This window comes from Podarcis pityusensis, assembly GCF_964106645.2.
Source record: "Podarcis pityusensis genome assembly, chromosome: 15".
Lineage (NCBI taxonomy): Eukaryota > Metazoa > Chordata > Lepidosauria > Squamata > Lacertidae > Podarcis > Podarcis pityusensis.
The window spans coordinates 39,933,827-40,510,542 of NC_138040.1; the positions used below are offsets into that span (position 1 = coordinate 39,933,827).

Below are 576,716 nucleotides of genomic sequence, written 5' to 3' on the forward strand. Positions count from 1 at the left end.
CACCTAGTTTGAGGAGGCGGAAACAAGAAGAAGAAAATTCTGAACCCCAGAAGCCAGAACAGCAAGAGGGATCTGGCTTCTGGGATAGCCTCTTACTGTTCTGGCTTCGGGGACAGCCTGTGAAGCCTCCGCAGGGCAGCGGGGTGAAGGCACCCCGCTGCCCTGTGGAGGCTTTGCGCAGCCATCCCCAAGCTAGAACAGCAGGACGGAGCGCTGCGCAATGCTCCGTCTTCCTGTTCGGGCTTTGGACTTAGCCGCGCAGCCTGCATTCGCTCCATAAGACACACACACATTTTCCCTTACTTTTTAGAAGGGAAAAAGTGCGTCCTATAGAGCGAAAAATACGGTACTTTTTCCTTGATTGGGAAAACATGGGAAAGCATTTTTTTAAATAATTATTATTTTTAATAATAGAGATTAGGTACACTGATGGCTGTTGGCCATCATCTCTAATTGGATCATCTTTGTGCAGAGCTTATAAACTTCCTAGAGACACTTGGCTGGCAAATGTTGGAGATGTATCCCAAAACACATGGATAGGAAGAAAACCTCATAATGCTGGAACTTGGGGCCATCCTATGAAACTGAATGTTAAAAAATTCAGTGCAGACAAAAGAAAGTACTTATTCCCACAACATATAACGAAACTACGGAGTTAGTTCCCGCAAGATGTCATGACGGCTATTTTCTACCAATAGGCTTCAGAATAACAGTATCTTGAAATCACAGGTGATGAGAACAGTGTTGTTTGCAGGCTTCCCATAGGAATCTGGTTGGCTACTGTGAGAAAATGTTGGAGTAGATGGGCTTTTGGCTTGATCCAGCCAAGATTTCCTGATGCTCCTATGTCCTTCCATTCATGAAAGGCCTTTGATCCAGCAGAAGTGGGGGAAAGAATTTCCCCTGAGTTCCCTTCCCTGAGCCTCTCCCAGTCTGCTGCCGTCAGTTGGGGAACCTCTGGAAGAGGCTGGGGACCGCAAGTGAAAGTGATGACATGCAAAAATGGCATCTTCACCATTCATGAATGTTTCTGCTAGATTAAAGAGCTTTCCATGAAGAGATGGACAGGAACGGATCCAGCTCAGGATGCCTAATGAAAGGACCTTTGGTCTGATCCAGCAAACAATATGTCATTAGGGTTATTATGAATATGAACAAGATTGCAAAACAACCACATACTAAAACGTCATGGTGATGGCTGATGTTGCTAACTGTGATATATAGCTTATTTTAACCAGTTTAGGAGATGATATAGTTGGAGATGGCTAAGCAATAACTTATAGTGCTCTTTTGTAAATATACTTGGCATTCAGGGGTATCATCTTCATACAAGTGTAGCAGAAAAAGGCAGAGGCATTGGCTCTGTGTGCTGTTTAAACCCATAGAAACCCAGTAAGTACATTCACCTCAGCTTTCTGCTCTAACCCATATGTTTTCCTCTTATCTAGGCAATATCTTTTCACTACTATTGAGATAGGGAGGAATATATTGAAATACTAATAAAATGACTTTGGATAGATCCAGGGAGCTGAGGTGCTGTGTAGAACAATATCAGACTCACTGGAGGGGGGGCAAGGGGGAGTTGAAGTAAAATACTTTTGATAATAGTTTTTTTTTGTGGTGGAGGCTACCATTTAACTGAATTTTCCAAGGGGGGGGGGGAGAAATTCTGCAAAGTTTCTCAGGGCTGGAGCATACAATCGTCAGTGGCACTTGCACACAATACCATCGACTTTGCATCATTCCAGGGTGGGATGTCTGTGGATATGTATCTTTAAATGGTGGAGATTATTCAGAGAAAATTCAGGAAAGTGGTATTCTCCCCCCGCCTTTTTTTTTTTTTTTTTTTTTGCAGAGGGAGCGTATGAGAAACAGGTAAAAGGTAAAGGACCCCTAGACAGTTTAGTCCAGTCGAATTCAATTATGGGGTGCTTCGCTCATCTCTACTTTCAGGCCGAGGGATAAGTATCTCAAAAAGATAAAGTGTCTTATGAATAATTTTGGCTCGGCTCTGGTAGTTTTTCATAAATCCAAGCCACTCTCTGAGTTTCTCAGAAAGCCATTCAGAAAAATGCTGTGTTGCGACATAGCATCGTTATGGAGAACTGTGAGCAAAACAAAATGGCAGCTGCCCTATGAAGCAAGCATAGGCAAACTCGGCCCTCCAGATGTTTTGGGACTACAGTTCCCATCATCCCTGACCACTGGTCCTGTTAGCTAGGGATCATGGGAGTTGTAGTGCCAAAACATCTGGTGTTTGCCTATGCCTGGTCTAGAGGAACACTGTTAACTCCCCCGTCCCATAACATTCTCCACCACCGCCTGAAGATGTGAAAGGTGTATGGAAGTTTCACCCCCCCTTTTTCACCCCCAGACCCTCCTAAAATTAGGAGGTTGTCATCTGAAAACTTCTAGCTTACACTTACATTAAAATAGCTTAAATAAATAAATGTGTAAACATGTATGGATATGTTGTTCTTAGCCCTTGCTTGATGGCTATCAGTTCCATGGCGTAGCGTGGGGGGTGCAGGGGGGGCCGGCCGCACCGGGCGCAACATCTGGGGGGGGCGCGCTCGCACTCGCAGCTCTCTGCCCCTACCTGGCTCACTCACTCTCTCTCACTGCAGTGCTGGCTGTGCGAATCTGATCCGAGCCGCTGGGTCGCCGCCCATTGTGGAGGGGGTGGGTGCCAGGCGTGCGGTGCGGAGAGAGAGCGAGGGACTATCTGGGGGAGGGACAGTGCAGCGGCCGCCCAGTGCAGCACTGAGCGCGGGAGAGAACCACACCAGACCAGACCAGGCAGCAGCAAGAAGAAGCTGGCAGCGGCGGCAGGTTAGGGGTTAGGTGGTGCAAATTACTTGCCTTGCCCCGGGTTAGGGGGCGCAAATTACTTGCCTTGCCCCGGGTTAGGGGGCGCAAATTACTTGCCTTGCCCCGGGTGCTGACAACCCACGCTACGCCGCTGATCAGTTCTAACAAAGTCTACACATGGTGCTACTACCATAATGAAGGAGCCCCATCTCTTGCTGATAGCAGGTCTATCTCTTCTGCTTCACCACTTTGCTTCTGTGCTCCCACATAAGGAGATAATGCCTGGGGAGAACCTTCCGCCCCCTACCAAATACAAGCAACCTGCTGCTTTATTGCTGATTGTTTCTCATTCGTTAAGACCGTTTTATAAATCATGCTTAAGGCCACAGTTAAATGATGCTTAAATCACACTTAAATTATGCTCAAGGCCACAGTTTTCAGTACAACAGAAACATACACATGTTCTTGCACACACGCACACACAGAGTGGTTGCAGTTTTTATGAGAAGCTTAGCTAAGCAAATATAGAGCCATCAGCCTAGATGATAAAGTGCAAATCAGCAGTGTAAATAGGCTCACTGGATATTAGTATTGATATTTTCTGCAGGTTACCAATAACAGCAGGAAGCCATCTTAGGTAACACTGCTGCTCAAGCACTCATCTATGGACCTATTTTTTTCCTTGCTTCTATACAGTGTGAAGACTGCATTGACTTCCATTCAGGTTTTGTTTGTTTGTTTGTTTGTTTGTTGTTGTTTTACTCTGTAATGTTTCGTTAGGTAAAAGTATGGACACTTTGTGGTTGGCCTGTGAATGTAGTCTCCCAGGATTAAGCTGACCTGCAGTTCCACTGCCACCCTGCCTCTGAAAAGGAAAGAGGGCCAAATTTGGTGTAGTAGTTAAGCATATCAGGCTTACTGGGAGAGTATAATCAATCAATCAATCAATCAATCACTCAATCAATTATACCCCACCTTTTGCTCTGATGAGATTCAAGGCAGCTTACACAGAAAAATTGTTGGCATCCATCTGTCTCAAGAGACAAGAGTATGCCTTCAGAGGTAAAGTCAAGTCGCTGGAGAGTTACAGTGTCTGCTGTGGCAGTAGAAACTGATATGGGAGAGACATGTTTCATTGCAGCTGGGGCAAATGAAAGCATCCAGTTTTTTTGCTACAGGTGCACCATGGCATTTCTTCTCTCTCTGTTCCTCCCAGCAGTCATTCTTCCTCTGGTCACTACTGTGGATTCAAGACTTGACTATTTGTTTCTAGGCACTGCAATAGTTTGCAAGGGATTCCCATATGGCAGGGTAAATGTTGCCAGACTTCATATCACATAGAATCATAGAATCATAGAGTTGGAAGAGACCACAAGGGCCATCGAGTCCAACCCCCTGCCAAGCAGGAAACACCATCAGAGCACTCCTGACATATGGTTGTCAAGCCTCTGCTTAAAGACCTCCAAAGAAGGAGACTCCACCACACTCCTTGGCAGCAAATTCCACTGTCGAACAGCTCTTACTGTCAGGAAGTTCTTCCTAATGTTTAGGTGGAATCTTCTTTCTTGTAGTTTGGATCCACTGCTCCGTGTCTGCTTCTCTGGAGCAGCAGAAAACAACCTTTCTCCCTCCTCTATGTGACATCCTTTTATATATTTGAACATGGCTATCATATCACCCCTTAACCTCCTCTTCTCCAGGCTAAACATGCCCAGCTCCCTTAGCCATTCCTCATAAGGCATCGTTTCCAGGCCTTTGACCATTTTGGTTGCCCTCCTCTGGACACGTTCCAGTTTGTCAGTGTCCTTCTTGAATTGTGGTGCCCAGAACTGGACACAGTACTCCAGGTGAGGTCTGACCAGAGCAGAATACAGTGGCACTATTACTTCCCTTGATCTAGATGCTATACTCCTACTGATGCAGCCCAGAATTGCATTGGCTTTTTTAGCTGCCGCGTCACACTGTTGGCTCATGTCAAGTTTGTGGTCAACCACGACTCCTAGATCCTTTTCACATGTACTGCTCTCAAGGCAGGTGTCACCCATCTTGTACTTGTGCCTCTCATTTTTTTTGCCCAAGTGCAATACTTTACATTTCTCCCTGTTAAAATTCATCTTGTTTGGTTTTGCCCAGTTCTCTAATCTGTCAAGGTCGTTTTGAAGTGTGATCCTGTCCTCTGGGGTGTTAGCCACCCCTCCCAGTTTGGTGTCATCTGCAAATTTGATCAGGATGCCCTTGAGTCCATCATCCAAGTCGTTGATAAAGATCACGTTTGCAGACATCTTTGCCATGCAGAGTTGGTCTGCCAATGGGCCTGGTGACTGAATCCTTGGGGATCCTACCATCTTCCATTCTGGACATGACCAAGGCAACGTAAACATTGCTGAGACAGATGTGTGAACCTGCTGGGAATGTGGGCTTGGGAGAGCACATCTTTGTTTGAGACTATGTCCTGCCATGTGATGACCAAAATCCTGATGCAGCGCATGTGGAAGGCATTGCTCTTGGCAGGTGTAAATTGCCCATGACTTACTTTCATAAAACAGTAGGTGCTCAACACGCAAGCTGGTAGATCTTCACCTTGGTATTGGTCATTAGCATCACATTCTCCCATACCCTTTTGGAGAGGTGAACCATTGCTGTCACTGCCTTGCCAATATTTTTGTCCACCTCAGCACTGAAAGAAAGGTTGTTGGTTATGTTGGAGCCCAGGTAGAAAACATCATCTACCATCTCAAGCATGTAGCCACCAATGCTGATGTGTAGAGTGCAGGTGACATCCTGAACCAGGATGTTGGTCCTCATATGGCTGGTGATGAGGCTGAAATCCATGCCAGCATGGGCAAAAAGATTGATGAGTCTCTGTAGAGCTTCTTCAGAGCGTGTTATCAAGACTGTGCCATATGCAAACATCTCTCGGATATGAACCCACCACACTTGTGTCTTGGTATGGAGATGTGCCAGGTTAAACAGACCCCCATTGCTCCTTGAGTGGAAGGACACCCCCTCTCAGCCTCACTGATGTGGTCCAAAGGAAATCAAAACAATACATTTGTCACCAGCTTGGCTGCAGGAGTTGCCAGAAGAAGGTGTCCCACCAGGCACCTTCCAACCACTGAGGTTTTAAAAGCATACAGGAACTTACTGGATCCCTAGGACGGCAAAATCTTTGCTTGAAAGTACATTCAGTTGCAGCAGCAAAAATGTACAGTATATACAAAATGAAAGTAAAGAGAGAAAGAAAGGATAAGGAACTGCTCTCAGTGGCAAGTTTATATCACCCTGTCGCTCAGCACTGACCTTGAGTTCTCACATGACTCACAGAAGAAAAACACCAGCTGTGGCATGTTTGACTAGAAAGTACCAGAATGTTCTTGAAAGATCTAGTAAATTCAGGAAGATTCTGCAGCTCCATCCCCCACAAAAAACATCTGGAGGGCACTGCATTGGAAATAGTATCATTAGGCTGAACAGTTTGGAGGCAGCTGGAATTACTCAGAGGAATTGCGACCATGCTGCATGCTAGGGCCAAGACTGGAGGGGACCACGCTGCAGATGAGTACATGTATACAGCATAGCACTTTGTGCAGCCCACCAAGGCAACAACTCAGAGATTTAACTGTTTCCTCCTGGACCCATCCAGGAAGATTGCAATGCTAGCTGTGAATTCTTTCTGGGCTCTTCCAGTGCCAGAATTGGCAGCCAGTTTGGATGTCAAACAAAACAGCAAGACCAGAAACCTGGCCAGGTAGCCTGAAGGCCCTTCATTTTAACCTAGATTTCAATGCCTTCTACAAGCTTAAGAAGCTGAAGTGCTGTGGCTGAAATAGCAGGTAATGTGGATTATCAGGTAATCTATCAAGATTTCGGAGAGCATGAACTGCATCTCTTTCTTGGGCTGTGATGTGAGGCAGAGATTGGCAAACGTTTTGGGACTGATGGGCATATTTGTAAACTGGAGAAATTATTGTGAGCACCACATACATGCTTCAACATTCCCCATCCCGTCTTTAATACTACCATGCCATCATCCCCCATGCCACAATTAGACTGGGGCGGGAGCCCTGCTATTGGCTAAGGATGGCTTATTTAAAGCATAATTCAGTGGCGCCATGTTGGTGACCCATGGTGGGGTGTATTCCTATTCCACATGGGGGCAGTCATTACACAACTGTAGTTACACAGAGTTGCTTTGCAGCAGCTGAACCTTTGTATTCACTAAGGAGGAAGCATTTGCCTTTGAAGTACAACTGGAAAGTAGAAAAAGTGAAGAGCTCAGGATCTGACTATGAATAATATCTGAATATTAATCCCTTGAGTGTCAGGATGGGTAGATAGCAAATTAGAGAAGCTGCTCTGCTTGTGTCAAGATGAAAGGGAAAGGAGGTAGCTCAGCAGGAAAGGAAAACACAGCCTGAAGTATCGGAACTAGCATTAACTGAGTGAGGACTGGAGCAGATGAACCCAGTTCTGGAAAGCAGGTAGAAACTAAAAGAAAGCTTAGAAGTGACAAGGGCAAACTTGCTAGTGGAAAAGTCAGCATATAAGCAAATTTGTGGGCTTAGACCATGGTTAAAACTCAGTTTGGGTTTTTAAGTGCAGCTTTTAAATGAAAACAGCCCTTTCCAACCTCTGATCTCAAAATATTTTTGGATTGCAGTTCCCATCAGCCCCAGCCATCTTGGTCAGTGGTCAGCAATAAGAACATAAGAAGAGACCTGTTGGATCAGACCTCAGATTTATCTGGCCCAGTATCCTGTTTTCCACACTGGCTAGCCAGATGCCTCTGAGAAGCCCATAAGCAAGACTTGAGCACAATGGTCCTCTCCTAGTTGTGAACCCCGCAACTGGTATGCAGAGACCTACAGCCTCCAAACAGTCAAGCTGGAAAATAGGTCATCATACATCTTTGTCTTGTGGTAGGGAAGTCCATCATTTAGCTAAGTGCTGTGCCAAGTGCTTCCTTTTATCTGTCTCAAATTTCCTACCTTCTGCTTCCTGGGATGGTCACACAACTTCCAAAATATTGGGAGAGGAACAAACACTTCTCTCTATCCACTTTCTTTACTCTCCACTTCACTCTCTTCTTCTCAGCTGAAAAACTCCAAGCAGCATCATTTTTCTCATAGGGAAGTTGCTCCAGCACCTATTATTATTATTATTATTATTATTATTATTTGTATACCACCCTATACCCATAGGTCTCAGGGCAGTTCACAGCACAAAGCTGCAGTATACAAAGCACAAAATAATAATAATAATAATAATAATAATAATAATAATAATAATAGCAGAAAATGCATAATCAAAATAATCAAAACATAAAGACGGTAAAACATGGCTTTTCACTCTGAGCTAACGCCTTCTCCCAAGCACATTGTAAGTCATCCTCCAAAGAACTCCACATGTCTTTCCATTGTTGATTCTTGCACCACTGATATCTACTCCCACCATCAATTGTCCATTTAGTGGAAGAATCTCATCTCGCAAGTGAACCTTTCTACATTTCCCAGCTGGGCTGTTTCTCTTTAAGTTGGTGACCCAGATGCTTCCGACATCCAGCACAGGACGTCTATGCCCCTTCCTCGTCTTGTTGGCCTGATCATGCATGGATGATGTAGTCCAAAATATCTGGGATGCACCCGACCAAGGACAACTGAACTTCAGTGTAGACGTAGACCTCAGTTCAGTTTTTTTTAAAGTTCATTTCTCACACTCCAGGTTTTGTTTTGTTTTTTAAACTGGGCTAAGTTTTTAAAAGTACACATTGCAGCAGGCTTAGAGTGAATCAGACTCTTGTATCCCTAAAGGGGTTTCCAACAGCCCACATCCTCACTTTACTCATCGCCCATTCATTCTCCCGAGTCTAGTGCAACCAAGTAGCTGATTCATACTGTTATATTGCAGTGAGGCAGCAGAAGTTGCATTAAAGTAGTAAAGTAGGACATGTTTGTGAGTGAGCCCATCTCGACAAGCAGGAGGGAGTTTCAACTGATGAAGTGTTTCTGCCCTCAGCTCTTACAGTTTGAAAGCATTTTGGAAAACAGGTGTTGGGAAAGAACTCTGCCTACAACACTTGTTTGAGTTTAGTGAAAGTCAGATGAGACAATTTAAACTTTAATTATTTAAATTTGTATGCCACTTTTCCATATACAGTGGTGCCCTGCAAGACGAATGCCTCGCAAGACAAAAAACTCGCTAGACGAAAGGGTTTTGCGGTTTTTGAGCTGCTTCGCAAGATGAATTTCCCTATGGGCTTGCTTCGCAAGACGAAAACGTCTTGCAAGTTTGTTTCCTTTGCTTGAAGAGGTGCAGTTGCGACTTGACTTTGAGGAGCAACTCATAGCACACGGTGTGGTAGCCTTTTTTGAGGTTTTTGAAGACTTTGGCGATTTTTGAAGCTTTTCCAAAACTTCTTTTGCAGCCATTTGGTAAATTAAATTTTAAAACTTTTTGGGGGGTTTTTGGATTTTGGGTTGGGGTGTTTGGAATTCAAGGACTTGGTGTTGGGGAGGGGTTTGCAAGAATCTGGGAGTTTGTGTATTTTTTTCCTGCATTTTTATGATTTTCTGTGACCATTGGGCCATGTTGGTTTTTTTAAAAAAAAATATCTGAGTTTGAATTTCTGTGTGGTGGGTGGCTGGGGGAACAGTTGAGGAGGGGTTTGCAAGAATCTGGGAGCTTGTGTGGGTTTTTTTTGAATTTTTATGATTTTCTGTGACCATTGGGCCACTCTGCTGTTTTTTTAAAAATTTCTGGATTTGAATTTCTGTGTGGTGGGTGGCTGGGGGAACAGTTGAGGAGGGGTTTGCAAGAATCTGGAAGCTTGTGTGGTTTTTTTCTCAATTTTTATGATTTTTATTGTTCCTTCAATTTTTGAATTTATTGTTCCTTCAGTTTTTGAAATGCTCTTTACAGTATGTGTGACTTTAAAGAGCACTTAATAAACTCTTGTTGTACCAAATTTGGCTTTGTTTGGACTTTTTTTGACCATAGGAACGCATTAATTGAATTTCAATGCATTCCTGTGGGATTTCGTGCTTCGCAAGACGAAAAATTCACTAGACGAAAAAACTCGCGGAATGAATTAATTTCGTCTTGCGAGGCACCACTGTAAATAGGCTTAATCCTGGCCTTAGTGAACCAGTGTTCACCAAGTGTTCCAGCTCAGTATAAGACACTTTACTATAAGATGACTTTGGATCCCAGGTTGTTTCTGGGTCCAGTTTAACATGCTGGTTCTAAAGTTTCAAAACTCTAATTGGATTGAGACCAGGTTACTTATCTTTTCAGTTATTTATTTATTTATTTATTTATTTATTTATTTATTGCATTGGGTGTCTTTCTACCAAGACACCCAAGGTGGTTTACAATTTTTAAGGACTAAAACAAATATTTAAAGTTGGCATGGGGGGCAATCCTACTGGAACCGGCCCTACTGTTCTCTGTGCCTGCCTCCCTTGCCCTCTTCTTTCTCCTCACAAGTCAGACAGTATCAGAAAGATCACCCCCTCAGCCCTTACGCCTTCTGAAACCAAGGTCATCTTTGGAGGCCTTAATCCAGTGGCATTAGTAAAAGCGAGGCAGGTGGCTATCAAGGAGAGGGCCTTTTCAGTACTGGCACCCTGGAAGAAACATTTTTATTCACCCAGGATTTTAAATTGTGGGTTAAACTAAGCCTGGTCTGTTATAGTCTAATGTACTTTAACCCAGGCTGTTAACTGATTGTGTTGTCTCTAATGATGCATGTATTTTATTGCATGTTGTTAGTTTTGATTCTTATATCTCACATTTTAATGTTGTTTTGTTTTTAAGCTGCCCAGTACATATTAATATAAGGGTAGCGACATGAATGAATGAACTGACCACATCAATAAATGCTTCAGGGATTCAGCCTAAGACATCCAGTGGATCATGCCAGATTTATATCCTGTTCTTCCTCCTGAAGAACAGGGCAGCAGGTGGAGAAATGATTACAAAAATAATAATTTTAAAACAGTATAAACACATTGTAAACACAATTTAAAAACCTTCTTTCAACCAGTGATCTCAAGGTTGCCATGAACCCTGAGATCACTGGTTAAACATATAATAGATATTCCATTAGATGTTGGGTTCCATTTGCCTCCCAGTTTGGATTTTTACATGTTGTCATATAAACTAAAGCTGCTTTATATTGAGTCAGACCACTCAACTATCTAGTCCAGTATTGTCTACACTGAATAGTGTGGTGTTTCATAAACTAAGGCAGCCTTTGTCAACCGGGTGCCCTTCAGATGTTTTGGGCTACAATTCCCATCACCATTGTTGGGTGGAGATGGTAGGATTTGTCCAAAACCACGAGGAGGGCACCAGGTTGGAGAAGACTCCACTATGGTATCAAGTAGAGAGGAGTCTTTTACAGATCTCCTACCCATGGTCTTGTTACCTTGATGATGCCATGGATTTTTATTTTAATTTATTGCATTTATATTTCACCTTTTTTTAACCCAAGGACTTCAGAGTGCCATACATTGAATCTCCACAGCAACCCTATGAGGTAGGTTAGGCTGAGAGGCAGTGACTGGCCCAAGGTCACCCAGTGGGCTTCATGACTGAATGGGGGTTTGGACTCTGGTCCCATAAGTCCTGGTCCAACATCCTAACTACTGCACCACACAAGATTGCACCTGGGACTTTTTGCATGCAACACAAGCTGGTTCCATTGATTACTGGCATTCACCTCTTGGGGAGGGGGGCAGAAGGACCAAACATGACGCAACAGGGTCCATATTAACAAGTGTCCATCTTGAGTTCTGTGCTGTATATTGATTTGTTTCTTCCACCCTTTTCAGTGCCTCCACGGTTTAAAAAAGCTGCCTTTAATACAATTTCCTTTTAGTCCATGAGTGATGCCTTTCACACAAATTATGAATCTGCAAACAGAAAGCTTTCCCATGCACCCCGTTCCAGTCCAAGTGGTGAAAGAAAAATAGAGCAAGGGAAGGGGGGGTCAGAATTACAATGCTCGGGGGTTTAAAGTTGGAATTCCCGATTTTTCGATGGGAACCTTGCAACGACAATTAAAAAGAATGAAGAAGAAGTGAGGGTCTGAGTCATTTTGAACCTGTTTCCAGCCAATGCAAACAAATCGGCGGCATCACACATTTAGTAATAATCTGGAAAAGGTCCAGAGGTGCTGAAGTGTGTGGATGTGTGGGGAGGGATGTGTGCCGGTGCAGAAAGGAGCGCGGGGGGTGGGCGTTGAAATAGCACGCCTGTGTCTTTAATTCCCTTCCTGAAAGAAGGAAGTCTGCATAGCAATGACAGCCTCACTTGTTCGTGCCTTTAATATGTGATCTGTTTTCTCCAGTGGAGGGCACTCAGTGTATCGCAAACTAGAACATTAGCACCAACAAGCGCCTGAGCATCCTCGCTGTCTGAAAAGCCTTCTGAATGAGTACAGGAGAGCAGCCTCTCTCTTCCAGCACAGCTAACCAAAAACAGAAAAAGCCCAACAACAAGAACAAAAAGAGGGAACACTTTCAACCTGACCGGCTAAATGGAGAAAACTAACCAGCTCAGCTTTTAGGAAAAGCGGGTGGCGGGTCTGGTGGAGGAGGAGGAGGGGCGGGTTGACTTCTTCTACAGCTCTGGAGGCCTGGTGGCATCGTCGCCCATCGCCGGGGACCTGCCAGAGGATGGATTGCTGTGCCTGGGGATGGCAGGGGGCAGCCGCCTGAAGAGGGCTGCTCGGAGCCGGGCAAAGCTTCCTGCCCTTCTTTCTCCTCGAGAAGTTGCTTTCCCTCCGTGGTCCGCCGTCGCTCCAGCACTGAAGCTTCCCCATCGATGCTCCTGCTGATGTGCTCCATGGCTCTGAGAGGTTAACAAACCTGCAGCCCCCCACAACACCCGCTCCATTCCTCTTCCTGCCCCATCACTCATACCCCATCCTCCAGTCCTGTATCCCCCTCCCCAACCCCCCATCATCCCCATCCCCTAACCCTCCCCCATCTCCCCTAAATTCTTTTTCGTCCCCCTCCCCCCTCTCTCGGGAACTTTGTGTAGGTTCCTGGCATTCACGCCGGATGGCGGTGAAGTAGGTGGCAGCTGGGCTTGTGTGTGACATGAACATTGTGATGGTTTAAAGGAGAGAGACCGACTTGGAAAGGGGGGGAGAAAAGGAAGAAGGGGGAAAACCATCTTCACCAACAAGAAGCAAAACAGCTGGAAAGAAAGGGGGACACAGTTGCCGATGACAAAAGGATGGGTAAGCGAACTTTTCACTATCTGTAGGACAGCTGCATAAAGAGATATAGATATATATAACGTGTTTGTGTCACGGCACCGCTCGTGCTTTATTTCGCCAGGTGACTCACTTGCTATTATATTTTTAGCTTCTGTGTTTTGTCCCTTCCTGCCCTGCTCTGTTTCTGTCCCTGCAGTGTCCCTTTTTGTGATTAATCTCTCGAAGCATGTACTTACTTAATTGATACACATACATCCTTTAGTTATACATACCATCCTGGAGTGATTTTGCTCTCCCATCCACCCCCCACCTCCTCCCCCGCTCCTGCCCCAGCTCTGCTTCTCTTTTGCTTCCATGTCCACACATAAGTAGATAAATGCATGTTCCATCCCCATCCAGGATTTGCTGGGTTTCATATTGGGCAAGCTTTTCTGGGGGACATCTGAATTTTTAGCCCTTTTGCTGAATGCAGGAAAGCAAAGTGAGGAAGAGGTATTTTGCTGTAGACCTGCGTTCAGGAGGGCTGAGTTGGTATCTGAGGGGGGGACACTCCTCCCAAAATATATGCTTAGATCTTCAGCAGTCATTTGATAGCTGCTCCTTCCCCACCCCCTCCAATTGTGACAGGTTACATTTTCCCCTCCATCTGTAAGCCAAAAACCATTTCTATTTGGCTGCTGTTCCTGTCTTAGGGGCAAAAAGAAAATAACAGAATTTAAATGAAAAAGCCTTGCCACTGAAGTGAAAGATTAGAAACAAGAGTCAAAAGATCTTTAGATTAGGAATACTTCCTTGCTCTAAGTAACACACACACACACACACACCACTAACACACACAGAGTATCTCTTGATTTCAACCAGGGACATCAGAGAAACTAACTATATGTTCTCCCTCTCTGTCCTGTCCCTTTTCTCCCCTCTCTTTCCCACTAATAATAATAATAATAATAATAATAATAATAATAATAAACTATTTATTATTGAGAAGACAATAGCTCTTTCTCAAAAATTCTCCTGATGAAAAAATGCAGTTGAATCATCAGAAAGATTACAACTCTGGAAAGAACCATTGGCTCAAAGATTATTGTAAGGGCTGAAAAAGTCTCTCTCTGCTCCCGACTTCACCACACACACTTTGTGAATATACATGCATGCAAGACCCTCATAGTTATTCAGAAAACATGGGCTATGTGGGCTGCATGCACACTGAAGCGTTACAGTACAATAAGTTGCTGGCATGTGGAATGTAAAATACTAAAATTGGCTAGAATCTGATGCATATCTGACTCTGTTGCTGCTAGGAGTATGCCATTCACATCAAGCTAAATGAATATTATTCTGCAAACATCTGTCATATATACACATACACTAAAATAAACCCATGCCGCTGTGCATTAAAACATACCTGTAGGTGATAGTTATCACTATATAAGCAATGATATATGAAGATAGATATGCAAGTGTGTTACGATTATTAGGAAGCCTTTTATTTATTAGGATGCTATCTCTGAGACTTCCTAATACACAAGATATGACACACCAGGCATGCACGCCAATCTACCTTTCTGCAGGCTTGAATTATTTTTTAGCTCACATGAAAGAATCCTACCTTGCACTCTGTTGGAAGATCATTTCAACATATATATATATATATATGCATAGTTTTGATGACTACTAGTTTGCTATACTATAAAGATCAGTTATAAATTTGGGTTGCTAATTCGTAAGGGGTCGATGGGACCTGTACTAGCAAGTTGGTTTATTAAGAAACCTCCTGCTTCTTCGGGAACTATGAACAGCCCTAGAGTCAGTCATTTTTCCTTCCAAAAGCTATATCACAGTGACTTGACAAATATGTTTATTGTGAAAATCCCAGCATCCCAGGAATAAGGATGTTCTGGTGAGATGTAGCTTGCTGATGCACATGGGGATGAGTCAAAAACAAGTGGAAGTGGGGAGGGCTTAATTCCTCCTCAAAGGTCATAAATCAAACCAAGGTAACTGAATAGTGTGGTGGTATATATGAACTGGGAAGAGCAGAAGGAAGAAGCAACGGAAGAAGGGATAGAAGAGCAAGCATTTCCAGGCAAAACAAATAGGGAAAGAATCAGTAAGAAGGCTAGACTTGCTCTTGCTCTGTCTTATTAGAAGGTCCCACTGATGAATCCGGAGCCTCTGGTTTATTTGGTTTTACAATGTATGTTTCTCATCTTCTTAATATTGCAGGTTTCCATGTAATCAAGCAGCTGAGAGGCATGAGTGCAGTGTTGGTGCTCCTCCCTACAGTGCTGTTTGTGACGCTCACCGGGGCTCAGCGAGCTTGCCCCAAGAATTGCAGATGTGATGGCAAAATTGTCTACTGCGAATCTCATGCATTCAGAGACATCCCTCAGAACATTTCCGGAGGGTCTCAAGGCTTATCGTTGCGGTACAACAGCATCCAGAAGCTTAAGCCAAATCAGTTTGCAGGCCTTCACCAACTCATATGGCTATACCTTGACCATAATTACATCAGTTCTGTAGATGAGGATGCCTTCCAGGGCATCCGTAGGCTGAAGGAATTAATTCTGAGCTCCAACAAAATTACCCACCTGCAAAACAAAACATTTCACCCAGTCCCCAATCTCCGCAATCTGGACTTGTCATACAACAAGCTGCAGGCACTGCAGTCTGAGCAGTTTAAAGGTCTCCGCAAGCTCTTGATCTTGCACTTACGTTCAAACTCATTGAAAACCGTTCCAATTCGAGTTTTCCAAGATTGTCGCAATCTCGATTTTCTGGATTTGGGCTACAATCGCCTACGGAGTTTATCCCGCAATGCTTTTGCTGGCCTCTTGAAGCTAACGGAGCTCCACTTGGAGCACAACCAGTTTTCTAAGATCAACTTTGCTCACTTTCCACGTCTCTTCAACCTCCGCTCAATCTACTTGCAATGGAATAGGATCAGATCCATCAGCCAAGGTTTAACGTGGACTTGGAGTTCCTTACACAACTTGGATTTATCAGGGAATGACATTGCAGGGATTGAACCTGGGACGTTCCAGTGCCTGCCCAACTTGCAGAAACTCAACCTGGATTCCAACAAACTCACCAACATCTCTCAGGAGACTGTCAATGCCTGGATTTCTTTAATATCCATCACTCTCTCTGGAAATATGTGGGAATGTACTCGGAGCATTTGCCCTCTATTTAATTGGCTTAAAAGCTTCAAAGGAAACAAGGAAAGTACCATGATTTGTGCAGGCCCAAAGCATATCCAGGGTGAGAAAGTGAGTGATGCTGTAGAAACCTACAACATTTGTGCTGAAATTCCAGTCGTGGTGACTGAAAAGCCCTACCAGGCTCCTAAAACTCAGCAGAGGCCCATTTTTGTTCCAAAGCCTACTCTTCCCAAACTGGAAGACTATCAGCCAACCTCTTTTACAGCAAATCCTTCTCCAGATTTCCCAACATCTGGACCAGAGCCAGAGTATGAGCATGTTTCCTTTCACAAGATTATTGCTGGAAGTGTGGCCCTCTTTCTATCGGTGGCTATGATTTTGTTGGTCATCTACGTCTCATGGAAGCGCTACCCAGCCAGCATGAAACAGCTCCAACAACACTCTCTTATGAAGAGGCGCCGGAAAAAAGCTCGAGAGTCTGAAAGGCAAATGAACTCCCCTTTACAGGAGTATTATGTGGACTACAAGCCGACAAATTCCGAGACCATGGATGTATCGGTTAATGGATCTGGACCCTGCACGTATACCATTTCTGGCTCCAGGGAATGTGAGGTATGAACCATGATCCTCCTAAATCCATTTCTGCTGCTGGGAAGGAGAGGTAAATGTTCGAAGCTCTTGAGGTGTCTCTAATCACTAGAAAGATTAATGAGCCTTTTTGCTTTTGGGTTTGCCCAGTGTGAAAGGTTATTTAATTAAATTACAGCAATCAGGAAAGTGACTGTGGTTATTTTCAATAGTTCAGTCCCGAAAGGGGCTTGTTCAAGTCTGAGATGAGGTTGGAATAAACAGCAATGATGAAGGCATTTAGGCCTGTCTTTTAGCCTCTAGACATTTTATGCTGGTTCAAAGTTGTTGGCCTCACGGGCATTACTTCTGCCACACCCTTGATGTAAAGGGGGGAGGTGAATAAGGCTGTATTTTGTTAGACTCTAACAGGGGGTGAGAAACCGAGTACTTAAACATCCTGGTTTTGCCTAGGGCGGGGGGTGCATCAGTGCAAAATCCCATGGCTTTTCTGACCTATTTCAAATGAATTATCAAGCAGAGGACTTTATGAACTTTCCTCCCAGTATTTTTGTCCTAGTTCCTCAATGCATTTAGGAATGTGCTTTAAAATCTCAGAATGCAAGGAAGGAAAATGTTCTGTTAAGTCCTTTTTAAAGTGCCTTGATAAATAAAGGATTTAAATGTGGTCCTAATTTTTAAAAAATCAAAACTCAAATAAGCATTTTTATTTTTTATTTTTGCTGAAATTAAGAACTTGAGAAGAAAACAAATAAAGCTTCTATTGGCAGGCCCTGCTTAATGCCTCATGTGTCAATTTTAGATCTGCAGGAACCAGTCAACAACTCTGTTTCATTGGAGTCCATTTGTATCAGGTGGATATTCTGGTTCATGTTTATACAGTATATTTTGGCAAGAATATTTGTTGCTGCCTCAAAGGCAGGCATCTCCACAGGAACTGGGAGCCCACAGCTTCATAGGGGGCTTGTGGGGGGGGGGAATGAAGAGTATTACCGTAATTATTGTTCTCTTGGTGCACCTTGGCACCATGGCACTTGAATGCTGAGAACAGTTTCTTCCCTCTCTGTTGATTGACAGTAGACTGACTGTGTCGTGCAATAACCTTTACCCAAATCTGTCAGACCAATGTCCACTTTTGTGTGCAGAAAGTTGGGTGTAACCTAAGATGGGCACACTCTGTGATGGATTTCTGTGACTATGCTGCAACATTGACTCTTTGGGCTTCTTATGCCAGCACCCTTAGCTAATATGTGCACTCTGGTGGAATGACAACTGGGATCACAACTGTAGTAATTGACTTTCTTCATTGTAGTTGGCATTCTGTTTGGATGGAATTCATATATCCATATATATATATATATATATATATATATATATATATATTCACAATTTTAACAGGGTATAGTGACCCTACCATGGAATGGAGTGAAAGGACAGATGGATATCCAAATATTTATAATTTTAAATGTTTTTCTCTGCCTGTTTGACAAATGTTCTTCTCTATCAGGTTTTATGTCAATCTATCCCCCCCCCCAAAAAAAAAATCAGAAAGAAAAACAAGCCTATAAGTCCTGCTCAAAGCCCACTGAACTCAATGAACTACTCAATATGAGTTTATTGGGGCTTAGGTAATGCTCATAGTGTATATCAGATGCCATGCTTGACAGATCACTGTAGACTGAACTTGTTCAGTGTCAACAGAGGAAGAGAAGTAGGTCTTCCTCAGGGACATAGAATGAGTCTAGGATATTTTTCTTCCATGTAGAAATGAATCAAGATGATACAACATTAAAGCTTGTAGGAATCAAAGGCCAATCCCACGGTCTCATAAACAAATCAAAGGATATGTGTTGCCTTGTAAATGTTGTTTTAGGCTTCTGCTGCAAATGACTGCTTTGCTAAAAGTACCAAGTAACATTTAAGCTAAGACTAAAGACCATTTGCTCTTTCCCATAGCAGTAATAATAATTTTCCAAAGGCAAATACAGGATTGTCTTTGGTAGCAAGTGCTAAAACCTTATCATGGGTCCTGGAGGCAGTGATGAGAGTAGGCTGGCAGGCGAATTGCAGTTGGACAATTGTATCCCCAAAACCAGTGAGCAGATCAAGGGCATTTCTTTCAAATGTGTGTAATTAGGTGCCTGTGCTTTCCTTCAATGCGCTGATGTAATTTTGAAGAAAGGAGCAATGCAACTGTAAACTGACTTTTATTTTTTATTTTTTAATAATATTTATTACTTTTCCAACAATTTAAACACTACAAAAACAATACAATACAATACAAAAACACTACATAACATTGACACATTAAACACATTGAACTAACGAAACAAAACAAAAACAGTAAAATAAATCAAACAATTTCATTATCCCATCTTTCATTCACTTATTTCCATGACCTCCTCACACCTCCCTTTTTGTATTCCACTTCTGTTAGATGTTTCAGCAATTCCTTTCCATCTTCCTCTGTTTTCTATCCTATAATTATCTTAACACATTCTAACCTTATTTTTTCCTTTAATGCTCTATTAATCTATTTATACTTAATTCCTTATAACATTTCTACTAAAGCCATATAACTTCATTCCAGCATTTTTCTAACATTCATTAACTTTACAGTATCTCTGTAAATAGTCTTTAAACTTTTTCCAATCTTCTTCCACCAACTCTTCTCCCTGGTCTCGGATTCTGCCAGTCATTTCCGCCAATTCCATATAATCCATCAACTTCATCTGCCATTCTGTAAACTGACTTTTACAGCAACTACTTACGTATGGCATTTGAGGGCTAGAAAATTCTCTTCTGTCATATGTACAGTAAATGAGTGTAAAAAAGGGACACGGGTGGCGCTGTGGTCTAAACCACTGAGCCTCTTGGGCTTGCTGATCAGAAGGTTGGCGGTTCGAATCCCCATGATGGGGTGAGCTCCTGTTGCTCTGTCCCAGCTCCTGCCAACCTAGTAGTTCGAAAGCACACCAGTGTGAGTAGATAAATAGGTGCGGTTGCAACGGCAAGGTAAACGGCATTTCCGTGTGCTCTGGTTTCTGTCATGGTGTTCCATTGCACCAGAAGTGGTTTAATCATGCTGGCCACATGACCCAGAAAACTGTCTGTGGACAAACGCCGACTCCCTCAGCCTGAAAGCAAGATGAGCACCACAACCCCATAGTCGCTTTTGACTGGACTTAACTGTCCAGCGGAACTTTACCTTTACCTAAATGAGTGCAAGTTTGATAGGATTTGCAGTCAGTGGCATATCTGATTGCAGACCAGGCTCCATGCTTCAGTGGCTAGTACCCTCTGTTACACCCCTCCTACAAAGGTGGGTCTCTGATTATTAAGGCAGGCTGCCATTTACATTTTCCACAAATCCAATTTTTCACAATCCCTGAAACTACATCATGGATATTGCAAGAAAATAAACTGCCACTATGTAAGCTAGGGGCCTAGGCACTATACCTATAAGGTTATATTACCCCTTATACATCCAGCCAATCACTGTTCTCTTCAGGAAAAGGAGTCCTGCAGATACCATCTATCTGATCAGGAAGTCTCCATACAAAGTAGGAACTTGGCCTTTAGTGTGATGGCACCTAGCCTTTGGAACCCCCTCCCATTATATACCAGCCTGGTATTGTCTCCATTACTTTTTCAGCACATGTTGAAGACCTTTCTTTCCCCAAAAGCTTTTTAAGTGGGTATTTTAATCCCAGTATGTATCTGTGTGGGACATATAACTGTTGTATCGCTTTGGGGTATTTTGTGGGATGTGATTCAGAAATGAAACAAACAAACAAATAATAAATAGGGCATGACAAAGACTTAGGGAATGAGAGAAAAGCGAATGTGCTCTTACTTCCTCATGGCCCTTGAGTATTTGCATTTGACAGAGACAAGATATCCCAGATATAAATAGCTTCATTAAGCTGATTTGCAACTGAAAAGGCTCTATCACAAAAGATAATGAAATGCTCTTATTGTGCCAGAATAAGTAATCTGGCCAGGAATTTCACTTTGTCTGTCAATATTGTCTTTCTAAAGCCATAAATCCTGTCCACCTTTATGGGTCTTAAAGCCACAATGTATGCAGTGCATAGCTTGTGACCCACTAAGCCAAACCCAGCTTACTTGCCAGATATTATTATTTATAGAGAGATGTAGCTGTAAAGATTCAGTGCTATATCAGCAGTGCATGAGATATGACTTGGTGAGTCCTACCGGATACCCAAAAACCGTCACCTTTTAACTGCCCTGACCTGACAGGGGAAGGCAGTTAAATGTTAGTCCCCATTGGCTCATCCTAAGAACCCTTGAGGATTCCTATCAAACCATGAACAAGCTTTAAAAAGAATGCTTGAATATATGCCTTCCCTGTACATTTCCTACATCAAGTAGGGGAAAACCTCACCTGGAAATGGGAAGGTCAAGCTTTGACACAGATGATGCTCAAGGTATCAACCATCCTGCCATTGGGGAGCTTGTAGTTTTCAAATATGAAGTGCCATGATTTCCTAAGAGGAAATTATGTTCTGTGTATAACTTCCAGCTAAGGAGAGAGCAAAGGGACGCGGGTGGCGCTGTGGGTTAAACCACAGAGCCTAGGGCTTGCCGATCAGAAGGGCAGCGGTTCGAATCCCCGCGACGGGTTGAGTTCCCGTTGCTTGGTCCCTGCTCCTGCCAACCTAGCAGTTCGAAAGCACATCAAATTGCAAATAGGGAAGGTAAACGGCGTTTCCGTGCGCTGCTCTGGTTCACCAGAAGCGGCTTAGTCATGTTGGCCACATGACCTGGAAGCTGTACGCCGGCTTCCTCGGCCAGTAAAGCAAGATGAGAGCTGCAACCCCAGAGTCATCCATGACTGGACCTAATGGTCAGGGGTCCCTTTACCTTTAAGGAGAGAGCTAGGATGTAAGTCCTCCATACTTTTCTGCTATCCGCTCAAGAGAGGTAAGGCTCAAAGAAAAGTGAGGTTTATGTGAAGCAAAGGGTAGTTATAAGCCCCATTTCAAGTCAGGCTAAGGTAAAAAAAAAATGGACCCAAATTAAAATGGAGCCAGAATTTTTGAGTGGACAAAGTTCATACTTAGAGCTCCCCATGCCTCGAGTGTGTTGTTACCAGTAATAGGCCACAAGGCCACAGATGAATCATAATTATTGAAAGGTGAACATTTACCAACAATAATGGCCAATGCAAAGTTCTTTGATGTGCTAGAAAATGCAACTGAGATTTGGCAATTTTCAGTAGGAGTTCTAGAACTTATACCAGGGATCTAATTTGGTTAGCAACAGTAGACTCTATGTGCTCAAAATAAAGAGAATTTGTGGCTAAACTGTTGTATGCAGAAGAATTGTGGTTTAGAGTGATAAGTTTGCTGAGATATAAATCACTTGGTCCACCTGAGGTGTACTAAGCACAGAAGTGCCCTGATGAAGGAGGGGAGAAGTAATACTGCAATCTCCTGTACTAGTACTGAGCGCAGAATTATAGCTCCAATGCATAATTCCTTAATGTAAACTGTAGGTATCCCAGACTGTATCATGCAAACCTGCTTTGACCACGATTAGTGCTAAAACTATGGTTAACAAGGATACTGTTGCAGTTATAATGTTAACCATAGTTCAAATCAGAAAGGGAGAAGGGAATCTTGCACAAGAAAGGGGAACCCATGAACTTATGGTAAATTTCTAATTTACTAACTATAATTAAATGGTCTCTAACTGCCCCCCCCCCCAATGCAAGAAGATCAAACGTATCCATTCTGAAGGAAATCAGCCCTGAGTGCTCCCTGGAAGGACAGATCGTGAAGCTGAGGCTCCAATACTTTGGCCACCTCATGAGAAGACTCCCTGAAAAAGACCCTGATGCTGGGAAAGATGGAGGGCACAAGGAGAAGGGGACGACAGAGGACAAGATGGTTGGACAGTGTTCTCGAAGCTACAAACATGAGTCTGACCAAACTGCGGGAGGTAGTGGAAGATAGGAGTGCCTGGCGTGCTCTGGTCCATGGGGTCACGAAGAGTTGGACACGACTAAACGACTAAACAACAACTGCCCCCAAAATGCTGGGACCATCATGCAAACCCTTAAGCCATCATGGCTTCTCACTTTGTCATGCAGAGTCCTGAATTCCCACTGCCCTAAAAAAGAAAACCTCAAAGCTTTCTCCACTTTTTCATTCATTGCCCCTTCCATCTCCTGGCCAGGGAAAGAGAGAAGCAGCAACCTACTTTGGGTTCTCATTTGCATGCTCTTATGAGCTGTGCAGGTAAGAGTCTGCTCTGCATCCAAACCTCTTAGGATCAGCCCAGGTTCTTTGCATTGCTGCCTCCCCTTTCATTGCCAGTTTTGTTTGGGAACCAGAAGTGTCATTGAGCCACCACCACCTGTGTGGGTGGCGGGCATTTCCTCTTTGTCTCCTGTTTGAGAGAGATGTAGAGAAATATGTGGCTTAAAAGGAACTGGACTAGATTCCTAGAGAGGAAGGGGATTTGGGAAGATGGGGAAGGGTCCTCTGAAGCAAAAACACTTCCCTTCAAAATCCCCTTCCTGCTTGGCTTCTCACATGGACAGGAAAAAGGCATTGATCTCTCCCACGAGCTGAAATGGTGGCGCCTTCTGAAATCTGATATGAGTTTTCCTGTTTTGTGCATTTGGGTGAAGGGGAGTCCCAGGGCAGCTGGGAGAGAGGTTGCCTGGGCTGGGTGTATGTGCAGCTGATCCATCCAGGATTCACCACAGCACCAGGATGCTGCAGTTGTTTATACATGCATAATTTGCTCAGAAATTGGAACTACTGAAAAAAGGGAAGTTTATGTATCCCCAAACTCAAAAGTTTATATGTTCCTGGACCCCAAAATAAACATTGGGATTATTTATTAAATTTGTTCACAGGATAAAATCACAATGTAAAAACACAATTGCAATAAAAATGGATGTTCAAAGGTATTCTGCTTCCCAAATACTCATAAATGCATGATAGTCATGAATGCATAAATACTCATAAATGCATATTCGACACACACAAACACACATTTAGTTGTATTTATTGATTTGGGGTTTCTTTTTCCCTCAGGCTTTCCTAAATGCAATACATAAATTCAAAGATTTCTGTGCTCAAAATATTGCAGTTTTTGATGTCTCCTCTAATAACTTTAGTGGTTGACCAGGAGGAAATGCACAAGCAGTGATACTGATGTTGAATAAAAAGTCCCTACTTTCAGCTGAGGAAAGTTGGAGGGTGTGTAATAATTCAGAATCAGAAAGCATTGTATGTGCACCAAGCTTTTCTTATAAAGAGATGAAGTAAAGCATATGCTTCTATATTTGCAATTCCTTAGTCTTACTAATACATATCATCTCATGTATTCTGTGCAGGAAGAGTGGTATATTTTCAGCTCATGTCAGTAATAAATCACCACCCATTCCCTTCTCACTGCTAAATATGAGGCCTGGCTGTTATTTGTATCTCTTCTATTACAGCTAGACAATTAGGGTTGCATGAAAGCAACTTCTTATTCTTTGGTGATCACTCGTAGCCAAGTAAGATTGTCTTCCATGAACATGGTCTTAATAGTGAGTCCATAAGTGACTGTGGAGGCCAATTCTGGAATCACATTTCCCGGGACAGAGGTTTCCGGGCAGAAGTTGATCACAGTGAGGGTTTGCCAAACATGCCTTCCTCTTAGCACATTTCTCCCTTTCATCCTGGTTTCAAGTGTCTTCAAAGTCCATGACACCTTTGGTAAAGGCTTTTCTTCAAATGGAGGGCCTGCAGACCAGTATTACCCAATAGTTGGTGTTTAAACTACATTTTTTAATATTTGCCTTGGGGGAGTCTTTAAACCTTTTTGTTGACCTCCAGCATTACGCCTTCCATTTTTAAGTTCAGAATAGAGTAGTTGCTTTGGAAGACGATAATCAGGCATCCGAACAACATGACCAGTCCAACAAAGTTGATGTTGAAGAATCTTTGCTTCGACACTTATGATCTTTGCTTCCTCCAGTACACTGACATTAGTTTGCCTGTCTTCCCAAGTGATGTGTAAAAATTTTCAGATCATAGGAACATGCAAGCCCATTCACCATGACAAGGTGATGATCCAGCAAGTGAGATGAAAGCAACTACTATAATGATAGTAAGACATTGCTCAAATGCAATGCTTTGCTTGAATTTAATATTGTTTGTCTCCATAGCTACCAAGTTCCAGTAATAAAAAGGTAGACCTACACCTTGTGGTACTAAAGACATATGGAATATAGGTCCTGCCTAGTAACTTAAGAATGAATCAAAGGGTGGATAATTGTAAGAACTGGACATGGGATATAGGTACATGATATATAGCTGGATGGATAGCTATACAAGCACACACAGTTTTAAATAAGCAAACATGCAAGGCAAACGTACCTCTTAAGTATGTTTGGAAGGAATAGTATGTTGTAAGAAGGAATCATGAGTTGGTTTTTACAAAGTGGAATCATATAGACAGGGCTGTCTTTAGCATATGCGCTGCTGGGGTGCAAAAATCTGCCCAGCACCCCAAAATTTAGTTAAGCCCCCAAATTACCATATTTTTCTATCTGACGCTCCTGTGTATAAGGACCCCTCATGCGTTTTCATGGACAAGTTTTTCTGGTTGTTTCAACTGTGTGTGTGTGTGTGTGTACATGCATGCTATTGAGCTCATCTCCTGCTTACGGTCATCCCAGAGGTATCTGTCTGACCTCTGTAAAAACAGGATGCTGGACCAGATGGACCTGATTCAGCAGGGCTCTTATGTTCCTCCAAAGCCCCCCATATCTCTATTTTTTGGTTGTCTGAGGATTCCCCTTGTTTCTTGCAGAGCAAAGTAGTCAACATTCCTTGCAAAGTCAAGATATGTTAATTGCTGTTAACTGTGGTCTATGATTTTTAAGGGGCTCAAGGAATTATTTTGATATGAAAAGCAAAGGTGAAGGATATTTGACTCAGCCCTTGAAATATATAGGAAGGCTCTTGTAGGTGGACAAATCTCTAGGCATTGGTCATACTTTCTGTTCACATAGGTGAACTCTGGCGCTAGCCAGTTGTTCTTCCATCCAAGTCCTTATATCCAACACAGCAACTGTGATGTGTGTGTGTGTGTGTGTGTATTCAGTAGCATAATTGGAGCACCTGTTTTCATTGCTTTTGGTAAGGCTTGATGATATTTGAGCTTTCCTAAGAAATTTGAACTCTTAAAAACATGACCCAAGATCCCTTAAAAATAATTGTTCTCTATTGTTTCCAGTTGTGGAAGCACAAAATTGGAGGAGAGCGAAGAAAGTAGATGACACCAGTGTACAATCAGCACAAAAGAAAGAAGGGGGAAAAACCTGCTTTGCTTTTCTTGCAAAGTAATTGTGGGAAGATCAGTACTAGTTTCTGGGTTAACATGACACAGGCTGTCCTTCCCCGAAATAATGCAGTAGTCATAATCTCACTCACCCACACACTAAAATAACTGGGCACATATTGTTTTAAGATTTTTACATATTTAGTCTAACTTTTCTTTTATGCAGATTAGATGTCATAAGCATATATAACATTTATGGCTACCTACAATATAATTTTAAATCATAATTATTATTATTTTTAAAAAATAATTGATTTAGGCATTCTCATATGAAATTAGTACCTTGCAGCTTCATATAATCAAATCGTATGCATAGCACCCAGGTTCCCATTCTAATCAAAGTTTGAGATCCAGGTTTGAGATAAATTTGCAACCCCTGACGTGTGCAGAATCTCTGTACAACCTCAGACGCAAGGAAAATACTCTGTTTCAGCACAGGTGAAACAATATCTGTTCATATTGCTGTATTCTGCTCCTGTTTTCTGAGTGGTAAAACATTTCAGGGGCACAGTGCTTACCTGACTTTCATTTCTTTTGGATTCTTATTGGTGTTTTGGAATATTTGCATTTGTTTGTTTGTTTGTCTGCAATGTGCAGGTGGCGTGTAGGTGGGGGCACAGCTTAAACCGTCAACAGCCAACTAAAGCCCACCACTCCTACGTCAGATACTAGGGATGCTTACAAAGCCCAAAATACTGTGACTCTCTCTTTCTCAAAACTTCAGTTTTTGTATTTTACGACTTCCTTTCATGTGACAGGGAGGCAGGGTAAGCATGATTTTTTTTATTCTGACCTTCTTGGGTCATCTTGCCTCTTATTGAGATGTATCACCTGAATCTTCTTTGGTGATCACGTGTAGCCAAGTAAGATTGTCTCCCATGAAAATGGCCTTAAGAGTGAGTCTGTAAGTGACTATGTAGGCCAATTCTGATCCACAGCTGAATACCACAGGCTATCAACATTCTTTTTTCTAAGAGATGGGCCAGGTATTGCCTCAAGGCAGTGGTGAGTAACCTCAGGCCCAGAGGCCAAATGTGGCTCTTAGGATTCTCCTCAGATAACACCTCTTCCTTAACCACTCTTCGCAAGTCACACACTTCACCAGCCCTATTTTGCACCCTCTGTGAGTATTTTTGCCGAGCTGGAATGTTTCCTTACTTGCTTGGATAGATGGATGACAGATAAAAAGGGTTGTTGAGTATGTGTAGAAACTAGCCTACTGCACAAATGTAACACCACTTTTTTTTCCTCTGGCCCTCCCCACCACTGACATGGGGCTCTCAGAAGCTTGCCCAGAAGGAAATGCGGTCCTCAGTCTGAAAAAGGTTCCCCAACCCAGCATCATGGCAGCCATATTAATAGCCCTGTTCACAGAAACCTGAAATAAAACCCATAAGAGTACATTTCAAATATGAAGCTTGACACTGAATACAGACACCAGAGTTGAGCTTAGTTAACCCTGACTCAAATTAATAACACTTCAGGGCATCTGGTGGTGCCTTAAAGACTGTGACATGGCATGAAATATCTCTGGAAGAGAGAGGAGAGAGAGAGAGAATCCTTGGGGATGCACTTAGCTCTTCATGCCCTGAACTGTTTAGAAAATGAATGACTCTGCTGTGGAAATGAGTCCAGAACCTTCCGTAAGCTTGACCTTTCCTGCAAATGTCTCATTGCTTTTCCTGAGAGGTAAAGAATGTGAGGTGGAACAACCTGCTCATTTTAACGGCCGAGCCTGTTTTTACTTTACGCTGCCACCTGCTGAAAAGAGGTAATGACTAGTTTTAAGCTGAGTTAGAAGGTATAAGGTTGAAGGAACAAAAATAATGGTTATGTGTTACATTGCATACTTTAGTCCCCTTTAGCTTGAAAAGTCAGAAATAGCAGCAGGCTCCATCTTTGCCATTCGCTTTGCCTGCTGCTCACCACCCCTGGAAAACAAAAACAACACACACACCCCACAATCCCAAAATCCTTTGGGATATGAATCTAGATATCAAGCTTGGCATCACGGATTGGCACTGCCAGGCACCTGCTGAGGGCCTACGCCCCAGCAGGGGTCCACTGACCACAGCCTCCTTTTTCCACCTCTTCACCACTATGAGCTGCTTGTTCACCTGTCTCACACTCCAGGCAATAGTGGATATTAGAAGGTAGAGCAGGAGATACCACCTCCTCATGGTTCACTGGCTCTCTGCCAGAGAAGCAATTCAGGAGACAGCAGAGAAAAAGAAGAGGAGCATCAGCAACAGCTGGTCATAATTGTGGTGAGGAGGTAGACTCACAGAAGGAGGGGAGTCATGGAGCAGGCCTTACCTAAGGCCGCTCCAAAACATGGAGCTGGCCATTCCAGAGTTTGTAACTGGGATTTCCACTCACTTCCGAATGAAAAATGGAATGATCCTCCTGGGGTTCATTTGAGGGAGGAAGTAAAATATTCCTCTGCCTTTTCTTATTCTCTTCATGCCAGACCTGGCAGGGAGCAAGATGGCTTGAGAAGGAAGAGCAATGTTCTGCTCCAAGTGGGACTCACTCACTCACTCACATGGGGTTCTACTCAGACAGCAAACAAACACCCAGATGGTTTTGTTCTTCCTTCCCAGTGGGATACCTGGGGAGGCCCAATATATTGTTTTCACACCATTCACACTCCAGGACCCTCATTTTTATGCCAGCAGTACGAGAGAGGAGAACATGGAGTCTGCTCACCAGGGGGGTGCCAATGAGTGCTCATTGTTCCAGCTGTTGTGGCAGAAGGTCTTGGGGTGTGGAACTCTACCGCCATGTTGTGGGTTTCAGCAGTAGTGACAATTTGATCCCTTCCCCTCAAAGCTTCCTGAGCATTCCTAAAGAAAATTTTGGGAAACGCTTTCCTCTTCCTCCCCGAGAGCCACCTTTCAGCTCATAAAGCCGGGGGGGGGGGTCTCCACTAGCCCTTTCCGCCAATTACTCCTTTCCCAAAACTTAAACAATCAATGGAGGAGGCTGGAGACTTGAAGGGCTTGAGACAGTAGTGACAGAGGCCAGCAGGGACAGCTGGCGCTAGAGGAAAAAGCCTCCTCTATAGGACCTGGTTGTTTCCCACACTTTAATATCTCAAACAAATCTACCAGGATGTCATACAGAAACACTGAGAATGTTGTCATAAAGTGAAGAGTCATTTGTTTTCTTAACACACATACCAAAACATGCAGGGCCCATCCACATTTATCTTTTGCCCCACTGTTTTCTAGGCACAGGTCGGTGTTTTAAATCTCTGTGTCTGAGTGCTGTGTGTGTGTGTGTGTGTGTGTGTCCTGCCACTTTCCCCAAGAAACCTGCTCTTCAGCACTGAATTGGAACAAATGGCCATTCAGGTTTTCTGTGGATTCAGCAGTAAAGAGCACTGGGGCAAAAAGGAGGGGGGAGTTCAGATATGAAGCTTACTAAGCCAAACCTTGACTTGCAGTAAAGGACCAAAGAGGACCAAAGAGACTGTGAGGTGCTCTAAGGGTTGGCTTAATGTCATGTGGGGACCAGGTCATGATCGAATGATGGAAAAGAGTCCTCAACTACATTCTCTAGGTCAGTACACTAGCTTAGGGACTCCAGAGCAGACCACATGGCGAACATTTCTAGCCACTTTTTGCCCTTCAGAATTTGCTGCCTGAGGCAGCTGCCTCATTCTGCCTCATGGAAGGGCTGGCCTTGATTGAGGATCTATTCTGGATCTTCCACCCAAAAAATGATTCTCCTCCCTCCCCAGAAGAAGGAAAAACAAGTTCTTCACATACTTCTTCATGCATTGCTTAGTTAAACTATGGAACTCACTTGGGTGGCTTTAAAGGAGGATTAGATAAACTCATGGATGAGAGGGTTATTGATGGCTACTTGCCACCATGGCTATGCTCTGCCTTCACAGCTGAAGGCAACAATGCTTCTGAATACCAGTTGCTGGAAACCACAGAGGGGGAGAGGGATCCTGTTTTTAAATCCTGCTTGCTGTTCTCTCACAGGGATCTGGTCAGCCATGGTGAGAACAGGATGTTGGACCATTGGCCTGACCCAGCATGCTCTTTCTATGCTGCTATGAGTTTCTTTAGCAGGGGTTCCCAAACTAAGGCCCAAGGGACTCATTTCTCCAGCCCGCAGCGACCCCCACTGCCCGCTCTTACGAGCGCTGCGCTGCGCAGCTGCCCACTTCCAGGTCGGAAGAGCACTGGAAATAGCTTGTGCACATGCGCAAGCATTATTTGCGCATGCACAAACGTTACTTCCGGTGCACATCCAGGTTGGAGGAGGCCCCTGCACATGCGTACAAGCTATTTCTGTGCTCCTCCGACCCGGAAGTGCACCAGAAATAGCATGTGCGCACTTGTATGGGCATGCGTTCCCCCGCCCTCCGGCCCACCACACGGTAGGCACTGGAGACACTGGCCCGAGGTGCAGTAAGTTTGCTGACCCCTGTTCTTTAGTATATTGTTCCAGAATACTAGCTGAAGTGATTATGTTGTATGGTAGCACACTAAGAAATAAATAAATAAAAGTCCTTAATGTTGCCACTATAAATGGTAAATGTGGAAAGGCCTATGCATCTTATAACCTGTTTGTTTGTTTTAAAAACTGTGTTTCTATGACTGGCTTCTTCCGTGTCTATTGGCTCCATGGAATCCTCCAGGATTCGGTTCAGGAGTTCATGGTCACTGGAAGGTTATTTTCATTAGCATTTCTATGGCAAATAAAGCAAATGCCAGGGTAAGCACATTGGTTCATTTTGACAATCTCCTATTTTATACACACCATGGTCAATTGTTTCTCTCTCACACACACAAAACAGTATTTTTCCCCTATCCCAACCCATTCTTTTGGCTGAATATTCTTTTCAAGTATGAGTGCTTTAAAGCAGCATTTCAAAACAAATCTCGCCCACCTTCTTTCTCCCGGAGGAAAGAAACATCATTAGTTCATAGGCAGGTGTATCACAGAACCAGCAAATGGATTGCAAAAAAGAAAGAAAAGAAAAGAAATGAATGTGTTTGGTTCTAGAAAGCGAATGTTTAAATTAGTTTGAATTGAAAACATTTGTCAGATTTGCAGCTTCAGCCTGCTAAATTTGGTATGAAATTACTTTCATTTTGAATCTAAGGTTGACATTTCAGTAATTCTACTTTCGCCTTGAAGCTTGAAAATGTTTTCTTCAGACTTCTGATATCTGAGATTTTGAAAGCAATGAAATTTTATTTTGAATAGCGGAAACTTTGAATTCACTTTGTATGAAGAGAGAGAAACACAGAGACTCCATTCTTCAGAATTTGATAGACCTCAGCTCAGTGGTGGAACATCTGCCTTGCAGCCTGGCATGCAGAATCTCCCAGATTCAATCCCCAACAGCTCCAGGTTAGGACTGGGAATGACCCCCTCCTGCAAAGTTGCTTTCTGTGATGTTTTACACTTACTTTTGCTCTTTTGAACTCAGTTTTGTGTTTGAAAATTCAGAATATGGATTGCCTTTAAGAACACTGAGAAAGCTTTGCAGTTTGCAGGTTGACATTCTTTGAAGCTGATGCCATTTGCTGCTACAGTTGTACCAGGCAGGAAGATCTCAGAGAGACAAAAAAATATTAAACATAACAGAGGTTAGTTATAGGATTAGCTCATCCAAATCATAAATACTAAGGGTGTGCATCAAGTCTGCATTTTGTGTTGGGGGACGGGGTTTAAAGATGTTAATTGGGATGATTCAAGGGTCTCCTTCCCTTGCCCCCAAATCAAAGCTTAATGTAAACAACTCCTCCCCAATTTGGATTGCCCCCCCCATCTCTTGTCATTGTGCTGCTCCGTTCCTTTGCTTTATGTACCATATGTTTTAAAATACAGTATCTCTGAGTTTCTGTAGATCTGCAAATCATTGCAAGGTGAAGTTGTCCTAAACATTGCCTGCAAAGCACTGAAGAGCTCTGGATTGGAATTTGTGTGCTATTATTGTTGTTAGGGGTTTTTTATATAAAAAAAGAACAGTGATTGTGGCTTTTTAAACAAACAAACAAACAAAGGTAAAATCCTCATTTATTTATTTTTCAAATCTCAGCATTCTTCAGAACTCCACAGGAAGCATTCTAGACAACACCTGTTAGATACTTATAAAGGCCTATCAGGAGGAGAAAAACAAAGGCAGTTGTGAAACCTCAAGGTTCTTGTTTGTTTGTTTGCTTGTTTTTAAACACATAAGCATGTGCACTATTCAATCACCCCTAATTATTTTGAGGTAAGAAAGAGAGAGAAAATGCTTCCAACCCCAGTTGTGGATGACAGAGTAAAGTGAATTACTCCCCCCCCCCAAAAAAGCACTGGAACTATTTATCTGCAATTTGGCAGACTTCATCCACTCCACAGAGGCTCCTGTGCCTATACATTTCATCCATTTTGGCCCAAACGGGGGAAATGTTGCATTTTAAATTTTCCCTTTACATTGAACAGGGAAATACAGAAGTTCATTTATACTGAACAAACCAAGAGCCCTAATACAGTCTAAAGGGATAAGAGCACAGAGCCACTCAGAAACAGATCAGTTTAAAAATAATAATAATGCATAGATAGAAATACAAAGCAGATCTCGGGGCCTGTAAATAGTTAAAGTATGTGTACACCAACTTCTGCACAAGCATGTCAAAAAGTGTGCCATTGAGAGTTAGTCTGCATTATAATACTATGAGGGGTCAGTGAGGTTACAAAGAATCTTGGAAGCAGACATCTCTGATGTAAGGTATTTGTGGCAGTCTGCCTGACTTTAGCGTTATCAGTGCACAGATGTGCACTAGAGGGGAAAGAAGCAAATGAAAAGAAGGAATTGTGGCAAAGCACATATGCTATAATTTCAGAATTGTGCTTAGAAATTTTCATTGTTGTACAAGAACTCGGAAGGAGAGGAATGCAAAGCAGAGCAAAGCATGAAACAAACATAGAGACAGAAGGGCAGAAATCCCCCCTTTGGTCACCCTCAACAACACTCTTGTAGGTGGAGTCCCAAATTAGGGATGTTTGAAGAATTCAATTTTCGCAGGTGCTTGAGTCATTGATCTATGCAAACCTGATTCACACCTCTCAGATTAAAGTGTGAATGGCAAGTTTCACATCCCAAATGTTCCAGCACCATATCTACACCTATACTTTATAATGGGTATTTCTAGCAATAAAATGAAATAAAATAGAAACATGCATCATGGAAGAAAATACATTTAGGAATTTGTACTTTAAGAGATTAATTTAAAGCACAGATCAATATAAAAAACAGATTAATGCTAAAACAGGACATACAAGAGCTGTGGTGGGTAGTGCCTGTTGGGATTGATAGGGCAGAAAACAGGGAAATGGGTAAAGTCAGAGCCAATGATACAACCAACTAATGTTTTGTCCCTGTCCTTTTCCTGGATGAGTTCTGCAAAGGCATCACTGAGACTGAGGAGGAGAAGTCACCCTGGACTGACATTTAAGTAAGAAGGTAGCAAGTGGGAGCTGGTTGAAGGTAGAATGAGGTTGTGGGATGGATCCCATTTGCCCTAATGGACCAGCCTCTACTGACTATGACTGAACCAATATAAAAGTGATAGAAGCTGTAAATAGACTGTTTCACGGAATCATAAGTTGGAGGGGTCTAGTCCACCCCCCCACCCCCCTGCTTGATGCAGGAAATCCAGGACAGGAGCTTTCTCAATAAATAGCTGCCCAGCCTCTGGCTCCCGTCTAGTGTGCCACACACAACAAATAGCACCACCAATGCATATTTCCAACTCCATCATAAGATGCGCTCATCCAGTTCAGTGAGTTAGATGCACATCATGATTTGGATTCAGATGTACATCTCCATTGGCTATGCACAGGAAGCCTACTTCAGCTCATGGTTCAAGGCTACTGTCTACTCGGATTCGCCTAACCAGATATCGGAATGTATACGAGCACTGATCCCTTTAGTTCAATTACTGATGCCTTTCTCAGACTCTGCAGAGAGGAATGGTGTTTTCTGCTTCTTTGCACCCAAACAAAGATAGCTGGGGGCAGTGATTACCAGCCAAGAGGAATTTTGGGTATGGAGGAAGTCACCTATAAGTGGTGTTCACTGCCTTGACTCTTGCATTTGTGGTATGATGCTGGGCAGATGTGAAACTCCACAGAACAAATTGATAGCATGGATTCAGATGCCTCCCCAGATATAGGTAAACTTCCAGGTCAACTGTCTTAAATTTATTTGGTTTCTCCCTCTCCCTCCCACATTTTCTGGGCAAATCAGTGACCCTTATAATCTTTTGTATAACTCCCAGTGATTAAGCCTGAAACAGAATTCACTTGAGACTCAGTTTTGAAAGCCAATGTAATTTGAAAGATGTCTCTGTCTAAGGCAGGGCTAGGAAACCTGTGGCCCCCTAGGTAGTTGGATGACCTGTTTGGATGGGCTGTCTGCAGAGACTTGTGAAATCCAGTAAATTATTTCCAGTGAGGAGAACTGTTGATAGTGCTGAGGCCCTTGTCTCTCTATCGAGTGGTGAGGTTGAAGGGCAATGAGCACTATTGCTCCTGAAGACCCTCCTTGCTGAGACTGCAATGTGCCCTGGTACTCTACGGAGTTGCAAACAGTGGAACAAGATGGATGATAGTTGTCACGTCACTGGCACAAGACCCACTGCAAGTATTAACACAACTTAGAGTGCATAATTGTGCCTATGTGTGGTAGTGACAGAGGCAAAAAGGGGCTATTTTGTTTCTGCCATTGCATCCTCACTTAGTCATCCAGCAGAGCTATTTTGAGTAACATTACCTCCCCCCTCCACGCCAATAAATGGAGAATTGGGGCATTTGGTTGTCTTTTGTGGTGCTTTTACAAGGCACCTTGAAGATAAAATCACCTGACTCCATTATCTTGATTCTAACATGGATGTTTTTCTTGGTTTGATCTATTAAGATAGGAGGACATTAAATAATGTCATCACTCACCTGAAGTTTGAAGCGGCTTTGTTCATTTGACCAGCTCATTTTAATGCATGTGTGGATCATCACCCCTTTATCTTATTTTAAAAGGAAACAAAATAGCCAAGTAAAAACGTTGAGTTGCTGCAGATGCTACCTGCATTAAGCTGGAGCAAAGCCTAGTTATGGTTTGCTAGGGTTGCCACTGGATTTTGTCTAATCCAAGCTTCTTTGGGTGGAACATCTGATAAATTCCAAGGAGAGCACTCAGAGTTTGCACCCAGCAGGGCTTTGGATTTCTTAGATTTCTTAGAGCAGAATGGTGTGGCTCCTGATCAGATAAGGCACCTGAGGAATTAAAAAATGCTTCTCAATAAGACTAGGAAGGCTTCTCCAGGAGATTCCATAAATACCTGATGAACAGAAAAGTCTCCTGATTTGTGCCTTACATACATACATAGTAGTGCCATCTGAGATCTGTTTTGAGCTCTATGAACACACAGTTTTGTACCGTTTTGTCTTAGTTTGATATTGAGGTGTTTTTTTTTAAAAAAGTTCTTTTTAAAATATCTACACTATATCCATATGTAACAGAGAATTGCCTGCAGCTCCTTAGGTGCCAACTTGTCCCAGTGGTTTTCTGCAGTGCAGCAAACCTACATGATTTTAATGTAAATTTCTTATCTTTCTTTCTCCTACATTATGATTTTTCCCCCTTCCCAAAGCCTCTAAATCATATGTTAGGAGCCTTTGATTTCAAAAGCCTTGTCAATGTTACACATGAAATAAAATGGAGAAATGAAGGGAGTTCTTGTGTTCTCACAGTGGGAACACAAATTGCACAAATCAAACCAAGAAGCAAGTTGCTGGCAATTTAAAATTAGCAGCAATTTGCCTATGGAAACAAATTCTACACATGATTTCCTTTTCTTTCCTTTCTCCCTTTTACTTGTCAAATGTATCCACAGACCCCATGAGCAAAGGAGGAGGGGACCCCCCACCTGCTGCTGTCTAAAGAAAAGATTAACCCTTTGTTCTTAATTATTTGCCCCAAGAATGGAATTGTTGTTAAAGTCTGGGAGAGCTAGATCAGCATTTTAATTTTTATTGATATTTTCATTTTATTACTTGTTATCCTAGGCAGTAAAAACATTTTTTGGCTGGAGGGTTTTCGTTTTGTTTCAAAAAGGGGGGGGGCAAAAATTTCTGCTCTCATTCATGTCTTTAGAAAAAGTTCTTTTAAACAAGCCAGTGTAATCACTATATATGCATATGGGACGATTTCTAATTGTGAATAATAGGCAATGAGTTAAGGGATACTGGTTGCTTGCCAACATATAAGTATGTCTGTTTTCCTAATTAATAGTGCACTTGGTGGTAAAACAGTCAGGTTGGACAATACCTAGAACTGGATCTGGCCCATATGTGTAATGGAAAGAGGCAGTGCCATGTCCCTGAGCTGACCATCAGGTCTTCTCTCAGTCCAATACGCAAGGGCATCCATGAATGGCATCATTAGATTGTTGGTCCATGACCCCATGGACCAGAGCATGCCAGGCACTCCTGTCTTCTACTGCCTCCCGCAGTTTGGTCAAACTCATGTTGGTAGCTTTGACAACACTGTCCAACCATCTCGTCCTCTGTCGTCCCCTTACCCTTGTGTCCTCAATCTTTCCCAACATCAGGGTCTTTTCCAGGGAGTCTTCTCTTCTCATGAGGTGGCCAAAGTATAATTTTTTAAAATTTATTGTTATCCTACTCTTCTGCCCCAAGGGTTTGTTCAAAACAATTTACATAATTAAAAGAGCAGTAAAGCAAGTAAAATACAATTGATGTGCAGTCACGTGACACTCTCCACCACGGCCCAAAAAGTGCTGGAATTCCAGCATTTTGTCTCACCTGCACATTCTACTGCTATTTCTGCATTCCACTGACTCTTTTTACTACATGCAATAATCAGGAAGGAAGGCCAACTCTGGCTTTTGCCATTGGCTCATTAACTAACGGCTGCTGTGTGTGACATTATGAAACTCAAAACGTAATTGGTGCTTGAATTTGCTTCCTTCTTCCCTCTCCATTCTCTCCCCCCATGTCTATTGAATTGTGATCCTGTGGGCAAGGAATCTCTTATCTTCTAGACTCTGTATAGCACCACTTACAATATTTGAGGTGCTTTATAAGATTATGTCACCACCACCATCTTCATAATGCAAATTTCTCCTAATGTGCACTCTTGCATGCAATTTTATCTGTGACACACATTATTTGTAAAGCAGTTTATGCTAACAGATTGCATTTTTGTATACTGTTGTCACTGATACAATGTTTTACTTTATTAACCACTCTTCACCTGAAGGTCCCAGGGCAGCTTATAACAATTAAAGCACAATGTTAAAAACAGTTCAAAACAACTCTTATATGCTTTGTTTTGCATGATTTTCCCTAATGCATTTTTGTAAGCATTACTTATGGTTAAATTTGAAGAAGTATTAATTTTGAAGGATGGTTGTATTTTGGTTCTCATATTGTTTGGAATGTCCAAATCAGGTGGGTTCACCTTTAAATGCAAAGTGAACCAAATTTCTTCCCCATTCCTTAGAATAGGAATCTGCTAACCTGAATCCTTCACACAGGTTCTGGAGAAGCCACACCACAACAAAGAATGCCCAAATGTTTAAGTTATGTTCTTCAAAATATTACAGGGGTGCCATCATTTAAGCCAATTCCTCATGCAGTGTCTAAAGAGTCATACATATGTCAGCAGGGTAGATCAGATGTGCTATTCCCACTAAAACCCAACAATGACGCCGGTGTCCTGAGTTTCAGTCTTTTAACACTTTGCCAGTGCATTTGGATAAATCCCTGGGAAACTGTCCCCTCTGTGCTAGGAGGGGGATGGAGAACCTGTAGCCCACCTGTTGGATTCCAGCTACTATCATCCCCAGCCAGCATGGCCCCCCACTACTGGTTTAAAGGGCACCTGTGTAGTGGATCAGACATCATTTCTGGGACAAATGTATTGCTCCCTATGGGAAAGGTACATAATTTAGGCAACATAATAATGTGGTGGTCTGTGTGGCAGTTAAAGGGAGAAGGGAATTTCTGAAATTTGCCCATAACTGTTGGGCTGTGCAAGCATACAGTCGCTTTGTAACTGGTCACCTTTGTTGGTTTCAGCAGCCCCTGGCCTTTCCCAGGAGCAGCTAACCAGTCAGCAACAGCTTGCTTGTATCACAGCATACTTGTACTAGCAAATTGCTTCAGTAGGAATGTTGGCAGTTAAGATGTCTTTCCAAAGGGCGGAAGCTTCAATAGGCAAGATGTAAGATCCCTCCTACCTCTGTTTCTAGAAATCAAAAGGGGCTGCCAATTGAATTCAACTCAAAGGAAACAAGAAAGCTTCTTGCTTCTTCCTTTTGGGGTGTGTGATAACAATATCCTGACTTCTAAAACACCACTTTTCTCCTATCCATTTAATGGTGGTGCCTTGATGATTAGCAAGAAGCATATTATTTCTGCTACATTAGTTCTCTATTACTGGATTTCAACCAGGATTTGATGTGAGGTTTTTATTTTTATTTTTTGCCTTCACATCTCTCTGCTGCCAGAGAAGCAGAAGAAGCAAGCTTTACAGCTATGCAACAATATAAGTATCATGGAATAGGCTAGAACTGGAGAACGGAAACTTTGATCCTCCAGATCTTGCTGAACTATAACTCTCACCATCGTGTCTGGCCATTGGCCATCCATGCTAGGACTGATGGGAGTTACAGTTTGGCAACATCTGGAATGCCAAAGGTACTCCACACCTGGACTAGGATGTAGGGATGTCTCCCCAGGTTCCCTGAAGCATTCTGTCAAGGACAGCCTCTTATCATTAGGTACTTTTGCTACTATGAAAAACAGCAGAGAGTTTGCCCCAGTTTGCCCCTTGTGGAGTTCAGGCAAATGTGACTGATGTGTTGAAAGAGCTTCTATGATAGCCTTAGTTACAGGTAGGTAGCCGTGTTGGTCTGCCATTGTTGAAACAAAATAAAAAAAAAATCCTTCCAGTAGCAAAGGTTTCAGTGTATCTGAAGAGGTGTGCATGCACATGAAAGCTCATACCAATAACAAACTTAGTTGTTCTCTAAGGTGCTACTGGAAGGAATGATATCCTTAATGTGGGATGGTAGTCAAAGAAAGAAGTGATTGAACTCTAAGGAATCACCTGTTCAATGAACATTCATCATGATTTGCTTTCACAAAACTTATGCAGAGGTGAGGCTATGACTGGTCATTTTGGAGCATTTGTTCTGATTTGCTTACAGAGTGGTTATAGAACAAGGAGCATTCTTCTTGATTTGTCTGTGCACTGTTTATATGCCTACCTGCTAATCATTTGTTCATCACACAATTTGCAGTGCATTTCCCCATCACCTTCCTCACCACGCAGTCTTTGTGTGTCTTAAAGCGGACTTGTTGTGCTAGGGTGACAGAGCACCTCACTCCACTTTAATGGCACAAACATAAATTTCTGGTATGTGCTCGAATCCTTCTTGCAAAATGCTAAGAACGTGGAGTGACCTAAATAAAGGTATGGATCTACAAAGGCTCTGTTATCATTTGCAGGGTGAGGAAGAGGTTAAGGAGCTTTTTGTCTCTGCTTCTGAAGTGAGTGACTATAGTGGCCAACCAAGGCATCACCCAAAAGAGAAAATGAGTCACCCAAAATGTGCTATGTTTTTTGAACTAGAGAGCTTTTCAAATAGATAGAGGATGCCTTCAAACAGAGGGCTCTCTTCTGACAGACCTTCAAACAGAGTCCTGTCTTTTATAAAGTAGGACACATGGTCACCCCGTAGGTGGCAAAATGGCACAAAAATGTTGGACTCTGTTGAAATCTCTGTTGCAATCACAGTGTGGTGAGGGGGTTGCTAATGTTCTTTCTGTTCTCTGCGGAGTAAATCCATGAGCAGAGCAAATATCTGCATTATGCTTGTCTGTAAGTGATCTGTGGCTGAGTGTAAGCCTGTTTGTATGTGCAAGTGCATGTATCCTATGTTCATGTGCTTGGCTCTTGAAGGGGTGGCCAACTCTCAATGTGGCCCATTAAAAAGTTCTCAGTCAGGCCAAGGCTTGCCTGTGCCTTTCCAATCCTTCCCCTTTGAAGCTTTCACAAAGGGCTTCACTGGATGATCTGTTTATTCATTCTGATTTGCTTCCACAAAGCTTATATAACCAGGCCCATGCAGAAAGGAGAGGTGGGAGTTAGGATTTCTTGTCTGAGTTTATAACTCTATTCTAACAAGACTCCCACCCTGGACCTCAGACAAGTTCTGCATGGGCCTGTATATAAATTGAGCTTTCATCCTGATTTCCTTGTGGGATGATTATTCATATTCCTGTTAATCATTTATTCGTCCAGCTCTTTTCAGTGCATTTCCCCATCACTTTCCTAAACTCAAACAGTCTGCTGTAGTTTTTACACTTTGTTTCTTGAGGGCAACAGAGCACTTAAATCCACGTTAATTGCATAAACCTAAATTTTTGATATGCACTTGAATCCCTTCCAGAAAATAGTGACAGCCTGGAGGCACCCACAGTTTCAATACCAGCAACCATGCATTCTGGTATTGACTCTGAGCACATCAGGCCAAAGTTCAAATTTTCTGTGTATGAGATCAGCTGTTATAAAAATAGACTTGGTTCCATAAGGTTGTATCCAGTGCTAGTCCTACTCAGCACCAACCTATTAAAGCTAATAGGCATGACTATTTTGGTTCATTAATTTCAGTGGGTCTACTCTGAATCAAACTCAGTTGGATACAAGCCATAGCATTCAGTTTGTTAATACAAGACAATTCTTTTGAGCAAAAGGGGATGCTGACAGAGAGAACATACTTGCTATCAGATTGTTTCGGGGTTGAATTATTCCCTAACCCTTTTCACTGTTTACAAACAGGCGAAATAAGTGTTGCAAGAATGCATCATTTTTATTTATTTATTTCAGCAAACTTCTGTGCCACATTTCTGAAGCCAGCTCAGTTAGATCTTTATAAATAAGAAACAAAAAGTGCAATATCAAAATCAGATTGGATCACTTTGTTTGCTGCTGCTCCAGTGGGATTCAAACCAATGGGCTCAAATTACAAGAAGGAAATTTGGTTTAAATGTTAGAAAGAACTTCCTGATAGAGTGAGCTGCTTAATGGGGGGGAGGGTGTCTCAGAAGATGGTGGTCTTACCTTCATTCCAGGTTTTAAAGAAGAAGCTGGATTGCCACCTACTGTACCTGGCATGCCTCAGTAGTGTATTCTCTGCATCAACAGAGGACTGGACTTTGATACCTATGAGGTCCTCCCAAAACTCTATGCTTTTATGGAAATAAGTTTCTCCCCAAATACATATAGCCAAAGCTGTCAATTTTGGTTTCTCATTTTTCCAGTCTTAAGTTCAATTTCCCACAATATCACATTGCTTTGCAAGAAGAAAAATAAAATATTAAGATATCCTCAAGAAAATTCATCAGCATCTTACTTCAACCTTCCCTTGGTATACACTTTTGTATTCAATTTTGCCTAATATACACATTTTTTGCAAAGCAATTTCTCCCCAAATCATGCATTTTTGTACAGTTTCACGAATGTATGCACTAGAGAAACTTTAGCTCAGTTAATGCATTTTTGTGTACATTGTCTGGCTGCAAAACTGTATCGCAAAATTCAGAGAAGTGCAAGGTTCAAAGGATAGCTGTGTTCCATTTCTCATATTGATTCGGGAAGTGTGGATTATGTAAGTTCACCTTTAGACATGAAAGAAGTTGACTTTCTCCCCCACCCCCAGTCCCTAATATTGGAAATCTAAACCCTCTGTCAAGCAAACAGTTTGAAACCCACATGCATCATTAACGCCTAACAAAAAGAGGCGAGGAACTCGAAAGAAAACACACAGTGAGTTTATGAGTTAACCCCAGGATTTATGACCTGGAATTGATGGTTTCTCACCAGGATTGCAATTGTAGGCCCCCACATGGTACGTCATAAATGAGGCATCGGATGCTCAAATGACTCACTCCTCCATAATCCCTGCTTCTTTCTAATATATGATTCAGCCCTTAGCAACAGAACATTGGTGAATGTCTCTAGCCCCTCACAATTTACTGTGCATTTCTATAGAATGGTGAACTCTGCCAGCCAGGGTCATTCTGGGGTGAAGCGGAGGTGAAGGAAGAAACCCTGATCTTGACTAAGGTTGTTGACTCTCTTTCAGTTCGTGTCAATTTTGATTCACTCTTTGAATGTCTGGAGGGGAAAGAAACACTCCATGCTCAGGAGCTGATGTGCTTAATAGGAACGAAATAGGAATGAGCATTCTACTTTGAGGAAGCTGTCAAGTGTCTTAAACTAGCGACGTGTGATTCCTCTCCTCCTGCCCAGAGAGTGAGCAGTTCTTCTTGTAAAAACATTTGGGGGTGTCAAGTGTTCCTATTGTGTGCTCAAAAACCTTCAAGGGTTTGCTTTCAAGAATGCTTAAAGAACTGAAATGAGTGAAGCACGCAGGAAGCAGGGGATCAACCTTGCAGGCAGTAGGTCCCAGGTTCAAGCTGCAGCATCTCTAGGTAGAGCTGGAAAAGATTTCTGCCTTGAACCCCGATGCTAGTCAATGCAGAAGGTGCTGAGCTAGAAGGACTTGATATAAGGCAACTTCCTATATTCCTATGTAGGGAACTCCTTATCTTAAAGTGACGCTCCTGAATATTTCTCCCAGCAGGTATTTGAGCATCACTTATGTTTGGGTTCATGGCATTTGAAGTTTTCTTACAAACTTGAATTGGGATACTATGCTCCTCAGCAGGATATGACACTTCAGATCATTCTCTGGGATGCCGTTTCTTGCTATGGACACAACAAACGCCTCCATAAGAACGTAAGAAAAGCCCTGCTGGATCAGACCAGCCCACCGGCGTTCAGTTCTCATGGTGGCCAACTAGGTGTGTCTGGGAAGCCAACAAGTAGGACCTGGGGGCAACAGGTCTCTGTTCCTCTGTGTTCCAGAGGCATGCTACCAGTAGAGGTAAACCATCATGGCTAGAAGCCATTGGGAGCCTTATCTTCATCTCCCACGATAAATTGTCTATTGAGCCCTCCTTGCACATAGATTCAATGCCCGTGCATTTTATTTGTTTGTTTGTTGTGGTAAGAGAGTCCTGGCTGCTGGTACAGTGCGAGATGCAAACTTCATTTGAACTAGGGTGGCCAGATGCAAAAGAGAGCAGGGCTTCTGCACCTTCAACAGCTGCACAGAAAAGTTAATTTCAGTTGGTGTAGCGCAGGCATCCCCAAACTCGGCCCTCCAGCTGTTTTGGGACTACAGTTCCCATCACCCCGCCCACTGGTCCTGTTTGCTAGGGATGATGGGAGTTGTAGTCCCAAAACATCTGGAGGGCCATGTTTGGGGATGCCTGGTGTAGCATGTCATGCAAGTTCAAAAGGGTCTGGGCCCAACTCGTAATGAGGTGCTTTTTAGCATGAGGATTGATTCAACTGCCTCCCCTCAAAGTTTGCTCCATTGCTTTCTTAAATGGCCCATGTACTGTATTCAAGGGATTCTAGAACTAGAGGGGTTTGAAGATTATTTTGTTTGATGACATCCTTGACGTAAAGCAACCTAAGGAGAGAATAAATATGTGCAAATCTGTCTATTTTGGTTTCTCTCAGTTTCTCATTTTTCCCATTTTAAATTGGGTTCACTACATTTCCACCTCAATCTGATTTCTCTCTCTCCCATTCTGGAATCCTCATGAAAAATCACCAGCATTTTAGTGTGATTTACTACTAATATACCTTAGAGTCCTGTTTCTGAATTACTGAGCCATATGACCTTGAACCAGATCTAAACTGTATAAGGACTTTGGAACAAACCCTTTGGGAATAATCAAGTTGAGTGTCCAAGTATCATGTTGAAGGGTGGAAGCCAGAACAATACAATGGGAGCATTAGTGCTCATGAGTATACCTTTATGCACGTGCATATTTTTTACTTATGCAGAAACAACTACATACCTGTAGGAGAATAGCATAAGATCAACAACAAAATTGCATTCTTCTTCTTCCTTCTTCTTCTTCTTCTTCAATATAGTGGCTTCTACACAGTTTACAACAATAGTAATGAAATATTAACCTATAATTAAAATACACAATAAAGCAAACCCATTAAAAAGCATATCCATTAAAGCAGTTAAAAGAGCAATTAAAAATATTAGATCAGAAAACAAATACAAGTCAATGGATTAGCTGAATACATCAAGCATAGCTGGATCTCTTGTGGAGGAAAAACTATAGAAAACTTGCCCCCACTGACCCACTCAAGTGTTTGAACTCCTGGAGGTCCCTCTGAATGCAATGAGATGCAAGTTTGTGCTGGCGCCAAGCACAGTTCCGACCCTTGTGTTTTGCTTACAGGCTGGCACCACGTGTAGCAAGCAGAGCTTGGGGCCAAATATCTTCTGCGATACTTGGAAGCTTGATGATAACAGAAGAAAATGTGACCCCGACTCCCCTGAAGTAATTAATTTAAGGTGCTTTTTCTTCTCCTAATTAGAGTTCCACCGAAGCTGGGTTATTTTCACTTGCATCCAATTAAACACTCAATCCTTTTGCTTCCCCCATATGTTACTGTCTGATAAACTTTCTTTAGGACCGCAGCCCTGTTGAGAATAGTGCTGGATTTAATTCTTTTGTTTACACATAATGTATCCCTTAGTTGAAGTCTTGTTGTCTTGCCTAAACAAAGGTATTTCAATCATGAGAAGCGTTTCATAGCAGCTTAGGGCCAGAGTTCCTGTGGTTTTTTTTTATGTTTATCAATCATGCTTTGTTTGCAAAATGGAGAATTTTTTTCCTAGAGATAAATTTGTAACAAGAGAAAAGTACAAGAGAAGAGACACCTGATCATGCTCAACTTGATTTACAAAGGATGCTGTTGCTCCCATGTCAGAAGTATCACATACTCTCCAGTTTTTATAGGAGGGACAATGCTTACTTTCTAATCCCAAAGTGTGGAATGGAATCTTGTTTTCTCTGCATACAGATATGCACATATAGACTAAGGTGCCATGCAATTAACAGCATGCCATTTCACACACTGAGGGTGCTGAACTATACAGTGGTACCTCGGGTTAAGTACTTAATTCGTTCCGGAGGTCTGTTCTTAACCTGAAACTGTTCTTAACCTGAGGTACCACTTTTGCTAATAGGGCCTCCTGCTGCCGCTGCGCCGCCGCCACCGCCCAATTTCTGTTCTCATCCTGAAGCAAAATTCTTAACCCGTGGTACTATTTCTGGATTAGTGGAGTCTATAACCTGAAGCGTTTGTAACCTGAAGCATATGTAACCCGAGGTAACTGTATGTAACTGTATTTTGAACTTTTTATATCTCAACAGCAGATGGGAGTATTTTTTGGACCTTCTGGGCAACCCTTTGGTGGCCCATGGCAGTGGTGGGCAGGGCCAAAGGCAAAAGTAGGTGGAGCAATGTGTGTGTGTACAGTGGTACCTCGGGTTACAAACTTTATTCATTCCGGAGGTCTGTTCTTAACCCAATACCGTTCTTAACCTGAGGTACCACTTTTGCGAATAGGGCCTCCTGCTGCGCTACCGGCGCTCGATTTCTGTTCTCATCCTGGGGCAAAGTTCGCAACTCGGAGCACGGAGCAACTACTTCCAGGTTAGCGGAGTTTGTAACCCGAAGCGTTTGTAACCCGAAGCGTTTGTAACCCGAAGCATTTGTAACCCAAGGTACCACTGTATATATAAATCTATCATTCACACAATGGTGCTTACCTTCATACAGAGGGTTAGTTTCTACACACACAAACACCCTTGTATCCTCCATTCAGGGAATCAAGATCCATTGACATGACTAATTTAGGTCCATTAATCTCAGTGGATTTACTCTCAGTAGGACTAGCCTTGAGATACCACCCATAAGCAGCATCCAAGGATGCATTCTAGCTGGCAAACACACTTAAGGAGCATGTCAAATGAGTCTAGTATGGGGTGTCCCCTGGGGAGAATCTCAAGGGCCAGACAGAGAGGTCTGGGGGCCAAATGTAGCCCTCCCGGCCTGAGGTGCTCCAACTCTGTTGGCGAACAGTCAAGTTGCATTGCATTGTTCCCCCTACCCCCCAAAAAAATACCTTCAAGCAACAGTCTTGACTTTAAAATCAGTGGGTTGGGAGGCTTAACTAGAGTAAATGGAATACAGCAGGCCGTGTGGATATCTACTAGAGCGGGGGAGCATGAGGTACTGAACTTTGGTATGGAAACTGCGTTTTTGCAAGCATTCCTCTCTTTTTTTCTTTGTGTTGTTGGAGAGCATTCATCACTTGGTGTCCACAGCCTCAAAGGATGATCTGAATGAATTAGAACTGTCATCATAAGGCCAGGCACAGATTCCACATCCAAGTTTGCTGTTCCATGCACACAGTGGAGAGAGCAGCAAGTACTCAGGTGATGGTGAGAAAGGGCATCCAATTTTGCAACCCTCCTGAGAGAGGAGATGTTGAAAAGAAGCCTCAAACATTTTTCTTACTCCTTTTATTTTTTTATTTTAAAAGGAGCTAATGACTTAACAAAATGACTCACTTTGGCTGAGCTAGAGCTGCTTTTGAAGTTGCATTTTTACCCACATAGAGAAGCTGTCAGAATTTAGCTGAAGACAACGCTCAGGGTACCAATTGTGATGCTGTTTAAACTCTCCTGTTTGATTTTCTGGTCAAAACAGTAACACATTTTCCCCCAAACTACTTAGATTGTACAAACTTTCACCTCTGTTTGCCCAAGGTGTTGTTTCCTCTTCACTGAGGAGTGCTCCAAGCTGATGCTTTGTTCTTCTTTCAAAAATAGCTGCATGAATGAGCAGTCAATGGAAGGATCATGGAGAGGCTGCAGCTGAGTGACAGGGCACATGGTTTGCATGCAAAACATTCCAGTATCTCCAGGAAGAGCTGGGGACAACTTCTGTCTGCACCTGAGATCTTAAGTCACAGCTACACCATACATATAAAGAACATATGTAGTTTAGTCCCCATATAGTTATAATTCCCAGCACCCTTAACAAACACATTCCCAGGATTCTTTGGAGGAAGCCATGTGCTTTAACTGTATAGTACATTTGTGTGCCAAGGCCCCATGACCCACAGTTCCCTAGTGGATAATCAACAAACAGACACAAGTATTTAGGTTTATGGGTTCAAATAGGCCACAACTTTATTGGTTACAGATGTGAGAAGTTTGGCTTAGGCATTGGGTGAAGCCAGGATACATTTCAACTCCTGCCCATCTGCAGAGAGTCCTTCTAAAGGTAAAACCCTTGGGGTTGTGGCATGGCTCTAGCCCACGTCTGGGCATCAGACAGAATCCACACACCCTGGATCAACAGGATGCCCTTAATGAGGAGGGGCAGGAGAAGGCTACAACCTCCCCTCCATACAAACAAAGGCTTACCCAATGTCTTAACCTCACAAAGTTGTGATGATTGCTACAAGGCAGGCGAAAACCAAATGTCTGGGGCCAATTTGCCAAGTGGAAAAAATTCCTGCAATATGGCAGCCAACATTTGTCCATAGCAAGGTTGTGTCATAGCAAAGCATAAAAAAAGGGCAGGTGGGTTGGGAGATATGGCAAAGGGCAAGAGAGGGCGGCTCCCCGACTGTGCTGTGGTTTAAAGTTCCCATGGCTATGCCTCCCGCTGGTGCTGATGGGACAGCAGGGCCACCCCTGGGTGGAGCCCTGCCCAGTGCCAGCAACATGTCGCGGATGGCAACGAGGGAGGTGTCAATTTCCGCCCCCCATCGGATCACTGCAGGGGCCCAAATGCCTGGTCGCAACACCACCCACCAGAAAAGGTGAGCGGACATGTGACCATAGTTAGTGCAGGGATGGCAAAATCTGACTGTTTGGGTTTCTCTCAGTTTCTCAGGTTTACATTTCCACATCAATTTGCATTTCTTTTTTTAAAAAAAATAAGTGCTCATGAAAGCTCATCAGTATTTTAGTGCATCCTCTCCTTTTGCAAAACAATTATGTCTAATATAATGCATTTATCTATGCAATTTTCAAAAATGTGTGCATTTTGTTTCAAACTACTTTTAATATTGTGTTTTAATGTAACCTGCCCTGGGACACTAGGGTGAAGGGCAGGCAATAGATAGATAAATAGATGATAGTTGATAGATTAGATAGATAGATAGACAGATAGATAGATAGATGATAGATAGATATAGATAGATATAGATATAGATATAGATATAGATATAGATATAGATATAGATATAGATGATATAGATATAGATATAGATATAGATAGATAGGTAGATAATATTTTTAATGCACACCTGAACCTAGTATATGTACTTTTTGTATACACTACACTGGAGAAGTGCATTGCAAAACTTGACAAAGTGGAAATTTCAAAGAATGGCTGTGTTTCAGATTGTGTATTGTTCTGGAAAGTATGAACCAGGTAAGTAAGCCTTTAAATGTGAACTGAATCATATTTCTCTCTCATCCCAAGTGCAGAGTAGTGAGATAGAGGGACAAGGCAGCTTCTTGTGTTCTTATATAGTGAATAGGATGGTAACCTTTCCCCCCACTATGCAATTATTTCATAACTGGCTATTGTCATGGTAGAATCTCAAACAAGGCCTGAGGAGACCTAGGTTCAAATGCCTGCTCAACCATGAAACTTATTGTGCGAACCTTGGCAAATCATTTTCTCTCCGTCTAGCCAACCTCACAGGGTTGCTGTGAAGATAACATGGGGGAAGAACCCTGCATTCTGCTGCAAGCTCCTGGGAGGGAAGGAAGGATAAAAATGTATAGGAGTGGAATACATCATTGGAGAAAAGTGTTTTCTGGTGAAATTAGTGCAAACAAATCAGTGAACATTTTTGTAAGGAGGGTAGAAAATGTCAGAAAGAGAAGGATTTTTTTTAAACAAATAGTGAGTATGGGGGTTATTTTTTATTTTTTGCTTTCATCCTAATTCTAAGCGCACATTTCCTCCAAAATATGAGCAGAAAAAAGAACATTTAATTTCTTGGTTGCATTTGCTAAATCAGTGTTTATTATCTGGAAGCCAGTGTTAGGCATATTCTCTCTTTGCCTCCCCTAGGTACACCAAGCTTTGGTTTTCTTTCAGAACTGTGTTATTTTAGACAGAAAGGGATCATGAGATCCCACCCCTCCATTTTGCTCTGCCTTTGAATGTTAATTAAAGTGGGAGCAAATGCTGATTTATTCCCTTTCCAAAACATTTGCTTGAAACTATTTGATCATTGTTTGTAAATCAAGCAACATGATGACTATCAAAGAGAAAGCTGTTAGACACTTTCTTCATCAGCTGTCTTCCTTCCTTTGTGTCAGATTTGATTATCTTTTTTAAAGAGAGAGAGAGAGAGAGAGAGAGAGAGAATAATTCTACCTGTATTGCTCAATCTGTCTGCTTTTGTTTTGATTTCTCCTTCTATACAAGAGATTGGAAGGTGAAGAAAGCCTAAAGCTTAAAGAACCACTGGTGACCTCCCTGTTTACCCATGTAGTTCACAGTTTACCCAGAGTCCACAGTTCTCACTTGTTCAGCCCACCAGAAAAAAACTGGATAAAGCAGCCTTCTGCTTAGTAATGTCATTCCCTGACATTGCCTTTGTTTCAGTCACTGGCACTTTCAGGGAAGACTTTGATAAGCATCTGCCCTCCTCAACAAGCTGATTAGAATAAGTCTTGCAGAAACCAGCCTGCAAGAGTTCAGAGTTCTTTGCAAGCCCTCCTTCGCATGTTAAATCAGAGCTCCTTGTAAATTTTCCTTCGCACAGTATTGTTTATTGTTGACATTTCTATGCTGCTCTTCAAGCAAGCTCCCAGAACGGCTTACAAAAAAGAAAATAAAAACTGTAAAAACATGCAAACAACAAATGAGGTACAGTGGATTTATATTTTTTAAGTGGCATAGAATCAGGAGCAGAGCTAAAACAGCAACTCTGGGAAAATACTGGTCCAAAAATGGCACCCCTGAGGGATGCATTCCCTAAGTGGAGTGCCACAACTGAAAAATCTTTTCCCTTGTAGTCTTCCACTGCACTGCCACAGCATAGACAGATGAAGGAGGGCCTTTGCGAATGACCTGAAGTGTAGGACAGACATATTTTATTTAGGGATTGTGTGCATTTAAACCTACATAATTCAGACAATACAATACACAACCTGAAAGACAGACATCCTTTGAAATCCATACTTCTCTGAATTTTACAATGGAGTTCTCTAGCCAAGCAATGCATGTTAAATGAAAACAGCATACAGAGCAACTGAGAGAAACAAAAACTTTAAGATTTTTCCTAATGTTAATTACTACGAGACTTTGTAAACATTGAGTTGCTGGTAACTCGGATATGAGGCCTTGAAACCTTAGCTCATTTGCTAACAAGACTATATTGAAAACTATTTTAAAATATAAACTTGTTTTGCAGTAATATGTCAATCATATTAGCTTTATTTGCTGTTTATGGTTACATAGTTATTTGCCCTAGTACCATGATTCTCCCTGTATGCTTCCCTTCCCCTGGTAAATACCATTCTTTTCCTCCATTTCATAGTCTCCAACTGCCCTGAAAATGACGAGAATCCCTTAAGTCATCACGACTTCTCACTTTGTCATGCAGGCAAATCAAAGCTTTTCCTCCCCTTGCCCCACCCTCCAAAAAACACTTGAAAATAAGGGACCAGCAGCCAAAATAAGGGACCTGCAGCCTCCCCTGTTCCAGGCACTCCAGACTTCCTGTCCTCCTGCAGTCTGGTCAAACTCATGCTGGTAGCTTCGAGAACATTGTCCAACCAACTTTGCAACCAGAGGTTCAACCAAATAGAATCTGAATCACATGCACCACAAGGCCTATGCAGCCTCAACTTAAGATGGCTCCCCGGCCTGGCTTTGCACTGCAAAGTTTGCAGCAGCACGTGCAACAAAATGATGTCCAGCATTCAAAAACACCCTCAGCTTGCATTAACTAGCCACACACACACACAGCCTCCCCCCCTCACCACGAGATCACCAGTCACCCACCATTTTAGTCAACCAGCTCCTTTCTTTTTCCCCATAAGTCAATCGAAGGAGCCTCCAAAACAAATTCAAAAGCCCCCCTCCCACGAGATCTCCTTTCCTTTCCCCCCACCATGTGCCCCCGCTCCAGACAGACCTTTTCACCGGCAAGGGTGAGTGGGCCATCGATGACGTATCCATCCAATTCCGATCTGAGCACACAGCACAGGTATGTTCAACTTCTGAGCCCCTCTGAAATCTGATATGAGTTTTCCTGTTTTGTGCATTTGGGTGAAGGGGAGTCCCAGGGCAGCTGGGAGAGAGGGTGCCTGGGCCGGGTGTATGTGCAGCTGATCCATCCAGGATTCACCACAGCACCAGGATGCTGCAGTTGTTTATACAGGCATAATTTGCTCAGAAATTGGAAATACTGAAAAAAGGGAAGTTTATGTATCCCCAAACTCAAAAATGTATATGTTTCTGGACTCCAAAATAAACATCTCATACAATGGCAACAAAAATGGCTGTTCAAAGTTGGCATTCTTCAAAAATACTCATAACTGCATAATCTACACACACACACAGTTGTATCAGTGCTTTTTTCTGACGGTACTCAAAGGGAAGGCATTACTGGCCCCTTTTTATCTAGAAGAAAAGCACTGGTTAAAAGTTTGGCACTTACTGTAACAACTTCATGGTGAGTACTGGCTCCCTTTTTTAAAAGAAAAAAAGTGCTGGTTGTATTTATTGATTTGGGGTTTTCTTTCCCCACAAAGGCTTCCCTAAATGCAGTACATAGATTTCTGTGCTCAAAATATTGCAGCCTTGTATGTTTTCTCTAATAACTTTTGTACTTGACCAAGACGAAATACTCAAGCAGTGATACAGATGTAGAATAGAATGTCTCTATAGTCACCTGAGGAATGTTGGAGAGTATGCCATTTAGGAAACTCTTTCTTCCCAGGCCTGTATAGGAAACCTGATGTCCTTTACAACACAAGTTCAAAACAGTTGTCTGCTGTGAGACAGCATCGGTGCTTGAATGTTCAGGAATATCCCATTGATGACTGCAAGAGTGAAATGCTATGGGAAGAACTTGACTTTTGCAGAGCAAGTGCATAGCAGGAACTTAGGAAGCAGCCTTATACTGAGTCAACTTGCTCAGTATATTCTACAATGACTGGCATCAGCTCTTCAGGATTTCAGAGAGGGTTTTCTCCCAGTCCTATGTGCAGGTGCCAGTGACTTAAGATGGGATCTTCTGCATGCAAACTAGATGCTCAACCACTGAGCTATGACCCTTACCCCAAACGTAATCTGCAGGGATAAAAACTATTGACTTTTGTACGTGAAAGATTTGTGGGTAGCATGTTTCTCTCTTTGCCCACACAGCCCTACTGGGTGGGGGGGGGGGATCTCTCTTATGGCTGCCTTAACACCTCCTTGAATTAATGAGCTCCACTGTGTCACCTAACACTCGGTTGGCTACTGCCTCCTGTTGGAAGCGATCCATGTCTCTGTGCTCAGATATTCTTCGAAGTAGCTAGACAGCAGGGATTGGTATAGAATCATCTTAATTAGCGCACCCTGGTGGGAAGTGAAATGTGCCAATTAAGAGATTATCCCTTTCCTCTGATCATCAGAGGGATGTACTGTGACAGAGAGAAGCAGGACCTATCTGAAACTGGTGGAAAAACAAATGAACAAACAAGGCAAAGGGAAATTTGAGAAAGCGGAGACATGACAGAGGTGTATAAAACTGAGGCATGGTCTGGAGGAAGAGAAGTTTTTCACTCTTTCTCAAATTACTAGAACATGTGGTCATCCAGCAAAGCTGAAGTTTGAGAGATTCAGGACAGACAAAAATACTTATCCACACATCAAAGTTGAGCTAAGGCTGGGGAAATCCATGTTTAAATCAGTACTATAGGGTTGTCATATGTCCAGGAATTCCTGAACATGTCCTATTTTGGGAGTCCTACATGCCCATCTGGGGGGAATTTTACATTTTAAAGGAAATCTCCTGGACTTTTTTTTTTTTAAAAAAATGTGCATTGGCACCTCTGGTTCAGGCTTTGGCTCTGGGGTGGGTTCACTTGTGGGTTTGTTTGGGCTCAGCGATGGTGGGGCTATTGGGCAATTGCCTTAAAAAGCTCAAGAACTTTTTGTGTCCAGATTTTAACCTCTTGAAATATGGCAACTCTACACTACTTGGCCATGAAGCTCATTTAGGAGACCTTGTTTCAGTCCCTGTTTCTCAGCTTAACTTGTCTCACAGAGATGTTGTGAGGATGAAATCAGGTGGGAGTCATGCATGCTACCTTGAGATCCTTTAATGAAAGACAGGATAGCAATGAAGTGAATGAAACAAATATATTGTTGTAGATAAAGCTGTCAATCAGGAACTCCATAGCCCAAATCATGATTTAGTCACGATTTTCTCAGCTGTAAAGTCCCTCAGCCTCAGCAGCAACATGGGGATACTTGTTGGCATCTGTCTGTCTCAAGAGTCAATGGGGTGCACCTCCGCAGCTCTAAACTAAGAATGGCAATAATATGCCTAACAACAGGTGACTTTAAGAAGATAGGTGGAGAAGCTGCAGGCACCTAGAATGTGGCACATAAGAACGGCCACAAAAGCGCATGAAGCCAAGATTTCTGTGGTTTCCAGTTCAATAGTAGCATTGCACAGTGGGACAAATAGGGTGGAAGGCATGGAGACAAACAGCATGTGGAGCCAGAATGAATGATGGACAGAGCAAAGCAATTCTTGATTTGTTTACTTCTGAGACTAAGGAGGAGGAAACTGACAGGCAATGTCAACTCTTGGACTAATTCTAAGTAGGAAGGCAGGCAGATGGGGCTGGCTGATGGCAGACTGAGGTTGGTGAGGCCGTGCCCCATTTGCCCAAATGGACCAACCTCTACTAGTCCTGCACATCTTCAGCAAGGTACTAGGCCCTTATCTATCAGGTTTTTCCCCCCAAGACAGTCAATTTTGTGTAATAATAACCCCAGATGTACATTTGCTCTGCTAAAAAAGAAATCCTAGCCAGACTATGGTGTTTAAAGAACTTTCATTATTTTCATTAAACATTACAGCAACAAATATAACCACAAAACATTATTTCAGTTACAAGCTTGTACAAAACAAAGCATAGTTCATTGGATGACCACAAATTCTAATATTATGAGAGTAGAAAGGGGGGAAACCCTCCGATCTATTAACTTGCTCTGCACCATGCATAATTTTATAAACGTCATGCTCTCAATCAACTCCCCTCGTACTTAAAAATGCCCCCAATGCTCTAGCATTTCCTTATATATTTGAGCTTCAATTCCCTGATCATTTTGGTTGCTTTCCAGCAGATTCTAGATTGATCCTAAAATACTGCGAGGCTTCCAATGCAAAGAGATGTGTTTGTTTTGCCTTGGAGAGGTTGGAATGTGTGTGTGTGTGTGTGTGTGTGTGTGTGTGTGTTAACCTTCTCGTGGGATTGCTTCTCGGCAGAATGCACAGGCACTTGAAGGGAAGCTTTTGCAAATTGGAGGAAAATTGGTTCTTATATTCATTTAGATTGCCAGTGTGTTATAAATGACTAACACATGAGCAAAGAGGCATCTAATTTGGGGTTCAGGAGCAAGTCTGCATTAGTGTGGAAGTACAGTGAATTGCTGACATTTAGAAGAGAAGCAGTTAGTGGCATTGCATCTTCCTTCTCTCCCACTCACACACACCCTTAAAAAAGGCAGAGCTTGAATCTGCAGAGCCCTGGCAAACATCACAATGCCTACTGGGGGTTAAATTGTGGAATTCACTCCCACAAGACCTTTTGGTTCTATTCCAAAAAAAATTTGATGGACCAGGTCCCAATCTATTCCACTCTGCCCAAACTGCTGAGTAGATTGAATGTATTCTGGACATGTATTGCTAGACATCTCTGAGGACACACTGAAGGCACTGGCACGGTGAGTGGCAGTGGTATCAGTGCCTCCAACAGGTCAGAGGCCTCCAGGTGCAGCCTGGCAATGCCTTCCTGTGATATTGGCTTTGTCTCTGATGCCCTAAGCCCTCCAGCTTGCCAAAGGAGAGGTGATACTCTGCGGCCTCGCTAACCATCTAGATATATGAGGTGGGCCTTCACTATATGCATACTGCATGCAAAACCAAGAATGGGCATAGAATTCCCAAGAAAACAGGGGAGCTGTTCTAGATTTCAGCAGGGGCAGAATTTTTGATAAGGTATTCCTTCCAATCTTTTCCTGAGGGCTGGCCCTACTATTAGACAGAGTGAGGTAACCACCTCAAGCAGTATGTCCCTCTCTGCTGTTCCTCTTGAGCTTCTTGGCCATGTGCTTCTGCTGGAGGGCAGAGTTGTGTGTGCCTGCTGCCCTCAGGTGTGGGGAATGGCACTATCCTGTTCCCAGCACTGAATTAAGTTTCAATTGCCAGTCCCACTGGCTTCTGCACATGTGTGCTTTATCTTGTCCTTTGTCTCAGGCTGAAAAAATTCCTTGGGTGAGCCCTGCCTCTCCCTGCCACTGAGTTATTAAGGACCAAGAGCTTTCAGCAGGAGCTTGGCAGCATTAGTAGGCTAAACTAAGTTGCTAAACCGACCCCTGGAAATACCCCCAAACATGCTTTCAATCAAGCCAGTTTTCCAGGGCAGGGGAAGTTATCCCTGTACAATGAGTGTATTAATATTCTTGCCTTATTTTCCCTTTCCATGTTTTTTTAACTGCATTTATGAGCCTGAGCTTGCTCTTAAAAACAAAAACAATAAAACTTGTTTTTATGAAGGACTGAAGCCTACTTGTAAGTAATGGCCAATGTACTTTAATTGGCTAGATCTCATTTCCCTTAATGTTTAATAAAATAACTTAAAAGCTATCTAAAAATAAAGCTGATGTTTATGTTGAGCTTAAACAAACAATTAACTGTAGAATTGTGTCCTTGAATGGCTTAGAGTTTACAGTGCTCATTTTATGGACAACTTCTCAAGAGATGGGTTCATAATGCAGACTGTCTTTCAGAACCCACCCTCCATCCCTGGTGCAGTAACACTTTTTAGAAGAATCACTGAGACCACAAATGTGGCTTTCGCACCAGTGTAGTAAGTGAGAATGAAACAAAGAGAGCAGAAGTTTCTATATTCAATCCCTGGGATTTCTTTTAAAAGGATCAGCCAGAAGGTAACCTGCAAAAAAACTACTTCCAGAAACCACGGGAAGCCACTTATACTCAGAGTAGAACATATTGGCCAGATAGGGGAGAAAAAATCTGAGCCAGTTTAAGGCAGCTTCTTATGCACATTAAGGGTTTGACTATATTGAAAGCACTCACCCTCTGCAGGTGTGTCCCCCCATATGCAATTACCATTGTTTAGTTGAACCTTTTTAAAAAACAACAACAAGCAATGGTATTTGCCAGCCACAGCCACCTGAAACAGCAAAGTGGTGGGGCCTGACACAGGAGGGACATACAGAAGAAGCTGATCCTAAGCCATTAACACCAGCAACCTTGAATTGAGTTTCTTAACACCTTTTGAGAGCAACCCCTCACAGTGTGTGTTACAGTAGTCTGATCAATGGGTAAATGAGGCATGAATGACTGTGGCGGGCTTTGACTTTGTCAGAAAGGAGCTTGAAAACTGGCTAAAGCTGGAAAAAAACACTGTGCTATGACATCATCTCACAGATAAAGGATCATTCACTAAACTGTGAGCCTGATACTTCAGGAGGAATGATATCCCGACCTGGCCACAGTGATCCATGCAACGGTCACCTCCAGGCTTGACTACTGTAATTCGCTCTACGTGGGGCTGCCCTTGAAGCTGTCCCAGAAACTCCAGCAGGTGCAGAATGCTGCAGCGAGGCTCCTCACGGGGTCTCTGCCATGGGAGCATATTCACCCAGTGCTTTTACAGCTGCACTGGCTCCCGGTGGAGTACAGGGTCAGATTTAAGGTGCTGCTTTTGACCTTTAAAGCCCTTCACGGCCTAGGACCCTTGTACCTACGGGACTGCCTCTCCCAGTATGCCCCACGGAGAGCCTCAAGGTCCATAAATAGCAACACCCTAGTGGTCCCAGGCCCTAAGGAAGTTAGATTGGCTTCAACCAGAGCCAGGGCCTTTTCAACTCTGGCTCCGGTCTGGTGGAACGCTCTGCCTCATGAGACCAGGGCCCTGCAGGATCTGATTTCTTTCCACAGGGCCTGTAAGACAGAGTTGTTCCACCTTTAGGGTACCAAGCAGTAGGGGTATTAGGCACAATGGTTAGGGCCTATGAGATTCTCACATGGTATTTGACAAAGGAAAACACAGCCTATGTTCAGTCGACGCGGGAAGGGTTTTATGGCCCAGCATTAAAAGAAAACCAAATATAAACGATATGTTCAATGAAAGCGTAGCTCAAATATGAGCTGCTGATGTATTCTGCCAATATTATTGTGACGGTGGGCCAACCATCTTATTCCAAGGAAGAAACAATAAATATTGACTATGAAATGAACACCAATACAATCACACTATATCTTCTTTTGTCTTAAATACCCTGATTACCAACATCTTGTGTGGAAACAAGAGTGAGATGAATTTAGTACCTGGGGGCAAAGTTTCCTGTGTGTGGAAAGCACTCACAGTTATACCCTGTAATGACATGTGCATGCCTCAACCACTAGATGTCTCCAAATGCTGGAATGGATCCATGCACGGCCACAGAGCGATGAATCAGGGATGTAAACAGATTGCGCAGACAGAAACCTCTTGGGTTATGGCTCTCATTATAGGTGACTTGTGGAATAACTCTTTTGTTCTGGTCCCTGGGCAGTCTTTGGATGGATGTTTAAAGTGTCTTTAAATATTATTGAGAACATAACCATGCATCAAGGCCACTTGCAAGTAAAGGTGATTTTTTGGGTTTTTTGTCTCTTCCCATGTCAAGTACATTATTTCAGTCTGTGCTTGATATTTGTGAACTCACAGAGGGAGTGTGCTGATTTCTCTTGCTTCAAAGAAGTGTCAGAAGAATAGCAGCAGCAGCACTGGTGGGAGAGATCTTTCTTAATGCAGATGCTCAGCAGCAGACCATCTGCGCTACATCCAGAAGGTGTTTGGTTCAATCCTTGACATCCCCAGGCAGGAGTGGGGATCCCCCTTATCTCAAACCACACAGTCACAGTGTAGACAATACTGAGCTAGAAGTACCAATGGTCTGAGACAGTTTAAGGAAACATCCTATGTTTCCTTTAAACATCTAAATTAATGCTCCAGTCTCCTGTAACTCGCTCTACGTGGGTCTGCCCTTGAGACTGACCCAGAAACTCCAGCGGGTGCAGAATGCCGCGGCGAGACTCCTTACGGGGTCCTCGCTGCAAGATCACATTCACCCGGTGCTATACCAGCTGCACTAGCTCCGGGTGGAGTACAGGATCAGGTTTAAGGTGCTGGTTTTAACCTTTAAAGCCCTATATGGCCTAGGACCCTCGTACCTGCGGGACCACTTCTCTTGGTATGTCCCACAGAGGAACTTACGGTCTTCAAACGAAAACATCTTGGAGGTCGCAGGCCACAGAGAGGTTAGGCTGGCCTCAACCAGAGCCAGGGCTTTTTCGGCTATGGCTCTGATCTGGTGGAACGCTCTGTCACAAGAGACTAGGGCCCTGCGGGACTTGACATCTTTCCACAGGGCCTGCAAAACAGAGCTGTTCCACCAGGCCTTTGGCCAGGGCATAGCCTGACTCCCTCCTTTGGCAATCCTCAGAGAACTCTAGCCCAATGGTTGCCATTAATTTGATTTGAATTAATTTTATAATGAAATGATTTTAGAATGTTGTATTATTTTATTGTTGTTAGCCGCTCTGAGCCCGGCTTCGGCTGGGGAGGGCGGGATATAAATAAAAAAAAATATTATTATTATTATTATTACTACTACAGTCAGAACAACAGTAAACCCATTGATCCAATACGGGCAACTCCCCATTTGCATGGGCGTTGTGTTCCAAGGCACTGAGCACATCGGTGGGACACGTATAAGTGTGCCCCGCTCTGCCCCCTTCTGGTGCTGAAAATGGCACACATGTCAGTGGTTTTGTGGGCCCTGAATGCACACAAATTGGGAGTTCCCTGTACTCCATTTCATAGAATCCTAGAACTGTAAAGTTGGAAGGGACCATGAGAGACATCTAGTCCAACCCCTTGCAATGCAATAATCTTTTGCTCAATGTGGAACTTGAACCCATAAGAGTCTCATGCTCTACTGATTGAGCTATTCCAGGACCTATATATATGTTCAAGTGCATCTCTTAGGAATCTCTGGCAGGAACTTGTCCTAACTTGATTAAGACTTAGACCATGTTCTGCTGAAGTAGAGTTTCTACCATTTTGTGCAATCACTGATAAACTTACAGTACCCCTTTTGCTTATGTAAGTTCTGCCAGGCGAGCTGAAAGTGGCATAGAATAAATCTATGTTTCTCCTTGCCACACCCCACCCCTGGAATGCCCCATTTTGCGGACTTGTGCTAGTATAATTTTGACTTGCTTAAGTTACACTGGCTGAGGCAGTACAGCTATGGCTCAGCTGGGATAAGGGACTTACATTGGCTGATCCCTGGCTGAGCTGGGACAGTCCATTGCCTATTGCAAATTCACTCATTCCAGCTATTCTTGGGTTTGAATTGTGCTGTTAGTCATGCCTTGGAGATCTAAAGCTCATATCTGGAGATAATGCCTTTGCATCTCCAAACAAAGAAAATGCACAATGTTTATTTTCATGTTTCCAAACCTCACAGAACAGCATAGTGATTCTATGGTTTTTGTTCCACTTTATTTATTTTGCTTTTTATGAGTTCCTTATGGACGTTGCTGTTTGATTATAGGAATCAGAACATTAAGGGCGTAAATATATATGTGGAACTCAATTGGCTTATTCTCAATATTATTATATTTCTGTAAAATGCTAAAACTCAATTACAGAACAGAATAAGCCATCTGGACCTTGTCACAGCTACTGTATATAACATACATATGGAGGAAATTGCTTATTGATTTAGCTGAGTGTGAACAAACTGCGACTAGAGAACCACAAACATATTCTTAATACTAATAGATACCATCAAAAACAACATGCTGTTCTTGAATCTTGGCTACAGGGCATCAAGTTTAACCAAATAGCTTTTTTTAAAAATATATATAAATAAATAAAAGCCTGTACTTTATATAGAAGCATTTAATGAAAAATGTCTTGGCAATGGGAGCGTAATGCATTTAGAGACAATTGTGTATGTTTGTTTTAGAAGGCTAACAGTATATTGGATTGCAGACTGATAGGTTAATAAACCAAATATTTCAGTAAGTGGAGTGCTTTTATTTGAATGGAAACAGCAAGCTGAAAAATCAGATTTCAGAAGACAAATACAATATGCTAACCTTTAATGCATCGAACTTCTTTTTTGTGTGTTCTCAAAGTCTTGGTGACATGGTGTAAAATGAGTATTTTTGCTGTGCATGTGGTCTTGGGGTAAAACCCACATGGGGACACATTAATCTCAGCTGCACCCTCCCCCAAATTGCCCACACATCAGTCTTTAAGCTTCAGAACCAACCAAGGCTGTCCCCAAACCTGAGCGGGCTGCACACAAGATGCTGCCAATAGTATTCACCTAGTGCCAAGATGTGTCTGAGCCCAGAATGATGCCTTCAGTAACCACCACTGCTACTAGTCACTCACCTGGATTGGTCTGGATTAGGAACCATTTTATGCTGCTGTTCTTAGGGTTTATCTACACCTCCATTTGCCCCACCACTTTTCCCTGTGGAAACCTGATCTTTAGTGCTGAATCGGAACAAATGGCAACTGGGTTTCGTATGGATTGCCATTTGTTCCGATTTAGTGCTGGAGTGTGTGTTTTCTAGGGGAAAGCAGTGGGGCAAAGACAAAACCACTCAGACACATATCTAGAAAGTGTGGGACAAGCCAAAAACGGGTCAAACCTTATTGTAAATGATTTCTAGTCTGAATATATCTCCTAGGAAAGTACTTGCTCAGCTCACCTTCAAAATCAGTGCCACCAGACACTAATCGCACGGGCATCAAATGAATGATGTAAAAACCAATATCTAGCATGCTTATAAATCACCTTGTGACCTTTCTGAAATGTGATTCATAAATAGTAACCCTTTAAACAAAAAACCAGCAGAATAAAACAGCTCCTAATCCAGGTTGAGAAAACAATTCTTTTTCTTTAAAAAAAGGAAATGACAGTTAAAGAACTCTGCCCATCATATTAACAAAAATAATTGTTTTTATTTTTTAAAAGGTTTTTAATGGCCACTTAAAAGGATACTGAGAAGAACCCCGATGTACCAAATGTAATACAACTGAAATAAATGCAAATGTGACATGCCTAAATATAATTTCACTAGGAAAATACTCATCAGCAAGATTAGCAGAATGGGGGGGGGGGATCTTCCCATAAACAGAAGAGTGCATTGCCTCTCTGTGTGCTTGGTGCCCTCTCGTGGGAGTGCTGCTCTTGGGAGGCTGGCCTCAGAAAACTGTGATCAACATCTTGCCCCATCCCAACAGTGGTTAGGGTTATTTTTAAAATAACTTCATTTTGTTAGTTAAAGCTAAAGCTAAAATAAAGCTCAACAAATGTTGTGTCTGAACTTTCACTTTTTGAAATACAGTGGTACCTCAGGTTACATACGCTTCAGGTCACATACGCTTCAGGTTACACACTCCACTGACCTAGAAATAGTGCTTCAGGTTAAGAACTTTGCTTCAGGATAAGAACAGAAATCGGGCTCCAGCGGTGCAGCAGCAGTGGGAGGCCCCATTAGCTAAAGTGGTGCTTCAGGTTAAGAACAGTTTCAGGTTAAGTACGGACCTCCGGAACGAATTAAGTACTTAACCCGAGGTACCATGGTATGGCAACCTTATCCAACAGCAGCCTCAAATTCAGTATGTTACCTTTTCCCCAAGTAACGTTGTGTACTCAGAAACACCCCTTGAGTAGCAGTGTGGGTGAGATTCTCTAATCCAGGGGTCACCAACCTTTTTAAGCCGTGGGCAGTCCACCATCCCTCAGACCAGGTGGTGGGTCGGACTATATTTTGAAAAAAAAATAAAAATGAAGAAATTCCTATGCCCCACAAATAACCCACAGATGCATTTTAAATAAAATGACACATTCTACTCATGTAAAAACACACTGATTCCCGGACCATCCGCGGGCCAGATTTAGAAGGCAATTGGGCCACATCCGGCCCCCGGGCCTTCGGTTGCCTACCCCTGCTCTAATCCATCTCAGCTAAATGGCCAGTAGTGTGGTTAGTTAATTTTAGACTTTGAACTTAATTATTTTATTGAGAGGGACTCCTTAGATAGTAATGTTTGTTGCTACCACTCACTTGGAAAAGACCCTGATGTTGGGAAAGATGGAGGGCACAAGGAGAAGGGGACGACAGAGGACGAGATGGTTGGACAGTGTTCTCGAAGCTACTGCGGGAGGCAGTGGAAGACAGGAGTGCCTGGCATACTCTGGTCAAGGGGGTCACGAAGAGTCGGACACGACTAAATGACTAAACAACCACTCACTTAGAAATGTGGTTCCCCAACCCTTCTGTTTTTGGTGGCTCCTCTTGCTCATTCTACTGAGTGAGGCCATGGATTCCCCCCCCCCAAAAAAAAAGTTCTGCCCTGATGGTAAGGATGGGTGGATCTGTCAGCTTTGGTTTCTCATTTTAGTATGAATTTTTCCTGTAAACACAACTTTGTATTCATTTGTGACCAAAATGCAGATTTTTACGAGCAATTTCCACACATACAGTGCACTTTTGTGTTCTGTTTTCACATACACACAAACTCAACACTTTCCACTTTTTTGTACTTATAGTTTCGTTGGAGAATTGCATAGCAAACTTTGGAGCAGTGAACATTTCAAAAAACAGCTGTGTTTCAGTCCGCGCATTGCTTCAAGAAATGTGAATTAGTTAGTTGCTCATTAAAATGCGAACTAAATCCTCTTTCTTCTCCATCCGTACCTGAAAGCACCATTGCTTGTGACCAACAATGGTAGGCAGTGTGTATGTGCCCACCTTCTTTTACCAGTGAGTAATGATGGCCAAGTATCACATAACGCATCATTGTATGGGCTGCTCCTGAAAATATATAACAAGAGCATAAACCCCGAAAGCATCTCACTGCTTTAATCATCAAACACCTCTGTGTATTTATTCTTTCAAGGAGGGACTTGGTCAAATGAAAAGCTGTACTTGGCACTGTTATCTCTTCCTATTAAACCTCCCATCTTTGCCTGCTTCATTTTTTAAAGGAAGCACAGGCATTCCAGCCTGTGGCTAATGCTCCCCCCCTTTCTGCTGGTTGCTTTAGAATTCCCTATGAGCTTGTCTCTAATAGCATCTGGTCTGGATGCCATTTCTTCCTGAGTCGGATACTTGATGTTGGGTGTTTGTGACTAACGTGGCAAGAGATCATTGCATTCAAGCTTCATCTAATTGAAAAATAGATATTTTTTTTACAGAAAGAAGCTCTGGAATTCTCTTTTTGTTTTTGTTTCAAATTAGGTACCAAACACCAGCAGTGCTTAAGAGGATGCTGTGTTGTTTTTCCTTCACACCTAACATTCTTGCATAGGATTTGATAAAATGCAATGCACAGGATTTGGGGTTGTCTCATACAGAGACCATAGCTGTCAACTTTTCCCTTTTCTTGCAAGGAATCCTATTCGGAATAAGGGAATTTCCCTTTAAAAAAGGGAAACGTTGACAGCTATGACAGAGACACAGGCTGCAATTCTCTGCATGCTTACCTGGAGTAGGTTCCACTGATTTTAGTGTGGTTTATTTTCAAGTAGACATGTAGGCGCAGCCCAATTAACCACAATGGTGCTTACTTCCATGTAGACAGGCGTCAGATTGCACTACCAAGTCGCAAAGTACATAGGATGTTCTGGGACATCACACATAGAGCTTGTTGTTCTTTCATTCTTATTGCAGTGATAGTCACCAGCTTTTGTGACTTTAAAAGAGAATTAGACAAATTCATGGAGGGTAAGGCTACCAGTAGCTACTAGTCACAATTAGGGCTGGGCGATATATTGGCCAAAACCAGTTCAAAGTTTACATCATGATAATTGTTTCATAATATTTGAGCTGGAAATGTATCACAATTCACAATGTGTGTAAGGGCTAGCCGATATCTGGTTTTCAACATCTCGATAACTCACCAGCTATAAGTCACAGTATCACCTGCTAAACACTGCAATGTTTTCACCAGCTAAACCTCACAATATCACCAGTTAAACATTGCAGTGTTATCACCAGCTAAACACTGCAATCTACCTTAATGTCTGAAATAAGGATGGAACTATACAGAGGTGAACAGGCAACTGCTACTACTTAAGAGGTCTAAAATGGATAAATGATAATATTATCAATCACTACACACGTCTGTAACCTGAAGTGTCTGTAACCCAAGGTACCACTGTACTGTGTGCTTTACTAAAATACTGTGCGCGCCCACACATGTGCACACACACACAGAATATATTGATGAACCATACATACACTCAAATTGAAGTTGTTATTATTCATTCATTTATGGGGAAATTGCTTTCCAAAATGTCTATATTAGGCAACACTGCATACATACAAGCATATATTAGGATACATAAACACTAAAACACTGATGAATTTTCAACGAGATATTTTTTTTAAAAAAATGCAAATTGATTTAGAAATGTGGATGTAGAAACTGAATTTAGGGGAGGGGGAATGAGAAGAAACCAAAATTTGCAGATTTGTCCATCCCTATGAACAGTTGTTTCCAAAAGAAAACCTCATGGTGGGGCTGAGGCTAAAAATACAGCCCTCTTCTGCTATCACCACAGGATTTGGGCTTGTGGACATTTCAGTGCTGGAATAATTTTAGAAACCCTGCAACTCAGGAGGAATGGAATGCAGAGTAGAAAAAGCAAAAAAAAAACAATACAGTATCTGAAAGGGGGAAACCTTTCCATATGAACCTGCCTGAATCCTGAGATCATCAACACTTTAATTGATATTTGTAATTGTGACTTATCTGTATTAAATCAGGTTGCTATAAGGTGTGTGATCTTTGTAAATTTTCTTGTTTCTTCAGTTTGTAAACCACCTTGGATACAGTAATATAGAAAGGTGGTATACAAATTAAAAGTGAAATGAAATGACTACTAGTCTGACTGGTGCCCCGTTCACCTGGATGCACTAATGATAGCTCATTTGGTAGAGCTTGAAACTCTGAATTTCAGGGTCATGGGTATGAATGAGTCCCATGTTGAGGAAGATGTCCCTTGTGGTCTTTTCCAACTCTACAATTCTATTCTTCTCTGCATGAAACCTCTGAGGCAGATCTGGGAGATGGCAAGAAGAAAACAGGCCTTCTCTGTAGTGGCCCCCTTCCCCCTTTTTTTATAAGATATTTATTAAGCTTTTTAAAAGTATTACAATAAAAATGAAAAAAAAACAAAAATATAAAATAAAAATAATTAAAAACACATAGATTTTCCATTACTTGTTTTCCTTTAGCTTGTTTCCTCATACCTCCCTTTTTTGTATTCCAGTTCAATTTGTTGGTTCAGCAAATCCTTACCCTCTTTATTTATCCTAATCTTTAGTCTTAAAATAGTAACGTTAAATTTTTACCTATTAACAACCCATTTTTCATAATCCCTTAAAGCATTACAGCTGGAAACCACTTAATTTCTATCCAGCATCATTCTAACATTCATTAATTTTACAATAATTCTGTAGATAGTCTTTGAATTTCTTCCAATCTTCTTCCACCAACTCTTCTCCCTGGTCTCGGATTCTGCCAGTCATTTCTGCCAGTTCCATATTGTCCATCAGCTTCATCTGCCATTCTTCCAGAGTGGGTAGATCTTGTGTCTTCCAATACTTTGCAATGAGTATTCTTGCTGCTGTTGTGGCATACATAAAAAAGGTTCTATCCTTCTTTGGCACCAATTGGCCGACTATGCCCAGGAGAAAGGCCCCTGGTTTCTTCAAGAAGGTATATTTAAATACCTTTTTCAGTTCATTATATATCATTTCCCAGAAAGCCTTAATCCTTGGGCACGTCCACCAAAGGTGAAAGAATGTACCTTCAGTTTCTTTACATTTCCAACATTTATTATCGGGCAAGTGATAAATTTTTGCAAGCTTGACTGGGGTCATGTACCACCTGTATATCATTTTCATAATATTCTCTCTTAAAGCATTACATGCCGTAAACTTCATACCTGTGGTCCACAACTGTTCCCAGTCAGCAAACATAATGTTATGTCCAACATCTTGTGCCCATTTAATCATAGCAGATTTCACCGTTTCATCCTGAGTATTCCATTTCAACAGCAAGTTAGACATCTTTGACAAAATCTTAGTTTTGGGTTCTAACACTTCTGTTTCTAATTTTGATTTTTCCACCTGGAAGCCAATTTTCTTGTCCAAATTATATGCCTCCATTATCTGATAATAATGAAGCCAGTCTCGCACTTTATTTTTTAGTTTCTCAAAACTCTGCAGTTTCAGTCTATCTCCATCTTGTTCCAAAATTTCCCAATATTTCGGCCAATTGGCCTCCATATTGAGCCTTTTCAGAGCTTTCACTTCCATCGGTGACAGCCACCTTGGGGTTTTGTTTTCCAATAAATCTTTGTATCTTATCCAAACATTAAACAATGCTTTCCTGACAATATGGTTTTTAAATGCTTTGTGCGCTTTGACCTTGTCATACCACAGATATGCATGCCATCCAAATACATTGTTAAAACCTTCTAGGTCCTGTAGTGGCCCCCTTCCCACCCCACCCGACTTACCAATGGAGCCCTGCCTACCTTGCCATTGTTTTGTTGCAGGCAAAAAAAAGAAAGTTTTCCAGGCAAGCACCAATGGCATGATTAGATTTTAGATTGCTAAATCTGTTTTTTAATATGTTTATGAAATTTTACTATTGCATTTTTTATTTTTTGAAAATTGCTTCAGGACTTGTGGGAAGCAATACATAAATTCAATAAACCCAACCTAAATCTTCATTTCCCTATTTTCTTTCTTTTTGCTAAATGTTACCATGGAGACTGCAATTTAAAGCGGAAGAAGACCAGTCTATGGGGAAAAGTCTCCTTAGCCCTTTTCAACATTATGGCTTATTTTGCAGGGTGGGGGGAGGAAATCATCCCCTTTACGCTGATTTCCCAAGGTGTTTGGAAAGGAGAAAGGGATGGGTGACTCTGTCAGTTTGGGTTTCCCTCAGTCAACCCATTTCTCTAATCATAAACTTTCTTCTCCACATTTCCACATCAGATTGTAGGTTAAAAAAAAGTAACAATAAATGAATGAAAATTTATCAGCATTTTAGTGCAAATTTCTCCTAAGATACACATTTTGTACAATTTTATCTAATGCACATTTTTTGTAAAACAGTATGTTATTTTCACTAATGTGTGCGTTGTTATTCACACATTACCCTAGTACATGCAATTTTGAACATGTGAGAACTGCACTGCAAAATTTGGAAATTTTCAGATCTTGAAGGCTGACTGGGTTTCAATTTGCATATTGGATCAGAAAACACAGATTAGGTAGGTTTGCCTTTAACTGCAAAAATGAATTTCATTTCTCCCCCACCCCTAGGCAACCTGAGGCCAGAAAGCTACTTATAGCAGGTTGGGCCTATTGCTTTTAATCAAGGAGAGGCTGAAAACAATTTTCCAGTTCCTTCTGAGTTTTCCCAAAAAGTACTGAAATGAGGAGAGAGTAACACACAAACATGCCCTCTTCATTTGTATTCTGGATTGTCTGCCATCCCACTCCACCTGTGTGTGGCTGATTTTTTATTTTTTTTAAAAAAAGTCATGGGAGTCGTTTCATGCGCATATCAATTGTCAACTTTAACCCTAAGATGTGCAGTGGCAACCTTAAACAAAGGGAGAGATTGGCTGTGGGGTGAGTTTAGCACACACACATCCTTGTTGAAAGACTAATTGAGGGAAAGTACAACAGAGCTTCAACTCTTTTAAGCATTGCATTATGTTCACTGACAGATTTCACTTGACAAAGGTGCTATGTTACCATGTTAAGCATATAATGGCTATGATGCTATTAAATTAATAGGAGCTGCACCAATGGCTATAACATATTAATGAGAAAGAGAAGGGAAATGAATGCATTAGCAGCAAACAAATGCAAGTACAATTTTCTAAATTCTTAATTTGGCCTTGAAAGTGTTCCGCCTCATCTGTTTCCTCAAATGAGAGCTCTCTAGCCATTACTCATTGTCTGGAGAGTTTTAAATTAACAACTTCATGCCAGCAGGATTAAAGCATTCAATAATGGCCAGGGCAAGGAGTGGGGAATGCTGTTGTGGATGTTTGTTGGTGTCTGAACTTTGTTACGAAGATCTATGGGGAGAAGATGTGCTGAGAAGTGTCCTTCTGCCACCCCTTGCTCCAAACATGGACATTTAATTTAAAGCAATTCTTCAAAGGAGTCATCTGTCTTTTGACTGCCGTACGCCAGGCATTTACTTTGCAACAGCCTGGTGGGAGTCAGCAACCACCGTTATGGACCAAACACTTTGGACATTTCAGTGAGAAACCCCTACCCGTGGGACATCCCTGTCATTTCTGGGAAGGGGTGAGAAACACCCCTGTCTGAAATACAAGCAACACAGAGCCAATAAATGTAGACCAGGGTAGGGAACTTCAGACCTGGGGCCAGATGCAACCAACAAATCCTCTCTGTATGACCCACAGGACCCTCCACAAGCCACATACACCCCTCAATAGTCCTGCTTAATGTCCATTTATCAGTGCTTTTGCCTGGCGGGAGTGTGTTGCTGAACTTTGATAATGTCTGTGAGAGATGTGTGTGGTTGTCAGGGTATAGAAACCTGGTAAAGGTAAAGGGACCCCTGACCATTAGGTCCAGTCGTGACCGACTCTGGGGTTGCGGTGCTCATCTCGCTTTATTAGCCGAGGGAGCTGGCGTACAGCATGACTAAGCTGCTTCTGGCGAACCAAAGCAGCGCATGGAAATGCCGTTTACCTTCCCGCAGGAGCGTTACCTATTTATCCATTTGCACTTTGACGTGCTTTCGAACTGCTAGGTTGGCAGGAGCAGGGACCGAGTGACGGGAGCTCACCCCGTCACAGGGGATTCGAACCACCGACTTTCTGATCAGCAAGTCCTAGGCTCAGTCGTTTAACCCACAGCGCCACCCGCTACTGACTGTCAAAGGTAAGAATCACATCCATAGTGCCACTCACCCAGCCAGATCCACAAGAAAGGTTCCCCAGAAAAACAAAGAATTAAAAAAGTTCCCTGGGTAGGCAATATGGAGCTAGCTGTCCCAATGCTCTGACTCTGTATAAGCCAGCTTCCCATGTTACTCTGGCCTTCTAACAAGAAATCTTCCAGTGATCCTACAACTATGACACATGAATGAATTCCCTACACAGAGACTCCTGACCTTGGTTCTGAGCCCCACCTTCCATCTGACTAGTCTCATTTGTTTCCCAGTGCTCTGTATGCAATACATTTGGCCGATTACATCTCTCTGAGTGTAGCTGATATATCAGTAGTCCAAGTTATGGTGCATATTAATTGAAAGCTAATACTATGTTTAGATAATAGTAATACTTAAGCACATAACATCTTCAACGTGCTGTACAAACATTAACTAATTAGTACCCCCAACACTCCACTGAGGTGTGTAATTATGTGCATTATTAGAGCTGGTGGAATTATTCCTTATGAATAAATTAGCCAGCAGAATTGGCTTTTTTCCCTATTCAGAAATTTGTATGAATCCCAGCCTAATATTATTTTCTCTCTTTGGTTTAGGAATTGTATCGTGAGCAGACCAGCTAGATTAGCTTGCCCCGACCTGATGCCCTTCAGATGTTTTATACTAGAACTCCCATCAGCCCCTGCCATCATGGTCGGGAATGAAGAAAGTTGTGGTCCACAACATCTGAGGGCAAGTTGGGAAGACTGACCTAGATTTGGCCCAGATTTGATCCTTGTATGAAGATCAGAACATCTATGTGGGTGGACAGAGTGTGTCCTTGAAAAAATGGTTTTCCAACAAGGTGACAGAAATGGCCATTCATTCACCCGTCTCCTTAATGATAGGGTTGAGTGACACAACACCATGCATGAAGCGTCTGTCCAATAATTTGGTATACAGTGGTACCTCGGGTTACATATGCTTCAGATTACATACACTTCAGGTTACAGACTCCACTAACCCAGAAATAGTGCTTCAGGTTAAGAACTTTGCTTCAGGATGAGAACAGAAATCATGCAGCGGCGGCGCGGCGGCAGCAGGAGGTCCCATTAGCTAAAGTGATACCTCAGTTTTAGGTTAAGAACAGACCTCCAGAACGAATTAAGTACCATATTTTTTGCTCGATAAGACTCACTTTTTTACCTCCTAAAAAGTAAGGGGAAATTTGTGTGCGTCTTATGGAGCGAATGCAGGCCACACAGCTATCCCAGAAGCCAGAACAGCAAGAGGGATCACTGCACAGCGATTCCTCTTGCTGTTCTGGCTTCTGGGATTCAGAATATTTTTTTTCTTGCTTTCCTCCTCCAAAAACTAGGTGCGTCTTATGGTCTGGTGCGTCTTATAGAGCGAAAAATACGGTGCTTATCCCAAGGTGCCACTGTATATGGAATGTTCTTAATCTGATTTATGTCCCTGGAGAATGAGTAGACTGGTCCATTTTATACATACATAATTGTATTTTGTATGCCACCTTTCCATAGCTAAAACCATGCTTAAGGTGGGTTACACCGGGGGGGGGGGGGTTGACCATAATAATTACAAACATAACAAAGTAGTCATAAACAATAAATAAAACATCAAAAGTACTCAACCAAATGAAACAGTTTCCACATACATCATAAGAAGATCTAAAATAAAGATGCAAAATATTATTATCAAAAACAGCAACTACCTCCCCCCCTGCAACAAACCCCCTAAACAATACTTGAACCCAAGAGTCTGTTCAGCAGCCTCAGCTTTTGTAGCTGGAGTCAATCAGGGCACCACCATCACAGGCCAGGTGGCAAAAAGACCTGCAAGGCAGGGAACAGGTCTTCCAGGACTCACAGTCAAGACTTTATGCATTCCATCAAATTACTATGCATATTTTTTTTGGCAAAATCTCTAGTGCCTTGGAGCACCTAGGAAGTGTCCTGCTTGCCACACATGCTGAACAGTTTTAAGTAAAAGAAGCTTCTGGAAGCGACAGTGCATTATGATGTGCCACTGCTTCCCTAGCAGTTGTACACACAAAAGGACAGCTGCCCCCACATACCACCGCAACAGAGAATAATGCAACCCTGAGACCCTCAAAAGGATGTACAAGTGGAAAGGTTTGTAGACGTGCAAAATAATTCACGTCTTCATTTTGATCTGTGCACAGTCCATCAAGTGCAAACTGGGAAGGTTCACTCCAAAGTGCAGAGTGAACCATAGTCCTTCATCCCTAACTAAAACTAGCTGAAACTGCACCTGATTGAAAATAGTAGTGAGCATACCATAATACCCTCTTGCAATGAGTTACCTGGGGCTAGGGAGGATGAGAAGAGAAAGTAAGCCTTTGGAACAAGGGCTGTAATTTTCTTTTGTGGAACTGGGTTCCAAGGTGGTTTCCTACCCAGGCCCAGCCTTACTTAGCTAAGTTTAGCCCTGTGCCATAGTATGTATTTGTATTATTATTTTTCTTGCATCAGCAGTTAATAATAGCCCAGAAGTAGGTGGGAGTAGACCAGCACATCCCTGTGCAATAGAAGTTATTGATGACATGGTAACTTAGATCATGCAGACAGCACCCATTCTTTAGGCATGCATGCCAGGATTTATCTCAGGATTTATCACCTGTTTATCTGAGAATGACTGTGGTTTGCAGGGATTAAATGCCTTACATAAATGCAGTCAGTTCATGGAAGATGGCTTCGTGTGGAGGGACCCCAAAATTGAAAGGGACTGAACAATGGCTTTAAGGGGGAGATAGTAGATGTAGTCAAGATGGTATGATTAATGTTTATGCCTGCAATCTTTTTTGGATCTACCTGACAATGGATTTTGACGTATAAGCAAAAGCAAACATCTGAACTGCACGTGAACACAATGATAAAAAGAACATTTGAGTCAGAACAAATAATGAGGACTTGCCCTTCACATACAGAGATTTATTTGGCTCAAATTATAACATTCTCCATCTACTTGCTTGGATTTGTAGTTCTATTATACTTTTCTTGTCCTCTGATTTTTCCACATTGTGTGCTATATTCCCTCCCCTATTAAACTGAGGCTTCTGTTTAAACTCAAGAGTACATTTCCTAAGATAAATAAATAAATGTTGTTAGAATGCAGAACAAACAGATCTTCAAGGATTATATAGCTTTTCGGGGGGGTGTAGTTTATTTTACACGTAGTCCCCCCCACCCCCGCCACCCACACCAATCCGTATTGCAAAGAAAGTGAGAAAATGGGCTCCATAGAGCAGCATTGTGTATCTGGGAAGACCCGGAGAGATTATTATAGCAGGCAACACTGGGATCGTTAGGGTAACCATAGCAACCCAAATCCTTTTTTATATACTTTGTGGTGAATTCTTTCAATTTTGTTGCCTTTCTTGTCAAATGCAATGAATTTCTAAATTTGCACTTGCAACATGCATTTCAAATTTAGTTTTGGCGAGTCTGACGAAGATTGATTTTAATGATGTTCCTTTAAAAGGGAGAAAAAGAAAAAGAAAAAGAACATGGGGAATAAGACTAGAGGAGCAGCAAACTAAACTTTTACAGAACCCAGCTGCATCTCATGTGGACAATATACTAAGCAGTCTTGTAAAGAGCCCCAGAAAAGGTCCCAGCCTGCAATAAAATTAAGTTAAAAGAGCCTACTGCAAGGCCAATAGCCTGCATTTTCATGCAGGCAACTGGGGAGAAGAAGTCCTATCCACCATGCCCAGCATGGAAACACAAGCTTTCGGCCTCTTGGCCGGAATAAGTACAAGAATTACGGAAATTCTGGGTCCCTTTGGCTACTGGGCAAGTTGTTAAATGTTACAAAGCTGGAAGATATATTTTTGCAAGGTATACAAAAATCTTAGTTTCAACCGTACATCCTAGGACTTTTGAGGGGATATAAGACCTGGAAAATACTTAGGACAGATGGGTTGACTGGCTCCTTGAAGCTGCAAGTTCTCCTTGAGTTATGCTACATTTCTGACCATTCTCAAAAAGCATGTTGGTGTGCTTGTTTTGATTGGCTGTTTGTTGTTGTTGTTGTTTAGTCGTTTAGTCGTGTTCGACTCTTCGTGACCCCCTGGACCAGAGCATGCCAGGCACTCCTGTCTTCCACTGCCTCCTGCAGTTTGGTCAAACTCATGCTGGTAGCTTTGAGAACACTATCCAACCATCTCATCCTCTGCCGTCCCCTTCTCCTTGTGCCCTCCATCTTTCCCAACATCAGGGTCTTTTCCAGGGAGTCTTCTCTTCTCATGAGGTGGCCAAAGTATTGGAGCCTCAGCTTCACGATCTGTCCTTCCAGTGAGCACTCAGGGCTGATTTCCTTCAGAATGGAGAGGTTTGATCTTCTTGCAGTCCATGGGACTCTCAAGAGTCTCCTCCAGCACCAGAATTAAAAAGCATCAATTATTCGGCTATCAGGCTTCTTTATAGTCCAGCTCCCACTTCCATACATCACTACTGGGAAAACCATAGCTTTTACTATACGGACCTTTGTTGGCAAGGTGATGTCTCTACTTTTTTGGCTGTTAGGCTGTATTAAATCGTAAAGGTGGACCTCAAATATGAAATGGGTGTATTAGAATTTAGCAGTAAACTTGATAAAATTCATTTCAGACTCAAACAGCTGAAGGCCCTGTTGTCTCAAGGGTCCTACTGGTAAGATGATGTTTGCCCCTCAACAGCTATTTGCCAGCAAGCAGCCTGTTAATTTTTGCCTGGAAACATAAGAACGTAGGAAGCTGCCCGATAATGAGTCAGATCATTGGTCCATTTAGCTTAGTATTGCCTACACTGACTGGCAGAGGCTCGCCAGGATTTCAGGCAGAGTTCTCTCCCAGCCCTACCAGAAGATGCTGGGGATTGAAGAGGCCTGCCATGTACCACTGAGTTACAGCCTGCCTGACACACCATAACCCTGGACTTTGACAGATTAGGAGGCACCTTTATTCTTTTTAGGGACACGGGTGGCGCTGTGGGTTAAACCACAGAGCCTAGGGCTTGCCAATCAGAAGGTTGGCGCTTCGAATCCCCACGACAGGGTGAGCTCCCGTCGCTCGGTCCCAGGTCCTGCCAACCTAGCAGTTCGAAAGCACGTCAAAGTGCAAGTAGATAAATAGGAACCGCTCTGGCGGGAAGGTAAATGGCGTTTCCATGGGCTGCTCTGGTTCACCAGAAGTGGCTTAGTCATACTGGGCACATGACCTCGAAGCTGTACACTGGCTCCCTCGGCCAATAAAGCGAGATGAGCGCCACAACCCCAGAGTCATCCGCGACTGGACCTAATGGTCAGGGGTCCCTTTACTTTTACCTTTTATTCTTTTTTTAAAAAAATATTCTTGGTGTTGTATTAAATATTGATTTTATCCAATTTAAAATTATATCATTGTTTTGTTGTAACCTGCCTTGGGAACCTTAAGGTGAAAGACAGGTGAGAAATCCTATCAATAAATTAATACTTTGGGCTGTATCAAACATTCTTTGTCCACTAGGACAAGGGCACTAGCCGAAACTCATTATGCAACAGATTTCACAATCTGTAGCGTAATAAAGTTACCAGAAACCTTCTTATGCATTCTGTTGCACAACAATGTTCTACTAGAACAAAATGTTCTGCTGGTATAACCAAGTATACTGTAACTCTCAGGGAATTTAACTTAGAGTTGCATTAGACACAGCCACTTGCTTTTCATCTTTAAAAAAATACCTGTGTTGGCGTGGGATTCCTACTGAGAACGCAATGTGTGGGGAATGGGAACTTTTTCTTCTGGGGACGGGTGGAGGGAGGTGCAGATTGGGAATCTCCATTCTGGTCACAATGAGAAAGGGAAGAAATAAGCCTCTCCATTTCCTGTCTTCACAGCCTCCCACATTTATAATCATTTAATGAAAAACAATATATGTAGCTGTATGGTACACATTAAGGAAAGATCAAAAATTGTATCCACTATGAGTCCTATTCAGAGTAGACCCACTGAAGCTAATAAGCAAGACTAACTTAGATGTGTTAATTTCATTGAATCTAATCTAAGTATAATTTAACTGGGAGGAACCCCAAGTTGGGCCCTTGGGTAGAAATGTAAGTACTTCAATAATCAGACCACTAAACGAAGAAAATAGATAAACGGAAATCCTGTTTGCGCTTCACACATCTTTGCATTTCAACAATAGATTGGAAGCAAATGTATGCAAGGTGCAGGGATTCCTCTGATGCACACAGCATACATCTTCTAAGTATAATGTTGATTAAAAAAAAATACTCTGAATTGAGACTAGACAACTTCTATTTTACTAATGTAACATAGGAATCATACTTTAGCAGAGTCTGGGTGATTTTGCATTCCTGACATGAGGCAACTGAAATTGGATTTCTGTCACTTTTCATCTAAATAAAATCATCTTCTCATCTGCAATATTTGCTTTTTTGCTAACTGGTCAAATACGATGTGGTTAAATGAGAAACTCTCTTAGCTGGCCAGCACTTTCATGCCTAAATGAAGACCCTTCCAATAGTGACAGTATGGATCAAAGGATTTCAGTTGCAGAGCCAGCTTTCAGATGTCCCACAAGAAAGTTTGCTTTTTGATGTTTCTAAGAACCAGCAATCAGATGTGGAATGAGGGCTCCCTAAGGATTTTTTCCCCAGTCTGGATTTTACGCCTTGCCTTAAGACCTTGTTTCCCTGCAGCCTTACGTTATCAAATGCCTCAATCAACATCTGCTCACCCACAACTTGGTTCAGTGACATGTCATCTGAGGCTCCGGAGTCAGTGTTCTCATGACTGGGGGTGGGGAGCAGTCAAAATGCCATTTTCAACAAACTCCACTAGAGTCTCAAGAGTGGCCTTGAGGCCTGTTATCTCCCACACTTCCCAAAATTCCTTCAAGCGTGTGCCGAGATAGAAAGCGATGATCCCATAGAGCCTCCCACAGTTCAGCCTGTTAGGATTTCATGCTCCCTGATGCTGATTTTATGATAGGTATATTTCACACGCCTGTCTGAGTGGAGCCTGAGAAAGGAAGGCTGTCTTCTCTCTCTTCCGGTGTGAGTCTGTGAAACTGTACTTTCACTTTTATGCTGTGTTGTTTGTTCTCGGAGCTGGAGAGAACAGACGCCATAATGCTGTTGTCTGTAAATATTCTGTAAATAAATAGTAGTTTACAATGCCTCTTTCCTTTTGCTGTGTCAAGAGAGAAGGCTAGTGTGCATAAATCAAGTTGGTTTATGTCGCTGGAGCACCCTGGAGAAGAAGGGGATGCCTTTTCCAGAGCTATGCTCACCAGAGGACACTCGAAGATCTGGGGGGCTGCAGTTAGCCCAGAGCGCTCTCCCAACACAACCCCCCCTTCACCTGAGTTTCTGTGGCAGGAGCCTCTTTGCCTGCAGCCGGCATAGTTTTAGCCTTTGGGGGTTGGTATTGCACAGGGTCATTGAAAATGTCACCATGAAGGGCTGGGTCCATGGACCAGTTTAATCATCTCATCAGCAGTGGCAGCATCAGACCTGTCCCCTGCAGCAAAGTGATCCATACGGAAACCAGAGCTGTCAATACTGTCAAGAGAACCCACATGTTGATCTGGCAGTGGCTGGTTTACATCCAGCCTCCTTGTGTTTGCTGTTTCATTCCCGGTTGATATGTTGTTACCTGTACCATAAAAGTCCAATATAGATTTCTGCTGCTGACAGTCGTCCTGAGACTTTCTGAGGGGCAGGGTGGACCCCACATGCCTGGGAATGAGTGAGAACCATCCTGCCCTTTTGTGAGCCTTTTATGTACTGCCATATTTTAAGCAAACTGACCTGATTCACATTTTGTGCTCTACTACGTGGATTGGAACACAGTTATCATGTGTACTACCCTGAATGTTGTGATTCACTTCTCAGTTCAAAAAAACTTAACCAGAATGCATATAAAAATGTGCACGTTAGTTTAAAATGCAAATTTTTGAATAAAATGCATACAAAAATACATATTCTAGGGCAGAAAAATGTGTATTGGGGGGAAGGAGTGTGAAATATAATGCTGATTTTAATCAACTTTTAAAATAAAATAAAATAATGCAGAGTGATGCCGAAATGTGATGGAACAGACGTATGAATGAGCACGTGAAATTGGCACAGACTTGAAACAGACTTATCTGCCCACTCCTCTTACACATCTGACTAGTCCTGCTTCATTGTAATGTCTGGTGTTAGAGGACAGGAATGTCTGGATCCTATATAGCTCCTTAGGGTCACTGAAGTGTGATCCACTTCCTTAACCTAGTGTGCTGTAGCAGTTGGAATGTTAGGACTAGATTTAGCCAACAAATCCCATTCATGGAAGCTGCTCAAGGACTTCCACTAGTGCAGTGGGAATTTTACATCTTCTCCTCCCCTGTGCATCCCCCTTTGGCTCATGTGTGTGTGTGTGTGTGTGTGTGTGTGTGTTAGGAGAACCCACAAAACAACATACAGGGATCATTCCATCTGTAAAGCTGAAATTACATTGTTCATAGAATGAACAGTGCTGTGTTGAATTCCTCCCCTTAGACTGGAACCCAGAAGGCCAGGGTTAAAATTGCTGCTCAGCAATGAAGTGTGTTGGGTGTCTCTTAGCTCCCTCTTTCCAATAGGAATGTTGGGTTATTTGCAGTTCTGCTGCTTTTCAAATCTTGGGTCACAAAATCTTAACACCCCATCTTAAAGTGTGGTACAGTTGAGAGAACACAATTACAGTTATGTTTTCTTTCATTTCCTGCAACAAATTAATTTCATTTAAAGGGGGTGGGGTGGGGGAAACCAAAGAAACATTTATATAGAAAACTATTGCAGAAAGGCAGAATAAGAGCAAAAACCCACCAGAAAGCCCTGCCTGGTGCTTCGAAGAGCATAATTAATAAAGGCTAGTCTTTTAGTGTTTAAACTCCCATTTGATTTTGTAGGGGGAAAAATAAATAAATCCTTAACTATCCTAAAGATCTTCTGTGATAAAAAATTCATAAAAGTGATTGGTGTTGGCCAAGTGGAAATGGAACTGAACAGCACTATGCAAAGGTCACATTAATTAAAAGAAGCGACTCGGCAGACATATTTCATGCCTGTTTCATGCTAACAGAGCTGTCGAAACGCATCAAGTCAAAGCACTGCTCTAGAAGGCTCATGGTCTACATGGGAATTGTGGAATACATGAGCCCCGTTTCAGTGTTCTGCATGGTGCGAAAGAAAAGAGAGGTGTTTTGCATGTTTAGTATGTGCCTGCCCCCTCAGCCCAGTGCCAGCCCCTTTCCCACACCAAGGGTGTTCACACATTACATTCAGTGACTACGTGTACACAATAGCAGAGCTCTACAAATAAAGAAGAGTTTTTTTCACACAAACACTTGTACCTGAGTTCAGCACAAGTCTAAACAGTTGAGCTGCACACTCTCACGGTGATTCAAACATTTAAAAAGTATACGGTCTGTGTGGTGTTGCTGGGGGAAGTGGGGAACTTTGAAAGCAACTCAAAAGGGGATATTTTAAAGGTCTAACAGCCTCTATATTCACACTTTACTCTGCTGCATATTCTGTGATTTTAAATCTCTGCTAGGGTTCTCTTACCCAATAGTACTTGCCCCAAACCTGGATCTTGGCATCCAGGAAATTCTCCTTTTTATATCTATTTTTCATTGCCACTAACAATCCCCAGCCACTGGCATTCAGAGGTATACTGACTCTGATACTGGGGGAATTATTTGGGCATTATGTCTTGTAGCCACTGATATATTTCCATTCATATTCATGGAGGATAATGCTAACACATGCATAATATGTATTCACCTGGCTGGTGTATACATTATGTTGCTTGCATTTAATTTAATTTAATTTTTACTCTACACAACTGATTTACTCTTAGCTATTTATGCCTGGTCTCTAGATTATTCTAGGAGTTGGTTGGAGATTTTTGTGAGCAGATTATCTGCTTTTTAGATGTATCAAATTAAAGCTAGTTGCTGTGTTTGGCAGACTATAGAGATGAATGGGAGCCATGAAATAAAATATACTGGCCCCAATTCAGCTTCAGGCATATGCATGTAAAATTACTCTTCCATGCATGGTAAATGAGGAACTTCATGAGCACTATTCATTTTTTCAACTTCAATTGATTTTGATATTACTGATACAATATTTTATAATGAGTTTCAGAATCATTGCAATAGAATAGTGGAGCATTTTAAAATAACAACCAGCCACATGCAAAACCTAGTCTCGTATGGAATGGGCATTTCTAGAACTAATCCCCATTTCCTTGCTGTAATAATAATAAAAAACAATAGATTTTTTTTTTGTTACAAACCCTTAGTGCCTGATAGCTTATTCAATAATGCTTTAAAATGTGCTTGGTTCCTCTTACATTGTATTAATGCATGGATCATACAAAAAAATGAGAGTCAAAGCTGCACAGAATTTCATTCGCAAATGAATTATATCATTCTTATTTTTTATTTTTTTTAAGCAAGGACTGAGACGTTATTGGTTTCGTAATTTTCTTTTTATGATGAATAGTGGTTAAAAAGTGCTGGAACTGCTCCTGGCTTAAACTGTTTTAAATGAGCATTATAAAAGCAAAGCACTTCTGTGTGGTGAGGGCATAGGAACTAGTGGGGGTGCTAGTGGCAGTATTTATGACCCCACTTGAAAGGGAGCCTTGGAGAGAGAGAGAGAGAGAGAGAGAGAGAGAGAGAGAGAGAGAGAGGTCATGTGCTTTGGACAGGGCTGATTCTTAAATAGAAACTTTTCCAGCCCTTTCATTTGACAAGGGTAAAGGGAGGTACTCTGGTCTATATGGTGGTGGGATCCTAAAGTCAGGGCTTCAGGGAGACAATACCAATTCCAGTTTCCTACTGAGTATAAATGCATGTTTTTTGTCTTTGCAAATTACCTAAAATATGTTCAGATATGCCTTAAAAATGCATTGTGTAAAGCAACTCACTTTGCTAGTTCAGAAGTCAAGTGATTAAAGAGAGGTGCAATATGTGATTAACACTTCAACCAATTAATCATACCTATTAATCAATTGAAAGCTCGCAGGCTTAATAAGAATAACAATGAACTTTAAATGTAGCTTGCAAGGAAAAAAGTATACCTACCAGGCAATAAATTCTTTAAACATTCCTCCCTGCTGACCATGTCCACCAAGATTTAGCATCTTAGTTTTAAGCACTGGCGTACCTCCCTGCAAAGCTGGATAATGTTAAAGTGCCATTTTGAGCATAAGGCACACCCTGATTCCACTTTTCATGGAAATGTTTTGTTACTCACAGAGATTATGTAATGTGAATAGCTAATGCACATTTACAAACATCCATGTGCTCATGCTGTGGAGCCTTGATTGACCAGAAATCCTCAGCATGTGTGTTAAGATACGTGCAGCTGATGTTCAGATAGCATAATGTTTGGTTATAAAATGCATTGTTACAATATGTCGTACTGGCCACCGGTAGGGCTGGCCAGTGTGAGGCATCTGCCTAAGATAGCAAACATGAAGGAATGGCAGTGAGGTTCTGGAAAACAGGACATGTCTGTGTATCCTCTAAGAAAGCCTGCTGCCCTCAGGTGTGGTGTCCCCTCAGCAGTGCTGAACTATATGGAATGAGAGGAGGCTTCTGCATATGCAATAGGAAGGTTGCCATCTTGTCCTTCACTCAGGAAGCAAAATGTCTTGGACAGGCCCTGACTACTGGGTTAGATGACCTCAGAAGGGTGAACAGACAAATTCTCAGAGGATATTCCAACAAAAAGCAAATGACAACACGCAGTGAATTGCATGCAGTAGGTCGCAGTTACAATCTCTGGGATTTCACAGTAGGTTGGGAAAGACTTCTGTCTAAACTGGAGTCATGTGTTATGTACAAAAGGCCTCTTGAAATTATCCCCTGTATTAGTGGACAGAGGTACTCATTTCATTACATATCTGCAGAAAGAGGAGCAGTTCTCCAAGAGGATCTAAGGGTGGTGCTCACCATTACAGTGGTACCTCGGGTTACATGCGCTTCAGGTTACAGACTCCGCTAACCCAGAAATAGTGCTTCAAGTTAAGAACTTTGCTTCAGGATGAGAACAGAAATCGTGCTCTGGCAGCGCGGCAGCAGCAGGAGGCCCCATTAGCTAAAGTGGTGCTTCAGGTTAAGAACAGAGGTACCACTGTAGCTTCTTTTTTAAAATTTAAATTAAGAGCAGAAGCAGCACCAAAGACCATGTTGGCAGCATGGCCACAGTTTTGTGTGTGAAAATGAGAACTTCCACAAACAAACAAAAAATGGTGGAGGGTATTTTGGAAGGGTTCTGCAAATGGGTGAGAAAAAGAAAAATCTCAAATTTTCTCAGAAATTATCCCCCCTCCCATAACATTTTATTTCAGCTCTAATCTGAACACAAGAGCCTTGGCAGATCAGCATATAAATCTATCTAGTTCAGCATACTGTTTCTCACAGTGATCAACCATATGCTTATATGGAACTCCCACAAGAAGAAGAAGAAGAGAAGAGTTTGGATTTGATATCCCGCCTTTCACTCCCTTTTTTTTAAGGAGTCTCAAAGCGGCTCACATTCTCCTTTCCCTTCCTCCCCCACAACAAACACTCTGTGAGGTGAGTGGGGCTGAGAGACTTCAAAGAAGTGTGACTGGCCCAAGGTCACCCAGCAGCTGCATGTGGAGGAGCGGAGATGCAAACCCGGTTCCCCAGATTACGAGACTACCGCTCTTAACCACTACACCACACTGGCTCTCACAAGCAGCAGTCCTTTTCTTCAGTGACTAGTACTCAGAGGCATGCTGAGTATTAGGCAAATTGGACCCTTTGGAGGTATATAACCATGTAACTGGTGGTCAGTGATAGCCTTATCTTAATCCCTGTTAAAGCCATCCAACCTGGTGGCTATTACTACATCTTGAAGTAGAAAATTCCTATCTTCCTAATGGCAGCCAACCATGAAAGTTCAATAAAAACATTCGTATCCTGAGGCAGTATGCTGAATTGTTGATTGCTGAACAATGGATTGCTGCTGCATTGAAGTCATGCTTGTGGGCTTCCCATAAACACTTGGATGGCCACTGAGAATGGAGTGCTGGATCAGATGAGACACTGGCTTGTGATCCACGAGACAGTCACCTCCAGACAGGATTATTGTAACTCACTCTACATGGGGCTGCCCTTGAGACTGACCCAGAAACTCCAGCGGGTGCAGAATGCCGCGGTGAGACTCCTTACGGGATCACATTCACCCGGTGCTATACCAGCTGCACTGGCTCCCGGTGGAGTACAGGATCAGGTTTAAGGTGCTGGTTTTAACCTTTAAAGCCTTATACGGCCTAGGACCCTCAAACCTACAGGACCGCCTCTCCTGGTATCTCCCACGGAAGACCCTACGGTCTTCAAACAAAAACGTCTTGGAGGTCCCAGGCCACAGGGAGATTAGGCTGGCCTCATCCAGAGCCAGGGCTTTTTCGGCTGTGGCCCCAATCTGGTGGAACGCTCTGTCACAAGAGAGTAGGGCCCTGCGGGACTTGACATCTTTCCGCAGGGCCTGCAAGACAGAGCTGTAATCCTCACAGAACTCTAGCCCAATGGTTGCCATTAATTTGATTTTGAATTGATTTTAAAATGAATTGATTTTAGAATGCTGTGTTACTTTTATTGTTGTTAGCCGCTCTGAGCCCGGCTTCGGCTGGGCAGGGCGGGATATAAATAAAATTTTATTATTATTTTTTATTATTTAGCTGGCCCTTCATATATTCACATCGCAGGCGGACATTGTTTCAGTGGTACCCTATGCAAGACCCAAATTTGGTGCCCCCTCACATCTTGCCTTCTGTTCTCCATGTTCACTACATCATAGTTGTGACACCCTGTGGTACCCCCTCAGCTTGGCACCCAGTGCAGGGGAACCAGTCACACTCCCCTAAATCCGCCTCTGTTCATAGAATCAAAGAATCACAGAGTTGGAAGGGACCGCCAAGGGTCATCTAGTCCAACCCCCTGCAATGCCCATATATATTGGGCCACTGAGTGATAGAAGGTGTTGGGGCTAGTCTGATTCATTGGGGCACCTTTTATATCCATGTTATACACCTGTGCTGCAGGTAACACCATGTGTAGCATGGCCATAGTGTAAAATGTAAATGGCTGGGTTGTTGAAATATTTCCTAGCTGTTTCTTTGCCGCTAACTCTCCAATATTCTAAAAGCTATTCTTATCCAAACGGAATATAAATCATTTACATGAAGTTTTACAGACACACAAACGTGAAAAATCTTCTGCTGCTGTTAAATGGGATGAACCATTTGTGCTTCACATAGATAGGGGGACATGCTGTGCCCCCATCTTTCATTGCTCATTAGGAAGATCACTGCAAAAGTCATTTTGAAGTCTATTGCTTCTGCACTCTGTCATCTGCATTACACAGTTTTGTTTGCACTGTTTTCTTATTAGAACAATACCCACAAAGACAGAAACAAAACACAAGATGGAGCAAGATGGCAGGAAACGCATCACAGCTAGTCAGTTTCAATTTTCACGTCAAATGTTGCCCATTTAACAAAGTAGAACTTGCAAAAAGAAAAAGTGATGCATTTGGGGACTGTTAAAGGGAAGCATCTTCTCAGCCTTGGAGCTGGAGAGTTCCCAGGCAAGCTCTGAAAGAACCTGGGTGGAGAAGCTCCACAGCCTCAACTGAGCCTCAACAAGCCCTACAAGGACACGGAGCGGCTAATGTCTATTCCATCCCCCTGAAAATAAAACCAGATTGTTCAGTAGTTTAAGCTTGCACCATTCTACATTCCTTTTCTTTCCCATTTCTTAGCAGATTTCAATTAATTGTGAACTTGTCTGGATTTAAAAAGGATCCCACAGGGCATCACAAGAATGTAAGAAGCTGCTTTATACTGAGTCAGACCATTGGTCTAGCTGGCTGTGTATTGTCTTGGCAGCTGCTCTCCAAGGTTGGAGATGCCAGGGACTCAACCTGAGGCCTTCTGCATGCAAAGCAGATGCTGTGAGCCAGTGTGGTGTAGTGGTTAAGAACGGTGGACTCGTAATGTGGTGAACCGGGTTCGATTCCCCGCTCCTCCACATGCAGCTGCTGGGTGACCCTGGGCTAGTCACACTTCTCTGAAGCCTCTCAGCCCCACTCACCTCACAGAGTGTTTGTTGTGGGGGAGGAAGGGAAAGGAGAATGTTAGCCGCTTTGAGACTCCTTCGGGTGGTGATAAAGCGGGATATCAAATCCAAACTCTTCTTCTTCTTCTTCTCTGAGCCACAGACCTTCCCACCTGTGTTGCAGCGCCACAGAAAGTGAGCCCCTTGCTCCAACAAAGGCTAGTGGTAGACTGAGGACTTCTGAGCTCCGCCCACAGCCCACCTCTCCTAGGCGCCACTCCCTTTGTGGGAACTGCTATCCTTAAAGGGATAGCCTCTGACCTAAGTCCTTCTTTGACCTACATCCGGCTTCTCCTCCCTGGCATCCTCTTCAGTGTGTTCCTTCTGCCATGGCAAGACACTCACTTCCTTGGGCTCAGGGGAACAAACCTGTAAGAGCCTCAGCTGTGGTTCTACAGGCCTGGTGTTGTTGGATCTGGTCCAGATTGTTCCTAGCTGCTAGCACTATGCTTAGTGCCCCAACCCTGGTCACTAGAATCAGGCTCAGTGTCAGGAAACCAGTTTGTATCTTTAGTCAGTGAATCTGATGTCCTTGGCTTGGCATCTTGATCTCTGCTGGACTCTGAGGCCACGGCAGTTAGGGATACTTGGGGGATTTGATTCTTGTGAATTCTGAGGTGAAGTGATCTGACCTCATACAGAGCTCCCAGAGTACTGCGTGGAATAGTACCTTTTTTCCCTTTTAGGTTTTACAGTTTGCTTATTTTTCTTACTCAGTTCTCAGCTCAAGAATAGGTACCAAAAAGTGTTGAAATGCATATTTTAGGATAAAATACAATTAGAAATAAATAACATCTATAAATGGGCATTTTGAGATTTAGATATATATTCAGTGTTGGTCATTTGTTTTGTATCTTGTGATTTTTTAAATCTCATGATGTTTTAAATCATTTAATTATGCACCCACATTTATTTATTTATTGTTTTGCTTATGAGTTGTTTGCTTATAAATATTAATCATTCACATCTGTATCTATATCTAAACCTATGTAACCATAGGCAGGCTGGAAACAGACTGCTCTGCCCACTCCTAGCATGGACTGCCTTTCTTTAAGCGCCATAAATCCTCATGGCCAGTTCAGACATAAGCCCATACTGGTCCATTAGGGCAAGTGGGGGCATTTCCCTGCCACCCCAGTCAGTCTTCACTGGCCTGCTTCCTTGCAACCAGGCCAGTGGGTAACACTGCCTGCCAGCTGCCAGTCTTAGGGTTTCCCTTTAGAACTCAGTAGGGATATTTGGGGTGTGTGTGTTAAAACTAACATTCGTTGACTGCCTGTCATTGGCTCTGGATGCACCTGCTGCTAGCCTTTCTGCCTTCCTCCCTAGCAGTTTCAATAGGCACCAGCCACCACCGTATCAGTCTCAACTAGGCATATTTCCTTTTCAGCTACCCACACACCTCACCTTGGTTGTAGGAGGGTGTAACTGGTAATTTCTAGGAGTCTGTAGTGAATTTTGTTTAACAACAACAACAACAACAACAACACTCACGGGGTTTGTTGCTAGAAATCAAGCATTTTACAATTTGAACTACTCCCCCTCTCCCCCCTGCCAAGCCTAGTAGAAAAGCCATTAATGGTAAAACAACACACACAAAAACCACACAAATTGAAAATGGAGAGAACAACTCCATTTTTTAATTGAGTGATTATAAATTTTGCTCATGGCTAATACCCGCAGGCCCATATATTAAATGACATATCATGGAGCACATCTCCTAGAGCTCAGCTGCAAGGTTATCTATAGTACATGACTTAATAACTACAGTATAGAAATCACAGGGAAGGGAGAGATTTCAGGAACATGACAACGTCCTTAAATAGAATTTTGAAGCCATGTTCAAAATATCTCCTTCTAATTAGCAGAGAAAGAACTTCCATATGTTCGATCTCAAGCAAGCCTATTGAAATGGATGGCAATGGCAAAGGAGGATTTGTTTAGAAGGATTTTGGTCCGTTAAAACTACAAAGCAAAAAGATTTGGAAGGAAACAGCAGATTCAAACGTGGCAGGTTTACTTAACAGGGCTTTCCTAAAAACATTCCCTGCTTCTCACGCTTATGAGTGTGAGAGCTAATTCCAGGGTATTTCATATTCTACCAAAGAAGGAAAAGTATGGGGGAGATGAACTCTATAGTCAAATCTAAAATCTGCACTTGGAAATTGTGTGCTGTCCCTAAACCTGATGGTTGAGATTTAGCAACATTTAATATATTTATATTTGCAAAGAAGCAGAGGAAGGGATGAAGGTTGCCTGGTAGACAGAAACCCTGATACAGCAATGGCAAGCTATGCATGGAAGCAGGAATCTGCACATAATCTCAAAAAATCATAAACCAAAGAAGGAATGAAGGGGACACTGAATGAAAAAAACAACAATGGAATCCTGGACTTGTTAGGATCAGAGTGGATACAGTGGTACCTCTGGTTACGAACTTAATTCCTTCTGGAGGTCCGTTCTTAACCTGAGGTACCACTTTAGCTAAGGGGGCCTCCTGCTGCTGCCGCGCCGCCGCCACATTTCTGTTCTCATCCTGAAGCAAAGTTCTTAACCCGAGATACTATTTCTGGGTTAGCGGAATCTATAACCTGAATCGTCTGTAACCTGAAGTGTCTGTAACCCAAGGTACCAGTGTACTGCCTTCATCCCAAGAACTACATTCCAGGGGGCACTTTCCAGTGGATGTAATTTGTAAATTGTAACTCTGTATCATAAGTGGCGCTGTGGGTTAAACCACAAAGCCTAGGGCTTGCCGATCAGAAGGTCGGCGGTTCGAATCCCCGCGACGGGGTGAGCTCCCGTTGCTAGGTCCCTGCTCCTGCCAACCTAGCAGTTCGAAAGCACGTCAAAGTGCAAGTAGATAAATAGGTACTGCTCCGGCGGGAAGGTAAACGGCGTTTCCGTGTGCTGCTCTGGTTCGCCAGAAGCAGCTTAGTCATGCTGGCCACATGACCCGGAAGCTGTACGCTGGCTCCATTGGCCAATAAAGTGAGATGAGCGCCGCAACCCCAGAGTCAGTCACGACTGGACCTAATGGTCAGGGGTCTCTTTACCTTTTTATCATAAGTTAGTTTCTGCACACCATTATCAGAGTTCAAAGAAACATTCTAGCCAGGCAAAAATACTAAGAAGCATGCAAATTTGGAGCAGTGAGAGGTGAGGTGTGGGGAGACGGTATGGCCTAAGGAGAGCTTTAGGGCCATATACAGAGGGCTTGATGGCAATATTCTGATCCCAGATCTGAGCTTCCTCACTCTTTGGTGTGATCCATCAGCAGGGCCAGTTCAAGCCATTTTGCTGCCTAAGGCAAAGGACAAAATGGCACTGTCTCCCAAGGCACATACAGAAGGCAGTTGGACTGGGAGTTGACTTTTACTCAAATACTGTTGAAAATACAGTACCTTCCACTGTGCTTGAGCGCAGCAGCCTAGTGTAAGGGGTACAGGGCAGGCCACAGGACACTCACAGTTCTGGCCACTCTCCCCCTTCAGTATCTGCCATGTAAGACAACTGCCTCACTCTGCTTCATCATAGGGTCAGTCCTATCTATCAAGTTCTACTTAAGTTCTTATGAAGGCGACCTTACTTTTCTACATGATGACTTCATTACACAATTTTCAAATAGACTTTTTCACCCAAATGGGTTAAAAATTTCCGTAACAAGGCAAACTCCGGTTTGTTGTGATGGTCACACTCATGGTAAACACCAACAGTCAACACATGACACAGGATTCAGAAGAAATCATTCACCCCCCAAAATAGCTGGGAGTCCATAACATCAAAAAGCAAGAACTCAAACCCAAATTTCTTGTCATTCAACAGCTTCAGATTGTTGTCTACAAACCCTTTTAAAAGGCTAAGTGAATTTAGGGCACAGCTTGGTGGAATGCCTTCAGGTTTAATATAATATTTAGCATGCTTCCTCCCTCTGTGACAGTAAGCACTCTAAAATGGCATTGCCATTATGAGAGTAATTTCTATAATGTTTTTAATGCAGCTGGGAAATGGCAAAGAGGTTCCTGGATCTCTGACATTTTCTTAAATGTTATAATCTTTTGCTTTAGAGAAAAGGGAAATGTAAATAATTCGTGCCACATTTTTCTTCCACAGCTCCTAAGAGAAAATAATAAGAAGAATGAAAAAATAAATAAATAAATAAAAATAAATAAATAAATAAGGAGAAATAGTCCTAGTTGATCTAGGGGCCACGTATGTGTGAAACAGGTCTCCTTCACCTGTGCATCCTTAGCTTGATAAAGAATCATACCTGCAGACAAATATTGCTCCTCTTGGCCCAGCTGGCTGCAGTTAGAAATTCTGTGAAAGTACCTATCGGCTGTTTAGGATGGGGAGTGGAAACTAGATTTAGTTTTCCCTCCCTCCCTGTTGAACAATTGATCGATGCAGGTTTGTATTTGTGTGTGTGTGTTTAATACACTTTTTCTAACATAGCTCCAGCTGTTGCATGTGAAGACCCCCCAAGCATAGCTGTCAACTTTTCCCTTTGCTTGCAAGGAATCCTATTCAGAATAAGGGAATTTCCCTTTTAAAAAGGGAAACATTGACAGTTGTGCCCCCAAGAACTCCCAACGAAAGACACAGTTGACACCAAGATTAGTTTAAGGTTACTGGCATAATTTTGGCCACAACTTTATTGATTACAGAATGTGAGTGGTTTGCTTAGGCAGCACTGTTGTGTCTGTGGTAGGACCAATGCTCCCCCAGTATGTTTACCCTTACTGACTTCTGCAAGTTTTGTTGAAGGGGGTGTCTGATTTTTGAGGTGCCTGATGGGTGCCTATGAGTGTCCTATCTTTCATTCCACAAATGATTTATTCAGTGGTCTAGATCCTGTAGGCTTTCTGAGCGCCTGCCCATGCACCAGCAGGCATGCTGCCCTTGTGTTTTCACCACATCACCTTCCTGGCTACCTTCTGGTGAGAAACAGGCCCTCATCTGTTGCGAACCTAGTCTCCCCCACCCATCTAGCTCCTTCAAGTGCCCACAAGTCTTGAAAACCTGGTCTTTCTTTAGATGTAGGAAGACAGAGAGGCTGGTGGAGGTTCATTATATTTGTAAAGCATTTTTACTTTTAAAAAACGAGTGCAGAATTATTATTTTTTAAAGAAAAGAAGGACTTCCCATAGACCCCATCTGTGTTGTATATTTAAAACAATACCATACCATTTTAAAAATCCTGGCTCCATCCCCCCCCCCAAAAGGTGCTGAGAGTTGTTAGGAGACCCCCATTCGCTCCACAGAGCTGCAATTCCTAAAGTTCCCTGCGATTAATTGTTAAAAAACAACTGGAACTGTAGCTTTCTGAGGGTAATAGGGGTCGGCGGGGGGATAACAACGCTCAGCATCTTTAACAAACCACAGTTCCCAGGATCCTTTAGGGGAAGCCATGATTGTTCATATAGGAGTAGTATAGTACGTACGACTTTAAATGTATAGTGCATATAGGGCCTCAGAAAACAAACATATTGAGTGCTCTAGTTGTTCATGCGTTCCCTGTTTGCAGGAAAATATACTTCTTTATTTATATATTTATTTCATAAGATTTATAACCAAAAAGAAACCCTCAAAGCGGTTTACAAAAAGAGAAATGATAAAAACAAGAACAAAATCACCACCATACTTTAAAACATACAAAAGTTGAAATACTAAAGCAGATTAGAAGTACCTTAGCTTTCTAAGCATCTAGATAGGCGCTTGTCTAAACAAGAATGTTTTTAGCAGGTGGTGAAATGAATTCAGGGAAGGCGCCTGCTTGATCCTCATAGGCCAGGAGCTCCAAAGTGCAGATATCATGAGGCAACTCCTCTCATGGGACTTTTTGAGGAAACACAGACAGCCAGGAAGGAGATGCAGACATGACCAAATGTTTGGTGAAAGAAATACACACACACACACACACACACACACACACACACACACACTCCTGGTTACTTTGCAACAATAAGTTCAGCTCAAACCCTGCACTGAGCAACATTCTAAAGAAAATCTAAAGTCCCTTAACAACAGCCAATCCCTTATTTTACTGCCTATCATAGAGGCATATTTTATTGTTTATGCCACTGGTATTTCTTTGTATAAAACTAAGCAGTTGACCAGAAATACACATGGTCATGCATATGTTGATAATACTATATTGGCCGCATGAAATACCCATGCTATATGAAATATTCGATACCATCTAAAATATTATTTGCCACCCTGGGTTCTGTTGGTAGTAAGGGGGAGGACAGAAGTTTTAATAAATATAATAATAATAATAATGGTGATGATGATGATAATGATAGGTGTGCCCTGGATATAGTTTTCTCTTTGCCTGCCCCACAGCGGAGAGCATTATGAAAAAAGCAGAGCATATTTACGATCCAGCTCCATGCATTATACAGCAGCACTTCCTAAACGCAAGAAGATATATTTCTTAGCCTCAAAATTATCTGAGTATGACCACAGAATACAGCAGTTAATAAAGGCCTAAATGTTTAATGACATCAGACTTGCTAATTTGTGAGTCCCTCCGGGACAGGAATATTTACTAGGCACTGACTGTTTATCATTAATTTTGCTGTCATTATTTGAAAGCTGCATGATTTAGCGGACAAGGAAAAGAAAATATTATTCTTCCCAAATAAATGAGAGGGCTGGGAGCCTGAAGTGTCACTGTGTGAGAAACGGTAGAAGGTTTCTGTGCGGCTGTCGAGAAAATGATGTAGGTGCCTTTTCTGAGGATCAAACCAGCTAGAAGTAAGAAGGGACTGTTGTTCTCATCACAGGGGGTTGTTGTCACGATGGCCAAGGTTTCTTTTTCTCCTTGCACCATCTGTAATATGCATTCACATTAGTATCACACCACTTTAAACTGTCATGGCTTCCCCCAAAGAATAACAGAAACTGTAGTTTGTTAAGGGTGATGAGATACCCTTATTCCCCTCACAAAATTCACAGTTCGCAGAATGCTTTAACAGTCAGCCCCTCTTCCCAGGAAACTAGGAATTGTAGCTCTGTGAGAGGAACAGAAGCCTAACAACTCTCAACAGCCTTAACAAACTACAGTTCCCAGGATTCTTTGGGGGAAGTTGTATGATATTGCTTTAAATGTATAGTGCAGATGGGGCCCATGTTTCTGATAGCAGAGTTTGCGTGTGTAGGTCCCCAGGCCACCCCTCAAATAACTTCACACATAACACATATTTTAGTTTTGGTTTTTGGGCACTATTTTGGCCATAACTTTATTAAAATACAAAATCAGTGAGTGGTTGTTTAGACATTGGTTATGACTATCTGTCCCCCCGCCTGGGACAGAACTGACATCCTGAGGTCCGATCGGTAGCCAGTAGAAGGGAAAGTCAAACTTGGGGGTCATTTGAGCTAAGCGTCGGACCCACGCCGCTCACCCCAGCAGCTCCCCAAGGCTTGCCGGCCCTGGTCCCATGACAGGGATTGGATGAAATCGTGGCAAGCCCCAGGATTCCTTTAACAGAATTCCCTTCAGCGCAATGGGAGGGGCAGGCACAGCCTATCCTGACCCCTCCACCACCAGCATATTATAACCAATGCCTAACCGCAACCTTACAAGTTGTGACGAATTGCTAAGTAGTAGGCAAAAACCAAATGGCACAGCCAATCACCAAATGGCAAAATTCCTACTAGGCCCTTCGCCAAGGCAGACGACCCCATGACAGGCAAAGCAAGGTCAACCGGAAAAGAGGGCGGGCGGGCGGGTGATCCGATGCACTCTGCAAAGAGAAAGAGAAACCAGAGTGCACCAATATTTAAAGACTATGGTCCCACCCACCCAATTTGCAACATACAATTTGCCCCAGCAACCCGGTTATCCAATCACAATGCCAGGCAACAACTATTAACCTGCCTGGCAACCAGAGGCCTGGCCCAGTGGCCCACACCGCAACACGTGCTCTCATTTATTGGAGAACACGCTTTGGCTAAACCTCCTAATTGTATCTGCTGCAATACAGCGAGATGGCGATTTGGAGGCACTTCTACACTGTAAATATAGTGTTGTGTAACCTTGTGACCTATTCCAGTAGCTCACCAAGACAGGTCATTTCCTGTAAAATTGCACTGGCTAGGTTTGTGAAAACAGAAGGAGCTTTTATTGCCAAACAGAGATCAACAAAACAAGGTCATTCTTTACCTGCATTCTTAATCACAGGTCCTGTCTCAGGGTAACATCTCATGCACAAAAGCACAGACCTTCAAGCCATTTAGGTCTAGGCACTCCCTGAAACATTCTGCCTTTAGCCCATGCTCTGTGAGCCTTGTCAAGTAAAGCAGACTCAAAAGCAGAAAGGTGTTTAAATATGTTGCAGTAGTCTTCTCATGCAATCTCCACAAAAAGGTGGGGGGAGTAAAAAGAAACCCACCACATTTAAAAGTCCTCTTCATGTGTTTGGTATGAAGATGATGTACAAGACAAGTTGTCCGCTCACTTCATTGAGCTCATATGCATGTCCAGGCTGATGTGTAGAGATGCACATAGTTACCCTTTTATTTGACGCTTCCCTAAATTTTGTGTGGCAATTATTGGGCCAAAAAGTGTAAAAAAAAACAACAACCAAAAAACCCCAACCCCCCCACCAAGTATAAAAATGTGAATTTTAGAATATGCTTAAAACACAAATTTCTGAGAGAAAATAGTTTAGAAATTGATATTTTTGCCACAAAATAACTCAAAGCAAATTTTCAGGTTGCTTTAATTAACACAATTTGTATTTGTAAATGCTATATTGTTCTTCCTCTATTGTAAGCCACTTGGAAGATTTTATTTATCCATGGCCGTATGAAATTTATTACTATTATTTTCATATAAAATTCAGATTAATGGAACATAAGTGAAACAGAATGGGTTTATGAATGATTGCATGTGAAACTGAGCCAGTTGGAAAATCTACCAGTCCATCCATCCCTATGATGGAATTAGCCTAAATCAAACCCCCACCAACCCATCCATTCCCATCTCAAATATCTTATGCCTTTTCCTCATCCACCTGACTATGTAATGTAATCTAGGGATGTAGCAGTCAGGCTTGGTAGAGGATCTAAATTTGTATTTGTACTCTAAAGGTCCCAGCCTCCCCGTCTAATCTAGATGTCATTTCAAAGACATTGCCAAGATCAACTGAAAATGCCTGGGGTTCATCTTGGCATACAGCAAGCAAAGTGCCCCACCATTCAACCATATCCTCTTTAATTTAACTTGAGACCAGGAATTACAATTAAAGCTATACACTTTGGCAGCACTCTCTGAAGCCAGTCTGTTTTGACTTTCATCATGGATTTAACAGTCAGGACAGTTTTTGCTAAAATATTTGCAAAGCTTCTGGCAAGCTCAAACTGAGTTGCAAACATAGTTTGCAGTTTCCCAGATATCTGATTTCTCGTGTTCTGGTTGTTTGGACAGGGCTTCTGTTGCATTTTCACAGGTGAATGACAGTCCATAAACACTGAAGCCAAAGCGTCAAGGGGAAGGCAGTTGACACTGTTTTACTGTCAACTGAGAGATTTCATCTTTCACCCTTTAATGCACTCTACATGGGGCTGCCCTTGAAGATGGCTTAGAGATTGCCACTAGTGAAGAAGGCAGCTGTGAGAGTGTGGACTGGTGCTACAGCACACAATCATTTCGAAAGACTTGTTCTACCATGCCCAATTCAATTGTTATTTTTTATTTATTTATTCGTTCATTCATTAAGTTCATTGCTTGCTTTTTTGCCAAGGCAAATCAAAGCAACTTACAATATTTTAAGTAGGAAAACCCAGACAAGTGCATTTACACAGCACTTCTTTGGTGATCACTAGTAGCCAAGTAAGATTGTCTTCCCATGAACACGGTCTTAATGGTGTGCTTGTAAATGACTGTGGAGGCCAATTCTGAATCCACACGTCCTTCTACAGTGAGGACATAGGTTTCCAGGACAGGGTTTATCACACTGAGGATTTCCCAAGTGTGCCTTCCTCGTAGCACTTTTCTCCCTTTCATCCTGAATTCATGCTTCTGGATTTCCCAAGTGGGCCTTCCTCGTAGCACTTTTCTCCCTTTCATCCTGAATTCATGCTTCTGGATTTCCCAAGTGGGCCTTCCTCGTAGCCCTTTTCTCCCTTTCATCCTGAATTCATGCTTCTGGATTTCCCAAGTGGGCCTTCCTCTTAGTACTTTTCTCCCTTCCATCCTGAATTCATGCTTCTGGATTTCCCAAGTGGGCCTTCCTCGTAGCACTTTTCTCCCTTTCATCCTGAATTCATGCTTCTGGATTTCCCAAGTGTGCCTTCCTCTTAGCACTTTTCTCCCTTTCATCCTGAATTCATGCTTCTGGATTTCCCAAGTGTGCCTTCCTCGTAGCCCTTTTCTCCCTTTCATCCTGAATTCATGCTTCTGGATTTCCAAGTGTGCCTTCCTCTTAGCATTTTTCTCCCTTTCATCCTGAATTCATGCTTCTGGATTTCCCAAGTGGGCCTTCCTCGTAGCACTTTTCTCCCTTTCATCCTGAATTCATGCTTCTGGATTTCCCAAGTGGGCCTTCCTCGTAGCACTTTTCTCCCTTTCATCCTGAATTCATGCTTCTGGATTTCCCAAGTGTGCCTTCCTCGTAGCACTTTTCTCCCTTTCATCCTGAATTCATGCTTCTGGATTTCCCAAGTGTGCCTTCCTCGTAGCACTTTTCTCCCTTTCATCCTGAATTCATGCTTCTGGATTTCCCAAGTGGGCCTTCCTCTTAGCACTTTTCTCCCTTTCATCCTGAATTCATGCTTCTGGATTTCCCAAGTGGGCCTTCCTCTTAGCACTTTTCTCCCTTTCATCCTGAATTCATGCTTCTGGATTTCCCAAGTGTGCCTTCCTCTTAGCACTTTTCTCCCTTTCATCCTGAATTCATGCTTCTTCAAAGTCCATGTCACCTTTGGTAGAGGCTATTCTCCAATTCCCCTATATAGCACTATATAGTAGGGCTGTGCACAGACACACAGCCCCAACTGCCCTGTGACTCTGATTTGTGGGGCATCATCTGATCTGTTCTGGGTTGACCTGGGGACTACCACTACCACCTGCCCCAGATTCAGGCCAGAATAAGTTCAGCAGTAGGACTAATACTTAATTAGGGTTTTTAAATCCAGATTAAACGTAAAGCCAGGAGCAGTGTGGGAAAGGAGACCTTGTATCTCCCTCCTAGCCCTTCCTCCAACCAAACCAAACCACACACACACACACACACACACACACACACTACTATATAGCATTCATATGCAACACTATATAGCACTTTTTATGCACTTGCTCTTATTGGGAATTATACAACATGTTTAGGTATTATGACAGACCTAACAGACCCTGGCTTCATCAGAATCTGGCAATGCTTGGCAGCCACAGCTCCTATTTGGCAGGAGGAGGAGAAGACTGGCACCCAAGGATGGAGGAGATAGCTCCTACCCTTGTGACTTTAGATATCAGAGAAGGAGTGTAGATCATCCTTAGGGAGGTGGGAGGGCTTGACCAGCCAGAGAGAGGGACTGAATAGGAGGAGATGGTGTCAGAGCTGGAACCAGACCCTAGACATGTCACCAAGAACTGGGTATTGACTTTGTAGGTGGGATCAGACACACCCGCCCAGGTGGATCACATGTGTGTGCAGCAGAACCATAGGGTGGGAGAGCCCCATGAATGAGCTTGGGAGTTGAGGGATAGCTCAGTCAGTAGAGCAAGAGACTCTTAATCTCAGGGTTGTGTGTTTGAGCCCCACGTTGGGTGAAATATTCCTGCATTGCAGGGGGTTGGATTAGATGACACTTGTGGTACCTTTCAACTCTACTAGTCTGTGATTCTGCCCCACCTCATCCTTAAAAGCTTGGCAGGAGAGACCTGTCACCTGTTGAGACATCTTTGTAGCTCCAGTATGAGTTCTTGCCTTGCCCTTGCACCTTGTACCTTTGAATCTTGACTCCTCATGTTTGCTCCTGGGCCTGTACTACTATTAGCCTGAATTAAAGATATCTTCTTTATTTTCAAGTGATAGTCTCTGTCATGATTTTGAATAGGAGCCTGACATTAAGCATCTTTTAACTCGTAAAACAAGAGAGGCAGCTAAGAAATCTTGGCAAAAGCTGATTGTGGCTTCCTTTTCCTGAACTTCTAAATCCTTCTGGCAGTTTGTGTTGAGTGGGTTAACTCAAAATGCAGGGATATGTAGTTGCCATTTTACAGCTGAAGTCTGAGTATATCATGTTGGCTAATTTTTAACAACCAACATTCATCAGCTCCCAATTCTTCCATTTTGTTTCACCCTGGCACTCCTGATTGTACTCCAGTTAAAATCAGCGATCAGGAGGAAATATTGTATCAGCTAAAATAAAGCAGGGCTCCTGGACCTGGTAGTATCGTTTCTGAACTACTGAAGAGTAATCTTGGAGGGAGGTGGGGTCCAAATTCCCTTGAGCAAGTCTCTGGAATCACTATTCACCGGATATGTGGCTCAGGGTAGTCGCCAATTATTCCAGCAGCTTCCCTTTTCTGCCCGTCTGCCAACTGAAACCAACTGACATAATTATCAGATGCCCACTACCACTCACACCTGCTTGGCACCATGGGATGGCGTAGGCGGGGAAAAAACCCTTCTGCTAGCGAATTACAGGAGACAACTAAAGTCATATTGGGAGGTTGGATGGCTCATCTGAAAAGAAAGAAGGGGAAAGGAGGCCTGGCTGGGACTTCTTAAACCTCCTAACATCTTAGCAATTGATTACACTGAAGGAGTGAAGCTGGAAGTAGCTTCTGGCCCTGCTCACAAATACGCCCCCCCCCCGCCTGCCATTTGCAGCTGGACACTGGAGTGGTATTGCAATAAGGCCTGCAAAGAGAAGTACAAGGAAAGTTCAGTAAAAGGTTTGCAACAACAGCACTTTTGCCCGATGTTTTCTCATTGAGTTGCTGTCTCTGTGCTCTGCTGCTATGAGAAGCACACCCAAAATAGACACGGATAGTGGTGGCAGTGCATTTTTATTATATTAAAATGCTGTTGACATCGTCTTAAGAAGCCAATTTTCAGGAGTAAACACATTTCTGGAAACGCTCAGAGCAAGAGGGAACGTGAGAAGTAGCACATTGATGCCAATAATCCTCTCTTAGGGGAAAGCACACAGTATTGGTAGAGTGTCTGCTTTGCATGCAAAAGGTCCTGGGTTCAGTTCCCAGCATCCCCAGGCAGGGCTGAGAGAGAGATCCCTGTCTGAAACCCTGGAGAGAGAGAGCTGTTCCCAGTCAGCACAGTTGATATTGAGTTAGATGGGCCAATGGTCCAAGTCAGTATAAGGCAGCTTCCTGTGTACCGGAAGCCTGGAGAGTGCTGCTTTTGCCAGTCACCAGTCTGCAAAGGCAGAAACAGAAGGGACTGTATCATATATATTTTAAGAAGGGCACTGTGTCGGACAGCAGAGCTCGACCAAAGTAGCCAGAGAGGGGTGGAGCCAGAAATTTGGGAGGCAACATAAAAGGAGCAGTTTCTGAGGGAGTTTTTAGATAGGGATAGAGGAGGCAAGGAGCTGGAGGTAGATGGGGTTTAGTTTGATGGACAGGGCTTGATTTAAGGTGGGAGATAAGGATTAGGATAGGGTTTCTCTTAGGGAGAAGGGAGTGGGGCAAGTGGAAAACTTCTTGGACCCATGCTTTCTGGATCTGGTGATTTCACAATTTGGCAGTTTTCCCAGAATTTCCAAGAACATTCATAATACATCTCTAAAAGAAACAAAACAGGATCCAGCAGTTAATTTGCTCCTCCTGCAGATCAGTCTTTTGGAAATCAAAAGGCCTGGATTGTCAGAGTCACAACATACCCAGTAAAAGAGCTGCGCAAGCTGGGAGGCCTATTCAGACATTCATCCTAATTATGGTAGGGCTAAGTGTGTGCAGAAATTTGCACAGAGGGAAAGTTGGGCAGAGGGCTGACAAATACATACCTGACCCCTACACACATTTAAGCCCTTGTGAAATCAGGCTGGATGCCTGAATAGGGCAGGGATTCCTTGCCACAGCCATCATTCACCTTTCAAAGATTGTCAAAAAGAGTCAAATTTCCACAATCCTTTCTGTGAACTAACCACGAATTCAATATTTCAGCAGTGTAATATTTAAATGAAACAAAACCAGAATTAGTTCAATTTGAACATATTTTTTTGGAATGGCGTTTGAATTTCACCATGCAGTATGATTGCATAATCTGTGCTTTCCTCTTAGAGAAATTGGGGTTCTGCGTGGTTGAATTTAAAACGTTTCACTGTGGTTTCAAAGGGCATATGGTGGTATGACAGTTTTATGAATATGTAGTATTGATGCCAACTCTTGCTTTTTGGGTTCTCTGTTTAATTATAGATCACCTTTTAAAATAAAAATAAAATAAAAAGGTGGCCTTCAAAAGAGGACGTTAAGAACGACATTAATAAAACACCCCTTCAACCACATGGGCCAATGCAAGAAAATCTCTGCTGCCACCCATCAGAACTTCACTGAAATATTCTCCTCTTGTTGATTTCTGAATGAAATTTCTTTTGTTTTCATTGATTGGTGGAGTATGGTTAAACAAAATGGAGAAATTACCAAGTTCAATGATACTGAGTCAACCCATGGGCCCATCTATCCCAGGATTGTCTAAGCAGCAGTCCATCAATCTCTGAAAGTTCCTACTGGCAGTGGCAATTCAGGGTCTTACTTCTTGCCTTCCACCTGATCCAATTCCTGGTATCTCCAGTGGAAAGCATCTAGAACTTACTGCACTCAAAGCTTGCCCTCTCCCACCAAGCTGTGGCCCCTCCTGCTCTTCCTGGCAAATGATATGTGCATAGGGTAAATGGCGCATCGCTTTGCTTGACTCCAAAGATGAATCAGTCATGACTAAATTGGAAATCTGCATGCAGTAAACCCATGCAGAACTCAAGGATTGGAGGATGCTTGCTGAAATGAGCGGACAAAAATAGTAAATCAAAGCAGCACTTTAAACAAATCATTCTTCTTTGGAACGACATGCCAAAGGTTGCTCAGCATGCCAACAGTATAACAGGCTTCAAAAAATGATTTAGGCACATTCCTGTAGAATGCGGTCCTCCAAGGCTTTTTGCCAAGTTGGTCAAAACCTTGTCTTTGGTCATCATTAATCAAGGGCTCCCTAACCTTCAAATGGCAAAACAGCAGGAGAGAGCACAGTAATTGGACCACTCTAAAATAGTTCTTACTTGTGTTTCCTCTGCAGCATCAGATACTGTTTGGATACCAACTCCCAAGAGACTGCGAACTACTCACTGAGTTAAAAACTGGCAGTGATCTACCTCCTTTTGGAGGGTTCAGGTCAAAGTTGTTGAGTTTTTTCAGGGAGGAGGTAAAATGTTGAGCTTTTTTTAGGGGAGCCACAGTTGTTCAGCTTCTTGGGGGTGGGGAGCCAATGATCTACCAGTGATCTACTGCAGACGTCCAGTGATCTACCGGTAGATCACGATCTACCTGTTGGACATGCCTGCATTAGAGAAATAACATTGAGCATTTAGATAGACCATTATTCTAATGGAAGGGTGTCAGTTCCTGCTTATCCATTATCAACGGTGAGTGGAAGAAACTTTTTGCAACAACAACAATAATAATAATAATAATAATAATAATAATAATAATAATAATTCCCTGCCCATCTGGCTGGGTTGCCCCAGCCACTCTGGGCTGCTTCCAACCCATATAAAAACATAATGTAACGTCAAACATTTTAAACTTCCCAATACAGGGCTGCCTTCAGATGTCTTCTAAAAGTTGTGTACAGTGGTGCCTCGCAAGACGAAAAGAATCCGTTCCACGAGTCTCTTCGTCTTGCGGGTTTTTTCGTCTTGCGAAGCAAGCCCATTAGCGGTTTAGCGGGCTTAACGATCAGCTGATAAGCGGCTTAGCGACCAGCTGTTAAGCGGCTTAGCCCATTAGCTGATAAGCGGTTTAGCGGCTTGGGAAAAAGCTGATAAGCGGCTTAACGATCAGCTGATAAGCGGCTTAGCGACCAGCTGTTAAGCGGCTTAAGATCAGCTGATAAGCGGCTTAGCGACCAGCTGTTAAGTGGCTTAAGATCAGCTGATAAGCGGCTTAGCGACCAGCTGTTAAGCGGCTTAGCCCATCAGCTGATAAGCGGTTTAGCGGCTTGGGAAAAAGGGGGGGGGGAGAGAGAAAGGAAAAAAACCCCAGGAACTCGCAAGACATTTTCGTCTTGCGAAGCAAGCACACAGGAAATTCGTTTTGCGAAGCACCTCCAAAACGGAAAACCCTTTCGTCTAGCGGGTTTTCCGTCTTGCGAGGCATTCGTCTTGCGGGGCACCACTGTAGTTCTTTATCTCCTTGACACCTGATGGGAAAGCGTTCAACAGGGAGGGCACCATTGCCATGAACGTCCTTTGCCTGGTTCCCTGTAACCTCCTGTGCCAAAACACATGCTCCAATTTCTTTCAAGTTTTCATCCCTCATGAGAAATACTGTCTCTTTCAAATGGGCTTCAGAATTTGTTTGGTGGGTGTGAGGTTTAGTTTACCTTATTGTTGCAAGGTGGCCAAGGGTGATGTTTTGCCCAAGGATGGAAGCAGATCAAGATGGATCTCAGTCTGATAAGCTTTGTACACCTGGAGAAAAGCAAACAAAGAAGAAAGGGCTGCTACTTGAGAGTAGGATTCTTCTGAGAGTCTGGTAAGGAGAGCTACTGTTTAAGTTCAGGGAAAGGTTATGTCATCTATTTTGCTCCATTTGGGGAATTTTTGGGCTTTCTGTAACTTTTGTATAAAATATATTTTCTCTTTAACTCCATATTTTTGTCCTACTAATGTATGGCTTTCCCCTCCTTTCTTATACCTGATGTGATATCTTCTTATTTTAAAACCCTTGTGCTTGGGAACCATAACCTACACCAGGGAGACCCAAGGTGGTTTGCAGACTTCCTTGTAGAAATACCCCTCTTTATTTGGTAGCAGCAAGTTCCTAAATAAGGAAAGGGAGAGTTCAGGATAGTGTACCCTCCGTTGTGGCTGTTTTTCTTTTCCCTAGGTGGTGCTTGGCCCATGGTGGTTGCAAGGTGGCTGCCACAGAACTGAAAAGAGACTCATTTGAACATCAGCTAGCACCTCTCCCATTACGTCTAAAGTTGCAGACCCTATTGCTTTTTCCAGTCATTTCTCTCCCCACATTGAACTGTTTACCAACTAACCCATGAATTAGGAAGCTTTGGCCCTCCATGTGTTGCTGAATTACAGATCCCAGCAGCCCCAGCAAGATGGCTAAGGATGGTGAAAGTTGTAGTTCAGAAACATCTGGAGGGCCAAAGGTTCCCCACACCTGATCTAACCTGATGAAGAGTTATGGAGAACTCAGAGCCTGCACACTCCTTTCTGATGATGCACAGGCTTCCCTGCAGACGCACATAACAAGAACAAGAAAGTCAATTGCTTTTGTGAAAATAACATCACACCTAGTTTGGCCTTTAGTCTGCAAAACACCTTCTCCACTCTGTCTTACAGCATGAGGACTGGGGTCTTTTCAACATGTTCAATAAAGCCTTCCTGACCTCTACTCCCTTTTTTGTGTAAACATCCAGCCTGAAGAAAAGGACTGTGGGACTAGAAAACCTCCATAATAGGTTGTGATATTTCCACTGATTTGATTAAGGCATTTTCCTACTGTAACTTGGGATTGTATACTTCATGGTATCTCCCTTCGCAGTAGTAGGGAGAGATTTTTTTATGGGTCCCTGTGGTTTCCCTGTGCCCTGCTCTCCAGTCTTACTCAATTCTGTTTTAACTAGGAAAATATCTAAAATAAAATATGCAAAAGAAGCAAATATGTGCACATTTTCAACTGTGCATGGTTTATATGGGTCATACAATTCAGCTTTTCCAGGATCAGAGTTTAAGGGAGTTGTTTTGAGCACACTTATAAGCCTGTGTGTGTTCATTTAATGTAAAACAATAGTACCTATTCTCACTGACAGGTGCTGGAGGGGATGAACTAGAAGCTCTACCACCCTTTCTGAAAAAAAACACAATTTTATTTTATTTATTTGCTCCAGATGCTTCTCCACCCCACTAGACTAGGTCTATTACAGCCATTTGAAGCTACTCACGTTCATAAACATTTGCAGGCTCAACTCCTAAGCGCCATATGTTCTTTGAATCCAAAGCAGTATATGAGTTCATCACTTTTAATAATGATAACGATTGCAGGATGGTGTCCAATGCCAGAAACATAAGGCATCTGTTGTATTGCTGGCATTGGCCAGCTGGCTGAAATAACAGTTGAACATCACCGAGGCCACAATTTACACTCAATATGTGACTTTCCTCTGTGTTGGTGCTAGAATATACAACTAAGTTTGTACATAAACACAAATAAACACATTAATATAAACCAATAGCAGAGGCTTGCCATTTTATCCTTCCAAGATACCAAACTCCTATTTATTTCACCATCATGTATGGCACATGGGACTCTGTCAAAAGTGCAGGGAGCTCTTATCCATCTATAAAAACAGACAGATGGCTTTTTGGGGAGACTCAAGCCCACATTATTCCTGCAATCAGCACAGGCCCATGGTGTCTGCATATGGTAGTCACAACTCTGAGATACATTTCCATGCATATTACAAGCATCCTCCCCATACTTACTGTATTATTTAAATTTATGGGCAACTTTTTTTGAAGGTAAAGTGATTTACAATATCTAAACAAAAACATGCATTCAAATCAGAGTGCAAGAAAAACAAATAAAAATCTAAGAAAATAGTTTTAAAAAGCAAGGTTAAAACATCCCATCCACTAAAGGAGGCCACAGATAATTAACAGCCAAATACCTTAAATATCTGGTATGGTTAGCATCCTGAGTGTCTACGCTCCCACTCTGAGCTCTGACATACAGACCAAGGACCAGTTTTACTCGTATCACAGCCTCTTCAGCACAAACCCATTCTCTACCAAAGCAAAACACTGACTGTCCTGGAGACATCCAAGTTGAGGCCACTATCAGTACTGAACTGTGTTTGTGTAACACACAGAGCTACCACAGTCCCGGGTAGCAAGCAAGATCCATCTGTAGCCAAAGAGGGCCCATAGCAAAAACTAGAAAGTGTGGCCTCGAATCAACACTGCCAGAAAAGCCATACCTGAACTTTGTGAAAACTGCTCTGATTCCATCAAACAAGCTCTACTGGACTGCCCCAGAGATAGTGTCAAAGCAAGGTGGAACTACATCAAAGAGGCAACCTACAACAGAGCTATGTCTTCCTTTGGCAAAAGAGAGCAACAGATTCCCGACTGGTTTGAGGCCAGCATAAAGGACATGGAGGCTGTTATCACTCTTGTGAACGACAACTGTGTGTTATGGAAAAAGGCACTTGCTGCACTGAGAAAGGCAAGGAGTGACACGAAATGGATTGCCAGACAACGCACCAATATGCCAATGACTACTGGCTAAAGCTGTGTCTGAGCATTCAACTCACTGCTGACACCGGCAACACTTGCAAAATGTTGCGAAATGTATGAAAGCATGAAGAAAGCCTTTGGACCAACAGTCAGGAAAACTGCACTGGTGAAAAACTTTTCTTGGAAGAGCCAATTGCCTCTCCCTCCCTTGACGAGCTGAAGAATGCCATCAAGTCATAGGCATGTGGTAGAGCCCCAGAACAGGATGGAATTTCAACAGAAATTCTGAAAGCCGGCTTCAATTCCCTCATGACACACTTCCATCTCTTGCAGTGTTGGGAACAAGGATATGTGCCACAGGATATGTGGCCAGCATTGTGACCCTCTAACAAAGGTGACTGCCAAGACTGTGACAACTACCATGCTGCTCTCTCCCTGCTTGTTTGCAGATGACACAGGCTCAACAGTGTACGCCAAGGAAGCTCTACAGAAACTCATCAATCATTTTGCTCAAGCCTGCAGGAAATTCAGCCATACCAGCCTGACGAAGACCAACATTCTGGGTCAGGACGCCGCCAGAACTCCACACATCAGCATTGATGACCACACACGTGAGGTGGTAGATAATTTTGTCTATCTGGTTCCACCATAACCAGCAACCTCTACATTAACACTCTTACTGAGCTGGACAAGCATCTTGGCAAGGCAGCTACGGCAATGGCTCACCTCTCCAAAAGGGTATGGGAGAATGTGATGCTAACGATTAATACTAGGATGAAAGTCTACACTTTACAACTCCGCTGTGTTTTGAACACCACAAATTGTGTTGTGGCATGAATTTGCAAATGTGCAGGCTGCGCAAAATGACTGCAATTTGCTTTTAAGGTGATAATGCCAAAGCAGTTTCTGAATTAAACTGATTAAGCAATCCTAGAATGCAGCTCACAAAATCACAGATGTAGATATGAATTATTCTGGTAATGAATTTCAAAAAACTTCATTATGAAGGTGTTCTTTTTCTGGGAGTAAATAGAATAAGAAGAAGCTCCCCATGCACCCTAAGTGTCTTAGAATTAGAATTAAATCCACACAACTGACTTTGTTGTATGAGGCAACTGTGATAGGCAACACCTAAGAGCACCTGTTTTCTCACATGGCTTTGATTTCCTTCTGATTCCATGTTAAGAACGTAAGAGTTCCTTTCAGCTGCTGGTTTATTGCTACAACCAGGATGGTACTGTCAATTCTGCCTGACAGTAGCCTTTCCTAGCTCTCCTATCTACAGGATAGGAAGATGCTGGAGATTCAACGCTCTGTACACAAAGCATGTGCAAGGTAAAGCTCAGTGGTAGGCACTGAGCTAAGCCTTTTCTTTCCAATAGCTTCCAAATAAAATATAATCAATGTCCAAATACAGCATTTTGCCATTCTTTTTATCCAACTTCAGTATGGAATAAGTAAACTGACTCAAACTTTCAAACACAAACATCTTTAACATACTTAATGCAACTGAGCTTATAGGGTTAGTGAGCATATTTTGAGAAAGTGCCAGGGGTGTCGTGAGAGCATGGAATAACACAAAATGGATGCCACATACAAAAGAGCAGAAAGAGAGACAGCACAATTGAAAGGGGGAGGCAGGGGTGCCAAGTATAGGGACTGAAGGGGCTTTGGCCCCCTCAGTATTTGTGGGGAGGGGGACCACAATCCCCTGTCACTGATAGCAAGCACTGGCACACTGGGTGGGGGCAGGACGCGTGGAGGGTAAAGATTCCCTCCCTCCCGTACTTCCCATCCCCTGCCACCTCTGGGAGAGCGCTGGCACGGTGAGTGGGGATGGCACGTGTCACATGACAGCGGGCCCTCGATGTGGGGGGCAAGTTGGTGACCCTGGGGAAAGGCATCCCCCCCCAAAGCCCTATATAAATAGGGAAAAGGAACCAGCACCAGCCACTGCTGCACTCACAGAGAGAAGATATTTGCACTGCTGCTCTGTTCTGAATAGACGAGATTGTGGGTATCGAATCCTGGCATCAGATGAAAGGTGGGCATTTTAAGAGGGCATGTTCCATGTAGGAAAGCCAGTGCAAACAAGGCATGCTCAGGAAGAGCAAAGTCAGGATTCATCCACACTTTGTGTCTCCTCTATTCCTTTTGAACCCTCTCCAGCCTCCACAGAGGTTTTCCACTCTCCAGAAAGTCAGAGCGGAGAGCCAACATCCCTGCTCCCACTGAAGTCACTTGAGAAGGAGGGGAAATCCCATTGTGCAACTTGAAATCTTTGTACTGATGGAACTGACTGCATCCATGCACCCAGATGCATGGATCCTTGCACCCAAGATGCAAACCAACTCCCAAATAGTCACAGGATAAATGGAGTGGGAGAGAAAAAGATCAGTTCAAAGACCCATCGGGTCCACTTCTGTTCTCGCAGTGGTCAACGTGATGCCAATGGGAATCCCACAAGCATGAACCAAGGGCAACAGCATTCTCCCCCCCCTTGGGATTCTCAGCAACTAGTATTCAAAGGCAAAGTACAGAAATAGAACATAGCCATTGTGGCTCCAAAAACTAGCTCAAAGGCCATTTCTTCCCATGATGCCACGCATTATGTTGAGATGTAGCATCACTCCTGAGTATTTTGTTTGTTTGTTGTGCTGTGGGGAATGGCTATTAAGGATGGACCAGTCAGTCCATTTACAGTTCCTGTCAATTTCACATGATTTCATTCATCAGTCTGTTTGATCCCATTCTGTTGTAGATTAATTGATCTGTATCACATTATTTTTATTATTAAAAACACCCATATCCTTAAATTTAATATGGGAAAAATGAAACCAAAGTTGACAGATTCATGCAATGTTTTCATGTCTAGTGCCTTTGAAACAAGGTGAGTCCTCCACAACCATGAATGAAGGGTTCTAAGTTCTAACTTTGCAGAATAACAACTATAGCAACTCACGGTAATAACATTTTTGCAAGACATTCCCTGAAGGCAAACAAAACTAAATGACCATGGTTCAAGAGGAAGAAGTACCAGGAAACTGGAACAGTAAAGACAGACAGTTGAAGCAAATGAACTGTTGTCTTGTGGGGGTTACTCCACACATTGCAATCTGAGGATTGATGCACTTGCTGGAATATTTTATATTAGCTGCATCAGTTATTATTTGTTTCACTATTTTTGTAATGAACTTGGGAAAGAATGTTGGAACCATGAGTCTCAGGAATCCCAGATTATTGTCTCAAATTTGATTTGTGTGTTGAGGTCACTGCCTTCTGCTACAGCAAATGTTAGTGTCTTTCACTATTACTCTCTTTTTTTAAAAAAAAATAATATTTATTACTTTTATAGATTACAAAAAGAGAAAAAAAAGCAAAAAAGAGAAAAAACAGAAGAAAGAACAAAGGGGAAAAAACAAAAAGAAAAACACAATACAATATATAAACAATACAAAACACAACCTAAACTCAAAACTAAACACATTAAGCTGAACTAAACAAACCCCACTCCCAAAACAAAACAATTTAAAAACATATATCATCTCTTTTCCATACTCTGTCTTTCGTTCCCTTGTTTCCTTGACCTCCTCATACCTCCCTTTTTGTGTTCCACTTCTATTAATTGTTTCAGCAAATCCTTTCCATCTTTCTCCATTTTCTGTGATATTGTAAATAACGTATTATTTTAAGCTTATTTTCCATTAAAACTAAATTACTTATATGTGCTTAACTCCTTATAACATTTCTGTTAAGCCCATAAATAATAAAAAATAAAAAATAATTCCACCATTTTTCTATCACTCATTAGTTTTACCATAAGTCTATATATAAACTTTAAATTTTTCAATCTTCTTCCACCATCTCCTCTCCCAGGTTTTGGATTCTGCCAGTCCTTTCCGTCAATTCCATAAAGTCCATCAACCTGGTGATCTTATGTCCGAGGCTCTTAACTCTTTTCCAAGTCCCTTCTGCAGGTCTTCTTCATTTTCTTTAATGCTAAATAGCCAATCTCGGGGAAATTCCAACCTGTCAATCCTTTTCTTCCTTCTGAACAGATCAGCTGAATTTCCATAGTTAAAACTACAGTCCATAAAGTATTTCCGGGTATATTTCAAGATTCCTCCAATTCCAAAGGCCCCCAAAACTTCAATCTCCTCCAGACCCGAGTCCATGTCCCAAAAGTCAGTTAGTCCCTGCATAGAGGGCTCTTTCCAACTTTCCTTCTTTAATCCAAACCGGAATCCATTCCTCAGAGTCTGGCTTTTCCTAAATTCAATCATAGAGGGCCTCAACTTATAATCTCCAATTTGCTTCTGTAAATCCCCAGATCTCACTTGTATTATTTTATGTTCAACAACAGCTGCATTCTCCTTCTCCTCCTTCTCCTCCACCATTTGTCCTGCCAAAGTGGGTTCCTGTACCAAGTCCTGAATTATTTCTGTGTTAGTGTTCGCTTTTTGACTCAAGTTGGTCACTTTCTGTTCCAAATTATCAACTTCGAGAGTCATATCATCCATCTTCTTGTGAAGCTGTCCCAGCGAACAGCTTATCTTACATAAAACAGTCACAATGGCCTCTCCTGTCAACATTTTGAAATAGTCCAAGGTCACTCTCTGGTTCCCAAACTCATTTTCTGCAGCTGGAAATCCCCCAGTTACAGTCCTGTTACAGTTTCAAAAGCTCCCTCTAGAGGGAAACAGTCTCCACTTGTATCAGTTCTTTCAAGCACAATTTCAAACATTAAAGATAAAATTTCAGTTACTTTTCCTCTTTTTTAAAAAACGCAGAAAGGGACAATGGAAACAGTATCTTACTCTTGTTTAGCTAGCTGTCAAATCCTTTCTGTCAAAAGCACTCTCTCCAAATGTCATCTGGCAGCCCGTTCCCAGGTTCAGAGCAGTGGTAATTTGATTTTTTCACTCTCTCCTGCAGGCTCACTAGATCCAAAAATTTCCCCCTCTTCTCCTGCTTCCAAGGGGGGTTTTGTATTTTTAAACCGGTGGAAATTTAATCCTTTGGCAAAAGCTTTCAAAGGCTTTACTTGTAACATCTTTGCTTCAGTCTATTTACAAAAACGGGAGGCGGACTTCCTGTTTATAACCTTCCCGTTTCAGTGCCAAATTGAAGTATTTAAGAGTCCAATTTTCGGTTTTACTCACGAGTAGTTGTTTAAAATCCAATTGTCCACAGGAAAAAGTCAGCGCTCTCCGGCAACAGCAATGCGGCTTCACTCCATGAAAGAAGCAGTTGATTCAAAGCACCGCGCCACTCACCCCACGTCGCTCCGGATCCCCAAAACAGGGTTTCCCCGCGAGTAGGGGAGGCGCAAAGGTGCCAGCCGAATCCCACGTCCACAGGCTTCTCGTGCCTGTGGTTTTTAATGGGACTCCGCCTCGCCGTGGCGGTTCAGACCCTGTTTTTCATGGAGCGGGTTCCTCCCGATCAGAGGAAATCCGCCATTGCCAGAGGCGCCAACCCGGAAGTCCTCCTTTCACTATTACTCTCTTGCTGCTGTCTCTCTTGCCCATTCACAAGTTTTCTCTTCACCCACCAGAGTTAGTGACCTTCCTGCTGTTAATACTCTCACTCATCTTCAAAACGAGATGTGACAAGTCAAGAGCCCATGCTTCATTTTGGATTGGCTTTCAACTCCTTATAACCTCAGCCCTGTAACAAATTTGTAGCCAGAAGACATTTAGGAGAATTTATTTCAAAAATTTAAGGAAGGGTGTTTACGGCAATAGCTCTTTTTAGAAGAATATAGGGATTAATTGATGAGGGCATAGAGAGAGGCTACAGAAGCTGTTTTGATTGAACAAAGGACATCTCTCTGATTACTGAAGCATCACCCATATTTCTAAAATCTATTTCTGCTCCAGCGGAAATCTGTAAATTTATTGCATATCAAACAATGTTTTTCAACTCAGAAGGGAATTAATTCAGTAATTTATTCATATTATTTAAATATCACAACTAATGTTTGGAATGAAATTCATTGAATTGGTTCAAATAGTAGTTCCCATAATTAATTTTCTTTTGGGGGTAGAACTTTGAATGATTTCTAGTTTTTCTTCAAGTTCACTATATTACATGGGTTGGTGGTGGTTTTTTTACACTTATACCCTTTGGATCTCTAAGCTTAAATATAATATGGTTGAGGGACATAAATGGAACAATTCACATTCCACTCTCTCTGTGTGTGTTTTTATGTTTTCTAAAGTATATAGTGTATTACAGCACAGCAGCTTGTAACATTCTGAATACTGAAAAAATTGAAAGGCTTATTTGGGTGAACTTGAATTGAACTGTGATCTGATTGTGTACCAGACTAGTTCATTTTCTAAAGGGACAAATGTGAACTGGAAGTAGTTCCTTTTGGGAAATGTTGAAATTGAAAAAGAACTGACTGTGAGATTGGAAAAATGAGTAACTGGAATTCACAGATTTGTTCATCCCTACTCCCAGGAAACTATGCGTAGTGTTGCAGTACTGAGGCTGATCCCAATAAATTAGGTGTTACACCATGTACTGTTGCTCTTGGTGCCCACCCTCTCCCTGTGTGTGTGTGTGTGTGTGTGTGTGTGTCTGTGTGTCTGTGTGTAAGAGAGAGGGGGGGAGAGAGGGAGAGAGAGAGAGAGAGAGAGAGAGAATGGATCAAACCATCTGCTGGCATTTTTGGATTCCCCATGGGGGCAAGGGCAAAAGAGGCTATCACGATGAGCTCCCAATCTTCAAAATTTACCACTCCTCGCAACTGTTCTGCCATCAAGGTTTTCCTCAGCCAAAGTGAATGGCTTCCTGGCTTTGCAATCATGCAGTGCAAGAAAGAACTATAATGGGCTTTGAACTGCCAAACCTTCACTAACGTCCCTGAAACTAAATGAATGTGGCATGTATCGGGCACTAGCGCTGCAGCCAAGGTCCTTTAATTACTGAAAGCTGTGTGGGTGAAGGGAATGTTTTGTGGTCTTTTTTTCTGAAAGGCATTTGCTATTCTGTCCCCAAGAATTCTAAGATCCTGAGATACGATGGTGTAGAAAGCATGAAATAGAAGGCTATGTTTTGGCAGTACTGGGAAGTGATTTTGGCTAAAAGAGAGATAATCCTTTTTTAAAAAGCAGTTCTTAATAAACAAGCTCTTAATAATTACTTTGTTTAAAAGCAAAGTCTACAATTTGCTGCATTCCCAGAAATCTGTCAGGAAAAAAGGGGTGGTGTTGCTGTTTGATATTTCTACATCTAACCACAAAGTTGAAAGGCAGGGTTTTGTCAAATGACAATAATTGTGAGAAACTACAGCTTCTGCCTGTCATCAGATTATCAAACATTAATTAACTCTCATGTTACTTCAGTGTGATCAAATCCTAAAATCAGAGTATGAACAACTCACTTTCCTTCTCCTTTTACTCCAGTGAGGAACAACACTAAACCAAACCTGTGTAGCTTCTATTCTGACGTCCTATTGAGTTAATAATAATAATAATAATAATAATAATAATAATAATAATAATTTATTATTTATCCCCTGCCCATCTGGCTGAGTTTCCCCAGCCACTCTGGGCGGCTCCCAATCAAGTATTAAAAACAATACAGTGTTAAATATTAAAAACTTCCCTGAACAGAGCTGCCTTCAGATGTCTTTTAAAGATAGGATAGCTACTTATTTCCTTCACATCTGAAGGGAGGGTGTTCCACAGGGTGGGCGCCACTACCGAGAAGGCCCTCTGTCTGGTTCCCTGTAACCTTACTTCTCGCAATGAGGGAACCGCCAGAAGGCCCTCGGCGCTGGATCTCAGTGTCCAGGCTGAACGATGGGGGTGGAGACGCTCCTTCAAGTATACAGGACCGAGGCCGTTTAGTGGGATTTGTGTATAGGATCAATGTAGCATTGCAGAAAACTGAACTAGGAGCTCAGCTGAAAAATGTGGCATGATTTGTGTTTGTTTTATAAATGTATAAACTTCTTCATGACCTAAGGCCATCAACACAATGTAGAAGATAAAAATACAAACCATACAAATTCTAAAAACAATTGCAGCCATTTCTTTAAACTCTATAAAAAACAAACAAACATACAGAGTTAAGTTAAGTGTTGGGCTCAACCACATTATACAAAGCGCCCTCTGTCACACATATGCACCTGAGATGTCTCCACAGTCTTATCTAAATTATTTAGTTCTGTTGAAGTTATTCAGCTGAAGGAGCCTACAAATTAGGGTTTGGATTTTGCATCAGAGGGGGGTTGGCTATAATATGTGGCTGATTTGTACCAAAGTTTCAAAAACTCTGTTCTGGATGTTTATTAGTTAGTGTTGATGATAGTGGGCTGTTAGAAGAAGAAGAAGAAGAAGGCAGCTTCCTATGTTCATATTGAAGCAGGAGCAGAGTCAACACAACCCTTGACTTAACGCTGAATATGAATGCCTGAAGAAGGCTATGGACATATGTGTATTTTAAGTTTGCCACAATAATGGGAGTCTGTACTTCTGATCTCATCATACCAGCTTTCTAAGAAACAGATATCATTCCCCATCCAAATTCATGGTTCTCTGTACCTCCTCCTCCCATGTATTATAAAGCTAGTCCCGGTCTCATTTATTGTATCTGTCCATTGAATAACTCACCCTGCTCTAACCCTCAAACCTCACAAGCCTTTCCCTTGAAATAACGAGGTCGTTCTGAATAAAAATAAAACATTGTCCAGGTCTCCGTGGTAACATCTCATGCTGAATGGGTGCTTTCCACAGGCTGGTAGGCAGCTTATCTGTCAAAGATTTCAGCTAACCACATTGCTTCAGCTCCTCTCTCTCCTTGCTGCCAGCAAAGCAAGCATACATAGTTAAAGAGGAAAGGGGGACTAATACCTATAGCTTAATAAGGACCTGCCCTGAGAGGGCCCTAGGTGAATTGCAGCAGATTATCAAGGGATTCTGTCTCCCAGGTGTTAACAGCAGCAGGAAAAAAGAGCTCCCCTTTCTATTTCCTCCCTTCATTCTATCCTTCCTGTATGCTTTCTTTTTAAATCAGTCTTTTAAAAATCTCTGATCCATAGTAACTCTGGTGTCAATTTGCACCAATATATGCAAGATGACTAAGTACATATACCAGGTGTGTGCACAGGCCCCAAGATTTGGCTTATATCTGTCTCTCTGTATCTGCTTAAAAACATCTGATTTGTTTCTGTGTTCCTTGAATATGTTCTCTGTCTTCTGAGTCTGTATAAAATAATGTTCTGTGTGCCTAGTTCACTATCATCCGAAATCTAAAAATGGCTACAATATTCCTTCCCTTTTGGCCAAAGTGGATAAAATTTACAGGCACAGTATACTCTATATTAAATAAGCCTGTCAAATTAGAGAAAATTAAGTCAGGGACCATTTGTGGGTGAAATAAAAGAGATCCAGTTAGTTTATATGAGTTTTGTATTTTCAAATAAAGGACTGGGCATTTGTCTCTTGGTCTTTCTTAGATTAAAACAGTTCAGGAGTTGCTGAGTATGTGAGCTTGAGTCACTGAGTTTGTGTGTGTTTTTCTCACTATGTGCAGTGTAAGGGGAACTAAACAGTTATGTCAAATTGTTACTCTTTTTTTAAGATTTGGGATTTCAAAGGTACAGAATATTTCACAGGATTTCACATAAACTGCCCAATTAAGGATGTATTGGGGAAACTTTTTCAGGCCAAGGGCCATATTTCCTCATGACAGCCTTCTGGGGGCCACATGCCAGTGGTTGGTGGGGCAAAAAAATCTGACTCTTTTGTTTATAAAGTTAGCTACATTCCCGGAGGCTTCTGCACACACCTCTCCACCTGCCATTCAGTCAAGCAAGCAGCATGCACATACTTCAAAGAGACATTTGAGACTGGCAAAAGCACTTGATAAGTGAGTAGAATGGGGCCAGCAAGACTTGTGGCCTGGGGATAGTGGATGTAGCTTGAGGAGAGTCCCAAGTGCCGGATAGAGAGGGCTATATAGCATTTCAGTGTTTGTTATAGCATCTCAGTGTTTAGAGCCCAATCATATTTACATTCATGCAGAAATAAATCCAGTTGTGTTTGACGAGACTTGCTTCTAAAGTGTGCATAGGACTGAAGCCTTACTAGTCACACAAAAGTGAGATATTTAGATGCAGTTTGAACAGGAGCTTTCTTCAGGTATTATGCTTCCTAGCTAGAGAAGCACTGGAGCCTGCCAAGTAGCCCTGGAATCAACAACCCCTGGAATCTGCACAGACAACATTAACATTTTCAGGAGTGAGCAAGACTCTGGAAGCCCCCTTCCTGAAGGCTTTGCTTGTTATGTATGGGCATCAGGGAATGGGAATGTTTAGTGTGGTGCTCACAGTTTCAGGAGGGAAGCTACTTGGTGCATCCTTGCTCCCATAATGCTTCACATGAGAGCCATAATGTGTGACTAGGTCTATAGAGCATTGTTTTTCAGAAGTTCTATTAGTGTGAAAGTTTTATGTAGCCTGATATCACAAGAAAGCCCTGATAAGTTGAAAAGAATTTGGACATACATTGGATTCTAGCCACAATCAACGGGAAGTAGATACCTCCACTACAACTCACTGATTTTCAATTAGGCCAATTGTTCTTGAAGCATGTATATGAATGACTCACCTGGCAAGTATAGGAGAACAAGCTCCTACATTAGCATTTGTGTGGTCTAAACACAGTGCTTATATAAAGCACTGAGCTGTGTAGAAGGAAGGTCTCAACCTGAATTAGATGAGATCATTCTGAAGTGCTTGTTAACCACACAACTTTGTGCTGGAGAGGAAAACAACGGATGAGAAGGTAAAAGATCTCCTTGAAATAAATGAATGTGACTCAAAGGAAGCATAATCTTCTCCATCCTCCTTCCACCAGGCATGTCCACAGGGACGCCTACCACATGTATAAATATTGTTTATGCACGTACAGTTTTATCCACATGTAATGGAATATTCACTTTTTTACAGGGGTTTGTGGAGTTATTCCAGCATTATTTTGCATATAAAAGGACAACCCCAAATCACATGATGATATTACTTTCTCATTGACTTGCCTGAAAATGTGTTTCCTAAACTGCTGTGCAGAACTCTGAAAAAATAATAATCCACCATACAGTGGTACCTCGTGTTCCAAACGCTTTGGGTTACAAACACTTTGGGTTACAGACTCCTCTAAGCCGGAAGTAGTACCTTGGGTTAAGAACTTTACCTCAGGATAAGAACCGAAATCTTGAGGTGGTGGCGTGGCGGCAGCAAGAGGCCCCATTAGCTAAAGTGGTACCTCAGGTTAAGAATGGTTTCAGGTTAAGAATGGACCTTCAGAACAAATTAAATTAGTAACCAGAGGTACCACTGTACTGAAGGCAGGTCAGGTTCAGCAATAAAAAGTGGATGGGACTATCTACAGTATATAACCCTTATCTTAGCACCATAGGCAAAACTATACAAAAGTTAGATGTGCATTGTTTTCGGCTCTCCTGCCCCACCACATGCTCCTACCAGTAAAGCAAGATGCATTTGCATATATCCAGAACAGGAAAAGGAATGTGAGGAATGTGTGGAGCAACACTGGTGAGAGGTGACCTGTGGAGGAGGACCCATATCCTGGGGAGAGTCCCAAAGGCCATATAGCCTGACCAGGAGGGGGGCTTCACTGAGCACCCCAAACCTGAGGGGCCCCACCCCTGCCCTAGAACTTTTGGTCAGGCATCTCTTAAGATATGTGGGTCAGGTGGTAGATTCATTGAGCATTCAATAAGGCACAACAATAACTTGTATTTTCAAAAATTCCTGTTGCAACAAATGGGGGTGGGGGAATTAGTAACACTCAGCTATGATCAAGCAATAAATATTGTATTCTAGTTCACACACAAAGATGGTTACATAAGCTCACCAAACTAACAACCATATCAGCTGCTTGCTTAAATTTAGCCCTATTAGTCATCTTTACCACACCTCCAATTTTTTGTCTTTTGTGTGCCTTTAATTTCTTCTCCATGGATATATTTTTAGAAGAGTTAACTGCCTTCAAGATCCGATTCCTGCACATCAAGTCTACCTAAAACATTTCTCTTGGAATTAGTGCGTAGTTCCATTCCCCCCCTCTACATCAAAACCACTTCTTCTTTAAGTAATACTGCATGACATCTCTCATGTGTTCAAAATTTCCCTTCTATACAAAACATATGAAAACTAATAGCTGGTAGTGCTGCAATGAGAATCCTTCAAACTGATGATTTGGGTGATGTTGGGATGGGGGGAGCAAATTCACAATGCAACTCTATGCATGTCTACTCAGAAGTAAGCATTGTTCAATTCAACTAGCCTTCCTTCCAGGTAATTATGTAAACCAGGAGTAGCCAGCATGGCACCTCCAGATGTTGTGAGCAAAAACTCCCATCAGGCCAAGCCATTATTCGAATGATCGGGGGTTGGTGGGAGCTGTAGTGCATGACAACTGGAGGGGACTATTCAAGTTAGCTCTGGAATATAGGGTTACAGCCTTGGGCTCCCAGACTAGGGGGAGGGTCACTGTTCTTTTGGGGAAAGAACATTTCCCCAAAATACATGAATTTTATTTCCCTGATGTGGGGGTGGGCTAGGAAGTTAGCATTATTTGTGGTGTTGGTGACTTTTTAAATATAACTTCCAGATTCAATTATTGCAGTGCACTCTACAGGAGGCTGCCCTTGAAGACAACCCATAAACTTCAACTGGTCCAAAATGCAGTGTCTGGATAAGTGGCTGGGGTTGCCTTTAGATCTTACGTAAACCCTGTTCTAAAACCAGTTCGTCCCTGGCCTCAATCCAAGGTGCTCTTGCTAGTGTTAAAGCTCTGAATGACTTAGTCTCACATATGAAAAAGACTGCATTCATCCCTGCAAATCATCCCTGGGGTTAAGATTAGCAGAAGGGCCCCTTATGGTAGTTCCCTCTCCCTCAGAAGGTACGGGGAGGTGGTGATGGTGCAGGACAGGGCCTTCTCTATGGCAGCCCCTACGATGCAAATGCTGAAGACATACTGCTGTACCCAGGCCTTTGACACCTGAAATGTGTGTTTCCAGGACACACCTGTTCCTGTGAGTGCAATCTGTTGCACATGTTTTAATTCTGAATTTTAAATTGTTGCAACTCACCTTGGAACCTGCCGATGAAGGGTGGTTAATAATAAAGTTAATAATTTTTAATTATTTTTCTGCCTCCATGTTTATGTGGCAGCCACCGTGTCTCTCCACAATGTCTGGGAAGGACACGGGGGGCATGTTATGGTTAAAAATAGGGCAACTGGGCTGTGAGAGTATGCAGTGGCATCAGGAAAAGTATAAAGGGGGGGAGCCATCCCCCACCCACCACAGATAAAGTTCGTCTCCCCCAACTCAGCCCTTGGTGGTAGCAAATTTCATTGCACAAGTCCCTGATAACTAAAGGACCGTCCCCCCCCCCCCAGCCCTTCAGTTCTCATTAAAGGTGCTTAAATAGACTGTGTGGCTTCATTGATGCTGCACCTTCAACTTTAGTTTTTAAAATAATTCCATTAGATTAGGCCTCCATGGATGCGGGATATTATTTGGACTATGGTGCTTTGCTGCTGCTGCTGCTGCTGCTTTCTCATAAAGAAGCTTTTGGCCTTTAGCAGCTGCAAGGTTGGCAGAGCTCCAACAAGTGCAGCTGTTCGCATTGCCAGATGGGGATAGCGTTAGACATGTTGCTGCCTAGAGTGGAAGATCCACCTGAACCACCCACCCACCTGGTCTAATACAAGCAGCAATCTGGATGTTAGGCGCTGTTGGCCCGAGAAACAGAAATCATTGCCGCTATGCACACCCTCCCCATGTGATGACTAGGGATGTTGGAGGATTCTGATGGAAATGGGAGCTGAAATTGCAGGTGTTAGCTTGTTCACTCCATGTCTGGAATGGAAATCAGTCCAGTGAATATGATCAGTATTCACTCTTGTTGTTTTCAGTCAACAAACAAGATGTATTTGATGACTCCCCTCGTCCATTTGCGCTGAAATGAACGGTGTGGTCCAAAAACACATGCTGGTGTGTAAGGCATTTGGACTGAGCAAAGGCATCCCTTCACCCACTTCTAGCAACTCAAGTCACCAACAGATGGACACTTGCGTCACTCTGTGGGCACAAGCTCCCCTTTTGTTCGCTGGAGGGGCAGAAAAACCCCTGATAGTATTCCTGCCAGAGCAGCCAGGGATCAACTTTCACAGCCAGAGGACTCAGTCCAGGCCTGATCACTGCACTAGCCTGGAACTGAGACCAACAATTTTGGTGGTTTCCTTAAAAAAAAGGAAAGAAGAAAAAAAAAGCTCAACAATTTTGGAGTTTTTACTTTTTGAATATGGCAACCCTAACCCACCCCAGTACTGTCCATTGGTCTGGCAGTATCTGTCCAGGACCTCAAGGTGTCTTCTAGCTGCTCCTCCTGATATTTCAGAAAGCATGTGGGGACTACTAAAATGATGTGAAAGCAGACTCTTACTAAATTTTAAAAATGGCCAGGTGCACTTAACGTTCTGCTGGGTGAAGGCTGAGTACATCAGTAAGAAGCACTCCTATAGCTGATGTCTATCTTGTCTTCTCCTCAACATATGTCACATCGTGGGCAGCGCATTAATTTTTTACTTCCATTATAGATAGTGCAGGTAGCAATTTTCACGTGGATATTCCTCTGAATGAGCACTTAGCTAATAAGAGTATACCATCCTGCATTACAGCAAGGGAACTTTAAACTAGATGGAACGAACTAGATGGGATGAGAAGATGGGGTTCTCTAATTATCAGGGTCAGGGGTGGTAAAGTGCAGTTGTGGTTTGGGAAAGATAATTACAGGTCCTTCTGTGCAACAGCAGGGGGAAATGTGCCCGAGAATTGCATTAAGTGAGTGGGTGAGTGGCTAATAGCTTGACAGTGTGAGTGACAAGCAGAAGCTCACCTGACGGCGCACACATCTTCAGACTTCTAATACTGTTAAGCAGGAATTTCAGAAATGTTTGTTGAGCCTTCTGCTTCACCTTTCGACTTCCAGATTCACAATGTGCAGTAAAGATGGAAATCTTTAGACAGATGCCCATGGTTAATTTTCTACCACTACAAACCTATGTATGGTATTTGCCCCATAACATAAGAATGAAAGGACAGCCTGCAGGATCAGGCCAATGACCTATCTAGTCCATCATTTTCTTATCACATGGGTCAACCAAATATCTATGGAAAGCATGCAAGAGCACTTTTCCCTCCTATGGTTTCCAGCAGCTGACATTGATGATGATGATGATGATGATGATGATGATGATGAATAATAATAATTTGTACCCCGCCCATCTGGCTGGGTTTTCCCAGCCACTCTGGGTGGCTTCCAATAAAGATAAAAAATACATTAAAATGTCACAAATTAAAAACTTCCCTGAACAGAGCTGCCTTCAGATGTCTTCTAAATGTCAGGTAGTTGTTTATCCCACATCTGGTGGGAGGGCATTCCACAGGGCAGGTGCCACTACCGAGAAGGTCCTCTGCCTGGTTCCCTATAGCTTTGCTTCTTGCAATGAGGGAATCGCCAGAAGGCCCTCGGCGCTGGACCTCAGTGTCCGGGCAGAACAATGGGGGTGGAGACGCTCCTTCAGGTATACTGGGCCTGAACCACAGTGCCTCTGATAATGGAGGTAGAACATAGTCTTTATTAGTAGCCATTATCCTCCATGTGGACCACATGGTTCAATAAAATATTTTTTTGATGCATTTATCCCTTTTAGCACACATTCTTTGTAATGCCCAGTTGTGAAATAGCCTCCCCAAGCAGGTTCACAAAGACTTCTTTACATTTAGGCCTGAGCTAAGAAGTCTCTTGTTCTTCCAGAGTTCTGCTGTCATGTACTGACTGCCTTCTCCCACATAAACTTGGTTGTGCACTCAGATCACCATTACTGTTTCCTGTCCTCTGTTGATGCCAGTGGAGATACTTGAATAATTCGTTCTTTGCAAATTCCAGTGCCAACTGACCTGATCCACCCACCTGGGTGCAGACTGGACCACACTTAGCTTTTGGATTAAACACTTCTTCAAATCTTACTGTGCAGTTCTTGGCTAAAAAGTAAATAAATCCCCAAATGCAAATAAAAATGCACATTTTAAGATAAAATGTGTTTAGAAATGTGTACTTTGAAGGAAAAATGCATTTCAAAAGGCAAAATTTGTGAGAAAATGCATTCAAATACATGTTTTACACTAATTTTTATATTACTTTTTAAAAATGCAGATTAATTTAAAAATTGTATGGAGCAGACTTATGAATGAATACATTAAAGAATTACAGACTGGAAAAGGATTGATTCATCCATTCTTGTTGATGGGGGCCTTGTAGCAGACCAAAACAGTTGGGGCCTTCTTGACTGTGGCACCTAAAACTTGTTTGTGCATTTTCTCCGGAAATCCTCTTTATTCCTTCTTTTTTCACTTTCAGTGAATAGCAAAAATAGGTATGTTTTACTAAGCTGTTACAGCATTTGAAGCTTAACCCTAGATGATTTTGTGACTTTTTATTATTATTGGCTGCTGAAGCATTTGCTATTTTATGTATTCATCCGGGGCTTGATTTTTTTGTTAATGGACTAAGCAAACCCCCCCCCCCCCTTTGTAATAAAAATAAAAATAATTTATTATTTATACCCCGCACATCTGGCTGGGTTTCCCAATGAAGATGAGGCAGGAGATAATACTGGTGTCATACAGAGGGAATGGGGCGAAATTCACAGCCCTTTGGGGCAGGGGTCTGTGTGCTTATAGTTTGATGTGGTGGCTTAGGTTTGCCTTTCATTTCATTTTCATTTTGTATCTCACCTTTCTACACATCTTACAACAGGGGTGCCCAACTTCAATAAAATATGGGGGGGGAGTAAGCCCATAAACATGCTGCGATGCACGGACTCTATTTGAATGGCAAAACAGTCATACCTCGGGCTACAGACGCTTCAGGTTGCATTTTTTTGGGTTGCGGACGCCCCAAAACCCGGAAGTACCACAACGGGTTACTTCCAGGTTTCGGCACTTGCACATGTGCAGAAGTGCTAAATCACGCTTTGCGCATGCACAGAAGCGCCGAATCGCAACCTGTGCATGTGCAGATGCAACGCTGTGGGTTGTGAACGTGCCTCCTGCACGGATCACATCGCAACCCAAGCGTCCACTGTACTCACTTTAGGGGGGTGCTTCAAATATTTTCTGGGGGGGCTCCGAAGGGACTGGGGCCACTAGGACTAGTGTCTCCTATGTCTTACAACAATCTGATACAAATAAGATGTAATAAAAATATGACTTAAAATAGATAAAAAATATCAAATAAAGTAATATTCAATAAATCAGTGCCAGAACTCATCATGAACACCTCCCTTGTTCTTTTGTAATGGCAATGGTGCCCACCTGAGAGGTACCTGAACTGAGTTTCGGTGAGCTCCAGCTGAAAAAAAAGCCCTTTCAATAACCCATTAGAATTTAATAGTACAATATGAACTTTCAAAAATCACAAAATGAACCAGAAATTCACTGTCAACAATTATAATAAATCATTACTAAATTATAATCAATAAAAATAACAGCAAAGTTACAATATACCACAATACGTTAAAATATCCCCCTTTTAATTTTTTTCACTTTAAAAAAGAAAGTAAAAGCACTTGCTCCAAGGTCTAACTTGAAATTACAGTGATGAGCACTGCAGAAGCCAAAAAGCAAGACAGATATAATGTGCATAAACAGGAAGTTGCTTGTTAAAGATATGGGGGGGGGGGGGAGGGAATCAGGCCTCCAAAAGAAACTGTTACATTTAATGATGGTTTGGTATAGTGTTGGAATTTATAAAACATGGCTTCTGATGATCTGGAAAATTAGTACAGTAAACTATGGGTTTGCAAAGATAATTTGAATATATGTTTTAATTTATGCAATCTGCTTAGAGGGTTTTTTATGATTAAGCAGCATATAAATTATGTTAAATGAATAAATAAACCAACTGTGATTTGATATGATGTCCAAGTTGGTGAATCAATGATGCTGTACCTCCACAGTGTGTTGCACCATAGCAACAGACATAAGAAGCTTGACTGAAAGGAAAAGGAGAGCAGTTGTGGCTGGCCGGTTGCATATTTAGAAGCTCACACCATTAATTGGGTATGTTATCTGTGCGTGGCTGTGTTGGAGCAAAATCTTTCTTTCTTTCTTTTTTAATGATATTTATTAAAATTTTCAAAGGATACAAAAATTACACAAAAACAAAGAGTAAAAGTACAAAAAATAAAAATACAAAAAAATAGAAAATACAGAAAAAAGAATAAAGAAAAAACAAAACAAGTTCATTATTTTCAGACCCTTAACTGTCATTACCTTCTTTCTTAGACCTCCTCCTCCTCCTCCCTTCCTTTGTATTCTAGTTATTAATTATCCCAGCAAATCCTTTCCCCATGTTTCATAAAATTCTATCATTACCTTACCCTCGACTAATTTAATGCTATCTTTCTATAATAAAGTAAACCTTAAAGTTTAAAACTTAAGTCTTAACCTTACCAGCTTCTTGTGATCATAATAATAATATTCTTTCATAATTCTTTATGCATCTTTACTAAAGCCAGGTAATTTCTTCCAACATTTTTCTATCATTCATCAACTTTGTAAAACATTCTAATAATAAAAAAAGAGAAAGAAAGATATAAACAAGTCCAATCTTTATCCAACGTCCCTTTCTCCTGGTTCCGGGATTTGTCAGTCCTTATTAACCCGGTAACCTTATGTCCGAGGCCCTCAAGTCACTTCCATGGCCCTTCCGCAGCTCTTCTTCATACTTAAAACTGTAATTTCCCTTGTCTCTTCGTGATAACTCCAGCTTGACAATGTCTCTTGCTCGTGGTAACTCCAGCTTAGTAATGTTTTTAACTCTTCTCGTCAGATCAGACCCTTTTCCATATTCATCGCTGCATTCCATGTAATATTTAAAAGCATGTTTCTTGGACAAGAAAATTGGCTTCCAGGTGGAAAAATCAAAATTAGATACAGAATTGTTAGAACCCAAAACTAAGAATTTGTCAAGAATGTATAACTTGCTGCTGAAATGGAACACTCAGGATGAAATGGTGAAATCTGCTATGATTAAATGGGCAGAAGACATTGGACATAACATTATGTTTGCTGACTGGGAACAGTTGTGGACCACAGGTATGAAATTTACAGCATGTAATGCCTTAAGAGAAAATATTATGAAAATGATATACAGGTGGTACATAACCCCAGTCTTGCTTGCAAAAATCTACCATTTGCCTGATAATAAATGTTGGAAATGTAAAGAAACTGAAGGTACATTTTTTCACCTTTGGTGGACGTGCCCAAAGATTAAGGCTTTCTGGGAGATGATATATAATGAATTAAAAAAGGTATTTAAATATACCTTCTTATTAACAACAGCAGCAAGAATACTCATCACAAAGTATTGGAAGACACAAGAGCTACCCACACTGGAGGAATGGCAGATGAAATTGATGGACTATATGGAATTGGCGGAAATGACTGGCAGAATCCGTGACCAGGGAGAAGAGTCGGTGGAAGAAGATTGGAAGAAATTCAAAGATTACTTACAGAAATATTGCAAAATTAAAGAATGTTAGAGTGATGATGGATTGAAATTAAGTGGCTTCTAGCTGTACAGGTTTTAAAGTTATATATAGATCAAGATTAAGGATTAGGATTAAAAAGGTTAAAAGAATGGAAAATTGGTTTTTAATAGGTAAAAATTTAATATTATATTATATTAAGATTAAGGATTGGGATTAAAAAGGAGGGAAAGGAATTGCTGGACAAACAAACTGAATTGGAATACAAAAGAGGGAGGTATGAGGAGGTCCGGGAAATAAGTAAATGTAAAAGTAGTGATGAAAAGATTGGAATTGTTTTTAACTGTTTTTTCTTTTTTCTTTTTGTATTTTGTATTGTGTATTTTTCTTTTTATCTTTAAATTCTTTTTTTTTTAAAAAAAAGCATGTTTCAAGGGCCCTCCAAAGTTGAGAGCCCCCACAGTCCCAATCATATCGCAGCCCATTACCATATTTTAAAAGTCCAGACATCCCAGCATAGGGGGGTCAATCCAGCCCCCCATTTCCAAGCCACACTGAACTTTCCCTTTCCAGATCTGGCTTTTTCCAAGTTCATTTGTCCAGTCCGAAGGATCATACTCCTGTTGGGTCTGTTCTGTCAAAACACACTGCTGATTTAATGCCACAAACTCCTGTTCTGTCAAAACACACTCCTGGTTTGAATCCTGGGTAGGCTCCACATGTTTTCCCACAGTCTGATCAAGACATTCCACTGCCTGTTTAAGATTTCTAGTCGAAATGACCATCCAGTTCACCTTATCATGTAATTCTTCCAGTAGAGCATTTGTTTTGTAAAGAACGCGCACCAAGGTTTCTGAAAACATTGTTCTGCACAATCAAACACTTTCCCACGGTTATTTTGTAACAGATGTCAATTCCCTGGAGTTAGTTACAGTTTCAAAAGCTCCCCCTAGGGGGAAGACTTATATTTATTTTTGCTACAAAGTTTCCCTTTTTTTCCCAAAATACATAGGATACGTTGTCCATATATATTCCTTTAGAGTGCGAAAGGGAACAGTAGAGTCACCAAATTTCTCTTCTTTTAGCTGTCTGTCAAAAAACAATTATCTTGGTAAACTCATGTCAGTCCTGACACCCCCGCTCCAGGATCAGGACGGAGGAAAATAACTTCCTTTTGCAGTTACTTCAAATAGTCCAAAAAAAAATATTCCCAATTTAAAATGTTGAAATCATTCTTTTAAAAACGATTTTCTGAGCTCTAGTGTGAATTGCCTTTGCTTTGTTCTATTTACAAAAGAACGGAAGGGTGACTTCCTGTTTAGCCCTTCCCGCTCCATACCAAATTCAATAGATTTTTTTTTTTTATAGTCCGATTCTGTCCTTTTCACAAATCTTTATTTAATATCCCATTTGTTCAAATTCTAAGTACTCACGGGTGTTTGTTTTAAAGTCCAAATTGTCCCAGGAAAGAAGGCAGCGCTCTCTGGCAGCAGCTATGCGGCTTTGCTCCACGGAAATAGCGATTGACTCACAGCACCACACCGCTTCCCCCTCCTCACTTCAGAGCCCGTTAGTGGGTTCCTTAGCGGATTGGGGGGGCGCTAAAGGTGCCCGCAAGTCCCACGGTCACAGGCTTCATCCTCCTGTGATTTTGAAGGGGTCCCCGCTTCGCCGTAGCGGAGTAGACCCTGTTTACCGCCGAGCCAGTCCCTCCAGTTCAGAGGGAGTCCGCCATTGCCGGTGGCGCCATCCCGGAAGTTGGAGCAAAATCTTTCACACACTTAGGGATGGACTAATATGTCCATTTCTCTCATTTTCTCATCCCCCGCCCTCTTAAATTTATTTCATTCAATTTCTGTTTCTTTGTGCAATTTTTCAAAGTCTCCATGAATACTTGTACTCTTTGTGTATAATTCTTCTAATATGGACATGTTTTCCCTAGTAGATGCATGTTTTCCAAGCCATTTCCCTCATAGAACACATTTCTGTATATTAATTTTACCCATATATGCATTTTCCTGTGACATTTTCACTAATATGCAATTATTTTAATACATTATTTTGTATGCCTCCCCTGACTTGGAGAACTGTGCATTTTGAGCGAGAGCTGTGTTTCGATGGCTTGGAAAATGGAAATTTGATAGGTTTGCATTAACATGTGAAGCAAATGAATTCCTCCCCCATGCTTGCACACTTTGCTGGTATCTGTGGGCTTTCTGGTTCTGCTAGTTTCTGATTTGCTGATGACTGTGGAAGGGTGGAAAGTGCAGTGGGGGAGTCACATTTCAGGACTCCACAGTGTCAAAATCAAAGCAGGTGGAGTTGGGCAATTAGCAGCAGGTGCTTTGGATTAGCAAATCTGGGCACTCTGGGGGAAGGAAGGTTAAAAGAGAAATAAGGTGTCTTGGGGGGATGGGGGAGAGGGGGAAACAGGCAATTAAATGGATCGTATTGGATGCTTCTGTTTAAGCACAGTATGTGCTGCAAGATCCTGCTTAGAATCCAAATCTATAGCTTATGCCAGCATGTGTGTCTGTTTTTCTCCCAAGACTTGCTGCTTGGAAACGGCAGTATTTTTGGGACAAATTCTTGTGCTAATTGCCATCCAGAAATAGAGCTGAAGTTGTTTGTCAGAGCTTTGGGGAAGAAGAATAGAGGATTTGGAAGTAGCTGTAGATATTTTGTTTTGTTTTTTGTAAATAGAACATTTTATATCTATATAAAATTCTGCTTTGATGTTTTCCTTTGAGAATCTATTATCAAGGCATATATCAGAGCAGCTAGCTTGGATTAAGAAAATCTTCTTCTCTGTTCCAAAACCATTGTTTGCCCATAGTTACACAAAGTGCTTTAAACAGGCAGCAGGTTGTTGGTGTGACAATGCCATCATTCCAACAAGTTAGGTGTGTTTAATTTAAGCCCCATCACTTTCAATAGCATTTTCAGTCAAATATGCCTTATGCTACTGTGATTCCTCCAGATATCTTTGGACTATAACTTCCATCAACCCCAAACAGCATGGGCAATGGTCAGAGATTTAAGAGGTTGTATCCCAGTAGCATGTGGAAGTCACTACATTGGCCACCTCCGTATTGTTGTCTGTTTCGGTTCTCCAGGATCTCTTCCCCGTGAATGGTTTTCTGATTCTTTTTTAACTGGAGAAGCCAGGGATTGAAGACAGGACATTCTGCATGAAGAATACAGGGTCTACCACTGAACAATGATCCCTTCCTCTTACAAAAGGAAAGCATGTCCCTACTAAATGTAGATTGTAAAAGAAATGGATTGTGACACACTTTCCCAGTAGGTGGGGGCTTGTTGTTTGTTAATTTGTGCTTTATCGTTAAAAAGAAGTTCTAAAAGTATTGGCTCCCCCACCCCAGTGTTGATGATAGTAGCAAAAAGCAACAGCAATTATGTAGCAAACTGGAAATCAGGCAGTTTAGCCCTGTGCCAAAAGTGCCGGCTTGAGAGACAGAACTTGGGTATACGTTTATATTTATTCACATATACAGTGGTACCTCAGGTTACAGACGCTTCAGGTTACATGTTTTTGGGTAGCGCACCGTACCAAGCCCAGAAGTACTGGAATGGGTTACTTCCAGGCTTTGGCGCTCATACATGCACAGAATTGCTAAATCGCACTTTGTGCATGCACAGAAGCCCCGAATCACGACCCGCACATATGCAGACGTGGTGCTGCGGGTTGCAAACGTGCCTCCCGCATGGATCACGTTCGCAACCCGAGGTTCCACTGTAATTACTGGAATCTGGAGCAAATTGAACCAACGCTGTTCTAGAGTGGGCATGTGCAAGCTGTGTAGGCAGAAAGGCAAAGACCTCGTGCCTCCCACCATCTAAGTAGAGCTCCATCATCATAAAGTGTGTGGCGGGAGGTAAATCTATTGGTTGTGTAGGACCTGGTCTGCACACCCCACTCCTGACTGTCCAACAGGGGAGACACACCAGATCCCAAAAGTACTAGACCAAGGAGCCTTCCAAGTCAGTTGGCAGTGGAAGGTTGTTGAAGAGGTGCCCTTCACCCAAGAGTGTCAAAGGTATTATCTGCCTGCACTAAATGACACTCTGAATGAAAAGTGAAACAGCCAAATCAGCAAGGCCAAACACACCTTAATCTAATCATTTAAAGGACAATGTGAACAAGGCCGCTACAACATTGCAACAAGGTGCTCCAAGGGCCAATTGAGAAACACTCAAAAAAGTCTACTTGCCCCCACCCAAAGGCTGACTAGCAAAGTCCCCCCTACTGAAGGGTGCATGGCGCACATACTGAGCAGTGTACAGATGATGTTATTGTGGTGTCTCCAGCCTTAGGAAGTCAGCTCTAGTCCCATTCTAATTGGACTCACATTTAACCCCTCCTTTCAGAAGGAAAGTCTCTTGAGACTTCCTCTTCTAACAGGGTGGGGTAAATTCACCACAGTCATGGGCACAGAATCAGCAATCTGCTTAAAAATGTCGATTTCAGGTTAAGGCAGAGATAAGGTTTAAGCCCATCTATTACCTTAACAAATGAATCTGCACTGCGCCAGAAATATCTGGGCAAAATGGGTGATACTCTATATGACAAAGTAATATTCAGAGTAGACCCATTTAAATTAATGGATTTAATCATGACTTGTATAATAAGTTCATTGGGTTGCATCCAATGCTAGCCCTACTCAGAGTAGGCCCATTGATAACAATGGACAAGGGATTTATGTCCATTGATTTCTTTTTTTAAAAAAATAATTTTTATTAACAGGCCAATCAAATCACATTAATTCCAAATCACATTAGTTCCAAATTACACAGCCAAATTTTTAAATTTTTGTTGGGGGTACCCATACTTCGAGCGCCGGAAGGGATCCAAATATCTCTCTTGCTGCTGCTTTAATTACACAGTTCTGTCCAGAGAGTCTCTTTGTTATTTTCCTCATCTTCTTGTTGTTATCATATATTCCTTTCTTTGTGATCTCTGATAGTCTCCACAAGCAGGTTGAAAACAAACGTTGTTATATCCTGTGTGGATTTTACGCTTCTCCAAGAGCCATATCAAAAAAAAGACAGATGCCATTTCCACTCCTCCGTACGAAACATTCCTACAGTCTGTCCGTTGATTTCCACAGGCCTGCCAGTCTGTCATCAATTTTCTCAGGGGGTCCTGCCAGGTCAAACTCACATTCTCTCACATTCCGATATAATAACCAACCATGGTCCTCCACCCCCTCGTCCTCTTGTGGGCAGGTCTGCCGTAACAAATCTCTATTTATAACTGCATCACAAAGCTTTCATTCATTTCCCGATGTTCCCACAAGCCATATCTTTGATTAGTAATTTATTTCCACATAGTTTAAGAACTCCTGCTTGTGATCAGTAATTGCAACGATTCTTTCTCGGGGGGGGGGGGAGGGTTATTGGGTACTCACATAATCTCCCCCCCTTTTCAGTTTCGCTCCAATATACCAATCCTTTGATGAGTCTTCTTCTTGATTTATTATCCAGCCCGTCGCTCCACTTCACAGAGATCCCTTTAATTAGCAGTCTTTACTCCCGATCTTCACTTGAAGTATGTGCATTTGCTTCTCTCTCTAATTGTTTATTTTGAGCTGATGCAGCTAGTGCGCGATCAGAGACAGCGTCCGGGAGAGCCAGACCCACACAAGGGCTTCATGCCTAGTGCCCTCACCCCCTTCTTTCGAATCCGGGGATGATTTATGGCACAGCAGGCAAGGCAGTGTTTCCCATTCCCTTGGGAAACAAGGGAGGCTGCATACTCCCATATCAGCCTCTTAATTACCTCGTGTGAGCCGGAGAGATGTTATTGTCGGCCATCTTCCAATGCGCCCCTAGTGGCCCCCCCATGTCCATTGATTTCAATGAGTCTACTGTGAGTAGCATTAGCATTAGCAACACCATATTGATTCCAAAAGGTATACTACACAGGTGTCCTAGGGCTTGTCCTTCTTTGGCGATCACTCGTGGCTGAGTAAGATTATCTTCCATGAACACGGTTTTAACAGTGTGACTGTAAGTGACAGTGGAGGCCAATTCTGGATTCACATGTCCTTCCATAGTGGGGACATCCTTCCACTTGTCCTTTGATTTCTAGCCATGGTTCTGATAGGTTTTTCTTCTGTCCTGCTGGTTTCCCTGGGAAAACTTGCTGTTTCCTGCTGAATCAGAACAAACATCAATCTGCAGAAAACCCGACTGGCGTTTGTTCCAATTCAGCAGGAAACAGTGGGTTTTTCCAGGGAAAGCGGCAAAACCTCTCATATTCATGCCTAGAAATCACAGGGCAGGTGGAAGCATGGATGAACCCTTCGATACAACTCTGTACTGTTGGGAAAGGATGATGAGTCAATTCAGCAAAAGACTGAACTCCTGGCTGCCATCAGGAACATGGACGTCATACAGGGAATTCTTCCTTTGCTTACAGAGTAGCCAAACTGCATCAAAATACTGAAGAATGTGTTATTGTTTTGAGTGGTTTTTCAAATCATATATAATAGTGATTGATGGGCTTGTAATTTTTTATTGTCTTATCACTGTAGCTTATGGCCTTGAGAAATAAATAAATCTTGTCCAAAGTAGCATTATACCAAGAAAATTAGGGTGGTTGGGTTTTGGGAGTTTTTTTTTACAGAGTATATGTATTCGACATCACATTACTGAAATCATCCATTAAAAATACAATATAAAACTTCTGCTAAATCTAGTGTTGCAAATTACTTTTTGTGACTTGCTGTTGGGTCAAGTTCAGGTAGATGAAGCAGAGCTGTGCTTGCACAAGAATAATGGAGTACACATTTGTCAACTGCAAGTGAATGTAGATGAAATTGCCAGTGTTATAGCTCCCACTGGATCAAATTTGAATTTCTAAATCACCAATGTGTTTGTGCAAAAACCCAAACATAGTGTCAGATGCAGGTCACCTTACTGTGTGTGTCTTTATTGTGTTAAGTTCCCAGGTTAAATTGGAATAAATCTAGAAGCCAATTTCTATGATGAAATTCATATAACTGCCAGTATAGTTGTGGTTGGACTTCTAATAACTATTCCATATCCTGTCTCTGAACCTTCCAATTTCCCATCCTAACCTTTAGTTGGGATTTCCTTTTCACTTATGATTGGCTAGTGTTCCGCTTCTGCTTTCTGCATTTTCCCATATGAGATAATATGGGAATATCCATCTGTCTCAGTATTCTCTACACCAAGGAAGGGGAGCCAATGGCCCTCTAGATGCTATTTGACTCTACCTTGCATCAGTCCCAGCTGGCATGGCCAGTGACTGAAGATGACGAGGGTATTACTCAAAATATACTTAGAGGTCCGCAGGTTCCCCATCCATACATAAGAATAATGCTGCTTTAATGTCAACATTAGTAACCTCTTTTGTGAAAACAGGAAAAAAAACTGGACATTGGGAGTTGTGTATATATATATATTTACAGCCTTCGGCTTAATTTGGGAATGTCGTATGTTTAATTAAAATTCTAGACCATCCAGTCCTAATGCTTTGTTGAATAGCAGGGGGTAAATTCAGGCACGGCATGCCCAATTGCTACTGAGAACACTGCAGAAGGGATGCAATTGTTTATGGCAAATTTGCCCTCTTTAATGAGGACGTGTTGTTAATAAGACCATGTTTCGGAGGGAAACTTTATTAGTCATTTGCTATTCTTGTTGTAGCTTAGAATGAAGCTGGGATTATGGGAATGGCATTAAGCATCCTTTGGTATATCATAGTTAAACTGCATGTGGTCTTGCTTGTCCTTCAGTGCAGGATTTTTTTCTTGCAGAAATAGCATGGGAGACCCAGTATGGACCAACACCATCCTGCACTTAAAATTTGTGTGTTGGGGGGGGGTCTTATTAGAGTGGATGGGCCATGCAGGGGTGGGGAACCACCAGCTGGTGGACCCAATTAGGCCTGGCTTATGTCCCAATTTGGCCCATTAGGCCATGCCCCCGCCATTACACCCACCTGTCCCACACCTAGGGATGGGGGAGAAATCCGATTCTTTTCCCATTTGCATTTTCCAAAACAATACGTGAGCCAAAACACAGCCATTATTCAAAAATTTTACTTATTTGAATTTTGTAGTTGCATTCGCCAGTGAACTAATGTCTACAAAAGGGGCATATATTAGGGGAAAGCGTCCATAAAGATTAATGTGCATTAATGAAAATCACATACAAAGGTACATTATATTATGGGGATTTGCTTTGCAAAGATGTGCCTATTAAGAGAAATTGCAAGCTAAATTGTGTAGATTATGATACATTTGCACTAAAATGCTGATGAATTTTCATGAGGACTTTTAAATAAAGTTCACAAACTGATGTGGAAATGTGGGGAACTGAAATTAAGATTAGAGAAATAACAAAGTGAGAGAATCTAACATTGTCACACTTGTTCCTTCCTGCCTACACTTGGTGTCCTGTGTGTCATCAAGTGTGGGGCAAGGAAGTAGGTAGCTACAAAGGAAAAATTGGGTGTTTAAAGTGACCTTAAAGGGGCTTAAAGGTGTCCCCCAGTTTTCATAACTTATTCTTGCCAGATTCACAATCTAGGGAAGATCCAGGCTGGGTGAGAGTTTTTCCAATTACATCATTCAGTATTCATAAATACACACTTTAGGTGATTGTGTGGATTTCTCCATTCAGAAATATTATACAGTACTGGGATTAGTCATCTACACATGTTTCTATGCACTGTATCTGGCATGTATCTCGGGGTGGTGGTGCGCTGCCTGCAGAGGTGTTGCGCGTATCCTGGGGACGTGGCCTGATGCGCTGCCTGTGGGGGCATGACACACAGCGCGCACAGGGGGTTGTCAGCTGTGATGGCGCCCCACTGGGATCATGGAGCTGGGGGTGGTGCGCTCCTCCCATGCCCCTCTTCCTCTACCAGTGCATATATATAGGATCAACACAGCAGCCTGCGTTTTGGAGTCTCCTTTGGAGCAGGACCATGAAAACACCTTCAGATGTGATTGGCTATGGTCTCTCTCATAATAAGCTCCTGTACTTCATAACTTGCTACTGTGCAACTGTTGGCTGGTGAGATTCAGGCATCACTAATGTGCGGTGTGAACATGGCTCTAAACATAGTAATTTGATCCCTCAGTCATGATGCAGAGTCTTCCAAACTTCTTCCTCTAGAATAGTTATGTTGATTATTGAGTAAGAAACAGTTTGAGGATTGTGGATGGTAAAGGCTTGTGTGGGTTCTACAGTTCTGACTGTCACAGAATGACCTACTATTTCTATATAAAAGGTTTACTGGGCATCACAGATGGGTTTGTTTTTCCAGCTCTTTGCCATCAAATGTGGAAAAGATGCTAATTTCATTTGTGCATGCTAATTCCATTTATTTCTGAAAGATTGTAAAGGGACAGGAGATAATAAGCCATATATTTACTTAGCTTTGGAAAACAAACAAAAATTGTAATAATGATTCAACATTTTGTAAAAACTATGCTGGGATACAAGCAAGAACATCATCAAAGCCTAAAAAGAGGTGAACTTTCAAGGGGGGGGTTAGTGTACCTGCATTTTTATACTAAATTAATGTTGTTTAATTCCTTGCTAATGAGCACCTCATTATGCATATTCATAGCCCCTTGTTAATTGCTCCTTTTCAAGTACAGAGGCTAGTTTGAAACTGTTTTAAAACAATATTACCTAAATACATAATCAGACATTTTTGGAACATCCCACCCTTTTTAAATAATGAAATACTGTAATTCTTGGAGCAGAAATGGGGAAGCTGTGGTATTCAAGCTGTTGTTGTTGAACTCCAACTCCCACCAGCCACTGGCACATATATTTTAGATATAGCTATAGATATATAATCTTCTTTACAAATGTATCTGTGTCTTAATGTTGAGACAGACGACTAGTAATGATACCTAATCACCAGTAGTAAACAAGTTTGCCACAATCTTGGAATACTTGCAAGCCCATCTCCTACAAGCATTCCTTGATTTCTTCTGCAAGCTTACTGTCTGATGGAAGTGCAGCAGCAGAGATCATTCTGAGCAATTCTGTTAGTCTTAAATTTCAATTAGACAAGGTGGGCAGATGGAGGTACTGCTTAGCAACCAGGCAGAGTGCATAACCCTCCAATTCTCAGTATTTTGCCGGGACAATCACTACCATGCTTCAATAATAATAATAATAATAATAATAATAATAATAATAATAATAATTTTTTATTTGTACCCCACCCATCTGGCTGGGTTTCCCCAGCCACTCTGGGCGGCTTCCAACAAAGATTAAAAATACATTAAAATGTCTTCTAAATGTCAGGTAATTATTTATCTCTTTGACATCTGCTGGGAGGGCATTCCACAGGGCGGGTGCCACTACCGAGAAGGCCCTCTGCCTGGTTCTTTGTAGCTTTGCTTCTCGCAGTGAGGGAACCGCCAGAAGGCCCTCAGCACTGGACCTCAGCGTCTGGGCAGAGCGATGGGGGTGGAGATGCTCCTTCAGGTATACTGGGCCGAAACCATAATCACCGATTCTGTCTTTATCACAGAAAGGCCCAGAATAAGAGCTCTCTGTACTTTTTATCCCTATGGTGCCACTCTGTCACCATAAGGAACTAACTCTCAACTAAGATCTCTATCCATTCCTACCTGTATGGTTCCCCCTGGCCCCTCCCACTCACCCAATTGCCACTCTTTCCTTCCCACACTGCTTCATAGGAAACAGGAAAGTGGGCACTGGGTAAGGCAAGGCTGGGCCAGGTGGTGGGCAAGGCATATTGCCACCACTCCCTGGTCCTGGGTCCAGCCACCGCGAATGCAGCAGCCTCTGCCCTCCTCCCCTAGCCACCCTGTCCTGATTTTGTTCACCCAAATGTCGGAAGGTATGAGAGTGACTGAGGTAGCTCATCCCCTGACTGGCTGTGTAGTTCTGAGGGAGGTTTCCCCCTGTATGTGTGCTTGAATGTCTCCCTGTTATGTGCAAGGCTTGAAGTAAAGAAAGGCAAACCTCTTTGAGCCCTTTGCCTCAAACTGTACAGTCTTTTTGTTCAGTTTCCTCAGTGAAGTGTTGCCAGGATTTCTTTTTTATCTTTGGACTCCATTTGCATTGTTTAAGTGACTTTGCTAACACTGTCAAGCTTCTCCCTCCAACTGGAACTATGGTGCAAAGCGTCTCCTCTTTGAAAGGCTACCTGAGGAAAGTCCTCTATAGGAAGGGTTGTCTCATTTAAAGAAAGGAACCATAGGAAGGGAGAGCAGAAAGGGCCTTGAAGTTGCCCATTGACAGTTATTAGCACCTGGACTGCAGACTAGGCAGGCACAGGTGACCTGGCCATAGTCTTCCCCACTATGATGAGAATTACTGTGATTAGACACACACAGAGAGAGAGGGGGAAAGAGAGAGGGAGAGAGAGAGAGAGAGAGAGAGAGAGAGAGAGAGAGAGAGAGAGAGAGAGAGAGAGAGAGAGAGAGAGAGAGAGAGAGAATGTATGACCTTATGGTGCTAATGCTGTAATTTAAGAGTTGAGAATGTCATCCAGGCCTTTATGCGTTATCTTGCTGGGAGGTCACTAAAATGCTGTTGAAGAACTGTCAGCGTAGCAGCCCTAAAACAAAGTAGATGGAAGTATTCCCAGGAACGCTGTCTTCCTGATAAACGGATGGCTTTTAACTGTTTAATTAAAAGGTTATATGTTGTTTTTATTGCTTTGGGATATTTTGTTGTCATGGGTCAATTGTGTAGCGCAGAGTACATTCTGAGAGCTCAAATTATAGTGCCAGCTTGTTCCTCGGCAGCCATTAAATTATGTACACTCATTAAATAAAAAGGGTGGAAATGTTTAAGGTTTTCTTTCTAATCACTTGCAATCATAGTGTCATGGTCACTCTGGCTGGCACAGTGCAGTTGTGTTACAGCCGGACAACTGGTTGGCTCATGGAGGTTATGATATCAGAGCAGAACAGCCAATGACATCAAAAAAATTTGAGACATAGGCTGGATCTACACTGACTTGTTTAACGTTATTAGAATGATATGTCATTCTAAAATGTCACAGGGCATATTTGTAAATTATAGCATTTTTTACCTTGGTTTTTTCTGTCAAAACTCAGCTCCCTGCTGCTGGTTGCTCTGCAGCTCCCTCTGGTGTCACATTTTAATAACACATTATGAACGTCACGTGTCCATATACCGTATTTTTCGCTCTATAGGACGCACCATAGGACATACCTTGTTTTAGAGGGGGAGAACAAGAAAAAAAAAATCTCCCCCTCTCTGCCCAGCACCCCTTCAGCGAAGTGGCAGGAGGCACTGAGCAGAGAGGGGGAGAATTTTTTTCCCTTGTTCTCCCCCTCTAAAACAAGGTGCCGTTCAAGGTGCATTCAGTCGCCTTCAGGCGGCTACCTTGGAAGCCTGGAGAGCGAGAGGGGTCGGTGCGCACTGACCCCTCTTGCTCTCCAGGCTTCAGTGAAGGCAACCCGAAGCCTCCGGAGCGCGCTTTGGAGGCTTCGGGTTCCTTTTGACCTGCTCTTTGGGGCTGGTGGGGGGAAGCCCACCATCAGCCCCAAAGAGCAGGTCGGGGAGCAGTAGAAAGGTGTGCAGCCTTCCGCTGCTCCCCGAGCTTGTGGGGCTGCCAGGGAAGCCCGGGTCCCCCCCCCAGCCCCAAAGCGCAAAGAAGCCAAGACAGCGAGCGGGATGCTTCCCGCTCGCTGTCTTGGCTTCTGCCATAGCCATGCGCAACCTCTCCAGCTGGGAGAGGCTGAACGGGGCTATGGCTTCTTTAGCCCCGTGCAACCTCTCTGGCAGGGAGAGGCTGCATGTGGCTATCGCAATACCCCAACCTCCCGCAAAAGCCCACAGGAGCCGCGCACCCTTTAAGGAGCGTGCGGCTCCTGTGGGCTTTTCTACGAGAAGGGAGAAGGGACTGACTGGCTGCGTTCATTTTTGGAGGGCGAAAAGTGCGTCCTATAGAGCGAAAAATACGCTATGTTATAAAAAACCCTTCCTTAACCCTTCCTTAAAAACCATGAGTGTGGATCCACCCTTAATAAGAGTTCAAGGATACTGAAGGAGAGTGTGAAGCAAGACGAGTGAGGGGGGTGACAGAGTCTTGTGTGGCTTGGGTAGAGGGTGTGGGTAGAGTCCCAGGGGCCAGATAATGCGTATTGGGGGCCACATTGGGGTTGTTGTTTTTTTGTTAAGTTTTGGTTGACATCTGCTCAGTAGGCTTAAATTGTTATCAGCTCTTTATAAACCAGCTCAGGTGTAAATCCTACTGAATTCAATGGGGCTTAATGTTTCAGGAAGTTAGGAATGCAGCCATGGTTATTTCTTTTATCAGTTCCTGTTGCCTTTTTAATAGAATTGTTGTTTTAACTGGAATTTTGTTGCGATTGTGTCCTGAGATTGAGATGCTTAAAGCGTATTTGTTTAAATGGGTATTTCCCAACCATTAAAGTTGCCTGCATGCACAACCACCAGACTGGCCATTGTATGTTTGTTGTCTTGTAACGTGATTGCTTTCTGTTGTACTACATTGGGCAATAAAATCCTGCATTGCATGGGGTTGGACTAGATGACCCTCGTGGTCCCTTCCAAGTCTACATTCCATGATTCTGTATGATTCTACTCCTCCTTGGAGATTTTTCTTTGCTATAAACTGATATATATGGGGCTGCTGCCTCTGCTCACAACACTTGCCAGTCCTGTAGCTGCCACCTTGGAGCAGAAGCGGATTTAGGGGAGAACGATTTGCCCGCACTGGTTGCCAAACTGAGAGAGTGCTGCAGGGGGCGCCACCAAAATGACTTAGAATGGAAAGTGAGATTTTGGTGTTGCACAGGGTATTGCTGAAATTTGAAAGCCCATCGTCTGCCACTTCTTGGAGAGATCAGAGCAGACAGTAATGAAGCAGATGGAGACATAATTGGTATGAGACTGCCTCCTACGTTAGCCACATGGAACCCTTAAGCTGCAGGGGTCAACTGTGGTTATGGGGTTGTATCTGATGCTTGTTCTATTCAGAGTACACCTATTAAAGATAATGGGCCCCATGAACATAGGTTCATTAATTTCAATGGGTTTACTTTGAGTGGTACTTCGTCAGATACAATCCACAGGATTGAAGACCTTTTTGTGGGAAAGGGAAGGGCCCAGACCCTGGACAGGTGTCACGATCACATTTTTTTTTCCATTTTGGCTCAAGTTAAGCTACATATTCCCAAGCTACAGCCTCCCCCTCCACCTGCCCAATGACCCTGGTGCCAAACAATTTAAGAAAATAATGAAGACTGTAAATATGGTGCATGATGCAGAAAATTAATTGCAGTGCCAGAGGTTCACAATGTTTTCTAGGATAATGTCAGTCATGTAGAACTGAGCGGAATGATCTTCCTCCCCCCAAGTGAGGTCACTGAGGGTAATCTTAAATTTACTCTTCATTGCAGACAAAGATCAGAATCTCACTTGCATTGCAGTCAAACGGTGGAATCTCAGCAAAGTAACCCCTGGCCATCTGGTGAGCTATAAACCAAGCCAATAATACAATTCCTTTATTATTCAGACAGCCATGAAAAAAACAACCACAATGATACAAGTACAGTATCTCTTAAACAGTTACTTCTATCCCCCACCCCCAAAGAAAGGTCAATTTTAAAGTCAAGGAATTATTTTCTGAAACATAATCAGAAATCAAGAACTGCTGTTTATTTAAACTGCCTTGATTGCTGATTGGCATTTAAAGAATGGTGTTGAGTGTATGAGATGTTTGTGGTGCCACAACCCCACATCAGTGATCTTCAGTCACCTCACTGAATCCTTCTACTGCATTCAAAGGTGACTTGGAATTTTCCAAAGCAAAGCCAGAAGGGAAAGTACACTGGGAGGTGTGAGTGTGAGGGAATGAAAATGTGAATAATTTGCAAATATAATCTGTAGTTTCTTTCTCTTCATTACTGGATTGGCTTGAAGATGTGTGTGTGTGTGTGTGTGTGTGTGTGAGAGAGAGAGAGAGAGAGAGAGAGAATAAATATTAACAGCAAACTTTTGGAATGCCTTTCGTTATAAAGAGATGACAGGACTTAAATTTCTTTTGATCAAGTGTTTCAAAGTGTTATTGAAAAACACAGTTGTGCTACAAAACATAATTAAAAGGTATTTAGCTGGTGTCCTTTAGCTTCAGTGGGCATGGCGTACCTCCTTGCATAATGTTTAATAACAGGTTGTACGCTGTCCTTTGCAGTACTTAGGAATGTGTTTTTGTCATTGGGTCAGCTGTGTAGCACAGCGTAGATTTTGAGGCCTGGGATTAACAGCCCTAGACTGCAGCTCAGAAGCTGTTAAAAAATAACACTGGCACATTAAGTAAAAAAAATAAAATAAATAAAATAGAGGGGGGAACTTTGAGTTTTCTTATTAGTTTTTGGCAAAGAGCCTGCCATGGCATCTTAGGCTGACTGAAGGATTGTGCAGTCTAGATGCCAGGCAGAAAGCTGAGTGGCTCAGTGGGAGTGTGACATCAGAGCCAATCAGCCAATAGGATCAAGAGATTTTAGCTTTAAAATGTATAAGCAATGTTTGTTAAATTGAACCAAGTAAGTGAGTTTTTTCTGTCAAGTTTCCTGCATTGATTATGCAGCATTGATTATGCTATACTTGTACAAGGTGACCCCGATTCAAAGACTCCCCCCCCCCATTTCATCAGGGCTGGCTTTTTTTTCATCCCATCTCTTCCCATAAAGAGTCTTTCCTAGCCAGCAGCCCTCCAGATGTTGTTCGACTCCAACTTGCATCTGCCCAACCAGCACAGCCAATAGTCAAAACTGATGGGAGATATTGTCCAAGAAATATTTGGAAGGCACCATGTTGAGGAAGACTCAAACCCCAAATCTCTGGTTACAACTCAAAACCCCAAATCTCTGGTTTCAAAAGACTTACGTTAAATAAAGAATACCAAACCACTCTCCCATGGGTATAATAATAATAATAAATAATAATAATAATAATAATAATAATAATAATAATAATAATAATAATAATTTATTATTACGATCAAAGACCAGTTCAAGAAGTACAACTGAGACTACTTTCACAAAAGCGAAACAGACATTTAAAACAGTATACAATAACAACTTATAGATTAAAATTGAAATAGTCACATGTACACAAAAAGACCCAAGATTAGGCTAACATGCAGACTGACAAAAACCACTCTCCCATGGGTAGGAGTGAGAGCTGCCCTAAATCAACAGAGATAGCCAAGACCTAGTTGTATTTGCAGCAGAGGTCCATTATAAAGACTTATTTTTCAAACTCAGATGGTGCCTCTAACTCAGTCCTTCCTCTTTCTAGTTCAATCTTACTTTGTGTGCAATATTCAATAGTGTGTTTGTGTGTTGAGCTTATAAAAACACAGCCTGTCTACATACAAGTCTTAGTATAAGTCCTTCATGAAGAGCTGGATGCTAGATTTGGCCTGGGATAATGTTTGAGGGGAAAAGTTAACTCTATATATCTTGGATACAAAAGACTGCTTTACAAGTAGGATTTTGGCTGACAAATAAAACCAGACTCAGCCCTAATACTACATTAAAGTGCACTACACTGCAAGGCTGTCATGAGTTACTGTTTCTCCAGAGGAAGGTGACTAAGATGATAAAGGATCTGGAAATGAAGCTTCACGGGGAATGGTTGAGGGAGTTGGGTTTGTTTAGCCTGAAGAAGAGAAGAGATAGCCATCTTCAGATATCTGAAGGGAAGATGGAGCAAGCTTGTTTTCTGCTGCTCCAGAGAGTAGAACCCAAACCACTCAATTCAAATTACAAGAGTTTCTGATTAAACATTAGGAAGTACTGTCTGGTGTTAAGAGCTGTTTGACAGTGGAGCAGACAACTTCAGAAGATGGTGGATCATCCTCCACTGGAGGTTTTTAAGCCGAGGTTGGATGTCAAGGTTTCTTTAGCTGTGATTCCACCATTACTGATGTTCCTTTGGGGTCTCTTCCAACTCTACCATTCTATGTTTTTATATACAGTATGCTGGAAGTTGCCCAGAGTGGCTGGGGCAGCCCAGTCAGATGGGCGGAGTACAAATAACAAAGATGATGATGATGATTGGATCACAGCCACCCCACCCCCAGACTTGCAATGGGAGTATAGTACTGCCAAGTCAATATAAACTATTCTTTCAGCCTTACTGCTGACATGCAGAGTTCAGCATGGATGGCACAGAGCTATTATATGCCACTCTTTCCCAGCCATAGTCCCTTTGAACTGCAAATGATTACCTGCATTTGCATTGACATTTGCTGCAGTTGTAAAGTTGTTTAAATGGTGAATTTAATAAATAAAAATTTCTCACTAAATAAATGGAATTAGAAAGAGCAGGGACTCCTGCTTTTCTAGCTCATCTTAATGGTCCCCAATCACATATAATGCTTCACTGGATTTCCCTCTTTCTAAGGGCAACTTCCACTCTTGCTGGAGAGACATTTAAAAATGGTTTCTCGGTATGAAACAGGAAGTGACCCATCCAGAGAAGATGCAATAAAAGTACAGTGAATTCCAATAAATACAACAAGTATTCAAAACCTCAGAAAGAGCAAAATCACCAAATACACAGTGTGACTGGTGAGTATAAGTTTGTGATCTGCACTCAAGTTCTCAGCTAGTCACAGCTTCCCAGCATTCCACCTCCCTCCCCAACAATTGCTCCGATCCCTTACCAAGGAGGAAGCCCATACACAACCAATGATCCATGGGGAGTGCCCCTGCCTTCATGACACCCAAAGGAATGACCCAGAGGGGTGACTTTTCTTTGGTGTCAGTGGCAGCCTCCAACTACATAGGTTTCTCCTTGGTCTGAACCAGCACAGATATTCTTTTTAGCCAGATTCACAGTTGGTATTGCCTTGTCATAGCAATGGAGCTATTGATGAATAAAAATGTACGTGTGACGTAGAATATAAAAAGGTGCCTGAAATGTACAAACTTTTCCATCTGTTTTACGCTATTTCTTTACTATTTCAATATTTCACCCCAGCTTTATATTTTAATAAAGCATATCAATAAGGCATAGCAAGGGCATTTGTGGAAACAGGAGATGATTACAAACCCTTTCCTTATTCATGAGCGGCTGTAATTTCAGTGCAACGGGCCAGTTCTTGCTGCTGCAGTCACTTTGTTGATTGGCAGCCTGGCAGATTTTTGTGCATATGAATGATCCCTGAGGTTGATTAAAGTGATGCTAGTAGGATCAGATTAAAAGGAAATTCTGCCAAGGCCTCACACAGCAGAACCTGATGTGCAAATCTTTCCCGGGGGGGGGAAGCAAACAAACAAATCAGTTTTGTGATACTCATGTAGATTTTAACAACTTCTTATCTTTCTTAGCCTTGGCCACAAAACTTAGTCAATTTCTACTAATATAGTTTCATTGGCTTGATAGAATGAAGGTGTAAAACAGGGCTGTGGAACTCTTCAGGGCCCCATGACAGTGGTGGGTAGAGCCAAAGGCAAAAGTGGGTGGAACAATGGATGCAAAATGCCTACTTATGTATAGGAGGTTTCATGCAAACCATGGAAAAGTCAGGTGTTTATTATACCCACTTTATATCCCGATAGACTTCTCATTCCAGGCCAGCAAGGGGCAGTTCAAAGACACCATAGATAGCCCAGTCAGTAGAGCATGAGACTCTCTCAGTGTCATGGGTTTGAGCCCTTGTTGTTGTTTAGTTGTTTAGTCGTTTAGTCGAGTCCGACTCTTCGTGACCCCATGGACTAGAGCATGCCAGGCACTCCTGTCTTCCACTGTCTCCCGCAGTCAAACACATGGTCAAACACATGCTGGTAGCTTCGAGAACACTGTCCAGCCATCTCGTCCTCTGCCGTCCCCTTCTCCTTGTGCCCTCCATCTTTCCCAACATCAGGGTCTTTCTCTTCTCATGAGGTGGCCAAAGTATTGGAGCCTCAGCTTCAGGATCTGTCCTTCCAGTGAGCACTCAGGGCTGATTTCCTTCAGAATGGATAGGTTTGATCTTCTTGCAGTCCATGGGACTCTCAAGAGTCTCCTCCAGGACCATAATTCAAAAGCATCAATTGTTCAGTGATCAGCCTTCTTTATGGTCCAGCTCTCACTTCCATACATCACTAGATTTGAGCCCTATGATTGGCAAAAGTTTCCTGCATTGCAGGGGGCTGGACTAGAGCACCCTCACGGCCCCTTCCAACTCTACAATTCTATTATTCTGCATCCAGCCAAGCAAAAGCATTTGGAGAGGTTGGAGTCAGGGCAATGAGGGATTTAGCTTGGGAAGGAGGCTTGGCATAGGAAGAGTCCTGGGGGCCCATTTGACCCCTTACATTTGTCCAGACACACCATTTTCAACAGACTTTTGGATGTTCGATGCTTTTGCACTCTTAGTTGGCCAACCAGTTTATTATGATGCTGGTACGCCTGTATATTTGTGTGCCTGCTTTTTAATTGTGATTTTACTGGTGTTTGATGGTACATTTCCCACATGCTTGGAGCCCCTTTGATTATAGTGCTGTAGAACAGTGAGACAACCGTCTGCAAAATAAATAAAATACAGTGGTACCTTGGGTTAAGAACTTAATTCATTCTGGAGGTCTGTTCTTAACCTGAAATGGTTCTTAACCTGAAGTACCACTTTAGCTAATGGGGCCTCCTCCCACTGCCGCTGCACCACCGCCACACAATTTCTGTTCTCATCCTGAAGCAAAATTCTTAACCCAAGGTACTATTTCGGGGTTGGTGGAGTCTGTAATCTGAAGCGTCTGTAACCCGAAGCGTCTGTAACCCGAGGTACCACTGTAAAGGGCACAGTCCGTATCTTGAAAGAGTGCAGGGCACCAATTGCACAATTTGAAGCTTCCTGTGTTTTCCCAACCTTCCTATGACATGTATATCACAGAGCTGATCAAACTTCAGCACAAGGGCTTTTTTCTTAGGGTATTTTGAGAGAGGCTGAATGGGAACTTGCAGTTTACCTGCTTCTGCTGCTGTGTGATCTTTGATATATGTCTCTTGTGCAAAATAATAATTCCATTCTATGTTACTACTTAAAATATGTATGATTCTTCAAGGCGATTCAGTGGCCTGTAGAAATGTGCTTTTGATCTGCAGACACTCCACTGAAATAATAATGGAATGCTGATTACTGTAAGGATAGGGCAAAGCCAAGAAGCGAACATTTACTGCTGTAAAAGAAAGAACAATGAAACCAATGATTGGAGGTCAGGCTGAGGTATACTGAGATTGACAATAACAACTAATAATTAAGTGTGTCGTGGAGGAGGTTAGGCAGAATGGCTGAGGTTTTCCCTAACTGATGGCAACAGACCTAAATAAGTTGGATGGACAGAGAACACTGACAAACTCCATTTCCCTTTTTCAAAAAAGCAAAGCAAGATTCTAGCACTCATGGATATTACTGTAAATAGAAACTGAAATTTGACTCAGTACGTATTAGAAGGGAAAGATACATTTATTTGAGTCAGGTATTACAATGAGAACTGTCTAGCTGGATCAGGCCATAGGCCCACCTAATCCAGGACCTCTGTAGATCTGGTAGTTTTAAATAACTGACGTGAAGTAGCAACTACCCGCCTTAAGGCAAGGTGCTTGAGAAGGTGATGGTGGTCGAGCTTCAAGAATTATTGGAGAAAACTGAATATGGGCATCCATTTCAGTCCAGCTTCAGGCCCAGTTATGACAATCCTTGGTCATCCTGGTTGGTGACATCTGTCAGGATCTGTCCCCTCCCCCCCCCCAGCCCAAATGTGTCGGGATGTCCACTTTGGAATGCTGTTAACCCAGATACCCTCCTGCCTTTGACTGTAGAAGTTGGAGTATGTGTTGCAGCCATCGCACAAAAAGCTTTCAACACACACACACACACAGAGAGAGAGAGAGAGAGAGAGAGAGAGAGAGGAAGGAAGGAAGGAAGGAAGGAAGGAAGGAAGGGAGGGAGGGAGGAAGGAAGGAGAAGAAGAAGAAGAAGAAGAAGAAGAAGAAGAAGAAGAAGAAGAAGAAGAAGAAGAAGAAGAAGAAGACGACGAAGACGTAGTGACAGATTGTTATGCACCCTGCCAGCTGAGTTCCCTATGTGTCCCACTCTTTTCAAGTGTAGCAATTTTGCCTGCCTAAGAGACTTTAAGCTGATTATAGAATTAATTTCCTGGTTGGAAAATTCTAATGGACAACAAAGCAGCCATCAGCACGTTTCCAATATTGCTACAAATGCCACCTGCAGGCCTTACATTATCCCTCTTAGTTTCTTTATATTTTAAGTTACAGGCCTGCCAAGAGGACCAATCTAACACCAGTTTCCATGCTTTTTATGCAAGCTACAGAAAACAGGGTCTCTGCATGCTGCCTATGACATCTTTTCCCTTCGAGGTCTGAGTTCCTTTGGTAGGTCTGTTTAATGTAGTCCCCTCCTGCTCAAATCCAGTAGAAAGGCAGGTTTACAAATCAATTGCCTGACTTTTTAAAAAAGTCCTCTTCCTTTGATCTCCTGCTCTTGGCTGTATGCAGGCAGCTGATGTGTGTGTACATCAGCTTGCAGAAAAAATGTTCTTGTTGATGTATAGTCTACAAATAGTATAGACCATTCTCCTTTTATAGATAACGCCATTGCACACCAGCTCAATACAGCACAGCACACATCAAAGGAAACAGGAGAATGGCCACAGAAAGTAAGTCAGGTGTTTGATTCAACCCATCTGTGGGTTGCTAGAGAGATTGGTGGTGGAAGTTTCTGATTTTAATACTAGCCAGTGACTAGTAGATGTTTTGAACCCATTCCCAGAGCTTTATGAGCTCAACAGCTTGGAATTGCACATGTTCTCTTAGAGCAGGGGTGAGAATCTGTGGCTCTCCAGGTGTCTCCAGGTCTTCAACTGCTGCCATTCCCAGCCAATATCGCCAATGGTCATTCATTATGGGAGCTGCAGTCCTGCAACATTTGGAGGGCCACAGGTCCACCCCCCCAGCTGAAGTGGGGCATACTTTCGGATTGCATTCTGTGAGGCATATTACACATTCTGCGCAAACGTATAACATTTAACATGAAAAGCCCCAATATTCCCCCACACACAAACATGCAAAGCAGTGTACTCTGCCAAGCTGTTTCCCCTGCTCCCAGGATTCACATTATTGCTCCTTTGCTCTCAACAGCCCCCCCCCCCCATTGCTCCACCAGCACAAGCATTTCATCTAGCCTGATGGAACCATCACTCCCCACCCCACTCCCTTTGCGCTGTTCTGGCAGTTTTCCAGACCCCACCCCAAGCCAATTTGGCAAACAGAGAGGGAGGAGTCCCGTTGTCCTAGCAGAGCTTGTTGCACTGGCTCCAACTAGCACACCCCCTTGGTTGAATTCCAACCTCTGTTTTTGTGTGTGGAAAATCATATTTGTAAGATGAAGAGATGACCATCTCTAAGTTACTAATGAGCCAAACTGAGACTTTTAAAACCAGACATTACGCTTACTTGGTGGCTTTTGGCTATCAGGAGATGATTCATCAATGAGCAATCATGTTTGGTGGTGGCTATCTTGGGCAGGAACCTCATAAGCCTGCGGGCCACATTCCCTCACCAGCTGCATGCCTGTGGTGAGGGGACAAGAAATGTTGCTCTTATTTTTGTACAGTAGGATTCATTGTTACAGTGAAAACACGTCAGCCAGGCAAAATAACTGGACTAAAGAGGGGTGAGGCCAGGGGAGAGTCCCAAGGGCCAGATAGAGAGGCCTTGGGGTGAAATTGGACCTTGCGCCTGTGGTTCCCCAACCCTGTTTTAGAACAATAAGGTGTGCTTGGAACTAAGAAGATATTGGAGTTCCTTGCACTCAGAGATCTGACCACAGTCTTGCAATCCTCCTGCTTCTCCTGAACTCCAGAAGCATATCATCTGTAGGTCCTGCATAAATCAATGGACCATAGGAAGCTGCAGTGAACCAAGTTGGAACTTTGGTCCATGTAGCTCAGCACTGTCTCCATTGACAGGCAATGACTCTCCAGATTTCAGGCAGAAGTGTTTCACAGCTCAGAGATGCCATAGACTAAAGTCTCAAAATGTGATATTCTTTTTTCAAAGCAATATTTCCGGAACATTGTACATGGAAATTTTAACAAACAAAATGAAATCTTGCTATGAGCTTTCACATCTGAAAGGGACAGCCTTCTCCCACATCCCCCCCCCCTTCTTCTTCTTCTTCTTCTTCTTCTTCTTCTTCTTCTTCTTCAAAGGGTGTAAAAGTTTCATTAGTTCACAAAGTGAATGCCGTGTCATAATTATTGTAAGGAAAATGTAATATTGCACAAAATTGCCAGAGCCATACCTTATTATTAACTTTCCTTGATAAAAAGTGTGGAGGATCATGTTAAAACTATTATATTAATATTCCTCAGAGACCTGCGCTGTAATTTCGGCTTCTTTTACTCTCTCCCTCTTTGCCCCGTGAGTCAATATGGGAGGATGTCTGGCAATCAGCTATTGCAATTATCTTTCTTCCCCAGATTTGAATTGGTAACTGTGGCTTTCACTAATAGAGCCGCAAATGAATAGTATCCTCTCCCCTCCCCCTTTCGGCTGCTTGTAGTTAGTGAGTGGCTATTAAGGCAGATGGATCTGATGCTCAAGGCAGGAGAATATGAGAGGGTAAAGAGGACATATGTTTTATAAGCCTGCTTAATGCCAGATATATATATATTGTAAAGCAAAGACTAAAAATATCACACTAGCTTGTAAAAACCTGACTGGATGGCACAGGATGAAATGGCTACTGCCAGGGTATGGCACCAAAGACCTCTGGATCGAAAGCGAAGAGCTATTGGCTATATGTCATTTCTCTAAGTGACTTTATTGTACTTGACACCTAATGGATGTCATAATCCACCTCTGTTACGAGTTCCAAGTACATAATACTTGCAATAAAATCCAGTGCATGTCTACTGAGAACTTAATCCTATGGAATTCGATGGAGCTTACTCCCGGGTAAGTGTAGCAATTGGAGTATCACTCCTTAATCTAATCAGGAAGCGAGGCTCTTCCCACCAGGATCTTCTAAAAAAATTGAACAACTCTCACATATTGCATGCAGTATATTATTACTATTCACATATGATATCATCTATAGGGCTCATTTTATAAAAAGTAACCAGCATGTGAACATATGCATATCATGTATCCCTGCACTACTCAGGGGTTGGACTAGATGACCCTGGGATCCCTCCCAACTCCACAATTCCATGATTCTATGATTCTAACTGTATATAGATACTTACATATTGATATATATATTAACTTATGCTGCACAAATGCAGCACCGTATGGGACTTGATTTTTTATATTTATAATACAATATACATTTTGTGTATAATTTTGCGTATAATTTTACATATAATTAGTTGGTTTTTTTAATAAAAAAAAGCCAGGGGTGCACAAGCAACTTAGACATACCAGTCAGGATCTAGCATGGCAACATCACCAGAAATAGGTAAAAATTGCAACCGATCCATTTTGGCGCTGAAGGCAAGCAAAGGCAGTTTAAATTCATAAAACCCTTTTTGCAAGGAATCTCAAATAATCATCGTATAAGGAGGATATGGCTTTTAGACCCACTGCCAGAAATATTCACAAACAACAGCAAAATATTCATGAACAACAAATTCCCAGTTCTGCCGCCCTGTGAAATCATGAGTTGAGCCTTCTCTACCAGTTCCCTGTCTATCTGCCATCCACTTAACACAATGTTTGTTTAGGCAATTGTTGACTTTTTGGGAACCATGTTCACCTAAAACATTTTACTGTCCTTCCTTAGCTACTTTTCTTACGATGCTTTTCTTTGAATCACATCTCTTCTGCCAGTTATGTTATCCATTTGCCAGTGGTTTTCTCAACTCCTGGCTAATGTATTATGTACACAACAGAAACAAATCTTTCTTATTAGAGTTTTCTTCCTCCTTCCACAGCCTTGCCACATCTCTCTACCAGGGTGCTTAATGAGCCCAGTCCATATATAGCGATATCTATATTTGTGTGTGTGTGTCTGTGTGTGCCCATGTACAAACGCATTAGCTGTATGCAGTGCCACAGAATGCTAAAGCAATGTATTCAGGGAGAGCTTATGTATTCTGACAAAGGGAAGCACCTCCTGGGTGTTCATTCCTGCAAATGAGATATAAAATAGTTTCATATTTCCCTGGGGGATCATGCCGTTCATTCCATCAGACTGCAGTGGCCTGGGATCCATTAAAAGTTTTAAAACTAATCATCTGCTCAGCTATGATATCCTTTAACCCGCTTGGCAAGGTGTTGTCAGGATTCCATCACACTGTCAACATAGCTAGCTTGAGATGGTTTTAAGGTACTGCAATTTTTGTAGCTAATAACAATCTAATTCCACCAGACTCAGTTCCTACCTGCCAGCTGCCAGCATGTTTTAGATCAGCAGCACATACATTTCCTAGAAGAAGGGTGGAGGGATTTAAAATATATCTTCCTATTATCAGGTAAGCAAAAGTCTTTTAAAAAAGTGATTGCATGGTGCAGGTGTTTTTTGTTATTATAATGTATATATATATATATGGTTTTGGTTTTGAGACAACCTGGTGCATTCATACATATGCATGGTCTCTTTTGCTTTGCTTCTACTGGAGCACTGAGCTTATGAGACTGACATACTGATAACTAAACTAGATGGCAACCGCAACAAACTTTAATGTCCTTGTCATATCATATGACAAAGAGGTAGCAATGACTGCACTGACCGTTACTTCACATTCACTATAGTAATTCCAGAGTGGTGGCACCTTTGTAAGTGGCTCCATATGTGCCTTTTCACACCTCCATTTCCGTCCTCCTCAGAAAAGTGAGTGGGCCTCCATTATCAGCTGTGAATCCACACCAGTCTAGCTTCCCTCCTCTAGTGATCCCACCTCTCCTCCATAAGGACTCTTGCTTCGTTCCCTTTGTATGCCCCTCCCAGCCTGCACCTGCTCTCGTATTCTCTTTCTCCCGCCCCACTCTGGGTGCTGGCTCTCCACTTTGCTTAAGCCCTCCTGCTCAGATTGATAGCTTTTTGCTCTTTCCTTAGCTACAGAATCTTTGCAAAGGGCAAGATGACTCGGCTTGTCCACAACAACATCCATTGGTTATCCTGCACATATCTACCAGATCCTTAAGATCCCCATCAGCAGTCCTTCGAAATGAAGGGAGAAAAGTGGCTACTAAGGAGCGGGGGTCTTTGTCATGGTATATCCCCCGTGGAACAGCCTTTGCAGGGCAGCTTCTCCAGTGCATTCTTTTTGTTCTTTTCAATGCTAGGTGGTAGAGATGGGAAACTGCCCAAAGAGCATATGCTGTTGGATGGCCATACAAATATTGTTAGACAATACATAAAATAATTATTATTATGTTGTCCTCCCCACCTGCCCTGTAGCAGCATTATATGATTCTCCTACACGACCCTCATAGTATTAGATTCAGCCTTCATGATATGGGATATGGATGAGTGAAGTACCTTGCTGCTGAGGAGACAGTTTTGTTTCTGAGAGATAACAGTATTAATAGTAGTTTCATTAATATCATTTGTGCCATCACAAAAGCAGGGGAAATGGAATTGATAAAGCAAGAAAAAGTGATCACTTGGAGGGTGTCACACTTCTTATTTTCAACAAATTTCAAGTTCTCCACATTAGCACATTTATTGAACAAAAAAAGTTTGGGTAGGCCCACCGCCCCCGCACCACAAACAGGATGGAGAATTCATGACCATGCAACATTAACAAATGATGCTACGCTAGGGGACCACAATTTCTTGCAAAACAGATTAAATACAAAAAAGTTTTCCTTTCTGCATGCAGCCTCTCTGCACATCAGTAAGTGGTGTGATTGTGCTGAATAGCACAACATCTTTAGAAGATGAGCAGAGCTATTTTAAGATATGATATTTATAATCCTTATGAAAATGATTGGGGGTTTTTTTCAGTATGGGAGGGGCAGCGAAGAAGAAGCTTGAGAATAGCATTTTCCTGAATGTTCTAAGTGGTATGATCTCGGGTGGTGAAGTTTATTGATGTGCATCGTATTTAAGACATAGTAATTTGTAATTTCACTCATGGGATAAGATAAGTTCGAAATATATTAGATGTCTATTGTACTGTACTATTAGATGTAATTGTCTCTCGTTTAAGTCCATTGTTAAGAAGCTCACTGAGAAATGGGTGTTATAGTAGAGGGCAAAGAGGCAGGGGACACACAAATACACAGGGCAGGATTGGGGGGGGGGGGGAGAGGCCCAAACAAAGCTATGAGAAGCAGCCAAAACACAAGTGGCTAAGGGAGTCCATCACTTGCCCTTGTGAGCAGAGTTGAATCAAGGGAGCTCTTACTGTCTGAGGAACACTCTAAGTCAAGGATGGGGAACCTGTGGCCCTTCAGGCCAATATGGCCAGTGCTCAGGGATGAGGAGAGTTGTACAAAAACACCTGGAGTGCCCCATTTCTAGTGTAGGCCTTTAAGGGTTAAGCACATTGAACTGAGCTCTGAGATGCACTGGAAGCTAGTGCAGATCTGCACTTTGGAAACTATCTCTGTTTTGTTTGTTTTGCTTTGTTGTGAAAAATGATGTGATCTCACTAGTCTACACTTTTATGTGACAATGTCTCATTTGGCTGGATTTTAAGTGCTGAGCTGAAAAAGTTTACTGTCATTTTCCTTCCCCCCAAAATACTGCCAGGACATAGCATCATGCGAAGCTGCCTTATACTGAGTCAGATGGTTGGTCCATCTAGACTGCCAGTAGCTCTCCAGTGCTTCAGGCAAGAATCTTTCCCAGTTGTTACCTGGAGATGCCGGGGATTGCACTTGTGACTTCCTGCAGGCAAGGCAGATTTTCTACCACTGAGCTACACCCCAGCCTATAATTTCAGGGCAGTTTTTCCACAGGGTGTGAGTGTGCAGGGATGATGAATGTTCCAGGAAGTTCATTGCTGTTGCCTGGATTTTTTTTAGTGGACAAAAAAAGAACAAAAAGCCAAGTTACCACTCCTACAAAATGATAAGTATCCCAAAACATTTGGAAACCTTTGTCCCTTCCAAAATATACTCTTCACTTGTTGGTTAGGATACTATCCTAATCCTGCCCCCCACGGTTTGCTATTGATCCATCAGGATGTTTCTTAAGAATAATGGTGTCAGGGCTGCCTCAAGTCTCAGCTCACAAAAGACCAACGCCAATCTCTTCTTATATACAAAAGTGTTTATTGCAGTTCATTGTTTGCTTCACATCCGAGGCGCGCAGCCCTACGTCTGTTACGCTTAGACCGTTGAAGTCCCCTCTGAGTCAGTCCCTCCCCTGCACCAGTTTAAGAAGCTTGCGCTGCTCCACCTCTTCCTCTCTTTCCTTTTCCGCAGGGTCTTCCTGCCCCCTGGGGTTTCGCCCCTCCTGGATTCCCCTGACGCGGAATCCCCAGACTGCTCTTCCCCCCTCCTGCGGGCTTTGGGACCTGGCTCTTCCTCCGGGCTCCCTGTACTTCCGCGCGCCTCTACATTTGAACTTGGCGCGCGCGCCCAACCTCTAACCTTCCTTTTGACAGTTACACTACTCCCTTCACTACTCCCCTCCCCTTCCGGGAGGGTGGCTTGCTTCGACCTCCCTCCTTTCTCTGCTGCCGGAGCTGCTTCCCCTGATACACTGGAACCTCCACCCCCTTCGCTGCACTCTGGCGGGGAGGCTGGTCCTGACGCCCAGCTGCCACTTTGGGATCCCCTGCTGGCCCCCTGTTCCTGACACGTCCCCCCTGGGGCTCCCCTGGCCCTGACCACCGGCGCCCCCTTCTGGGAATCCTCTGATTCGCTGGAAAGACTCATGGAATCTCTTGAGTCATTGTCATCCTCTTCCTCGCTGTCCTGGGATTCATCCCCATCGCTCTCCATCTCCTGCCTACCCTGTGCCTCTGTCCCTGAACCCCTGACAAATGGTATTTGGGTTAGTGCTCAAACAAACACTCTTGTCTATGCGTCAGCAACAGTTTCGCAAACATATTTTGAACTAGTAAATACATACAAAGCATTTGAAGCAGATGTTGTCAGAAAAGAAAACCTCATTAAAAATGCTTATGTTCATCTCCACTGGTGTTAAAGTTGTGAATGAATAGAGGCAGAAGTTTGGGGTGTGAACCTTCAGAAATGCAAAAACAAGCTGCAAGAGACAAATACAATGCAGGACTGGTTTGATTTATAGCTTCTTCCAGTTCCTCAAGAAAAGAAAACTGTCTTTGGTCAAACTACTAGGCTATGAAGAGTTTAATCAAATCAGTACAGAATTACAATGCAATAAGAAATTATGATAAAAGAGACAGTGTTGAAAGTGGTCCAAATAAGGACCCCATGCCTGGTGCAAATTGATTTGTATGGGGAACATTTTATTATTGCGCAGAAACCACTTGTTCTGTTTTCTTTGTAATTTTAACTTTCTGTACCACTGGTAATGATGATCTTGGCAGCTGCAAACAAGAAAATCTGGATAAACACATGGCAAAATCATATTTAAATACTACAGATCAATTCTTGTTAAGAAGCATCCTCAATTCATTTTGTAACTTGTAAAATTAATGAAAGAAAAAGAAAACATGCTTGCAGTGTTCTACATTGTGTTTTTTTCCTGGTAATTTCCAACAGGAACACATTCACAGCTTTTTCTATTCAGTTCAGACTCACTAGGCATTTCAAATTCCTCTATATGTTGTTGGGGGGGGGGGAACCATAGACTTTCCCCACCCAAGGTGTTCACAAAAACAAACAATCATGAACACATGTTGTTGTTGTTTAGTCGTTTAGTCATGTCCGACTCTTCGTGACCCCCTGGACCAGAGCACGCCAGGCACTCCTGTCTTCCACTGCTTCCCGCAGTTTGGTGAAACTCATGCTGGTAGCTTTGAGAACACTCTCCAACCATCTCGTCCTCTGTCGTCCCCTTCTCCTTGTGCCCTACATCTTTCCCAACATCAGGGTCTTTTCCAGGGAGTCTTCTCTTCTCATGAGGTGGCCAAAGTATTGGAGCCTCAGCTTCAGGATCTGTCCTTCCAGTGAGCACTCAGGGCTGATTTCCTTAAGAATGGATAGGTTTGATCTTCTTGCAGTTCATGGGACTCTCAAGAGTCTCCTCCAACACCATAATTCAAAAGCATCAATTCTTCGGTGATCAGCCTTCTTTATGGTCCAGCTTTCACTTCCATACATCACTACTGGGAAAACCATAGCTTTAACTATACGGACCTTTGTTGGGAAGGTGATGTCTCTGCTTTTTAAGATGCTGTCTAGGTTTGTCATTGCTTTTCTCCCAAGAAGCAGGCGTCTTTTAATTTCGTGACTGCTCTCACCATCTGCAGGGATCATGGAGCCCAAGAAAGTAAAATCTCTCACTGCCTCCATTTCTTCCCCTTCTATTCGATAGGAGATGATGGGACCAGTGGCCATGATCTTCGTTTTTTTGATGTTGAGCTTCAGACCATATTTTGCTTTCTCCTCTTTTACCCTCATTAAAAAGTTCTTTAATTCCTCCTCACTTTCTGCCATCAAGGTTGTGTCATCTGCATATCTGAGGTTGTTGATATTTCTTCCGGCAATCTTAATTCCGGCTTTGGATTCATCCAGCCCAGCCTTTCGCATGATGAATTCTGCATATAAGTTAAATAAGCAGGGAGACAATATACATCCTTGCCGTACTCCTTTCCTTTCCTTTGCCTTTCCCATGAACACATACTGACAAAGATAATCTGTTTTTAAAATGCCTTTTATGTGTCACTGCTGATGCTAAAACAAATGAAATGGTCATCTGAACTAAACCGCAAAAGTCATGCAGGGTTGTGTCCAATGAAGCAACAGTTTAAAATTCCTCTTTTGTGAAACATTTAAACCCCCTCTTGCGCTAAAGAGCAGAGATCATTGGATACATCCTATAGGATCTCTCTCTCTCTCTCTCTCTCTCTCTCTCTCTCTCTCTCTCTCTCTCTCAGAATGGTGCATATATGAAATAGGGAGAATGTGTTTGTCTGTATGCTATGTCCCTACCCATTTTGGGTATATGTGGCTTTCAACTGCCCTTTGGAAGAAGGAAGGATCTCCATCCATGCCTCCCCCCCCCCCGTTATTTTCAGTCTTATAATTGTCTACACCAGGAATAGCCAACCCGGTGCCCTCCAGATGCTGTTGGACTCACCATGATGCTGTTGGACTCACCAATCCCTCACCATTGACCATGCTGCCTGGGTCTGATGGGGACAGTCCAACAACATCTGAAAGCACCGGGTTGGCTCTGATTACCTCTAGCACGGCAGTCAGCTCTGCAAAAGCTGTTGTGAATGATGATCATATGATTGACATTCTCAGTTTTAATAGCACTTGCCATCTGATGAATTTGAGGCTTTAGGGTAGTCCAGAAATCAGCCCCTTCCAGACAATAGTGTTTGAGAACAATCCTGATCCATCACATTGCACACTCTTGGATGCTAGAAGCAAATTCCTCGCTTGTAGCCCCCTTTGCATATGCAGGGCAGAGTTCTGAAGGCTAAATCCAGTAATCCACAAACACATTAATTCCTCTTGCAAATGGGGGTGCTTTCAGTTATGTTTCTAGATATTTTTGGACTCTCATATATGTGAATTATGTGCATTTATTCTTTATTTCTAGACTGCCTTTCCTTCTGACACACACACCTTCCTATATATGTAAAACATGTAAGGCTATCATCATTCAGCCCCACTGGAAAATTTGTAATTCCACATCACAGTCCTGGATGTGCATGAAGTTGGACTGAAGTAAGGGTGCTGAGAATTGTTAAGAGAACCCCTATTCCCTTCTCAGAGCTATTATTCCCAGAGTGGTTTCCTCAGGAAGCTCTGGGAATTACAGCACCGTGAGGGGAATGGGGGTCTCCAAACAACTCTCCCCATTAACAAACTATAGTCCCCAGTAGACTTTTGGTGAAGCCATGGCTGTTAAAGTGGCACAACAGTGCTATTATTATTATTATTATTATTATTATTATTATTATTTCAAATTCATCCAAAGATGAACAGGGCGGTTCACAACATAAAAATACAAAATGAGCAGGCAAAATACATATAATAAAACAAAACAAAACCAATAACTGCCCTCCTACAAACACATTTAAAAAGCCATAGAATGTTTGTGAGATTTATTTGTGTGTTTGTGTGTGTGTGTGTGTGTGAGAGAGAGAGAGAGAGAGAGAGAGAACCCATCTCTAGTATATAGCAGCATCAATGTACATGACATTTTGTGATGCTAAACAGTGTCCCTTCCACTTGAACTCCCAACACAGTTTTTTCAAAAGCTTTCAATGAATAGCTCTGTATGATAAACAAGACAGGTTTACAAAGCATTCAGGTTAACTGGTGTGGCAAAGTGCATGGCTAAATGTTGCCCCATCGCTTAGTATGCCCCCAAAGCTCTCCTTTTGTGGGCACAGTTATTTGTGCACTTGGTGTCCTCAGTCATGAGGCTGGGCAAGCAAATGGGCACTCCTTTGAGTAGGCTGGGTTTCCCGACTCTGGTCACCTCTGTGTCCTTGGAGATTGAAGTAAAGTTGATGAGGCCGCCTCACTGTATGATCACAATCCCAGGCAACTCCCAGGGGGCTCTTCACTGGTGGACGACAGTGCCGGAGTCATGCCAGTCTGTTCGGACATGGTGCTAAGGGTGCCCGGTGTCACCAAGGCAGGCTCTTTTGCTTCCCTGGATCTGGGTCAGCACCTTTCAACCCCTAGGATCCAGTTCCACATCTATCCTCCCCATCCTCTTGCCAATCCTGCCACAATATCTACACAGAATATATGACACACATGTGCCCTTAGGATTAGGTTTTTGCACCATTTTCAGATTGGGAGGGTATTGGATTTGAAAGAGTATCAGTCTCAGAATTCTCTACCATCTCTCCCCTCCTTCAAATATGAATTGCTCTTAAGGCAGTCCCTTACAAACCGTTCCCTAGAGTCCATTGAGTATTATCTTTCCTTGCATATGAAATCCATCTGAGATGCCCTCTATAATTGGCTTAATATTGTATTGAACCAACTCAGATGCTAGGGGGGGAAATGGAGGTGGGAGAGAGAATAATCACTTATATGCTACACTATAGCACAATACTAGGTTCCCTGTTGCCATAGCACCAGCTAGGAAAATGCATTTTTCTCAAAGATTTATAAACAGTGATTGCAATGTTTTCAGCTCTTTGTGGCTGGATGCAATATCCAGTGCCCTCAAGCAGAATATAAATTCAAACACTAGGGGACCATTCAGATCACATTTGAGCCTTGTTATATATGTAGGACAAGAATGGTATCTCACCAGTGTCCATTAATGTATCTTATCCTGCCCAATCACAAGATAAATTCCATGTAGATAGATACTGTGGACACAGAAAAGCATTTACTCAAGTTCTCATCTCCAGCAACTATGCACAGCAGTTGCTAGGATTCATAAAAGAATGTGCTCCTTTTCCCCTCTTTGCTCCCCCCACCCCCCGCCTCATGGTACTTGACTTACAATGGCTGCTACATCCAGGAGCAAATATCAATAGTGTATGGGACTTTTATTCATTAAAGTTTCCAGAGTGCTTTAGGTTCCACAGGGGGGAAGGCACCAGGGGGAAAAATGTAATTATTATTTTTTTGGTCTTTTTATTATTTAATTTTGCTTGATATGCGCTTGCACATTGTTGCTGTAGGGTGCTTATGAAGGCAAGCTTTCCTCCTGTTTTTTAAGTCACATTGTAATGCATAGTGGTGGCGGTGCAGGCTGTGAGGGCAGGATCTCTGCAGTGCCTATAATTTCACAAGCCCATTAACAACCCAGTCATAAACACATTTACTTGGAAGTAAGCCTCATTTGTTTTACGTGTAAGCATTCTAGGTTTGCGGTTAGGAACGGGGGAGGTTTTCTGGGCTGGTTTCGCTTAATTTGCACTTTCTGAAACAATGCATGAAGCAAAATACAGCTACCCATAAAAATCTGCACTTCTCTGAATTTTGCAATGCAGTTCTCCAGCCAAGAAAAAAGGTGTTTACAAAAATACACATATTACTGAAAATAACAGGCAGAAGTGCATTACTGTATATTATCTAAAATTGCTTACAAAAATATCAGGTTTAAGCAGAATTGCATAGAAAAAAATTGTATATTAGGAGAAATCAGCAATGTTGGCTAATCTTCATGAGGGCATTTAAAAGGGGGGTAGGCTAAGCAAAGGCAAAAAAAGGGACAATCTGAATTTAAGATTGGAAAATGAGGAGCTGGGATTGATGAAATCATTCATTCCTAATTGGAATCTGAAGGGATAACTCCATCCTGCCTTTCAAGTGGTGCTGCTGAACAACTGCCAAATCAGGATATTTGTATCTTCACACATATTTTTAGGAACATATAAAAGTCCCAAATAAAGCAACAGTCATCTAAGCAGCTATTAAAGGTCTAGTGGGCAGTTAAATGAATCCCACAGAATAAATGAGGATGTGCAAGAAGACTGGTCTTCATTTTGAATCTACAATTCAACATGGAACAACATGTAATTCCCAAAACTCTGCACAAACTGAAACACAGCTATCCTTTGAAATTTGCCTTTCTCTGAATCTTGCAATGCAATACTCCAACTCAACGTTGTCTGCAGAAAGTTGGGGGGAAGTGTATAAAAATGCATATCTTAGCAAAAACTTTGTAATATTGTGTTTGGAAAAACTGCTTGCAAAATGAGTATACTAGGCAAAACTGCATGCAAATGCAATAATTGTGCTCTAAAATGCTGAATTATTTTTTTTGTGAGGACGTAAGGAAATATCACAAACTTATGTGGCAAAGGAGAGAACTGAATGTAAGACTGGTAAGATAAGAAATATAAAAACTGAAATTGGCCTTCCGTCCATCCCAAGTTGGGAGCAATCAAAATACCTGGACCGCCTCTCCCCATAGAAACCACCCCAGACTCTGTGATCATAATCTGAAACCCTTCTTTGTGTGTCTCTTCCATGTGAGGTCTGGAGGGTTATTCTGTAGCTTAAGAATCTCTTCCTGGAGTGCCAATGAAGTCCTCTCTGGTTGCTTAGCATTCACTCAAATTACAATACTTTTGTAAATAGTTCTTAAATTTCTTCCAGCCCTCCTCAATCCTCTCTTCTCCCAGGTCACGGATTCTGCCGGTCATTTCAGCCAGTTCCATGTAGTCTATCAGTTGTATCTGCCATTCTTCCAGTGTGGGTAGATCTTGAGTTTTCCAATGTTTTGCGAGAAGTATCCTTGCTGCTGTTGTTGCATACATAAAAAATGTCTGGTTTCTTAGTGAAGGTATATTTAAATACCTTTTTCAGTTCATTATAAATCATTTCCCAGAACGCCTTCACTTTAGGGCAAGTCCACCAGAGGTGGAAGAACGTTCCCTCGCACTCTTTGCATTTCCAACACTTATTATCAGACAGGTGGTAAATTTTAGCAAGTTTGACTGGGGTCATATACCATCTATAAATCATTTTCATTACATTTTCTTTCAGAGCGTTACATGCAGTAAATTTCAATCCATTACTCCACAACCTCTCCCAGTCCTCAAACATGATATTGTGCCCAATGTCCTGTGCCCACCTTATCATAGCCGATTTAACCGTTTCGTCTTGTGTATTCCATTTCAACAGCAAGTTATACATCCTTGAAAGTACCTTAATCTTTGGTTCTAGCAATTCTGTTTCTAATTTCGATTTCTCCACCTGGAACCCTAGTTTCTTATCATTTTTAAAAACTTCTTTAATCTGAGCGTAGTGTAACCAATCTCGCACTTTGTCTTTCATTTTCTCCAAACTCTGCAATTTCCAATTGTCTCCATCCTTTTCTAGTATTTCCCAATATTTTGGCCATTTAGCCTCCATATTGGGTCTTTTTCGGGCCTTGGCTTCCAAAGGTGAAAGCCACCTTGGTGTTTTATTTTCCAGCAAGTCTTTATATTTTGTCCAGACATTAAACAATGATTTTCTGACAATATGGTTCTTAAAGGCCTTATTTGCTTTAACCTTGTCATACCATAAATATGCATGCCATCCAAAGGCATTGTTAAACCCTTCCAAATCTAACACATCAGTGTCTTCAAGAAGTAGCCAGTCTTTTAGCCAGCAAAACGCTGCGGCTTCATAATACAACTTTAAGTCTGGCAGGGCAAAGCCCCCTCTTTGTTTTGCATCGGTTAAAATCTTAAACTTAATTCTGGGCTTTTTGCCCTGCCAGACAAACTTAGAAATGTCTCTCTGCCACTTCTGGAAGCACTCCGTTTTGTCCAAAACCTGAAGTGTTTGAAATAAAAACAACATCCTTGGCAATACATTCATCTTGATGGCAGCAATTCGGCCTAACAAAGAAAGTTTCAATTTTGACCAACTATCTAAGTCTCTCTTAATTTCTGTCCAGCATTTTTCATAATTGTCCTTAAATAGACTTAGATTTTTTACTGTTATATTTACCCCTAGGTATTTTACTTTTTTAACCACATTAAGTTCCGTCTCATTCTGAAACCGTTCTGACTCTGTATCAGTCAAATTTTTCCCCAAAACCTTAGTTTTCTGTTTATTTAGTTTAAATCCAGCCACCCGACCAAAGTCATTAATCAGTTGTAATACTCTTTTCGTACTGGGCTCTGGCTTCTGCAAGGTCAAAACCAGGTCATCTGCGAAAGCTTTTAATTTATATTGTTTCTGACCGACCTGAATTCCTTCCACCAACCGATCCCCTCTAATCATGTTCAATAGCACTTCCAGAACCGAAATGAATAACAAAGGGGAAATAGGGCAACCTTGTCGTGTCCCTTTTTCAATTTTAAACTCTTCTGTAACCACATTATTAACTATCAGTTTAGCTTTCTGTTCTGAATATATCGCCTCAATCCCATTCTCAAAACCCCGTCCCACTCCCATCTCTTTTAAATTTCCCATCATAAATTTCCAGGAGATATTGTCAAAGGCCTTCTCCGCGTCTATAAAAATTAAAACTGCTTTTGTATTTATATCTGTTTGCAAAAGTTCCAAAATGTCAATAATGTTCCTTGTATTAGCAAACAGATGTCTACCTGGGAGAAAGCCGGCCTGGTCCTTATGAATTACTTCATTTAAAACTTTTTTAAATCTATTTGCCAAAATGTCTGCAAATATTTTGTAATCCACATTTAAAAGAGAGATGGGACGGTAGTTCTTAAGTTGTGTCTTTTCAGCTTCCGACTTTGGTATTAATGTGATAAACGCTTCCTTCCAAGACTCCGGTGCCCTCTTCCCCTCCATAATTTCATTGCTGACCTCCATCAAAGGTTGTATCAAATAGTCTTTTAATGTCTTATAGTACTTGGAGGTCAGCCCGTCTGGTCCTGGAGATTTGCCAAGTTGCATGTTCTGGATGGCTTGTTCGATCTCCTGTCGTGTTATTTTAGAGTTCAGGATTGTCCTATTTTCTTGTGACAATTTAGATAGTCCGTTTTTTGCCAAAAATTGTTTAATCTCAACATCGTCTTGCGGCCCTTGGGTGTATAATTTTTTGAAGTATCTCTGGAAGCACTTTCTGATATCCACTGGATTCTGAATGTTTTTTCCATCAACCTCTAAATTTGTAACAGTATTTAATCTTTGTCTTCTCTTCAACTGCCAAGCTAGCAGTTTTCCACATTTATTCGCCGACTCAAACGTTTTTTGTTTCATTAATTTAACCTTCCATTCAATTTCCTGATTTATCAATTTAGAATATTGTGTTTGATAAAGTTTAATTTCTCTCAGAGTTGGCTGTGACTTCGGATTCACTCTTAATTTCTTCTCTAATTCTTTTATTTTATCCAGGATCTTATCTTTTTTCTCATTTTGTGTTCTTTTCTTTACTGCATTCTGTTGTATCAAGAATCCCCTCATTACAGCTTTGCTTGCGTCCCAGATTATTCTTTTTTCCACCATATTATTCATGTTTATCTCAAAGTAGTCCTTCAAAACTTTTTGGGCCTTCTTGGTAATTTCCTGATCTCTAAACAAATTGTCATTCATCTTCCATCTAAAGGATCCAGTTGGTAATAGTGTCATATCCATCTTTACTGCATTATGGTCGGAGCAGGTCTTTGGGCAGATTTCCACTTTTCTGACCTTAGGTGCCAGGCCTCTAGAAATCCATATTTGGTCGATTCTTGTCCAGGTCAGTTGGGCTTCAGAAAAGAATGTTCCCTCTCTTCCTAGTGGGTTCTTTGTCCTCCAAATGTCAATCAAATCCATATTGTCAGTCATTTCAAAAAAGGTTTTAGGTAGTCTGCCGTCTTTTGTAACATTTTGACTTTGTGACTTGTCCATGTTAGTTGATACGACCCCATTCATATCTCCCATCATTATGATGTTGTTGTAGTCTAGATAGTCCAGCATTGTCTCCTGCAACTTCTTGTAAAATTCCGATTTCCCTTCATTCGGTGCATAGATTCCTAATATCAACAGTTTCTCTCCTTGATATTGTATCTCAATAGCCAAAATTCTTCCATGTTCATCTTTAAATAGGAATTTAGGTGACAGGCTCTCTTTTGCATATATCACCACGCCTCTCTTCTTAACTTTGTCCGACGATACAAATTCCTGGCCCAATCTTTTATTTATTAACACTTTTCTGTGGAGCCTCGTCACATGTGTTTCTTGTAAACAAATAATGTCCAATTGTTCTTTTTTTAATATATGAAATATTTTCTTCCTTTTTTCCGGAATGTTACAACCATTAATATTCCAGCTCAACAGTTGCAGAGACATCCTGAATTATCTGGTTATTTTTCAAGGGGTGGTATCTTGTTCTCAGGATCTTCAGGTTCCACAGGTGCTGATGTTGGTACTGGCGTTGCCTCAGGCCCAGAAGGTAGTTCAATTCCTTTTTGAAGGTCCTCTCCGTATGTAGACAGGAATTTGTCTCTCTCTTCCAGTGTTCTTACTTTAACCTTTCTCCCTCTAAAGGTAAAAGATATTCCTTGGGGAAATTCCCACCTGAATGGAATTGCGTTGCTCCTTAGTAGTTTAACAAGTTCAGAATAGGCGGCTCTAAGATCCAGCAGTAGTCTTGGGATATCTTTATAGATTTCAATTCTTCTATCCAAAACCTCCAGTGATTTTACGAAATGTAGTCCCAAGATCTTATCCCTTTCCTCCTTTGATCTCAATGTTATCAAACAGTCTCTGGGCCTCTCCTTCTTTATGAATCTTCCAAGTCTGAAAGCTGACACGATTTTAAAGTCCTTTTCTACCAAATTCCAGAACTTGGAGAATTCTTTGGTCAAAAACTCAGTTAGATGTCCTTCTTCTGCCTCTTGTAGTGATCTAATCCTTAAGTTGTTCTCACGATTTCGCAGTTCTATCATGGAGAGATAAATCTGATGTTCCCCAACTTGTTTAGTGAGTGGTCTTACCTCTTGCTCTAAATTTTCTAATTTTTGTCTGGTGTCCTCAGCCAATTTCCGATTTTCTGCTGAGGCCTCCGTTAACTGTCCAATTGCTTGTGCATTCTGTACCACTTGTGTGGTTAATTTATTTAGACATTCTGTGTTTTTGTCAATCTTTGCTGATTGCGCATCTACTTTCTTGTCCAAAGCTTCCAATTTTTCAAAAATTTTGTCTAGAACAGAAACAGATGCTCCTGAGGCCATATCTTCCAATTGTAACTGCTCTGCTTCGCCCTCTCCCTCCACTTCTGAGGGCAAAGTAGGTACAGATGATCTACGTGTCTGTGAGGCTGAGGTTAGAGTTGTTAAAGTTGTTTGTTTAGCTCTCCCTCTTTTTCTTGTGCCACTCATTCCAACGTTATCTGTCAGTCAAGGTCACACTGAGTTATTCCCATGGGAATGGAAAGGTCCAGAGCAAGCAAACAACAAGGGAATCGAAAGTAAAATGTGCATGTAAAGTCACTGTTTTAATCCAATCCTCTAGAGGGAGCTTAAAATGTCTTTCAGAGTCTAATTTAATGTCCAAGAACCTTCAAATACAAATGTTTAGCAGAGTTTATAAATGGTCACTTTGTTACAGACAGTGCTTATTTATCTCCAAAAAGAATGTTTCAAATTTAAAAGGTCTCAATACCCTCAGATTGTTTCAAGTTCCAATATACAGTATCCAAATCTGCAGTACTGACAGCTCCCTTAGTGCTCAGGCAGCTCCTGACTCTGGGTTTCACCTTCTAATTTGTAATCCAATAAAAGGAGGAAAGTCAAGTGCAAGTAAAAATCCCAAATCTTTAGCTTAAAGTCTTTACTTTAAGATGCAAGTTCAATAGATGCTTAGATCTGTAAAACTTAGGATCTCTTTCTTTCAGCCTCCACTCCTCCAGCTGATTGCTTTTTTCAAGTTCAATGGCTGCGGAAGACGGACTTCCTGCTTCCACGTCTCTCCGCTTTCAGCCAAGTTCAAGCCAATTTAAATTTTCCCTTTAAAGTCTCTAATTTCAAGTGACTCAGTCTTTTACTCACAAGTTAGTTGCTTTTCGTCCGAATCCGTAATTTAGCAGGAAAAGGGATCAGCGCTCACCGACAGTAGCAGCGCGGCTTCGCTCCTCAGGCTGTGAAGCAGCTCTCAGCGCCGCAACCCCCCTCCGCGCTCCAGAGCCCCTTACGGGGTTCCTTCTGCGCTTGGAGGGTCGCTCAAGGCGCCCACCGAGCCTCAAGACCCCAGGCTCTTGCCGCCTGGGGTTTTCCAGAATGGGTCTCCGCTTTTTGTACACAATATATAATCTGCATATCATTTCATGAACAAGTTGCATGCCAGACTGCCGCTAGTGGATACGTAGCTATGCTCCTTCAGTTGAAAAGTTTGTGCCAAGTCTTCAGGTACCATTTCACACAGGTCTGACATTGGAAGAGAAGTTACAGGAGAGAGACCACCAGCAGCAGTGCAATAAGAGATTATGCCTTTCCTTTTTAATAGTGTGAACATCATTGTTGTTGTTGTTGTTTAGTCGTTTAGTCACGTCCGACTCTTCGTGACCCCATGGACCAGAGCACGCCAAGCACTCCTGTCTTCCACTGCCTCCCGCAGTTTGGTCAAACTCATGTTTGTAGCTTCGAGAACACTGTCCCACCATCTCGTCCTCTGTCGTCCCCTTCTCCTTGTGCCCTCCATCTTTCCCAGCATCAGGGTCTTTTCCAGGGAGTCTTCTCTTCTCATGAGGTGGCCAAAGTATTGGAGCCTCAGCTTCAGGATCTGTCCTTCCAGTGAGCACTCAGGGCTGATTTCCTTAAGAATGGATACGTTTGATCTTCTTGCAGTCCATGGGACTCTCAAGAGTCTCCTCCAGCACCATAATTCAAAGGCATCAATTCTTCGGCGATCAGCCTTCTTTATGGTCCAGCTTTCACTTCCATATATCACTACTGGAAAAACCATAGCTTTTACTATACGGACCTTTGTTGGCAAGGTGATGTCTCTACTTTACTTTTTACTTGTACATGGGCATCATACATGGGCTGTATGTGGAGGCAGGGAGGAGTAGTCCCCAAGGGAGAGATGGGGGGCACGCTGTGCTCCTTCTGGGGTTGTTTGTCCACCTTTGGTCTCCATCCTGCACTTAACTCTTGCCTGTGTTTCCTAGAAGCTGTCAGCATGTGACAGCAGCTGCTTCCCAGGAACAGCTTTGACTGGATAGCTAAACCAGGTGAGGGTAGCCAATAGGTCTGAAACCCTTGTTGAGTTAGGGACTTCCCATGGATGTAAAGACAGGCTCCAGCAGATTGTTCAGACGAGACAATCAGTAAGTCCAATTTCTGCTTAGGTCCTGCTTGCAAGTTTCTCACAGGATATTGTAAGAACAGGATGCGGGGCTGGATGGACCACTGGCCTCACACAGCAGGCCCTCCTTAGGTTCTTGTGCTTTAAAAGAGAATTAGACAAATTATGGAGGCTAAGGCTACCAATGGCTTCTAGCCCTAATGGCAGTATTCTACCTCCACAGTCCATGGCAGCATCTAAAGTGGGGAGAGCTGTTGTGCTCAAGATCTGCTTGCAAGCTCTTGTGGGCATCTGGTTGGGCCACTGTGAGAACAGGATGCTGGACTCAATGGGCCTTTGGTCTGATCCAGCAGGTTCTCCTTACATTCTAATGTCAGGCTTTGATTTTAGCCATGCATTCCCTGACAGCATGAGAAAGAAGATATTAAACAGTAGAATCCATTGTTGCTCAGAGACTATTTATAGCCACATAATTTAGGTTTCTCAACCTTTCTCCTAGTTTCTATCCCCACCCCCTCCCACCTCACATTTAACGAACCATAAGGAATCCTGCATTAGAAAGAGGTTTTTTGTGTGTTTTTTTTACCATTCAGATTATTGGTTTGAGAGAGGCAGGCATGGTACGATGGCAGCCAACAAGAAAGGATCTCTTTTGTTCTGTACTATCGTAAAAATCTCTACTGAAAGACCATCTTTTGTATCCCCTAGGGTAGATTTATTAATGGGCAGTACCTTTCTCCCTTCTCTAAATTATATTAACAATGGTTTGATTTATGTCTGCTCAGACTGAGCAAATTTTCACAAATTTGTTTCTTGCTTTATTTCTGGGAAACTAACATTGTATTTGAGAAATAAAGGCAAGAAAAGAGGATCGCCCATCCGCTTCCTAATAAAGAGAAGTAGATTATTAAAGCTTAACTTGGACCTCTGTGGTTCAATTTGATAATGATGTTGATGATGATATACAACAATACTCAGAGGGCCATAACTGAGGCCATTTCTGCTTTGGAACATAGGGCCCAACAACATCTGGAAGGCAACAGGTTAGCTCCCCCTGTTCAAGAAATGGAGAACTTAAGAGTGGGAAAGAATTGAGAAAATGAAAGGAACAGAAATTGGCAGATTTGTCAACCCCCAGCAGTGGGAGTACCTGGGAACATAAGAGCCCAGGAACTTGCTTTATACTGAGACAGTCCACTGGGCCATAGAGCTTCATATTGTCTATACTGAGAGGTTGCAGATCTTAAGAGTTTCTACCTGAAGATGCCATGGATGGCACACGGAACATTCTGCATATACTCTATGCACTCTACTAAGCTGCTGGTGATTTCTAAAAGGGGGGGGGGGATACTGAGAATAAAATCTCATTCATGAAGTTCAAAGAGAGGGAATTGAAATGCAAAAAGGAACAGACAGGCTCCCTGAATGCCAATTCAGGATTATGCTTCATGCATCTGATGAACTGGACTGTGGTCTACAAAAGTTTATGCCATCATAAATTTAATAGTCTTCAAAATGCTACAAGAAACCTTGTTGTTTTTGCTGAAAAAGACACCTGTCGCTGCCAGCAACTGAAGCATGGAGTTGTGGCCACTGCTGCAAATTGTCTCCTTCAAGCCCCCTCCCCTAGAAAAGGAGAGGGAAACTTTTGGCCCCCAGATGCTGTTGGATTCTAGCACTAGCCTGGATGACCAATGGCCAGGAGTGGTGAAAACCATAGTCCGCAGTATCTGGAGGGCCAGAGGTTCACATCATCCTTCCCTAGAGATGCAATGCTCACACCATTCCAGAGTCATTTGGGAGAAAACTGGATGGAGGATGGAGGTCTGTGCTAAAAAATGCAGAAGGGGAAGTAACAGTCCAATGCTCACGCTAGTCTGCTCTTTATAACAGAACACTTTGCATGCTGCTGTCTACAGTCCCACCTGTGAGCACATGTGTAGTGTCATCAAATTGCTGCTACAAGGAAAACCATAGGGAGGAAAGCCAATCAATTATTCATCTTCCTGCCTCCCAATCAACTTCAAAAGTGCCAACAGAAAAACACTGGATCTTTATCTTTGAAATGTGGCAGGCATCTTACCTAGGAGGATCTCTCATAGCTTGTATTTTCCCACCAATTGCTCACACTATGGGGAATTAAGCAATGCCTTTTTTAACCACCCCCAAACTGTAAAGGCTGTCCTGGAGAGAAAATCATTGCAGCTATTCATTCTCTCAAAGGGCTCTACACCAGACATAGGGAAACTCTGGCCCTCCCGATGTTTGGGACTACAATTCCCATCGTCCCTGTTACCTAGGGATGATGGGAATTGTAGTCCCAAACATCGGGAGGGCCGGAGTTTGCTATGCCTTCTCTACCCTATGTCCAAATCTAATCATGTTTTTCCCCTATGATTTTATACATGCATATAGGAATGAAACCAACTAAGTCAGCAAGACAGTCCTGTCCTAAAGAGACCAGTGGTCTGACCCTATATAAGGTAGCTTCATATGTGTCAGAACAGGTGCATTGTGTAATGATCAGTGATTCTGCAGCAATCCTATTCTCAGGTTGTTGTTTGACTACACTTGTTCTTCCTGAAGACTTTCTCACAGAGCTGAACAAACACAAGCACTTTCCCCCAAGGGATAACAGTTGTCCAAATCCACTATTTGCCCTTTTGCAAATAGTTGAAGTTTAATCAAGCATCTCTAGCATGAGTGAATTGATTTCAGGGACTGAGTTGATTGTGGATTAGGGCTTTATCGTCTATCTCTTCGTTTGTTTGTTTGGCAGTGAAATAGTGTTGATGAATTTTTGTTTTTTAAAAAAGCTCCTCCATCACTGTAGAAAAAAATGATCAACAACAAACACAATAAAAATTTCATTATATGTAGAATAAGGTTGTACACATCTAGAATGACATATTTATGGTCTGATTTTTATATGTTATTATTGATTTGTTTTCCTCCTTGTTATGTATCTTCCAGCTGCTTTTTTGGGTGCTTTAATTCATGGTTCACAGCTTTAAGGTCAAAGGGTTGATGATACAGCACATGCGCTTTATGGCTCTGCACTTTGACCTCTTGAATTACCCCAAGATAAGTGGGCAATCCTCAAGCAGCTTCTGTGATAATGTGCATATGTAAAAAAAGCTTAGTTCTATTAATCTCAGACAATTTAGTACAGCACACATTAGAAAATGTAGATATCAGGAGGAAGGAATTTGCAGAGGATTCTGACTGGCATTCTACTTCATCATACAAGGTAAGGCTTGCATGAAACAAGCCTTCTGTTTCTGAAACAATACACAATCTGAGATACAAAATTGGCACTTATTTGAATTTTATAATGGAGTTCTTAATCTCCCTTCTCCCACCTCAAAATAAACTAAAACACAAATAGGTGTTGGTTTTATTTTCTTCTTGGAATGAAAATTGGTACATACATTTATTTTTTTGATTGACTTCTTACCCACCCTTCATCATAAAGTCACAGGGAAGGCTACAACAATAGAATATAATGTTATAAAAGCAAATAACATTGCTATAGTCATAAAACCATTTCTGATGGAAAGTAACTGCATAGTAGGGGAAAGAGTGCATAAATAATATTCAAATTGTATTATATCGTGGGAAGGTTGTTTTGCAAAAATGTGTGTAGAAATGTGCACTAAAAGGCTGAAACATTTGTGTAATGTCTTCCTGGTTGTTGTTGTTTTTTTTTTAAAAAAATTGCAAACTGATGCAGAAAGTTGGCAAACTAAATTTAAGATTGGGAAAAGATTATCAACTGGGAGAAGCTGAAATTGACAGATTTATGCATCCCCTGTTGAGCCTCACCATCACCCTGTGTGATCGGAGAGAACACTCCAAAGTCCCTGCAGCTGTAGGCAAAAATTAGGTGTTGGCGGCTGATGGGTAAGCGGTCTTTCAGAAGGGAGCTTCTCTGCCATTGCTATGGACAATGTGAAAGGGGCGTGCATGAGACTTAGAGAGGCATTGTGTTCTGTCCTGTGCCTAGAAGGCTTTAAAATAATCCCCAGAAGATAGTAGGACAGAACAATAGCGTGCCAGCCATGATATATGAATATACTGGCAGCCTTTATCATATCCCTTCCCTTTGCCCGCTGTGCAAGGGCCGCTTGCTCAAATTTGTGTGGCAGAAACTGTTGTAAGGATGACGGCACTGCTGTGATCGGTAATCTGCTTCCTAATGCTTTGATGCATCTTTAAAACTTTATGCTGTCGAGTCGGGGCTTTGGGAAGTGTTTGCAGTTTCATTAAGGCACACTTCATTACCGCATCATGCTTTTAAAAGTTGTAGTAGAGCTGACTCATCACACACTTGTAAATGTGATAACGAGGGCAATTATGAATGGCTTTGGTCGAGCCCATGATTTATGCCACTGTAGCAGGAATCAAGTAGGCAGTTTTTAGTACCCCGGGCAGGACCAGGGTCATGCTGCAATGCCTGCACAGGAAGAGGAAACAGTTTGCATTTCCAGATCCCCTTGCCCCCTGTTGCCTTGCTGCCACCCTACAAAAAAGTTACTTATTTGTGCAAAGCACTGACATTCCTTAATGACAGAAAGTCAGGCACACTGGATAATTTTGTTTCCTAGATGAAGTCCCAACCTCATGTCTCTATAGCTGTTTTTTCTTCGAATCAGGGAAGGCCCTTCGGTCAGCCCTGTAGTTTAGTAAAGTTATTCTGTAGCTTAAGAATCTCTTCCTGGAGTGCCAATGAAGTCCTCTCTGGTTGCTGGAGTGGCTCACACAGGCTAGCAGCACACACACTGATCTTATTGCTACCCAATCTCTAGAGTGGTCTTTTAAAATGTGCATGTGCTTTTCCTTGACTTTTGGTTTATCAGAAGGCATTGGAAACACCCAGTTTGGACTACAGTGGTACCTCTGGTTAAGAACTTAATTCGTCCTGGAGGTCCGTTCTTAACCTGAAACTGTTCTTAACCTGAGGTACCACTTTAGCTAATGGGGCCTCCTGCTGCCACTGCGCTGCCGCCACACGATTTTTGTTCTCATCCTGAAGCAAGGTTCTTAACCTGAGGTACTATTTCTGGGTTAGCGGAGTCTGTAACCTATTAAAATCCTAGGACTGGAGAGGAGAAGGCAAATATTTTCTGCTCTCTGCCACCACCAGCAGAACCAAGGCCTCTGGGAGGTTGCAAGAGGGAGATCATCACAGAAAGGGGAAGACCAGCCTGGCCTCATCCGGCAGCCAGAGAAAGAACAGCTGCAGGGATCTTGCTTCCCTCCCGCTTTAACCAGAAAGGGTGGTATACATACATATGGACTCAACTTACCAAGAAATGAAATGCTGACTGATTTACATATATGCAATTTACATATATGCAAATATGTAAATATATGTAGATTCTTAAATAATCTGTTGTAACCATGCTTTAACTCTTTGAAAGCAAAAAATGACCTAAATGTAAGCTCACTGAAAAAAAGGGCATGCTTCTGGGTGCTGTATATTCACCTGTATACAACTGAACAACAATAAGATTAAGTGGGAAATGCGTGGTTATGGCATAGCCTCTTCACAAGAAGCTTATAGCCTGACAGTGTAAGACTCCCTTCCTTTCAAATGCAGCTATCATTACAGCTGTAGTTTATGACTCTGACAAGTCATCTTCAAGGAGCTCTGATTAAAATTCATAGCGTAGTCATCCTTCATCTTTATGGCCTGTATTTAAACAGCAAGACACTGTAAAAGTGGTGGACATGGGCAACAGTGAGATTTGCTTTTCCCTGTTAATCCAAGCTTCAAATTGGAGTTTTGGGGGCTGGCGTCTGGTAAGGAGTATTCGGGTTCAAGTTGCTTTCACATGAGTTTACGCATAAGTCTATTCAGTCCCATTCCAGCCTTAATCTGTGAAGAAAGCAACACCAACATTCATACTGAAATACTTCTTTTTAATACAGTATATCCTCTTGGGGGGGGGACCTTGTATAAATTTCTCTCAAAAAACACATTTGAAATGTATATTGCGAGAAATGTATTTTGAGAGAAATTTATATTTTTAATTTTTAAAAAAATAATAATATATTTATATCCTGCCCTTCTCCCATGCAAGGCAGTTTACAAGCTTTGAATAAATCAATTATAAAATACAAAATAATAAAAACAAATTGGTCATTTTTTCTAGTTTCAACTACTTCTGAGTCATAAACCATGCCAAAACAATGTACCATCATAAATAATAAAATAAAAATAAAATCTGATGATAAAGTCTTTTAAAAGATCAGGAAACAGAAATGAATCAGGTAGAAAGACTAGCAGCTGTCAATCATTCAGCAATCAATCAGACAAGCAGAACAACAGGAACAAAAGTAAATCAAATGCTTTGACAATGGAGGAAGGCTTCATTCAATACTTGATGGCTGTAGGAAGGCAATGGTTCATTCTTCTATCACTCCAAAAAGGCCTATTGCACTGTCACAGTTCCATCATCTCTCTCACAATTCACCAGACAGCCCAAATTTAAGCTGGACCTTAGTCATGATCTTTAGATAATAGTAACTAGCCATTGCCAGGTTAGTCCATCAAATAATTTCATAGCAGATTTAATTGTCATATAAAAATAATATTTGTATAGGATTGCAAAGTTGAAGTGAAATTTTGAACTTACCAAACTTTCTTTTTTTTGGGGGGGGGGATTCAGAGGGGGTGAAACAACCCACTCAGGATATATGTGCATGCAGATCAGATCAGAATAATCTTTATTTGTATCAGCCACTAGCCATACAGTAGCAATAAAATAAAATAAAACTGAAGATAGAGGTAAAAACTTAACTATACAAAATACATTTTGGAGGTTTACGTCAATAATCAAATAATAGATCTTATTCTTATTGCCCCCGCTAAAAACCTTCCAGTTTTTGCTGTGACCTGATCATCTTGCTTTGCTAGAAGAAAGGACACAGTAGCAATGGTTGGGCGACCCAGCATGGACAGTAGTAGAGGGGTAATAACCTCACTCCTCAAAGCTTTATAAAGAGTGCAGGTCAGAAGTACATGAGCTATTGACTCAATAGTGCCATTTCCACATGGACATAACCATTTTTCCAGTGGATTTTTTAAAAAAATCAACCCGCATACAGCCGAAGGCAGAATATTCAATCTTCCATAAGTGAAAGCGCGTCTGTATTTTGGAATTGTTAAATTTTGCCAGTAGGGTGCCAAAGTGTCAAAATGACAAGGTGGGAAATAATCATACCACAGACAAAATTTCCTGATCATGGCCAAATTATTCTGTCGCCCAATATCATATAGGCTCTGTCTAATTAAATTATTTGCTTTACTGAAGCCCAGCGTTAATAACTGTTGTGGTGATAAACCAGAAAAGTAAAGCTTTTGGTTGACAATTTTAGTTCAAGCGCTCTCATGACAATTTTGCGATAGTAAGGGTAGTAGACCAGTGGGGTTTAAATTTAGGCAAAGCCAATAATTCAATGTCCTAAACCAAATCTGTAATTCAACAGAGGGGAGATTAGCTTCCAAGCACAATGAAACATTTGGAACACAGGATGGCACAGGAAAAAATTGCCTTATGAATTTAGACTGAACAGCTTCTGCAGATCCAAGGTGAGTGCCTGTCCAAATCTGAGCCCCATATACGGTAATAACGGTGCTAGGGGTTTACCTTTAAACACTTTATATCACCTTAAGAGCAATGGTTTCCCCTCAATAATCCTCGGAGCTGTGGCATCTAGTCCAGCTCCCTGCAAAGGAGGAATCCTTCACCCAATGGGCTCGAACTCACGATCCTCAGATGAAGAGTCTACTGCTCCACTGGCTGAACTAGAGGAATGGGTTTCCCAAACCCAAAATTGACTGTGCAGGCAGTTTGAAATAGGTACCAAAATCCCTATTTTTCCTTAGCTAAAATCCATTAACTTGAGCGCTCAGTCAGTGTATAAACAAAAACCCGGCTGTATAGACAAGTGCTCAGAGCCCTCTCCTTTATCAGTTTGTGACGGCAAGGATGGCCTTGACTGTACCAGCAGAACAGGGAAGACACATCTGTGCCTTATCTTACGTCCTGACCACAAAGACCACAAAGACGCACAGACCTAGTCTGGGAACAGCGCCAGAGTGTGTTCTTGGAGATGGTGACCTCTTGCTCCAAGATAAGAGTAGGAACAGGAAGATCCTTTTATGGTCAGAAGTACAGGAAGGAATATCCTTTTATGGTCAGAAGTATAGGAAGGAATACCCTTTTATGGTTAAGAATACCGGAGCAGGAACATATGTGATGTCAACCTGCATGTATAGGCTGATGTGATTGAATTCCTGGGGAAGGAGGAAGAGGGTGCTTGGAGGATATATATACTGCATGAAATTTCTCATTTCTTTGGACTTGCTGTGGACTGACCATGCAAGTGCCTTTCTGCTGTTCCGGAGAGCAGAAATAAAGAACTTTTTCTCTGAACCAACCCTCGGTGTCATTTGACTTCCTTCCTCTTGTCCGGGAGCAACGCAGACCCCACCAGTCAGTAAAGTCTAATAAGGCTACAGAACTATCCCAGCTCATGTTTTAAACGTTTTATTGGTTTTATTTTCTTTTAATTACAGTATGTTGGTTCTATGTATCTTTGCTTTTAATTGGACTATGATTCCTGGATGCATTTTTAATTCTACTTATACAACAGCTGGAAAACTTTTCGATCAAATAGTTTATGTGTGTGTGTGTGTTTAATGAGAGACATCTGATGGGACAGGTTACTCACCCATTATTAAATAAAAACAAAATGAATAAATAGTACCATTCTTTGTATTTATACGCAGAAGTGAGTCCTACTGAATTCAAAAAGATTTAATCCTAAATAATTTGTTCACGTTCAAAGGTGGCTTACCTGGTTTATGCATCTGAAGCAATACACAGACTGAAACACAGCAATCTTCAAAATTCACACTTTTCTGAATTTTGCAATGCAGTTCTCGAAGCAAGTAATCATAGAATCATAGAATTGTGAAAGAGAGAAAGAGAAAGAGAAACATACAGAAATATATGTTATTAGAGAAAATGACTTTGCAACTATGCATATAATTGGCAAAACTGCATACCAAAACGTGTAGGAGAAATTTGCACAAAAGCCGATTAATTTTCATGATGATTTTTTTCAAAGAGCAAACTGATGTGGAGAACTGAACTTGAGATCAGAAAAATGAGAAACTGAGAGAAATGGGAATGATCTGATTTGCCCATCGTACTGAGCACCTTCAGTCTGAAATTGTAGAGCTCTGGCACAGCCGTACCATTGCAGTGAGAGAACTAGACCTAAGCAGTACAGAGTCCACTGCAAGGCTAGTCAGTTTTGCATTTGGAACAAGACATCAGCATCTCTTTCAGTAAGCACTGTTCAGAGCCCAGGAATTTAGCAAAGATACTGGCTTGCCAATAATTTCACTCCATGGATTTTTATTGATGCGAAGAGGCTCTTCATTCTGGCCTTACTAGGTTAATTAAACAGGGAGGAAATGGCTGACTTGGCAAGATGGGGAGTAGCCAGTGTCTTATGGGGAAGAATTTATTGTAAAGAAGAAGCTTGAAAATGATGGCAGTGTGTGCCTTCAGAAAATGGCTTTAAAATCCGTAGTAATAGCACCAGAGTCCTCTATATCAAATTCCAAATGATATTGAGACTGGGAGGCGCCATCTTGAGAGGACATGGCTATGTAAGGAACATAGTAAGATACCTTATACTAAGTCAGACCATGAGTTCACCTAGCTGAGTATTATCTACATGGACCAGCACTGGTTCTCTGTGTTCCAGGCAGGTCTCTCCCACTGCACCATGTTTTTGTTAATGAGTAGTACAAAAATATTTTTAAATAAATAAACAAGTAGGATTTGGACAAGTGGCAAAGAAATTATTCAGCATGTAGTACAAATATATTTCTAAATTAATTCCCTTTTTTCTTCCTGTGTTATCCTAAGGACTAGAATCACATTGGGATTTTACATGACAGATGAGATTTTCCAAAGGAGAAATTGTGCATCCCTTCCCAGCTTTACTGAAAATTAGGACAGAAACACAACAGATCAAAGAAAGTAATAGTACCACTCAGTTCTGCCTTGGTCAGACCACACCTGGAGTACTGTGTCCACTCCTGAGTGTGACAATTTAAGAAGAACATTGTCAAGCTGGAACATGTGCAGAGGAGGGCAACCAAGATGATCAAGGGTCTGGAAACCAAGCCTTATGGGGAATAGTTGAGGTGGTTGGGTATGTTTAACCTGGATAAGAGGAGACTGAGAGGAGATATGACAGCCATCTTCAAATATCTAAAGTGCTCTCACATGGAAGATGGAGCAAGCTTGTTTTCTCCTGACCTGAAGCAATGGATTGAAGTTACAAGAAAGGAGATTCCAACTAATCATCCAGAAGAACTTTCTGATGGAAATAGCTGGAAGTTGGTGGAATCTCCTTCATTAAGCAGAGGTTGGGTGGCCAACTGTCAGGAATCCTTTAGTAGAGATTCCTGCATTGCAATAGTTTGGACTGTATGTCACTTGGGGTCCCTTCCAACTCTTCCAAATATATGATCCCCACCATTCAGCTTATCAGACCAATGCAACATTCCTTCATTTCCTAAAGATTTTTTTCCAACACACCAGGCTCCTCAAAGAAACCTTTTATGAGATGGTACTTGTATGCTCATAATTTTTAACTTCTTTAATTGCCTTTGAATAGTAATGTCATCATTAATGTGCATGTAGCACGTCAAGCTGCCACACATTTAATGACTCTGGGAATTGTGACCTTGCTGTTCTCTGACAATTTCACCACTTAAAGGGCAGGAAAAAAATTATGCTTCTGAAATAGGTAGCTGTGGAATAGTGTTATTTACAATTGTTATGGAAAAGATCACTGTTTCATAGGTGAACCATTTGTTCTTCCACTCAGTAACAGAGAAGCCCACTTCAGGTATAATCCTTCCCCTTGTGAATAGCATAATGCAGAAGTGAGTGGGGATGAACACATTAAACTCTGGCTCCCCTGGAACCATTAGGAATGGGTGACTTCGTTAATTTCAGGTTTTTCCAGTTTCTTATTTTTTTCTAATCTTAAGTGCCATCGTCCACATTTCCACATCAGTTTGTTTTTTTAAAAAAATTAAAAAGTCCTCGTACAAATTAATTTGCATTTTAGCATGAATTTCTCATAATAAATACATTTGCATGGAGTTTTTGCTTCATAAGCACATTTCCCCAAAGCAATTTTGCCTAATATAATTGTATTTTTCAATGTTATTTTTTTGCTAATATCAATATTACTGAAATATATGCATTTTTCTGCACATTACTTGGCTGGAGAGCTGCCTTGCGAAATTCAGGCAAGTGTAAATATCGGAGGCTGGCTATGTTTCAGTTTATGTATTGTTTAGGAAAGTGGGAATTAATTAGGTTTGCCATTAAGTGAGAATGGAATAAAATTTCTTCCCCCATCCCATGCCACTTAAAAGGAAATGCCCTCCTTAAATAAATAACAACAATAATAATCCTAAGCATATATGCAGACAGCAGCCTCACTGAGTTCAACTGGACTTACTTCCAGGTAAGAGTCCCAATTCCCATGATCTCTGGTCAGTGGCCATGCTGGCAAGGGCTTATGGGATTTGTAGTCCAACAACATCTAGAGGACACCACATTGGCTATGCCTGGTGTATAGGACAGCAGTATTAATATCTTCACTCAGCCAAGCTTAGAGTCTAAGGTTTTCTTATTTGATGTATTGAATTTTTTTCTTTTAATGTGCTTACAGAAAATAAATAGGAGAAAAAGAAAGAAACCTTTGAGCAGTGAGCAAGATAAGTGAGCAAGTGGGATGCGGGTGGTGCTGTAGGTTAAACCACAGAGTCTAGGGCTTGCCAATCAGAAGGTCGGCGGTTTGAATCCCCATGACGGGGTGAGCTCTCGTTGCTCGGTCCCTTCTCCTGCCAACCTAGCAGTTCGAAAGCACGTCAAAGTGCAAGTAGATAAATAGGGTACCGCTCTGGCGGGAAGGTAAACAGTGTTTCCGTGCGCTTCTCTGGTTTGCCAGAAGCGGCTTAGTCATGCTGCTCACATGACACCGGCTCCCTCAACCAATAAAGTGAGATGAGCGCCGCAACCCCAGAGTCGTCCATGACTGGACCTAATGGTCAGGGGTCCCTTTACCTTTAGCTTTAAGATAACTATCAGAGTTCCCTAGAGTACAGTTTGAAAACCACTCTATTAAAAGGGCAGGGAGTCATCCTTATCCCCTTTCATCATAGAAAGCCTTTGTCCTGGAGTGTAGCATTTCCATCTAAACAAACCTTGTTTTGCAGGCTTGTCTTCTTTGATGTCTGTTTCAATTACTTGCCTGGGTTTAGGCTCCAATGCAAATCTTTGTGATACTAATGGGGATTACTATATATTTTATTATTGTTGTTATGTTTTGTATTGTAAAGTGCCTTGTGTTTCTTTGTAAATTAGCAGTGTGTATGTGTGGTAATAAGAGTGGCTGGGGGAACCCAGCCAGATGGGCGGGGTATAAATAAATTATTATTATTATTATTATTATTATTATTATTATTATTATTACTATTTATGGACTTGACCTTAAAACTGATGACTATATTGCCTCTAGTGGCAGAGGCAGTGTCCCTTTGAATACCAGTTTCTAGGTAGCATGAGTAGGAAAAAGACTATTGCACCCATGCTCGGCAGGTGCACTTATCATAGGTATCTGGTTGGCCCCTGTGAGAAGAGAATGCAAGACTAGGTAAGATTTTGGTCTGGCCCAACAGGGGCTCTTCATATGTTCTGATAAGGTGCAGACAACAGCACCATATTGTGAAATATCATAAGAATGTAAAGAGACCCTGATGGATCAGGCCAGTAACCTATCTAGTGTAGCTTCCTGTTCTCACAGTGGCCAAACAAATGTTTATGGGAAGCCCACAAGCAAGACCTGAGAGCAACACCACTCTCCCCTCCTGTGGTTTCCACCAGCTGGCATTCAGAAACATATTGCTGTATCTCTCATTTCCTTTGCATAATTGGAGCCTACTGTATTGCAGGATAATTTTTAAACATCTAGATTGGCTATGGCCCTGGAAGTTCAGAGGGAATGTACATGCCCCCCCCAAAAAAAAAAAACCACATAGGACAACCATCTGAGGAACACACACTTTCAGAATGCAAAGCTCTCTGTCTGATTATTCCTTCCACATAAAAAAGTAAAATGAAAGTAAAAAGCTAGTATGCAAGCAGAAAGTACCAGTCTACCTTCTCCCTGGAATGCTGGCTTTTGATCAAAGAGGTCACAGGAGTTTGTCCAAACCTGGCTTGGATATGAAGGACTGGGATACTTAAAAGCCCACCACAAGAGAGGTAGGTTTCTTGACCCCATCAAACCTTCTCCAGCTTCAATTGATATCTGGGCCAGAGAACTTGCCCTTCCCTAAAGCACCAGCAGAGCAAAGATAGGAGTATTTGTTTTTCCCCTTCCTCTCTATCTCCCTTCAGGTATTTACTCTGACAAATTGAGGGCAAAACTATGTAGGAATTCCAGGCTCCAGATGCCCAAGTTGATCTCACCCCCAATGACCCCTCTATGCTGGCCTTTCCCCTTCCACTCTTGGCATTCATGGGTGTAGTTCTAATCCTGACCCTTGTGTGCTTCGTGTTAAGGTCCGAAGGGGGCTTCTGTACATATTAATCTAAACATAGAAGCCTCCCCACAATCAGGAATCCTGTGTAATCATTTGAGGCCCAGGTGGCCTCAGTGCATGCTTGCAGCTCTGGCTGGCTCACTGTAGCCTTTCCTGGACTGGCATAGCCTAGCAATGGTAGTAAATGTTCTGGTAACCTTACATGTAGACTCTACAGTTGTGCCTGCATCTGCCCCCTGAAAACAATCTGGAAATTGCAGCTAGTGCAGAATGCCGACAGAGCTCATAGAATCATAGAATCATAGAGTTGGAAGAGACCACAAGGGCCATCGAGTCCAACCCCCTGCCAAGCAGGAAACACCATCAGAGCACTCCTGACATATGGTTGTCAAGCCTCTGCTTAAAGACCTCCAAAGAAGGAGACTCCACCACACTCCTTGGCAGCAAATTCCACCGTCGAACAGCTCTTACTGTCAGGAAGTTCTTCCTAATGTTTAGGTGGAATCTTCTTTCTTGTAGTTTGGATCCATTGCTCTGTGTCCACTTCTCTGGAGCAGCAGAGAACAACCTTTCTCCCTCCTCTATGTGACATCCTTTTATATATTTGATCATGGCTATCATATCACCCCTTAACCTCCTCTTCTCCAGGCTAAACATGCCCAGCTCCCTTAGCTTGGGTATGTGAACGCAGCACTTGCACCCAGAACTGAGATGTGCATGTTAGGTCTAAAGGTCACCTCCAAGGGCACCCGCCCCACAAGCCAAAGGTGAGAGCCAGTGTGGTGTAGTGGTTAAGGGCGGTAGTCTCGTAATCTGGTGAACCGGGTTCGCATCTCTGCTTCTCCACATGCAGCTGCTGGGTGACCTTGGGCTAGTCACACTTCTCTGAAGTCTCTCAGCCTCACTCACCTCACAGAATGTTTGTTGTGGGGGAGGAAGGGAGGAAGGGAAAGGAGATTGTTAGCCGCTTTGAGACTCCTTAGGGTAGTGATAAAGTGGGATATCAAATCCAAACTCTTCTTTTCTTCTTCTTCTTCTACAGAAGGTGAGTCAAGAGTGTCCCTAAACCAATAATGCCTCAGGGTACCTATCATTTAAGGTCTTTATTTCCTTTACCCACCCACACTCAATGCCAAGCAGACCAAATTAATAAAACGGATACACCCACAGTTAAGTATATAAAGAAGAGTGCCATTCAGGAGCTTCCCTGCCCACAAAAAAACTCCCAGTTCAGTCCCTAGAAAAGGGGCCCACCTTGTAGTGGGAAGGGTGGTGGATGCTACAGTGAAAAGCAGGATGTTGAACATGCTGAACAGGTGTCAATAGTGGCCTGAAAACCCCCTACTACTGGGTGCTCCTGCCCATGTGATCTGTAGACCCACTTCCCTTTCAGTCTTTTCTGAAGGAGAGGGGTGAATTGGAGGCAAATTCACCTTGCTAAAGGTTGGGAGGAATTTTGGTTGTTGTTTTCCCCCTTGTAATACATGGATGTTTTGTAAAGCATGCGTTTTCCATCTGATATATACTTGTGCTACCTTGTTCTACATAACCGCCCTACATAAACTGAGAGAGAAATCTTTGTGTCACTCACTGACTTAACCAGCACCAGTGCTTAGCTCCCCCCACCCTGGCTGCATAATCTTCTGTAAGAACAACTAGTCATTTTGAAAGGATATTCACAGAAATAGGGAAGGTGACTGGGATCTAATTGCCATTGTACTATAATAATATGCTAAAGAATAGTCTTATCAAATTATGTATGTTTATATAATAGATATAATAGTTTCTTATCAAAATCCATTGACACATAGTAATTTTCACTTATTAGAGTAAAGTAGAAACTTCTGATAGACTATTCTGTATTCTGCTATTTGAATTCTAAACAAGAGAAGCAGGAAGGAAGCCCCTCACGACATGGATTGCTGTTGCGATGCCCTCCAGATGTTGCAGTACAACTGAAATCAAGCCCAGCCAGCATGGTCTGTTGTTGTTGTTAATGATGATGATGATGATGAATAATGTAATTTATATACCATGGCTTCTAAGAGGCTTGCAACCATAAGATCAATCTAGAATTAAAATACATAATAACATTTAAACATTCTGAATTAAGATATACACTAAATCAAACAATTAAAAAAGCATAACAAAACAGTTTTTAAAAAGCAGTTAAAGCAATAAAATAATAAGTTCTATTCAGGGGAACACCTGCCGAAGGAGGTGCGTTTTCAATAATGGCAGCACTGATGGGGCCTCTTGTGTCTCAGAAAGAAGAGCATTCCCATACACTGGGGCTACCAGTGAAAAAGCCATGCTACCACAAGCTGATAATCCTCAGACTGTGGCAAAACTAACTGTGTTCTGTGCAGTAAAGAGGAAGGATGATGGGATCCGAGTGTACCACATTGGCTACGTTTCCCTACAAAATGGAACGCACCATCTCAGAAAAATTGCTTTGCTGATCTGAAAGTTGTTTAGCAATCCAATGCAACAGAAGTAAGTTTTATGGTATTTTGCATTCAGTTGTACTGAATGCCATGCTAACTGCAGCCTTATATAAGTATTGATTTTCACATGGGAACTTGAAGGGAACTGGGCATAAGAGCATTCTCTTGTTGTTTATCTTAAATTTGTTAAAGAAGTATGAAAATGGTTTTCAGAAGCACAATTAACACAGTGGGGCATTATCATTTAGGCAGCCTAGGAAAGCAGTCATAAGGCACAAAATGTCAAGTTAAGGAAATTGGGTGGGGGGAGAATAACCTAAGAATCCAAGAGGTTGCAAGGAGCCAAAGATAGGAAGATACTGAGACGAAAGGGAAAGGGAATGGATTAAAGACCATCTCAGTACAAATTCTCACAATTTGATGAGCATGCTTTTAGTATTGTAGAGCTGGAAAGGATCTTGGAGGTCATCTAGGTGAACTTCACTGCTCATTGGAAGATAAGTATTGCAGGCTCCAACTCCATCATTCCTGAGAAATGATAGTCCTTTCTCTGCTTAGAATAAATCTGAGGAAGGAGAGCCAACCATCTCTCGAGGCAGCCCGTTATGTTATAAAACAGCTACCCTGGTGTCTCCAAATGTTGACCCCAAATCTTCTCCCCTGCAATTTCCATCCATTGATTTTAGTTATGCCTTCTGGAGTGACAGAGAAAAAGTCAGAGACAGCCTATACAAATAGGTTTATCACTTCAACTAGATTCAACAGTGGGGAAGCTAGCACACTTGTTTTCATTCTCCCTCTTTGCATGGCAACTGAGAATGTAGGGTTCATTTTTAAAATGCTTTTTTGTTGGAGCCCTAAGACCATAAAGAAATGTTGTTCTCCTTGCACAGAGAACAGGAAACATCATATTCTCCAGAAACAAAGATAGTAGTGCAGCAGAATTAGAGGCAATAAAAGTCTGACATCACCTGCCAATTGCTGTTGCCAAACATCCCCACTTCTCAGGTCTCTTTGCAGTTGCCAATGAAACACACACACTGATGGTACCCAGGTTTAGGAGCACAAACCACAGAGCCTAGGGCTTACCGATCAAAAGGTCAGCGGTTCAAATCCCTGCGACGGGTTGAGCTCCCGTTGCTTGGTCCCAGCTCCTGCCAACCTAGCAGTTTTACAGCATGTCAAGTGCAAGTGGATAAATAGGCAACGCTCCAGCGGGAAGGTAAACGGCGTTTCCGTGCACTGCTCTGGTTCGCCAGAAGCAACTTAGTCAGAAGCAGCTGTCTGCGGACAAACGCCGGCTCCCTTGGCCTACAGAGCGAGATGAGCCCACAACCCCAGAGTCATCTGCGGCTGGACTTAATGGTCAGGGGTATCTTTAGCTGTGCAAACAGAAAGGCAACAATAAATCAAGCCATAAGACATACATAAGAAAAGCCCTGCTGGATCAACCTAGAGGCCTACCCAGAATCCTGTTTCCCACAGTGGCCAACCAGAAGCCTATGGGAAACCAGAAGCAAGACATGCATCAACAGCAGTCTTCTGTTCATGATCCCCAACACTGGTATTCAGAACCATGCTCTTCTCATTCTGGAGACAGTGTATGGTCTATGATAGCCAAATCCTCCATCTACATCCTGATGTAGCAAATTCCATAGTTTAAATATAGTGCTGTGTGAAGAAGGTCTTGATTCTCCTCCCATTCAGCTTCATTGGATCACTCTGGGCTCCAGTATTACGCAACATTGGGAGGAATGGGGGAAGGTCTCTCTCTACCCATTTTGTGCACACAATGTATAACTTTATAAATCTATAACATCCCCTTCATTTTATCTAAATGAAAAAGCCTGAAATGTAAAATTTCCACACAGGCAGTTTTCTCCAGCCCTTTGATCATAGTATTCTGCATACTATTTTGTTACGTGACAACATGAAACACAATGGGCGGGTTTGGGGTTGGGTTGTGGTCTGCTCAGAGTAAATCCATTGAAATAAATGAACATATCTAACTTAAGCATTCATTTCAACGGATCTACTCAGGCTAGAACAAACATTGAATACAAGCAATCATCATTATCTCCCCATGCCCCCATTTTTATCTCAGTGAGGACCAGTTACTTGGTCTTTTGTCAAATAATAGTAATACCTATATGGGATTCTCAGAAGTATGTGGACTATAAGTATTCCCCTGCTGAATATGATTTAGCAGATAAGCCTCCTGTCCTGGCAGTGAGCTTGTTTTTAATTAATGGGGTGATGGACAAGTTTTCTATCAAACCTTTTGTGGCTGTGATTTTTCAGAGCCTGTGGAAACTAATAATCTTGCAGAATGGGACAGACACTGACAGTACTAAAGGACTTTTACAGGGGTTTGGTGAAGTCATGTCATTCTTTGTAGCCTTTCCCTGCTGTCTCTCTGACATGCCTGGAAGCATAATGAAATGATGCATACACTACAATAAAGAGAGTGGATGAGTTTGCTGCTGAGTTATTGATGGCCAGATCTCGTCATCTCTACTCCACTCCGCTATACAGCCCTATTAATTTCAATGGGGATTTGCAGTGTGTGGATGGCACTTGATCCTCTGTCTTCAATGTACTAAATTTTTAAATGTAGCTTGGACCCAGGAAGAAGGTCATTGGCATTACATCCTTTCATTAGCAGTAAATGTTCTTGCCAAAGACCCTCCCCCCCTTCCTGTGAGCAGAACATAAAGATTTTATTTTAAATGCTGAGTCTTAGCATTAACAAGCACATAAACAATTCAAATGTTCCAGTGCCTAGTTCCAAATTAATGCTTGGAAGTAGAATCCAACATTGGAATTGGTTCCCTCTTTGAGGTTCGGTCTTCATTCCACAAACAGGCACACACTTTAGCCCCCACCCCGCCACAGCACGGTATGCTCTTGGTCCCACTGTATGGTCTGAAGACACATGAAACCACCACCTTGTTGAATCTAAGCCGGTTTAGGTCTGGTCAATGCCTGGGTGGGTGATCACCTGGGAGTGACATGTATGGTGCCTTGAGTCCCATGATGGGAGAAGAGTGAAATACTCTTTTATTTAAATGTAGGGAGGCTTTGGGAGGGCCATAGCTCAGTGGCGGTGCATCTGTTTTTTATGTAATGGTTCCAGGTTCAAACACTGTCATCTCCAGTGTTTCCCAACCAGTCTGGTTGTGGAGCACCAGCTAGGCAGCTACTGTCAGAAGTAGGAGAAGTTTGGCACCGTCTGTTGGGGAGGGCTTGTTCTGGTGGCTTGGGCAGTGTGGAAGCAGGGCAGAGGGTGCCCCTTCCTATTCTGCACCCAAGGCAATTGGATTAATGATGCTCATGATCAAAACAGGCTGATGCATGCACAGAAGATCAACTACTTTGCATGCAGAAAACCCCAGCTTCATTGGCACCTCCAGTTGGGCTGGAGACGTCCCCTATATGAAACTCTGGAGAGCCACTGTCAATGAGCGTAGACAATGCTGAGTTGGATGGACCAGTGTAACCTGATACAGATTAAGCAGCTTCTTATGTTCCTATGGCATGTTCCCCAAAGAATCCCATGTCTAAGGTAGTTTAGCAAGTATGTGCATATCATGCAGCCCTTCGCTGAACTACAAGCCATATAAATGTGAGTTAGAGTACTAAAAGCAGATCTGGTCTCTGCTTCAGCACATGGCCATGACTTTGTCATCAATGCCTCACCACAACCTGTTCTGACTAATTATCAGCAGAGGCTGATGGAAAAGTGGCTTTGGAAAAATGGGATCTTAATATGCCACCCCCCCATACATATTTTAAATGGGCACTCCCAAAAAGTGGTACTGTGGAAGACACACACACAAAGAGAGAGAGAGATGTGCATGATGGTTAACAAAAGGCTAACAATGACTTTGAAAACTCTGTGTTTCTCCAAGATTTTCACAGCTGTATGCACACAATCCTAGCCCCTTCCAGTCTTTTGTGAGCAGTTTATTATATTACTCCAAGCCCTTGTTGTTTTGAACCTGTTTGTACAAATAAAATGACACTCCTAAACTCTGCACTAAAACAAATTAGATTTATTTGGAGGAGTTCAGTGAACAGCATTTTGAATGGGATCCATAATAGGCTTTTTAATTAAATGAATATAGTCATTTCATAGAGGCAGTTCTCATTAGTGCAGCAATATTGAGATGACCATTTCCTTCTAATTGTGTTGTATATTTATGTAAGTGGCTCTATTTTAGGGTTGGTTTGAACAGATTTATATGTAATCATGTCTTGACACCTCACTTGAATTTAAAAGCAAGGTAGTCCTGCTTGCCTAAAAAAGATGTTGAAGTGCAAGGGATAAAAACTGATTGTGGATATTTCTGGTCACCTGAACAACTGAACCTGTCTCATACTGCACTTCGTCAAGACATCCCAGTTCTTTCTGCCCTGGCTGGTGGTAGCTGGGTTGGGATCTCTGGGAGAAGCCTTTCCTGTCCTGAAATCCTTCTATCTGCGGATCCCAGGGATTAAACCTTTGACGTTCTACATGCAAAACATGTATACTCAGGCTATACACCCAGTCCAGACAAATCCTGGATCCCAAACTGGATTGGTCCAATGTAGGCTGTTTTGAGATTTGCCTGGAGTGCATCAAGGAAGCCCCAGATCATCCTGAGTTGGGTACACCCAGAGTGATGCAGAGCTGTCAGGTGGAGGAGGGAATAATAAACATGCAGCTATGTGGCATGAAGTGGGAGGGAGAGAAGGAGAAAATGCAGGTAGAAAGTTTCTTTTTCCCCTAGCTATCTATTTTTTGTCGTTGGCATCCATCCATTTTGGGAAACAATGGAGGGGTGTGCCTTTTGGGGGTAAAGTCAAACCATTGGAGAGTTACAGCACCTGCTGTGGCTGTAGAGACTGAAATGGGAGGTACAGTGGTGCCTCGCAAGACGAAAAGAATCCGTTCCGCGAGTCTCTTCGTCTTGCGGTTTTTTCGTCTTGCGAAGCAAGCCCATTAGCGGTTTAGCGGATTAGCGCTATTAGCGGCTTAGCGGGCTTAGCGGATCAGCTGATAAGCAGCTTAGCGGATCAGATGATAAACGGCTTAGTGGCTTAACGGATCAGCTGTTAAGCGGCTTAGCGGATCAGCTGATAAGCGGCTTAGCGGATCAGCTGATAAGCGGCTTAGCGATCAGCTGTTAAGCGGCTTAGCGGATCAGCTGATAAGCGGCTTAGCGGCTTGGAAAAAAGGGGGGGAGGAAAAAAACCCCGCAGGAACTCGCAAGACATTTTCGTCTTGCGAAGCAAGCCCATAGGAAATTCGTTTTGCGAAGCACCTCCAAAACGGAAAACCCTTTCGTCTAGCGGGTTTTCCATCTTGCGAGGCATTCGTCTTGCGGGGCACCACTGTACATGTTTTATGATGAGAAAGCAGCGTGGAATCCAGTGGTGTTCCAGGATGGATTTTATGTTTTGGAAGAAAGCTGAAGGAAATTCACCCCTCTTGGGCTTTCTGATGAGGACCATTTTACGATTCAGAGAATTTACATTTGCATTGGAAGTGTTCTTTCCTTGGAGAAAATATACATTTCTGATGAAGGATTAATTTAAATATGTGAAGTATGACTGTTGCCAGTTGTAACACCAGGGGCTACACAAATGATTTGTATTAGGGAGAGGTAAAAATATAAAAACACACACACACAAAAAAAAACCCAACCCAATTTTAAAATGTTAATTAGGTCTTCGTGGATAACACTTGTATTCCCTGCATCTGAGTCAATCAGCAATCCTGAGTGTACTTTATGTCATATCTCATTTGGAGAACAATTCATTTCCATTCTCTTCACTTCTCTGCATTCAGCCCTTTATTGTATGCTAGGGTAGAGGCATGGGAGCAACTTGCATTATGACGTTGATCCAGAAATATTCTGACATTGATCCCAAATGTCTGGTTTGGGAGCCGTCCAAATATCAGTTCTTTTGGGTGGAAGCTATGTCTTTGTGAACTCTGTAGCTTTAACACCATAGATTTTCCAGGGACATCAATAGATTCTGTAAATTTGAGTTTCTTTTAGTGCTGTACATCAAAAGGAGATTTACCTGTCATTTCATAGCTGCAACAACTCTCTCCTGACCATAAGGGAAAAGTCTTTGCTCATCCTTGAATTAAAAAAAGGAAGAAAAGAAAAGGATTATTTCTGCTAGTCACATAGTTCCAGGCTAGATGTCAAAAGAATTTTTGCAAGAATTTCTCAAGGTCTTTTATATCAATAATACCAGTTAGTAATAGCACAATATAGTCTTAACAGAATGTGAAGTTTGCAAAGATGCAGAACTTTGAACTTAATAAATGCCAGAGTAAAAGCTTTCCCAGATAACCAAGACTAGGCCCCTTTGAGTATATGCAATGTGACACCATCTTTAATCATGTAAAGCTCATAGTTCAGTATAAGGAACTAAAAGAGATGGTAAATACTGAGAATGAAATTGCAATCAGGATGCACATATGCGATCTGTATTCACTAAGGCCAGTAGGCCCTGGCCCCTCAGGGATATCCAAGAACCCTCTATGAATTTCCTTTTCTTAAAAAGCTCATTCTGGTCCGTTTGCTTCTGGGGCTATAAGGTAAAGCATGCAGTAGTATTCAATGGAGCATGCATCAGATTTTGTGGGCTGCTTTAGAAGGAGGGACACATTTAACATGCACTGTTCATCAAATGGGTTAGTTTGATCACACTCCTGGCATGAAGGCGCAAGAAACTGAACAGGTAGAGAGGTGCCTACTTAGGAACCTTTTAGGATGATGGCTGTTCCCCATAAATTGCTGCACAGGGTTGTGGGGCCATTGGGTAATATACAGGATGTTTCTTACTTTGTGTTTCTCCAGAGTTGGTGGCTTAGGGAGTCCTCCTTACACACTTAGCAGGTGTGGATTAGAGAGAGACGGTGTTTAGAACCATTGCTCCACTCTTGGACAAGACTAGCTCACTCTATGCATGCAATCTTGATAGAGCTAATTGTTCTCCCACACTTTGGCCTCCTCATGAGAAGAGAAGACTCCATGCAAAAGACCCCGATGTTGGGAAAGATTGAGAGCACAAGGAGAAGGGGACGACAGAGGACGAGATGGTTGGACAGTGTTCTTGAAGGTACTAACATGAGTTTGACCAAACTGCGGGAGGCAGTGGAAGACAGGAGTGCCTGGCGTGCTCTGGTCCAGGGGGTCACGAAGAGTCGTACATGACTAAACGACTAAACAACAACAACAAAATCATGCTATCGTTGCAACTATATATATGTGGCCCTAATTTAACCCATTTACCTCATTGCAAATGTTCTTTTCATACTAAAATTGTAACTCACATAACTACTGGTTGAGAAGTAAATCATTTTCACTCCTCAGTCGAATTTAAAAGTGCCTAGCAGACACACACACACACACACACACACACACACAAGCCTATACAAAAGCCTTCTGAAATTTGGCAGGTTTCTTACCTGGCGGGCATCTATGTGGCATATGCTATTTCCACACACATTTCCCACAAGTGTACAGGGGAGATTAAGTGAATCCTCTTTTAAATCACTGCAAAATGTAAAGGCATCCTTTGCAATAAAACCACTGCCTCTGTCCTTCTAAAATTTGGCAGTATTTGTCTCCTATGATGGGGCTTCCATGTCTTCAAATTTCACACAACTTTGTCAAAAAGTATTTTATAGATGGTACTTATTTATTTATTCATTGTATTTACATAACACCTTTCTTCCAAAGCAGCCAATGAGGTTAAAATTGTTCAAGTACTAAGGCAAATAATAAAATAGTAAAATGGGAGGTGGGTAGTACTGGACAGTCTGATAGGAACAGGCCCTTATATTGTCTGTGACTGCCCTCCTCACATTATTCCTCGTCTTCACAGGCAGACGGTGTCCACTGACCCTGTAGCAGTGCAGTCTGACTGCAGTCTGTCTAGGCCTGCCTCTTTTGCCAGTGCGCGCGCACACACACACACACACACACACACACACACCTATTGTCTGGAATTTTACAGGTATTATTCATTTAGTAGCAACTATTCCAGCAAACTATTCCACCAAATTATATTCAGTTCTGTCAAACAGAATGAAATAAAACAAATCCCCACATTGTGGGGACAGGAAGATCAGAATTTCCTGGATCAGTATAAGAATTCTGACCCAAACCAGACAGCATTTGCATCGCTCACTGTGAATTGTGGTCTGAACTGAAACTTTTGGTCAGTGCAAACTTCTAGAATTCAACTCGGTGGCTAACTGGGAAGTAAACTTGCAAATGTGTTCCAATTTTCTGGTCAATGAATGCAAAAGCATAGGGTGGAAACATAGAAAAGCATTTTGAGTTTTTGCAGAAACTCAAATGAATGTGTACAGTACTAATGTTGGTAACTCAGATTTAACCTAGAAGGGGGCTGAAAATGAAGAACTCAAGTGCACACATGCACGTACTAACATTATTTCCCCACTTCCCCCCCAAAAAAACTTCAAAAAATGTGGGGAGGGACAAAATAGAAGAGACATTTAAGCAGGGACCGGTGGCAAAATAAATAGGGACTCCCCCTAGTGAATAGGAATAGCTTGGACATATGGTGTTCCTCACTTCCTGAATTCTGTCTATGGGGTGAAGTTCTGACAAGCTGTCTGGGCAAAGAAAGAATGTAAAAAGATCCCTAGAAGTTTAGACCAAAGACACATCAGCATTTTATTCCAGCTGTGGCCAGCCAAATACCCATGCAATCCCTAAGCAGGCCATCGTGCAAGAGCGTTCTGCTCATGTTACCCAACTACAAACAGCCATGGATAACCATTACTGCATACCTGCTGAAGACTGGAAACGTCAGCTGGTGCAGAGTTCAATAGCCAGGTTGCTCACCAGGACAAGATAGCTTGAGTATATTACACCAATCCTGGCCCAGCTGCACTGGCTGCCAGTTGGTTTCTGGACCCAATTCAAAGTATCTATAAAGTCTTAAATGGCTCAGGACTGCAATACCTTAAGGACTACCTCTCCCCATATAAACCAACCTCAACTCTGCAGTCATCATCTGAGGCCATCTGAGGAGGTTGGCCTCCTCCATGAGAGGTCCAGAGGGTGGAAACATGAGAATGGCACTTTTTTTGTAGCAGCTCCCTGTCTGTGGAATGCTCTTCCCAGGGAGGTTAATCTGGCACCTAAAATATACTGTACATCTTTAGGCACGAGACAAAAATGTTCTTCTTCAACCAGGCCTTTGGCTGATTAACATTCTAGGACCTTTTAAATGTGTTTGTGTGAGAGTATTGTATTTGTTTTAACTTGTTTAGTGCTATTATCCTGCATTTTTATCTGAGCTTTGAGATCTTTGGATGAAGGGCAGTATTTAAATTTAATAAATAAAATAAAATAATAAAAATACTAGAGGGCCCATGGGAAACAGAGTGGCAGGGCTTAATCTCAGATCAAGATTCCAATAGCAATTGCAATTGCAGCCAGGACTTTCAGAGGCCAGTGACCAGACCACTCCTTCAGTTTATAACAATTCCGATGTTCCTGACTATTCTTCTTTGGCTGTGAAGTTCAGAGCCTTTTCTTTCCTTGCTGTTCTGGAGCACGTGTCAGTTTAGCATAAACAGAAAAACAATGAAGCACAGTGTTAATAAACTTGTAAGTTTGCAATAAAAAAACAACAACAGTGATAAATATCTATGTGACAACAACATCTAGATGGACAGAAAGAGTTCACTTCAGACAGTGAAAGAAAGAGCCCTTTGGCCAGGAGTCTAACACTCTGTCATCTCCCCACGATCTCACAGTGGATAATACATTCCTTAACAAGCAGATTCAATTGTGGACAAGACTAATGAGAGTGTAGATGCCAGGCTTTTGATGGAATTGAAGGCTATTTTTTCCCCCAGGGGCATAAACTATGGGGTTCTGGGCTCAGAAATCCTTTGTTTCTCCTGAAGGGGACAACTGGGATGCATGTGTTGTCTCCGTCCATCTCACCACTGGCAGAAAGTTAAAAAAAAAACCTTTTGAGCATGGGTAGGCAAACTAAGGCCCGGGGGCCAGATCTGGCCCAATCGCCTTCTAAATCCAGCCTGCGGACGGTCCAGGAATCAGCGTGTTTTTACATGAGTAGAATGTGTCCTTTCATTTAAAATGCATCTCTGGATTATTTGTGGGGCACAGGATTAAGTTCATTTTTTCTTCTTCAAAATATAGTCCGGCCCCCCACAAGGTCTGAGGGACAGTGGACCGGCCCCCTGCTGAAAAAGTTTGCTGACCCCTGCTTTTGAGGGATACTTCAGGTGAGAGCAAAGCCCCCCAGCTCCAGTTCCATTTCCTGCCTTTGCCACTGGTGGGAGGTTTCTTGCCTGCCCTAGGCATGGCAAAAGGAAAAGGCGGAAACACCATCTTGGAAGGGATTAACAACCACCACCACCCACCCTTTGTCTTTGTTTCCTGGATCCCCTTTTCCTCCCTTCCTCTATCCATTTTCGGTCTTTCCCTCCCTCCTATCAGATCTAATTTTTTCTAGGCCTTTTTTGGGGCCAACAGCACTTGAGAGGCCTCTGGACTTCTGGACTTGGGAGGGAAACCTAGGAAAGGACTGGAAAAAAACCCCAGCAGAAAGGGTTTTCCTTCTCAGGAAGAGAGTTTCCTTCCTGGGAGGTGGAGGAATCTGGGAGAACCCAGGCTGCCTGCGCAAGGGGGCCTGAAATTCCCTTGAATTTATCATTAGCCCAGGCTAGAGATGGGAAGGCGTGGGAAAAAACTGGGGTGGGGTGGGGGGTGTACAGGTTTTTTTCCTGTTTTCTTCCAAAGCCATTTTTTTCTGGAAAAACCTGGGGGGGGGGGATAGTTTGATACAGTTTGAATATTCCACACACTTTTTTTTTTCTTTTTTTCCAGGGGGCGGGGGGAACAGCTTTGGGAAAAAAACCCAGAAAAAACCTGTCCGCCCCCCCATTTTTCCTCCCCCCCCCCGGCCTTCCAGCACCCACACTTTGGAGCCTGACACTAGGCTGGTGTTCTTAAGGTACTCTTTCCAGCAACTCCTCAAAACATTTTCGTTAGGGCCAGCCCATCTGAACACATAGAAGCTGCATGTGATTTACTTCCTTTTAACCACTGCTGACTTCAATCATCTTTTGAATACTCTTAAATACCTGTTTTAAACTGTGTTTTATCAATCATTTTAATGTTCTGTTGTATACTTTTGTAAACTGTTTAAATTCTAAACTTTAGACGCTCTCTTACCATCATGTGGTTTATAATATATAATAACAAATTCAATTTGAAAAACACACACACACCTTTTCTTTTCAAGCAGAGTTTGAGCCTTAGCGCAGCAGACTATTCAGTAACTGGATGTTGGTTACTTCTGGGCCTGGCATGCAAAAAAATTTGCCTTACACTTTGCCCCAGCTGTCCTCAAGTAGAGATGGGAAGGCCTGGAAAAAAACAAAGCAGAAAACTTGGGGAAAAGACAGGGTTTTTTCTTGTTTTTCCCCAAAGTCGTTTTTTAGAAGTCCATGAGAAAAATGACAAAAAGGAAGAGGAAGAAGAAATGGAAAATGATAGCAGTGGTTCAGAAAATGAGATAGAACAAACTGCATGTATATGTTTTGTCTTCTGTTTCTTTCTTTTTTTAAAGCACTACTCAAAGGGTTGACCTTCTATGGAGCTTAAATATTGAGGTGGACCTTAACTTTATTTGCTGTTGGTGCTAAGGGGCAAATCTGATTATTATTTATGTTGATGGTTTCTTGCTTTTTTTGTTGCTTTTGAGAGAAAAGGGTGTGGTTACCTGTTTTATTGCAAGCGTAATACTTTTATATACACTGCGTTTCATGCAATTTGTAAAACCACACTGAACTTTTTTTCAATTTTTCTAAAATTTCTTTCCCCCCCCCGGGGGGGGGGGACAGGGGGGAACATTTTTTTCTTATTGCTTCAAATTTTACATCTCTAGCCCAGGCTGCGGAGGTTTTGGGCGACCCTGATCCTGCAGTTCCAGACCTTCCAGAGGTTCTGGTATGCCGGGAAATCTCTCCCCCTGGGATGCCTCCAATTCCCCCTTGGAGGAAATGCCTGGGTAGGACAGGCTATGGGGCCTCCCCAGCGCCCCCCCCCCAGGGCAGGGCTAGGAGGAGTCCGGGTGCTGAGCAGGGAAGGAAGGGGCCCTGGCAGAATGGCCTCCAGGAGAGACGAGCTTCCCCTTTCCCCTAGGGCAGCTGGTTCAGAGGGTGCCTCAAGCCTTCACCCCCTTTCTTCAAGAACCAGCATGTCCAACCTGGAGGGATGGGTAGGGCACCCTCTTGACCCCATCGGTTGTCTCTGCCGCACCTTTCTGGAGGCCTGCCGGATGGATGATGAGGTGCTGGCCCTCTACCCAGGTACTGTGGGCACATGGGGAAAATGAGGGTGGGGGGAGCTGCAAGGCCCTTCCTCATAGCTGAGCATCACTGGCGCCTGGTCTATAGATCCAGCAGAGATTAACTGACTGTAGCTGAGGTTCTGATAGCCAAAAGACCACTTTGGGCAAATAATTTCGGCCATGGTGGTGTGAAAGGGGAGGGAGGTAGTTAGAAGTCAGACTACCCTCCACCATTGCAGGGCCTTTTCAGCGATGGCTCCCACCTGGTGGAATGCTCTGTCCCATGAGACTAGGGCCCTTCAGGATTTAACCTCCTTCCGTTGGGCTTGTAAGACAGAGCTATTCCGCCTGGCCTTTAATTTGAATTCAGCCTGATCTTTTATTTCCCTTCTCTTCCCTCGCCGTCCCCTTTTATGAAGATCACCCGCTCTGAGACCCCACAGCTAATTCTCCCCTGGCCTCCTCGCTGGCCCAAGTAGGACCAATTCAGCCAGTTAGCCCTGGGGTTTATCTAATTGAATTTTGAATTTTATTGTTATTCATGTTTTTATATTGTATTTTATGCTGCTTTTATAATTAAGTGTTTTAAAGTGTTTTAAATTTGTTGTTAGCCGCCCTGAGCCCAGTTTTTGAACCGGGAAGGGCGGGGTATAAATAAAATATTATTATTATTATTATTATTATTATTATTATTATCCAGACAGGGAGGAGGGGAGCTTTCCCCAGATTTCCCCAAACTCTTCATGAGCCCAGGCATCAAGCTGCTCTTGGGGATAGCTGTGAAGAAGCTATTGGTGTTTCGCAACTTTAACCTGTTGCATGATCTTAGCCAGACCCAGTATAGCACAGCATATGCAGACTTCCAGAAGCAATCAGTTGCAAGCAGGAAAGATGAAGCAGGAACAAGACACTGCTACTAGTAACTTGGTTACTTAGAGGTGTTTATTATTTACAGCAGACTTTACAAGTTACTATATACAAGAACAGATGCGGATCTTAACTAGCTCTCTTAACAAACTCCAAATGACTCTCAGAACACCACACGGACCAACACTATCCAGTCAGGGAAGGTCATGAGTCATCATGCCTGTGTGGAGACCTTAACCAAGAGTAGAGCTGTATCCAAGATCCCATATCTCTAGGCAGAATAACCCCCTCTGCTCAGTCTTCTTGGTCTTCGGCCAACTCTTAATTGCTTTGTGGGAAGCTGCATGTAGGCAAAATCCCAACAGAAGCAGCCAGGCAGCCAGTCAGACCTCCCAGGCTTTTCCCCAAGTGTCCAAGAGGGTTTTCCCCTTTCCAGAAGAGTTTGAGGAGAGCATCTTGCAGGAATGGGAGACACCTGGAGCCTCCTCTCTCATAAAGCAGCTATATCCATTTGATAAGTCTGGAGTGGGATTTCTGAGTGTTCCTCTCGTAGACGCCACCCCCTCCCAAAGTTCCCCGCTCATGGATCCTTGGTTTCTGGAAGTGGCCAGGAAAATCCCAGGAACCCGGAGAGCAGAGGCTTTGTTGCGCAGATCATGTGAAGCTAGCGCAGATCACTAGCCGTTAAGGTCTTGCTACAAAACAATTACAGAACTTTGGCACCAGTTTTGAGAGGATCAGACAACGGTGGGTTTTTGGGTGACCCTGTGACCCCTGGGTTTGATGTTTTAATTACTCTCTCTGTGGGGTGCTACAAAATGTGGGGGTTTTGCTACTAATTGCTACAAACTGATTACAAAACTTTGGCACCGGTCTCGATTGGACAACATTGGTTTTGGGGTAACCTTGTGACCCCCGGATTTGATTTATTAATTACAGTATTTTTCGTCCCATAGGACGCTCCGTCCCATAGGACGCACCTAGTTTTTTTGGGGGGAAATAAAGGAAAAATTTCCCCCTTTATTTCCCCCCCAAAAGCAGGTCGGGGAAACCGAACAAGGTCGAGGAACAACGGGATGGCGGCGCTGCGCCTCCCTGCTGTCCCCCGAGCTTGTGGGGCTGGCCGATGTCTGCCCAGCGCGAGGGGCGCTCTGCTTCAGGGTGCCCCGCCCGCCGGGCAGCAGGCTGCTATCCGCAGCGTGGGGAGCCCTGCGGGGAACTCCTGCAGGGCTCCCCATGCTGCGGATGTCTGCCCCGGCGCGTGGGGCGCTCTGCTTCAGGGCTGAATCCTGCCTAGCTGGGGTGGGCAATTAAAGAAAACCAAAAACAAGAGCAGCAGGCTGTGGTAACGCCCCTACTTGTATAGCATAGCAAATAAAGCTCTATTAACAGACATATTTCAAACTGTTCAGCAAATAGTTCTAAAAAGTCTCTTAATGTCTTTATAAACTACTGTGAAGGTCAGAAACATGTTTTCTCCTACGGTGCAAACACATCCTAAGGATATGAAATGTCAACCTTGTTAGCTGAAGTGAATTTTAAAGTACTGAGTGAGGTTTTGTCAGATAATCGGCCCAATCCTCATCCTAGGATACTTTTATTCTTTTGGTTTTTTGATGGAGTGGGAAAGATATGTCTTTTCCATTTAGATTCTGCCCCCCCCCCAGTGAATACCAGGGATTCAACACGGGCCTGGGATATTGTTATGTTATTGTTGATTAGCAATAAATGCATTACTACACACACACACTCTCTCTCTCTATATATCACTCTCTCACATACATTCTTAAAAGCTCTTTCTCATGTCAAACAAGCTGAACTATTAAGCAGTTTATTTTTCCTACAGCAGAGGTGGGTTGCTTTACTACTCCTAATTAACCTGTGTCTGACTCCCAGATATTAGTGGACTACAACTCCCATCATCCCTGCCCATTGGCCATGTTGACTATAAGTGATGGGAGTTGAAGTCCAATAACAACATGCACAGATTACATAGGAACAAAGCACTTTGTGATCTCAGGTGGACTTATTCCCCCCCACACCATTTGTTTTTTAAAAAATCCTGAAAAATGCAGGAGAGCTGGGAGGGAACATATTTAAAAGATTGGAAGGACAATATCATAAAAGATTGAACAAGCATGGTATCAGAATCTAAATATTATATCTAAACTAAACATAGCAAAATGCCAAAGCATGTTTGAAATCATTGTTAAAGTATCCTGAACATTTAGATTATATATATGTGTTTCCCCTAATATTTAATAAACCTTCCTCAGCAAGTCTTTAAAATAATCATTTCTTTAATAAATCTCATTCTAGCATTTGGGATTGCTGAGAGTTTACCATGAACATAATATAGCAGATTTTCTTAAGTCATTCATCTACTTTCTTCCTAATATCTAGCAAGCAACATTCTAGCCCCAACCAGTAAATTACAAGAATGATAATCATCATACAACCGTACAAGTAACCACATGACAACTCATTTTTGTGGTGTTTTATCAATACACAGGGGTGCAGAAGTGAATGTAATCTCTGCACAAAATGAATCTTGATTTAATCATGTGTATGGATCCATCAGGTCTGAATAAACACTACAAAACAATGGCCTTATTCAAACATTATGATAAACAGTGGTTTATAATTAAATATGGTTTATGATAATGATACTGAGCAGACTTCCATCTTCCTTGTCTAGTATGGGAATGAAGAGGTAATTGGAAGCTTTTGCTGCCAATTCTCTTTTTAACTGATTGCAGTTTAACATTATATCCAAATCTGAAGAATTAGTTTGTCTTAATTATGGTTTAGTGAAATAAACCAACTTTCAATCTTGATATATAAGGCCAGTTGTTTAAGTAAACCATAGTTAAGCGTAACCATAGTTAAGGGTTCTGAAACAATGCTAAACTATGGTTAATTGAACATCAAAACTAGCCTTATAATGGGCTCACTTGAGTAGCAGAGGGCAAGGGCAGCAGCAAGACTTGCACCGGTTCATTTGTGCAATGCTAAACAATGGCTCATAATTTCATCTGAACCAGGTCAATGTGTTCTTGCTTTGTGAGCATACAGTGTTATCAATGTGGAAACAGGAAGATGGGAATTAATTTAAAGCTGCAAGAAGACACATACGCATGGTGCTTGGTAAAAGGAAGGAAGGAAGGAAACAGTAAATAATTTTAAACATTGTTGTTTGTTGTTTAGTTGTTTAGACATATTGATTCCAATTTGGAAACATATCCAACTAAGTTTGCCTCAGAGCAGACCAATTGAAATTAGTGAGTTAGGGACATGGGTGGCGCTGTGGTCTAAACCACTGAGCCTCTTGGGCTTGCCGATCGGTAGGTCGACAGTTCGAATCCCCGCGATGGGGTGAGCTCCTGTTGCTCGGTCCCTGCTCCTGCCAACCTAGCAGTTTGAAAGTACATCAAAGTACAAGTAGATAAATAGGTGGGAAGGCATTTCTGTGTGCTTCTCTGATTTCGCCAGAGAAGTCATGCTGGCCACATGACCCGGAAAAACTGTCTGCGGAGAAACGTCGGCTCCCTCGGCCAGTAAAGCGAGATGAGCACCACATCCCCAGAGTCATTCGCGACTGGACTTAACTGTCAGGGGTCCTTTACATTTAATACTAATTAATTTCAATGGGTCTATTCATAACTTCACCAATCTTGAATACAACTCAATGACTAGAGAGAAATTATGATGGAGAGAATTTGGAAGCACCCCACATGTAATATTGCTCTGCAACCAAGCCTTTGAAAGGATGCCGTACCACTCCTTTCCTGACCCTCACATAGCAAAATGCAGCTTAATAAGAACTTGCTTTTTGAGGGACGCGGGTGGCGCTGTGGGTAAAACCTCAGCGCCTAGGACCTGCCGATCGCATGGTCGGCAGTTCGAATCCCCGCGGCGGGGTGCGCTCCCATCGTTCGGTCCCAGCACCTGCCAACCTAGCAGTTCAAAAGCACCTCCGGGTGCAAGTAGATAAATAGGGACCGCTTACCAGCGGGAAGGTAAACGCCGTTCCGTGTGCTGTGCTGGCTCGCCAGATGCAGCTTGTCACGCTGGCCACGTGACCCGGAAGTGTCTGCGGACAGCGCTGGCTCCCGGCCTCTAGAGTGAGATGAGCGCACAACCCTAGAGTCTGTCAAGACTGGCCCGTACGGGCAGGGGTACCTTTACCTTTTTAAGAACTTGCTTTAATTCACACCAAATGAGGCTGAGATGCTAAAACCCCTCTGTGTGTATCTACACGCCATAGCTGTCAATGTTTCCCTTTTTGAAAAAAGGGAAATTCCCTTATTCCGAATAGTATTCCTCGCAAGAAAAGGGAGAAGTTGACAGCTGTGGTGCACGCGCACACACACTCATGCTTGTGGTTGTGTCCCCTTGCTACTCCTTAACTTGTGTGTATTTTTTAAAGCAGTTAAAAATACAGTCCAACACAATTTGGGGGAACATTGTGCAGAATCAAACACATGCTCTTTTAGCTTGTCCGATGCTTTATTTAATTGCCTCATCACAGAGTTTCTTGTAACAACACCAAATATAGAAAGAGCAAGAGAAGTAGGCCTTTAACCCCATTATTTCAATCATTTTGATAATAATCCTGAAGGGTTTTGATGGGACTTGTGCCATTTTTAATACGCGCCAAACTTTAATTCATCTATGTGACACTAAAAGGCAGCAAGCAGACATTTGGGTGTCATCTATTTAATTTTTTGCTCGGAATTCGGCAACTGCTACAACGATCTCTAGGTTAATTACTGTGATTTTAATTTTTTGTTAAAAGAATCTTGGCAATCTCCTTTCCATATACAAGTGTTGCTGTCTAGAGAGGGCTATGCCCTGTCCTCTAAAAATAGATTTGTGTAGGAAGCAAACAAAAGAGGAAGCTATGCGAAAAAAGGAGTCCTGCCATTTTAGTAACTTGAACAGAGACAACAGAGCTGCAAGAGGACACAGATCTCGCAGTCTTAAGACCGTAAGAGGGAAAGTGCACATTGCAGCAACAACAACAGCACTCCCAATGGCCTCTTCTTTATTGCAAAGTATTCCCGGAAAAGGAAGATTTGCACCAGAGAAGGGACAGAAAGCAGAGGAGTGCTTAAGCTTTACCCTGGCAGTCAGCTTCTGTCTGAACACAAATTTGACCTCTGTGTTTTTTGTTTTGTTTTTCATTTTATGGTGAGTGAGAGAGAAACTGCTGGGGGGAAATATACCATGTTGTTGTTGTTTAGTCGTTTAGTCGTGTCCGACTCTTCGTGACCCCATGGACCAGAGCACGCCAGGCACTTCTGTCTTCCACTGCCTCCCGCAGTTTGGTCAAACTCATGCTGGTAGCTTCGAGAACACTGTCCAACCATCTCGTCTTCTGTCGTTCCCCTTCTCCTTGTGCCCTCCATCTTTCCCAACATCAGGGTCTTTTCCAGGGAGTCTTCTCTTCTCTTCTCTTTCCAGGTGGCAAAGTATTGGAGCCTCAGCTTCAGGATCTGTCCTTCCAGTGAGCACTCAGGGCTGATCTCCTTCAGAATGGAGAGGTTTGATCTTCTTGCAGTCCATGGGACTCTCAAGAGTCTCCTCCAGCACCATAATTCAAAAGCATCCATTCTTCCGCGATCAGCCTTCTTTATGGTCCAGCTCTCACTTCCATACATCACTACTGGGAAAACCATAGCTTTAACTATACGGACTTTTAGTAGGCCCTGCTTTTCTGTCTACCAGGAGAAGGAAATGTTCTCTCCCTCCTGCCCTGCACCCCCTAAATCTGCCCTGGGAGTTCTCCCAACCATTTGAAGCAGTTTTGGGGGTGGTCCAAGGTGTGTGTGGGCAGAGGAGATGGGGGAAATCCCATTGTACTAGCAGCAATCCTTTTGATAGCACTTTCATTTAGTTCAGTTCTTTCAAACAAACCATGGTTTGAAATTCACTTCTTTCAAACAAAGCCTGGTTTACATTAAACACAGTTTGTCATGTCTGGGTGACACAGCAAGCCGTAGTATTAGTAGCAGCAGTAATAGTAATAGGAGTAACACAGAGAAAGAGCTTCCCAATTCCTTCCAACTGCTGCACTGGATGGGTAGAGAGGAAGCCAGAAGGAGGCTACAGTAGGCTCATAATTGGCTTGATAAATCATGGATTATCAGGGTGTCCCAATGCAGCCAGAGAGCCATGAGGTGTGTAATGGCTGGAGGCATCTGAATACCTTTCTTTGGGGATCTAATGTGGGGTAACAGATCTGCTGCCTTGTATGAGTGTATCTTCTTTGTCTTTCCTTACGCTTTCCTTGCACATTTTAAAATAAATCAAATAGCCACCATAACAGCTCAATGAATACACAGAAGTAAGTCCTATTGAATTCAGTGGGGCTAGGATTGCGGTCAAAGTCTCCATCACTCTCCCAACCAAAAAGAACTAAATCTGGATAGCACACCCAGGAATTTCTCACCATGTGGGAAGGTGCAGAGATGCATGAAAGATGCTTAAAGATTATATTGAAAGGATAATGCCTCCTACTAAAATCTGGAAGAAAGAGAGAGAGAAATGTTGCTTGCATCACATTCTCTCAGGGCATCTTAAACCATAAATGTTCCTCAAAGCATTTAATGCCTCTTTAAAAGTCTGGTTTAGTTTTATTTTATAGGGTACATATGACCACTGAGGTAGGCCAATTTCACACTGCAGTGGGTTGAAATGATTGACAATCATGAGGGAGTTTTGATGTGATTCTTTAAAACTCTTTCCACATGATTCATTGGACTGTCATTGCCTTTTCATGCAAATAGTTTTTAATTCATTTTATTTCCTCCCAAAGAGTTCCAGAGATCATAACTCAAGACCTGCAATGCAATCCTATGTAAGGAGACTTGGGAAGAAGTCCCACGGAAACCAGTGCGCCTTGTTCACTAGGGCTGTGCACTGGGTTCAGCTGAGGACCAAACTGAATTGGGCTGATCTGGGGAAATTGGGGCTTTGATCGAGTCAGTTTGATACAGCCGGTGGTTGCTGCAGGTTGGGTCAGGCAGTCCAGAGTGATCCGGAGCTGTCAGGATGTGACATCAGGCAGAAAGAGGAAGAAGCTGTGAAAAGGAGGGACCTCTCCAGGGGCTGTGTGGGACTGGGGGATCCCCTTCCTCCCCAACCTCTCTTTCATTCTGCTAGATTCTACTAGAGTAAATGGGAGGATCTTATCCTGTGTGGGGCCAGTTGCTGCTCCTTTGTGAGTGGCTTCTCTTGTGTGCAGGGGAGCTACTCATGGAAGAGCAGTGCCCTTCACGATCAAACTTGCCAGGGCTCAATTGGGAGTCAAGGAGAAGGAAATTCAGCACTTCTTTTCCCTGCTCGTTCTAACCATACGTTGGGCTTACAAAACCCTGAGCCTGTCTTACGAATTGTTTTAGGGACGGATCAGGGAGAGGACAGGTGGTCCCTGAGGTGGCACAGGATGGATGACCCCAATTCAGGGGCCACAGATTGGAGCCATGGGCCGAATGGAGGGGAGCTGAGCACATCCCTGTTGTTTACAAGTATCGTACTTGGATTAGAGTGAAGTTGCTTCAGTTGATATAAAATGACGACATTTTACTTTTACTAGGGCGTGCCTTCTGCTTGCTCCACTCGCCAAGCCCAACTTCAGTTTCCTTTCCTCTCCAAGATGACAGCATATGCTCTGCAGGTCAGCTTACTCGCAGTAACACAAGCTTTCTCTGCCACGGTTTATGCCCACCCACTCACCCCCATTTCTGTCTTTCTGACCACAGTATCTTCCTGCTGTCTCAGTTTCCCCTTGGGATCACAACATCTCCCCTCTCCATACCTCTGTTTTACACCCCAAGACCAAAAAAAAGCCACAATATTTTCCCCATCACTGAAACCACCCTCTCTCCCACAGAAATGACAATGATTAACCCCCCCCCCTCGCTGCTGCCCCAGTTTCTCTTTCTCTCTCATCTCCCAGAAAAAAAACCTCCATCAGTGCCACAGAAAGTTGGTGGGAGGGAGAGAAGCCATCTGGCAGGTCATGGCAGTAGCCCCTCTTCCCCTCCCCCCCCCAAGATAACCCACTTGGACTCTGAGGGGGATTCCTGCAAGGGCCAGCTTCCAAGACTTGTCTCAGTCTATGTGCCTTTTGTGCCCTCTAGTGGCCCAGACTACCATCACAGCATGATGACAGACAAGTACAAATAGGATAGAGAGAGAGATTGACCTGGGTTAATCAAGTGGAACTCCCCCCCCTTCTCCCTCCCTCCCCCCTTCTCTCAACACCTTTTAAAAGCCAGTTAAGAGTCCTTTCCACTCCTTACATCAGCAACCCATAATGATGTCATGATCATATGGTGGTTGTACTAGACATAGGTGGTTTAGGAATTTGACGGGGTCAAATGCCCATCATTGATATAACATAAGCATACAGTAAGGCAGGCCTTCACAACCTGCAACCTGCCAAGCTGCTGAGAAGAGCTCACTAGCTATGACTTGTGATATAACAGGTGCTTTACACCACCCCAAGCCTATTTATGTTGCATGATAGCATGCAGCAATATAATAACAACAATAATTTATTATTTGTACCCCACCCATCTGAGTGGGTTTCCCCAGCCACTCTGGGCAGCTTCCAACACACACACACACACACACACACACACACACACACAGCAAAACCAGACAGACAGCAAAAGCCACCGCCATATGCACTGCCACGCCTGTGTTTTATCACAAGATGTTCAGTATAGTTATCTTTGGAGATATTTACTCTCCGCACCCTTAAGACTGCTTGACCCATGTTGCAGGACATTGCATTGACCTATCTCTCTGTGGGAGGCACAGCATGTTTAAAAGACTGAAATTCTCCTAATGAATGTTCTCATGTATCACAAAGAGGGAGGAGGGATGAAGAAACATTCAGTTCCAGGCTTTTGGAGATGCTGTAAGTCACATAGCATGACGCAAAGTGAAGATATTTGAGACCTGTCTGATCAAGACGGGAACTCATTTTCAGAGCTCAAGAGGCTTCATAAATATTTTGCCACACTCTAATGCTCTTTACGCCCTAAGAACTCAGAGCATTTTAGATTAATAACTGAGTCTCTAACACCTTCATGGGGTAGGGAAGAAGGTGCAGGAGGAAAAACAACAATAACCTATGATTATAAACATTAGGGTTTTGAGAAGCATTCTGCACCAGCCAAGATTTATTCTCACTGGAGTAGGGACTCCCCTTGTTTTAAATCATATCAAGGACAAGTCGTCTTTTCAGACAATTTAAATGGTGCCATCAGTCTGAATCTTTGATATGCCTGTCGAAAGCACCATCTACAAATGTTATTTTCCCCTTGAACACAAAATAAACCAATGCACCAAAAGGTATAATGCATGGCCTCGAAGATCAAATTCTATTCCTTCCCACTAGTAATGTTTGAGATAGATTGAATGTTGCTGGTATGACTCAAGGATTCTTTAGCCAGAAGCTGGGGTTGTTGTTATGGGGGAGGGGGAGTGTTGTAGAGAATTCTCTGAGCTGCTGTTGCTCCTCCGCCTTGTGTGGTCACGCAAGATGACAACACATTTTAGGAACCAAGTTTTTTTGCAGTGGGTAAAGCAAAGCATGTAGAGCAGTTGAGATGAAGCTGCCACCAGGCTTCAGTTAAGAGGACTGGCAAGTTTGAAGAAAACTCCCTTTTTGTGATTATTTGTGAGGAGGCTCCCCCCACATACACAGACGTTTCAATTCGGAAGCCTTCTTCTGAGCTTTGATTTACCTCAGTCCCCCAGGTGTCTCCCTAATGCTTTGACACATTGAATTTAGTGGATACAAAATCCTCCTGTAGCACAAGAGTAGCTAATGGGGACCTCTGAAAGCCGATAAAGGCCTAGCCACAAATGCTTCCTTGTGTTGTGCAGTGCAATGATTGCATCCCACGCGACCTTCATTTCTCAGAAAGCACACCAAGCTGCAGAAATTCAATCTGTTCTTCAATCTTTGGATATAGTTTAATGCTTTCTGTCTACAGTGCATCTTTCTCACTCCCCTGCTGAAGGGTGGGTGGTTAAGCAAGGGCTCAATTACACATTCCAGTTCCCAAAGTTCTTATCCTAGGACTGTTATCCTTGTCTACATAAACAAAGAATTCTGTGGTGTTTCTGTTACGCCTCATGGCTGAAGGTCACTCCCAATTCTATACAGTGGTACCTCTGGTTACGTACTTAATTCGTTCTGGAGAGCCGTTCTTAACCTGAAACTGTTCTTAACCTGAAGCACCACTTTAGCTAATGGGGCCTCCTGCTGCTGCCGCACAATTTCTGTTCTCATCCTGAAGCAAAGTTCTTAACCCGAGGTACTATTTCTGGGTTAGCGGAGTCTGCAACCTAAAGCGTATGTAACCTGAAGCATATGTAACCCGAGGTACCACTGTACTGGAGATTCAGACAAATACCTGAAGTGAATAAGGGCATACCTTTACTAGGGATGGGCAAATCTCTTAATTTTGACTTCTCTTTGCTTCTCATTTTCCCAATCTTAACTTCACTTCTCCACATTTCCACTTGCTACCACACTAAAAGATCGAGCTCTAAGTTCAAAGCAGTCATGCAGAAAAGGACTCCATTAACCATTAAGCAAAATAAGGATGTACTATGGGCATCAAGGGAAAGGGGGGAACCAAAAATAATTCCCACATTCAGGTTTTGTCTCATTTTGAAAAAGAAAAAAAATGATGGTCTATTATTGTTTATATTTTGACTTAGATATATATGAGAGCCAGCGTGATGTAGTGGTTAAGAGCGGTAGACTCGTAATCTGGTGAACTGGGTTTGATTCTCCTCCACATGCAGCTGCTGGGTGACCTTGGACTAGTCACACTTCTCTGAAGTCTCTCAGCCCCACTCACCTCACAGAGTGTTTGTTGTGGGGGAAGAAGGGAAAGGAGAATGTTAGCTGCATTGAAACTCCTTAGGGTAGTGATAAAGCAGGATATCAAATCCAAACTCTTCTATGGGGGCACCAACATCTTTTAAGTGCATACAGGATTCTAACAGCAGCACCTTTAACCTAACCCTGTAGCAAGTTGGCAACCAGTGCAGATCTCTGAGAACACAGGTTATATGCAGGCAAGGTCTCACCCCTGCCAGCTGCAGTTTCTTGATCAAGAGCAAGTGAAGTCCCACGCAGAGCACATTGCAGTCTTCCAGTCTTGAAATAATCAATGTGACCAGGCTTTCCCAGTTCAGGAAGATCGTAGTCGTCAAACCAATTGCAGTTGGTTAAAGGCACTTCTAGCCACTGAGGCTACCTGGGTCTCCAGTGACAGAGCCAGATCTAGAAGCACCCCAAACTGCAAATCTGCTGCTTCAGGGGGCGAGCAACCCCATCCTGGGTAGGCAACTGTCCTATTTCTCAGATACATGAAATGCTCACCCACATATTGCTAGGATTCAAGCTCATCTTGTTTTTCCTCATCCACCTCCTAATGAATACATGCTAACTGCATGTTTTGTGAGCTCTTTCCCTTATTATAATGCTATATATGTTGTTTTTATAAATATATGCAGTTTTGCACACTTTATCCCAGTATATGCAGTTTTGTACCCATAACTTTACACAGAACCTGCCATTTCAGTACCTGTGAATCACAATGAAATGCCTATGCGGACATCACCATACTTTTAGGGCTGAAAGCAAAACTGATTAATCAGCTCCTCATCCAGTGCTTTAATGTTTGCCCTCAATTTAGCCAACAATTATTCTGTAAGGCTGAGATTAAATTAAAAGAGCACTGACTACCTCCTTCTTGTTCCAGATTTGATTATAAGAACCACTGGGTGGCTTGAGGGTGGGTTTTTCTTCCAGTTTGTGTCCTTTCTTAGATGTTTTAGCCCTTTAGAGTGGAACTATTGCAGCAAAGTATTGGAAGACACAAGAGCTACCCACACTGGAAGAATGGCAGATGAAATTGATGGACTATATGGAATTGGCGGAAATGACTGGCAGAATCCGTGACCAGGGAGAAGAGTCGGTGGAAGAAGATTGGAAGAAATTTAAAGATTATTTACAGAAATATTGCAAAATTAAAGAATGTTAGAGTGATGATGGATTGAAATTAAGTGGCTTCTAGCTGTACAGGCTTTAAAGTTATAGATAGACCAAGATTAAGGATTAGGATTAAAAAGGTTAAAAGAATGGAAAATTGGCTTTTAATAGGTAAAAATTTAATGTTATATTATATTAAGATTAAGGATTGGGATTAAAAAGGAGGGAAAGGAATTGCTGGACAAACTGAATTGGAATACAAAAGAGGGAGGTATGAGGAGGTCCAGGAAATAAGTAAATTTTAAAGTAGTGATGAAAAGATGGAATTGTTTTTAACTGTTTTTTCTTTTTTCTTTTTGTATTTTGTATTGTGTATTTTTTCTTTTCTTTTAATTTTTTTTATTTTTTTATTATTGATGTATTTCTTTTCATGTGAAACTTTAATAAATATCATTTTAAAAAAAATAGAGTGGAACTATTGCAGCTGCCATTCAAAAATAAAAGGATAACCTCCAACTAAGACCTACTCAGAGTAGACCCATTTAAAATTAATTTCAATGTGTCTCCTCTAAGTATGGCTAGCGCTAGCACTGGATACAATCCATAAGAATCAGAGGCAACAGAAACAGACAGTACTCACCTTATTAGCAATGTTGTTATAAACTTGGGTAGTCCATAATTCTGATTATTTTTTACCTTTCCAAAGTAAATTTGGCTTGAAGGTTTCTATAATCATATTCATGATTTCCAAAGGTACTTGCATGTTTGTTTGTTTTTCAGTTGTAACTGCCCCCCCATCTTTCGGGATCCCCCCCAAAGGCACCATCAGTGAGGTTTCGAGTTTTAATGTTAGTCAATTAATTAACTGGTTAACCTGTTCAGATTCACAGCATGCAGTAAATCATGTTCAAAACTGTTTAATAGCGTTGTTGTGTGTGTCACAGTGCACAGGACAAATGGGACCTTGCTCACTGACGGTGGGGAGGCAATAATGCAATAAGTGATGTTGCTGAAGTTCATAATTATACTTGGAACAGAGTATGAATTTGTCCAGTCCATAATGCTTGGGTGTGTACACAAGCCCCACTTACTAAGCACAATGAATTCCTTGGAAATTGTTCTTTAGGCAACTGTTTGCATAATGAGTTGACAATTTCTATTGATCCCTGTGGGAAAATTTCTAACATGTTCCTGACCACATAATTTTGAACGCCCCTCCCCATAAATGTTCTCTGATTTGTCTGATCACCCACCCTCCCTCCATTCTTTTGCCAACAAGCAAAAGGTAAACAAGGAAGTAAAAAAATGCTCTCTGTTCAGCTTTCTGATTCTGCAATGTGTATGGCAAGGTTTGAGTACTAATTCTTTGTGTTCAGATAAGTGAATTTTCACGCAATGAACGTTCGTAAAGCAGGACCTGCATGTATTATGAATTGTGCATCATTTCTTCCAGAAGTTCTTCTCTAGCTCAGAATGGAAAGAGAAACAAACCAAGATTCATTTCATGTGTGTCTAGCATTCAATGAGACCATGTTGCTTCCCTAGGACTTGAATAATGTGATTTTTATACAGATCTATCTAAGCTGTGATTAGTGTCCAGGACTTGGAGAGGAAATAGAAGATATTTTGAGGGGCAGCTGAAAGCCAGGAAGGAGCTCACTGAAAACAGAGGGGCTTTCCTAAACTCTTCACAGAGAAAGCTCGTGAATAGCAAGTCAATTCCAAACTGAGGAGAGGGGAGTTTTTGTGCAGCACAAACTACAAATGCAAATGATGCTGTAGCTGTTGTTGTGTGCTTTAGCTGTTAGAGACAGCTTTCTACTTAGGAAGCCAGCTTGAGGAAGAAAAGCCAGGCTGTCAGGTGAAATTCTTGCTACTTCCTTAATACCCCCTTCTCTATTAGATATACAGTACATATGTCTTTGTGTATGCACACACAAGCTTTTTAACCCACCTCTCAGCCAAGACATTTCATGATAATTCCAAGTTACACATAAGCTATAAAAGGTATATCTGAGAAGGAAGAAAACTGACCTGAACTCCCTCAGTGCAGTATAAGAGGCTGGTACCTAAGATGGATGCTGCTGAGGCTCAATGAAACAACTACTATTTAAGAAGACATTATTATGTGTTTCCTGAGCCAATGTTCCTGGGACAGCCATGCCAGGTCAAGTTATGGAATAACATAGGCAGCTGTCTTATACTGAGTCAGAACTTTGGTCCATCTAGCTCAATATTACCTACACTGACTTGCAGTGCTCCCTGTGGTTTCATATAGGGTTCACTCCCAGTCCCACCTGGAGATGACATGGATTTACACTGGGGCATTCTACATGCAGTGCAGATGCTCTGTCACTGAGCTGTGGTTTCGTATGTGTTTCCTTTGAATAGGAAAGCTATAGTTTTAAATGCACTAGGAGAGCATAAGTGGCTTGCCGATTGGAAGGTCAGCGGTTTGAATCCCCACGATGGGGTGAGCTCCCGCTGCTCAGTCCCTGCTCCTGCCAACCTAGCAGTTCGAAAGCACGTCAAAGTGCAAGTAGATAAATAGGTACCACTCCGGTGGGAAGGTAAACGGCCTTTCCGTGCGCTGCTCTGGTTCACCAGAAGCGGCTTAGTCATGCTGGCCACATGACCCAGAAGCTGTAAGCCGGCTCCCTTGGCCAATAATGCGAGATGAGCGCCTCAACCCCGCAACTGGACCTAATGGTCAGGGGTCCCTTTACCTTTACAAGACAGGAAGCAAGTCAAACAGCCCCCAAGGCTTTATCCCCAGTTCCAGCTAACTCCACTCAGTGGGCTCTCCCCAACTGCACCAGCTCTTTCTTGTATACATCTTTTTCCTTCTCTTCATCTGGAAAGGAGTATGCTGTTAAGAAACACAGAGGGATACAACCAGGTCTTAGGAGACCATCTCAAGATTTCCCCATCTTAACAAAGGAACCATTGACCAGGAGTCCCCCCCCTCAATCTGATTAAAAAGCCTTACCATATCCTATGGAAACCTCTGTTTTAGAATATAATGAGCTATGGGGTAGGCACATGATACCTGAAAACACATGTGGAAGAAAGATGCCATGGAAGATCAGCACCACCCAAAATGTAACGCAATGCTGCTTCTGTATTCTCAAGGTCAAGACTATCATGCAGAAACATTTTTTTTCTTTTGATTAAGAATTGGCAGGTGGCAAATTATGTGGGAATTACTGCTGCATAATTATGAACTTGATTTATATTTAACAGCATCGGGTGATTATGTGCTTCTCCCTCTCACTCCTTTGTGATCATTAAATCAGCTTTGTTTTACATTTCACTGATGGCAGAAAGTTTATCTAATACCAGAGCTTGACAGTGTTCATCTGGCTCCACTCACGTATATTCAGTAGCTGCTTCTCTTACTGAGAAAATAAGTGGAGGCTCCTAATCCATGGGGATAAGTAGTCGTTTACCTGTCTAATGTAATTACCAAGGAGCTATGGACCTGTGGTGGGGTCCTGAGGTGGGGGAGGTTGCCACAAGAGCAACCTTGATAGGAACAAGGAAACTGCCTTTAGTTAAGAACAAGGGCACCTGTGGCCCTCCAGATGTTCTTGGGCTCCAAAATGAGCCCCATTCACCATGTCCTATGGCCAAGGATGATAGGAGTTGTCAGCCAGCAGCATCTAGAAAACCATAGTATCCCCAACCCCAGTCTACTTTAAGTGGCAGGAGATCTCCAGGGTTTCAGACAAGAGCCTTCCTCAGCTATATCTAGAGATCCCAGGAGACTGACCTTGGGTACTCTCACATGCAAAGCATGTGATCTGCCACTGTAGTTGCACCTATGGTATTACCCACCTCATGTGAAGAACTCAGACTGGGTCAAAGTTTGCTAACTATTCTGCCAGAAGTATACAGAACTTGTAAACATTTTATGATCCAAACCTGCAGCCTGGGATGAGAGAGCCTTTCACAAGAATGCAGTGGAGCAGTGGTGGAGAACCGCTTTCAGCCTGAAGGCTGCATTTTCTTCTTAGTAAGAGCCAGTAGTATTCAGCAGCATAGGCAAAAGTGGGTGAGGCAATTAATGTGAATGTTGCCTTTGTACAGGTAGGCTAGTTTCTACACACACACCCCTTCTGTATCTGCTCACCAAGAATACAATAGTTAATGTTGGAATTCAATGATAAATTATAGCCAGGTACTTACATTTGGGGTACAAAGCAGGTACAGTGAGTTCTGAGGGCCAGGTAGAAAGGCCTGGAGGACCACACCAGGTCTCCGGGTCTGAGATTTCCCTACCACTGCTGTATCCTTTTATATTTCCATTCACCTTGTAAAACAACAGCAACCATTTCACCCCTTCATAACCCCCCACTTTAAGATTCATCACAGTAAGGTTTATTTCTTTTGTTCCCTTTAGCAGTCATTTGTATTTTTTCTTCGAGGTCATATTTATGTCAGTTTCTCATACTCTCCCAAAGGAAGACTATAGATGCTTCCTTTATTGGAAGGTTTTGCAACTGAACAAAGAACCTTCCCCCTTTATTCTCCATGTTTTTTCCCCATTCTCCCCATTTCCTCTGGTAGGTTGGAGGGAAACCCCAGAATGAATTTAGGGGGTATTCAGCGGGAAGAGAGGGGGAAGGTCCATTGAAAGCATAAATCCTTGCACTAATAGAACTAGTCCCAGTATGTCTGAAAGCACTGAGCAACACATCACAATGCATTTCTGATTTTTAGTCTGATTGCTTTGTTTTGTTTCTTTGTTGTTGTTTTTTGGGGTGTGTGTGGTTTTTTTACTCCTGGTTGTTGTTGTTTAGTCGTGTTCAACTCTTCGTGACCTTGTGGACCAGAGCATGCCAGGCACTCCTGTCTTCCACTGTCTCCCGCAGTTTGGTCAAACTCATGTTGGTAGCATCCAGAACACTGTCCAACCATCTCGTCCTCTGTTGTCCCTTTCTCCTTGTGCCCTCCATCTTTCTCAACATCAGGGTCTTTTCCAGGGAGACCTCTTCTCATGAGGTGGCCAAAGTATTGGAGCCTCAGCTTCAGGATCTGTCCTTCCAGTGAGCACTCAGGGCTGATCTCCTTCAGAATGGAGAGGTTTGATCTTCTTGCAGTCCATGGGACTCTCAAGAGTCTCCTCCAGCACCATAATTCAAAAGCATCCATTCTTCCGCGATCAGCCTTCTTTATGGTCCAGCTCTCACTTCCATACATCACTACTGGGAAAACCATAGCTTTAACTATACGGACTTTTAGTAGGCCCTGCTTTTCTGTCTACCAGGAGAAGGAAATGCAGCCTGCAAGGAAAAGCTGTTTGCATTTCTTGATACCTCTGATTTGTTTATTTTCCTTGAGCAACATCCAAAAATAATATTTGCCAAAATATCTTGTGGGATAATTCTTGTTTGGAGAAATCTGGCTGTACTGGTAAAGAGAATCTGCTAATTCAGTGAATACCAAATCTCACTAGTTACCTTTTATGTTCTTACTTTCTCCACCTGAATATGTGTGTGTGTGTGTGAACTTTCAAAGTGTTCATTAATGCTAAGCCTATTTGCTAAGTGCTAAGCCTCACCAGGGATAACTCTATGGAAACATTTGAAAAAGAGCAAACAATGGGAATTATGTTTGATTGCGAGCTCTACCATGCCCAAAGCCCATATCAGAATCTGACAGTATCACATATCTTTTTCCTTAGAGATAGAGGAATGGGGTGAATGGTAGAGGGATATGAAGGCTAATTGAATTATTCTAAAGTGTAATCTTCTTAATTGTCTCTAAGCTTTAACAACAAGTATAGCTGCAAAACTGCTTCTGGAGACTTATAACCCATTTTGCCCAGTGTTTTTCATTCTTTGGTTTAAAAAAGTGTTCTGCTCAACATGTGTATTCTAATGCAGAGGTTGTTTATTGGGGGGGGGGAGGTCACTACATCCAGAAATACACAATGTTCTGCCATTTCAAAATTCTATATCCAAAAATGCCCAGCCCGCACCACCTATCAGGAGCTGAATCCTGGCCTGCATCCTGGATTGGCAAATGGGATTGCAGGCTCGGACACAGGCTAGGCCAGGGGGCAGCCACGGACCTGACGGACCCGGGAGGCTTCCCTCGGGTCTGCTCCCTGGCCACTTAAACAGCCCTCACCCGGGGCCCTACCTGCTTTTCTTTTGTTGGGTTTCCCACCCGCCCACCCTGGTTCAAGCTGATAGTCAAGGACTTTGCTGTGGCTACGGTGGTCACCATTTTATGGGGCTATGTAGGAATTCGTCCACCGGGCAAATTGGCTCTAACCCAGTGATTTTGCCTACCTCATAGCAATTGGGGCAATTCTTCTCTTGAATGGAGGCAAGGTTGTAGTCTCCGCCTGCCCTTCCAAACAATGGGGTATCTCGTTAAAGGGATCTGGGGAGAGTGGTCATGTTTGCATGCCCAGGTGGGGCCAGGGGCGAAGGCACTCCCCCAGATGGCGGTCCCTGTGGGGGTCACCCTATTTGATGTAAGTCTTAGGAACACCTGCCTGGATTGACCTACAAATCACTTCCACTGGGCAGGCCAGAAGTATTTTGATTGCTCCATGCCCAAGCCAAACCTCTTTCATCTGTATTCAATAGAGTTGTGGCCTATTTTGATCGAAACCAGCCTTAGCGGTCTCTCATTTATCTGGGGGTTAGGGACTGAACCTGCAAGAGAAAAGACTTCAACACACACTCCCTTTTCCTTCAAACCTGCAGAGCTTTGAAGGAGAAGTGTGGAGGGGGATGTTTGAAGGTGTTATCCCACCTTGCCTCCAGCCCCTAAATCTACTTCAACCCCCCACTGGGGTTTGAAAGTCATCTATAAACATCCTCATGCAAGGATGTTTACAAAGGATAGCTTGAAAGCCTTGTTGTTCACTTTGAAGACCCGACATTTGGGTCTTCAAAGGAAAACCTTGCCTGTCACTATGATGTCAGAATATTGACATGTGGGCAGCCCAAGCCACCTGCCCCAGCCGCCTGGCAGGGATGGGGAAAGTAAATGTTTGGCCTACAGCCATAAAAGATTCTGCACCTCACTGTAAGGGACGGGGAGTGTGGGTTTGGGGTGAGCTGTAAGGGGAGGCAGGCAGGGTGTTGGCAATCTCTAAAAGGGGCAGGAGAAGTTGACAAGCAACACAGGCAGAGCTGGCAGCCCCCACTGTTTTCATATTTTGCTTGCAAGATCCGGCTTTCTAAGGCTCTAGGATGTTATGGCAAATACTAGGAATGTGGCCCTTCAGGTGAAAAACGTTTCCCATTTGGTTGCTATACTGTCTCTTCAAGGTAGACAGTTCTGCCAGAGCGTATCTTTGCTGCCACGTGGCATGTCACCAAACACTGTTAAACTTAGGAGCTAAAACACTGCCTTCTCCTGAAACCTCAAATCTTTGCAGCAGTGCTTCATCTCTCACAGAGGTTGTTATTATTGATTGATTGGAGAAAAGGAAGGAAAAGAATTGTGAGTCATTCAGCATGTCACAAGTTCTGCAGTTGTCTCGGAGGCTGCCAAACGGCTGAGATGGAGATAGGTTTGCATGTGCTACTTGTGTACGTGTGCCAACTCAGTGCTCAGTTTATTAACAAACATTTTCCCCCTTTAAAAATCTGCCAGTGTTTGACAATCAGCCAGTGAAATCTACAAAAATGAATTGGGAGTCACAGGAGATATAGAATAGGCAGATAAGTGGATAAATGTAGTTTGCCTCCAGGAGCATATTCCACTCCCATTAGCAAGCTTTGCTATTTCACTGTGGGGAACCTTGTGTGACATGTGGCCCTTCAAACCTTTATATATGGCTCTTTGAACTCTCCCTGGGCCATGTCCCTTACTGGCCTGGCTTCACTTTCCCAAGTTTTCCCCCTAGTACAGGAAAGGGTACACATGCAGAAACTAGTCTACTGTACAAAGGTAAAATTGGGATTCACTGCTCTGCCTATTTCTGTCTCTGGCTCCTGTCCATCAATAGCACGTGGCTTTTAGAAGGTTACCCAAAAGTGTGGTCCTTGACCTGAAACAGGTTCCCTGCTCCTGCTCAACTGCGGACTGTACATTTGAACAGGTGTGTTCGGAAGGTAGATTGGGATCTGCTCGTCTGGTGCTGAATTATTGGCAGAAGATGGAAAAGGCTTTCTGAATCCCAACTGCTTAGCAATAGGAAGAATAACAGGGCTCCCCCCCCCCCAAAAAAAAAGCCTCCATCCCCTGAATAAGGCTGTTTAGAATCCATTATGTGCAGAAACCTCAGATGTGGTGCTGAACTTCTAAATATAAGACATCCTGGTCAGTGCATGGCTCATGGGGTACAGTAATTGCCTCTCCCCCCCCCCCAAATGCTGCCAAAGCAACTGGTGGAGTTGGAAGCCTCAGCAATAGTCTCCCTGCTTCAGTCTTCCAAACTAGCCTGCTGCCCTGAGGTATGTTGTCCCATCACCAGTGTTGAAGTTGGAGCCAGTGCAGAGAGATTTTGTACATGGGACTGTTCTTCATCTCAGGCAGCAAAAATTCTTGGGGTGGCCACGAGTGAGCCCCATCCTGCCATGCCTTTCCACTGAAATGGCGCATTTCTACCCCACTTTCATCTCATTTTGGGATTCACTTTAAACACCCCTCAAAATGAAGTGATTTCTGAAATTGAGTGCAAAGCCTACTTATTTCTTCTGCTAAAAATTATTGAGTCTGCGAGAAAGGTGCCACCAGAAGCAAACCACTTTAAGCTCTTTGGAATAAAAATGGTGCTACAAACGTTTAATGAGCAATTAGAATAATCACATTTCATACTGGCTTGGGAAAGGATCCATACTGGGCATAAAGGAGCTCTACCTGCATACATCTGTTCAGAAGTGGAACTCTTTCCAATGTCCATTATCTATTGCTAAATCTGTTTTAATGTGTTTTTGTAATTTTATGATTGCGTTTTTTGCTTATAAATCACTTCAGGACGTTTTTGTGGAAGTGATATATAGGTAAAGGACCCCTAACAGTTAAGTCCAGTCGCAGATGACTCTGGGGTTGTGGCGCTCATCTCGCTTTACAGGCCGAGGGAGATGGCGTTTGTCCACGGACAGTTTTTTCCAGTTCATGTGGCCAGCATGACTAAGCTGCTTCTGGCGCAATGGAACACCGAAACCAGAGCAGCGCACAGAAACACCATTTACCTTCCCGCCAGAGCGGTACCTATTTATCTACTTGCACTTTGATGTGCTTTCTAATAAAGCTAAGTCTAGCCACTGAGTATGCAGGTGGCTAGGGGTATGTAGTGGGGCTGCACAGTGATGTTTGATGGTCTTTGACCCTGCAGCCTTGTCACTTCCTCTGTGTGTGTTTTTGACATATGGAGGACCCTTTTAGCAGATCTTAATACTGGAGGCAGGGAAGGAATTCGTAATGGAGAAGACATTACATGCAAGATGGGGGAGATAAGACACAGAGGTCCAGGCTTTGGCTTAAGCTGAATAACTGGTGTAAAACCTACTTCCAGTGAAATCCAAGTAGAAAAGCATTTGTCAGTTGAACTATGTACTTATAGACACACATGACTAAAATACTGCCTTCCTGTTTGTATCAATGTAGCTTTCATTGTCCTTTCATTGTTCACTGAAGTTGCAGAAAGCATTCCACTTATTTTGTTTTTGTTTCCTTTTGGTGGGGGAGTCTTCTCATATTTATGCTCCAAAGTACTTGCTGGATATCAGCTCCATCAAGTCAGAGATCTCACGATTGTAACTTTATTTAGAACGTGTTGGTCATGGTGAAGTTGGCATCCTTCAACTTGATAAGCAATTTAAAAGAATCCCTAGGTGTTTCAGAACGCTCCTGGGGGGAAAAATGCATTCTTCTTAAGGAAGAAATACAAGACATATCACTTGTGTAAACTGTTTACTTTTGCCGCTAACCCCTAAAGGCTGCACCATGGAGAATTAGTTGCTCGGGTTCTGCCAGCTCTTGTAATGGAAAGAAGTAAATTCACACAACTACATATGAAGAGCAACCTTGTGAATGTTTGAACACACATACTAAGGCAGGGGTTGCCAACTTTTTCAGGGCAGTAACTATATTTGGAATTTTGAGAAAATGCTGTCAGTGCCAGTCACAAAATGGCTGACATGGAGGCATGGCGTAACACAAAATGGCTGCTGTGTGAGTGTGGCATAACACAAACAACTCCCTGTTCGTGTGAGGGTTGCGTTCTGGTGCATTATGCACTTGTGTGAAGTTGTGTGTAACTGAACACCCATAGAATAAACCTGCAAACACCCCGTTCTGCCTCTGCCCTAGCCACTCTCCGCCCCCCACCCTGGCCTTTTAGTGATGTCTCAGTGATGTCTTTATGATGTTCCCGGATTACTTCTGGGGTCGGTGCTGTGCGTGTGTGCACAGATGCCCACATATCATACCCTCCAACATTTCTTCAGTGAAAATAGGGATATCCTATTCAATTATTATTATTATTATACCCCACCCATCTGACTGCTTTACCACAGCCACTCTGGGCTGCTTCCAACATATATAAAAACATAATAAAACATTAAAACATATAGAAACTTCCCTATACAGGGCTGCCCGGCACTGTTCAACTTACATATAAATGATATTATCCAGTTTCTAACATCTCCAGAGTATAATGCCCCTAAATTGGCCACAAAACCCATCGCAATACTCTTATATGCAGATGATGCGGTTCTTCTTTCCCAAACAAAAGTAGGCCTAACAAGACTGATGAGGGCATTTTCAGGATATTGCCAGAGAGAACAGCTGGCTTGAATTACAAGAAAACCAAAGTCATGATTTCCTTAAGAAACTATAGGGCCCATAGATGGCACATGGACAACCAGCTAATTGAACAGGTCAGCATTTTCAAATATCTTGGCCTTATTTTCCAGTCTACAGGGTTGTGGGGAGCACACCAGAAATGTGCAAAAGAAAAAGCGTCCCAGAGTGCTAAATTTCTGACAGGCTTTTTCTACACAAAAGGTGGTAAACATATACCATCAGTCCTGGAGGTGTTCTAAGCTAAACCCCTAGCACAGTTATTATATGGGACTCACATTTGGACAGACACTCACCTTGGATCTACAGAAGCTGTCCAATCAAAGTTCTTAAGGCAACTTTTCTCTGTATCACCCTGTGTCCCAAACACATCATTGTGCCCAGAGGCTAATCTTCCCTTGGTAGAATTATGGATTTGGCATAGGACACTTAACTATTGGCTTCGCCTAAGCTTAAATCCCCCTGATCTAATATCCGTAGTGCTGCAGAAGCAGTGTACACAGGTTCATACATTGGCAGGGTTTTAAGAAGACTTGTAATTTTATTATGAATGGACAATAAGTAATCTAAATGGTTAAAACTTTATAATGGACATGTAGTACATTGATATACAATGGAACCAAGGAAGGGACTAGGAAGAAGTCAATATGTTTTGTTTTTGTTTTTATTTATGTTTGTTTTGTTTTTGTTATTGTTGGAAAATTAATAAAATGTTATCCAAGGGGGGGAAATAATGTATTGCCCTTGACTGTACTTGAGGGACGATTCCAACAGATTCCACACAAAAAATGCTTATGTCCCTGTGGATATGGCAGTATTGAATCAGTGCCACATGCCCTTCTGGCTTGCACTCCTTGACTTGAGGAATGAGATTATCACCCTCTTTTATTGTCCATTCCGGGTTGCCCAGCCACTGCCACAGTGTCCTTTCTCTTGGGAGATCAAGATAAGCAGGTGACAGCAAAGGTTGCAAGGTTTTTAGCTGGGACAGTTAAAATAAGATCCACTATTTGACTATTGATTCAAAACCCTAAAATGTATTTTAAATAATTGACTTTTTATTTCTATTCTTTATATATCACATTGTTGTTTTATTGCTATGGCTTATGGCTGACGCAAATAAAAATTCATTCATTCATTCATTCATACATACATACATACAGGGCTGCCTTCAGATGTCTTCTAAAGGTTGTATGGTTACTTATCTCCTTGGCTCGGGGCTTGCATAACTCCATACCCACCAGCAGTTTGCCGATGAAAATAGGGACACCCTAAGGGAAAGCGGGACATTCTAGGGTCAAATCAGAAACCAGGACAGCTTTTGTAAATCTGGGACTGTCCCTGGAAAATAGAGGCACTTGATGGGTCTGGGTGCTTTACACCCCATATTAATTACATTTTGGTGGGAGTTGATTCAAGAGCTTTGAAGTCAATTGACTAAAACTGACTCAAATCCAAGTGCTTCAAGTAAACTGGGAAGTGGCTCAGGATTTTATATTTATTCATGCTGCCACTGAATAATTATTGCAACTTAGCCAGTACTCATTTGCCCATTCCACCTAGATGAGCATCAGCTTCTTTATTCAGAGCTACAATCTTGCCAAAACCACAACTAGACATCTTGAGAGATGCTTAATGCAGGTGGACAGCTGGTAATATTTTTGTACGTATCTGGAGGCTGAGATACAGACAGTCAAAAAGGTAGTGCAGCATCTAACCAGCATAATGAAATCAGACAACTGACCAATACTCTCTTCCTTGTTACGTCTCAACACATTGTACAAAAAAGAAAAGTGTTTTCCCCACAGTTCCATCTTGTTTCCTGTGGTGTTCAACATCTACATGAAGCCTCTGGGTAAAGTCATCTGGGGGTTTGGGCTGAAGTTTGATAATTACACTAATAATAAACCTCTCTGTCTCTCATTTTCAACCAGTCCTAGGGGGGATGTGGAAGTCTTGCACTGATGTCTGAGGGCAGTGATACACTGGATGTTGGCAAACAAAGCTTAAATTTCAAATAGGATGGAATTACAGTCAATTTGGGGTGGGGCTCTGTTTTGGGTTTGGGCATTCAACATGAATGACAGTGTGTTTTCCCAGCTCAGGCTGCTTTGCCAATTTTGGCCTTTCTTGGAGAGGACAGACTTGGTCATGGTACCTCATGCCTCAGTAATACCTGGTTTTGACTACTGTGTTGCTGGAATATTGATGCTTCAAAGGGTTCAGCTTCCAGAGATTTGACTTGGTCAACTAGTATTGAGCATATTACTCCAATATATTTCATTTTCGCTGGACACCAGTTTGGTTCCAAACACAATTCAATGTTCTAGTTTTAACAATGTTCTAAATGGTCAGGGACCATAGCATCCTACAGGACTTTCTCTCGCCATATGTACCTAACCACTGCAGAATATCAGAGGTCCTTCTCCGTGTTCTTTCACTATATCAGATACCGAGGGAGACTTTTGTCCACATTGCCACAGTTTGGAATGCTTGCTTCAAAGTGCTGAGAAGTCACAGAGGTGATGGCTTTCTGTTGTGTTTTAAAGACATAGAAATGTAGAAGGCTGCAGCCAGGGAGCTGGTCCATTTAGCTCAGTATTATCTGCACTGACTGGCAATGGCTCTTCTCCCAGCCCTATCTGGAGTTGCCAGGGATTGAACCTGCGGCCGTCTGGATGCAAAGTAGATGCTTCATTGCTGAGTTATGGTGTTTCGTCTGATAGCTCTCCCATAGAGGGACTGCATAATAGTGAACTGTGAGATCCTGACAGTTTGACAAGTTTTAGAGTTAATTCCTATGCATGGTTACTCTGAATAAGTCACAGAGAGCTTATTCCTAAGCAAATATTCATGGATTGCACGTTGTTGTTGTTGTTGTTGTCTGAGATGTGTTAATCGTACTTTTTGTGGCGGGCCTTTTTAAAATACAGAATATTGCTTTAGAATAGCATTAGTGACAACTCTAAACAACCCCAACCATTCAATGCGACAGATGTCTACTCAGAAGTAAGCCCCATTAAGCTCAATGGGACCTAGCCCTGATCCACACAATGCATTGAAAGCACACATAACACACATCTGAAACACAAGGTTTTCCCCAAAGAATAGTAAAAACTGTAGTTTGTTAAGGGTGCTGGGAACTGTAGGTCTCTGAGAGGGAAACTACAGTTCCTATTATTCTTTGGAGGAAGTAATGTAATTTAAATGTGTGTTGGATGTGCTTTAAATGTATGGTGTCCGCCCTTCTTCCCATGCAAATGGGTTTAAGATTGCTGCCTAAATTGACTAGAATTAGCTTGACTAGATTGTAGAATGGGTTTTCATCTAGGAATAGTAGAAGGGATGTACAGCTAAGTAAGTAATTGTAAAATGCTTACCTAGGGCTCAATACCTTCATTTCACAATACCTGGATCCCCCCCCCCAACTCTTTCTCTAACATTTTTTTAATTGCTAAGGCCCCTTTTACAGTTACTGTCAACATTCTCTGTTGAACTGAATAATTTACCCTTTTAAACTGACAGGAGCTGTCATTATAAAAATTGCAGGGGCACGTTTGACAGGATTCACACAATAGGGGTAACTTAAAACTTTTAACAGGCTTTGCGATGGCATAGACTTTTTTGCATGTCTTGTCAGTCTGTGCATGATCTCATCTCTGCCTTGTGAAAAGTTGGCAGATTAGAAGATTATATCTGACAGATTTGAAGTGGCGTTGATGACATACTCTGACAATAATATCACTAGGAGAGAGGGAAACCACAGGAGCGGGATGGGGGGAGGTTGGCATAATGAAAAAATCATCTTTAGAAATTTGGTAAGCAGTTTACAAATTGAGCAATGCTTGGTCCTTGCAGATAACTGTTTTTAATTCATTGCAGTCTTGTGGGGAGATGGAGATGGTTTGATGTGTCAAATGTATTCCTCCCTCCCTCTTTCTGAGTCTAAGGCTTGCTTTGAATCACAAACATTTGTGAACCTGATACTCTTTTAGAGGTGAGGTTTAACAGTTTTAGAGGTTTGAGGTCCATTCTGTAGTGTGCTGGCATGTGAACTCTGAGGCAACTGGCATTATAAACAGCAGAACAGAAAGTGAGTGATCATCACGTGGTGTTGTATATGCGTACACAGATGTACAACAGAGTGTACCTGTCAACACACATCAATTCCACCTTTTTGTCAATGTTAGGGTTACATTCACTGACTATCCTGTAATGATCTGCTTTACACAAGTATCGGAATTGTCTCTCTAGTTTTTTTTCTACAGCTTGACAAAAAGTTATAATTAGAGATGGAGGAATAGTTCAAAAGCTTTATCTATTATTATATTTATTACTGTTCCAAAATGTAAACATAACAGATAGAATGATATTTTCCCTGTCCAGGTAGAGACCTATTAGCTATTAAGAAATAAATATCACTAGTGTATACTGAGTTTGAAAATAAATCTTCCATATGTATATTCAAAGCATCATATTTGTATTTAGAAAATAATGAACTAATAAGTTATTTTTGGTAACAGATTTTTTACTGCATTCAATAAAATCATTCCACATTGCTGCAAAGCTATCATACCTCTGCTATTGTTCTTTGCATTTGATATAGTAAGTTAATTCAGCCATTGCGGCAAATTCTGTGTTTTCCTAGCCATTCTTTAATAGGTCCCCTTATCTTATTTGGTGGGCGATGTGACCTGGCTGAGGGCTGGAGACTGGCGTGCTCCCTGTCCTGTTGGCACTAGGCGGGGCCATAGTCAAGGAGTGGGCCTCTCCAACCATTTGGCACCAACGGGGGCATGTCCATGGGGAATTTAAACTCCAGCGTGGCAGCGAGGCCATCTTTCTTGCAAAAAAAGAGGAAAGAAATCTAGCTGGAACCACCTCATAAGAAACCACCTCTTTATGTTTGATTTTACCACCTCTTCCATTTAGTTTGAAGGAAACCAATTCTGGCTGGATACCCTGTAATTTTTTAATCTGTCCTTCTCCACCCAATACTTCTGTGTTTTACTACTATTTTACCACATGTGAAAGAGGTTTGTTTGCATTGTTTCTGGCACTTCCAGCGTGTGTTACAAATACTCAGTGACCCTATATTGATCACAAGAGTACAGGAGTTGTCTGTCTTTCTTTCTGCTACAGACAGAGATACCAACTTCTGAAAAAGATTGTGGGAGCCTGATGTGAAGTCCTGACGTCACATGCGTGATGTTGCGAGGAGCCAGGGGGTGAAGCTGAATGCAGTAGCAAGGGAAAGACTGGGGGAAGCTGTTCCTGGCCAGTGGTGGCAGCAGGAGGAGGAGCCGCTGACCATCAAAGCTGCACTGCACCCAGCTGCATGTTCACCCTCCTCTGCCCTCTGAACAATTGGGGGGGTCAGCCTCCTTAAAAAAACAACCCAAAAACACATTATGGGGGCCCAAAGTGTCTTGGCCCCTAGGAGTTGGTGCTTACGGCTACAGACTGACAAAAGTTTGCAATTAGAAGTGGCGTAATAGTTCAAACTTTTGGAAACAAACAATCAAAGTCAAAAATCAGCACAAAGTTCCAGAACACCTCCTGCTCCCTCTATTTGCTTCTAGTAATGGCTGTATTCAGAAAGCACTTCATTCCACTTTCACTATGTTTCCTTACCTGATAATTTCCACACTTCCAGAAAAGTAATGAAATAAAGTGCAGGTTTAATACACATTTCTGTGCAGATCTTTCACAAGGATCCTTGAAAAATCACAAGGGTCTCTCTTGATTCTGATGATTGTTCAAAAACCTGTCCTATAGTCTCAGCCTTATACATTGGCAAACACCCAGTATTAAAGGGGTTTATCCAAGACCCGCTTCTTCCCGGTATAAGCTGGTTTCAGGGATATGAAGCAGCTTAAAAGCCCCCAGCCTCCCTTCTGTTTACTCTTGTTATTTCAGAAAGCTTTGCAGTGATTAAAGGATAACTGAGAAGACTTCTATCTGACAGGTCCCAAATTGTACAGCCTTAGGTGTCACTTTTGAAAGTGGAGCTCTTCGATGGTGAGAAACCCATTAAAAGCAGTCAAATTTAAACACCAGGAGGCTTGCAAACTCAGCAGGCAGCACTGGACTGGTTGTGATAACACAGGAAGCATTATGCATCCACTACTCATCCATCACAAAAGTGTAGTTGCACCTGCTAAATGTAGTTGGCCAGATCTGGGTATATCCCAGACTTTGCCCAAACAGTGATGTCCACTGAAAGGTCACCTTAGACATAACAGGACCAGCATACAGCTTACAGAACTCAATCTTCTCCAGTGCACAAACTCATTGCACTTAGGGCTGGCTATTCCAAAGTGTGAATTGTATGAATTGAAGTGTTCCAAAGTGCAATGATTGGGACACCTCTGAAGATGTTGTGAAATTTGGCACAATGGTTTTCAAGACTGAGAAGTTGGGTTTGGTCTATCTTTGTAAACCATTAGATACCATTTAGAATCAAGATGGTGGACCAAAATGTTCCAAGCTGCATGGATTGGGATGTCTGTGGCATTATCATCACCCTTTTTGGTACAATGGTTCCTGGGATGGGGAAATCGATTTTGGTTTATATCCTATGCCGTTTTGAATCAAGATGATGGACTGAAGTGTATCTAACTGCCTGTTGTGGAATGGTGGGGGTGCTAGGACTGGCAGGATGAGGATGACCTGGAGGAGGGCACCAGCAGCCACTGGAGGTCCTCAAGGCTTGGGTCAGAAGGCCTCAGCACCCCAGTAGGAAATAAAGAGGTGCCAGAGGGGCTGAGAGATGAGGAGTAGAAGGAAGAAGATATCACACAGCCCTCCAGCACAGAGGGGGCTAGGAGCCTGGAAGAACCTGATTCGCTGTGCTGCCCCACTGCTGTCTCCAATAGCCAGGAGAACAATTAGGAGGGCCAAACAGCTGGGGTGGCCAGTGTGAGTAGACGTAGCACATTGGCCAAGCCCACAATGCAGAAGCAGTGCAGGAGCTGTCCACCTAAAGTGCAGTGCTGTTGGTTACAGGAAGGATGCTAGTGAAGCAGCAATCAGCAGGTCTTGAATCCTTCTGTCCTTTGTACGTAGAGTGGACAAGAGGACAAGAAGGACACAGCATCTCCTCCCCACTGTCTTCCAAGTGTACAGTGTTGTTTTTTAAAAAACAACAACAACAACAACTATGCATTAGTCCCAACCACTGAATTTATGTAGGACAGGATTAGAGTCAGGTGTTCCTTGAGTCAGGGAGAGTATGCACAACCCTAGGAACTAACAAGTTACAATATCCATTTATAAATTTCAGGGTTTTTTGTTTTTTGTTTCTGAGAATTCCTGGGCAATACCGAGTACTTTCCACTAGTGCATCATATCAGGGATAATTGCTTGTGAAAATACGTGCCTAAATCAAAACTGTATATGGAAATAGGTTTATTAGGCGAAATCCCCACTTAAATACTGATGATGATGATGGTGGTGGTGGTGGTGGTTGTTAGTAGTAGTTGTAATAAGCATGTTTGTGGAATTTTTTAGTACAGGTGTCACAGGTAAGTAACAGTGCTGAAATGAAACATTAGGTGCATACAAGAGTGATGTGGATAGTTGAATTTACATTTGGGGAAATAAGAAACTGAAATAACTGAAACTGACAAATCCATTAACTCCCACTTCATCCTTTAACCTCACTTGCAATGTGATCCCTGGATCCTGTACTGAGCCATACCAGAGGTATATTGCCTTGTATATTAATACAACCTGGCTCACTGGTTCTGAAGATCTATGAGCCTTGTTCTATATAGCAAATCACATTCTCAGTAATTGTGTCCAGAATATCATTCTAGCTACGTGGGTTAAACCTTTGCCTATTTTCATAAGATGTCATTAAATTACATGACCATTTCTTCATATTGATTGGTTTTATAACTGAGTTTTAAAAAGAGGGCAGTTTTAAACTGGTCAGGTTAGCAATCTCAGGTTAAATAAAGGAGAGGTAATTTTCATGTCTAAAGTAATGTACTGACAAGAAATCAATCTCCTTTCTGTAATAAAATTAGCCAGATCCCCACACTCATTATTTTTCACAGCTGAAGATTGTCTTATCTAAGTTAAAGCCATTTTATGGCCTATTTTTTAAAAAAAATACTGTAAACCAGCATGAAACATTTTTGGGAGGAGAGAATTATATATTTTTTATTTTAAAAAAACCTATTTAAAAGCTCTCCTAAACCTTGAATGACTTGCATACGCTTTAACCCAGATGAGCATTGTGAAGAGCTTTTGAAAGACAAGTAATTACTTATTAGCTGTAATACTTGTCAGTGAGAACAATGTCTACAGCTCACCTGGCATAGTTCAGCTAAATGAATTACAACTGAGAACAGAATTAAATACCTGGAAATCTATTCGCCAAGAGCATCACTATTTAGCCTTTTACTTCTATATTCATTAGTTTTCTTTAGACAAAGTGCCGGATTCTATCTCTGTTGGAGTTTCCTTATGGTTTTTGCTGTTTGCTATGAGATTTCTCCCCCTGCCCTTATGTGTGTGTGTGTGTGTGTGTGTGTGTGAGAGAGAGAGAGAGAGAGAGAGAAAGAGAGAACATATGAATATGATGGGGAACTTGTAATACTTCAACATTTGGAGGACCACATCTTTCATCACCCTTAACCATTGGCCATTCCTAACAGACACACAGCTTTATTGTGGTCCATGGACCCCAAATACACAGTAAAGGTAAAGGGACCCCTGACCATTAGGTCCAGTCGTGGCCGACTCTGGGGTTGCGGCACTCATCTCGCTTTATTGGCCGAGGGAGCCGGCGTACAGCTTCCAGGTCATGTGGCCAGCATGACTAAGCCACTTCTGACGAACTAGAGCAGCGCACGGAAACGCCGTTTACCTTCCTGCCGGAGCGGTACCTATTTATCTACTTGCACTTTGACTTGCTTTCGAACTGCTAGGTTGGCAAGAGCAGGGACCGATCAACGGGAGCTCACCGCATCGTGGGGATTCGAACCGCCGACCTTCTGATCAGCAAGTCCTAGGCTTTGTGGTTTAACCCACAGTGCCACCTGCATCCCTTGAATACACAGTACAAGAATACACAGTACAAGAATAGTAAATACCAACAGTTATTAAGGTGTAAAATCGGCCATGCTAGCCAACAGAGGAGCTTTAGCCCGTACATACTGATTTCTGATTTTTACTGCCACTGAGAGGAATTTTGCTACGGCCAATGTAACAGTATCAAACTTATCCTCAAGAAGAACTTGGCATAAAACGAGTCAGCAATTCTAGGTTGTTCTGTTAGTATTGGATTGATTAAATGCTGTCTAACCTGTTTATACAGACTACAATGCAATAATATGTGTTCCATACCTTCAACATGGGCACAGCCTATCTTGGTATGGGACACCAGCAAATTTTCCCCGCAGCACTTCATAAAGGAAAACATTTAACCTGGCTTTAGGAAACAGACGACGGTAGTTAGGTACGGTCAAATTCTTAAGGTAGGGAGATAACAAAAAAAACACACAACCCTCTAGGTATCGGATTCCAGACACAGATGGGCCACAGGTCACATGTGAGCAAGATCATAAATCACTAAAGGCAATATCCCGAAACCTCTTTCACAGTTTTGAGGGCAGTATCATACTGCAGGTGGGTAAGAAAAGATGGTGAAAGAGGCCTTATGCACCATGGTTTTTGACCAGGAGCTGATGTACTCCACATTTATCACATGAGTACACCATTCCCAAGGCCATACACCAGACCCAAGGCACTCCACCAGGCCTTAATTGAAAGTGGGCATTCACAGTTACTTCCAACAAAAGTATTGAGTTAGGTACCTGAAGTAAGGACCTCATAAGCTTTGATTGAAATGTATCAAGCTTTGGAAAAGAGCCCTTGTACCAAATGTTGACAGCATATAAGAGTTTTGATGCAGATTTCACCTGTGCATGAAATAAACGGAGAATTGCCAGTTTGCTTGCCTCCTCTATTTGGGAAGTAACCAAACAATGGGTGCTCCAAGATTTTGTTTGGTGAAATGTAAGTCCTAAATACTGTAAGCTGATCTGATTCCACCTAAACATTAGGAAGAACTTCCTGACAGTAAGAGCTGTTCGACAGTGGAATTTGCTGCCAAGGAGTGTGGTGGAGTCTCCTTCTTTGGAGGTCTTTAAGCAGAGGCTTGACAACCATATGTCAGGAGTGCTCTGATGGTGTTTCCTGCTTGGCAGGGGGTTGGACTCGATGGCCCTTGTGGTCTCTTCCAACTCTATGATTCTATGATCTGGTAGCATATGCTTTTAAGAACAGACCTTAAGTGCATTCAGACCAGCTAGAGCTTCCAGGTCAGGTCCCACATGCAGCACATTGTAATAACTACGCCTTGAGCATACAAATACAAGAAGCACCATGGCCAGGCTATCTCTGCCTAAGATCAACCACACTACAAGACCCATCTCACTTCTTCATTTTAGAGTGTTGAGTGCAATATGTCATCCCAGGGAAGGCAGAAGCTGTAGAAATTCTCTCAGTCCTCGTATAAATTTCCTCACCTCCCTGCTGCAACTCCAAAGAAATAATAATGGAGAAGGAGGGACTTGGCCCTGTGATAAATAAAGAACATTATCATGTTCTTCCCATGTGCAGACTCCATGTATTATCTCCATAGAATATTTCTGGTGTCTTCAATTCTGGAGAGTTAAATGAGGTCACATCAGTTAACCTAGGAGAAGACAGATCCAAGAAACAGGTATTTGTGGGAGCTGTGGAATCCATTTTCTATCCAGTGTGTTAATTCCAATGGCAGCATGAGTGCTTTTTTTTCTAAAAAAAATGTTTAGGGGTACTCTCATTTTCCCATTCATATTGAAATACTGCCCCTCAATGAGGCCAAACTTAGATTCACAAAATGTTTAGAGGTATGTGTACCCCTGCGTACCCCCAGGGGAAAAAAGCACTGGGCAGCATTATGTATTGAATGAGATGTCTTGTGTCGACCAGGACACACTCTCAATAGTTAAATGCTGCTTTTGTCACTGGGGACAAAAATGCACTCTTTAAATCACGAGGGTAATTAATTTTCCTGACAAGCTTTCAAAGTGCTCGATTGAGATTTTAGGCATCATATATATGACTTGACAGTTTGCATTTGCTCAGGTTATCCCCTCCCCACTTTCTTCCCTGGAGGTACAAGAAGAAGATGGAAGCCCTACTAAACTGCATTGTTAATAATCTGTGCAGATTCTTACAAACTCCAAGAAATGGTTTATGGCTTTAAACATTTGTGTGTGTTTCTTTTTTGGCATCTGTACTTCAAACAGAATTCTGCAACTTTAAGGTCTGAAAAGTTATTGTTTTTATTATTTCCAGAGTGGTAGCTATGTTTCTTCTCTTGCAGCAAAATCAATTAAAATGGCCTATGGCACTGTAAGGGCTAACAACTGTATGAACAAAGCAAGGATAAAAGGAGTTCTACCAACTTTCATACCTTGCTAGTGTATTTGGGGCCTCTGGTCTCTCATTTATTTATCTAATAGAGTCAAACCAACCTTGATTAAAGGTGTCTTGTCTTGATATCTTTCTGTGTAAATGAACTTTTGCATTAGCTTTCCTGATATTGCCAGATACCAGAAAAGTTAAAGTCAGGGTAGAATTTGTCTAGCCTCGCTTCCTCTGGGTTGTAGCCATGTGTGCAGGTACTGTATGTGAGCTGTGATTAAGATGGTAAAGATTCTGGAAATCAAGCCTTACAAGTAATGATGGAGGGAGATGGGTATGTTTAACCTGGAGTAGAGAAGACTGAGAGGTGATATGATAGCCATCTTCAAATGTCTAAAGAACTGTCACATGGAAGATAGAGCAATCTTCCTTTCTGCTTCACCTGAACCAATGGACTCAAGTTACAAGAATCCATTGGATCTGCTTGGTGGGAGTTGCAGTGCAACAACATCGGGGGGGGGGGGCACGTCTTCCCCATCCCCATTTTAAATAATGCATTTTGAGGTGGCATATATCAAAGTAGCACTGTGATTTGAGAGAGTTTTGGGATCAAGCAAAAGTGTACTGTTAATACTGTAAGATAACCTAATAAAAGTGACTTACTTAACAAGAACAGAGTAATTAGGCTGTGTCATTTAGGGTGTGTTTTTTTTAGCCATAAAAATTGGTTGCTATTTTTCAAATGTTCCATTATTAATTAAGCAGATGACAACAATTCTTCCTCTCTAAGGAGTAGAGAGGGAAATTGCATGATGAAAATGTGCTCATCAGAAGGACAAAGTCTCTTTAAATAGTACCATCCAGGCTATCTTTAAAGTAGGATCTTCTTGACCTAAATAAGGACATTGACAAGGTTGAGCAAGGTTTGTCAACTCTCGCTGTCAGTGAATCTCTTTTTGGCTGATGGAAGGCATGCTGTCCTGATGGTGATACATTACTTCAACACCCCTTCCTGTGATTGGAGATCCCTGGAAAAACAATTCATTCTAATTAGAAGTCAAACCTGTCAATCACAAAAGAGTTATCCCTCCCTCCTCTCCCCAAGCTTGGGGAGAAACACTGTCTGCAGTATTTTGTTTTTAAAACATACAGATCAGCCTAAAGTACTTCAGAAATCCCCATTTCAGTTTGGAGCAGTTCAGAGAGATGCAGCTTAAGCACATACTAGTCCAAACCTGTCTGAAGTGGCCTCAATTCAGACCTTCATTTGTGAACCATCCAAATTATATGCACACTCCTGTATGGCTTTTCTAGTTGGTATTAGAGCAGAATCAAGCTTTTTTGCTCTCCAGAATACTGCTCTTCCAAATGAGTGGAAGGAAATGTTTCCATTCCCTTCTCCTGCTCTCACGAGAATAATCTCATGCTGATGGCAATATTAGGCCCATTTATCCATCAGTACAAATGAACTGAGCCAGCAAATCCAGTTTGTGTCAGAGGACTTCAAATATAGGTTAGCTTTGTCAAAAAATCTGGGAGAAATCAGCTCGTGGTGTATATATTACCTCTAAAAGGACCGTGTGAACTGGTTCAAGGGCCAGTTTGTGCAATCGGAGAAGTCACTGGTTGAATGTTATGGTCTCTTTAAAAACTGGAATTGTTTTCCCAGGCCGCCTCTGGTGTTTAGGAGAGTTAGTTCAGTTGCTGGTTTCGGGGTTTATTTATTTATTTTATCGATGGGAAGGGTGAGAAAAGGAAGTGATTTCCATTCTGCCCTGTCTTCATCACAATCAGCTCTGTTTCCATTTCACTTCAGTTCTACTTCCAATAAAAACTATGTAACGCAAGTTTCAAATTTAATGTAATTAATTACGTAATTATTTCCACACCACTCATTTGGATGGTGTCAAATGTCAAAACAATGTTCTTTAAAAAGGCTTTGTGTATAGGGTTGAGTTTTTTAAAAAGGGAAAATTGTGAATGAATAGCAAATGCATATCCTTGCTTGATTTCCATTATCTAAACAAATAAATAAAATATGGTAAAGTATCAGCCAGAGTCTGTCCTGCTATGTGGTGCAGGTAGGGACAGGAACAGGTGCTCAGATGTATCACCAACACAAGATTAACACCCACACACTTACGCTTCTGTGCTGTACTGAAAAAAAGAGCGGGGGGAGCATATGTCTGAGTAGAAGGCTAAGCAGCCTCCTTCCTCTCCACATCAAGGTTTTTATGTGTCTTTAATGTTATTTGTTTAGCTGTTAAAATAAATGCATTACACAATATAAAAAGGCAAGTCTTTAAAGCCTAAAGGCTTACATTCTAAGTGAAGCTGAGACACAAGAGAGAAGGGGGAGTGAATACAGGAGGGGAGAATATATATGTTGTAGCAGGCCCCAGGAAAAGGCTGATGGCTGAATGCCAGGCCAGAATAAAAGTCCTTTCATTGATCTCCTGCTCCATAGCAGTTGATGGTGAAAGTCTAGGTTGTGAGAGGACAGAGGAGGGAGGGAAAGAGCTGTAGATGACTTTGGAAGCTGGCTGTTGTTAGAAGCAGGCAATGGGAAGCTGTTTTATACCAAGTTAGACCAAGTAATCTAGCTCAGTATTGTTTGCTGTCTTTCCCAGTCCTACCTGGAATGAACCTGCATGTAAAGCTGTTGCTCTATAGCTCAGTTGCAGCCCTTTCCTGATTAATGCCCCAAACCATTTTGAAGAAGGGGAATTTTATAGCCCTAGTCATAGAGACAGGGCAAGGTGTTCATCTTGTTAATGAGGTCACCTAAATAATGAAGATGCAGTCCAGAGAGAAGTCTTCATAACACTTTACTGAGGAAACTGACGAAAACAGTGTATAATTTGAGGAGAAAGGAAAAGAGGATGTGTATTTTTTAGGCCTCGTACACAGAAGGGATACATTCTACAAAATTCTACAAAATACTGAGGAAAACTGCCTTCAAAACTACACACCCAATCATGGCATGTGCTACCTTAGCAAACTCTGCCCGGTTACTAAGCAACACCTCCACCCGTTCTGCTCTTGGCTAGTTGACTTTAGCAGTAACAAAATTAACCCTTGAGTTGTACACTGAATGATCTCTGCTGTTCTAATTCCAACACATCAGAATAAACAATGCCAAGTAACTCAGGTTAGAATTCCCTTTCAGAGCTTCCTGGAGATAACATGGATTGGATCTGGAACCCTCTGCATACCTAGTAGATGCTGCACCACTGAACTATGGCTTTATATGCATCCCCCTCCCAACTTTTCAATTGCAAAGTTTTTAAAAGCAGGGACAAACATGCATAAAATTTTGTGGGAGGAAAAGCTACTCGGGAGGGGAAATGGCAGGTTTACAAAGGGTTAACTGTTTCCCTGCTACTTCTCCAGTTTTGCTTGCTGACTGGAAGTGGCTTTTCTATGTCTAAAGGGGCCATCAGGCAAGTGCGAAATGTGTTTAGGCCTTTCATGTAGTCTGAGCCTCAGGCCCATATTTCTCTGACTGTTTTCCATGGGTGAGGGGGAAAGCAGGAGAAGCATTGATTCATCTGACAATCGGGCTCCTTTTGTGCTGGCTACTACCTCCCTCTAATTCCCACTTAAAATCCAATTGCAATTTAAGAATGAAGCATTTTGACTACAATTGGATGAGTGTTTTAATTAGAGATAAGAGATGCAGCCTGCTGATATCAGCTGTAGATAGCCTGCTTGCTTTAGAATGCCTCCCACTGACACATAATACATCATCTGGGCTGCATCAGCAAGATTAGTTTATAACCTAAAAAAGGAAAGAAAGCAGATTGGTTGAAGGAGGCTATACTGCAATTAAATAGAACATGCAATGCCTATGAACTGTGGGATGATGATTGGAGAGAGAGTGTATTTCTGTGATGAATGAAACTGTGACTTTAAAGGCATGATACTGTAAAACGAGATGTTAACATTTTTTCATGGATTGGTGGGTGGGTCGGTGCTGTCTTGCTTCTCCAAGCAGGTGCATTTTGTTGCTCTTGAGTGTGGTGGAAATAACTCAGATGGACACTGGTGTTGGCCACAACTTTACTGAATAAATATCAGATTGGCAATGGCAGTAAGGTGAGGATCATTTCCTCATTCTACACAACCTTTGCTGATGGAATGACACTCCATTGGAGGTTCAGAAGCACCCAAACCCCCACCATAGAAGCATACCGTCCTACTGTCCCTATTTTCCAGGGACTGCCACAAAAACCACCAAGCAATCACGGTATCTTAATTTGTCCTGCAAATCTCTGAATTGTGACAAAATCCTCACGGAATCTAGCACAACAAAGTATTTTACTGTGGGAAAGGCAAAAAAAAACAACAAAAAAAACCCCAGGGCCAATTGAATTTGGGAGGGGAAAAATCATTTCTGACCGTGTCAGCTAGTGACCCAAAAAGCCCAATCAGCCTCTAGCATGGAGAGTGGGTCGGTGGGTGGGAATCTTGTGGGGCAAAATGAGCCTGAAACCTTATGGGCAAGGCATTTTAAAACCTCAAATTCTCCTCCCTCTCATGAGATCTAGTGAGTGCACATAGCAGACTGAAACTTTAACTAGACATGTACAGAACTTCCCATCAAAAAGTAACCTTGGCATGTTCAGGGCATTTCATTTGCAACAGCAAATATCCCCCTGCTCCTTTCTCTCTCCAAAGATAGGGTTTAATGAGCTGTGCCCGGTTAGTTCAGATCCTAGCACTCAGTGCTCTTTTTGTAGAAAAAGAGATGCCAGAACTCACCATGAACAGCTCCCTTGTTCTCTTATAATGACAATGGTGACCACCTGAGAGGTGTCAGAATCAAGTTCCACATGTTCCGGCTGAAAATAAAGCCCTGCTAGCACTTATGCTCATTCTTCCTTCCTTCATTAAAGAAAGAATCCTCCCCCCCCCTTTATTGCAATAGTTCATATGTGCGTATGTATACATTATTTCCCTTGCACATCAGGGGGAGACTCTAAGAGACAGTTTTGATGATGAAGTGAGAAGTTGTTTAATGGTGCATAGCTCTCTGATTAAAGCAGTGACTGGCCGGGTGATGGGCTAGGGCTGAAACTTGCGCATCATCTGAACTGGGGTTGTCACCTGATTATGGACATCTTCATTGATTCATCATTTGAATCCTCACAGGATTGATGGATCAATTATATTTGCATATATTTGCATATGAGTCAAAACACGACTTCTGAAACAAAATACATGCCCTACAAATAGGAGCGAAATAGGGATGGGTTGTTGTAGTTTAAAATGTGCTCTCTAAATAAGGAAACTCCTGCACATGAGTGGGTGGAGCTGGGGTAGTAGAATGTAGGTGGCTAGGTGGACAATGGCAGGACCAACACAATCTGGATATAATTGGATGGTTTTGAAAGTAGATTAGACAAATTCATGGAAGAAAAGGCTATCAATGGCCCCTAGCCATTATGGCTATCCTCTGCCTCCACTATCAGAGGCGGTAACACTTCTGAATACCATTTGCTGGAAGTCAAAGGTGGGCAGACTGCTGCTGTTCTCATGTCCTGCTTTGGGCTTCTCATGGGGGCGCCCGGTTGGTCACTGTGAGAACAGGATGCTGGACTTGATGGGTCGTTGGCCTTATCCAACAAGGCTCATCTTATGCTCTTAGTGTGTTACAGGTAGAAAGCAGGAGCTACAAGTGAATGCAAGCTCTGTATGAAGCAAGCCACAAACTACATGGCAAAATACAGTGGTACCTCAGGTTACAATCGCTTCAGGTTACAGACGCTTCAGGTTACAGATTCCGCTAACCCAGAAATAGTATCTCAAGTTAAGAACTTTGCTTCAGGATGAGAACAGAAATCGCACGACGGTGGCGTGGCAGCAGCGGGAGGCCCCATTAGCTAAAGTGGTGCTTCAGGTTAAGAACAGTTTCAGGTTAAGTACAGACCTCCAGAACAAATTAAGTTCTTAACCTGAGGTTAAGATGCACAGAATGCAGGTATAGATAGTACAATGGGACTTGAAACAAAATGTTGTAGGGTAGGAGCAGGAGCAGCTTACCTAGTGAGGCACAGCTGCCATACTAGATTTCAGGCAAGTATGTCACCTGCCACTTCCCAGGAGAGGGATGAGGAGTTAGTGTAGTGTGGACACACTATTTAAGCCAGTTCAGTTCTCCCACCATTTGCCCACACCGCTCCAAGCTCTCCAATTCCTCTTCTGTCCCCATAACCAACAGCAACACACTTGGAAGATATTGATATTGATTTATGTAACATTGATAATGTTATTGATAATATAACATTTTTTAATGTAACTGTATTTTGTTATATTTTATTTAAGTTGTCTGTTGTTGCTTCAGTTTTCTGTATACTACTTAGAGGTATTTTTAATAAGCGCTGCAGAAATTAAATAATCAATCAAACAATCAAACAAGCTAGTGATGAAGCTCTGTCCCACTAGTGTGGAGGGTCCATGTTCACACATATCTACCATTGTGGGGTCTGAACTGGAGGTGGCAGGCCATGAATGAGACTTTGTGGTTTACTGAAGATGTTGAATCAGTTATGGCAGCTGTGAAAAAGGCAAATGCCATACTAAGGATCGTTAGGAAAGGGGTAAAAATAAAATTCCATATATCATAATGTTGTGATGTGACCACACTTGGAATATTGTGTAGAGTTCTGGTTGCCTTACCTAAGGGAAAGGGCAACCAAACATTCAAGGAGATGGGGCAGCTCATCGCTTTTTGAGAAAAGGGTAAGAGGTCTATAGAACATGTACAGTGGTACCTTGGTTCTCAGACTTAATCTCTTCCGGAAGTCCATTCCAAAATCAAAGCGTTCCAAAACCAAGGCGCACTTTCCCATAGAAAGTAATGCCAAATGGATTCATCTGTTCCAGGCTTTTAAAAACAACCCCTAAAATAGCAATTTAACATGAATTTTACTATCTAACAAGACCATTGATCCATAAAATGAAAGCAATAAACAATGTACTGCAGTCACACAATCAATCAATCAATCAATCAATCAGTAACTGAACTGGGTTCTACATGGTCACACACAAAAAGACACAGACAGACCTCAGCGTAATACTCAAAACTGAAGTGTAGCACTCAAAATGGAGCATGTTCGGCTTCTGGGAAAAGTTTGCAAACCTGAACACTTACTTCTGGGTTTGCAGTGTTTGGGTTCCAAGTTGTTTGAGTACCAAGGTGTTTGAGAACCAAGGTACCACTGCATCATGTGGGGAACATCACATAATAGTGATGATTGAGTGCCACACTTCAGTTTTGAGTCAGGGCCATCCCATATGAGAAGATTCAAGACAAATGAAATAAAGTACTTCTTTACATGGTGCATAGCTAAACTATGGAATTCACTCGCGTAACAAGCAGTGATGACCATCAAGATAAATGACCGTTAGCTTTGTGCTAGCATCCACAGTGTTTCCATAGGCAAGGATGGGGAGTGTTCCTCCCTCCCAGGCTGAAGGCAGCATTTCGTTGTGGGAAACCATCCAGGGGCCACATTCCAGTGATGGGTAGGACCAGAGGCAAAAATGGATGGAGCAAGAAATGTGACCTTACTTCCATACCATGCACAATATTCCAGCCATACAAGTATCAGTGGGGGTCTGGGATAGCTCAGTTGGTAGAGCTTGAAACTTTTAATCTCAGAGTCATGGATTTGAGTTCTACATTGTGTAAAAAGATTCCTGCACTGCAGGTGGTTGGACTAGATGACCCTCATAGTCCCTTCCAAATCTACAATTCTATTATTCATGCATACAGACACACTTCTCCATCCACAGGCATTATTGCAGTGCAAGAAAATGCACGGTCCGTCCAGGTAAAAGTACTTGAGGAGGGCACTGAAGAGGGATGGTGAGGTGTGTCACCTGGGGAAAGGAAGCATGGCCTGAGGAGAGAGCCAAGAGATACGTACGTAGAGAGGCCAGAATAGTTGAATTTGCCCCCCAATTTCACATGCCATTTTTTCTGTAAAACTTATTTAAAAAAAATTAAAAAGGAATTTGATCTTTGCAAATTCCTATATGAAATGACTTGAATGGTATCTAATGCGTAGATCAGAACTTGGCTGCCTGCTAGATTTCACACTTCTCTTTGATTGTGGCAACATAGTTCTTTACAGTTTGAACATAGCAAAATACACATTTGAATACATGTTCTGAGAGAAAATACAATTTGGAAGAGTATTTTTTTTAAAAAAAACTCTGATTAATGAGGGGAATGGAACAGAAAAATATGTTTAAATAAATGTAAGTGAAAAGGATTAGAAATTGACATACTTACCCATCCCTGTGCCTAATAGTTCATATTTTTTCAGCTACAGTTACCATAAAAAAATTTGATCACATTGAATATTGCTTTTACATAGTGGAAGGAATAAAGAACCCCGGTAATTAGAGACACTATTTAAAATTATTTGCAAAAGTTCTCAGCACAATCCACCACCATCCTCCTTGGAACTCAAGTAGACTGTGGATGTTGCACCGAGAAAGACTTGAGGCCACTGGGTCTTCCTGTGATGCAGTAGTAAAAATGGCTCCCATCAGCCCCACCTACACTGGCCAGTGAACAGGAATGATGGGAGTTGTTAACCCAACAACATATGGTGGCAACTTGTTGGCTTCCTCTGCTCAATGGCTTGCGAGACAAACCTGGGTTTCCCGTTTAAGGTAATGGCTGGGTTTGCTGGAAGAGCAGGGGGAAAGAACTCAATGAGTGGTACTCAGAGTAGACCCACTGAACTTAACAAGCATGATTAAATTTCAATAATTTCAGATGGTCTACTCTGAGTAAAATACCACCCATTTTGTGCACTTGGTGGGGAGGTGAACTAATTGTTTTTATTTGCTAGAGACAAAAACTGCTGAGCTGCTAGTGAGGTGTTTGCTAATGATGATCTTGGCAAATCATTGTTTAATATATATTATATTTGCAAATGATGGTGAATGTCTTGTACCTAGATGGACTGCAGAGTTTGAACGAATAATAATAGAGCTGTATATTGTTTCCTTGCCATTATCTTCTCAGCTCTCCGGAGAAGTCCTCTTTCAAAAAGGAATTGTCATGGATGATTGTGCAGTGAATAAGGTAGGAATTAATTCTATAGCTGAGGCACTCTCTTATTATTATTATTCCTTATTGTTATTTCATAGGCCACCTGAGGGTCATGTTTGGGATGACCTTGTGTTGTTTACCTGGATGATTCCACCCACATCTTTTTGCTGTAATAAGCATAAGCAACATACTGTAGATCAAAGCCATGATTACCTTAAGAGAGCGTGCATACAACCCACAACTTCATTTAGTTCAACTAGCAAACATTCTTGAGGATTAGTTGTGCTTTTACTGTCAATTTTCAGAACCATTTCCTTTTGTTTGTTCCAATAACAGCAAAGACGAAAGACAGCAAAACTAAATGATTCAGGATAATTCCATATATGAATATTTCTCCTTGACTTCAGGGTCAGCCTTTAATATTTTAAAGATAATAAAATGGCTTGCTTCTATCTTGCTCCCTTGTGCATACATCCATCACCATGGTTTCTCCACTTGATTAGGCAAAATGAATTCCCTCGGCTCAAAAGAATATCGAGTCAGTATGCACAATATGATTTGCACAATACAACAGAAAGGGAAGATGTGCGATCAAAGGGGCTTTCTGCACTTACCAGGGATATAGTTGCTGTTTGAGCCAAGGTTTTTAAAGGTGAATTTGTAGCAGACTGTCTGCACCTTTGATCATATGTCACCGCTTTGAGAGAGTGATCGTGGGATTTTCATTTCCATACTAATGGCGGTTGTGCCAGAACTGGAAGAAAATTCATGTGGTCTGTGGTCTCGCTGTACACACCCTACAAACCCTCATGTTCCTCCAGCCAATAAATGTCAGTTATGAGCATGTGCACAGGGGTAGCCCTTTTGTGACTCTTAAAAATGTGCATTTTAATTCTGGAATTCTAATTTCGTGGGGATGTCGTATACCCTCTTGAGTGGAGCGTGAATTTGCCACACACTCCATGCCTACAAGGCGAAGTGGTTTGGTCTGGGGTGGAGCATGCTGTGGCACAAGGACGCCAATTAGCCAATGATGGAAAAGATGGAGACCAGGCTACTTAAGCTGTCTCTGTCCCATACTCTTCCTTTGTTTGGCACCTGTCCTTCCTCCCTACAGTGTGAGCTTCAATGGTCACTTTATTTACGGTTGAATAGGATTTTGGGTTTGGGACTTCTCTTTGTAGCCTACTTCACACTGTTGAGTGTTGTTTACGGCTGGAGTGGTATTTGTTTATTATTTGACTCATTTGGCATTTAGTCTGAAGTTTTAAGGAATTGTTAATTGAATTCTAGAAACATTATTTGTTTGGGGGCCCAGCAGGCACAACAGGGCAAGTTCATGGTGTGCCTGCTGGATTCACACATAAAGTGCATGCTGCAGGGAGAGAAATTTCTTCTAATCCTTGCCATGTGGCCACAGTACGTGGCTGTGAAAATGTCCAGGACATATAATTTCCCCCATTTGCTGCAAATCACCTGCCCAGATAAATTTAATTTGGTTAAATATGTTTAAATCGGTTTGTTGCAGATCCTCTGATTTGTTATATTTAATAAATACAGTCTGCTTCTAAAGTTATTGCCTCGATGTTTCTTTGGTGTGATGGCAAAGAGAAACTAAATGTCTGTCTGAGCTATTGCAAACCTGGTTAAGATGATGAAATTTAGTCTGCAGCCAGTGATTGCTGTCATGGGCAGTACTCCCTTGCAATGTTTCTTTTCTTTTCTTTTTTTTTTAAAAAAGATATTTATTACTTTTTCAAAATTTCCAACACAGCACTACAAACACAGAGAAAAAGAAAAGAAAAAGAAAAAACAATACGAATACAATACACAAACTCTACATGGACTAACAAATCAAGCAAAAACAAAACAAAAACAATTTAAAAACACCTCAAACATTTTCAATATCTTATATTTCCTTCACTTATTTCCAGCGACTTCCTCACACCTCCCTTTTTGTATTCCACTTCTATTATTTGTTTCATCAATTCCTTTCCATCTTACTCTGTTTTCTGTTCTATAATTATCTTAACACATTCTTGCCATACTTTTCCTTTAATTTTCTATTAATCTATTTATACTTAATTCCTTATGACGTTTCTACTAAAGCCATATAATTTCATTCCAACATTTTTCTAACATTCCTTAATTTTACAATATTTCTATAAATAGTCTTTAAACTTTTTCCAATCTTCTTCCACCGACTCTTCACCCTGGTCTCGGATCTTGCCAGTCATTTCCGCTAATTCCCTATAGTCCATCAACTTCGTCTGCCATTGTCCAACACTTCAGTGTTTTCAAGAAGCAACCATTCTCTCAACCAGCAAAAGGCAGATGGTTCACAACGAAGTTTAAAGGTCTGGCAGGGTAGGTCCACCTCCTTCTTTAGCATCCATCAATATCTTAAGCTTAACTCGAGGCTTCCTGCCCTGCCAAACAACTCTAGGAGCATCCCTCTGCCACCTCCTGAGACCCTCCATCCCATCCAGAGCTTGCAATGTTTGAAACAACAGCAACATCCCCAGCAACACAGCAGCCCCCATCCCCACCACAACGACTCGGCCCAACAGTAACAACTTCTGATTTGTCCATATTTCCAAATTCCCCTTCTCTTCAATCCAACATCCTTCACAGTTGTCCTTAAGCAGATTCACATTTTTGGCAGTCATACTAACCCCCAAATACCTCTCTTTCTCAACCAATGTTAGTCCTGTCGCCTCCTGAACTCTGTCAGGCTTTCCTTCTCCAACTCAGACAGGGCTCTGGTCCCCAAATTCATCCGCTCTTCTTTAAGTTCAATCATAACGAATGTCAATTTATGTTCATCAAGTTGTCTTTGTATGGATGGGACTCTCCTCTCCAGTTGTACCACCTTAAGTTCAGCAGCAAGGGTTTTTTCCCTGACTTCATCTGCAGTTTGCCGTATCAGAGTAGATTCCTGTATCAGTTTCTGGGTGGTTTCTGAATTGGTATTCACCTTTTGTCCCAACTTATTTAATCTTTCTACAATTAAATCAGTCTCAATATTTGCAACATCCAATTTCACCTTCCTCGCATCTGTTTTCTTATGGAGTTGTTCCAGCGAATTGTTTATTTTCAATAATGCAGCCACTAAGGCCTCCTCTGTCGACATCCCGTCTGTTTTTCCCCTTCCGTTTGCCATAACACTTTAGAGATTCAAGGTCAATTCCAAAGTCTCATACTTTTCTTATCTTGCAGCTGGAAATTCCCCTAGCCCAGCTCCTATAAAGTAACCAATTTCAAAAGCTTCCACTAGGGGAAAACAGGTTGTATTTGTATCGGTCAATATGTCCTCTTTTAAACACAGTTTCAATAATCTGAAGTTAGTTTCAATTTTCAGTTACTTTCCTCCTTTTTAAAAAACAGCTGGAAACAGTAGAAACAATGTATTTCTCTTATTTAGCTAGCTGTCAATGAACGTTCTAAGCGCTGTCAATGAACATTCCAAAAAAAGGGGAAAAAAATCAGTCTTGCTAGCAGCCCGTTTCCAGGGTCAGAGCGGCGGTGTTTTAAGCCTCTTCGCTCTCTCCCGCAGGCATACTCAATCTACAACTTCCCCCTCTCTTCTCCTGTCTCCAAGAGGGGGTTTAATGTTCTTTACCGTTGGAAATTTGATCTTTTACAAAAGACCTTCCAGGACTCCAGCTTGCAACTTCGTTGCCTCAGTCTATTTACAAAAAGGGAAGGCGGACTTCCTGTTTTGAACCTCCCTGTTACGATACCAATTTAAACTTTTAGAGATCCAATTCTTCCGTTTCAGCTCTACTCATGGGTAATTACTTTAAAGTCAAATTGTCCACAGGAAAAGGTCAGCGCTCTCCGGCAACAGCTATGCGGCTTCGCTCCGTGGAAGAAGCAGACGATTCGATGCACCGCGCTGCTCACCCCACGTCACTCCGGAGCCCCAAAAACCAGGGTTCCCCGCGAGTGGGGGAGGCGCAAAAGGTGCCCGCCGAATCCCACGTTCACAGGCTTCTCCCGCCTGTGATTTTAACGGGTCTCTGCCTTCGCCGTGGCGGCCAGACCCAGATTTCCACGGAGCAGATTCCTCCCGGTCAGAGGAATTCTGCCACTGCTGGAGGCGCCTCCCCCGGAAGTCTCCTCCCTTGCAATGTTTCAGAGGATACTGGGCCATCACTTGGACAGGGTTGGTTACAAACTTTTCCTCATCTGAATAGCTGCTTCCCCTATTTCTATTCTTGTTTTAGTTTTTAGTTTTTCCAGACTGCTGCATACATGAGATTTGATTCAGTTTTCAGCCCTGTCCCCTGCTTAAGTTATCTTTGTGCACCAGCACATATACACTTTGGTTAAAACAGCGCAAACGGAAATCTTGCTGATATTGTGCTGCTTGCAATCAAAACCTGGTTCTGTGTGTGAAGGGCTGTCTGAAACAAGTCCAGTTTTAAGATCAATTTAACATCAGAAGGGAGAGCAGAGCCTTGAAGGTGCTCCTCGGCAGTTAACAAGTGGCCAGCAGTCTGAGCAGGAACACAGATTACCTAGACCACAGTCTTGCTCCCTCAGAGGTGAGGTATATTCCATTTTTATTTAAATTCCAGGCATCATTTCTAAATTTGCACTTGCACATATACAGGAGCCCATAAACATTATATGCAGATACCAAGTTCCCTCTTTGCTTTGTTCCTTTTTGGCAATGCATAAGTGGCTGCCTTGGGAACCATTGGCACTGTGGCTCTTCAGACCAAGGGCTGCCCTCTCTCATGGTCAATTTTCCCAGCACCCATATACCAGCAGCGGGTGGGGCAGAAGGAACCCACCATGCTACTCAGGAACAGTAGTCTACGGTCCAACCACCCAGAGGTCAGAGGTTTTTACATACACAACTCTCAATCCAGGCAAGACAGAGTAATTATTACAGTCAATGAGAAATTCCAGTCAGGCAAAAGAACTGGAAGAAGGTACAAAGCAGACATATTTAAGAGATGTGGCTTTGGGAGGAGAAAAGTCCTGAGAGCCAGACGGAGAGGCCCATGGGGCTATATTTGGACACTAGATCTGAGCCCCCCCGCCCAAAAAAAACTAAAAAAAAAACTTTGAGACTTTTACTAGCCCCTCCGCTCTTGGAATGAGCCTCTGGTTTTGCTTCACCCTCAGATATTTTCAATACAAAATTCTCATCCGGAAACCCTGAGCCCAGCTGCATGTTGGATTTGCTCTCCCTGGATCAGGGAACTTGTAATTGCATTGTTCCTGTATTATGTGATTTTAGTCAATATCAGTGTGGTTCTCCCTCCCCTCCCCTCCTGCCTAGGAGGATATGCATTAAACATCACCTGCCTAGCAAAGTCCTGTACATCAAAACTGTTACTCTGAATCATTCTGAAATGTCACTAAATGTTAACCTGACTTTTGTGTAAGGTCCTATGGGGAAAAGATACAAGGTGTCTGGAGCCGATCTGCCTTTTGATGAATGGACTAAAGCATCTTTTGTTTCTTTGCTCTTGGGAGAATTGCCCTGTATTGTCTATATTGCACCATTTATTCTGAAATATGAATTTCAGAGGTACCTGGTTGTAACATATGTATCTCTTCATTGAAGGGTGTGGCCTAATGCAGCCCTCATTAGATTGGCTAATGTGATTTTAAGGTAAAGGGACCCCTGACCATTAGGTCCAGTCGCGGACGACTCTGGGGTTGCGTGCTCATCTCGCTCTATAAGCCAAGGGAGCCGGTGTTTGTCTGCAGACAGCTTCCGGGTCATGTGACCAGCATGACTTTGCCGCTTCTGGCGAACCAGAGCAGTGCACGGAAATGTTGTTTACCTTCCTGCCGGAGCGGTACCTATTTATCTACTTGCACTGTGACATGCTTTCAAACTGCTAGGTGGGCAGAAGCTGGGATCAAACAACGGGAGCTTACCCCGCTGTGGGGATTCAAACTGCCGACCTTCCGATCGGCAAGCCCAAGAGGCTCTGTGGTTTAACCCACAGCGCCACCCGCATCCCAATGTGCTTTTACACTCATGCAAAAAACGTGCAGTTTTTACACTGCATTCAGACTTATTGTACTGGGCGGTAACTGAAGTTTATCGATTAAGTAATTAAATTACTTGTTAGATCCCGCCCTTCCTCCAAAAAAGGAGGCTAGTATTGATCGAACATAGAAAACTGAAATAAAACAATAGTCAAAACCAATATATAATAACAATGTAGCTTTCAGTCATTGGTTAGGATATAAAATTCTCCTCTGCCTGTCCCCAGCTTTGTGCCAAAGGCCTGTATATAAATACAGATTTTAAGATGTAACCTGGATAAAACAAACCACATGGGTGATAATCAAATCTCTGACAGAATGAAATTTATTAAATGGGGTACCACCACCGAGGAAGCAATTTAGTTTGAGATGACTAATAGCAGAATGATTATTATAGATATTGGAGAATTCCAATGGAAACAGAAAAGGATGTAGAAATTGCTGAAGATCATTTGTTCATCTGTGGTCAGGAACAGAAAACAGTCAAATGAATATGCTTGATGTTGTTTTTTAAGCCCACAAATGATACATATTTCATCACATTTAAAAATAGTTTAGGGTGTTTCCTTTGAAATGAATGTAAGTTATGCAACTTACATTGAAAAGCATACATCAGGGTGAATAATGTAGTATTTGATGGAAACTGAACTGCAGCAGAATGGATACAGCACTTATTTTAATGAATATTGTTACATGCCTTGGCAGCTAGTGTATTGTGGTGCCTAAATTATAGAGGAGGGAACTTGTGACCCTTCAGATGTTGTAAATAATGTTTTTATTCAGTGCTTCAATTTAAAATTTATTTTCCACCAAAAAGAGCTATTGAATTTGTACACATTAGCATGCATAACCCCCAGCACCACATAGATCAAGGATGTGAAGTATTGAGGCCCTTCCGCTGCTGTTGGATTCCAACTCCTAATAATAATAATAATGTGACCATCATCTTGTGACCTGAGGGTGGGAAAAATAGAAGATGGGAGGATGCACTTGGGAACCCACTAATGACATTTAAGAAATGGATTTCAAAAGGGCAAAGCAGTAGTGATTGATGAACCTCTCCACAGCTAGATTCAAATTGGTGAAACAATTATTACTGGAGAACACTTGATTGCACAGCTCCCTTTTCCCCCAAAAGTGGCATAAATTTCTGGTGCTCATCCACAGTTCCCTTAAGCTTTAAAAACAATAAACAAAAAAGAATCCTTTAGAGGTGTTTGATTAGCTCTGTCTGACCTGTGACTAGTCTCATGGACTTGGAAACACTAAAAGCAGTAACCAATGCCAAAGCTGCATTAGCCACTAGTATTTACACTTGTGCAACAGAACTTTCCCCCATCCCCCCTCCCCAAATCTGCACCTGAGGGTTGGGGGAATTAGGGAGTGCACAGGGGATGGGAAAGGGGGTACAAGCCTGGGCAGGGGATATGGAGGTCCTGGGCTGCCCAGATGACAGGACCCCATTCTAGACCTCACTGATGTGGTCCAAAGAAAAGCAGAGAAGATTCATCCCAAAGAAGTCAGCATAAGATTGCACCCTTCCACTAAAAGTAAAACCTGCACATTTACCAGTGCAAATAACTGCAATAACAGGGGTAAATAGCTACAGGAACTGTCCTGGTGGAGAGAACCATGAAGCATGTGAAAGTGCATACCTCTTATTAAGTAAGTGCTAATCACATCCAAGGCAATGTCTTATGCGTGGCTCAGATTGTAAGAACAGGAAAACAGAGGTGTAGTGGTGCTTCAGCAAACTCTCTTTCTGACTGTGAGTCCTTAATCCCACCCCCTTTCATTCTGTAAATGAGATACTACAGAATCTGCGCTTCTTGAACCAATACACAAACTACCCTTTCAAAATTTGCACATTTCTGAATTTTGTGGAGCAGTTGTCCAACCAGACGATGTTTACAAAAAATGCATACATTAGGGGGAAAGTGTGCAACAAAGGCATTCTTTTAATCTTTATTCTTTTTATTATTATTAATTTCTATTCTGCCCTTCATCCAAGGATCCCAGGGCAGTTTACAGTATGAAAACACAAAGATACATACCATGGTAACAAGCAAAAACAATACCCCCAAAACACTCACACAGTTTAAAAGGCCATATATTGTTTAATTAGCCAAAGGTCTGGGAGAAGAGGAATCTTTTTACCTGTCACCTAAAGATATGTAACGAAGATGTCAGGTGAACCTCCCTCATGTTATGAATGAAAACAACGTGCAAGAAGCATTATTTGAGAGGAAATTGAGTTGAAAAAATGTTTGTAGTAATCCCAACTGCACACAAAATTGTGATTATGTGGAGAAATCTGCTCCAACCTGCTCACAATTTTAATGACTTTAAAAAATAAAAATCAGAAATTGCTGCAGAAATTTGAACTCAGTTTATGATCTTGAATGGCAGCCTAATTAGATAGTTTTTACTGGAGACATGGACAACTGAGAAAATCCCAAACTGACTAATTTGTCCTTCCTGAAATTGATGCCCAGGGCATTACGATGCCCTTGTTTCTCTAGACATCAACTTTAGTGCTGTGGCTGGGAGGGAGAGTTGACTGCCATTTGAACTCTTTCATGAAGGGAAAATAATGTTTTGACAGTCTCATCCAGACATGGAATCTGTTGAGTGTATTTCATAGAATCATAGAATCATAGAATCATTTCCCTCACCTTCTTTCCTTCCTTCCTCATCTCTGTTTCATTGCCTCTCTTGACTGCTGTGACTTCAACCCCTTTGCTCTCTTTGCTTACAAGGGGAGCATAAAGAATCTGAAGCAAATGAAATCACATAACCACTGATGCATTTATGTAGCTGAACCCTTTTTTATTCAAAGTTGTGTAAACCACTGTATGAGCAAGGAAGGCTAAGTGGTGAGTAAAGTGCAGGTACAAAACAGACTGATTTTAACCCATAATTTAAAGTACCAAAGTAAAATCTGACTGGCCTCCCCCTAGTTCTGTTTGGTCCACAAAGCAAAAAGCAACAATTTAGAAAGCTCACTCCACCTTCTGCCTGCAAAGACGCTGGTGGAAGTGCCACCTGCAAATGCCCCCTACCACAAAATAGCAGCTAGCCCCCCGCAAAAGTGTGTTTTGAGGGTTGGGAGCATAGCTGTCAACGTTTCCCTTTTTTAAAAGGGAAATTCCCTTATTCCGAATAGGATTCCTCGCAAGAAAAGGGAAAAGTTGACAGCTATGGTCGGGAGGGGTTGAATTTATTGGATTTCAAGACAATCCCACTGCCATCATGTGCTGAGATTAGGCTGAATCCATGCCCAATCACTGTGCCAGCTGCAGGTTGATTCAACAATCTTCCTGCTGCCCCATTCTTTCAGTTGGCATGCTTGGTTGTGGCAGTGATGCTATTGCTCCATGACATCCCACTGACTAAGCAGAGCACCCTTAGCCTGCCAAAATGTTATTCCAAAGGAACAAGAGTTAAAATGACATGGAATGGTTTGTACATATGCTCATTATTCCTTTTGCTATGAGCCGAAATGAGCATCATGTGTTTTAAAAAGTGTGCCATCAAAAATACAACAGGTTTCTGAGTGGCTTTCTAGACATGGTAACTTCTGGTGCCAGGGGGGAAAAGAAGTGTTGGGACTGCCCTGGGCACAGAATCTTTAGAGCCATTCCTTTTACACTCTGGCATGTTAAAATATTACAACATCACCAAGCCAGCTCCGTGGTCCTTGAACCATGGCGAACAGATGCCTTTGATATTTTCTTGGGAAATAACCTACATAAATCTAGACAGGACAAATGGTCTCTGATCCTGAAAATAACTCTTGACATTATTGGTGTTAGAAACCAGCCTTCCCTTCAGCCTCTGCTCGGGCATCCATCTGGAGCCAGTTAACAGGACCGAATACCCTGCTGTGGTGGGCAGGAGGGAGAAACTACAGGTCAGCTTATGGTCACTGCATGAAATAATCTTTAACTTGCTCCAAGACACAAACCATTTGTGTGCAGCAGCTCATTATGCAAATTGGATGATATTTCTTCATGCCACAACAAATGTTGAAAAGAAAACTTGGTGATATAATGGGCAAAATCCCATACACAACACAGAAACATTCTCCTCCACCACCCTCATGTTAAGAAGAGCATTGTGGCTTTTAAAATATCAAACAATGCTTAGCAATTTGGAATTAATAGTTTTGAAACATCGTCCCATAATGAACAGAGTCCAAACCCCACCAAATTAATCCCTACTGCTACCGATGGGGCAGAAATTCTGATCACTTTGCATTTCAGTGCAAACCTACCCAACTCGTACGGTGCACATATCACAGCTATCCTCTGAAATATCCAACCCAAAACATAAAAATGCATATTTTAGGAGAGAAAGTGAAAAACAATGCCTATATTAGATAAGTTAACATTAAAATGCATTATATGAGGGAAGATTATTTTCTGGTGAAGCTGGTGATTGGACATGGGGCGTTCTACATGCAAAGCATGTGCAATCACACACATATATATAATTTTTATTAGAGTTTTTTAAATATACATTTCCACCATTAAATATCCTCCATTGTAATAATACAGTCATCAACTTTGCTTCTTCCCCTTCCATGGTTCTTTCAATTTTCCCATAATTTCTGCACATTCTGATGGAACCATTTAGTTCAATTTCTCCCCATTCATATTTCTTTATTATACAGTGGTACCTCGGGTTACATACGCTTCAGGTTACAGACTCCGCTAACCCAGAAATAGTGCTTCAGATTAAGAACTTTGCTTCAGGATGAGAACAGAAATCGTGCTCCGGCGGCGCGGCGGCAGCGGGAGGCCCCATTAGCTAAAGTGGTGCTTCAGGTTAAGAACAGTTTCAGGTTAAGAATGGACCTTTGGAACGAATTAAGTACTTAACCTGGGGTACCACTATACATTATTATACTGTTGAATTTACCTTAATCCTGCTAGGGTTTTCACTTGTTTACAGCTATTTTCCAAATATTCTACCAAAAAATCCCACTCCTCTTTCTATACTAGACCTTGTTGCTCTCTTATGCTGCTAGTTAGGCCTGCTAACTCTGCATATTCTATCATTTTAAGTTATCATTCCCCCTTCTTAGGGATCCCTCCAATGTTTACAATCATGTTTTGATAGCATATAAAAACATAGGAAGCACACTTTGGTCCATCTAGCACAGTATTGCATCTACCAGGCATGGCCAAACTTGGCCCTCCAGATGTTTTGGGATTACAATTCTCATCATCCCTGACCACTGGTCCTGTTAGCTATGGATGATGGGAGTTGCAGTCCCAAAACAACTGGAGGGCCAAGTTTGGCCATGCCTAGTCTACACGGACAGGTGGAAGCTTTCCAGGATTTCAGACACGGGTCTCTTCCAGTCCTACCTGGAGACGTTGGGGACTGGACTTGGGTGGGGCGATGTCAGGTTTTTGACATTGCGGTTTGGCGGTATATCACAATGTTGAAAAGTAGGAACAAGCTGCGTTGGCGAAACCGCTGCCACTCTGACTGGGGGAGCTGAGGCGGTTTTACTGCGGCACCTCACAGGGCCAGGGATGAGGCGACTTGTTCCTGCCGCCAGACGCAGGGCAGAAGAGGCAGCTCTCCCGCTTCAGCGAAGGTAGAGGCAGTCCTGCAGACCAAGCCTGCCAGGCTCTGTCTGCAGGGCTCTCTCTCCACCTTCACACAGGCAGGCAGCTTCTGGAGAGCCAGTGTGGTGTAGTGGTTAAGAGTGGTGAACTCGTAATCTGGTGAACTGGGTTTGCTTCCCCGCTCCTCCACATTCACCTGCTGGGTGACCTTCGGCTAGTCACACTTCTCTGAAGTCTCTCAGCCCCACTCACCTCACAGAGTGTTTGTTGTGGGGGAGGAAGGGAAAGGAGATTTTTAGCCGCTTTGAGACTCCTAAGGGTAGTGATAAAGTGGGATATCAAATCCAAACTCCGCCTCCTCCTCCTCCGCCTCCTCCTCCTCCTCCTCCTCCTCCTTCTCTTCTTCTTCTTCTTCTTCTTCTTCTTCTTCTTCTTCTTCTTCTTCTTCTTTGCTCTGCTGAGGGGTTCATGGCTTCCTGAGCCTCAGCGGGGCAATTTAACAAAGTGCCCACCCTGCCATGCCCCTCAGTGGAGCAGTTTAAGGAAGCTACCTGCCCGTGCAGGCAGCCGAGGGAGGAGCAAGTTTTATTGGCACCTAGTGCCTCTCCGAAGCCGCTTGTTTCTCCCTCTGCAGTTTGAGGGCCAGAGCATGATGGCGGCTTCACCAGACAGCAGACTCGCCGCTCCTGAGTCTCTTTGCCACCAGGCTGGTTGCAAATGGATTCAGGAGTGGAGGCGGTTTCACTTTCAATATACTGCCAGGTGAAGCCGCCATCGTGTTCTGGCCCTCATACTAGTCCTGGGTGATGTTTTTGTACAGGTCCAGTCTAGGCCTGGGCGATGTGATCCTTTGCTTGCAAAAGCAGTTGCTCTATTACTGAATCCTTTTACTTTTCATTAAGCCAGCATCTGACTGAAAACCAATCAATCCCTGTGCCTTGAAAAGGGGCTGCAGAATCCAAACCCTCTTAGGTGCTCTAGAGATCATCTCAAACATTATTTTCCCCCAAAGGCAAAAGCCCTTATCGTGTAACAGCTGGTCTGTGCTATGTGTGAAATGAGTTTGTAGATAAACCCAAGAGACCAGCAACGCACCTGGCAGACACTCTCCTAACTGGAATGTACTTCAGGTAGATTCAATTTAAAAGAGTGTATTATTTATACAGATGAACAGCCTGCCCTGACTCCAGGCTTAAGAATAGAGATAATAAAATTCCTTCTCTCATTCACAGTGTCTTAGGACATTAATCAGGAACTGAGATAGTTAATTTCCAATAGTGCAAGAACTTGCACACCTGCAAAATGCCTCCCAGCACCTATATCAGAGTCAGGATTTGCCCCCAGTTTCCTTTAAAGATTGATTGGCTGGATATTTGCCTGGGGAAAAATTTGTTCGCTCTGCACTTCCTGTGATTTAAATGCTGCCTTTTTTTTTTACAGTAGAATTCATTTTGAATATATTGAAGGTAACCCTGAGGAAAGGGGGGGGGGGGAATATCCCAGCATGTTCTGCATTTTCCTAATCAGCTTCGCAGGAATCGTAATATAAGCAGTAGCAGGAAATCTTTAGCTGATTTAGGAACTTGGTGCCTTTCTGAAACTAATGTCTGTCCTGTACATTTCACATTAGCTAATCAGTTCGGTATGGGGAAGCAATATTTAAACGAGCAGAAAATCATTAGATGATTTACAAAATGCTGAAAACACACATTGAGAATATGAGGCTTCTTCTGAAAGAGAAGATGATTTAATTATTCTCTGCTGCTTAAAACATTCATCTTAGTAAAAATTAAAGCACTCGTGACAGACAGAAAATTGTCTTCCATGTTAATATTTGCTGAAAATGAACAAATGGCACATTGTCGATTGCGTTCTTTTCTGGTCTTTAAAAAATGTATTCTCTCCCCCTGCCCCTCCATCCCCTGGGGTGGGGGTGGGGGGACACAGTAGTTTTTCAAAGCTAATAAGGAAAAATTCTATAAATCTGCTCATGGTTTATGGTTTAATTTGGGGAAGCCTATATCTTTGTCTTGTAGAATTATTTTCAGACAAACGAGCCTCGAGAAATGATCACAGGCAGTTTCTCCTTCTTGCCACAACAAAGTCAGCTTGGTCATTCAGGAGAAGCCTTTAGAATCTTTGAAGATTCAGGCTGACTGTAATCTTGGCCCCACTTTCACAGAATAAAGACACTGAGACACAGTAACTGAAACAAGCTATGGGCCACAACTTAATAATCTTATATACCTGATCTGCATCTTAAATATTGAAAGCACACACATTGAATGCAGGCATATATTCTACTGAGTCGCTGGGTATTCATTTGGTTGTCAGGGGTCAGCAAGCTTTTTCAACAGGGGGCCGGTCCACTGTCCCTCAGACCTTGTGCGGGGCCGGACTTTTTTTTGGCGGGGGGTGAACGAATTCCTATGCCCCACAAATAACCCAGAGATGCATTTTAAATAAAAGCACACATTCTACTCATGTAAAAACACGCTGATTCACGGACCGTCCGTGAGCTGGATTTAGAAGACAATTGGGCCAGATCTGGCGTCCAGGCCTTAGTTTGCCTACCCATGGGTTGGATGATCCCATGATGACTCCAAAAATCAGATCAGCAAAACATTTCCACTTCACTGTCCACATGCCTTGAAGATAGAATGAGGAAGACCCATCAATGACATCAGCTACTTTGGCATCTTTCAGACTGTCATGGTCTGCAGGTTGACTCCTGCTCCAGGTCCCCTCAAGCTGATAAACCCTGTTGGGTTAGTTTGGAGAAGTCTCCACCTCTCTCTGCACCCACCCATTACTTTGATGCCTCAGGGTGCTCACCTTTGTCCTCTGTGCTTTTCCTTCCTACCCTCTAGCACCAAATTTGCCAATAGCAACCTATTTATGCACTGAATAAGGCCAAACAGATACTGGATCATTGAAACCACATGACCCGACCTGACAAAGCATGCTGATTCCTCTATCATGCTAGGACTCCTGCCAGCCTGGAGGTAGAAAAAAAATAAAAATCTGATCTGGGTCACAAGCAAGTGGAGCTGCTTCCTGCTGGGTCAGATCACTGGTTCATCTAACTCTTACTGGAAGCAACACTTCAAGGTCTTTTGTAGGAGTTTTCCCTAACCCTCCCCTCTGAGTTCCATTAACTGGAGAGGCCAGAGATCAACCTTCCACAGACATGATTCAAAGCATAGGAAGCTACCATAGACAGTATTGTAGACACTGACTGATAGAAGTTCTCCAGGGTTTAAGACAGGGTACATTCCCAGCCCTGCCTGGAGATGCCATGATTTACCATGGGGCCTTCTGCATATAAAACATATAAAACTTCACGTCTGAACTATGGCTCTTGCTGTCACTGAGCTTTCATTCCAAGATGACAGCTCACCATCACCTGGGAAACCGGAAAGTGCTTTTATCCCCACCCCAGATCTTGCATCTGATACAAGCTTCCAGAGCTTACTTCCCACTGAAGAGGGAAAAGAAAAAAAATATATACAGTGGTCCCTCAGGTTACATACGCTTCAGGTTACAGATTCCACTAACCCAGAAATAGTACCTCGAGTTAAGAACTTTGCTTCAGGATGAGAACAGAAATCGCGCAGCGGCGGCAGCGGGAGGCCCCATTAGCTAAAGTGGTGCTTCAGGTTAAGAAGAGTTTCAGGTTAAGAACAGACCTCCAGAACGAATTAAGTTCTTAAGCCGAGGTACCACTGTACATTCATTAGCATTTTGTACCCACTTGCATTGTATACAGTGGTTTATATGGAGGCAGTTAAACCTCCTGACACCCAGAAATCATTTTGGCATCATTTGTTACCAAAACAGTTATGGTCAGAACCCTCTTAATATGAATCTCCACTTATAGTTTGCCTCCCTTCTTTGGTTGTGCTTTATGCAGTTGACAAAGGATGTACAGTGGTGCCTCACAAGACGAAATTAATCCGTTCCGCGAGTGTCTTCGTCTAGCGGTTTTTTCGTCTTGCGAAGCAACCCTATTAGCGGCTTAACGGATTAGCGCTATTAGCGGTTTAGCGGCTATTAAAGGCTTATCGGTTTAGCGGATTAGCTGCTAAAAGGCTATTAAAGGCTTAGCGGCTTAGATAAAGGGGGGGGGGAGCGGAAAAAAAATCTCAAGACTCGCAAGACATTTTCGTCTTGCGAAGCAAGCCCATAGGGAAATTCGTCCTGCGAAGCAACTCAAAAACGGAAAACCCTTTCGTCTAGCGGGTTTTCCGTCTTGCGAGGCACCACTGTATAGTATTGTTTACTTATTGAAAAGGTTTATGATTTCTATACATTAGATTTGTAGTCCAATGATGATGTGTTCATTCTTTTTATTTTCCCTACTTACTCATTTCCCTTGTTGTTTGGATCCTGTTGTTTAGTTCTGGATATGCTTTTCGCAGTTTAGTTCTGGATATGCTTTTTGCAGTCAGTGAGTGTTTATACATGTTGAAATATGAAAAACCTTTAATAAAAAGTTTTTGTTGTTTCTTTTTTTTAAAAAGGGGGGGGGTGAAAATGAAAAATTGGGACATTGCTCTCACAACTCCAGACTGTAAGGACAGTCTGCCTCACACCTTCTCTTGGTACCTGCAAGTTGTGCATCTCAGTGACGATGATCCAGTGGGGGAGGGGGTTGCTTTGTTTTTACCATTTTCTTTTGAATACTGGTAGTAAGATTCAGTAACTTCAAAGCTGTCATTGTCACATAAGAATCAAATATTGCATTCCAAAGAGATAAATATTTTGTCATGGGTTTGTGTCTTTGTCATTCTTTATACATGATGGAGTGACATGTTTATCATTGTCATGACTTCTGGAGAATTTCAAATCGAGTGGAGCAGTGACCAGGTTAGTTACTAGCTGCATGCTTCATGACTGCCGGGTGATCCTTGTACACTGCTTGTTTGCTACTTTATTGTTATTGTTGTTGTTGTTTAGTCGTTTAGTCGTGTCTGACTCTTCATGACCCCATGGACCAGAGCATGCCAGGCATTTCTGCCTTCCACTGCCTCCTGCAGTTTGGTCAAACTCATGCTGGTAGCTTCGAGAACACTGTCCAACCATCTCGCCCTCTGTCATCCCCTTCTCCTTGTGCCCTCCATCTTTCCCAACATTAGGGTCTTTTCCAGGGAGTCTTCTCTTCTCATGAGGTAGCCGAAGTATTGGTGTCTCAGCTTCAGGATCTGTCCTTCCAGTGAGCACTCAGGGCTGATTTCCTTCAGAATGGAGAGGTTTGATCTTCTTGCAGTCCATGGGACTCTCAAGAGTCTCCTCCAGCACCATAATTCAAAAGCATAGATTCTTTGGCGACCAGCCTTCTTTATGGTCCAGCTCTCACTTCCATACATCACTACTGGGAAAACCATAGCTTTTACTATACGGACCTTTGTTGGCAAGGTGATGTCTCTACTTTTTAAGATGCTGTCTTATTGTTATTATTATTCCTCAAAACCTGAATGATTTTTAATCACCATTTCTTATATACTGGAGAATGGCGGGGCCAAAGGAAAACTGCTCAGACCTGTGCCTTAAAAGCATGAGGCAAGCGGAAAACCACTTGAACTTGTGCTTTCTAGACATGGGACAAGTGGAAGTTATACAGTTATACCCCTTCATTATACAGCTTTAGGCATCAGGCAAAAACGTTCCTTTTTAACCAGGCCTTTGGTTGACCTGATCAACATTCTATACCATTCTTAAATGTGGCTCTTTTTTTGGGGGGGGGTATTATTGGGTTATTGTTTTTATTTTGATTTTATATACAGTCATACCTTGGGTTACAGATGCTTCGGGTTGCGTTTTTTTGGGTTACGGACCTGCCAAAACCCAGAAGTACCAGAACAGGTTACTTCCGGGTTTCAGCAGTTGCGCATGTGCAGAAGTGCTAAATCGTGCTTTGCGCATGCGCAGAAGTGCCGAATCGCAACCTGCACATGTGCAGACACGCCACTGCGGGTTGCGAACGCTGCGGGTTGCGAACGTGCATCCCGCATGGATCACGTTTGCAACCTGAGCGTCCATTGTATTGTGATCTTTTTTGTAAACTGCCCTGAGACCTCTGGGTATAGGGCGGTATATAAATTCTAACAACAACAACAACAACAACAACAATAGTGTGGACAAACCCTTAGTCTCATTTTTGTCATTGTAGAACTCAGCAAGGAGGAGAATGGTTCTATCTGTGTTAGTAGCTCAGAACCAGACTGGAGATTAGGGTCTGGAGCAGGCAGACAAAGGGCTGAGTCATGTGAAGTCAAGAGAAGGGTGTTTAGGATCCTCCCTCACAGAAAACTAGTAAATAACAAAGACAGGGACAGCTGTTATATATAGGGCTAAGCAAACTCCTATTGTTCCTCATGTCACCAGGTTGGGCTGGGCTGACAAATCTGCAGTACCATCTCTGACCATTTCAGGGATGCTGCTGCAGCATAGAGGAAAGCAGCTCAGAAGCTCCTGTAGGAGGTATCTCCAGGGCCATATAATCACTAAGGTCTTTAGGGGAGTCACTCTTAGTGATTAGGGCTGCCATACATCTGGATTTTCCTGGACATGACCAGGATTTCAAAGGCGGAATTGACGTCTGGAGGGAATATCTGAAAGGGGGCACTTTGTCCTAGATCTTTTTCAATTGAAAAAATCGCTTTTTGGGGGGCATTTTTTGTATAAAAGAGCTCAACAGTTTTGGGGTTTGTCTAAAAAAAGCTCAATAACTTTTGGGATTTCCTGGTTTTTACGTTTTAAAATCTGGCAACCCTATTAGTGATTCTCTGTGGTCATCATCCAGCAGGAGCCGTGAATTTCGTCTCGTGGGCCCAATTTTATGAAACTTCCTTCTAGTTGAGGCCAGACAAGCCCACTCTGTACTGACCCTCCAGTGCCTACAGAAGTCTTTTAAAATCTATCAGGCATTTCAATCTACATTTGCTTTTATAGTTTTAACTGATTTTTTGGTGTTGTATCTTTGTAAACCGCTTAGAAATTATTGTACTTAACCAATACATAAATTGTTTAAATAAAATAAATAAATGTGGACTGTTTAGGGAGGAAATCAAAAATCTCCACCATTCTGTTTGTAAGGGAAGGGCTGTAAGTCAGCAGCTGCAGAGAAAGTGGTGTTATATGATCAAACAGTCTGGCATTGAGCCTAGCCATATTTTGAAATCAGTGGAATTTACTTCTAAATAAATGGTTTTAATGATCGATCTTTAAGGCGATCACACCAGTAAAACAATGGATGGATAGATAGACATGTATGCACACATCATATGTCCACAAGAGTGAGGAGCAAAAATACCTTTGGCTGCATTGCATTATACTAGCCACATTGTTCAAGTTTTCAATTTGCAAGAGTTCAGCCAAGCTTGCAAGTTTATGAGCTTAGCTGGAGATGGTCGGTCCCATAAAAGCGATCATCCTATCTATTTTGACATCATCAGATATCATTGCTGTAACAACATTTCAAACAACTTCATCATAAACTTATATGCCCTAATACAGTTATCTCTCTGTCAGGTGTGAAGACTGCAAAGCAGACAGGAATCTCTGTGCTTCCTGTGGAAACATTTCCATTGATTATACTACCGGGTACATTTCTCTTGAGTTGATTTGAAATTTTCTTTGTATATATGAGCTTGTGGGGAGGAGAACATGTCCATTTTCTGAAAGTTCTCATTCAACTGATCATATTGGTGTGGGCATTTTGGTAGTGCATGCCAAGTGGATGTTCATTTAAACATCCTCCCCCCACCCCACCCCCATGTGCTTCCTTCTTGTAAAGTTGGTGTGGGCATTTTGATGATGTTCTCTTGAAAGTGTACTTTTTAGCACCAGACATGACAGAGATCCACTTGAAAATTCAAACATCCTTACAAAACAAAATGCAGGACATGACGGAAACGGCAATCAATAAAGAATCGCAAGAACTGACCCAAATTGGGAAGTTAAGTAATTGATAATTTCAGTGAGAATAAGGGATTACCATTAAGGAATCTTTATGTATTCCCTTTGTGTGTTTTCTAGGGGAGAATTTCTCCCCCTCCAGTCTGAGGGCTGCATTCTCTTCTGGGGATAACATACCTGTAGTGGGTGGGGCCAGAAGCCAGAATGGGCAGAGCAATTGATGTAAATGTTACCTCCTTTGTACCGTATGCTCATTTCTACGCAGATTCTGTATAATCTGTCTAGAGAAGCAAGAGGCATTATCAGTGTTTACAGGACACAACCCAGCCAGGGGTGTGTGTGTTAAGTTGTGGGTGAACATATCAGACGACACAGCGATTCTTCAAACAGCTCTTGTTTATTCACAGGCCAGAACAAAACTGAACTGAAGGGTTCAGCCAGCCTGCTTATATAGAGCTCCACTAGAATGCAACAGTAACCATTTTCTGTAACTATCCAATCACTGAACATCACTTTCAATCCCTTATTTGCATATATGGACCTGAACTATCTGCAGTATCCCCCTGCTGGCCCAGGGTGAGAACTTCAGTACATAACAGGGGGGGAATTGAGGGTGCAAAGAAGGGCTGGTAAAGCAGAGGCAGATTTAGAGGACCATGACTGGTTTGCTCATACTGGGTGCCAAGCCAAGAGGGTGCTGTAGGGGGTGCCACAACAGTGATATAAAACAAAAGTCGAGAGGTGGAGGGGCGCTGAATTTTGGCATTGCACAGTGTGCTGCTGACTTTTGCAAGGACAAAGTCTGCCACTAGGTGAAGGGTGTTTCTAGAAGGGAAGAGCCAGACAGAGAGGTCTGGAGGGCTACATCTGGCCTCTGGGCCTCAGGTTTATCATCCCCGATACATTCCTACAAAGCAGCTGGCATTTTTGCGGAAGCAGTTTCATAGTGATCAACTCAAGTTCCTTCCAATACCAGTGTCATCAAGAGTAAAGGTATGTAAAAAAACTAGTAAGCCTAACGGATGAATATCATAGATGCAAGGATTTATCATTTCACATTCAGTGCCAGGGGAGAACTTCTTTGGAAAATGATGTTTGGTTTCTTATACTCTCCATAGAACTTGGGAGCTTTAGGAGCTGAGCAAATTAATATTACAAACTATGTAGAAGGAATGGAAGGATCTTTCAGTTTCAGTTCTCTGTTTCTCATTCCCCCTCCAAGCTTAAATTCATATTGTAGAAATTTGCCTTAAAAAAATCCTCATGAAAATGTATAAGCATTTTAGTTCAAATTTGTCCTAATCAACATATTTTTATGTGTGGTTTTGACTAATGTGTACAGTTTTTGCAAGCAATTTCCCCTTGTATGATATAGTGTGTTATTTTCAGGAATATAGTCATTTTTATGCACATGTCCCACTAATATATGCATTTTTATAAACATTGTTTGCTAGGCGATCTGCACAGTAAAATTTGTATAAGTGCATATTTTGAAAGATAGCTGTGTTTTGGTTCGGATATTGTTTAGGAAAGTGCATACTTGATTGATTTACCTTTAAATGAGACCTGAATTGAATTTCTCCTCCACTCCTATGAACAAGCAGCATCTTGAATAATGCAAGACTATGTATGTCTATCTAGAATTAAGTCCCATTAGGTTCAGTGGGAATAACTCCCAAGAAAGTGGGTATAGGGTTGCAGCCTACATCATTCAGTGGAGGATGGCAGCATCAGAGTGTTGGACCCTCTTGGGGGCACTGGGGTCCTGACAGGTTCCTGAGAGTGTTGCATGTTAACGTGAGACCTACCTGACAGCCAAGATAGGCTGCACTGGGCTGTTTGGAGCAGAGGTCCGGCTCAGTGGAAGCAAGCACCTCATACAGCTGAGAGCTAGTGCAAAACTGTGACTAAGACGCTCAACTGGGAACCAGGAAGTCCTTGCTTCAAATCTCACTTCTGCCATGACCCTCTGTGAAACATGCCAAGGATGGGGAACTCCATCCTGTCAGCCCACTCAGCATAGTCAGTGGCCAAAGATGATGGGACCTGTAGTCCTATAATATTTGAAGGGTCGCATGTTCCCCGTTCCTGAGATACGCCACTTCTATCTCAGATTCCCCCTCACCCTAATAATACTGACAATACCTTGCATAGCTGTTGTAGGGATCAGTGATCCTTGCTTCAAATGGTCTTATGCTGCCTTAAGTAAAGTAATCCACATGGCATCTTGAGATGGCTTTACTTCACTTAATTCAGAATGCATACCCTCCAACATTTCTCCGATGAAAATAGGGGTGTCCAATTCAGTAATAATAATTTTACTGTTTATACCCCACCCATCTGACTGGGTTGCCCCAGCTACTCTGGGTGGCCTTCAACATATCTAAAAACATAATAAAGCTCAGGTACTCAGAGGGCTCAGGGCTCGGGTAACTCCATGCCTTCCAATGAAAACAGGGACATCCTACCATACCCTTCAACATTTCTCCAATGAAAATAGGGACGTCCTAAGGAAAAGCTGGATATTCTGAGATCAAATCTGGGACTGTCCCTGGAAAATAGGGGCACTTGGAGGGTCTTCAGAATGTGGCACACTAGCCCTGCTGCATTTTGGGAGAGGGGTGTCCTCCTGTTAAATCTGCTAGTTGGGGCCTTGATGTCTAGCCCCAAATTCCTCCCTGAGTTTACTACTGTATGTAAAACACATGTTCCTGGCTTAATGTCAATTGCACTCCCACATATATATCAGTGAGCATATCATCTCTTTATATCGTTATTCAGTTACCCAATTTACAAAGCACTTCACAAGGTTCTTTAAAAGCAAGAAACTATATAAAAAGCAATAAAATCCAATGAAAGCTGAAACAATTCAACAGATGAATAGCAACAGGTTGTCCTCTATTCCTTTCAGTATTAGGAGTTTGTATTTTCAAAAGCAATGATTATAACAAGAACAATACTGCCTGTCCTCCCGTCCTACCTGGGTCATCTAGTAGACCTCTGTGGAAAGCAGATGCCATGTGACAGAAGTAGCTTGTTGGGTGGGGCATTTTCCTGGCAGGTGGGTTGCTGTTGCTTTCTCCAGACAATTGAGGGGGCCTGAGGCAACGTCCTGATGTCATGCGTGGGGCCCTCTGACTATTGAGCCCCCTCAAAAAAAAAAAAAAAAAAAAAAAAAGATTGGGGAGGCTATTGTGCCTTGGCCCCAGGAGCTGGCACTCTTGGAGGTCAGTATCCTGGAAATGCACTGGCAGGAACATTGGATTGACTCCCCAGGTGCCCTTGCACCACATTGCCTCCTTGCCACCTCCCTCTTCCCTTTCTCCTTCCTGATAAACAACAGCGACCCACCAGCCAGGAATCAGCTCCACCTCACCTGATGAGCTGCTTCTGCTGGACAAGATGATGTTCTGATTCAACAGAGCTTTCCTTATGCTTACCTGTCTTTGAAAGCCTGAAGCCAATGGCCCTTCATGTGATGGCCATTTCACAGTAAGAGGGTGGCAATCAGAAAGGCCCTGTTTCTGGTGGAGGCTAATCTTAGTGTGCTTATATTGATGTATTGCTTCAGCACAAAAGGCACCCTGAGCAGAGCTTTGCTGGAATAGTTGCAGAAGGGAGGTCACACAAGAGAAGATGCTTTCTGTGAGATATGCTAATCCCTGACTACTTTCGTCAGAGATGGGGAACCTATTTCCCTACTCCCTCCATCCCTGGTCATTGAACCTGCTTGTTAGGGCTGATGGGAGTCTAATGACTTTTGAAGGGAAGCAAGCTTACTAACCCTGGTTGGTCAAAACATGCCTCACCCGCTGCAAAAACTTTGCAACATTCTTCAGACCATTGCAATAAACAATATTGTTTGTATAATCAATGGAATCTACATGCCCACACATGTCCCATGTGAACTCATGGATACTGGATGAAACCCAGCATTTTAATTTACCACTTTCTGGATCAACAGAAATATGTTACTTAATTACAGTATCATAGTTATAAGCTTCATAAATCAACAATGGGTTTCATTCATTGTGATCAGGCACTAAGAGCCTCTAACTTGTATTCAACCCAAAAACTTGACAATAGAGTAATCTGGAAACCTTTAAATAGAGGCAATACCCCCCCTCCCATGAGCATTTTTCTTAAAGACTGATAATACATTGGGAGCTTTTGCATAATGAGAGGGGGTTTATCACCAAGCTTTTATGTGTATTTGCTACAAAACGTTTTATTTGTCATACAAGTTCAGTAAATGGGTACTGTCTTTGCAATGGATGGCTGGGTTTCTGCTGAAACCTCCTCCGATAAGCATTGCCATAAAATAAGGCTATTGTTCTTCCATGAATCATTGCAGCTCATCCATATAGAGAACTTTGTGACTTGCCAAGTTAATAAAATATTGATTGGAGTATTGTCGCTGATACTATACCAGGAAGAAATACTGCGTACACAAACATTTTTACATTTCTCTCCCACTCAGTACCCTCCAGAGTTGCTACAACTGCTGTCACTTCCAAAATCACATAGGTTTACACATAATGCTCCTGCTGTAAAAACATATCTAATTCAATTACTCTGGAGGACAGAATAAAAGAAAGGTGTGTGGAGGCGGGGAGACACAAAGGACATCTATTAAGCACAGTGATTGGTTATATTGCAGAGATTTAAAAGGATGTGTTTTCCAATGGGAGAAGAATGGGTAAAAGCTTTTCAAACTGAATATACATGCAATACTCTCACCTTGTTGAGAGATTCATTATGAAGTTCTTCCCTCCCCTGCCATATTGTCTAACAAGAAGAAGATTGCATACATGTAGTAGGGTTGTAAGGCCTGGAACATCCCAGACCTGTAAGTCCCAAGCCTCATACCTAGGGGTGGCCCCCAGTGATGCCACAAGAGCTTGTCCCATAACATCTCCGGGGCCCTCCCTTGGCACGACACAGTAATGAGATAAGACATACCAGTTTTAGTTTGTTTACATTTGTGTTATAAATCTTGGTTAGAATCAGTGTTATATCACTTTTTTCTGATCCCAATTTGTTTCTGGGTTTGCTTTTTACTATTGTGTGTGTTGTGTTGGGACATACTTCAAATGCCAAAGTATTCTGTTTGATTGTGTCTTGAACCCTGCAGTATAGCTATAATCCCTACCAAATGTGTCAGAGGAATGAGTGGTTTTAAAGTCTGGCCACCAATAATTTTCCACCAGATTCTTGCCTGAAAATGAAAAGAGATGTTTCAGTTGCTTGAATGAAAATGTTCCAGTTACAATGCAAAGAATAGCGATGCCCATTCCAGATGTCTGCTATAACTATGGTAACCTTACAATGCTGTATTACTTTGCTAAAGGTTAGGACAGAAAACAACTCACTCAGAGAACAGAAAGAAGTCAGTAATTGTGTCCTAGTAACATGTTGGTGACTAATGTCATTAATTTTCCATTGACTGTTTCCTTGGGTTGGCTTCATTGGCTCTCCACATTTGAAGTCTTAATGATGCTCACTATTAAAACCAAGGGGAGTGTGCAGAGGTGGGTTTGCTCTTATCACTCATTTCTGTGTTAATCATGTAGGTTTTCCTCCACTTCTCTGACCTTGTATGTTTTTAAACTAAACCACAGCATGTTTTTACCAAAACAATGCTTTGGAGTTAAACTAGTGGAGCAATGTGAACAATCCCCCAAATTGATGTGGCAATATGCTATTGTTATTGTTGTTGTTCTTTCTGCCACTTCCAAAGACTCACAGCTTGTGGCTCTGTAACTGGAATCCCATCTTAACAGTAATTTTTTTTTGTAAATGTGTTGTTCTAATGAATAGCTCTGCAACATGTTTTGCCAGCCTTGATGAAATCTCATTCCGCAGATGTGTTCAGAGAATCTTCTATATCTGGTTTGATTGACAAAAGAGCATATGGATTTTGCTATTGCAAATCTAATTCCAGCTCTTCACATTGTCCTATGCTCTAAATGAGGAGTTTACAGTGGGAAGCTAATAAAACTGATTTGTTTTGGTTAAATTCTAATAAGAACTCTGGTATTTCTGTTGTGTTGCATTTCTGTTATGCTTATTTTTAGGTTCTAAAATCTAAGCAATTCCAGGCTGGAACTGCCTCAATGGTGGAGTGATCCAGCAATGTTTTCGCTACAACTCAAATAGTTGCTTTGAGTGTATATAAGACACATGTATAACCAACAGGACATTTGTACTTAAAAACAACAAATTTTTTAATCAGTGGCTTATAACACTGATGGCTATGTTCCAGCTACACTGTCAGAGGCACTATGCTTCTGAGTGGCAGTTGCTAGAAACCACAGGAGGGGAGAGTGCTGCTGTGCTTACAGTAGGTCTTGCTTGTGGGCTTCCCATAGGCATCTGGCTGCCTTTGTGAAAACAGGATTTTGGGCTAGATGGGCTGCTAGGCTGATCCAGCAGGCTCTTCTAACCTTCTTCTCATCAGCAACCTGCTCCTAAATTAGTACAACTTGTTGATTTCAGCTCTTAATAATTCACACCCTGGCCGGCACTTTCTTGATCTCATGCCCTCAGGCAGAAGATATAGAAGCATGATTAGTCGCACCAACAGGGTAAAGAACAGCTTCTATCCATGGGCTGTTAGGCTGCTGAATGAAAAGAGAACAACAGGGCAACTGACTTTCAGGTTTGGTGGGTGTGCGTCAGTAAATGAGGGGAATTAAGACCAAGAGACCTGAGTGCCAGTGTAATCTCACTGTATACAAGTGGTACAAGTGACAATATAGTATTTCAATTTCAATTTAATGTTTATTTTCTATATTTTCTGGTGGTAATGCAATTTTTCTGCAGCAGTGTGGAACTGGGCCATAATTCCTGATAACCTGAAACTGCTTTGTGTCTTCTCCCTACCCACTCAGACACACTGAATGATCCATTGTACAGAACATTGATATGACAGCTGCTTTGGCTCAACTTTGCTTTTTGAACAAAAGTGGCGGTAAGAAGGCCAGCTTCCCCATACACAGCATCTGGCTGTCATTGCAAAGTTTATGAATCTCCCTTCTTACACTCTATCGGAATGACCTCAAGTGAAACATCTGCTTGAGTTACAATAACCCAGGGGGTTGACATTGATAACGCTTTGTTTTGGGCTGCTCTTGGCAACACCTCAAATGGCTAGAAGGTGGCTTGAAAGTTAGCAATGGGAGCATTTGCATAAGCATGGTAAATTATGGGCTGATCCTACCAAGACACCAGGGCTGGCCCAATACATTTGGCACATGAGGCAAACCGCAAAATGCCCACCTTCCTACCCCCTGCCAGGGAAGAAGTGGTGAGTGAACACCAAGGGTGGGAAGAGACCACCAGCCCCTTCTATTCTTCAAAAGGCTGCTGTAGATACAGCATGGGGGAGGGCGGCTAAGAAGGAGGAACATCTGGCCTCCAAGGAGCATGTGGATTGGCAGCAGTTGTGGGCAATGCATTCCTTGGAATGCCAGACCTGCTGCCCCTGTGGATCCTGCTCTCTGAGGAGGTGGGCCAGCCCTGCAAATGCCAGTAACAGATAGAAATGGGGGAGGAATGGGTCTCAATTTTGTTAAACATTGATTCCAAACATGTCCAACAAATGACTGGGCGACATGCAAAATATTGCTCCTATTTTTCTTTTTCTTTATGTGCAATGATATGGAAAGTAGCTGCAGATAGAATAGTCAGCCATTTTTTTAGCGCATTTCCAGCTCTTCTAGCTTTAGGAAGGGAATGCATTTGTGCAGATGGTCTTTCAAGTAGTGCTGACAAGGCAATAGTTGGTGCCATCCAGGGCCTCACTCAGCAGAATGGCAAGAGGTCAACCAAGTGCAGCAGGTCTGTCTTGCCCTGTTTGAAGTATGTGAAGTAATGCAATTTACCATCAAAAGAGCCCTACTCTTCCTTCAGATCAGAGTGTGATGTTACAATATTTATTTGCATGTATGGTTACATGACCTCATTTCAAGGCAGGACGCTACAAAAGATATAATCTTCTTTAGATTGATGAAACAAACACTCAACAACATCATTTAAGAGCAAATGATTACTTAGCATGCAAGTGCCTTTTAGAATACTGTTTATATGTATTAATCTTCCATAGGTAATTGAGTTTATATGTTGGAATGTTTGGGGGAATGCATTGCTCATTCCTATTGATTAGGGAGAGTTATGTGTAGAAGTCAGAAAATTATGTATTTATTTTGGGCATGTTTATGCTCTGGTTTTCTATTTATTTAGATTTAAAATGGCTAACCATCTGGCTAAAACCCTACAATAAAACAAAACCAACAATAAAACCAAGCAACCAGAACCAATTCTGCTACCAATGTGGTGTCCGAGTTGGAACAGGTGTGTGGATTAAGCTTCATGGAGGATAAGGCTACATTACTTCTTGTTTCAGAGGCAGTAGGGTTCTGAAAAACGGTTGCCTAGGGAGTTTCCTAGATTTCCACTAGGACCAGGATCAGATTGCAAGAGAGTTTAACTGGACAACATTCTGCAGATACAATGCTAGAAGAGAAGCAATACGTTTTTGCTGCTCTCACCAACACTGAGTAGGTTCTAAGATGAGTCTCAGTTGTATTCTGTTAGATTTAGCTGTTGGCTCTTCACCACTTGCAGACTAGCCATCATATGATCCATGGCTTTACTACTGATTAGGGATAGAGGTAAGAAGGGATGGTTCCACCCTGTAGCCATCTCATCCTGCTCTGTTTCTATTCTATTGCAGTTCATCTTCTGCCAAACACTACATCATTCTTCTCAGTTTCAGCTGTGGCAAAATTACATAATTTATGTAATCTCTGTAACTATTCACATATATTCAACTATGATTATGCTATTTCACCCCATTCCCTTCAGTGCAAAGGAAACAATGCAAATGGGAGTGTGTGTGTGTGTGTGTGTGTGTGTGTGTGAATGCAATCAATTATGTATCCTTTGTAGAATGCAAGCAACAATGCCAGTGAACACTGATCATATTTGCAGGATTGATTTCTGTTCTGGACATAGAACAAAAAATCAAATATTGACAATTCTCACTCCCATTTCTGTTTTCATAAGAATTATCTGACATCCCTAGGATGAATCAGTCAATTCCTGGTCCATATCACATTTGCATGTTTTTACTCATGAATTAATGGTGCCCTGTTTCTGAATTAATCTGTGATTTTTTTATGATGCTATGAATTATCTCAAAATATTAATTTAAAAACCATTTTGATATTTTTTAAAGCTGAAAACTGTCAAAACATTCATGAAATTTAACAACTGGTTGATAACAAATCTGAACATGAATGCAGGAGATGCAGATCAAGTCAGTTCATTCGAGAAATCACAAAGATCAGATTAGTGAAGTATGTCTACTCCCAGCTTCTCAGAACATAATATTATGTGTATTATTCAATTGCAGAATTCAGTAGTCTGGAATTCCTTTCCTTTCCTTTCTAAAAACAAATCTCTAGCTCTTATCAGAGTGAACAAAAGCTTAAAAATTTGTAGCAATAGTTGGTCAACTTCAGGCATTAGAGCAAGCTTTTAGCATAGTACTTTAACAGGTACAACTTTTAATGGCCAACAAACTCAACGGTTCTGATTACCTTGGCACAAAGTTTTAATGAGTCTTTGCATGTATTGTAGTGTTGGGGATACACATCCCTGATCACCCGCTTAACAATGTGCATCAGTCACATCAGTTTCAAGCCCACCCTCCTCTCCTCTCCCCACCCCTCCCCACCCCCACCTCTGTATTGCATCCATTATCTATTGCGTGTTCAGACCTTTAAACCTCCCCCTTAAATAAATTCAGACAAGACTCAAATTTTGGCTTGGTTTTTGGCAGAATTTAGGCCACAACTTTATTGATTACAGCAAGTGAGTGGTTGCATAGGCTCTTGTTCAACTAGCTCCCTGCACCTTGCAGGTAGTGCTGACCCAGGGCACCAGAATAGGTCAGCCTAGGGTGAACACCTGGATAAACAGAAAGCCGGGAACAGGCTATCTCTGCCACCAAATGCCCCCCTGGACTCAGGCACGGGCACAACCTCCTCACAGGGTTGACCAAACCATTGAGTCCCTGGATTCCTTTAACAGAATATCCTTCACGTAGGGATGGTGAGAGCATTCTCCCATCCCTATCACCTGAACCAGAGCCTATCCGCAACCTGTGTGACAATTTGCCATGCAGCAGGTGAAACCCAAATGGCACCAGCCAATCAGCCAAGTGGGGAAAATTCCTGCCGTGCCCCTGTCCCAATGACAGACGACACACGATGGCATAACAAGGTCAAGCGCAAAGCCCTAAATATAGGGAGAGGTGGGCAGGTGTTCTGATGCACGCACCGAAAGAGGAAGCTCTGGGTCACATGCATAGGTATATATAGGTCCCTTGATCCATTTAGCCTGTGTCCCATTGGCCTGATTAAACCCTGCATCAAGGGACCTACCAATTGTGGCTATCTAAACATACCCACCCACAGCACAGGGTTTGGTTGCCAGGTCTCACTGCAACACGTGCCCTCTTTAAGGGAGGACCCGATTTCTGGGCCTGCTGCTACAGACAAGCCAAATCAAAGATAACATCCCAAGGGTCTTCATCAGTCATGTCCCACCTCCTATTAAATGATCAATTTTGTAGGGGAAAATCATTAGCATGACAGCAGTTACGTAGCACCTGCACAAAAAGACAGCAGCCATGTTGCTTTCCCTTGCATAGATATTTGCATTTTTAACTGTCACACCAAGCCATTCCTAACATCATTTGGCATAAATGCTCCAGTGATGAGGCATGGAGAGAAGAAGAGATTAATTACAATGCAGTTGGCATAGGATTACCTGCAGCACATCCAGGTAACAATGGGAACTAGCAGCTGAGTGACAGATCTCTTAGAATTCAAAGGTAAGGCCAGCACTCCATCTTATTTGTGTCTCATTGTTCATTCTTATTGCAGTGCTTATGGATTGAGAAGCAGTATAATTCACTCATCTGAAGCAGCTGCATTGTTTAAGATGAGTGGAACGAATTAAAGATGGAGTACCTGACTTTTACTGTGGCTTCTCTTGTTCAGGAGAAGGTTTCGTTGCAACCTTATCATGTTCCATTGAAGTCTAATTTTGAGCTTCATATCAAGGATATGTGCTACCATTTCTTATTCCTCTTTGAAACAAAATATTGGCCTTCATTATTTCTTTTTGTCCCTCAGTCTAAAACATGAAACAGGATTTCATGCTGCTGTTTTATTTCACATATTTTTGTTCTTAAATTATGAGCGTGCATCTCTTTTAGACAGATAGCCTCTCTAGCAAAGGACTGTAACATAGTGAATGATGTAGATGGGGTTCTCATGCAGAGTTGCCACTGAAACTAGGTTCCTTTAATGTGCAGCATGGCAGGAGTGAAGCACGACATGGGAGTGGACTGGTCTCAAACACATGCAAGATCCACCCATTGTCCAATGGGGGGGGGTGCTGAGCAGAACTTTTGGGGTTGCCTCTTGCAATTAGTCTTTAGGGTCAACCTTTTCCCACCTACTCCACACTGAATTATTGAGCCTGGGTGTATAGTGGCCTGCTTATTGCATTTTATTTGGCTTTCATCACAATGAAGCAGGTGGTTTAGGGATGGAGATTGGGTATAGGCAGCAGAGAGTTCTTCTTTCCAAACAGTGCCCAGAAGGAGTGGGACAGATCAGATGAGGGAAGTGCTTAGCTCACATTTAAAGTAAGTTTGCAATGAAAGGCACAGATCTATTATCTTCCTGATATGTCCCTGGTGCTTTGCATGGTGGTTTTCTCCTGTTAGTTATGTATGTGGGTTGTTAGGCAGCCCATTGCAGGTCCTTGTTGATTTAAAGATGAATAAAGCTGTGACCTTTTATTCCCAACTGTGGGCAATGGCAGAACATGTGCCTACTTATTATACTGATTCCCCACTTTTTCATCAAGATTAGATGCTACAGTAGTTAACAGTTAGAATCCATGCAAAGGTACGATAGGATATAGCAGTTTTGGATGGACACTTACTTATGTCTGTTGAAAGGTGATGGATGGTGGAGAATGATGGAATGCTGTTTACATTGCCACCTCCTTAGTCCTACCATTGATGTTGGCTGATACAAAGCAGGCAAAACCCCACTGTGTGCTACACCGGCCTGGGGGTAGTGGATCAAGTCCAATAACATCAAGTGAAAGCAGTGCGGCGTGTGCAAATCCAGGCTGCCTCTTACTACCACTGGAATGACCTGGACCATTCTGCAGACTCCTAATAGTGGAACTTAACTCACCTGCTCATTTATCAGGAAGACTTTGGAGCTCTGTACCAGAGGGTGGAGGAGATGTTTTAGGTTGGGCAGAGGAAGACCACCACCCCATCCACCACTCCACCATGCTGAACTGAAGAATTGGATTGCAGTCTTACACTTTAGCTTTGTTTCATTACAGTGGTACCTCGGGTTACATACGCTTCAGGTTACATACGCTTCATGTTACAGACTCCGCTAACCCAGAAATAGCACCTCTGATTAAGAACTTTGCTTCAGGATGAGAACAGAAATTGTGGCGGCAGCAGGAGGCCCCATTAGCTAAAGTGGTGCTTCAGGTTAAGAACAGTTTCAGGTTAAGAATGGACCTCCGGAACGAATTAAGTACTTAACCCGAGGTACCACTGTATATTGATTTTAGTCATTTGTACTTTTAAAATACTGTTGTATTTATTTCATTAATTTATCTCATTTTGTGTAAGCCACTTTGAGACTATTTTATAAAGAAATGTGAAATATTTCTTTTTAAAACAGATAAAACTAATAAGGTTATCAACTCTATTTATGGGGAGGAGTAGGAATCAGTTAAATGCTGAGGCCTAATGCTGATCTGTAATAGTTCTAGGGGTTGCTCGTGCGTAAGCCGGTGCAAACACCTGGCTGGATTGCCTGAGTGAACCTTTTCTGTCCGGACAGTCACTCACCCGTGGCTGACTCAATCGCTGGCAGAATCCATCAGTGGGTGTTTCTTAAACGTCTTCCAGCAAAGAAGCTCTTTGACGCCTAGTGTCCTCCTACTCTCTCTGCGCGGAAGCCTTCTGCGCAAGGAGGGCGTAGGCAGCGGAGGACCCCTACTCTCCCCACTGGTCCCCGGCAAGGAGTCATGGGACCGCCTCGCCGCTTCCCCCATCTGCCCCCCTTCTCCACTGGTGCCAAGCTGATTCTCTTCCCCAGAAGATGGGCTGCCTCTCCCAATCCCGGGACGCTCTCTGGAATCCCTCTGGATCTTGCTCTCTCCCTCCGGCACTGATGGCAGTTCCCTGACATGATCCTTCCCCAGTCTACTAAAACCAGGTGCTAAAATCTAATATCCTTAATGTTTGGGTAGACCCTTTCAAATTTAACTGCCTCCGCCAACCTTACCTGTTCAGCGAATTAAATAAATGTATTCTGCGCTCACATCCTTTATAGTAAAGTAATTGTCCCTGGCAATACAATGCTGGTTTTCAGTTGTTATTATGCGGAAATGGTTCCATAAATCAGAGACTGGTGATGTGTTGTATTATGTGCAAAGCCCTCAAATTAACTCCAATGCATATTTGTCATTAGAAGCTCCATGGCTATCATTAAAAAGTTGTTGGTTTTTTTTTTACTAAGTTCTAAAGGAACTGAATTTACGGCTAGCTATCATTCAAAATAAGCAAACTATTAGGCTTAACTTGAGGTGTCCCAAGATGTGCATCGACATTTGATAATGAAATAAAGATAAAATTGGGGATTTTCTTTTCCCTGGGCTTGCATTTGCAATGGGAGAGCTGAAGACAGAATTAATTAGCTAAGCCTGCTATTCATGGCTTGTCCATAGGTATGTTGCAATTGTTTGCATATACCATCTTGCAGTCTGTGCATGGCTTCCTCATAAGCACCCCCAGAATCAATATTGATGGATGGTGAGCCCTGGGCCATGATTCAATACATTCATCTTCTTGTGGCCATGGATTTGAAATTTTATTATAATGGACATTCACTGCTTCTAAACTTTATGCTCATTCAAATGGAACAAGAGACCGTTCCAAGTCTTTATGTTTGAAGATTGCTCTCATATCTCCTCTCAGTCTCCTCTTTTCAAGGCTAAACATACACATCTCCTTCAACCGTTCCTTATAAAACTTGGTTTCCAGACCCTTGATCATCTTGGTTGCCCTCCATTGCACACATTCCAGCTTGTCAATATCCTTCTTAAATTGTGATGCCCAGAATTGGACACAGTATTCCAGGCGCGGTCTGACAAAGGCAGAACAGAGTGGTACTATTACTTCCCTTTATCTGGACACTATACTTCTGTTTGGTGCCAGCCCTCACAACTGTTAAACAGGAGGCCCCAATCCTACACAGGTGCTGCTTTGCAAGTGGCTGTGCTGCAGGAAAACAGCTTGTGAAGCAGCACCCATACCCCCAGAGGTCCAGTGCCTCTGCCTAACAGCTTTTGAGTGGAAGCACTAATCCTGTGGGATGCTGGTGAGGTAGGTTGTGTTTACTTCCTTCCTGCCTTTTTTCCCTGCCTGCAGCCCCACCCCCTGACTGCCACAGATTGCTCTGGGCCAATCCAATCCAACTCATAGTGATTTGTGGCTGAGTCGACTTGACTGCCACATCTCTCCAGGCAAGGAAGAGAAGAGGTAGTATCACAGTTCTAGGACACACTCCATACAGGCAGAAGCATGCAAGGAGAACTGGGATTGTCCCCATTAGAGGTGTGGTCTGGGGAGTGTACCAAGGGCCATATGCACCATATAAAGACATTTGGTCCTTAGGGCTGAGGTTCCCTATCCCTGCTATAAACACCCAGTGCAGATGTGTAAAATGATTGATTACTATTAGCCATAGTCATGATATGGCACCTCCAAGTTCACAGCCAATATGGAAATGCAGGTTCCAGGGGAACAACAATGGGACAGGGCATTCTTGCCTTCGAACTCTGTTTGTGAGCTTCCTGGATGTATTTGGTTGGCCACTGTAGGACTAGGTGGACATTTGATCTTATCTAATAGGCCTTTTCTTTTAGTCTTCTGTACTACACAATGTAGCTGAGTCCTGATGCTCCCAGCTAACATCTTCACTTGAAATGCCCAAAATAGAAGAAGAAGAAGAAGAAGAAGAAGAAGAAGAAGAAGAAGAAGAAGAAGAATAGTTTGGATTTGATATCCCGCCTTTCACTCCCCTTCAGGAGTCTCAAAGCGGCTAACAATCTCCTTTCCCTTCCTCCCCCACAACAAACACTCTGTGAGGTGAGTGGGGCTGAGAGACTTCAAAGAAGTGTGACTGGCCCAAGGTCACCCAGCAGCTGCATGTGGAGGAGCAGAGATGCGAACCCGGTTCCCCAGATTACGTGACTCTTAACCACTACACCACACTGGCTCTACTAAATGAGTAGTAGTATACCTGTGCAGTTCTGAACCACTATACATATGATTCAGATTCAGTTATTGTGGGGAAGTCCACATTGCTTTCTTGCTATGGGATATAATTCCCACAAAAGGTTTTCTCTCTCTTTCTCTCTCTCTTTCTCTCTCTCTTTTTCCCAGTTGTTCCCAATTACATTTATTGATCTTGGAGAATTTAGAGATCCATTTAAATAAGGAAGAGATCCATTTGCTGTAGGGAAGAGTGGCTGCTGGAGCTGCGGATTACAGCAGGTTTTGAAGCAGGCTGGTGCTTTACAAGCCTCACGTGGCTCTTTTTTCATTAACTATATTCATTTACAGTCAAGCTTTTTATGGGTTTCTTCTCAGTTTTAATCCTGGAAATGATGGAGTAAAACTGAGTCCTGTGTTTAATCTAGAGAGCAGCTCATTTCAACTCACACTTAAAAGATTTAAGGTGAGGGAAGATGGCTAGCAAAAAGATTTAGCTTTCCTGTCAAAAAACAAAAACAAAACAAAAAACCAGTGGGAACGGCAGTCTCTGAATACTGAATGGATATGTCAGTAAATGCAGAGGAGAGAGCCGGCCTTAACTAGTGTTTAGCTGTAACAAAGGTGGTCTGTGGGGGATGCTAAGCTTTATGTCAACCCATTACAAAAAAGCATTAGTCTGGCTTTATGCTTTCTATGTGTATTTTCTTCTAATTAGCACACTCTCACTGTCTTCTGCTTTCATCACACTGACGCCTTTCTTGTTCATGCTGGCACTGATTTGAAAGTATCAAAAGTGTTGATTTTTCATGGATTGGGATTGCACAAGGTTGATTCTTGCATTAGGTCCAGGCCCAGAATCATTGATGATTCCAGCACTTGGAACCCCAGTGAAGTTGCTTGGCTTTCCTAATTGCATGTCAGTTTCATCTGCCTAGATCTGATAGGTTGGTAGGGAATTCATTCATTCATATTTTCCAGTGTATAATACATTTTCATCTATTTTGTTCTGATTTTATATCTTTAAGAACATAAGAACAGCCTGCTGTATCAGGCCAAAGGTCCATGTTGTACAGCATCCTGTTCTTACAGTGGAAAACCAGATGCCTTTGGGAAACCAGGGAGCAAAATATGAGCACAAGAGCACTCACCCCTCCCATGGTTTCCAGCAATTGGTATTCAGAAACAATACAGACTCCAACTGTGGAAGTGGATCATAGCCATCATGGCTAGGCAAAGGTAAAGGTAAAGGTACCCCTGCCCGTACGGGCCAGTCTTGCCAGACTCTAGGGTTGTGCGCTCATCTCACTCTATAGGCCGGGAGCCAGCGCTGTCCGCAGACACTTCCGGGTCACGTGGCCAGCGTGACAAAGCTGCTCTGGCGAACCGGCACCAGAGCAGCACACGGAAACGCCGTTTACCTTCCCGCTATAAAGCGGTACCTATTTATCTACTTGCACTTAAGGGTGCTTTCGAACTGCTAGGTGGGCAGGAGCTGGGACCGAACGACGGGAGGTCACCCCGCTGCGGGGATTCGAACCGCCGACCATGCGATCGGCAAGTCCTAGGCGCTGAGGTTTTACCCACAGCGCCACCCGCGTCCCTCTAGCCATCATGGCTAGTTGCCATCAATAGCCCTCTCCTCTTCCTCCTCCTCCTCCTCCTCCTCCTTTATTATTGAGTGCATAATGAAATATGTTTGGAGTCTTTAAAGAAAGGGTGGGATATAAATTTAAAAATGAATTTTATGAAGTTAATAAAATATTAGTACAATATAATTCAGTGAGAATTTGGACTGTGAGAATTCCATGACTGTGTAACAATTGGCTAATTATGTATCACAGGAATGGGGAATGCCAAAAGTTGTTGGACTTCAATTCCCATCAGCCCCATCCAGCATGGCTAGTGGTCAGGGATGATGGGAATTATAGACCATGCCCTGCAGCCACAGACAGAAGTCCTTACATGTTCACACAGAAAGAGAGATTTATTCAAGCATGTAAGAGCACAGACTTAGTAGCAGGTATAGAGTTCTGGAGTCACAATTCAAGAGTTCAGGAGTCAAGCAAGAAGTTCAGAACTAGATGGAAGCCCAAAGATGTCCCAACATTCTCCAGGCCCTGCCTGCCAATTCTTTAAAGATGAGGCATGGCATACCTACTTGCAAGCCTCAATTGATTGGTGGGAATGTTGGGATTGCAAACATATGCTCTGTTAGGGCAGGTGGATTTGCTCCTTTCTGTGGAGATGAACTCCTGTTCAGGCTCACTGACATCTCCTGGGCTGCATCCCCGCTGTCAGCTGCCCACAACCTTTCCCAGCCTCCACTGAGGCTCTTCACTGCACATGAAGGTTAGCAGGAGCCATCATGCATGCTTCCCCTTTCCAAAGTGACTGAAGTCAAAGCACAATGGGGATAGCGCCCTCCTTCAAGCCCAGTTCCCACCATTCAGGCCACCCCTCTGTTTAATCCTACAGCTTCTGCATCAAGGACTGCCAGTCCCAACTCAATCCCAACCATGTTGTGAGGTTCATCACAGGCCAGCAATGTATGAAGGGCTGTGGATTCGTCATCCTCCATAATGCATTACATCAGTGGGCAGCAATCAGTACACGGAGTTTGAATTCCAACTTTGCAAATCTTAAAGCTGGAAAAGCTGTTGTATTTTATATGTGATCATACTTGTAGTAGTAATACAAAATGCAAGAACTAAAGGACTAGCTTCTCCCACACATACCTTCCTGCCAGTTAAGATCTTTGTAAGAGGAAAACTTTGTCAAAGAAAACATTTGAGAAGCTGGAGAACAGATTTCAGCACAGCACCAAAATTATTCACTCATAAATCTGTTCTGTTTCATTTTCACAATAATCTGCAGATTTTTCAAAAATCTGCATGTCAATTCACAGTAAATGTTCATTCAAATACACACTGTTGAATGTACTTTATCTCAAATTGTGCATTTAAAACACTTATTGCAATGTTTCTTAAAGCCAAGAAGTGTTAGGATATTTGAAAACAGGAAAGCAGTTGGATAACTGAGTTCCTATCTGCAAATTAGTTGGGAATTTGCAGGTTCAGATCAGTTTGTGTGTCAAGTGTAATGTGTGAATAGTCCTTTATGGCTTCACTTAAGCCTTCAGCTGATTTCCTCACGAGCTGTCCAATTTAAGTCATAAAAAGTGGAATTCTGGTCCAAATTAAATGTGTAACTCAGTTCCAGACACCATGATGAAAGGCTACCTTTCAGTCAAATGCACATTCACCTGACCAGGATCCAAAAGGTTTCAACAAAAAGCTGGTCAAAGTTACAGTATGTTTCTGGTTGCTGAAGTTAATTCTGTGCAATGGCAGTGCTATCCTGAATGAAGACATGTTTATATATGTATCATTTGCCTTCTATCCTCCCTTGACATTGCCATGGAACATAGGCTGTCATTAAAATAAATGATCTAAGATTAGCTGTATTAATTTTAATGAAGTGTCTGAAAGACACCTTAATAACATAGCAATTTGGTGTTTTATGTTTTCCACAAAACTATACATTTTCTGTATAAAGTTTGTTTTGGACATAGCCATGACTTCCTTAATATTAAGCATCACCTGTTTAATTCACACAATGGCTGTTAATAGAACAATGGCTGATTAATGAGGAAATGGGACATATTCAAACTCTGTTTAGGAAGTTCAGCTTACATGGCCTGTAACACAGCTGTATCCATTAGGTTATAGATTGCATACATTCACCTTGTGCAGAGTTGCATTCAAGAGGTGGCCAGAAACCACAGCTCATCCAGAGCATAGCAATGGTTTTTACTGGTGCTGACCATAAGGAGCTTATTACTCTATCATTGTGTTGCTTTCTGAGCCAATGTCAATGTGCTGGTGTTCACCTTTAAGGTCCTGCACCTTCTAGGGACAGAATATTTTTTGCTTATCTCCTTCCATGTGACTCTGCCAGGTCATGTACTCTCTGAGATGTATGTTTGCAGGAGGAGTTATTTGGCCATAGGAAACAGGGACTCCTTCACAGTCTGGAACTCTCTCCAAAAGGAGATCTGCTTCCTTGCTAGCACACGAGGCAGAAAATCCCACAAGCATCTCTTCTTGAGATTAAAAATACTCTTAATTTACTAGGGTTTTTCATGGTCCTCTTTCATGAAGCAAATGCCCTGCTTTACCTAAGGGTAGGGCCGGTCTTGTTTAAGTGATATTGCCATTAATTCTGTGAGTAGTATAGGAATAGCTCCAAGATTGAGAAGTCCCTAGTTTTGTAATCCTTGGTGACTTCACCTGGAGGGTTACCAAGTGGTGGTAGACAGCAGCAGTGGCTAACACTGCATCTTCCAAGAGGTAATTTTGACCTATTGCAAGTATGACCTGATTTAGCACTCTTATGGGACACTGCGGAAAATTTAAATGGAAAGAAACTCATAGGCCTATCTACCCAGCACAGGAGTACAGGACCAGCATTAGTGGTGGGGCATAACAGGGTCTGGGGAGCTGTCAGCTCTGCAAAGTTGCTGACGTCAGCTCTGATGTAGTGATGTTTTAAAATATACATCTGTATACTTGGCTTATAAGAGAAGCCTATTATGACCACTATTATTATTGCTCTTTGCTACAATAAGTGTATGTCTAGAAGGGAGGCCAACATAAGCTAGAGACAGTTGCAGGGACGAGTTTTCTTTTATGTGTGGTGTAGTGTGGTGTAGTGGTTAAGAGCGGTAGTCTTGTAATCTGGAGAACCGGGTTCGCTTCCCCGCTCCTCCACATGCAGCTGCTGGGTGACCTTGGGCCAGTCACACTTCTTTGAAGTCTCTCAGCCCCACTCACCTCACAGAGTGTTTGTTGTGGGGGAGGAAGGGAAAAGGAGGTTGTTAGCCGCTTTGAGACTCCTTAGGGCAGTGAAAGGCGGGATATCAAATCCAAACTCTTCTTCTTCTTCTTCTTCTTCTTCTTCTTCTTCTTATGTTGGCTAAACATTTGTTTGAGTGAGCCCTGAGTGCTCACTGGAAGGAAAGATCGCGAAGCTGAGGCTCCAATACTTTGGCCACCTCATGAGAAGAGAAGACTCCATGGAAAAGACTCTGATGCTAGGAAAGATGGAGGGCACAAGGAGAAGGGGACGACAGAGGACGAGATGGTTGGATAGTGTTCTCGAAGCTACCAGCATGAGTTTGACCAAAGTGCGGGAGGCAGTGGAAGACAGGAGTGCTGGCGTGCTCTGGTCCATGGGGTCACAAAGAGTTGGACACGACTAAATGACTAAACAACAACAACAAACATTTGTTTTTCAGCAGACAAAGATAAGTTCTGTCAGACTCCTTCCCTTCTTCAGGGCTACAACTGTTTTGTACAAAGATGTGGCAACTTGGGCTTTCAGAGGATCTCCTGGATGCTGTGGCTTTTCCAGTCGCCAAGGCCGTGCTAAAAACTAGGCTGTGGGACATAGACCGCCAAGAACTACAGTAATCTCAGCTGTGGAAAAAACATGTTCCCCTATTTACTTTCGCAGGATTTAAACCTTAATTATTTACAATTTTTGTTTAACCCGCAAGAAAGAAGGGCTTTTTCGCTAGCTAGGTTCAATTCTAATCCTTCTAACCTCCTTTGGGGTAGGTTTGCGGGAATGGCAGAAGAAGATAGGATCTGCCCATGCGATGCCCACCTGGTGGAAACTCTAGCTCACATGGCCCTTAAATGTAAAATGTATGATAGAATCATAGAATCATAGAATCATAGAGCTGGAAGAGACCACAAGGGCCATCGAGTCCAACCCCCTGCCAAGCAGGAAACACCATCAGAGCACTCCTGACATATGGTTGTCAAGCCTCTGCTTAAAGACCTCCGAAGAAGGAGACTCCACCACACTCCTTGGCAGCAAATTCCACTGTCGAACAGCTCTTACTGTCAGGAAGTTCTTCCTAATCAGGAAGTTCTTCCTAATGATCTCCGCCAACAATTTTTAGACCATCTATGTATCCCAACGGGATGCGGGTGGCGCTGTGGATTAAACCACAGAGCCTAGGACTTGCTGATCAGAAGGTCAGTGGTTCGAATCCTTGTGACGGGGTGAGCTCCCATTGCTCGGTCCCTGCTCCTGCCAACCTAGCAGTTCGAAAGCACGTCAAAGTGCAAGTAGACAAATAGGTACCACTCTGGCGGGAAGGTAAATGGCGTTTCCGTGCGCTTCTCTGGTTCGCCAGAAGCGGCTTAGTCATGCTGGCCACATGACCCAGAAGCTGTACGCTGGCTCCCTCAGCCAATAAAGTGAGATGAGCGCCGCAACCCCAGAGTCAGCCACGACTGGACCTAATGGTCAGGGGTCCCTTTACCTTTATGTATCCCAACATGGAAATCAGAGACAGAGGTCATGCGCTTCTTATTACAGGGGAGAGACCAGGAGCTCACCAAGACAGTAGCTAAGTTCCTCTATTTGATTTTTTGCCGCCGAAGTACGCTACAGGACCCTGCCCTTTCTGGAGACCCACAGAGGTGAAATAGAGTGCTCGCCTGCTCTTCTTCCCTTTGGCAAATGACTGTATTGTTGAAATGGCGACGAGATTGCACTGGCCTATTTATTCTGAATGTTTGTAAGTGATGCCAGTAAAGGTTTGATGATGAATATGTGTATGTTTGTGTAAGCATGGAGGGACTCTGTAGCATGTAGAGGAGCCACCCTTGGTTAAAATCTAGAGTGTACTAATGGGCCTGCCTGATGTTGATTCCAACATTGGGAGAGACTCGTGATGGTTCTGAGTGCCCTGTAAAACTGCAGTTGCTCAGAATTACAGTTATGTGCACACAAGTGCCAGGAATTGTTCACCCAGAGCACACAGCCGTGTTCCATGAGGTTTTGCTGACTTAACGCTAAGAAGCAAATTGTGCTGCTTGAGGTTGCAGACATGGCATCTGGCCATGAAAACTAGTAATGTTGTATTTGCTGGCTGTGATGTATGACATAGTAGATAACTGTATTTTTTAGCCTTGGGGTCTGATTTTACTTTTGGCTGCTGATTTTATTCATTTCGGTTTTATTTTATGAACCTGTTTTTAACATTGATTTGGATTGACAAATGCATATTTTATATTTCCTGCAAACCACTTAGAGGTTTTGCCCACAGTTAAGTATTACAAAAAAAGTTAAATAAATAGCAATGGGCGAAGGAGTCTGCTATATAGAGTAAAACTGTTGGCCAACATCTGTAAGCCTCAGTACATCATTAAGATCTTGAAAGGATAGTAGGTCACACCCCTGCCACCTCTCTGTCACCCCCAGCTCTAACTTCATGTCCACCAAGAAGAAGTTAGAAAACTTCAACCATCTTCCGAAGAATGAATAGAGGAAAACAGTATCAATTTTGTTCTTCATTGTACTGGTTATGAAGATGACCTCGCAACCCCATTTCTGTCTATCTGCTGAAATACCACATCACTCCCGGAGAGGAGGTGTCCTGAGGTGCTGGTGACCAGGATTTGCCATCAGGGACAACCATTAGATATTCTGCTCAGCACCCACTGTTTCTGGCTATGGTATCTGATTATATTTTCAATAGTTGTCCCCAACGTAAAAACAGTTTGTGACAGCAGTACACGTCCCAAACCATGAAGGCTTTTAGCCATTGTTCGCTTAGGCTAGTGTAGTAGTTGCAGCCTCTCATGGACAACAAATTGCTTGGCCACCATTTTCCATGGCCTGGTAACATTCCATCTGGAATACTGTAATGTCTTGTACATGAGTCTGACCAAACTGCGGGAGGCAGTGGAAGACAAGAGTGCCTAGTGTGTTCTGGTCCATGGTGTCACGAAGAGTCGGCCATGACTAAACAACTAAACAACAACAACAACAACAAATGTATTGTACATGGGGCTGCCCTTGAAAGTGTTTCAGAAATTGTTGTGAGTCTAAAATATGGCTTTGAAGTAGTCTTGTTGCCATATACTGTAAATCAAACTAGCTTCCTGTGTCATTGGCCTTTAAGGAAAACAAAGGAAAGGAGCTCTGTGTGAGACTGCAGATGGGCACGGCCCATCCTCCAGCTCGCAGTTAGCTAGAAGGATGAAGCCAGAGTTTAGAGTTGAGTTTGCAGTGATGCGGCCAGATGTGAAACAGCAAGCTGGGAGAAGCCATAGAGACAGAGCCATGTCTGGTTTCTGTTTGAATCCAGGTCTGCCACTATAGGAGAGGCAAGACCTTTTTGGGGTGTTAATGCTGTGAACCATACATATATACCATTGTGGTATTTATGTAAATAAATTATACACCATAAAAAAATCACAGTCACCACTGTGCCTCATTCCTGAAGGAAACACTACACCCTCGGATAAACGCATGGAACCCCTGGGATCTCGCAACGCCCAGAGATTGGGGTGCTATGTAACAATAACCCAAGCAGTCCAACTATTTCTGAAACAATTCCATGAGAGAAACTCTCTATGAGTATACTTGTGCAGGTGCAGTCCCAACGGAACTCCGACAATGAGACATTAATATTTTTATCTGTGTTTCATGAATCTTCTTTTGGTTGACCCGAAAAGGAACTATACAATGGTAATTCAATGCTCCACCAAACAGATCAGCTCCAGCCTTAGAATAGTATTTTGAGTTGTGAATGTTACTATTATTTTGGCGTTGTTTATATTATTTAACAGAAGATGTTGAAATGTTGTACATTATTGTTAATCAGTTTTTGTAAACTATATTCAGAGTTGTTTAGTTTGTGATTTATCTCTCTGTCTTCCTTGGGTGTGGTATTGAACAATATAATAAGCATCAAGACATCCATTTTAATTACTCATACAGATGCTATCAAAATGTCTGAACAGGTATCCGAATGAAGTTGGTGTTTATAGAAGGGACATTCAGATGTAGCATAGGTGTTCTTCAGACTGTGGTATAGTAGACTATTTATCCTTCCAGGCTTGAAGTATAAGATTTTTAGTCACCATAAGGTTTATAAAATCCATTTTTGTTGTCCTGCTGTTAATCACTATACTACAGGGATATGATTTAAAAGTACACAAACATCCACAGATGTCAAGGATTTCACCAATACAAGATTTATCTGGACAAGAAGTTCGCACCAAAAAAAGAAATATCACAGGACAAGCCCACATCATATGAACATATAGCCAAGCTTAAAAAAACCCAATTACATTGACTCCAAATCCATTGCCAGGCTCAACTGAAAGCTGGTTTTAGTCTTTAAGTAAAGCCTTAGCTATCTTGCAACCAGATATCTTATGGTCCCCTTCTTCTGTACAAACCTGACCAGCTGCCAAGATCTTGCTTGGAGCCCCCCTTTTTGTGTCCTCCTTCAATAGGACATCCTTCATTGTGACACCCTAGATGGAATTATTTACTCTAGCTGTCCCACTTGGCACAAAGCTCAAAAGTTATATTTGGTGAATTCAGAGTTATATTTAGAGAATTCAATCCCTTATAATTTGCCATGCTAGCTACGTCAGGTGGGAGCTGGATTCCAACAACATCCAGAGCACCACAGATTTCATCTCTCTCTCTCTCTCTCTCTCTCTCTCTCTCTCTCTCTCTCCCGACAAAACTAGAATTAGTTGGCCTCACCTGTTGTTGGGCCCCCTGCCTTCCATCCTACCAGTCCCAGTGGACTCTAGCCAGCCACTACCACTAATAACAATAATAATTGAAAAAGAATTCCCCAAATAGCCCACATTCTAGTCAACATACAGGAAAACGTATTGATAATCAGTGAAAAATCAACACTGCATAATTCAGTCAAATTTTCTTCCTTTGACTCTGGATTGTGGTTTAATTATGCCTTCTTATTCCTGCTTGATTTGAGAAAGAAAAGCCATTAATTCTGTTCTTTGTATTGGGGCAAAAGGGAAAAATCTCTGACTCACTAGTAGACGCTAATCAATATGCCCATTGAATAGTGATAATTATTTAAATTGGCAGCTTGGTAGCTAGCTCCCAACTGTAAACATCTTCAATATGAGATTTCAAAGTAAGGAAGAGGTTCTGAAAAGAAGTAAATGGGGAGAGGGAGGGAGGGAGGGAGAATCTCAAAATGGTGTCAGCTCCAAGTTTTGCAGGCCCCTCAATCAGGAAGTCTATCTCCTCACTGACATTTGGACCAGCTCTCACCAGTGCTCCTCTTCCTCATAATTTTTGCCCCCTACTTGTCACACAGGGAGCCAATTAGCAAGAAGGAAATAGCATCTAGGAACATAGAAGGGTAGGGACAGAGGTGAAAGCTCTGGTTCCGCTGGATCTCTCAGTGGCTTTTGATACTGTTGACCACTGTATCCTCGTAGACCATCTAGGAGGGCTGCAAGTTGGGGGCACTGTTATGCAGCGGTTTCACTCCTTACTCCTGAGTTGTGTCCAAAAAGTAGTGGGGGGGTGAGTGTTTGGATCCCTGGGCTCTCACTTGTGGGATGCCTCAGGACTCCGTCCTCTCCCCCAAGCTTTTCAACATCTATATGAAACTGCTGGGACAGATCATCAGAGGGCTTGGACTGGGTGTTCATCAGTATTCAGATGATATCCAGCTCTACCTCTCTTTTAAATCGGAACCAGTGAAGGCAGTGAGTGTCCTGTGTGAGTGTCTGGAGGTGGTTGGAGGACAGATGGCAGCTAATGGATTGAGGTTGAATCCCAACAAGAAAGAAGTACTGTTTCTAGGGGACAGAAGGTGAGCAGGTGTGGGGGACTCCCTGGTCCTGAATGAAGTAACTGTGCCCCTGAAATACCAGGTGCATATCCCAGGAGTCATTTTTAACTCACAGCTGTCCACATTAATTCTTTGTCCAGGGCAGCTGTCTACCAGCTCCATCTGGTACAACAGCTGAGACCCTGCCTGCCGGTGCACTGTCACCAGAGTGGTACATGCCCCAGTTATCTCCTGCTTGGACTACTGCAATACCCTCTGTGTGGGGCCTTTGCAGATGACTCAGAAACTACTGTCCTGCCAGGCTTAGCCATATAGCTCCCACAAGCCATTCGTGTGTTCCTGTACCAATAATTTAGGAACATCCACCACTTTGACTAAGCCATGTTTTTTCTGCCTGTGCAACTTTCCTAACTGATGTATGGAAAAGCACATGAACCTGGCCTTTGAAGAGTTTGTAAGTAAACCAATTTTTAACTAACCAAACTGTGTGGTCTTCTCCTATGTTTGGGGAAGGGGAAAGTTTTAGAACTCACAAGAGCATATTTTAAAGATTTAATAGCTTATATTTCCATGCTTTACTTTGCTGCATATTTTGCTATTTCAAATCTCTGCTGGGATTATCTCACCAAAGAATACTTGCCCCAAACCTGGATCTTGACATCCAGGGAATTCTCCTTTCTTTATATATATTTTTCCCCACCAAAACTAATAGGTGTGTATGTTTGCATGTAAGTTCCTGTGCCTCCCCATTTTTAGCCCACATGAATTCAGGCTGACACCTGAAAAGAGAAATAGATTAAACCCCACAGAGCAAAGCCCTTTTTTCTTAATAAGAAATCATGCCTCATGGCAAATATGGTAGCTTACAAGAAGCTTCACCTTTGAGGAAATCTTAGTTTTCAGTTTTGGGTGAAGAGAAACCCCAAAGTAAGAGATGTTATTTCCTTTTCTCCTTTTCCATCAAGTGGGGGCTGTGGGCAGGCTGAGAGCAGTCCCAAGGCACAGCATCACATCCATTAATTCTGGGAGCAATGCTGTACCACATGGTTAATGATCCACTGTGTGGATTCATTTCCTTCAGTCTTTGGCAGCTTAGGTTTGGATATTAGAATGATGGATTTCTCCTCAGCCTAAGAACTTTGAAAGTCAAAATGAGTGTGTGTGTGTGTGTGTGTGTGTGTGTGCGCGCGCACGCACACACACACATGCATGTTCTTGTTTTCTTGAGTGGGTGGCATTTAACGCTTTCCTAGGGCAAGAAATCTTATTTCCTTTTTGTAAAAGTTGCCATACATCTCTTACATTGTATTATTATATCCCACCTTTCCTCCCGAAGGAGCCCAGGGCAGCACATGTCTGTGTATTTATTGTTGTTTTTGTTTCTGTCTGTTAATTTTGTTTTCTCCCCATTTCACATTTTCCAGTCTTAAATTCATTTTCAAATGAACTTGCGATTTGTTTGTTTTTAAGTCACCAGCATTTTAGTGCAGGTTTCTCCTTTTTGCCTGATATACAGTCTTGTGGACCCTTTCCCCCCTAATAAAATACATTTTAATATGTTATTTTTGTGAATATATGCAGTTTATGCCCACTTTTCACAAGGTACACATTATTTGGTAGGAGAATTACACCAACAAAATATGGATAAGTGCCGATTTTGAAGGATACCTCTACTTCGGTTAGGTAATTAGGTAGGTTTACATTCAAATTTGAACTTCTCTTCTCGTATGCATGGGTTGTTAATGGGCCTAAGTTGTGGGAGCATACATATGGGTCTGTGAGAAGCAGCATATGGTAGGGTTGAAGACACTGAGTGGGAGAGCCTTGACTTTTCCCCCTTCTGGATAAAATTAGCTGAAATTTGGCGTTGCTCTCTTGTGATCCGTTATGTTATGAAAACACTAAGAAAAGAGATAGTCCCCTCTAAATGCTTGTGGAGAAAGCATGCAACAATTGAGCTGACTATGAATTAAGTGGAGTTACTGTATTTTGCGCCCCATAGGACGCACCGGCCCATAAGGCGCACCTAGTTTTTTGGGGGGGAAATAAAGAAAAAAAATTATTTCCCCCCCCCCAGGCGCAGGGCTGGGTCGGGGGAAGCCCGAGCTTCCCCCGACCCCAGCCCCCAGAACAGGCTGCTCTGCGCAAGCCGTGGGAGCCCTCCCGCGGCTTGCGCAGAGCTACCCGAAGCCCCAGCGTGACTGCTGAGCGCGCCGGGGCTTCGGGATAAGAGGCAGCTCTGCGCAAGCCGGGGGAGGGCTCCCGTGGCTTGCGCAGAGTTTCCTGAAGCCTGGAGAGCGAGAGGGGTCGGTGCTCACCAACCCCTCTCGCTCTCCAGGCTTCAGCGAAAGCCTGCATTCGCCCCATAGGACGCACACACATTTCCCCTTCATTTTTGGAGGGGGAAAAGTGCGTCCTATAGGGCGAAAAATATGGTAATTGCACCCATCACTATATACCACTAGCACCAGCATCCACCAGGGCTTTTCTGCCATCCCACCCACCCAAAAAACCAAAACAGTGACCCAATAAGCACTGCCTTAAACCTCCTTCATTCAGAGAAAAATAAAAGCAGTGAACCACTAGATATTCAAAGTGCATCCTCTCTCATTGGCAAACGAAAGTTGTGCCATCAAGAGCTAATCTAGCTTGCAGTGTTATGCCCATTCCCGGGCTGGAGGACAATTTCTTTATATATTTATTCTCTTTATTATTTTTCTTTGAGTGAAGGAAGTGGCTGCCGCCTAACTGGGAAGAAAATTGATAACACGGCAGCGCAGCCAGTGGGGTGCTTCTCTCGGAGTCATTGATTTCCTTCCCTGCCAGGCAATGGCTGCACCAAGCTCCTTGCCAGAATGCAGAATTCCTCCTTCCTACTTATTGTTATCATGGCAGTTGTGCAGCGGACCCTGCCACTAGATTCATTAGGGAGAGGGTTGTATTTTTCAGAAACACTAATTCATAAACTGCAAAGGCTACTTCCACATATGAAAGAAGCCATTTCATTCATGCAATACCTTCCCTTTACATAGCAAGCTGCCTTATACCAAGTCAGGGCAGTGGTTTGTCTAGCTCAGTATTGTTGACAGTGGCGCTCCAGGCTTTCAGACAGGGCTCTTTCCCTTTCTGGAAATGTGGGTGATTCTACTTGAGATCTTTTGCATGCAAAGCACATGCTCTTCCACTGAGCTGTGACCACGGATGACCCACCCATGAGCCAAGATGAAGCAACTGCCTCAGGTGGCAAGATCCACAGGTACAGCTGATCCTGATGTAGATCTTTATTCCCCTCCTTGTTCCTAACCCATATCTTTTTCCTGGGAGTAGGGCACCATTTTGTGGTTCCCTCAGGAGCCAAAATGTCTTGACCAGCCCTGGCTGTGACCCTTGCTTAAAAATCAAAGATTGCTGCACTAATCTCAGAAACACAATTGTCATTTTGAAACACAACCAGGATTCTCAAAGTGTCACACTTTGGATCAAGGACCTATTTTTCAAGTTACAGGTAGGTAGCTGTGTTAGTCTGCTGTGGTCGAAACAAATAAATTTTTTTCCTTCCAGTAGCACCTTAAAGTAAAGGGTAAAGGGACCCCTGACCATTAGGTCCAGTTGTGACCGACTCTGGGGTTGCAGCGCTCATCTCGCTTTATTAGCCGAGGGAGCCGGCGTACAGCTTCCGGGTCATGTGGCCAGCATGACTAAGCCGCTTCTGGCAAAACAGAGCAACACATGGAAACGCCATTTACCTTCTCGCTGGAGTGGTACCTATTTATCTACTTGCACTTTGACGTGCTTTTGAACTGCTAGGTTGGCAGGAGCAGGGACCGAGCAATGGGAGCTCACCCCGTTGCAGGGATTCGAACCGCCCACCTTCTGATTGGCAAGTCCTAGGCTCTGTGGTTTAACCCACAGCGCCACCAGCGTAGCACCTTAGAGGCCAACTAAGTTTGTTATTGGTATGAGCTTTCTTGTGCATGCACACTTCAGATACTATTTTTCAAAGATGAACTGGTCACTGTTGTTTTGAAATATGATCTGATTTTGCATTACTTTTAGCTCTACTGATACCTAACAAAACCCAAGGCAAACTTGAGATTTCCAGTGCTATTGCACTCATGTCCTTTGTGTGGACTTCCCACACCACGTCAAGCAGAATTCTGCTTTGGTCTGCTTCAGGGAGGGCTCCTGTGTTTGAGTAGATTTGCTGCTTGTGTAAAACAGTGGAGAATTTGCAAGCATCTCTTCAATAAGGCTGACTTTTCACCAGCATTGTTGGGCATATTGGGGTGGTGAACATGTAAAAATCCTAAGTTCTAGAGTATAAAGGAGAATAAAAACTGAATGATTAAAATAGCTGATAGCATTTGACCCTCAATATATTCATTAACAGTGTTTATTATTTGGCATTATATGCAGTAGATCATCATTTATCTTAAATCATCAAGAGTAAAGGCAACATTATCTCCATCCCATCAAGGAAACTGTGTCAGTTAACTTTCCTTTAAACACCTTGCTAAAGACTTTCAGAGCGCTGTGTATCCGGACATTATCATTGTCACATGATGATAAGGAAACCTTATTTTAATTCTTGAATTTTGCTGGACAAGAAAGTCACAAAATATGCTTTCAAAAATACTGTAAAAATAAAAATTGATAGACAAGAGTAAAAAGAAGGTTTATCTGAAAAGAACAAAGTTTTATTGTCAGGCATCACTATACCCTCCCCTGCCAGTGGCACAATGTATTTTGCAGTTATCAAAGTCTGGTGAATGGTGATGTGTGAGAGATATGGGAATGCTTTTGAAGAATTTTGTGTTTACACACTAAGAGATTAGTCATACACAAGGGAAAGGGTGGGGAGGTGGAACAGGGAGATCAGTTTGAGAATCCAGGAGTGAAGAGATGAGTTTTTAAGAGGCATTTAAATGCATGGACAGAAGGAGCCAGATGGATGCCAGGAGGTAAAGAGACCCAATGGGAAGTCACAGCAAGGGAGAAAGGGTGCAATAAGGCAATGGAAGATGCATTGTGGGTTTACAAGTACAAGAGTACCAAAGGAGACGGAAAGAAAGAAAGAAAGAACATACACAAATGAGTAGAAGCAAGAGAATTAAAGCAGGGGTGGGATTGACAAATATGTCACTTCCATTGTTTTTTTCAAATCCAGTTCACCCCTTTTGCATATCAGTATGTGATTAAAAAAAATATTCCCATAAAAATACATGTGTATGTTTTCCTAATATATAATTTTTTGCATGCAGCGTTGCCTAAAATAGATTTCCCCTTTAATATAATGCATTTATATACACCATTTAAACTATGCATCTGTGTGCATTCCTTTGGTTGGAGAACTCCACCACAAAAGTTGAAGAAATGTGAATTTTGAAGGATAGCTGCATTTTCGTTTTGACATTGTTATGGTAAGTGCAGATTTCCATAGGCTTGCATTAAAATAATAAATATTTCTCCTTGATTTCAAAATCAACATTAAATAAAATGCAGGGAAAAAATCTAACTGCACACAGCCGTTTTTATTTTCCCCATCCCAGCATTGTTAGGACAGAATCTCTTCCTTGAGTTTCAAAGACCTTGAGATCATGTTCTCTTAAATATTACAGGTCAAAGAACAGATGTCTGGCTATTACACTGGCCATCATAGGACAGGGTGGGTTATGACAATAAAACATCTAGTAATAAAACACATAAAGCCATTCCAAATGGAATACAGTAGTGTACATTCAGCAAAGGAGGAGGTCCCTGCAGAAGGAGAGCCAGTGCCAGTCAGCATAGGAGGTACTGAGGCATATGTGTCCATGTCTAGTTTAGTATAAGGCAGCTTCTGATCTTCCTATGTGTAACAACCTAGAACCAAACAGTAGGCAGAGAACCAAATTTTATACAAGTAGACAGTTCTGAGCACTGTTCAAAGGCAGCCTCAATGCACATCACGTTACAGTAATCCATTCCGGGTGTGAGAAGTGCATGGATAACAGAGGCACAGTCCAACCCTTCTAGGCAGATTGTTACACCAACTTACCAACTCACCATATATATTATTTACATGTCGCCCATGTAACTGGGTTGCCTCATATACTCTAGGCAGCTTCCAACGCATTAAAACATCAAACACAGTAAAACATCAAACATTAAAAGCTTCACTAAACAGGGTTGCCTTCAGGTGTCCTCTAAAAGTCAGGTAGTTGTTTTTTTCCTTGACATCGGATTGGAGGACGTTCCAAAGGGAGGGCACCACCACCGAGAAGGCCCTGTGCCTGGTTCCCTGTACAGTGGTACCACGGGTTAAGAACTTAATTTGTTCTGGAGGTCCGTTCTTAACCTGAAACTGTTCTTAACCTGAAGCACCACTTTAGCTAATGGGGCCTCCCGCTGCCGCTGCGCGATTTCTGTTCTCATCCTGAAGCAAAGTTCTTAACCCAAGGTACTATTTCTGGGTTAGCGGAGTCTGTAACCTGAAGCGTTCGTAACCTGAGGTACCACTGTAACCTCATTTCTTACAAAGAGGGAACTGCCAGAAGACCCTTGGAACTGGACCTCAGTGGATGAAGGATGGGGGTGGAGATGCTCTCCTGGTCACCACTACCAGCTGACCTTCATCAGACATTATGAGTCCAAACTTGAGTGGAGCCCTATCTAGGGCAGGTTGCAGACCTCTAGCCAGTATCAGCAGTCTTCTGTGAGTTCTGCTCTTGGCTCATTTAGAAGCCAGGCTGGGCTTTCTGCTTAGTGCTTGTTAAATACTTACATGGTCTATACAATATTAATCTATTAAGAATAAGTGTCTAATTACACCTTTATGACTCACATAATTTTGAACTAATTGTTCTATGAGGAGCTCAATACCGGATGTAGCTGCTATACTGACAATAAATACAAGAGGGTGCTCTTTTGGTGTGATTTTAAAATATTGTAGTGTCCTGCAGGAGCCATTAAAACTGTGCATCTAAATTAAAGGTTTGCCTTCAGTGGCTCATTTAAAATGTTAAATTACATGTGATCAGTTGTTGCCCAGAGCAGCATTTTTAAGGTGACCATGGTCAAAAGAACTTGAAGGCTATCGCAGAATATTAAATGTTTATATAAAGTGCAGTTAAAGCACAGCCTGATTTCCTGGAGCATTAAACCTCGAGCGATGGCTTCCAGTAATTCTGGACTATAAGAATGTGTCAGCAACAGAAAATGTTTCAGAAGGACATATGCAGTTATTAGCAAAGTATAAGACTATTGTTGAACAATCAGGCATCACACCAGGGAAAGAAATTAAAATACAACCACATGGCCAGGGTTAAGTCATTTTTAAAATAATTTCACAATTCTATACTTTCCAGCTTCCTACCTTACTTCCCGGTGGTTCCCTGTGCCTTCAGAACTCCTGCATATCTCATGTTCAGAGCCACCGGGGAGCCCATCACCCTTTCAAATCAAGGCTCTTTTCATCAGCAGGATAACTCTTTTTTTAAAAAAAATGTAAATTCTTGCCACTTAGTGCACCAGCGAGCTATGTTGCCTCAGTTTACAAACCTCATTCTGCTTTGCCTTCCTTGGTCGCTGTTGTCCTGCCCTTTTATTCAGCTGTAAGTGCTCCTGCCTTAATTCACCACAAGTAATGTTTTCTCTTTTTCTTGCGTTAGTCAGTTTCATACTCCCATTTCTGCCTGCCTTTCCTGTTTACTAGCTGGCTTTCTGCATGTTCCTCCTTCTCCTCCTGTTTCACACTCACAAATTCACACTCCCTTCCTGTCCTCCCTTCCAGTCCACTTAGTCTTACTCTTTTCTTCACAATCTCCTTCCCACTAGGCTTCTGTCTTACACACACACACACACACACACACACACACACACACACTTTCTCCTTCCATTAATTCATGCTCCTGCTGCTGCTCCCTTTGTTTCTGCTTCCTTTCCTGTATGTTAACAACAACAACAACAACTTGTATTTATACCCCGCCCTCCCCGGCCAAGACCGGGTTCAGGGCGGCTAACACCAAATATACAATACATTAAAAACACAAAATCAAATGATTGGTTTAAAATACAATTTGATATCACATTTCAAATCAAAATAAAATTAAGTGGGAACCCACGAATCATAACCATAGGGATAAGGAATTAAATGTTCACCAGACCCCGCCACCAGTGCTGGTCCCATATGGGCCGATAGAGCCAAGGAGGCCACTTACATACAGGGTCCAAAAGAGAGAGAGAAAGAAAGAAAGAAAGAAAGAAAGAAAGAAAGAAAGAAAGAAAGGGGTCAGACTGGGTCCCGACCAAAGGCCTGTCGGAACAGCTCTGTCTTGCAGGCTCTGCAGAAAGATGTCAGATCCCACGGGACCCTGGCCCCTTGCGACAGAGCATTCCACCAGACTGGGGCTAGGGCTAAAAAGGCCCCGGTTCTGTAGTCCTGTGGCGGGGACCTCGTAAGGAGCCTCGCCGCAGCATTCTGCACCCGCTGGAGTTTCTGGGTCAGTTTCAAGGGCAGCCCTGCAAAGAGCGAATTACAATAATCAAGCCTGAATGTGATGTTGCTTTGTCAGCTGTTTCCATTTTTCGGTGACTGGGACCCACACCCAAGTTATCTCTTCCACTGCCTTTATCCTCTGCCAGGTTGTGTGGCACTGCACCTTCATTATGCTCTCTCCCCCCCCCCCCAATGTCACTTCTGGACTGACTAGCTCACCTTCTGAACGGACCACTACCACCTCAGGGTACTGGAAAGGAAGTTTCCCTGTCCCTTGCTCCCATACACAATATAATATCAAGATATATGGGGGATTTGGAGGCAAAATTCAGCACCAACAGATACAGTCATACCTCTGGTTACAGACGCTTTGGGTTGCGCAATTTCAGGTTGCGCACCGTGCCGAACCCGGAAGTACCGGAATGGGTTACTTCTGGGTTTCGGGGCTTGCGCATGCGCAGAAGCGCCGAATTGAGACCTGCGTGTGCTCAGACGCAGCACTGCGGGTTGCGAATGCTTTGGGTTGCGAACGTGCTTCCCGTACGGATCACGTTCGCAACCCGAGCGTCCACTGTACACCTATTTATCTGCTTCCTGGTTGTCTCTGTGTCCTCAGCTTACATCTGCAAGCAGTTTAGAATAAACAACAAGCTGAATTAATAGATGAATGAACTGAAAAGCTTTAAAAATCACTTTCTTTCTAGTTTGTACTCACACTAAGCAGGATTGCACTGCAGAGTGAAACTACTATGGCTTTCCTTTGAACAGTAAGTACCAGAGACAGCTGAAGCTAGCAATGTTTGGCCGAAACCATATTTCAAATCTAGATTTTGCACAATGCTGATAGAATTTGAACTTGTTTCTTTTTGAAGCATAGACACTACTTATTCTGTATAGCATCGGACCATGGGTGCAATTTTGGAACAGAAAATTTAATCTTATGTTCCAGATTCCCCAGTGGATGAAATTGCCTTTTATTGTCTTTTAAAATTATTTTTAGATGTTTATTTCTAACATTCCGTTAACACAAAACTCACAATATAGATGTAATATTCAATGCAAGATTAATCAACAATGGTATATCCTCATCAGATAAAATAACACCATCTTAATATCAAACACATATACTAACAATGAGAACGAAAAAGGTCTAAACGAAAAAGGCAAGCATACAATTTAATCCTATATTAATAACCTGCTCCCTTTAAATATACATAGCTATGATATCCAATTACAGTGGATGCTCGGGTTGCGAACCTGATCCATGCAGGATGCATGCTCACAACCCGCAGCGTTCGCTTCTGCACATGCGTACCGTAAATAGCGATTTAGCGCTCCTGTGCAAGCGTGACCGCCGAAACCCGGAAGTAACCCATTCTGGTACTTCTGGGTTTTGGCGGGTCTACAACCCAAAAAAATGCAACCTGAAGCATCTGTAACCCGAGGTATGACTGTAGTAATTTATTTACTTTATGAGGTTGCATCCTTGCCATTAGATTTACAATCTCTATTTGCCCCTATATTTTCCTTACTAGCTATGACTTACTTCGTCCTCTATATGTCTTTGCAAATAGTATGCTGGCAACTGGCATTATATATAAGACCAGTGATGGATATTTAATTATATCTTCCTGGCCATGTTGTTTCTAAGCTAAATATTCGTGCTGGGATGAAGTATTTCATCTTTACTTTTTCAGTTATTTTAGAGCGGGGAGCAAAGGCTTTCAGCAAAACGAAAACAACCAAAAGCCCTTCTGTATTTGGGGGACACAGGTGGAAATATTTTTTTTTAAAAAATCAGAAGAAGGAACAGTGTGTCATTGTGGGCCAGCATCCCCCCACTAATGCATTTGGGAGATGTATTATTGGAGAACATGATGTCCCAGCTGCCTGCTGCCACCACCACTTCAAATGGCCAAGGAAATTACTGTTTACAAAACACACACACACAAAAAACAATTTTAGAATAGAAGCAGCTGCCCCCACATTTAATGTAAAGGCCCCTTCCAATTAAGTTTCAGAAACTTTTCCTGCTTTTCAAGTTAGGGATGGGGATAAATTCAATAATGTTCACATTTAAATGCATGTATTAATTAAAAAGAACGTACAAAATGCATTCTATTGCTCTGCAAAAAATGTGTATATTAGGGGAAAGTGCTTACAAACATGCATATTAGGAGAAATTCACACTAAAATATTGATTAATATTCATGAGGACTTCTTGAAATAAATAAATTGTAAACTGATTTTGGAAATATAGAGAACTGAACCTGAGTTTGGAAAAATGAAAAACAGAGAGATGCTGCAACGGACAGATTCACTCATCTCTGTTCCAGGTGTCGTCAGTAAATGCTCTCTCAGTTTAACAGCATGTGGATGAGATTACTAAAGTTCATTCTTTCGAGATGTTTGTGCCCGTTTTCTTCAGCCTCACTTTTTTCTTTTAGACGCTTCAGACTTTCAGGTGTCCCTCTTATGAATTCTCATTCCTCTTCCTCATCGTGAATGTCCCAGCCCAACAACTATTTAGAAAGTAAAATGTATATCAGTCATTAAATGCATGCGGTCACAATGATTTTGTCAAGGAGCTAATGCTCTTTGTTGGAAACCACCACCACTAACTGGAGCACTGGAAACAAATTAACAATGAAAGTTGTCTGTGGAAACACACACTTTTTGGATTTTTTTACTGATCATCACCACATTTCAAAATTGGCTGTGCATTCAGATTTAGTTATCAGAAAGCCAGAGACTGTGAATTTTGTCCCTGATTTTTCATTTGTAGTTGAAATAAAGAAATAATTGTTCAGTAACACCTTAGAGACCAACTAAATTTGTTCTGGGTATAAACTTTCGTGTGCATGCACACTTCTTCAGATACTTTAGAACAAACTTAGTTGGTCTCTAAGGTGTTACGCGGGACGCAGGTGGCGCTGTGGGTAAAACCTCAGTGCCTAGGACTTGCCAATCGCATGGTCGGCGGTTCGAATCCCCGCGGCGGGATGCGCTCCCGTCGCTCGGTCCCAGCGCCTGCCAACCTAGCAGTTCGAAAGCACCCCCAGGTGCAAGTAGATAAATAGGGACCGCTTACCAGCAGGAAGGTAAACGGTGTTTCCCTGTGCTGCGCTGGCTCGCCAGATGCAGCTTGTCACGCTGGCCACGTGACCCGGAAGTGTCTGCGGACAGCGCTGGCTCCCGGCCTATAGAGTGAGATGAGCGCACAACCCTAGAGTCTGGCAAGACTGGCCCGTACGGGCAGGGGTACCTTTACCTTTACCTTAAGGTGTTACTGGACAATTTTTTATTTATTTCGATTGCATCAGACCGACACCGCTACCTACCTGACTCTATCTTCATTTGTAGTGCACTCTCAGATCATCTCCTGGGGCGCTAAGAATTTAAGTTCCTTCTTAGCCCCTCTGATGCATAGAATCAACAAATATGCAGAGAATCAACACATGGGAGAAATGATTGGAATAATGTCCTGCCGTCTTCATGCAGTGATCCTAAAGCTGGAACATCACAAACCCATATACCTCATTCATTCACAAGCAAATCAGGACCTTTCATTTTACAAAGATGCAGATCATACAAATAGAATCTACATACATGCAACATATATGCAAGGTCAACTCTGAATTTACGGTGGGTGTAATCCTGCTCTCTTACCTGTACATTGGTTCTATGTATTATAACTGAGTGAAAATCTATGCTATTTTCACCAAATGAATGTAATATAATGAAACATTAAATTTTAAGCTAAATGATGAGACCCATTTATTTCTGAAGAGAAAGAAAAGTTAAGGACGTGCAGAAATTCCCTATGAAATCAACAAAGCTTAAATGTGCTTATATTTGGCTATAATGCACCCATTTTTGTTTGAAACAATTGGGTTTAAGATGCCCCAGGGTTGATGATTCCAAACTTGCCTTTCATCTTTACTTTACAGCTCATTTAATGGATAATTATCCACTATGAACTGTCTGATAGTGGAACTACTTATCTGGTCCAGTTCATAAATATGTGATGCTTAGTTTGAAGCCTGTACCTAATGGTTAACCTTAGCGTCTTTAATTTGAAGATCTTAAAGTGTATTGTGAATGAAATATGAGCCAGGAGATTATTATTGACATTAAGCATTTAAACAGAGAGAGAAGTTATAAAGTAACCATCTACCATAAAACACTTACCCTTCTGTGTTTTCATGGACATTTCAGCCTGATAGTTCTGTGCCCAATCTGTGACAGCTTTGCCTGACAGTGTGGGGCCAGTCGAGAAGCAAATAGCATGGAATTTTGCCTTACATCTTGGATCCTGCAGGGACCCACAGAAGAAAATTGTCCTGCCTTGCAGGAGGGGGAGGGGAAGAGTTCGGGGCCATTTTGCCCCATGTGGCATTGGTGAACAGGGCTCCTCTTCCACATTTAGTGCTGAATCAGAACAAACAGCAATCTGGCTTTCCATAGCTTGCTGTTTGTTCCAGTTTAGCACTAGAGAGCAGATCTCTCCTGGAGCAAGGGCACAGCCTCTTGGACCCATTCCTAGAAAGCACAGACAAGTGGAAAATTGCTGTATCCATGCTTTCTAGGCACAGGACAAGTGGAAGTGTGGGCAAGCCCTGAACCTGCTCTTTTGCACATTGGGGTGTGATACCTTCAGCTCTTCTGAATGGGAGATTTGGGGGAACACCCTGTGTGACAAGTTATGTCCCTGTGGTTCAGAAGAAATAGAAACAGTAAGCCACATCTTAATATTTTGTACCTTTTATCAAAATTTCTACAAAGTGTTGATTATTCTAGGAACCACTTTACATTCTGGGAGATCATTTCCTTACTTCTTTCACAAGTAAAATCATTACAGAAACTGAACCTAAATTCTTCTTGAGGTGAAGGAAAGCAAGGGTAAAAATATTATCCAAATAAATTTTATCCAAAATGTTTTTTCCTGTCTGTTAAGAGATATTTCCTGATAGTGTATCTTATTTTGCATACTAATAAATGCATACATTTTATTGTGAGGTCTGTTAATGGGAGCAAGTTAAATGATTGATAGAAACATGAGTGAACTTAGCAGTAGATGCTGCAGTTAACTCTTCGAAGTAGGGAGCTAGTACCCTTGCTAGGGCTTCGTGAACCCCCTCTCCATTTTATCCGACATCTCTCATGAAATGGAGCAGGAAATAATTTTGGCATTTTGGTGATATGGGTGACATATTCATGGGAAGATTTACTGGAACACTTCAATTCTCCATCAGGCTGGTGTTGCAGAGAGGTGTTTGGAAGAGAGATTCCCACTCTCCAGTAACAGAGTTAGAACAATGGTGATTTATCCAAACACATTTAATTTTGGTTAGATTTACATCTACCCTCAACCACCTTTAAACAAATGTTCCCTGTAAAAATTCTTGGGCTAGAATAAATCACAGGCAGTTAGCTTTGCAAATAACTGAATGTTTTACTAACAGAGTTTCCAGACGTTACAGCAAACAAGTCTCCATCTCTGGCAGTAAAACAAAGATGAAAAAGGTTCCAATAAATTAAAAAGAAAAGTACTTGATTTCCTTATGAAAGGATCATGCAGTCTTCAGGTTAGCAAAGATGCATGCAATAAGATCACCTTTTAGAGAGATTCAGTTCTCTTCCAGGGAGTCATTGGCCACATGGCTCCTTTTTTGCTTGTTCCAGGAAGCACGAAGGTGGGGGGGAAGAGTGAAAAAGAGAGCACAGAGTTTGCTGAGACCCTGCTAAGCCACATCCACTTGCAACCTGAGCTTTGGGCTCAGGTTAAATCTTTAATGCATGCAAGTGTAAGTCAGTAACTATACTGTATATTACAACAGCTGGCACCCATCTTCTCCAATTTGCTTAGGTAAAGGTAAAGGGACCCCTGACAGTTAAGTCCAGTCGCGAATGACTCTGGGGTTGTGGCGCTCATCTCGCTTTACTGGCCAAGGGAGCCAGTGTTTGTCTGCAGACAGTTTTTCTGGGTCATGTGGCCAGCATGACTAAGCCACTTCTGGTGAAGCCAGAGCAGCGCACAGAAACGCCGTTTATCTTCCTGTTGGAGCGGTACCTATTTATCTACTTGCACTTTGACATGCTTTCAAACTGCTAGGTTGGCAGGAGCTGGACCAAACAACGGGACCGAACAATGGGTGCTTACTCCGTCACGGGGCCTCGAACCACGACCTTCCGATTGGCAAGTCCAAGCAAACAGTGGTTTAAACCACAGCGCCACCATCTAGTATAGATGGAGTCCAGCACAGGCAGGGACATCATTTGTGATCTTTGATTCCGGTATCCTTGCATGGACAACAATTTACCACCTTTCTCAAAGAAAGAAGTGACATTCTTGCATAATAGGCCATTCCCTGTACATAAATCTGTTTTCCATCAAACTATGGCATGTCTCTGCTTATTCAGATTTTGCAGTTTTGACAGTCTCTTGGTCAGAAGATTCACCAGTCCTGCTTTAAGTGGTTTTAAACAGTCAGATAATATGAAACCATTGTGCTTCACACTTGGTTCCATTACCTGCCCATTAACCCATCATTTGAGTTCTTCTTCATCTTAAATTAAATTCTGAGTCAGTTAAAAAAAACAAAACCTCCCTTTTGAGGTGAACATGTTGAGCCACCATGGTTTGCATTCTGAGCAAAGGAAGCATGGGGTCTGGTGACATATCTGGACTCTAGAAACATGTATAAGCAAATAGATTACTTGGATTATAACTCAAAACAGACTGTAGTGGCGGCAGCTACAGCATCAAAGCAGAAATGTGAACTGATGCCATAGCTTGATGTTAACAAATCCACAAGAGCTTAACTCTTTTCTTGGTTATCATTTGCTCTTCTCTTTTGGATCCTGCAGCCCCAGAAAAAATCTCCTATAAAACTTATTTTTAAAGTACCAATGAAATTAACCCTTGTCCTGCATCTGACAAGAGAATCTGTGCTTCATGATGATGACACTTCAAGATAGGATTGGTTCTGGCCATGAAATTGATCAAGTAGTCTTGATATCCTCTTATCCATCTGTCTTCTTCCACTTTAGAGTAAAGAATGAAAAGAAACTACCAGAAGTAATTGAAAAGAGTAAAATCATTTTCACTGGGAGAGCAAACATTTTGAATCCAAACAGAGTAACAATGGCTATTTCACACAGATACATTGACAGTGGCATGTGTGTTTACATAACAGAGAGCCCTGCTATATCAGACTTAATGACCCAGCTAGTCCAACTTTCTAACCACAAGCAGTTGGTGGTGCTGATAACACCAAGGTTGCATGTTCGATCCCCATATGGGACAGCTGCATATTCTTGCATTGCAGGCGGTTGGACTAGATGATCCTAAGGGTCCCTTCTAACTCTATGATACTATGATCCCCAACTGGTGCTCAGAGTCATACCACTCAGACACTGATAGATAGGGGCAGCATGAATGCAGCAAAGAAAGAAATCCCCACTTAAAACTATCTCTAAGAATATAGGAAGCCACACTGAAAACACTGTTAAGACGACATTGTACTCCACTCCGTCTATCTAGAATTGGCAAAGACTATTCCAATTTATGTTGGCAGAGTTGTAGACACACTGGAACATATCTTCATATGTGGTGGGACTGTTGCATAGTTCAGAGATTCTGGATCCAAACTTTTGATACTATTTCCATCTTCACCTCACAGGTCCTTTTCCTGGCACTCTGATCCTTGGAGTGTGGGACCAACTCATCTAGCATGCACAAATCTCTTGTGCTCATGCTTCTTGCAGCAGCCAGATTGACAGTGGCTGTCCACTGGAAGTCCAAATCACCTCCTTCCCAGGAGGACTGGCTATCGAAAGTATGGGTGTAACTAGGAGTCCCTATACTTATGCACAGTTGTGCAGACGCACACATTTACAAATCAATCCTATGTATGTTTACAGTGGTACCTCTGGTTACGTACTTAATTCATTCTGGAGGTCCGTTCTTAACCTGAAACTGTTCTTAACCTGAAGCACCACTTTAGCTAATGGGGCCTCCCGCTATTGCTGTGCTGCCGCCGTGCGATTTCTGTTCTCACCCTGAAGCAAAGTTCTTAACCCGAGGTTATATTTCTGTATGTAACCTGAAGCGTATGTAACCTGAGGTACCACTGTACAGTCTTTAGTGGGTCTTACTAATGTGTTAGAATTGTGACCTGCATTACTTAGATACAACCAGACGTTTGGACTGGATCATATGTCCAACCATGTGAAAAAGCTAGGAGTGTGCCAGGACACACAGGGCTGGCTGGGAAACTGCAGAGAGCCATGTGGGGATTTTTGGTTGCTTAAGGGGACACCAATTGGCTGGGAATCAAGAAAGAGAGTCATGATTATGGTTGGGGAAGAAATCCAATTATTTTTGCATTTATAAGTGCGCCTTCCTATTTTGTACTATCCAAAACAATATGCAAACTGAAGATCAGCCATTGTTTGACAGTGCAGTTCTCCAACCAAGTAATGTGTACAAAAATTCACACACTAAGTGTTCATAACATGTATATTCATGAAAATAACATAGTAAAAATGCAATCTATTCGGAAAATTGCTTTGCAAAAAATAAACCAAAATTGATAAATCCACTCACTCTTAATCACAAGGTTGTTTTGCTGCTCAAAGAAAAAGGGGGACAATGGTGGAGCCAGGAAGCTACTGGGAGCCAATGAGGGGGAAGGGAATCCTTGCCCACCTTGTAAATGTAAAGAGATGGACAGAACTCCCAAAGGTTTGGAGAAATTTCTCTCATTCACCACTCTTCAGGTTGGTTTCAACCCCTCCCCATACACTCAAGCACCCCCTCCTCCCAAAGGAAAAACTGAGCTGAAAATTATTTAAATATACTTAACTTTGAGAAATCAGACCCAACATCGTACATAGAATTGAAATATCAGGTTTAGTCTTGATGCCCTCTTTAAATGCAAATAATAATAATAATAATAATAATAATAATAATAATAATATGAAATGTTGGGGTGGAATGCTGATGGGTGTCAAAGACTGTAAAGAGAGTCTAATCTAACTCTCCCAATTTGTCCATTGCAAAACATCTTTTCTATCCCATAGTAGAAGCAACCAAAGGGGTTTTCTTGATAGCAAGGCAGCTGGCTCACCCCCTCCTGTGACTCAAGACAGAAAGGAATTGATGGCTTTAATGTGAAAAAGATGTAGGCGTTTTCCTCCTTCTTCTCTATAGGGTAATTTCCCCAAGTTTTTCTTTCCTTTCCTTTTCATCAGAAAATAGCTGTGCATATGGGTGACAAGAAATAGGTTTCCCACTGGGAATGATTGTCACTTGTCTGATTTCACACACAGGGATTTTCAACCAGAGAAGAGATCACTCATGCAGCTTGGTGAACAATACTGCTCAGAGAAAATGTGTTTTCTATCAGCTCGCCCATTTACCATAGAATATCCCTGCCTGCTCTGGTCTAAAGTAAACACTATCATCATCATCATCATCATAATTGCCACCATCACACTAGAAATGAGTTAGGGGGGAGTGGAAGGGGAGGCACTGGTGGCAAATGGAAGTAGTGAAATGAAGAGAAATTTATAGTGTGTCAGATAAGCTTGTGTATCCATGACCTAAAGCAAGGTTAGACAGCTAGTATGGTATCACAAGCACTTATCAATTCCTGTTGAACATTCAAAGGAACTTTGTGTTTTGAAGCACCATAATCCCTGGCAGGAAATTATGCTTAGAGCATCATTTTCAGTTAAATCAAGAGCATGCAGGGTCTCTCCTGTGTGGAGACATTGGGACATCAGAAACTGTCTCGTACAGAATCAGAGCATTGGCCCATATCTCTGAATAGTCTCTATCCTTCAGTTTCAGGCACTTGATGTTTCCCAGCCTTACCTGGAGATGCCCAGAATTGAATCTGGGATATTATGCTCACAAAGCAGATACTCTATCGCTGAGTATATCGTCCTTCCTCAGAAATTCACTATTTGCAAATTAGTGAATTTAGTGAATATGAAAGTGAATTTGCAAATTAGTGAATATGAAGCAACCAGATCTGAACCTCTCAGTCTAATGAGCAGAACAGGATGTGTCCAGCAACCAGCTGACACTTCTCTGTCAATTGTGATACAGTTGTCAGGATTTTAAATGTATCAGATTATTTCTTTAAATATGTATTTTGAGAAATTGCACATTTTGATACTATTTTGAGGGGGGTAAATATTTGAGAAGATTTTTTTTATACAGCACGTATAGTTGCAAATTTAGAAATAATTACTATAATTTAAATAGAAATACAGTGCATCTTATCATATTTGAAAAAAATGCTGGCCAAATTATTGCATCCAACTAACTTCTACTCAGAATAGCCACATTGAAATGAATAGACCTAGGTTAGCCAAGTCGATTAATTTCAGTGTGTCTGTTCTGAGTATGACTAGCACTGGATACATTGCCAGGTGACCCATGAGCCTGTTCTGTCTGCTGTCCTGCTGCTCACTATTGATGTGCAGCTCTCCCTGCATATGGTTTTTTTCTGTGGATTTGAGAGCCCTTCAAATAGAGAACACCTTTAATTAGAGGGGTGACATCTTGACTGCTCTTGAAATATACAACTGTACTCTGTAAAGCAGAACACATGGCCATCTCAGGAGCCCATTAGGCTTGGTGTGCAGCTTCCCTTTCTGCCTGAATCTGTACACACTCAGTGCCAGGGGCCAGAGGATAACAACAAGGACTTGTTCCCTTCTCCGTGAATCTGCTGTATGTGTGCAAGAGAAAGACGGGATACACCTTTAGTGTGTTCTGCGCTGCACAGAAAAGCAAGAGAAGTGACTGGACTACGCAGCACGAGGGCACTGGAAAGCAGACTTGCTTAATTGCTACTAAGACTTAACCACCCTTCTTAAAGCTCACTTCCTTCTGAACTCCTCCTACATAAAGATACCTGAGGCAAGGTAACCATACCACATTTTCACCGAAATGAAAGTCAAGATATTGACATTGTGCTGGGTGGGTGAGAGCGTCTCTGATATTTTCACTCATTACAGCTACTTGCTTCTTCTCCTTGATCATGTGAACACAATGGCACTTTAATGAGTTCTGCTCTCTCAGGAACTCTAATAAGTGCAAACAAGCTCTGGCCAGTGTGTATCTGCTTCTGATCTCTCTGGACAGAGAGAAATTAATGTGATTTCCCATCTCACAACATTATGTCCCTGACCTCCTTCATAATACCGCCCAAACCTTTCACATTTCTAGCTGTAGGGTGGAAAAATGAAGTTGGTTCACACAGACAATTGGCCCCTGCTGGGAGCCTGATTACATCCACGAGACTCCAAGCTTCTGCTAACAGCATGATGAGGGAGGAAAAGTATTTAAGCGGAGAGGAAGTGAAAGGAAGAAATAAAACTGCATATACCCAGCACAGGCAATGTGGTGCCCTCCAGATTTCTGACTGTAGATATCTGCATACAATCTTTACATTTAAACTACATTTAAAGCACACACACCCAAAAAAAGTATCATGGGAGCTATCAGTTACCCCTCACAATTCCCCTGACCCTTAACAAATTACAGTTCCCAAGATTCTTTGGGAGGAAATAGGTGCTTTACATGCAGGGTGTGTATACAGATCCATCAAACCAAGATATCAGGGTGATGGGACTTGCAGTCCAACATGCAGGCAGCATCACATTGGCTCCTATGTGTTAAGGGTTGGGTTCATTCAGGTTGCAAGGCAAATGAAAACATTGTGGATTGCACAGCATTCATTATATGCATATGGAATATATATTCAATTACAATAATTATAAAGCAAAGAAACCCTCACAACCCATCTTTCCCCAGTTCCCACTCACATCCAACCTACAACATAGTGTTGTTGTTTAGTCGTCTTAGTCGTGTTCGACTCTCCGTGACCCCATGAACCAGAGCATGCCTTGGAAACTCTCACTTTCTTCTCAAAGCTTCTCCTTGTTTATGTCCATGGAGTTTTCTTGGCAAAATATTGGAGTGGTTTGCCAGTTCCTTCTCCAGGTGGATCACATTTAGTCTAAACTCTCGGCTATGACCTGTCCGTCTTGGGTGGCCCTGCACGGCATAGCTCATAGGTTATGAGTTATTCAAGCCCCTTCACCACAACAAGGCAGTGATCCATGAAAGGGAAAACATAGTGTACAGAAGTTCAAAAGAGGCATGCAACATCTAGAGAATATTCTAAAATAGGAGTGAGGAATCTCTTCTCTCTCTCTCTCTCTCTCTCTCTCTCTCTCTCAGCTCATCCACACTTCCACTTATCCCAGGCCAAGAAAGTCTGAGAGGTTTTATGCTTGTCGCATGATTTCTAGGCATGGGTCTGAATGGTTTTGTGAACAAACATACTGTAAATCCACAGAAAACCCGATTGACATTTGTTCCAATTCAGTGGTAAGCAGTGGAGTTTCCCAGGGGAAAGTGGTGGAATAATTGGAAGTGTGAAGTGGAAGTGAAAGTGGTGGGATAAGTGGAAGGGACGCAGGTGGCGCTGTGGGTTAAACCACAGAGCCTAGGACTTGCTGATCAGAAAGTCGGCGGTTCGAATCCATGCGACGGGGTTAGTTCCCGTTGCTCGGTCCCTGCTCCTTCCAACCTAGCAGTTCGAAAGAATGTCAAAGTGCAAGTAGATAAATAGGTACCACTCTGGCGGGAAGGTAAACGGCGTTTCCGTGTGCTGCTCTGGTTCGCCAGAAGCAGCTTAGTCATACTGGCCACATGAGCTGTACGCTGGCTCCCTCGGCTAATAAAGCGAGATGAGCGCCGCAACCCCAGAGTCGGTCACGACTGGACCTAATGGTCAGAGGTCCCTTTACCTTTACCTTTAAGTGGAAGTGTGGATGAGCCCTCTCTGTTTTCCTGATGAGGGCCACATTCCCTTGGGGATAATGTATCAGAGGATACATCCTGACACCTCTTTCTCCATCTTTCCTTCTCTCCATCATTCTTTCTTCTGTCCCTCACCATCCACCTATCCCCCACATTCCCTCCCTCCTTGTCACTGACATAAAATGGGGGCAAGGGTGACATGAAATTAGGGTTAGCACAGCAAATTCACCACACTCGGTTTTAAGGCACATGGCACTATTTTTCTCTGTAGCTAAACAGATCTGTACTGGATGAAAGACAGCCTGGAACCAGGGCTTCTTTTCAGCCAGAACTTGCCAGAACCCAGTTCCAGCACCACTCAGGTGGCTGCCATTGCCATTCCAAGAGAACAAGGGAGGTGTTCATGGTGAGTTCTGGCACCTCTTTTTCTGGAAAAATAGCTCTGCTGGGAACCATGTGTCTGTTCTGAGCTCCTTGGAGAAAGAGCAAAATACTGAGCACTTACTACAATCTGTCTGTGGTAGGGTAGGTTGACCACTTATATGTGATCAGCTTGCTGAATCCTGACCTAGGATCCATCTGCACTATACATTTAAAGCAGTACCATACCACTTTAAACTGTGGTGGCTTCTTGGGAGCTGTAATTTGCTAAGAGTGAGAGTTGATAGGAGATTCCTATTCCCCACACATATCTACCATTCCTAGAGTGGTTTAACAGTAAAACCCTCTTCCCAGGGAACAACACTAGATCAAGGGTGGAGAACCATTTGCAGCCTAGGGATTACCTTCCTGGAGCCTTATGTCAACGTTGGGCAGGGCCAGAGGCAAACGTGAGCAGAGAAATGTGTGTGAATTTTACCTTTTGTGCGGTAGGCTAGCTCCTACACAGACATAGACACTTCTCTCTGTCCTCCACCAGGCAAGCAATAGGCATTCTCATAGCTCAAGGACACATTCCAGCCAGGCAAAAACCCTTCGGGTGTGAATCAAGGTTGATAGGGGTGTGGCTTAGGAAGGGGTGTGGCTAGGGGAGAATCCTGAGGGTCAGATAGAAAGACATATGGCCCCCCAGGCTGAGGTTTTCCATTCTTGATCTACATGTCGCCTTGCTGTCCTTGTCAATATAAGCTTGGGGAAAGTGTTATTCTGATTCCATCTTAATATGAGGCTTGAAAACACAAGAGCTCTTCAAGCATTGTGAACATCTGGAGAAGGCTCTAGATTTAGGGAGCAGAGAAATATCACAAAGACATATTCACTTGCAACTGGAAGAAGATTCTACAGCAATTCATTGTTTGAAAATTAATGGTTACAAAGTAGGAAGCCCCAAGCTAGTGTTCAGTAGACTTCATCAGCACAGCGACAGATCTTCAGCAGGTCATTTATTTGAACAATGGATAGGAGTGCTTGTGGTTTCCATTGTCAGCAGAACCTGTGGCCTGAATAATAGCTGTGCATTCAAACAAGTAGGAAGAGATAATCCGTACATGAGTAATGGGTTACTGGGCAAAGCTGAAATATTTGAAAATCCCGATGTGCTCTGGCAACCATAAGACACTGGTAAGACACAAATGCTATGACTATTACTGATACAATATAGATCATTCAATATTTCACAGATGACAATTAGGAATGCTGGCCAACCTTACTGGGCTAGTGCCTGGAAATGATTTTACTGCTACAGACCTAGATGTGCTTAGCTGAAAATAAGCCATTTGAGCTCAATGGGACTTTACTTCCGAATAGACATGCATAGGATTGTCCAGCAAATTAGTGAAATTCAAGTGAGAAAAGAATTCCTTCAAAACCCTGCTACTGCAGACTCTAGACTTTCCAAATACACTTTCCTCCTTCTTAAAATTCACACTTACTAGTTAAGCAACAATATAGAAGGGAGGATTTCAAGTTTAAGAAATGTAGTATTTGGGCAAGTTCAGATTCTATTTTTTATAATATGTTTATTGGCTTTCATTATAACAAACATCTTATAACAATAAACATTAAGAAATAAAAAAATAAAAATTTGAACAACTGTATCATTTTGCATAATGTTATAACATTCAATACAGTACCAAAATATGGGATTTCTCCAATTCCCCAACCTCCCTCTTTCCCCTCCATGGTTCCATTATTTCATTGTTAAATCGTGCATGTCCAAATCATATTTCCATCCATTCATATCTATTTTTATCTATTATGATAGTATTGCAAGTGTTTTTAGAATCCTGCTGATGTATTTACTTGTATACAATGCTTTGTCATATATATGGAGGCACAGGTTAAATCCGTGTCCAGGGCAGCTGTGTACCAGCTCCATATGGTACGCAGGCTGAGACCCTATCTGCCCGCGGACTGCCTCGCCAGAGTGGTGCATGCTCTGGTTATTTCCCACTTGGACTACTGCAATGCGCTCTATGTGGGGCTACCTTTGAAGGTGACCCAGAAACTACAACTAATCCAGAACGCAGCAGCCAGACTGGTGACTGGGAGCGGCCGCCGAGACCATATAACACCGGTCTTGAAAGACCTACATTGGCTCCGAGACATTCGTTTCCGAGCACAATTCAAAGTGTTGGTGTTGACCTTTAAAGCCCTAAACGGCCTCGGTCCAGTATACTTGAAGGAGCGTCTCCACCCCCATCATTCTACCTGGACACTGAGGTCCAGCACCGAGGGCCTTCTGGCGGTTCCCTCACTGCGAGAAGCCAAGTTACAGGGAACCAGGCAGAGGGCCTTCTCGGTAGTGGCACCCTCCCTGTGGAACGCCCTCCCACCAGATGTCAAAGAGAACAACAACTACCAGACTTTTAGAAGACATCTGAAGGCAGCCCTGTTTAGGGAAGCTTTTAATGTTTGATGTATCACAGTATTTTAATATTCTTTTGGAAGCCGCCCAGAGTGGCTGGGGAAATCCAGCCAGATGGGCGGGGTATAAATAATAAATTATTATTATTATTATTATTATTATTATTATCATCATCATCATCATATGCAATAAAAGTTTCCCATTCATTTTTAAATTTGTTATCTTCCTGATTTCTAGGTCTGCCAGCTAGTTTGGCCATCTCCATTAACTTAATTTGCCAATATTTTTAATGGGATTTCACCCCCTCTATCCAGCATTGGGCTATCAATATTTGTGTGGCCGTAGTCGCATACATGAAAAGATTTTTATATTTATTTGGTATTTCTCTTCCTATAATTCCTAATAGGAAGGCTTCTGGTTTTTTAACAAAGGTTATTTTAAACATTTTCAAGTTCAGATTCTAGACTTCCTTTCTTTAAAAAATGAACACTGCAATGGATCGATCTGAGTAAGTTTTAGGCAACATGGGAACACACACACATGTTTACTCCTGAAAATCCTATTTTACCTCCTGTTCTTTGTGCTGCCCTCTAAGATAAGCAGCTCTCGCACTTAGGGTTGCTCCATATATGGCTAGCGTCACCCTTTTGTAAAAAAAAATACTCTATTACAGTAGCCTTCTTTCTCATCTCCAACTTTTTATTTATGATAGTTGTTGGGAGCCTTTGACCCATGGGCCTAATTAGATCTCTCAGACTTCTCACATTTGACTCATGAGACCATTTGGGGCATGCCACAACCACCTGCTCCATACCTGAGTTTATGTATATGAGATCAAGCATATGGCAGGTAAAAACACTGATGAGTTGGAAGGTGGTTTGCAGGCACTGTACTTTGCCGGTGTTTGCATGGCTTAGCTTGCATAGGACAGTGTGCTCCTCAAACGCCAGCAATCAGCTGATAGTCTGTGGGGTCAAAAATGGCTCATCTGTCATCATTGTGATGCCAGGCAACTGACCCACATGTGAAAATTCACTAGCAGAAGGTGTGGAAGATAATTTTCGTGCTCTATGAGATTCGTGAGGAGTTATTCTGGAGGCTGAAAAAGGTCATGAAAGTGGAAGTGGAGAGCTACTGTAATACACTTGTGAAACACATACTAGACAGACTTAGGCTACATCCAGGCTAATGCAATAGTTTTACTGGTTATAATGCTAATGCTTCGGTCCCAATTTTAAATTCCTTTTGCACGACAGTACCTGTTGCCTTATGGAACCATGGCTTTCTGATTGACATACCACCATACCCCACTAAATTTTAAATGGTGGGAAATAACTGTAGGTAGGGATACCACCCCAAATTTCATCTTGTGGAATTAACAGTGCAAATCTCCTGTGATTTTCTGAGTTAAGAGGGCTACAGATTGATTTCTTTTTCTGGAAACAATTAACATGGAACTTAGTGCTAAGCTTCCACTAGATTCTATTGGGTTATAGAGATGGATTGTATGTCATGTGAAAGGTCACACTTAATGTGGAAAGCATCAGGCAAGGAAACACCAGGAAGATGGAATAAAATGGCATCTGATTGCAGCCTCATATTTCCTGTGACGTAGGAAGCTGCTTCATATCATGCAACCTTTCTCAGTTATTGTCTGCAAATATTGACTGTGGGCATCCGGGCGTTTCAGGCAGGGGACTTTCTTAGCCAATAACATTTGACATGGAAAGGATGTGCGAGCAATGGTGTATTTATGCATTTATCCTATTTAGCTATACTATGTATGCCTGCATCCTGATATGCCTCATGATTTTGCAATGTAAATCTTTCAGGACAGTGCTTTAAGGGACAGAGGAACAGAAAAGCTGCAATAGGGAGGAGGGAAGGGAAATCTTCCTGAAATGTGAATTTTGAGAATGCAAATGCACATTGTATATCTAATCTTCCACTGCAGCTAATCTGAAGATGTGGCAAACAAATACCCAAGGAATCCCTAGTGCAATCCTCATGTGTAGCTGTTGGAAGGGAAATGTTCCAAGGCTCTGCGTTCATCATTTAGCACTCTTTTCCCTTGTGCCAAAGGCTGTCCCTGCCTTGGCATGTGTAGGCAACACTCTGCTGCCTCCAGCGAAAGCAACTGTTTACACAAGCAGCGAATGAGTTGAATAGGAGATTGGCATCCCATATGGAGTGGTTATGAATGGAGCTGGATGTCATTCCCATCATGTTGGGAGGGCGATAATATTTTGCATGATCCAGCCTGACATTTGAAGAAAAAGAAACAATCTGGGGTGGTTGGCTTGTCAACATTTCCAATCCCCCCCCCCAAATGAGGCTTTCAGAGAGCTTTGCCAGTTTTGCTTACATTGTCCTGCTCTGAAACATCAAAGTCGTGACTGCTTTCTGTTTGGATGCGATGACTGGATTTCTATGGTTTATTTTTTATTTGGTGGCTCTGCTTTCCTGCTCATTTCCTGTTTCTTCTATACACAATGCGTGAGGTCTTTGTGTTAGTGCTAGAGTTAGAATCAAATCAACTCTGGCTTTTGTATTTTGAAAGTGAGAGAAGACACTATACCACTTTCAGTGAATGCTGAGGCCATGCTTCTTTACCCTGACCTTGGACACGTGAGGTGTGCTTCTAGGACTTACCCTATTAATGTGACTGTGATTTGTTTTAGCCATTTATAATACTGAATTTTTTAATGAGCAACCCAGGAAACTGTTGCTTCAGAGGGAGTGGTGCAAAGATAACATTTGAACTCATTGCTCCATCTCATTTTGCCTCTTGACCCACCAACCACCATCATGTGGCCCTCAGATGGTTGTTCATTAGGAATGCAGCCCTTTGTCTGAAAAAAGTTCCCCACCCCTGCATTTAAAACCACCAAGCCTAATGGCTGTCACTGTGGCTTTTAGCAGCACATCCCACAAATTAAATATGCACTATATGAAGTACTTTCATGCAGTTAGCCACTGTGGTGTATGTTGGTTGCAAAAGGGGTGGGGAATAGGTGTAAAAGGAGAATTCCTGAATGCTAAGATCCAAGTACAGTGGTACCTCAGGTTACATACGCTTCAGGTTACATACGCTTCAGGTTACAGACTCCGCTAACCCAGAAATAGTAACCTCGGGTTAAGAACTTTGCTTCAGGGTGAGAACAGAAATCGTGCTCCGGCAGCGCAGCAGCAGAGGGAGGCCCCATTAGCTAAAGTGGTGCTTCAGGTTAAGAACAGTTTCAGGTTAAGAACGGACCTCCGGAACAAATTAAGTACTTAACCTGAGGTACCACTGTACTCTTTGGTGAGATTTAAAATCACAAAACACGCAGCAAAGTAAAGCATAGAAACGTAAGGTGTTAAAAATTCTTTAAATGTCATCCTGTGAGTTCCAAAGTTTTCCTCTTCCCCAGCATTAAAAAGGCCACAGGTTTCGTAAGTTAAAAATGGTTTACTTACAAACTCCTCAAACCTCAGATTCATGTGCTTTTTCATACAGCATTCTGAAAAAGTTGCAGAGTCAGTAAAAATTGGTTTAGTTTCAAAGTGGTGAAAGTTCCTAAATTATTGGTATAGGAATTCAAGAGTACCTTGTAAGAGCCATGCAGTCTGAACTGCAGCAACCAGCTCAGACCTCCTCACCTGTTGAGCTTCTCAGGTGGACTGAGAGGGAACAAAGGTCCCTCCCAAGTTGTCCCTCCCAAGGTGAGCTAGCCTGACAGGACAGCTTACTCTATGGTTTTAACCCCTTCATGCTTTAATTAGACTTAAGCATGCTGGTTATACTGTATAAGGCTAGTTATCCCACAGTGTAGAAGTTGAGTGTTAGGCTAAGAGTAACTGAGACACCAGACTTCAAATCTCACTCAACCATGAAACTCACTAGGTGGCCTTCAGCCAGCTGCTATCGCTCAGCCTAACCTGCCACACAGGGTGGTTGTAATGATAAACTTGAGAGGGGGTAGACCATGTATACCATCACCTTGAGCTCCTTGGAGGAAAAGTGGGCTATAACTGTAATAGTAGTAGTAGTAGTAGTAATTATTTTGTCTGTCCTTAATCTATTCACCCGCCTCATATAGTTAATGAAGGTTCAAGCCCATTGACCTTCCCAGATAGTGTGTGTATGTGTGTGCTTGGGTGTGGGAGGTGAACTGTACATTTGATCTTGTGGCTTTGAGGAGAAGAAACTAGATTAGCAAATTGGCTTTCTGACTCAATTTATTAGTGAGTTACCAAAGTAGCATTTTTTTCCTCACTGAGGGTTTTTTTTTTACCACAGAATTGGGTGCCCTGTCAATGAGCATAAATTTTAAGGCATGTAGGGAGAATGGTCAGTGTAAAAATCTTATTCATGGAGGAACTCTGTGTTTTTCAACAGAATTTACTGCCTATCTCAACAAATCTATTACACAGCCCATGGAGTTTTTCAGTCTAGGGACAGCCTCTCTCTCTCTCTCTCTCTGTGTGTGTGTCTTTTCATTCGGAATCATTGATTTAAGAATTGATAACCTGTTTTGCCTGGAGGATTGTGCTAAGAAAGTCGATTCCTCCAGGATGCCCAGAAAATCTTTAAGATTTTAAGAAATTATTTAGCCGCTTATACCCAACAATGTAGCTTTTACTTTCTCAGATAGGTCTTATGCTGGCCTTCAACGTGTTAAGGGCATTCATTTTCTGTGACACAATGTGTTGCTTCTCAGTTACTGGTTACCATTAACAGACGGTAACAAAGAAATTGTTTTCTTCAGCAAGGGAAAGTCATGGGGCACAATCCATTGACAAGCACTCATGCGCAAGCCTGACTGAAATGAATGGGACAATGAAGAGCAATATAAGGAGAGCCTGGCTGCTGGATCCGGCCCATGGGCTGCCTAGTCCAGCATCCCATCCTCATAGCCATTAAACAGATGCCTTTGAGAAGCTCCAAACAGGACCGGGGTGGCAGCCCTCTCCTCTCTCCTCACATACTGCCTCAGACCATGGAAGTAGAACATTGGCAGGGCAGCAAGTAGCCATTGGTAGCTTCATTCAATCCTATTTTAAAGTCATTTGAGTTGGTGGTCCCTAATTGCACCCTGTGGGTGCTCCACAGTTGATAGGCATAAGAGCCCTGCTGGATCATACCATAGGTGCATCTACTTCAGCATTCTGTTTCTCTGGGAAGCCACCATTAGCGAGTCCTGCTCATGATCTCCACTAAGTGGTACCCAGAGGTGTACTGCCTCTGTTAGGTACAGGGAAAGGGACCCCTGACCATTAGGTCCACTCGCGGACAACTCTGGGGTTGCGGTGCTTATCTCGCTTTACTGGCCGAGGGAGCTGGCGTACAGCTTCCGGGTCATGTGGCCAGCATGACTAAGCTGCTTCTGGCGAACCAGAGCAGTGCACGGAAACTCCGTTTACCTTCCGCCGGAGCGGTACCTATTTATCTACTTGCACTTTGGTGTGCTTTCAAACTGCTAGGTTGGCAGAAGCAGGGACCGAGCAACGGGAGCTCACCCCGTCACAGAATCACAGAATCATAGAGTTGGAAGAGACCACAAGGGCCATCGAGTCCAACCCCCTGCCAAGCAGGAAACACCATCAGAGGATTCGAACCGCCAACCTTCTGATCGGCAAGTCCTAGGCTCTGTGGTTTAACCCACAGCACCAACCGTGTCACTGCCTCTGATACTGCAGGGCAATACAGCCATGATGGATTTATGCTTTCGTCTCTGATTTGCTTTGAAGCCGCTCTTTGTTTTTTTTTTCCAGTTTGAAAACACTGGGTCCAATAGGAATCGTTGGGGGGGGGCAGGGTGCTGGGGAAAACAGCATACAGCCCCCATAGGACTGGGGTGGAGGAGAAGGGATCCTCTTACTCCAACCATCATTCATTGGGGTGGGGCTTCTGCATATGGACCTTTGTGGATACAGCTTCTTAACCCCTGGAAGAAAGCTCTCTCTCTCTCTCTCCATGAACTTGCATAGAAGAAGGCAGTGGTGGAAAAGATAGCACCTGTTGCGTGTCAAGGTCCCCAGGTCCACCCCAATAACTCACACATCACGCAGAAGTTTTTGTTTAAGATTTTTGGCATAATTTTGGCCACAACTTTATTAAAATACAAATTTGTGAGTGGTTGCGTAGGCATTGGTTGCGACTATCTGCCCCCACCATGGGGGACAGACTGACATTCCGCACGATGCGAAAGTCAGAATGGGGGAATACACTTGGGGGTTACGCGGAGCAGGGAACCTGCCCTCACCCCAAATGCAACCAGGAGCTCATTGCTATGGCCCGAGCCCCCTTGACAGAGGGGACAAGCAATAGTTAGCTCCCAATTCCTTTAATGGAATCCCTTGCAGCAGCAGCATTAGAGGGGCAGGCACAGCCAATCCATGCCCCTCAACCAACCAAACCATAAACCAATGCCTAACCGCGAACCTTACAAGTTGTGACGATTTGCTACGCAGTAGGCAAAAACCAAATGGCCCCAGCCAATCAGCCAGATGGACAAAATTCCTACCAGGCCCCCGCTCCAAAGCAGATGACCCCATGACAGGCATAGCAAGGTCAAAGCGAACAACCCTATTCTAGGGAGGGAGGGACAGGCAATCCGATGCACGGGCGAAAAGAGGAAGCCCTAGCCTCGTGCAAGGAGTTTTAATATTTCTGGCTGTCAATCAATAAATGGCAATATTAACTTCTTCCCAACAACAAGGGAAGCCCCAATCGCATCAGTGGGCAACGATCAATTAGCCCGCCCCCCAACTTTGGAGTGTCCTGCCGGCCCCCACCACAACACGTGCTCTCCATGAAGGAGAACACGCTTTCCCAGGAAAGGCTGAGATGGGGAAATGTCACTCCACAACAAGGGCTTTATTAACCCAAGGTTCATTGGTGGGAGGTGAGCCACAGACTTTGGGGACTTGCAATGGGGAAAGAAATGGATCCCTGAGAAAAAGGGGGTGAAATCAGCCAGATTGAAGCAACATTGCATGCTAGCAGAAGTCAGTGCAAGGGCTCCCGCTAGTGCAATTTGGCTTCCCCCACTCATCCCCCTGTGTACCCCAACACCTCCCCCAAATCCACTCTGGAAAGTTGGGAGAAGCCCCAGTGTGCGCGGGGGGGGGGGGGAGTGAGCTGGAATTATTCTGTCTACCAAGCAGAAATGCTTATGCTGACACAACAATCAGAAGATCACAGCACTGAATTCCCCCCACCTTTTCTAATCCCTCCTCCAAATCACTGTGATTAGAGTGCTTTTTTTAGGGGGGTGGGGTTTAAAGCTAGATCTGTTGGTTAAAATGAAGGACCCCCACACCTCTCCACCCTGTCCCTGCTTGGGCTGGGTATTTTTCCACTTGGCTTGTTTTAATTTCTCAGGATAAAAAGAAACATTGTGCTAGGTTGTTGTTGTTTTTTTGCGACAGCGGCCACAGAAGGTCTGGGATGCTTAGGGAGTCCATGATTCAGCCTGTATACAGATTTATATATAGTTGATGGTGTCCCCCCCCCCCCCAGATTGTTAGATCACTTCAGTCTCATGTTTTATGGGAAGCAGCTAATCAATGAAATAAATTAATAAATAAGTTGTCAAACCTAAAGTAGCAAAAATAACAAATAACATGTATGTACATAAGAAAAATAACAAAAAATAAAATAAAAACCAAAATCAATCATACACTACTGAGTACTTTATAAAATATTTAAAAATACTGGTAAAAATCAACAGACTTTAAAAACTATAAAATTATATATTTATGCAAAATTACATGCTTTCCTAAACGAAGAAGTGTCTGGCAGGCATCAAAACCATTTCAGCAAAGGCTTCCTGCCTCACATTAATTTCCTTTGGCTTTTCTCTCATTTTGGATTTCATCTCTACTGTTATCTCAGTGCACATTTGGCTTTTCTCATTGCTGCTGATGACATCCCCCCCCCCCCAAAATGTAGTGGATAAACATTATTCAGGTAACAGGCCTATCTTGCTGTGCAGATAATCTGAAGCAAACAAGGCAGAAATAATGTCCAACATGACAGTTGCTAGCATTTATTTTATTTTATTTTTTAAAGAGAGGGATATCTAATTATTTTGTCAAAGAAAACAATATAAAAACGTTTATTTGAGCAGTTATTTCATGGGTCCTTTTTATTGCAAAGTTACAGATGAAAAATCTTGTGCAGATAAATGCTTTAATAATTGTTCCTGGTTAGTGCCTGATCAGTCAAGCAGTTCACGAAAGCAGCAATCAAAGCAAGCCAATCTTCTTTATTTACTCCCCCCCTTCTTTTAGTCTGTAAATAATATTTAAGTTTGCTGTGGGGAGAACAGCATGAAAGGTTATCATTAGCAATCATAATGATATTTGCGAGATCAGAGAATTAGAAAGATTATACACGAATCCTCAGCAAATTAAAAAGAGTATTTTAATCTGAGCTTGGCCCTATCTAATTTGTCACATCTTTGAAGACTGATGTTGCCATTGAATTTCATCCTTTTATTGGCATTCAGTTGTTTGTTCTTCCTGCTGCTGATTTACTGTATTTTTTGCACCATAACACTCACTTTTTTCCTCCTAGTTACAGATGGGTAGCCGTGTTGGTCTGCCATAGTCGAAATAAAAAAATTCCTTCCTGTAGCACCTTAAAGACCAACTAAGTTAGTTCTTGGTATAAGCTTTCGTGTGCATGCACACTTCTTCAGATACACTGAAACAGAAGTTACCCGATCCTTCTATATATTGAGAAGGTGGGGAGGGGTATTACTTAGAAGGGTGGTGGGAATCGGAGATTGGCAGATAGCTGAGATGAGCCTGTTGACGACTCTTAACGACTGTAATAGGTCTTACAGGAAAAGGCAAGGGGTGAGAAGGTGAGAAATGGCTTAGTCATGTATAATGAGATAAGAATCCGATGTCTCTGTTCAGACCAGGTTTCTCCATTGTTTTAAGTTTGGTAATGAGTTGTAATTCAGCAGCTTCTCTTTCCAGTCTATTTCTGAAATTCCTTTGTAGTAAAACAGCTACTTTGAGATCTTGTATAGAATGTCCTGGGAGATTGAAGTGTTCTCCTACTGGTTTCTCTGTTTTGTGATTCTTGATGTCAGATTTATGTCCGTTTATTCTTTGGCGTAAGGTTTGGCCTGTTTGTCCAATATAGAGAGCTGAAGGACACTGTTGGCATTTGATGGCATACACAATGTTAGACGATGAGCAATTAAATAGTCCCGAGATGGTATGTGTGATGTTGTTGGGGCCAGTAATGGTGTTGTCCGGGTGTATGTGGCAGCAAAGTTGGCATCTGGGTTTATTGCTGCCACATACGGGTGTATGTGGCAGCAATAAACCCAGATGCCAACTTTGCTGCCACATACACCCGGACAATACCATTACTGGCCCCAACAACATCACACATACCATCTCGGGACTATTTAATTGCTCATCGTCTAACATTGTGTATGCCATCAAATGCCAACAGTGTCCTTCAGCTCTCTATATTGGACAAACAGGCCAAACCTTACGCCAAAGAATAAACGGACATAAATCTGACATCAAGAATCACAAAACAGAGAAACCAGTAGGAGAACACTTCAATCTCCCAGGACATTCTATACAAGATCTCAAAGTAGCTGTTTTACTACAAAGGAATTTCAGAAATAGACTGGAAAGAGAAGCTGCTGAATTACAACTCATTACCAAACTTAAAACAATGGAGAAACCTGGTCTGAACAGAGACATCGGATTCTTATCTCATTATACATGACTAAGCCATTTCTCACCTTCTCACCCCTTGCCTTTTCCTGTAAGACCTATTACAGTCGTTAAGAGTCGTCAACAGGCTCATCTCAGCTATCTGCCAATCTCCGATTCCCACCACCCTTCTAAGTAATACCCCTCCCCACCTTCTCAATATATAGAAGGATCGGGTAACTTCTGTTTCAGTGTATCTGAAGAAGTGTGCATGCACACGAAAGCTTATACCAAGAACTAACTTAGTTGGTCTTTAAGGTGCTACAGGAAGGAATTTTTTTTTTTCCCTCCTAGAAAGTAAGGGGAAATGTCTGTGCGTGTTATGGAGGGAATGCCTACGGGTGGCATGCCTACGGATTTTCCTCCTCTAAAAACTACGTGCGTGTTATGGTCGGGTGCGTGTTATAGAGCGAAAAATACGGTATTTGTCAGCTCTTCCTCCAAGGCAGTGGTGGGGAACCCTTTTCAGCTCAATGACCACGTTCCCTTCTCGGCAGACTTCCTAGGGAAACATGGCTGAGCCAAAGTGGGCAGAATAGCAGATGCAAAGTTTACCTTTGTATAGAAGGCTGGTTTCCGCACAACTCATATACTCAGGCAAGCAAGAGGCATTATCAGAGGTATAAGGACACATTCTAGCCAGGCAAAAACACTTGCATGGGTTGTGAAGAGTGCAGCTTTGCCATGGGGCAAGGTCTGGAGGGCTGCATTTGGCCCCATGTCTGTGTCCCCCCCCCCAGGCTTTCTAATGAGCTGAAGACCATTGCTGCGCTTTCCCAGTTTTTCTTCACAACAGCTCTGTGAGGAAGATTCAGCTGATGGGTGGTGACCTTCCCAAGGTCATGCAATAAAATTAATGGATTCTAAACTAGGTCCTCCCAGCTATAGTCTGACACACAAAATACTACGCCAGACTTGGTCTCAGTTCAAAGCCATGTGAGGCCAGAGGTGAAGGTGGGGGAAAGTCAAAGGAGAGGACAATGGCTTGGGTGCTTTTCTCTTTCAATTCTTGTTTATTCTCTGAAGCTCCTCTTTTGTCTATTGCAGTTGAATACTGCATTTTAGAAACCCCTCAAAGTGGCATGATCAGAACGTAATGGAATAAAGACAAATCTGCATGCCGGAATGGGAATGTTGTAACATTTTGTGGCCCACTTCAATATTGTGGAGGCAGCACGAAACAATTTTCCATTGAAACATTGCTGTTGATTTTCATTTCCCATCATTTATCTTCAAATGCTCATCGGAATGAGATACTTCATTTTCTGTGGCTCAGCTTGATCAATATGCTAAGGGATGGCGTGGAATCCAGAAAACATTTATCTTGCCCAAATCCCCCATTCCTCTCCCTCTGCAACCAGTGGAGGCTGGTCTATTAGGACAAAAGGGGCACTTTCCCACCAACCTCAATCTGCCCTCAGCCAAACACAACCTACTGCCGCTAACAATCTCCTTTCCTTTCCTCCCCCACAACAAACACTCTGTGAGATGAGTGAGACTGAGAGACTTCAGAGAAGTGTGACTAGCCCAAGGTCATCCAGCAGCTGCACGTGGAGGAGCGGGGAAGCAAACCCGGTTCACCAGATTATGAGGCCACTGCTCTTAACCACGACACCATGCTGGCTCCCATTCAGATGAGTCCGTTCAGGGGATGGGTGGTCATATCAGCTTTCTCCTCCTTATTCTTGGTGTTGCCATTGCAGAACCAAAAAGGAGGAGGATTGCAATGCAATTGGAATAAGTTGTCTGTGCCTGTCACTGGCTCTGGCCCCACCCACTGTTGGGCTCCCTGTTTTTCACTCCATCATTCCCAGATAGCGCTACCAACTGCTGATTGAAGCTCCAGAAAAAAAGAATATGCTAAATGTGCAGAGTGCAGCTATGCCTGTGGATTTTCTTTAATTAATTAGAAGCTTGAGGGGATTATCATCTGGACTGCAGAGCACACAGAGAGGAGATTTATCATTTCCCTCCCCAGCCATGATCTGCAAGAAAATCATACTCATGTGCCTATGAGGAATAAATCTTGCCATTGGAAGGGGAGAATCATTGCTTGTATATAAATCCCTAATAGCCCTCGACTTGCTTAGCTTAGAGTCCACCTTTCCACTTTTCAAACCCCCAGGGTCAACAACATGCCCACAATGTGGTCACACCAGGGATGAGGGAGAAATGTGATTCCACTTAAAGATGACTCTGTTCCACACTTTCTAAAACAATGTGTGAACCAAAACACAGCTGGCCTTCAAAATTTCTGCTTCTCTGAATTTTGCAGTGCATAGTACTCTAGCCAAATAATGTGTAGGTAAAAGTGTGCCTACGTATGTACATAGTGAAAATAACATACAATATTGCATTCTTTTAGAGGGGGTGGCTTTGCATAATTGTGTATATTAGAGGAAATTGTAGGAAAATACTGATTAATTTTCAGGAGGGAAAGTGAATTTCAGATTTCAACAATGAGAAATTGAAATGTACACAGATCCACCCAACCTTAGGTGGTGCTCATACTTTGAAGGGCACTCCCCCTAGAAGTTAAGGTGGCACCAGCAATTTGGTTTTTTTATGGCAACCATCATTCAACCAGGCTTCTTCAGAATAGCTTTGCTAGCTATTGCTTATGTTGGTTATACAAGTACATTTAATGCATTTTTATTGTAATAACATACTTTTTATTGTTTGTAATATTGTGGTTTGTATTTCTTGTATCCCTTGCTTGAATGGACAGAGGTGTGTGGGTGTGTGTGTGTGAGAGAGAGAGAGAGAACTGGCTTACTATAAAAAGGCTAAAGAGACGTTAATTGCTTGGGCTACATTTTATTCTCAATCTACCCAACACTGGCAGCCCCCACTGAAAGTTGCCCAGAAGGGAATGTGCCCTGTGCACTGAAATGGGCTCCACAACTCTGCTGTTTTATATATGTTCTTCTACATGCTTACCTAGTAATAAACGTGATTAATAGAAATGGATAAACAATGCAGAGGACTGGGATGTAAGAGTTGTTAAATGAACCCTTTCCGTGCAGTTCACATATTGTTTCTCTGGATTGATCCATCATCTGGCACCCCACTCCCCTCCTCATACCAGACACCCACTCATCTCAACACCATTTGAGAATTGCACAATTCCTCAGCGTTATCTTACTTCAATGTTATTGATGGATGCCAGGGCAGCTTTAGCTGAGAAACAAATTTGACTTTAGATCACAATGGGCTTCAGTGGGAAAGTGAAGTGTTAAAAGCATGAAAGGTGAGAGCTGTGTTGTGTTCTGGAAGAATATAATTTGTACAAGGAGAGCTGAGTAACCCCCTTCACCTTCTCCCTGCTGTGCTCTAATCCGGGGTCCTGGCCATATGGAGTCAGCTGCTCACACAGAGAGAATGTAAATAAAGCTTTTCATTGTCTTCTGCATCAAAGTCAGTTTTATGCTTCTGTCTCAGCAAGCCTTTCCATTCCCTCCAAGATACAGTTAACATAAAAGCCATCCTACTGTTTAGAATGCATTTAGACTAAATGTTTTCCCACCTCAATATAAAAAAATATGTTTATTTGTTGAAAAGAATATTGCCTAGAGTTTAAAAAAATAATAATAAATCTTTGCTCTGGAGTAGATTTCCTGAGATATCCTTGCCCACTGTTTTCAGGGACTGATTGATGGAAGGTTGGGCCTGCTCCAAAGCAGAGTACGAGGGCCAAGCTAGATGAGATCGTGGGAAGTCCATGATTTGATCTCCTGACATTGTGTTGTATCCAGTTGCACTAAATTATAGTCACTTAGAGGTATACTTGTTCTGCTGTGGAAATGTTCTGTGATAGTGAAAGATTAGAACCATAGAATTGTAGATTGGAAGGGACCTTGTGTCATCCAGTCTAACCCTATGCAATGGAGGAATCTCAGCTAAAGCATCCATGACAGATGACCATCCAGTCTCTGCTTAAATACCTCCAAGGAAGGAGAGTCCACAACCTCCCAAGGGAGACGGTTCCACAGTCAAACAGCTCTTACTGTCAGAAAGTTGTTCCTAATGTTTAGTTGGAATCTCCTTTCTTGTAACTTGAAGCCATTGGTTCGAGTCCTACTGTCCAGAGCAGGAGAAAACAAGCTTGCTCCATTATTATTCCACCCAAGTTTATAACTCCATCAAAAAAAGAAATAAGATTCGTTTGACGTTACTTATTTTTGAGAAACCCATGCTGGGTCTTAGTAATCACAGCATCCTTTTCTAAGTGCTCACAGACAGACAGTTGAATTACCTGTTCTAGGACGTATCCTGGAATCAATGTCAAGCTCACCAGCCAGTATTTACCGGGGTCTTCCTCCCCCCTTTTTGAAGATGGGGACACCATTTGCCTGCCTCCAGTCTGCAGGGACCTCACCTGTTCTCCAAGAATTCCTCAATGATCATAGACAAGGCTGTGAAATTACATCCGCAAGTTCCTTTAGTACCCTTGGGTACAGCTTGTCAGGCCCTGGAGATTTGAATTCATTTAAAGTAGCTAGATGTTCCCTTACTATCTCTTTTCATATAGGGCTGCAGCTTCCTTCTTACATCATTTATTCTGTTATCACCAGGTTGGGTATCATTTTCCTTTTGGGTCAAAGCAGAGGCAAAGTAGGTGTTGAGTAGTTCTGCCTTCTTTGTGTCACCCAATACCATTTTTCTGACTTCTCCAAGCAGAGGACCTACCCCTAGCTTCTTCTTCCTCTTCCTTCAGACATAGTCAAAGAAACCTTTTAAAATTATTTTTAACCTCTCTTGCAAGCCTGAGCTCATTCTGAACTTAGCCAGCCTGACCTTCACCCACAACTGTTGGCTACTCTTGTACTCTCCTCCTTTGTGATTTCCCCTTTCTTCCATTTCTTTTACATGCCCTTCTTAACTCTCAGCTCATCTGTAAGCTCCTTATGCAGCCACACTGGTTTCCTTAGATGCCTCCCACTTTTCTTTCTTGTTGGTATTGTCTGCATTTCGGCCTTTAAGATTTCTCCTTTTGGAAACTCCCATCCATCTTGGACTCCCTTCTCTTTGAGTATTTCTGACCCCAGGATCTCACCCAGTAGCTCATTAAGCTTTTTGAAATTTGGCTTCTTAAAGTCCAGAGTGCATGTCCGACTACACTCAGCTTTCCTTCTCCAGACTGCAATTCCCTTTCTGCAATATTGTCTCCATGGAAGGTAGTAAGTGGGCTATCAGAATCATCCATGATCAGTAGTCTTGGATCTGAAGTGCTTGGGTCAAGAATTTCATCTCTTCCTGTCTCTTTCTCCTCGGGGTGGTGGTGGCAGGAATTGTGTGCACTGTACCTTTCGCAGCCACCTTGGTGTATTATGAGGTCAGCAACTGCTGCCCTAGCTCCTCTAGCCCACCCAGAATCAGTGTCCGAGGTAAGAGCATGGAAGCAATTTTGTTAAGCTTGTAGTCTACCAAGACTCCTAGATTGTTTTCACATGCACTGCTAGTAAGCCAGGTTTCCTCGATCTTATATTTGTGTAGCTGGTTATTCCTGCCTAAGTGTAGACAGCCTACATTTGTCTCTGTTGAATTCCATTTTGTTTGGACCCAGTTCTCTAATCTGTTAAGGTCATCTTGAACCCCAATTCTGTCTTCTGCAGCATTAGCTACACCTTCCAGTTTGGTATCATCTGCAAATTTGATGAGTGTCTCCTCAATTCCTTTGTCCAAGTCGTTTTTAAAGATGTTGAGCTACGTGTGCCAGATCCAACTGCTAGTTGAAGCCCATGCATTGACTCCCACTAGTGCAATGGGGCTTTCCCCTCTCCTCCCCTTGTGTGCCCCACCCCCCAGACTGACTCGGTGGGGGGTATTGGGAGAACCCCAGAACAGTGAGTGGTGGGAAGAGAGGACAGACCATTCAATTGGGCAAGCAGTAGTGCTTGTACTGAAGGAACTTTATAACAGTGAAATTCCTCCCTACATGTTCATTCTGAAACCTGGATGTCCAAACATGCTCAGAGCATCAAAGTCTGTGGCAATGCAACCCAACATCACCAGCCAGCGTTGCAGGTATATTTCAAATAAATTACATTTTTGCAATATTTCATCTGCCTCAAAAAATGCCCTTCCTTGCTTCATAGATACGATAGTGAAGTGAAGAAGCATTAAAATGTACTTTGTTGCTAGATATGTAAAGAATGCAGGCCAGATACCAAGCTGCAATAAATCAGCTTTGCTCCACTGGTGCCGATGGAGCAGCAGTGATTTACAGAGCATAAAAGTGTGGATATTTTCTTTCATAACCAGAAGGAAGCGGATCTGGGAATGAACACAAACCCCAGCTTGTGTGTGTGTGTAAGAAAAATAATCAAGCTTTGAAAAGAGAAGAATTTCCCTTTGTGTGAAAGTTGTGAAATTCCACAATTGTTTACTGCCCTCACCCAGGCATCATTAGGCTCCCTTAGATACTTTCAGTGCCAATGTAGGAAGCAGAAGTAACTGGTGTCTACTGAGACTGATAGGGTGAAAGCCATGGAAACCAGAGGCACCAATTTGGGTTTGTGGGTGCCCAGAAGCATGCACATGCCATATGACATGTTGACATCACTCGGACAATCCAGTGCGCACTGCTTGGCCTCCACCTGCTGCCTTGCCTCTGCTGACTAATTCAACTACTTGAAAATGGGTTTCTTGGCTGAGCATGTGCTCAGAGGCTCCCTGTTCCTTATGGTCACCATACAGCCCAGTCATTTTTTCCCACCTGGATCTAGCTAGTGAATCTTGAGGTTCATTGAAGAAGAAGAAGAAGAAGAAGAAGAAGAAGAAGAAGAAGAAGAAGAAGAAGAAGCAGCAGCAGCAGCAAAGTAGTCTGATTTTTGTCCCTGCTTTAAGGAATATTATTTTGTAGATTGGTCGTTCAGTGTGTGTAACCTCAGGCCTGAGGCGCAAATGCAGACTTCCTCTCTCTATGGTCCTTAGGATGCCACCAGACCAAACCCCTCCTTTGTACTGTCTTTGAATGTTTTTGGCTGCCTGGTGTCCTCTTGAGTCCTAATGATGCTTGCCTGGATGAAGGCTAGAGATGGGTGTGTCAGTGTGTGTGTGTAAAAACTACCCTTCTGTACCAAGGTGAATTTTGCTTTAATAGTTCAAGCTTCTGGCCCCTCCACACCACTAGCATGTGGCCCTTGGAAATTAGCTCAGAAGGGAGCACGGCCTTTGGGATGAAAAACTGTTTCCCATGCCTTGTTTAGTGTGTTTCATTGCTGCTATGTATCATATACCTGGAGCAGGTCTGTTGCAGGTTCGGTGTATTCATTTGCCAGCTTTCTTCTAGAAAACACAAAGCTGGATTTTTGGTTTTTGGTTTACTGGGATTAATGGAATTCAATGATGCTGAGCAAAAAGATTAACATACCCTCCAACACTAATAACAATCCCTATTCTCATACAAAAGATTGCTGCCTTCACCCCTCACCCCACTATTACTCATTGCTGAAGGCTCTGTTCCAGTTGCTGTATACTGTATTCATTTACTCTGTAATAGCCTGTCCTCCATTGATTTAACAGCAAAGACAGTGATATTTCTTCTTGAAGATATACTAGATTTAAAAAGAACAGAAAAGTGTTAGAAATTACGGGTGGATGAATCTGCCAATTTCAAGTTCTATTGGTTTCTCATTTTTCCATTCTTACGTTCTGTTTGCCACATCCACATTTGTTTGTGATTTTTCTTTTAGAAAATCTTCAGGAAAATTCATATGCATTTGCAGGCACATTTATCCTAATCCATGCATTTATGTATGCAATGTTGCCTAGTATACACCTTTTTTTGCAAAGAATTTCCCCTAATATAATGCAGTTTCATACATTATTTTCATGAAAATATACATTTCTTCCTGTATATATTAAATTGTAATGCTGTCGTCACACTGCAGTTCAGATGGCTGTCAATAGGCAGATATGCCAACTCCAATATAAGGATAGAATAGCAGGTAGGTAGGTAAATGAGGAAGAAGCATGCAGGTCATTGAGGGTGCTGGGAATTGTAGCTCCATGAGACGTAAACTATAGCTCCCAGGATTCCATACAAAGGAGTGTGAGGACTTACGATTTAAGTGTATGTTGTTTATTCTGCCAAAGACATTGAAGTCAGATAAAAACAGCAATAAACAAAACCGAGAAACTCATTGGAGTACATTGCTAGTTCTCACCTTGCAGGCTCTCATCCACTGACATCCCACTTCTCCACTCCCATCCATTCCTTTCTTAGCACCTGAATTTCTTAAGAGTCTTACAAAGGCCCTGTTTCTAGCCAACATATTTTGTTCCCCAGATACAACAACTCTTTTTCATATGAGTTAAATTGAAATAAATGCACAAATGGCTTCCATGTTTTGAACTACTCAGTTTCCTGACATGTCCTCTCCCATCAAAGACAGCCCCACTTCTGTAGAACAATGACAGTAACTGAACCTGTAAGTTATAAGGGTCCTGTGCATCTCTATAGCACAGGATTGTGGGACCTGTGACTCTCTGGGGATAGTTGGACTACAGTTTCCATTATCCTTGACCATTGGCCATATTGGCTAGGGCTGATGGGAGCTGGAGTGCAACAGCATCCAGACAGCCACCGGTTCCCCATTCCTGCTTTTGTGTATCAACCACTGGCTTCAATCAACAAAAATCCAAATGACTGTCTGGTATTGGATTAGGAGTCAGTGTTTCTAGAACAGAAGGTATTGCTTTCAGCAACTTTGAAACACCTGCTCCTCCCACTTTTAAGTGTTGGGGATCAATATCTACATTGACATGTTAGGAAAAGTGTCTGATCTGATTTCAGTGTTGTGGTTTATACTCAATAAGCAATCAGCAACTCACTTGTGTGAGGCGAGGCAGCCTTCAGAATGCCTCTAAAACCAGCTTTTAATGAGCATTAGCCACTTCTGGGGTTGGCTACAAAGAGAACCTTTAATTTCAAGGGACCAAGAAAGTTTTGTTGTCCCTATTGATGACCTTTCAGCAGCCCTGTGTTTTGCTATTATTTCTTGAGCTTTCAGAGTGGGAGGTTGCAAGACAGCAAAAGAGGGAGGGCAGGAATAGCTTTTATCTTTGCTAATAGGAATCTAATGGACACCACCGTCTGCCTGTAATTGGATTTTGCTTCAGATCATGATTAGGAAGATTGCTAAACAAAGTGTATAGAAACTGCCTGCAGAAGTTATATGCATTCTTTGGCTGTAATTGAATGAAGAGATGGGATAAAGGAGATCTTGGAGTTATCGGGTAAACTGAAATGGAAGCAATAAATGCAAGAGGGGGTGGAAATCACTGTCTTATGGAAGAAGAAAAAAGATGAATGTGGATAGCACTTCACAATCAGAAACATCTACCGAGGCAAATAAATAGGCACAGTTTGCTTGCCTATGCCTTATAACATTCATAGCTTTTTATTATCATGTGGATACCTGATTCACTCACAATATGAACCATTAAGAAGATGCAGAATTCACTTCTTGTTTCATCACACCCCTTAAAGTCATGATAACAGAAGAATTATAGAACATATATTCAATTCAATTCAGCCTGCTTGCAAGACACATTTGATAGGATTCACATAATTCTGCTTGAGCCAAATTTGTCAGGGGTGGTTTGTGTTTGCAGGTTAGCAGTGCCTGTAATGATATGAATGGCAAAATTCAAAGCTGCCTCATGATCCGCACAGGAAGCTCAGAATCTCCAAGTGTCCTTATTTTCCAGAGTCATCCCTGATTTAGAGAAGCAGTCCCGGTTTTTTATTTGATCCTTGAATGTCCCACTTTTCCTTAGGATGTCACTATTTTCACTGGAGAAATGCTGGAGAGTATGGAGTTATCCTACCCCCGAGCCGTCTAAAAGAAATCCTTTATAGAGAAGTGGGGTGTTTTAGGTTTAATGTTTTATTATGTTTATATATATATATATATATATATATATATATATATATGTTGGAAACTGTCCATAGTGGCTGGGGCAACCCAGTAAAATGTTTAAACAGTAAAATTATCATTATGTTATGGGATGTCCCTATTTTCGCTGGAGAAATGTTGGAGGGTATGGAAGCTGTCATACTAGGCCAGACTATTTCCCACCTAGCCCAATACTGTTCCAATCCAGCTGTGTGCAATTTGTGGCTATAGGGCTGCATGAATCTCAGCTTAATTTTGTGCAGAACTTTGGAAAGGACCTTTGCTCAGTGGTAGAGCAATTGCTTCACATGCGTAAGGTCCCAGGTTCAATCCCTGGCATCTACAGGTAGGGTTGGGAGAGAACCCTGTTTAAAACGCCCGAGAGTTGCTGCCACCCAGTGTAGACAATACTGAGCTACATAGACCAATGTTCTGAATCAGTATAAGGCAACTTCCTATGTTCCTAATTCCAGAGCAGCCATTGTTCCATGGCTTGGATGCGCATCTCCTATTCACCTGGAGCCATGTGTTCAGTATTGTGGGCCCAATTTTATGGTTCTCACAACTGAGGTAAGACACGCTACCATCTTGTTGAGCTTCCAGCACCAACCAAAGACTTCTTTTTTTCTTCTGGCAGGGATTTTAACTGAATTATGATTTTAGATTTTTAATTTAGTATTAATATTTTTGTGTACTGATTTGCTTGTACACTACTTCTAGATTATTGAAATCAGGTGACACATAAATGGTTGGGATTATAAATAAACAAATGCCAATCTGCAAACTATCACTTGTGTACTGTGGCAGGAGTAATATGGCCCTTCTCTGGAGATCCACTGGTGAGAAGGGGAGAAGGCAGAGGAGAAAAGGAGAAGGCCCACTCAGTTTTGGCTCTGGCCATGCCCACCATCTGCAGGCACTCCCTCACAGACTAGCCCTGGGCAACCCATTCTCAGTCTACTCATTCCTTTCCCACCACCTGTCACCTAAAACTAGAGAGCCAGGATTGAACACAGGACAATTGCACGCAAAGCATGTGTTCTATCACTGAACTATGGTGCATCCTCAGACATCTACCTAACTGCAGATACCTCAGTGAGGGATGCGGGTGGCGCTGTAGTCCAAATCACTGAGCGTCTTGGGCTTGCTGATCAGAAGGTCTGTGGTGCAAACCCCCGTGACGGAGTGAGCTCCTGTTGCTCAGTCCCAGCTCCTGCCAACATAGCAGTAAGGTAAAGCATGCCAGTGCAAGTAGATAAATAGGTACCACCTTGCAGGATGGTAAAAGGCATTTCTATATGCTCTGATTTCTGTCATGGTGTTCCGTTCACATGACTTGGAAAGCTGTCTGTGGACAAACGCTGGTTCCCTCAGCCTGAAAGTGAGATGAGCACTCCAACCCCATAGTCACTTTTGACTGGACTTACCTTTTACCGTACCTCCTTTACCTTTTACCGTACCTCAATGAAAATTAGATTGGGCCTTCTGACAGAACTGGTATATTTGCTAAGGGTGTGCACAAGCCCCAAGGTTTCCAATGTATCTGTGCTAACAAACAAACAAACAAACAAACAAACAAACAAACAAACAGGATATGTTTTGGAATCCCTCTCTGCTTTGGCCACTTCAGTTTTTCATTTGGGTTCTAAGCTGCTCTGTATTTCCCATTATTAATTTGCTGGCACAGGAGCCTCTCTAGAGTGGATTAAGCCTGTGAAATTGCAATTCCAACGGCTTTTGTAGGGAAAGTAAAAGGGATCCCCTTTCGTTCATAATCAGTATTAGAGTAGTATCTTTATAAGAACAACTACCCCTCTGTCTGTCTGTCTGTCACACACACACACACACACACACACACACACATTGCTGGTGTTCTATCTTTCCTAACTTTAAAATAATTAAGAGGTGGCTGAGTGGTGGGGATTCTTGTTTTGTATGTTAAATACAAGCCATTAGCAGCTTCATAGTATCTACCTTAGGTTACCAGTGCTTGTTTGTGTTGGAAGAAGATGTCTTCCAATAGGTATTCCAAGGTGAAGCTGTCCAAATGCTGCCTGCACTGCTGAAAAAACACTGGAGGTTTTTCTTCAAGCGAAAGAATGAACTTTTTTTAAAAAAGTTGAATCAAGTTTTTACTTAATTCACTCAGGTATGCTGAGGATGAATGTTAAAAGCATAGGAGAGCTACTATGAGCAAGTACTGAGCTGGGCAGATTTGATATAGTAAAGATACGGCTAGTTATGGTTGCATTCTGACTGCTCCTTATGTAGGTGTGCTTGGCTAGCAGTCTAGGTCAGCGTTTGGTATTTCATCAATGGAAGCTAAGGTCAAGTGAGTGTCTCCTGATTTCTAGGACTCACTGATAACAGTTAGGAGAGAACCCCACCAGCATATGGAGAAAATGACACGCTCCAGCTGAAAAAAGACAGCAGGTTTTGTGAATGTAGAGATCATAGCTGGAGGAAGTTGAAGCAGTTTAAGGATGGTGGTTGCTGTAGATCTGGTGTCTGCTTACTGAGCGCATGTTTGCCTCCACTGGGCTCTGCTTGTATATATGTGTATTACAAATACAGTGGTACCTCGGGTTACAAACTTAATTCGTTCCGGAGGTCCGTTCTTAACCCCAAACCGTTCTTAACCTGAGCCGCGCTTTCGCTAATGGGGCCTCCCGCTGCTGCCACGGCCAATTATTGTTCTCATCCTGGGGCAAAAAGTTCGCAACCCAGAGCAACTACTTCCAGGTTAGCGGAGTTCGTAACCCAAAGCGTTTGTAACCCGAAGCGTTTGTAACCTGAGGTACCACTGTACTGCTTATGTCTCTTGGATGCTTAATGTCATGCTGTGCAACAAGGCAAGATTCAGGAAGTCCTGTAGAAGCACAAGGAAAATGCTGAAACAGCCCTCATATAGCAGCAGAAGAAGAAGAGTTTGGATTTGATATCCCGCTTTATCACTACCCAAAGGAGTCTCAAAGCAGCTAACATTCTCCTTTCCCTTCCTCCCCCACAACAAACTGTGAGGTGAGTGAGGCTGAGAGACTTCAGAGAAGTATGACTAGCCCAAGGTCACCCAACAGCTGCATGTGGAGGAGCGGGGAATCGAACCTGGTTCACCAGATTACGAGTCCACCGCTCTTAACCACTACACCACACTGGCTCTCAGGTGCAGCCTAATTGCCAGCAGGTGCAGCCTAATTGGCAGCAGCCCCTGTGCTACAAGATGCTGTTTTATTGAACAAGACCTAGCCTTCTCCAACAATCTGCTACTGTGAAGGAGCCTCAGGTCTTCCTGGGTCTTCTGCAGTGGGGTACTCTGAGGAAGGAGAAGGCGGGGGCAGTGGTTCTGGAACTGGCCCTGGGTACTCCTGTTCAGGTTCAGAGTCTTCACCTCCATCACCTGCTAATGAGACATCTTACACCTGGAACCTGACACTTTCAACCAAAGTAAACTAAAGCTGGGAGTGCTGCCCCTATAATTACTCCAATGCTCAGAGGCATACAGTGCATAATAATTAACAAACACATGTTAAACCATGAACTATGCCAGAGCCTGTGCATTTAGTTCTAGACACAGCAAGTCTAAGGATCTATGGACTAGAGCATGAAGAGAAGACCTAAGGAAATTGTTGTTATTGTTATTATTATTAATTCCACTTATATATCACTTATTCATGCAAGTGAAAGAAGACATAACAAAGAGGGTGGAAGTGACATCACAACTTTGTTTGGATGAGCTCAATATTGCAGGATAACACAACTTTCTTATGGATGTGTTTTAACAATGTACTTACTATATGAAGGTCATATCAAATAAATGAGTCTGAATGAATAGTGGCTTTGATCAATTGTGATTAGAAGTCATAAAGACAAATGCAAGTGTGTCTCTGATTATTGAACCAGATAATGTATCACAACTATCTAATGTACTTTAAAGAGTTGGTTCCATGGATGTCTGTGGATATCTGTATAGTTTGTATTTAAAAAATAATAATAATCAGCAGAGGTAACATCATAATACAGCAGAATTTGGAAGTTCTCAAAGCATGCCCTTTATGACATTTCCAGGGCACTACCAACCTCATAATGTCTTCATTTCCTGCCATAGTGGATTACATTTTTTTTGGTAGGGCTAAATATATTTTCAGTGTTTGGAATGGTGTGCATTTCTGACTATATGTGTATTAAGAGCAAGATTGCACTCATTCTCATTACTTTTCACATGGTGAACACATCTGCACACAAAATACCAATCAATATGCAGAGGTTTGGGGAAATCTTGATATGATCTTAAGGAAATTTGTGTTTTATTTAATGGTTTTAAATATTTATTAGCCAGCATTCTTCAAAAGATTCCAGGGTGTGCAAAAAGAAAAGAAAAGAAATATAAATATACTTTAAAGCCATCAAGTAAACATAACAGAAGATAAGACAAATAAAAATTAAATGCCCTAAAAAGCAATATGTAACAAAATTCAAGTAATCCAAAATCAAAAACATCTGGACAAATAGGCAGGTCTTTAACTGGTACTGAAAAGCTTGTAATGTTAGCACCAAGTGTGTCATCTTGGGAAGGGCATTCCAAATTCAAGATACCATCACAAAAGAGGCTCTCATAAAAGTATGATGTGCCTCTGCTGAAGAGGAACCTGAGCAGGCCCTCTATGGAAGAACTTCAGCCATGGGCAGGTCAGTAGTTGAAGAACTGCTCCTTCAGCTATCTGAGAAAGCATTAAGATTCTGATGTGCAGGTCCATTTGTGTGCAATGATGTCAGGGCAGAACTGTGGGCAGCAGAACAAGGTGAGTTTGGAGCCGTGAGCCAAGCCAGGAAGCAGGACCAATAGAACAAGCCAGAACAAGCAAACCTTGAGCTCAGAAAGATATTTACTGCACTAGAGATCTGAAGCCTTTTTATATTCATTCTGGCCAAGGAGGATCCAATAGCCAGCCTGGATGGGGTCAGTTCAGTAGGTTCATCTTTGGAAAGTTGCAGTGACACCACTTTCCACATGGGGTATGCTTGACGATTTAGGAACCTGATAGTTTGGGCTACACATATTGTTTTTGCCTGTGTTGTATTCAGTAAAGTGGCCCTAGTTTAACTTCCCTGTATTGCATACCCTCCAAGTGTCCCTATTTTCCAGGGGAAGTCCCAGAATTATGAAAGCCATTCCGGCTTCTGACTTGATCCTGGAATGTCCCTATTTCCTGTGGGAATGTTTAGGGATGCAGGGGAGGATATATTGTCTAAGATATCCTATCAAAACTTGTCTTTACAAGTTCAACAAAATCAGCAGAGTTAACAGTCCCCTTTTTAAACACACGCACAGCAGATAGCTTGCTCAGCCTCGTTAGAGTCTCTGTAAATATTTCCTGGTATTTCCCCTGTTTAATCCCTCCTAAAATAAGACGCTACACAGTCTTCTGTAAAGTATAAAACATTTACTCACAAGTAATCATCTGTTCACACAAAGGTTCCCAGAAGGCAGACTTAAAAGGTTAGAACGTAGTTTAAATGTGGTGACTATCTCCTTATGGGAGAAAGCCCCCTTTTCTTCTCTTGGCCTGAAGCCAAGGGTGCATCTTAGTAGTGCTGTTGTTAAGATGGCATCGATAGAGACAAGAGAGACAAGATGATCGCCAGCCTGTGGTTCTGGTTCTTTCTACTTCAGGAGAGGCCACGCCCATTTCAAGTTACACATAGGAAGTTTCATCTCAGTCCTGGAAAGCAGTAAGTTCTGGCTGCAGGACTGAGACAACCTTCATGTCTACTCTAGCAATGTTGTGTTTGACTGCACCTGATTCTTACATCCCACATTTCCCCTACCCAGTGCCACTGTTGCCAAGCTTGGGGAGGAGGGAAAGCTGGTGTTTGTCTTTCCATGGCTGCCACTGCCAGCCCCTTTCTATGAGCAGCTGGGCAGGAAGAAAGAGGGAGTAGAGCGCAAGAAGTTCTGATTTTTAAAAAAACAAAAACAAAAACATGGACCCATGTTTAATCTTGCTCCTTTCCAAAATTTATTTATTGGTGTGTGCTTTTCTTTTTGTAAATCTACCAAAGAATAAAATAAAATGAGGATTAAAGGTTTTTCTCAGGACCGTGAAGTGTGTGTGCTGTGTCCCTTTGCTGTAGTGGTGGTAGCAATGCCAGGGGTGGGTGGGTGTGAGAAAATGGGGGGTCAAGGAGGCTCAGTTGGTTTCTTTTTTGAGGAATTTCCCTATTTTCATCTGAGGAATATTGGAGGATATGGTATTGTGCCTTGCCTCTTTATTCCATTCTCCTTACACAAGTTTCTCAAACCCATTTAGAGTGGCAATGGGATCTCGAAAATATTTTCCCTTTGGTTCCTTAAAACACACAACAGAAGTTTCAGTTATTGTTATCTCCTCCTCCGGCACCCCCCCCCCCCCCAGTCCTTACTGCAATGGCTTTGGAGCAGAATCAGGGCAAGGATAGAACTAGGGTAGCATTTGCAATTGGGAAAGCTATTAGAAGTGTACCTTAGTAGCGCCAGAAGCAGTGATAAATGCTGCCTGAATTCAAGCTATTGCTTTTAAGTGGTAAGGGAAATAAATCCAAGATTTCCATAGGGGCAATGCTTAGATTAGACTTAATCTTTCAAAGAAAGAAAGAGCAACAAGAATTTTCTGTACCTTAAAATAAATGCATCCAAGGGAGCAAACCATGACCTGAGCATTCCCTACAGCCTGACTGCAGAAGGCTGTTCTTTCAGATAATGGATCAATGCTGCAAAGTTTAAAACCCTCCTGGACTACGAGGCAGAAATACCATCTCAAAGGCCTACTCACTCTGAGGGTTGCTGATTTGTGTGTTTGTGTCCTGTGAAACACTATCCTTATGTGATGTGAAAAGCTCACTAGATAAGACTCTCCCCCTCACACACACTTTTAGAATGCCTCGCTATACAAAAGAGAGAAATTTCAAATAGCATGTGTGCTGATTAACCCTGCAGTATAATTTATACTTCTACTTATTTAATCACTCCGGAGTTTCAGGATTTCCTGGCAGTTGCTAGATTGCTTTTTAAAATTTAGGTTGGGTAGAGAAGAGTTTATGCGTTCTCACTCCTCCATCACAATTTGGGAGGGGGTGTGTTAAATATTGTTCTGTGTAAATTATTGCATTCTTTGCTCATCTGCATACAAAGCCTTCCCATCTTGGTGTCTTTAAATCACAGCTAACATCCTTATTACATCTCATCTCAGCCAGGCACCCAAATGACTGATCTCCACGTTTATACATGCTTCTTTTAAATCAAGTGAAGAAATACACTGGATTGTTGTGAAAGCAGTTTTGAAAAAGACAAATGCTTGTTTTGCAAAGCTTATGGGGTCCAGAAGTATAAAATGTGATATATTCTCCCCCAACCCAAAAAAGTTAAAATAACATTAAAAATAACGTTATGAATTAGTGGGATTGTGTTTGTAAGTCACGACCTCCATCAGGTTTTTGCTTTGTTTGTTTGTTAATGTGAGTTTCATATTATGTATTTTGTGATTTTTAAAATGTATTTGTAAGCATTTATTGGACAGTTTGGGGAAAACATTTCTTTGACAGTTATACTATTCATCTTCAGAATACACCGTTTTGTAAATACTGTAGATGGGTTGCATCTAACTAAGTTGTAATCAGAGTAGTCCAAATAATAAGAAGAAGAGTTTGGATTTGATATTCCGCTTTATCACTCCCCTTCAGGAGTCTCAAAGCGGCTAACATTCTCCTTTCCCTTCCTCCCCCACAACAAACACTCTGTGAGGTGAGTGGGGCTGAGAGACTTCAGAGAAGTGTGACTAGCCCAAGGTCACCCAGCAGCTGCATGTGGAGAAGCAGAGATGCGAACCCGGTTCACCAGATTACGAGACTACCGCTCTTAACCACTACACCACACTGGCTCTCTATAAAATCAATAATAAATCAATAACAAATATATAAATATATAAATATATAAATATATAAATATATCAATCAATGGGCATTGCTACCTTGAGTCCATTCATTTCAGTTGGCCTACTTTGAGTAGAATCTGGTATATTAGGTTGACCTTGCATGGAATTATAGAAGACAAGGAAGCTGAAATGAGAAAATCGCTGCTGACAATCTACACTGCAATGCAACAGTAATAAAAGGTTGCAATACTATTCCCAGCATTTGAGGACAAAAATTGTGATGCATCAAAACATGCCATTGTTACCTGCAGATTCTAAGAGGGCTCCTGTGCCTTTAATTTGAAAGGGTAAAATGATCCCAACATTTGTGTTTTGTCATGGCAAGTGACTGTAGTAAGAGAGCCAGTGTGGTGTAGTGGTTAAGAGCGGTAGACTCGTAATCTGGGGAACCGGGTTCGCGTCTCCGCTCCTCCACATGCAGCTGCTGGGTGACCTTGGGCCAGTCACACTTCTCTGAAGTCTCTCAGCCCCACTCACCTCACAGAGTGTTTGTTGTGGGGGAGGAAGGGAAAGGAGAATGTTAGCCGCTTTGAGACTCCTGAAGGGGAGTGAAAGGCGGGATATCAAATCCAAACTCTTCTTCTTCTTCTTCTTCTTTTCAGACAATGTGGAAGACAACCATGGTGCTGGCACGTTTTCCATTGGCATTCATCATTATGAATGATGTTCTAGTCACTACCAGATGAATTAATAATTTTCCACTTCTCATAAAGTGCATTGCCAACTTTTATTTCACCCGCTCTTATCCATAATAATATTAAAACTATTCTGCAACACTCCATAATGTGCAGCAAGTCCTTATTATTTCCTTTGGTCTCCAATTGTAAAAACATTAATCATAGTTAATACAAAGCTATCCAAACCAGATAGAAATATATCATCCCTTACAAATTTCAGTGATTTAGCTCTACGGTCTTAATTGTCTAAGATATATGATGGAATTATTGCTTAGCACCTATAGAAACGTGTGGCTGCAATGTCTGCCAAATGAAATGGTTACAACCAACTAAATTACAAGTGTAAACCAGATAACTTCAAAACAATTAGAAACTTAAAATATGATTTAATATTATGAACATTGTTAGCTTGCACCATTCTATATACACAGCCATCAGCAGCATAAGTGCCACACAGCGCCACCCACCCCTCTTTTATCTCTTGGCATAATAGATTCAAGCTCTGGAATAACACTCATTGGATTTATTTGATTTATTTGGAGAACTCCACTATCTTTGTGTCTGGTGCTGCATTTGTGAAACTGTGATATTACTTGCTATTTCCTCCCCCTAAAATTTGTCATCTTTATAAAGATTGGAAAATTAAACCACTTTCAGGCAACTATATGGGAGTATGTATGGCCACATTGCATTTTTTTGGGGGGGGGGGTCAAAATGGAATAAATCAACTGACTCAGTTCCAGCCCCTCTCAGGTGGGTTTTGGCACCTCTCAGTTGGGCACCATTGCCATTCTAAGAGAAAAAAAGATGTGTTCATGGTGAGATCCAGCATCTCTTTTTCTAGAAAATTAGCACCGGGTGTAAGAGTAACACACTACGATCATTATGGCTGTTGGGCACAATCACAAGTACATAGGAAGCTGTCTCATTCCAAGTAATTTATTTAAACAAGTTCAGTATTGTCTTCCTTGAAAAGCAGTGGCTCTCCAGAATTTCAGATGAGACATTCCTAGCTCTGTCTAGAGATGTCAGTGATTCAACCTGGAACTTTCTGCCTGCAAAGCACATTCTGTACAACCGAACTCTACAACCTTTCCATATCAAGTGGGCACTGAAATGAATTGGTATTGTGCAGGATTATAACATGAGTTATTTGGTGGATTGTGCCCAATATCATCACAGTCTTTAGGTTTGAATCTTTGGGAGTGTTGATAAGTAACCCAGAATGTCTTCTCAGATTTCTTGAACTGAAATACTTAGTGCATGTGACTAATTAAAGCAGACTCCTTAGTTTAAGCAAACTTGAAGATGGCTTTTATTTCACCTTGGTAGTAACTGCTGTTGTGGAAATACCTTATTGGCTGTTGTGGAAATACCTTATTGACTCCTTTCATCCCATACCAAACTGCATTCTTCTTCATTCTGGTGCCCTCCACATGTCTGGATTACAACTGGGGTCATCAGCTCCAGCTACCGCAGTTGTCCTGGGAATTAATGGGAATTGTAGTCCAAAACTACAACATCTGAAGTGCATTAGGTTGAAGAAAGCTGATACAGCATTTTCAGTTATTTTCATTGTTACACGATGGAGATGTTTTCATACCACCAAAAATAACATTTGCAAAACTCCCAATACAAATTGTAAAAGTTTAACACATGCAAAGGCAGAATCATAATAACATGTATATCTCATCACAAGCCTTTACGCAGTTTTCTGTGTGTAAGAAAACTGTTTTGGGCAATGCCAGTCAATACTGTACTTATCTGTGATGATTTTGGTGTAAACCCCAAACCCAAAATGAAAAAAACCAATGGCAAAATTTAGGACTTCTCCAGCTGCAGTCAGCTCCTAGCTGGAAAGTCCTGTGTTGTTGCAAATCCATCTCTCCTCTGACTAAAAGCCAAGCTCATTTGGTTATACAAGCCTCTGAGGCTTTTACTAGGCTACACAGCCCTTTGAATACCATGCTGTCAGGCCTTCAGAAACCGCTTCTTCATCTTCATACAGGCTCTTATTTCTCACAACTGTGTGTGGCTTGCATGTAAGACACTGAAGCAGAATGTCAGGAGCTCAGAGCCAAAAGTGTGCATGTAACGGTTATTCAGATTGCACTCAGATAGGAAGAGCTTTATCCAGTGTCCTCTGTAAGCAGCAAGTTGCCTAGATAAATGGAGTGCATCAGATCTAGAAGCTTTATGGAGGAAGAAGAGGAGGACTGACTCTTTCATATCATTTGTTTTTTGTTTTTTCAGGAAGCTAGGCAAGACCTTTATTGCTTTTCTCAAACAAGAGCAGAACAGCGATAAGAAACTCCTGACTCCATCCAGAAACATTTAAATCCAGTGGCATCTAAGCTATATAATGACATTATGCACACACAGAATATGAAAAGTTGCCATGAAACTTGCAATCAAATATTGCACTTATTTTTTGCTAAAGTTCAGTAAAAGGTGGAACAGAAAGCCTATCAGTTGGGGGACCCTCCAGAATGGTGTGGGAGGGGGAAATAACAAATCCACTGGGATAGTGTTCCATATTGCAGGAGATACTTCCTTTCTGGGCCATGAAGCACCTCCAAAATCTCAGCCCCTGACAGTCTCAGTGGTCTAGCCAGCCTATAACGAGGATGCACTCTTTAAGATACCCTGATCTCAACTTGCTTTGAGTTTTGTGCATTTGTACCAAAACCTGAAGCTGGCCCATGACTCTTTCATATCATTTGATTTCTCAGGCCAGAATGATTTAAAGCTGTTGTGTGAGTATCCAAGCTTGAGCTGATTATAGACTCATACTGCAATCAGGAAGTGATCCAGGAATTCAGTAACCACTGTCTGTTGTGCAGGGCTTCACACCTGAATCAAGTTTCATCTGACAGCAATGCAGGGGTGCCAACAGGATTTTCTGGGCCCGGTACACTGTATGTGGATTGGCTTTCTGACCCACTTATGAAAAGGGCACATATTGCATTAAGTTTTCATGTGTGTTGTGTCATGTGTAAATATGTGTCCTCTTTTTCATGTGGAGTGGAGGGCCCCCCCAAAAATAGTGAATGGCCACATACACATACTGTAGTAAGATGACTGACCGACAGAATGTGGGCAGATGGAGTTTTTCCAATAATTGTATTTCTGTACTAAAAGTAAAGGGACCCCTGACCTTTAAGTCTGGTCACGGATGACTCTGGGGTTGTGGCGCTCATCTCACTTTACTGGCCGAGGGAGCCTGCGTTTGTCTGCAGACAGCTTCCTGGTCATGTGGCCAGCATGACTAAGCCGCTTCTGGCAAACCAGAGCAATGCACGGAAACACCGTTTACCTTCCCGCTGGAGCAGTACCTATTTATCTAATTGCACTTTGACATGCTTTCGAACTGCTAGGTTGGCAGGAGCAGGGACTGAACAATGGGAGCTCACCCCGTTGCGGGGATTCGAACCACCAACCTTCTGATCGGCAAGCCCTAGGCTCTGTGGTTTAGACCACAGCGCCACCCGCATTCCCTATTTCTGTACTAGACAATGCTTAACCAGTTCAATTTATGCCTATCTCACAGCTGTTAAAGACACAGCAACCTTACTTTTCACCAAAGTCAATCCTAAACAAAACCCTAGGTTGCAATCTTGAACTTACTTAGCCATGATTAACTCATTAAACAAAAAAATGACTTCTCGGGAGTACCAAATCTCAGAGGAACTCACTATGGGAAAGATGCATCCTAGTTGCTAGGGAAAACAGAAGAGGAAACTACAAAGATTACAAGGACTAGAAAATGATACAGAATTTAAAAAAGTGCTAAAAGGGTGGGACCATAGCAGCATTTCCTATTGTCTGGTGTCCAAACAAGTCATTTATCCATCATAGCTATGACCAGGGATGGAAGAATCTGTCTATTTAAGATCTTTCAGTTTCTCATTGTTCCAGTCATGAATTCGGAACCACTTTGGGGGAAACTCGGCAACAGCGGAAGCCAGAGATGGGGGCCCTCAAGCCCTGGGCTCAAACGCAGTCCTCCAGGCTCTTGGGACTCTTCCAAGGCCACACCCCTCCTGGGACCACACCTCTCACTTAAGTGTTTTGGCCCTTGATCTGCAATAAAGCCTCTTGCTTACTTGCCTCGATGAAGCGAGGGGCGTGTGTAGAAATCTCTGACTTTCATCACTAGAATATAGCTTTACTGTACTAAGAGTCATATCCATTGCTTTGTTCACTTGCACATCTGACCACATATATACCTTTGCCTCTTGCTACATCCACTGCTAGAATGTTGTTTACATTTTCATGGCCTCTTTAACTTATAGGGAGACATTCATTGTGAATTTCATAGAAAGGTGCCTCATACAGCCTGATGTCGCCTGCTCAGACTGGCAGCTGATCTTCCAAGTTTCAGGCACAGGATGGACCCTTTCCCATCACCTGCTTCCTGATCCCTTTTTAACTGGAGATACTCAGAGCTTCTTGCATAACACTGAACTTGGCTCCCTCCCCCAAAAGAAGATGAATTGAGGAAAAAGAAAGAGGAGTGTGGCTGGTTTAAGCTTGCTTTTAATAGAAACTATACCAGTGGAAGGAGTCGGTCCTGGACAGAGGTGAAGAGAGAAGCAGTTGCAATGGCAGGGACCAGCCAGGGGGAAAGGATCCTACTGGATTGATTGCATGGTTTGGCTCCTTAATTTGGAAAACAGCTGAGCTTTTAGCTGATTTCCCTCTCGCCCTGTGCCGGCTTCTGACCATTGTCTGCATATACAACTGACAAATTTCCTTTTGAATTACAGCCCCGGTGTCATGGGAAATTTCATTTTTGAATTGCACTAATATGGAGAGGAACAAAAAGTGTCAGCTCGCATTATACATCCACAATATGCCTTCCTGCAGTCAAGGCTTTGACTGCAGCTAACTTGCTCTCGCTCAGGAAATGTTGAGAGTGACAGTTACACTATGACACTTTAATACCGCGTTATAAATCACTGTCACCACACTCCCAATCACATCACGCATCCGCCACAGCGGGTTCGTTCTCATTTTTCCATCCTCCTCCTCCTCCACTTCCTCCTGATATTACCCGTGTCGTACAGGCCATTTCTAATCTGCTCAGGCTAAGCATGATAAATATTCACTGCTGTCGTATTATCACAACAAATATCCATTCTACGATTAATAAGCGGGGGTACTCCCATACCGATAAATAAACATTGGATTGAATTTGCCATTTTATTTAAGAGAGGGTGGCAAATTGGAAAGTGTTGTGCAAGTCACAATCATTGGTTTTTCTTAAGCTGGGGGGGGGGATGCTTCTGGAGCCCTTTGAGCTACTGGAGGCAGGCAGACACTTTTGTTGATTGTGTCCTATTTGAGCTTAAGGTCAACTCAGGCAGGTCTATCAAGACCAGGGGTCAGCAGACTTTTTCAGCAGGGGGTCGGTCCACTGTCCCTCAGACCATGCAGTAGGCCGGACTATATTTTGGGGAAAAGAAATGAACGAATTCTTATGCCCCATAAATAACCCAGAGATGCATTTTAAATAAAAGCACACATTCTACTCATGTAAAAACACCAGACAGGCCCCACAAATAACCCAGAGATGCATTTTAAATAAAAGGACACATTCTACTTGTGTAAAAACATGCTGATTCCTGGACTGTCTGCAGGCCGGATTTAGAAAGCGATTGGACCGGATCCGGCCCCCGGGCCTTAGTTTGTCAACCCATGATCAAAACCAAACCCTTATTGCAAAAATGGCAAAGACTGTCTAAGCAGATCATTAGGTGGGTGGTAGATGAACCAGTGGTCTGATTAATCCTACTCAGGGAGGGAACATATTAATTGGGCTCCCTTTAATTTCCTTAAAAGGACAACATATTTCAGTGGTAGAGCACATACTATGTGCACACAAGATACCTGATTCTGTTTCTGCTAGTAAAAAGTATCTTATCATGCAGGGTGCGCAATAAGGCCCCACCTGCAATATACATTCAAAGCTGCATCATAGCACTTTAAGCAGTCATGGCTTCCCCCAAAGAAACCTGGGAAATGTAATTTGCTAAGGGTCCTGAGAGCTTTTAGGTAGGAGAATGCTGTTTTGCTCATAGAGCTGTTATTTCCAGAGTGGTTGAACAGTCCATCCCTCTTTCCAGGGAACATTGGGAATTGTAGTACTTAATTTGGGGAAGATCTGTAGTCAGTGATAGGACATCTGCTTTGCATGCAGGAGGTCTGAAATTCATTCCCTGGCACCTGCGTGTAGAGTGGGAGAAATTCCGTCTGAAACCCTGAAATTACTGCATTGTGCGTTGTGAGTGGAGCCTACACATTTTACCTTATTTTTCGCTCTATAAGACGCACCAGACCACAAGACGCACCTAGTTTTTGGAGGAGGAAAACAAGAAAAAAGAATTCTGAATCTCAGAAGCCAGAACAGCAAGAGGAATCACTGCGCAGTGAAAGCAGCAATCCCTCTTGCTGTTCTGGCTTCTGTGATAGCTGCGCAGCCTGCATTCGCTCCATAAGACACACACACATTTCCCCTTACTTTTTAGGAGGGAAAAAGTGAGTCTTATAGAGCAAAAAATACGGTACTTACATTCATGAGAGGAAAGAGCCAATAAGGAACACTGTCTCAGGAACCAGGCTTTCCCTTTGACCTCATTTGTTACATCCATTTCAGAAGACAGGTGCAACTCTTAGTGTGACGCCCACCATGCTGATCATAGTCCACTCCATTAACACCAATACTGTATCTTAAAATTATTTGTCCGTCTCTTTTTTATTGTTGATTCTATTATTCTATACTGAGATTTCTGCATTGCAGGGGGTTGGACTAGATGACCCTTGCGATCCCTTCCAACTCTACAATTCTATGACTCTAAGGATCTGTTTACAGACTTTGGTAATTAACTGTCCTACCAGGGGTGAGTGAACTCTGGTTTGTAAGAGTTCTGCACTTCTTCTTCTGATCTTTGATATCACAACATAGGATCAGGAAGTCTTAATCCTAGGATTACTCTCTGGATGGATGATTTCTTTAAATGAGGCCTTTAGCTTGCCTTTAATGTAATGTTAAAGTAAACCTGGTCTGTTCACAAAGCAGAAATGTCTTAAGTCGCTACATAGATCTATAGATTGTGGCTGTAGTGCAATTTCTATAAGGGAAAAAAATCAATATTTTGACTTTTTCTCTCTTCTGGAGTGAACCAAAGTTCACATCAAAATTATGAATGAAACTCCTGAAAAATTGAAAGCTTTCGAAAATGGTTTTTTCGAAGTGGAAGAAAAGTTAGCATCACTTTAGCCTGGTCAAGGAGGGGCCATATGCCCTGGGCACCAGGCTGGAGTGTGTGTGGCGAAATTGCAGGCTTTCTAACAAGGCTGGCCATGGATGCATGGATGTGTGTGGGCCCTGCCCCACCCGCTTGGGAAAATGGAAGCCAGGGCTCTAATAATGATAATGATGATGATGATGATAATAATAATAATAATAATAATGATAATGATAATGATAATGATAATTCCACACACCCTTCCCATCATCTCAGAGTGCAGGTGCTGCGCTTTGCCATCTCTCTAATTACCCTCTCTGTTGTGCATGTATGTGCATGGCAAGTGTGCCCCTGCCCAAGACCCCAAAGAACTGCTGGATTAGGTCTGTGGTCCATCTTGCCCAGCATGCAGTTCTCACAGTGGTGACCCAGCCATTCTCCTCGCATATGATTCCCAGCTACTGGCATTCCGAGTGGCTGAAGAACATAGCTTTTTGTGGCAGCCATTGATACCCTTTCCCTTCATTATTTCTCCCGTCCTCTTTTAAGGCCTTCCAAGTCGTTGGCCATCACAGCCCTTGGGGTGGCTTTAAAAGGGATTAAGCAAATTCTAAATAAACCATCTGACCTGGTGTAAGGCAGCCTCCTCGTTTGTAAACTCTCCTGCATTTTGTTCTGCTATGTAATTTTGATGATATACAACAGAGGATTGTTGAAACTTGCTGCCAAGTAGCATTTTAATGATATGTTAAAGTGGGGGGGGGGGAACAATTCCAAGTTGCTTGCTCCAAAATATATGTTTTCTTAATGACCACTGGTGGCTCTTTAGGCTGAAATAAATCCAGTCTATCTGTCAACTTGAAGACCATTCATAGATCGGTTCCCATTAATGAACAGATTGGCAATCAAATATTAGCCCACCCTGTGACTTCATTATATTTGGTTAGAATCCCTACAGTAAAAAGTGAACAATTAATTTGTCTGTGTCTGAATTTCAAGTTCATGAGGATCTGTTCTCCACTTTAATTAAGGGATTCATGCATGTGATGGATGAGTAACTACCCTTCAATGGGTCCATGCTACATTTTTTGCCCACCAAAGCTGAGTGTCGGCTGAGGTGGATGAAGACATTTGTACTGAGCTAGCTTCCACTGATAAGCAGCAGCCAAAGATTCCACAAGGGCTGGATCTCCAGTAGAACCTTCTATTTAATGTCCCGCTCTACTTAGGCCCATTCCAAGTCGCAACCGCGGCAAACCCAGAAGTAAACACTGGCTTTGGCACGATTCGTGCATGTGCAGAAGCAGCTGTTGCTGTCTGCACATGCGCAGAAGCGGCTGCCGCTGAATGCGCCTGCGCATGACGCTTCTACCAGCGACCCATTTCGCAATAAGGATGGGCCTCTGGAACAGATTGTGGTTGTGAGTAGAGGTTCCACTGTATACCGATATTTAAAAAGCGCTGTGGGGGAAAAAGCTCCCAAGGCAATCTGCCATTGAGTTTTGATTCTTCTCTACAATGCCATCTGGTGTCACATTTTTATAAGGTGTTCTAAATGTTATAACTTGACCTGTGTAGCTGAGTCCAAGGTCTCCGTTCATGAGGATTCTTTGTTTCAGTTCTGCACTCCAGCAGGCCCATGACGCCTTCCACTGAAGTTACTAATTAGGCCTAGCAGATCTCGCAAATGGGCTCATCAGAGCACTCTGGCCAAGCCATGGCAACCTGACCTACACCTGTGATGTCAGCTGATTGTCAGGACTTTCAGAGCGCCACACCTAGAAGACAAGCATTTCCACCCATCCCTTCCTCTTTTATCCTCATGGAAACCCTGCATGCTAAGTGAAGTTGAGATCGCTCAAGGTTCGCCGGTGAACTTTGTAGGAGAGAAGGGAATTGTACTCCAGTTTTCCTGGTCTCAACTTGATGCTCAAACTTTTATGCCACACTATCTCCACTCTGAGTCAGTAGAAGGCGACTTCGTCTAGTTCCATCAGAGTTAAAGGTTAAAAACACTGTTTGTTGTTAAAGCTTGTTGTGTGTTGTATGGTTACTTCTTTCAATCTCAGCAGTTGGTTCACTTAACGTGACTACAGTGGTACCTCGGGTTACAGACGCTTCAGGTTACAGATGCTTCAGGTTACAGACTCCGCTAACCCAGAAATAGTACCTAAAGTTAATAACTTTGCTTCAGGATGAGAACAGAAATTGCGCAGCGGCGGCATGGCGGCAGTGGGAGGCCCCATTAGCTAAAATGGTACCTCAGGTTTAGAACAGTTTCAGGTTAAGAACGGACCTCCAGAACGAATTAAGTACTTAACCCGAGGTACCACTGTAGTGGTATTTTATTTGTTAGGACATTTACAGCCCATCTTTCCTCCAAATGTAAGGTTACCAGATTCTTTTCAATGAATCCGGGGACACTTTTCAACTTCAATGGATATTGTATGGGGACTGATTTGTAACCTTATCCAAATGTGGCATACATAGTTCTCCCTCTCCTCATTTTATCTGCTCCACAACCCTGTGAGGTATGTTAGGCTTAGAGATAGTGATAGGCCAAGTTCACCCAGCGAGCTTCATGACTGAATGGGGAGATGAACCCCGGCCTTCCACCGCTTAGTCCAGTACTCTGATCACTACGTGCTCCAACCATCAAAGGGTCTTGTGCCTTTATGGTTAGTGTTGTGGTACCTAACAACAAAACCCCTTGTAAACACCCTAGGAAAAAGCTCAATTTTTATAATAATATATGTACACAGCACAACAATATTTTCGGGTGCTTTTAGAAATTATAAACAATGAGGTTCACTATGTTGGTGGTGATAATAATGGGAAGATGTAGAAGGAGATGGGAGGGAGGAAAAGAATGCAAGTTGCTAGATATTTCAAAACACCTGGGGCTGGAAGGTGCGGCAAGGGGTTTACAAGAAGAAGTTAATGAGGTGTAACTAATTAATTATAAGGGCAAGGAGCATGAATGAAATGTAATACAATGCCAAAGGATGCCACTAATGATTTGGCCTCAGCTTGATTTAAAAATGCTATTCCTCACTTGGTAATGCAATGACATTTTTCAGCTGTGGAGGGCAGAGACAACTTACATCTCCAAGGTTCCATTCATATGTAAGAATAGTAATTTATAATAATTTATTATTTATCCTCCACCCATCTGGCTGGGTTTCCCCAGCCACTATGGGTGGCTCCCAACAGAATATTAAAAACATGATAAAACACTAGACATTACAAACTTCCCAAAACAGGGCTGCCTTCAGATGTCTTCTTAAAAGTCAGATAGTTGTTTATTTCATTGACACCTGGTGGGAGGGCATTCTACAGGGCAGGCGCCACTACTGAGAAGGCCCCGTCTGTATTTTTCTCTCACTGTAAACTACACTGTTGGGTGCTGGAATGTGGAGGATGAGACCTAAGCAGCTCTGATGGCATCAACCTTACTTGCTAAATAGTGAGCCAATAACATCCTAGTGTAGGTATCTTGTTTAACGCATGCCTCCTCCACACCAAATCCCCTCCCCCATATGGAATAGGCACAGGGATAAGCACTGAATATGTCAATTTTGGGTTCTGTGTTTCTCACTTTTCCAATCTTAAATTCAGTTTTCCACATCAGTTTGTGATTTATTTTTTTAAATGTCCCCCTGGACATAGTGTGGATTTCTCCTAATGTACACATTTTTTCTATGCAATGTTGCCTAATATACATAATTTTGCAAACCACTTTTCCCTAATATAATCCATTGTTGTGTGTTATTTCCCCCAATATATGCATTTTCATGTACAATGGTACCTCAGGTTAAGAACTTAATTCATTCTGGAGGTCCGTTCTTAAGCTGAAACTGTTCTTAACCTGAAGCACCACTTTGGCTAATGGGGCCTCCAGCTGCCACCGCGCTGCCGGAGCATGATTTCTGTTCTCATCCTGAAGCAAAGTTCTTGACCCGAGGTAATATTTCTGGGTTAGCGGAGTCTGTAACCTGAAGCGTCTGTAACCCGAGGTACCACTGTATAGGCTCAGCATCTTACCAAAAAAATGAAATAATTCCAACAAACCTAGAAGTGGAGGTTTGTCTCTCTCCACAGCCTCCATTCCAGCATTAATGGGCTTTAAGCTGTTTTCATGGAGAGCTTCATTTACATCCTTACACTCACAGAGTTTTAGAACAAAGAACCAGCCACCACCCTTTCAAGATGGTGAGTTTGCAATTCAGTACTTCTCACATGATGGAAGGTTAATCATTCACATGTTAGCTGCTAGAGAACAACAATCAGGTAATTATCAAGTCAGTTAAAGCTCAGAGAGAGCTCTTGCTGTTCTTTAGCTTCAATGGAAACTTCCAGTTAAACCCTTTCACCAATACACATTTCACCATTTCCCATTTCAGTGTCAATTAAACCAACTATACTTAACACAGGGTCCCTTCTCCATAGCAATATGTTCATGGATTTGACATGGCTGGGGCACACCACCCTTTTTTGGGAAGTGCAGTGATTAGAGGTGGAAAGTTTAAAATTATGGTATATTGCTGGGTGTGGAAATTCAGACATCTAGTTGTCATTTCAAGACAAAAGAGATCACTGGCTTACCAATAAACTGTCCTTTGAGAATTACAGTATTAACTTCACAGTCAGTGCCCTTTGCTCTCTGCAATCAGAACTATTTAACTGTCTTTTACTCCCTTTCTCTCCCTCTCACCCCTTCTTGCCACATAATGTACCTCCCCTAGCAAAGATTCTTAGAGTACAACCTCTGCTGGTGATTTTAAGGCATAGGCAGGTTGGGACAGAGAGGGATTTAGAGGTAGGTATTAGCTTCATGGATTGGGTTTGAAAGTGAATAGGTAATGTTATAAGAATTTTAAGGTCTCTCATAATATTATATATATATATATATATATATATATATATATATATATGATGTTCATTAATGCACCATGCAAAGACATACAAATATGTAAACCACATGTCTGAAACCCACAGAAAAGTCCTGAAACCACTTTCCCTCTCCCAAAATGACCTCAAATATTTCTCTGCAAGGTCGAAGGAAATGAAAAAACCTCCCCATTGTCTCTGGGCTCACCAGTCCTGCCTTAAGGGCACATTTAAGATGTGAATAGGGTGAACCTGTGACCTGTGACCTGGATTCAGGAATTAAGTAGTTATAATAACAAATGAGTGGCCAAAACCCAGATAATGCAACCAGGTAACCTGCCAGACAGGAGATAAACAACACACTCAGGATTCTGTTTTAGACCACCCCTTCTGTGATGTATGTATGATGTTTCTGGGGGTGGTCTGGAATTTGAGGGTGGGCAATTTAAAAAGTCTATATAAGGGCGGGCACACCTTTGTTCTGGGTTCCTCCTCTTTCCTGCTTATGGTGAGTGAGGACCCTTTTCCAACAGTTTAATAAAGATCAGGCTTACTAACTGCTTTGCTTCTCAATATTCTCTGGTTGGTCTCTGTTATTTTCTCCTACCAATAGAGAACCTACAAAAGGACTCTATGTGGGCTCTTGGGTACCCAATAAGGGGAAAGGAGCAGGTTTTTCCCTCATAACAGTAACCAGTGCATTTCTTGCAGAATCACTTATAATATTAATATCCTTGCTTTGAATATGTGCATCCTAAAATTCTGGCCGCTGAGCCCTGCAGTAGCTGTGGCTTCAGGTAGACTGCAAGTTCCTAGTACAGTGCATTACAGTAATCCAATCCCTATTGGCGGCCTCTTTTTTGGTAGAAATGTGGTGTCGGGTGTTGGACTAGGACCTGGAAAACTAGGGTTCAAATCCCCACTCAACTATGAAGCTCACTGGGGCCAGTCACTGTCTCTCAGCCTAACCTACCTCACAGGGTTGTTGTGAGAATAAAATGAGGAGGGGAGAACCATGTACATCACTTTCAGCTGCTTAGAGGAAAGGCAGGATATAAACGTAATAATAATAATAAAAATGAATGAATGAATGAATGTTTCAAATAAATTAAGAAATCCTTTCCCTAAAACGACATGCTAACAAAGTATACCATTTCTCTAGCACTAAATGCCTTGTCCTTTCACCTGGGGACAGTGCAATTTCCTTTTGCAGATAGTTCCCCAGCAGGCCATGAGATAAAGTCTTGAGTAAAATAGGCTTCTTGAGTGAGATGTTCTTTGTCTCCCTGTTATATGACATTTACAGATGTTTTATGAAAATTACTACCCTTTTGTTCCCTGTTAGAATTATTTATTATCAAGGCAGATGCTGCTGGTGATTTATCATTAAACCCACCAGAAAGTGAAGCTTCCATAAACCAAGAAGATTGTATGTATGCCAGGATGGTAGAGATTGCGGAATGAACTGAATTGTCAGCCAACCATAACAGCTTGGACTATAACATTTCAAATTCTTTGCTTCGGTACATTTTCTTAAGCAAAGATCATAGGGCTGAGGAGGCTTTTAAATCCACAGGAGGGATAGAGGCAACATTTTTAAAGGGTTTGAAGCTTCATGTAGAGATTAAGGAGAACCCTTGTGGGAGAGGTTAATAGAGTAATGTCTTTGTTAGTGTCTACTGCTGGCATGGAAAAACAATCTTTTGCATTTTCCAGCTCTAACCTTTCTTTCCCGTGCACTCTTGTATACCATTTTGTCTTTGCAGCAGTTACTAGAAAACCTTAAAGACACTGGAGCTCAGTTGAAACAAACATCTAGGTCTAGACACCTTATGGAAACTGAATGTCAGTTTAAAGAATGATTACAATCTTTATGCTAGACGTGTATTGACTGTTACAGCAGTGTCAGCTTCCATGTACAGAAAGTACAGTGGTACCTCAGGTTAAGTACTTAATTCGTTCCGGAGGTCCGTTCTTAACCTGAAACTGTTCTTAACCTGAAGCACCACTTTAGCTAATGGGGCCTCCTGCTGCCGCCGTGCCGCTGGAGCCCGATTTCTGTTCTTATCCTGAAGCAAAGTTCTTAACCTGAAGCACTATTTCTGGATTAGCGGAGTGTGTAACCTGAAGCGTATGTAACCTGAAGCTTTTGTAACCTGAGGTACCACTGTATTAAGTCTCTAGCCCTCATGGTTGCAGTGAAAAGTTGGAAGTCTGTTAGCTGGTCATGCTTAAGTCTCAGAAGCCCTCTGATACTGCAATCCTTTACTTTCCTGGGAGTAAGCCCATTGAACTCAAGGGGACATTCTGAACAGATATGTACAGGATTGCATTCTACAATTTAATCTTTGCAACCACGCAGAGATTTCTTTTATAGCTGCTATTTCCTGATCTTGTTAAAGGCAGAGGAGCTTTCTTAGGAAACAGGAAAGCAGGGATTCTCCCTTGATGGCCAACTGAAGATGAGACGATTTTCTTCTTCCAGTCCATTATTGGGACAGCTTTGACTCGTCTTTGATGCATGAAGAATTCAGTTTCTGTGAATTCCTATGTCCTGATCTAATCCACACATTCTGGACTAATGTGTAGAATGGAAGGCAATTATTCTTCAAATTTCACACTTCTGAATTTTATGACTAAAAAAATACCAAAATCTGTATTTTAGGATAAAATGCATCTGGATGAGTAGGATTGGTTTGTTGATGTTTTCCTTCATAATGTTTATGAATAACAGTGGTCTGAACAGAAAGCCTTGTGGAAAGACCCCCTTAGTTATTTCATTGGTTTAGTGGAGCCCCATCTTGTCTTCTGATACTGGTCACTTTAGTGTTTTCCCGCCAGCAGCATAACATTTGCAGGCATACTACTGCCCCATGGAGTCATGGGTGACCATGACGTTGATGGGCTTTCGGCACATGGTGATAGCAAATTTGAGTGGACTACTAGAGGTTCTTGAGGAGTTTGATATCTGTGAATTGATATCGTCACAAACTGACTTGAGTGGGTTTGGAAAAGAATTATCTTTGGATTTTGCACTTCTCCAAATTTAGCAATAGAGGTCTGCTAAAAAATGTGCACAAATGCATATGAATGTAAATGCAAATTATCATGCATTTGAATTAATAATAATACCATAGGAACAAATTAATGAGGAAATGGGGCAGTATGATGGAATGCATTCAAAACTGGCATGGACTGCAACAGACTGAAAAACCATCCTTACCATCAACTTTACACAAGCATGGAAAAGAATTTGGTCAGATCAAATAATTTCCAATCTTCTTTCTGGTAGATGTCAACAAGCACTTGTGATTATATATCCATGTCAGCATGAATTGGGGGTTTATGGTAGATATTGTGGTGGGGGTGGAGTCCCTCCCCCCAAAAGCATATAAGCTCTGCAATCTTTGTCCTTTATTTTCTGACCAGCAGGGTGACATCCACATACTTTTAGCCAAAACTGCTGCAGGGGCAAAAACCAGCATGGTAGTGCTTTAAGTACATGGGAGAAATCAAAAGTATATGATTATACAGGAGCATTCTGTATAGTCTGTAGGCTTAAAAGGATAATCACTTCATCATGACACTGAAAATTACAATAATCATACCACAGTTTTTCATTCTTATTTCTTTTCAGTCCATTATGGGGCCTTTTCCCGACAAGCAAAATTGGTGCTTGCTTCTTTGACAGCAAAGGACAAATGCCTCGACATGACACAGCGCTTCTTGCCGAATAATTAAATCAAAGGATGGTGTACATCCCAATGGTCCCTCTTCATTGGTAGTATTTCTTTCACGAGTCTGGGAGACCATAAATCCAATATTTAATATTTATGGCTTTCACCTATGGTTCAAGGTTGGAAGCAGCTGGCTAGATTGAGCTCCTGCCTGACTCAACAGACAACCTTTTAACTCCTTGTGTGCAGCTGCGCGAGAATGGCACATAAAAGTGTTCCCTCAAATTCCATTGGCCTACTATATTTAAGGAAAGCTCAATGGAAGAGCAACTGCTTTGCATGTAGAAAGTTCAGTCCCTGGTGTCTGGGAATGACCCTGCATGAAGCCCTGAAGTGTCATGGCTGCTCAGTGTAGACAGTACTGAACTTGATTAACCAATGGCCTAACTTGGTGTAAAGCAGCCTCCTGTGTTCTTCTGTGTTCGCTTAGGTCCAAATAATTCTGGAACCAAATTAATGCCATGTTATAGGTTTTCAACACTGGAATACTAAGGCTGCAGTCATATACTGTACCCACTTACGTACAGTAAGATCCAACTAGCTCTGTAGAACTTTTTTTAGTAAATTGATGTCACAGGAGCATGCCAGCCTGTAATCACACAGTTCAAACATTTTATTAGTAAAACCTGATTTTTACTTGGTTGAGTGGCAGGCCTAATGAGCAAAGCAGCTCATTCCCAGTGCTTTCCCACCAGCTGGTGAAACTGAAAGTCTCCACCGCCTCACAGCTGTCTAAGTCTTCTCCTCTCCAGGGATTTCCCCAAGCAATCAGAGACTGTGTCTGCATGCAGCCAACCTCTCCTCCCTTTTCATGTCTCTTCTGGTTCTTGGAGCCAACCGGGATGGGGAGCTTTTCGCAGCAGGAGGGGAGACACTGGTGACTCTTCCCTGGCCTGACTCATCTCTGCCTCTTCTCCTCCCTCCTCCCACACTCCCTCCTCAGCTTCTGCCTCTGAATCTGGACTTCAGTCTGCCACAGACTCTCTCAGCTCACTAAGCCCTGTTACCTATTCAGTTTCTGACACCTCCTCTTCCCAGTCCTCTCCTTCTCCCTCTGACCACTCATCATTGTCCCACCACCACTCTCTGAGCCTTCTTCCCTTGGTGGTTCCTCAGCTGGTTCCTCTGACCATTCCTCTGTGTCCAACCTATGCATGACAGCTGATGTGCACAGGATTGCACTGTCAACCATGGATTATCATACAATGGCCTGAAGTTGACATACTGTCAAATTATGTAGTAAATGAGCTCAACTGTAGTGACGAGCAAAGTGGATCCCCTAGTTCAACTTGAAAACTGTGAAGGAATATGACTTTCAGCCATTTTGTACCTCTCAACAACAAGCCATGCCAATGGATTTCCACCAGTGGAATAATTATGTTTTATAATCAAGTTTTAGAGGGGACTCAAAACTTCACAGCTAGGTTAAAATTGCAAGGGAATATTTTGCTCAAGAAGTTTTCCACAGGAAGGTCAAATGTTAAAAAGAAAGGAGGTTCTGCTTGCTTTTATGCCTCCCTTCCTTCTCATGGTAAAGTCTACAGCCCCTGCCATCACAAAATATACCAGGGATTCACATGTATTCCTGCTTGTGGGGGAAGGAACTGGAAAGAAGCGCTGCCTGGTGGAATTATGGGTTAAAAGCATTTTAAGTTCACCCCAGAGTTTGCATTTTGAACTTCTCTGCTCATAAGTCATCAGTATCACTGACAAAATGTGCAACCACTCTTTCTAAAATCAATGGTAGCGCCCTTGATCACACACTTATGGTCCCCTTTTTCAGTTTCAAACATTCTACTATATTCCACTTCAGTTACCTGCATACATAATCTGCCTGGATTATATTGCACACAAAAAAATCTTGATGCATCTGAGAAGGGGATAAGCAGACTCTGATGTGCAATGGTAGTTTGGTGCAATGTGCCTTCTTAATTATTAGATGTCATGCTTAATTGTACACCTGAAAAACTATCAGGTGAATCTGTTTTCAGTGGCATGTTGTGACTGAAACAACCCACATCTAGTCATGTTGCCCAGAAATTGATTTTTTCCCTTATTTGACACAAATTGCAATTATTTCTTTGCAGAATGTCTTCCTCTTCCCACTGCAAACACACACACCACCCATATTTCCCTTCATATTATTGTCATGCCTTCATGCAAAAGGAGCTGGCATAGATGTATATTATTCAAATTCTGTTGTGACATCTCCAGGGATTGAACACATGCATGAAGTTGAAAAGTCTGTTCTGCAGATTGGAAGCAGAAGTCTGCTTGACATTGAATTAAATACTTTGATTAAAGATAATAAAAGTTCTAATACTTCTGGGTTTCCATGTTTAAAGTTGGGAGACATTGATTCAAACTTTGGTGAGGTCTGTGTTCTCCACACTTGTAATGCTTTTGGGCCACACCCAGAATGAAGATTTGGCACAGAGATTGGTTAAAGGTTATCTTTATTGAAATAAAACAAAGAAGAATTTCTACCAATCCAAAAGGAAATGAGAGCTGGTATAACCTGTGCTAGGGGATGCGGGTAGTGCTGTGGTGTAAACCACTGAGCCTTGGGCTTGCCGATCAGAAGGCCGGCGGTTCAAATCCCCATGATGGGATGAGCTCCCATAGTTCGGTCCCAGCTCCTGTCAACCTAGCAGTTTGAAAGCATGTCAAAGTTCAAGTACCAGTAGATAAATAGGTACTGCTCCGGCAGGAAGGTAAACAGCGTTTCTGTGTGCTGCTCTGGTTTGCCAGAAGCGGCTTAGTCATGCTGGCCACATGACCCAGAAAAACTGTCTGTGGACAAACACTGGCTCCCTCTTCCAGTAACGTGAGATGAGCGCCGCAACCCCAGAGTCCTTCGTGACTGGACTTAACTGTCAGGGGTCCTTTACCTTTACCTTTATAACCTGTGCTACCAGGCAGAAAGTCTCCTGCCTGAGTCCAATGGCCAAACCACCCCGGAACAACTCCCAACTGCCTTGAAGGGAGGTAAAACCATATTCCAATAAAGGGAAACCACAGGTGTGTAGCCTGACAGGTGTGAGCTATCCCCACTGTTCAGTGGTAGCCAAGCCCCAATAACACCAAACCACACAGCCCGCCCAAGCTAAATGCCAGGAAAACTGATCCAGCTTCATCCCATCACAAGTCAACCAAATTCAGAGGAGTGTAAAGTAGGCAAAAGGGGGGGGGGGGAGGCAAAACCTAATCAGGGTACTCCCAAAAAATTATTACTCAGCCCTGTGGCACCTGACTATGTCCACACTGCTCAAGGCTGGGAGAGCAGGATGCTGCTACAGAGAAGGAGGAGGAGTCAGGGGGAAGGACAGCCTTTTAAAGGCCACTCCCTAACCTGAACCTATTGCCCAAAACAGGTTGCACAGTATAGAGCAAATGCTCCTTCAACTCAGAAGGAATCAAGGTGAGACTTCTTCATGGGAGTGCTAAGAGGAAAGCCCTTACTCCTATCACAGAGCTACAGTTCTCAGAATGGTTTAAAAATCAATCCTTCTTCCCAGGGATCTCTGGGAATTGTAGTTTTGAGAAGGGACTGGGGGTGTTCTAACAACCCTCAGCACCCTTAACAAACTACCATTCCCAGTTTTTTCGGGAGAGGGAGCCATGACTGTTTAAAGTGGTATGATACTGCTTTAAATGTGTAATGTAGATGGAATAGTGCTTGAAATATATAATGCAGTCTGTTGTGTTTACCTGGAGTCAATTCTGTTTACCTGAAGTTTGTTATTTATAGTTTGATTGCTATTTTTTTGCTCCTCCCTGTGCCTGATTGTTTGGCTTGAACTTAACTGCTATGTTTATTTATTTATTTATTTATTTGAATCTGTTGTACAGAATATTGTTTCAACTTTTAATCTTTTTTTTATTTTATTATGATATCTTATTTTATGGAATTGTTTAATAACATCCCTTACTTAATTGGACAAGTTCTCTGGGTAGTGTACAAAAGAAATACATTATTTATTTATTTATTTATTTATTTACTGGATGTTTAGAGCATTAATTAGTTGCTGTTAAAAATCACATTGAATGCCATTTATGGCTGAAGAAGGGAGCATATAAAACCTTTAAAAACAAATGATAGCATACTCCATACAAATGAATTGCATACCCAACCAGACCCACCTGCTCTGTATTTTTCACAACACAATAATCCTGACATATGCATTCTGAGCAAGGTTCTGCCACAACTGAATATAAACCATATGTGAGCAAAAAAAAAAAGTGAGGGGAGGAGAGATTAATTAGATTGTCATCATTCAAAATTGGATTTGTAGACAGCAGGTACATTCTGGAACCTGCATGTAGATTGGCTATGATTAATCTGGAAGGGTAGGGGGAGAGAATAGTTGCATTTAGCACACAACTGCCAGTGTACCGAAAACAGCCAAGTTTATTATCCATGGCAAAGTCAAAGAAAATAAGAGGATAGTGGCTTTTTGTAAGCACGTCTTGGTGAGTTGGTGATGATAACCATTAAGCAAGCACAGTCTGCATAAATGTGTTTTGAAACAATTAATTATAAAACATTATTTTCCGTGTTAGTCTTGGGCAAAATAAGAATACTTGTGACACTAGCTAAGCCAGTTTTCCCTAATCTTGGAACCTCCAGATATTGTTGTACTCCAGTTTCCTTCTATTGGCCATGATGTCTGGGCCTCAAGGGAGCTGGAGTCCCAAATCTTTGAAGGGTGGAAATGAGTGTGCAAAGAAACAAAGAGTGCTGCTACCAATAATAAAGATATATTTAGGCCTTATCCACACCTCCGTTTGTGGCCTCTGCTGCCGCCTGGCCTTCGTCCCCCCCCCGTCCCCCCCAACCCATGCCATCCTGTGCCACTGCCACCTGTCAGAGACTGGACAGAAGAGGAAGGCTGGGAAGCGCCCCCTCCTTCTCCTTTGCTTCCCTCAGAGGAGGAGGGGGATTGCCCCCCTTCCCCAAAAGTTTCAAGAGAAGAAAGAGACAGGATCGAATTGCAGGAGAACGCAGAGCTGCCAAGTTATGAGGTGTTAGGAGAAGGAGGGGGAGAATTGCCAGCAGAGACGTCCTTGGAAAGCATAGGAGAGCCACCATCCCCGCGTATGCGCCTCTCACTGAGAATTCAAGAGCGAAGGGCTCAAAGACGTTTGACTCCTGAGGCCATAGAGGCCATAGAGCCACAGGCTGTTGCTGGGGAAAGAAAAAATGAGAAGCTCAGAGTGAGCAACATCACTATGGAGTTAAGGACTGAGTCCTTTGTCTAGCACAGGCTTCCTCAACCTCAGCCCTCCAGATGTTTTGAGACTACAATTCCCATCATCCCTGACCACTGGTCCTGCTAGTTAGGGATCATGGGAGTTGTAGGCCAAAACATCTGGAGGGCCGAGGTTGAGGAAGCCTGGTCTAGCACCACGATAACAATAAAATCATGAACACGAACATACTTACTTCTTCCTTGATTCCTGATGCTTCCAGAGGAGGAGAGAATCCCCCACGCCTGACACCACCCAACGTTTTCCTGCCCGCCGCTGCCTTTTCTCTAGTGCCCTGGCAGCAATAGGATCTGGGTGACTCTGCTGGGGCCTGCAGCAGCGGCAGAGATGCACAGCAGACAGAGGCCCTGTGGTGGAAGCGCAGGCCCCAGTTCAGGTGCCACCATGGCACGGGAGTGCATATGCACACGACACACTGCGACGTCATTATGGCGCAGTACAGCACATGCATGAGGAGCACCCATAGTGTGGGGCTCAAGTTGGCACTGCTGATGGAATATCATTGTCCACCATATTGGCAGGCTGTGTGGCATGCGTAGTTCAACAAAGTGAAAGGGCCCAGGGCCCTAGGAGGAACAGCCAGGGGTCTGGTGTGGCTGTCTCCCAGCTAGAGATAGGAAGTAAATTTGATTAAAGTTTCATTTGAAGCCAGTTCTACCAAATTCACATTTCCTAAAACAATATGTGAACCAAAATGCAGTCATCCTTTGAAAGTCACACATCTCCAAATTTTGCTATGCCAACCAGACCAAATTTACAGAAGGGAATGTATTAGGGGGAAATGTGAATAATAATGAATATATTGGTAAAAAGAATGCAAAAAGTGCATTATATTAGGGAAAACTGTTGCAAATTTGTGTACATTAGTTAAAATGCCATATAATGGACTGGGTGAGAGCCAACAAACTGAAATTCAATCCAGATAAAACTGAGGCACTGTTACTCAGTGGTTCCCTAGACCGGATGGTTGGGAGATTGCCTGAACTTGATGGGGTTACACTTCCTCTGAAGGAGCAGGTACACAGCTTAGGGGTCCTCCTGGATCCTGTGCTGTCACTCGAGGCTCAGGTGGCCTCAGTGGCCCAGAGTGCCTTCCATCAGCTTTGGCTGGTGGCCCAGCTACGTCCCTATCTGGACAGGGATAGCCTAACTACTGTTGTCTATGCTCTGGTAACCTCAAGGTTAGATTACTGCTACGAGTTATATGTAGGACTGCCTCTGAAGGCGGTTTGGAAATTTCAGCTAGTGGAGAATTCAGCGGCCAGGTTGTTCAACGGAGCAAGGCGGTTTGAGCATATCACACCAATCCTGGTCCAACTTCACTGACTACTAATTAGTTTCCAGGCCCAATTCAAAGTGCTGGTTTTAACCTATAAAGCCTTAAACGGCTCACCACTGCAATACCTCAAGGACTGCCTCTTTCCATATAAACCTACCCAAACCCAGATATCATCTTTTGAGGCCCTTCTTTGTGTGCCTCCTCCATAAGAGGTGTGGAGGGTGGCAACACAAGAAAAGGTGCTCTCTGCAGCGGCTCCCTGTCCGTGGAATGCTCTCCCCAGGGAAGTTCACCTGGCGCCTTCCTTATACACCTTTAGGCAACAGGCAAAAACGTTCCTTTTTAACCAGGCCTTCATTGATTTGATTGACATCCTATGCCCTTTTAAAATGTTGTTGGGTTTTTTTTTGGGCGGGTGGAGCTTATTGGGTTGTTGGTTTTATTGTGTGTGTGTGTGTGTGTGTGTATTAGTTTTATATTTTGATTTTGTTCTGTGAACCACCTGAGACCTCTGGGTATAGGGTGGTATCTAAATTCAGTTGATGATGATGATATAAAATGTGTTTAAAGATAAATTAGTACTAAAATGCTTGTGAATTTTTGTGAGGATTTTTTTTTAAATACAAATTGCTGCAAAATGTGGAGAACTGAATTTAACATTGTAAAAGTCAGGGACTGAGAGAAGAGGAATGTTCAGATCCTTCCCTTCCAACACCCAGCATACGCAAACAGTGGCAAGAGGCTCACGTTTGCCTAATGGCAGGCTTTGCCCCTAAGAGGAGTTTGAAAAATATCCCCTGCCACCAATAATTATTTTCTAAAATGATCAGAAAATTCTTTTCTGATAAATGCCAGCCTAGCCCTACTTCATCCTGCTACAAGCACTTCCTATTGACTGCTCGGGACTAGGCTTGGTTGTTATCTTAGTGACAAATTCAGTCTGCTGAACAGCGAATATTCAGGCAGCAAATCATTAAAATTAGACAGCTTCAGCATGCCTGATCAGAATGTTACTGATCTGTTTTAAAAAAGAAGAAAAGAAACTGCAATGGGAGAGAGAAGAAGCTGCCTGTTCCTGCATTGTGCCAGCCAAGTTCTTTGTATAATGTCAAAGAAACAAGAATTGAACACCATGTTATCTATATTCTATTTCCCCCCTTTCATGCTGTACAATGTGCAGTGTAGAAAACGAACCACCTGCCTTTTTTCATTGTGTGTGTGTGTGTGTGTGTGTGTGTTCTGTTCTGTTCTTCCTGCAAGGAGAGAGCCTTGACTTGGCCATGCTCCAGCTCAGGTAATTACATTATTTTTTGCCTGCCTCAGTTCTGTCTGCAGTTTCATCTGAGCATGATGGTATCGTGCTTTGCCGTCTGTAGTTGTTGCCTATGATTGATGGTGTGGTACCCATTGAGGTATTTGCATTAGTATTTGGGGTTTCTGGTGGCCTGAGGGGAAGCATAATCAGATCAGCAGGTTTGGCAATAACAGTTTGAACAGTGCTGAACACATTTCCATATATTGAGTATCTAGCGGGTTCAAGCCAAAATGTTCCTCCTTTACTGCCCTGTTTCCATCCTGTGAACAGGTATAGCACTGTGTTCTTTATGGCAATAGTAATGCTTTCCTGCTCCTGCCAGACACCTTTTCCTTTCCTTTTTCTTTTTTATGCACCAGATGCACAAGTGAGGGCAGAAAAGAATTACTATAACACTTTTCTGGTTTCAAATGCCACCTGTAATCCAAATCTCATTGCTATGCGGCATTTTCATAAAGCTGGTCCAAAGTGAAGGAAGAAAGAATTGTTCTCTTTCTTATTAGGGTTTGTGGCAATTTCACATTGCCAATGAGATCTGACTACACCATGAAGCCAAATTTGAGTTATAGGAATCCTTTCTGTCCTTACTCTGCATCTTCAGGTTAAAAGAGAGAGAGAGAGAGAGAGAGAGAGAGAGAGAGAGAGAGAGAGAGAGAGAAAAGGGCACTCAGCAGGAACAGCAAACACATTCACGACCACAATCAGGGTGGGGGAAGCAGCAAAACTGGATTAATATATATATATATGTTGAAGTGTACTTGGATAAAATATTCAGTTTCCCTTAGCAAAAACTCCCCATGGAAGCAAAACAAAAAGCACACTCTCAATTGACAAGAGTTTTTTGTTCAACCTAGTAATATTTACTAGGGTGTGCATTAGATTCAGACAAAGACAAAGCAAATTCAGGGTGCCTTGGAGGGATCTAAGGCTTGTCAGAGGTGAAGTGGGATCTGTATGAGGCAGCCTGAGTTGAAGTGGAGACTCAGTCAGCACTGTATGTTGCCTTGACAATCTAAGTGTAAAAAATAAAAATCTGCAGACAAGCATCTGCTAAAAGCGTATCTTCTCTGTACATGTAATAACATCAGGGCAGTATGAAGAGTGTGGAGAGGGAGGAGGAAACATTTTGTTGTGACTGACAGACCAAGCTTGTAATCAGAGGAAATGACTTAAACCTGGAAGTGAATTACTTTTAATTCTCCTGCCCTTAATATAAAACAAACAAACTTTAAAGATGCACATACACACAACCCCCTGAACTTATTCTCCTGAAATTGGCAGGTTTCTATCACATTTGCAATTTTCAGACCAATAACCCACTAGGGGACATTAAGTTATTTGCTTTTTATCCACTGTAAAATGTTAATGAAAACCACTGAATCTTTCCTTCTGAAATTTGACAGGATATGTGCCCCTAGAAGGAGTCACCTTACCTACACATTGCATCCTTTAATGATCAAAAATATAAAGTTGACTTTTAAAAAGAAGCAGAACTTAAAGATGCACAGTAAAAGAGCCCCTGAGCCTATATGTAATTTGTCCAGTCTGGTTGGGAGACTATGCCTGCAAATTTCATCCACTTCTGTCAAAAAAGTTAGAAAAAATTACAGTGGTACCTCGGGTTACAGACACTTTGGGTTACAGACACTTTGGGTTACAAACTCCGCTAATCAGGAAGTGGTAGCTCCAGGTTAAGAACTTTGCTCCAGGATAAGAACGGAAATCACGTGCCAGCGGCGAGGCAGCAGCAGGAGGTCCCATTAGCGAAAGCGCCTCAGGTTAAGAATGGTTTCAGGTTAAGAAGGGACCTCTGGAACGAATTAAGTTCTTAACCCGAGGTACCACTGTATAACCATAAATAAATAAAAACAATAGTGAAGCAAAATGGAACAAAGCAGGCACAGATGGACCCCACGTTGAATCAGGCAGAGACTTGAACTTAGGTGAACTTTTCCAAAGCACCAAATGGGGATTGAAACCAAACCTTGTGGTTAGTACAGGGTTTCCTCAAACTTAGATCTCCAGATGTTTTTGAACTACAGTTCTCATCATCCCTGACCACTGGTCCTGGTAGCTAGGGATGGCGGGATCTGTCATCCAACAAGAGTGGGAGACCCATTTAGTGCAAGGGATGTGGTCATCCCCATAGGCACCATGTAGAAAAATGACCCGCATGCCTCAATCTCTGTCAGAGTGCTCAGGGCTGTGTGAACTGTCATGCTGATTAAGATACAGACTTCAAACTTCAGCCAAATCAAGGTCCCTACTAACACCTGGCTATAGAAAGGGTGGCTTACTCATACATACAGTATTGCAAACTTGAATTCCTCTGAGGATCTGGTGCCGTCCCCATTCTTGAATCATCACAATTATGTTCCTTATTGGGAAGAGAAGTATAAAATGATATAAAGTGTATTTCCTGGAAATATTTGAGGCTGAAAAGTAGAACTATTGGGTCTTGGAGTGTCAGAAAAGTTGGATTGGGGTAGATGTCAAATCTTTTCAAAAGTGGAGCATTTTTTCATCTCTCCTCCCCTCTTCTGTACACATGCCAAAAGCTGAATTTTGTCCCTTTACTTAAACAAACAAACAAGCAAACAAACAAAAACATGCTCTTAACTGCAACTGTTTGGTGTGTTTTCTAAGGAAGAAAGGATTTCTAAGGCTCACCATCTCTGCTTCCATGGCAACATATAACATGGCCTAAACCAGACATTATCAGACATTTACTATCCTAAGAAGTGGGATTTCCTGCTCAATCTCTGAACTTTGCAATCAACTGGCATTCACTAGGATTCACATACCAGAGAATCATCTCCATCTTCTTCAGTAATACATTTGTTGCTGCCCCTGTGAAAAACCCTCTCATGAATACTTCAGAAAGTCATTCATGAATAGAGCCTTAATTATTTAAAACCATTTTTCCATTAATTGACTTAAGGATGTTGCCTTTCATGTGCCCAGGATGAATTTATTGCAATGAATTATGAATTTCATTTCAATTAAGTTGGGTATGTACACATATCTGGATCTTGTGGCCATCTGTTTGCCATCTGTTGATTGGTTGCTATTCCTGTAGAGTATTTTCCTTTGAAATTTAGATGGCCAGACGTGCTTTACCGATTTATCATTCAGCTCCTTGTGGAGATGAAAACCCAGCCACCGCAGCTTCCATAAGCTCCTCAGAATTCAGAGATGAATTAAAACCATAATTAGAATCCTTTTTAATCTTAATTGAGATTTGTTTCCCAAGTGAGCTCGTTTTGTGTGAATATGATTGTCTTAGAAGCATAGAATCATGGAGGGGAAACTGAGGATCATCTAGGCCTACCCCCTGCAGGAATCTCAACACATGGCCTCCCATCCAATCTGAAACCATACTGGAGCAAATATACAAATATACGAGCAAAGTTATTGCTGCACTTTACATGTAGGCACAATCCTGTGTTATTGACAAATGGTGGTTTGCAAACTGTTTACTTAAGGGTGAAAGGTAAAGAGAAATAAAATTCTGTGCCCAGGAATTTATCTCATTCTTAATTTCTGTGGGGATTTTCCTAATGAAAGATGTGGGTTTTACACTTCTGGGTACATAAAAAGCTGCCTTATAGTTGTAGGTCAGAACCTTTGGGATGTATCCAACTAAGTCCTGCATTAGCCATGCCCATTAACTTGAATGGGTTCATACCCTCCAACATTCCTCAGATGAAAATAGGGACAAAAATCAAGACCCCTTGCATTCCTCTCTGCTCCCCCTTTCTTCCCACCCAGGGCAGCCCTGCCCTCTGGCTGCCCCTCAGAACCAGCACATCATGTGGGGCTGGGCCTCAGCAGCAGCGGCCTCTCCTCCTACTTGCCTGCTCTCCATCAGTCACTATGAGCTGCCCAAGAGAGGAGGCCGGCAGCAGCGGCCATGGAGAGGCAAGGAGATGCTCCTTTGCAGCCACAGCTGGATCATCCTCCTCCCCAAGCTTGGTGCTGCTGGGAGAAATGGGGACATTATGGGATTGAATTGGAAGCCAGAATGGCTTTAGTAATTCTGAGACTGTCCCTAGAAAATCAGGACACTTGGCGGGTATCTGGGTCTGCTTGCATTGGAGACAACTCTTTGGCTAAACAGCCTGATATTATCTGCTCTGGTTGACTCAGATCATAATGCAATTATCATTCAGCCCAAAGCTTCTCTGAAACCTCAGTGTTTTCACTGTTTAATGAAAAGCGAGCAGGGAAGGAGAAAGTGGCCACAAAAGTTACTTTAGCCCTGGCAGTCCTCGATCTTAAGGACAGTTTGAAGCAAAGTCCTTTGGAGGCTGGTTCCAAAGTCCAATTGAATGCTACGTCCATCTCCCCACTGCTGCCTCTGAACACCCACAGCCTGCTCACTTCACTCACTTTTGCACTGCTGCACTGCCCCCAATCACCCCAATCTGAGTACCTAACGGGTGTTTCTCCAAAGCTACATAGTGAAAGGAGGAGAAGGCAGAGCCCACAGTAGCTACACAACAGGAAGGGGAGAAAGAGGAGGTGGAGGTGGCAGCGGTAGAGTTCAGAGAAAGAGGAACTGGCTAAGTAATGAATTTGGGGGGGAACTGACTCAGGGGTGGTGAGGGTAAGATTTTAGTTGGGGGAAATGCGTTAATTTAAGAGGGATGCATTTAGAGCATTTGGGGATAATGATGAATGGGATAATTTATTGAAGGGGTACTGATTTGGAGCAGGAGCTGGGTGGAGAATTAATTGAGGTTGATTAATGGAGGAGGAACTGATTTGGAGAAGTCTAGTGGGATGTTAATTTTGGTTGGGAAGCAAATTAATTGAAGAATGTATTTCAAGTGATCTGGGTGGGCAGTTAATGGGAAGGAAATGTACTGAAGGAGGATTAAATTGGATGGGAAATTAATTGGATTGCCTTCTGTGAAATGGGTGTTCTCTTGCAGCAAAAATAAAAAGGGGGCATCAAAGGCGTGATTTAGTGTTTGTGGACTCAGAGTCTACCCTTTGTCTTGTATTCAGTTATTTGTCTCTCAGTCTCAACAGTTTGCCTTCTGTGAAATGTCTTCTACCCACCCATAGTAGCAAATGTGGAGTCAATATATGGTATGGATTTAGGGGTTCTGACACAGTCTCTGCCTTGTACTTGGCTCACTTCACATTTAAAATTGAAACTAGCTAATTTGCACTTCCCAAATCAAAACAGAGCCATTCTTCAAAATATGCATTTCTTCAAATCTGGCAATGCAGTTCTCCAGACAAAGTAAGGTGTACAAAAAATAGTATACTGGGGAAACTGTATGCAAAAAGTGTATATTAAGAGAAATTCACACTAAAATGCTGATTGAATTCTCACTTTAAAAACAAACAAACACCAACTGATGTGGAAATGTAGACAACTAAACTGAAAATGAGAAACTGAGAAAAAGTGAAACTGACAGGCTTGCCCATCCCTCATTTTGCTCTCATTTTATCCGTGAAGGAGGTTGAGGTTTAGAGACAATGACTTGTGAACCAAAGTCACCCAAGGAACTAAGAGACAGTGGGGCTTTGAATCAAAATTTTCCCCTACCCCCCTACCCCATCTGCAAGAACATACTATTTGGGATTTTATTGTCCTATGAGAAACAGTATTTGACTGCCTGTGTTTGCGAGAGATCGAACTTGCTATGCTAAGAATACAAAGAGAGCTTCTTGTTGTCATTGGAAATATAGAACGCTCTCCACAACTCCCATCTTGCAAGAGAGATTATCCCATTTGGACATTTTCTAATTCTGCCAGTCTCCAGCCTTCCTAATAAAATTGCTTTCCCCCTTAGGAACTTCAAGTCTCTCGTATGGGCACAATCTTTTCTCTTTAAGTGGCAGTTATATTTGTGCCTATTAGAGAGATATCGAGATTGGCCCCATGCCACTTTAATGCTAAAGAAAAGAATATGGAACATATAATTCTTTCAAATTGCTTCTTCAGAGATGAACACTGGAGTTCTTAACACTCACAGCCGAAGCCTTCTATAAGAGAAGTCATAATCAAATGTACAGCGAGATAAAATATGTTCAACTTCACCACAAAATTCATTTCTTTGTCAATAGCCCAGCACTGTCCTTTTTCCTCCTATCGAGAACCATTTGTTTGCAAATAGATATATAGATTTATTGTCTCTCCCCACAGCTAAAACAATGCTCTAGATGGCACTTAGCCACTTTTGTTACTGAGTAAATTTCCTATTATGTTGAGGTAAGTGAATACCAAGGGAAAATACATTTAGTTCTGCCTGTGACCTCATATCTCTCCCTGATGCCTCTGTGTGGAAGACTGTGTGTGTGTGTGTGTGTGTGTGTGTGTGTGCCTGATACATACATTTGCATGCACATTTTACCCCAGTATATTCATTTTTGTGCATATTACATTGCAAAATGCAGAGGGGTGGGAATTTCAAAGGCTGGCTAAGTCACAGTTTGTTTCAAAAAGTGTGGATTCAACAAGCATCCCTTTGATCATTCCTGAAATGTTCCAACTAAATGGAAGAAGGCAGCAGTGGTCTCTACATATAAAAAGGATGGAAGAGAAAATTCAGCCCATTATAGACTGGTTCGTTTACTTGTATTAAAATCTAGTGATAATCAGAAGTTTCATAACTGGTTGCATTTCTATCTGCTATGAATTGATTTTTGTTGAGATGTATAAGCCACTTAGAGATTTCTTCAAATATAAAGTGGCAAACAAGTTAAATAAATAAATAAAGTGGTTATCTAACTGTAAATGTGAAGTAGCTCACATCGAAATGTCTGGCTGCATCATGAATGGAGCATAATTTTCTTGAGGTCTTCTTGAGCTCAAAATCTAAAGGAAGGTCCTGTGGTCAGTGCAATCAGCACAGCTATTGGGTGCAGTGGTGATGTGCGTCCATGGCCGGATCTGTGCAGTAGGGAATTGCGTACAAAGTGAATATCCCCCCCCCCCATAGAACCCTGGAGTCTAGTGGATTAAGGGGGAAAGCATATGCTGCTCATAAACCCTGACACTTAGTTCTGTTATTTAACTAACAGTATGACATTTGCCTCTGGCTAAATAATATCTCAGGCATAAGAAGCAGAAGGGTATGTTACAACGAAAATAGCCCCAAGCCACCATAGACTATTTTGCATTTCTCCTTGCCCCACCCTCCCTCCCTTCCTTCAATCTCTGATTCTTTCCTCCCTCTTATTCACATCTGTTTGGGAAATGGTTTTGGCTGAAATCAGATGGGCACAGGTGGTGGTACCTGCTACAAGTTAATTAGCTCGCCTTGGCTCCATCCCAGCTGTTGATCTTGCATTTTGTTTATCTTTTAGCTGTTTGCTCAGTGGAGAAAAGGTCCTTAAACATAGAAAGGGTCCTAAACATCTGAAGCCATTTGAAGCCGTCTCTGCTTTCAAGATGGCTTCCATCAAGAGCACCACATACTGGATTTCAGAAGCAACTTGTTTGATAGATACAAGCCTTCCCTCCAACACCCCACTGATCAGCTCCCATTTCCACAAAGGACCCAAAAGGGAAAGGGGAGGACATTTTTGCATCGAGGCTCCTTCTGAGGCAATATCTTCCCCCAACAGCCACTGGTGTCTGTCTTTATTGACTGGGAAAACCTGTGACATTTCAAGATGCCCCTGAAACCCCCATCTCACCCTCATACCTCGTCAAGCGGCCTCCCTCCTCCCCTCAGCGCTAGCTCTGAACCAACCTGGCAGCAGCAGCAATGGCATTGGCAATGGCAATGGCATGGAAAGCATTTCCTGCTCCCTCCACTGCTGGGTCTTGAAGCCCCAGCCTCATGTGAGCCACTCACCCAGCCTAGGGCAGGGCAAGCAACAGCAGCACCTCAGGACAGTCAAGTGAAAAGCCTTTTCAGTGCTCCTGGCCTCTACCCATCGCTCCAGATCAAGTGACACATGGCCGCCTTGGTCATAGAGGAACACGCTCTGACCGGCCTCCCTGAGCGAAGCTGAGAAGGCCATGTCTCTGAAGGGCATGGAAGAAGGGCAGGCTGCGATCACAGGTGGTGTCAAACAAGGACACAGGAGTGTAAGGAGATCCTGCAGCGTCTTTTGGTCTGAGTTGCACCAGAGCATTGAATGAAAAATGGGACATTCTGGGATCCAATAAGAAGCTGGGATGGCTTCTGTAATTCTGGGGTGTCCTGCTCAAATCAGGACTTCTGAGGCACATGTACAAGCAGTACACACAAACTGATGAGCTAAAAGAATGACCATGTATGTCAGGAGTGGGAAACATTTATCAGCTTGAGAGACACATTCCATTCCGTAAGCAGGAGCAGAAGGAAAAGCATGCAGAGTGATTAATGTGATTTTTACCTTTTGTGTGGTATAATACTTTCTTCATACTCATACATGCATGGGTGGAAAAAGTAGCTAAGTTTTTATCCTTTTCTCATAGTCATAATCTAGGGTCATGCAATGAAGCTTCTTCACACAGCACATGGTTAAAATATGGAGTTTAGATTCACAAGAGGAGCATAAGAAGCTGACTTATATTGTGTTACATCACTGATCCATACAGTGCAGAATTGCCTGTGCTGGTAGCAACTCTTCAGGACTCCAGACAAGAAAATCTCCAAGTCCTACCTAGAGATGCAGAGGATCAAACCTGGGATCCTCAGTACGCAAGCAGATGCTCTACAGCTACAATCCTTCCTAGAGCACATGATGCAGGCATTGGAATATAGGAAGCTGCTTTACACTGAGTTAGATCCACTGGTCTATCCAGCTCAGTATTCTGAATTCTGACTGGCAGTGCTCCCCAGAGTTTCAGGCAGGAGACTTTCTGCATGCAAAACAGATGCTTTTCGACTGAACTATGGTCTTTCCCCATCACCCTAAGTTGGTGATGACCACCATGGAAGATAGCTTTAAAAGGATATTAGACAAAATCATGAATAATAGGGCTATCAGGGGCTGATAGACATAATGGTTTTATGCTCCGTTCACTACCGAGAAGGCCCTCTGCCTGGTTCCCTGTAACTTGGCTTCTCGCAGTGAGGGAACTGCCAGAAGGCCCTCGGTGCTGGACCTTAGTGTCCGGGCTGAACAATGGGGGTGGAGACGCTCCTTCAGGTATACTGGACCGAGGCCGTTTAAGGCTTTAAAGGTCAGCACCAACACTGAGGATCTGGCCTTAAAAAACTTTTGTTATGATCCATCATGACTCTTAGCATTCTTGCATGGGATAGTCATCTGTGACAACCTATATGCGGAGTATACATTCTTTCCACAATGAACCTGCTTTTCCACGCGGAAACCAAGTGACAAAGCCAAATGGTTTGCAAAGATCTAGGGCCCGCCATCCATAACAAAACAGCAGCAGCAGCAACTTGCCACAGTGTTCCTGATGGTGCTTGGAAATAATTACCACTGACCTCTTCCCTGTTGGCCACACACTGAGAATTATTGTTTGCAAAGCTGCAAAACCCACAGAGAGAACAGATGCAAAATGCTGTTTCAGTATACATTTAGGGTTGTGTTCCTTCCTTGTTGCTTCACAAAAACACACACACATTGAATGTGACAGAGCGTACAGGAGCCAGAAGGATGAAGCACCAGCCAGTTCTGCAGCAATTAAGGACTAAGAAGCAGCTTATTGTAATTCATGCATATATGCTCAGAGACTTTGAAAAGGCAGGGCAGAGTAAGAGCATTTACAACATCTAGTTATCCTGGATCCCCACCAAGATGCTACTTTTCTCCTGCTGGCGAAACCTTTAGTTATACCATTTCCTTGCAACCATATTCATACCCCAATCATATCAATATCAAAAGCTAACAGGACACCTGTTGCCTACCCTGTCCTCAGCAAACCTTGTGCCCAGTTATGGGTTCAGCTGCTGTGGTGGAACAGAATGTTCAGAATTTCTTGGATAAAAGCTGGTGGCAATGGAATTATTGATAGCAATTTAAATACTTATCTATAAGCAGGGGTGCCAACTACTGGGGGCATGACCCTCTTGCCCCCCCCCATAGTTTTGGGCCCCCAAATGTTCCAAGACAGCAGGGCCAAGCACAGAGCTGAGGATAGCACGGCTTCAGTGTCCAGCTCCTTCTCCTCCAGCTGCTGTTGTGGAGGAGAAGCAGCCCCTGGCCAGCAGCAGAAGGAGCCACCAGCCACTGAAGTCACACTGCTGCTGTGTTTGTGACTCCTCTGATGTCCTGACACAATTTCACACATGCGACTCTCCGCCACAAGTTGGTACCTCTGTCTCTGAGGGAAAGGACAGATTAGTTTGGTTGAGGAAAAGAAACATGTGCAGGGACTAGGGTCCTTGCCTCCTTAGCAGAGCCTCAAAATATTCAATATAGTGGAATTAAACTATGAGTATGAAATTAGTTCTTTTTGCCCTCTCATATTTTTGTAAGTAATCTAGTCCCCAGAGAAGTGGATCCTCCAGGGTTGTAAAGACTGCGGAGAGAATAATTGGGTGCAGTCTTCCCACCTTGGATCAAATCTATGCTTCCAGGTGCCATAAGAAAGCTGCAGAGATAGCGCAGGATAGTGCGCACCCCGGAAATGATCTCTTTCAGCTTCTGCCTTCTGGAAGAAGGTACAGGGCTATAAAGACTAGGACTAGCCACCTGAGAAACAGTTTCTATCCAAATGCGATTTTGGTTTTAAACGCAGTGTAAGGTAGTCTCTGTGGGAGTATATTGTATTTAATTATGGGGTATCAGAGTTTTTAGGGGGCTTACCAGGCTGGGATAGCTGGGATAGCAGGCTTGTTAGTTTTTGAATGTCTTATGTAGATTTCGTTGTTCTGTATGGGACAATGACAAGATTATCGTATCGTATCATCGTATAGTATCTGGTTGCTTTCTTTAGCCAGTCTTCCTGTTACTTCCTTTGTAAAATAAATTTCACATGAACATAGGAAGCTATCTCACCCTGAGTAAGACACTTGGTCCATCTAGCTCAGTATGGTCTTCACTGGCATCAACTTCATGGTTTCAAGCTGGCATCTCTCCCTGGAGATGCCAAGGATTGAATCTGGGACCTTCAGCAAGAAAACTGGATGCTCTACCAGTGAGCTATGATCCTTCCCCAAGTACTGTATATACAAATATACAGTCCAGAGAGCAATTTCCAGGAAATCCTCTCTGCAACTTTTTACATTTAAACAATAAAGAAGGGTCAAGCACATTATCTGGACAAGTTTACTCTCTGCCTGGCAGACCTTGGTCTGCTCACACTTAATTATGAGAGAATCAAAGCTATACTTTAATAATTGAGTGTGTAAATCTCTCCTTTAAACTGTTGGCTTTGCGTTAATCAGAAACTCGTTTGTTGAGGCTATGAACTTATAGCCCAGAAAGGATAAAACTAAAGACACAATAAAAATGCATTTTCCAAATTTGTACACCATTTCTATGCATTAGCTACAAATTCAATAAGTGCTAAGTGGCTTTTTCAGCTAAGCGTTGTCATACCTTTTCCACTTGAAAGAGAACATGTTGGTGGCATGTGTCCAAAATTATATTGCAGAGGTTTGAACAAAGGAGAGGATTTAGTGCTGGAGCAGATTGTAATTCCAAAAGGAGAAACATTCACAGTTCACAACAGGTGTGCTGCTGAGTTGCCTAGATAGGGTGGTTTTAGTGCTTGTTTATGACCCAGTTCAGTCTGTTAAAGTTTCTCTTGGAGGAGGTTTGCCATCTATCCACCATGCTTCTAAAGCGGGAAATCACCAACCTTTTTAGGCCCATGAGCCAATTTGCATTGTAGGCCCCACTGCCTCTGGCCACATCTTTCTCCCTTTCTCTGGATCTGCCCACCACTACCCTTGAGAGAAATAAAGTGTGCATGTCACACAAGCCTCACTCTCCCAAGGGATCTGGGTAAGCGTTGGGTGCAGTGAAATTATTCTGAGGCTTGAAAGGAACAGAGCTGAAAGCAAACATCCTCCTTTAGCTCTATGTGTTTTTGCAAGGAAGAAAGTGGTAACTACATCACAAGCTTATCGCCTTGGGGGCAAAGAATGTGGGAGAGGGGGCTTTGTGGGGGGCCAAGGGAAGACCTCAAGGGTGCCAATACATGCATGACTGGTAGAGCATCTGCTTTGCATGGAGAAGGTTCAGTCCTCAGCATCTCCTGGGAGATACTCTAGTCTGAAACCCTGGAGAGCCACTGCCAGTCAAAGTAGACATAATATTGAGCTGGATAGACCAATTGGTCTGACTCAGTATAAGGACTCCTTCACACTTACCCACATCCCTGCCCGGCACACTTTCTAGGCACATGTTTATGCTTTAAAGCTCCATGCCCGAGCTTGTTTGCTGCTTGTTTGCTGCATTTGTTTGCTGCTTTCCCAAGGAAAACCCACTCTTTAATGCTGAACTGGAACAAACAGCAATTTGGGTTTTCTGCGAATTGCCATAGGTTCCAGTCAGCAGTAAAGAATGTGTTTTCAGGGGGGGGGGGGAGTGCTGGGGGGGGAATCAAGTGCTCAGACACAGCACTTTAAAGCACAGACCTGTGCCTATAAATATGGCACAAAAGGAAGTCTGGATGACCCCTAAGCTAGCTTCCTGTGCTCTTGTGACCCCCGAGGCCATCACAAGTGATTCACATTTTTTCTAGTCAGCTGAAAGTTGTGGTTTGAAACTGTAACATAAAAATGTGTCCTCAACATGCAAAAAGTTTGCATTCCAATACAGTGGTACCTTGGTTCTCGAACTTAATCTGTTCCGGGAGTCCGTTCAACTCCTGAAACCATTCAAAAACCAAGGTACGGCTTCCGATTGGCTGCATCAGCTTCCTGCACAAAAGTGGAAGCTGCGTTGGATGTTCAGCTTCCGAAAAATGTTTGCAAACTAGAAGACTTACTTCCAGGTTTGCAGCATTTGGGAGCTGATTTGTTTGACAACTAAGCCATTCGGGAACCAAGGTAACACTGTATCTCAGTTTGTATATATCTCTTAGACAGCAAATTTCCCCAATAAAACACATCTTATACAATTCTTTTGTGGCTATGCAGATTTTAATGCACACTTTCCCCTAATGTATGCATTTTTGCATGCATTTTTTGGTTTAGAAAACTGTTTTGCTAAATTTGGAGAAGTGTGGATTTCAGTTTGCATGTTGGTTAAGGAAGTGAAATGTTCACATTACTAAATGACCGTATTTTTCGCTCCATAAGATGCACGTCACCATAAGATGCACCTAGTTTTTAGAGGAGGAAAGGGGGAAAGCTTCGTTTTTTGGAGGATCAGCTCACAGTTGTGCAGCTTCTTTTGTGAAGGAAAGGGAGTCGTTTCTACAGTTTCCAGACAGATAATCTAATCAGCCAGTCACATGTCATTGGGGAAACAAACAGCCTCCGTCTGCAGAACATTCAACAATGGAGGCCTGGGCAAGGGGGCGGGGCTGGAAAGGGACCTAGCGATCAACCACACATTCGCTCCATAAGACGCAAAGACATTTCCCTTTACTTTTTAGGAGGAAAAAAGTGTGTCTTTTGGAGCGAAAAATACAGTACATACATTTCTCCCCCTATCCCTATGTATAACCAAACATATACATAAAACAGAGAAATCTGAACGGGCAAATTAAACCCAAGCCCTCTATTTGGTTGCCAAGAGAGAGAAAACACCTTGCAGAAACATACTGCAAGGTGTCAAGTTTGCCATGGCTGCAAGCAAATTTGGCACCAGTTTATTAAAAGGAAAATGATCTCTTGTGAAAGATATTACAGGCTTGACTGGTTTGAGCAGGATTATGACTAATTTCTTTAGTTACATTTTATTGTTTGAATAATTTTTATGATGTTTTAGCTATATTCATGGGTTTATTCAGTTTTTTTATTCAGTTTTCTCTGTATATTTTATTGTTTTCTGTCATTCCACTTGGACTTTTAATTATTGTGTTATATGGTTTTGATCTTGTAGCTTAAAGAATTGCTTTAAATTATATTTTTTTAATATATTTTTACCTTTACATTGAACTAGGAAAAAAGGTGTCTGTGGTCCTTATGGGACTCCTGCTCCACAAAAGTTGTCTAAATCACACAATAGAATGTACAATGCTTGAAACCACCTTGAACCAAACTAGTAATATTTTAATCATGGTTATAACTTATAACTTAAATCCAAGGTTCTCACAGACTGAGACAGGTATGATGAAACTTGTATCTACAACATTACTCTTCTCAAAAATTATCAAGCTGCATGAAGGGCCAGATAATCAAATGCCTTCAACCTGCAAAAGCATAAATAGAATGGGCATGTCCTATATTTTTAGGGGGTTCACATGATACATTTAATGAGTGTACAATATGAGTACTTTTGTTCACACAACATACTCAGTGAGTGTACAATCTGTACACAAACAGATTCTTCACACTCTGTACAGGTACAAGCTGTTTTGTACACATAAACAAGCGTTTGAGTGCAATCAGATGTGTGGTTCATTGCATTAGTTTTCCTGGTTATAATGGTAATGCTTCTGGGGGGAAAACACAAAAATGATCAGGATAGAAAGTGTCAGGAAAATAGAAAAAGTGCTGTCTGAATGCATCCTTTGTGCAAAAGAGTGTACACTTGTTGATTCTACAGCTCAACTATTGTGCACAGAAGTACATATATTCTCCACAAACTGTAAATTCTAATGTAAGAACCAGTTTTACAACCCACATTTAAAAATCCTTAACATGCCAATTGTATTTTTTGACTTGTCCTGTAACATTTACATGTTCTAGTGGACGAATGAAATATGATTTAACTACTGAGTTTCCTTATACCAAACCTTAACATGACAATTACTGGTGCCATCACCTTAGAATGGTTTAACTTTAACTATAAAACATGTTTTACTTTTTAATTTGATACAAGTATTCACGTTGACTTTTCAATTTGAAGTTTGTTGCAAAAAATCAAAGAATGTGAATTCACTGCATTGTCCCATTGAATAAAAGTATCTGTACAGTTTTTTTGTTGCCGTCTGAACAAGTTTACCCATTAAAAACACATATATTAACGAATTATTTTCAATGCATTGAAATGAATATTCTCCTATTTTAAATGAAAACTCTCAAATATTCTCATTAATCGAGATTATTCCCAAGAATATTCCCTAGAATATTCTCCAGAAGATTATCCTCAAGAATTTAACATCACTAATAATATGTGATAGCCAGAGGCAGAGCATTTCTGAGAAATTAAACCGGTTTGTAACCCAGATCTGTTCCACAGCCTAAGCAAAGCACATGGGTTCCTGTGGAGGCAAGTGAATAGTAGGTAGCTTGCCACCATTTTGTGACATTTATGTTGGACCCAATTGTCCAGCATAATATTTGAGTTTTTATTTGGCATAATTTGCAATCAGTTGTATTATTGTCAATTTATGCTGGCTTCATTTTGAGGGAATTTGGCCCTGTAACATTGAAACAAGGCCCACTTTTTGGCTCTTTATGTTACGATATGGATGCAATGCAGCTGCGAACTGCTAGCTTGAAAACATCACATGATGGAATGTTGGGACTGTTCCGTGCGAAACAGAGGGACAGTCAATTCACAGTGCGAAGCGCCGGAATTAGCTCAGAGTGTAATATGAGCTCTTCCTCTTGTTCCTGTACTTTTAACATCTTATTTTTTTTACAAAGGGATAACTTTATGGAGAGAGAGGAAGGAAGGAGCCGAAGCAGAAAACTAATCTCACTACATCACAAGTGTAATTCTATCAGGATGTAGTGGATAGTCATTGTTAGCCAGAGAATTGCTGACTGTCAATCAAGAGAATGACAGGTGTAGCCAGAGGAAATGGCGGAGCAACCTTTTGCATCGAGCTCGCGAGCCGCTGACTCTGGAAACCTATTAAGGATGATGCGACACTTTATTCTTTAGAGGTTAGATAAACCAGGCTCAGTTCCTTGCAATTTACTGATTAGGGTCTTTTGGAGGGAACCGTAAAAACCTGAGATTCTGTCAGCTCGGGCTAGATTTTAAATATCCCATAGCAACTGCCAGAAGAGTTGTCTTTCCAAGGTACTCTTCTGCTCACTGTTACCATAGCGCTGGAGCATGTCACAATATTCTCCATTTCTGAAAACTCAAAAGTACGATAAGGATTGTTCTTCATTACAAATAGGGATTGAGATGGGGGGGGGGCAGAATCCATCCCTTTGTATTACTTGATCACTCAAGTAGACATTGAAATAGTACAGAAAACATGTTCCCCTGTATTTTATTTGAACACACTAATCATATGTATGAAATGATAAATGAAATGCATGAAGAAATCACTGTGTCATGTTAAATGAGTTTGTTGTTATCTTAGATTCTGTATCCCATTGTCTTTCTGTGGGTATTTTTTAAAAAAGTAGCATTAGAGTGAATGATTTTGCATCAAGAAGAACACTTGCTCTCAAATACAGTCATCTCATACATTTGCTATCAATAAGATGGATGATCTTTTCTTTTCTCATTGTGGCATCCCCTACACACACAATACAACTAAAATCTCGATGAAAGGCAAATATGAAGCCAATGCAATTCCAGCTCATTAAGTTCTTCCTTAATTATTCCCAAAATTTCACTGCAGTTAGAAGAATAATGTTAACAAATGTGTTCACATCCTATATTTGGAAATTAATTTGAATAATATTCAGAGTGATGATTTGCAAGGTACTTTGGATGAAAATAAATCAAAAAAATTGGGTAAGGAAAGTGGTGGCAGTAATCATGCTGATTGCATGTGGAAAAGTGGGAGATTATAAGGGTTAACACCAAGACCATCTCATACCCTGTAGCAACAGGCTGCTAATATTATGTTAAGAGCCTGTAACTCATTGGATTGAATATGCACTAAAGTGAGATGGTGAGTTACACAGGCTTGTTCACAAGTTACACTGACTGCAGGTACCATGTGTCTTTACACATGTACAAGTGCTTGTGTGAAAGAGTGCACATTTGTTGATTTGCACAACTTAGCTAATGTGTACACAGGCTGTGCACATGTTGCATGTGGTTAGCTGTACAAGTGGACAGCTCAACTATTTGTGTAACTAGTGTATCATCTCTGTAAAAGGTGAAGACTCCTTATAGACTCAGATTTCTGTTATCTGTTGATTCTTTGTGTGTGGGCACAGCAGGGACAAAATGTCATGAGGTCTTGGATTTAAGCAAGGGCATCAACTTTATTTATATGTAAATACTAGGAGTTCAAACTTAAGCTTAATTTATAATTCCCAACCCTTGCCAGAACTGAATTATCATGGTATAAGAAGTAAGATACTTTCTCTCTGCCACCCCATTCTTGCACCCGAGCAATCCTGTCTTTTGAGGGATACTCGTGAAATTCTGTATTTCCAAATTCCAATATTAACTGACCTGACCAGTACCTCCTAGATCAGAGATAGCCAACATGGTACCCTCCAAATACTGCTGGACTCCATCTTTCATCATCCTCAGCTAGCATACCCAATTGGTAGGGATAGGCATTAGAATGCAATAACATTTGGAGGGCATCAACTACCCTTGTTCTAATCTAATGTGAGAATCAGGATTCTATTATCGGTGGACGTTCTGACTATTCTGTCAGTGCTGCCCCCAAGGTCAATAGGGAAGGAACTGTGAGGAGGCTCCACCTTCTTCTTCGTTGAAGCATCTTCCCTTTGAAGTGGGCTTTGTTAGTCACCTGCTTGGGGGCTGAGTAGGAATTTATTAGGGAGCACCTGATTAACATCTGGAGTCCTATTTTTTTGCTTACTTAACACACTGTTGAGATTTCTTAGGAGTGGAGCTTTTCCTGCTTAGTTTAATTGGCTTTTATTCTGGACAGGAAAGAGAATCAAAGACATCATGGGATAATTACCTGAGGCACTATTGAGTTAAGGGCATTATTTGGTCACCCTCAACAGGCTTTTTGGGGAGGGGTGGCATTTGGATGTTGTCGTTCAGGCTTGGCATGCATGCTGGAATGAACACTGGCTGGCAGGGCCATGGTGGGGTTGTCAGGTTCTCATACCCAAAGCTTTTGTAACAAGGAGGAGGAATTCCCTTCCAATTACTTCCCACGAGATCATGTGGCACCTGTAATCAAGTCCAAGAGAAAGGAGGAAGTAGATCCCACCTTTATTTAAGAAATTTCTGACTGGACTAACTTTTACACACCTGGTTCTCATTAATTTGGTGCTGTAATCCAAAAACATCTGGGGACCCAAAGCTGGGGAAAGCTGTTCCAGGGTCTTTCCCATCATCTACTGCTGGTTCCTTTTAACTGGAGAAGCCTGAGACTGAAACTGCATCATGCAACGTTTGCCCTGCCCCACTGAGCTATATTGTATTTTCACCATTGCCCAATGTTCCTGCTGCACTTTTCTTCACTTTTCTCGCTGCCTTTTTCTCTGCTATCATATTTCTTTAGTCACCCGAAAACTCTTTGCAGAACATTATCTTTTACCAATTTACAATGCCAGTGTTGCCTAAATGAACCTACTGTTTCAATGGGGGAAATGCATGATCATTAAACTTCCTTATTGGTTTTTTCCCTTCTCTCTCTCTTTCTCTTTCTTAAAGTACAAAATTAATTGGAACTGACAAGAGGAAAATGTTGCGTTTGAATGCTCTGATAAGCAATCAAGGCTTAATAGATTAGAAAATATAATTAATTACTTAATTATTCTTGAAGTGGTAGCTGTTGGTAAATTGTTCATTGAGAACCTATTGTCTATAATATATGAAATAACCATGGTATGATTATCAGTCACAGTCCGCTGCTGCTGCTGCTGCTGGGCAGAGGGTTCTAGTGAGAAACAGGGCCTGTTCGGGTCAGTGGCTTCATACCTTTTATCTTTTCCGCTGGGGATAGCAACAAAAGACAGATGGGACTAAAGTGGAAATGAGCTACTTTTCCAAAATTACCAGCTGCAAATCTAGATTTAAAATACACACTGAGGTTCCCTAAATATCTTAAATTGTCCCTGAATATCCACCAAATATTTCACATCAATATTTATTATACCTTTATAAATTTGTAGGGTGGGGAGACCCTGCCTAAACCCAATAAATTATTGAATGTCATAATCTAGATAATATTTAGGAATTGAAGAGAAAAATACAGGCTGGAGCAGTTCTCCTGAACTGTGACAAAGAATCCCTGGGCTGGCTTATGCAAACCAGCCTGGTCTGCTAGCTAGAGGCAGAGCCATTAAGAAAGAATACTAGAGCATTGGCAATGCAAAATAAAGAAGAATGGACAGAGGCAGGAGAATTAGCAGGGGACCAAGGTGATGGGGAGGGGTGAGAGGTGACAGGAAGGAGCGTCCTTTGGTAGGAGGATAGAGTTATGGCAAGGGATGGGCTGGGAAAGAAGGAGAACAACAGCCACACCTCCCTCAACTGCTGGGCAGGCCAGAACTCCATGCAGGGGCTGGAGGTCAGAACCATATTGGCTGCTGGCTGCAACTGAGAGACCGGCAGCCATGCCTGGCTGCTGTGTTGGACCCAAGCTTGTGGAAGTTATGAAAGGGGCAATGAGAGACACTCTTGGGGTTTGATGTTCTACACCTCTTCCACTGAAGACTTCAAGCTTATCTTGGTGTCATATAAAACTAATTTCTTAGATACACTGCTGTGCTTCAATCTTCCCAATGGAAACAGAACCCTGAGTGAGAACCTGGGACCCTTGGTGGAAATCAGTGTGATGTGTGACAATACAATTATACCTGGTGTGTGTGTGTGTGTGTGTGTGTGTGTGTGAGAGAGAGAGAGAGAGAGAGAGAGAGAGACTTTGGCACAGTCCCCTATTGCAACCCACACCCTACTGTAGCGGGCAGAGCAATCCTAAATACATGGAAGGGGGAGATCTGCAGCAGAGGATAAGGACATTGGAAGCTGTCTTACTCTGGATCACATCATTTGTCCCTCCAGGTCAGCATGGTCAACAATGACTGGCACTGACTCACCAGGATTTCAGACAACTCTCTCAATTTTACTCGGAGATGCCAGGGATTGAAAAGGGGGCATGCAAAGCAGATGCTCTACCACTGAGCTATACAACTTTTGCTTCATCTGCAGCTGGGGTAGACAAAGCAGTCAATTTCAGTTTCCCCCAGTTTTTTATTTTTCCAGTCTTGAGTTGAATTCTCCACATTTCTGCATCAGGTTGTGATTTGCTTTTTGCAGAAAGGCCTTATGAAAATGTGTCAGTGTTTAAGTGCATCTTTTCCCCTTCCATAGACATGTCTGCCAAAGCGGGTTCTCCTTCATGGAGAGCACGTGTTGCGGTGGGGGCAACCATGACATCCCCTGTTGCTGGGCGGGTTAGTTTGGATGGCCATGAATTTGATTGGGCACCTCCAATGTTGCTGGGGAAAATTGATTGTTCCAATTTTATTTGATAGACGGGGATGTTATATATAGGTCCTTGTGTGCAGCGTTGAGCTTCTTCTTTTCGCTGCGCACATAGATTACCCGCCCACCCTCCCTTTATTTAGGGTTTGTTTGCGCTGACCTTGCTATGCCTGTCATGGGGTCGTCTGCTTTGGGGCAGGGGCCTGGTAGGAATTTTACCATTTGGCCGATTGGCTGGTGCCATTTGGGTTTTGCCTACTGCGTAGCAAATCGTCACAACTTGTAAGTTGCGGTTAGGCATTGGTTAAATTTTGGTTGGTGGAGGGGATGTGGTCAGCTGTGCCTGCCCTCCAATGCTGCTGCTGCAAGGGTATTCCGTTAAAGGAATCCAAGGGCTCGCCATGCCTTTGTCCGTATCCTTGACAAAGGGCTAGGGCCATGCAAGAGCCCCAGGGAGCATTTGGGGAGAGGTGTGAGCCTGGCACCCAGCTTTATCCTCTCCCCAAAATTGCTTACCCTTACTGACTTCTGCACGGGTGTGGTTGTCAGTTCTGTTCCTACTTCCAAGTGGGAACACATAGTTGCTAACCAATGCCTAAGCAACCACTCACATACTGTAATTCAATAAAGCTGTGGCCAAAAATTATGCCAAAAAACAAAACGAAAATGATGTGTGAACGTGTTTTTATTCAGGGGTGTCTTGGGGGTCCTCGACACGCAATAATTTTCTGTAATATAATGCATCTCTCTTTGTTTTTTGCAACTATATGTATTTGTGAGCACACTTTCTCACAATACACACATTTGGTTAGAGAACAAGATCAGAAGATTCTGAGAAGTGCAAATGTTGAGGGATAGCCATACTTCAGTGCAGATATTGTTTTGAGAAGTGTGAATTAGGTAGGTTCATACTGAAATCTGAACATTAAAACCCATCCCTATCCACATCCCTTCAGCCAGGTCGGAAGGTGATAGGAACTTCTTTTTGCCATTCCTTAGGAGATCTGTGGGGCTTTGTATCCAGCTTTATGCTGCCAGAGGGAGCTGCCAGAGGAAGCAACTTTCCACCCACCTGAAAAATTTGGGGCCTCCACAGCGACAATGCCCCCCATGCTGTTCCTCTCTACCAATGTGGATTGGTGAAGAGGCGACTACAACTCCTCCCCTTCTCTCCACTATTTCAAGTCTAGTTTTTAAAGGTGACAATTTTCCTGTGTGACACCACACCCATCTTGCCCAGGACAGTTAACAGTAAAATTTGAAATCAAGAGTAGCAATAAATATATGCAATGAGACATTCAAAATTAATAAAGCTGTAGAGTGCAGAAATGGCTAAAATTGCCAGAGCTTTAAAAATATGGAAGCATTAAAATACCTAAGAGAAGTAAACACAAACAAAGTAATACACAAAATCTCTTAAAATAGCCCTGACAGCCAATTCTTTTTAGGCTGAGGTTACCAGAAATGTACACACCATAGATTTATATAATGGCATTATGATATTGGAAGTTTTATTGTCAGTCCTTTTTTCTAACTATCTTACCTGATTTCTGACTGTGGGGCACTTTGTGCAGGACCTCAGCAGATGATTTTAACATTTGGGCAAGTTGATATTGGAAGCAGTTGTTCCTTTAAGTCAGGTGGGTCCCAAGCTGTGATATTTTGGCAAGAAGGAGGGGGCGGGGATTTTGCTAACCACAGACTCAGCATGTGAAATAATCCAAGACAGAATGCAAGTTCTAAATATATATATATAGTAGCTTCATTCTCAATTTCTATAGTAATTCAGAGCAGGCTGGGATATCAGAGGTGCAAATGAAAAGTGATGTTAAGATTACCTTGCTTTTTTAAATAAATAAATAATGCTCAAGACCTAGTTGCCTCTATGTCTAGTTTCTCTGGCCTGAAGTATTTATTTTGGTTCTCTATTGAGCTCAATTAACAGCCTCAGAGGTGTTGGGAAGAGTCAAGAAAGTTGTGTGGAATTTTTTTAAAAAGTGTGGCAATGTTATCTTGAAGGGGTTTGCTATAATCACATTTTCAAAAGAAGAAACACAAACCAAACAATGGTTTTTAAATGTAGTTAAGACCAAAAAGAGGCACTTAATTAGCAGCCACACATCTGAGAGTGCTTTTGTGCTTAAGCTTCCTCATTAACAGCGGAATTGCTGAAGAGACTTTAATTTGCTTGAGTTTCTGTTGTGCTTTATATGTCAAGAATCTGTGAAGATTCCCTGAAATTGTTGTGGTCTTTCTGCATAGATTTTTCTAAGATTTTTCCTGTTTTCCTAAGAACATAGGAAGAGCTCAGTTTGATCAGACCCAAGTCACTTTTAATCCAGCATTGTGGTCTCACAGTGGCCAAACAGATGCCAGTGGACAAGCCACAGTCAGGATGAGTGCAACAGCCCTCTCCAAATGGTGTTCCCAAGCAACTATTTACTGTCTCTGAAATTGGGGTGCTGCTGACTGAAATTGCTTTCAGATATGACCCAAAGGTTGATAAAATGTCAATGACATTTTCTTTGCAGTCATGCAAGATGTTTGTCATGGGTTGCACCCCAAGCTGTCACTATTCTGAGGTGGGATTCAACTACATACTGTACATCTAAAGTTGATCCAGTGTTCCTGCACAACAAACCAGCTTCCCTCCTCACATGTCATATAGCATCCCTGCAATCAAATAATAAAGAATGCTCATTAAATAGCTGCCATTGTCTCACCTGCCTGCAAACTTTGTGCGAAAAAATAAGCAGGGTGACTACTCAATAATCAGGTGATCTGAAAGCCATCATGCTCGCTGTCCTTTTGAGGCGCCCAAGGTTGTTTGTGTGAATGTCATTTTCTTCAATCTACAAATCATTCCACCAGTGATCTGCACTCTACAGCCTTCCTAGGTGACCATACAGTGGTACCTCAGGTTACAGATACTTCAGGTTACAGACTCCGCTAACCCGGACATAGTACCTCAGGTTAAGTACTGTGTTTCAGGATGAGAACAGAAATCGTGCGGCGGCAGCGGGAGGCCCCATTAGCTAAAGTGGTGCTTCAGGTTAAGAACAGTTTCAGGTTACGAACGGCCCTCTGGAATGAATTAAATTCTTAACCCAAGGTACCACTGTATAGCAATTAAAGTCCAGGGAAAGATTTAATGAGATAAATACCCCTATGGGACTCTTGCAGATCATAAAGTGTGGACAGTGCTTAAACTAGTACTCTGTGCTGCCTGCCTGATTATCTGAACCTGCTATCAGCTGTGTGGAGGTGTGGTCTTCAAAGAAACAGTTCTCAGCATGTTCAGAACAGATGTATGTTTCTAATAGGTCTAGCAAGCTAATAGCACTACCATGGCAACAGACCAACAAATGTTATTTTCATCATGACAGAGGAAGCAGGAACTTGCAGTAAAATACAGATTTATCACATGCCTTTTCTCCTGGAGACTCCTGGCCATGACAATATTTTTGGATTGGGTGGTACAGTGAGCTGACTGGCCAGAGTGTTAGGATATTTCCGTTCCACCTTAAGAAGGGAGCAGGTTGTTGTGTCACAGCCTGCATATTTCCTGTTCACAGGATGTTTCTGTTTCTGTATATAGCTTTTGTTTCCTCTCTCTGTGCCTGGACATCGAAGCAGGCAGTCATGTTTTTCTTTGTTCTGACCAACGCTGAATAAAGTTGTAAATAATGCTCTCCTGAGTGCATCTTTCGTTGTGCGAACTCTGCAAAGGGCGTGCACAGTCCTTGGAATGTGGGCAGATGTTTCTGAGGCTTGTGTCGCTAATTGACTGATACTGCGTTTCTACGGGAGGTTGATGGATCGTCCGGAGACGGTGTGGGGGCATGATGGCGTTTGTCTCCCTGGCAGTATCCCAACACAGAGAACACATTATTATGATGATGTTCAATGGCTGCAGTGGCAGCTTCTGGATTCTGGTGAGATCTCGTGAGAGCCCCACAAGATCTTGCAGAGGCCCCATGTGATCTTCCTGAGGCCCCCGTAAGTAAGTCAGAGCTAGATTTTACAGGACTTTCATGAGACCTTGCTGGAACCCAGAAGCCACTGTCACTTCTCCTTGCTTCTCCAGCATGGGAAAGTGTGTGTGTGTATGTGTGTGCGTGTGTGGTGGTGCTTGCAGTGGCACTCCTTGGATTCTGCCACCTGAGATGGCTGCCTCAGTCTGCATTGCCACTCTTTGTGGGGCTGCCCTTGGGTCTGGTTCTGAAGCTCTAGCTGGTGCTGAAGTGGCCAGACTGCTGGTGGGGGTATCTGGTCAAGAACTTATGACTCCAGTTTTAAGACAGCTGCAGTGGCTGCCTATCTACTGCTGAGCCAGATTCTGGTCCTTGTATCAATTTACAAAGCTCTGAACGACATAGGTCCAGAATATAGTCTGCAAGAATATCATTGGTCACTCCCTGAGTTGGCAGAGCTCACCTGACCACAACAAACTAAGCAGTTAGTATCATTGGCCCAGTTTGAAGGCATACTCTGCCATTAGAGACTCGTGCCATTAGAGGGCCACAACTTGACCGGGGGAGCCACAATTGATAAAGTAGTACAGTGTGCTCAGTTTATGCCATGCGTTTGTTTCTGCAAATTAAGCATGTATTGGCTAGCACCTGTAGAATTACTGGAAGCAAGTAATATTTTTACTCAAAGCATCACCAAGGAACGTTTTACAATGGGTTATGACATTTTTCTGTGAATACCTGTATAAATAATTGTCTGTCAAAACGTGTAGATGTTTGTGATTGATTGTGTCCTACTTGCAACTGGAACCTATCTGAATGCAGCAAGTTAGTTGTGTTTGGGGGGAGAGATGGGTGCTCCCCCAGGGGACTGCTCTGCCTTTTCCATGATCATTTTATTTTCCCTTAAAGTTGGTTTTAAAAGTACACATTTTCATGTACTATAGTGGGCATGGCATGATTCAGCCAAAATGTGGAACTTTATCATCCTGTCGGTTTCAATGGGAGAGATGAAAGCAGGTTGCTCTACTATCCTATGTGGTGTGCAGTACAATTCTATGAGTGTTTGCTCAGAACTGTCTTATCTTTCTGCCTGTTTATCTCATCTGTTGTAAGAAGGAATGTCTGTCTTAGTTGCTACCCCTAGCAAGTCACTTTTCCACTTATGCTTGTATGGTTATCCAGGTAGGATTGAAGAAAGATAGTGCAGCTATCATCAGGAAATCACTTTCATTGCTCCATAAAGATAATCTTCTGTAAAAAGCCTTAGAATCACATCCCATATTGACTATTTTCATGCTCTGTTTAGTTTCCATTATCTTCCCAGATTCTGCTTTACTTAAAGAGAAAATTCTGATGAGGAGTGTACAGTTGTGCATTTCAGGTAGCAATCTTACCTTTAAAATTTAATGCCTTGCCATGATGACTGTTGAGATTTAATTTCATGCAGTGGCATCAAACCCACTCATTTTTTTAAGTGGGGAAATAAGCTGTACATTTCGAACCAAGGAGAAAATCCAGTGTGATAATATCTGCTCACCTGGGACTCTAGGGGAGCGGTATTTGCCTCATGGCATAGCTGCAGCTGCTCCAAGGAGGCCACCATATTCCGGTATGGCTGGGGGAGGGGATGGTCACCTGGTGCCACTCACCTTGCTGTGGGCAAGAGTCAAGTCACCCATGAGGCCAAGCAAGGGCAAGGGCATGGGGACTACCCCCAGCTTACCCCCCCCAAGGTATTTAAGTGAGTGGCCAGATTCAGGCCACCCTCTTTGCTGGCCACTGTGGGGGGTCCCCCCCCCATCCAGTTCATTAGGGGCCAACCCAGTAGGGGAGCAGGCACGTTGCTTGTGGAGCTTGCTATGGTTTACTCAGTTGCCATACCGGGAGGCCAGGGAGGAATTTTCTCCTGCAAGCCAATTGGCTGGCTTGCAGGCTTTCGCCTGCCTCATAGCAACTATCACAACTTTGGCAGATAAGGCAGTGGGCTGGGGTACCCATTAGAGGGGTCCAGGAGGGGTGACTCTGTCCAGGAGTCCACAGGGGGACTGATGGGTCAATACACCTCTCCCAATGGCGACCTGTGTAAGGTTGTGGCATCCATTCCATGTTGGAAGCGACTCCATCAGGCTGCCTGATCCTGGATACAAGCCCAATGCCTTAGTCAAATCTGGACATTCCTGTAATCAATAAAGTTGTGGCCTGATTTAACTCAATCCCAGTCTCTCCTCTTGCACCAGCCATGGATATCATGCACCTGCCAGGCAAACCCCATATTGCGTATAATTGATTTTAGTTCACATTTTGGCCATGATCCACAGATATCAAATGCAGTACAATACTTTAATACAGTGTTGCATATGTGAAAGAGCTTATCAGGGTTGACGATCAGCTGTAATTTGAAGAGGAACAATTTCAATTTGCTGTGTTTTCAGGAGCATGGTGAGGTCCTCTCAATAGCATATTTTTCCATGTATAAGACTAGGTTTCCCCCTAAAAAATTATGTCAAAAATTAGGAGGCGTCTTATACACGGGGCCATCTCCCCTCATTTTCTTAAATCTGAGTCCCCCCAAATAAGGGGAGTCTTATACATGGGGGCGTCTTATAGATGGAAAAATATGGTACCTCTAAATTTTCCTGCCTGAGGAGGAGGAGGAGGAGGGAGATGAGTCTGTTTTAGATTGGTTGGCCTAATGGAGTGTTGGAGGTAGTGATGGAGATATTAAGAAATGCTTTTGGGATGAGGTTATACTTTTTTTTTTTTTTAAGTGGTCTCCAGAATGAAATATTGAAGATAGCACTGAAACTTTGAAACATCCCAGCTAGAAAAAACTAAAAATAAATTTTAAGCTAAAACAGGAGAAATTAAGAAATGGAAATCTTACAAATGAAATCCATTAAAGCAGTGCACAGAGAAGAGGGTAAGCCCCCAACTGATGTTTAAATTGCAAATGCCACCCCAACTCCTGTAAAAAAACCTGAAGATAAGACTCGAGGCTTTGATAGCCTTGGTACATGCAGCTGTAGCTACAGAAATTCCATCCCAAGTCCGTGTCATGCAAATGTCCTTGACATATGAATTGGGAAAACAAAAATAGCACATTTAGTGTCTTATAACAAAGGTAACTTAAATTAAAAAATGAACAGTACTGTACAATTCAGTTTGTTTATGTGCTGCTGGTAATTGTAAAGTCACGTTCTTAAGTAACTATGTTATGGTACTTGCTTTGGCTTGATCAGTCTGCACTCTGCCACGGTCATGTTTCAAATGGGGAGAGAAGATGTCATCAGGACTCCCCATGGCCACGTCACCCAACCACAGGGAAGGAAAACTATGCTCCATGATGTCTGTCATTGCCACATGATCTCTGCAGTTGAATATTATCAGAGCATAGATAAGAAGCGATTGTTCACTGCACAGATTGTATATAAGAAGGGATTGTATAGTGCATGGATAATGTAAGGAAATAGGGACTCGGGTGGCGCTGTGGTGTAAACCACTGAGCCTAGAGCTTGCTGATCGGAAGGTCGGCGGTTCGAATCCCCACGATGGGGTGAGCTCTCGTTGCTCGGTCCCAGCTCCTGCCAACCTAGCAGTTCGAAAGCACGGCAAAGTGCAAGTAGATCAATAGGTACCGCTCTGGCGGGAAGGTAAACAGCATTTCTGTGCGCTGCTCTGGTTTCGCCAGAAGTGGCTTCGTCATGCTCGCCACATGACCTAGAAAAACTGTCTGGGGACAAACACTGGCTCCCTTGGCCTGTAAAGAGAGATGAGTGCCACAACCCCGGAGTCGTTCGTGACTGGACTTACCGTATTTTTCGCACCATAGGATGCACTGGACAATAGGATGCACTTTGTTTTAGAGGGGGGAGAACAAGAAAAAAAATTCTCCCCCTCTCTGCCCAGCACCCCTTCAGCGAAGTGGCAGGAGGCGCTGGGCAGAGAGGGGGAGAACTTTCCCCCTCTTGTTTTCCCGCTCTAAAACAAGGTGCCATTTAAGGTGCGTTCAGGCGGCTACCTTGGAAGCCTGGAGAGCGAGAAGGGTCGGTGTGCACTGACCCCTCTCGCTCTCCAGGCTTCAGGTTCCTTTCGACCTGCTCTTTGGGGCTGGCGGGGGGAAGCCCACCACCAGCCCCAAAGAGCAGGTCAGGGAGCAGCGGAAAGGTGCAGCGGAGAGGCTCCTGCCATAGCCGTGCGTCACCTCTCCAGCCGGGAGAGGGTCGCGGGGCTATGGCTTCTTTAGCCTCGCGCGCGCGCGCTCTCCTGTCTGAAGAGGTGACGCGCGGCTATGGCAGGAGCCTCTATAGCCGCACGTCACCTCTCCAGCCGGGAGAGGGTCGCGGGGCTATGGCGTCTTCGCTCCATAGGACGCACACACATTTTCCCTTCATTTTTGAAGGGAAAAAAGTGCGTCCTATAGAGCGAAAAATACGGTAACTGTCAACGGTCCTTTACCTTTACCTTTAATGTAAGGAAGGGTTTGTGTATGGAAACAGGGAGTGGTGGTCTTTTTTTTGTATTAACTATGGCAGTGTAACCTTGCATATGTAGTTTTTAAACAGGGCCCACAGTAGGTGCAGTTTTAGCACATGTGCCCACAGAGGCCTCCCCCCCCTCAATTAGACTTTCAAAAAAGCATCCTACTATAGCCACTATGAGGGGCTGTGGTGACTGCTTCGTTGCTGTGTTTGTGCCCATGATATTTTATCCTGTTTTTAAATCAATAGAATTACTGAGGAAGAAGACACAGCTTCCCCTCCGCTCTCTACTGCCTACCAAAAAATAAAATACAGTACCTACTGGAGTTCTTGGGGGTAGAGGGTCCATTTCTACAAGAAAGCTTTCTGAGACTGTCTACTTTTAGAAATACAGTGGTACCTCGGGTTACATACGCTTCAGGTTACAGACACTTCAGGTTACAGACTCCGCTAACACAGAAATAGTACCTCGGGTTAAGAACTTTGCTTCAGGATGAGAACAGAAATCGTGCTCTGGTGGCGTGGCAGCAGCAGGAGGCCTCATTAGCTAAAGTGGTGCTTCAGGTTAAGAACAGACCTCCGGAACGAATTAAGTACTCAATCTGAGGTACCACTATAGAAGGATTTATCAGCATTTAAGTATCATGACTATAGTGTGGCTAACAACAACAACAACAAAATTGTATCAGGTATTGCTTTATTAAAATATCAGGTATGTGAAATTTTAGTCCCATTGTCAATTTTAATCACAACACGAAGACTCCTTGATTTTAAATCACATTCTTTAATCATGTTTTTGGTTTGTATTTTTTAAATTTTATTTCCCTAAAGGGGAGATGCATTCTCAGTTGATACGCTCTCATGAAAGCGTGTTGATTTGACTATTTACAAGTAAATTAACCTCCTGCCTTAGATTTCATGTTCGTTAACTATTGGCGAGGAGAGTCAAAAATTAAATACCCATATTTATGGTATTACGTAGCTTAACATAAATTTATTCAGAATTTCTACCTTGCATTATTGCAGAATAGTTATTTCATTTCCCCCCTTCTAGATAATTAGTGCTTTATTCACTCCTCTCCCTCTCACCACCTCCCTCTCCCTCTTGACAAGTGGCAATTGAATGGAAATTGGCATTCCCTTCCAAGGCACAAAAGCAGCATTTTAAAGTTCTGTTTAAAAAAAAAAATATTCGTTACATTAAATTACTTTAAATGTGGGTGATTATGCATAAGACAAAGAATGAAAACTAAATATTTCAGCTCAACTGAGATGAAAAATAATGATTAGGCTAAAAGTTTTGTACTTACATGTAATAGTTTTCCATTAATCTGAGAACAATCAGTGGGAAACTGAATGGTATTCGCTAGCACATTTGAAAATTGTAGCTTATTGTGTACCCAGCTCACTCTAGGAGCACATATTTGGAAGCAGGGAAATAACTCCTCCGTGTGTGTGTGTGATGCATATAATATATCATATCCCAGGATACCCTCCCAAATCCCAAGCATTATTATTATTAATTTTATTAAGTATAGATTGCGGCACATAATAGTTTCAAGGCTATGTACAATGAAAATAGCAAAAACAGTTAAAATTACAAAAGTAGTAGATATATTTAAAATGAAACAAAAAACATACACACAATATATATATATATATATATATATATATATATATATATATATACACACACACAGAGAGAGAGAGAGAGAGAGAGAGAGTCCCATTCACACAGCTGGGAAAGCCCACTAGAACAAAAATGTGTTTCCTGAAAGTGCAGACTACGTGTTGCTGCTGAATCTTGACAGGAATGCTATTTCGCAGAACAGGGGCAGTTACACAGAAAGCCCCTTTACAAGTTACTGTTGAAGCCAGCCAGCCAAGGTGCAAAACCAAAAGAGAATGGATCCAAAAGACACACAACTTTTGGTTGTGCACTCTTTTGGTCCTGCTTAGGTGGAATCCTGGGATGGAATCAGAAGCTGGGGCAGCTTCTGTAATTCCAGGATGTCCCAGTAAAAACAGAACAGTTGCCCAGTATGAAATCCTAAGTGGATGAAAATTTTCCTACAGTTAGGGGCTTCCCATGATGCCCCCTGGATTCTAACTAAGTCTGCTGGCAGATGTACAAACTTTTATAGGTGTGTGGACCATTGAATATGTGAACTAGGCCATCGCTTAGCCCCGCCTCCTTCCATCCTGCAGAATGCCTCATTTTGGGGCATTCTACTGACTGCCATTGGTGGGCAGCCCACCAGTCACACTGACATTTGGCAGGAAGAAGGGGGCATGACATAATGACGGAATGGTGCTTTCATCACACTGTCATCAACTGTCTTAGCTAGAAAGGCTGGGTGAAGAGACCCCTCTGCCAAATCCAAAACCCCGCGGTAAATGTCCAGTAAATGTGGTTTGGGGGGGGGTGTGTAAAAGAATTCTGGTGTTAGAGCACCAAAACGATATTCTTCCCATCCAAATGCTCTTCACATGTTGGTTGAACTGGAGCCATTTCTCAGCATTTTACACAAGTGGCTAGATCCTGCTGTGAGGCTGATTGTCTTCCTAGGAGTCAGGGCACATGTTCCAAACAGGATAAAACAATGATGTGCAAATTGGAAAAATAAAAACTCTTGCTGAGCAGCACCAAGGAATCTGGCAATGTCATCATCAGAAGCAACACTAATTTGAAGTTCTATTTTGACAGATGGTTGAAATTACAGTTAAAAAATGTTTGTGTGTGATCAGTGCATGTGTTGGGCTCCCAGAGACTTGTGGAGAGCCAAACCTACCTCGTACTGCAAATTTCAGGCAGAATATGCTTTGGCTGGCATCAAGGGCAAACAGAGGGGAGAGATGTTTGTAGAAACAATTCCAAAATACAACAGGAACTGAGTATCTTAGCTGATGAACCTTCCTTTTATTGTGCAACCAGGCAATCCATGGGACGCTGTGTTAATTAGGGAAGAAGAAGGAAAACATGCATTCCCTTCTTTGTAGTGCCTTCCTCACCTATGAAGAATTTGCTCCTAATCCCATCTGAAGGCAAGCCATCAGCTCGACTGGATGGCTCTTCAGATGAAGCAGCTGTTTATCACTGGCACGCATTACCAACGGCATGTTTGATAGCTTTGAACTACCAGCCAGGATGTTACTACCAGCCATTTGCTAAGGGAGTAGGAAGGCAATGAATAACACTCCCTCTGTTAGTAAAGCGGATATGCCTTGTACAGATTTGCTTGATGCTAAAATGGGCAGAAAACCCCCCCAGAAGTGAGCTTCTACTTAGGGAAAAATAAAAATGAGGTGCCTAAATAAAGCATTAGCTTTACTGAAGCTCCCCAGAACTGGAGCTGGGGAATCACTAGGCTGCATTTGTACATCCTGAGAACCAATGGGGTTCAGGTGATAGGGGTTGCAGTTAGAAACCTTATGTGCCAATATCTAGCACCATGTCCTTAGTATTAGCCAGAGGGGTGGAAGTGCTGTATGGGAAGACGCATAGCTCAGAGGCAGAGCATCAGTTTTGCATGCGGAAGGACCCAGGTTCAATCTCTGGCATCACCAGGTAGAGCTGGGAAAGCACTCCGTCAGAAATCCTGAAGAGGTGTTGACAGTCAGTACCGAACTGGATGGATCAGTGGCTCAGTTCCCTATATGGCAGCTTCCTATATTCCTAAATGTTGGCCCAGTGTCCTGGAGGTATGTAAGTAATATTCTGAATTCCCAACATACATCACATAGGTGGTTTTAAACTGCTTTCAGGGTTGCATTTTAGTTGTTGTAACCTGCCCTGGAAGCTTAGAGTGAAGGGTACATAATCTCTGCAGAATGGAAAGGATTCAGAGAAAACTGGAGGCACACAAAAACGTGTACCGATGTTCACAGATATTTTTTTTAAATTATTAATAATTATTATCTCAAACTAACTTGGCAATGGGGCAAACTCCACTTAAGATTGGAAAGGTTGAGAAACTGAAGTTGCTGAGCAACAGTGTGCAGAGCTTGGTGGTGCGTGAGGCCAAACAAACAGAAGTGAAGAGTCTGAGATACACCTGGTAGAGTCAGCATACAAAGTCAAGTCCACTCCAAGGATCAGGCAAACAGCAATCCACAGTGGTCAGGAATCTGATGATCATGAAGGCAAGGGTCCAGTCCATAGCCGACAACGTTTTCCCTTTTTTAAGGGAAATTCCCTTATTCCGAATAGGATTCCTCGCAAGAAAAGGGAAAAGTTGACAGCTGTGGTCCAATCAGAGAGCGGGCAGCGGCAAGGTAAGGGCTGGAAACCATAGACATTATTTCCAGCATTTGACTGCTGCTGCTGAGAGCTCTGTTTAAAAAGGCTGAAGCCCGCTAGTTCTCATTAGTGCCTTCTCCTCTGTGTCCTTGAAGGCTGATCAGCTGCAGGTGGATTCGCTCCACCTCCTCTCATTTCAGGCTGCTGTTCAGCAGGTGAAGCTGACCCCTGGCCCATGACAGAAACCCAATTCAGGCATTCAGGATGTGACTTGAGTGCACACAGTGGGAGTATGCCTAAACAGACCTACTCACCATCCATTAGGTCCAGGGCAACTGTCCGCAGCAAGGAAGCTACTCATGGAAACTTTTGCACTGCTCAGATCCTTGGAAACGTAGGTTCCAAAATGCCCACACACATATAGGAGGCTTCACAACTGCAGACATTCACCCTGGAACAGGTGGAGAGAAATGGCGAGAGAAATGGGAGGCAGAACTAGTGTTCACATGCACACCACCCCTTCTCCTTTGCTAACTTAAGTCACATTCCTAATGCCCAAAAAGCTGAAATTGACAGATTCATCCATTCCTACCTGTGGGATAGGAGAACATTGGCCTGATTTAAAGCTGTTGTTGTTGTTTAGTCATTTAGTCGTGTCCGACTCTTCGTGACCCCATGGACCAGAGCACGCCAGGCCCTCCTGTCTTCCACTACATCCCGCAGTTTGGTCAAACTCATGTTTGTAGCTTCAAGAACACTGTCCAACCATCTCGTCCTCTGTCGTCCCCGTCTCCTTGTGCCCTCCATCTTTCCCAACATCAGGGTCTTTTCCAGGGAGTCTTCTCTTCTCATGAGGTGGCCAAAGTATTGGAGTCTCAGCTTCAGGATCTGTCCTTCCAGTGAGCACTCAGGGCTGATTTCCTTCAGAATGGGTAGGTTTGATCTTCTTGCAGTCCATGGGACTCTCAATAGTCTCCTCCAGCACCATAATTCAAAAGCATCAATTCTTTGGTGATCAGCCTTCTTTATTGTCCAGCTCTCACTTCCATACATCACTACTGGGAAAACCATAGCTTTAACTATACAGACCTTTGTCTCTGCTTTTTAAGATGCTGTCTAGGTTTGCCATTGCTTTTCTCCCAAGAAGCAGGCATCTTTTAATTTTGTGGCTGCTGTCACCATCTGCAGTGATCATGGAACCCAAGACAGTAAAACCTCTGACTGCCTCCATTTCTTCCCCTTCTATTTGCCAGGAGGTGATGGGACCAGTGGCCATGATCATAGTTTTTTTTATGTTGAGCTTCAGACCATATTTTGCGCTCTCCTCTTTCACCTTCATTAAAAGGTTCTTTAATTCCTCCTCACTTTCTGCCATCAAGGTTGTGTCATCTGCATATCTGAGGTTGTTGATATTTTGTCCTTACATTTGTAGCATCACCAAAAACACCTAACTTAAATCTGCCATTCCTTCCACGTGCCCTGCATCTACCTCTTTCACTTTCAGAGTTCCTGAAGTAATATATATTTTGCTAGGATGCCTTTTAGTTAAGACTAGACTAGAACACATTTCAGGTAACAGCAATAGATGTGTTATCCTCTGTAAATACCTGCTTTGATACATTTCTTCTTTGTCTTAACTCTCTAGGCCTCTAATTTTGACAATTGGTTTCAGCTCTGGTTTTTGTTGATATAAGGTAACTTTCAGTTTTCTGTTTTGACACTGTTTTGACACCGAACACCACTTTCATTCTTCTCTGATAAAAGAACCATTTGCCTGACTTAAACTTGCAGTGACTCTCAGCAGAGGAAATCAATATTCATTTATATAACAGTTACCCTAGCTGACAATGCAAACTAGTAATCTTTTGTTTTTTTATCATGCATGTCTACATGTGTGAGAGAGACAGGGGCAGCAACGTTGGTCCAAGTGCCTAATCTTGCACCTTGCAGTTGAATCCCAGCCAAATACAGGATCTCAGTTGATGATTAATTTTAAGGTAGGGGTGGCTGGAGAAATTTGTTTGGTCCACTTTTCACAGCGCTCTCAAACTTCTTTGCAGATTAGAAGGCAGTTCCTACTTGGATTATATACTTCTCTCTCTTTCTGTAATGAATCTTTGGTGCACAAAAAGTGCACCTAAAACTATGTATTTTACAGTACTTTAAAGATGCATGCAAAATCTGTATATTACTGGAAAATGCATTGAAAAAGCCTGAACGTATGCATTTTACGTAAAAAGTACTTTAAAAAAAAAAAAAGTACACAAAATGCATACAATGAGACAGAAAGGCATTCAACAGGATGGAATAGGATGCAAAGACATTCAGTTGGATGGAACAGACCCATGCTTGACTGCCAGTAAGATCAAAACAGGACAGAATTAGCTGTCACATAAATTCTCATATGCAGGATTTTCTGAAATTGTTATTTGACTGCAGTTGTGTTGATGCTGGAGTCTGAAGATAGTTGTGCATCTGTTTGTGTTTGTTTTATTTTATTATTACCCACTTTGCAAGCAGGATTAACTACCAAAGCACCCAATAACCCAAATGTACAAATAACAATGCAATTTATTCATGACTTGTGGAGGTGGTCACAGTAGCTTTCTGGTCTCTGGTTATAATCCCAGTTCTAGATTATTCCCTCCATTACAATAGACTTCCATGGGAATCTACTAATCTAAAACTCAATTACAGCCATAAAATAAATAAGCTGCAACAGCATAAGATTATATTGAGGATGTATGTGATTTTGTTGTGCACATTAGCTGGCTGGAGAACTGCACTGCAAAATTCACAGAAATGCAAATTTGGAAGGACGGATGTGTTTGGGTTTGTGTATTGCTTCAGAAAGTGTGAATTAGGTAGGTGGCTTTTAAATGCAAACTGAATCACATTTCACACCCATTCCATGTGGTACTGCATCCTCTCCCTGCCCCCATATATGTTCTGGCTGCTGCTTTATCCCGTTTGTATACCCAGAGTACCCATAGGAAGAATACAAGTGCCACAGTTCTTTTGAATTAGTCAGGTTCAAGTCCCCACTGAAGTTTCCTTTGAGTTTGGTTATTTTTATTTTTTAGTGTATTCTGTATACTGAAAGGAGCAATTGAGCTTTGTTTGCATTGGAGGAAGGGAATTTCATCACAGTGGGACGTTAATATTGATGTACCAATGAAAGGGGATTGTATTATGTTGTAGGACTTTATAACAGGTGCTACGCTGGACATTGTTGCAGGTTGGATGTTTTGTATGAATTGCATTATATTTGGGTTAATGTAATGCATTATTTCATTAGTGTGAGGTGGCAGGCTTTCATACACATTGTGTTATAAAGTAATTGAAACCTAATGGATTGCAGCTTATGCTTTGAGCTGGGAAGCCTATCTTTAAAATACTACTGTGACTATTACTACTAATAAAAATCAGGGCTCTGCCATCTGTTTTAATTTGATTTGTTTTCTGCATGGTTCCTTTCCCTCTATTTTTTTTTAATAGTGATTTGTGATTCTATCGTGGTTTTGTACTCGTTTTATTTTGTTGTTTTATTTTGTTTTGCTTGTTTTGTATCTGTGTATATTAGGACCGATCTAAAAGGGCCTGATCTGGCAGTTTGGATGAGCATCAACACAAGCTTGGGTTGACCTGATTTGTGTCCAAGCCCTGAATTGATTTGGGAGCCAGCCCTAACGTTTAACAGGGGTTTAAAACCCTATTAAAACATGCACTTGGGAGGAGTGAGACGAAAGAAGTAAACACAACATTTCTTTCTCTCTGTGCCCCTAAACCAACTGTGTGCTTAATCAGAGGTATAAAAAACTAATTAAAAGTACAGCCAGGAGGGGATGAGGTGAAAGAAGGCAGCAAAGGGTCTTCTTTTCCCCTCCCAACTGCACAATAAAGAGCACGATTCAATTTCCTGCTCAGCAGCTGGTGAGTGAAAGGTTCAATCCTACTGGGCATACTCCCCCTGTGTGTTTCTTTTGGGGAACAAGCTCATGAAGCAGACCCTGCAGCCAGCAGGATTGCATTCTCCACTCACCAGCCCAGTAACATCTGGAGGCACCATGTTGGCTACAACTTCTCTGGCTACTGAGTAGCAATGCATTGGTTTGATTCCATACCTCCAGAACCAATGGAAACATTGTTGTACAAATTACTTGGCTGGAGAACTGCATTGCAAAATTCAAAGAAGTGCAAATTTCAAAGGATGGCTGCGTTTGGGTTCTCATTTTTGTTCTTTAGAGTTTCATTTAGGGCTCTACCTTTAAATATGAATTGAACCAAATTTCCCTTCCACTCCTAATTGCAATGATCAATTTGTATGTCTGCTTCCTTCATTATCCCAATGGTGTTTGTTTTTGTGTGTCTAAGGTAAAGGTAAAGGGACCCCTGACCATTAGGTCCAGTCGTGGCCGACTTTGGGGTTGCGGCACTCATCTTGCTTTACTGGCCGAGGGAGCCGGCGTACAGCTTCCGGGTCATGTGGCCAGCATGACTAAGCCGCTTCTGGCGAACCAGAGCAGCGCACGGAAACACCGTTTACCTTCCCGTACCTATTTATCTACTTGCACTTTGACATGCTTTCGAACAGCTAGGTTGGCAGGAGCTGGGACCGAGCAATGGGAGCTCACCCCATTGCGGGGATTCAAACTGCCAACCTTCTGATCGGCAAGTCCTAGGCTCTGTGGTTTAACCCACAGCGCCACCCACGTGTCTACTTCGTACCAAATCCACGTCCTATGTGTCAGCTTCACCAGCAGGGGTAGCCACAAACTCAGTGGCAGAAGAGGAAATAGCTCATAAGAGAAAAAGGTCCTTCCTTCCCTCTACTCCTGCCATTGGAACAGTTCCCATATCAGTAGAGGAAAAGAGAAAGAAAATAAGAAGACCGTGTGAGTGGGAGAGAATACTCTTGGCAGCTACTACATGAGCCAATTGTCCACAGTTGCCAGCTATGGTGGGTTTGGAACTCACATGGGGGTTTAGGTGACCCAAAGGGCTTCGTAGGTCATGGTGTAGCAACTACCAACAAATTTAGAACTTTTGCAAAATGTAGTGGGTTTTGAAATTTATTGTTCTTGGGTGTTTGCTACCTTGTAACCTCTGGTCACAGTGAAGCCTGGAAGAGTTTGCCCACCTCTACTAATGATGATCTTACACTATTTTTTTTATATACTGTATATATATAAAACCATCAACAACCCTACTGAGAATACAAATGTACCCAATACAAAATGAAAAGTCTACAATGTATAGAATTGTTTTAAAGGACAAGCCAGCTATTGATTCATCAATCCTTTCTTCTTAGAATTATAAAGATAAATCAGGCAGCTGGGCAGATGTGCCCCAACCAGCAGTCCAATGTCTCCCAAGCTTTTCCTGGTTGTTGCTCTAGCATTTTTTTTAAAGTTGTGTGTCTTTGTTTCTCAGTTTGATCCTTTTACATGGTTTTGTGTGTATTGTGGTATTCTATGCATTGTGACTTGCTGTTTTTTATGGATTATAGCTTAGTAATACTTTTTTTTTGTAATAGTTAAAAGTAAATTTCTGTTTAATTATTTAATGATTATCCATTATATTCTAATAGATTATTGAATATTACTTTATTTGATATAAGTTGTTTATTTTAAAGTTGCGTTCTTATCATTACTTTTTTGAATCGGATCAGATTGTAATAAGGTGTGTGATCTTTATTTTATATTTTCTTGTTTCTTCAGCTGGTAAACCTTGTTGTGTATTGTAATATAAAAGGCAGCATACAACTTAAAAGGGAAATGAAATGAAATGAAATAATGCATTTGTGGCCACGTGAACATACCAACTTAATGTTCACATAATTGGGTCAGCCTTAGGTGAAATCACTTCAAATATCTTTAAGAATGGGCTGGTTTCTGCCTTTTCTCACTTAGTTGTGAATACTAGTCAACGCCACAATATAAATCTAATCCACTGATAAGAGAGAAAAGAGATGAAGCCCATTTACTATTCAATTGACACTCTTTTAAAAATTCTATTTTAAAGCTGGTTGTCTAGTCATAGGAATATTTCATTTTTCAAGCTCCTCAAATCCCCACATCCATTTCATTCCTGGTTTTATTAATGATCAGAAGCAGCTGTATAGCATCTTCCTTAATTTCAGTAGGATTTCCCCTCTGCACAAACACTTGTGTTCTATTTTTTAGAAATTGGAAAGGCAAATTATTATTGCAAGATGCAATTAAATATCAAAACAAGGAGGGAAAGCAGACAACCATCTAATCTCAGACAGTTTCATGTCTATTATGCTGGGCATGCAGCTAGTCCACAATGTACAGTGGCAAACCTAAAAGGTGCGGAAATGTGAAGAAGATTTTTCTGAAAGAGAGAATCTGGAAGAGACGGAACTTGACGTTCACCCATCCTTTGATAAGCTCCACTGAGCACTGTAGGGTATGTGCTTAGAATTGCATTGTTACTCCCAAGTAAATACAAATAGAATTGCAAGCTTGAATTTCTAGCACCCTCAAAATTTATACAGATTCCAGAATTAGGGCAATAAATCTGTGCAACGTACAAAGACCAAAGTGTTGCTGGGGATGGAAATTTTAACTACTCCATTGTTTTCTTTTGCACTTGTTTACTTTCTTTGTGGTAGGAAGCTGTTGCTACCAGGATACTTGACAAGATGGTCCACTGATAAAGTAGCAGCAAGGCAAGTGAGTGGATTACTTAAAGCTTCAGTTCAGAACTAGATGAGATCAGCATCTTTCTTTGGCAAACCTGAATTGCATCAAGCACAATCCTTTCTTTAAACAGTGTGTAAGCTCTGCAGATTTTAGCTGCTAGCTCTTCTTATTAAGATTCCGTTTATGGTATGCAGTATGTTTTCACAGGTGTCCCAGGCCTGGAATGATAAAAAAATGAATAAGTTTCAAATCCTAGCTTTATGGTCTGTTTCGTGTTGGCCCAGGCTATACTCGAATAATCTTAATAAGATTTACATGTGACATGCACTAACAGAACTGTACATAAAGGATATTCAGAAGGCAATTGGCAGCTGATAGTGATGATGTTCTTCCTCTACAGCTGGAGACAGTATGCCTCTGAATACCAGATTCCTGGGTATCGCAGGTGGGGATAGGGTGATTGCACTCAGGTCCTGCTCGCAGGCTTCCCATAAACATCTTATGGAACTTATTAGAACTCATGGAAATCTCTCTCTACTTCTCTTCTTCCCCAACCTTATACTGTCTATAACATTAGCGTCTCACATCGAATGAAACCGATCTGTAGAAAAGATTCTGTTAACGAAAAGCTGAGGCTCTAAATGTACTTTTGTAATTCAAGAAAATCTTTAATAAAAACAAAAACAAAAACAAACCTCAAGGGCATCCAGAAAAGTTGAATGTTGGAGGATTCAGGAAAGACATGGATAGCCCTAGTTGAACTATGGAAATTGCTCCCACAGGAGGCAGTGATGCACACCAACTTGGATAGCTTTAAAAGAGGATTAGACAAATTCGTGGAGGTAAAAGCTATCAGTATAGCAATGATGGTTATGGTCTGCCTCCACAATTGGAGACAGTATGCTTCAGTCGCTGGAAGCCTCAGGAGGCGAGAGTGCTCTTGTGCTTGGGTCTTGTTTGTGGTCTTCCCATAGTCTTGGCCACTGTGAGGACAGGAAGTTGGACTAGGTGGGTCACTGGCCTGATTCAGCAGGCTTCTCTTATGTTCTTTTGTTCTGAATACAGCAAGGAAGCATATGTGATGTGATCTGAACATTTCAAAATAGCGGTATAAATTATGTCACTGGGTTTTTAAAAAAAATTAAAATCCCCAACCATTAAGTATGAAATATTTTTGTCATGATTTGGTTCCTGTGACATCTGTCAAAGGATAGCTTAGGAAGAGTTACAACCCACCTGTCATGAGAGAAAATTTATCACAGGAGCTTTTGTTAGCCAGTTCCTTTTATTTTGTAAATTAATAATTTTACTCAAGTCCATTGTAAATCTGTCTAGGGGAAGATTGCTCATTGCTAAGACAAAATGCTTTTTTATAAAATAGGGATGAGGAGCTTCAGCCCCAGGTGCCAAGTACGGCCCTCCAGGCATCACTATCCAGCCCTTCGGACTCTCTCCATGTCGCACCCCCAAGACACGCCTTTATCCAGCCCTACTCTGTGTCCAGACTAGAATATACACTTCAGTTGTGATAAGAAGAAATTTGTTCTTATTACAGTGATAGACAGTGGGTCTCCAGGGTTTCAAGATGGAGTTCATCCCTAGGCCTACCTGGAGATGCCAGGGACTGAAGCTGCAAAATTCTCCATGCAAGGCAATTTTGCATGCAACACAGAGCATTTGTTGTTGTTGTTTAGTCGTGTCCGACTCTTCGTGACCCCATGGACCAGAGCACGCCAGGCACTTCTGTCTTCCACTGCCTCCCGCAGTTTAGTCAAACTCATGCTGGTAGCTTCGAGAACACTGTCCAACCATCTCGTCCTCTGTCGTCCCCTTCTCCTTGTGCCCTCCATCTTTCCCAACATCAGGGTCTTTTCCAGGGAGTCTTCTCTTCTCATGAGGTGACCAAAGTATTGGAGCCTCAGCTTCATGATCTGTTCTTCCAGTGAGCACTCAGGGCTGATTTCCTTCAGAATGGATACGTTTGATCTTCTTGCAGTCCATGGGACTCTCAAGAGTCTCCTCCAGCACCATAATTCAAAAGCATCAATTCTTTGGCGATCAGCATTCTTTATGTCCAGCTCTCACTTCCATACATCACTACTGGGAAAACCATAGCTTGAACTATACGGACCTTTGTTGGCAAGGTGATGTCTCTGCTTTTTAAGATGCTGTCTAGGTTTATCATTGCATCCCTACATACTTATACCAAGTCACATCATTGTCCCATCTAGTTCAGTTGTGCGCATCAGCAAGCAGTAACTCTCCAAGGTCTCAGACCAGGACAGTCCTAGTCCTACCTAGAGACACCAGGGATCGAACCTGGGACCTTCTGCAATGCAAAATAGATGTTCTACCACTGAGCTGTCATTGGGTGTTAGGTGTGATTTCAGAGAAGCCCAGTCAAGTGGTTAAGCTCACCACAGGTGACAGCTCTTTAGCAGAGTTGTCTTTACTAGGCCAACACCAACACACACTCTTTACACATACACTATTTATAGATGCTACAAGTTGTTTTCACTCTCAGAGAGGGTTCTTTGCTTCAGTGTCTTTACAAGTCAAGTCCTGAGTTCAGTTGTTTGCAAGGTCCTGCAACTCTTTGCAAGGTCTTCAGTCTTCCACAGTTCCAATTCTTCTCCACAAACTGCTCCAAGCTCTCTGCACTATCCCACAATGAATTCTGGGTTACATGATAATTCTGCCCAGCAGCACCTATAAGACAGTCACAAGATGCCTGCAGCTGCATTGTGGAAAATGAATCCTCACTATTGACTCATGGAGGATTAACCCATTTTTCACTTTTCTTAACAGCTATGTTCATTATTGGCTTTGTATTGTTTCAATCACAATGAGACGGAAGCTACAAAATCTCAAAATCATTCACTGCCGACTTTCCAAGTTCTTTGGACATCCAGTTCAAAATTACAGTGAGAGGTGCATTTGACCTCTCTATATGGGTGAGCTAATCAGGTGGAAGTTCATTATGTACATACAGACAACAGATTCCTTTATGGTTCGCCTTCACAGCCTGACCATGGCGTCAGGCCAGTGAAGCACTCAGTGAAATTTTCCATCCGTCTGTCCTTCCATAGCTTGCATGATATACATTATGTAATTGAATGTCAAAGAAGTTTATGTGGCATTTAGACTACTCTAACAAACGCTAGAATGGAAAATTGGTTTGAATAGATGGTCTGTGCAGGACGTGAGCTGGTTCCTCAATTCCCTTGCGTAGTATGCCTTGAGTCCACCTCCAGTGTTTATTATTCCATTGTATTGTAAATTTTCTGTCTGGCACTTTATGAAGCTCAGGCAACTACATTTATCACAAAGGGAACATAAATTATTGCTATTTTATTGTGACTGAGAAAACAGGCTGTAGCTCTGGGTATTTTTGCATTGTTGTTACTTCTTCTTTTTTGAACAAAAGGCAGTTAGGAAGCTCTGTGCCTGGAGAAAATGGGAAATCATTACCAGATACAAAAAGTCAGTGGATTCAAGGTTGATATCAGAGGGCTGGCCAAGAAGCCAAAGTGTTTGGAACTTTTTGTTACATCTTCAAAAAGCAGACTTGAAAATGAAAGGGCAAACACTTTTAGAGGGGCAATTGTTTGTTCATTTCATTTCTGAAAAACCTTTCCCACAAATCAGGGACTCAAGATGATTTGTAGGCTATTATCCATCCATCTGCTTGCATTTCTATCCTGCCTCCCCAATGCTTAATAGAGCTTTCAACAAAATAATACTAATAAAGCACAAGTTAAAATAACCATCTAATCTGGAAGAGAGACAATGCAACTCTGTATGAGCATCACACCTGGATCCCAGAATCAATTCAACAGACCAGCATAAAATAAAACATACAGATAAACTGAACACATAAACCTTAAAACAGGAAAGGGATAAAAACTAACAGTTAAAAGGTGATTATACCATACATAACTTTAAAAGGTAAAAACAAGGACAAATGGTTAAAAGTGACTATAAGAGGGAGCATGAAAGGAGCACAGGCCTTGCATTTGGTACCTTCAATTTAGGCCTAGTTTGTGGCACAAACCATCTTTTGATGAATATCCATAATGGCAATGCAAATCTAACAACCGAGAATGTAACATCTGGGTTTTCATCTGGAAGCAGTAGGGAAGTATTAAGCTGTTCTGTGTGACCTGGAAATTTATTTAGTATAGGCAAGATGAACCTAGCTCATATATCTGTATAGTACGGGCAATAAAAAAAAGACATGTTCTGTTGTTTCCAGTTTTACAATCTGATAAGAGTATTATTTCAGGGTGTGGGGGCAATTTGTACACACAAAATGGTTGGAGAACTACGTCACAACACCTAGGGGGGGGGAAATACAAAATTTGAAGGATAGTTGTGCTTCAGATTGTGTATTGGTTCAAAAGTGAAAATTAGAAAGTATCACATTAAAATGCAAACAAAACTATATTTCTTCCCCCACCTCTACCAGTGGTCGATGTTCCTTTAGCAACAACTCCCCAAAAGCATCCTTGTGCAATTTTGCAACATCACTGGATGCTTGCATTTTCTGAAATGTATTTCCCAACCATGCATGGCTGGCTGAGGCTGTATTTGGACTGCCTTAATTGGCACAAAGACATTACTTTAAGTTAAATTGGGGGGGGGGTGTACTTAGCGCCACTATCAGGTTTTCCAGAGGCACCCTCTCCCTGTTGCGCAATGTATGTGCCACACTATAGTAACTTATAAAGTTAGGCTTATGTTGTTTGAATACAATGCTTTTGCCCATTTTATATATGTTCATTTTTGATATTTTCTCTTTTTATAGATCCCCAAGGTGGCAAACAAATCAGATTTAACCAGATAACATAAAAATAAATGAAGCATAATACTTGGAAAAGAAGCAGAGGAGTTGAAACAAAACAATCTAGGAGCTAACACCAGGGGCCCCCAGTGGGAGAGTGGGAATCAGGTATTCTGAAAGCCATGAACCACTCTGAATTAAAGAGTTCTGACAAGTCAGTGTGATATACTAGTTAGAACAGGGGTTGCCAACTTTTTGGCCTATGGAAATTGAAAATCAAATAAACTGTATTGGGCCACACTCACTCAAACATAAACACACACACACACACACACACACACACACACACACTGCCTCAACTGGTTCCATTAGCTACAATAAAAAGCTTCTTTCAAGCCTAATTTCAATGGGTGGGTAGTGGGGTGGAACTGTGAGTGTCAGGAAAAGCTTCTGTGGACGGGATTGCCTTCTACCTGAAGGAGCATGTTTGTAGTCTAGCAGTCCTTCTAGATCCAACTTTGTCACTGGAGGTCCAGGTAGCTTTTACCAGCCACAACTAGTAGAACAGCTATGACTTTTCCTCGATCAGGAAAGCTTGGTCACTGTAGTTCATGTATTGGATGGATTATTGCCATGTGTTCTACATGGAGCTTCACTTGCTCTTGATCTGAAAGCTGCTGTTAGTACAAACTGCTGCAGCACAATTGCCGGCAGGAGTCAGACCTTGTCAACATATAACACCTGTGCTTAGAGATCTGCACTGGTTGCCAATTCGCTACTGGGACAAGTTCAAGGTGCTTCATATATTTATGAAGCCCTCAACAACTTGAGACCAGATTACCTGTGATAGCACCTTACCCCGTTTATGTCCACTTGACCACAGAACTGGTCCGTCATAGGTGCCACATTATACTTCTTCCGCATTTGTAATGAAATCAATCTTTTAGTGTGGCAGCAGAGCAGACACACTTTTTTTTTTTTTAAAAGCAATTTATTAAATTTTACAATAAAAATAGACATGATAAACAATATAACATCGATCTTGACATATTTTCACATTTTCTTTGGACTTCCTCACATCTCCCGCTCCCATTTTCATCGTTGAAACATTTTGTCAGCAATTTTATCATCTTATTTAAAATCTTATATCCCTTCTATATTTCATAATCATATAATTCTCAAAAGGAGCTAAGTTTTCACAGTCTTACTTATTTTCTTAAAAAACTTCTAAATTTAGTGGTGCTCAGTTGTTTTAGTCTAGCATCTTATTTAGCATTCACTCAAATTACAATGCTTTTGTAAATAGTTCTTAAATTTCTTCCAGTCCTCCTCAATCCTCTCTTCTCCCAGGTCACGGATTCTGCCAGTCATTTCAGCCAGTTCCATGTAGTCTATCAGTTGTATCTGCCATTCTTCCAGTGTGGGTAGATCTTGAGTTTTCCAGTGTTTTGCGAGAAGTATCCTTGCTGCTGTTGTTGCATACATAAAAAATGTCTGGTCTTTCTTTGCCACCCCTTGGCCGACAATACCCAAAAGGAAAGCCTCTGGTTTCTTAGTGAAGGTATATTTAAATACCTTTTTCAGTTCATTATAAATCATTTCCCAGAACGCCTTCACTTTAGGGCAAGTCCACCAGAGGTGGAAGAACGTTCCCTCGCACTCTTTGCATTTCCAACACTTATTATCAGACAGGTGGTAAATTTTAGCAAGTTTGACTGGGGTCATATACCATCTATAAATCATTTTCATTACATTTTCTTTCAGGGCGTTACATGCAGTAAATTTCAATCCATTACTCCACAACCTCTCCCAGTCCTCAAACATGATATTATGCCCAATGTCCTGTGCCCACCTTATCATAGCCGATTTAACCGTTTCGTCTTGTGTATTCCATTTCAACAGCAAGTTATACATCCTTGAAAGTACCTTAATCTTTGGTTCTAACAATTCTGTTTCTAGTTTCGATTTCTCCACCTGGAACCCTAATTTCTTATCATTTTTAAAAACTTCTTTGATCTGAGCGTAATGTAACCAATCTCGCACTTTGTCTTTCATTTTCTCTAGACTCTGCAATTTCCATTTGTCTCCATCCTTTTCTAGTATTTCCCAATATTTTGGCCATTTAGCCTCCATATTGGGTCTTTTTCGGGCCTTGGCTTCCAAAGGTGAAAGCCACCTTGGTGTTTTATTTTCCAGCAAGTCTTTATATTTTGACCAGACATTAAACAATGATTTTCTGACAATATGGTTCTTAAAGGCCTTGTTTGCTTTAACCTTGTCATACCATAAATATGCATGCCATCCAAAGGTATTGTTAAATCCTTCCAAATCCAACACATCAGTGTCTTCAAGAAGTAGCCAGTCTTTTAGCCAGCAAAACGCTGCGGCTTCGTAGTACAACTTTAAGTCTGGCAGGGCAAAGCCCCCTCTTTGTTTTGCATCGGTTAATATCTTAAACTTAATTCTGGGCTTTTTGCCCTGCCAGACAAACTTGGAAATGTCTCTCTGCCACTTCTGAAAGCACTCCGTTTTGTCCAAAACCTGAAGTGTTTGAAATAAGAACAACATCCTTGGCAATACATTCATCTTGATAGCAGCAATTCGGCCTAACAAAGAAAGTTTCAATTTTGACCAACTATCTAAGTCTCTCTTAATTTCTGTCCAACATTTTTCATAATTATCCTTAAATAGACTTAGATTTTTTGCTGTTATGTTTACCCCTAGGTATTTTACTTTTTTCACCACATTAAGTTCCATCTCATTCTGAAACCGTTCTGACTCTGTATTAGTCAAGTTTTTCCCCAAAACCTTAGTTTTCTGTTTATTTAATTTAAATCCAGCCACCCGACCAAAGTCATTAATCAGTTGTAATACTCTTTTCGTACTGGGCTCTGGCTTCTGCAAGGTCAAAACCAGGTCATCTGCAAAAGCTTTTAATTTATATTGTTTCTGACCGACCCAGAGCAGACACACTTTGGTACTTCCTGCCTGTTGACATATATAGTGAAGATGTCTTCACTATAGTGTCATTCCTCGGGTTGAATGTGCTTCAGGTTGAGCACTTTCGGGTTGCGCTCCGCGGCAACCTGGAAGTAACGGAGCGTGTTACTTCCGGGTTGTGCTGCTCGCGCATGCGCAGATGCTAAAAATGATGTCACACGCATGCGCAGAAGCGACAAAACACAACGTGCAGACGCGGCATCGCATCTTATGTTCTATTCAGGATGCGAATAAGGCTCCGGAACGTTTGTATTCTTTTTGGTGACTACTAAAAACATTTTTGTTTAGCATGTCTACCTCGGTAATCTGTACCTCGTTTATCACTAATTTAAATTATTATTTGAAGGTTTTTAGTCACTGTTTTATACTGTTTTTACTGATAATTTTATTGTTTTATTCTGTTTGTAAACCCTTTTGAGAGCTTTTCTTTACAATTGAGTGGTTTGTAATTTTGATGAAAAATAATTAAAAATAACAAAACAGTAAAAACAATGTGTATGTGAACAAGCCAATATAAGTAGTGCACACATTTTCAGAAATGCAAATAATCAAAACTTTAAATGGTGTAGCTTATCATTAAGTGCTGTTTTGTTTTTTGTTTTGTTTTTGTCCCCTTTGTAGTCAACACTGTTTTCCACCAGAAAAGTATCCCATAAATAGCATATCTAAAGCTACCCCTTGGGGAGCAAACTTTTCTACATCAGCCACCTGATTTTAAAAGCATTTGACTGACCTTCTAGAAAATTCTGGAAGAAGAAAGAAATATATCCCTAGATGTGTTAAATAAAGGGCAATAAAGAACACAGTGTGCAGTTCTTTCAATCTGGGGTGCTCTTCATATACTGAGATGGCCATTTATTGGCCTGTTAAAAGTTTAACTGGTCAGATATTCTGTGGGCATAGTTTGAAATGCTGAGTAAGCAGATGTCTAGCAGAAAAGAAATAAGCTACCCTGTTTATGACTGGATTTACTTTTAATAATACCAAACAGAAGATTCAGAATTCTTCATACACGTGAAGGCCATTCCTATGTACCTGTGGTTGTAAAAGGATATGTTTGTTCTCAAGAGGTTTTGTGGGGATAAATAGAAGATGGAATGAATAGTGTTTGATTCCTGCATCAAATTCAGAGGCTCGCTTCCTCTGATGAACACACACATTCAATCCCTTTGAAAACTTCAGCTCTGAACTTCACATCAGTAATTTTGGTTTTGTTTAATTCACTTTCATCGCTGAAATTGAAGCAGATGCAGGTGGCACATGGTCAACCAAGCAGCCGTTACACAAACAAGTTACATAAACTTGGCGATGCGCAGGAGGGTGAGCACACTGAAAGGCCGTTGAGGGTACAACTAGACAAGAAGTGCATGCAAAGTAGGAAAAACCACAGATTAGGTCCTTCCAGTCTGCCCCTCTCTTTGAGTGGGATTCAATCATATACTGGCAAATTCAGGCTGCGCCATTATATTTGATTGGGCAGGGGGAGCTGTGCAACGAAACACAGATTTCCCCACCACACATGCTAATGGAAAGGATGGGGAGATGCACTGGAAAGTATATGATAACAACTTGCTTTGATACAACATCAACTAACCCTGCAAACAGATTAGAATACATGTATTAAATACCGTATTTTTTGCTCTATAAGACTCACTTTTTCCCTCCTAAAAAGTAAGGGGAAATGTGTGTGCGTCTTATGGAGCGAATGCAGGCTGCACAGCTATCCCAGAAGCCAGAACAGCAAGAGGGATTGCTGCTTTCACTGCGCAGCGATCCCTCTTGCTGTTCTGGCTTCTGAGATTCAGAATATATATTTTTTTTGTTTTCCTCCTCCAAAAACTAGGTGCGTCTTGTGGTCTGGTGCGTCTTATAGAGCGAAAAGTACAGTAGCCAAAATGGGTTCAATCTGCACTGTATAATTAAAGCAATATCATACCACTGAAAACAGTCGTGGTTTCTCGCAAAGAATTCTGGGAACTGTAGTTCATTAAGGGTGCTGAGTGTTTCCAGGAGACTCCTCTTCGCCTGATGGAGCTACAATTCTGAGAAGTTTAATACTGTCAATGTGTCTTTCCAGGAAACTCTGGAAAGGGCTGCAGTAGGTAACACTGTGGTAAGAATTCACTTCTACACCACCTTAGCCATTATCCAGGTAAGGGACCACCTTTTAAATAAAGCACAGAAGCAAGGAAAGTAATTCAACTCCAGTATCCTGGAGGGAGCCAGTGTTTATTTCTGTTGCAATAGGACAGAGGACTCTGTTGCAACAGGACTCACGTGCCAGTTAAGAAGGTCTGCCCCAAGGTACTTCAGAGCGAAATCTCGGATGGTAATTCAAACCCAGCAAACCAAAAGTCACAAATCATCTAAATAAACATTCTTAAACATACATCATAAAAAGTTATAGGTTATGAGAAGTAAACCCCCCCTCCCCGCATGGCTCCATATCAGTATCATCACCCCCACAATCACCTTGTGGTGACCAGAGGTCCCTATGTCATTTGACCATTTTGGCCCATCTCCTCTTCCTGGGCCTGTGTTCCTTCATATACAGTGGTACCTCGGGTTAAGAACTTAATTCATTCTGGAGGTCTGTTCTTAACCTGAAACTGTTCTTAACCTGAGGTAGCACTTTAACTAATGGGGCCTCCCACTGCCATCGCGCCGCTGCCACACAATTTCTGTTCTCATCCTGAAGCAAAGTTCTATTTCTGGGTTAGTGGAGTCTGTAACCTGTAGCTTCTGTAACCTGAAGTACCACGGTATAGGACATTTTGCCACTTCAGGCAAAACAGAAAATGGTGCCTGTGTTGCCACCACTGCCACCTGAAGCGACTGGAGGTAGCCTGGGGAAGTCCTGGCGTGGGTGCAAGGGATCAAAAAGGAGGCCAGCAGAGAAGGAGGAGGTGAGCAACAAGCACAGAAGGTGGCGAGCGGTGCTCCTCAGGCCCTGATCTGCCAGACCTGCCAGCCACCCCGAGCCTGCTGCCTGAGGCAACTGCCTCACAGTGCTCCATGGGCGAATCAGCTCTGTTCATATATCTGCTCTGCACTGTTTCTATATCAATATGACTTTGCCTTATATCACACGAAGCCACTGGTCCATATAGTTCAGTATTGTCAACACTGGCTTACAAAAACTCTCAGGGTCATTCTAGGGACTGAACCTGGGATGTTTTTGCAGGCTTGAATATAGGTTCTTCTTCTTCTTCTGGATTTTTAAACATTCAATAGTGTTCTAATACATTTTATCCTTTGGGGAAAATGGCAATATAGAAAACATGTCAGAACAAGTGAAAGAACTAGCTTCCATAAAGCAACTTATGGGTTGGATTGATTTCTTTTTTAATGTTTGTGTGTGGGGTGGGTGAGTGTGTGTTATGGGGGTGGGGTGGCCTCCTTAGAGTTGGAGGAAGAAACAGAATAGGTAAACAAGAACACAATATATTTTGGAAAAGCTGAATACTCGATCCAGAACTCAAAACTTCCTTTATAAAGTATGTTCAACAGTGCCACCTAGTGGTACCTGCAATGATGATGTTGTTTTTAACCCACCCACACATCCATTCACCACAGGGTATGTGGTGCTAAAATCCTATAATATTGGCAGAAACAAGAAGGCAGAACCCCTATCTTACTTTCTTGAAGTGATCATATTATGGACAGTAGAAAGATTCAAGTGGATTTGCGTAATACTGTGTAATTCTAGTGGTTTTGTTTTTACCATTTGATTTGACCATCAAGAAAGCAAACATCAGATGTCAGAAAACATATTTGCTTCTAGTATTCTTACCATATTGTTAGTGAATTACACTGTATGAAAGAGAATGGCACCAGGATTTGAAGCAAAGAAGACTCTTCTGAATTAGGAGTATCCCCTGCAAATATCAGTTGAACAAAATGGACTATATTTAATTTACAGTCGTACCTTGGAAGTCAAACGGAATCTGTTCCGGAAGTCGGTTCGACTTCCAAAACGTTCAGAAACCAAAGCGTGACTTCTGATTGGCTGCAGGAAACTCCTGCAGCCACTCGGAAGCCACAGAAGACGCATCAGATGTTCGGCTTCCAAAAATAGTTCGCAAACCGGAACAGTCACTTCCAGGTTTGTGGCATTCAGGAGCCAAAACTTTCAGAAACTAAGCTGTTCCAAAACCAAGATATGACTGTACTTATAACATGAGGAAACCCAGAGCTGTAGGGTTTCCAAGTCACCTCCCATTTGGGGGTGGACTACAATGAATGTTATATTTTGGCCTCCAGACCCATACCTAATACCCATTTGGAATATGTTGGATGTCTTTAATGACCAAGTAAATGACCTAGGATGCAACCAATTGATTCAAAATGGGGGGGGGGCTGAGGGCAGGGAGAGTTGCTTCATTTTACTTCAGTTACTGAGGTGAGTGGCATTTTTTATTAGAGGCTTGGATCTTAACCAGCCCTCCAGAAATTCAAGGGCTCTTTGGTTCATGGAGGGAGTTGGGATCCAATGGAAGCCCCAAGTGGAGTATGGCGGTTTCCCTGTTTATCTCTCCAGCCCCTGATCCCCCCTCATGTTGTTCACCCAACCTTCTGAAACAGAATTTAGAGGAGCAAAGGGGCTGCAGCAGGAAGGGGGAATAATAAAAAATGCAAGGACCCCTTCCCCTGTCAGGAGAGTTCCACTAACAAAATTCCACTTATGGGATGCTCCCACCATCAAAATCTTAGTTAGGAATTTAGGAGGTAGCCAATGTGGTGCCCCCCCCCCCCCCGCTGTGGTTTTCAACACCTATAAATCCCAGCCAGCATGACCAATAGCCAGAGATGATGGGAGGTGTAGTCCAAAGCTTCTGGAGGGGGCCACATTGGTGACTGCCCATCGTACATCACTATGAAAATATATTAACTGTTAGAAGTAGAAAGCATTTATCCAGTATTTTAGAATGACAGCTATTAACTGGCATTGTAATATTTCAATTAATTCAGTAAGGTAACAAAACCAAAGAATTTGTTGTAGGAATTAGGACCCTGCGCCAAGCCATGCAAGTTAAAAGGACAGAGGCTTGCTTACTTTCTTTTAATGAGAGATTAATGATCATTCAAGCATGGGGAGTCAGGCTCCGAGAGGTGCCCCTGTATCAGTGCCTTCAAAATGTCCCACGGTGGCCCACGGTACCCGACTGAACCACAGTATTTACAATGTCAGAGCTGGGAAATCAATGCTCATCACACTGGGCAAAACAGCTAATGTATCCATTACAGTGAAAACTGTCTTCTGGAAATGGAAGCAATTACTCCTTGGGGTCTCAATGATGCAGTATGGTTAATTCATGAACACAGAGTATGTTCTTATTATATGCATTCTATGAGGGCTCATCCAGACTTCCTTTTGTTCCATGCTTTTCCCGACACAGGTCCATGCTTTAAAGCTCCGTGTCTGAGGGTTTTTGTTTTTGTTTGGTCCCTGTGCTTTCCTGGGGAAAACCCACATTTTACTGCTGAATCAAAGCAAACAGCAACCCGCAGAAAACCTGATTGCCATTTGCTCTGATTCAGCAGTAAAAAGAGGGCTTTCCTGAGGAAAGCGCTATGGTGGAAAAACAACAACTGCTCCGACATGAAGCTTTAAAGCCCAGACCTGTGCTTAGAAAGGGGCACAAAAGCAAGTCTGGATGAGCCCTGACTTTTGTAGCAGATTCTTTGCCAAAACTGCAGTAAGGACTTCTGCTCCCCCCCCCCCCCCCCGGTGTTATTGTTCCATTGAGAATTTGTGATTTCAACTATGGAATTTGCTCCTGCAAGATGTAGTAATGTCCTGCAGTACAGATGGCTTTAAAAGGGGGTTAGATGCAGTGGTTACGAGCTATGATGCCTACGTCCTCCCTCCACTGTTGGAGGCAGTGTGCCTCTGAATACCAGTTTCTAGGAATCACAAGTGGGGGGAACGCTGCCGGACTCAGGTCCTGCTTGCAGACTTGCCATGAGTATCTGTCTCGCCAGAGTGGTGCATGCTCTAGTTATCTCTCACTTGAACTACTGCAATGCGCTCTATGTGGGGATACCTTTGAAGGTGACCCAGAAACTACAACTAATCCAGAATGCAGCACCTAGACTGGTGACTGGGAGCAGCCGCTGAGACCACATAACACTGGTCTTGAAAGACCTACACTGGCTCCCAGTATGTTTCCGAGCAAAATTCAAAGTGTTGGTGCTGACCTTTAAAGCCCTAAACGGCCTCGGCCCAGTATACCTGAAGGAACGTCTCCACCCCCATCATTCAGCCCGGATACTGAGGTCCAATGCCGAGGGCCTTCTGGTGGTTCCCTCGCTGCGAGAAGCCAAGTTACAGGGAACCAGGCAGAGGGCCTTCTCAGTAGTGGCACCCGCCCTGTGGAACGCCCTCCCACCAGATGTCAAAGAGAAAAACAACTACCAGACTTTTAGAAGACATCTTAAGGCATCCCTGTTTAGGGAAGCTTTTAATGTTTAATAGATTATTGTGTTTTAATATGCTGTTGGAAGCCGCCCAGAGTGGCTGGAGAAACCCAGCCAGATGGGTGGGGTATAAATAATAAATTGTTGTTGTTAATCTGGTTGGGCACTGTGAGAACAGAATGCTGAGCAAGATGGGTCTTTGTCTTGATCCAGTTGGACTCTTCTGATGCTGCTAGGGCTGAGCTGTATGAAGCAGTCAGAGTGGAGCCAGGAATCAGAAGTTAGGAGGTTTTGCAAGGAGACAAAGCCAAGGGAAAACCAAGCAAATTCACAGCCCACACAAGAATCCCTTTATTCCTCTCTGGGATTAGTGGGGCCAGTCCACAGCCTAAAAATGCTTCACTGACCAGAGAGACTATAACTTTCTGGCTCACCACATGCACAGAGAGCCAAGAGCTCCCAGCTAGTCCCAGTGGCTTGTGACACATTCAGGTGGACACGCCCCCCAAAAAAATAAATTATGAGGGTGACCCCCCCCCTCCATCCCCTGTCCATGCCAGACAAAATTTAGATGCTGAAGAGGAGAACACTCCTCTTCCTTGCCACTTTGTAAGTTTCAGGTTATTTTTCTGAGCATCTCTGTATCCAGTTTGCTATTAGGACCCTAACAGGGGTCCCGTGGCACATTATGCAGTATCTTGAAACTATTGAGGTCCGACTTTGATGGCTGTCTAGATGGGAGGCTGCCTAGGAACCCTGTTCATGCTACCCTTCTCCATGGTAAATATTCAAGATATCAGTGTACTGGGGGATGGGGTAATTAATTATCAGGAGCTAGAGTCAGGAGCAGGTTAGCAATAAAACACCTGTGTTGGTGAAATTAATTATTTATTTCAAGAAACCAAAACAGTGCAGGCCTAGTGATCACAGAAACTCTTCCCAGTAGCTCTTGCCCCAATGAGGCAGTTGCAAGGACTCTCTAAGGCAGTCTTCCTCAACCTTGGCCCTCTAGATGTTTTTGGCCTACAACTCCCATGATCCCTAGCTAGCAGGACCAGTGGTCAGGGATGATGGGAATTGTAGTCTCAAAACATCTGAAGGGCCGAGGTTGAGGAAGCCTGTTCTAAGGCTCCTCCCCTGGTTGCTTCTCCAGCAGCCTAAGGCTCCATCATCTTGCTTCTCATTGCTCTGCCCTCTTCATTTCTATGCATGTTCTGGGAGACCAGGGGGAGGGTAGCTGGTTGCAGCCAGAGGGGGAAACCCCCTGTCCTGCCTAATCTCTGTCTTCTGGCCCCTCTCCTCTCCTGCCTCTGGGTCTGGATGGCTCTCTATCACAGCCTCTTCCTGCTCACCAAACCCTGTTACCTCTTCAGCTTCCGACCTTCCGACACCTCCTCCCAATTTGCTCCCTCTTCTCCTCACAACAACTCATTGTTGTCCCACCATCAATCCCCTGGCTCTGAGCCTTCTTCCCTTGGGGGTTCCCTAGCTGGTGCCTCCCACCACTACTCTGCATGACAGCAATATACTTTATTGGGTGATGTAGGACTAGTTCATAGCAAGGGATGGAGATGTAGTGAGGAAAATTTATGGTATCTAACTGGAGCCTGGGGGTGGATGTGTGGCAACCGCTCTTGTGAACATTTACAAAAAAAATGGATGAGCTATTGCAAAACACAGTGAGTCATAGCTTCCCATGACTCATACACAAGTGCATTCCCTCATACATCTTGTAATATAAACTCTTATATTTATCATTTAGCTGTTCTCCAAATTATTTCCAATGCATCCACTTGGATCTTAAAGATGGCAGCTATTCCTTTTCCAGATGTGAGGTAATCAGAGATAGGAACTATTATTTCCTGTATCTGTTAACTTTACTTTATTGGTCCGCCATAAAAAAGTTCCTGTGTGAAGCGCACAAGTATTCTGCTATCACAATAAACTAGATTGACTTACCTCAATTATGCCCAGGAGAAGTCCAGTGCTAGTCCTACCTGGTTGTAGACTCAGTGAACCTAATTGTCATGACTAACTAGCATTGGTTATAACCCAGTAGGCCCATCTATGCCATCAATATCCCCACACTGGAATGGAGAGGTGGATAGGCTCTATTCTATCCTTATCATCATGAGTTATGCTACCAAGGCCTTTCATTCATAAGCTTCTCTTTTCTAAGCTACTGTAGGAATCTGTTCTCATTTTCTATGGTATGTGTATAGGAGATGGAGTTGGCTACAATTTGCCTCATCTCCATATAAATGAGAACTTGAGATGAATGCATTGTCCGTCTGTATTTTGATGGGTGAGAACAATTAACCTGCTTTAGAGCAGAACGTGCTCGATGTTCATCGCACCCGACATGTGCCCCTCCTGGAGTGTAAGTGCCAGGGAGATATATTCAGTAGTGTGCACAGTGAGGTGAAGTGGCTAACAAAGTCAGTCTGAATTATTCCCCCTTGTCAAAATATGCAAAATGTTCATCAATCCAACCCCATGCAGAGCTTGCTTGATTATTTGGGTATTGAAATGCATGGTAATCCTGTGAAACAATTTGGCCGCTAATTGGAGCAGCCTATTATATGTAATGTAGAAGGATATGCAGAAATAGCCTGTGCCCCCACACACCGCTTTGTACAGAGCTCCAATCATTAAGATAAATTGGCTCCCTTAGATTTGCTATTAGTCTTCATGAACTCATCGCTACACCTATTTACTTGCCTTGTGCATTTAAATGCCTCCTTCTCTGGTATAGGAGAGAAAATTCAGTACTTTCTGCTTGTCCCTGCTGCTTTCCAGTGCCTTGGGCATAGGGAAGATGTTGGGCAGGCCCAAGAGTATTTTATTCCTTCAGTGGAGGACAAAATAGTATTACTCCACATACAGAAACCAGCCATTGTTGTTTAGTCGTGTTCGACTCTCCATGACCCCATGAACCAGAGCATGCCTTGGAAACTCTCACTTACTTCTCAAAGCTTCTCCTTTTTTATGTCCATTGAGTTTTCTTGGCAAAATACTAGAGTGGTTTGCCAGTTCCTTCTCCAGCCAAACCTTTGACACTGGCTGCTTCCACCCAACCTGAGTGCCACAGACTAGCATAACTTTCTCCTACAAGGCTTCATAAGGATTTCTACCCCACATCACTTGCTGCCTTGAAGCGGTTGTCTCGCTGTGCCTAGTGCTAAGGCTGGCCTTGGAGAAATGCGAGAAAGGCATCATTTCAAAGTCGTATTTCACTTTCAGAAGCAGTGAATACTCCTGTATTGCTGGATATCATGAGTGGGGAAGAGTTGCTGCTGATTTCGGCCTTTCCATAACAGGCATAAATAATAGTACTGACTCCTAGGGGCAAGGCAGTTTTGCCCCCCTGAAAATATTTTATGAGGGGGCCATGCCCTCTCAATATTCAGAGGACATCGTGCAATGTCACGTTAGCCCCTCCCCCCAATCCTCTGGAGAAGCTGGTGCCTCTACCAATTCACCAGTATGAGAACAGAATGGTGGACTAGGGGAGCCATGGCCTGAGAGATCAGGCTCTTATTATGTTCTTTTTATTCTTACTTGTCTTCTCCACAGTTTAGGCCTATGGAGACTCACCTACAGTAGAAACAAAAGCAGAAACATCCAAAAATATATTCAGAGTGCAAAGAGAAATTTAGGACTTCCTTGGGTTTGATCTCTGACTGTCCCTCCCACAACTGTCATAAGGCCTCTGAAGAATATATCAATTGCCAGACAGCTTCCTGTAGAACAAGAAGATAGCATCATCATGTGTCTTCAGACCATTCTTGATTTCATCCTTGATATAGCAGGAAGGACCTATTTTGTATTGCACCAAGCAAAGAATATGAGTGTTTTCATGACATTGAGAGAGAAACCACCGTTTGAGTCAGAGAGAAGCAGAGCTGAAAGATCTTTATTTCTAGGTTTGCATGTTTTTATCTCTGGGGACCTGGTGAGGAGCAGTTGTTCTGTAAGTGCTGTTTTAGAAGCTGTTCTAGAAGTTTTTTTCTGGTCAACTTATATATTGATAAATAAACCCAAATATCACAAAAGGTTGCAAGTCTTCAGTAATCTCCCTTCCAAAACATGCCAAACTTAGTGTTGCTACTGGAACAACTCAATGCTCCAGGAAGTAGAGAGTACATGGCACCATAGACATAGACACTGCCTCCACTGGTGAGGACCAGATACTCCCAAACCAAACACATAAACTATGCTCCACCAACACAGAGGCTAATAACTTTACCTTCATAGGCAATTGTTATCAATTTCCCCCAAGTCCCAGAAAGAAAGAAAGAAAGAAAGAAAGAAAGAAAGAAAGAAAGAAAGAAAGAAAGAAAGAAGAGACAGGATAGTAGGTCAAAGACACACAACTTTATTACGATTTCAATCTGCCTTTCTTGAGTTCTTGTTTTCTGCTATTGCTCTTACACTATGGAACGCCCTTACCTGTGCTGTGCAAGAAGGTACAACAATTAGTTGATTCATGCATTTGTGAAAAATTATCTTTTTGCTCAGGCTTTCACTGGCCATAAGATCAGACCTTGTTTTATGTGTTTGAATCTTCTGATTTTCTCTTCTGATTTGCTTTTATATGTTCTTCTGCCCCTCCCTTTATATTGCTGTGTTATTGGTTTTAGGATGTGCTTTTGTTCTTGTTTTAAACGGTTTAATGACATATTATTTGTTACCTAGTATATGGCTTAGAGATGTTTGAAATATTAAGCATTTCACAAATGGTTTGAAATAAAATAGCTAGATTTGTGAAGGCCCATTTCTCTAGGCATCACGCTTTACACGTGAACATTGATGGAGGAGTATGTTGCATGGGTGGCGCTGTAGGTTAAACCACAGAGCCTAGGACTTGCTGATCAGAAGGTTGGTGGTTCGAATCCCCGTGATGGGGTGAGCTCCGTTGCTCGGTTCCTGATCCTGCCAACCTAGCAGTTTGAAAGCACGTCAAAGTGCAAGTAGATAAATAGGTACTGCTCCGGCGGGAAGGTAAACGGCATTTCCGTGCACTGCTCTGGTTTGCCAGAAGCGGCTTAGTCATGCTGGCCACATGACCCGGAAGCTGTATGCCGGCTCCCTTGGCCAATAAAGCGAGATGAGTGCCGCAACCCCAGAGTCGTCCGCGACTGGACCTAATGGTCAGGGGTCCCTTTACCTTTATGTTGCACAGGAACATAAAATATTGCCTTATACTGAACAGAGCATTGGTCTATCTAGCACCCTACTGACTACACAGACTGTCAGGGCTCTTCAGGATTTCAGGCAGGAGTCTGTTCCAGCCCTACCTGGAGGTGCCAGAGACTGAACCTGTTGCTTTTTGTGTGTAAAGTTGATCCTTTGCCACTAAAATACAGTCCTGTTTTCAGGCTACTCTGTGTGTTGTTGAAGATGGGAAGTAGGGAAGAACACTCAAATAAGCTCATATTATTAACTTAATTGGAAATATGACACACAGCTCAGTGTTGATAATGCCCAAACAGATGTCAAAGAAAGTATGAAAGAGAAAGAAAGAAAGAAAGAAAGAAAGAAAGAAACCTGTTTGTTGTACAAGAGTTCTCTCCTCATCTCCCTCTCCCTCTAAGAAAGCAAGTTTGAAGAATATTAGAGTAGCTGGAGACTGTTAGATCATGGCTGACTGGTTTGGAGATCGGTCAAGCATGCTGTCTCTTGTTGACGTGAGCTGCAGACATTTTCCCCTTAAGAGTTTTTTGTGCTTTCCACATGCAATTCATAGGGTAGTTTTGCTTTCCCCTGTAGGGTACTTCCTGCCTAGTCCTGTTCACACTTAAAATTCATTGCAGCAAGCAAATGACAACAGCAGTATCCAGAAACTACTTTGCACATAGAATCATTAATGTATATCAGATCAAATATAAGACTGATGAGTATTTGTTTATTGTTTAATTCTTGGTCACTTTGTGTTTAGTCAGATGCCACTGCCCTCTACTAACTGCCCTCATTAACTATATCCTATACCACAGTGGGAAAATGGGTGATCCCGCTTCTCTGTGGCCTTCAAGCTGAAAAAAATATCACTCTGTATGTTTTATACCTCCCCTCCCCCCCTCCACCCAAAGCCTAGCTTATTAGTTGCAATAAAATGCCCTAAAACCTTATTTCAGGCAATATTTAACAAAATTGCATTGTTTCAAGCTGATGTCAAAAATTAAGAGGCAGCAGAGGGTCTTGAAAATGGTTACGTATTATCCATTTTAGTGATAGTTTACAAGACCCGTGAAAGAAGACACCCTTGACCATCATTCAAGGCACCCCAGAGTGCCACAGCACACTGGTTGAAAACCACTATTTTACGACATTGCTTAAAGCACACAAGTGCATTTTCCTTCCATAACAGATGGGCTTGATGCTTTCAAAAGAAAATCAGACCATAGTTGCAGTCATATGCACACCTTTTTAAACATGAAGCAAAAACGAGGAATGGAAAACAAAGCATAAAATGTTATGGATGATGCCAAACTCATGAGCAGAGGCAGCTGAATTTAGGTCAAATGTTGTCATTTCAAGTATCACTCTGAAAATACTGGTTGCAATATATTAAACCACATGCATAAACTGTAGCAATCGCTGCCACATTGTTTTCTCCTCCCTCCCAGAAAGAACTCTGATGTGTTTTATAGTGATAGCAGGGACAAAAGTGGTTTGTGAGTAGGTCCATGGAGGGAAGCTCTTATGGGGAACCCTAGTGGAGCACCGAAAACCTAAGGCAGCAGGTATTTTGTGACTAGTTGTTAAGAGAAAATTGCACAGTGTTCAATTGGATTCATTTTATTGCTCACTCCAGCCCCCGTGGCATCATCATTCCTCCTAATAGCAAATGCTGACTGCCTAAAGGACTGAAGCTGGAACAGGGCCACTGAGAAACACAATGGTGGTAACCAGCATGCTCAGGGGGGATCCCAAGGTATACAAAAGGACAGCATACTGAACAAAAGCAAAATGGGACGCTCCACCTAGCATGCTTGGTAGCCTGGAGGAACTGTGGAATGTTGATGTGATGGGACGATGAGCTGCTTGTGTGTAAAATCCAAGTCCCTCAGAGTTTGGTCAAGTTTGCAAACCTCTGTCTGTAACGGAGCCCCTTAAACATGGCTCCGTCAGTCGCTGGCAGATTCCGACAGTGGTTGCTTTCGGAATCGCTTCCAACATAAAAGCTCCTTAACGGAAACACGTCTTCTGGACTCTCTGCATGACAGTTTCTGGCGAGGAGTGGGTGTCCCTACAGGAGGTCCTGAAACCTCCCCACTGTTTTCGCTGGAAGTGTCTCTGAGCCATCCCTCCAGCTCACTTTCCCTCAGCTCACCTCCTCTCCCCCTACTGGTTCCCTCTTCAGCTGCTGAGTCTCTCCCAACCTGTGTGAGCCCTTTCACCTCCCTTCCTTCCGATGGCAGTTCCCTGACATCCACCTCCCCTCCAGGGCCCCCTTCACCCCCTCCCGCCCCCTCCTCTATGGGCGGTGAGGAGGCAAAACCCCGGAATGAACTTCCTTCATCTTCCGATGTCTCGAACACTTCTCTCCACCTGTTGCGGTTCCTGGTCTCGAAGTACTCCTCCTCCTCAGAGTCCATCTCCCCTTCCCCTTCCGAGTCCGGGAATCCTTCCAACTCCTCCTCCTCATCGGTGGTCCCAAAGTATTCCCTCCGGAACCTCTCCACAGGCTGAGGTTTCCTTGGGAACCTTTGATGGAACGTTTCTATCAATACCTCGTCATTGATATCTTCTGCCATTACCCAAGTGTTTTCTGACTCCGGTTCTCCTTCCCACGCTACCAAATACTCCACCTGATCCCCCTTCCACCTGGCGTCGAGGATTTCTGCCACATGGCTGCTGCATTCCCTTTCTTCTATCACCGGTCCCCGAGTGGCCATCCCTTCTCGTCCCCCCTCATACGGTGACAGTAACGACCTGTGAAATACTGGGTGCAGTTTCATGTGGTTGGGTAACCGGAGCCTGAAAGCCACTGGGTTGACCTGTTGAATGACCTCAAAGGGACCCAATCTCCTGGGTCTTAATTTCTTACAACCTCCTTTGAACGGCAACCCTTGGGTTGACAGCCACACCCTATCTCCCACCCTTATGGTTTCACCTTCCCTTCGGTTCTTGTCTGCCTGCCTCTTGTATTCTTCCTTCGCCCTTTCTAAGTTGAGTTGGAGCTGACGATGGATTGCTTCCATTTCTTCTACAAAATGCTCGGCTGCCGGGACGCTCCATCTCTCCCCTTCTCCCCCTGGGAAAGCCCTGGGATGACACCCATAATTAGCCAAGAAGGGGCTCATCCCTGTGGACACATTCTCGGCATTGTTGTAGGCAAATTCCGCCAGTGCCAACTTTTCTACCCAGTCATTCTCTCTGTCATTGACATAACACCTCAGGTATTGCTGGAGGACACCGTTTGCTCTTTCCGCCTGCCCGTTGGTTTCAGGGTGCCGGGCAGTCGAAAAGTTGACCTCCACCTGCAGTAAGCTCATGAGCTTCCTCCAGAACCTGGAAGTAAATTGTTTTCCTCGGTCTGAGACCACCCTCAATGGCACCCTGTGCAACCTAAAAATGTGTTCTACAAATAACTTCGCTGTCTCTTCCGCCGTGACTGCATGCGAGCAGGCTACAAAGTGGCACATCTTTGTTAGCAGGTCTACCACCACCATGATGGCTGTTTTCCCCTTGGACTTCGGCAGATCAGTCATAAAATCTATTGACACTGCCTCCCAAGGTCGTTCTGGGGTTGGTAAGGGTTCTAATAGCCCCGCCGGCGCCCGCCTCTCCCCTTTGGCTCGCTGGCATTGCTCGCACCCTCTTACATACTCCCGTACATCTTCCCTCACCTTAGGCCACCAAAATTCCCTGGTGACCAACCACATGGTTTTGTGTTGTCCAAAATGCCCCGCCGTGGGGCTGTCGTGCAACTGCTTGAGTACCCTCCCCCTTAAGTCTCCTTCAGGGATATACAGTGCCCCTTTGTAATACAAAGCTCCATTTCTTTCCTCGAAACCCCCTGGTTCCTCTCCCTCACCCCTAAGACCTCTGAGCTTATTCTGGGCGTATTCATCATTCTCTGTTTCCTCTACCAGTTCTCTTTGTCCCACCAATGCCGCCCCACACACCCAGCGGTCCTCTGGGATGACATGTCTCTCTTCGGGTGCCCCCTCCCCTTCCAAATATTCAGGTTTGCGTGAGAGAGCGTCCGCCCTAACATTTTCTGGACCTGGCACATAACAAATTTCAAAGTGGAATTTGGAGAACTCCTGGGCCCATCTCACTTGCCGTTGGTTGAGCACTCGTGCCGTTCTCCAATACTCTAAGTTCTTGTGGTCCGTGCACACTTGCACCTTATGTTGTGCCCCAATTAATAAATGCCTCCATCTCCTGAACGCTTCATGAATGGCTAGTAGTTCTCGGTCATACACCGTGTAGTTCCTCTCAGATTTGTTCAGCTTTCGCGAAAAAAAGGCACACGGTCTCCACTCCGACTCCTCCTTGCCAGGCTGCAGAAGCACCGCCCCCACAGCCCGGTCTGATGCGTCCGTTTCCACTCGCATCGGTTTTTGTAAATCCACATGCAGGAGCTGTTCTTCCGAAGCGAACGCCCTTTTCAGCTCCTCAAAAGCTCGCTCCGCCTCCGCCGTCCAAACGAATTTCCTCTTACTGCTGAGACAGTCCGTAATGGGCGCCGTCAAGTGGGCAAAATTTCTGATGAACTTCCGATAGAAGTTTCCAAATCCAAGGAATCTTTGCACATCCTTCCTTGTTTTCGGTGTTTTCCATTCCAGTACCGCTTGGACCTTGCCAGGATCCATGGCCAATCCCTTGTCCGACAAGCGGTACCCCAGGAATTCCACCTCCTTGGCATGAAACTGACACTTCTCTAGCTTCACCCACAGCTGATTGGCTTGCAGTCTGCCCAACACTTCCCTGACGTCTTTTACATGCTGCTCCTCATTCTCTGAATATACTAACACGTCATCTAAGAAGGCCACACAATTCTTGTAAAGCAAAGGCCCCAGGACGTGGTTCATAAACGATTGAAAGCACGCGGAGCCTGCTTGTAAGCCGAAGGGCATAACTAAATATTCAAATGCCCCCAAAGGGGTGAACATGGTGGTTTTCCATTCATCCCCCTTCCTTATTCGTATCAGGTTGTACGCCCCCCTCAGGTCCAGTTTAGTAAAAATCTTTCCCTTCCTGACCCTTGTCAAAATGTCATCAATTCTGGGCATCGGGAAAGTCACTGGTTCTGACACTGCATTTAAGGCCCTGAAGTCCACTACAAGTCTAGGTTTGTCCGTGTTTTTTTTATCCACAAAAAACACTGGGCTGCCCCCCACCGCCCTGGACTCTCTGATGAACCCTCTCTTCAGGTTCTTGTCAATGAACTCCCTTAGCTCCTGCATCTCTCTGTCTGACATGGCGTACAGCTTGCCTACAGGGAGCTGTGCCCCAGGGAGTAAATTGATTTGACAGTCAAAGGGTCTATGTGGGGGTAGTTTGTTTGCCTCCCTCTCGCTGAAGACGTTGCTCAGGTCGGCGTATTGTTGGGGAACCTTCCCCTTCTCCGTTACTTCCGTCCCTGCTAGAGTGGCTCTGGCCCCTCCTTGAGCCTCCCGCTCTTTGCAGTGTTCTAGACAATGTGCTGACCCAAAGGAGACCACTCTCTGATGCCAGCCCACTAGCGGATCATGTAACGCTAGCCAGCTCATCCCCAAAATAATGGGAGCTCCTCCCAAGGTAGCCACATTAAACGCTATTAGCTCAGTGTGTCTTGCTACCCTCATTATCATTGGGACGGTCTGCTGGCTGACTTCTCCTCCCAGCAGCTCCCTTCCATCGATCGTGGTCACCTGCAAAGGGTTACTTAAAGGGATAGTCTGTATCTGGTGCTCAGCAGCAAACTCCTTACTCATGAAATTGCAGGAGCTGCCTGAGTCCAATAGCGCCTTTATCTTTAGTGGGTGTCCGTTAGGCAGCTCTAGTAACACCTCTATCACTAGGGCGGGTTTAGGAGGTTCCGGCGTGGGCACTTTCACTGCTCTTTGGCCTGGCTGCTGTGCCCAGACGGTGGCTGCCAGGCGTTGGCTTTTACTTGCTCCGGTACCTTTTCCTCCCTCTCCCCAACAGCTCCCGCCATTCCTTGCCATTCCTTTCTTTGGGGGCAGACTCTGGCAAAATGACCTGGCTGTTGGCAGAGATAACATTTCTTGGCGCCCTTCCCCTCCTTCTTCCGCTCTTCACTGGGCTTTGAAACTGCGCGCGCGCTGTTCCAATTTCCATCGGCTCTCCCGGCGGGAACGGTGGCTCTGGAATCTCTGGAATGCGAAGCTCCCTCCAACGTTCCCCCTTCCCTTCCCGCCTCTCCAAGGCTCTCGCCTCTTGGCGCGCTCCTATGGTCAGCGCTGATTTGGTCAGCTGGTCCATAGACTCCGCCCTGGGCGCCCGGGAAAGTTCGTCTTTCACAGCCGAAGAAAGCCCTTCTTCAAAGAGCATTTGAATGGGTTCCGCCGATAGATCCCACCCCAATTTATGGATCAACATGGTAAACTCAGTCCAGTACTCACGAACAGATCGGCTCCCCTGTTTGCACGCCATTAACTGTCTGCGTACCACTCCCTGCTCAATATCGCTGGAAAACATCAGATCCATGGCACGAAAAAACTTCCTCGTGTCCTTCAGGATGTCATTATTCGTTGCCATCAGGGGCCTCACCCAGTCTTTCGCCCCCTTTTTGAGATGCCCAATCACAAAAGCCACCCGCGATTCCTCGTCGGGAAAGTCATCAAACTGCAGATTAAGGGCATATTGCATCTCTGTCCTAAAGGCATGATAGTCCTTGGGCTCCCCCCCAAACTTCTGTACCAATCCTGGCAACTTTCTGGCGAGCGGGGTGGTTTTCCCCTTCTCTGCATCTTGAGCCCTCCTCTCCTCGAGCCTCGCCGTCTGCAGCGCTAGCTGGACCTCCAACGCCCGGTACCTTTCTTCCAGGCTTGGACCCGCTCCAGCTCCTGCTTCTCCGGTTCAGGCTGGGTTGCTCATGATGCCTTCTCCTGCACAAGCTGCTCACGGAGACTGTCGGAATGCTGTGATGGGACGATGAGCTGCTTGTGTGTAAAATCCAAGTCCCTCAGAGTTTGGTCAAGTTTGCAAACCTCTGTCTGTAACGGAGCCCCTTAAACATGGCTCCGTCAGTCGCTGGCAGATTCCGACAGTGGTTGCTTTCGGAATCGCTTCCAACATAAAAGCTCCTTAACGGAAACACGTCTTCTGGACTCTCTGCGTGACAGTTTCCGGCGAGGAGTGGGTGTCCCTACAGGAGGTCCTGAAACCTCCCCACTGTTTTCGCTGGAAGTGTCTCTGAGCCATCCCTCCAGCTCACTTTCCCTCAGCTCACCTCCTCTCCCCCTACTGGTTCCCTCTTCAGCTGCTGAGTCTCTCCCAACCTGTGTGAGCCCTTTCACCTCCCTTCCTTCCGATGGCAGTTCCCTGACAGTTGAGAATTAATGGAAAATAACACTGAAGTACCCAGGGGGTGGGGTCAGCTGGGAAGTTGTACTTCCTCCTTCCTACAATTTTGTTGAATTCCGACATAAAATGTATGTCTAGACCCCTCAGACTGTTGTGCAAATTGCTGCTTGGCTCTTATTCAGATGTTGCACTTCTCTGAATGTTGTGACACAGTCCCCAGCTATTGAAACATATCCAAATATGCATTCATTTATTTGATAGATTTGTAGCTCACCCTTCCTCCAAAATGGAGCACAAGGTGGCTTAGAGCAATGATGATAAAATGCCGCCATCATAATACAGTTGAACCTTTACTTACCACCGCCTCTTCTTATGGTCCTTCCAAGTTGTGACTGCGAGAAACCGGTGGGTTTGCTGTCATTCGCACATGTGTAGGAGCAGTAATCACCATTTGCACATGCGCAGAAGCTGACAATCGCCGCACACGCCTGTGCACAACGGCGCCTCTCCCAGCGACCTGTTTCAACCTCCGGACAGACCTCCAGAACAGATTATGGTCGCAAATAGAGGTTCCACTGTAAAACAATTCTTAAAACCAACAAATCACATTTCTTCTTGTGCCATGCCTAGAAAGCATGGGCCTGAGTGGTTTTTCCCTTGCTGTTTAGCAATAGAGCAGAACAAATGGCAATCTGGGGGGAAACCTGAATTGCCATTTGTTCTGATAGAGCACTAGAGAGCAGTTTTCCCCAGGCAAGGTAAAAGGTAAAGGACCCCTGGGCGGTTGGGTCCAGTCAAAGGTGACTATGGGGTGTGGCATTCATCTCACTTCAGGCCGAGTGAATGAGCGTTTGTCCACAGACAGCTTTTCTGGGTCATGTGGCCAGCATGACTAAACTGCTTCTGGCACAGTGGGACACTGCAAAGAGTGCTAGAGCGCACGGAAACGCCGTTTACCTTTCTGCTGCAGCAGTACCTATTTATCTCCCCACACTGATGTGCTTTCAAACTGCTAGGCTGGCAGAAGCTGGGACAGAGCAACGGGAGCTCACCCTGTTATTTAAACATGCATTTTGAAAAGATTAAACAAGGCTGGTGGAGGACATGAAAGAGAATGGAGTCTGGGATAAAATGTTTGAAAGTGGCCATCTCTTCTTCCTGCCTAGACATTCCTTATCTTTGTTGTCAGTTCCTCTGCCCTGGTTGTTAGTAATTTGAAGTTTTCACATTTAAACAATGGGATACAATATAAATGAAATAGTGCAGGCATTTTATCTCCTTGCGGAGGACACTCCTCCATTTGAAGAGCAGGCCCAGTTTAAAGACAATGTGTTGCATCCAATGTAGTGCTAGTCACTTAATAATATGCTTGTTCTGCTAGTGAAATGTTTTGCGCTGGTGGAATGCTGTTGTACAAGAGAATGCTTAAGCAGGTTGCTGGTAACTTTCAACTAGTGCAATTGTTGTGTTGGCAAAATTATGCAACATTAGAGCTCCAATGCAACATGAGAGCTCACCTGTCTGCTAGCACAAGAGCACCAATGGACAGAGTGTTAGTGTATAAGAGTTTATGCATGCAGAGAAAAGGACAAGAAAGGGTTAATTTAGGTGTGCTTGCCCTGCACCCGCAGCTGCTTAAGTGTGAGTCAGCAAATCCATGAGAGTAAGTCAGAGAGTGACTCAGCACAACATAAAGTATAAATACCCTTGTGTTTGTAGCAAGCCTTGGCCTCCACATCCTGGCTAAAACCTAATCTGTATTGGACCTTTTATTACTTTTGCTGTAAGCTGTCTGTTGGGCATTAACAACAGACTGAGGTGAGATTGCTTTATGCTACAACTGTATGTAACTGCTAAACTGAGAAAATGCATTATACTTTGGACTACCTTTCAGTAAAGGAAGTGACTTTTCCCAAACTTTTCCAATGTTTCTCTTTACAACCACATTCTGGGTTTTCCATTTGCACAATCTGCTGGTGTGTTAATTGGGCACTCTGCACATGCCCCAACACAGAGAACATGGAATGCAGACCAAAGTCCAGCAAAAGAGAGCGTCAAAACCTTGAAATTGCCCATCAGCAGTGAACACCTGGACAGCAATCGGGAAAGGTGCACAGGTCACTAGGTGGCTTTCCCTCAAGAACAGTCTTCGCCACTAGGGCGAGTTGTTTGGTTGGCATCCATCTTCCTCAGGAGACGATGGAGGAGTGCACCTTTGGGAGTGAAGTCAAACTGTTGGAAGGTTACAGCATCCACTGGGGCTGTAGAGACCAATATGGGAGAGACTTGTTTTGTTGCAGCTGAGGCTGATGAAGGCATCTGGTCGTGTGATGTATTGCATTTTTATTTGAGCCAGTGTGGTATAGTAGTTAGTGGGTTATACTAGGACCTGGGAGACCAAGGTCCAAATGTCTACTCAGCCATTAAACTTAACAGTTGGTCTTTTAGTTGAGAGGTGGTGACTGGCCCAACCTCAAAGGGTTGTTGTGGGGATGAAATGAGGAGTGGGAGAACCAGGGAGAACCACCTGAAGATCCTTGGAGGAAAGGTAGAATGTGAATGTAATAGATAAATAAACAATTACATATTATTTCTATATTTTAATCTATACATACGCTAATTTTATGCAAAACTCTATGCTCTTTTATCCTACTTATTTGAGGTATGTAAGTGGCCATTTAAAGGGGGGAAATCTGTGCCATAATGATTCAGTGAAAATTGCACACTACAATAATCCTGATATTAAGATTACCCTTTTCAACATTATAAATCTCATGCTGTTCTGATGTAAAGCAAATAAGTCTGAAACAAAGTACACAGGCTCAAATATTCAGGAGGAATTCCCTTCTTTAGTTCCAGAATCAGAGCAGAGCTGGTGAAGAAAGGGGAAGAGTGAGATTAAGAGACCGCTAAATGCATTTTAATAAATTCATCTTATAAATACAGGGGTTGGGGAGGTGAAAGAGGTCACTGTTAATTTAGAATGCTGAATATGCAAACTTGTGAGCAATCAAGAGAGAGTGCCCCCCCCGACACACACACACACACACACATTTGGAGGAGGAACAGCAGAAAGGTCAGTAGAAAGTCCTTGGAACCTATTTGTCAAAGCAGCCTTTGCTAGTGCTAAGGGGCATAGGAGATACACAGGTATTATATCAAGCACTAATTGGGGAGGGGGCTGGGGCATAACTGTGGGAGGGTATGAGGGCACCATTTACCTGCACCCTTCATGTTAACTACTTGAAGCATGTCTAGACGTTTGGAAAAGTATCTGCTTTTACATCAGTAGTGAGGAACCTATGACCTTCCAGATACTGTTGGACTCTCATGCAGCAATGGCCAATGGTCATGGTTGACGGGATCCATCAACATCTGAAGGGCCAGGGGTTCTCTATCCCTCAAGGGGCAATTAGTATAAAGAATCAAATGGCCTCTGTAGTCAAGTGAAAACCACTTATTCATATGCTGTTAGCATGAGTCACTAGAGTTGTCATGCTCCAGTCCATGACCCTGTCATAGAAATGTCTTTTCTAAGGGGGAAATGGACGTGGTAACAGTTTATGGAGCACCTATGTGCATAGAGTAGCTCACGCATAAATGTGCCCTTGCAGGTGCTGTGCTCAATGATCCATGTGGGAAGGGGGCAGTGCCAGCAGCACATAACATCAGGTGCAAGGGCACTGGCAAAGTCCTGCCACTTTCCTTCTCTATCTCCCCGACCACCTGAGAGTTGTTAGGAGACCCTACAATTATCAGAGTGGTTTACGAGTCAATTCCTCTTCCCGGGCAGTTCTGGGAACTGTAGCCCTGAAACGGGACTAGTGGGCCTCCTAACATCCTTAACAAACTCTAGTTCCCAGGGGGTCTTTGGGGAAAGCCATGGCTCTTTAAAGTGGTATGGTGCTGTTTTACATGGTGTAGTGCAAATGGAGTCACAGTAGGACAAATTTTGAGTACCACATCTGTGGAATGTTCTTCCTTTGGAGAGGGCTAACACTGCTGCTGTTATCATTCTGGTGCCTAGTTAAGACTCACTCTTTTGCCCACGTATTTTAAGCTTGATTATGGTTTGATCTGTTCTGCAGTCTTTAATTGCCTTTTTTTGTTTGTTTCCTTGTGTTTGTTTCATGTTTTGGTGGGTTATTTTTCTTTCATGTTCTGTACCTGCTGTGGTATCTGCATAGATGCAGAGCAGGATTTTTTAATGATGATACATTGGGATAAAGTCATGGGAAGACTGGAATGTAGACACCTTCTTTGTCACACACAAAATGAGCTACCCATGGAGAAGAAACTTTTTGTCTTTCTTTTTAATGCCAAGTTGCTTGGCAATTTTTGCCTGTCCTTCATTTGCTTGTGAGGGATAATGAAACATAAATACCTGGTATACTGTCGCTTCAAAGATAACAAAGCTGTAAATATTTCCCTGACCCCCTCCCAATTTTTCCTCCATGATCTTGCTTATAACTTTCTTGTTTTCTCTGCATTCTGTAAGTACATGCCCACAAGAATAAGTAATTTGTTCTATAGGAGAGAGATGGGGGGAGGGCGGAGAGAGAGACAATTGTTGTGAAATTTCCTTTGCCTGAAATTCTGGGCAGGCTTGCATTAATTTTCTGCTTGCTTGATCTCTGATATACAAAGTGTCCAGAGGACATGACTATAAGCGGGAAAGTTTGTCCTTGATTTTCTAATATTGGTTCTGTTGCCATTAAAAATAAATAAATCCTAGGGAATTAGAAAGTAGAAACTGTTGAAAAGATTGACAATAGTCATTTAAAGGGATCTGTTTCTAGAAAACAGCAGTGTGGAATCTCGGGCTTGAGAGCATAATTAGGCCCACTAGAATTTCCCATTTGAACATGTATGATGTCAGGTGTGGGGCAGGTGTGGACACAACTTGCAGCCAAAAGTGGGCTTTGGAGGCACCACCGATCAGCTGATTTTCAGTTCCTGTTTAGCCCTGTGAATTTGAAAGTGACACTGATCAAGGCACAGGACTTTGGAGGCATGAGTGATTTGCAGATCAGTGGCACAGTGCCTTTGCAAGGGCCAGTCATCACAACGACACTTGCAAAGGCATGGGGATTTGCAAGTGCCATCAGGCGGTTGTCAGCATTTGCACAGCGCTGTGCCTTTGCCCAAGCCACATGAGCAAAGGAAAGATAGTCACCTGACATCCTTGTGGCATCAGAATATTGACAATGGTTGGCCAAAGGGGCTGCATCAAGGCTGTGGTTTGATACAGTTTCCCACCCTTGTTATAAAATAATACTGTGTATTTTGTGTTAAGATCTTAGAGCCCTTTCTGAAAGTTGCTTACTGTTCACAACATTACACAGTACTCATCAAATACTCATTCCATTTGAAATGCATAGCTGAAATGATTTCTGCATTTGAGAGCCACCTGGACTCTTTTGAGACGATGTTTCCATGCTGGCAAGATATTAGCACATGAGAGGAGAGCAGTAGGCATCATCCTCCACATGTTTCGTCTGTGTGGAGGGTACATGTGTACAATTCTCTTATTGCCAATCACATCTGTGATCCATTGCACCTGATAATGCCATGGCCATGCACCCACCATCTTCCATGTTCAACATCTGTGAAAGGTGTACACACATGCACACATAGTGTACACACATGCACACATAGAAATTCTCTACACCACCCTTGATTAATCAAGATCCTCTTCTGTGGGGAGGAATTCTGTCCCAGTACATGCATAGGGATCCTTCTCATGTGTGCCAAAGCATGTCCCCAACACATGTGGCATTGCTAGCCCGCAGAGTCCTCCAACCACCTCTTGCAATTTTCTGAATGTGGAGGTCACTGGAACCCTTTTTGTGACCGGGAATCCTGGAAGATTCCTGTGTGTGTATACTCCATGTGCATAGATATAATGCAGGCATGCAAATGAGCACACACATGTCCCCTTGTGCATATACAGTTGTGCCACCTGTAAAGGGCTTAGATTCTTTATTGGTGTGGTAAATCTGGGCCTCAGTTATTAAACTTAGGCAATTTGTACAATCAAATGGCTCTTCCACTGAGCGATGGACCTCTCTTTATTTTACTGTACTGAAAAGAGTCATGTGCTGCTGTAAATAGTATGTTTAGTGCTTGAGCTACACCCACACCAGGTGTTGCTCCTGGAATCTCAGATTGCAGCCTTTTATTAATGTTGGTCAATGTACCAGATTTAGTCAGGACCACTGTCATTCATGCTTTGGTGATTTGCAGATTAAATTACTGTAATGGGGTACAATTGCTACATGGGACTGCTCTTGAAGTTCAAAAACTTCATTCAGTGCTGGATGTTGCCATTCACCAGTCGACAAGATCATGACAGCACTCTCATACATAACATATCTTAGAATTACTGCGTTGGCTGTCAGTTTCCAGGAGAAATCCAAATAATCGGTTCTGGTCCTTAAAGTCCTATCCGAACATGGACTCTGATGACCTAAGGAAACATCTTTTCCCCGTGTGAATCCTCCCCTTTCCCAAATAAGACCTTTGAGTTTATTCTGAAAGCTTCATCATATATGGAAACTAAACTGACCTCTGTAAGAGGCAGAGACTTTTTTGCTGCAGCCCCAAAGCTATTGGAAATCCCACCCCCCCACCCCAAGAATCTTCCTCCTTGGTTCCCCAACACAAGGTGTAGTATTCCTTCTCTCTCTCTCTCTCTCTCTCTCTCTCTCTCTCTCATATGCCTTTGATAGCTGAGTTATTAAGATATTTCTAATGATTACCCCCCCCATATCTGCTTTATTTGAAATAAGCAATATGAAATTTAGAGGGGGCAGGGCAGGCTCTGATGTTCTCTGTCACTTGGCTGTAATCACTCTGCCTTGGCTGTAATCACTAGGCCAGACACCCCACTTTACTATTTTAGGCATGTGACTTCTCTGCCTTTTGAATCATGCTAGTAGTTTTGTATAAATCCCCCAGCAAGAGTCATTTCCCCTACCATTTAAAACTGTGGGGTTGCCATCTCAGTGTGGGCACACAATGTTTACAAGTGCCAATGAGAGTGCTATCTGCACATCAGGAAAAGGTTCTCCCCTTGTGGAATGGATTAATGTGATTCTCATTTGCACCACCAGACACATTGGTTTTTCCACAGATAGGTGCTAGCTGGGCAATTATACTCCTGTAATTCTGTCTGAACAGTGTCCCACAGAGGCATTCAGGACAAGAAGAACACCCTTCTGTGTTCGCCATCATTATGTGCTTTACTGGGCTGACTGTTCTCTATTCAACAGAGAAGACATGCCATGGAGAAAATTGTCACATGAAAGAAAGGGGTGGATAGGATACATTTCCCCCGTTTTTGACTCAGTATAAAGGATATTGTGAATGATGCTTCAGTGTGCATTTTTCACAGGGGCTCTAGCTCCCTCAGAACTGCCCTATCTCCAAAGAGTGAGCAGGAGTGTATTTTTTCCAAGTTTGGGGGACAGGGCATTTCAGTCTACATCTATGTCAATATATTATTTTATTATATATTATATTAGTAATAAAAACATTATTTTTGTTAACTTAGTTTGTTATTTTAAGACATTTATATGCCACCTTTCTGAACAACAAAAATCCACTGCCACTATAGCATAATAAAATAACTCCATCCTTGAAACTCCCAAAGAACAGTGAAATAACAAATTATACTTACTTCATTATACTTACTTAGCATACTTCGTTAAATCATCAGTAAAAATCCCTACAGCTGTATTGCCTATCTAAAAGCCACCTGAAATGGACAGGTTTTCACAGCTTTCTGAAAATATTGGAGTATGGTGAACTGCCAGCTGCCAGCAGGATAGAAGTTCCAGATGTGTGGAGCCACCACAGAAAAACAATCCTCTTTTATCCAGCCTAGTGCTATTTTTCTAGAAAAAGAGGGGCCAGAACTCACCATGAGCACCTCTCTTGTTCTGTTAGAACGGCAATGGCACACACCTGAGAGATGCCGGAACTGAATTCTGGTGAGTTCCGGCTGGGGGGAAAAAGCCCTGATCCAGCTCATTTCCCAAAGTCTGCAACACGATGTGCATGGTCCCACTTCTCTTGGCATCACAACAATCCAACAAAAATTAGGTTTGGCTGAGAGATAGTGACTAGTAAGTTTGCTTGTTTTTATCATCATCATCATCACCATCACATCATCATCATCTGTGGTCAGTTGGGAAGTTGAAGCGGGGTTTTTCTATTTCTGGGTCTAACTTAGGGATAGCTGAGGAGCTTGACCATTGCAAAAAGACCTGATTTTCACCTCCTGGGCTAATGTGAAGAAGAAAACTAAGGCTGCAATCCAATCCCACTATGTGCCAGACTGAGTCAACATCACTCCCTCAGTGTGGAATTCCCTCCTTTCCCCACTGAATGTGTAGACAGGCAGAAGTTCTGGAAAAGAACAACACATTTGAATAAGTTGCAGAAATCCTAGGTTTGCCATGAGTTATGACCAACACAATCAGCGGAGGGGCATTATATCTTGGCAGCACAGGCTTGTGACTTTAAGAAATCATTTCAATCTTTTGCTCTCCATGTACAGGGCTCCTGCAGAACTTTTTTTCAAAAAGCATTTAAAACCCTATAAGGGAGTCATTCATTTCTGAGTAGCCCTCTTGCGTGCCATAAATTTTGAGCAGATCTAATGAAAAGCCAATATTTAATACAAGACAAAGACTTATTTCACTCATTCCCCAATGCCTCCATTTGTCACTGTGGCAGCAACATTATCAAATGTTCATATTAAATACTATGTGTATTTATTGTGAGTAATGGATGGATCAGGTTGCCATCTTTATGATCACTGCACAGAAAACAACAACAGCTCTACCTTCTCCTTCATTGTCATAATTCTTTCTTGACAGAAGTGGTGTGCTTTGGTTTCCAAATGCTATGTGGACATATATTTGAAAGGCCATCTCCAGCAAACAGCTGGCATTTGATGTAATGATCAGATAAAACAAACATGGCAGAATCTTTTCCTGTGATGATTTATTAAGGGAGGGGGTAACCCCATATTGCATCCCCTCAAATTGCAATAGACATTTCCTATAAATACAGCGCAAATACAGTGTATATCTGGTTCATGCTAGTTTCTTACATAATCATGTGGCACAAATAATTGAAGGAACACCTGACCATTCAGTGAAATTCCACGTGGTGAAGGTATCCCATAATTGGTTCAAAACATGAAGAACTGTGTAGGAGCTGAGGTGTTGGACATGACATAGGTGGGAAACGGTTTCTGAATCCCCCCAGCCACCTCACCTAGAGGGAAAGTATTGGCTCCTCACCATCTCTCAAGCCCAACTGACCTCACAGGTTTATGAGGCTAAAGATGGTTGGTAAACAATGTATGCCTCAATGTCAGAACAGCAGTCTAAAAAGTACCATGCTCAGGTTCCTCATTGGGTTTGAGCAAAAACTGCTTGGTCTGCTTGTTTTGAGTTTGCTCAGCACACACACACACACACCCTTAAATTTTAAGTGATTTTCTTAACTCTTTTGCCCACTTTAGCTGTAATATTTATGTTAAATAGCCAGTTTTGAGTTTTCAGCTTTGTTGTCATCAGTCTATATACTATAATGTGTTGTTCATATAAACTGCTTAGAGGTTTATCTTGATTAAGTATTATAAAATTGTTAATATGAATTCTGTTTCCAGTTCTAAATAGAAGTCATTTCTAAATACGTCATATTCACATTAGCTACATTCATTGCAACTGGACTCTCCTTTTTATAATAAAATTGACCCTCAAATCTAAAACAAATTGCTTCAAATAGAATATCCAAGCTGCCAATCAAAAATTCACAGAAGGGTCAATATTTGTTCTCTGCTCTAAAATGTGTCCTATAATATACCAAGCTCCTTCATGGAGAATATACACACATAAGGCATTATAATCTGTTGTAACAAGCTTTGAGTGTCCCTCAACAGTATTCTACTGCAGTATTCTACCACTTTTACAAGGTGCTCTATTAAATATAAGAGACTGGATTTAACATAAAATCCTAAAAAAGAATTCATGAAATAGAACTAAAGGTTCCAAGATGGGTATTCCTGGGAGAGGAAATTCTTTGTGATAATTAATTAATTGAATTGAATTTATATACTGCCCTTCACCCAAGGATCACAGGGTGGTTTACAGTATAATAACACAAAGTGTATAAAACACTGTTGCATATTCTCTAACCCTAACCATTGGGCATGCTGACTGTGGTTCTTCCCTTATAATTCAGCAGCATCTGAAGGGCTACCAGTCACCAGTTCCTGCTGTAGCCTCAGTTTTACTCTGAAATAAAAGATTTATTAGCCCAGGGAGTTGCCTTGTGCTGTGTCAGACCATGGCTCCATCTGGGTTTCAGACAGCTCTTCCTGGAAATGATGGGGATTGAATTTTGGACTTTCCATATACAAAACAGATACCCTGCCAATGAGATATGTCCCTTCCCCTATAGGAATTTTGGTTCCTAAATTCCTCCTACCAAATACCTAAATTTTTAATCCCTCCAGCTGAGGTTTATGCAAATATCCTCAAGACATTTCTTTCAAGTATCCAATCATTAAAGGCTGTAACATTAACATCATTCAGCAGGAAGAACTACAGAGGTGAAGACTTCACAAGTTAATGCCAGCTAATTAATCCAGCCCATTAGACCCAAACTCTCCATGAACATTTGAAGTGCTTTTCTAATGGAACAAGCTCCTCAGTTAATAAAGTAAAGCTTGCTTCAGAGGAACGGATAGAAGCACATCTGCTGATTTATTTCCCTATCTGAACCAGGTTCCCTGCATTTGACAATACATAAGGATGTAGGGAGAAATCAGACTGTTCTGCTTGATTATTTAAATGTATTTTTTTTAAGGGGGGCAAGCTGACACTGTTGTCTGTCTCTATCAGTGACATGAAAAAATATTTTCAAATTAAGTTACATTCGCTCCACCACATTAAATAAATGAGCCATATATTTAACTGGATATTATTAGATGTGATGAAAACTGTGGGCATATAATTTGTTTAGAAGAGACTAAATGCAGATAATATGAATAACAATGCTGTCTGGTGATAAATAGCACGCCACCTCATTTTTTAAAAAACAACAACACAGATTTATTTTTGTAATATGTATACAGATACCAGATCAAGAAAAACAAGTTAAGAAAACATCAAGAACAACGGAAGGCTCCCCTTTGTGTTGCCACCCCATTCCTTGAAGCGTGCAACTCAGCTTACTCTTATGAGAAGCCTTTCAAAATGTACACGGCAAACAGAATTGTTTCAGCAATGTCAACATTTCCACAAAGCAACGTGTGGAGGGTGAACGACTGGCACCTCCCTACAGTGGTGTTGCATTGTTTGCTGGTGCCTGGGGCACGCTTGCACCAGGCAGGGGCATGTCGCAGAGGATATACAGAACTCACCGTGCCAGCCCAGCCCTCACTGCTGCTGCTGCTAGTGGAGGGTTCATGGAGCCCATGCACCAGCCCAGCTCTCACCACCAGAGCCAGGTGGGGTGGCACTGTACCATCTGCCCACCTGTGCAGTGAGGAGCCCAGCCAGCCCCTTGATGGCCAAATCCCCTTGACACTGGGCGGACAGCCATTCAGCAAGGGAGCCGGGGGCGAGGTAGTGAGGCCAGGCTGGGCCAGTTTCTGGAGCCCAGAGACCCCATGGGGCAGGCAGGCAGGGATGGGGATCACTGTATGGGGGGTGCCTGGTTTGTGCTCTCTGAAAATCATGGCCCCAGCCATGGCTGTCAACCCTTAATTTATATTATTTTATTTTATTACATTTGTATCCCATTGTGGCGATCACACAGGGTCCCCGGACGTTTCAGTGTGCCACCACTTTATTTCTCGCTGCCACCACCCAGGCCCTACCTGGTACAATACTGAGTCCAGACAGGGTTAAATTGGAACATAAACTTCTGTTTATTTATTGCCGTTTAACAAGCGTGAGGTTTCATAAACAGTATCGGTCAATTACAGTCATGGGGTGCCTATCCAGACCTATAACTTCCGCTACCTGCTCTCACTCACTAAACCACCTCTCAGATATTTACTTGTCTTCCTAGTTCCTAACTGTTCCTGACTCAGCTTATTTCGCTACACTAACTCAACCTCCCCACAGACTCTATCCCAATTCATTCCCACTACACCCAACTCCCCACGAACTCTACCCTTCGCCCCTCCCAGAGCTGGTTTTATAGTCCCCCTGACTCCACCCCCCTAGGTTCTGATTGGCTAACTTGTTTAACTATTTCACCTCCAGCACTCTCATATGTTAACGTCACACCCGCCTTTCCTCCAAGGAGCTCAAAATGGCATACATGATTCTCTTCCTCCCATTTTATATTCACAGCAACTTTGTGAGCTACATTAGGCTGAGTGTCACCCATTGAGCTTTGTGGGATTTTGAACCTCGGTGTCCCTGGTCCTAGTTTGAGGCCAGTGGCTATGCCCCCCCCCCACTATGCCCCTGCTTCCCTACTGAACTGTAGGTGGGCAAGAGCTACAAAATAAGAAAGTTAAAGAGAAGTGCAGGTGTTATGATGCAATGGTTAAAGGTAAAGGTAAAGAGACCCCTGACCATTAGGTCCAGTCGTGACTGACTCTGGGGTTGCGGCGCTTATCTCGCTTTACTGGCCGAGGGAGCCGGCGTACAGCTTCCGGGTTATATGGCCAGCATGACTAAGCCGCTTCTGGTGAACCAGAGCAGCGCATGGAAACGCCGTTTACCTTCCCGCCGGAGTGGTACCTATTTATCTACTTGCACTTTGACATGCTTTCAAACTGCTAGGTTGGCAGGAGCAGGGACTGAGCAACGGGAGCTCACCCCGTCGCGGGGATTCAAACCGCCGACCTTCAGATCGGCAAGTCCTAGGCTCTGTGGTTTAACCCACAGCGCCACCCGCATCCCAATGCAATGGTTACCTGTCCATTATTGGAAAGAGTAGGGTGAAGTGGTTAGTGTGTCAAACTAGGACCAGGGACACCGAGGTTCAAAATCCCATTAAGCTCATGGGGTGACACTCAGCCTAACGTACCTCACAAAGTTGTTGTGACTATAAAATGGGAGGGAGAAAATTATGTATGCCATTTTGAGCTCCTTGGAGGAAAGGCGGGATACAAATGTAATAAAATAAATAAATATAAATTAAGGGGTTGACAGTCATGGCTGGGACCTGAGTAGCTTTATGTTGTCACCATCCTTAAATTTCTCAAATCGTTACCTTTTAAAGGCTACTTAACCTAGTGGCTGTTAACAGATTTTGGTGCTGCAACTTCCATATGTTAGGTCAGGCATAGGCAAACTCCGGCCCTCCAGATTTTTGGGACTACAATTCCCATCATCCCTGACCACTGGTCCTGTTAGCTAGGAATGATGGGAATTGTAGTCCCAAACATCTGGAGGGCCGGGGTTTGCCTATGCCTGTGTTAGGTGCACAGGAAGCCATCTTATACTGAGTCAGACCACTGGTCCATCTAGTACAGTATTGTCTGCACTGACTGGCAGAAACCCTAGGGTTTCTGAGAGGAACCTTCCTTCTTCCTACGACATCCTTACAATGTGTGTTGAGGGTGGGTGGGTGTCAATGAATGAAATAGAAAAATTGAAGCCTCTTTAACCAGGGGAGACAACTTCTGGGAACTTAGGGGACAGGTTTCCAAACAGCCCTAGAGAAATATTTCCTTTTGTCTGTCAGCTTCACTGGACCCCAAGTATTATGGGAGAGGAAGGGAAACTTATCAATCTCCACTTTGGATGATACCTTCTAGCGGAAAAATTCTTCTGATAAGGTAGCAGGGCATTCTCTGAACTCTTAGAGTTCCTCTCTGTGCCATGGCACAGAGTTTTTCTAACTTTTTGCCTTCCCAGCAGGAAATAAGTAACTCTTAAAACTTTCAAACCTCATTTTGAACTAGTTTTCTCTCTTCCTACTGAAAAGCAACCTTGATCAGAGAAGCAAAACATCCCAGGCTAGAGCTGAGGGGACAGTTTGGAAAAGTACTGAAAATATGGTTGAGAGGGTAATGGTGTTTGTGGGCCGTTTAGAGATAATGTTGTAATTCAGAAGCTTTTAACTCCTGTTTGGAGAAAAGAAACAAAGCCGTGATGTGCACTGGACCCCATCTGGTTAATGTCCTGTACGTTATTACTGTAAAAAAACAAACAAACAAACCCACACAAAAACAGCCCACCAGGGCCTCCATCTCTAAACTAAACAGAACACAAAACAATGGTTTATAGTATCATAAAGAGCCTACTTTAAAGCTTGAGGGTGGAGGCTTTGTATAATCTGGTGGGAATCCCATTGCCTCTGAGGGGATTTTATTTCAGTATTTATCTTGGCTATCCTATCAATACTTCCAGAATGCATTGACTGTTGCCTCCCTGCCATTCAACCATTGTGTAAAATTATGACATTTCAAGCTGAAGAAATCCTAGTATAAAATTCTAGGAGTCTTCCTTACCTCCTAATGGAGACAGGAAAGGGTAACTAAGACTTTGAAGATAGTAAATTATTTCATTCATATTTGTTGCCTCATAAAAGTCACTTTACGTTGCTTCAAGGTCATCTGTACATTGTCGATTTAAGATAATTGCTTACACACTCTTCTCTTTCTCATCTGACTTTTTGGGACCACATGTGTGACAGTGTGCACTCAGCCTTGTATTATCCCCATGGTTCTCTGGACTGGGGTCCGTATTCAATTTGTGTGTGCGCACACACACCAGAGGTACACTTAAGAAAATACAGAAGCACCAACTTCTGACTTACTCCAATTTTCCACAAATTAGTCCTCTGTCTCCTAGTCTTTCATGGGGGTGGGGGGTAAGATTTGTTCCTTTTGTTCTCGCTATTGAATAAATGCCTTAAAACATTTTATTCTACTGTATTTTATTATACATATTTGGTTTTCAGTGATTGACGAGCCTTATGGTATTTTATATATTTGCAAATCACTTAGATACTTTGTTTGTAGAAAGTGATGAATAAATGCTAATAATAATGTCACAAGCCTCCTCTGGCTTTCCATGGCACAGCTAGGGATGTCATAGAATCTCATAAGAAATTAAAACGGGAGCAGAAATTCCCACAAGTTACATGTTCATCAGGAATAGAAATCTCAAAAGCAGGCAGTATTTGCTATATTTTTTTTTTAGTCCACAAATGGTTCCTAAATAGTTACGTTATTTTCTCTATTGTTTTTGATGTTTCCCTTCCGTTGAAATGTATTTAAATTGATTGTATTATTAATTATGTTAGTTTCAGCCAAAGCAGATAGTGAAACAAATAATGCAGGTTTTAGTGGAGGCAGAACCAGAGCACAATAGAAACAGTGATGAATGTGTTGAACACAGGTTAAGACAGAAATTGCTGCCTCCTTGGATCCCTAGCTCCATCCCATACTGCCTTTTCATTGCTAAAAGAAAAAAGAAAAATATGTGTTATTCTGTAATGATGCTGACATGCCTGTTTTTCCCCCCCTCTCTCTCTAGGTCCCTCACCATATGAAAACCTTGCCCTATTACAGCTACGACCAACCGGTGATTGGATATTGCCAGGCCCACAAACCCCTCCATGTAAATAAGGGATATGACACAATCTCCCGGGACCAGGCTGAAGCCACCAACTTGGAGTTGAGTCGAGACCACAGCTTCATTGCTACAATTGCACGTTCGGCTGCTCCAGCTATTTACATTGAGAGAATACCAAACTGATGGAATCTCTTTCCTGAGAATCAAGAGAGGGTGTGTATGGGAGGCTTCTTTTTTCTGGGGAGGGGGGAACCTTCGGGTGAAGAGGAACAAGGAGCAAGGAGAAGAAGACAACTCACCATTCCAGTTACAAATGTTTTGATGCAAACAACAGGAAAGGGGAACAAAATAAATAAATAAATGACACGTTGCTTGAGGACTGCCGTATAAGGAAATTCAGTCTAGTGACACTATAGTAACGACTGGAGAACTTGAGAATTTCCTTTGGCTTTAAACTGTCGAACTTCTTGGTGTACATATCAAAGAAAGATTGCTGAGTTCTTATATAAAAATGCGAGCGAGCGAGAGAATTAGATTTCACTCTAGCAACATAAAGGGATGGATTAAAAGTTCTGTTTGTATATTTGATTTTTCTACACTGCACGGTTCCTTCAAAGGAGAACCAGAGGTACCAATTAGGGGTGGGACGGGGGAGAACATAGAATGGAATATGAGATATTGTTTATTGTTTATTACTCTTAGAAGTAACAGAAGGTTTCTTTATTTTTCCATTTGGGGTGGGAGGGAGGAGAATAAACCAAACTGAGTCCCGTTTTCCTTTTCTTTTTTCCCCCTTGAGGGAGTGGAAGGTCAGTGTTATGATTTCAGATTCCAAACATGGTTATGTTGAACCAAATGGACATTGGCAATTCCTGAAAAAAGAACCAAGAGGCAAAAACAGACAAACCTCGGGGTGCATGTACATTTAAAACACATGCTGTACATTATAGGGAAAGGGTGACTTTTAATTTTTTCCTATCTTCATTGTGCTTCATTGTTGACACTACAATTATGTTTAGGGCTCTATAAAAAAAAGAAAGAAAGAGGGAGCAGTTATTGATGACATGAGAGCTCACACTTGAACAGGACAGCTGTGCTGAATGCAGGGGGGTGAGGGGACTTTGGGTATGGAAATATTCATTATATACCTGGAAATTGTGGTGGGCGGGCTGAAAATTTGATGGCTGATGTGATTTAAGAAACAAACAAATGGGAGGATGTGTAACACTGTTTGATTTATTTTTAATTAATTATTCTGATCAGTTAGCTTTTGTGTAGTTTTTATCAATAAAACGACAAAAAAAGTGGTGGGGGAAATAAACATAATATTTTGTGGTTGGGAAGCCACAGCTAAATGGATGATTCAGTGTTTTCTTTAGCTGTTTTATATTGTGACTTCTACAGTCTCTTGAGATGATACAAAGATTTAGACAGATGGGGAAAAAATGTGATGATGTTTCAGGATCCATGGGCAGAATTTGGCCAAGGGTGGTGGCAGCTATTGTTATTGTTACCATTGCAGTTGTTTTCAGTGGGAGTAAGTTAAACACATGCTTAATGCTTCTAATGAGACCAATGAGAGATCAAAGCTTTGGGATGGATTGTGTTCTTATTTCTTCTTCATTCCCTGCCCCCTCAATGGAACCCCAATCTTATTTCATTATGCAGGCAAGAAAAGTAAAAAAAAGCTGGCTGGATAACTTGTGGAAGCATGTGGTGGAAGCTTTTCAAATCATGCTGACGAAAGTCAAACACTTATTTGGGCAACCCAAGAGGTTTAAAGTCAAACCCCTTAAGTATGATCACTGACTTTCACAAGAACGAGTACCAGCCCGGGATTGGTTGGATTAAGGTTGCATCATTGTTCACACTTCCCTAGTTTAACTCACAAACAGTACAGAATTTTACAATTGCACATTGACTATTTAAGGAGAACCAGAAATGGCTGGGATAGAGAAGAAACCTGTACTAGAATAATTGACACTATCAGCCAGTCCTAGATTGGGCATTGATGTTAATTATTAGCACTCTAAGCCAGCAGTCATTTAATTTCAGCACGTCACTATATAAAACATGGAACTGATAGCATTCCTGTCCAAAGGACTTGCCATCAACAGCACTGCAACAATCTTCTCACCTACCATTCTAAGCAACTTCAAACGTCTGCCTTTAAAAGCACTTGTGATCGCTCAACTAGACATAAAACTTGGGATAGGGTGAGAAATTCAGTTTGGTTCTCCTAACAACTCTCAGCACCTTTAACAAACCAAAGTTCCCAAGGTTCTTTGGGGGAGGTAATGACTGTTAACATAGCATAAGAGTGCTTTAAATGTATGAGGTGGATGTAGTAACAGGCAACACAGCTAGAAGAACCTATAAAGGAAAGGAAGGAGGAGCCAGCAACATTCAAAATAACTTAGCGGCACCTTGTTTCTGCAAGAAAAAGTTTCATTTGGGCCAAGTTTGGAGGTAAGAGCATGCATGAGTGAATGGAATCAGAGTTAGCTTTTTGGATTCTGAACCAATGAGCTTCAGAACTTGCCTGCACTGAAGCTGTGTGCAGTCAGTAGATTTGCAGAATTTCAAGCCAATGGATGTGTCAATTGCCTTTGGTCCTCATGTTCATATATTGCACCTCAACGGACTCTAATCAAACTAGTCTCACTTCAGAATAACTCCCTCTAATTAATATATATATATATATTGCTGGCAATATATATTCCATGCCAATGGTTCCAGGTAGTATTCCTTACCACCACATCCAGTTACAGCTGGAAAGAATGAACATCTGTTGTGTATATATGATCCTGGGATAGCTCAGTCGGTAGAGCATGGGACTCTTAATCTTAAGGTAGTGAGTTCCAGCCCCACACTTGGTAAAATATTCCTGCATTGCAGGGGGCCGCACTAGATGGCCCTTGAGGTCCCTTCCAACTCGACAATTCTGTGATTCTACTTGTATGCAGAAAGCCACATGTTTGATCCCCGGCATCCCTACGTAGGGTGAGAAATGTCCCCTGCCTGAAACCCTGGAGGGCCATTGCCATTGCTCTGCTAGATGGATTGAAGATGAGATTCAGTAGAAGGCTGCCTTACATTCTTAAACAATGGGCTACATCTAGCTAAGTTATACTCAGGATAGACCCACTGAAGTTAATGGACATAGGTTAGTCATGCCCATTAATTTCAACGGATCTATTTGGAGTGGTAGTAACATTGGTTACAATCAAATGGTAGCAGAGCTAGGAAATACTTTGGAAAGCCACTGACAGTGAGAGGAGGCATCAGAGAATTAGATGGGTAAATGGTCTGATTCAGTATTCAGGCAACCTTATATGTTTGCTTTGGCTGCAGCCGTCAAATGCACTGGTTTCACTCTACTTCCCTTTCTCCCTCCCTCCAACACTGGCAAAACTACCCAAAATTGTTGGGACTTTTCTTTTAAAAAAAGTTTTATCTTTTAGCAGAGATGGCTGAACCCTCTTTGGCTCAATTCAGAATTGGGCTCAGTAAACCGAGCTACTTTCTGCTGAAAAATACTGGGGTAGAGATGAATCCTGTTTTTTAAAATTGTTAATTTTTACCAGAAATTCTATGCTCATCATGAAGCAATGTTTTTAATGTTTAATGTTTAATTATTTTGTATTTTTGTTGGAAGCTGCCTACAGTGGCTGGGGCAACCCAGTCAGATGGGTGGGGTATTAATGTTGCTGCTGCTGTTGAATCAGAGAAATGTTTGAGGGTATGCAATCCCTCTCCTCCCCCCAAAAACCCAGTCTATATTCGCTTATTGAACATACATTTTCTAGCAGTCTGCTAGAACTGGTACAGCCCAGTTACAGTTTTATCATTGCAATGAAAACGAGATTCCCAATCTTTTTTGGCCCCAGGGGCATGTTTGGAAAACTAGTAAACTGTTGTGAGGATCACAAAATACCCATTTCACAGAAGAAATGCTGATGTTCAGATGCCCTCCCCTGAAAAGAAAGCAAGGCAAAACATTTACACAACCCAAAACAGAACAAAACAGACAAAATAACTGGCAAGATCTCCCTCACAAACACACAAAAAGGCAAGAAAGATTAGATGATAGATGATAGATAGATAGATAGATAGATAGATAGATAGATATAGATAGATAGATATAGATAGATGATAGATAGATAGATGATAGATAGATAGATAGATAGATGATAGATGATAGATGATAGATAGATAAAATTGGGAGCAGCAGGAGATGCTGTGATGCCCACAACAAACATGCTGGAGACCTCAGCTCTAGAATACAGAACATCAAGTGGGGGGGGGGGGTGTTAAGATAATACGGTTCTCTGTCAGCCTGCATCCCTTTTCGACCTCATATATATGATTTCTGTTACTGAATAATGGAACAGAACAAGGTTTTCATAATTAAAAATCAATGCAATGGATAAATGAGAAGGGGGGGGGGGGAAATCTGTGAGTTTAACAAAAAGACCCAACTGCTGTAAACAGGACATCAACAGGACTTGGTTCAAGAATTGACAGCCTTTAGCTAGGAATCCATGTGCACAGCCTGTGCTAGGAAAGGCAAGGGGGGGAAAGTATTTCTCGTTCATTATTTAATGGTGACTGAACCATCTCCTGTATACTTCCTACTCTGTGAGCTCATTCTGCATAGAAAAGCCATTCACAAACTGATCTCTACAGACAGCTCTTGGGAACCTGGTGCTTGAGTCAGGCCTGCAGCCTTTCCCTATTCTAGCCTTCTGCCACCCACACAAGCAGTCAATGAACTGACGATTCTGCTGATGGCTGTCTATGCGTCAGCAGAGGAGCCAGGCAACCCTGCCAACAATCCTGTCTATCCCTTTTCTCTTCCAAGGGGATGTTTGGAAGGATTAATCAGTTAATTGTTTGCACAGAGATGGATGCAAAGACAAATCTGCCTTACACTGTAGCAGGCACCAAAATGTAAAAGCTCAGACACATCTCTCTCTCCGCCTAAATAGAGGTGCAATTGACTCACTTGTAGAAATCTGATTTATAAAGACCCTCCTTAATTCCACTCAAGGAAGTGGGATTTAAAGTACTTTGGATACAATCCAACCATGTTTAAGGATGTTAGACTTCTCATATTTCACAGACAAACAAAAGAGAAGCATGTAATCTGAGCACAGGGCAGCAAATACTTTTACATCCATAGAAACAAGTGCCCAAATTAACCTGGCAAAGCATTGCCAGTCTTTTGATTCGGAGGCTGTTGTTTTTTAACTTGCTGAGATTGTGAGTAGTGAAGGAGGGGTGGAATCTGGTGAGCTGTGATTCTGAAATGGACTCACCTAATCTGATCTGCCCAGATCAATTCAGAGAGTCAAATTCTCTCAGTCTCATGAAATTCTTATGGATATGACGGCATCCAAGTGTGACCTGTCTGTCTTCTTTAGAAATAATTTCTGCTTCCTAAAGGAGGATAGCTAATGCATGGAGCTCCTACTACTGCACACATTGAAATCAATATAGCATTTTCCATAGGAAATATTGTACTGTAACCATAGGAGCCAACTCCTAGTGGTCAAGGTCCCTTCGCCACTGCCCCCCCAATAATATATTCAAGGAGGCTACCCACAGTTGATGGGCATTGCCATTCAAATGATGTGTGTGTGTGCGCGCCACATCATCTGATCAATTATGCAGGGTGGTGCTTACCTGGCCCCCACAATATTTTATTCAAGTTGGCACCTCTGACCATAACTTTTAGGATGAAATTGCATATTTCACACACATATTTCACATATATTTTTAAAATATATTTTGCATTCAGTTTCCCTTAAGACTCAAAGGGGGAAACTGAATGTAAAATTAGATTTGCTGGGGGGGGGGTGTGGAAGTTAATTGCCCAGGTCTACTCAGAGGTAAACCCAACTCAGTTCAATAGGATTATTCCCAGGTAGGTATATACATACAGGATTGCAGCCTAACTGCCTTATTATATATGTATTTACATTGCATTGTTTTTTTGTTTCATTTCAGTAGTCTGGTTTTCATGTATCTCTGAGGTGTGACTGGACCACAAGATTTAACCCAGATCTTGCTGTCATGCTTCAGAAAGCAGCCTGCCTCAGTCCAAGGCATTTTGAAGGCTGCCCTTTTCCATTCAGGGTCCACTCAAGTCTACTTCATCCCAACATGCAATTCACAATTAGAAAAATAAAATAGCTATACAGTGGTGCCCCGCAAGACGAACGCCTCGCAAGACGGAAAACCCGCTAGATGAAAGGGTTTTCCGTTTTGGAGGCGCTTCGCAAAACGAATTTCCCTATGGGCTTGCTTCGCAAGACGAAAGCCCATAGGGAAATCTCCGGGACAGCGGGGAAGCGCAGCGCGTCTTCCCCACTGTCCTCGGACCTCCTCCCCCCGCCCGGCATCGGAACGAAGCTCCGATGCCGGGGGGGGGAACGCTTCCTCCCCCCCCATCGGAACGAAGCTCCGATGCCGGGCGGGGGGGGGGGAAATGCCTCCTCCCGCCGCCCGGCATCGGAACGAAGCTCCGATGCCGGGCGGGGGGGGAAACGCCTCCTCCCCCCCGCCCGGCATCGGAACGAAGCTCCGATGCCGGGCGGGGGGGGGGAATGCCTCCTCCCGCCGCCCGGCATCGGAACGAAGCTCCGATGCCGGGCGGGGGGGGGGAACGCCTCCTCCCCCCCGCCCGGCATCGGTACGAAGCTCCGATGCCGGGCGGGGGGGGGAAACGCCTCCTCCCGCCGCCCGGCATCGGAACGAAGCTCCGATGCCGGGCGGGGGGGGGGACACCTTCTCCCGCCGCCCGGCATCGGATGGCTTTCCTGAAGACTTGGGGTGGGAGGAGGGTTTTCCTTCCCACCGCCAACATTCAGAATGCTGTTCTGAATGTTGGCGGTGGGGAGGAAAAACCCTCCTCCCACGCAAGCCCCGGGAACAGAGGGAAAGCGCTGCGCGCCTTCCCCTCTGTTCCCGTACCTGTCCTGAAGGCTTGCGGTGGGGAGAAAAGCCCTTCTCCGCACCGCCAGCCTGGCAAGCGGTTTCCCTAGGAACGCATTAATTGATTTTCAATGCATTCCTATGGGAAACTGTGCATCGCAAGACGAAAAACTCGCAAGAAGAAAAAACTTGCGGAACGAATTAATTTCGTCTTGCGAGGCACCACTGTATTTCGTATCCCTCTTGGCAGGAGTGTGTGAAATTTGTGGGCCTACTATCTGCTCCAGATTGGCTAAAGCCTCCCAAATTCCAGGCAAATAGGACCAGGAGCTTTTTCTGCTGGACACCTTTATATTGATTTGTTTAATTTTATTTATTAAAAAGGAAGCTTTCGTTTCTGCTTTGAGGCAGACTTAAATAAAATATGCAGGCAGTGTTACCCCTTCTGGGGGCATTTATTCTGCTAAATTCCAGAAGGATAACTCAGCTATTACAGTTCTAGGTAATGCTGTGCCAAAATCTCTTTTCCAATTTCTCAAAACATCTCTTCATCTGCTTCTATTTTTCTGCTTTGTTCTCAGGGCACATTGAAATTTTTTTCGTGGGGGAGGGGCTTTGAGATTTTGTTACAATTTCAAGGTGGTCAAGAGTAGTGTCTGTTTTTCTTTCAAGTCATAATGGAATTCTTCATCTGCCTTTTCCTCACTCTGGTGCTTGCTGTCCCCCAATACTCCACTTCAAGGCATTATCTTTCCTTTCAACAGAAACTTGTCTGTAGCATTTTTAAAAAATGTATGGATCATCAAAGCATCATGAAGCATTCCTGGCTTCCCCATTTTAACTGACACCACCTTGTGCAGATCCCACTTTGCCTCTGAAATATTGATTATTGCATGAAATGCAGCTAAGGCAAGAACTTGCAGTCATGGGAAAAGCTCAGAGGGCTTAAGAGGGCAATGAACCTCTGCTCTGTAAAACCAGATGTTCTATCCAAAGCTCTGCCCAGTTTCTAGTGTCTCTTCAAACATTGCATTTGTAGGGTTGTACCTACGGTATTTTAAAGTATGAAATGTGGGTGCAGGGAACTAGAATTTGCAAATACATGTGACATTTGTAATTCTTGTTAGGGAACCAGGATTGTTGGAGAGCCAAAATAGCAGAAGATTCATAAAGACTGACCTTAGGAAGATGGGAAAACTTGGAAAACTGCACAGGGGAAAGGGTTAACCTCCTCCTCTGGCACCATAGCCCCAGTAGGATTTTTAACCTCACACGACTGTAATTAAACTTCTGAAAATCAGCAGGAAATCCAATCATTTGCTCTGTGCAATTCACGAAACAGCCCTAAGCCTTCAACATAAATTTGATTCTGTTGCTTGGAGACTCTTAACTACAGTGCTGAGGTTGTATAAGGTAGCCTTCCACATGAAACCATTTGGCTGCTTTTTTTATTTTTTTACAAAATATTGTTTTAATCCCCTTCCTCTTTGCAATGACATCACATGAAGCCACAAAATCCATGTTTAAAAGGTAACATTATTCTTACCAAATGTATCACACTCATGTGTGAAGGGGGGGGGGGATGATGACATTCACCACAGAAGTGGAATATAAAACTATATTTTCAGCCATTGCACCATTGCTAACTTCTCCCAGAGTCCTCTTGTCATACCCACCCTTTCTTCCTTGGAATGCTTGAAGAATCTGTAATTTCAATCAAAATGGACCCAATCCACACCTCCTGGACTAATTTTTTAAAAGGTAAGGGACCCCTGGGCAGTTAAGTCCAGTCAAACTTGACTATGGGGTGCGTCGGTCATCTCACTTTCAAGCTGAGGGAGCCAACTAATGTGATCAGAATTATACTTTGGATACATACAAGATATAATACATTATGAAACGTGTTAAGCAAGATAAAATAAGTATTTAAATGGTAGTTTGTGGTAAAATGCATATTTATAAGCATATTTAAATATCAATTCAAATATTAATTTCCATACAAGTCTCTTAAAAAAGAAGAAGAAGAAGAACATTGCTTCAAATTAATGCTGAAAAAGGACAGAACAAACTTATCAATGAACATGCAGGAAATTGACACAGACCAGTATAGGAGAGTCCATCAATATCTAATTCTTCCTCGTTCTTGAGTCATTGTCACAATATTGCTCCAGCGTTGGTAATCACCTCTAACCCTCAACTGCTGAAGTTTCATGTGCTAGGGGCAGTACCTTAAAAAGAGTCGCTGCCAGTGTGGCAAAATGCCAATGATTATTTCTGGAAGAATTCCATATGGTCTTCCACTGAGGAGCTCATTTTGTAAGAGGACCAGCTTGAACGGTATTATGGCATACTAGGGCTGATTATTTTTATGGGTAGTTTTCTGAGGATAGTTGTATAGTTCAAAAATGAATAGGAAGGTTCATTTTGTAAGTTTCAGCTGCATCAAACACTCGATATTTATGGCCCATTCCAGTTATTGTACATAGTGACATTTGAAAATAACTTAACATATATTTGCAGTGTGTTTAGCATTTTATGTGAGATAAATTACTGGCAAACATTTATAAAGCATTTATGAGACATGCAAACATTTGCTAAATGATTTATAAAGTCAGCCTGCACAGTGCAAAGCGATGGCAGGGTTACATATAAATCCCTTGGTAAATATTTTCTCTGCATCAATATTGCTGATATTAATTAGTTTACAGTTTATCTACAAGTGCTTGTTGGATGATTTACACATCCTCATCCTAAGGGTTTGAAATACGAGGCAGAATTAAGTACCTTTCCCATTAACATTTCTGACACTTGTTTCTCACTAGGTCTAGAGGCATGCCTTAAGATATCCCAGAAAGTATCCTTAAGTCAATGCAACATTCACATAATCTCTTAGTTGTGCCAGGACCTATAACAAATTTATTTCATTAGGTTCCAGTACTGTGATAGACATGTAATTCCGACAAGTGAGTTCTGTATTTTCCCAGCTCCTTCGGATTATTTCGACACTGTCTTATATAGCTCTTCCTGCAACCATAGCATCTAAATCCACACTGGCTAAGCAGCTAGTCATCAATAAACTTATTTAGCTCCACTTCCAAGAATACTAATATAGCCTCTTAAACCACCAACTTGTATATAGAGGAAATTGGTAGAGCAGGAGAAATTATTGAAAGTAGGAATTGGTAGAGCAGGAATTACCTAGCAATTTATTGCAAGGATGGAAAGTGGTGGTAGTGGAGTAAGACTCGCCATTAAGAGAAGCACTAGCACATCTTTCCCTTCCTCTAAGGGTTTTCAATGCATTTGCTGCTGCAGTGATTTTATCAAGAAGAGTTTGGATTTGATATCCCACTTTATCACTACCCTAAGGAGTCTCAAAGTGGGTAACAATCTCCTTTCCCTGCGACAACGGCCGTGAGAGTTCTGGTAGCACAAGGATGGAAGACTGAAGAAACCCCAACTAAAGAATCATGGCAAGAAAAATTGATGGACTATGCAGAACTGGCAAAACTGACATATAAACTACGGGACAAAGATAACTGTGACTTTAAGGATGAATGGGAACCCTTTACAAAGTATGTGAAGACGCAACAAAGCGAACTGGACTCCTTGGCAGGCTTTGAATAAACATTCACAAATTTTTTATTGATAATAATCAGCTAAATAGTTTGAGGATCTACACAACTTTGTAACATGCAGAAAACAGCATTCTTAGAGAAACCAAGGACTGGAACTTAGGGGGGTGGGTGGGTTTTGTGGGGGGGGGGAGGAAAAATGGTGGGGGAACAAGGGTGATATGTTTTTGGATAATATGTCTTGTTATAATTTTGAATAATATTTTTTTTAAAACAAACAAACAAAAACAATCTCCTTTCCCTTCCTTGTGAGGCTGAGGGACTTCAGAGAAGTGTGACTAGCCCAAGGTCATCCAGCAGCTGCATGTGGAGGAGCAGGGAGGTGAACCTGGTTCACCAGATTACGAGTCAACTGCTCTTAACCACTACACCACACTGGTTCTTATTAACAGCTTGACCACCATTTTGTATTCTCCACAGTTCCCTCGACCTCACATATTCTGGATCATTGTGAAATGCTTCTTGTTTGTCTTGATAAAGGATGGAGATATGTGGGTTTATCTGTGTGTGTGTGTGTGTGTGTGTGTGTGTGTGTGTATGCATGCAAGAATCTCTGAGATTTGCATGGCAGAATATCCCCATTTGTACAAAGGTAAGAGAGATATCGATCCCTGGCAGAATCCGAGACCAGGGAGAAGAGTCGGTGAAAGAAGACTGGAAGAAATTTAAAGACTATTTACAGAAATATTGTAAAATTAATGAATCTTAGAAGGATGTTGGATAGAAACTAAGTGGTTTCCAGCTGTAATGCTTTAAGAGATACGAAAAAAGGTTTACAAATGGGTAAAAGCTTAATGGTAAGGATTTGCTGAACTAACAAACTGAACTGGAATACAAAAAAGGGAGGTACGAGGAGGTCCGGGGAAATAAGTGTAAGGAAGATATGCTATGGAAAATTAATGTGTTTTTAACTGTTTTTATTTTGTATGTTTCTTTTTATTTTTCATTTCTTTGTTATACCTTAATAAGGGTTTTTTTTTTACTCTTTTTGCTGTATTTTGTATTTTCTTGTATTTTTATTTTTTGTTTTTGTGTAATTCTTGTATTCTTTGAAATTTTAATAAATATCTTTTTTTTTTAAAAAAAAAGAGAGATATCGATCCTCCCACTTTTGCCTCTGAGACTGCTCAGTGCTGGCATGAACACACAACCCTCAGAAGGTTGCCTTAGAAGAAATGCAACCCTCAGTCTGAAAAAGGTTCCCTATGACTTCTTTAATGCACCAGTTCCATTCTGGAAAGAAGACCAGGTAACTTGAAACTGCAAAATCTTGGAATAATTTTTGCTGAACAGAATTTCAAAACCATTTCTATTCCCCCTTCTGTCATCCATAGCATCAGCCTGAACAGACAGTTCCATTCAGTTGGTCACTGGGTATCTTCAGTTAACTGAGCATGTTTCTTTCTTATGTATCCCTCCTTGCCAACATGTGTCCTCAGGTAAGATGGTACTCTGTACCTTCCATCTCCTTTTCTCACCTCCAGCAGTGTCAGACCTCTCTTCCCATAAAACATTTCCAGACCTAGTTGCAATGGTTGCTACATTGCGGAATTCAACACTGTTGCCATATAGCTATGTGTTATCTGAATTCCATTTTTATTCTAATGGGAACTTTCCATGAAAGCAAGGAAATTGCACACAGGCCTGCTGCTTGGAATGAAGTTATAAGTAAAACTCTATATCAACAGTCTGATAAGCTACAAATGAAGGTCAGCATAGACTCTTCCTTTCATTCTATATCCACATATATATGTCATTTTTTTAATGAAACCTTTCTTCGTGTTATCTGTTGGTGGAAGGGCATCAGGGCTAGCCTTAAGGGGTGGCTGTGAGAATATTGCAGAGTTTAAGGTCTAAGCAAAACAATCAATCCTTTTACACAGCCCTGAGGTACAAATATTGGACGATTTGCTTTGTGCTTTATAGCCACTCCACAGGTTCAGATTTGATTCCTGAAGTGCCTTTCTATGGGATACAACCAATTCAAGTAACAGATCTTTGTAAACAGTTACAATAAACAAAGATACTGTGTGAGCCAACCATGTCTTTGCACTATGTCCTTATCAGACTTTACTTACATGTGACCTTTAAATATTGTTTTTCAAAATGTATTCACAAAGTGGTTTACAATATATAAAGAACATGGACACAAAGCTGTGTGTGGAGTTTGTGTCTGTGGAATGGGGCACATGCAGACCGTGTCTGCACATTGGCCAGTGTGAGGCAAGAAATCAAGGGCTGTGTAAGTCCAATGTCTGACCTCATCTGCCTCTTTTGAATCATGTCTCAGCACCCACCCAGCTGACCTTTTGTAGAACTAAGTGGATTTCCTCTTCTTCCTCTTCTTCTTCCTCTTCTTCTTCTTCTACCAACTAACTTGGAAGCAGTAGCAGACCCATATGCCACACACAGAGAGAGAGACACAAACATTTTACATTTAAAAACCCCAAAACAACCATCTTGTTGTCCTGATTTTATTAAAAGTAAAACTACTTCATTTAAGAAAAACAAGGAATCACAGCAATAGCAGCAGCGCAAGAAGCTGCCACCCCAATCTTCCAGTGCTCAAAAAAAAAAAAAAAAAAAAAGGTTGGCTGAGGGTACCACTCCTGAAACAAATTATATGTGAAACCAATCAGCAGCAGTTTCTCCCACCAATGGCCTCAAACACTAGGATGAAAAGGGAACTATTTGTTTTGTGAAAAGCAGCCCGTGATATGGCTGACTTCCCCTTCTAAAGGAGGGCATTCTGAATTGCTGGAGTGACTATTGAGAAGGCCCTGCTCTTAGCAAATGGCAATATATCCAGAATACATTACAGAACTTTTGTCAAGGGCTCTCTGGCAGACATCAGTTTATGTGGGAAGAGGGTTTAAATTGAAGGATGCATTCCCTTAGATAGATAGCAAATAAATACTAACAGTGTTGAGGGTCTGGTCAAAGCAATTCGTCCTGTTAATGTGGCATCCTAAACATCAAAGGTTTAGGCTGCAGCCTTTGATTTGTTGTGCCTTTTTGTGCAAAGAAAAAAGCCCTTTCGAAGAAGCAGTTGTGTAAAGTGGAGACAGTGATGATTGGGGCACCTAAAATGATTGATGTGTGACATTATGGTTCCTGCTGGCAATATCCACCAAATAATGTGGCTACTGAGAGTCCAGGATGATATGTGCAAGACATGTCTGGTGTCAGGACTAGAGAAATGATCCTGAAAGCTAGGAACAACAAGAAGAGGCTTAAGGTCTCTGCCACTTGGCATTTTCTGTAACATCCCATCAGGTACTCAAGCACAAGAGCCATTGAGCCAGATGCCAGAGGGTTAGCCACCTCTGACTAAGATGGATAGGGCATTCTGGCTGTGCATTTTTGTGATGTCAGAGACCTCTGAGAAGCATGGAAGGCGAACCTGAGATTGCAGACAAATAGCTTATTTATGTCAATTATTTATTTCATAAAATTTATACACCACTTGATCATTCAAAAAATTCTCAAAGGGGTTTACAAATAGAATAAAACAATAAAATTATCAGTAAAAAAACAGTTTAAAACCATTATTTAAAACCTTCATATCAATGATAAACAAGAAACAGATTATCAAGGTAGACTTGCTAAACAAAAATGTTTTAGCAGGCAATGAAAAGAATAAAGCAAAGATATCTGCCTGATGTCAACTGACAGGAAGTATCAAAGTATGCACACTGCTGCACTAAAAGATTGTTTTTCTTACAAATGCGGAACAAGTATAATGTGGCAGCACACATATTTCGTACTTCTAGTCTGTTGACCTCAGGCAGATGTCTTCACTATATAAACAAATGTGAATTTATTGTAGACCAGGGGTGGGAAACAATTTTTAGTCTGGGGGTACAATCCCTTCCTCCAAGGATGGTGGTGGTGCATGTTCTTTCTTTCTGTCGGCAAAATACTGTTTACTTGCACTGAAGTCCTGTGAACTTCAGTGCAAACCGAGAAATAAAAGCTTACTGAACATATGTTGATACATTATCCATCATCCTTGGCACACCAGTGTCCTATCAGTGGTTACTAGAGTACTCATATAAGAGGTATGGGGAGCCTCACAACTGGGGTCCATGTGTGGCCCTCCAGGCTTATCTATCTGACCTACAGGACTCTCCTTAGACCATACACCCTCTAGGGGTCTACACCCCACCAGCCCTGCTTTGCACCTTTCTTGAGTGCTTTCGCCTGGCTGGAAGGTGTCCTTGAACTCTGAATATCTTTTTAGTTGCTTGGATGGAGGACCGAGAGGGGTGCATCAGTGTGCCAGGGTGCCAACTTGAAAAAATATTGGGCGGGCCAGGTAAGACACCCCCCAAATAATCACAAGACATGGTGCATGCATGCCATTTGAATAGCAATGCCCATGAACTTTGGGGGGGTGACCCCCTCAAATATTTTATGGGGGGGCAAGGGGACCTCATCCCTTGGAGGTAGCTCCTTTGCAGTGTGTAGAAGCTTAGGTTGTGCACTAGGCTTGGACAAGGCAAGAAATGAATCTAGACAGTTCAGGGTGATCTGAGCATTGTTTGACTCAGGTTCAGACAGCATTGAATTGGGTGGCCCAGAGTAATTGGGATGGAGGTGGGGCTCAAGTGGGAAGAAGAGGCTGGCATTGGGTGGGAACTGTGAAGAGGCCAAGGAGGACCTATCTGACTAGCTGCATCTTCCTGAGAGAAGGCAGGAGTTCCTGCCCAGCCTCCCTTTCTTCCTGCCCAATGTCACGCCCCCAAAGCAGCACCGTGCAGGTTATAATATTCCATCCTGCACAATGCAGAGTGCTACTCTTTCACAACAGGCTTCTCTGAAGAGAAGGCACTCTAAAGCAAGTAGCACTGTGCAGAATGGGCCACTGAGATACTCTCAAGAGAGTATAGCCAGTCTCAGTGGCTGCTGTGGAAGCCTGACCAGTCACAAAATGGTTGTCACAGAGAGCATGACCAGTTACAAAATACATTATTGAAACAAAACACCAGTTTCACAGAAGGCAAGCAGATGGGCAATAATTAGCTCCAGAATCTGAGCCCCCAAACATGAAACCATATACTTGACTCATTTTTTTAACTTTTCTAACCATTTTCACAGAAAGCAAGCTAATTCATTTGAAGTCCAAGCCAATTCACCCTCCAATAAATTTACCCACCATTAATTTATCATCAAGATCACCTCAAACAAATTCTTCAATTAATTTGCACCTATCCCAAATGAATGTCTGACCAGATGACCCCAAACTTTTCTCTATTATTCCCCTCAAATTCATACCCAACCCAGATTCTGTTCTAAATCAAATCACATTCCTTTAATGACTCCCATTAATCATTAACTCCCCAACTCCTCCAAATGAATTCTTCTGAATTTAATTTATTTTATTTCTCATCATTTCTATCTTATCTAGGTGTATCTTGGTGGGGGGTAGTTGTAACCACCAAATTCATCCCCAGAGCTCCCTGCAGAAGGCTGAGTACTATTGTCTCAGTAAGACAGTATTTCCCATGAGCTTTAGGAACTCATCACCCTGCCCTGTGTCTAATTAATTTGCTTCATGCCTGTATGTCAGACATAGGCAAACTCGAACCCTCCAGATGTTTTTGGCCTACAACTCCCATCATCCCTGACCATTGGTCCTGTTAGCTAGGGATGATGGGAGCTGTAGGCCAAAAACATCTGGAGGGCCAACTTTGCCTATGCCTGCTGTATGGTCTTCCTTCATCACCCCCACCTGTATCCATTAACACTTTCCAGAGTTCACCAAAGAAACAAGATGTTCTACTTCTGGACTGGCAGCTGGATCTTAATTTAACAATGCAGAGGGAATAGCATAACCCAATACAACTGAGGCAGCAGACTAGTTTCTGAGAGAGAGGACAGGAAATGTAACTTATGCAGCTCAACTCTGAATAGGAACTGGCTGATTCCATGCTGCAAAAGGGTTGAGTTGTCACTCCAGGAGGCAGAAAAGGAGACTTTGCGAGGTATGGCCACCTTATAACGCCAGCCACCCCATGGAAGACAGTGATGTGAAAAAGACAAGACAAGACAACTAAGTCTTGTGATGTTATATCCCACAGTGTGGGGGGCAAATGCAGACCTACGTGAATATGGGAAGTGGGGCAAGATTAAGAAAAGAGTATAACAGGGAATATGTCAATAAACGTTGTTGGCATCTGCCTGTCTCAGGAGACAATGGAAAAGTGCACCTTTGAGGGTTGGAAGGTTGCAATGCCTGCTGTGGCTGTTTGAGACCAAAATGGGCGAGACATGTTTTGTTGCCTCTGGGGTAGATGAAGGCATCCAGTTGTGCTGCTGCAGATGCAGCATGACATTTATTTTCTCTGCTCTCCTCCCAGCAGTCATTTCTCGTCAGGTCACTGCTATGGATAGATGACTTGATTGCCTGTCTCCAGGCACTGCGGTCATTTGCAAGGGATTCCCACATGGCAGAGTTGATGCTGCCAGCCTTCATGTCTCACCTGCAGGTCTCTTTGCAATGCAGAGCTGGCCTGGTGCCAGAAGCCAGCTCCCTGTAGAACATGTCCTTGGGGATCCTGCCATCTTCTATTCTGTGAATATGACCAAGCCAGCATAGACATCGTTGAGACAGGAGTGCAAACATGCTGGGAATGTGAGCTTGGGAGAGAACTTCTTTCTTTGGAATTCTGTCCTGCCATATGATTCCCAAAATCCTCCTGATGCAGGTCATGTGGAAGGCATTGAGGTGTCACTCCTGAGGGTTGTAAATTGCCTACGACTCATTTCCATAAATCATCCTGCTCAACCTGAATGCCTGGTAGACCTTCATCTTGGTATTGGATGTTAGTATCACTTCTCCCATACCATTTTGGAGAGGCGAGCCATTGCCACAGCTGCCTTGCCAATACACTTGTCCAGCTCAGCATCAATGGCAAAATAAAAGACCCTTTGAAATATACCAGTTGCATAATTATGCTTCTCCTATTCAAGAGGACTAATGCAGAAGATGTTTCCAGCCCTTGATTTCTGGTTATGGTAGAACCCACATAGACAAAATTGTCTACCACCTCAAGTGTGTGGTCACCAATGCTGATGTGTGGAGTGTTGGCAATGTCCTGACCCAGGATGTTGGTCTTCTTCAGGCTGATATGGCCAAACTCCTTGTAATTTTGGGCAAAATGGGTGATGAGTCTCTAGAGCTTCCTTGGAGTACACTGTCAAGGCTGTGACATCTGCAGACAACAATATATTGGGTAAGGATCCACTACACTTTTGTCTTATTACTGAAACGGTGTGTGTGTGTTTTAAAGAGACTCAGCTGAATCATTTAGTAAATTATCTTTAACAACAGTAATACCACTTAAGGAACTACTGTGAAAATTAAGCTGTGCAACCACAGCAGAATTAAGGTCACAGTTTTTAAGTGTGATGGGATTCATTTTGCTTTAACATTTAACATTGCCCATCCAAATAGTGACATTTGTTAGAACTGCACATTTATTTTTTTCTTCATTTATATCTCACTCATCCACCAGAAAACCCAATGCATGGTATACGTAAAATATGAATGTCAACATTATACTAAAACTCCTAAAACACTATAAACTCAACAATCATAAACCAAACTGAGTCACAGAAGGGAGAAATTAATTTAAATGGCATTATAGGTCTGTCTAAAAATGCAGATATACAGTCATTGTTGGGGGCCCAGAAAGCAGATTGGTTACCATGGTGTGCATCTGAGATGTCTGTGGACAAGGCTTTTGAGCTGCTAAAGCCTGCAGACAAAAATTCTGTAGTAGCTAGCTGGGAGGGGTCATATGGCTTGCTGCTAAGCCATCTGCTAGGGACATGCACTCTTCCTAGAGAACTGATGCTAGTTTGAAATTCCTTCTATGTTGTGCATGAGGAGGACTCTCCACTTTCCTTTAACATTTTACTATTGTCCAAATTATGAGCGCTGTTGAGGTCTTTAAGGAACATGTGTGGGAATAAAGGTGGAGAGCCATGGGGCTGAACAGCTGAGGCCCAACCATGAAGGGGAATATGTCATGATTAGCAAAACGCACTGCAGCTGGGAACCCTGATTGCACCATGGAAGATTCTTTGGTGGTCACTTGAAGATGCCCACTCCAGACCACTGGTTTTGATATGTGAAGGTCAGAGGTGGAGTGGGTGGGAGTGGAATGGGCATGAGCAGAGACATTGGGAGTGTGGGGGGACTGTGTGGGCTTGGCATGTGTGCTCCCATGCCCTCTCAAAACTTTATTCGCCCACATATTATTTGAACAGCTGAATTGGGTTATAGTGGCAACTGTGGGCATCTAGTTTATATAAATGGGGTGAATAAACCTGTCAATTTTCATTACTCTTGTTTGCCCCCCAATTTCCCAGTACTCAGTTCACAATAATTGTACATCAGTTTGCTAATTGTCATAATTCTCACTAAAGTATATCAGCATTTTGGTACCTATTTCTCCCAATATACAGATTTTTTTAATGCAATTTCGCCTAATATATAACTTACATATACACATTTTTGAAATATGCTTTGGCTAATGCAATGCATTTGTGTATGTCATTTCCACTAATATATGCAGTCTCATGCATAGTTTTACCTATTAAACCTATTATACACGTGGGGGGGGGGAGGTGGTAAACTGCACCTCAGATGTATGAATTTCAAGGACGGCAATTTCGAGATGTGCAGAGATGGGCTCTCCAGTCTCCCTTCGTAGCTGACTGCCCACCTTAGGGTGACAATCTGGAGTAATTATCACTTTCACTAATTATCACTTTCACACCAAGGTCACATTTTGGACCACCATCTCGATTCAAAATGGTATATGGTGTCCAATGACGGATGGAGACTGCTGTCTCCACTTCAGAAAACCTTGTGCAGCATTAGGTAACAATATCTCAAGAAGCAGTAATATAACCACAGTTGCAACCAGTCATGCCAAACTGGGTGACAATAACTTCAGAGTCATCCGAACGGCTATAGTTTGGACCCAGAACACCAAAATGGGTGACATCACATCAAACTGGGAAATGAAATCCTTAGTGGTATCCACATTGGCACAGTTTGGACCCATCATACCAAAAATTGGTCAAAGCCACTCCAAAGTTTGGTCACACCAAACTTGATCCCCCATCTTGTCTCAAAATGGCATCCAATGTCCAGACATTGAAGAAGATCACCACCTCCCAGTCAGGTACTTTCATGCCAACTTTGGTGACAATATATTGAGATATATATGTATTGAGAGGTGGCCAAACCTATAAAGAACACAAAGACAGACAGAGAGATGAACAAACCACTTTCGAAAGCATACACTAGATAAATAAATACACTGACCTCTTGCAAAACATCAGGGCAATTCAAAACAATCATTAACATGATTGTGTGTTCAGTATTTTTAAAATACTGTGTAGGCATAAAAAAAGTCTTCAAGAGATGCCTGAAAGTCAAATGTGTGTATGCCTGCCTAATCTTTCCTGATGTTACTGGACTCCAATTCCCATCAGCCCCAGCCAGCATAGCCAGTTTTCAAGAGTGATGGGAATTGTAGTCCCACAACATCTGGAGGGTCCTAGATTTGCCATCCTCGGCTTATGGGGAAGCTCCTTATGATGGTCCTTATGGTGGGTCAGGTTTTAATATACCCATATGTGTCAGAACACACCGGGACATTGTATCTAGGACAGCAAAGAGATCCCAGTCTATCTCACACACACACACACACACACACACACACGATCTAATGGAACTGCCAAAATAATTATGCTTTTGTTTTGGCATCTGGGCACACACACACACACACACACACACACAGCAGCCCAGATATTAGCAAATGATTGCTTCTTTTTATGCTAACTTTTATTGTTCCCAAGTAGGCAATCTCTTTATACCGTCAATACACTTTTGTTTTTTGTTTTTTAATAGAAATTTTTATTGGCTTTTCACCTTTTATAAAGACAAATACACACAAAAAAGACAAAGACAAAAACATGTATAATTTCAAAAAATCCCACTTTCTTAACCTTGTTCCCAGACTTCCCCCCACCCCCCTTCATGCATCCCACTTCCCAAAATTGTGTCAGCAAATTGGTATTTCTCTTCTTAATCATCTTAAAAATTATAAATACAAATAAAATAAATTTTCCTAAGTTGGACTCAAATTCTCTTCCATTGATTTCCCAATTTGTCTTAAATAAAAATCATGTTAACCAAACCCAAAAGTCTTGAGTGTTTTTAGAATTCTATTCTTCCCTCCCTCCCATCCCCGGTTTTCGTCCCTTCCCAATACATGTCCAAAATATCAGTTCTCAGCCTGGGTTCCTCACGTCCGAGGCTTTCAAGTCTCTTTCCGTCCCTCTCCGCCGGTCTTGTTGGTAATCCTTTATGTCGGCCCTCGAATCTCGAAAGAATTCTGTCACCATCCAACCATTTTCTCTTCTCACCAGAACATTTGAAAGCAACTGCTGGAAAATTTCCACAAAATCTGCATCTTCAAAATCAAAATCAAAGTGGAGGCCCCCCTCATATTTCTTTATTTTAAGTTCCTGTATTCCATAAGCTCCCGGGGCCTCCTCCTTCATCTTTTGCATCTTTCGCAGATTTGTGGTAGATGAAATCCAAAGGTCTCCTTGTTTATATTCCACAGATGCCAACTCCTGGTTGGTGCTTTCCAACTTTACTTTCTCTTCTTCTTGTTTAGTCTCTTCCACTTCTTTAGTTATCATTTCCAATGCGGCTGTGGATTCTTTCTCATCCAGGTCCTCAATACATTCAGCAGAGCTGCTTATTCCAGAAGTCAAGGTCATGAGTTGTTTATTCATAGCTAATCTCTGCTCTTGTAAGATTCCCACCAAATGAAACATTCTTTCGATTTCCACCAGTAACTTTCCATCCACAGCCATTGTAATTTCACAGACTTCCCCCTAGAGGGAATCTGGTTACTTGGTAATCTCTCCAACAATCCTCCAACTTATTGTTATTACTTTATTTCCAACAATTTTAACTCAATTGTAACTCATTTTTAACCAGAGGGATCTTAAATAACAATTTTTCCACTTAAACTGTCCGTTTGACAGCTTTGACAGCTGTCAAACTCCGCAGCTCTTCCCCAAGCTCAAAGGCAGGACGCTCCCGGGCCCGGGAGGGGGGGGGTTGTTTACCACAGAAAGAGATCTTTCGACACTCCACTCTCCAGCTCAAAGTTACTTTTTACCAAATCTTGGAAGTTAATGTCTTTTTCAACTCACCCCACAAAGGGTAGACACTCCAGCTTAGATCTTATTTCGTTGCTTTAGATCGTCTGCAAGAAGGGGGGGTGCGGACTCCCTTTTAGTACACCCCCCGGTCGTCTCAAATTCACGGGATAATATTCATAAAGTCCAATTTCCTTTTACTCACGGGTTATTCTTTTCAGTCCGAATTTCAAGGAAGGGAATCAGCGCTCTCCAGTCATGGCTCGCGGCTGCACTCAGCCAAGGTAGCGATCGACTCTCAGCACCACGCCAGCCTCCGTATCCTCTCCGCAGCCTTTAAAAAGGCTCTTCGAGAATCGGGGGGGCGCTTAAGGTGCCCGCCGAGTCTTCAGTCCGCAGGCTTCAGCGCCTGCGGTTTTTGGGGGTCCCCGCGTCGCCGGCGCAGCAAGACCCGTCCTCAGTTGAGCCGATTCCCTCCGCAACTCGGAGGGAATCCGCCATTTCCAGATCGCGCCAACCCGGAAGTCCCCTCTTTATACCGTCAATACACTTTTGTGGAAGACTATCTTAGTTAATGAGCAGTCCGCATGAATAAATAATTGTTTAATATTGGAAACCTGGCAAGGAGACATCAAAACTGAAAAAGAAAAATGACATTTTGATAAAAGACACTTTAATCAGTTTTTTAAGGCAATACCTGATTTTCCTGTAATATGAATTTCTCTAAAAACATGTACAAGTAGGACCTGCAATTAAATGGTGAAATGTGAAGTGTTCTGGTTCATGGTTCAAGTCAGCCAGCCAGACATGCTGTGATATAACACTGTATCTTGCTGCCCAACAGCCAGTCAGCATTCAGTGGCCATTCTCCATTTTCACTAGGATTTTAGTTCTGTTTAGGCTTCTAGGAGGCTTTTAGTTGGCAAACTAAAAACTGTGAGAACACTTTGTAAACAGCTTTGAGGTTGTTGGGGTGGGTTTTGTTGTTTTTTTACAATTAAGCAGTGTATAAATTTATGAAAATAATAATAAATAAATGGTGCTGGATTAGATGGGCTTTTGTGGGGTGCACAGGTGGAAGAGAGGAAGGGGAAGTTCTATTGCATGAGCAGATTTGGGGAAGGATTGTAGTTCAGTGGAAGAGCATCTGATCTGCATACAGAGGGTGCCAGGTTTAATCCCCAGTATCTCCAGCTAGGGCTGGGAATGACTCTTGACTGAAACCCTGGAGAGCTGCAGCTGGTCAGTGGTGCACCAACGGTCTGATTCATTAAAAGGCAGCTTATGATCCCTAGCTGTTCTCTTTGCACACTGACATTGTTGGATACAACCTACTGTTCCACTGTCAGCTTCAAAGGAGGATTCAATTGCCAGCCTGGTCAGCTATTGTACATGGAATGAAGGTAGATGTGTGTGAGAGAGAGACTGTTTCAGAGAAAGCAAGAAAAGCACAAAGACATACACCATCTCAGAAGAACCAAGAAGGTCAAATGTCCTTTAAAGAAAATTCATGGTTTCCTTTCTTGTATAGATTTCTGCAGAAGGTGTGTTGTCCTGTGTGCCTATACTTACTCAGTATGGTTTTGTGTCTGGATTTACAGGAGAAGGTGTGACCTTCTAAAAAGACATCAATATTTCAAAAACTGCAGAAAGCGGACTTACAGACTGTTCAGTCATCTTAAATAATGTATAGATATGTGGGGAGAAACAAACAAATCAATAGGAATAGCATGTTTGCCTCTGCATGAGGCCAAAGCTAGTGTCAAAGACCCTGTGTTTTTATTATAAAGGGGATGTTTCGTGCTCAGGCTCAGCTCCTCTGCATTAAGGCAGCCACCTGCTTTTAATGGCTTTGCTTATGAGTCTTTGGCAGCAGCTTGTTAAACATAAAAAGGAAACTTTTCCCATGAGAAGAAAAACCCCACCTGCTGTATTTCTGCATATTGTGCTGCTTCAAGGCATAGCAACCCCTTAAAGAGAATGGCAAGACCTGGGCCATGCCTGATACTCTCCAACTCCTTTCAGATTCAATAGCAGTTCTGTTTCTTCATAGGCAATGCCTTCAGTTCCATGGAGGAAAAGAGCAAAGCCCAGTGGAACTATCACTACTCCCCACCATCCCATTTTTTTCATATTTCATTGAAGGTGCCACCTAGGGTTTTCCTCCCCTCCCTCAATTTGTACTAGCCTGAAATTCAGCTTCCTTTTCCCCATCTGATCCCCTACAATTTTCAGGCACACTTAGAGAGACACTTTATCTGTCACTAATGGTCTCAAGCCAGCACCATGGGGGTTTGGCTCTGAAGGAGGTAGGTGATGCCTGGCAGGATCATTGCTTTTCCCTCCACCTCCAGCTATGCTGGCAGCTTTGCCTTTCCAAATCCTGGTACAATTACTGCAGGCCATTATTCCAGTTTATTCTGCTCCACTGTGGGGACTTGCAGAGAGCAACCCAATGTGATACTTGCCAGCTCTAGTGTTGAGCTTCTCTACTTCTGCATCAGTTGCTGGATCCTTTGGCCTTGAACTTGGGTGCCCCAAAAGAGGAAGTGCGTTACCAAAAAAGTGGAGTTGCAGCCAATGTGGCACTAATTAAAAGTGTCTTTGTGGCGTAATTGGTGAAATATTTTGCAGGTTGCTGGTGATTTCGTAACAAAATAGTTTGTGAAATCTGTGGCACAGTAAGTTTCTGCAAATGCAGCTGCTGCATTGGATTTCTCTGTTGCATAACATTGTGTGGCCAGGCGCGACAGCCCCAGCCCCCAGGGATCATAAGAAAGGAATAAAGACTCTGACAATGTTATAGAATTAAAAATTAGGCCACAACTTTATTAAACTTCCAAATGTAGGAAGACCTTGGCTTAAGCCTAGGGCGTATATCCCTTCCAGCCCCCCAGCCGGGGGAACTGGGGCACATCAGGGTAAATGAGATATGGGGGTGCTTTGCAAGACATAAGGTTAGCAGGCAGCCCAGCCCATATCCCCGCACGCAGGGTTGTTCACTGACTACCTTTCAGCGTATGGCCAGTGACACCCATATATATAACCCCTTTAAGAGGAGGACCCTGGAATCGCCAACACAGAGGGGTGAGTCACCACTTCACACACACACACACACACACACACACACACACACACACACCCTTATAGGGAAGAAAAGAATAAAGGATTCTACCCAAGGCCATATCCGTCAAAGCCACAGGGAAAACAAAACCTGCCAATGCAGGAAAATTTCTTCCCAGTCCTTCAGCAGCAACCAGTCAAAGACAATAGCAGCACCCACTAAACAGGAAGAAAAAGTTAACCTGTAAACAATAAAACATTAAACTGAGGGAGGGTAGGGAAGGTGAAGCTCCAGAGCCGACTGCCAGGGTATTGTTAACTCCACCCCTTATTATAAATGGGGCTGGCCCCACCTCCCAGCAAGAAACTTGATTATTGAGGCTGGGTGTGAATCTCCAAACAGTACACTGAGAAACAGGCCAGCCCCCTTCTATTAATAAGTTCCCTGGGAACTGTAGCACCGTGCGCGATCCCACAAAGGGCACCCACATTATCAAGTGTTAGTGCTCATTGAAACTAACTCATCTGCTAGTGCAAGAAACTCTCAACTAGCAGACACAGAAAATTGAATACCGCCCACAAATTAACAGATTTTGCTTGTGCCAACTCATTATTTATATAATGGATATAAGGAATTCATAATTTAGAAAGAATGACTATAACTAAAATAGAAAATAGAAACTTTAATCCATCAGATACCCAAACATCATTTACATTTTAGTTTACCATATTTTTCCATGTATAAGATGCCCCCATGTACAAGACGACCCAAAATTAAGAAATAAACATTTCTTGAGTTGTTGAACTGTTTGCAGGGGAGATTGCTGCTGCCGCAGCCAATTACCTGCCCACCTGCTCCCCTCTGCATTCACTATCTATGAATAAGACGCCCCCCCTTTTTTTGCCTGAAAATATTTAGCAAAAACATCATCTTATACACAGAAAAATATGGTATTTTATTAAGAACAGAAAAGAGAGGAAAGCAGAAAGATGGGAAAGAGAATGAAGAGAGACAATGAGAAGGAAATATAGTGTCATTGCTGTCTAACTTCTACTCAGAGTAAACCCATTAAATTAATGGACCTAATTTAGTCATGTCTGTTAATTTCAGTGGGTCTTCTCCGAGTAGAATTAACATTGGATGCAACCCTTCATTTTTCTTTAAAAAGTGGGGTACGGTATTATGAATTGGAGTTGCAAGAAGGATCTAATTTTGATAAGATTGAAGACTATTGGCTTAAATAAAATATGTATGATCTTGATATCTGTTGTGCAATAATGTGGCCAAGTAAAACTGCTTCCAAAGAATCTGTCTATGTAACCAACTCAGTATATTCTGAGTGGCAGTAGTTTTGCATGGCCCCTAAGCTGAGGTTTTGCTTCCCAATGTTTTTTTAACTGGCGATAGTAGGAGTAATTCTATGAGATGTTTGAGAAGCATCTGCTGTACTTGATATGACCCTTCAGCAAAAAAAGAAGATTGCACAAGGGAATAAGTCGCTTGCACCTTCCCAAGTTTTATATTTTCAAATCTGACTTTCAGTGCAGTGTCTCCACTTGATAGAGGTGCCTTACACAACTGTAAATAAAATCAGAATAAAGTAAACAAGAGATAATGAAGCCTACTTATCAGTCAGAACCGTGCACAGCACATTGGGGGGTATAGATTTGTGACAATGCTGAAGGTTGCCTTTGCCGTCTTACGATGAACATTGAGATAATTTGCCATTTTCAATATAATATAATAATGTGCCAATCGCTATTCCATCTTTTATTTCGCACTGGTTTTAAATTAGATATTTTTATACAGTGATGATTTGGGGCAGGCAGGCAGGGAGAATGAATTTGGCTGGCTTTTCTGACTATCATTCCTGTGCTGTCTTCAGTCTGACTCTCAAGGCTTAAAAGTCAATGTACACACCTACAATGGCCCATCACAAACAGCAGGTATTTTCCACATTTTTTTTTCCAGATTAGGAGCTGTGTACTGGACACAGATGAATCAAAATTCTGAGGTAAAGCAGGGTACCTCAGAAGGACTTTTGTCTCATCAGTGGCGAAGCGAAATTTCTATGACTACTGCAGTCCATGCACTGGTAACCTCAAGGCTGGATTACTGTAATGCACTCTATATGGAGTTGCCCTTGGGTCTAGTTTGGAAGCTCCAGCTGGTGCAGAATTCCATCTCTTTTTGTTTTAATGACCTTGAACAATTTAGTATCATTAGCTAACTTGGGTACCTCACCGCTCACTCCTAACTCTAGATTGTTTATGAACAACTTAAAAAGCACTGGTCCCGATACAGATCCATGGGGGACTACACTTTTACAAGGCAATAGCACAGAAATGCTCAGCCAAAATGTCTGGATGGTTCCTAGGTTGGGCACCTTTGCGAGCCATTGGGCAAGAGAGGCATAGTGGGAAAATCCTTGGCACTGACTGGCGTATTCCTAAGGTAGTCTGAGGATAGAGGCAGGGCTTGATCCCTATTTAAGGACAATCCGCCTTCCCTCAAGCCTCTCCATTTGCAGCACCCACCCTCCTTCCCTGTCTTGATTGGGTCACTTTTGGTGGTTTAGGTGTAGGAAAAGAAATAGTGAAGATGGGGACAACATTTGTCCGCCTTCAGGCTGTAGGGGCCTCAGCTGTTCTTCAAGAATTCTCAAAGATAATAGTCACTCACAAGCTCCTTTAGTACCCAGGGCTCATCAGGCCCTGGAGATCTGAATTCATTTAAAATAGCTAGGTGTTCCCTTACTACCTCTTTTCCTATCTTGGGCTGCAGTTCCCTCCTTGCATTGTTTATTCTGTTATTACCAGGTTGGGCACTGCTTTCCTTTTGGGTAAAGACAGAGGCCATGTAGTTGTTGAGCAGTTCCATCTTCTCTCTGTCACCTAATAGCACTTCTCTGTGTTCTACACACAGAGAACCTGTTACTTGTTTATTCTTCCTCTTGTTTTAACCACTATTGAAAACCTGCTGGTTTTTGTTGTTGTTGTTGTTTAGTTTATAACATTATTCTAAGACTCTGCATGGGCCTCATCTCTTCCACCAATCCCTTGCAAACAACTCTGTCTACAAGTCCCGTTCACAAACTGTTGGTCATGAGCTTCAGTGAAAGAGAAAAATGCTGGGCCATTTCTGTGCATCTTGGAAGAGTCTTAAGATGAAGTGAGTCAAAACAAGCCTCTGAGAATTCCTTGCCATCACCATAAGTGACATGCCTCAGAATGCCCAAAATACATGGGAAAGCTCTGCTGGTGGTATTTTGAGGATTCAGTTGCGTCAGGTTAGAACTGCTGCTTTGCCAACATCACAACAACTTGATCTCTGACTAGTGTTCAGTCAACCTGTGTCTTCTACAACTTACATGCTAGCCTTCTTCCTACCTGCTTCATTGCCCTCAGCTCTCCAGTATACTCAGTGGAAGATGGAACCTGCAGACCATTGAGTCACTCTCTGCATTCCACAAAGTGCCAGCTTTGCCAAGCAGAAATGCTATCATAGGAGCCAACTCCTAGGAGCCAAGGTCCCTTTGCCCCCTCCACCCAATAAAATATATATGAGGGGGCTGTGCCCCCCCAAGCTGATGGGCCTTGCCATTCAAATAGTGTGTGTGAGTCACGTCATGTGATCAATTATGCAGGGTGGGGCTTACCTGGCCCTCCAATATTTTATTCAAGTTGGCACCCCTAATGCTGTTAATAGAAAATGTCTTCTAGCTTTCCGTGAGATATCTGCCAATGAAAATATTTTTCAAAATTTCTGTCTGCATTTGCTTAAGGTGCCATTTGGTGGCACGTTAGCGATGTTCAGGACTTTCCTAGAGATTTGTTGTACAGTTTGCTCAACATCTTCTTCTCACAGTAGTCAGATACACACAAAAACAAACAAACAAAAGCATTTTTAAAACCTAAAGAAAAGCAGAAATGCAAAACCTTCATACTTCTCACAAACATAGAGACATACATAAAACCTACAGTTCCAGTAACACACAACTGCTGAAAGCTGCAACCCACACAAAAGCCACCCACCCTTTCTCTTCCCAGTTCTCCTTCTTCAGTCACAAAAGTCCAAATGATTAGGTAAAAGCAAACCAGTTATAACCCTCACAAACTCTATCTAATATTGCCGTGTCTTAATTCTAATATCTTAATTCAAACTCTATCTAATATTGCCGTGTCTTAACAGCAATTCTTGGAGAACAGATGAGGTCCCTACAGACTGGAGACGGGCAAATGTCCCCATCTTCAAGCTCACTGGCTGGTGAGCTTAACATCAATACCAGGGAAGGTCCTAAAACAGATAATTCAACAGTCCGTCTGTGAGCATTTAGAAAAGGATGCTGTGATTACTAAGTCCCAGATGGGTTTCTCAAAAACAAGTCATGCCATATGAATCTCATTTGCGCTTTGAGGACCCCAGGACCACCCCACCCCCCAAATAAATTCACACAGACACATATTTTAGTTTAAGGTTGATGGGCAAAAATTTTAGGCTACAACTTTATTAAATACACAATGTGAGTGGTATTGGCTTAGGCCTTGACAAACTATAACTGACTCCTGCCCTCCCAGCAGGGAGTCTGAAAGGGTAAACACCAAACGAGGGAGCTACATCAATGCAAACTGACTGAAGCTCACCCCGGTGTTCCTGTGGTCCTCTAATGGCCCTAGCCCCTCAAGCGGACTTTGGACGAGATCCAGGACCCGCAGATTCCTTTAACAGAATACAGTGGTATCTCGGGTTAAGAACTTAATTCGTTCTGGAGTTCTGTTCTTAACCTGAAACTATTCTTAACCTGAAGCACCACTTTAGCTAATGGGGCCTCCTGCTGCTGCTGCGCTGCCGCTGCACGATTTCTGTTCTCATCCTGAAGCAAAGTTCTTAACCCGCGGTAATGTTTCTGGGTTAGCAGAGTCTGTAACCTGACGCGTATGTAACCTGAAGCATATGTAACCCAAGGTACCACAGTACCCTTTTCATGGAGGGGCAGGTGATGGCCACACCTCCCCCCCCCCACAACACTAAGCCAATGCCTAACTGCCTAACCTTATAAAGTTGTGATGATTGCTGGGAGGTAGGCGAAAACCAAATGGCCCGGGCCAATCTGCCAAGTGGAAAAATTCCTACCAGGCCCCTGCCACAAGACAGACAGCCAACCAAAGTCATGAGCAAGCCCAAAGCACAGAGGGTGGGCAGGAGTTCGGCAGCACGAAGCAAGTGTGTGTGATGCATCGCACTGCCATTTTTATAACCCCCATGATCGTGCCAACCTGCCTGATTGGCTGTTGCGATTGGTACGATCACGGGGCCATCGCAGAGAGAGCCGGGCGCTCCCCCCCCCCGATGTAATGGGGTCCCAGGGTCCCACGCGCAAGCAGGACCCTCCTTGAAGAGGATCCCAATTCTTTTCTTTTTTTCTTTTGATAAAGTTACAAGTTGGGTGGATCAGAAGAATGCTGTGTATCTTAATTTCAGTAAAACTTTTGAGAGTCCCACAAGATATTCTTGTGGAGAAGCTGGGTAAAATGCAGTCTGGATGAGGAAACTTTGGTGGATTTGTAGCTGGTTAACTGACTAAACCCAAAGAGTGCTTACAAATGGTTCCCCTTCATTCTGGAAAAAAGTAACAAGTAACAGAACCGAATGGTTCTATCTTGGGATTTATGAAAATGTAAATTTATCTTCTGTTGCAGAGGTGTTTTCTTACTCTAACCAAAACCTGAAGAGTCATACAGATTGGGGTAATTTGATAACTGTATTTTTTAGAAAATCCAGTGAGCATTTTTCTGCTCTTGAAAACATACTGTTTCCCATTTAACAGGAAATCAATAGTTCCCTTCAAAGTTCTTGACCTGCTGGCTTGTCAGATGGTTGGTAATAATTTTTTTTTTTTTTTTTTTTTTGCTTGATCACTGGCATCAGTACTGTTGCATTTCTAAGTAAAATATAAGACATTCATAGGAAAACACATGTGTACGTTGTTAGTGACAGCAATACTATTTGTGCCCCAATAGGCAAATAGAGGAGAATACATAAGCTGGGGTTGAATTAGGCTACTTTTACTTAGGCCTTAAATTAGAACCTGCAGTCGGATATGCTATGGGGTGGGAACTAAACTGGATAACCATAGCCATTGGGCAACCCATTTTTGCCTAAGGAATTAGGGCAGGGCTCCCTGCCTGTCCCAATTCCCAGGCCACACCCTGCAGGTGAAAAGGGAGGCATTGCTTTGTCACTACCCCCTGGGACCACAGAACCCCAGGTTGATGAGGGAGTTTGGCCTCAAGGGAGGCCCTGTCTCACTCCCTAAACCACAGAGTCTGAGAAGTAAGCCTCAGGGTTGACCCATCACCAGAAGTCAATCTGTGAGCATTTTAAAAAGGATGCTGTGATTACTAAGACCCAGCATGGGTTTCTGAAAAGTCCTGCCAGACCAATGATTTCCCTTTTCGGTGGAATTGCAAACTTGGTAGATTAGGGAAATACTGTGGACATAGTGTATCTTGATTTCAGTAAGGCTTTTTACAAAGTCCCCCATGATAATCTTGCAATGAAGCTGGTAAAATGTGGGTTGAACGAGGTAGCTGTAAGGTAGATTTGTAGCTGGTTGACTGACCAAACCCAAAGAGTACTCATTAATGGTTTGCCATCATCCTGGAAAACAGTGACAAGTGGGGTGCCACAGGGTTCTGTCCTGGGTGTGTTGTTTAACATCTTTATAAATGACTTTGATGAAAGAATTGAGAGGATGCTCATCAAATTTGCAGATGACACCAAACTGGGAGGGGTAGTTAATGCTGCAGAAGACCAATTCAGAATTCAAAATGACCTTAACAGATTGGAGAACTGGGTGCAAGCTAACAAAATGAATTTCAATATGCAAGGTTCTGCACTTAGGCAAGAAGAACCTGATGCACATATATAGGATGGGGGACACCTGGCTTACTAGCAGTACACTTGAAAAGGATCTGGGGTCTTGGTGGACCACAAGTTTAACATGAGTCAACAGTGTGATGCAGCAGCAAAAAAAAGCTGCATCAACAGAAGCATTGTGTCCAGATCAAGGAAAGTAATAGTACCACTCTATTCTGCCTTAGTCAGACCACACTTGGAATACTGTGTTCAATTCTGGGCACCACAATTTAAGAAGGCTGTTGACAAACTGGAGCAGGTGCAGAGGAGGGCAACCAAGATGATCAAGGGTCTGGAAACTAAGCCTTACGAGGAGCGCTTGAAGGAGCTGGGTATGTTTAGCCTGGAAAAGAGGAGGCTGAGAGGAGATATGTTAGTAGACATTTTCAGATGTCTTAAGGGCTGTCACATGGAAGAGGGAGCATGCTTGTTTTCTCCTGCTCTGGAGGGTAGGACTCAAACCAATGGCTTCACGTTGCAAGAAAGTAGATTCTGACTAAACATTTGGAAGAACTTTCTGACAGTAAGAGTGTTTGGCATGGAACAGACTCCCACGAGAGGTGGTGGACTCTCCTTTCTTGGAGGTTTTTAAACAGAGGTTGGATGGCCATCTGTCATGGATGCTTGAGCTGAGATTCCTGCATTGCAGGGGTTGGACTAGATGGCCCTTAAGGTACCTTCCAACTCTTAAGATTCTATGATTCTATGAATAAAACCAAGCTGCTCAAACTAGCAACCACACTTTTCTCCTGCCTAGCTACAAATGTTCTTTTGAGGTAGAAACAGCTGTGAGCTGTCCTTCAAAGCAACCCTACGAGGCCTAGACTGAGGCCAGAATGGAACTGAATTGGCCTCATAACAACAGTAAGGAGGGGGGAATCTCCACAACTAGGGCTGGAAAACTGGCAGCTCTGGTCCTCAATTTTCACAGGGGTTTTTCTGCCCATAAACACAAGGGAGGGACGCCATTGCCATTGCTAAACTTTTGAATGAGGATTGGCTGAGTGCTGCTGAGACTTGATTGGCCAGAGAACAGTCGATAGACAGGAATGTTTGTAGAGCTTCTTTGAGTTCTAAGAGAAGCATAACATTTATGTGAGGCAGGAAAGGGTATGTGGCTTTGCTATTTAGGTGGATTTTTTAAAAGCTGCCTGGCAGTCTTCTTGGAAGGGCTGCACCCCAGTCACCTTGGTAGACCAGCCTCCACTGCAGCAGTGGTTTGTGCTATGTCTGATAACCTTACCCTTCGTCTAATCTCCTTCTAAAACCACCCAAGTGAATGGCTGTCCATATATCTTTTTGTATTGAAATCCATTGTTTACTATACACTGAGCTGACAAAACAAGAAGCTTTCAACTGGCTAAGGCACTAATGTGATGGTGTAATGAATCAACATGAAATCCTTTGAATTCAAAAAGATAAAACCTTCAATCTGAGGATGCAATCTGCACTTTATTGTTGCTGTATGTATAGACTTTTCGTGACTGTCGAGATGTTTTGCACCAAGAAATTGCATAACAGAGTAGAGAATAACACTACTACCAAATAGCACAAGGTGAGATAAAAGGGTTATTTGGGGTCTCTGTAGTCAACTGTAAAAGCAGAGATGGATAAATCAGTCCATTTTTAGTCTGTCACTTTTAACAAACGTGCACTCAAATTTGTTACATCCTGTTTTCACATTCATGTGCAATTTATAAGGGGTGTGTGTGTGCTACTGAAATCCCATGATCCCAGACAAGAAGTCTAGGGTTGCCATATTCTGAAGAACAAATAGAGGAAACATTTGCCAACTTCTACTTTTAACTATGGATTGCTATGGTGACTCTCATTTTACATACCCATGAAAAAGAGGAAGTGTACTGGAAAAAGAGGACATGTAAAAGGGAAAAGACCCATTTCTACCAAGTAGGGGCACAGTAGGAACTGCAGGGGATGGGTGAGGGTGCAAAAGACGTGTAAAGAATGTATATAACATGCTATGAAACCGGAATTCTTTGTCTAGACTTGGGAGAAGACTCCACTGGACCATTCAGAGCTAGTTTAAATAAACCTGTGTTTCCCCACCCGATTGTAGCCTGTTTGGCTTGGGGGAACTGGAGAAGCTAAGACCTACTGGTCATTTAACAGGGGGATGACATTTGAATACATACTTCTGAAAGTAAGGATTCTGAAATGTGTTTTGCAAGATCTAATAAAAAACACATTTTGATTTTTTTGGTATGCATACAGTAGTCCAGGAGGAGCAGATCAGGTCAGCCTCTGTTGGAATTTACAGAGATTGAATTCCTCTCTACAAAATAGTAAAACTGGTTATTGTTTTTTTTTTGAAAAATATTTATTGGAGTTTACAATAAAAATGAACATAATGAACAATATAACAAATCTTAACATAATTTCACATTTTCTTTGGACTTCCTCACATCTCCCACTCCCACTTTCATCATTATAACTTTTTACCAGCAATTTATTATCTTATTTGGATTCTTATATCTCATTTATATCTTTATAATCTTATAATTCTCAATAAAGTTTATATTTTCTCAATCTCATTTATTATCTTAAATCATCTAGGTTAGTGGTGCTTCATTATTTATGATCTAGCATCCTGCTTAACATTCAATCAAATTACAGTGCTTTTGTAAATAATTCTTAAAATTCTTCCAATCCTCCTCCATCTTCTCTTCTCCCAGGTCACGAATTCTGCCGGTCATCTCAGCCAGTTCCATGTAGTCTATCAGTTGCATCTGCCATTCTTCCAGTGTGGGTAGATCTTGAGCTTTCCAGTGCTTTGCAAGTAATATCCTTGCTGCTGTTGTTGCATACATAAAAAATGTCCGGTCCTTCTTTACCACCCCTTGGCCGACAATACCCAAAAGAAAGGCCTCTGGTTTCTTAGTGAAGGTATATTTAAATACCTTTTTCAGTTCATTATAAATCATTTCCCAGAACGCCTTCACTTTAGGGCAAGTCCACCAGAGGTGGAAAAATGTTCCTTCACACTCTTTACATTTCCAACACTTATTATCAGACAGGTGGTAAATTTTTGCAAGTTTGACTGGGGTCATATACCATCTATATATCATTTTCATTACATTTTCTTTCAAAGCATTGCATGCAGTGAATTTCAATCCAGTACTCCACAACCTTTCCCAGTCCTCAAACATAATATTATACCCAATGTCCTGTGCCCATCTTATCATAGCCGATTTAACCATTTCATCTTGTGTGTTCCATTTTAACAGCAAGTTATACATCCTTGAAAGTACCTTAGTCTTTGGTTCTAACAATTCTGTTTCTAGTTTCGATTTCTCCTCCTGGAACCCTAATTTCTTGTCATTTTTAAAAACTTCTTTAATCTGAGCGTAGTGTAGCCAGTCTCGCACTTTATCCTTCATTTTCTCCAAACTCTGCAATTTCCAATTGTCTCCATCTTTTTCTAATATTTCCCAATATTTAGGCCATTTAGCCTCCATATTGGGTCTTTTTCGGGCCTTCGCTTCCAAAGGTGAAAGCCACCTTGGAGTTTTATTTTCCAACAAGTCTTTATATTTTGTCCAGACATTAAACAGTGATTTTCTGACAATATGGTTCTTAAAGGCCTTATTTGCTTTAACCTTGTCATACCATAAATATGCATGCCATCCAAAAGCATTGTTAAACCCTTCCAAATCCAACACGTCAGTGTCCTCAAGAAGTAGCCAGTCTTTTAGCCAGCAGAACGCTGTGGCCTCATAATACAGCTTTAAATCTGGCAGGGCAAAGCCCCCTCTTTCTTTCGCATCAGTTAATATCTTAAACTTAATTCTGGGCTTTTTGCCCTGCCAGACAAACTTAGAAATATCTCTCTGCCACTTCTGAAAGCACTCCGTCTTGTCCAAAACCTGAAGTGTTTGAAACAAAAACAACATCTTTGGCAATACATTCATCTTGATAGCAGCAATTCGGCCCAACAAAGAAAGTTTCAATTTTGACCAACTATCTAAGTCTCTCTTAATTTCTGCCCAACATTTTTCATAATTATCCTTAAAAAGACTTAGATTTTTTGCTGTTATGTTTACCCCTAGGTATTTTACTTTTTTAACCACATTAAGTTCTGTCTCTTTCTGAAACCGTTCTGACTCTGTATCTGTCAAATTTTTCCCCAAAACCTTGGTTTTCTGTTTATTTAATTTAAATCCAGCCACCCGACCAAAATCATTAATCAGTTGTAATACTCTTTTCGTACTAGACTCTGGCTCCTGCAAGGTCAAAACCAGGTCATCTGCAAAAGCTTTTAGTTTATATTGTTTCTGTCCGACCTGAATTCCTTCCACCAACCGGTCCCCTCTAATCATATTCAATAGCACTTCCAGGACCGAAATAAATAACAAAGGGGAGATAGGGCAACCGTGTCGTGTTCCTTTTTCAATTTTAAACTCTTCTGTAACCACATTATTAACTATCAATTTAGCTTTCTGCTCTGAATATATCGCCTCAATCCCATTCTCAAAACCCCGTCCCACTCCCATCTCTTTTAAGTTTCCCATCATAAATTTCCAGGAGATGTTGTCAAAGGCCTTCTCCGCGTCTATAAAAATTAAAACTGCTTTTGTATTTATGTCTGTTTGCAAAAGTTCCAAAATGTCAATAATGTTCCTTGTATTAGCAAACAAATGTCTACCTGGGAGAAAGCCTGCCTGGTCCTTATGGATTACTTCATTTAAAACTTTTTTAAGTCTACTTGCCAAAATGTCTGCAAATATTTTGTAATCCACATTTAAAAGGGAGATGGGACGATAGTTCTTAAGTTGTGTCTTTTCAGCTTCCGTCTTTGGTATTAAGGTGATAAACGCTTCCTTCCACGACTCCGGTGCCCTCTTTCCCTCCAAAATTTCATTGCTGACCTCCATCAAAAGTTGTAGTAAAACTGGTTATTGTTGTTTAATTTTTTAAAAAGCATCTATAAGACAGTCATCTATCTTTTGTCTTCTATAAACACATCCAGCTGGCTAGTAGCTTATTACCTTCTTCTTTTAATCTCTGAGATGCCCACCGACATTTCTGTCTTTTGCTACCGAGCAAATATTGCTGCTCTGTCAATTCCATCTCCATAGGTTAAGAGTTAATAGACCTAAGTGGGAAATTATCCTGTAATAAGTCCAGGCCAATATGAATTTGGGTCTTGAGAGATGTTTCCCCCTATATTACTGTGTAGGAAGTGTTCTGAAATACTAATAATACACAGGGAAGCATCATGTTCGAGGAGAGGAGATAATGGCCCAGCAGCAAGGTATAAGTTCACTTCTACGTAATGGAATCCATGGATGGGTAGGACTCCCACATAGATAATTAGGTGGAAGGATTTCTTTTTCATTGACTGAACATTCTGTAATTAGGAAAGAGAATATTACCCCTGTCCCTTTCCATTATTGTCTGTCATTCTGATCTGGATTCTGTTCTATTTGAATTTCACCAGAAATTCCAGATTCAGAGGGTTGGTGTGGGATTTTGTACACGAAGCCTCATGATAATAATTTTTAATTTCCCTTTTCTATTCTGACATCTGTCTCAGATGACGCTGCTAATTCCCTTTACCCAGGATGGAGCTGGGTGGGTGTACCAGATGTATTAATGGAAATGATATTTCACACACTCAAGCTAAGTAATGGCAAACATACAATTGTCAATCTCAGGGTCACATGATAGCCTGTAAGATAACAAACAGTGATCCATAGTAACTAAATTTAGTGTTGCAGATTCATATGCAGGCAATTTATAGTTGCAATTATCTACCTGAGTTCATGATTGAACTAACGCATTTGACATCTGTTGGCATCTGTCAGTCTCGGGAGACAATGGAGGAGTGCGCCTTTGGGCATAAGGTCAAATGGTTAGAAGGGTGCAGCGCCTGCTGTGGCTGTAGAGACCAATGTGAGAGAGACATGTTTTGTTGCAGCAGATGAAGGGCAGATGAAGGCATCCAGTTGTTACACCATTCAGGACCAGGGAGTCCCCCACACTTGCCTACCCTCTGTCCCCCAGAAACAATATTTCTGTCTTGTCAGGATTCAACCTCAATCTGTTAGCCACCATCCATCCTCCCACTGCCTCCAGACACTCACACAAGACATTCACCATCTTCACTGGTTCCAATTTAAATGAGAGGTAGAGTTCAGTATCATCCACGTACTGGTGAACACCCAGCCCAAACCCCCTGATGATCTCTCCCAGTGGTTTCATATAGATGTTGAAAAGCATGGGGGAAAGGGACAGAGCCCTGAGGCACCCCACAAGTGAGAGCCCAGGGATCTGTACACTCATCCCCAACATCATTTTCTAGACATGCCCCAGGAGGAAGGAGCAGAACCACTGTATAACAGTGCCCCCAGCTCCCAGACCCCCTAGATGGTCCAGAAGGATACCATGGTCAATGGTATCAAAAGCCTCTGAGAGATCCAGCAGAACTAGGAAACAGCTTTCACCTCTGTCCCTAGTCTGCCAGAGATCATCAACCAGCATGACCTAGGTGGTTTCAGTCCCATGATGAGGCCTGAAGTCTGACTGGAAGGGATCCAAATGGTCCGCATCCTCCAGACAAATCTGGAGTTGTTCAGCAACCACCTGCTCAATTACTTTGCCCAAGAATGGAAGATTTGAGACTGGGCAATAATTGGCCATGATGGCCTGGTTCAAAGATGGTTTTGTAAGAAGCGGTTTAATAACCACCTCTTTCAGTGGGTCTGGCTTCATCAAAGAGGGAAGCATTCACCACCCTGCAAGGCCCATTGCTCAGCCCTGTCTGGCTCCCTTTTATGAGCCTGGACGGGCATGGATCAAGGAGACGGGTGGTTGGTTTCACTCATTCAAGCAGCCTGTCTACATCCTCAGAGGTAATGCCAACATACCATAAGTTATGTAATTTCACCACAGGAGACAACAAAACTTTTGGGTGGAAAACAATCTGCAGTGGAACGGAAACAATTCTGCATGTGGTGAATGCTGGACAGAACAGAAAATGACACTCTCTTACATCCCTAGTCCTCTGGGCTTCTTTCTGCAGAGAATGTGATTCATAGATCCACAGCAATTTCTATACAAACTGGTTGGGGTCAGGCTGAGGCTATATCATGCAACTAACACAGATGAGAACTGCTGCAGTGTTTCCAAAATGAAACAAAACTCCCCCCCCCCCTTCATGTATCAGTAAGCCTGCTGCCTGAGCCTGGAGCTGCAGGTATCATTCTCAGAGGCTGTCAGCCATGCGGTCTGCAAGGTTCACTAATGCTGAATGCTTCATTTGCTCTTGTTGGGTAGCCTGAATAAAGACTCAAAAATTGTTCTGTACATCCCAGGTTTAATCTGATTTCAACTGACATCAGCTGCTACATGTGTTCCACTCTTTGCTGCTTTCTCTCTACTTGTCTCCAATGGCTTGGTGAACTGTAAATTCATCCTCCATAAATTCCTCATCTCTAAACTTATGTAAGCTATTTTCAAAACATCCCGCAAGCTGTCTTTGGTTATGCCTCTTTCAAAACCTGATGGGTCGTTGAACAGAAAGCAGAGTGGGAGGACAACGGTAAGTGGAGCAATGAGAGAAACAACAAAACTTGTATCTCATGATCTCTCCTGCCCAGTCAAACATCTACTTACTTATGCATTTATGTCATGCATTAATTTTTAAATTTTTGGCAACTCTTCAGCCATGGATCTGGCAGCAGCGTACAAATAACACATGCAGACAAAATGCAATGAAATCCAGCAATTGCAAATGGCAAGTTATAAACAGAACATGGCAGGGGGCTGTGCTGAGCAAGTGTGGTGTAGTGGTTAAAGTGTTGGACTAGGACCTGGAAGACAAGGGTTCAATTCCCCACTTGGTGATGAAGTTCATTTGGGTCAGTCACTGACTCTTAGCCTAACCTACCTCACATGTTGCATGGATTATATAGTGAGAAGGAGAAATAGGTCCACCACCTTGAGCTCCTTGGAGAAATAATGGGATATAAATGTAAAAATAAAGAAAGAAAAATGTTTGCTGATTGCACTGGAAAGAAAATAAATATGGTGTGAGGCAAACATCTATGGGAAGGAATTTTTGTGAATAGCGTGGAATAAGAGAGTAAGAAGAGCTATGGTGGATCAGACCAAAGGCCCATCTAATCCAACATTCAATTCTCACAGTAACCAACCAGATGCCTAGTAGAAGACAGGACCTGAGTGCAACACTGCTCTCCCAACTAGTGATGTCAATCAACTGGCATTCAGAGGCAAACTGCCTTCGGTGGTGGAGGTATGGTATTGTAACTATTGCTAGTAGCCACTGTCAGAATGGAAAAGGACTGCCTCTGACGTTATCCCCTGTTTTACTTCATTGGTTATATTGCCAGCTAGATAGCAAAACAGGGCCATTCCCAAACCAATGATTTCTGCATACTTGGAGATTTCCCTAAGTATGCAGTAACATACAGTTAGTTAATCATTTGAAAGAAAGTGGAGGATGAAATAGCGTGATGCCAACTGAGCAGGCTCAGCAGCAGCCAAGAGTTATGAAATGTTGAGCATGTCAGTTGCAGGTGGAGGTGAGGGAAAGAAATGGAAACCCAACAGATTACAGCATAGGTCACCAATGGGAATTTATGGGTGCAGATGACCCTGTGGAGGCTTTCTTGGGAACCTAGATGGCCACATCACCCTGCCCCTACTTAAATTAGCTCGAAAGAAGCCTTATTTAGTCAAAGCACCACATAATCAAATTTCCCATTTCTAGTATATTAAAATCCTGTGCAGAGATGATTTCAGCAAGGGAGGGGAGAGTTTTGTGCTGTGAGTCCTGAAAGACCTGCTCCTTGTTTTGCAGGCCTTTTTCACCCTGGCCTGGAAGGTATTACCCTGACTGACTCAAGCTAAAAAAGCTGAGGCTGCTGAACAGACTTGGGGTTGGGGTGTTGTTTGGAGTTTTCTGTTGGGGTGGGAAGTTGTTGCTGTTGGTTTTTTGTATTATCATTATAGATCTTGTTGTGATTTATGTGGAAAGTGCAAGGTTTGGTTGTGTATTTTGTTAATGTTTACTTATTTATGACTACTTTTGTTATGTTGTTTTTGCGATGTAAGTCACATTGAGCATGGTTTGAACTATGGAAAGGTGGCATACAAGTAAAATTATGTATGTATGTAATGCCCCAACAGCTTCTTCAGTTTGCTAATACAGTCATATGTGTTACAAATGCCGCGGGATGCATGTTTTCGGGTTGTGGACTGCACCCAACTCAGAAGTACTGGAAAAGGTTACTTCTGGGTTTCGGTGCTCGCACATGCACAGAAGCGCAAAATGACATCACGCACATGCACAGAAGTCCCGAATTGCATCACGCGCGTGCACAGACATGGCGCTTCAGGCTGCGAACGCTGCAGGTTGCGAACGTGCCTCCCACACTGATCACGTTCGCAACCAGAGGTATGACTGCATAACTGTGGGCCCCCAAAGTTTGTGGATCCCTGGATTATTACATGATTCCCACTGAAAGTGGAGAAGATACACCCCTCTCAGATATTTCAGAAGGAAGGGTTAAAATAACATGTGGATATTCATATAATTTGGGGGGAGAGGGTAAAAGAATTGACTGGTGAAGTTTCATAGGATTGCATTGAACAGTTATACTCAGAGTGGACCCATTGATATTAATCAGACAAAACTAGCTTACGCTTCTTAATTTCAATGAACATACTCTGAGTAGAAATCAGTTGGATACAACCCTTACTTATTAAATCCCCTGGAGGTGTTCTAGGTTAATTTTGGGAAGCAGTCATTACCTTATTAATGTGTAGAGGAAGCCATTTGTAACGATGCTATCTCTGAGACATGCCAAATTACTATGAGATCAGTCTCAGTAGTCAGAAGTAAGCAATAAAACTCCTCATCCTGACGTGGCCTCTGTCTATGTTTGGCAAGGAAAGCTGGCACTTTGGGAGTATGAGAGGCGGCAGTGCATCACTTCTGGGAAATCTCAAGTCATGAGACACCCCCACCCACCCACACCACACCTCACCCTGGCTTCTATAGGCTTCCTCTTCTGGGCTTCCCTTTCCCCCTATTGCAGTAACTACACAGAGTTAAAAGAAAAAGCCAGTTGCCTTGTAAAACACTGTCGATGCCATCCAGAATGTTTCTTACTTGCCAAGACACTGAGATTTCTCAAAAGTGTCTTGCTAGCTGTCACCATGCGTTAATTGAGCCTACAGGCCCAGATGGCATCTGCTCCCTGGAGAAACCAGTTTCCAATCATCCTGCAGCAAAGAAGAGCAAATTGGGAAGGGTAGACTATTCAGAAGGAAAAGCATTCACACTTTTATTTAAAGGTTCCATTGTGCAACAAATTAATTAAGGACAGCATTACGGGGTTACCATATTGCAGGCAAGGGGTGTGTAGGCACTGTGGTAGGCTTCTCTTCCCCCCGCCCCACCATGTGTGTGTTTGTGTAAATGTGTGAGTATGTGTAAGTGTGTGAGAGAGAGAATTCAGGGGGCTTCGGGGGCTTCACAACATTCACACAAATACTCTTGAATATATTTAAGATTTTATTGCCAAAGAACAGTACATATCAAGAGCATCTGTTGTGGCTCCTTTTCAGTCAACATGATAACCATAGGAATAATAACATTGTCAGGGACTGTAAGATTTGAACAAGAAAAATGATGAGCGCATGGCTGTGGGGTTACTCAAATGGTTCTGCTCAGGCACAGAAGATACACAGTGGGTATTGTATTATCAGACCCTGATTGGAAGACAGCATTGTCATAATTCAGTGAAAAGCATCTGCTTTGTACATGCAAAAAGTCCAGGTTAAGTCGCTGGGACTGGGAATGTCCCCTGTCTCAAAGCCTAGTGAGTCACTGCCAGTCAGTACAGTGGTACCTCGGGTTACATACACTTCAGGTTACATACGCTTCAGGTTACAGACTCTGCTAACCCAGAAATAGTGCTTCAGGTTAAGAACTTTGCTTCAGGATGAGAACAGAAATCGTCCTCCGGCGGCGCGGCGGCAGCAGGAGGCCCCATTAGCTAAAGTGGTGCTTCAGGTTAAGAACAGTTTCAAGTTAAGTACGGACCTCCAGAACGAATTAAGTACTTAACCTGAGGTACCACTGTATAGTCAAGACTGAGCTAGATGGACTAATTGGTCTGATTCAATAAAATACAACTTCAGTTGTCAGCAAGTTTTCATTAAACCTTTGGACTGACCAGGCCTACTATAGGCTATTGGAGTCTTCTGCTATTCTTGCATCCTGTTTTCTGTGCTTCCCGCTCAAACTTCCCAACTCAAATATTTGAGCTTAGATGTAGATACAAGTGATGGCTATGGCCTAGTCCTAAGACACATGATCTGAAAAATGGGGGGAGGGAACAGGCTGGCATATGGTGACCCCCATACACTCCCCCTAAATCACATCCCAAAGACATGGCATACAATAAAGCTGTCAGTAAGTCCAAAGAAAAGTAGCACCCAAATCTTTAGAGCTGTCTTCTGAGGTCAAGATCTCCTCAGATTAGAGTAAACACTTATGTATTGACAGAAAATAAAGGAAACATGTCACCCAAAAAGATATTGAAAGAGGACAGAGGGCTTGCATAAAATTTGTGTATATTGATTAATAGGGCAGTGCACCAGATTCAGCCAAAGCCCAAATATTTTGGGGGGTGGGTGGGAAGGTGCTTTGATTGAGTTGGGTGATGAAAGCCCCAGATCAGCCTGAGTCAGACAACCCCTGCTTGTTCCCTGCCGGGAAGGCACCAAGGAAGCACAGCAGGATTGAATCCTCCACCTAGTGAGCTGAGGTTTCAGTTCTGCTGCAGAGAAGGTGTTTGCAAAGCAGCCCCCAGCAGGATGATAGAATCATAGAATTGTAGGGCTGGATCCAAAGCAGAAACTAATGGGGAAGCAAGAACCTTGCAGCCTGGGAGGTGGGGAGGAGATGTGGTGCCTCCTTCTTCCATCCCCTCTTAAACATTAGCCCCACCCCTAAATTGATTTGGGGTCAGATCCAGGTGAGGCTGGGGCCAATCTAGAGCCCCAGAATGGGTCAAGGGGACTGTGCACAGACAGACAGACAGACAGATGATAGATAGATAGATAGATAGATAGATAGATAGATAGATAGATGATAGATAGATAGATAGATGATAGATAGATGATAGATAGATGATAGATAGATAGATGATAGATAGATATAGATAGATAGATAGATGGATAGATGATAGATAGATAGATAGATAGATAGATAGATAGACAGATAGATAGATGATAGATAGATAGATGATAGATATAGATAGATAGAATTTAAAGGGAAATTTCAAAGGCACTTTCCCGATTGTCCTCCCCAAATATGTTATAATAAGTGACTACTGGAGAAAATGGGTTTTCAGTGCTGGTAGTGCCATTATGGAATGCTCTCCCAAGAGTGAGGGTGCTGACTGGGGAAGTGAAAGGGGGCTGCCCCTTATTGAGATGGTGCAGAAGTGGGGCAAGGTGGTGGAGAGGTCAGGACTGCGTGGGCACACCAGTGGGAATACTGGATTGGCTCTGCCCTGAGCTTGCTGCCACCCTCTCTTGCCACCACACCACCTCAGCTTGGTGGCAACAGAACTGACAATGCTTTTTCCTGAGGCCGGGGTGGACTTGCCTGCAAGTAAAAAAGGGAGAGTCTAACAAATGGACAAAGAGACTTAGAGCTTGTCCACACTTCATTTTGTCCTGTGATTTCTAGGTACAGGTCCGAGAGGTTTTTCTTTTGCCCCACCACTTTCCTTTTGTTTGCTGCTGAATCAGAACAAACATCAATCAGGTTTTCAGCAGAAGTGAAGGTGAGCTCTTATACTGCAAAGCTGGAAGGATAAACACCCACTATCTGCTTCCCAGTGCTTTGAGGATCTCTCTATGTTTGAATGTATAGCTTATACTTATCAGTCTTGTTTGGACACCTATTTGAACATATTGACTGCCTATATATAGCTATGTTTACATCAGGATCAATGGAATTATTTTTAGGATGATGTCATGTGATAAAGTTTGTTTCCACACTTCTCTGTTATATTTGCAATAAGGATTTGAGATGGTGACTACCCACAATGACTATACTCTACCTCCACAGTCAGAAGAAGAAATGCTTCTGAATATCAGTTGCTGGAAACCACAAGGGATGTGTGTGTGTGTGTGTGTGTGTGTGTGTGTGTGTGTTATTGTGCCTGTTTGCTGCTTGAGGGTTTCCTATAGCCAGCTGGTTGGTCTTTGTGACAACAAGATGCTGGACTAGATGAGCCACTGGCCTGGTCAGGCAAGCTCTCCTTATGTTCTTAAATAAATAAAAGAAAAACACACAAAGATGAAGAGGAAGAAGCCAGTTCTTATCCCTGTTTCAATAAATTTCCACTTAGCAGTCAGGTGTTGCTACAGTTAATTAACTAAATAAAGTTGTGGCCCTAATTTACTCCACCACATTTGTTTTGTCTCTTTATTTGGGGTCTGTGGGTGGAAAACATGGGCTGTACTACTGAACTATGGTCCTTCTCCAATTGGTTTTTTTTAAATCCCCATAATGACTGATTGGGTAAACATATGGTTCTTTGGAAAATATGTGGAAACTCCATACATGACACTACCCACCGATTATGGACAGCGCTCCCAAAATATGTGCTCTCTGTAAAATTGTGAATTTAGGCAATTCTACAGCTCAGTTTGGGAAGGGATCCTTTTATCATAAATAAACCTAGAACTGGCTTTCAAAGGCTCATTCTAAAGCTTTTGGAAATCTCTGGGCATTCTTCCACTGATTCCATAATGAGGTAGTTTGCAGAAATAAGTCAATATACATTTGAACAATATTGTGTTGGAAAAGTCAGGAAATTCAGCCCTCCTTATACAGTATATGAATTCTCCTTTGTCTCTTGTCTGTCATTTACAAATGACTGCATGTCTTTAACAGATGTTTCCCTATTTGTGAGCAGAAATGTTCACAAATGATTCTCATGTTTAATAAACATTTTTCCCCGCAGTCATTTTTCCCCAACACGGTTTTCAGCAATAGCAAATAAGGATATTTCATTGCCAAGTGGTTACTTACTGTTGTGCACATGCATGTATGAACATATTATTATGAGTTGGGGAGTTGTGATGGACAGCTGTGCTAGACCAGTCTTAGAATTCCAGCAAAGGGCTGGAGCCTCTCTCTGATTGGCTACCAAGATAGACAGCCAGAGCGGGTGGAGCCAGCACTTTGGAAGGGAAAATAAAAGGAGCTGCTTCTGAGAGAGGGTTCAGATGAGGAGATTGATTAAGAGAGATCAGGAAGGAGAGGAGAGTTGGTTTTGGTCTGTGTGTAACACCCACTGTGGAAAATATCTACAGCTAGAGAAAGGAGTCTCTGAGCTTCAATATGAAGACAGTGTGTAGTGTCTTGGGAGAGTCTTCAGAAAGGAGTTAATTGGAGGGCTGAGTTTAAGCAGGAGAAGTAGAAGCTGTGAGGATACCGTCTCCTTGGGTCTCATGACAGTCAGGAGGGGAGAGATCTAGAAAGAGAAGACTCCCAAACCAGTTAAGAGGGGTGTGGTGAACTGCTGAGTCTGTTATACTGCCAGAAATACCTCAGGAATGGGAGTGAGAAAAGGTTGGGAAACTGACAGAAAGTTCCACCCTGTTTAAGAACCAACGTATTAAGCTGTAACACCTATGCAACAATTAAGTTAAGGAACAGAAGTGAAATAACATCACTTCACTTTTAGCTAAGTCTAAAACCTGTAACATCTAACTGAAGAGTAATAACTTAAAATAAGCAACTGAAGTTTAAAAGAACTACCTTGTTTGGAAGCCAACAACACCCACAAATTTAGTATAATGATTAATAAGTTTACTGTTTCCCGAAAGAACATTATCTCTGGACAGTTTATCAACTTTGTTCTGTAAAATAAATATTTTCTCATTTGTTCAACTTCTGTCTGAATCTCCAAGGATCTAAGTTTACCCTCACACAAAAACCATATGATAACCCATGGTGGTTATATAGAGTATCCGTAAGTGGGATCCACCACAATTGGTATCCAGAACAGTGGGATCTGCTACAAATTGGTGTTAGCGGTGGGATCTGCTATAGGGGGTCAGTCTGGATGATACCTGGAGTACTTTCCAATTCTTGGGATCCTGTATCTGGGTGGAATGTATGAGAGCAAGCTTGCCAAGCTTCTTTCTTTACCAAAGTTATACATTTGGCTAGCTACACACAATTATAACCAAAGAAATTGCTCTGTGCCATAAGGCAAATGGATAGGCCATCCCCACCACGACACACCTAGTTGCTAGGTAAGATAACAATAGCCAAAGTGGTGTGTATGAGCTGAGCTGGAAGCAGGATGGAAGTTGCAGTCAGAGACTTGCTCGCTCTGTGCTGGATCCAAAGCAACAACCAATGGAGAAGCTAGATCTTTAGGAATGTTAATGTTTTTAGCCCCTCCATTTCAGGTTGGCTGAGGTTGTATATATGTGTAAATAAAACCATATATCCTAAAGACACCACAATCTCTGTTGACCTTCATTCCAAGGAAACCACATTCTGGGCAAGCACTGGAACCCCTGAAATCTCTCAGTGCTCAATAGATTGGGTGATGTATCACAATATGAAACTGTCTGATACTGAGTCAGAACAGTGATAAGCTTGCTCAGGGTCTCAGGCAGAATCTGTTGCGTGGCAAGACCCTCAAGCTGCCCCCCCCCCATTAGGATAAATAAATTCACACAGACACGGATATTTTGTTTAAGGTTTTTGGGCAAAAATTTGGCCACAACTTTATTGATTACAGGAATGAGAGCGGTATTTGCTTAGGCATTGGCAAGACTATATCTGACTCCTGCCCCCTTTGCAGGAAGTCCGTAAGGGTCAACCACCCAAAGGGAAATTGCTTCGGGGGAACCCGCCTGCATTTCCCCTGGTGTTCCCAGAGGCCTGGCATGGCCCTAGCCCTCAAGCAGACTTCAGACAGGAACCAGGCCCCGGTTTCCTTTAACGGAATACCCTTGAAACTGGAGGGGCAGACGATGGCTGACCTCCCCTTCCCCATTCACCATAAGTCAATGCCTAACTGCCAAACCTTACAAAGTTGTGACAATTGCAAAAACCAAGTGGCCCATGCCAATTTGCCAAATGGAAAAATTTCTACCCGGATCCCGACTCAAGCCAGGCAACCAACCAAAGTTCAAAGCAAGGCCAAAGGATCTAAATTAAAGGGAGGGTGTGCGGGTGTTTGGCAGTGCCAAGCAGGAGCCAAGCACACGTCGCACTGCCACTTTTATACTTTTTCCCACCATCACCCTTTGAATTGATTGGGCAATAGCCCTGGGTGACTGTGGTGCCACCCTGGCGTGAGGGCAATAGCTCCACCCATGCCAGGGTGGTGGTGGGGAACCAGGTTGAGAGCCTGCCCACAACCAGGACCATTTATTAAGATGATCCCATTTATTAGCCCTACTACCAGAGCTCCTTGTGAATAGAGATGGCAGGGACTGAACTTGTGACCTTCATTCTCAGTGACCCATCACTGAGCTACTGACCATTCTCAGTGGTGAGTAAAATCTGGTAGCCCTTTTGTTTCTGATCAAAATCCAGGGGAAACAGATGGTGCAATGAGATTCTTTTCACCAGTTGGCAGGACAGATGGGACAACCAGCTACCATATGGTTACATCAAGGTTAGCCAATGTGATGTTCTCCAGATGTTGTTGAGCTCAAATTCCCAATTGTCCTAAACAGCTTGGTAAATGGTCAAGGATCTTAGGAACTGAATCTGGGCATCATCACGGGATTGCATCGGATACCCCTGGCAGTAAGTGACTGCCAACTTTGGTTTCTCCAGACTTAATCTCATTTCTCTGCATGTTCACATCTGCTTGCATTTCTTTTAAAAAAAGTTTTCCTGGAAATTCCTCAGCAGCTTAGTGTGAATTTCTTCTAATATACATATTTTAATGCAGTTCTCTCTAATATAATGCATTTTATTTTCACCAAAATATGCATTTCTATGCACACTTTACCCCAGTGTATACATAGTTGTACACATAATGTGGCTGGATAACTGCATTGCAAAAATTGGAGAAGTGTCAATCAATCTCCATAATCGCAATGGTTTTACAAAGTGCTGCCACCATCTTAGTACACCCTATATGTCCCCACTGTGGAAGGATGTGTGGATCCAGAATTGGCCTCCACAGTCACTTACGGACTCACTGTTAAAACTGTGTTTATGGAAGACAATCTTACTCAGCTATGAGTGATCACCAGAGAAAAAGAAGACACCCTATAATTTGTGATTCATACAAGTAGTGCCTACATGTCACCTTGGAGGGCAACCTTTATGTAAACTGGTGCAAAATGATGTAAACTCTCCTGAGCTGGGGAATTGTTACCTCCTTGAGCTCACCATGGCCATGAGGGAAATAACATCCACTTTTGTAGTCTAGTATTGAGCACCAGTCCCATGTTTCAGGACTGGGTAGTGGGCAGCAGACTGAGATGAGCCAGTCCGAAAATGAAAAATCTGTTCAGCTCTAGTTTCATTACTTTTCTTATCTCAACTCAGTCTGGAACAAACAAATTACATCCAGAACTGGCTTCGTGTGTGTATATACAGTGCAAAAATGTCACTATGTGAGCCCTCAAACAAGCATGTTTGCAAAGGGGATGTAGTTTGACTTCATTAAAAAGCCCCCCTATTGGCATGATCTGTATTTAGTTCTTGGAAATGCAAGTTCAGCGGCTTAATTCCCAGCATGCTAAGGTTAGTTAGCAAATGGTCCTGTTGCCTGGCAGTGCAAACATTTGATTTCTGGCAAGACAAATCTACAGAGTTCCTGGCAAAAAAAAAACAAGTGGATGCTTTATTCCTCCTCTTTTTCTGCAAGCACACCCATCTCATTTTGGAGTCTCTGGAGACAGCTAAGATACGGCTCTGCATTTCTGACCACGGAATGCAAAATTATTCCTTTCAGGAGAAACATTACATGAACCTGTTGGCAACCCAAACATACAGAAGGTTCAGCTTCCTCACAAGACCAGCCTGGTGTGACTTGTGAAAGAACAAGTCTTGTTGATTTGCTGCCAGTGGAAATTACTGGTGGTCACACCAAGGCAAACATACCAGATGGAGTCCTGAAAGGGGAAAAAAATAAACCAACCTGATTTTTGCAATCACCAGCCATCATATATTTATACAGTACCTATGCCACCATTCTGATGTGGAGTTATAACAACATAAGAAGAGCCTTTTGGAGGCAGCCAACGGCTCATCTAGTCCAACATCCTGTTCTCACAGTGACCAACAAGATGCCTATGGGGCACCTGGAAGAAGAACTTCAGTGCAAGACTTTGGACTAGATTACCTTTGTGATCCCTTCCAATTCTCCCCATATGTGTTTCCAGCAACTCTGATTCAGAGGCATGCTATCTCTGATAGTGGAGGTAGAACATAGCCATCATGGCTGGTAGGCCTTGATAGCTGTATCCTCCACACTGATGAGCATCACTACCTCTTACAGGAGCAAATTCCATGGCCTAACAATGGACTATGCAAAAAAAATATTAAAAAAATTCTTTTCTCTGCCCCAATCCTCCAGCATTCAGTTTCATTTGATGGGTGAAAACCATTTTCCTATCCACTTTCTCCAAACCATGCATTCTTTTATACATTTCTATCATCTTTTCCCTTGCCTTTCCTCTAAACTAAAAAACCCCAAAAATGTTGCAAGAGTCCAGAGATATTTCACACAATTTATATGTGGTGGGGGGTATGGGGTGCAAGGGAAGGGGCAGTATCTCTGCTGGGGGACATGCCATGCTCCTTCTGAGTAGTTGGTCCACCATTCGACCCCATCCTGCACTCAGCTCTCACCTGTAGTTCCTAGAATCTGTCAGCATGTGACAGTGGTCACACCCCCAGGTAATGACTTCAAATGGTCAGCTAAACCAAGTGGAGGTAGCTGATTGGTCTTAAACACTTGATGAATTAGAGATTTGTTTATTCCTTGTATGCAAGCATGGGCCCCAGTGGATTGAGTGGACAAGACCAACAGTGGGCCCAACAGTCAAGAAGGCAGTTACTCCACGTGCTGTAGAGGGAAATGAGGGGCAGCTGGGACTCGTCAACCTGGGAAGGTAGCCCATCTAGGAGAAGGAAAACTCTTATCCTAAACTTCCACTGCCTTGTGGCTATACTCATTAATGAGAAAGGCTTCAGGAGTAAACCCTGAGGAAAAATCTGTACCCATGGCCTTGCTAAGGAATAAACCCTACACAAATCTGGAGTGGAGTTCCTAAGATGGCTTATTGGCATCTTTTATGCCTCCTTCCAGCAATTCCTGCAGCTAAGCTGGTGCTAAATTTATTGCTTTGCTTTCCTTTGGACCACATCACTGAGGCCAAGAGGTGGATCTTGTCATCTAGGCAGCCCAGGACCTCCATACACACTACTCAGACTTGTGCCCTGGAGAGGTTGCACCAAAAATATTGTGAGAGGCAGCAGTTACGAGTTATAAGCTCGACCTGATTGGCATAAGAGACAGGCACTACGGGTTGCCTTCATTGGTGGGAGAGATTATCATGTCTCACTGGTCAACTACTGCCCACCTTAAACCGAATGGCCCCCGGTCAATAAAGTGCTGATCCGCCACTGTCTGACAGCTTCAGTGTGTGGATATGGTTCAGGGAAGGTCAATTCCTGGTAAATATACACAGTGATTGGTGAAATATCTAATGGGAACAGAAATCAATTGAAAAAAGTACTTTTGTGTGGGTGGGGTAGTGGTTAAGCATTAGCCTACTTTCCCTTTAATTTCCTTAATATACAGAGCTGTCTCCCTGACCCCATTGCAACCATTTTCCTTAACACAATGAAATCTACTCACCTTGTGGAACAATCTAACTGACAGCTTTAACAATCCCAATTATTACACAAATGGAAAACAGTCACGCTGCAAACTGCAGATTTCTTGTCCCCTGCTGGGCATTCTTGGGGCCCTTGCTAACTCAATTAGCCCAGTATTTCTGCAGGATGTGCCATTTAATTTACTAAAAACCACTCACAAAGGCTACTGGAAGGCTCAATTGAGATTAAAACAGAGGATTATTTTATTATTTATTATTATTATTATCATTGCATGTCCAGACCCAGAGATCTCACTCCTAAATAAACACACAATTGACTCAAATTTTAGTTTTGGTTTTTGGCAGAATTTAGGCCACAACTTTATTGATTACAGAAAAGTGAGTGGTTGCATAGGCTCTGGTTCAAGTAGCTCCCTGCACCCTACAGGTAGCACCGACCCAGAGCTCCATCATAGGTCAGCCAAGGGTGAACCCCTGAGGTAGGTGAAAAGCCTGGGAACAGACTCTGTTCACACCCCAGATGCTCCCCTGGACTCAGTCACGGGCACAACGCCCTCTCGGGGGTTGACCAAACCAAGTTGAGTCCCTGGGTTCCTTTAATGGAATGCCCTTCACATAGGGATGGTGAGACCGCTCTCCCATCCCTATCACCTGAGCCAGAGCCTATCCACGATTTGCTACGCAGCAGGAGAAACCCAAATAGCAACAGCCAATCAGCCAAGTGGGGAAAATTCCTGCCATGCCCCTGTCCCAACGACAGACAACACACGACGGCATAGCAAAGTCAATCACAAGATGCCCTAAAAATAGGGAGAGGTGGACGAGTGTTCTGATGCACGAGCCGAAAGAGGAAGCTCTGTCCCTTATCCATTTAGACTGCACCCTAGTGACCAGATTAAACCCAGCAACGAGGGACCTACCAATTGGGGGTTGTGGCTGTCCAATATACCCACCCACAACCAGGAGGGCAGTCTCTAGGTCTCACCGCAACACCTGCCCTCTCTTAGGGAGGACACACTTTATCAAATGGTAACAAAAATGTATGTCAGGGCATTAAGAAGTAAAGCACACTTCAGGTCAAAAAGTTTTTTTGTAGGATTCTTTCTGAGAAGCTTGGTTCAAGTTGAATTTTGTACATGTCCCAGAACTAAATGTGCCCTTGGTGTGCCCTGAGAAATGAGTTTGATGCTATTGCAAAGGAATCAGAGGAGGGACAAGGGCTCAGTGGTAGCATGTCCCCTTGTCTGAAATTCTGGACAGTTACTGCCAGTCTGTGTGAGAAATATTGAGCCACATAGGCCAATGGCCTAAGTATAAAGCAGTTACCTATTTTGCTAAAGATACAGTCTTAGAATCATAGAGTTGGAAGGGACCATGAGGGTCATCTAGTCCAACCCCTTGCAATGCAGGAATCTCAGCACATGGTCCCTCATCCAATGGGGAACCATACTGGACCCTGCTTAGCTTTGCAAATGTGCTAGCAGTTTTATTGCTGCTGGAATTCCATAGCTGTGACTACCAATCATGTTTTGGTCTTTTTTAAAAATGTAAGACCTCTCCACTCCCTGGCCATAACCCATAACCCTTTCAGGTGCTATGGCAAGCGGTGGGGCGGGGGCAGGGTCCTCACCACTTTTATCCAACAAAACAGAAGGAAATAATAAAAAACATACAGTCCTGGCATAATCTAGAGCAGTAAATGTTACTGGATTAGCAGTATATCTGCAGAAGCAGGCAAAGCACTTGGCAACCTGATGGCAAATATGCACACCCTCCCCAGCAAACACTCTCCTGGGGTGGGACAGTATCCTTGCTGCCCTTACCAGAAACTGGAGGTTTTGTCAGATGAGATGCTTGATAATGGCTTTCCCCACGAGGTCTTCAAAAAATAGTGTGAACACCACTCCTCCTGAGTCTATTGTTGTATTGAGCACAGAATTTATAGCATAAAATGCACTAACCTGATTACACCTCGTGAAAACAAGGAATCAGGACTTTAGCATTTTATAAAAATTCAGTTTTAGAGCTATATCACTGGTGTGTTATCTCAACATCCAGTTAAATACAATGGTGAGCTTTCTCACAGAATGGTTATGACTCCCACTTTGTCAATGAAAAGTTTTTATAAGTTATTTGTATTTGTCAGGGTAGAGGGCATACTGCTGTTGTATGATCCATTTAAAAAGAGTGGATAACTGTGGTATTTTGCCTGTTTGGCTAAGAGAAAAAATTATGCCCACAGTTAGCTGAACTCTTAACGTGAAGGTTCTGCAAGCAAATAATAGCTAAAGGTACAAACAGAGATCTGGGTCCCCGTTTCTCTGTTTGTTTTCTTTGCCCCCCCCCCCCTTTCCTTTTGATTGAAGGCTTATATTTTAGATGCTCACATGCTCATTTTCACTTCTTTCTTAACTGATGACAAGGGGAAGGTAGATGACAAAGGGAAAATAAGAACAGACCTTCAAAGAGACATGCATATGTGAATGAAAATTTACTGACTGTAAGAGGAACTTTCAGCCCAAAGGCCACATTTTCTTCTAGGCAATCTCCAATGCACCACGTGCTAGTGGTGGATGAGGCCAAAAGTGAAAGTGGGTGGAGGTACCTTTATACTGTATATACTTTATACTGTTACCTTTATACAGTAGGCAAGCAAGAAGTACTATCAGAGTGCAAGGACACTTTCTAACCAGACAAAAACTATCAAGGAGAAATGCCTCTTAGGTGTGGGTGGGGAGGGTTGCTCCTTGCCCCTGCCTTCTGCCTTGTCTTCTATTTCTGGCCGTTTCTTGGTTTTGACTTAACCCACAATTCCTGGTTCCTGTCTTCTGTGGTTCTGAGTTGGCTTTAATTCTGGTTGTCTCTCAGCAATAAAATATATTTTTGGGATGTTTTTAATGAGATTCACACATGGACAATAAGAGAAAGTGTATTGTGTAGTTCTGGAGCACAGAATTTCATCCTAAAGCTTTGGTTGCACAAGTGATGGTCCAAATGTTACCAGTTTGGGGCAATTTCATTCCAGTCAAAGGCTTCCTTGGGCTAATGCCTGGCCACACCTCAGTGTTGCCTGGCATATTGTGTTTCTATTTCTCATTACTCCTTTCTCTTTCCAGTATAGGTTACCTTCACACATTAAACCAGTCTTTCCCAACTTTGTGACTTCCAGATTTGTTGGACAACAACCCCAGTCATCCCTGGCCATTTGCCATGCCAGCTGCCACTGATGAATAAGGAGCCCAAAACACATGACAGGCAGCAGGTTAGGGAAGTTTATATTAAAGAAATAAACAGTATGACTGGTTGTTGTTTGTCACTGGAAAGCTGTATCAGAGCTGCTAATGGAGATCTGGATTAATTCTATCTGAGACTTGGCTCTCTTGGATCCCCTTATGTAGCAAAAGAGGGAATGTCTGAAAAGGGGATAGGTTTGAGGTTTGATTTCTGTTCTTCATGAATAAAGGACTACAAACATGTAATGTTACAAACATGCTAATGTCACACATGCATGCTGTGAGGCATGATGATGTGTTGTGTGCACACCTGTGGCTTGTGTGTGTGACACGAGCACACCCCCTGTGGTATGCGTGCATAGCCATCAGGGAATTTTGAGGGGGCCCTTGTCTCCCCAACCCCCCCCCCACCTGATGGCATGCCTGTATTGAAGAGTTACAATGCCTGCAGTAGGTGTAAAAACTGATATGGTGGAGACCTGTATCATTGCAGGTGAGGCAGATGAAGGTGTCCTATTTTGCTGCAAAAGGTGTACCATGACATTTCTTCTCTATGCACTCCTCCTAGTGGTCATTCCTCATGTGGTCCCTGCTGTAGATACACAACCTGACTTTCTGTATCCAGGCATTACAATCATCTGCAAAGGATTCCCATATGGTGGGTTTCATTTTGCCAGTCTTCACATCACATCTGCAGACATTTTTGCAAGGCAGAGTTGGTCTACCAACAGGCCTAGTGTCTAGAGCACATCCTTGGGGTTCCTGTCATCTTCCATTTTGTGTATATGACCAAGGCAGCAGAGACGTCACTGAGAGAGTAGCGTGAACATGTTGGGAATGTGATCTATAGTTTCAGGCTATAGAATGACTAGCATAGTTTTCTCACAAAACATGTGTACATTAATTCCATTCTCGCAATTAACATCACATCTAGTTCATAAGGAACTATCTTCATTACAATGATAACACAGGCTTGATTCCTTTTTGTTTTTGCCATGTTTCATAGCATAAATTGAAAATGTAGCTCTCACTCATAAACGAATAAGACTGTCTTTCCACCATGCACAATGCACTACTCCCGTCATCTTGACCACACCACATCGACCACCAGCAACAAAAAAAACCTAAATGCAGGAAAGAATAAGTCTGTCACCCATTTTTATATCCTGATTTGTTGCAGTTGGAGCCTCTTTTGTATAACATAATTAAGAAAAGTACTCCACAAGAGGTCCTTGCATCCACTTTCTTCTAAAGAGAACTTGTAACACAATTGGGCCCCATGCAAATAACTTGCAAATAACCTGAAGGCCACATCCTGTTCAATTACAATTATCACGCAAGCCAAATTCTTTGCCTGAAGGCCTCCTCATTTATCCAAACAATTCCACATGCACTTTCTTTGCTGTCCTGCAGATGTATATAGTGTATCTCTGACCCCTTTTTGAGTCATTAGCAAATGTACTCATAACAGAACCATTGATCACATTCACAGCTACCCCCAGGGTGATTAATGAAATATGCAAAGTGAACAAAATCACACTCAGAATTGATTCCTAAAGCATCCTAATGATTGTTCTTCAAATGTGAATGATTCACTTTCCCTCATGCCTCCCATGTTTTATTCTTAACCATTTTTAAAAAATCAATAAGAATTTGCACACATGCCGCACTGGGTTTTGCCTTGAAGTCTCAAAGTGCTTTGCAAAATAAATGAGGCCCTGCAGCGTTCAATCTGCTGATTATCTTTTGCTTTTTTTCCTAGGTGGAAAAGATGGTAAAATGAAGTGTGTTCAGTATCTACAGATTGTATCAGAGATACTGCAAAAACATCTGAAGTGGGTTACTTTGTACACAGGGAAGGAATGCATCCTGCCCCGACAGATAATTCTTCTGTAGCTTCTACTGCAGAGGAGATAGCACACAGCCTGAACATAAATCTGAAACAAACAAGACTTTATTAAAACACACATCAAGCACACATCTATAGCAGCTGCACTACTTCTGCTAGTGAATTAAACACTGAAATCTAAGCTTTGCAAGAGATCAACTGTGGTCCAAAGAAGTGTAAACATTATTATTATCATTTGTTACACTTATTAGTTGCTTTTTTATGAAAAGTAATTTCAAAGCAACTTACAATATAATGCAAAAAATTAAAACTGATATAAGACTAAAACAAAATAAAAGCTGAAAACATTCATATACAGTGGTACCTCGGGTTACAAATGCTTTGGTTTACAAACGCTTCGGGTTACAAACTCCGCTAACCCGGAAGTAGTTGCTCCAGGTTGCGAACTTTGCCCCAGGATAAGAATGGAAATCGCGCACCGGTGGCACGGTGGCAGCGGGAAGCCCCATTAGCGAAAGTGCACCTCAGGTTAAGAACAGTTTTTTGGGTTAAAATGGATCTCTGGAATGAATTAATTCGTAACCCAAGGTACCACTGTATACAAAATGTAGTCTAACACATCCCATCCACTAAAGGAGGCCTCAGTATCTAAAACTGTCTGAGTTAAAGGTCAAACACTTGGCTAAAAAGAAACATTTCTGCCTGGAACCTAAAAGAAGCCAATGATGGTGTCATGTGTGCCTTCCTGGGGAGAGCATTTCATAAGCAAGGAGTCACTACTGAAAAGGTCTGTTCTTGTGTTGCCAACCTCAGCACCTTTCTTGGAGAAGACACATGGAGCAGCAACTCAGATGAACACAAGGTCTGGTGTGTTCCATGTGCAAAGAAGCAATCCTTAAGGGTCCTGAGACACATGAGGCTTTAAACTGTCTTCCACTGGCCAACCATCTAAATTCTGGGCATGAATTTCATAAGTTAATTATTGTTTATGCTGAACAAAAATCAATATCACAGAGAGAAAGGTTCTGGCATTATGAAAGAAGGAGAATAAAACAAAATTCTTCATCTAGATCCCCCTTGGTAATTTTTGTTATAATTATCCTATATTTGCATTCCTAAAGGGTTTCATGATGAGTTTAATTTGTGTCATCACAAGGTACAAACCCTGAATCTTTTACAGTCTGGAACAAAGAAGCTGCAGTCATGACTACCTCTTCATCCCAGAGCTAGCACATGGGCGGGGAGAGGCAGGCAGGCAGAGAATTAGTCAGACATGCCATGTACTTGTATCCTGATGTCAGGCTGCTTCCAGCGACTACCATGGCCGGTTGCCCAGGAACATTCAAAGACAAAGAATGTTCTTACCGTCCACTTTTTATGTAGTATTTATAGAGAGAGGATATAAAACCCAGAGTCTTGGATAATGGTGCTGTCCCGAGTGATCCCCCCCTCCGTCTCTCCCACTTCCTCATTCATCATCCTCATCGTCTCCTCTATGGGTGCTGCCACATGCCCTCTGTCTCTGAGCTCTTTGCTCTCCTACTTTCAAGGCTTGCCAGGTTCTGGAAGGGGGGGGGGAGGTCCTGGAATGCTTTCTAAAAACACTGTGTCCATCAGCTGTCACCCCCCTGGTGCTTCCTCCTCCTCCTCTTCTCCCATTATTTCCCAACTTTTCCCTTTATCTGCCTCTGAGCTGTGACCTCCTTCAACCCCCTGTTGCAATTCTAAACTGTTTTCCTCTTCTCTAGACGGGTCAGGCTGGGAAGGCGGTCTCCACCACTCTTCCTCTGCCCAGTTCCTGACACCTGATGAAGTATGAACCAGGACATCTCATATGCTCACCACTGCTATGGTGCATGAATGTTCTACCCTTTGCTAGTAATAACACCCTTCCCTGTTCATTAGTACTATGTAAGTAATACTGTTGGCTTACATCACAATGTTATTTTATGGACTTTTGAGATGGTGAACCTTATAGCAGTGGTTACCAATTAGCTAAGTACTGTAGACCCTCTGCTTTTCAAAAGCCAAACTGTGGACCCCCCTACTTTTGAACATTTTGATATCTCTATGATAGTTTCTGTTATGTGAATGGAGTCAGAGACCCCATGGCTGGGTTGTGCAGACTCTCTGGGGTCCACAGACTACCAATTGGGGGCCACTGCCTTATAGGTTAGGGGTGGGGAACCTGCAGATCTCCAGATGCTGTTGGGCTACAACTCCCATCAGCCCATTTGCTGGCAGAATGGGGTTTATGGGATTTGTACTACCGCAACATCTGGACATCCACAGTTTCCCAATCCGTGATATAAGTGTTAATAATGATTATGATTTACTTGCATAGTTTTCAGCTATCCAGTAGTCTCTGAAAGGAGGAATGTGATCAAAACAGGGAATTATAGAGAAGAGATCATAAGACAGCAATTCTATACCTTTATTTGTAAGCATCACTGAACGCAATCTGTGTCAATGTGCATAAGAGTGGGCTGCATACTGTTCTATATGGAGCTTTGAGCCATAAGCAAACCTGCCAGATATAATTGAGGGATATAGGAGAGCAGATAGTTTTTTGTTACCTGCTCTTGAAATCCCTTCATCCTCATTCTCCCTTTCTCTAGTTGTCAATCTTGAACCTATCACCAGCTCTTCCTTTACTAATAGGAAAAGACAGCCCTTACCTGGAGCTAGCTCTTCAAGACAGACCCAGGTATGAGCCAATTTTTTATTTCCAAGTGGAACTAATGAAAAGGGTCATTGGTTTCCCAGAAGACATTCATGGTATTAGTTGCAAGACTTGGATTTTCTCCTCAAACAAAATAACTCTTCCTGCCTCCCTTTCTCCCGCCATCCAGCCCTCCATCTCTAGTCTATGCATGTCAAGTAGGTGGGATAGCAGAGCAAGAAAAATGACATTTTGGGCCCAGGTCCCTTACAGAACTGCTTGGTCATTGAGGTCATTTGAGGAAGCCCACTAGGGTGTCACCAGAGTGACTGTATTTTGCACAATTCAACAACATACTGGAAATGTAGGTTTGTACAATTTAAGTGGATTTGACAACAAATTCACTTAAACATGCACACACGGAGACTTTTTGTGGTTAGGAAAGTGACAAGGAAGTGCACAGAAAAGTGGGATGGGATGAACTAATTATTAACAGGAAGACATGCAAAAAACACAGTGAACAAAGTACAGTGAGCACAGGATAAATATTCATTGTGGTATAGCTATGGTTGACGTGTTGGAAAAAACCCAGGCATATCCTCTTTTGGGGGCCAACATGCCCATCCTGGCAGATTTTTACATTTTGGGGTTTGGGCATTTTGGGGGGCTGCGGCTCAGCTGGTTTGATCTCAGGCTCGGTCTCAGGCTGCTCTACAATGAGTGCACAAGGTTGCAGCCCAAATCTCACACTGGACGAGATATTAATACTGTATCTACTTCTCTCACCTCTTCACAAATCCCTTGTATTAGATGTTATTTGAATATTATTGCACACTATCAGAAAGTCTATCTCCCAACTATGGAAATTTTGCTGACTTCCCACTGAGCCTGCTAGAAAGATAACGTGAGCCCACACTTACTGGAGCAAGATCAGTTACTTCTCCAGGTTCCTGTCCATCAACTAGCTGTCTCCACCCACGTACATGCTTCACCAAGAACACATAAATATACCCTTAATGCATAGCGTGGAAAATAGGTAGACATTATCTCCTCTAAATATAACTCCACAACCAAACTAATTTGTGCTACATAACTCTGCAGGCATCCGTCTCTGTTCTTGAATCCCTTATGGGGAGAATTTAAATGTGGGATGTGTATTCCCCCCCCCCCGCGCGCCTTCAGGATATGTTTCTATCAACATGATGCTCTCCCCATACACCCTCTAAATCTATTCTAGGGGTTCCTCCAACCCAGGGGTAGGCAACCTAAGGCCTGTGGGCTGGATGCAGCCCAATCGCCTTCTCAATCCAGACTGCAGACGGTCCGGGAATCAGTGTGTTTTTACATGAGTAGAATGTAATTTTATTTTAAATGCATCTCTGGGTTATTTGTGGGGCCTGCCTGGTGTTTTTACATTAGGATGTGTGCTTTTATTTAAAATGCATCTCTGGGTTATTTGTGGGGCATAGGAATCCGTTCACTTTATTTTCCAAAATATAGTCTGGCCCCCCACATGGTGTGAGGGACAGTGGACTGGCCCATGGCTGAAAAAGGTTGCTGACCCCTGCTCCAACCGTATGGAGCAGATTTGAGGAGGGAGGGGAAGGGAAGGGAAGGGAAGGGAAGGGAAGGAAGGGAGGGAAAGTGAGTGAAGTCATGTTCCATAAGCAGAAATCCCTGAGCTGATGGGGTGTGTTAGCAGAATACTACCCAATACATTGGACTCCTGTCCTGCCTCTGCTTAAGCGAATTTATCTATAGATTTTTCTCAGATATGTACCATACTTTACATATCACTCCTTATTTCTCATGGCACAAAAAGCCTGAAATACATCATTATGCCTTCAACATGGTTTGGATGAGCTTCCTTGCCCCTTAGGGACAGTGAATCCATTATTCTAAAATGTCACTTCTTACACTGGAATGCATGCCAGTGGGGATTCCCCCTGTCATTGTGTGAAATATCTTCCCATTATTATGCAAGTATTGTCTGAGTGACACAAAAAGCTTCTCTCTTGTGTTGCAAAGAAGCGGCAGAGTCAGGCTTCCTGTTAATGGAGGGTCAAGCAGAACCAAGAGGAAGGGTGATCTGAGGCCTCTTCTCAGAAAGAAGATAATGTACAGCTGGAAAAGAGTAAGAAAGGGCGCAAACAAGTGATCATGAGGCCACAGCAACTCCCCTATGAGGATAGGTTGCAACATTTGGGGCTTTTCAGTTGAGAAGGTGGTGCATGACAGAGGTGTATAATATTATGTATATTGTGTATTCTGTATACTATTATGTATACTTTGGGGCACTTAATGAAGCTGAATGTTGGAAGAATCAGGACAGACCAAAAGAAGAACATTTTTACACAGCAACTTGTTAAACAGTGGAACCTACACCCATCTGCTGTAGTGAAGGCCACCTAGTGTGATGGCTTTAAAACACAATCAGACAAATTCATGAATGATAAGGATATCAGTGTCTACCAGCAATTATAGCTATGATCTCCTTCCACTGTCAGAGGCAGTATACTTCTGAGTATCAGTTGCTGAGAATCCCAAGTGGTGACAGTGTAATTGCACTCGTGTTCTGCTTGCAACCATTCCATAGGCATATCCTAAAAAGCTTGCAAGAAGCTTGGCCTATCGCTCAACATCCCAAAAAACCAAAGTGCTGCACCAACAAGCACAAAACAACCCCTCTGCAGCACCACAAATCCAACTTAATGGTGCAACATTGGAAAATGCTGATCACTTCTCCTACCTGGGCAGTAACCTTTCCACAAGGGCCAACATTGATGCCGAAATCCAGCATCGCCTGAGCTCTGCGAGTGCAGCTTTCTCTCGACTGAAGTGCAGTGTTTTAGGACCAGGACATTCACAGGGAAACTAAAATGCTTGTTTACAAAGCTACTGTACTACCAACCTACTTGTGAAACATGGACCACTTATAAACACCATCTCCAACTCCTCGAAAGATTCCATCAACGGTGTCTCCGAAAAATCTTACACATCACTTGGGAAGACAGGAGAACTAATGCCAGTGTACTGGAAGAAGCAAAGATCATCAGTATCAAAGCAATGCTTCTTCAACATCAACTTCATTGGACTGGTCATGTTGTTCAGATACCTGATTATCGTCTTCCAAAGCAACTACTCTATTCCAAACTTAAAAATGGAAAGTGTAATGCTGGTGGTCAACAAAGGGGGTTCAAAGACTCTCAAGACAAATCTAAAAAAATGTAGTACAGTATAAACACTGACAATTGGGAAACACTCGCCTGTGAGCGCTCCAGTTGGAGAAAAGCCTTTACCAAAGGTGTCATGGACTTTGAAGATACTCAAACTTAGGATGAAAGGGAGAAACATGCTAAGAGGAAGGCGCATTTGGCAAATCCTCACCATAATCAACTCCCTAAGTCCCCACTGTGGAAGGATGTGTGGATCCAGAATTGGCCTCCATAGTCACTTATGGACTCACTGTTAAGTCTGTGTTCATAGAAGACAATCTTACTCAGCTATGAGTGATTGCTGAAGAAGAAGAAGAAGAAGAAGAAGAAGAAGAAGAAGAAGGTTGGCCACTATGAGAGTGTCCAGGATTGTGGGTTAGATGGGCCTTTGCAGTAAGACTGTTGTTGTTTTATTGAGATCAGCAAGACGTAAATCTAGTTAACATTCTTACTCCTTCATCGAAGATTATTTGTCAAGTTTAAATGCATTTTATTTTGTTCTGCTTTGCTAGAGGCTGCAGACCAATTCTATTCTGTTCTGTTTTATATGCAGAAGGGACTGATGCCTTCCAGAAGAAGAAAATATGCAAATCAATGCAATATGTACACAGCCCTGGCTTTTGTTCATATACACAAACCCACACTAACACTAATACTCCAAAACACCTAACATTGACTTTGGGAGTGAAGCTTTCCCTGTGCCCATTCATGAGTGCTACACTGGCCATAATGGAAGAAAACATACATTTTCAGTACAACAATGTGGTACAGGGGTTGGAGTGCTAGACCTGGATGAGCCAGGAATCAAATCCCCACTCAGCCATGAATCCCACTTGGTGACCTTTGGACAGTGACTAACTCTCAGCCTCACCTACCTCACAGGGTTGACGTGAGGATAAAATGAGGAGGAGGAAGAGAAGTACATATGTGTCAGGATGCCTTCAGTGGCTCCTGGTGGGTTGCCCAGGAAAGTATAAAGACAAGGAAAAGTTTCTTACCGTAATTTTTTATTTCAATCTTTGCAGAGAGAGGCTATAGAACCCAGCCTCTTGGATGATGGTGTTGTCCCAAGTGAATCTCCACACACACACACACACATCTCTCCCACTTCTTCATTTGTCATCATCATCATCATCTCCTCTATGGCTGCTGCTACTTGCCCTCTGTCTTTGAGGTCTTTGCTCTCCTACTTTTAAGGCTTGCTGGGTTCTGGGAGATGGAGGGTCTGGAATGCTTTCTAGTGTCAGCCAGCTACTGCTCTGACTCTGCCTGCTCCTCTTGTCTCATTATTTCCCAACTGCTCCCCTTATCTGCCTCTGAGCTGTGACCTCCTGCAAACCACTGCTGTAAATCTATACATACTGTCTTCCTCTTCCTCCTCCCTGCAAGGATCAGAATGGGGAGATGGTCTCTACCACTCCTCCTTCTCTGCCCAGCCCCTGACAGTACGTCACCTTAATCGCCTTGGAATCAAGGTAGGATATAAATGTAATAAATAAATGAATAAAAAGTCATAAAGCAGAAAGCTGTGTTGCCTAACAAATGCAAGGTTCGTGGTATACTATGAAAAAATGTTATCTACATAGTAAGTTTGTAGAAATGAATAGCAATAAAGTTATGGACCTCCCCCTTCACCTTTTTGAACCATAAATAGCATGGGTTGCCAAGAGAACTTTTTGTTTGTTTGTTAATGATATGGAGAGCTTTACCATTTTCACTTCTGACAGTTTGAATTTACCAGTAACTTCCTCCTGGATTAATTATTTTGTTTACATACATTTTGCTTTGTGATTTATAGTGTAGTGGCCATTGGTTCTAAGCAATAAAACATCTGACTGGCTGAAGCAAGAGGGTCTGCTGTTCCTCCTCACTTCAAGAGATGGCATATGAGCTGGAGGCAATTTTAAGTTTAGTTCGCAATTGTTATTATTTAATTAAAAAAACCTTCAGGAAAATTCACTAGCGTTTTTGAACAAATTTCTCACCATATGAACATTTTTGTGCATGCACATTCCTCTAATATGTATACTTTTGCAAAGCAGTTATCCCTAATATAACATATTTTGGTGCTTTTTTATTATTATTATTTACTAATGTTTGCATTTATCTGCACACTTTACCCTAATATATGCATGTTAGTACGCATTTCCTTGCTGGAGAACTGCATTGCAAAATTAGAGAAGTGTGAATTTCAAAGGAGATGGCAGTTTTTTGGGTTGCAAATTGTTGCAGAAAATGTGAATTAGGTAGGTTCACTCCCTCATCCTGAGCCATTGCCCACCCACATTCATTCATCTCCACATCTTTCTTTTAAAAGTTGATATGACAGTCCTACAGCTTCTCTTGCCAACTCACTTCAAAGGCAAGGTAGTGTGTGTGTGTGTGTGTGTGTGTGTGTGTGTGTGTGTTTCACTACTAATACAAATTAGAGCATCTGTACATTAACAGGATTAACTTGAGTCACCATTTCTTCACAGTGACAACTGGAGGCTGTCCTAGCATATGACTCACCCCCATGCCTTCTGCTCTTTCCTATACATTTTTATTTTATTTATATTTTTGATGACAAGGTTCCCTCCCTCGGAGCTGTTCTGTATAATATGGTGTTATTTTTCCTTCTGCTTTTGTGCACCTGTCACATGAACAGCAAGCCCTGTTTGTTCTCTCTCCCACCAGCTGACAGAGCCGGTTCCACACAGCACTAAATTTGCTGGACCCTCTTCATATCCTGGCAATGAAAAAGGTTTTGTGAGAGACTGAGTGGTTCATAAGAAACAGAGAGGCTGCTGACCTTTCCATGAGAGGACACAGCTATGTTGCAAAAATCAAAAATCTATTTTCAAGTCCTTTCTACTGAAACGTCTACAGGTCTCCTGCTGGTAAAATATATGCCTGTGAATCTAATTGCTATCCTAGCAGAGTGCTTTATAATTGTTGTGGATTTTTTCTCTCTGTTCTCAATAATATTAGCTTCATTCCTGGTTCCATTTATGGTCTAAGTAAAGTTTTATGTTCTCAGTTTTTGCAATCGGTTTATTTAAAGCTCATGGTTTTCCACAAATGCTTCTTTTATCAATTTCTTTCTGTAGTTAGTTTTCTGTTCTCTGTGAGCACAACCCCCCAGGAATATCTTCTGAGCAAGTTATAAGAACGAAAGAAAAGCTTGCTGAATCAAGCCAGTGGCCCATCTAGTCCAGCATCCTCTTCTTGCAGTGCCCAACCAGATGCTTGCTGGAAGCCCAAAAGCAGGATTTGAGCAAAAGAGCCTTCTCCCTTCCTGTGGTATTCAGAAGCATTACTGCCTCCAACTATGGAGACAGAACATAGCCAAGTAGCCGAGACCGAACAAGACCACTGCCCCCCTGCCCCCCGTAAGGCCCGGTTGGAAGAGGAGGGGGGAGTGCAATCCTGCTGCCTCTGAGTGCCTAGAGCTTGCAAAAGGTAGGACGGGTAGACAGCCCTGGGCTGTGAGGCTGCTACAGAACCACCACACATAACTCCATGACCAAGCACTGCAAGCTGAGTGGGGCAGCAATTCAAATGACCCTGAATTTGGTTGAAGCTGGCATGGGAAGAATTAGCAAGGAGTTGTGAGAGGGACAGCTAAAAAAGAGCTGCCAGTACTGTGTTCCAGTGCATTCTGACAGGAAAAAAAGCACCGTTGTTGTTGTTGCGTGTTCAGACATTTAAACCTCCCCCTTAAATAAATTCAGACAAGACTCAAATTTTGGTTTGGTTTTTGGCAGAATTTAGGCCACAACTTTATTGATTACAGCAAGTGAGTGGTTGCATAGGCTCTGGTTCGACTAGCTCCCTGCACCTTGCAGGTAGCGCTGACCCAGGGCTCCAGCATAGGTCAGCCTAGGGTGAACACCTGGATAAGCGGAAAGCCGGGAACAGGCTAGCTCCACAACCCCTCTCAGGGGTTGACCAAACCATCAAGTCCCTGAATTCCTTTAATGGAATACCCTTCACATAATGATGGCGAAAGTGTTCTCCCATCCCTATCACCTGAACCAGAGCCTATCCGCAACCTTACAAATTGTGACGATATGCTACGCAGCAGGCGAAACCCAAATGGCACCAGCCAATCAGCCAAGTGGGGAAAATTCCTGCCATGCCCCTGTCATAACAACAGACAACACACGATGGCATAGCAAGGTCAAGCACACAAGCCCTAAAAGTAGGGAGAGGTGGGCAGGTGTTCCGATGCACGCACCAAAAGAGGAAGCTCTGGCTCAAGTGCATGGTTATATATAGGTCCCTTGATCCATTTAGCCTGCGTCCCATTGGCCTGATTAAACCCTGCATCAAGGGACCTACCAATCGGGTGTTGTGGCTATCTAATCATCCCCACCCATAGTACAGGGTTTGGTTGCCAGGTCTCACCACAACATGTGCCCTCTTTAAGGGAGACCTGATTTGTGCGCCCTTTCAGCTTGGCATCTTGTGTGGAAACTGTGTGCACCATCCTAATTCCAGCACTTTTACTATCTACATTTCTCAAGAGAACTGTTCATTCATTCCTACTCTTTGCTTCCTGCAACGTAACACATTCCTGGTCCACAAGAGGACCTCCCCTCTTATTCCTTCCTTGACTGCTAAGTTTACTATGGAGTCTTTAGTGAGGAACTGTGTCAAAAGCTTTCTGAAAGTCCACGTACACTATGTTAACCAGATCACCTCTATATGCTCCAAAGAACTCTTAATAGGTTTGTGAGAAGCCATGCTGGTGCTGCATCAGCAAATGTCCCTCTATATGCTTGGTTATTTCATCTTTAACAGCTAAGAATAATTTCTTTAACAGTACAAAAATATGTGACTGCTTTTGATCTTATAGGTGTTTACCCCTTTAAAAAAATTATCAGCTCATACAGTGGTACCTCTGGTTACGTACTTAATTCGTTCCGGAGGTCCGTTCTTAACCTGAAACTGTTCTTAACCTGAAGCACCACTTTAGCTAATGGGGCCTCCTGCTGCTGCTGCACCGCCGCTGCACGATTTCTGTTCTCATCCTGAAGCAAAGTTCTTAACCCAAGGTACTATTTCTGGGTTAGTGGAGTCTGTAACCTGAAGCACATGTAACCTGAAGCATATGTGACCTGAGGTACCACTGTATTAAGAATGAGCCTTTCATCAATATCCTGTTTTCTCAAGAGTGGTTCCTTTGAAACAACAGTACAACATTGCTTTGAGTACATATTCTCAGCTGAGATGTCCCATCTTTACGTTCTAGACCAGATACGGGTGGCAGAAAGAGGAAAATGAAAAGCATGCATCAAAACATTACCCACAAGTATAATCATGGAGAAGGAAAGAGTTGCAGCTAGCATTGACACGGATTTCATACATAAAAACTAAAGTGACTAGACTGCTGATGGGGGCAGATGGTCAACAGCACGTGACAGCTCTGCTCAAACATATGCACTGGCTGTGCATAGCCTACCAAGCCAGGCTCAAGGTTCTTGTGTTGACACACACACACACACACACTATATCTATCTATCTATCATCTATCTATCATCTATCTATCTATCATCTATCTGTCTATCTATCTATCTATCTATCATCTATCTATCTATCTATCATCTATCTATCTATCTATCATCTATCTATCTATCTATCTATCATCTATCATCTATCCACCTATCTATCTATCTATCTATCTATCTATCTATCTATCATCTATCTATCTATCTATCTATATCTATCTATCATCTATCTATCTATCATCTATCTATCTATCTATCTATCTATCATCTATCTATCATCTATCTATCATCTATCTATCTATCTATCTATCTATCTATCTATCTATCTATATCTATCTATCTATCATCTATCATCTATCCACCTATCTATCTATCATCTATCTATCTATCTATCTATCTATCTATCTATCTATCTATCATCTATCTATCTATCTATCTATCTATCTATCTATCTTGTGTTCAGAATACCTCAAGGATTGTCTGGGCTCTTATATTGCAGACCAATTAGAGAGGCCTGACTAGGAGTGAGGCATTTTATATCACTGGTCCCTTGCTGTAGAACACTTTTTCCAGCAGAGATTTGGTAGGCATTCTTCTCTCTCTCTGTGTGTGTGTACATTCACGTGTCTCTTGAAGACATTTTTTGGATCAAGAGGCCTATGCAGTTGTCTAAAATGTGCCTTGAGTAGCCAGGCATTTCAGTCCAAATTGCAATTTACAGTATAACACAATGGAATAAATAAAAGAAGAAACAAATACAATTAAAAACCAAGTTAATATTAAATGCAATGGATGTGCCCTCTCCCATCTTAGAAAAGGATGCTGTGGTTACTAAGACCACATGGATTTCTCAAAAACAAGTTAAGCCAGACAAATCTCAATTTCTTTTTTGATAGAGTTATGAGCTTGGTAATGATTCCAGGGAATGCTGTGGCTATAGTATATCTCGATTTCAGTAAAGTAATACTTTTGACAAAGTCTGTCATGATATTCTTGAGGAGAAGCTGGTGAAATGTGGGTTGGACAAATATGGATTTGTAGCTGGCTGACTGACTGAACGCAAAGAGTGCTCACTCATGGTTCCTCATCATCCTGGGGAAAAAGTGGCAAGTGGAGTGTTGTAGGGTTCTGTCCTGCCCCAGAGGCTAGGTCCTGAACCAATGGATTCAAGTCACAACAAAGGAAATTCCGACTGAACATCAGGAAGAACTTTCTGGCAGCAAGAGCTGTTCAGTAGCGGAATGGTCCCTCCTTCCTTGAATGTTCATAAGCAGAGGTTGGATGGCCATCTGTCATGTATGCTTCAGTAGAGGTTCCTGCACTGCAGGGGGTTGGACTAGATGACCCTTGGGGTCCCTTCTGATTCTACGATTCTCTCTCTCTCTCTCTCTCTCTCTCTCTGTATGTGTGCTTGTGGGAATGGGAAGAGGAAAACCTCCATAAAATGAAGGAGAATAGTTTTTTTCTAGGGACATACTAAAAAAATCTCTGAAGTACATTCAGGGGGGAAATGTCTTCTGAGAAATTTCAGCTTAGCTGCCGCTATTTGTCCATCATCAATGTTTTCAGTTACAATAGACATGCCAACTCATCACATTTTGGGGAAGATGTAACAGAAGAGAGTGCCCCCTGCCTATGCCGATGACCTTAGAACTGAGCACCTGCAGTTGAAGGTGAAGTTAAAAATATAAAGCCATGGCAGGTCTAACCATACAGATGGTGTCACTTTTCAGCAGTGCCAGAGATGTGAGGGTTTGGGGGCTGTTATCCCCCCCCCTTAAACCTCCACACACACCCCGGTGGTTGTCATGTTGCATCCTTTTATTAGAAACTGAAGCCACAGAAGGAATAGGCAAGTGGCGTAGCGACAATTTTCCTTTCCATCTCCCCAGTTTTATAACCAGTTGCATCTTCCCAGTCATATTGGTGGAGTGAAATATCCCCAGCTTGACAGGGATGCTTCTATTTTAATGGCATTTTCCTGTGCTGTAAGATTTATATGGAGGTATATTTTTGGATGCTGAAAAGCTCCCCCACCACACACACATGCCTAACACACCTACTTTCCTTCTGCCACCTGCTCTTCTCATCTAATGTGTTTGAAATCTTCCATCAGATTCATATCGTTGAAGCTAATTGTCTATACCAGAGTTATTAATAAAATGAGGACATAACTTTGGTCTCTACATGCAGCTGAATTAGGGGAAAATGGGATGGTAAACTCCTGAAGTGACAGAACAGAGCATACCACATTTTTGAAGAAAATAAATCCTTGTCATGCTATTAACAAAAAGTCTGCAGGGAATAGACTTGTTTAGTAGCATTGTTCATGATGTACCAGTTCCAGTATTAATGGGTTTCTACTGTTACTACTGAGTATCCAACTGATGCATTCTGTCCTTGCTTGTAGCATTTCTGCTTGTATTATTTGTTTGTTTGTTTGTTTATTGAATTTCTATACTGACCTTTATCCACAGATTTCTACTCCCCTTCCCCATCTGTGACACCCACCCATACCAAAATTGCTCTGGGGTGTTGGGGGAACCCTCTAGAACAGATTTAGGGTGCGCACAGGGGGATAACTTTGGGTTCAGAATATTATTACTATTATTACTACTACTAATACTATTAGTATTTTAGAATTGAGCGTTTTGCTTGGGAGAACATTTAAAAAGGGACATCTCCTACCCGCAGGAATTCAGCAACAGCAGTGATAGACCCAAGGACTGGCTGATAGGACAACCACAATTCCCCAGGTTGGAGGAGGGGCTGGCACACGGCAAAGTCACCAACTGCCTGTGCCATGTTTCCCCTTACCTGACCTGCCCCCCCCTTTAGGGGGAACTTGGCACAGGAGCAACACATGCACAGTTTCAGCCTCAGCTGTAAAGTAGCTTTGATTATGGAAGATCTGTGCGGAATCTGTCACAGTCATATAGAACATGTGGGGAGGGGGATAATATAGAGTAGGTACGGGAAACTGAATCTGATCTCCTCCACCCATTGCCCAGGCCTAGTGGGAGGAAACATTTTAGTCAGGGGGGAATTCTGAATGGGGGTGCAAAGCAGAGCCAGTGAGAGGCTTGGCTGAGAGAAGGTGGGTCTGGGTAGGCTGTAGCCAGAAAAAGAAGTCTCAAGAATTGTGTTTGACCAAAGGTTCCCCATGCCAGTACTGAACATATAAAGATCTTTAAAGGAGTTCTCATGCACCTGGAAGAGCAAGGCAGTTGTGTCCCATTTGAAGAGGGGTTTGCATGGACACCCTGTTCCTACCACCAGTTTTAAGCTCACACATGTTCAGGAAAACAACTGAGTGGCATTTTGTTTAACCTGGAATTCAGTGCAGAGTGAAAACATGCCGCAATGAAGGAACAGAATGTACTTCTCTCTAACATACACCTGGCATTGCAAGTATGTAATTTCTTTTGGCAGTGGTTAGATTTGAAAAATGGCCTACTTAAGACTCTGTAGGTACAGAAGCACAGTACAGATAAAGTTTATCTCTAGTAACTGTGATGTGATTTGTCTACTGGGGTGGGGAACCTTCGGGGGGTGGGGGGGGTGAGAGAATGAAGCTAATCTTCGTGCAGCACTTAGAATAGTCAAGGACTATCTTGTGTGCCAAGGGATGTCTGCAACAAATATGAAGGCTGCAGGGAATGAAACACTTGGGATTCCAGTAATGAACTACAAGAAGCAAATTAGACATCTGAGGGTGATCTTGCTGCTAACCTGGGATTTCACAGAGGGTTTGTTTTGTTATTAGCGGACACATAGACACAGACTTGCTGTTAGTCTCTTCAAGCTATTGCAACCTTGGCATCACTTCTGAGCTTAGCTACTTGTCTATCCTGATCTTATCTAGCTAATATACCAAACCACTCTGCAATCAAGAGCACTTAATTTGAGATTGACATAAATTAAGTAAGCAAGCATATATGAGTGGTATCATAAAATCATAGGACTGTAGAGTTAGAAAGTATACTAAGGGTTATCCAGATAGAGGCATTCTGCAAAGCCTGGTCACTTGCTGGAACAGCTGCTTCTCGACAAAACTCTTTGAATGGGCGTTGTTCCAGTGGTGATGGAAGCAGTGGTGGAGGCAGGGTACTTGCCCTTCTGCTGCCTAGGGTGGCAGACTATTGCTCCAGCTCTGTCCCATTGGACAGGCTGCTTCTGCTCAGGGATCACTCATGGGATCATTTTTTAAAATATGGACTTATCAGTCTACGAGAAAAAGCTGCAGGCAACATTTCAGAAGAAATGTTGGATTTTGTGGATGAATTTTGTGGATTATATCTAGAGGGGCTGTCACATGGATCCAGAGCACATCTGATCCTAATGTTCAGAGTTGTACCTCATGCTAACCTCAGAATAGCAATAAGTCCAGTGAATCGTCTGATAGAGGTCTACAGCTCAAACTACACAGAGACTGTGGTTTGTGATGGAGACTGCCTGGGAACCGAACATAACATGCTACAACATCCATAGAAGGAGAAAATGGAGCATACCTAATCCATAAATAATAATGACTATTACAAGGACTCTCTGTAGTGGTGCTAGTGGTGGGGTTTGTATCTAGCCAGATGCAGAGATTTGCAGCTCTGAGGTTTTGGCCTGATTACAGTTCTGAATGAGATTCAAGTCCAGCCTGTTCCTAATTGTCATGAATTAATAGGAAATCTTCTCTATCCACTTTGGCAGGCAACTGCAATGCACTCTAATGTTTTTATTTGTTTTTGTGCCCTTGATTCATTTCCAGCAAGGCCAACTCTGACCTTTACAAGACATTTTCAATGCGCTTTTAAAGGAGATTGTCATATTATAGCTATGGTGCACCTGGGGCAAATAACTTGGGCCTCAAAAATATCTCATAACTTGTTATCTCATAATTCTAACCAAGAAGTCCTGGTGTTTGAGAGTATGGCAGGCATAGGCAAACTCGGCCCTCCAGATATTTTGGGACTACAACTCCCATCATCTCTGACAACTGGCACTGTTAGTTAGGGATGATGGGAGTTGTAGTCCCAAAACATCTAGAGGGCCGAGTTTGCCTATACGTGGAGTATGGCAAACAGCCCTTTCTGAGAAGTTACCGTATCTCACAAATTAAGGCTATCTAGAGGACAGGATACATTAGATAATTGTTTTGCTATGTGGTGTGAGTTTATTTCATTTACAAATAAGGAGATTTATGGTAGGGGAGCTCCCTTGCTATATGCTAAAGTCTGGATCCTGTGAGTTTAACTGGAATAAAGATTGATTTTTAATGGGAATACATTCTGTTTGTTGAAATGTATCCAGTATAACAAGTACAGAGAGTGATAACTTATTCATTTATTTATATACTCAGATAGTTTAGTTTTTCTTCCTCTTTTCTTTCCATTCTCCAAATCTGTAAAAAAAGTAGATAAGGAAACTTATGTAAATTTGATAGTTCATTTCCTGTGTAGGGTTATATTATGATAAGTTTCCTGCCTGTGTAGGCTTGCCACACATCAGGAAAATTCCTGACATGTCCTGGTTTTCGGGTGTAAAAATGGGGGAGTTTTACCTAATCGGCAAAATGTCACGGGATGTATGGCAACGCAGTGGAAAAAAGCACACAGTGGAAAAAGCAGCGGAAACTGTTCCAAAAGCTTAAAATCACTTTTTATGGGGGAGGCTCAACAATTTTGGGGTCTTCCTAAGAAAAGCTCAACAACTTTGCGGGTGTCAGGAATTTTCCTGATGAATGGCAAGCATACACTATATTTTTAGATATGGCAACTTGTGATACTGTTGGGTATCATTTCCCCCCTGTTTTTCTTATGCACTATTTAAAATCTCGCTCTCTCTCGCTCTCTCTTTAAGTAACTATAACTAATGAATTAAGGGGTAATTCAGGATGGACTTTAGGCAAGTTATTCTTTCTTATTCATAATCCCTTATCTGTACCTTAAGGGTCATTGTGACTTGCCTCCTCCATCACCACCTCTCTTGAGACACATGACAAAATAGAAATGGAAATGCTGGAAAGCACTGCCATCGAATCCCAGTTTGAACAGCCATCCAGGGGGATACCATGGTTCGTATGGAAAGTCATGGAGAAATCAAGGAGAATCAACAGGTCTCTGTTGATTCCCATGCCTCTCTCCAGATACAGGTCAACATGCAGGGTGACCAAAGCAATTTCTCTGCCACAGTTCTAAATCTTGATTGAAATGCATCTAGAAAATTGGTCTCATCCAAGAGAGCCTGGACCTGGTTAGCAAACAGGGAAATGTATTCAAAGTTATAAGGGAGGCAGGTTTCTTTGTGAACATTGCCTACTAAACCAAGAACCAGGGGTAAATCAGATGCTATTCCAAATACACACCAGATTGTAGGTGTGGTATATTTACACTTCATTTTTCTATTGGAAGCACAGTAGATGCAAATTCCATTTTGGCATTATGAATATATACTCTGAGCTTGTTGTTTTGTTGTTGTTTAGTCGTGTCCGACTCTTTGTGACCCCATGGACCAGAGTACGCCAGGCACTCCTGTTTTCCACTGCCTCCCACAGTTTGGTCAAACTCATGCTGGTAGCTTCGAGAACACTGTCCAGCCATTTTGTCCTCTGTCGTCCCCTTCTCCTTGTGCCCTCCATCTTTCCCAACATCAGGGTCTTTTCCAGGGAGTCTTCTCTTCTCATGAGGTGGCCAAAGTATTGGAGCCTCAGCTTCAGGATCTGTCCTTCCAGTGAGCACTCAGGGCTGATTTCTTTAAGAATGGATAGGTTTGATCTTCTTGCAGTCCATGGGACTCTCAAGAGTCTCCTCCAGCACCATAATTCAAAAGCATCAATTCTTCGGCAATCAGCCTTCTTTATGGTCCAGCTCTCACTTCCACTCTGAGCTTAGAGAGGTGGAACAGAAGAATAGATGTCTAGAGTAAGTGGCTGAAGACTCATGCTAAACCCAATCAAACACTAGCAGAAGCTCATTATTGAGCCTACTCAGTGGCGATGATGTTGGCGGAGAAGAATTTGTTTCTCCATCATCATAGCATTCTTTGTTGCTCATCAAAACATTTCTGTCATTCCTGGTCTTTTCAGTTCTGTCTGAAGGAGTGATGTGATGGAACACTTGTTGAACTGCTGGATGTTGGTTAGACATTTAGAAAGTAAAGTCATCTGCATCTGTCACAATTTTGAGAGGGTGGAGAAGTGGCAAGGTTGGCATGCCACAAACACACCAGCAGAAGTACTGAATTGGCTCTGCCAGCCCATCCGCACCTCCTCCCCACTCTCCGTCCTGATATGATTCAGGTGAGTGGAGCAGACCCACCATGCCATCTGTTATGGATTACATATCCATTCACTACTTCTCTGGAGAATGACAATGTTTCTAAATAGCAACAGGACTTATCTTTGGTTGCTCTTAGCCCAGCTTCGCAAGAGAGAATTTTTAGCCTATAATGATGTTAGTACTTCAGTTTCACAGCTCTCTTTTGATTTCCCCTGCCTCCTCTGCTGTCTTTTTCTCACAATAAAGACAGGAATTGGAAATGGGTCATACACTTATCCAAGTGACCCAAAATGAACATAACTGTAGCAGCTTATCTGATGAAGAAAATGACTTTAGCCTTGTACTGTATCTATGAAACAGACCGACCTTATTCCTATTAAATTTGGAATAACTATTTCCCCTCCTACCCTAAAAGAGCCCTGCCAATAAGGTAACTTAATTTATTCACTCTTAGTTAGTTGTAAGACTGCCTTCATTGTTGATCTTGTGTTCCATATTCTGCACCCTTTAGTCCCTTGTACAGATTCTGAAAAGAAAACCATCTGACTCGTCATTGTTACCTAACAAAGTCATAGTCCTTTTTACCATTCTTCTTTTTCATAATTGTGGTAACAGAGAAGAGCACAAGCAGGGCAGGGCAGCTGCTTGGTGTTCATCTGCTGCATTCAAGTGTCTGTAGCTTCTCAGACTTGCTTGGTACAGCTAAAATTTAACATTGAGGTTCTGAGCCTATTCAGACATACTTCGCATATGCAAAATCTACATATAAGCAAGAAAAGGAATAAGTTCACTAAGTTCTGATCCCCTGTTGCCATTCCCATTACCCTCTTGGTGCAAACCAGATCATTACACAAAGCAGGGATGAGGAACATTTTTTAGCCAGAGGCAACCTTTCAACAGCTACATTCCAGCAGTAGGTGCGGCCAGAGACAAAAGTGGGTGGAGCAACACCAGGCCAGTTTCTATACCCACCTGCCCTCTGTCTATCCTCCATCCTGGTAAGCATGGAGGCACTCTCAGAGTTCACGGACATATTTCAGACAGGCACCTCACTCAAGGAGGGTGCAAAGTAAGGCCAGTGATGAGTGTGTCCTGGGGAGTCAGAAAGCCCCCAGTACAATTCCTTGGGAGCTGCTTTAGGGAAGTGAGGGGTTACCTTTGAGGAGATAAGAAGAGTCGCAGAGGAGTTTCTGAGAGCTGAAGACTAGAAAGATCATAGAGAGACAGAGAAGGTTACAGAGAGGAAAGAAGACTATGGGGAAGAGACCAGCACCCACCTTCTTTCATATCATCATTTAGGGCTCTTCCACACTTCCACTTGCCCTGTGCCTAAGAAAGCACAGGTCTGAGTGGTTTTCTGCTTAACTCATGCTTTCTAGGCATGGGTCCGAGTGGTTTTCCCCTTGCCCCGCTACTTTCCCATGCAAAACCCATTCTTTAGCTCTAAATGAGAACAAGCAGCAAACTGTGGAAAACCTGAATTGTCATTTGCTCCGATTGAGTGCTAAATCAGGGGAAGTGGTTCCCCAAGAGAAAGCAATGGGACAAGAGGAATTGTGGATAAGCCCTTAGCAGCAGCTCCACTGCTAGGATGAGTTTATGACAGAGCCTGAGGCCTACACCTGCATTCCAGGAATGTGTAGCCAGAATCTCTGAATGTTCACCTTTGTCTAACCCCATCCACTACCATCCTGTTGTTAGAGAAACTTACTTTTCTTTCAGGTAGGTAGCCGTGTTGGTCTGATGCAGTAAAGTAAAGTAAAATAAAATAAAATAAAATAAATAAAATAAAATGCTACTTTTGGTCATCTGCATACTATCCCTTGCTTTTTCCTGTAGGACTGATTGCAGTCGTTAACAGTCGTCAACAGGTTTACCATACCCATTGAGTCAATAACCCATCTCCTACTACCCTGCTGGGAAAACCCCCACCCCACCCTCCCCACTATATATATAAGGGTCTGGTGAATTCTGTTTCAGTGTATCTGAAGAAGTGTGCATGCACACGAAAGCTTATACCCAGAACAAGCAGTTGGTCTCTAAGGTGCTACTGGAGAATTTTTAATTTATTACTTTTCTTTGTATGGACATGAATTGAACTGTCAACTGAAAATGAACTGAACTGGTCTATTTTGTAAAGGGACAAACATGAACTTGAATTAGTTCCTTTTTGGATATGCCAAACTTGCAGTAGAACTAGTTCCTTTTCAAAATGAACGCTTCAAGCTCTGGGATATGCACTCAAATGTACATTCACATTATCTATGGAAGGTACCTAAGTTGATGTTTTGTGGGTTTCTGAAGAAAACCTGAAAAGAAAGGACCCAAGACGTTGGTTGTTTTGATAGGACCTCTAAATAAATAATATTGGATACAATGCCAGCTATGAGAAGGACTTTAGTACATGATAAAAATATTGATAGGTTAAGCTAAGGAATTCAATATTGGAAAGGGGAACTTAGATGATGAAACAGCTAAGATAGTTTAGGTTAGCTGAAGCATAAACATTTTGAGCATCTGATAGTAGAATTAGTAAGCTGAGTGCAATGTCAAGTGCTAAGGAGAGATAGTGGAAACAGTGCAAAGATAAATAAAGTACATTAGGAGCTTGTAATGAAGTGATATGGAGAAGGGTCTTGGCAAGCAGACAGCACAGCAAAAACATCAAAACAGTTTGGTTATGCATCTGGTCATAACAAGATAGTGCCAAGAAGGCAGGGCACACTAGAGAGAGACGAGCTGATCACAAGCCTTTGACATACCATAATATTGCTCCTCCATCTGACTCCAGAAGGGGTCTAGTGGGAAGTGCCTTTGCAGGGGGATCAGAAGACTGGCATGAAGTCACTTCCACTCTCTAAAACTATCAAGTCCAGCAATGGGAGGGGCAGGCGGATGTATTTACAGTCAAGCTGCCTGCCTCCTCTTCCTCCTTCTTTCTGAGTGCCCTGCTTCCAGCATGCAAAGTGAGCTTAACTGGTTGCAATAGTTTGGGCTAAATAGGAATGTTTAAGAATGTCGCATCTAATTCAGCATCTTGTTTTCATGATGGCCAACTGGATGCCTGTGGGAATCCTGCATGCTGGAGATGAGTGCAAGAAGGCTCTGCCCACCTGTGATTCCCAGCAAAGGTTGTTCAGAGGCCTATTTCTATGTGTTAGAACAGGGGTAGGCAACCTAAGGCCCAGAGGCCAGATGCAGTCCAATCGCCTTCTCAATCCAGCCTGCGGACGGTCTGGGAATCAGCGTGTTTTTACATGAGTAGAATGTGTGCTTTTATTTAAAATGCATCTCTGGGTTATTTGTGGGGCATAGGAATTTGTTCATTTTATTTTTTCAAAATATTGTCCTGCCAACCACATGGTCTGAGGGACGGTGGACCGGCCCACAGCTGAAAAAGGTTGCTGACCCCTGTGTTAGAATAATGTGCCAACTATTTGTTTAATGTGTTAGAATCGAATGTGTGCATTGAAATGAAGTACTGCATATAAGAGTTGTATTAATCCATATGAGTGACCAAAGCATTGAAGAGAGAGAGAGGGAGAGAGAGGGAGAATTCTCTTGGGTCTATGAAAAGGGAATACTGTACACTGCATTAGATCCCTTTTTAGTACAATCAGGCACGCCAACCATAATTTTTTGAAAAATAACAAAATTTATATAATCAATACTTAGTAATCAGAGACCTGATTAGCTAACAATGTGTGTGAATCTATCTTGTTGGATCAGGGCACAGTTGTCTACCAGCGTAGGAGAATTTCCCTGCAGGTTGCCTCTCCCTAGAAGGGACCCTATGAAGCATCCTGATTTTCAGAATGTGCTTTGAAGCTTTTTCTCTCTGAAAATTGGGCCTTTTAAAGACATCTCTGTGCTTGACAACTTAGATTTTAGAATGGGGAAAATATTCCCTTTACATCTGCCTCCCTGCTGTTAACAGAGGCTGGAACAGGACTCCAGCAGAACGCTTAGGATCTATCAAGTCCAAACACCCTTTCTCTTTCCTCCCTCCTCTGTTAACAGCATTGAGGAAGAGAAGTAAAATGAACAAAGGTTGGGGGGGGGGCGGAGAGAGAGAGATTTGATTTGTATCAAATTGATATGCTTAATTTCTCTTTCAACTCCTTACTTTGGGTTCAATAGAAGCCTCCCTGAGCCAGGCTGGAACCTCTATGAATAGCAAGCGGAAATCTTGAAAGAACTTTGAATGTCTTCACAGAACTCAGCCCCACCCCCCTTTTACAGAGCTTCACCTCTCCATTGTGTCAATGCCTTGGGCTTTTTCTTTCTCTCCATTTGGAGACGTTGTTGCCTAAAAATAGCTGTGGCAGGAATTTACACAAGGCAAGGATGACTGCATCTAACATGACTTGTTTGTTTTCTTCTAAAAACAACCAGGGGTGGGGGAGGCAGGTTCAAGACCATGGGGCAAAGGGAGATTTTTATTTATTTAACTCTTTCACCATGATCCAAATTAGCACACACACACCCCAAAAAACCCACCCCACTCCTGCTTTTTCCGTTATTGGCACCAATTGAAACTTGCATATGAGGGTTAATTTCGGCTGGAAAGGTCAGTTTTCATTATGGCAATGGCTCCAGTAATAAGCCCTGTTTAACTCAATGGGATTGCAAGGTCCATTGAACATGCCTAGGGTTGCATATAGTATTTTAAGTTACTTATAGATTTCCAAATGTAACATTTAAAGGGGAGCATGCTCATTTTATTCAGAAGAGTGGATAAAACGTGTGTGTGATTCATATCTGTTTCAAAGTGATTTAGAAGTCCTTGATACTTCCTGTTCCGTCATCCTGAACCAACTTCATTCACTCTGTGCTGGCGTACCAAATTGGTCCATAAACATTTCATTACCAGTAAACATGGAGATACTTCAACAGTGGCAAGTATTTTATTCTGTCTGACACTAATTACATCCTTTTTAAAAAGACAACAATCTGAGGGTTGAGGAGACCAACAGGCGCTTTGTACTGGATGTTTTCTGCCAGAGAATAGCTAGCTAGCTTTTGTCTCCCACCCCCACAAATCAATTTCCCCCTCTCAATAGTATGTACTCCACAGTCCATGTGATGTAGGACGTTGCAGCCTAGACCCCTGGAAGCAAAGGATGCCTTGCCTAGCATGCAGTGAGCAGACATGAAAAGGCTTTTAAAAAACTGAACAAAATGGGGGAATCATCAACCACATCATATTACCCTGAGGTAGGAGCGAGGAAACTCACGCCTGGGGGCCAAAGACAGTGTTCCAGGTCTATCCTTCTGGGCCTTGAAACTCTCCCAAGGTCACCCCCCTCATGAGGACAATCCCCCTCTCAGCCTCTTATTGGACATACTCTGTGTCCTCCTCAAGTGTTTTTCATGGCTAGAATGTCACCTTGAATGGTGCTAGTTACTCTTGTTTGCCCAAATGGATTAAAAAGAGGTGTGTGTGCATGCACACATGATTACATGTGCATGTGTATACAGAAACGTCTGGCTTTTGTGAGGCTGGAATGTACCCTGTTGTAGAAAGGTGGGAGTCACATTCTCTATGGGCAAGCATTTCTCTGCTATCCAGACTTGAACTGCCTGCTTTAACTATTTAAAGTATTATGCTGTTTTAATGGACTTGCTTATTTTATATATTTCACAGTACTGGCCTGAATATAAGCCTCACTTTTTCCCCGAATTCCGACCATGAAAAGTAAAAGTGCGGCTTATATTCGCGACCTTACAGTATGCAGCCAGGAGCGTGGGGCAAACAGTGCCAGCAGCGTGGCAAAGTGGTCCCCCATCTTCTCCCCCAAGGCCGGGAAGGGAGAGAGCGATGAAGGGGAAATCCCCCCTCCCCTGCCGCCCAGTATGGAGCCAGCAGCAGCGAGGAAGAGAGTGGCTTATATTCGGGTGTTTTTTCTTTTTTTCTTTTCCCTCCAATTTTAAAGATGCAGCTTATATTCGGGTATGGCTTATATTCAGGCCAATACAGTAATTATGGGTTTTTAATGTAGCTGTTTTGCTATGTATTTTAATTATGAGTGGGTTTTTTTAATAAAAATTGTTTTATTTTTGTTATTTTTCTCTTGGCTTTATTAGTTTGTGAACCATCTTGGCAGCTTTTGTAGTGAAAGTCAGTACAGTGGTACCTTGGGTTAAGTACTTAATTCATTCTGGAGGTCCGTTCTTAACCTGAAATGTTCTTAATCTGAAGCAACACTTTAGCTAATGGGGCCTCCTGCTGCCACCGCGCCGCCAGAGCACGATTTCTGTTTTCATCCTGAAGCAAAGTTCTTAACCTGAGGTTAAGAACTAAGAGGTTAAGAAGAGGTTAGTGGAGTCTGTAACCTGAAGCGTATGTAACCTGAAGCATATGTAACCTGAGGTACCACTGTATAAAATTATTTTAGTTGTCATCATTATCATCAACATCATCATCTTTTGCTCCACCGACTTATGCCTCTGGCCCCACCTATCAGTGGCATGTCGGCCCCAGAAGGATTCCAACAAAGAATTGCAGTCCTCAGGCTGTAATTGTCAGCCCTCACTTTCAGCCTCCAACATTTTAAAGAAATCATCTTTCCCAGTAATCAGCATACATTGATCCCTTTTGTGGTATGTATGCATTTGAAGATATATATATATTTTAATATTCACAAGAAGCTTAATTCAACTCCAAATAATACATGCAATTTGACTCGGCTCTGGGCAATGAGTGTGGTCTAATTGCAGTTCACACACACACACACACACACACAGAGAGAGAGAGAGAGAGAGAGAGAGAGAGAGAGAGGATTATATCAAGCTAATGCTGATACCAGCATGTGACCAGCACAAACAGGAATTGGTTATATATGCCACATTTAACCCCCAAAACCCATTTAATTCCCAGAACCCATCTCAGACAAATGATACCTATAATATATCCATTAATCATCCCTTGTGGGTCAATGGATTCCCTCCAGCAAGCATATCATGCCTTGATTAAAACAGTTTCCTCTTTTTAAATTTTTGGATAAAGGCAATATTCTCGTTATTTATTAATCACTTTCCATATATATATGTCATATGTAAGCCTGCTCATCTTAACAAGGACAGGACTGCCTTACTGAAAACAATATTTCATTGGCTAAAATGCCCATTTGACTTTGTCTCGCCTCTGCAGTGAGAGGTTTAACTCAGGGCAACCCAAGTGGCCTTTTGTATTGTAGTGACTTTTGGGTGCTTTCCAACCACAGTAAAAGCCACGTTTCAAATTCAGGTGGCTGATAAGCCTTCTCCTATACATGGATGCTTGTTGCATTCTCAAATTATTCAGCTTTTCGGAGAATGGTCAAGAAGGCTGCTCTATGCTGTTCTTTATCAAGGTGCCCAGACCTCACAGATTACTATGGAAACCTGACTTCTTTGTTAACTCTTTAGCTAGATCCCTTCCTTGCCTCCTGCTCCCTAGCCTTGGGACAGTGTTTTTTATTTTCTTTGTGATTAATCAGAACACCTCTTTGGAAGACGCAATCCATAACATTTAAAAGTGGAAATCTTAAAAAAAAAAAAGGGGGGGTGGGGAAGTATTGTGACTGACTCTCAGATGCAACTCTCTAGCCCAGGGGTCAGCAATGTTTTTTGAGGCTGGTCCAGTCCACTCCCTGGCAGACCTCTTGGTGGGCCAGAGCATGCGCGTCCATGCACACCTGCGCTCACGCTCAAGCAATTTCCGGTGCTCTTCTGAGTCGGAAGAGCGCCGAAAATAGTGTGTGTGCATGTGTACGGGCACTCCTCCGTCCCAGAAGTGTGCCAGAAATAGTGTATCTGGATGAGGAGCACCTGTGTGCATGCACAAATGCTATTTCTAGTGTTCTTCCAACCTGGAAGTCAGTGTCTGCAGCGAGAGATAAAATGGCATCGCGGGGGGGGGGGGGGGAGAGAATGGAATCCCCACGCCGATCCACAGAACGGCCATGGGCCGGTTCCAGGAAGCTCATGGGCCGGAACCGGCCCATGGGCCTTAGGTTGCTGACCTCTGCTCTAGCCTATTTGTGATGTTACAGTGAAAACCTAGCTTTTCACTCCTCATACTGTACTATGACAGGAGAGGCAATTCCCATAATTCAACCATCTTGCTACTATCTCCTTGCCCCTTATATACAATGCCCAGAGAAATTTGTTATCATCTATTCTTAACTGTTTCTCAGGTTGATCCCCCCCAGGAAGTGACAGCTGAACTCTTAGCTGATAAAGATCCTCAAATTACACACCTGGTAGCCAAATTTGCTCTGGCAGCTAAGAAGCTCCATTCTAGATATGTTAATGCTTCCTAATTTTAAAACCTTATGCTGTAATTTTTTATGCTGTAAACTTTTGCAGCTCATGTTGTGTGATTCCATGTTGTGTGGTCCAGGGAACATGGCATAGGCTGCATAAAATGTATCTGTTAATCATTTTACATACATCTGGGTCACTACTTCAAGTTGCAATGCCTTTTTATTTCTTGTCAAGCCATTCCTTGTGAATAAACTATAGCAACAGTACAGTTATTGCTAATTTCTTGAATGAAGTATACACACATTGGCATTTCTGGCCTGTTTGTGGACTCCCCCACTTTAAGGAAGTTGCGAAAAAAGCCTGTAGCATGCGATCATCTCCAGTAAAGATCCCAAGAGCAGGATCAGTCCATCATTAATTTACAGTATCTCTTGAAGTCCCATTTCAAACATGAAATTTGATAATGCTTGAAAACCTAAAAGTCAGATTAGAATTTTACATACGTACTTGCACAGTGCATTGTCCACTGCAAGAAGAGATGCAACAAAACACCTGACATTCAATGTATGCATGAATAACATTTACTCCTATAGCTCTTCTACAGGTTACAAAGCACCCGAAACCACAGCAAACAAGAAAAATCAACAACACTCAGATAAATCTCTAATATAAGCTATGAAATGTCATATAGGGTGATCAAAAGCAACATTGTATGCTAAGCTTGCATTTTATTTGCTGCCAAATAAAGTGTAGTAAAAATAATTGTTGCCTGCAAGGAGAATACATCTCATCCTTAGAAGTGGCCTATTGACATGAGACACGGCACGTATCAGATCTCGAAAGAAAACTTGGAGAACTCCTGTGCCCATCGAATCTGTCTCTGGTTGAGTACTCGTGCAGTCCTCCAGTATTCCAAGTTCTTGTGATCAGTACAAACCTGGATCTTGTGCTGCGCCCCTATTAACAGATGTCTCCATCGGCGAAATGCCGCATAGATCGCAAGCAGTTCGCGGTCATACACCGTATAGTTTTGCTCCGACTTGCTCAGCTTCCTCGAGAAAAAGGCATACGGCTTCCAGTCCTGCTTGCCCCCCCCCCCCCGGCTGCAAAAGTACCGCCCCAATGGCTCTGTCGGGCGCGTCGGTCTCTAGCCGCATGGGCTTTTCCAGATCAACGTGCAGGAGCTGCTCTTCCGAAGTGAACATCTTTCAAAGGATTGCTGGGCACTTTCTGTCCAGGCGAACTTCCTTTTGCTACTGAGACAATCTGTGATGGGCACTGTCAAGTGGGCTAAGTTCTTGATGAACTTCCTGTAGAAATTGCTGAACCCTAGGAACCTCTGCACATCCTTCCGGGTTTTGGGGGCTTTCCATTCCAGCACTGCCTGCACCTTGCTTGGGTCCATAGCTAGTCCCTTGTCTGACAACTTGTACCCCAGAAACTCGACCTCTCTGGTGTGAAATTGGCATTTTCCCAGCTTGACCCACAATTGGTGCTTCTGCAGCCTGTTTAGCACTTCCCTGACGTCTCTGACATGTTGCTTCTCATTGTCTGAATAGATTAAGACGTCGTCCAAGAAGGCTATGCAGTTCTTGTACAGCAGGGGCCCCAACACGTGGTGCATGAATGCTTGAAAGCAGGCAGAGCCTGATTGTAATCCAAATGGCATGACTAAGTACTCAAAAGCCCCCAGGGGGGTGAACATGGTGGTTTTCCATTCGTCCCCCTCCCTTACCCTGATCAAATTGTATGCTCCTCTGAGGTCCAGCTTGGTAAAAATTTTCACCTGCCTCACCCGTGTTAAAATGTCATCAATCCTGGGCATTGGGAAGATCACTAGTTCTGATACCAGGTTCAACGCCCTGTAATCTACGACTAATCTAGGCTGGTTAGTGCCTTTTTTGTCCACAAAGAACACCGGACTGCCCCCCACTGCCTTTGATTCCCTTATGAACCCCCTCTTCAGGTTCTTGTCAATAAACTGCCGTAACTCCTGCATCTCCCAGTCCGACATGGCATACAGCTTACCCACCGGCAGCTGAGCCCCTGGGAGTAAGTTGATTTGGCAGTCAAAGGGCCTATGGGGGGGTAGTCTATCCACCTCCTTCTCGCTGAAAACTTCCTTTAGGTCAGCGTATGGTGGTGGCACCTCCCCCTTTGTTTCCACTGCCAGCCCAGCCACCCTGGCCACTGTCATTCTTGGGGTACCCCCCCCCAGACAGTGTTCCAAGCAGTAAGCTGACCCAAAGGTGACTGACTGCTGATGCCATGACACTACTGGATCATGCAGTGCCAGCCAGCTCATCCCCAGTATTATTTGGGGTCCTGCCAGTGTGGCCACGTGAAAGGCAATGGTCTCCGTGTGCCTGGAAACCCTCATTCGCATTGGCGGGGTCTGATGCGTCACTTCCCTTCCCAAAAGTTCCCTCCCATCGATGGTGGTCACTTGCAAGGGAAAATCCAGGGGTAGCAAGTGTAATTGGTGCTCCAAAGCGAAGTCCCTGCTGAAGAAATTGCAGGAGCTGCCCGAATCCAACAGCCCCTCCACCTTGACTGGGTGCCCATTCGGGAGTTCTAGCACCACTGCTATGGCTATAGCTGCCCTGGGGGGGTCAGGCTGGGGCACTTCTATTGGTTGCTGGCCTGGCTGCTGGCCCCTCTGGTTGGCAGCCAGGCGTTGTCGTTTCCCTGCGCCTGCCCTTCCTCCCCCTTCTCCTCACAGCCAGCAGCCCCCACCATCCCTTGCCAGGCCTTTCTTTGAGGGCAGACCCTTGCAAAATGTCCCGGCCGTTGGCAGAGGAAACACTTCTTGGTGGTTTTCCAGTCTTTCCCCTCCCTCTTGCGACCTTCACTGGAGTTTGAAACCTCTCGCGCGCGTGCGCCAACTATTTCCATTGGCTCAGCCGCCTGGGAAAGCTGTCTCAGTATTTCAGGAATGCGGTAGTCATGGCAACGTTCCCCTCTCACTTCGCGTTTCTCCTGAGCCCGTGCTTCCTGCCGCACTCCAATCGCAAGCACAGCCTTGGTCAGCTGATCCATCGACTGTGGGCGGGGTGTGCGGGACAGCTCGTCCTTCACCGTTGGGGACAACCCCTCCTCAAACAACATTTGAATAGGTTCAGAGTCCAGATCCCACCCAAGCCGGTGGATCAACATTGCAAAGCGCGACCAGTAGTCTCTAACTGACTGGCTCCCCTACTTGCACCCCATCAGTCCTCGCCGAGTCACACTTTGCTGCAATTCACTGGAATACATCGCATCCATTGCCTGAAAGAATTTCTTAAGGTCCTTCAAGGCATGATTTTGCGTCGCCATGAGGGGCCTGATCCATTCCCGTGCCCCATCCTCCAGATGCCCCACAATGTAGGCTACCCTTTGCCCATCGTCAGCAAAGTCATCATGCTGCAGTTCCAGAGCGTATTCTATTTCCATTCGGAACGCATTGTAGTCCTGGGGTTTTCCCCCAAACTTGTGTACCAGCCCCGGTACCTTCCTTGCGATGGGGGTGGGTCTGACCTGAGCATCCTGAGCTCGTCTTTCGTCCAGCCGCGCCGTCAGGAGAGCTACATGCTGTTCCAAGTCTCGGTTTCTCTCCACCAGACCTTGCACTCCAGCTGCTTGCTCCGTCTCTCCGGCTCCTCTGGCCTGGCTCATCGTGCTGCCTCTCTGGAGCTGCGCACAAGCAACGTCGGGGACTGACGGATTGCTGTAATGGATTTAGGGGTTGCTCGTGCGTAAGTTGCCGCCACTCCTGGCAAGGTTACCTGGTTAAACCCTTTCTGACTGAACAGCCTCCAGCATCGTGACTGTCTCAGTCGCTGGCAGAATCCATCAGTGGGCGTTTCTTGAACCTCTTCCAGCATAAAAGTTCTTTGACGCCAAGTCCCCTCCTACTCTCCCTGCGCGGAAGCCTTCTGCGCAGGGAGGGTGTGGGCAGCGGTGTACCCGTACTCTCTCCGCTGGTCTCCGGCGAGGAGTCTTGGAGCCTCCTCTCCGACTCCCCCATCTGCCCCACTTCTCCACTGGTGTTACGCTGATTTCCTTCCCCAGCGGACGGGCTGCCTCTCTCCCTACTGGGACCCTCTCCGCCATCCCTCTGGAGCCTTCTCTCCGCCTCTAGCTCCGATGGCAGTTCCCTGACACTATGTTTTTATATATGTTGGAAGGGACGCAGGTGGTGCTGTGGTCTAAACCACTGAGCCTTGGGCTTGCCGATCAGAAGGTCGGCGGTTCAAATCCCCACGACGGGGTGAGCTCCCGTTGCTTGGTCCCTGCTCCTGCCAACCTAGCCATTCAAAAGCACGTCAAAGTGCAAGTAGATAAATAGGTACCTCTGCGGCGGGAAGGTAAACGGCGTTTCTGTGCGCTGCTCTGGTTTGCCAGAAGCCGCTTAGTCATGCTGGCCACATGACCCGGAAGCTGTATGCTGGCTCCCTCGGCCAATAAAGCGAGATGAGCGCCGCAACCCCAGAGTCGGCCACAACTGGACCTACTGTATTTTTCGCCCTATAGGACGCACTTTTCCCCCTCCAAAAATGAAGGGGAAATGTGTGTGCGTCCTATGGGGCGAATGCAGGCTTCGCGCACCTCTCCGCAAGCAGCGGGAGCCCAGCGCTGGGCTCCCGCTGCTTGCGGAGAGTTGCCTGCATGCTGAAGCCTGTGCGCGCTGAGGTCAGCGCGTCCAGGCTTCGCGGACCTCTCCGCAAGCAGCGGGAGCCAGCGCTGGGCTCCCACGGCTTGCAGAGAGCTGCCTGTTTGGGGGCTGGGGTCAGGGGAAGCTCGGGCTTCCCCCGCCCCAGCCCCGCGCCTGGGGGGGAAATAATTTTTTTCCCTTTATTTTCCCCCCAAAAAACTAGGTGCGCCTTATGGGACGGTGCGTCCTATAGGGCGAAAAATACGGTAATGGTCAGGGGTCCCTTTACCTTTATATATATTGGAAGTTGTCCAGTGTGGCTGGGGCAAGCCAGTCAGATGGGTGGGGTATCTAAAACTACTACTACTACTATTGTTATTGTTATTATTATTGTTATTTAAAATAGGGCATCCCTCTTTTTACCAGGGAAATGTTGGAGGGTATGTTGTCATACCTCAGATATGGAGGGTATGTTGTCATACCTCAGATATGCAGATGACACAACCTTGATGGCAGAAAGTGAGGGGGAAGTAAAGAACCTTTTAATGAGGGTGAAAGAGGAGAGCACAAAATATGGTCTGAAGCTCAACATCAAAAAAACAAAGATCATGGCAACTGGTCCCATCACCTCCTGGCAAATAGAAGGGGAAGAAATGGAGGCAGTGAGAGATTTTACTTTCTTGGGCCCCATGATCACTGCAGATGGTGACAGCAGCCGTGAAATTAAAAGACGCCTGCTTCTTGGGAGAAAAGCAATGACAAACTTAGACAGCATCTTAAAAAGTAGAGACATCAACTTGCCAACAAAGGTCCGTAAAGTAAAAACTATGGTTTTCCCAGTAGTGATGTATGGAAGTGAGAGCTGGACCATAAAGAAGGCTGATCGCCGAAGAATTGATGCTTTTGAATTATGGTGCTGGAGGAGACTCTTGAGAGTCCCATGGACTGCAAGAAGATCAAACCTATCCATTCTTAAGGAAATCAGCCCTGAGTGCTCACTGGAAGGACAGATCGTGAAGCTGAGGCTCCAATACTTTGGCCACCTCATGATAAGAGAAGACTCCCTGGAAAAGACCCTGATGTTGGGATAGATGGAGGGCACAAGGAGAAGGGGAAGACAGAGGACGAGATGGTTGGACAGTGTTCTCAAAGCTACCAGCATGAGTTTGAGCAGACTGTGGGAGGCAGTGGAAGACAGAAGTGCCTGGCGTGCTCTGGTCCATGGGGTCACGAAGAGTCGGACACAACTAAATGACTAAACAACAACAACAACATGTTATCAAACTTGGCTGGCTGCCACACAAGCTCTGTCCGGTTCCCCACCCCTGTAATAAAAAAATGGAGCTCCCTCACCTGAAAAATCTTTTTGGCATTTGTAAAAGAGAACTGCCACACTTGCAGAGTCTAGCTTCTCTCCCAACTTCAAGCTACAGAGGAATTAGCTTTCCTTTGAGGGATCAAGGGAAGTGTCCTCTTATCTGAAGTCCTTTTTCAGAGTCCCTCCAGCTGCCCCACAGTAACCCCAAAATGCGGATAAGTGTAAGATGGGTTATTACCTGTAATTGAATGTCACACTGATTTGTATTGCACTTATCAGATAATGAAGCATGTGTTGGGATCAGCTTGCCTTTCTCCCTGCCCTTGTACTAACATTAACATTCCTTCTATCATAGTCTGCTCTTATTGTCGGCATGAGATGGAGCAGTTTTGCCGAACAGAACAGCCCTGTCTGTACTGATTAAGAACAACACTCCCCTGCATATCGTTCTGCCACAAATATTTAAATTAATTAAACCTAGCCAAGGCTTTAGTTCAACCTAATGACTTTTCAGGGTAGCTTCTGAACACTCTCTGGAAATGAGTAAAATGTTACAGATGCAGCTCTTGAGACAGTTAATTAAAGAAATGAACTGTGCAAAGCAAAGAGGAGATAGTTCAAAATGCTTTATAATAACACTTAGCCCTTCTTGTTTCACTTTCAAGGGTTCAAAGTGCTTCAAAAGCAATACCTTACAGTAATTCTAACAGCAAGCCTCAGCATTAAAATGGCTATTATTGTCTGCCTCCATACTGCAGATGGGACTGAGGCTGAGAGGGAGCGTCTTGCTTAGAATGTTCTGCCAAAAGGCATGGATGGTGCCTAGGCCCCTTTGCTAGCCGTTGAGCAAGAGAGGCAGTAATACAGTGGTACCTCAGGTTAAGTACTTAATTCGTTCTGGAGGTCTGTTCTTAACCTGAAGCCCACTTTAGCTAATGGGGCCTCCTGCTGCCGCCATGCCGCCAGAGCACAATTTCTGTTCTCATCCTGAAGCAAAGTTCTTAACCCAAGGTACTATTTCTGGGTTAGTGGAGTCTGTAACCTGAAGCGTATGTAAACTAAAGCATATGTAACCCGAGGTACCATAATAATAATAATAATAATAATAATAATAATAATAATGTATTATTTATACCCCGCCAATCTGGCTGGGTTTCCCCAGCCACTCTGGACGGCTTCCAACAGAATATTAAAATACAATAGTCTATTAAACATTAAAAGCTGCCTTCCGATGTCTTCTAAAAGTCCGGTAGTTGTTTTTCTCTTTGACATCTGGTAGGAGGGCGTTCCACAGGGCGGGTGCCACTACCAAGAAGGCCCTCTGCCTGGTTTCCTGTAACTTGGCTTCTCGCAGGGAGGGAACCGCCAGAAGGCCCTCGGCACTGGACCTCAGTGTCTGGGAGGAACGATGGGGGTGGAGACGCTTCTTCAGGGCAGGAAACATAGAGTGTTGACCTGTAGCCTCCAGAGTTCAATCAAAAGATGCCAGATTAGGGCTTGAACAAATTAGATAAATTGATGGACCGAGATCATTTCCTTGAAAGATAGCAAGTGGGTTATGAGCATACTTATTCACTATCTGTAGCCTTGGACCTGAAGGGGTTAGGTCAAGAATGGAAAACAACTCCTCCAAATCCATCTCCTGAGCTTTCATATTGGTGTACAAGCAGGTCTCTGAGTTCAAGTTCCAATCTTATACATGTCATTTAATTGTTTAGCTACTGAATCAAATAGGGACTTAGCAAGCTCAGACCTATCCCCATCTAGATGTACCATCACCAACTCCAGTTTCTTTGATAGTACGTCCTTTCTCTGGTGCTAAAATTAGAATTCCTGTCTCCACTAACCTGATCAGTGTACCAATTATGGCATTCAAACCAGAAACTTCCTTTTCCAATGTGTCCATCCTGCTAAAGATTAACTCTGCTGTTTGTTTTGACAAGAGACATTGGTCATATAAAAGTTCCCACAGTGAGGGAGTTTCAGTCTCTGTTGTGGCTGTCTATTATGCCAAAATTGTTATAACACATTGTTGAGGTTTACTTATATGGAGTAAGTTGAGGTTGCCCGAGAGCATATGTATCAGCTCCCAACGAGTGTGGATTAACTGACCAGCTAGTGCAACTTTCATTAAAGAAATATGTAGCAAAATCTCTTATTTTGGATAAGGCATCTCCAACCCCATTTCGTGTACACTCACCATGTAAAGAACCAGGGCTGTCCATATAAGACAAATTAATTGCATCTTGCCACAGTTGTTTTGCAGTTACCTCCAACTTCCTTGCTCCAGCTGCTCCACTTGCTGAATCACAATAGTCCAGCATAGATTTCTGGACTAAATTTGGCAATGACATTCCAGATGATTTATCTGAAGCACTGCAGGTCTGTGATTGTGGGGTAACCATATTAAAACAGCAGTCTCCTTCCGTCACGATGAACACTCTTTATCAGCTAAATGCTCTTGCTTAAGGAAAAAAAGATTTAAAAAGATAATTTCTTGGATGCCAAGATCCAGATTTGGGGCAAGTACTCTGTGGTGAGAGAAACCCAGCAGAAATTTAAAATCACAAAATATGTAGCAACATGAAGCGTGGAAATATAGGCTGTTAGGCCTTTAAAATAAGCCCTTCTAAGTTCCTTCCAAAGTTTTCCACTTTTGTTAGGATAGAAAAAGGCCACACAATTGGAAAGTTAAAAATGGTTTACTTATTTACTTACAAACCCTTCAAATGTCAGATTGACGTGTTCTTCCAAATAGCACTCATAAAACACAGGCAGAAAAACTTGGGTTAGTTCCAAAGTGGTGAAAGTTCCTCAGTTATTTGGTACAGGAACACAATGGCTTTGTAGAAAAGCCATGATTTCTGAGCTTGGAGCATACTCTTTACATACTGGAGTTCACATGGTAGACCAGTGTTTCCCAAACTTGGGTCTCCAGCTATTTTGGGGCTGCAACTCCCATCATCCCTAGCTAACAGGACCAGATGGTGGGTATTGTAGTCCAAAAACAGCTGGAGATCCAAGTTTGGGAAACACTGTGGTAGACTGAGGGAACAATAGGGCTGACTTCCCTCCTCACAAGGTGAGTGACAGGTTACTCTATGGCATTAACCCCACTCATGCATTAATTAGACTTAAGCATTTTGTTTATATGAGAACAGGTGCAGTGAGAGAAATGCCAAAAGGCCCCACAGGCCAGTCATTGAAACTTCCCCTGAGCATAGTGCCAAGAGCCGCAATTGGTCAGTTGGTCCTGCACCCACCAACCAACCCCCTCTGCCATTGGCCCTTTTGAAGACAGGAATAGGATCCAGCCTGCAATAGGCTGGTTTTCAAGGGAGATTGAGGACCTGCCCACAAAGACGCCTGCCGACAAAGCAGGGGAATGGACTTGTTGCCATGTTCACCAGTATCTTGTTCAGTATTCTCTGTACTCATTGTTAGTGACTCTCAAGGGTTTCATGGATGGGTCTTTCCTAGCCCTGCCTGCAGCTGTCAAAAACCAAACCTGGAATCTATGTCTTGCCAAGTCCATGCTGTACCACAAGGGTACAGCTCAGCATTCTATACATATAAATATCTGTTTGAAAATGTTTCTTCTGGCAACAGTAACAGAGATAGAGAGATGGTCCAAGCTTATGGTCGCCTTCAAGTTGCTCCCTAGAAGTTATCCTGTATGCATAGCACTATCTTCAGCCTGTCGTCATAACAGGGGCCTCCTAAGGAGCAATTTCAATTAGTAATAATCACACCTCAGATTAACCTCATTGACTATGATATCACCACTGCCATATCAAAGATAGACACTGGCATCTGTGCAAATTAGAGATATAATGAGGACCCCTCTTGGTATACCATGCCCCATTAGCTCATACAGCTACCAAAATCAGTTTTAAGCCTAAATTTTAATTAGCTGAGCTTTGAACTAGGACAACCTTGCTCAAGCATATTAAGTGGTGATACTGCTTAATTCCATGCGAAGACTTTTGCATTGGCTTTCAATTCATGTCAGTAAAATTTTCTTAAGGAGCAAGACAACATGACCAAGGCTACTGACAAATATGTAAATGTTGGTGTATGGAGTGCTCTCTGATCAGTAGTCCCAGCCAGCCCCTCTGTTTCATCTTGTAGATTTGTTCACACATCACACTGAACGTAAGGGCAAGCTGCATCTGCACATGTATAAGTGTTCATGTGAAAAGGTGCACAGCTGTGGATTTGTAAAGCTCAACTGTTGTGCAGACAGGTATTGAGATTGTGTACTTATTGAACATTATATACCTGTATGAATAACTGTAAAAAGTGTCCATCTCAGTTGTCTGTTTGCACAAGGTTACAGATTGTATGATAGCTGGATGTTATGCATGAGCTTCCCTTAACAGTCAGTGAGTATTCCATGGCCAATGACAACATTTCTCATTGGGTTGCTTTGTTTTTCCTCCCATGAGGATTTTCTTCCTTTCCTTCCTTCTTCTGTAAACCTCAGGGTTCTCCCAAGCCTGCTGAAACCTCCTCTCATGTGTGGGTAGTGCCATTTTTAGCTATGTATATGTGTGTGTGTGTGTGTGTGTGTGTGTGTGTGTGTGTGTATGAATAGTACTGGGAGGACTGAATTTGCTATTAGTATATAGAGTGAATGGTTTTACAAGGGCTTCTCAGATTGTAATAATATGATATCCCCCCTCTCATTGTTCATGTTCTAATCTCCTACAGAACATTCTGTAAGGGAAAAGATTCAATTTTGTCTTAAGCAGGTTGGTCTCAACTCAATTTAAATCCAGCTAAGAGTTCTAAATTGATATGTAAGTAAGCGAGTCAAGAGCTAAGAGTCCCATTCAGAACAAGCTGGAGAAAGTGTTCCAATTCTCATTTACTTCTGCTAGGACTGCCCTAATGGAATAAACCAGACAAGAGCGATATCATTTGGAAGGTTGTTATTTGGCAGGTGATGGAGTATAGAAGACTTAATTCATGATTGTGCCCCCATTGGTAGGCAATGGTTGAAATTGGGCAGACTAACAGAAGATTGCTCATTTAACAGTATTGGGGGTAGGAGGAATGAGAGAGAAAACATGCCCCAAATCTGTTCCAATTGTAAAGGGAAATCCTAAATACAGGTAGCTGCAATAGATTATGCTGCTTTAAATTAAGATGGCATAAAGTACACCAGATCCAAATACCATTCAGGAGTAGGGCTACTGCTGGCCGGGGGGGGGGGGGGGGAGCCTTTAAAATAGAGTTTGAGTTGCATCACCCTTTTTGCTGTCTTAATTTACGTTGGGTTACCTTGTCACATGGATGAGCTGGATGGACTTAGAATACAGCCTAAACTCCCCTAATCTTGTTTGGCCCCACCAGTCCCCCTTTTAGGCCTTAAGACATGGTAGGCAAACTAAGGCCCAGGGGCTGGATCTGGTCCAATCGCCTTCTAAATCCAGCCCGTGGATGGTCTGGGAATCAGCATGTTTTTACATGAGTAGAATGTATCCTTTTATTCAAAATGCATCTCTGGTTTATTTGTGGGGCATAGGAATTTGTTCATTCCCCCCCCCCCCAATATAGTCTGGCCCACCACATGGTCTGAGGGATGGTGGACCAGCCTATGGCTGAAAAAGTTTGCTGACCCCTGCCTTAAGATCTAGGCTGGGAGAGGGAGATATGTTTCTGACTGAGCCAGGATGAGGGAGTTACATTGATGTAGACCAGATGAGTGAATCCTAATCTTGCTCATCCCAGCAGATCTTGCCTTTGGATTGTGCCCTTAGTCAGTTATAATAGCTGTGCAGGTGTTCACATGGAAGGGGTGGGGATTCTCATACCCTTTTCTAGTCAAAATCGCCTACTGGCTCTTCTCCATTCCCTCTTTTAGTGTTCTTGCTCATCTTGTAGAGAGAACATCATTGAGTCAAGATATTTCAAACACCTGAGACACATCCTTTTTGGAAAAATTGGCAAACCTGTATGACAAAGTTTGCAACAATCAGACTTGCAAGATAAATCCTTATTCATTCTAAGCTACAATGTGGACATGGGTCCACATATAACAGGCAAACTCTGAACCTTGCAAATTATGAACTAGGAGAAGATGATGTTGAAGAATCATTGTGCACCATATATAATCACATCTAAACATCTAAGGAGCAATCAAAACCTATTTTGTGTTTTGTGCTTAGATAATATTATTGGCAGGAAGAGTTATTGATTCTTTTGAATTTAAAGAAAATGATCACTTTAAATAATCAAGCTGTATAAATATTATTTTTTGTAACAGAAGCTCTGAAATGTACTGTCCAGATGAGTCATTGATCTCTGAGACAGTCAACCAGTTGTAAATTATTGTAATGACTATTTGTAAATTGATTCAGTGAAAAAGGTTCACTGTCTATCAGTATAAAACAAGCTAATATGTGTTTATTGCAACATCTCTGTCAGCTGCAGAATATCAGATAAAAGAATGAAGAAAAGAGTGTACCTTTTCAACCATAGAATCCATGTAAAATATAAATAATACCTTTTATGGAGAAGTGAGCCCCATTGAATTCAGTGGGAATCACTTCTGATCGACCATGCATACAACTGAATCTTTGCAAGAAGTTTCTGGTAAGAGGCTCATTATGAGAAGAATCACAGTTTCAGACATTTTTTGGTTATGTGCTTGGCTGACAAGCAGATAGGGTACAGCTGTCATCTGTGGGATGATGATTGAACATATGTAAGTGAGAATATCTCTGGAGGTTTTAGCAACAATGATTCTACACAGCATCAAAAATGTGATGTATATATGCTAGAGCTGAGATGAAGGTTGCTGAAATTGGAGTATGATGGTAGGGAATTGGGTGGCTGCCCTTTGTGCATATACGTGGCCATTATTCCATCAAAATAAATGTTGCTGTGTCTGAGGCATTCTGATGTTAAAAAAAAAAAAAAAGTGCCTGGATCACTGAAAGGGGAAGTCTGCTGTTGTGTTGGTGGCAGTAAAAGCAAACAAAAAATAACCTGATATCACCACTGAGAAAAGGTAAGCACTTCCCCATGAACCTGACAGTCATGTCCCTCCAGGATACCATCTTGGTGACCCTGCTTCACATCTCAGGTGTTTTTGCCTGGCTGGAAAGTGTCCTCAAAGAGTTGTGTGAGTGTGTGTCAAAACTAGTCTACTGTACAAAGGTAAGATTTACCTTTGTTGTGCCACCCAGTTCTGCCCTTGGCTCCATCCAGTGCTGGCATGTGGTCCTTTGTCAGGGACTGGCTGAACGATGAAGAGTGGTGGCAGCCTGTGGCCAGGAGGCACCTGAGGGGGAAGAGGACTTTGAACTAGGTTTAGACTGGTGGTTCAGGGAGGAATCATCAGCAGAGACTGAGGGTGAAGGGGAGAGGCTTGAGGTAGCCACAGATGGTGATAGAGAAGGAGCAGGGGCGAGAAGTGAGGTTACAGGGAACCAGGCAGAGGGCCTTCTCGGTAGTGGTGCCTGCCCTGTGGAACGCCCTCCCAGCAGATGACAAGGCAATAAACAACTATTTTACTTTTAAAAGACAACTGTTTAGGGAAGTTTTTCATGTCTGATACTGTATTGTTTTTAATATTCAGTTGGAAGCTGCCCAGAGTGGCTGGGGAAACCCAGCCAGATGGGCGGGGTATAAATAATAAATTGTTGTTGTTGTTGTTGTTCAATACAGTCCTGATTCAGCTCCTTCCCTTTCCCCACTCTCAGTGGAGGAACGAAGGGTTGAGAAAAGGCTAGAACAATTAAGAATAGCTGAGTCACAGCAAAAAAATGCAAGGAGGGCGGTATAAATAAGGGGCGGGGGAATAGGGGCCGGAACTTTAGCTTCTGCGACTGACTTGCTTATATGATGGATGTGCAGTGTGTTGACTCCTTGGTTACTGAACAATAAAGTTAATTACTGCAAACACTGTGCCTGGTCTGCTTACAGCATCAGACAACAGACAGAAGGGCTTTTATGGCAGCCTGACAGTGTGCAAGATCCCAGGGGTCTTGACAGTTTATAAGGGTTTGTGTTTCCTTTGGGGAAAATGAGATGCAGCAGAGGCTGTAGTGTCTATGGTTTACTTACACATATTTACACCTGACTTTGGGTGGAGAGAGGGTTCCGAGTACCACATCTCAAGAGGGGCTTGCTCCCCACAGTGGCACAGCATTAGATTCAAAGGGCATTAGATTTGTCAGGTTAATGTCTCTGCTTACATCTGTTTTTGTTCTTTGATGGCACCTCTCTCAGCCAATCTCCCGAAGAAGCTGGCTTGACTTATTTTTTAGGCCTTGCTAAATTCGTTGTTCAAACCCCATAGTTACTAATTTCATATATTATGAGAAGAACTGGCACCCAGGAGATGCTTGCCCCCTGCAAACCTATAACAATATAGTCTAACTGAATCCATGAAGTGACAATTGGGTATAGTATGAATCTATGAAACCACCACAACAGAGCATTCATGCTTTGGGAGAGCCCTTTTGAACACCTGTCAGTCAAAATAATGGCTAAATGTATGGTTTCAATATTTTGGACATAGTCACTATCTAATGGAAATAAGGTCCTCTGAAGACCTTTTTAACTGCCCTACAGAGTAGAAATAATTGACACTTTCCAGTAAGTGTACAGATATTGAAACTATTCCCTTTATTAACTCTAACGTCTTTCTCTTTAATATGTGCATTAAAGATGATGGCATCATATGCAAGGGCATCAAAGAGGCTAATGTACCATAACGTTAGAAACTGTCTATTACTTTCTCTAAGGAAAACATTTATTTTCTCTAATGACACTGAAGTTTAGAATTATGTTCTAATTTTTGGATTCATTCCACACTTGGAATATTAGCACTTCTAGAGAAATTTGCATGTGATCTGGCTGGGTGTAATAGCAGTCCTTTGCCATTTGCCATGGCATAGTTACCGACACACCAAGAAAAGGGGGAAAAACATTCATTTTAAATCCAGAAGAAAATAGATTATTTTTATAGGGTTGCATCCAGCTAAGTTCTACTTGGGTGGACCCACTGGAATGAACAAACCTAAGTTAGTCGTAAGGGATACGGGTGGCACTGTGGGTAAAACCTCAGTGCCTAGGATTTGCTGATCGTATGGTCGGCGGTTCGAATCCCCGAGGCGGGGTGAGCTCCCGTCTTTCGGTCCCAGCTCCTGCCCACCTAGCAGTTCGAAAGCACTCTTAGTGCAAGTAGATAAATAAAGGTAAAGGTAAAGGTACCCCTGCCCGTTCGGGCCAGTCTTGTCAGACTCTAGGGTTGTGCGCTCATCTCACTCTATAGGCCGGGAGCCAGCGCTGTCCGCAGACACTTCCGGGTCACGTGGCCAGCGTGACAAGCTGCATCTGGCGAGCCAGCGCAGCACACGGAACGCCGTTTACCTTCCCGCTGGTAAGCGGTCCCTATTTATCTACTTGCACCCGGAGGTGCTTTCAAACTGCTAGGTTGGCAGGCGCTGGGACCGAACGACGGGAGCTCACCCCACCGCGGGGATTTGAACCACCGACCATGCGATCGGCAAGTCCTAGGCGCTGAGGTTTTACCCACAACGCCACCCGCGTCCCGAAGTAGATAAATAGGTACTGCTTTATAGCGGGAAGGTAAACGGCGTTTCCATGTGCTGTGCTGGTGCTGGCTTGCCAGAGCAGCTTCATCACGCTGGCCACGTGACCCGGAAGTGTCTGCGGACAGCGCTGGCTCCCGGCCTCTTAAGTGAGATGAGTGCACAAGCCTAGAGTCAGACACGACTGGCCTGTACGGGCAGGGGTACCTTTACCTTTACCTTTAAGTTAGTCATGTCCATTAACATCAGTGGAGCTGCTCCAAGTAAAACTTATATTGGATGCAACCCATAGATTCTACTGGGCAAGATAGTCTGAATACATAACACAAAGCTGGACACTGCTCCATTGCATACCAAATAGTTTCCATGCACAATTCAAAGTGCTGGTTTTGATGTAAAAAGCTTTATGTACCAAATACCTCAAGGACCAATTCTCTCCATATGAACCAACCTGGATCCTGAGTCATCTGAAGCACTTCTCCCCTCTGAGGGAGGTGCAGAGGGTGGCAACACGAGAATGGCTCTTCTCGGTTGCTAAAGTCAACCTTGTACATAGTGAGCTTCCTTATACCAAGTCTCACAGTCCTACTTAAAGATGCCAGGGACTGAACCTGAGACATTCACCCATGAGTTACAAATCATCCACTTTTGCAATTGTTTTTTTTCTCTCCCTTACAGCAATAGGATATTTAGTAATCAGGGTACATTTCTTTTTTATCTGATGCGTCAGGGGTCTTATAACAAATGACAGAAATTTGGGCTACGCAGGAGAAAAGAATGGATGGATCAGACTACATTTGGTCTGAATGTGGTTTTGTTTCAATTTTACATGTGTTTAGTCTTAAGTCTGTTCGTGTGTGTGTGTTTGCAATAGCTGTTCCAAGTGTCTAGAAAGTGTTACTACTTCAATGCACATTGAAAATGGGGTTGTATGTGCCCCTGAGAGTGATTGGAGGTCAAGGCTTTTTTCCAGCTGGAACTCAGTGGAACTCAGTTCTGGCACCTCTCAGGTGGGTGCTGTTGCCATTTCTAGAAAAATAGCACTGTTGGAGGTAGTGATATATCGTCTGCCCCAGGATCATTGCAGAGGATGAAAAGATTGCTGCTTCTGTGCACTCATGTAGGCAGCATATTTTTCCTGTACATTGCCATTGTTCTCTGGCCCCATTTTGAATGTATGTGGCCTTGGCCATGTTTTCTATCCATTTGGAGCAGCTGCTCCCTGGTATATATGAAATGCAGCCCTGAGACCACATAGCAAACGGATTAGGAAGGACAACAGCATTCCAATGCCCACAGTAGTCTGTGGAGATAAGTGCCAATCAGGTGAGTTAGCTTTGGAACTCAGACCGTGGATCCCTCTAGCATCCCTGTATAGGAATCGCATGAGTTGGCATCCAATGTACATCATGCTAGCTTTGTGTATGTGTGTGTGGTCATAGCTGGGGCTTTTCATATGTGTATGTAAAATTATTGTTATAGCAGCTGCCAGTCTGGCTCACTCCTTTCCCCACTTTCTTGATATGATCTGTGTAAAGTTTCTCAAAGGGAAGTGAATAAAATATGAGTCTTCCAAACAAGTATATTAAAATGTACAGCTTTTGGTGGGATGTGCTCCCCCCCGCTCGCCTTCCATTCTCCCGGGGCACAAAGGCAAGGAGATTGGCCAAGTAGTATTTTATGCATTATGAAGTACAAAGCCAACCTAAATAAATAATTGCAATCACAGCTACTCAAGAGGAGCAGAACTGTTCTTGTCTATGGAATTTCCCTTTTGAAAGCAGATACAAGAGCATGTATAAAATATCATACTTTGAGGACCTTGATATGTTGCAGGTTGCCTGGAAATGGAATAGAGAGCGGCGTGTGAGTAAATTAACATTTGCTATTCCACTTTTGCTTCTGGCCCTGCCACCCCTGGCTTGTGGCCCCCAGAATATTACCTAGAAGGAAATGCTGCCCTCATGCTGAAAATGACTCTCCCACCACCATTGTAGAGTGTACTATCAGACATAATATCTCCAAGCTTCCCATATCATGTCTTTCCCAACCGGCAAAGGGTGAAGGCATACTCAGTATGGTAATGTCAGACTGCACTCAGCCATCAGGCTGGGCCTGACATCTCATAGGGTTCTGTTCTTTGCACTGCCCATCCAAGGATAGCAAGGGAAATGCTAGCAACAAAAAGTAATTTAGGCTGACATCCTTGAGACAGCAAGAGCACTTGATGTATCCATTGTTGACTCCTAACGTATGTTTCCCCTCCATGATACGCAGGAAAAATAGACAGTTCCCAGACCATCTCTCTATACAGTTCATGACAACTGTTGGAAACCATGATGTCAAAAAACAAAGATGGCTTAATATATATGCACAACAAAGGCAGAGATGGTAATTCAAGCTTTAATTTGACTAGGCAGGCAAGTGTTCGTTAGCCAGGCTTTTTGACAGCAATAAAAGCACTGCTATGATTTCTTTTGTGGTCCCAATCAAAGCTCCCACAGCACAGCTATTTGCAGTGTGACTGTTGTGGCATGGAATCAGGGCTGTTTTATGAGTTTAGGAATGGGGAAGGGTATTTAAAGGGCAGAACTCCAGAGACAAAATTCCCCTGCCTGAATAGGTAGCCCCTATTTTGAGTCAGGTCCAGTTCCCTTAGAGCTGTGTCAAACTCAATATAAGAATGTCAGAAGTAGAGAAGGGTGAATTTGTGAGTTTCAGTGTATCTCACCTTTTCATTTTTCCAATCTTAAATTCAGTTCTCCATATTTTCACATCTGTTTGTGAATTTTTACTTAAAGTTCTCATGAAAATTTAGTGTGACGTTTTCCTGATAGCCGCATGTTTATATGCTATTTTTCCCCCAATGTACACATTTTTGCAAAGCAATTTCCCCACATATTATGTTATTTTCACTAATATATGCATGTGCTTGTACACTTTAGCCTAGTATATGCATTTTTATACACATTACTTGGCGGCAGTACTGCACTTCAAAATTCAGTAACATTATTTTTGAAGAATGACTGTGTTTTTGGATCCCATGTTGTTTCAGAAAGTGAGTATCAGATAAGTTCACCTTTCCACGTGTACTAAATCAAATCCTTTGTGGTCCCAAGAGCCCTGTTGGATCACACCAAAGGCCTGTCTAGTTTAGCATCTCCAGATACCTCTGAGTGCATTAACCCTCTCCCCTTCATTTTCCCCAACAGCTGTTCTTCATACTGCCTCTGATGCTGTAGTTAAAAGTGCCATCGTTATAAGTAGCCACTGATGGGATTTTAAGACCACCTACACTACTTCCCTGCCCTCCCACAAGCAGAGGGAGCACTGGGACTGGCTCAGCTGGGGATTGGGAGCCTTCCTGCTCCCCAGTTGAGCTGTGCAAAGGACCCCGGATGCTCCCACTGCTCATCTGCTACCCCCCAAAAAAACCCCAATAAACAATCTTTATTTATTTGACATTTTTGGCACAGCTCACTCTATTTGGAAGAGCAGTTAGGTAAATTCTCCTGGAGAAAGAATTAGGATGGTACAGTGTAAGCCCTACAATATTCACATAACAAATTGCTTTATTAATAGCAGTTGCTTTGTCAATTATGCTTATTGAAAAATATTGTTTTGTCAATTCCATTCAATCATTGGGGATCTTTTTATTACTGTTTTTACATTGCAGTGGTTATTCATGTATTCATACCGGATTGTGTTGTTTTACAGTGTATGGCCTTGATGGACTTCACTTTTTGTTCTCATGCAGTTACACAAATATTTCTGTATTTTTCATTGTTCTATCAATTAACAGTTCAATTCATTTCAGTTACAATCTTGAGTCTGTAGTCCTTGTCACTTATTATATTTCTTTCCACTGGGGTTCATATTTGGAGCAAAATTAACAGTGGGTTGATCAGGATGTAATTAACATGCAGAAAGTATTTATTTCTCAAATCCCTACCAACATAGGAAACTTCTTTATATAAAGTCAGGGTATTGACCTGTCTTGTTTAGTATTGTCAACCCGGACTGGCAGGACCTGTCCAGGATTTCAGTCAGGGAACATTCCCAACCCTACCAGGGATTGAAGCTAGAATTTTTTGCATGCAGAGCAGATGCTGTACCACTGAGCTATGGCCCTTTGCCTTATCTAATATTTTTTGTTTCGTTTTGGGGAACATGAAGCAGCTATTTTGTCATTTAGTGAAGCTTTCAGCAATGTGGTTCAAGTACCCCTAACCTAAGATATGAGTGTCAGGCAATTCTGCTGTATCTGCTTTTAGGATTTTAATTCTTCAGTCTTTTAACAAAATATTTATTTTATGTCAAATGTTGCCCTCTCTCATTCTCTCTCTCTCTCATATATATATATTTTCTCTGTTTGGGACATTTTCCTGAATATTATTTGCATAGAAAACAAAGATGAACCGTTTCCCAGCTGCTGCCTCTGTTGTTTGCACAATCATGCCAGGTGAGGCTAAACAGCAAACCCTTCAGAAGTAAACAGAGAAGTGCAAATATCATTCCCATTGGAAGAAGAAAGAATCCCTTAAGATAGGTAGGGAACCTCAGGTCTCGAGGGCCAAATACAGCTCTCCACAACAATCTACCAAGCCTTTGCAACTCTCCTCAGGTCTTTCCTAAACTACATCCCTCACAAAACTGCTTCATGATCTGAAGTGCTTTTGCCTAACTGGAATGTGTCATTGAACAGTGATAATTCCTATTTCTTCTCTGAGTAGAGATATGCGTTTAAGTGTAGAAACCTGTATTCTGCATGTAATATGAATGTAGTATATAAAGGGAAGAGTAGCATCTTTGCCTCACCCATCATTTCTTCTGGCCTCACCTACCACTGCTAGGTGACCCTCTGGACTGTGGCCACATTCTGACTGTCAAAGCTTCCTCAATCCTCCTGCTGTAAAATATATATCCAAATGACTTTTTTAAAGTTGGTATTATTTAGGAAAGCTGACTAGATCATTCACACTTTCCATTCAGCTTTGTTAGTTGTTCTGTAAAACTTCCCCAATGTATGAGGGCCCCTGCAGGTGACATTATTGTCACCTGGAGGGGCATTCCTGCGTTCTAGTGCAACCTCCTTAACATTTGTGGTGTGGAATGTTACGGGACTTCAGCAGGAAGTCATGGGGCTGGACTGGAAATGGCACTGACTGGAAATGAAGCAGCATGTTCACCCAAAAAATATTTGCAGGCACAAACAGTATTGAAATCAAGATCACGTATAACCTCCCTGATACCATCATGAGCACAAATTGTCTGAAATGCACAATAGAATGGATGTCTGGACAGAATGAAAAGTTAGTAAGTATGGGGCATGAGGGAGGTCATTCCAGAACTACAGAGCCACTGCAGAGAATGGGGGGATTTTGCTGTGTGTTTTTATTTATTTATTTATTTTTTGCTTCACAGTGTGATCAAATGTATGCAAACACTACTGTGGTAATTGGACAGTTAATATATGGAGGAAGGGCCATCTCTCTACCCTAAAAACATAAGAATAACCCTACTGGGTCAGGTCAATCTTATCCAGCATCCTCACAGTGGCCAACCAGAAGTGTTTAGGAAGCCTGCAAGCAGGACGTGGGCAACAGCACTCTCCCCACTTGCAGTTCCTAGCAACTGGTGTTCAGAAGTATACTGCATTCAATGGGGAGGGCATCACAAGATACAAGTAGACCTAGGAGTTGTAATTGCCAAAGGGGCTACTATAGAACTCAACAGCGCCTAGGAAAAGTACATTTCCAAAGTCTCCTGGGACATGAAATGCCATGCAGGGAGAAAGCAGTGGTAGATTATTTTCTCAACGTTTTTCCTACAATAAAATGGGGAGGTATTTGTCCTCACCCATCATAACTTTTGCTATATATATATATATATATATATATATATATATATGTATATATATATGGAGCATCAGTTGCTCCTATGGGTAAGGGTGTGAGAGCACATGTGAGACTGGAGGGCCAACCAGGAAGGAGGAGCTTGGTAATTGTTTATTACCATTTTGCAATGCCCAATCTCCCTTCCTTTGTACAGTGTGGGCATGTCCAGTTGCCTGTTGAAGGGGCTGAGTATGACGTTTTGTGGAGACATTCCTTGTTTGACTTTCGGGCCCCTCTGCTTTTTGCCTACTTCACATTTCTGGGCATAGCTGTCGATTTACAGATTGAAAATAAGGGACCAGCAGCCTTGAAAATAAGGGATCAGCAGCCAAAATAAGGGATTTTCCGAACACAGGTATGTTTAACTTCTGAGCCCCTCCGAGCCAAAGGCAGAAAACCCAGCCAGCAGCCAAACAAAGCCTCGAGCGGTGGTTCCCACAGTGCAGCAACCCGGCAAAAGGCATGCAGCAAGGAAAACTACCATCACCTCTCCGCTGGGAAGCAATGGGCAAAGGCGAGTCCCCAGGCAACGCGGCTGGTTTGATCGGCACAAGGCATGCAAGCTCCACCCCCCCAGTCGTTCTTAGACTCCTTATTGGGTGAGCAACGCAGCCAAGCAACACAGTTGGAGCCTCCCTCCTCCCTGGCCGGCAGGGAGGGAGGGAGAGGAGCTGCTTCCTTTGAAACCCAGGAAATTTCAGGGACATCATCAATAAGGGACAGCAGCGGGACACAGCACTGGGATAAGGGACTTTCCCGCCAATTAAGGGACAGTTGACAGCTTTGCTCCTGGGACTTATTTGATTGGTTTTTGAGGAGTGGCATGGTATGACAGGCTATTGTTGGGAATGAGTATGGGTAGGTAAGGAAGCCGAAAGGGGAAAATAGTAGAGTTACGTAAGCGTATCCTTCAGAGATTTGATAGTGCTTTAAGCCTTGTGGGAATTTACCAGGTTGCTGGTAACTTTGTTGCACAATGAGTTTCTGCTTGTTGGGTTGTATTTTTCTGTTGTGCGACATTAAAACCCAGTGGTCTGCTAGTGCAAGAGGACACTGAAAAGAACCCCAAATGTTTTTCAGATGATTCTGTGAAAAAGTTTGGAAAAACTGAATGCCTTCTAAGCCAGGCTGGGAGCAACTCAAGTACTATGTGTGCAGTCCACCAGATATATATATATACTTGTGCTCCACTTTCCCCCTTTTAAAACTAGATCATTATTACTTCTTGTGTGGATGTGAACTAACTAGCTAGGCCATTTACTGTGTGGCTTAAGTCCAGCAATTTAAAATACATTATGTATTACTGCACAGTTCCCTGGCAACCCAGGGGGGAAAATGAGATTATATATAATTACCCCTCTCTTTCCCATTTGCCGGCAAGAAAAGTCTACACTTAGCAATTGACAATGGATTTAAAGAAAATGGAAAGAAGCACTTTTATAACCATGCATATTAACAGAAGGGCAAAGCAGCCCTGAGAAGGGCTTGCTTCTGTGCAGATCTCCAAGGGCTTCCACCTTGTCATAGGATTAGCAATCAGAGAATTTTCTTTACAGGTAGAGCTAGATGGTGCTCTGGGTGTGATGTTCTGTGTGGGATTTTTGTTTTCAAAGCTGTGCTTTTTATAGCAATGGCACATTTTCATTTCACACAAAAGAGTGCTGATCTTTAAGTCTCATGTGAGAATATTCTGCAGGGAAGCTGAGCGGGTGGGATTGAAATGATGCTGTGTCAGGATGTGTTTCCATGTGTTTTGCCCACTGCAAGAGTCATGGTGATCCATGCACTGGTAAGCTCCCAATTCAATTACTATATGCATGATATATGGGGCTTGCATTGAAGACAAAAGCTTCAGCTAGTGCAGAATATATCTGCCAGAATTTTAACTGGTACAACCAGGTTTTCTCATATTACAGTAGTGTTGAAATAGCTGTACTAGCTGCCTATTTTGCTTCAAGGCCCAAGCTGAGGTGATGATTCTTCAGTGCTCTGAACACAGAAATCTCACACAGAGGCTCTTCCTTAATCCCCCTGGCAAGGCAAAGGATTCTCCTTTAATAACCACCCCCAACAACAGTTGATTATATATTTATCTTAACAGGTAGATTACAATATACTGGATGGACTTGTTTGTACAGTGGTACCTCGGGTTACATATGCTTCAGGTTACATACGCTTCAGGTTACAGACTCCGCTAACCCAGAAATAGTACCTCGGGTTAAGAATTTTGCTTCAGGATGAGAACAGAAATTGTGCTCCGGTGGCGCGGCAGCAGCAGGAGGCCCCATTAGCGAAAGTGGTGCTTCAGGTTAAGAACAGTTTCAGGTTAAGAACGGACCTCCAGAACGAATTAAGTTATTTTATATATATATATATAATATTTATTAAAATTTCAAAAGAAGAAAAATCACATTATTAAGAAAATTAACAATAAAAAGGAAAAATACAAAATACAAAAAAGAAAAAACAGTTAAAAACAATTCCATCTTTTCATCACTTCTTTTACATTTACTTGTTTCCCGGACCTCCTCATATCTCCCTCTTTTGTATTCCAATTCAATATGTTAGTCCAGCAATTCCTTTCCCTCCTTTTTAATCCTAATCTTTAATCTTGATAAATTATAACATTAAATTTTTACATATTAAAAACCATATTTTTCCATATTTTTTTTATACCATTACCGCTAGAAACCGCTTAACTTCAATCCGTCATCATTCTAACATTCATTAATTTTACAATATTTCTGTAAGTAGTCTTTAAATTTCTTCCAATCTTCTTCCACCGACTCTTCTCCCTGGTCTCGGATTCTGCCAGTCATTTCCGCCACAGAACGAATTAAGTTATTAACCCGAGGTACCACTGTATATATTTTGAAGTTCTGAACCAGATCTTTTTGTTTCAGTACTTTATACAAAGGACATGTATAATATGTGCAAAATCTTCAAATTGTTCACCGTAAAAATCCAGTTAATAAACAACCCCCCACACAACACAATCCAAATCTACATGTATGTATTTCTCTCAAGTCTGACCATGTAGGTCGTCAACCACTGTCTGGATGCAGTGCTGGGTTGGGTGAGGATTAGTAACCTGGAAGCTGAATCCTTCTAAGGTGGTGCTGACCTTTAAAGCCCTAAACGGCCTCAAAGGCCCAGTATACCTGAAGGAGCGTTTCCACTCCCATCGTTCAACCTGGACACTGAGGTCCAGCTCCGAGGGCCTTCTGAAGGTTCCCTCATTGTGAGAAATGAGATTACAGGGAACCAGGCAGAGGGCCTTCTTGGTTGTGGCACCCGCCCTGTGGAATGCCCTCCCATAAGATGTCAAGTATATAAACAACTACCTGACTTTTAGAAGACATCTGAAGGCAGCCCTGTTTAGGGAAGATTTTAATGTCTAATGCTGTATTGTATTTTTAATATTCAGGTGGGAGCCACCCAGAGTGGCTGGGGAAACCCAACCAGATGGTATATATAATAAATTATTATTATTATTATTATTATTATTATTATTATTATTATTATTATTATTATGGAGGCCCTGTTGGTGAGGTGCTCTTTAAAACCAGCTCCATTGAAATTTATGGATATTGGTACTATTTCTGATTTTTTAAAAAAATGATTTTTCTTGTAAACTGCTTTGGTATTTTGTACTTTGCAAATACAGTGGTACCTTGGTTCTCAAACTTAATCTGTTCTGGAAGTCCGATCCAAAACCAAAGCGTTCCAAAACCAAGGTGTGCTTTCCCATAAAAAGTAATGCAAAACGGATTAATCTGTTCCAGACTTTTAAGAACAACCCCTAAAACAGCAATTTAACATGAATTTTACTATCTCATGAGACCATTGATCCATGAAATGAAAGCAATAAGCAATGTACTTTACTATAAAATAAATAAGACAGCATTGTAGATGATAAAAATTAAAATAATAATAATAAATTCTTACCTGCACTGATGATAGTCATTGTTTGGATGGGGGGCTTTTATCCATTTCTGCAGTCACACAATCAATCAATCAATCAATCAATCAGTAGCTGAACTGGGTTCCACACAGTCACAAAAACAAATTAACCGAAAAAGCCTCAAAAGCAGAAATGCAAAATAAATAGCAAAAACAAAAGCCCCGAACTTAATCCATTCTGGAAGGCCATTGACTTCTGAAATATTCAAAAACCAAGGCACAGCTTCTGATTGGTGCAGGTGCCCCGGAAACAATAGCCAACAACTGTATTGGACATTTGGCTTCCGAAAAACATTTGAAAACCAGAACACTTACTTCCGGGTTTTTGGCGTTTGAGAACCAAGGTGTTTGAGAACCAAGGTACCACTATAAGTGAATATTTTACTCACAGAATATCCAGAAGTTATAGCAAACAAGTATCCATTTGTTGGCAGGTAAACAAAGATTTAAAAAGGTTCCAAATGACTTTAAAAGGGGGGGGGGGGGACTTTGTTTCCTTACAAAGAAGATCATGCAATCTTTGCTTTATCAGAGATGCAAGCTGTAAAATCTCCCTTTTGGAGAGATTCAGTTCACTTGGCTTTTCTTGCAGCTGGGAACCATTGTCCTTATGGCTTCTTCTTTGCACAAAAAGAGAAAGAGAGGTGGAAACAGAGGCTGCTGTGAGCCTGCCAAGCCAAACTCACTCTGGTAACTTGTGCTCAGGTTCAAGTTAACCTTTTCACGCATGTAAGTGTGAATCAGTGGCTGTTTCTTACAACAGATTCCCATGGAAAAAGACACCCAGGGGAGGGGTGCTAGATCATGGGTGCTATATTTGAGATTCCTGCATTGCAAAGTGTTGAATTTGATGACACTCAGGGTCCTTTCCAACTCTACAGTCTTATGATTCTATGAAACTGTTACACTGCTAAACTAGAGTCTGGAAGCAGTGATGGGGTGGGGGTGGGGGGGGGTTGTTCTCATACCTGAAAATTGCACAAAAACATTTTCGGAACAAGATCACACCCCTCCTGGAGGAACAGGCTTGTAGCTTTGAGATACCACTTGCTCTTCAACTATGGTCATTCTAAAAGAGAGAGCGCCTTGCCACACTGCTACAGTGCTACATGTCATAGTAACGTCATTTCTGGATTACTGTACTGCACTCTATATGGGGCTACCCATGAAGCCTTCACTTAGTGCAGAAGGCTGCTGCTGGGATGTTGGTTAGAATAATCATATAAATATCATGTCATCTGCCAATATGTTATTATACCCAATTCAATGTGTTAACAATACCTCTGACCATTAGGTCCAGTCATGGACGACTCTGGGGTTGTGCCGCTCATCTCGCTCTATAGGCCGAGGGCACTGGCGTTTGTCCACAGACAGCTTCTGGATCATGTGGCCAGCATGACTAAGCCTCTTCTGGTGAACCAGAGCAGCGCACGGAAACGCTGTTTACCTTCCCACCGGAGTGGTACCTATTTATCTACTTGCACTTTGGCGTGCTTTTGAACAGCTAGGTGGGACCGAGCAACGGGAGCTCACCCCGTCGCAGGGATTTGAACCGCCAACCTTCTGATCAGCAAGCCCTAGGCTCTGTGGTTTAGACTACAGCGCCACCCGTGTCCTGGTCATACAATAACATACAAATAACTAAATGGCTTATGATCAACCTGTCTGATGGAGCATCTTTTCCTTTATCTTGTTGTCTTGAAGTCAGTAGAGGGTCCCGTTCTTGCTGTCCTGTGAGCATGTATGGACCATTATGGGTCCTTACCATTGTGGTGTCCTAACTGTGAAACTCTAATATATGCAGGTGGGCTTTCAATGGCAGGTTTTAACTATCCTAGTCTCTCAGGCATTGGGTCAGAATGAATAAGCTGCCTAGGACTTGTGACAGATCATTATCTGCTGTATCCCACTAAAATTAATGAACCTAAGTTAGTTATGTCCATTAACTTTAACAGGCCTACTCTAAGTAGGACTGACATGGGATACAACTCTATTTATTATTGAATCCAATTTTGTTGCTTTTATGATGATTTATCCTTAATTGCCAATTTTAAAGTTTATCTTTTTCCTATTACTTAACTGTGTACAATCCTAGAATTCACTAAAAGAAGGGCGATCAAGAGCTGCAATCAATGAATCAATCAATCAATCAATCAATGCATTGATTGTAGAGGTAGAAAAATTTGACTGGAGGATTAGAATTCTGAAGCAATCTTTCTGCCCCTGACTCCACCCTGAAATACTTTTGCCTAACCCATCTTTGGCATTGTTCTAGGGATTGTTTTTAATTATTTATTGTGTGTGTTCCATTTAATTGTGTATTGATCCCTTCCAGTGATTTACATTTTAACATGGTCTGAGTTATATTCCTCACACTGCCCCATAAATTCTTCTTTCTGATTAGTCCACTCTCGGCTAAGTGCTGGGAGTGGGCAGAACCAGCTCTAAAATGCTGATCTTAACAGAGTACTATGAGTTTTATATAGAGCTGAACCAAATTTCCTTCCCCATGTTCATCTTCCGCAAAAAATGAAAAAAGGAAAAGAAGTGCTGGAAGTAGGATAATTTTGCTTCTTTCTGGGTGATGGAAGAAATGTAATGAAATGTTTGGTGGTGGTGGTGGGTTGGGTTTGGTTTGCATTATTACAGGGTTGGGGAACCTTAGGCAGGAGGACTGAATGCAGCCTTCCAGGGCTCTATATCTTGACACTCTTCCCAGGCCCATTTGAGGCAGCCTCAGCATAGATACTGAAATCCTTCAACAATGCTTGGCCGGCAAGGGCGGGGTATAAATTATTATTATTATTATTATTATTATTATTAACAGCACTACCATGAAGGGGTTCTCCTACACCACATCTAAGACTACCTCTGCCAGCTAAAGTAGGGAGGTTGCAGTACAGTGGGGTTTGAAGGACACTAACTAAACCTTCTGGGAGTTCTGGGAACTCCCAGAAGTGCAAGCTGGACTTCGAAGGGGCAGAGGAACCAGAGACCAAATTGCAAACATGCGCTGGATTATGGAGAAAGCTAGAGAGTTCCAGAAAGACATCTACTTCTGCTTCATTGACTATGCAAAAGCCTTTGATTGTGTCGACCACAGCAAACTATGGCAAGTTCTTAAAGAAATGGGAGTGCCTGATCACCTCACCTGTCTCCTGAGAAATCTCTATGTAGGACAAGAAGCTATAGTTAGAACTGGACATGGAACAACTGATTGGTTCAAAATTGGGAAAGGAGTACGGCAAGGCTGTATATTGTCTCCCTGCTTATTTAACTTATATGCAGAATTCATCATGCGAAAGGCTGGGCTGGATGAATCCCAAGCCAGAATTAAGATTGCCGGAAGAAATATCAACAACCTCAGATATGCAGATGACACAACCTTGATGGCAGAAGGTGAGGAGGAATTAAAGAACCTTTTAATGAGGGTGAAAGAGGAGAGCGCAAAATATGGTTTGAAGCTCAACATCAAAAAAACGAAGATCATGGCCACTGGGCCCATCACCTCCTGGCAAATAGAAGGGGAAGAAATGGAGGCAGTGAGAGATTTTACTTTCTTGGGCTCCATGATCACTGCAGATGGTGACAGCAGTCATGAAATTAAAAGACGCCTGCTCCTTGGGAGAAAGGCGATGGCAAACCTAGACAGCATCTTAAAAAGCAGAGACATCACCTTACCAACAAAGGTCCATATAGTTACAGCCATGGTTTTCCCAGTAGTGATGTATGGAAGTGAGAGCTGGACCATAAAGAAGGCTGATCGCCGAAGAATTGATGCTTTTGAATTATGGTGCTGGAGGAGACTCTTGAGAGTCCCATGGACTGCAAGAAGATCAAACGTATCCATTCTGAAGGAAATCAGCCCTGAGTGCTCACTGGAAGGACAGATCGTGAAGCTGAGGCTCCAATACTTTGGCCACCTCATGAGAAGACAAGACTCCCTGGAAAAGACCCTGATGTTGGGAAAGATGGAGGGCACAAGAAGAAGGGGACGACAGAGGACGAGATGGTTGGACAGCGTTCTTGAAGCTACAAACATGAGTCTGTCCAAACTGCGGGAGGCAGTGGAAGACAGGAGTGCCTGGCATGCTCTGGTCCATGGGGTCACGAAGAATCGGTCACGACTAAACGACTAAACAAACAAACAAACAAAACTAAACCTTGTTTCTGTCACAGCACAACAAACAGTCCCTCAAAAACAGACAAAGTGTTCATCAGTCTAGTGATGGGATGGAATTTTAATGGACAACCATGGTTCTCCATGCCTGGCAGCATGTCCCATTACACCAACCTGCCCTGCCCTAGCTGACGCCTCCCTTACCTGGGTTGTATGGCAGTGCCTGTGAAGTGGTGGTAGTGGGCTCAGGTATAATCCCTTGAGATTTCACTGATATATCACCAGAAGCTACCACCTAAGCCTCAAGTGACAGCAATGGATGCAGAAATGCCCCCAGCCCTGTGGCTACTCCTTTAGAGGGAGTCTAACCCCATCAAGAAGGGACGCAGGTGGTGCTGTGGGTTAAACCACAGAGCCTAGGACTTGCCGATCAGAAGGTCGGCGGTTCGAATCCTCGCAATGGGGTGAGCTCCCATTGCTCGGTCCCTGCTCCTGCCAACCTAGCAGTTTGAAAACACATCAAAGTACAAGTAGATTAATAGGTATGGCTCTGGCGGGAAGGTAAACGGCGTTTCTGTGCGCTGCTCTGGTTTGCCAGAAGCGGCTTACTTATGCTGGCCACATGACCCGGAAGCTGTACGCCGGCTCCCTCGGCCAATAAAGTGAGATGAGCGCCGCAACCCCAGAGTCGGTCACAACTGTACCTAATGTTCAGGGGTCCCTTTACCTTTTTAACCCCATCAAGAGCAGGCAACCTCCCACCCATCTAGTCAATGGAACTGCCCACTAACAGTGCCTTGGTATTATTTGGATTGAGCTTCAGTTTGTTGGCTCTCCATTACGAAAGAAAGACAGTGGTCCAGCACATCCACTGCCACATCTGCAGATGTAAAGGAGAAGTAAAGCTGTGTACCATTAGCATATTGCTGACAACTTACTCCAAAACGCCTGATACTCCCACTCATAGGTTTCATGTTGATGTTAAGCAGCATGGGGGATAAAACCGAACTCTGCATTGAAGACTCCATGGGGCTGAAGAACACTCACCAAGTATCGCCCTCTGGAAATGACCATCCAAGTACTGTAGGACTGGAACCACTGCAAACCAGTGCCACCTATCTGCAACTCAGACAGCTACTCCAGAAGGATACCATAGTTGGTGGTATTGAAAGCTACTTGGAGCTTGAGGAGAATTAACAAGAACACATTTCCCCTGTCTCTTTCCTGACAGAGGTCATCATACAGAGAGACCAAAGTATTTTCTGTGCCAAAACCAGGTCTAAAACCTGATAGAAATCTAGAAAATCAGTTTTCTCCAAGAGTGCCTGGATGGGGTCCATGAACACCCCCTCAAGAACCTTGTCCAAGAAGGGGAGATTGGCAACCAGCAAGTAATTACTTAAATTTTCCGAATCCAGGGAGGGCTTTTTAAGGCCTTACCGCTGCTTCCTTCAAGTAGGCAGGGACTACCCACTCTCACAAGGAAACATGACTCACTTCCCTGGCCCAGCCAGCTGGCCCCTCCCTGCTAGTTTTTATAAGCCAAGAGGGGCAAAGGTTCAGAGCGCAAGCAGTTGCCCTAAGCGATCCAAGCACCTTGTCTAATGTCCTGAAGCCTTACTAACTGAAACTCATCCAACAGAACAGGATGAGACAGTGTTCTGGACACCCCTTGAGATTCATCTGCTATAACAGTGGAGTCAAGGTCTCAGCAGAAACTTATGAGAAATTCACACAATGCTGATAAATTTTCATTGGGGTTTCTTTCTTTAAAAAATGCATACATTGTTTCCTAAGGGTAAAGGTAAAGGGACCCCTGACCATTAGGTCCAGTCATGACCAACTCTGGGGTTGCGGCACTCATCTCACTTTATTGGCCAAGGGAGCCGGCGTACAGCTTCCAGGTCATGTGGCCAGCATGACTAAGCCGCTTCTGGCGAACCAGAGCAGCGCACGGAAACGCCGTTTACCTTCTCTCCGGAGCGGTACCTATTTATCTACTTGCACTTTCTTACCAAATTTTTATAAGCATATTGCTGTAGAAATGTGGACAGCTGAATTTAAGGTTGGAAAAATGAGAAACAGAAACCAAGACTGACAGATTTGTCCATCCCAAAAAGAGTTCATGTGGCCACATTTATTGTGAATGATCGTGTGTGTGTTCATGTTCATTCAATTCCAATTCACATCAAACCCATAGTCAAAGGGTGATATTCAATGATAGTTCTACTCAGGGTAGACCCACTGAGGTGAACAGACATGACTACTTTAGTTTCATTAACTTCTTTTAAATATTTTTGCTCAAGGAGTCTACTCAGGGTAGATCTTAGTTGAGCACAACCCAAAATTGTCATTACAAATATTTCAGTGTATGATTATGGGAGTAAGTTTCTGTCCCTTATGATTTCTTTTGACTGAGGAGCACAGCAGTAAAAGGAACATTCATATTTTTTAAAAAACAAGTTGTTGCTTTTTAGTGGTGATTCAGCCAGTACCTTGAGGGTGAAAAAATTCAAAAGGAGTTCATTTTATTCAACATGTCACTTTACGCCTGGGAGCAAAGCTGAAACCATGGAAAGTGTTGTGGACTTTCATCTTGTTTGTCATCTAATGTGCTGAAGCCGCTTTTCTAAATTTCCCATATTAACAACATCCCATGGAAAATGGAGAAGGGATTAAAAATGAGCAATGCTGAAGAACATCTTTGACATTACAGTGCATTAACTGCTAATTAGATGCAATGCAAGGTGACATTTGATGCCATGTCATCCGTCACATGTAAGGGGATGCATTTTCTGTTGCGACACCTGCTAATATTTCTCCAAGTGAACCAGTAGCATGTGTTTGCATCAGTTCCTATGACAAACTCAACCATATTATCAAAGTGAAGATGCAAGTCTAATGGTCTTGTGCTAGGACTGAGCTGAACGTTCTCTAACGAAAAATCTCTTCTAATATCAGAGGGCTTCTCAACTCCAAGCGTAACTCCCAAAAAATGATAGATCCAGAACAAATCAGGGGCCCACCAAAAAATCTGTCCTCAACGCCCTGAACAGGAAAACTAGCAAAACCTATACTGCGTAGGAAGGACACCACAAGAAGCAGACAGGCACATTTAATGAGGAGCACGCTTAAACAGCCATGCAACCCTCCCCTCTCCAATAGATTCAAATGAGCCACATTGCCACCCAACTTCCCTTAGGATCTAACCACCTGAGTCTCCTTAGGAGGGAAGTTGGAGTGTGAAAAATTTGCTCCCTCACTAATGGGTGGGAGGAGCATTCTCTGTGTGGCAGTGTGTGTGAGAGAGGAGGAATTTCTGATTTGCTAATCCTCTGTAGCCTGCCAGAATGGCTTCACCACATGGTTTCCTATAGGTCTCATAATCAGAGAAAATGGGATTTTTAAAGTAACAGCTTCTTTCTGCCTCCCCCTTACAATGGTCTGGCCTCCTGCCACATTTCAGATCCATGAGGGAAATGCTTGAGTCTGTGTCTGCCGGGCTCTTTACTTAATTACTTTAGTATTCTTTCACCCTACTTTTTGAGCTAGCTGGCTAAACAAAGCCCCTTACAAAGAGCTTTTTTAAAAAAACCCAACCCCAATAACCATTTCAACAATGAAGCATAGAGGGGAGGAAGCAGGCATCCAAATGCATGCCAGCGGTCAGCTAATCACAACACTGCTGATCTCAAAAGCCCTCTGAAAGAAGGCTGCCTTAATCTGGCATCTAACACTGTGTAATGTGAGCCACCTGGGGGAGAGGACTCCACGGGCTCCCTAGAATACATGACAGGTGACAATCCAAGAGACAGCCAGCTACTGCCACCTTCCTCTCTCCTGCTCCTTGGGCATGTAGATCCAACTAATGGCTTAGCCAACTCCTAGGGGCTGAGGTCTCTTCACCCTCCCAATAAAATATTTGAGGGGGGCGGAGCCCCCCCAAGTTGATGTGCATTGCCACTCAGTTGGTGTGTGTGTGTGTGCACGCACACCCCGCCTCTTGTGATTGATTGTGCATGGCAAGGCTTACCTGGGTCCCCACAATATTTTATTCAAGGTGGCACCGTTGGACAGAGGAAGCCCACAAACCATCTACCAGGTCAGGGAGGGGGAACCACTTTCAGCCCAAGGGCCATGGTTGCATCTAGGCAGCCTTTCAGCGGCCACATGCCAGGGGTGGGTGGGGCCAGAGGCAAAAGTGAGCAGAGCAATACATGTGAATTTTACCTTTGTACAGTTTCTTCAAACTCACACATCTGTCTCTGTCCCACAAGAAGGAGGCACATTGTCAGAGATAAAGGATACATTCCAGCCAATCAATGTCTCAGGTGAGGTTGGTGGCTTTGCAGGGTTGTGGCATGTGAAGAGCCTGGAGAGTGAGATAGAGAGGCCTGGAGGGGCAAATTTGGTCCCTAGTCCTGAGGTTCCCCAGTCATGTGCTAGCAAAATACATGCCAAAATGACAAGCTATGTAGGGAAGAGCACTCATTCCCATTTGCCCCAACTTCTTTCTCCTTGAGCAACACATGCTCCCACTACCCGTGATGGTCAGTGGAAGCGTGCCTTACCCCAGCAAAGATATAATCAGGAGCTCACTTTAAACTCCCAATTCTTTCTTTGAAGTCCCACCCAGAACTGCCCCACACAGCTGACCTAATTAAATTATTTCAGGTGTGAAGTGGATGTGGTTTGCCCAAAACAGCCTTGTGGGCTGACTGGAGAAGAATGGTGGCCCACCTGCATTTTTTTAAAGCCCCACAATGTAGTTTTGACCCTGATTCTGCTTACGGGATTGTTTGTTCATTTGTTTTGCAAAACTTAACTCTGAAACATCTTTCCAATGCATGTGCAGACCAGACTTTCCCTTGGTTACTCTGGAGTTAGACAGAATGTTAGCTCTGAAAGCCAATGTGGTGTAGTTTTTAGAGCTTCAGACTAAAATCACAGTGACCCAGGTTCAAATCTCCATGAAGATTCATAAGAAATATGAATCTACTGTAAAAACAAAAAAGTCTCCTTTCCCCATAACATCTCATACAATGGTGGCAAAGTGGTCAGTGTCTTGGGATTGGACCAAGGAGATCCACATTAAATCCACCATTCTGCTATGAAGCTCTTTGGATGCCCTTGGGCCAGTCACTCTTCCTCAGACTAACTTACCCCACAGGATTCTACTGGTGAGGGCAGGATATATGCCCTGAGCTTACTGGAGGACGAGTTGAATAATAATGCTTGTGCAATATTACTGGTGCAGTAAGAATGTAATAAGTATATAGCAAGCCATGCATGTTTCCCTCTTGGTTTTCAGAGAAGCACCCATGTTGAGTTCCGGCCAGCAGATCCATCTCTATTAGTCAGCTTTCTAATTTCCAACAGAGGGTGCCTTTAGCTTCTCTGTCAGCTGTATTTTATCACTCCAAAGCACCGAGTAAGTCTGTATCAATAAATTCTGTATTAGTGAAATCTGCAAAGAAGCAACAGCCTTATCTTAATTAGGTAAAATATATGATTCCTGCCACGATGAGACCAGGAACTAGTCAACCCTGCAAAAGACTAGTTTCTTTCTGTCCCATTTGTTCCTAAGTCTATAAAACTAGGTTTAAGGATTCTGTGTGTGGGGTGGTAAAAAGCATCACAACAGCGCACACAGGATCATGCCACAGTGGTGAGAAATGAGCTGTGATTCCTATTCTTCATTTTTGATCATATTTTCTTTCTTTCAGAGGCAACACTTTCAAAGCCATCAAAGGGATTTACTGTATATACCCAATGGGATTTGCTTCCCTCCAAGAAATCTTAATGAGCTTTGAAAATGGGACATGTCCAGCCCTACATACATTTTGTTACAGTTTGCTTTCAGACCCATTGTCAAAACTTGCTAATTAAAAGTGACATTGCAGTGAAGTCTCTACATTTTACTTTTCATTTTGTGATGAAGGCCACATTGGGTTTTCTTTCATGAGAATGACAGAAAGTCATATGCAATGTCCTTTTTTCAAACTGAAAGCTTCATTTGAATCAGGATTCTAGATCTTATGGATAAAACCTATAAAGTGAAGCCTGCGTCTATGAAAAGCCAAAGAAGAAATAGGAGCCCTTATTAAGTTATATAGCTCTCTATCCTAACTATGGGAAGCAGGTGGCGCTGTGGGTCTCAGTGCCTAGGACTTGCCGATCGTATGGCCAGCGGTTCGAATCCCCACGGCGGGGTGAGCTCCCGTCTTTCGGACCCAGCTCCTGCCCACCTAGCAGTTCAAAAGCACTCTTAAGTGCAAGTAGATAAATAGGTACCGCTTTATAGCAGGAAGGTAAACGGCGTTTCCGTGTGCTGCACTGGTGCTGGCTCGCCAGCTGCAGCTTCGTCACACTGGCCACATGACCTGGAAGTGTCCTCGGACGGCGCCGGCTCACGGCTTCTAGAGCGAGATGAGCACGCAACCCTAGAGTCAGACACGACTGGCCCGTACGGACAGAGGTACCTTTATCTTTACCTTTACCTCTATCCTAACTATGACATTTGGTAGTACTATGCCTTGAACATCTCTGAAACTAGGCTGTAGATGAGGTACAGGGAACCTGGGACCAGAAGTATTTCACGGGAGGTGCAAATGCTAGCTGCCCAGGAGGTGAATTGTGTTGCATATTGGAATGGTCGAGGGACAAGCAGGGAGGTCTGCATAGTGCAAACACACCAGAAAACTCAGTCCAGTCCTCCTTCAGCTTCATTTGCAACATACTGATCTCAAGTAAAAGTTCATCTCACCTCTTATACAGTTTATCCAACCAGACACTGTCCACTGCAGGAGAGGGTTCCTGCATATACCATCTCATCAGGATAGCCAGTGGCGGATTTATGTACAGTGCTACCTCGGGTTACATACACTTCAGGTTACAGACGCTTCAGGTTACAGACTCCGCTAACCCAGAAATAGTACCTCGGGTTAAGAACTTTGCTTCAGGATGAGAACAGAAATCATGCTCCAGCGGCACAGTGGCAGCAGGAGGCCCCATTAGCTAAAGTGGTGCTTCAGGTTAAGAACAGTTTCAGGTTAAGAACGGACCTCCAGAACGAATTAAGTACTTAACCTGAGGTACCACTGTATCAGCTAAACAAGCTATAGCTTAGGGCCCCACTCTCTTGGGGCCCCCCAAAAAATTTAAAGGGAAAAAACTGGATGTACATTTCCAAAATATAAGATAAAACACAAATAAAAGAAAACCTACATACAGCAACAGTGTTTTGTGTTGTGTAGGCTCCTATGGACTGCAATGGACTGCAAGAAGATCAAACGTATCCATTCTGAAGGAAATCAGCCTTGAGTGCTCACTGGAAGGACAGATCCTGAAGGTGGCTCCAATACTTTGGCCACCTCATGAGAAGAGAAGACTCCCTGGAAAAGACCCTGATGTTGGGAAAGATGGAGGGCACAAGGAGAAGGGGACGACAGAGGACGAGATGGTTGGACAGTGTTCTCGAAGCTACAAACATGAGTCTGACCAAACTGCAGGTGGCGGTGGAAGACAGGAGTGCCTGGCGTACTCTGGTCCATGGGGTCACGAAGAGTCGGACACGACTAAACGACTAAACAACAACAACAAGGCTCCTATGATGTAAGTAATGGGCCCTGCCTGCTAGCCTGCTCCCTAAAATATCACTGGTTTGCGCATTTCTATATATACTTCTTCTTAATTGTATTTCAGTTCAACAATTACTTTGATGAAATACATATTTTGTTATGTGCAAATGGCTTTAGATACCTATTACGTCCATAAATTACCATATAGCATATATTCAACACACAAAAACAGCGACAATTTGTTGTTGACAAAGGACAGCTGGACATATAAAGGGCCCCATTACCTTCATTAGTTTAGGGCCTCATCAAACCTAAATCCAGCCCTGAGGATAGCCATTCTGAACAATGTAGAAATTAGACATTTAGTGTAGCCCTTCTGCCCCTCCTATTACATGTAAGACAGCTGTCATATCTGCCATCTTTTTGATGACTATTTAAGATCTTCATTTTTAAAAACAATCGTCACCACTAATTTACCAGGAATTTCCCAGGCTGCTTGCAGACCCACTAGTTTCCACTCCCTATGTTTTGATCTTAGGAAGTATTATTCCTAGGATAAATGTGATTGTTCAGAAGAAGATTTTCTGAAAACATTTTAGCACAGCAGTACACATGCAACTGTTCGACAAAAATGTGTTTTGTGTGCATGTTCTGGGGAAAATCAACAACAGGTACTTTAAGACAACATAAGTTATTTCAGCAGGAATATGGAGACATAATTTCCCTCAGCATGCACTGTGGACACCTTTCAATGTGCACATTTTTCCCCCCGTGCATTGGTCCATAAGTATTCCTCATCTGGATATTGGTTTATGGAAACTTTTCTTTCTACGATTCTCTCTTCCTAATTTACTTAGCAATGCTGGATGGTTTCATTTTAAGCAGGTGGATACAGAAGCTCTTCAATCTTCCTTGGAACAGATGACAGCTTCATTTCAGCCACAGAAAACCCAGCTAGATCCCAACCCTCTCTTCCTTGACTTCACAGTTTGAGAATTGGCAACAGCTGGCAGCTCCCTCCTATGGATTAGTTCCACTGGATGCATTTAACCTTTGGGCAAATGCAAGGTCTTAGAAATGTGTCTGTGTTCTATGATGGCTTAAACCACTCAGTCACTTTTATTGTTTCAGCCAAAAGACCATATTGGGCAGCAGAAAATACAATGACTTAACACATACAAAAATAACAATTAAGCAGAATAAAATAGCTACCCAAAGATATTTGATCCAAGTTTCTTAAAAATGATCACTCATTCAGAATTCTGCTGAATGAGTTGTTCCATTCTAAAATTTCTAATAGCTGCCCTTGAGGGTGGCTAATTGGGAATTTTGTGGGAGATTTCCTGATTGGCCTTTTTTATCTACCAAACATTGTTGGGTGATCTTATGTGTTATCGGAGAAGCATTTTATGTATTTGGCTCAACTGGCATTTAGTCTGGGCAGGTGAAAGGATGTAGGAACTGTTTGGTTAAACTCCTGAGGCATTATTGGGTTAAGGGCACTCTTTTGTCACTCTCCACTGCCTTTCACTTGCGGAGGGGTCGTTGAGGTGTCTTTTAGGCTTGCCACATACACCAGGGTGAATGCTGTTCAGTGGAATCACAATGTGTCTTTCAGGTTCACATATCAAAGGTCCACATAGCAAGGAGGAAGAATTTCCTTCTAGTTCTTTGCTGTGTAATTGCAGAGTGCAGCCGTAAACATGCCCAGGAGATGGGAGGAATCATCTGATTTGGCTAATCAGTTTTTGCAAATCCTCTAATTTGTTATATTTTAGTATAACAAATATATTCTGTTTTCACCATACTTGTTGTATCTCAAATCTTCTTTATTGGTGTGATGGCAAAAATACACGACTGAGATGCTGGTGGCACTGTGGTCTAAACCACCGAGCCTCTTGGGCTTGCCAATCAGAAGGTTGGTGGTTCGAATCCTCACAATGGGATGAGCTCCTGTTGCTCGGTCCCAGCTCCTGCCTACGTAGCAGTTTGAAAGCATACCAGTGCAAGTAGATAAATAGGTACCGCTGTGGCAGGAAGGTAAATGGCATTTCCGTGCTTTCTGTGTGCTCTGGTTTCTGTCATGGTGTTCCGTTGCACCAGAAGCAGTTTAGTCATGCTGGCCACATGACCTGGAAAGCTGGCTGTGGACAAATGCTGGCTCCCTCAGCCTGAAAGCAAGATGAGTGCCACAACCCCATAGTCACCTTTGACTGGACTTAACCATCCAGGGGTCCTTTACCTTTACCTTTTACACGACTGAAAGTAAAATGCATACAAAAATGTATATCTTGGGCTGCATCCAAAATTAAACTAGGAGACCAGTGAGCTTTATTTTTTCACAACAAAGGGATACAATATAACAGCTGTGCTAGCAGAAGCTCCTTGTGAAGCATATTGTGCAATCTATTGTGCAGCAAAGTTACCAGAAACCAGCTTGTGAAATAAGTGATATAGTGCACATATGGTTATGGTTAGGGGCAAACTGATTGTAAGGGATGCTGAACACCCTCTATGATACAAAACATTTTGCCAGGGGAACAAGTATACCGCAAAGTGATTTTAACAAAGTGCCATATTGGATACAACCCTTCATGAAAAGATATATTAAAAAATAATGCTAATTTTATTACATGTGTGGTTATTCTTAAACCACAAGGTAGATTGATGCAGAAATGGGATTGAAAAGAATTTGAACAAACATGCAGAAATGAAAATCCGATTGCTGTGTCCATCCCTGAATTCTAGGCAACAGAACTCCTGGCTCCATCCCCAGTAGCGTCTTATGCTTTCTGTCCATAATGGCCCCTTGGTAGAATAACTATTATATAAATCCTCCCACTCTTTTCCTGTTGATCAAAATGTATATTAGTCTTTCAGATTATTGCTAAGATTAGCAAGGCACAGATGGTGGCACCACCTTGCTTGGTGCCACCACAGATCGGACATGATGAATATTCTTTGTCGCTTGTTATTTCTGGAGAGGTTTTTTGTACATTTCATGTATGTGTGCTCAGCGAAGGGGAGAGGAGAGGGGAAAACCACAGGAACCTTCATTTTAATTTGACAGACTCCCCAGGCCACCCCTGTTGCCCTTTAAAATGCAGTTATAGTCAGAGAGAAAAATGACTCCATGGAAGGTAAATGACATGGCAAGCCCTATAATTTCTCTCCCTCCAGGACCCACAGATACCTTTTTCTTTTCTTTTCTTTTTTTGGTCTGTGTTTAGATCTAGAGGATGCATTTCTAAAATGCTAGTGTGGCTAATTTTTTTTTGGGGGGGGGCATGTTCATGTTTTCTACCCAGTGCTGACTCTGTCTTATGTGGTAGAGGGGGAAAACAGCTGGAACTGTTAGCTGCACCCAGAAATGTAATAACTTTGTAAAGTCAAACTCAAATCTATAAGTCTGTGCATGCCTCATACCATGGGCAGTATGTTCTTTGCTTGTTTAAAAGGTAATTCTCTGACAGGTATAAATACAGTTATTCTGGTTTTGCTAGTTGTGGGGAACAATTATAAGAAAGCTATGCAGGACACTAAGTTCAGTCAGTATCTCATTAACCCACCCATCTGGTTCCTGAGTTGTCTTCAGGAAGTGTCCTGGAGCGTATATCTGAATGTTTCCTTTTAAAAATATTTGAGATTTGCAAGAACCTTAATTGAACCCAACCCAGAGTGAGACATATAACATGCAGTAAAGCAAGGCCCACAAGTTATTAAACTCAAATTTAACAAGATTTGTAGCAATTAAACACATGTGAACTTTTGCTATTCAACTACAGGAGCTGCCTTATTGGTAGAACAAACATATCCCAACACTGAGCATGGAGTAGTCTGATTCCTACCCTCTTCTCCATAGTTGCACCCATTCAGATGTTGAGGGGCATTTCTGAATCACTTCCTGAGGCACCACAGCTCTTTGTGGGTGAGATAAGTTGGTTCCAAACAGAACCTGAACTCCACAGCCTATGTCCCAGCTCTCAGTAGCAAATATTGGGAATGCCTCATCCCCTCCTAAAAGGTGAATTGGAGTCCTAGTTGGTGATGAGGTGAATTCTCTTTGCTCCTCATAAAATGGGGTGGGGGGAGTGGTAGGGTGATAATGAAACCCACAATTTCACTTACACTTGAACTCACCCCTAGCAATTAATTCATTTTCGTTTCCTCTCTAATCTCCCACCAGTCTTTCATAATAGAACTCAATGATGAAACTTGGACACACTGGCACCCAATTACTCCTCAGAGGAGCTGAAAGTGGCATCCAGCAGTTATTCCATTTTAACACCATATCAACCCTTTGAGGAAATTGAGGCCAATTGATGAGCCTCTCTTTTGGGATTCAGCATATACAAGCACACGAGCTCATCTGCCACCCCTGTCACCCCCTATAAGTTTAATTGTGAACAGGGAACCTCCTGTATTTTTGGAGACATGGGGTTCTAAACTGCGGCTATCCATCATGAATATCCATGAACAATGAATGAATACTACAGAACAGAGGTGGACATAAACTAGTTTGGGGGTTCACTAGTAGATCTCCAGGTCATTTGCAGTAAATCAGCAAGGGTTTCTAACTCCTAACAGGTTAATATTAGCAAAATAATTAATAAATTTGTTTCTCCCACCTAATTTATCATGCTGAAATCAAGAAAGTTTGGGGAAACAGGAGTAGAAGTGTAAGTGCATATGCATACAAACTCCTATTCTACTACTGAATACAAATTCCTGGGTTCAACATGGGCTCATTCTATGCCCCTTTTCCTGAGCCACTATTTTCTATACCAGGGTTGGGTTGGTGGACCCTTAATGAAAAAAAGAGCAATTTTTGGAAACCTAAAGTCTGAGTACTGCACCAAAAAATATCCATTTCATTTAACTTTGTTTTCAAATACTACTGCAGGAAACACAGCATTTCAGTTTTTTATTAAGAAATGACTACTCCTGTGAACTCAGCCATAATTCACCTTATTTCAGCAGCATGCACAGCATGTGTGCGCGCGCATATATATATTATTTAAAAAGTTGCTAATTTCTGGTTGAAATAGACATTTAACCTTTTCTCATAAGGTTAATCGGGCCTATTAGCATAAGTTAATTAGACTAATTAAGTTGGTTAGCATATTCTCCTTAGTCTTTGCCAAATCTGGGGAGTTAAACTCTGCAGTAAATCTATTGAGATCAATGATGATTTTATGCTATTGTTAATTTGCTCGTATTCTGGAGGGGTAATCTATTTGCAATCAGTCCTGCTCTAAATGGATCTGTCTACTCTCTGTTCCAAAAGGATGGGTTGACTTGATCATAAATATTGTAAGCAAGCATAGACTGTTCTCTGCTGATCTCAATAAGTGGATATGATTTGTAACACTTAATTGTCCTCGTTTTCCAAAGATGAGGTTACCTCTAATTTTTGCCTTGCAGCTTTGTCTATTTGATCAGGGAAATGCTGTGATCCCAGTATTAGTCACACGCCCATTTCTGATTTTAGGACGGATGACACCATGGGCGCAATGTCATAAGAATATAAGAAGAGCCTGCTGGATCAGATCAGTGGTCCATATAGTCCAGCATCACAGTTGGCCAACCAGATGCTTGTAAGAACAGAAGAGTCACTCTAGGCACTTGAAGACTTGAACTCTGTATCCAGAGATGTGAGAGCAGAGATGTCCATGCAAGCCCCATCCCCATGTCCCTGTGTGCATTGACCTGCAAGGTCAGACCATTCCTGTGTTGAGTGGGAAATGTCTGCAGGGGGCTTTTACTGATCTGAGCTTCAACATGAGTAGAATGCTCTACACAACAGATAAAACAGTCAATCGTGGAAGATGCCAGAGCGTACACAACTGAAGGCAGGCTATCTCCAGTCAGATAGGGTAGAATACTCTGCAGAGAGACAGAGAACAGGATGCATCACACTCATGCAGACAGAGGAACCACCCATTCGCTGTCCCTGTCTTATCTGAATTGAGCTTCATTATGCAGGTTTTCATTCGGTCCATTACCAAGGCCAGGCGCTGATCCAGCACATCCAGTGCCACAACTGCCTGAGCTGCAAAAGAAAAGTAGAATTGTGTATCATCAGCATACTGATGACTACACACTCCCATACTCCAGACGACCCCACTGAGTGGTTTGGTGTAGATGTTAAACCTCAGAGGTGGGTCAAATCTCACCTTAGAAAGCTGTGACAGCACTGAGGGAAGGGGAGTTAATTTTATTAAAACCTGTTTGTTGCTGTTATTTCTGTGGCGAGAAATTGATTCTGACTGTATGTTCTTATAACAGATCTGGATACTTGCCTCCCACTGCTGCTAGCCTGTTCTTTGAATTTTCTTCTCCCAGTGGAGAGGATTGGAGGCTCCTCGATGAAATAGGCTGGAAATTCACAGATGGCTTCACCCTGCTGGAAATCAGAAGGGGGACATTACTGAACATCAATCTGACCTCACTCCAGCATCCTTGATCCAATCTTGGCTCTTGCTCTTATAAAATGATGTCTGTTTGGCAAGGTATCACTGGAGAGAAAGCATATCAGTAGCTCTTTACACTAATAGGGACATAAAAAAAACTTGCTGGGATAATTGAATTCTTAGAGTGGCTTATATGTGTTTTTCAGGCTGTTTCTAGGTGACTGCATGATAGCTGAATTGTATATGATATGCATTCTGAAAATATAAATGTACATGTAACCCCCTCTTTTTTTTCCCCAGGAGCCATTTTGTGAAAGTTCTGTTAGCTATCTTTTGAGTGATGCAGTGGTTCCACCTTCAAATTTCAGTGATGAGGTTTGACTCAACACACAAGACTTGAAGATGAATCTTTACTTGCAAGATGGCAACTATTAAGAAGAAGTATCATGTATGCATATCAAGTCCAATACAATGCATTTTTCTTGCTTGAGCCCAAGAGAGGTTCTTTTTGCTTCCAAAACTCCTTCCTAGCAGTGCATCATAAGTTATCAGTCCATAGCTTATCTGTCCTCACAAACGCCTACAGACACAGCATCTACTTGAAGTTTCCACAATCGCACATTCTTGGTCAATGAAACAACATCAAGATAACCAGCCAACCTTCAATTTTCACCCCTCCTATCTAAGACACACACTCACTTTTAAAGGGAGTTAACAAATTAATAAGGCAACGATTCAGCATTTCTGAGACTGCAATTGGAGTCATCTGCATTGCAGCTGTTACATTGCATTAAATTAAATTACATTACATAGGTTTTCTAACACGTTTTGGGGGTGCCCGTCACAAAATGACTGTTGCAGGGGCATGGCATAACACAATATGGCTGTTGTATTTACAAGAGCAGCAAAAGAGGGAGGGACACAAAATGTGGGTGGCGGCCTCTGCATCAGCCACCATCATTCACAGAAAAATAACATGGAAGGCAATGTGGGTGTTTCAGCCCTAATGTGAAATATAATGTGGGTGTATTTAAACGCATGTGTTTTCAATGTAAGAGAGGCTGAGATAGTGCAAACAGAAACTGAGCAGAAATAGGAAGCCATCTGGGTTTTTGAGGGGGTGTTGCTGCCCCGACTAAACATTTGTCCCACCCAAAACAGAAAGAAAATAATAAAATAATATAATATTATAAAAAACCACCATTCAAGGTGCAGCAGATTAAGAACACTTAAAACATTTAAAACCATTTTCGCCACTTGCTGCTGAGAGCTGCTCAGAGTATGTGTGAGTGTAGGCCCCGCCCCCTAGGCCCGATGGAATTGGCTTGCAGGGAGGAGCAGTCTTCCCAAACACTCACAGGAGCAGCAGGGAAAGATGAGATATGATAAGATACCCTGAATCTTTTCTTAAAAAATAGTAACATAAGTAGGATACTACTTTATCTGAAGATGATATTAAAATCTCTCTCTCTCTCTCTCTCTCTCTCTCTCACACACACACACACACAAATATATGAATGAATGTTAAGAAGCACAGCCTCCTTTGGACATTATACATTAATTCTCTCCATCATCACAAATGAATAGAGGTGAATATACAACCTGTGATAAAAGAAAAGCATTTCTCCCTGCCGATCCAGCAAAATGGGGAAGCATTAACATGCTCAAGATCCATCACTTGACTTCAAAGCCTGGAAATATAGCCCGCCTTTTCATGTACTCAGCTGATAGCTCCCCCGCCTAATGAGAATCTCTGAGTCATGAGAACATTTCCAGATTTCAATCTTCTAGTAAAGCATCAATAAATCAGGGAGATGGGACAAACAAGCATCTTTATGAGACGGCCCTGAATCAGTCATTTAGCGCTCAAGAAACTCCATCTCCCATGCACCACTTCCAATAGATCAAATGTTTCTGTTTTACAACAGTAATCAAGAGAATTGGGGAAGCAGCTTCTTTGCAAGGAGACATGGAATTAGAAAATGAAAAAGAGGAGCTGGCAAGAGCAGTCTGCTTTCATCACACCCATTGGTGGCTGTTTAGCTTATTCACCATGAAGGCCAGAAAATAACCTGAAGACTCAAATTAGGCTTTCGGTGGGACCAGGAACTTAAACTGTATTGTATTTCAGCCACACACACATATCCCCCTCCCCCCGCGATGTAAATATATGCTTTGCAAGTGAGGCGTGAAAAACATGCAATATATGCAGATTGCACAAATTATGCAAATATGATTAGATTATTTGAGCTAATAAATCAGTCAGATTTAATCTGAATCAGTCAGACTCATTCTGTGAAAAATAAGCTTTGACATCAGCAGAACTAGAAAGAGATTCTTTGAAAGAGTGCCAGATGGATTATGGGGTAACACAAAACCCTCTTCAAGTGTCCTCTGTCAGGATTAAATAAACACACGAGGGAGGGACAAAGGGGACAACCAAACTAACTCCCCCCCCCGCCACACGTTGCCATCCAGCTGCCCTCCATGAGTTGGAGGGTGAATTGAATTTCTAAAACAGGGAGCCTCCTGTACTCCTGCAGGCTCAGCACACATTTTTAAACTGTGGCTTGCCCCTACCCCTGGTTGATCACTCCTGAAAGCAAGCAACATGTACAGTGTATGCTGGGCATGTCAGTTCCTGGGTATATTAAAAGCTGAGCCCAGAAGGACCTGCAGAAGAGAGGGAGAACCCTGGGATGGCAACTCCCAATGCATCACACGTTCTCTGCCTCTCATCAGGAAAGGATGGCATAGCACAGGGGAAGGGTCAGAACCAGGCAGATGGGAGGGGATATCAGGGAAGCCAAAATGGAGAGGGCAGGGGGTGGGGAGAGCCTATCACTCTCAGGTTGAATGGGTATGACTGCCAGGTGGATCTGACCCATGGATCACCCATTCTAAGGCTTCCAGTCTTGGCCACCCAATACCTCAATAGCCAACCCTCTTTGGACGGCATGCCAGCAATTGGTGTGGTCACACACACCCAACACAAACCCAGACAAATGCATAGCAAGCACTTTGCTGGTACTTGGAGATTTCACTCCTCTTCTCCACTCAAATCAGATTAAATCAAAATTGTTTATTTGTATCTAGTCATCAGACTATCAGAAATGTTAGTTCAACAGTGTGAACGTAACAGAGCATGACATCAATGGTGGCTAATGTAAACCCAAATAAAACAACAACACAGACAAGCTATCACCTAGAGTTCAGGAAAACTATAAAATTATATGTCCAAGAAGGGGTGGCTGTTGAGGTATTGGGTGGCCAAGGTTGGAAGGCAACAGAATTTCACCCAGTACCTTAGAATGGGGAACAGCTGATCCATGGGCCAGATACTTAATAATTAATCTAATGATTGGGAAGGAAGCAATTTTCATTCCCATTGGGCTCCGGGCTCTGCTTATGGCGTACCAATGGTCATGTGATCATCAACACTCACAAAACACTGCACTTTTGCCATTTGATTTCAACCATTCATGCAAAAGAAAATGGATCACCTGTGGATATTGTGATGTCAAGTGACTGAGATGGGTGACCCCACCCACCTGTCAAAGCTTGTACTTGGTAGTCAGGGAGATAAGGATCCAGCTCAGTAGCCACTTCCGCTACCCCACCTCCTAATCCGAGCCATGGCATCAGCTCCGAGAAGGCGTGTACAGGCATTTGCCAGACACGAACATGTTCAAAATGTGGAAGGGGTAAAGGGCATACACACGAATTCCACGCTAATGTTCTCATGCACATTAATCCCCCCTCATCCCTTAACCTTCCCCAAGTGTGCAAGAAAGGTCTGCAAGGAGCTTGCATTGACTTGAATGTAAGTAGATACTTCTGTCCTGTTGGGTCCATGATCGCCCTGAGAAGCCTGCTTGCATTCAGGGAACACAAGTAGAAATCTCTTTCAGATATTCCCTGCACAACATAGGCAATGCTGTGGGAAGGACGTGTGCTTGTGTGAATGACATGGGTGAGGCTCTGGGTAATGGGAGTTGCGTGTGTGCCCCTGCCCCCATCCATAGGGAAGTTTTTAATGTTTAATGTTTTATTATGCTTTTATATTTGTTGGAAGCCACCCAGAGTAGGGTATATATTTCTTAATCTCTGTTACACAGCCTCAGTGAAAGTATTTTAAAAGCTAAAACCATTGAAAGAAACTCTAGAAATATTAAAAAAATGCAAGTCTTCTCAGACCACCCACCCCAAAGCAACTAAAAACCCATTTGGCTCTTTTCGTACAACATGGCAAACTGCAGCCTGACTATATAGTAAGCAGACATGTCTTCTGACCAGTCAGAAATTCATTTTGATCTTTCTTCAATCAGTCCTTTGGCTGTTCAGCCATTTCATCTTGCTCACTTGGCCATGACTTCAGAAGAACTTTGCTTGTCAAGCTCACAATATCCAAAGGGGATTGTGTCTCCTGATAATAAGGCATTCAAATCAAAGGGCAGTTTCTGCATGAGCACTCTGGACATGGCACTCACTATTTCCCCCTCTGCACTGTGATCCCTGATGCACAGTGATAGTTCATAACTAAACTGCAAGATCACAACTTCATAGCTTGTTCTTTGGCTGGTGTTGTCAAGTGGGAGTCCAATGAATGCAGACACATGCACAGTGCAGTGGTATGAGATGAAAAAAGAATGGTTTCACAACTAAAACAACCAACTTGAAGAGATTATGGGTTATGTCTGACCAAATTATCACACGAGCAGAATGCAAGGAAACTTCCCCTCCATCTCTTCTGTTTGCAGGGAATGTGTTGAGGAAGCAGTAAAAGCTATTGATTTTATATAATAAAACGTTTAAATGCAAAGGTAGAATGTTTAAGATACAGAATTTTTAAACACATTGTTAAGAAAATAATATTATTATAGCAAAGCAGAGAGGAGGATAAGTCTCACCGCCCACCTCCCAGAGTGAATAGCAATTCAAAGTATCACAATACAACTTTTTGGTCTTCTACAATGATGTTTAAATGTGGATTAGCTGTTTCAGAGTAGAATAAAATTCAGGCTTGCCTGCTGTTTTGAAACACAAAAAAGTTCATTCTTATTGTTCTATGTAGAGATATTATCTCCCTGGCAAATGTCCTGTGGGTTTGGCTGCATATTTTTCTTTAAACAAACTTTTAATGGAAGGTTCTCCATTTACCAGCTTCTCTAAATCTGAACAACAACAACAGAATAGTTTTAGTTAGAATTCCCAGTGCTCAGATGTTATTAGTCTAGCTCTAGCTCCACGCAATAGCAACTACCACTCTGTGAAGTCCTTCCTAGTTTGATCCAACTTCTTCTGTGGTGTGTAGATTGGCACATATAAACCAAAGCCTACTTGTTTATAGAAAAGAGAACTGGAGAGGAAAAGACAAAACCAAGGGATATTCTAATAAAAAAAAGAAGATGCACTAACAGCAGAAATGTATTTCTGCAGCCCGCACTGTGTTTTGTTATGGGAATAGCAGACTGATTTGACAAGCCAAGCAGATTCAGAGTGAGAAAGTACTTCCTTGAGACCCAGAAGAAATGCCATTGCTGCAAAAAGGGGAAAAAAAGAAAAAAGAAAAAAGAACATTTACACCACTTTACAACGTGGTTGTAATTTCTTGAAAACTAGTGAGCCTAGTGCAGAACTGTACCAGGTGTATATCACTTCAGAGATGCTACTTGCCAATTGTGGGAGAGGAGAAAGGAGAGGAGAGGAGAGATATATCTATCCTCTTTGTACCCTCACCCTATTCTAAGGAACTCAGAGTGCAGAGCATGGCATAATTATACCATTCTCTGTTTACAAGAACCCTGGAGATGGCGTTCATAAGTGATTCATGTTTCACAAGCATATAGCATGGTTGGTTGTGCAATAGTTTTGTAAACAAGCATTTTGGTTTCCCTGTGAATGTCCCAGTCCTCAAACACTCTGCACTTCAATCAGGAGAAAGCTGCACTCGCAGAGCTCAGGCAATGCTGGATTTGGCTTCAATGCTGGCCCTTGTGGAAAGATTACTGTGCAGGTAGGAGAAGTGAAAGGCATTTTCCAATGTTAAACCACTGAGTTGGATTTGTGGCACTGCAGAGGGGTTATTTTGTACTTGTTGGTGCAGCACTTTGGTTTTTTGGATGTTAAGCGATAGGCTAAGCTTTTCGTAAGCGTCTGCGAAGATATTTAGGATGGCTTGGAGGTCATCCTCTGAGTGTGTGCACATTACGTTGTCATCAGCATACTGAAGCTCTATGATGGAAATTACGGTAACCTTACTCTTTGCTTTCAGCCTACTCAGATTAAAGAGCTTTCCATCTGTTCAATGTATGATTTCTAGTCTGGTGGGGAGTTTCCCTTCAACAAAGTATAGGATCGTGGCAATGAAAATAATGAATGGAATTGGGGCGATAGCACAACCCTGTTTAACACCTGATCCCACTGTGAATGGTTCACTTTGAGAGCCATCGTTTCTGTGATTGCTGCTGTCATATTATCATGAAGGAGCTGAATGATGTTCACAAATTTATCTGGCAGCCAATTTTCAGAAGGACAGTCCACAGGGCATCACGGTTTACAGTGTTGAAGACTTTAGGTCACTACAGAGGTTGGTTTTGTTCTCTGCATTTTTCTTGAATCTGTGAATGGTGAAAATCGTGTCCACTGCCTCCCTAGAAGATCTAAAACCATTTTGGGATTCAGGAAGGGTAGCCTTGGATATAGTTAGGAGACTGTTTGCTAAGTTCCTTGCAAGAATTTTGCCAGCTGAAACTAAGAACTAAAGAACACCTGGTGGATTAAAAAAGCTCAAGAGATCCAGCACTTAGCCAACACTCACGATGCACAGAGTTTCTTTAAAGCCACAAAGACCATCTATGGGCCAATAAATCATGGCATATGCCCCCTACGCTCAACAGACGGTACCACACTTCTAAAAGATAAAGTAGCTATTGTACTGAACTGGAAAGAACATTACCAGCATCTCCTTAACCGCAACAGCATATTAACAGACTTCCTTTCTGGTAATTTCCTCATAAACTACAAAAAAAAGCAAGAGTAGTCTTTGTAATTAAATAATGGGTAGAGGCAACCATTTTGAAAGCACATAGTTTATTTACTACAGTGGTTCACAAACTTTTTTCTCTGGGCCACACTTTCAGAATTAAAATTTGCTTGCACCACACCATTCTGAATCTTCCCACCACACTTGCCACCCTCTCCTGCCACACCAGTGTGGCACACCACACCTTTTGAGAACCACTGTTTTTACTTTATAGGTTTAGGAACCACCTTCAATCCTCTATGAGTTTTCTCAGTGTCATCACAAGGTATTGTGTTGCTGCCACCATCCCCCCATGCATTGAATTGTGCCAACTTCACCGGGGTGCCATTTTGATTAAAATATTGGGGGGGGGCAAGTAAGCCCCACCCTACATAATCAATCACATGATGCGGTGCACACACACCATTTGAATGGCAGTGCCCATCAACTTTGGAGGAGCCTGCCCCCTCAAATATATTATGGGGGGTGAAGACCCCTCACCCCCTAGAGTTGGCTCTGTGACCTTCACCAACTCCTGCTTTAATTTTTTTATACCACACAACAACTGCCCCAACCCTCTGGGCCCATCACACCTATTTTTCATTCTGAGGAACATAGAGTCCTTCCTCAAAGTAAGGCATCTTAACCAGCAAGGAACTTTTCAATGCATCCTTTGTGGAGAGAAATAATAATAAGTTGCCATGTGCCTAATGTATTTGTCTGTCTCACTTGCAAAGAGATCT

At 42.7% G+C, this 576,716-nt stretch overlaps 1 protein-coding gene and 1 long non-coding RNA gene across 5 annotated transcripts; one reads left to right on the plus strand and one right to left on the minus strand.

Moving 5' to 3' along the window:
* The first annotated feature begins 12,124 nt into the window (after positions 1–12,124).
* On the plus strand, positions 12,125–443,037 carry LRRTM4 (leucine rich repeat transmembrane neuronal 4). Of its 4 annotated transcripts, none has more exons than XR_013979719.1 (4): positions 12,125–13,060; positions 15,266–16,861; positions 238,129–238,188; positions 441,789–441,832. XR_013979719.1 is itself a non-coding variant. In XM_080982455.1 (4 exons), the coding sequence occupies exons 1-4, from the start codon at positions 13,057–13,059 to the stop codon at positions 442,008–442,010; spliced, it is 1,833 nt and encodes a 610-aa protein (XP_080838581.1). In that variant the 5' UTR covers positions 12,125–13,056; the 3' UTR covers positions 442,011–443,037. The 4 variants fall into 4 exon arrangements, 3 of the variants coding, with proteins under 3 accessions (XP_080838581.1, XP_080838582.1, XP_080838583.1); XM_080982455.1 differs by having other exon boundaries at positions 15,266–16,812; positions 441,789–443,037; XM_080982456.1 differs by lacking the exon at positions 238,129–238,188 and having other exon boundaries at positions 15,266–16,812; positions 441,789–443,037.
* Positions 443,038–568,057: 125,020 nt separating this feature from the next.
* LOC308463922 lies at positions 568,058–570,920 on the minus strand. The gene is made up of 3 exons (XR_013979827.1): positions 570,552–570,920; positions 568,839–568,942; positions 568,058–568,588 (listed from the first exon to the last, which is right to left on the minus strand). It is a non-coding gene; the product is annotated as an uncharacterized lncRNA (long non-coding RNA).
* Positions 570,921–576,716: the final 5,796 nt, after the last annotated feature.

Bases quoted from the DNA above. Each gene is read 5' to 3' on its own strand.
- LRRTM4 (XM_080982455.1), top strand. The intron at 16,813-238,128 runs GTATGAACCATG...TTATCTTCTCAG, and splicing joins CTGGCTCCAGGGAATGTGAG to CTCTCCGGAGAAGTCCTCTT. The intron at 238,189-441,788 runs GTAGGAATTAAT...CTCTCTCTCTAG, and splicing joins ATGATTGTGCAGTGAATAAG to GTCCCTCACCATATGAAAAC.